The sequence below is a fragment of the Panthera onca genome, chromosome A1 (assembly GCF_046562875.1).
Source record: "Panthera onca isolate mPanOnc1 chromosome A1, mPanOnc1 haplotype 2, whole genome shotgun sequence".
NCBI classification, from domain to species: Eukaryota; Metazoa; Chordata; class Mammalia; order Carnivora; family Felidae; genus Panthera; species Panthera onca.
This window is the reverse complement of record NC_138339.1, coordinates 217,046,213-217,530,531: the sequence shown is the minus strand read 5'-3', so window position 1 is coordinate 217,530,531 and position 484,319 is coordinate 217,046,213. Positions and strand designations below refer to the sequence as shown.

Genomic DNA, 484,319 nt, shown 5'->3' with positions numbered 1-484,319 from the left:
TACCAGGCTTGGTCATGCCAGGATACCTCATTTCGGTGGTTCCCTCCCAAACCTCAAATACTGTTCACCCGGTCTAGAAATAATATATGTGTGTTAGAACCCATACCTAGGGAATTGTCCCTTTTGGTTTGAAGTTTCCTATTGTCCTTTAGATACCCCAGGAAAAAGCCATCATTTGATGCCTACCATAATGCTATTGAAAGTGCCAGTCTCTGAGCTATTTGTTACTGATTTGCAACCAGGTAAGGATCTTCTGCCAGGATTTTAAGTCAATTATGTCACTACACACACAGTCTAGTTCTCCTGATAAATATTTTTGTCTTGGCAGCAATATTTTTCCAATGAAGGAAGTTTCAGTGTTTTGATTTATGAGCTGGTGTAAGTTCTTGTCACCTGCTGGTGACAAATGGATTCAGGGACCATACTTTGAGTAGCGCTGCCTTAACAGACATTTGAACCTTCGGGGGGTAAAAACAAACCACTCTGAGTGAAGAGATAAGACTCTGAGTGGAAAAGCTCCCAAGAGACAACCGCAGAGGAACCAAATACCAACACTGCTTCACCAGTGGCTTTTATAAAAGCTGCCGAAACTCATGCCCTGTGATTGGCTTGGTTTCTTTTCCCTGCCTGGCCTGTCCTCCAGTGGAGGCGGCAGAGAAGAGAAACCCAATATATGTTGCTCAGAGAAGAGGACTAACTTAGTTAATCTGCAACTCCTGGATTGACTGAAATCTGAGGATGGAAGTGTAGACGAGTAAAATGTTTCCCTCAAGGAACTTTGAAGCTGAGTTTTTGCTGAGACTCTAATGAATACTTTTGAACGTCATTATAGAAGAAATATCCTTGAGGGGCGCCTGGGCGGCTCACTCGGTTAAGAGTCTGACTTTGGCTCAGATCATGATCTCGAGGTTTGTGAGTTCGAGCCCCACATTGGGCTCTGTGCTGATAGCTTGGAGCCTGGAGCCTGTCTCCCTCTCTCTCTGCCCCTCCCCTGCTCATGCTCTGTCTCTGTCGGTCTCTCAAAAATAAATGTTAAATTTTTTTTAAAAGAAGAAATATCCTTGATATTAATTACTGTTGCATTAAGTGTTACTTTACATAGATTAAATTGTTTCATTTCTTAAATTGTTCGGCCTAAATGGGAATACTTGATAATAAGTAACTGAAAGGATTGCCAAGGTCTCTTCTAATGGAAAGATTCTGTGATTCTAGAATTCTTTCATCTACACAATTATTTCAGGGATCTACTTCCAGTATTCATTCAGTTCCTTCAACAGATATTAATAGAGCACCTCCTATGTGCCATACAATGTATCAAGGTTACACTGGCCTACAGGGATAAATAAAAGGCATCATCCCTCATGGTATTCATAATGTAGCTGGGAAGAAAGACATTATACAATGAAATAAAAATAAGCATATGAATAAACATAGAGCTGAATGTGAATCTAATGTGAAAAGAGATGACAAAGAGTTTAATGATGGTCAGATATAAATTCCAGTTCAACTGAATGCGGCAGATGGTTTTTAAGTGCCTACTTTGTCCCAGACACTGTGTGGAGTATTAGAGATACAGAGATGGGCAGGAGAATGTTCCTGACTGCAGAGTCTCTTGGAACTGTACCTGAATAGCAGCCTCTCCCTCTCCTTAATCTCATTTGATTTTGTTGGTAGATTTGTGTAGGCCTGATGATTTTATCTGTTTTCCATCCCATACTCTTGGTGTAACAATGAGCTCAGGCCTTTTGGTACCCATTGGTCTGAAGATACAGAGCTGCCCTTCTGGGTTTGTGAATTTGACCTGAAGAAAATCTTTAAATGATTATGGCTTTTGAAACTCCCAGCTGAGCTGCTGAACCGACGCAGACTCGGCAGAATGGAGAATTATTATCGAACATCTATCACAAAATCATAGTCTTTGAGTCAAAGTGATCACAGGGTATGCTCATGCCTTTGTGCAACATATCTGGGTGATTTCTTCATGCCAGACGCTGTTCTGGACACAGGAGGGACATAAGCCAACAAAGCAGATATGATGAGTTCACTTATGTTCCTTTCAACTTAAACATTTTCAACATCAGGGAGCTTGTTCCCTTACTGGGAGCCATCCCGTTTTCAATCAGTCCTAAATATTTGAAATGTATTGATCCTAAATCTGTTTCTCTATAGCTTTTTTCTGCCAGTCTGAGGGTCTATCTCTGAGCCACTCTAGATACATCTAAACCCTCTTTCACATGGCAGCCCTTCAAATATTTGAAAACTGCTCACGTTCCTTTTAAGGCTCCCCATTTTGTTATTCGATGTGTAGAAATATGCATAGATCCATGAGAGTGTGGATGTAAGTTAACAACGTAAATCAGTGGGATCTTGATTGTGCTTGTCATGTGTATTTGTTCTTTAGTTCTCAGAATCCCTGAAGTAGAAGTCTGTTAACCAGTCCTCCACCCATGGTTGAAATGAAAACTTACCCTTGCTCGGTGCATCAGTCTCCAGAATTCTTTCATGTGTATCGTTGTCCGGTGCTCACTACAATGTCACTGGCAGGTGTTGTCCCCATTTAGCAGATGAGGACAATGAGCAGATAAGGAGATGCAAAGAAGGCCAAGTGGCCTAAGTAAGGTGTCGGGAGTCCTATTCCCTGAACTGGGTCTTTTTTTTTTTTTTTTTTTTTTCAATATATGAAGTTTATTGTCAAATTGGTTTCCATTCAACACCCAGTGCTCATCCCAAAAGGTGCCCTCCTCAATACCCATTACCCACCCTCCCCTCCCTCCCACCCCCCATCAACCCTGAGTTTGTTCTCAGTTTTTAAGAGTCTCTTATGCTTTGGCTCTCTTCCACTCTAACCTCTCTTTTTTTTTTTTTCCTTCCCCTCCCCCATGGGTTTCTTGAACTGGGTCTTGTAATTCAAACCTGTGTTATTCATACCACGCTTGTACATACCTTCTGTACACCTTGCTGACTTTAAAGTGGAAGTGATGTTAGGCTTTAAAATATTCTGTCATTTGATAATAGTTTCTGGAAGAACCCTAAACTCAGTTCAGAAGCGTCCCTTCTCCAGGAGGACTTGGGCAGGGGCAGCTCCTGGGACACGTCTCCTTCCCCTCTTTTCTTCCAGTGGCCTACCTTTCCTCTCTATGCTTCAACTTTCTTTTTGCTCTTCTCTGCTGATGCACAGGTTTTAACCTCCCAGGGTGGAAAGGTCTGTGACTTGAGACCTCAAGCATTCACCGACGTTGGCAGGAGCCGAGGGCAGACTCAAAGTATGTCTGAATCTGCAGAGGAGCCACAATGATGAGCGTGCTCCTCAAGCCTCCAAACTGAAATGTATTTGCTCCAGCAGTAGATTTTATGCCCCGAGGTAGGAGGTGGTGAGAACAACTCGTGCGAAGGAAAATATGCTGCTTGGTAAGCTCTAGCAAAGCTGGAATACTGGCTAAGGACTCCGACACCAAATGTATGATTGGATAGTGCTTTTATAATCACATTCCCCCAAAAGCTGCCAGCACCTCATAGAAGTAGGAAGAACATCAGAACTTGTGAGAAGGAATGAGGCAGGAACCCCTCACAGGTGGCAGAATCAAATGAGCATCTCCGCATGAATTTGCAAGGCTAAGAGACGTCTTCTGTCTTTTGCTGGAAGTAACTCCAGCAGTTCAGTTCATTGCTGCTGTGCCCTTAATCAGCAAAGAACACAAGTTTCGGTAGTAACTAACTTACAGAGAATCTGATTTGTGTTTAAAATTTGCTTTAATATTCCTGGAAGCTGTCACATTAGGTCAGCATAGCTCAATATGCTGCTTTTTTCTGTTTCTCAACAAGACAGTGCTTATAATTAAGCAGCCAATAAGTGGCTGCTTTTTCTCCCATGAAAATCTCAGTCACCCTGAAAGACAGCACCTGAGGTTTATTTCCCACAAGTCAGAGCAGCTAGTTCATTACCGGCTAGAGATCCCTCCCTTATTTCCTACCGTGCCACCTCAGATTCACCAAAGGGCATTTGCAAGGATTATTCCTTTTCTTGAGAGGTAGACCTACTGCCTACTGCCTACTGAATTTCATATTTCAGACTTATAATCCCACAGAAGGATTTTGGTGGCCTACAGCAAAAGACGTGCAGTACGGTTTAAGCGAACCAACGTTTGTCAAGTTCTAGATTCTTTAGTAGGAACTGGGGATACAAGCAGGACCAAGATCTCTGCCATTTTAAGAGCTGAGAGGGGAAAAGGGGAGGAAAAGTAGCTACTTCTACTAGAATGTGGTTTCCACATGGATGAGGCTATGGTTAGGGCACGGTGTGGTGAGGTGGGCAGATGCCCTGGGGACATCAGGAAAGGTGTAGGTTTCGATTTAAGCTTTAGATTTTCTAAGTCGAACGGTGACATAGATGTAAAGTGACCTATGAAAAGCGTAAGTGGCCCAACAAAATGTACCTCTTCAAGGTGACAACAGAAAGGAATGAATGGTGATCATTTCACAGAACGCTTTTTTGAGCATTTTTTAAAAGTTTATTTATTTTGAGAGAGAGAGAGTGGGGGGGAGAGAGAGAAAGTCCCAAAGAGGCTCCGCACTGTCAGCACAGAATCCCATCTCACTGAACTGTGAGATCACGACCTGAACCGAAACCAAGAGCCAGATGCTTAACCGACTGAGCCACTCAGGTGTCTTCAGAGTCCTGTTTTGGATCCAAATCAATATTTGTATGTCCTTCCTTCCACAATGAGGATCCTGTATTTCAACAATATGAACATACTTAGTCTTTTGATGAGTCAGATAATACATCCAAAACTGTTTCAGTAGTGTCTTGCCCTCACCACTACCATAAGAAAATCTACAAAAAAAAAGTGGAGGATTTCAGGGCACCTGAGTGGCTCAGTCAGTTAAGCCTCCAACTTCAGCTCAGGTCATGATCTTGCAGTTTGTGAGTTCGAGCCTCATATCGGGCTCTGTGCTGACAGCTCAGAGCCTGGAGCCTGCTTCGGATTCTGTGTCTCCCTCTCTCTCTGCCCCTTCCCCGCTCATGCTCTGTCTCTCTCATTCTCGAAAATAAATAAACATTAAAAAAAAAAAGTGGAGAATTTGTTTGCAGTTTTTCCTCACCGGGTATCCTAACCTTAACCTGCCTCAGACTGAGGGGCTATAACAGACTTTGCCAGACTGTGTTCATAAACCACCTGCATTCGTTGTTTATTTTTCCCCCTTCAGTGTGGCTGTATTTTTCATTTGAAGTACAATTAGATTTATTTGTTTCAGTTTGCTTTCAATTTCAGGGATTTTTTTCCTTCCCATTCTTACTGATTCAATGTTTTTTTTTTTTGAACAAGAGATCAATATGCTTTCAGAAGTCAAAACTATACAAAAAGTTATTCTCAGAAGCATGAGTCTTCTATTTCCAGTTTGGTTCAGTGTTGTTGTTGTTGTTGTTGTTTTAACCGTGCCTCCTGGAAATCACTTCATATCATTTTATAGAAATCATCCTCATTCTTTTATTTTTTTTGATGATTTTATTTATTTATGAAATTTATTGTCAAATTGGTTTCCATACAACACCCAGTGTTCATCCCAACAGGTGCCCTCCTCAATACCCATCACCCACCCCCCCTCCCCCCCTCCCCCCCTCCCCCCGCCATAAACCCTCAGTTTGTTCTCAGTTTTTAGGAGTCTCTTATGTTTTGGCTCCCTCCCTCTCTAACCACTTTTTTTTCCTTCCCCTCCCCCACGGTCTTCTGATGTTTCTCAGGATCCACACTGGAGTGAAAACATATGGAATCCGTCCTCCGTGTCGGAGAGGGGAAAATGGGTGATGGACATTGAGGAGGGCACTTGTTGGGAAGAGTATTGGGTGTTGTATATGAGTGATGAACCATGGGAATCTACTCCCAAAACCAAGAGCACACTTCACACGCTGTATGTTAGCCAATTTGACAATACGTTATATTAAAAAAATTAAACAGTATGGGGAGAAAGCCAATACTCCTCTCACGTTTGTTTCAAGAAACTAATGATTAAATGTTGCTTAAAACATGCATCAGTTAAATGTCTCTAGGAAGTTATGGGAACACAGATGGTTAATCCAATTCATTTTCATTAATGTATACACTTCTGAGGATGCTATATCATGTGACATGTACTCTATCCTTCTTCCGGATTAAAGTTTATGGCATGTCAACTACCACCTACCAGTAAAGACTGGTAGGACTAAAACTATAAAGCATGCCTGTGAAATCCAATCCTGAGAAGTGTGAAGTTAAACCTCTAATTCTTTCTACCTTACTTGCCTTCCCACCCCCACCTCCTTCTCCTTGGATTAGAACTGTTTAATTACAAAGGGATGCAGAATTTTTTTTTCTTCCTCTATTTTATATATTTTTTTCTTCAACTGAACTTCTAATAGGATTCACTTCAGGGTTTGATTTGAATATTTAACCATTTCTTGAATATAAAATAAAGTCAAAATCGAACCATTAAAAAAAGAAATAGTATTTTTGTATTCTTTCGGTAAGTACCTAGTAGTGTAACTGCTGGATCATAAAGTGGTTCTATTTTTAACTTTTTGAGGAATCTCCATACCGTTTTCCAGAGTGGCTGCAGCAGTTTGCATTCCCACCAACAGTGCAGGAGGGTTCCCCTTTCTCCACATCCTTGCCAACACCTGTTGTTTTTTGTGTTGTTGATTTTAGCCATTCTGACAGGTGTGAGATGGTATCTCCTTGTAGTTTTGATTTGCATTTCCCTGATAGTGATCTTTTTATGTGTCTGTTGGCCATCTGGATGTCTTCTTTGGAAAAATGTCTATGTCTTCTGGCCATTTTTAAATTGGGTTATTTGTTTTTGAGTGTTAAGTTTTATAAATTCTTTATAGATTTTGGATACTAACCCTTTTTGTGGATATGTCATTTCCAAATATCTTCTCCCATTCCTTAGGTTGCCTTTCAGTTTTATTGATTGCTTCCTCTGCTGTGGAGAAGACTTGATGAAGTCCCAATAGTTTATTTTTGCTTTCATTTCCCTTGCCTCAGGAGACCTATCTAGAAAGATGTTGCTATGGCTGATGTCAAAGAAATTACTGCCTCTGTTCTCTTCTAGGATTGTTATGGTTTCAGGTCTCACATTTAGGTCTTTAATCCATTTTAAATTTATTTTTGTGTATGGTGTGAGAGAGGTTCAGTTTCATTCTCTTGCATGTTGCTGTCCAGTTTTCCCAACACCATTTGTTAAAGAGGCTATCCTTTTGCCATTCGATATTCTTTCCTGATTTGTTAAAGATTAATTGACCATGTAATTGTGGGTTCATTTCTGGATTTTCTATCCAGTTCTATTGATCTAATCCCATTACCATACTGTCTTGATGACTACAGCCTTGTAATATAACTTTAACTCCGGAATTGTGATGCCTCCAGCTTTGCTTTTCTTTTTCAAGGTTGCTTAGGCTATTCAGGGTCTTTTGGTTCCATAAAAATTTTAGGATTGTTCGTTCTAGCTCTTTGAAAAATGCTGGTGGTATTTTGATAGGGGTTGAATTGAATGTGTAGATTGCTTTGGATAGTATAGACATTTTATTTAAAAAAAAAAAAATTTTTTTTTAACGTTTATTTATTTTTGAGACAGAGAGAGACAGAGCATGAACGGGGGAGGGTCAGAGAGAGGGAGACACAGAATCTGAAACAGGCTCCAGGCTCTGAGCTGTCAGCACAGAGCCCGACGCGGGGCTTGAACTCACGGACCGCGAGATCACGACCTGAGCCGAAGTCGGCCGCTTAACCGACTGAGCCACTCAGGCGCCCCAGTATAGACATTTTAACAATATTTCTTCTTCCTATCCAAGAGCATGAAATGTCTTTCTGTTTCTTTGTATCACCTTCAATTTCTTTCCTCAGTGTTTTTAGTTTTCAGAGGATAGGTATTTCACCTCTTTAGTTAGGTTTAATCCTAGGTATCTTATTTTTGGTGCAACTGTAAGTGGAACTAAGCCCTTAACTTCTCTTCTGCTACATTATTGGTGTATAGAAACAACAGATTTCTGAACATTGATTTTTGTATCCTGTGACTTTACTGAATTTATCAGTTCTAACAGTTTTTTGGTGGAGTTTTCAGGTTTTCTATATACAGTATCATGTCATCTGCAAATAGTGAAAGTTTGACTTCTTCCTTGCTGATTTGGATGCATTTGATTTCTTTTTCTTGTCTGATTGCTGTGGCTAGGACTTCCATTACTATGTGAAATTGAAGTGATGTGGGTGGACCTCCCTGTCTTGTTTCTGTCCACAGAGGAAAAGCTCCCAGTTTTTCCCCATTGAGGATATTTGCTGTAGTTTTTTCATATATGGCCTTTATTATGTTCAGGTATATATTCCCTCTAATCTACTTTGTTGAGGGTTTTTATCATGAACGGATGTTGTACTTTGTCAAATGCTTCTTCTGCATTATTGAAACTATCATAAGGATCTTATCCTTTCACTTATTGATGTGATGTGTCACATTGCTTGATTTGCAAATATTGAACCACCCTTTTGCAACACAGGAATCAATCTCACTTCATTTTGGTGAATGATTTTTTAAATGTATTGTTGGATTCTATTTGCTAGTATTTTTTTTAAGAAAATAATGTATTGTCAAATTGGCTTACCCAGTGGTCATCCCAACAAATGCCCTCCATAATGCCTATCACCCATTTCCCCCTCATTTCCTAGTATTCTATTGAGGATTTTTGCATCGATGTTCATCAGAGATATTGGTCTGTAGTTCTCTTTGTCAGTGGTGTCTTTATCTGGTTTTGGGATCAGGGTAATGCTGGCTTCATAGAATTTAGAAGTTTTCCGTCCTCATTTTTTGGAAAAAGTTTGAGAGGAATAGGTATTCTTTAAATGAATATTTAAATTCCTTAAACTCCTCTTTAAATGTTTGGTAGAATGCACCTGTGAAACCATCTGGTCCTGGACTTTTGTTGTTAGGAGTTTTTTGATTACTGATTCAATTTCTTTGCTGGTTATAGATCTGTTCAAATTTTCTGTTTCTTCCTATTTCAGTTTTGGTAGTTGATCTATTTCTAGGAATTTACCCATTTCTTCTAGGTTGTCCAATCTATTGGGATCTAGTTTTCATAATATCCTCTTATGATTATTTGTAGTTTTGTGGTGATGGCTGTTACTTCTCTTTCATTTGTGATTTTATTTATTTGGGTCCTTTCTTTTTTTCCTTTTGATGTCTGGCTAGAGATTTATCAATTTTATTAATTTTTTCAAAGAACCAACTCCTGGTTTCATTGATATGCTCTACTGTGTTTTTTTGTTTTTTAGTTTCTATATCAGTTTTTTCTTATCTCTGTTGTTTCCTTTGTTCTGCCGGCTTTATTAGGCTTCATACGTTTTTCTTTCTCTAGCTCCTTTAGCTGTAAGGTTAGATTGTTTATTTGAGATTTTTCTTCTTGAGGTGTGCCTGTATTACTATAAACATCCCTCTTAGGCCCACTTTTACTGCATTCCAAAAGTTTTGGATGATTTTGTTTTCATTTTCATTTGTTTCCATGTGTTTTTGCTTCTTTGATTTACTAGTTGGCCCATTCATTGTTTAGTAACATGTTGTTTAACCTCCATGTATTTGTGTCTTTTCAGGAAATCTTCCTCATTCTTAGAGCTGCATGGTACTCTCGTGTGTATATACCACAGTTTTTGCAGCCAATCCCTTTGGATATTTAGGAAATTTCAAATATTTCACAGTTACAAAGTAATGCTGTAATGAATAATCTTTTGCACACATATTTTGGTGTTACTGGAGGTATGTCTTTAGGATACATTCCTACAAATGGGATTACTGGTTAAGGGTAACTGTATATGTAGTTTCTTAGATCTTGCCAAATGCCCCTCCACGGAGACTATGCCATTTTGCATTCCCATCAGCAAAGTATGGGAGTGCTTGTTTCCCTACAGTCTTGACAACAGAGTGTACTGCAACTTTGTGATTTTTTGACAAATGCTATCTCAATAAAGTTTAAATTTGCATTTTACTTATTATGAGTGAAGTTAAACATTTTTTCATGTGCTGAAAGTTCATTTTTATATCTATATTGTGAATTATCTGTTGTTTTTCTCATTTTATTTATAACTTTTGGTCATTTTCCCCTCAATTTTAAAGGTTTTTTTTTAAAAAGGGAAATTGGCCCTTTATCTTTGAAATATGTTGCAAAAACTTATTCCTAGTTTTTCATGCCTTTTGACTTTGCTTATGGTATTTTTGACCATGTAAAAGTTGTAATTTTTTCTTTATGTAGTTAAATTTGTCAATCTTTTATTGCCTCTAAATTTTGAGTCATAATTAGAAAAGCCTTTTGTACTCCAAAGTTAATTTTCTCCTCATGCTCGTCTAGTTTCATATTTTGCATTTAGATCTCTGATCCATTTGTAGTTTAGGCTGTTCTTTGGTAGGAGCAATGGATTTAATTTTTTTCCAAATGGCTATTCAGTTATCCTAACACCATTTACCTCAAATGGTGACCTTTGCTCTAATGCTTTGAGAGAGACTACTTTTATCATATGCTTGATTTATTTTATGTAATTGTGTCTGTTTCCAGTGTATTTCTTTTTGATTTGTCTATTTGCATGCCAATAATACACTACTTTAATTATAGAAGCTCTGCAATATGTATTAATATCTGGTTGGGCTGGTCTTCAGAACTTTTCCACGTGTTTTCTTACCCATTCTTGTGTTCTTATTTTTCCTTGTGAATTTTAGGATTATCTTTTATCAGACATTTAATGCTTGATTCTCTTTATTCCTGAAGGCATTCTAGGACTCCTTGTTAGAAGCTATCTATCTCTAGGAATTTCCCTTCTACTGCCCCACAAATAACCACAGCTATGAGAACCTACTGCTGATGGCATATATCACAGCTCCCGGGTATGTTGGAGCATTAGAACTATAATTCTTAACCTTGGCTTACACAGCAGAATCACCTGAAAAGCTTTTAAGAATCACCAATGTCAGTGCCCTCCATTATATTAGAATTTCTGAGCATTTGTATTTCTAAAAAGCTTTCCAAGTGATTCTGATGTGCATCTGGGGTTGAAATCCATGGCTTCAGAAGTATATGGATACCTGTGTTTAACATTACAGGATATATGGGGAAAACAGAAAATTTCAGGTAATGGTCTGGGATTCAGGCAGAGAGCCAGATTGGTCCCAGAGGAGAGTGGAGGGGACTGAAAGTTGGTGGCAAGTGACAGAGTGGTGATATTTGGGAGGGAAAATTGTAAGAGAAGATGGTAACTACCACAATGGCCCATGAATTCTCAGAGTGGGTATAGAGCATAAACTTGGGGCTTTGTAGTTATACTTCTTGAAATCACTCAGGTACAGATGTTTTTCTTAGACTGTAATTATTCCCAGGAGTGTTAAAAGGTGGTTTTGAGTGTGTGTGGGGGAGAGGGCAAAGGTATTTACCCAAATGGTAACAAGAGAATTCACGTGATGGTACGCTAACCAGAATCTATCCTCATGATACAAGAGAAACCGTCTTTATCTCTAAGGGCTGTGGATGTGGTGAGAATACATGCCTCACGGTTCTCTTCTGGGAAATGTCCACAGCACACTAGGTTACCATCTGTCTTGGTCAATTTGGGCTGCTCTAACAAAAGTACCATAGACTGTATGGCTTACACAACAAACATTTATTTCTCAGAGCTCTGGAGGCTGGAAGTCCAACATCAGGGTGCTGGCGGATTGTGTCTGGTGAGGGCCCACTTTCTGGGTTAGTTCTATCTGTATCTTCACATGGCAGAAGGGGCAGGCTCTATGGTGCCTCTTGTATGAGGACACTAATCCCGTTCATGACCTCATTGCCTCTCAAAGGCCCCACATCCCAATATTGTCATATTGGAGGTTAGGACGTCAGCACCTGAAATTTCAGGGGGAGGGTCACAAACTTTCAGTCTGTGACATCATCAGTGCCTAGTACTCAGCAACCATCATGCCTTTGTAATTTTCATGCCCTGTGCTTGTGTGTCCTCAGTTATTCTTCTTGAAGCATAGTTCTTATCCTTCTCCATATGATTTGACCAACTGCAGCTGAGATATATTCAAACAGAAATAGAAAAAAGAATGAGAATGTTTTGAGATTTTTTAAAAATTGGAGACCATTTCCTGGAACATGCTTCTCACCATATATTCTCCCTGGATTGTGTCCGTCACATTGTCCTGAGGTTGATTACAAAACCCATCTGCCTAACTGCAACTTCCCTTCAGCAAATCCTCTGGGTGAGTGGGTGACTGGGCTGCTCCCGCCCCCCACCTTTAATCAGAGGGTTAACATCAGAAATGGCATGGTGCTTTTTCTTCTTTTGGATGTTATCCAGTCTTTCGCATGATGTGTCACCTAATTAACACAACAAATGTAATTTTTTGACTTTCCCTTTTTTCATGGCTCATTATTCTTCCACCAGTGTAGGAAATTGCTGCCCACATTTTTCCCTCTTTCTCTGAGAGAATGCCCAATTTGAAAGACATTTTCTTTAGTTTACTCCTGTAAAGGCCCTCTAGTGACCTTTCTGCTTGCCAGCAAGAGAACCATTTCCTGACCAGCATCAGCAATTGGTCCCTTTACAGTCGATTTAGTTTAAGGTCAGTGTTGGCCTATAACTACTTCAATAAGTGCAGCTTTAAAGGAAAATGGAAATAATGTATAAGACTGCGAATGAAAAGCATCTTTCAGAAAGCAGTTCATTTTCTGATGTGTTGAAAGCAATAGTAATGATGCGATGCGGTTTCTAAAGAAAGCTCATACCACGCTGGAAGCCATTGGTACATCCTACAACCATAAACTTCCTTCATATGTTGTGCCACGTTGTCCAGTTCCCATTATGCAGTTTTAGGAACCATGGTAACAAGTTAGAGGAAGGTGTTCATGATGTGAAGGCACCTGGAAAAAGTATCTTGTTGAGAGTATTGCCAAAGTTTAGCTGGGCATAAAGAAGGTAAGGTTGGGCATGATGACCATTGTCCTGTCTTTGAAAGGGTATTTAAGTATGAAAGATAGGCTCGTGTTGCTTTCTTTCAAAGCTTAATAAGATTGTACTCGAGTACCAATGAGTGTAAATGTAAACGGGACAAATGATAGCAGGAACACCCCCTAAGTTAGGGAGTAGCTCATCTCAAAGTATTAAGTGAGAGGCTGGATGATCATTTGCAGGACTGTTGTAAAGGAGTTTCCTCTGCTGGGAGGGTTGCTATGATTCTCATGTGAGCACATTGTATTTTTCATGTTGCTAGAGAAAACTTTATCAATTTTAAGTGGTTTAATTTAAAGACCTGAGTCCTTTCATATCATAAAATGTAGGGTAAAATTTTAGGTTGCAGATAAATTCTCAGATAACTGAGAAACCGTTATTCCATATAAGATGTTAATTGTATGTGGGTTATTGTTTATAACTTTTTATAAACAAAAGCCTACTATAAGTCTGAATACTCTACACAACCTTTGCTGATTTCCAGCAAGCACTATAGATGGAGCACTTTCTCCAGCCTTCTTTATTCAGCCGCAGGGAACGGGAGTTCTCTCAGATACCCATGGGGGCCAGAAGTCGGTTGCTCACTGTGCTGGGAATCCTAAGCCATAATAGGTCAAACTGATAAGCTTCAAGAGACTGGCCTTTTCTTTTAACAAGACACTTTCACAAAGCCTTGACATAGTGATCAAAGTCAGTATCTGTTGTCTTTGTGTTTTGAAAATACCATCTTGATACTGATAACATGAAGTTTAAGGTGTTAAATCAGTCCTGGAAGGATGTATGTTTAAGATAGCCAGTATTTCCTCAAATAGTACATTGTTCTCTTTGCTCTGTGGAAAGAAAGAAACACAGGAACTTCCCACCTGCCTTCCCTGACAGCTAGAAAGTTCCCCTCCTGCCACAGTCCCATCAGCTTTTTTGGCCTCTTTAGAACTTTCTTATTTATAGCTTCTCACTGATAAGTGTCCACACTTAGTGCTCATCCTTAGCAAATACGAGCATCCTAAGGACACAGTTTGCTGCTGTCTGCTTCACAGGGAGGGATTAGCCCGGGTACCTGCAGCATGTTACCCTCTTGCCTTTCACTTTTTTGTGACAAGCACTAAGGTAACTTATATGCATTTTTTTAAAACAAATTTTCGAAAGCATGAGATAACCCAGTGAAATGCCGTACGTTAGCAAACTGCATACGATAGGAAAATCTCCACTTTAGCAAAAACAATTCAGTATGTGCAAGGCACTCTCCTCCTATGATTGTTTTGATTTCAAAATAAAATTAGAAATAATCTACACTTGAGTGTGTCAGGCAGGGTACGAGGTACTTGACATATTCTTTCTTCCCTGCTTAATTCTCTCAGTGACACCATGAGGTAGATAGTATTACCCTTACTTTGCAAATGAGAAAGCAGAGGCTGGCCCAGCATCAGCTGGTAGATAGTAGAGCTGGTCCTTTTAGCTCAAAAGCTGATGCTTTTCACTACGGCCAAAGGATTGCTTAAGTTAGGCCATGTGGTGGAAACCCATCAAATTGTTGTCCACCATCTTTTTTTTCCACTGGTTTCTTCTTCCCTCATCCATCTAACATGATTACGGTAGCAGTTGCCATTTCTAGATGATCCTGACCCTCCCACATTTTCTTGGCTGGAGCATTTTACCCAAGCTGGTCAATCAGTCCTTTCCTTGAAATTTTAGTTTTGGGAGTAAGAGCGTGAGATGGGCTTCTTGTTGGGTGCATGAGCTGGAATGTATATATCCTGGGAGCAGGGTGGCCACATGTCACCTTCCAGCTAGGGGGGTAGAGGAGGCTTGTCTGTGGTGACTGGGAAGAAGAGAGCAGATGCACAGGGAAAACAGAGGGAGTGACGTGGAGAGACCTCCAGGTTCCTATAGGGCTCTAGGCTGCTGCTCCGTTCTGGGGGCCATGTTTCTATCTTTGACTTTTGTGAAACACCATGGGTCTTGTCTCTCTCTCTCTCTCTCTCTCTCTCTCTCTCTTTCTCTCTTTCTCTCTTTCTTTCTTTCTTTCTCCAAATTGGCTTACATACAACACCCTGTGCTTATCCCAACAGGTGCCCTCAATGCCCATCACCCTTTTTCCCCTCTCCTCCACTCCTTCATCTACCCTCACTTTGTTTTCTGTATTTAAGAGTCTCTTGTGGTTTGCCTCCCTCCCTCTCTGTTTGTAACTATTTTCCCCCCTTCCCTTCTCACCATGAGTTTTTCTGATGAACTCCTCTTTTCACTTAAACTGGGTCAGATTGGACTCCTTTACTATAGCCAAGAGCCCTATGAAATAACATAGGATTTATTTATTTATTTTTTTAAATGTTTATTTTTGAGAGAGAGAGAGCATAAGCAGGGAAAGGGCAGAGAGAGGGAGACACAATCTGAAACAGGCTCCAGGCTCTGAGCTATCAGCACAGAACCCAATATGGGGCCCGAACTGACAAACTGTGAGATCATGAGCTGAGCTGAAGTCAGAAGTTTAACTGAGCAACCCAGGTGTCCCAGTAGCACAGTATTTATTGAAAAGACTCTGGGGCAGTCCACAAAAGGGAGGGAAAATTGGCAAAAGAAGTAAGGGAAAGGTAGGAGCAGGTGGCCCTTTGGCCTCGGCCATAGGAGCTTCTGGCTCTGGCTGAGTGACGTGCCTCCTTCTACTTCTGTGTGTCAGTATTGGAGCCTCATGTGCCCAAGGGAGAGACTGTGGTGGGACACTGCTATCTGTCTATCCCTTTTCCAGAAGAAAGGGAGGATGAGTGCTGGCTGACAAAAGCAGAAGCCACTCTATCTGGACCTGATTTCTTCTCTTAGAGCATTCCTCGTTCTTTTGTTCTTTCCTTCAGTCTTCTCTCTCTCTTTCTCTCTCTTTTTCTCTTTCTCTTTCTCTTTCTCTTTTTCTCTTTCTCCTTCTTTCTCTTTCCTTTCCTTTCCTTTCTATCTTTTCTTTCAATCTGTCAATCTTTCTTTCTTTGATTCTTTCATCTATCCATAGGTATATCCATAAACATCTATCTATATGTTTATTTTTGAGAGTGAGAAAGAGAGGGTGTATGAGTGGGGGAGGGGCAGAGAGAGAGGGAGACAGAATCTGAAGCAGGCTCTGAGCTGTCCGCACAGAGCCCAACGTGGGGCTCCAACCCAGGAATCCTTGAAATCATGACCTGAGCCAAAGTCTGACACTCAACTGACTAAGCCCCCCAGAGCATTCCTCATTTTAATGTGTTGGTTGCTTGGTTGGCTAGGGAAGGAGAGGAGTTTCTGTTTCTGAAGTTTTGATTAGTCTCTTACCAAGAAATGTGAAGACCTACGGCAGCTGAACCTGGAAATCTTTCTTTCCCCCTCTTGACACCATTGTGTCCCTTTAGCCTGGGTGGATCTATTTTTGTGTCCTGACTTTGCCACTCAGTGCAGCACAACCTTGAGCAAGACATTTCTTCTGTAAAATGGAGATAACAACAGCACCTACCTTATGAAGTTGCTGCAATATTAAATGAGGTCGTGTTTGTAAAAATGCCTGGTCTAGAGCCTGGCACTTAGTGCCTAACAGATGGTAGTGATTATCATTATTTGTTTGCAAATATTTCAGTTGTACCCTCTGAATCCTGAACTATCTTGAATGCTGAGCACTGAAGCCTGAGGGCTCCAACCTGAGCACCTCTAATTGAAATCTTTTATTTCTCACCAACTTAAGACTGAAGTCCTGAGTCTCAAAAGCCTGTGCCTTAAAATTTTTTTAGTGATATAATATATAGAGGCATCTGGGTGGCTCAGTTGGTTAAACCTCTAACTCTTGGTTTCAGCTCAGGTCATGGTCTCATGATTCATGAGATCAAGGCCCACACTGGGCTCTGACCAGACAGTGTGGAGCCTGCTTGGGATTCTCTCTCTCTCCCTCCCTCTCTGCCCCTCCCCTGCTCTTGCAAAATAATTAAACTTAAATATATATACATATAAAGTACACAAATTATTTGAATTTTTACCTAAGTATATACTCATGCAATCACAATTAGGGCAACTATCTAGGACATTCGCAGCATTCCAGAAAGTTCATGTATGTTCCCACCCAGTTAATAGCCACCCACTACCCCAGAAGTAACCCCTTTTCTGACCTCTTTCACCACAAATTTCTGTTACCTGTTCTTGAACTTCATATAAATGGAATCAGACAGTATGTACATTTGGTATCTAGCTTCTTTCCACTCAACATTATTCTATATTGTTGAATATAAAAGTGGTTTACTCTTGCTGTGTAATACATGAATATGCCATAGTTAATGCATTGTATTGTTGACATACATTTGGATTGACTCCAGGAGTCTTCTGGAGGAGAAATGCCCACATTTTTCCGTGGGTATGATGCTTTGCAGTACAATTGCTAGTTCATGAGACAATCCTATGTTTAACTTTAGTAGATTTGGTCTAACTTCTTCCCTGAGCCTCATTGGAACCTTGAACTTTAAGCTTTTGCCTTGGAGAGCCTCAGAACCCTCAGCTTCCCCGTGATACTTTTTTTCCCCTTTTATTTATATTCAAGTTAGTTAGCATACAGTGTAGTCTTGGCTTCAGGAATAGAACCAAGTTATTCTGATGAATGCATAGAGAAAATGTATGTACACACACACACAAAATGGACTACTACTCAGTGATGCAAAAGAATGAAATTTTGCCATTTGCAACAACATGGATGGAACTGGAGGGTGTTAGGCTAAGTGAAATAAGTCAGAGAAGCCCGCTACCATATGATTTCACTCATATGTGGAATTTGAGAATCCCCATGATACTTCTGAAGCCAGAGGTTCAGGAAAAGCTAGGAAGGGAAGTGACTGGGCGCTAAATGGAGCCTTGCTGGAAGGTCTCTGGGGAACTTACAAGGATTTTAGGAGCTACAGTCTCCACTGACATCCATCAAAGGTCAGGCGGGGTAAAGTAAGCGCTCCCCATATGATGTGAGAAAGCCAAGGCCCAGAGAAGTGACCTGTCCTCTCCAGGACAGGCCAGAAAGAGCTCCAATGGCTTAATTCCAATCTCAGCAAGGGAGGTTATCAGTGAAACTTGGTATGATTCTGGATGGACATATAGGGAAGTACCCAGTTCCAGCAGGGAGTCCTGAGAGCTTCTCCCTGAGACTGAGAAGTCAAGGTCCTGCTCAAGTGGTTTTTCCTTGCTTTAGAGGCTCCAACAGCTATTTGTTGCTGTCACCCACACCATGGGCTTCTTATCAGTACTTCTTTACAAACCATGCTTTGATTCTGATGGTGATATCTCTGGCAAACTTGAGAATGGACATTGGTTCAGAGACTTTGCTTTTCATGGTTATTGTAATTTTTTTAAATATTTATTTTAGAGAGGGAGAGAGAGAGAGATTGAGAGACCAAGTGTGAGCTGAGGAGGGGCAGAGAGAGAGGGAGACACAGAATCTCAAGCAGGCTCCAGGCTCCGAGCTGTCAGCACAGAACCCAACGCAGGGGTCCAACCCACGAACCATGAGGTCATGACCTGAGCCGAAGTTGAACGCTTAACTGACTAAGCTACCCAGGCGCCCTGTAATTTCTTTTTTGAACAAGATATTTTAGCTCTTTTCACTGTACATCTTTATTTTCCCAACTGTTTGCATTTGCCAAACAGAAGCTTTACAAAGTATCTCAGAATTTATAATGGCTAACTAACACATTAAAAAATGAATTTGGTTTCATAAGCCAAGCTGATACAACACAATTTCTCAGATAAATTAATTTCCCAGTTTTGTCATTGTCTCAGTAATTTGTGCCCTAAATTACTTAGCTATTTACATCAATTTCCTTTGGGCCATTACCAAAACAGCAAAGGATATCTAGTTTATTTCTCTTCTTCTAGGAAAAGGCACATGTAATTTTTTTCCAGACAAATGAATATCAAGACACACTTAAAATCTTATTCTGTAACTCATTCAGAATCAAACTTTGCATTTTTCTTTGCCATATCATTTTACTTTATTTTAGAGAGAATGCAGGGGTGCCTGGGTGGCTCAGTCGCTTAAGCATCTGACTTTGGCTCAGGTCATGATCTTGTGGTTTGTGAGTTCAAGCCCCACTTAGGGCTCTGTGCTGACAGCTCAGAGCCTGGAGCCTGCTTTGGTTTCTGTATCTCCCCCTCTCTCTGCTGCTTATGCTCTGTCTCTTTCTGTCTTTCTATAATAATTTAATAATAAACATTAAAAAAAAGTGTGCATGCATGAGCAAGGGAGAGGGGCAGAGGGAGAGAGGAAGGATCTTAAGGGAGGGAGGATCTTAAACAGGCTGAGCCTGGTGGGGGTGAATGGGAATGGTGCTCCATCCCAGAACCCTGGGATCATGACCTGAGCCGAAATCAAGAGTCAGATGTGACTGAGTCACCCAGGCGCCCCTGCTATATCATTTAAAAAATGTATTTTCGGGGCGCCTGGGTGGGGCAGTCGGTCGAGCGTCCGACTTCAGCCAGGTCACGATCTCGTGGTCCGCGAGTTCGAGCCCCGCGTCAGGCTCTGGGCTGATGGCTCGGAGCCTGGAGCCTGTTTCCGATTCTGTGTCTCCCTCTCTCTCTGCCCCTCCCCCGTTCATGCTCTGTCTCTCTCTGTCCCAAAAATAAATTAAAAAAAAAAAAAAAATGTATTTTCAGGGGTGCCTTGGTGGCTCAGTCAGTTGAGTGTCTGACTTCGGCTCAGGTTGTGATCTCATGGTTGATGAGTTTCAGCCCTGCATCCGACTCTGTGTTGACAGCTCAGAACCTGGAGCCTGCTTTGGATTCTGTGTCTCTCTCTCCCCCACGCACACTCTGTCTTTCTCTCAAAAATAACACTAAAAATATTTTAAATATTGTTCTGGAGAGTTTTGTTCACATATATCATAGAATGCCTGGGTTCAAATCTTGTATTTGCCATTTTCTCACTCTATAACTTGGCAGGTCTCCCAATGGGTTTTGCCATCTGTGAAAGTCAGGAAGGCCTACTTAGTGCAAGGTGCTGTTGTGTTGATGTCACAAGTAAGGAGTTTTGCCAGGGTGTATGGTCCATGTTCATTAAATGGCAGTAATTATTTTTGATATTCACAAAGTATATGTATATTAAATTGAATAATTTTAGAAAGAAAATTGTGTGATTTATATATTATCACTTATGTTAATTCAGGGTTTATTCAACACTGACAAATACTCGGTGTGGGGAATAAGCTTAGGAACTCCCTGAGCTTGCATCCATGAGTTAACAAGGTATATAGGAATAGGAAGCCTCAGGATGAAAGCATCCAAGACTAGGTAAGCAAGATTAGGTATTTGGGGTGGAAGCACCCCCCAATTCAGTACAATAACAAAAATCTGCTTTCACAGGAAGGAAGGACCAAAATAGGTAAACAGGTAAACAGGGCCCCTGACCACAGCAGGGTGAAGTTGCCCAGAGCGGGGCTAATTAGCAAAAGAAAGATGCCTTGTTGACCCTGAGGTAGCATGCTCTGTCTGTCTGGTCCCCTAAGCTAGCTAAGATAAACAGACTTGGAGCCTCATGCCTGGCGTAAACAACCATCTGCCCAGCACCAGGACTTTGTTTTGTATTGACCCAAACCCCAGACACCACGTATCTTCAAAACCCCCTTCCACTCAGACCCATGAGTTAATGTTCACAGTTTCATTGTCTCTTTGTGCACGTCCATCATGCTTGTAAGCCTTCTGATCCTAATAAAAATGGAGTAAGGACACTTACTCGGGGCTCTTGTCTCCTCCCAGACATTAGCCTCTCTCGCATTTTAACCCTGCATCCACTCTCTTACTGGACAAGAGAGAACTCCAGACCCAGAGTCCATGACAACCCAGGACCTACTCTGTGTTGGGAGCTGTCTTAGGCAAGCAACAGAAACCTCCTCTGGTTAGTCGAATTAGGAAGGACATTCATGAGAAAGTACTGGATAACTCAGGAGTCTCCAGAAGGCCCAGCAGCCTCTGAGGACTGCCCCCACCAAGTCAGGCTGCAGAGCTTGTCCTGCAGAGACCGTGGTGCCCTTGCTCTCAGGTGCAGATGTCACTGCTGGTGCTGTGGTGTCCAGTGGCTGTCGCAGCTGTGTGCAGTGGCTGCCACCGTGTGCCATCTGCCTGGATTTCATGGTCCCTGCCTCTGCATTGCTAGCTGGCGTGCCACATCAGTAGAACCCTGCTCGTAAGTCCTTGCCCAACCCCAGCCGGTGCTGGGAAAGCGAGGAGCTGGCACGTTCAAGTTCGTAGTGGCAAGTGGGTTTACCTCTTGCGTATGTGAGCTACAGCTGTCCTCATAAAGCTCACAGACCGGGTGCCTTCCACAACAGACGCTTACTGCCTCATGGTTCTGGGGGCTGGAGGTCCCAGGTCAAGGGCTTCCCTCTGAAGGCAGGAGGGGAGGATTGTTGCGGCCCTGTCCAGCTTCTGGTGGGTCCTCCATCTGAGGTAGCAGGCTCCAAACTTCACCTGGCACCGTGTGTGTGTGTCAAATTCCCCTTTTTATACAGACACCAGTCACATTGGATTGGGGGGGGGGGGGTTCTGATCTACTCAGGTATGGCCTCATCTTGACTAATCACATCTACAACAACCCTATCTCCAAATAAGACCACATTCTGAGGTACTGGGGGTTAATACCTCAACATTAGGGGAGACACAGCTCAGCTCATAACACCTCTTAAGGTAGGAGACTCCTCCAACACAGAAAGGGCAGCCAAAAAAGAATGAAAAATACCTACTATAGATTCGGAAAATAGTATTTCCAATCTGTGACACTTTAATAACTTACTATTGATAAAAATCATGATCTTATGAGGGCTGAAGGTTGTTTTTTTTTAAATTAAATAAAATTTTTAATGTTTATTTATTTTTGAGAGAGGGAGAGAGAGAGTGAAGGGGGAAGGGGCAGAGGGTGAGGGAGACACAGAATCCGAAGCAGGCTCCAGGCTCTGAGCTGTCAGCACAGAGCCCAATGCGGGGCTCAAACCCACAAACCATGAGATTATGACCTGAGCCTCAGTCAGACACTCAGCCTACTGAGCCGTCCAGGTGCCCCTGAAGATTGTTTTCTATGAACGTTAACCAGAATGATTGAAGAAACTAAAGCCATGACAACACTTGGGGCTGATCTGATCTGATCAGAGATTGATCTGATACTTGCTTTCTTCTAGTGATTAAAAACAGAGGTCCAGAGAAGTTAGGTGACTTGTCCAGGGTCACACAACAAAGATGGAGCTAGACCCCAGAGACTCTGAGCCCTGGGTTCTTCCTTTCAGGACACATGGTGTCTGTTATATGTTTCTTTAACAATCAGGTTTCTTTCACACCCAAACACCAGCTTCACATTTATGCAAATCTCAGACCTTGTTTCTGATTCTCTAAGATAATTGTCCACAGAGCATCCCAATGTCCATTTGCTGCTGACAAGCCCAGTTTCAGGCAGATGAACCCTTCCTGCCTTGGTCTGCAGGCCATCGATGGTGAGAGCTACGGTTTGGCCTAGGGTTGCTGAGTGCTCTGAAGACTTAGCCCGAAGTCCTGGCCTGGGCTGTGGGGCAAGGATGGAGTCTGCACAGCCAGGTCCTGGAGCAACTGCCAGCTTTTCTTGAAAAAGGAGAGAAGACCTGGAAGGATAGCAGCTGGCCTTCTCTGATGGGGAAGGGTATAAAGAGAATTTCAAAACGGAATATTTAGAAATAAAAACCTTTATGTTCTGCTCTCTGGCAAGCACCAGGCTCCAGGAATTAAGCTAAAGATCTTTGTCACTTGAAAAGCGAGAGCTCTGGGCTCTCTTGAGGAGGGCCACCTTCCTGTGATCCTGGCAGGGCTTAGGTCCCCAGTGGGTGCACTAGGAACCTTCAGGGCAATGTGTGGAACTTTTTAAGATGCTGAGATAGAATATTTGGTCTCTGTGTTCTCATTCAAATGCTGTTGATGGCTTAGAGGTTTGTGATAATAGAATGGCTTCTAAAGATCTTCATCTCTGATAGGATATTAATTATAAAAATAAAACAACCTCCAGATCTTTCTTTCCCTCTTGCCATTTTCCAGGCCTCTTTGCCTTTCTCTGTTGCGTCATATTTTTATCCAAAGAAAGAGCTCCGATGTGAGATTTCTTTTTTTTTTTCCCACGCTTTTCTGGGCATAGCTGAGAAAATGATGTACATGCTTTCATACTGTTCTTTTCCATTCAGGAGATGCCTGCCTTAGTGATTACAAATGCCAGAAAGTCTTCTCTGTCTCTTTCCTGCCTGAATTGTCTTCTCCCTTTGAGAGCAGGAGTCCCTCCTGGGGAGCCATCTCGGCTTCCCCTCTGTAGCAATGGCTAATCCAAGTCTGTGGATTTCTATACTTCGCTTTGTTTTCCTGCTTTCTTGTGGCTGATCAGCACCTCCAGGAGAGACTGGGCTAGCCCCAGGCGAGGAGAATCCATCAGTTGTTGGAGGCGGAGGTCACATATGGAGAGAGGAGAGATTTAGGGGTTTTGGCTGGTGTTAGATTTTTGATTGACCTTTCTCCATCTCCTCTCAATCCCAAGACCTTGGAGAATTACGTGTGTACTGCTATTCCCTCTTATAGTGGCTGGCATCCAGCCAGAGCTTGTTATATTGAGTTGCATCTTATTAGTCATGGCACAGAGCCCCAGGCGAACTGGCTGAGTGTCAAAAGAACCAGAGGCTGTTTTAGTTGAGGAAGTCCTCTTCCTGGACAATTTAACCTTTTAACAGTTGGTCTGTTACCAGATGCATTAGTTTGCTAGGGCTGTCATAGCAAAATATCACAGGCTGGTGGCTTAAACGACAGAAATTTATTTTCTCCTAGTTCTGGACTCTCAAAGTCCAAGATCAAGGTGGTGCCAGGTTTGGGTTCTCCCAGGGCCTCTCTCTTGGGCTCGCAAGTGGCAGCCCTCTTACTTTTTCCTCACGTGGCCTTTTCTCTGTGAGTCTCTGTGCTCCTGTGTCTCTTTGTCCAAGTTTCCCCTTCTTAAAAGGATACCAGTCAGACTGGATTAGGACCCACCCATATGACTTGTTCAACCTTAATTATCTCTTTCAAGGCTCTGCTTCCAAATGCAGCCATGGTTTGAGGTGCTAAGAGTTAGGGCTTCAGCATACCAATTTTGGGGGACACAATTTAGCCCATAACACCACGTTTACCATACCTGGGATGGATCCTAAGTCAAGGATTCCGAGACTCTTAGGACTGGAATGGACTTCAGATACCTGGTCTTTCCGCTCACTTTATAGATGAGGATGCGAATTCAAGATGCAGAATTGGAAAATCTGGATTAGAAAAAAATCGAGGACCCTGAACTCCTTCCCACACAACCCTACCTCTTTTGGGTCCAGCGCAGGCTGAAGTTATGGGCCCTACCTGCCGCTGTGGGGACAGAGGACAGTCAGTCAGAAACCTGCTCAGAGCAATGCCACGCCGCAGAGGCAGGAGGGCAATGGTGTCCAACTCTTTTCTTCATACAGATGCTTCTCTGGGCTCCAATGGAGCCTCCTCCAGCCCCCAGCCTTCTCTCACTGCTGATGTGCTACCCCCAGCCAGCCAGCCAACCAGCCCAATCTCCTTTTAGAGCTCTCCCAGGGAAGCAGAGAGGGCAAGTTGTCTTCAGTCACCCTCCTCCCCCAAGCACCTCGATCTTTACCTTTTTCTTTTTCCAACACCTCCTGCTTTCCTCCTGGCTCCTTCCTTTGCAGCCCCTCTTCCTGTGGTGTCCTTTCCAGGCCTGCTCTCTGGGCCCTTTGGAAGCATCTTTCCTGCTATTCCTCCCTCCACCACAGGCCGCCTGTCCCTGCTTGAAATTCCGGCTCTTCAGAGGTTCCCCCATCTGTTGCTCCCTCCATGGGGCTCCCACCGCCTCCTATAGGAGGCCCTTCCCACTCTGCGCTGTGGTTGTAGGCGGACACATCTTCTCCCTCAAGACTGAAAGCAACCGAAGCAGCCCAAGTGCAGGGGCGGCATCCCCTTTTCCTGTGTACCCTCAGAGTTTGGTGCAGTGTCTGCAACAGAGGAGCCATTCACTAAGTGCTTGTGGAAGGACTGAAGTCCCTACTTTCCCGGCCACTGCTCAGCACGATGGCAGCTTGACTTGGGCTCCTGATCCACTTGCTGTCAGTCTACGGAGGCGAGGCCATCGATTATTTGTCATACCTGTCTATGCGGCAAAGTGCCCTGGATCTTCACTTGGTTTCCTCATTCAGGCATCACTGCAAACATCTTTTAGGCACTTACTACGTGTCAGGCATTGGGCGGTGAACAAAACCTGCTTCCCGTTCTCAAGAACCTCAACGGGGACACTGAAGAGCTGGACAGTTTCCCTCTTCCATTTGACATCTTAGATCTGGCAGAATAGAGACTTGAGGTTACAGTGCTGGGCACATAGCAGGCTTCTTAAAGATTCGCTGGTAAGTTATTTTGACTTGTGTACGTCTGCCATCATGGATGAACGCTGTGGTATCACGATGCAAAAGCGTCAGCCAAGAAATAGAGGCTGACTAACCTGATCCTTTGTGGTTTCATCTGAACGCTACTGGAGATCCATTTTGGCTGTCTGCACTCCCCAGGCCAGTGACAGCTTCCACATCCTCCATTGTTCTCTATTTTTTTGGGGGGTGGGGGGAGAATGGGGGAAGAGACTGCAAGTCTTTTTGTGACAGTCCTGCAATTATTGTTCACATTCCCAAATTAATGCTCCAGGCATTAAAAATATAATTTGCATTATGTTTTGGGGGAGTGATAAATCTTGTGCCAAGAATTTCTTTTTGGTTGAGAGATTGCTAGAGTTATGAAATTCACGATGTGTGTGACAGGAAGCTGGGGTTGGACGCGGAGGAGAGGGAAGAAAGGGAGAGAGTCTGTTCCCTGCGTCTGTGGGAGCAACAGCAGTGAGTGAATTTATTTACATTGATGAATACATTTACACACAGATGCAGTTTTTGGCCTTTGCAGTTTTTTTTCTCAATAACTTACCATTTCTAAGATATAGTAGATCCACTTTTACATAGTTGAAAGCACATCCTATAACTGTATAAATCCCTTAATTTAAAAAAATCTGCTTTAAGTAAGTAATACATGCCCATGAATATGAATGTATGGAAGAGTCTACAGTGAAAAATGAGTGTTGTGGGTGTTTGCAGCCTTTTTTTATGACTGCAGTAAAAAAATAGATAATATTTATCATTTTAACCATTAGTAAATATACAATTCAATGGCCTCGAGTACGTTCACGAGGTTAAGTACATCACCACTATCTACACCCACAACTTTTTCATATCTCCTTCAAAACCTCTGTGTCCATTAAGCAGTGGTTTCCCCTTGTTCTCTCCAGCTCTCGGTAACCACCATTGTACCTTGTGCCTCTGAGAATTTGACTACTCATAAAACAGGAATCAGACAGTATTTGTCCTTTTGTTGACTCACTTATTTTACTTAGTATGTCTTCAAGATTCGTCTATGTTGTGGCATGAATCAGAACTTCATTTCCCTTGAAGACTGAATGATATTCCATGGTATATATACATCACCTTTTGTTTATCCATTCGCCCATCAATGGACATTAGGGTTGTTTGTGAAACCTTTTGGTTATTGTGGATAATGCATCTATGAACGTTGGTACAAATAACTGAGTCCCTGCCTTCTGTGTTTTGAATATGTACCTGCAATTGTAATTACTTGGTTGTAATTCTTTTTGGGTGCTTAGATCCTGAGCCCCTGTGCAGAGTTGGGAGGGTTATTCCCTCCTTCCTTCTTGCTCCTCACTGCAGAAAGTAGAATTGCTTGGGGGCACTGCCCTTGACTTTTGAGTCCCCCATGCCTGATTCGGGCAGTATCAGGCCATCCACTATGGATAGTGCCATCCACTATCCTAACAATCTCCTTTCCTACTTAAATTGGCTTCAGTGCTTGCAATGCAAATGTTGACTGACAGTTTTCACACATGCCTGTTCCCAGCCCAGCACATCTACTCCTTGATGCAGCCACTAGATAATCTTCCAGTATTTGAAAATAAAAGTGTATATATTGCCTTGTTCACTAGCTCTCACCTATGACTAAGGTCTTGAGAATATAAACTATGGCCTATAAGTGTTAAGGATCTTCTAATATCTGTGCTTGGGGCTGGGCCAAAGACAGGTATACTGTGGGCTTTGTCAACTCTCTGATGGATGAAAAGGTGATGGTAAGATTGCAAAGAGCTCAGTATAAGGGCAAGAAGTGAAAAACAAGATGCAGTCCTATGGACAACATGAGAGCTGAGGCTGAAAAAAACCCATGTCTGAAGAAACTTTGCTACTTTTTTTTTTTTTTTTTAAAGCAGTCTCTTCTCTGAGAACCTTGTCAGCAGGTTCAATTGCTACTGAAATCAGTAGCAGTCTGGTGGGTTAGAGATCAGAGTGGAGTTGGTTTGGGTCCTATGTACCAGTGTCAGTATGTATTGCATCCTGGAGGTTCCCTTTTTAGGAAACTCCTTAGATCTCAAACTGGGGTGTCTGCCATGCTTTGTCCCATGTGGGGGCTTTGGGCCTCAAACCACGTCTTTGGAAAAGGCCACCCTTGCTGGAAGGCCCTGGAAGGCAGATTGAAGGAAGCCCAGAATGCGTGTGGGGACCTAGTGAGGAGGTGACTGTGGTCATTTGGTGAGAGATGATGGCAGTTTGGACGAGGGGAGTAGTGGTGGGGGGTGGAGAGCTGTGGTAGGAGTTAAAAAACTACCAGGACTTGGTGAAGGATTTTCAAGGTACCTGTGAGAGACAAAGATATTAATGAGAGTCCTATGTTTTTGGCTTCTGTCAGTGACGTGTGGTGGGCCATTTACAGAGACCGGGAACCCCAGGAAAGGACTAGATTTGATAGGGGAACAGTGACCTGTCCAGAGAGCTCCTCAGGAAAGAATGCAACAACAGAGTAAATGCATTAGAATTCCTCATTCATTTATCCATCAGTTATTTATTCACAACCTAGAGACTAAACCTTTCTGAAAATGGGCCTAACTACATGGTCTACTCCATGTGGTTGTAATGAGGAGTCAAATGAGTGTTCAAATGGAGCACTCAGCATGGAGCCTCATCACTCTCACGAATGGGTTTGGGATGGTTTTAATTTTCTCGTTTATAAAATGAAGCCATTCACCTGGATACTCTCCAACATCCCTTGTAGTTATTGTATTATGAGGAATGAAAGCCATTTCTTCTCTCTGCCTCTAAGAGGCCCTGGACTGTAAGCTAGAGGAAGTGAGGGCATTGTCTGTTTTTGTTCACCAGTGTCTCCTATATGTTGACTCCTCCTGGGGGTGGAATGACTGGGGTGTATATCGTGTCTTCTTTACCCAACTGCCCCTATGGAGAACGGATGTAATTCAGCTGAACATCCAGTACCAAAAAACCCAACATACTTCTTGTTTTGCATTCTGATGTTAAACAGAAGAATATTTTCTGTGGTGATTCCAAGTCCCAGTCACTTGAATATATTTTTTATCTGCATCTGTTTCTGGCAGTAAACTTGTTTCAGATTCAAGAGAGCAAAAAATAAAAAGCTAGCTTCTATTATCCTATCCTTGTCACTTAATAATCAGGGGAACTAGATCCAATGTGACTATTCTGAACTCTTTCCCAAACATACCCTGGGGAAAGCATCTTGAGATCCAATCAAAACGACTCAGGGCAATGACAAAGACAGGTGCAGAACCCACTTCACGGAGCAAACAGAAAAACCAAACACCAAAACCAAAAAATCTGCCCCAAATTGACAACCAACCTCCAAACAAACAAAAGCACTGTCTACCCTACCCTGCCTGTCGCACCTGGCCCGCTATCCATCCAGTTGTAGGGGAGTGGGTAGAACACTTTCTCTGTCAGGCTCTTTTTTTTTGCTTGGCAGAAACTTTGCATCTCCTTTCTGCTACCCATGACATCTGAGGACTTTCTGGTGGTGGACATAACTGTAAGCAGTTTAGATGTTTTATTGGCCCCCTTCAATCCTCTATGTGTCACCTCTTGCCATCATTGGCTCTGAGATCACCATAACCATTGCCTTCATGACATGAACATCTTGATCTTTGTTCAAAAGTCTGCAGCCAAGGCTTTTTTCTCTACGAAAAGACTTTCTCTCCATGTTTCTGATTTGAGGCAGTTAGAGGAACTTAGGGTATCTTGTATAAATGCAGCTGCCAGATAACTGGTCATATTTCTCAGGGGCCTCTTAAAGTTAAGAAAATTCTTGGCCAGTATCCTGTTTGAGGTTCCTAGTGTATGCCAGTCATTCACTCATTCATTCATTTAATATTTTTTATTTTTATTTTTGAGGGTGAGAGAGACAGAACATGAGCAGGGGAGGGCAGAGAGAGAGGGAGACACAGAATCTGAAGCAGGCCCCAGGCTCTGAGCTGTCGGCACAGAGCCCAATGTGGGGCTCGAACTCATGAACTGTGAGATAATGACCTGAGTCAAAGTCGGTGCTCAACCAACTGAGCCACCCAGGTGCCCTCCTAGTGTATTTTAAAATGTAAAGAAATGCCAAGTTAGGATATTGAAACTTGTGGTATAGTTCACATGTTTAAAAGTAATAAGGAAATATCTTTTTTTTCTTAGAGTTTTAATTTTAATTCCAGTTAACATAAGGTGCTGTATTAGTTTCAGGTGTGCAATATAGTGATTCAATTCCATACATCATCTGGTAGTCATTCTGACAAGTGCCCTCCTCAGTCCCCATTACCTATTTAACACATCCTCCCACCCACCTCACCTCTGGTAACCATCAATGTGTTCTCTTTAGTTAAGAGTCTCTTTCTTGGTTTGTCTCTCTTTCTCCCTCTTTTCCCCCCCATTACTTTGTTTTGTTTTCTAAATTCCACATGTAAGTGAAATCATAGAGTATTCATCTTTCTCTGACTTATTTTGCATAGAATAATATTCTCTAGTTCCATCCACGTCATGGCAAATGACAAGAATTCATTCTTTTTTTATGGCTGTATAATATCCCATTGTATATATATACCATATCGTCTTTTTTTTTTTTTAGTTTTTATTTTATGTATGTATGTATTTATTTATTTATTTATTATGTATTGTCAAATTGGTTTCCATGCAACACCCAGTGCTCATCCCCAAAGGTGCCCTCCTCAATGCCCATCATGCACCCTCGCCTCCTTCCCTCCCCCCATCAACCCTCAGTTTGTTCTCAGTTTTTAAGGGTCTCTTATGTTTGGGCTCCCTCCCTCTCTAACCTTTTTTTTTTTTTTCCTTCCCCTCCCCCATGGTCTTCTGTTAAGTTTCTCAGGCTCCACATAAGAGTGAAAACATATGGTATTTGTCTTTCTCTGTATGACTTATTTCACTTAGCATCACACTCTCCAGTTCCATCCACGTTGCTACAAAGGGCCATATTTCATTCTTTCTCATTGCCATGTAGTATTCCATTGTGTATATAAACCACAATTTCTTTATCCATTCGTCAGTTGATGGACATTTAGGCTCTTTCCATAATTTAGCTATTGTTGAGAGTGCTGCTATAAACATTGGAGTACAAGTGCCCCTATGCATCAGTACTCCTGTATCCCTTGGTATACCATATTTTCTTTATCCATTCATCAGTTGATGGACACTTGGGATCTTTCCATAATTTGGCTATTGTTGATAATGCTGCTATAAACATTGGGGTGCATATACTCCTTTGAATTATATTTTTGTATTCTTTGGGTAAATACCCAGTAGTGCAATTGCTGGATTGTAGGGTAATTCTCTTTTTAACCTCCATACTGTTTTTTAGAGTGAGTGCACCAGTTCGTATTCCCACCAACAGCGCACAAGGGTTCCTTTTTCTCTACATCCTCACCAACACTTGTTTCTTGTGTTGTTGCCATTCTGACAGGCGTGAGGTGATATATCATTGTAGTTTTGATTTGTATTTCCCTGATGAGTGATGATGAGCATCTTTTCATGTGTCTGTTGGGCATCTCAGTGTTCTTTGCAGAAATGTCTATTCATGTGTTCTGCCCAATTTTAATTGTATTGTTTTTTGAGTGTTACAAGTTTTTAAAATATATTTTGGATACTAGCCCTTTATTGGATAGGTCATTTGCAAATACCTTCTGCCATTCTTTGGGTTGCCTTTTAGGTTTGTTGATTGTTTCCTTCACTGTGCAGAGTTCAGAAGAGTTCCTTTTTGCACTTGTTTCCCTTGTCTCAGGGGACCTATCTAGAAAGAAGTTTTTATGGCTGGTGCCAAAAAAGTTACTGCCTGTGTTCTCTTCTAGGATTTTTAAAGTTTCAAGTCTCACATTTAGGTCTTTAATCCATGTTGAATTTATTTTTATTTATGGTGTGAGAGAGTGGTCCAGTTTCATTCTCTTGCGTGTTGCTGTCCACGTTTCCCAACACCATTTGATGAAGAGGCTGTCCTTTTGCCATTGGATATTCTTTCCTGCTTTGTCAAAGATTGATTAACCATACAGTTGTCAGTTCATTTCTGGGTTTTCAATTCTGTCCTATTGATCTAGGTGTCTGTTTTTGTGACAGTTCCATACTCTTTTGATTACTACAGCCTTGTAACGTAACTTGAAGTCCAGTATTGTGATGTCTTCAGCTTTGCTTTTCTTTAGGTTGCTTTGGCTATTTTGGGGTCTTTTGTGGTTTCATACAAATTTTAGAATTGTTTGTTCTAGTTCTGTGAAAAATGCTATTGGTATTTTGATGGGGATGTCATTAAATGTAGAGATTGCCTTGAGTAGTATAAACATCTTAACAATATTCTTCCAATTCAAGGCATGAAATGTCTTTCCATTTCTTTATATCATCTTCAATTTCTTTCATCAGTGTTTTATAGTTTTAGGGTACAGGTCTTTCACCTCCTTGGTTAGGTTTATTCCTAGGTATCTTATTACTTTTGGTGCAATTGTAAATGGAACTGATTCCTTAATTTCTCTTTCTTCTGCTTTGTTATTGGTGTATAGAAATGCAACAGATTTCTGTACATTGATTTTGTATCCTGCAAGTTTGCTGAATTTATCAGTTCTAACAGTTTTTGGTGGAGTCTTTCTTTCAGGTTTTGTATACATAGTATCATGTCAACTGTAAATGGATCCTTCCTTGCTGATTTGGATGCCTTTTATTTATTTTTGTTGTCTGATTTATATAGATAGGACTTCCAGTACTATTTTGAATGGAAGTGGTGAGAGTGGAGAGCCTCATCTTGGCCCTGACCTTAGGGGAAAAACTAGCAGTTTTTCCCCATTGAGGATGATAATTTTTGTGGATTTTTTCACATATGGCCTTTATTATGTAGAGGTGTAAAGTAAGCCTACTTTGTTGAGGGTTTTTTTTTTTTTTTTTTTGTCATGAATGGATGTTGTACTTTGCCAAATGCTTTTCTGCACCCATTGCAATAATCGTATGGTTCTTAATAACCATATTAAGAACCTTTCATTAATGTGATGTATCATGTTGATTGATTTGCAAATAGTGAACCATCCTTGTAACCCAGGAATAAATCCCACTTGATTGTGGTGAATGATTTTTTGAATGTATAGTTGGATTCTCTTTGTTAATATTTTGTTGAGGATTTTTGGATCTATGTTCATCAGAGATGTAGTTCTCTTTTTCAGTGGTGTCTTTATCTTGTTTTAGTATCAGGGAAATATTTCTTCATAGAATGAATATGGAAGTTTTCCTTCCTTATATTTTTTGGAAAAAGTTTGAGAAGAACAGGTATTAACTTTTCTTTAAATGTTTTATAGAATTCACTTGTGAAGTCATCTGGTCCTGAACTTTTGTTTGTTGGGAGTCTTTTGATTACTGATTCAATTTATTTGCTGGTTATCAGTCTGTTCAAATTTTCTATTTCTTCCTGTTTCAGTTTTGGTAGTTTAGGTGTTTCTAGGAATTTATCCATTTCTTCTAGGTTGTCCAATTTGTTAGCATGTACTTTTTCATAATATTCTCTGAACGATTGTATTTCTGTGGTGATGGTTGTTATTTCTCCTTTCTCATTGTGATTTTGTTCATTTGGGTACTTTTTTTTCCTTTTGATAAATTTGGCTAGAGGTTTAATTGATTTTTTTCAGAGAACTATCTCTTGGTTTCATTGATCTTTTCTATTGTTTTTTAAGTATTTGTATCATTTATTTCTTTTCTAATCTTTGTTGTTTCCTTCCTCCTGCTGGCTTTAGGCTTTGTTTGTGTTGTTTTTTCCTCTTGCTCCTTTAGGTGTAAGGTTAGGTTGATTATTTGAGATTTTTTTTGCTTCTTGAAGTAGGCCTTTATTGCTATAAACTACCTTCTTACAACTGCTTTTGCTGTATCCCAAAGGTTTTGGACCATTGTATTTTCATTTGTAGCCATATACTTTTCAATTTCTTCTTTGATTTTCTGGCTGACCTATTCATGTTTAGTAGCATGTAATTTAACCTCTGTGTATTTGTGGTCTTTCCAGATTTTTTTCTTGTGGTTGATTTCTAGTTTCATAGCACTGTGGTCAGAAAAGATGCATGGCATGAGTTTAATCTTCTTGAATTTGTTGAGGCTAATATGTAATCTGTTCTGGAGAATGTTTCATGTGCACCTTAAATGAATGTGTATTATGTTTTAGGATGGAATATTCTGAATATACAATAAAACCTTGGATTGTGAGTAGCTTGTTCTATGAGTGTTCTGCAAGAGAAGAAGACATTTCTAATAAATTTTAACTTAATAAACGAGTGATATCTTGTGACGTGAGTTGTATGTGAGGCTGAATGTCACATCATAACTGAGCCAATGGTTCTTGAAATTTGCTTTGATATACAAAGCATGATTTGCTTTGGATTACAAGATGTTTCTGGAATGAATTATGCTCATAAACCAGGGTTTTACTGTATCTGTCAAATCCACCTGGTCCATTGTGTCATTGAAAGCTGTTGTTTCCAGGTTGCCTGGGTGGCTCAGTCAGTTAAGTGTCTGGCTTCTGCTCATTCATGATCTCCCGGTCCCTGGGTTCAAGCCCCATGTTGGGCTCTGTGTTGACAGCTCAGAGCCTGAAGCCTGCTCCAGATTCTATGTCTCCCTTTTTTTCTGCCCCTCTCCTGCTCATACTCTGTCTCTCTCAAAATAAATAAACATTAAAAAAAATTAAAAAGAAAAAAAAAGAAAGCTGTTGTTCCCTTGTTGATTGTCTAACACCCCACTGCATCAATGGACTAATCATTTAAAGTCTTCTATTATTTTATTATTATCAGTTTCTTTTTTGTTTGTTGTTAACTGTTCTGTGTATTTGGGTGCTCCTATGTTGAATGCATAAATATTTCCAATTATTATATCTTCTGGTTGGATTGTCCCATAAGGAAATACCTTAACACATGAAAATATAATTATTTTTGTCCTAAAATACTTACAAAATTAATAAAACATTAACCATTATTTTTTATAATACAAAATGGTGATTTTTAATCAGTGGAAAAAAGATGGTTAATTCAATAAATGGTGTTGTGATGCATCATTATACTAAAAATAAATTCACTGGGGCACCTGCATGGCTCTCTCGGTTGAGTGTATGACTCTTAATTTCGGCTCAGATCATGATCTCATGGTTTGTGAGTTTGAGCCCTGCATCAGGCTCTGCGCTGAGAGTGTGGAGCCTGCTTGGGATTCTCTCCCTCTCCCTCACTCTCTGCCCCTCCCCCACTCATGCTGTCTCTCAAAATAAATAAACTTAAAAAAAACAAATCCACGATGGAGCAATTTAAATCTGATCAATGAAATCATAAAAGTACTTGGAAAAAAAGCCACCAAGTTCATAGATAAAAAGAACAGATTGGTGGTTTCCCTGAGGCAAAAGGTGGTGGGGAGGTGGGTGAAATGGGTGAGGAAGACAAAAGCTACAACTGTCTAGTTGTAAAATAAGTCCTAGGAATGTAATGTACAGCATGGAAAATATAATTAATACTATATTGCATATCTGAAAGTTGCTAAAAGAGTAGATCTTAAAGTTCTCATCATGAGAAAAAAAGTTCTGTATATATGATGATGGATGTTAAATAGACTTATGGTGATCATTTTACAATACAGTAAAACCTTGGATTGTGAGTAACTTGTTCTGTGAGTGTTCTGCAAGATGAGCAAATATTTCTTATAAATTTTAACTTGATAAACAGGTGATGTCTTGCAATATGAGTAGTACCTGAGGCCGATTGTCACATGATCACAACTGAGCCAATAGTTCCTCCCTCCCTCCTTCTCTTTCTCTCTCTCTCTCTCTCTCTCTCTCTCTCTCTCTCTTGCTTGTTGTGGGATTGTGGGAGATGGTCTCCCATACTCAGATGCTTGGTCTCAAGCTGCAGTATTTAACAGTAATCAGTGATTTTTCAGAACATTGGAAGGTGACCACAACTGGCACTAGTGTATTTTTTGTCACTTCAAAGCCCCTTTGCTTGCCCCTTTGAAGTCCTTTGCTTTTCCATACAAGAGTAAGGTTAGGAATGCTTTGCTTCATTCTAGGTTAGGCTGCCTGCAGATATAGACCCTTCCCTCTGCTGTCTTATTGCCAGTTACATTAAATACAGTATATTACAAGAATTTCTTAATACTGTACTGTAGTCAACATCCGTGCGAGCATATACAATGGCCCCCATGCAGAAAAAGGTTGAAAAGAAAGGTGGTAAGAAGGAGATGATTGTGGTGAAAGTTAAGAAGGAAATCATTGAGAAGTACGAACGAAGTATGCAGGTGGCCAAGATTGCAAGATTTTATAAGAAGTCTGCATCTGCATCTTGTCTGCAGAGGAGGAGGAGAAAAAGAAGAACCCCTCACTCCAAATAAGATTAGGGAGATGTATAAAATGTGGGGGACAGTGCAAAATTTTATGGAAAAGCACCACCCGGATAAGGCTGTAGCAATGTGAGTGATGAATCTGTTTAACGACAATGCAATGTCACATTTCTGCAAAATCCTCAAAAGGAGGCAAAAACAAGTGTCATTGGACAGATTCCTTGTTAAAGTTGTATGAAAAGAAAAAGATTCCATTGAGCCAATAGATAGCAGTGATTCTGTTTGTGATAGTGAACGTTGTCCTACATAATAACCCTTCTCTCTGTCTCCCTCACACACACCAGCCATAAAGGTTTTGAAAGGTAAGTGCAGGTTTTTATTTTTCTTTATATTTTGTATTTTCCTTATTATTTTGTATTCTATTACAGTATTGTAATCATTTTTTATATGAATATTTTTGGGTTGTGGAACGAATCATCTGAGTTTCTATTACTTCTTATGGGGAAATTCGCTTTGCTATACAAGTGAATTAGATTACAAGCATATTTCTGGAATGAGTTTTGCTTGCAAACCAAGGTTTTACTGTATATACAAATACTGAATCATGTTATACACCTGAAAGAAACATAATGTCAATTATACCTCAATTTAAAAAAATGAAAGTAACCAAGAAAACTATGGGAGAATCAAAAAAAAATCATCTTGGTGGGAAAAGACTTAAGTATGACACAAAACCTAGAAGCTGAAAAGATATTGTTAATGTATTTAAATAAAGGAAAGTGTAAAATTCCTGCAAGGTAAAACTTTTATAATCAAAGTCAAAAGACCACAAAAGAGAAAAAAAAATGTGCAACTCCTATCACAGACTTGCTGATGTCTCTAATATATGAAGAGCTCCTATAATTCAATGGGAGAGCAACAAACCCATAGGAAAATGGGCAAAAGTCATAAACTAATAGTTTAAGGTAGGGGAAATGGAAGTGGCTCAAACATAAATAAGTGCCCAACCTTACTCCTTATAAGAGAATGCAAGTGGAAATATCACGAGGATATAACTTTTCACCTATTACACGGCAAAGTATGAAAATGTTTGCTAAGGCTGTTAGAGAAGGCATGGGAGATAGACACTCTTTTAGATTGATGGTGGGCATAGAAGCTCCATGGAGACCCATTTGCAAGCATGGATGTATAGTACAAGTGTAAGTGCCTTTTGGTCTGCATGTGCCACTTCTAGAACTTTATAGTTACACTCAATACAAGTATAGCATGACAGATATATGAGATCCCTCATTGCAGCACTGTAGAGAATATCGAAAGCAGTTACATGTCTACTAAGGAGATGAATTCAATAAAATATTACAAATGTGTACAATGGAACATTACACAACCATTAAAATGAAGTAGATCTTGGGGCGCCTGAGTGGCTCAGGTCACGATTTCATGGTTTCTGAGTTCGAGCTCCACATCGGGCTCACTGCTGTTAGCACAGAGCCTGTTTTGGATCCTCTGTCCCCCTCTCTCTCTCCCCCTCCCCTGCTTATGCTCTCGCAAAATATAAACATTAAAAATTAAAAAAAAATGAAGTAGATCTTTATATACAGATATGGAATACGCTCCAAAATATATTGTTAAGGAAAAATAAAAATAAAAAACAAACTACGTGCAGAACAATTTGTTGAGCATGTTTCCACTTTAAGAATGTGTTATCCATGTAATATGCACACATATGCCCATTGTTGCCTGCAGATGTATAGTCTATCCCTGAAGCTCACAGACAAAATCTCCCAGGAGAGTAGGAGGGTTCCTGGGAGACAGAGATGGGAAGGAGGTCTTTCACTGTGTTGCATTTGAACTTTCAAAATTTGTATATCATTAGCATGAATTATGAATTTAATAAATAAATTGGAAAAATTGTGCACTCAGAAGTTTTATTAATTTTATAAGTATTTTAGGACAAAAACAACTATATTTTCATGTGTTAAGATATTTCCTATAATGGGACACCAGCATAGATTTTTAAATCGCACCCCCCCACCCCCCGCCCCAACCTGACTAGAACTGGGACAGGTCCTGGAAGTCTTCAGAACCATTTCCTCTGATTTTGCTCCTCACCCCTGGGTGATATCTGAAGGTCACTTTATACTACATGGTTCTGTTACATTTAATAGCTTCCAAATTTAGAAGATGCTGCCATTCTAACAGAGAAGGATACCAGGACCCAGAGAGAGATTCTGCTTAAAGGGAAGCCTTCTTTTCTCCTAAGAACCTCTTTGTGCAGGTAGATGAAATTGCTTTAGTGGTGCTAGGAATAGAGAGCTGAACCTTACGATTTTTTTTTTCTGATAGATTTTTTGAATCAGGCAACTGTTTTTCATGCATTATAAATGACTTTTTTAAAGCTTTCATCCTTTGTTTCTCTGTCATTTCCTTTCTCCCATCCCTTCTTCCTTTTCTCTCTTTGTTCCTATATAAATCTATTTTGCAAGTAAGTGCTGTTGGAAGTTCTATTTGCCTGTGATAGCCAAATCACAGCCCCCATTTGGTGGCACAGGAATTCCCTACAAAAAGATTCTGCAGACTGAAACTTAAACTGTCAGGACTTTTGTTTGCTAATTCTTTTTTAAAATTATAAAGCTGTGCTAATTATCTCAAGATCAAACTCTGCACCTGGCTTCATTCTAGAGATGTTAGCTCCCAAATCTACAACTTTAGCTCTGGGGTCTCTCGTGAGTTATGGATGCATGTTTGTCTCCAACAAAGGTCACGGTCTACATTTCAACTGCAAACTTCTTCCCCCTTTTTTTCTATACTGGCTAGTGATGTGTGAGTTCTTCTAGTGCAATTGAAGCAAGCCCAAGGAGGCCAGCATTCTTTTTGTTGAAATACAAACTCGGATCCAATAGGTCTAGAAGGGCTCTTCATTTCTTTTTTTTTTTTTTTTATAGAATTTAATTTTATTATTTATTTGTTTTAAGATGAAATTTATTGTCAAATTGGTTTCCATACAACACCCAGTGGGGAGAGCACTCTGCTGCTGATTGTCTCTATTGTAATATCTTGTTTATTCACGTTCCAGAGTTATGTTCCTTATTTGTTTACTTGTTTATTGTCTCCCCCACTGAATACAAACTCTATGAAGTTAGTCTTATTTCTATTGTATCTACTGCATGCCTATTACACTGCCTGGCATTTAATAGTGGCTAATTAAACATAGAATGATACATGAATGAATGAACCTCCTGAAGAGACTGTCATGGGAACTGACTCCAGCTGGAAGGGTTCTTATTTAGCAGATTGTTGATGGAAATACTCAGCTGTCAATGGCAACTGAGATGAAAGGTTAAGAGAAATTAAGAGCATGAATGGAGGGTGGGCAGCAGTTGTTAATTGAACCTGTTGCAAGAAAGGAGTAAGGGTTTAAGCGATAAGTGGATAATATCAGGGTTTAGGAATCTAGTATTAAAATTCTGAGTATTCTTGCTATGCAACTCCTTGTGTGTCATAGACATGTTGGTAGCCTGGACAAATGATATCAATGTTCATGTTCAAGTTCTTTGGAATGTCATTGAAGCGTTCAAAAGCTTACTATTAGCTCTTTTATCTAGACTCATTTCCCAAATTATTCTCCCTCTTCTTTCCGAGACTTGGCTACATTGCTCACCAAGACATTGTCTTCCAAGCGCTCATTACACTTACCGTCTGTTGATCTGCCCTCTTATTGAAATCCTACACATTTTTCTGGGTCAGCCCACATGCCACCTTCTCCTTGAAGCCATCTTTAAGGCTATTGATATTATTTCCCTTTTCTGTACTGCTTTGACACTTCAGTTATAATCCTTAACATATTTTGCCTAGTCATCAGTGTGTAGTGTATCACCTCAAAGAGATTAGAATCTCATTAAGGGCAGGTCCTAGTCTTCTTAATCTGTATGTCCTCCGTAGTGCATTATAGTGTTGTTATATATAGTTGGTGCTCAATATATATAGTTGGTTGAAAATGATGCGTACTAAAAGAATGGTGAGGGGCGCCTGGGTGGCTCAGTCGGTTGAGCGGTCGACTTCAGCTCAGGTCATGATCTCGCGGTCTGTGAGTTCGAGCCCTGCGTCGGGCTCTGTGCTGACAGCTCAGAACCTGGAGCCTGTTTCGGATTCTGTGTCTCCCTCTCTCTGACCCTCCCCCATTCATGCTCTGTCTCTGTCTCAAAAATAAATAAACATTAAAAAAAAATTTAAAAGAATGGTGAAATTGTACATTGATAGATGGAGGTTATAACTTTTCAGAACTCATTCATAGACTTCCTTTTCTGACCATAATTGAGGGACTGGATTTGAGACCATCTCCCAAGTAATTACAAAGCTGAAAAAAATACATGAAACACTTGTTTTCAGCCATTAGACAACAGGAGACACAGGGTTGTGATTCTTGAGAGAAGGGAAATGGATGAGAGGAGCCCTGTGATCACTGCAGTTTTTTTCCTGGAGGCTCTTTCCTCATCATAAAGCTGAGTGGTTGTGTGTTGATCCTAAGCAGGCAATGATGATTTTTCTGAGTTCAGGAGACAGTGATCAGAGTTGACAAAGTCTGAGGAAACTAGAAGTTACAAGAGCAATGCAGAAAAATAACTCAATATATTTGCATGGGATCCTCTTGTGTCTTTGCTGAATACTAAGATGTATGGTTATAGAGTGGAACTCCATGAAGTAGAGCAAAGAGTTCCCAGGTTGCTGTGGGCTGAACAATTGCCAAACCTTGCACAGGGCTGGGAGGTCAAATTGGTTTCCATACAACACCCAGTGCTCATCCCAAAAGGTGCCCTCCTCAATACCCATCACCCACCCTGCCCTCCCTCCCACCCCCCATCAACCCTCTGTTTGTTCTCAGTTTTTAACAGTCTCTTATGCTTTGGCTCTCTCCCACTCTAACCTCTTTTTTTTTTTTTTTTTTTTTCCTTCCCCTCCCCCATGGGTTTCTGTTATGTTTCTCAGGATCCACATAAGAGTGAAACCATATGGTATCTGTCTTTCTCTGTATGGCTTATTTCACTTAGCATCACACTCTCCAGTTCCATCCATGTTGCTACAAAAGGCCATATTTCATTTTTTCTCATTGCCACGTAGTATTCCATTGTGTATATAAACCACAATTTCTTTATCCATTCATCAGTTGATGGACATTTAGGCTCTTTCCATAATTTGGCTATTGTTGAGAGTGCTGCTATAAACATTGGGGTACAAGTGCCCCTATGCCTCAGTACTCCTGTATCCCTTGGATAAATTCCTAGCAGTGCTATTGCTGGGTCATAGGGTAGATCTATTTTTAATTTTCTGAGGAACCTCCACACTGCTTTCCAGAGCGGCTGCACCAATTTGCATTCCCACCAACAGTGCAAGAGGGTTCCTGTTTCTCCACATCCTCTCCAGCATCTATAGTCTCCTGATTTCTTCATTTTGGCCACTCTGACTGGCGTGAGGTGGTATCTGAGTGTGGTTTTGATTTGTATTTCCCTGATAAGGAGCGACGTTGAACATCTTTTCATGTGCCTGTTGGCCATCCGGATGTCTTCTTTAGAGAAGTGTCTATTCATGTTTTCTGTCCATTTCTTCACTGGGTTATTTGTTTTTCGGGTGTGGAGTTTGATGAGCTCTTTATAGATTTTGGATACTAGCCCTTTGTCCGATGTGTCATTTGCAAATATCTTTTCCCATTCCGTTGGTTGCCTTTTAGTTTTGTTGGTTGTTTCCTTTGCTGTGCAGAAGCTTTTTATCTTCATAAGGTCCCAGTAATTCACTTTTGCTTTTAATTCCCTTGCCTTTGGGGATGTGCCGAGTAAGAGATTGCTACGGCTGAGGTCAGAGAGGTCTTTTCCTGCTTTCTCCTCTAAGGTTTTGATGGTTTCCTGTCTCACATTCAGGTCCTTTATCCATTTTGAGTTTATTTTTGTGAATGGTGTGAGAAAGTGGTCTAGTTTCAACCTTCTGCATGTTGCTGTCCAGTTCTCCCAGCACCATTTGTTAAAGAGACTGTCTTTTTTCCATTGGATGTTCTTTCCTGCTTTGTCAAAGATGAGTTGGCCATACGTTTGTGGGTCTAGTTCTGGGGTTTCTATTCTATTCCATTGGTCTATGTGTCTGTTTTTATGCCAATACCATGCTGTCTTGATGATGACAGCTTTGTAGTAGAGGCTAAAGTCTGGGATTGTGATGCCTCCTGCTTTGGTTTTCTTCTTCAAAATTACTTTGGCTATTCGGGGCCTTTTGTGGTTCCATATGAATTTTAGGATTGCTTGTTCTAGTTTCGAGAAGAATGCTGGTGCCATTTTGATTGGGATTGCATTGAATGTGTAGATAGCTTTGGGTAGTATTGACATTTTGACAATATTTATTCTTCCAATCCATGAGCAGGGAATGTCTTTCCATTTCTTTATATCTTCTTCAATTACCTGCATAAACTTTCTATAGTTTTCAGCATACAGATCTTTTACATCTTTGGTTAGATTTATTCCTAGGTATTTTATGCTTCTTGGTGCAATTGTGAATGGGATCAGTTTCTTCATTTGTCTTTCTGTTGCTTCATTGTTAGTGTATAAGAATGCAACTGATTTCTGCACATTGATTTTGTATCCTGCAACTTTGCTGAATTCATGTATCAGTTCTAGCAGACTTTTGGTGGAGTCTATCGGATTTTCCATGTATAATATCATGTCATCTGCAAAAAGTGAAAGCTTGACTTCATCTTTGCCAATTTTGATGCCTTTGATTTCCTTTTGTTGTCTGATTGCTGATGCTAGAACTTCCAGCACTATATTAAACAACAGCGGTGACAGTGGGCATCCCTGTCGTGTTCCTGATCTCAGGGAAAAAGCTCTCAGTTTTTCCCCGTTGAGGATGATGTTAGCTGTGGGCTTTTCATAAATGGCCTTTATGATCTTTAAGTATGTTCCTTCTATCCCGACTTTCTCAAGGGTTTTTATTAAGAAAGGGTGCTGGATTTTGTCAAAGGCCTTTTCTGCATCGATTGACAGGATCATATGGTTCTTCTCTTTTTTTTTGTTAATGTGATGTAGCACGTTGATCGATTTGCGAATGTTGAACCAGCCCTGCATCCCAGGAATGAATCCCACTTGATCATGGTGAATAATTCTTTTTATATGCTGTTGAATTCGATTTGCTAGTATCTTATTAAGAATTTTTGCATCCATATTCATCAGGGATATTGGCCTGTAGTTCTCTTTTTTTGCTGGGTCTCTGTCTGGTTTAGGAATCAAAGTAATACTGGCTTCATAGAATGAGTCTGGAAGTTTTCCTTCCCTTTCTATTTCTTGGAATAGCTTGAGAAAGATAGGTATTATCTCTGCTTTAAACGTCTGGTAGAACTCCCCTGGGAAGCCATCTGGTCCTGGACTCTTATTTGTTGGGAGATTTTTGATAACCGATTCAACTTCTTCGCTGGTTATGGGTCTGTTCAAGCTTTCTATTTCCTCCTGATTGAGTTTTGGAAGAGTGTGGGTGTTTAGAAATTTGTCCATTTCTTCCAGGTTGTCCAATTTGCTGGCATATAATTTTTCATAGTATTCCCTGATAATTGTTTGTATCTCTGAGGGATTGGTTGTAATCATTCCATTTTCATTCATGATTTTATCTATTTGGGTCATCTCCCTTTTCTTTTTGAGAAGCCTGGCTAGAGGTTTGTCAATTTTGTTTATTTTTTCAAAAAACCAACTCTTGGTTTCGTTGATCTGCTCTACAGTTTTTTTAGATTCTATATTGTTTATTTCTGCTCTGATCTTTATTATTTCTCTTCTTCTGCTGGGTTTAGGCTGCCTTTGCTGTTCTGCTTCTATTTCCTTTAGGTGTGCTGTTAGATTTTGTATTTGGGATTTTTCTTGTTTCTTGAGATAGGCCTGGATTGCAATGTATTTTCCTCTCAGGACTGCCTTCGCTGCATCCCAGAGCGTTTGGATTGTTGTATTTTCATTTTCGTTTGTTTCCATATATGTTTTAATTTCTTCTCTAATTGCCTGGTTGACCCACTCATTCGTTAGTAGGGTGTTCTTTAACCTCCATGCTTTTGGAGGTTTTCCAGACTTTTTCCTGTGGTTGATTTCAAGCTTCATAGCATTGTGGTCTGAAAGTATGCATGGTATAATTTCAATTCTTGTAAACTTATGAAGGGCTGTTTTGTGACCCAGTATATGATCTATCTTGGAGAATGTTCCATGTGCACTCGAGAAGAAAGTATATTCTGTTGCTTTGGGATGCAGAGTTCTAAATATATCTGTCAAGTCCATCTGATCCAATGTATCATTCAGGGCCCTTGTTTCTTTATTGACTGTGTGTCTAGATGATCTATCCATTTCTGTAAGTGGGGTGTTGAAGTCCCCTGCAATGACCACATTCTTATCAATAAGGTTGCTTATGTTTATGAGTAATTGTTTTATATATCTGGGGGCTCGGGTATTTGGCGCATAGACATTTATAATAGTTAGCTCTTCCTGGTGGATAGACCCTGTGATTATTATATAATGCCCTTCTTCATCTCTTGTTACAGCCTTTAATTTAAAGTCTAGTTTGTCTGATATAAGTATGGCTACTCCAGCTTTCTTTTGGCTTCCAGGAGCATGATAAATAGTTCTCCATCCCCTCACTCTCAATCTAAAGGTGTCCTCAGATCTAAAATGAGTCTCTTGTAGACAGCAAATAGATGGGTCTTGTTTTTTTATCCATTCTTTGTCCCTATGTCTTTTAGTTGGCGCATTTAATCCATTTACATTCAGTGTTATTATAGAAAGATACGGGTTTAGAGTCATTGTGATGTCTGTATGTTTTATGCTTGTAGTGATGTCTCTGGTACTTTGTCTCACAGGATCCCCCTTAGGATCTCTTGTAGGGCTGGTTTCGTGGTGACAAATTCCTTCAGTTTTTGTTTGTTTGGGAAGACCTTTATCTCTCCTTCTATTCTAAATGACAGACTTGCTGGATAAAGGATTCTCGGCTGCATATTTTTTCTGTTTAGCACACTGTAGATATCGTGCCAAGCCTTTCTGGCCTGCCAAGTTTCAAAGGAGAGATCAGTCACGAGTCTTATAGGTCTCCCTTTATATGTGAGGGCACGTTTATCCCTTGCTGCTTTCAGAATTTTCTCTTTATCCTTGTATTTTGCCAGTTTCACTATGATATGTCGTGCAGAAGATCGATTCAAGTTACGTCTGAAGGGAGTTCTCTGTGCCTCTTGGATTTCAATGCCTTTTTCCTTCCCCAATTCAGGGAAGTTCTCAGCTATAATTTGTTCAAGTACCCCTTCAGCACCTTTCCCTCTCTCTTCCTCTTCTGGGATACCAATTATGCGTATATTATTTTTTTTTAGTGTATCACTTAGTTCTCTAATTTTCCCCTCATACTCCTGGATTTTTTTATCTCTCTTTCTTTCAGCTTCCTCTTTCTCCATAACTTTATCTTCTAGTTCACCTATTCTCTCCTCTGCCTCTTCAAGCTGAGCCATCGTGGTTTCCATTTTGTTTTGCATTTTGTTTAAAGCGTTTTTCAGCTCCTCGTGACTGTTCCTTAGTCCCTCGATCTTTGTGGCAAGAGATTCTCTGCTGTCCTGTATATTGTTTTCAAGCCCAGCGATTAATTTTATGACTATTATTCTAAATTCACTTTCTGTTATATTATTTAAATCCTTTTTGATCAGTTCATTAGCTGTTGTTATTTCCTGGAGATTCTTCTGAGGGGAATTCTTCCGTTTGGTCATTTTGGAGAGTCCCTGGCGTGGTGAGGACCTGCAGTGCACTTCCCCTGTGCTGTGGTGTATAACTGGAGTTAGTGGGTGGGGCCGCAGTCCGACCCGATGTCTGCCCCCAGCCCACTGCTGGGGCCACAGTCAGACTGGTGTGTGCCTTCTCTTCCCCTCTCCTAGGGGCGGGATTCACTGTGGGGTGGCGTGTCCCGTCTGGGCTACTTGCACACTGCCAGGCTTGTGTTGCTGGGGATCTGGCGTATTAGCTGGGGTGGGTAGGCAAGGTGCACGGGGGGTGGAGGGGCAGGCTTAGCTCGCTTCTCCTTAGGTGATCCACTTCAGGAGGAGCCCTGTGGCAGCGGGAGGGAGTCAGATCCGCTGCCGGAGGTTTGGCTCCGCAGAAGCACAGAGTTGGGTGTTTGCGCGGAGCGAGCAAGTTCCCTGGCAGGAACTGGTTCCCTTTGGGATTTTGGCTGGGGGATGGGCGGGGGAGATGGCGCTGGCGCCTTTGTTCCCCGCCAAGCTGAGCTCTGCCGTCCGGGGGCTCAGCAGCTCTCCCTCCCTTTGTCCTCCAGCCTTCCCGCTTTCCGAGCAGAGCTGTTAACTTATGACCTCCCAGACGCTAAGTCGCGCTTGCTGTCGGAACACAGTCTTTCCGGCCCCTCCGCTTTTGCCAGCCAAACTCGGGGGCTCTGCTTGGCCGGCGGGGCTGGGAGGTATTTGAACTGTGACTAGCCAGACTGGAAAATCCTTGTTGATTACCTGGACCGTTCAATAGAGATTCTAGAAGGACCATGCCTTATTTGCATGATAAATTATCTGTAAAGTAAGGACTCATTCATACTAGCTCTAACAAAACTTAAAAAAACAACAAACAAACCCAAACTATACTGCAATTTACTGACTGCCCAAACAAAGACCAACAGTATCTAAGGAAGAGAACAAAGTACAAATTCTCACAGTGTAAAACTCAGAATGTCTAGGATCTAACAAAAAATTCTAAATGTACCAAAAAGCAGGAAAATGTAATACACAACCAGAAGAAAAATCCACCAGCAGAAATGGACTGAGAAATGAGACTTGGTAGGATTAACAGAAAGAGTAAAACATCCAGCTATTATTATAACTATAATCAATATATTAAAAAATGAACATTGTGAAAAGAGAAATGAAAGATAATAAAAACTGGTAGGGATGAAAAATTCAGTATTTAAGATAAAAAATTTACTGTTTGGTATTAATAGCAGATTAGACATTGTCTAAGACAATATCAGTAAATGCAAACAAATAACCCTAGAAAATACCCAATATGAAGCACAGAGAGGGAAAAAAAAGGAAGAAAAAAATAAAATAGAACTAAGCACTAGTGACTAATAAAATTTATGGAACAGTATTAAGTTATATAATGTACATAAAATTGGAATCCTAGAAAGAAAGAGGGGTGGGAGATGGGTGGGGCAGAAAAAAGATTTGAAGAAAAGATAGATGAAAAATTTTAAATTTGATGAAGCTATAACTCAACATATCCAAGAAGTTTAAAGTATAAGAATGATAAGCACAAAGAAAACCATCTTCCTGAAATCAACCTTCTGAAACCATAGATGAGAAAATTTAAAAGCGGTCAGGGGGGAAAATAACTTGCATAAAAAAGGAGCAAAAATAAAAATTATCAGAGATAATGGGGGAATTATGAAAGTGAAAAGACACTGGAACAGCATCTTTAAAGTGCTGGGAAAAAATGTCAACCTAAAATTCTACAACCAAAGAACGTATCTTTAAAATTTGAAGATGAAATAAACATTTTTTCAAACAAAAGCTAGGAGAATTTATTACTATCAGACATTAATTATAAGAAATTTTAAAGACTTGTTCAGGTCTTTAAAAGTTCACTACATATAAAATTGGATCTGCTCAAAGGAATAAAGAGTGCTGGAAGTGGTAAATATTTGGGTGAATATAAGTAACTTTTATTTTCACTTTAAAATTTCTTTAAATTGTAGTTAACTATTATTTATTTATTTTAAAATTTTTTTAATGTTTATTTTTGAGACAGAGACAGAGCATGAATAGAGGAGGGGGTAGAGAGAGAGGGAGACCCAGAATCCGAAGCAGCCTCCAGGCTCTGAGCTGTTGGCACAGAGCTGACACGGGGCTCAAACTCATAAGCTGTGAGATCATGACCTGAGCCGAAGTCAGATGCTCAACCCACTGACCCACCCAGACATCCCTATGGTTAACTATTTAAAGTAAAAAATGAATTGTGGAGTTACAACATGTAGAAGTAAAATATATGACAATTATAGCACACACTATGAGGGAATGCTGCTAGGTTCTTACACTGTAAGTGAAGCAGAATATTATTTGAAAATAGATTATGACAACTTGAAGATGTGTATTTTAAAACCCTAAGGCTACTATAAAAAACAAAAAACAAAGAGACATAGATAACTAGTCAATAGTGGGGAAAAAAAGGAATCCTAAAAACAAACAAGTTTAACAAAAAAGCCATGGATAGACCGAGAGGGTATTATGTTAAGTGAAATAAATCAGAGAAAGACAAACATGACATGATTTCACTTATATGTGGAATCCAAAAAAACTAAGCAAATGAACAAACAAAAAACCATAAATAGATTCATAAATACAGAGACAAAAAAACCTTCAATTAAGCCAAAAGAAGGAAAAAAAGATGACCAAAGAAGAGTTGAGATAAATAGAAAACAAATAGCAAGATGGAAGATTTAAAAACCAACAATAATGGGGGCCTCGACTGGGCGTCTGACTCTCAATTTTAGCTCGGGTCATGATCTTATGGTTCACGGGCTTGAGCTCCACATTGGGCTCTGTGATGTTGCTCTCTGCTTAAGATTCTCTCTCTCCTTCTTATTCTGCCTCTCCCCTGCTTGTGTGTGCGTGCATGTGCTCTCTCTCTCTAAATAAATAAATTAAAAAAAACCAACAATATTGATTATGTTAAATGTAAACGGTCTAATTCTAGTTAAATGGTAGAGATGATCAGACTGGACACAAAAAACAAAAAACAAAAAAACAAAAAACAAAAAACAAGACTTGATTATATGCTATCTACCAGAAACCCATTTTTGAAAGTAACAGATAAGTTAAAGGTGAAAATGATAGAACTATGCAGACATTAACCTTAAGAAAGCTGAAGTGGTTGTATTAATACCAGAGAGTAGTCTTCATACAAGAAAGATGACTAGGGATAAAGAGAAATATTTTATAATGATGAGGGGCTATATTGTTAGCATATATTTAATTTTTAAAGAAAACTGCCAAATCAGTTTTCAGAGTGGCCATTTACATACCCACCAGCAATCTATGAGGGTTTCAGATTTTCTACATCCTTTCCAAGACTTGTATTTTTAATCTTTGATTCTCGCCAGTCTATTGAATATGTAATGGTATTTATTACCATTTAACTTGCAACTTCCTAATGACATTTTCATTTCACTTGGGTTATTGCTGGGCTTGCGTTATCTTATGACTTGTTGGGCCTGACAGAACTCGTTTTATGATGGTTCTTCTGGATGCATGGTCATTTGGTATGCCGATTACCAAGTGTTCCGTTTCTTCCATTTCTGTTCCATGCTACTGTAGGGCCCAGTAGCATGCCAGAAATTGTTTTTTTAAAAAGGTGTGTGATTCTCCACTTCAGATGACATGGCCTTGCTTCAGAACCCTAGGGCCTGAGTTGTAATTTTTTTTTCACTGAGGTTTGCCATAAATTCTTTATGGCATCTTTTCTGACCATTGAAATATCAATCACCGTAAGTTAGCCAGGTCATATGGCCCAAGTGGCAGGACTGCTTGTACCACTTGATGATCCACCTAAAGCTGGAAGCTTTTTGTCATCTGGTATATAGGCTAGAGCAGTCACCCTAGGTGTGGAATGTACTGCCTCCAAGACCTGAAGATGCTCATCAAGTATTATTCTTTCTTCATGGAAGGGGTTGCAAAGTACAATAATTTGCATCTTATTTTGAAGAATGACTCAGCACACCCCTTACCATTAAACCTCTAAATTCTTTATGGAATTGACTTGCCCCTGAATCTTCATAGGGTTTATCTCTCAAGCCCAGGAGTGCATAAACCTCTAGCATGCTGATCTTCTCTTGCTCACCTGTCTTGATCAGCATAATATCATTGATGTTATGGAGTAATGTGGTGTTTGGAAAGATGCCCAGGTCTCCTTGGCTTTTATTATGACAGGGGGCAGGAGACTTAACAGAGTCCTGGGTCAAAACTTTAAATGTATCCTGTTGCTTCTTTAAAATAAATATAAACTGTTTCTGGCCCTCTCTCTTAGATAGAAAAGAATGCATTTGCCAAGTCCTTGACCACATAATCTAATATGGGGGTTGGCAAACTTTTTCTGTAAAGGGCCAGAAAGTAAATAGTTTAGGCTGTGGAGACTAAAATTAGTCTCTGTCTTAGCAAGATGTTTTGGGTAGGAGACCAGGTTAAATTTTCTGGTCTTTCTTTGCCTGGGTTTAATTCCCTGGCTGCATCAAACAGCATTCTCCTTTGTAGGCAGTTTGAATGACAGTCCTGTCTTGGGAGGCTTGCAAGGTTAGCTTTGGCAATTTCTTGTGTTCTAGACTCTCCTAGGGTGGAAGTCCTATCTCAAGATTAAAACCCCTCTGTGTTTCACAAACTCGGACTGTTGTAAGTGATGTGGGGAAGGCAAAAAGAAATTAAGTCTGTTGTGAATTCTTAGAGTGAGTGTATGGGGTAGTTATCACTCAGACTGGTGTTTTTCACACCTGGACTGGTGACAAGTGTCTTTGCTGTCATGCAGGGTTTAGATTTACAAGGCAAGCACCTGGTCCAGCTGTTGCTACCTCCCTATGCTTTCTCCCTACAAATCAGAGCAGAACTGTGTGGGATCAAGGATTTCTTCAGACAAAGGTTAACTAACCATAGGTTATCACATAGTTAACCAAACTAAACTTTGGTTACAAAAATAATGCCATTCATTAATCATGTACAGTCAATCTTCATCATTCATGGATTCCATGTTTGCAAATTCACCTACTTGCTAAAACTTATTAATTCCCAAATCAATACTCATGGTGATTTCATGGTCATTAGTGGACATTTGCAGAGTCATAAAAGACTTGAGTCACCCAGCATGCATGGTCATAGCTGAGGTTAAATAAGGTGATGCTCTCTCTTCTTGTTTCGACTCTCACACTGTAAGTAAATGTCCTTTTTGTGGTCTGTAAAGTACGATGTTTTTCATTGTTGTGTTTTTTTGGGGATGACTTTGCTGTTTAGGATGGCCCCCAGACATAGTGCCAAAGGGCTGTCTAGTGTTCCTAAGAGCAAGAAGGCGGTGACGTCTCTTTCAGAGAAAATGTATGTTAGATAAGCTTCCTTCAGACATAAGTTACAGTGCTACTCACTGTCAGTTCAATGTTAATGAATCAACAATATATATGAAATAAGATATTTGACACCGAAACACATATGAAGCGAGGTTATGTGTTGATTGGTCGATTAAAAGATTGTGACCAGAGGCTTGTAGGAACCTAGTTCCATATTTCGCTAAGGAGTGATGGTTCAGTATTCACTAATTCAGTGTTTGCAGTGACTTTACAGAGTATAACTACGGTGAAAAATGGGAATTGACTGTGTATCAATCCCAAATATACATTCTAGGACTGGGGAAATAGCTCCTGGATGGGTTCTTGGACTCAGTGGAGCTATTATAGGCTGGATCTTAGCTAGGACTCACTTTCTTACCTAGTCTCATATTTTCCTACTTTAATAATAATGGCTAAGAGGGTTGTGGACCCTGAGGGAGGCACTTGTTGGCTAGCTGGGGAGAAGCCTCCACATTGTCTTCCAGCAATAGGGGTAGGAGGAGTGTGTTGTAGCTCTTAACAGGGAGGAACATTCCAAGTCTGTTTTCTCAGAGGGTTCAGAGGAGTCTGGGGAGTAAAAATCCTCAGGGAAATCCGCCAAGATTTCCCTACTCCATGTTTAGGATCCCAGGTGTTCACAACCAGGGCCTGACCTTGACATAACAGATCAGCCTTTGTTGAGCCTTAACCATCTTTGAAGTCAGCACTCAGAGTATTCTGTTATAGGATGTGAGAGTTTCTGTATATGTGAGACCCTCCGGCTTTCATGCCTGGCTTTCAGGTGTTCCATATCTTTCTGCAGAGCACTAGTGATGTTGACTGATCATCATCCAGTCCCACTCTCCTACGGCTACTATTTTTTCTATATATCGCAGATTTCTCTATATACCTCATACATCTTGCCTGCTAATACATTTCCTGTACATAACCACAGTTCACCATTAGTGAGTGTTTTAACAACTGGACCCACACTTTGTGCCAGACTATTTGTACTCCAGTATTAGCCACTGAGTCCTCATGGCCTACCAGATGGCGAGTGGTCAGGCTTCAAAACCCCATCTTTTGGCCTGCTTTCCTGGACCACTTCTGGGACCAGCTTTCGAAGGCTCTTTGGAAGCAAATGCTGGGATGGAATTATATAATAGGAATTGACACCTGTGGAAAAAAAGTAGGGGAAGTAAAATTGGGCAGAAGGAGAATCAGTATGCAATTTGGGTTCACTAAAGTCTCAGTGAACTTGTGAGGGAGCTCGGCAGTCAAGTTTGCCCTTCACAGTTGTCCCATGTTGGACCACAATAGCTTGGCCTTTATACTCCTGTCTAGTTCAGTCACTGGACATGGGCTGCTTTGGGAAGAATGTGGCCTCAGAGGAGGTGACTGCAGACTCTGACGAACAAACAGTTGGAGTTGCTGTGCTGAGGGCATTTCCATCAGCCAGACACCAAGTTCTTCTTGAAGGAGGATGTGGGTGGTGCATTTTTATGTCTCCTACAAGGATGAACCCCCATTGCACCTACTCACTTATGTTGTCATAAGGCCTTGCTTGAAGATTCAGAAAATATTTTGTATTATTCCAAGTCCCATCCAAGCATCCCTTGTGCTGCTTTGTGGGCCTGAGGGTGCAGGGTTTGTGGTCCTTTGATGCCAGGATAGTGGGCAGCACCGACTATCACAGATCCTTTTGGCACATAGTGGGTGTCAAAGACAAACCCCAATCTCATAGAGGATGGCAAGGAGCAAACCCACTACCACTCTCTGGGTGCCAAAAATAGACAAGACTTAAGCGATCAGTACAACACACTTTATTACTCATAGCAGAGCAAACAGCAGGAGCATCAGCAAGGTGGGACAAGTTCCCCAGCCCCGAGCCCCTTGCAGGGCACAATGAGTCCACTGGGTGCTATACGTTATGTACATTGCAGCAGAGGAACCCGGGCCCAAATGCCCAGCAACTTTGTGAGCAAGCAGCAAACATGGCAGCAAGAAACAAGCTAATTTCCCTCCCTGGGCCAACAGTTACATGGTAGTTACATTTGGCCACACCTTCATCTTCTTCAGTATCAGGAGATGGAAGAGGTTTGCATTCTGGTACAGTAAGCAAGAACATACAGAATGTTCACCGCCCCCCACCCCCCTGGGGTGGGTGGCCTCTCCCAACAGGAGGTGCTGTTGAATGAATAAGAATAGTGCACTCTGCTTAAAGTGGGGAATCTTCATCTGATTTCACTGGGTAGCTTGGAATGGAAGATGTGTTTCTGTCACAGTGTATAGTTTTAATTAACTACGTAGTTTTAACTGTAACTTGTTCTCACTGTACTTGGGACCTTGAGGAGCGCTAGAAAGAAATATGGGTGTGTAGGAGGAAAGGACATTGGCAGATGAAATGCAAATTTGCTGGGAAAATAAAGAGGCATTTTTGAGAAACAGGTTGATGAGCCTTCGAACTATTTGTAAAGCCGCTAGAAATTTCTGCAGAGTGCTTGCTGTGATTGGCTATTAAGTTGCAGCTGCAACTGTGGCACAAGCTGCCATCCAAGTTTTAAATAATCCTTTAAAATGTGCAATTCTCCACGGGATGGTAGATTAAAATTCATGCTCTCTATTTTCTATACTTGGGGGCATTTTCCTTTTTAAAATTCACTTCCATTTGTACTGGGGAGAATGAGAGATACTGACACAAGTTTGTAAGATAACAGAGGTAGCAATAGCCTGAAAGGGACTGGCTGGGGTGAGAATTTCACCTGTAGGGTGAGGAATTAATAATGTTGTCTTGGTAAGACTCTAAGGACTGCTTGAACTGTTTAAACTGAAAGATTAAATTATCCTAGACTGGGTTATCCAGTGGATAAGACCAGACATAGTTAAAGAGAGAGGATTTGCCCCTATCATCAGCATGAAGCCTCCAAGACCCAGGGGAAAAATGTGTTGAGGACCCAGTACAATGGGTACACTCTGCTTTGGTGCCTCATTCTCCCCTCCCATACCCATTTCCCAGATCTCACTTAGACCCTGAGATGTCTTCTCTGACCTCTTCTGCCCTCAGAGGTCCACCTTCTTGGAGTCTCAGAGTCATCATTTTTACCAGTGTTTTTCAAACTTCAGTGTGCACCAGAATCATCCAGACTTATGGGCCTCACTTCTAGAGTATCCAGGAGACCTGGTGGTGGTGCCAGTGATTTTGCATGGCTAACAAGTTCCCAGGTGCTGCTGCTGTGCCCAGTACAGTCCTTCAAGATCCATCTATCCATGTACCTTGTGTTTTGCACTTAATTGTCAATGTCTCAGGGTAGGAGACCTCTTTTTCCATACTGCTATGAAGCTTTCACACGAATATATCTTGTCTGGCACACATAGCTATGCAATAAATGTTTCATTTAACATCCCCCAGGTCTTTATTTACATTATAAAATTTTTGAAGAAAGGAGTCTTTATGCAGCTATGTACTTAGGAAGCATTCACTAAATATTTGCTACATAAATAGGTGCATGGAAGGTTCTTGATATAAATCAAGGTTTTTTCCCTAAGACATCTAGATTTTGTTGCTATGAATACCTCCATTTTCCCTCAAACACAGCTCCAGTAATATAAAAATATCTTTTACGGGTATTGTGGTAAGGCCTGACAAATTAAAATGTGTCACTTCATTGTAGTTCCCAGTCGACCCATAAAAGATCATTTTCCCTTCTGGAGGCTTTCACCCTGTTGAGCTAAATGATAAGGTATTGGGTTTTTCTGACTGATGTCCCTGCAGTCTCTTGGCACTGTGTTCTCACTGGGGTTTGGTTGAACTGTTGGAGATACAATATAATGGTTCCTTTTGTCTCAAAGACAGTTTTCACCTCCACCCTGACAGTGGCAGCAGGGATGAGGTGGCCAGACACCTGCCATTTTGTTTCTCTGTCCTCAATGGGGCTTGATTCTTGCAGCTGTTTCCCGTTTGGGAGGTGAGCTTAAGAGAGAGATGTAAGGACTCTTTTCTTTCCCTGTTATCAAGTATAGGAATAGAATTTCCACTGGACATTCAGGAGGGTTGCAGTAAGTCACTGTAGATTTCAAACATCCCAGTGGAACTCTGCACTTTGAAACAATCCCCTAAAGAGTCACATAATTTGGGAAATATAAACATTACCCCCTAACTGGTCTTTATTTTTTAAATGAATTTCATAACTAGCTTTTTTTTTATTATGGATAAATCCTATCCTCTATTCTGTCACCTAAATAAGAGTGGAGTCTCCTCTGTGATTATTAGGGTGATCACGTTTTTCCTGCCTATAACTGCTCCTGTGAGGATAGTGAAAAGAACATAGATTTGAGGTTACATAGGCTAGAGTTCAACATTTGGTTTACTGCTGCATTAGTTCTGGTCTGCTGAGAAGCAGATGTCAGGACAGGATTAGATATTCAGAGATTTATTGGGAGAGGGAGCAGAGGTAGGTGGAACGGAACAGACCTTCAGATCACAGGCAGGTCTGACACCTGGAGAAAGAGAGAGGCAAGGAAGGTTGTGTGGGAAGTCTTGAAATGCAGTGTTGAAAAAAGTTTGGCTAAGTTTATGGGGATTCTTCAAGCCAAAGGTGTCCACTGGAGGACTTCCGTGTCTTGCTGGAATGACCCCTTATTATTCCTCACTTCTCACCCCTACCCTGTTCAACTGTTGGCCAGGAGATATCCTTGTAGCAGGAGATAAGAGTGCCTCATATCCATGGCCACCCCAGCCTCTGAAAACCTATTCTCTTTTTATGGTACCATGGATACAATATGATGGGAATAACAGTTGGGATGCCCTACCATGCCTTAGCTAAGGATGGCTATGAATGATTTCTGCCAGAACTTGCATTAGGATAGAGTGACCAAGAGATTAAAAACAGCTGGGGTGAATTCATCTCAGTAGCCACTGCTTTGGTTCCTAACTGAATCTGATTTCCAAACTTTCTGTTCAGTTCTTAAATGCTTGAGTTAAATGTGTGTTTTTTGGTTTTTGTTGTTTTGTTTTGATTTTTTTTTTTTTTATTGCTTGAAACTAAAGCAGCCTGTCTTGTCCCCTATAATATTGGGTGTTTACCTAATTTTTTTTTGCTCCACTTATTAAATGTGGGAATTGGGCAGGTTAAATAAGAAAATATGTAAAACATTTGGTACATGGGAGGCACCCAACAATTTTTCCCATTTCAGAATAGATTTCATATTTTAATGATAGAAATCTCTGAGACTTGGGTTTTTTTTTTTTTTTAATGTTTATTTACTTAGAACATGTGTGTGCATGCACGGGGGAGGTGCAGAGAGAGAGGGAGAGAGAGAGAATCCCAAGCAGGCTCCATGCCATCAGCACAGAGCCCAACCTGGGTTTGACCTCACAAACTATGAAATCAGGACCTGAGCCAAAACCAAGAGTCAGATGCTTAACCGCCTGGGCCACCCAGGTGTCCCTGAGACTTGAGTTTGAAGAAAATTGCATTACGTTGTAAATGTTTACTTTTTTACAAATATCACACCACCACTATTTATTGAATGTCAGTAATGTGTGAAGTAAAATTCCACAAAGGAAACTCAAGACATGGTTCCCAGTCTCAGATGGAAACAACCACTTTCTCAAAGATCTTAACTCCCTGGTGTCTAAAATAAAATTCAAAATACTTCTCTTGTCATTTAAGGCTACTCTGCATCTGACCTTGTCTTTCCTCTCTGACCTTGCTTCATGCCCAGCACATTCCCAGGTGGAACCCACCTTCCCCTTCTCGTGTCAGGGGTTTTTTTTTCATGACATTCCAACTACCCTTATGCCTTCTGCCACTTGTCCTGCACTCTAGGGTTATACTGTGACAATCCTACCTGTCCTTAGAGCTGACCTCAGATCAGATGTGCTCTACATGAAGCCTTCTGTAGCCTAAACCAGCCCCAGTGCTTTCTGATTTCTTCCTCTGTCCTTCCCCCTCATGGTAGCTTCTTTCTCACAGGATGGTTATGTGTATCCACTCTTGTAGGGTTTCTACCTCACTACTCTGTATCTCCGTATTTCCCTCAGAATACCCAGCACAGTGTTTGTGACACAAGTGCTCCCCAAGTGATAACTAAAATCACATGAGAGGAGGGCAGCTGGGAGGAAGACAGTGTGATGATAGGAGATAATAGGCAATCAGCACTCTGTGAAAGGTAGAGAAGTAGAACTCTTTTATAATTTTATCTGGAAATATTTTTCAAACTGAGAGAAAAATTGTAACTACAGTACGGAGAACTCATGCATACCTGTCACCCCAATTTACCAATTGCTAATAATTTGCCACATTTGCTTTATCATTTTTCACTTTCTATATATTATTTTTGAACCATTTGAGAATACTTTGCAGAAGTCCTGTCACTTGCCCCTGAATACATTAATGTGTACCTACTAAGAATAAAGACATTTTCTTTATTTTAAAAAAAAAATTTTTTTTTAACGTTTATTTATTTTTGAGACAGAGACAGAGCATGAATGGGGGAGGGTCAGAGAGAGGGAGACACAGAATCTGAAACAGGCTCCAGGCTCTGAGCTGTCAGCACAGCTTTCCTGAGCCGCAGTCGGCCACTTAACCGACTGAACCACCCAGGCGCCCCAAGACATTTTCTTTAAAAAAATTTTTTTAAATGTTTATTTTTGAAGGAGAGAGAGAGAGAGAGAGGGAGGGGGAGGGGCAGAGAGAGAGGGAGACAGAATCTGAAGCAGGCTCCAGTCTCTGAACTGTCAGCACAGAGCCCGATGCGGTGCCCAAACTCACAAGCTGTGAGATCATGACCTGGGCCGAAGTCGGACGCTCAACCGACTGAGCCACCCAGGTGCCCCTGGAATAAAGATGTTTTCTTACACAGCTACAGTACAATGATCAAAACCAGGAAATTTAATGTCAATACAAGAGTAATCTATAACTTAAGTTTCTCCACTTCTCCAATTGTCCCAATATCTATATGGTTTTTGTTTTTGTTTTGTGTTTTGGTGGCTCAGGATCCAAAGTAGGATCATTATGTTAAATTTAGTTTTCATGGCAGATAAAGTTTTAAGGACAAAAATAGCATTTTTTGCATCATGTTCTATTCAAATTCAAGATGCATGTTTTTGCTCATACCAGCAAATTATAACAAAAAAAGAATCCTATGCCCTCATCCAGGGAGCTGTTTTATTTGAAGACCCATCGAAGTCTCTGCCAGGATCGAGTGCCCCCACCTTGGTGAGGGGAAAGGCTTCCAGGGAGATGAGGTGACGGTGTCTGCTTGCCATTGTTCACATTTGCCAGAGATTGGCAAGGAGGCGGACTCCTCTCAGACCCACCACGGCAGGGAACACTCGCTCAGAAGTGATTTTTGTGAAGTAATATTGTGGATGCTAATTGTTAATCATATTTATTTTAAGATTCTAAATTAACGCAATTAACACAGTCATCCATGTTTAACAATTATCCACATCTTAAAATTACAGAAACACCAAGTATTAGCCTTTTGCTTACAAACGTGTAAATACTAATTTTAGCATTCAATGAGTTGCATGGCAAATTTCTCCAACATTAGTGACTAGAGATGTTAAAGGAGAAGAAAGATCATCTGTTTTATCGCGTTGGTGTGCCTGAAATCGTTAACGTTTCAAAGCCCCGAGGTTCATTCTTGTTGTAAATTACTTCACTTGCAGGAAGGTAGCTGACCTTGCTTGGCTCCCACCTGCCGTCTTTTTGCAGGGAGACAGGCTTTCTTTGTCAGAGAACTTTTTCTATGATAGACCTGTCACCTGCCAGCTCTTCTTTTGGAGTACCCATCCTCCCCTGGTTGGCTTTTCTCCTCCTCCATGCTGAGCACTGTTACTTCACCTGGCATTTGCCCCTCCATGCACCTCCAGCATTTGCTCAGGGTTATAGCAAGTAGCCCGCTGTGGTGTAAAGTCTCTATTTCTGCTCCTGGAAGTCATAAATGAATTTCACCTTTTCTTCTCCACACCCAAGAAGTTCTTGACAGATAGAGGGTGACCAAGGAATGAACGAATCCCTGACACGATCTCACACTGACCTAAGAATCCCTGAATACTCACCACTTAATTTTGGAAGCTGCCCGGGGCGCCTGGGTTGCTTAGTCGGTTAAGCGTCCCTCTTGGTTTCAGCTCAGGTCATGATCTCGCGGTTTGTGAGTTTGAACCCCACATTGGGCTCTTCAATGACAGCTGGGTGGCTGCTTGGGATTCTTTCTCCCTCCCTATCTGCCCTTTCCCCTCTCACTCTTGCTCTCTGTCTCTCAAAACAGATAAAAAAATTGAAAAACATAAAAAATCTTAGAAGCTGCTAGTTCTACCTCTCTGTGCTTTCCTTCTCTCTGATGTCCTTTGCTTACTTTGCTTTTCGCTTGGGTGAAATCGATCTTCAGCTTTGTTGCTGTTGAGAAGGCTTTCAGATCGCAAAGCCCATGTGGTGGTTTAGGAGGATTATTCCATTTGAGGTCTATTAGAAAGCAGAAACCTGGAGGGGTCTGTGAATTCGTCTTGTCACTTCTACTCTCTTTTTCTCATTTTCCTCATTCTCAAAGACCTCTGGGGACAGCAACTTTGTATGGCCCTGGATAGAAGCTTTACAGCGGCAGAGTGATGAAGCCTGTGTGACAGTTTAGAAACATAAAAATGGGTGTTCTCAGATGACTCAGCATAGAACACTTCCCAGCCTGCCAGGGCTGGGGCTAAAAAGAAGTCTAGGCACACCAGAATGGTACCAGTGCAAACTTCTCTGTCTCACAGATGTGCTTCCTGGCCCCACAGTCCTTTCCTTTCACCTCGTTAATTCTGTGGGTCTGGCCTAACCCAGACCACTGGCTCTTCCTATACTTGGCAACTTGTGCTATTAAGCTGGAGTCTCATCTTATACGATGTCCTGTTCCATTTTTGCTCTATCCCCCAGGCCCCTGGAATTCTTTCCACATCTAATCTCAGCCTCTGAGCACAAGCACCTGTGTATTCTGTTACCACTGTAATGGCTGGCCTATAAGGGGTGGCTTAAAAAAGCCAGAGTTACCCATTTGCCATTAGAAGGTAGTCTTGGCATCTTCTATAATGATGCATCCTGTATCCTAGCAAGTAAATTCAGTAATGTGTCACCTACCCATTTTAAGTGCTAATAAATGAGTGCATCTCTCGTAACTATCACAGTGGTGGGAGTTGTAAGAAAAAAAAAAAAAAAAAAAAAGGCCAGATGCGTATTGCTTTGTTTCTTAGTAACCACTATCCTCTTTGCTCTATATCTGTGTCTCAGTGATGTTCCTGTCTTGCTGCTTGGTCAGGTCTATAGTTAGCACAGCACATGTGGGCCGCCCCGGCAATTTGTGTCCTACCAGGTTTCAGTTTACAAAAATAGGCAAAACCTGACTTTTCACAGTCACTTCCTCTGTAATTAAAATGGCATATTTCTTAAGTTAGAAACAGATGAGTTCATGGTAAGGGGAGTAAGTCTTTTCAAAGAGACTGAATTTATACTTTTGAACCATTGCCATATATAATAAAAGGTTTACTATCACTTGAAAGTCAGTTTGAATGTTGGCTATAACGAGATAGTGCAAATTGGACAGATTATGCTTCAGGTTCTTATCTTTTGGAGAACATACTGACTTTTTTTTTTTTTCCTTTGGCTGATCTTAGTGGAGTGAATGGAAGCATTTTGGCAGAAGTTTCTTTCTTTCTCTTTTTTAAATGTAGTTAGGAATATGCATAACTTCCTCTGGAATGAGTGGTGGGAGAATCTTTTTTCCTTTTCAATTTTGTTTTTGACTTCAGGTACTATAGATCTAAAGCATTTAGCTTCCTATGCTTGATGCTTTGTTGAAAATTCTCAACGGGTTTCTGATTCTATTGTTGGGACCAATCTCATCTCACTGTAACAATCTAGTTCTCACTCCCTTGGATGTTCCAGGAATGACAGCCTGTTTGAAGTTAATGAAGGAGTTAGTGCTTGTTAACACGCTGCTCACCTGGGACTAGTTTAGACTAGAACAGTGACTTCTATCTTCAGTAAAAAGGATTGGTGACAAATTGCTTCTCTGAGTTGCCCACAGCCACCAGGGAGAAATTAGAAGTTGACAGAAAAACTTGAGGGGAAAGTCTGCTGCCTCCAGAGGGGAGGAGAAAAATCTCACTATTGGCAAAAACTCCTGCATCGTCTTTTGAAGTAATTAAAGTGAAAGGGACTTTTGCTCCAGTTACTCATCTAACGGCCTCAGTTTTCCACCTGGCATGTCAATTGAGAGCTTTAATGTAAATACCTAGTTTTAGTAATGATTGAAATAACTAAAGTGCAGGGAACCATGAAGATAATGTCCTTTGCTTTTGAGTGTATCTATTTAGCCTATATTCTTGGTCTACTGCACATACAACTTTGCACTAGGAAGTGATGGTCACAATTCTGTCCTCAAAAAGCTGCAGCTTAACTAGGGATTCTGTGATGTGAATACGCTAGTGAGCCTTTCCAGGGCAAAACCGGGTGGTAGTTTCCTGATCATCTGCAGACTCTGATATTCTTCCGTGCCAAAGGGAAGTCTCCTTTCCCTCCATGTGAAGACGAATGTGAGCTGCACAGGTGGTTTGCTTCTGCTGAATGGAATGTGGTGGGTGTGATGTCCTAGTGTAGGTCACGAAAGGACACAGCAGAGAAACGGAACTTAGCTTTGTTGGGATAAAAGTTCGGAATGTCAAACTCACATTGCATTCTTATTGAACAGATAAATCTTTTAATCTAGATGAATTTTGTGTAACCCAGGTGAGTCATGCTAGGCTATAAAAATTGGTCAGTCCAGACTTTGGGATTGGTGAGAATGGCAACTTATATTGGGCTTGGTTAGGGTTCTACCTACCAAGTGATGTAAATGATACCTACAATATCGAGGTTGCATGCTGGTGTAAGTGGATGTGGCTTCTCAGTACCTCCTGTGTCCCTCATGGAGATATTTTGTCTAAAGTTCAGAGATCTCAGCAATCTTCAGTGAGGGAGGAATATATCAGGTCAGGGGAGCTCCTGGATTTATAATTCTTTGCGACACTACGGTTAAATAACTTAATTATATGATATATCTTAGCCTGGGTTCTCCAGAAAGCAAAGCTGGAGGCAAAGGCTTATGTGTTCTTAGGTTATCGATGAGTGCAACACCAACGAACACAGGTGAGAGACAAGGGGAGAAAGGGAATGAGAGAGCCATTTGATGTATCAGGTGTGATAATTGCTTGCTTTCAATGGAACCTTCTTCCAAGATACCATGTAAATGACTGCTTCTTGGGATTGTCCATCGGGGGAGGATGGTGAAGAGTTTCTCTGCCCCCTCCATTTCCCAAGATCCAAGTTTTGCTTCATGGGACATTAATTCCTCCAGTACTTACAGGTTACATGTGTGTGGGTGCAGATGAGTCCCACAGTGTGTCATACAGTGAAGCCCTGTGGCAGGAAGTGAGAATGGGAGACACAGACATGAGAGGAAGTCCTGATGGATTGTAACCCCATCAAGTTGGTCACAGTCCATGAAGAATGGGCCACTGGCTGCTAGGTCAAAGATACTGGTGACAGGTGAGAAAAAGAGGATCAGTAAGAGGTTTCTGATACACTGTGCTTACAATCTATCACATTCCTCCTTGCATCTTTGCTGGGTCATTGGACTCACTGAGATTCCAGAGTAGGAGTCCAGAAATAGACTCACACAGATTATTTTAAAAGAAAGCTTTGTCACCCACCTGTGTCAGAATCCTCTGAAGGGAGAGGATGCCTGTTAAAAAGACAGATTTCTAGGTCCCACCTCAGATACACTAATTCCAAATCTCTGGGACTGGGAACCAGGATTGGCCTATTTAACAATCAGCCCAGGCAATTCTTAAGCGTATTAAACTTTAAGAACCACCAGGAAAACATAGGATATCAGATCCTATTAGAGTTAACTTTATTGAATCTTGCTCTACATGTTCAAAAACAGTATGTATCAGAGTAGACTCTGAAGTAATTTCCACATAAAGCAATTTATCTACCAGGCTCCATTTATTTCAAGAATCTGGACAGGCTATTACCATTTCAATCCATTGACTATATTTTACTTAAAATGAAAGTACTGAAGCTGCTTTTGATACTTGAGCACATTTAACAACATTTATAATAGCTCTTATAAATACATGCTTTTGTCATCACCCATTATTTTTATGAATGTTCCTAGAACCATGAAGTTAGCTGAACAGGACCAGCTTTCTGTGGCCTCAGGGCTCCATTCCCTGGACATTGCCCAACAGGCTGAGGCTGTTCAGGGAGAAAACTGTTGTGCAGCTTCATAGGTTTGAACATAGGGTGCAAAGAGGCCTTGAATTAATTCCCCAGGCTCCTAAATTTATGAGGATATATGGTCAGTGAGTTCACTTTTGTATTTTGCTTTTAATTTGGAGACTTATACCAACCCTCATACTGCCCTACATAGGGGGAAGTTGATTCCTTTAGGTAGTTTGTATATTTACAGAAAGGGTGACCTATAACTTCTCTCAGTGTCCCGTACCTGTGTTTGTAAGCCTCAGAATCAGTAATTTAAATGATTCATTTGATCTACCCTGGATTTCTTTTCCTGGAATTCAAACCCAGAGAGAACCTAGTGAAAGCCAACAGGAAAAGAAAGGGGGTAGTGTGCAGTGAACTTCATTGTAACTCATTTTGATTTCAATAGCTATAAATACTAAGTTAATTGTAATAACAGGTATATCTGTGATACAAATATAGTTTTAGAGTGAAAAGGTCAATAAGGAAAGGAATGTGTGTTTAAGAAGGCATGCAGGTAGAAATCACAGGGAAGAATGTTAATAGGCATGTTTGTTGAAGAACATTGCTCCATGGGGGGAGCTACCCAGAGCCAGACCTAAGATCCCTGGTAGCACCATCGACTGCTAAGACATCCCAGAATCAAAGGGCACAATGGACAGCTGGCCCAGACCTTCCAATAAGACCGAGGTGAGATATCTGGTCTTATCCAACATCAGGACTGCCCAGCAAGAGCAGTGCTAATCTAGTACAGACCCTATTCTTGTTCTTAGTAACAAGAACTCAGAAAAGAGGAACTTCTCTAAAGCAGTCCAAAAATCCACTGATTTTTGGCTAACTGTGGCTAATCAAGCCTACAGTTTGTTTACTAACATATAGTAATTTTGAATTAGGACTGTGTGTGCGTGTGTACTGATGAAATTTTGTGTTTAGGAAACTCATGAAATAGGAATTTTGTCACAGACTGTTTTCTAGGGGAGGTAACTGAAACAGGAGTGGACCTAGAAAGCAGAGCCTCAAGATCAATTTTGAAGTCATATTGCCTATCTGTCTCAAAGCCATAGGAGCTCCATTGCTGGTGGTGAGTGGAGTGTTAATAACCCTGGTGTGCAACAGCATCCTGAATTAGATTTTTATTGCTATTGTGACAGATTACTGTAATTTTAGTGGATTGAAACAACACAAATGTATTGATTGCTTTTCTTAAAGTCTGGTAGGTTAGAAGTCCAACCTGGGTCTCAGTAGGCTAAAATCAAGGTGTCAGTAGGGTTACGTTACTTCTGGAGGGTCTGGGAGAGAATCCATTTCCTTGCTGTTTCCAGCTCCTAGAAGCTGCCTGCATTCCTTGGCTTGTGGACCCTTCCTCTGTTTCAAAGGCCAGCTATGCAGCATCTCCCTGACCCTTCTTCTAAGGTCACATCTCACATAGAGAGCTATCTAATCCAGATAGGAAAGGTTCTGTTTTTAAGGACGTGTGATCAGATTGGGTCCACCTGAAAATCCAGGATAAACTTCCCATCTCAAAGTATTTAACTTTGATCACAGCTGCAAAATCTCTTTTGTTAATACATAAAGTAACATTTCATAGTTTCTGGGATTAGGATATAGACATTTGTGGGGGCATGATTCTGCCTAATACACATGTCGGTTACGAAAGTTTTCACTTGTGGTTTATTGAGAAGTGTAGTTGGAAGACCTATTCCTGATGCACTTGGATGTTATGGGAGAAAGAAAATTTATAAGGATTGTGGCATGGGGCCTCTTCTTTTGATGGCATTGGCAGCTTTGTAAACAGAGTCACAGACACATTTAAGCCATGTTCTGCTAGCCAGTGTAGCTACCATACAGACTGTGCTGAAAAATCAACGTCAGGGTTTAATTTTAAGGATGGTAGGAGTGTAAAGCTTTATATGCAACACTGCAACAGGTCTCCTATGTCAATGTTAGGACCCTGATAAGAAAAGATTGGGATTTTGAGGCAAGCAATAGGTAACCTTAAACTCCAGTTGCTCTGGATCCTTATTTGGCAGAAGCATCTCCTTTGCCCTTTACAAAGGAACCCCACCCCCACCCCAGTGGCCTGGGTCCCATGCAAAGCCTCATGTGAAGTGGGTAACTTCTTTGCTCCCACCCTCCCTCGTTACCTAATTAGGCCAATAACCAGATTCAGGTCTCTGCTCAGCCTGAAGAGGGAAGTATGGGTCTGGCTTCAGGAAGAAATGGTTCTCACAAAGGAATCACAGAATCTGGCTAAAAGAACCTAGAGAAACTGGGGAAACACATGTGGGGGCACATCTTGAGAATGTTGGTTCTGTGAGGGGAGGAATGTAAGACTAGATAGGGGAGAGTTCATTGACAGAGAGGCACCCAAACCCAGGACTCAGAGTTCCAAAGGACACCTGGTGCTTGTCTTCATAGCTTGCTGGAAGGGCTCCTGGAGACCTGAATTAGGCATTGGATTCTGGTAAATAATGTGGAGATACTATGGCTTCCTTAAATGAGAAAGTGGTCTCTTTGAGGTTTTGAGAATGGATGGACCATGTTTGACTTGGGAAGCTACTTTGTGACTGTGTCCCTCACTAAGCTTTATATCTCTGCTTATTTAAGTTTAAAGTGGTTTCTGGATTAGTGAACTTGAGGCATGGGACAAAACAGAGCTTCATTTAATTGCTGACTCATTTATTCAACACTCACTGAAAACCTTTTAAATGTCCACCGGTATGTAAAGGTGCCGATGACACAAAGAAGATCCTTTGCGTCAGGAATAACTAATCTGGTATGGAAGACCTATATCTAGGGAGAAAGATCATCTTCTACTCTCAAGGTCATGTCACTGTAAATCCTTTGGACATTTGTGTTATGGCATATGAATTCCAGTGTCATGGTCCTATAATTGCTGCTTTTCTGACATGACAAAATAATACAATCTTATGCTAGATGCAGAAATAAGCACGTACACTTGAATGAATTTAAATACTTTGTAGCTTTTGATTTGAAAAAAGACTCAAGAGGAAAAAAAATAGAGATTTAGATACTTGTTTCTTAAATATATTTGTATAATTTCTCTATCTTTTGAGATTGTTATTTGAAGGCTACCAAATTGTTTTTCAGGAGTCTGAAAAAGCACACATCATTTTGGTGAATTTCTAATTTAAATAAATGTAAGCTTAGAGGGATATGCTTTAAGCAAAAATCTCATTAATTTTTCATATTCTCCATTTTGAAATTAACAAAAAGGCTTATGAATGAGGGGCAGAGGAAGAAAGATGAATTTCTGTCTTATTTCATCTGCCACTCAGACGTTATAATTTTTTAAGCAAGGAGAACCAGTTAGTTTTTGATAATTTAAATTCTCCATATAATTAATAGATAGTTTTGCTGGTCCATCAACTTCATCATTTTTTCCTAATCTTTTGTGACTTGCAGTTCTGAGTTAGCACTGCTGTGATAGTTGAGTGAGATGATTAATCTGTAAAACATACTCGTTTTGATGATTTTTATTCCAATTAAAATTTTAGAATATTATTAAAAAGATGAATGCCAACTAAATTGTTTTGGAACAATTCATGGAAACTATTATGGCAGATAAAGGGTGATCTATAAATATTTGCATGACTATTGCAGAAAAAGCAAATTTATAATGTGGCAAAGCAGCCTTTCCTTTCCTAAACAATTTCATTCTATTCCGTTGCATGAAAGGAATGCTTGTTGATTGATGCCATGTAATTTAATAGAAAATGCTGCAGTGGGAGTGCTGAGTTCTGGCATCTGTTCCTGGATGAGCTTTGGTTTTGTTTTGCAAGTAATATTAAGAACTTATTGCTTTTTTTCTATTGTAAAAATGGTATGTTGTATATTCACAAAATATGAAGGTTATTTGTAATTCCACCACCAAGAAAAAACAATTGTTAATATTTTAGGAATCTATTATTGTAGTCTTTATGTATGTGACCATTTTGTCAAGTGGATTTACCTCAGTAGGATACCATCAGGAAAAGGCATTATTTTTCCCCCAGGGCTTTCAAACTGTTACTTCTTCCTTCTCTTTGACAATATCACTGGCATTCTTCATGTTCTTTTTATTTTTTTTTAATTTTTAAAATTTTCTCTCTTTCTCTCATCACATTGGCTGGGGAGGAAGCATTTATACCACCGAAATTGGCAAATGTTGCAAATCCAGACCTTGCCCTGCCCCCTCTGCTCCCACAATTGTTTCAGACCACCCGGTTTAAGCCATTCAGTGTGTGACATTCCCATAGTCCCAGGGGTTGGTTCAGAGGTTGCCTAATCAACGTGACCCTTAGAAAATTTACTAGAGTTCCAGGACATAGGAAAACCCATTCTCTTTCTCTCTTTTCTCTCTCTCTCTCTTGCCCTTTCTCTCTCTCTCTCTCTCATGGATGATGAAGAATATGGATATAAAGACTGGAATTCCTGGCATCATTGTGTCCTATTGTGAAGCTATCTTGAAGTTCACACACGAGATAACCATAAAGAGAAGTGCAGAGATATTGAGCTGGAGTCTTGAACAAATCATGCCTAAGAAATGTGCCAGCTTTGAGTTGTAAGTTATGTGAGCCAATAAGTCTTGTTCAATGTGTGAGCCAGTTTAAGTTGAGTTTTCTGTTTCTAGCTACTGAGAACATTCTAACTGGTGCACGAGTGATTTTTAGAGATGCTAGTTGGAGACTATGCTCATTTCCTCTTGCTGAACTGTCCCTCAGCTCAGTAGAATCACATGCTTTGTGGCATTCCAGAGTTATTTTATGGAAATGAAGACCCAATTTCAGAACAAATTCACAGACATTTGAAGCATATGAATTTTACATTAAGTTTCTGCAATAGTCTTTGAAATGCAAGCCTCAGGACGTGATGAATTCTTTGGCTTAGTTTGGAGTGGATTTGATGATGCTGAGGGATAATTAAGACTTTCAAGGTGATACAGAATCTCTGTAATGCTAAAAGTCAGTAATTAATTCTAGAACTATTACGAAATTCATATAGCTAAAGTTTGGGTAACATTCTTTTCTGCCTAACTTTATGAAAATATATTTTTCATGCAAGTGTTCAAATACAAGTTAAATACAAATTGACATACCAGTTAAGAGCTGCTATCTATGAGGTAAATCCTGAGTCCAAATTTAGAAATGAGTATTGAATATGTTATGGAACCTGGTCTGGATCAGCCAGCGGAATAACCAAGCGGCACTTGGAGATCTTGGAAGGCAGGAGGTTTATTTCACACCAGCAGGCTCAGAGGAGATCATTCTCCAGAGGTCTGATCCCTGAACTTAAGCATGGGGGACAATTTATAGTCTGTTACTTCCACATTAGTGGCGATTTGGTGCATGCGGCAAGCGGAGCAGGAAGAAGAACCTGGCAGGAGAGTCTTTGGACAGGAACAGGAATTCCCAGATCAGTCCCGTCGGCCATCTTATCACATAATTTTCCCCTATCAGATAGATCTCAACTGTTTTGAGACCAGTTTATTTTTGTTATTTCTCCTTGTTTCATCAACTTGATCAATATTATGATGACCTTTGGACAAATAAAATTGATAAAACCTTTGGTGTGTGTTTTTTTTTGTATTCATGCTTTAATCCACCCATCACCATTGTTATTGATGAGGGAGCATGGGACAGGCTGGCACAACCTCCCCTCCTCCCCATGTGGAATACATGCGATATTCCTTGGGCACTCCTGGCTACCCAAGAACAAAGGAAAGGGGTTAAGTGCTTGCCATGGTGATGTGGGAAACTAAGGCAAATGAAAAACTAAATACCCTTACTGCCTACGGCCCACTGACAAGTAGGAGCTCAGCTGCCTCAATGATGACACTTTGCTGGGGACAAAAGAGAACCTTGGTGTAATATTGTCCCAACCTGCAGGATCCAGTAAATCTACCTCAACTGCCTTAGGATGTATGCTGGCAATCTTGCTCCAAGCTTATGGCCCCCCCATAGGCGTCTGAAGGGTCTCTTGACTGAAGTTTTATTCAACTGTAATAAATGGTGTTTCCCTAGCAACAGTAAGCCCCTCAGGGTCCTAGAAACCTTGCTTCCAAAATTCCTTGGAGATTTGCTGTATCCCTGACCCCCTCCCAACCTAAGAGTATATAATGAGTTACCCATCAAGACCCCATGCAGCTTTTCCTGCCGATGGGTCCTGTCCCCATACTTTAATAAAATCTCCTTTTGCACCAAAGATGTCTTCAAGAATTCTTTCTTGGCTGTCAGCTCTGGACCCCAAGAAACTCCCATCACCCCAGAACTTCATCAGTTATCATTAAAAAATTCTTGGAGCTGCAGATATATGGTTTTCTCATTAGGTGGCCTATTCTTAAAAACTCTTGAATGTTCCTATATTAAAATATTCGTGTTTGTGTATGTGTAGCTCAAATAATGCTTCTCTCTTACTTTTATTCGTTGGTCCCAGTTAATTTCTCTTTGAATACATCTAATACAGGAAATATTAAAGATAGCTGTTGTGTCATCATTTCCTGGTCCTTCTAAGTTTCTTTTCCCAGGTAAAGTTTCCCAATTTTTATCCCTTACTACTTTTATGACATACATTTCAGTTTCACCCAACCGGGTGAGGTCATTCTTAAAAAGAATATCTTAATCATAGGAAGAGACTGAAGAAGTAGGCAATGATAGAATCATCGCTACTAAATTACTGGGCAAACCTCATGAGATTCCTGTAATTAGAAATATTGTTTGGAAAGTTATAATAACCAAGTTGGTTGTTCATGGAATGATTTTTAAGAACTATTCCTTAGAATAAAGAGCAGAGTTTTGCTATGTCACTTCTCATCATAATTTAAAGCTTCTTTTTGTTCAAATTATTCTTAGAATTTGCGTTTGTTTTCTAGTTGAAATTCCTAAATGGTGTTATCTGTTGATTTTCAAACACCTGTGTTGCGAAAGACTTATCCTAAAACAAGGTCATTTGTTGAGTCAGAGTATTCTTCTAAAAAGGCTACCTCAAAGAGCAGTGTTTGTCATTCAAATTTTGCCCTTTCTTGGGTCAGAACCTTGATCACAGTGAGGAGCTCAGTTCCTGGCCTAAAAACCCTATGTGTGATATTTTTCAGGCTAGACCACAGGCAATTACAAAGGCTTTATCTAGGAGGCTTTGGGAAGGAAAATTACCCTTTGTGATGTTTAATTTTGTGTGTCAACCCGACTGGACCATGGGCTGCCCAGAGATATCAGATTAAACATTATTTCTAGATACATCAGCAAAGATGGTTCTGGGAGAAATTAGCATTTGAATTGGTAGAGTGAGTAAAGCAGATGGCCCTCCCCATGTGGGCGGGCAACATCCAATCCCTTGAGGGTGTGAATAAAACTTGGAGGCAGAAGAAGGTTGAAGTCTCTCTCTGCTTGATTGGTTGGATTTCCACATCAATCCTTCCCTGCCTTGGGCTCCCGGTTGGACTGGGATCTACTCCATGGGTTCTCCAGCTCTCAGTCCTTCAACTTACACCACTGGCCTACCTAGGACTCTAGCTTGCACACAGCAGACAGTGGGACTTTTCAGCCTTCAAAATCACATGAGCCAGTACCTTAAAATAAATCTCTTTATGTAAATATGTATAAACACATTTTTTTTTTTTTTTTTTTGCTATGCATTGCTGTGTAGTGAGCACATCCATTCTGTTCTGTTTCCCTGGAGAATCCCGACTGATATACCCTTCCCACATAGACTTGATGTACAGCCAGTGCACTGCAGTCTGTGAAGGGAGTTACGGTCAGGACTCAGGGCCTCTTGGCCAGCCATGCTGTTACGCAGGCCTGCATTCCGAGGCCAGGACTTGCATTTGGAGGTCTTCTAATCGGGAAACCTTGAAGATACTGTCCTCTGCACTCAGATTCAATACCCTGTTCTTTTCAACTTCCAGCCCTCCCCTCTCCTGTGAACTCCAGGTCCATTAAACTGCAGAAGACTTTTGTTCTGGGCTCCCCAGGCAGTGAGATGCCCCACCCCCACCCCCACCCCACATCTGTGCTGATTCGCCTGTCTCTCCAACTAGAGCACTGTTCTGTGGGGGAGAATGGAATGGGAGAGTTGGCTGCTTCCTGCAGGTTAGCCTCTTGCTTTTGCTATCACAGTGAGTGATTAAAGGCTTCACTCTTATTTCATTTTGGCTTGTTGTTTTTAATTTGCTACTCAGACAGCTCAGCTCTCCCCTGCTCTCCTCCTGCTCAGCAGAGACAGCTTCCGACAACATGGTTCACATCAGCAAAAGCATTTACCATAAAATTGGATATATCTCAGGTAATGTTAATTAAAAAAGCCAACACTTGTCGAACACTTACAGCATACCAGACACGATGCCAAGCCCTTTATGGATGCGATTGATTGCGGTGTTACTCTAAGTGTGGTCCTCAGACTGGTGATGATTGATAAAAGCTTGTAACCTATTTAACATGAGGGAAGTGGGAACTGGCTATTTGTGTTTAGCAGTTTGCATTTGTCATTGCTATATGGTGGCTATTTTTATTGTGTTTTTAAGAGTATTAGTCCACATCAGATTGAAAATTTTAGAAATATGTTCTTTCACCCAGGATGGAGGGAGAAGTATTGTGCTATCTCACTTAATCCTTATAATGATCTTTAAAAAAATTTTTTTTAAATGTTTATTTACTTTTGAGAGAGAGAGAGAGACAGAGCATGAGCAGGGGAGGGGCAGAGAGAGATAGGAAGACACAGAAACTGAAATGGGCTCCAGGCTCTGAGCTGTCAGCATAGAGCCTGATGTGGGGCTCGGGATCATTGAGATCATGACCTAGGCCAAAGTCGGACTGTTAATCAACTGAGCCACCCAGGGTGACCCTATAATGACCTTTTGAAGTAGACGTTACTATTACCCTTTATTTACTGATGAGTAATCCAAGCACAGAGTGGTTAGGTAATTTGCTCAGAATCATAAATGTATGCTAAGTGTGGCATGCTGAGAGTGTGTCAAGACAGTTTAGTACATAGCTGCTGGGCTGAACTCTTATGCTAGGGCTAGGTTCACTTCTTTTGATCATTAATATCTTGTGCCACCATATTTGTGGTCTAACAAGGGCCCCCATGAGCCATTTGGATAGAATATCTGCAATTGTGTTTGTCCCGGCAAATTCAGAGTATACCTCTGCCGTAGACATATCACCTTCGTCACACGATGAGATGATGCTCTAAGCTGTCTGGATAAAAAGAAGGTCTGAGTCTTCACAGAAAACCTGTCATGTGGTCAAATATTTCCTTGTGTTGGGTATAGTAGTTTCCAAAATTCAATTCTTGTTGGAATCGATGCTCACCCAAAGCAATTTGCATATTTGGGGCACCAATTTCCAGATACGTAATTCCATTTATTTGCTGCTCTGGGATTCTGCCTTGGCATCACCACAGCTCTGTATGTTTCCTGTAGGCATCTCAGGCATGGAAATAAAACTGTGTGAATCCAAGTACTTCCTAACCCTGATGAGGCATAAATGACTGCATGTGAAGAGCTAAGCTGGGTCAAATCCTTCTCTCATTATCTTATTTGTGATTCCTTGGGCAAAAAGGTGGATTGGGGGGAAAAACCCCAAAGCTTCATGAGAAATCCTTGGTATGGAGACGAGGGATGATTCCAATACATTTCTTTGGCGGAAGAGTAAGAAACGGAGGTCATTGGAGGTAACTCACAGAAAAGGCAGTAATGGTTCTAAGGGGGGTGACTCTGGGAAGGAGGCTTTGGCCTGGGGAGGGGAAGTATGAAATTCCTGCTTTTTACTATTCAGGTGATCCCCGATTTATGATGCTTTGACTTAGTTTTTTTTTTTTTTTTAATGTTTATTTATTTTTGAGAGAAAGAGAGCATGCGCTCTGGAGGGGCAGGGAGAGACAGACAGGGACTGAGGCTCTGAAGTGGCCTCTGTGTCGACAGCAGAGAGCCTGATGCGGGGCTCAGACTCACAGACCATGAAATCATGACCTGAGCCAAAGTTGGATGCTCAACCGACTGAGCCACCCAGGGGCCCTTAGACTTAGGCTTTTGTTTAGGCCTCGATTTTTGACTTAACAATGGGACAAAAGTGATATGCATTGAGTAGAGGTTATACTTCGAATTTTGAATTTTGATATTTTCTTGGGCCAGCGTTACGCCGAGCGATCCTGTCTTGTGATGCTGGGCAGCGGCAGCTCCCAGTCAGCCCTGCCATCACCAGGGTGAACCACTGATACACTTACAAGCGTTCTGCACCCAGGCAACCATTCTGTTTGCCACTTTCAGTATAGTACTCAATCAGTGCCATGAGATATTCAATACTTTATTACAACATAGGCTTTGCGTCAGATGATTTTGCCAAATTGTGGGCAATGTTCTGAGCACGTTGAAGTTCGGCTAGGCTAAGCTGTGATGTTTGGTAGGTTACGTGCATAAATGCTTTTTCAATTTATGACAGTTTCCATTTACAATGGGTTTATCAGGTTATAACCCATTGTAAGTCCAGGAAGATCTGGACACTCTTCTCTACTTGAGTTTTTTTGAACTACATGTATGTGTTCCTTTGAGCAGTTAAAGACCTATCCCAGCCCAGGTTTTGTGTCTCATCCCCTTCGGCCAACTCTTGAATTTGGCTGCAACGCAGTGGAATTTACTGCAAGTTCTTACTTGCTTCTGCTAAAGGCATCTTGCTCCAAGCTTAGCTTTTCTTTTTTTTTTCCTTTCTACTTCAGAGGCCTTTAAAATTGTAGGAGCCCTCTTGGTCCATGCATAGGAGCAACTAGAAAGTAAAGATGCATACAGACCCCTAGGACAGTCTTTGAAGGAAGAGGTATGGGGTCTGTGGCTCCAACTTCAGCCTCCCACTCTTTAGGATGGTAATTCTGGGAGGATCTGAACACTTGTCAGAGGTTCCCAACAAAACAGAGCTCCCATTGCCTTCAGAGGCAGGCTGGATAACATACTCTTAGCTTGAATTTTTCACTTTGTCATAATCCGTCTCCCCACCACCATCCCCACCCCATTTCTGCTTCCTGGGATCGCCTCCCAAATAAACTACCCACAGTGAGTCCTTGTTTCAGGCTCTGCTGTTAGTAGAAACCTAGCTATGATAGGTCCTCAGGTGAAAACTAGGACTCCTGAAATGAGATTTGTACTCAGGTTTCTGGACCCTGCTTTCCACAGTGCAGCTGGGTCACTCGTGGGCCCTGGGAGCTGCAGCTGTGGGGGCAGTCACGCCCGAATGTAGACTGCAGAATGATCCCACTCTGAGCAATCCATTAAACCATTACAGAAATGTACCATGGGGAAGGTTCATGGCTGAGGGAGGGGGCCAGCGATGCCATAAGGGAGACTGTAAATGACTTTTTGGGCAGCCAAAGAAATGTCATAGAGGAAAGAAGGGAGATAGAAGTGAGAAGAGATAAGAAGTTGGCATCACACAGAGAAACGGAAATGCTGTCTCTCTCTTTTCTCCTGTCAGGAAGGCTAAGAGGTGTGAGCTGCAGATTGCAAAATAATTCAGGGAGCCAAGGACACTGCCAACTTGATTTAGATGTTGGAACTGTCTCTTGATTTTTGGAAGCCTGGGGAAGATGACCGAATAGAAACACCACTTGCTTCTGCCATGTAGGTGTGCTAAAGAATATCCACCGCCTGGAATTTTGGCAGGTCTGAGAATTCTGCAACTGGGGTGACTGCTGGATTTCTAGTTTCCAGTTTGGTTCTTACCTGGCTGTGAATGGCCGCTGGCTTCCATTCACCCTTGCAATACTGCACCCACCCTCTTTTCTGTAAGCTGCCGTGGTTCTTGTTATTTACATCCAAAGTTCCTGGCTGTTTTGTGGCCCCTCCCCACCAGACCCGAGTGTACCTGGGAATCACTTACCTCATTCATCCACTCTCCTTTGGTCCCATACATGGGGCTTGGGGGTGTTCCCTTCCTCAGTCTGATCCTTTTGACTGAAGCTTCCTCTCCTTTGTTTACCAGCTGATTACATTTTCTTGTTTGTTGTTGTCCACTTTCTCTTACACACCCGTGAGTACATCTAATAGACCTTCTTGTGTGATGTCATCAGTTAAGTAGAGCAACAGTAATAGTCCCCCAGCTTGTAGATGCCAAAACCACCACTAGGAAGTAAGTTGTGATTCATTTCCAATAACTTAAGTGCCCACCTTAGAGGGCAGGGCGATTACTATGAAATTCTTAAGACCTGCTTGGCGTGCGGGTATCCACAGCCAGTGCGGGGCACTGCAGCTCCCCAGTGAGACCCACTTCTCCCCACCTGCACCTGGCCTTCTTGATGAATGGAGACGTGAGTGGAGAGCTCTTTGGCTTGGGGCTTTCAGGGTCTCATGGATGTATCTCCAAAAGCAGGGTCTCTGAAACCACTTGTTTTCTTGGGCTAGATTTCAGTAAGTATCAAGAGTTGAAACAAATTTTGCCATTTTTATAACTTAAAAGGCAAATAACCTGCTCATATTTCTGAATTCTGTTCTAAACCTCTGACCCCTGAAGCAGGAATGCATGTTTATGCCTTATAACAAAAACTGATAATGCCCCAAATGGATGTAGACTCTTTTTTCTCTCTCTTTTTAAAGTTTATTTATTTGAGAGAGAGAGAGAGAGAGTGGGTGAGGAGCAGAGAGAGAGGGAGAGAGAATCCCAAGCAGGCTCTGTGCTGTCAGTGTAGAGCCCAATGCGGGCCTTGAACTCACCAACCCGTGAGATCATGACCTAAGCTGAGACCAAGAGCTGGACACCTAACTGACTGAGCCACCCAGGCACCCCACTTTTTTCTCTTAATTCTTAAATTTTAAAATAAAAGCAATAACTGCTGGTATACGAAAAATTAGAGGAGTACTAGAAAGAAGGGGCATTCTGTAATTGTTAAAAAGATGCTGGGGTGCCTGGGTGGCTCAGTTGGTTAGGCATCCAACTCTTGATTTCGGCTCAGGCCCTGTTCTCACATCACAGTCCCCGAGTTTGAGCCCCACATTGGGCTCTGTGCTGACAGTGCAGAGCCTGCTTGGGATTCTCTCTCTCCCTCTTTCTCTGCCCCTCCTCTGCTCTCTCTCAAAAAAAACCAAACCAAATCAAACAAAACAAAAAAACCCTAAAAAATAACAACAACAACAAAAAAGGTGCTGGGCCAAACTGCCTGAGTCAGGATCTTGTTATGACCTTGGGCTTTCTGAGGCTACTGATCCTTATCTGAAATGCAGATGGTTAAGTAGTACCTATGTCAAAGGCAGTCATGAGGATTAAATGAGTTAGTGTTTATAAACAGCTTAAAACAGAGCCTGGAACATTTTAAGCCACATATAAAAAATTTACTGTGTGAAATGAGATATTTTCTACATTTTGTCTGTCTCTATGAGCATAAAAACAAATTGCTTTTCTGTTTATATAAGTAGGTTTATTTTTTTTATTATTTTCAATGTTTATTTTTGAGAAAGTGCACGTGGGGGGGGGGGCAGAGAGAGAGGGTGACAGAGCATCTGAAGTGGGCTCTGCTGGATGTGGGTCTCGAACTCACAAACCATGAGATCATGACCTGAGCTGAAGTCGGACACTGAACCAACTGTCACCCAGGCGCCCCTGTATGTAGGTTTATAGTACGTAAATGGACTGTTTCCTTCCCCCTTAACAGTGTGTTTTGGATATCTTCATCGTCACTATTTAGAGATATACCTCATTCCTTTTAAAGAATGCATATATGCCATTGTATGGATGTTTGGAGTTATGTCGTTCCTACTGTTTCTGTTGTAAACCATGCTGTAATGGACGTGTGACTTTATTTCTACACACTTAAGCAAGTGAGTTCATAGAAGTAAAACAAATTTTACCTTTATTTTACTAGGTAGATATGGACAAATTACCCTCCAGAAAGGTATACCAATTTATACTTGGTTTGGACCCTTTTTTATTTAGATTTGATGACTAAACACTGATTCTTGGCTAATGGGGATAAATTAGGAATACAGAGAAATGTATCTGTGGCAACGTTGGGCAAAATGGCAGTACCTGGACTGAGATAAACTTAGGTCTTGGGTTTTTAAATAGCAGGTTCCCTTAGGTCTGAACTCTGTTTTAGGGGTACACAGACAGTACTGGCACTGATGGCACCTACCTCTTAGCTCAGAAAAACTCCAGATTCATCAGTGTGCTCACAACGATGGACACACAGAGCACTGCCTTAGTCTATATATGTCAAGCGTCCACCGCTAATAGACAAGCCCGTGTATCAAATATGGAGAAAGTAAATTTCTTTATAATTACTCTAACTGCAAAAGGAGATTATAAAATGTGCTAAAAGGAAATAGATACAGGATCTTCTAGAATACAGGGTGTTGGAGAAGGAAGGCAGGAGGATTGCAGGGTGAGGAGCTTACTGGCCTCTGACCTCTGGCACTGCCTGGGTGCTCATTTTTTATCTAAAGATCGTATCTTCCTCTCTCTCCAGACTTCCTCTGTGTTTTTTTCATGATGCCAGTGAATTTTCTCTGCCATCTCACAAGGCTTAAAGACAGAGCTTGGGATATTCATCATATAGGAAAGCAAGCTTTACTACAGTGAAATTCCTGAATCAGGGAAAATTCATTTAATTGGAATGATAAATCTTTATTACTCATTTATTTAATCCCCAAAAGGCATGAATTAGGTTAAAATATTTGAATACTGAAAAAATACAAAGAAGAGAGCCAATTTTAGCCATAATCACTCATAAGTTATGTATGTTATACAATAACTTATACATTATATTCAATTAAAAGTGAAAAGCACACTCTGACCACATTTTCTCCCTTCCACTCCAGCCGCTAATAGTTTAAGTACTTCTTGGATTTTTTTTTTTTTTTTTTTTTTTTTTTGAGAGAGTGCGAGTGAGCAAGGGGGAGGGGCAGAGAGCAAGGGAGACACAGAATCCAAAGCAGGCTCCAGGCTGTCAACGCAGAGCCTGACGTAGGGCTTGAACTCATGAGACATGAGATCATGACCTGAGCTAAAGTCGGATGCTCAACCCACTGAGCCACCCAGGCATCCCCTTCTTGGAATTTTTAGTCTTTAAAATACTTCATATTAAAGACAGAAAAATATAAGCTCTGTATGTTTTCCCACTGAACAGCCAGGAGGCCATCTAATGTTTCAGCACCTTGGAGAGATAAAGGAGGGGAGGAGTTGGGGCTGGGGGAAGGGAGCTGGACAGGGGGGCTGAGGAGTAGGCAAGTGGGATAGGAGAGGTCAGGAATGCCCAGGGACCCAGGCACTGCTCTGCTTCCTCTTCTATGGTGACTGACCAGAGTCAGAGAACATCACGTTCATCTAGTCCTGCCTCCCTGTTTACAGAGGTGTTTTCCAGCCCTTAGCTCTTGATGCTTCCTAGAGAATTCTGTCACCATCAAAAAGATAATGGAAATGGTAATAGTAACCACAGCAATAATTTCTTGACCATCTGCTCCATGCCACGTATTGAAAATACATGATCTCTTTTAATTTCCGTGCAAATCCCATTGTTATCTCCATTTGCAGATGGGGAACTGAGGTCAGGAAGTGAAGCACGACTAAGTTATACAGTGAACCAATGGAGTTTACACTTGTAGCCCCCACAGTTGGACTGTGCCGCCTGCTGTGTGATAATCCTGCAGACGAGCTGGGCTACCTTTGATTATTCTGTAGAGAAGGATTTCCTAATGCTATCCTGGATACCGTGGGGAAACAGCATTCCACATCTTCAGAAACCCACCCAGCCTTTATCAGGAAAGTTTCCTATGTGACCTTTCCTCCCCATAAGTGATTTCTAGAAGGTGGCAATAATTCTTACCCATACTTAGACTGGTGGGCTTTGTAGACTCTGTGGCTTAAAAATAATAGGCCAGGAAAATTTCCAAAATGATGCTCAGGGACAAAGAAGTACCAGACAGAAAGCAGAGCCATTAAAAACAAGAAGTTAATGGATGACTCAGAAGGGGCAACGTTACTGCCCGGTGACTTAAAACTTGGCATCTAGGAAGCTAAAATAAAAGGTTTGGGCAATCAGGAAGTAATAAAATACATTACTGGTAATTTTTGGCATTGATGAACACAGCTGGGCCAGCTTGGGGAAAATGCCAACAATGAACCAACAAATCTAAATGGCTGGCTCAGGGAGGTCGGGAGGATAGGTTTGGAATCTGAGTCTTGGTTGAGTGCAAAGTCGGGGAAGGCAGAGCTCTCTGCAGACTCTCTGTGGATCAATGGGGGAGGACTTAATTCAGCTTGTAGGTGGGGCCAGCGGGCTGATGGGGTGGTAAGAAATGACGCTCAGATGGCAGCGTGCTGGGACAGTGTCTGTCTCTGTAAGGCTCTGTGGGGCCGTGTTCCCTTCCCTTTGCAGACTACCGCCTCCGACGCTTGCTGCCACTGCCCAGCGCTGGATCTGTGGGCAGCCCAGAGGCTGATGTGTAGGGCCAACGTGAAAGGCATAGCTGTTCACTGGGCTGATGGACTTACAGGCATGCTGCTCAGGAGGAAATAATTCCCAAGAGATCTGAGAAGTCACACTGATTAAGGGGAACAGGGACATCCTATTGGCTCAAAGTACTGTGTCCTAGACACTGTGCCTGTACCTTCACACAAATTATTCTGGTTATGCCTCTCAACAAACAGAAGGTAGAGGTAAACTTATCTGAGCAGGGTTAAACCTGCAAAGAAGTTGTAAGATGGACAGAGGGAAGGAAGCACTGAGCTCTCCCTGACACTGGGGACAGGGGCTGGAGGAGGGACCTTGGGATGATCCATGGCCTCGTTTGTCTCTGTCACATCCCAGGTGGTGCCTCAGACTTCAGGCTTGTAGCACAGAGAATAGAAATGAGAGCTGGCAGAGGTAACTGGAGAGGTCGGCTAGCTGCACGTAGAATGGTGTGAGAGTCATTGCTGCAAGTGGGAGTCAGTAATGTGAAGACATGGGCTCTACTACTCACTCACCCCTCTGTGCCTCAATTTGCTCATCTATAAAATGTGGCTCATAATTGGATTCATGTATAAGGTCATCGTGAGGTTTAAAATGAATTAATATATTTTAAACACTTGAAGAGTGCCTGGAGTGTAATAAGCCTCGTGAGTGTTAATGATCACTGGTGATTATTATCAAAAAGAAACTAAAAAGGCCACTGGTAATTAAAATAGCTAACACTTACTGGTTGAGCACTTACTATGTGTTGAGTCTCTTGCTAATCACTTTATCTGCATTGCCACCTTTAAGGTCCTCACTACTACTCAGCAGGTGGTGAGCATGCCCATGTTACAGAGGGGAGGATTGAGACTTCAGGAGTTAAGTCCATTGCCTGAGGCCACACACCCTGTGCAAATGGCAGAGTGGGGTCCGTGCTTGTGAGGGAATATAAAGAAGGCAGCCTGTGGATGTGTGAGGAACCATCTTTTTCTTCACTACTAGTATATTTGGAAGGGGAACAGGCGGGGACACAAGTGTTGGGTTCCAACTATTCAGAGGAGCATGAATAATTTTGTTCCTTTTACGTCTCCTCATTTGCCATTGCTTTCTGTTGGATGATAATCTCCCTTCTGTGCTCTCTAGTGATTCTCAGACATTAGAGCCCCCTGGGGAGCTCCTCTAATACTCCCAGGCTCACTACAGACCAATTATGTGGAAATCATGGGGGTGGGATCAGGCACCAGTAGTTTAAAAATCTCCCCAGGTGCTGCAAATGAGCATCATTACCCTAAAGCTTACCAATCTTAGAAGCCTCTTTGAAACACCTAGGAATTTTTAAAGCAATACCTAGGCCCTCCTATCCCTGAGACTAAGTCACTTGTTTCTGGATTGGGGCTCAGGCACTGTGTCATATAAAATATCCCCAGGTGATGTGAATATGCTCCCAGAGAGAAGAACCATTGTCTTAATTGAGAATTTGGGTAGCAACCCAGGAGAAAATACATGTCATTTTTAGGAAAAAAAAAAAAAAAAGGAGAGAGAAAGGTAAAATTGAGTTCATACTTATATATCAGTGGTTTATATATTTGCAATTTTTATCTTGATGTTACATTCTACATAATTCTTGTGGTAAAGCTCAATGAAGAATCCAACATATTGAGATTTATTGGAATGAAAAAGATCATAAATAATGACATTTCCATAAGATATATAAGGGGATTTTTGAGGGGCTATTGTAAGAGTTATTGGGGCATGTGCACAATGATAGAGAAACAAGAAACCACTGAAGAAACAAGATCCCTCTCTTGTTCTGTGCTCATGGTCACATGCCATGTAGCTTTCATAGCATTGATAGCAGCTGCCATTCCTGTCACATCGTCCTAACCTAGCCTCTTTGAGTCTGTTGAAGAGTCTCTGTGGTCATCTTGGGGTTGGAGATACAATGACAGATTCCAGGCATGGTAGTGAGGGTGGAACAGAGCCCATACTATAAGGTGAGAAGCAAGTTGGGGCCTGGGGCTGAGGTCATCTTCACTGGGGGAAGTGAGAGCCTCCTTCTGTCTTCCCATGACTGGTACCTAGCCTGACTGTCAGGTCAGTTATGAACTGGGCACTGAGCACTCAGTATTCACTCTCCCTCTCCTTTCACCCACCTAGAGTATCCTGTTGTCCAAATCCTGCCCTGGGAGGTGGCATGGTGTCAGTAGAGGTCAAGTCCTAAGCCCAATATGCTTGCCATGTGACTTTGGGTAAACCCCTTACTTTGCTGAACTTCAGTTCTCCCATTTGTAAAATGGGCCGATAGCTTCTATTTCAAAGACTGTCATTAGGATTAGAAGAAAGGCATTTAAAGTGGCTCCTAGTAGGTGCTTTTTTTTTAAAAATGTTTATTTCTGAGAGACAGAGCGAGAGCAGGGGAGGGGCAGAGAGAGAGGGAGACACAGAATCCAAAGCAGATTCCAGACTCTGAGCTGTCAGCACAGAGCCCGACCTGGGGCTTGAACTCACGGACCATGAGATCATGACCTGAGCTGAAGTCGGACGCTTAACCGACTAAGCCACCCATATGCCCCTGTAGTAGGTGTTTTGTAAGTTTTATTTGCTCGAGATGGGTGTTCAGGGAGAAAGGCTTTATGGGCCACACAGGTCTGCATGCTGGTAATTGTTGAAACCTGGGCCAGTCGGGGGAGAAAAGTGTTAAGCTGGAAACTGGGTCCCACTATTGACTTGTACATCTCTCTGTCAAGTGGGCAAGTGGTTTTTGCTGTTTCTGTGGTTGTGTGGAAAGTCATCCATATTTCATTTCACATGAGGATGAATTAGGAACTTAGAGTCTCTGGAAGAAAAGTACCTATTACATTTAAGTTAAAACATCAGATCATTCAATTTCAATCGCCAATATTGAAATACTGGCAAATAATGGAGAAAGTCATTGTTTTGTTTATTTTACTAATTGAATGTATTGGGGAAAGGACCAATGCACAGTAAAAAAATCTCATTTGTAGGAATGTATTTCCTGGTATTTTCATTGGTTCTGTGCATCAGTTGAATAGGATTCAGGTTATATTTAACCTTTGGATAGGAGGTATCCTGAAAATTAATTTGTAAATCAGAGATTTGGAAATTTGAAGGCATTTTCCCTCAGAAAACATGTTTTGTGTGCATAGTGCTAAGCCAGTGTGTATACATCTTTGGAAGATGAGGTCACTCAATTAATGATGCTAATTAATTCTGAAATTCTTGTGGAATAGGATTCATGGTGTCCAGAGTGGAGAAAGGAACTTAACTTTTCTTTGGTACTGACCTGTGTCAGGCAAACTTCGGGAAGAGGCAGAGTAATTTACCATTAGCATGCTGTTACTCCTTTTCTTACCCCTTGGCTGCCCTCTGGGTCCCCTGTCCTTAATGCCCAGACCTTAATATCCTAAATTCTGCCCAGAGGCCACCACCATGGTATCTATCTCACCAGGACCCTTGCTATAGACCACTCCTTCTACCTCCCTCTGCCCATCCAATGGAAACATGGCTGCTGAGGGAAACAGGAAGATTCAATTAATTCATACTCTCCTGTGAATGACTCATATCCTGGCATGTTTATGGAGCTGGGTATTTTTTTTTATATTTTATTTATTTTTTAATTTACATCCAAGTTAGTAAGCATATGGTGCAACAATGATTTCAGGAGTAGATTCCGGTGATTCATCCCCTAACACCCAGTGCTCATCCCAGCTAGTGTCTTCCTTAATGCCCCTTACCCATTTAGCCCACCCCCCCTCCCACAACCCCTCCAGCAACCTCTGTTCTCTATATTTAAGAGTCTCTTATGTTTTATCCCCCTCTTTGTTTATATATTATTTTTGCTTTCCTCCCCTTATGTTCATCTGTTTTGTATCTTAAATTCCTCATATGAGTGAAGTCATATGATATTTGTCTTTCTCTGACTAATTTGACTTAGCAAAAAACCCTCTAGTTCCATCCACACAATTGCAAATGGCAAGATTTTATTCTTTTTTTTTTTTTTTTTTTTTTAAATTTTTTTTTTCAACGTTTTTTATTTATTTTTGGGACAGAGAGAGACAGAGCATGAACGGGGGAGGGGCAGAGAGAGAGGGAGACACAGAATCGGAAACAGGCTCCAGGCTCCGAGCCATCAGCCCAGAGCCTGACGCGGGGCTCGAACTCACGGACCGCGAGATCGTGACCTGGCTGAAGTCGGACGCTTAACCGACTGCGCCACCCAGGCGCCCCGAGATTTTATTCTTTTTGATTGCCAAGTAATACTCCAGTGTGTGTGTGTGTGTGTGTGTATGCCACATCTTCTTTATCCATTCATCTGTCAATGTACATTTGGGCTCTTTCCATACTTTGGCTAGTGTTGATAGTGCTGCTACAAACATTGGGGTGCATGTGCCCCTTTGAAACAGCATATCTGTATCCCTTGGATAAATACCTAGTAGTGAAATTGCTGGCTCGCAGGGTAGTTCTATTTTTAATTTTTTGAGGAACCTCCCTACTGTTTTCCAGAGTGGCTGCACCAGTTTACATTTCCCACCAGCAGTGCAAAAGAGATCCTCCTTCTCTGCATCCTCATCAACATCTGTTGTTGCCTGAGTTGTTAATGTTAGCCATTCTGACTGGTATCTCATTGTGGTTTTAATTTGTATTTCCCTGATGATGAGTGATGTTGAACATTTTTTCATGTGTCTGTTAGCCATCTGGATATTGTCTTTGGAGAAGTGTCTATTCATATCTTTTGCCCATTTCTTCATTGGATTCTTTGTTTTTTGGGTGTTGAGTCTGATAAGTTCTTTATAAATTTTGGATCTAACCCTTTATCTGATATGTCATTTGCAAATATCTTCTCCCATTCCATCAATTGCCTTTTAGTTTTGCTGATTGTTTCCTTGCTGTGCAGAGATTTTTACTTTGATGAGGTCCCAATAGTTCATTGGAGTTATTTCATTTAAAAAGAGATTTTTTTTTTTCTTCTCTCGCTCCCCATCCTTCTTCACTATTATTTTTCCCAGTGAGGGTGGGGTGGAGTGGGAAAACATTTAGGCCATTTGATAAAGTGAAGTGAAAAAATTCAGACAATTTGGAGGGAAAATTTTGTGGGCCAGTAGCCACAAGAGAGATAGTATATCCTTTAGAGTTTCCCTGATTTCAGTTCATTTTAGCTTTGCACCCCATGCAAACTATGTCCCTTGGTGTTTAGGGGTGTTGCCAATATGAGAATAACCCCGGTTAGAGTTGACTATGCAACTTGCAGGGGGGCCAATGCAAAGTGAAAATTCAGAACCTTTAAAAAAAAGAATAGAATTTCAAGATGGTGACCACAGAGCCTCAAGCCACGTATGGACTCTTCTAAACCTGGGGTCTGTGTGACCACACAGCACACGTCACTTGTCTGTGAAGTTGGCTCTGCCCCTGGTTAAAGTGGATACCATGTGTTAGCTTCATTTTCTCTTAGAACCCTTAATGTGCTTTTTGTCTGAATCTCCAAGAATATAGCAAGATTTCCTTAATTTGTAGTCTTTTGAAATTTGGACACATCTTGGAGGTCAGGGACTGCAGTGATTCCTTGGAATGCTCAAACTTGTTGTTGCTTCACTTAAGGCTCCCATCTGTGTGTCTTATAGACCCTAATGTTTAATACAAAGCTCCAATATCAATAGGAGGGTGGAGGGTGGAAGGAGGTTCCCTAAGGTAAGGGTGGAGAGAAGGCCCAGCTCTGGGTTAACCCTCTTGCCCACTGAGGCCATTTTGGGGTTTGAGTCACTGATGACTCAGGTGTATATCAGAGTCTACCTATACTACTCACTTTCTGCAGTTGAATCGTGGCTTTGGCTGAGGCTGGGCAAGGGTGTACTTCAGATCTGCTCTATTCACTCTGTCCTCTGCAGCTTCTTGATGGATATTTTGGACAGTAGTAAGATAAAGTGAGCTGAGTAACTGCTTGATCTGTCTCCCTGCTGCTGTGGCAGCCAGCTGTGTGGAGAGGGGGGGTCTTGATTAATAAGTGAGAGGTAAGGAGCAGGAGTGCTTCCCTTGATGGTATTTTGATATGTGTGTATAGAAGCATCTTTTGAAAATATCCAGGGTAAGAGGATTCATGGGGAAAGTGGAAAACGGTATAAGACAAGGTGTCTTACTTCTGTTCCTGTGTGTCATTAGCAATCCTTCAACTTTATTTTTGGTTTTAAAGTAGGGTCGTCTAGCATGGTAATAGTTCTCATTTTCTGGCATTATTATATTCACTCCACAAAGAAAGGAAACACGCCCCGAATCCCAATGTATGCTCTTGGTCCTTTTGGAGGAATCTGTTTACAAAAGATGAATATGTAATAGAGTCTGTAATATGCTTTCTCAGTTGTATTTCCCAGAGAGACCTGCTTTGCCTCAAAATTCAGTTTATTTATTTTCTAGGGAAGACACTGTCTTCTTTACAAAAATATAAGAATTTTAACTGTATAAATATGTTTTTCTTATTAAATATTTTTTTAAAGATTATTTATTTATTTTGAGAGAGAGAATCCCAAGCAGGTTCTGCACTGTCAGCATGTATCCTGTGGCGGGGCTCGAATTCATGAACTGTGAGTTCATGCCCTGATCTGAAATCAAGAGTTGGATGCTTAACCTACTGAGCCACCTAGACATACCTCATCCTTTTTATTTTTAAGGCCTTCAGGGCCCTGTGTGGATGAAAGAATAGGAAAGGCAAGGTTGCTGTGGAGTCCCAAGCTGTCCCCATGCCTGTGTCTCTGCCCCTTCCCTTCTAGATCTGCAGCATTAGTAGAAATGAAGGACCCTCTCAGCTCAGATCTGGGAGGCACATTCCTGGACTAGGGCTTGTGATTGCTCAACCAAGTAGATGCCTCTTGTGAGAGGCTGTTCCCATGTGTGGGAGGTGGGGGGTGGGCTTGAGTTTGCTATTCTCCGAATGGACTTGAGTTGGGGTGGGCTGAAGGAAGGAAAGGGTGAGAGTGACTACGAGAGAGCAGATACTGATGTAAATGTCCTGTTTTTTGTTTTTGTTTTTGTTTTTTCTCTTTCCTCTGAGAAACTAATGAAAGCCCTCTCTAGTATGTAGGGTCAGGGAATGGTTTCTGTTTTGGGCTAGAATTTACCTGAATTCCCCAGGTTCTCTTCCACATGCCACACACTTCTTTTCTCAAGGCCATCTGTATGGGACATGACTTTCCAGAGTCAGGCACACGTGTAACTTTGCCTTTGCAGAGGCGCATGCTTTGGGTTTTCCTTAAATATCTTGTATAGCACATACATTGCTACAGATGATTTTTGTTCATTCGTTTGATTTTTCTGTCTGAAACATATGAAAAAGAAGGCTGGCTCCTTGCTTTATTTTTCATCTATTTCCCTGGAACAGTTTCTTGTTTGTTTGATACTGCAGCTTTGCTTTCCGAGCCTAAATCTCTGCTCTTGACTCTGTTGTCTGTCAGACTGCAAAGGGAATGTGTTGGTAGACCTCTTTTGGCCATGGAGAGCCCCTTCTGATTGGCATCGGAGTTGAAAAGAGTCCCTCCCTGGGTACAACTATGGAAACCACTTTGTGTCACCCAGTAGGCAGTTTGGTGGGGGGTTAAACCGCTGTGTTCAAACATGTAGTACAGGAGACAGTTAAAAAGCCTTGAGTAAAAGTAGTTCTGAGCTAGTAGGAGGCAGTACCATTGTATTTGGTCACATGGGGGCTCTGGCTCCCTCATTGTCCAGTGACTTCAAATGCTGATCTAAGTGGAACTGAGTGAAAGACTATGACCCAGAAGCAAGGTATCTTTGTTTATTTTTTGCATAACTTAGAAGGCTTCAGGCACGTGGCTACCTACCTAGCTTTTCCTTTTGAAGTGCCATCTCTGCCCCTTCCCCTCCCCCACCCCCCAGTCCTTATTCCAGCCACTCTGAACTAACTCCTTCCAGCTTCCTGTCTGATGTCTCTGACCACAAGTTTCTCTCTGTGTGGAACTCACACTGCCAACCTGACTGGGGAGCCCCTGGTCATCTAGCAAGACCCTGTTCAAGAGCTTAAATGTCTTTCCTGACCTTCCCCCTGCAAGCTGGACCCGTGCTATAGCAGGTACTGACTACCAATACCTGATACCAGAAATGCTCCATTTCAGTTGTTTACAGTTTATTTCCATAGACCCAAGAGTAGCGTAATGGTTAAGAGCACAGCCCCTGAAGCCAGACGGCCTGGTTTGAAATCTCAGAACTGCCACCTAATTCTGTGTAGCATTGGACAAGTTCCTTAACCTCTCAGTGCCTCAGTTTCCTTATCTTTAAAATGGGGATGATAACAATAGCACCCTGACCTCATAGAGTTGTGGGAAGGATTAAATGAGTTGATATAAGTATAACACCTACCATGGTGCTTGGCTAAGGGTATGTGCTAAGAGTTGTTTGCAGTTATGACGACTAATCTGGAAGTCCTTTGTGGGCAATGACACCAACTCATCTGGTTTGGGCACACCATCATAGAAGCGTGAGGAGGTAGATGAGAGGAGAAACATTCACATTCACCCCCTGTGAGCAAAACTGACCATAAGTACTCAGACACAGTCTGTGCAGGCTGTCCCAGGTAGGACCTCTGGCTGAGGTCCTTACCACTTCCTTCTACCACTTCCCATCTCTTTAGTGAGTGGGACTTTTCCATGTCCACTGAATAGTGCAGCCAGGGCAACTTGTCAGTTCAGATAAATTCATTTATACCCTTAAAAGTGTTATGCCTATTGGATTGCACAGGTGTGGCCTGGGCTCATGTGGCTTTGTCTTTATATCACAGTGTTGCCCTGATTAAGTTCTGAATATTTTCCTATACCGTCAAGAAAAATCTCCATCTAGCATGGGAAGGGCAGGAACAGAGGAGATCGATTCTGGAGGGTCCTGGTATATTGTTATTATTATTACTCCTTTTCCCTGTGAGCTAGAAAGAGGGTTACTGCTTTCTCAAACAAAAGGAACATTGGATCACAAGGATCCATTAATTATGCCCTATCTGTTAGTTTTCATTCTGTATTCCCAATTTTATTCCATGATGCCATTTACCTGAGTTCATTTTTTATCTCACTCTTATCCTTTTGGCCTGATATGCTCAGACTTTGACAAATCTGGCACGTCCTCTATCTCTGTAGTTGCTGTCTTATTTCAGGCCTCATTATTTCTTGATCAGACTCCTCTCTAGGCCCACAACCAGTTTCCTGTCCATCCCCACTGCTGCCAGAATGACATTTTGATAACAAATCTTGGATTACGTGACATGATAAGGTGGTCGTAAAAATGTGTACTTTGCCTTGACATTTAAAAAAGGTTATTGTGTCTTATATCCCCTATTATTTGAAGTGATTAAAATGTTCTTAATATAACGATATTCTGGGGTGCAGGTAAAATGTTGACAAACCAAGTATTGTTGAGGATCCTGAGCTGGGCCATCATACAAAAGGTCTGGGGGTGGTGGAACACATGAAAATGGAATGTACCAGGGGGATATGGCTGATACACTTGATGAGGAAGACAAACATTCCAAAAGTAATAAGTCAGCTACAGACGCATCTATTTGAGACTGTTGTCAATGTCCATACTTGGCCTGAAGGAGGAACTGACCCACTGGAAACGTTTTATTTCTCTAACAAAAGGAAGCAATGCTTAGGTGGGACAAGAAAGGGAGAGTTTTGATTATTTTAAGGGGGGAAGTTCATACTGGAGAGATAAATGTGAGAGTTGGTAGCTTATAGAAGGTATTTACTTATTAAAATTTTTCTTAGTGTTTATTTTTGAGAGAGAGAGAGAGAGATGGGGTATGGGGGGTGGGCAGAGAGCCATATGGAGATAGAGAATCTGAAGCAGTCTCCATCCAGGCTCTGAGCCGTCAGCACAGAGCCGTACGTGGGGCTAGAACCCATGAACCACAAGATCATGACCTGAGCTGAGGTCAGACACTTAATTGACTAAGCCATCCAGGTGCCTCTATAGATGGTATTTAAAGCCATGGGTGAATTCACTGAAGGATGCAACAGATGTGGGAGAATGGAGGGCCGCCACTGAGCCTGAGCCCTCAGTGAGCCTGGGAGCCCCTGGGACTGAGGAGCAGGGCTGGTGGAGGAGAACCAGAGGGCAAAGGGTCCTGAAGTGAAGGGCATACAGAGTTGCAAGGAAAAGAACCATCAGGATCAAGCACCGTGGAAGGATCAGGAAAGACGAGAACTGACAGATGAACATAGGCTTTGGCCATGGGAAGGTCAGTTTGACCAGAGCTGCGAGGGGCAGGCCCAAAGGCAGTGTGGTCAACACAGGATGGGAGAAGGGGCTTGGAGACAGTGATGTAAAGGACTCTCGCAAGGAGTTCTGCTTTAAGAGCGGGGAAGTTGGGAGGCAACTGGAAGAAGTGGGGTCAAGAGAATTGTCTTTGCAGGCAGGGGAAGTGTGATTGGGGAATAGGAACATTGATGAAAATGTCCCTAAGCCTGGAGATATTTCTGTGCACTGATGGAAGACTTAATGCAGTTTAATGGCTGCAGCTGAGGACAAGCAGAGACAAATCTGGTCTTCCCCAGGTGGGGGTGAGGCAGGCCATTGCAAGTGCTGTGTGCAGAGCGCACAATGGGTTGTGTGTCCTGGTGGCCCCTGCTCCACCTTGGCCCTTCCACCCCTGAGGCTTGTCCTTGACAGCGGTGCTAGGGACCCACAGGGAGGGGGTTGAATCATTTTCCCTGAGGCTGGTCACAGCAGATTATGGAAACAAGATAACAATATATACCGGATGCTTTAAGGAAATTATTATGGACTGTAGTAATAGTTCCTACTGACTGAGGTGCTATACTGGGTTTTTAATATCCATTAGTTGTCTTCCTTACAACAGCTCTCAAAGGCAGGTACTTTTCATTTCACAGATGAGGAACCTAATGTGCAGGCAGACGTAGGGATGTCCCTGGTCGCTCAGCAGGGCTGCTGTTCAAACCTGGCCTGTTTGACTCCAAGGTTTACACTATGCAATCCTGCGTCTCTATTGATTCTGGTGACCAGGAATTTACTTAACCTTCCTTAGATTCTGTTTTTATATTCAGCTTTTAATTCTTGAGGTAGGATGTGGAGGAAGATTCCTAGAATTGTATAAATGGTATAAGTTGTATATAATAGTGAATTGCTCTTTTTATCTTCAGCTTATTTCTCTCAGACGTTAACAGCTACCCTTCAAAGCTGATATTCTGAAATGAGAGGAGAGGCAGATATTCCATGTATGCTATTTATTCATAGTATATTCCTAGCTTATCACTTCTGCCTTTCCCCCTCCTCCCTGAAAAATCCTAACTTTTCATCTACCCTCAGGTGGCAAGCCTCATGCTCCCTCTGTCCTCCTGTCTGACGTTCTCTGGACTCCCTTCACACCATGATGCCATTCTTAAACAAGACTGCACACAGAGTTCCTGTTGTGAATGCATTACGGCTTTGGATAAGGCAGGCAGAAATTTCTCTTTAGTTTCCATTATGATTTCAGAGAACTTCTATTATAAAGATAAGGCCAAAGGCCTCAGCAGTCCGTTGGACTGATGTCTTTAGACTCGAGTTTACAGCGACCTTCAGATTCGTTTTGAGAGCTATGAGTTTGGAACCCATTCTTTATGATTCACACCAGCACTTCCCAAGTCGTTTTTATGGAACGGTGTTCGGGGTAGATGTGGCAGGAACGCCATACGAAGGTGGACTCAATGTCCATGAGTCTAGGAACTGCTGTGTATGTCCTTCCTCTCTTGAAGATTGAAAATGTGTATTAATAGCTAAGATGTCACCTAGAATGTCACATTTGAGTTTTCCTAGAAGTGGATCCTGCAATAAAGATTCAAGGACAAGTCATTTATTTGGGAGATCTGGGGAACATCAGGGAAGAAATGGGGAGGCAGTTACGAGAATGGTAAGGAAGCCAGAAAAGGGTGTATAATCAGGCCAGTCGTTGCTGTGGGTGGCCAGAGATTATGCCCAAGGGGAAAGTCTGGGAGACAGCATAAAGTGCAAGTGCAGGCCTCAGAATTGTGCCATCTGAAGATTAAAGGATCTGGGATATGGGTACATCATCTTCTGTCAGTCATCATTGAGGGCTGCTCCCAAATTCTTACACTTCCAGTCTGTCACTGGCAAAGCAGTTTCTCAGGCTTTGGAGAAATCCCACAGGCAAAGAGATGCAGGGGCCATTGGAAATGAGTTGGAGGAACATAGGGGGAATAGAGAACGTGGACATTGCCTGCTCTGCAGAAAAAAACCCTGTTCGATTTAGTTTAGCCTAGTGTTTTCAGAATCTTCATTGAGCGTAAAGCACTTGCCCCTTGGCATGCTCACACATGTGCCGTGGGGCTCCAGTTTGGGAAATGTAGGGGTAATAGGGTCACAAATGTAATGTGGTATATGAGAAATCTAAAAGAAAGACAAGCGGCTCTCCTAGAACCCCTGGGTGCTCTGGCCGGTTCACTTAGGACATTCCGGATCTGTCGCATGTGTCACAAAGATTATGAGAAGCCAGACACATTGCCTCAGGGTCAAACATGACCACCATAGCTCTGTTGCTCCCAGACCAGATGGGTGGGATCACAGGCAGGGCACCCTGGAGCTGGGCTGTCCCTAGGCTGTAGCCAACAGTCTCATATGACAAGTGAGCACTTGAAATGTGGCTCGTATAACTGAGGAACTGAGTTTTACAATTTGATTTCATTTTAATTATTTAAAATTTGAATCAAAACGCATATACGTGGTTAGTGGCTACCTCATTGGACAGTTCAATCCCAGAGGCATGCTACTCTCAGGATACACAGGAGAGGAGTGCCCCACCCCCGCACCTATGCCCTCTGGCTCTCTCTACCACCTGAGGACGGTTCCCTATTCTTTGCCAACTCTGAGGTCCATCTCAAGGGGTTTCCTATACTTCCTAGCTCTGGACTTCTCTCAGCTTCTCCAGCACCCAGTTCTTAGAGCACGGCAGTCACCAATTTCCTCAGCCCCTCCGGACCGTTACATAGCTGAGTGCTGCCATCAAGGCACCATTCAGGGAGTGGTTTCCCCACACACCCTCATATGGCTTTGGAGTGAGGTCCAGAGTGAGGCACCTCTTTGTGGACAGATTTCTCTGGAACCCCCAGGGGGCATATTTCTAGCAAGTTCCACGCCTGCAGCACCTGATCAGCTTCTCCATCATCAAGTTAGACCTCTCCAGGAGGTCTGGATCTTAACCCTGGGTTGAAGGAGAAGATTTCTTCCTTGGGTGCTCTCTTTCAGCTTTGGAATAGCAGCTGAGCCTCCCATAATTTCTGTATTCTTTAGAGTTCTCTCTACTTCTCACTAGTTTCTGTTGACTGAATGTTTGTGTCCTCCCGAATTTATAACCTGATCTCCAGTGTGATGGTGTTAGGAGGTGTGGCCTTTGGGGAGGAAATTAGATCATGAGAGTGGGAGCCTTCGTGAATGGGATTAGTGCCCTTATAAGAAGAGACAGGAGAGAGCTTGCTTCACCTCTCTGCTCTCTGCCACATGAGGACACAATGAGAACATGCCATCTGCAAACCAGGAAGCAGGTCCTCACTAAGAACCAAATTGGCCAGCACCCGACCTTAGACTTTCAGCCTCCAGGACTGTGAGAAATAAATTCTTATTAAGCCACCCAGAATATGGTAATTTGTCATGGCAGCCCAAGCTGACTGAGACACCAGCCAATCCATTATGGCAATCCCTGTCATAGTTAATAATCCTTCATAATCAACTTTTCCTGATCAAATTACTAAGTAGTTGCTGTGTCCTAATTGGACGCTGATGGACGTACTACAACATTCTATTTGGGAAAGGATACCATTGATAAAACTGTCATTAACAGAGCATTGTATCACAAGAGATAATTTATTGAAGTTATACACTTGGAGAGGATGAAAATACAAGCCATACTTCCAAAATCTCTGTATCTGACCAAATCTTGTGATGAGAATTTTTGCCTATTAGCAATTCTCTAATTGGAGAATAGAGGAAGTCCACTGCTTATTGCTCTCAATGGGACATGAAAAGTTGTAATTGGAAGATATCACTGCCAGTTATTCAAGCATGAAAGAGCATAGCCGCTGGAAGAGGGAGGAGGTTACCTTTTTTTTTTTTTAAATCAAAATGTATTTATTTATTTTTTCAGGAATAGAATTTAGTAAGTGATTCATCACTTACATACAACACCCAGTGCTCATCTTAACAAGTGCCCTCCTTAATGCCCATCACCCTTTCAGCTTTCCCCCCTACCTAACACCCCACCAGCAACCCTCCATTTGTTCTCTGTATTTAGGAGTTGCTCATGGTTAGTCTCCCTCTCTGTTTTTATATTATTTTTGCTTCCATTCCCTTCTGTTCATCTGTTTTGTATCTTAAATTCCACCAATAAGCAAAATCATATATTTTTCTTTCTCTACTTTGCTTAGCATGATACACTCTAGTTCCATCCATGTTGTTGCAAATGGCAAGATTTCATTCTTTTCATCACTGAGTAATATTCCATTGAATATACATATACACATCTTATTTATCCATTCATCTGTCGATGGACATTTTGGGCTCTTTCCATACTTTGGCTATTGTCAATAGTGCTACTATAAACATTGGGGTGCATGTACCTCTTTGAATCAGCATTTTTGTATCCTTTGGATAAATACCTAGTAGTGCAATTGCTGGGTTGTAGGGTAGTTCTATTTTTAATTTTTTGAGGAACCTCCATACTGTTTTCCAGAGTGGCCTCCATACTGTTTTCCAGCAGTGCAAAAAGGGTTCTTCTTTCTCTGCAGGGACAAGGTTAACTTATTATTAGAAAAACTGAGCAGGGACGGTCTATGGTGGTTGACAGTAAAAGAAACTCTTTTTCCTGACTCACTAAAGACAGGGAAATCCTCACTAAAAAAACTTCTGAGAGCTTTCAAGAAGGAAAACTCACCAGCCAAGGGCTGAGCACAAGATGAAAGAGGTTGATGTAAAAATCCTGGTTGATGTCCCTTCCTGATGTTCTGATCTTTCCTTTACAGTCTTAAAATTAGTTTGCTTACTGAGTTGGGGCTTGCAAAGAGAAAAGAATGCCCCTCATCCTTGGCTGAGAATTCCTCTAAGATAGAATCTTCCTGTCTACTTCCTTCTATGGGTGCTGTAAGCACCACACTTCCAAGCTGCCACTTGTTGGGCCAGCTCCTAAGCTTGGCACTTTCCGTGTATGTCGTTTCAGCCCTTTTAAAGATTCCAGAAGACAGATGAATAAGTTAAGGTTCAGAGAGGATCAGTAATTTCCCCCATGGCCACACAGCTCTGGTATAGCTGGCATCTGAAGCCAGATCTGACTGACTTCCCAAATCCCCATTTCCTTCCATCTTGCCAGTCATGTCGCTGTTCATTTAAAAATCATTTTCAATTTTGCTCTTTCTCTTGGAAAATACCAGGACTGACTGATGAGAAAGAACAGAAAGGCTCTCAGGAACAGATGCTAATGATAGATGGAGGTTCAGGGTGGGGAGGTGTGGTGAGGAAAGGGCTTTGGGACAGTAGGAAATGGGAGGCAGACTGGGGAATGGAGATGAATACCTCAGCTGCTTCCAAAGCCTACAGGTCTACACTGGCTAACAGGGCATAGGCTCCTTGGAGAAGGGTCATCACAGGACCCAGAAACTGGTCTCAGAATGATGGTGGTTGGGAGGGGGAGACATCAGTTGGTCTCCTTGGGAATCCTAGAAGTTGACAGTAACTCCTCGTAGAATAGGGCACTATTCTAATCTATGACCAGTCTGTACTCAACCTGTACACAATCAGAACTGTATCGCAGGGATGTTAGATGGCTTCGTTCCAAAATGTCATGTCAAAGCAAATATCCTTAAGACTCACTAGATCACATTTTCCATATGGAAGACAGGAGAATAATAAAAAGTACAGGGGAACAGAAACCATATCAATCAACAGGTGATACTCCTCAGGGAACCTCTTGGGAAACCGGATGACAGGAGCTGCTGGTAAAGGCACAGATGTGTCCTCTAAGGGGTCACACCCAGGACTGGGCCTGCACCTTTCCAGGGGACTAGATGGTCCTGATCTGCAGGGAGCCTAATGTGGGCCAGAGCACCTGGAGCATTCTCAAAAAGGGGAAGGTCTGTGCAGTGGTTTCCCTGGAGGGTGGGGACAGCAGCTCTTATTTGCTTAGAGAAATTCTCTCATGCTGGGAGTGGGAAGAACTAGTTTAGCTTATCAGCCTTGGTCTCTCAGCTGCCCAGAACCCCCGTATTCCCCCAGTTTCCAGTCCACAAATTAAGCCAAAAACTGGAGTGCTAAGGAGGACTATAATAATGAATAATGATGATGATGGCAATAATAGCAACAATATCACCAACGATATTAATAATAGTGGTTGTAAGAACATTCACCACTACTATCATTTATTGAGTACTTACTACTTCCCATATATTGTGCCTACTTCTTTATATGTAATCCCACTGAATGTTCACAACAACCATGTGTATTTTATAGATGTAAAAACTGAGGCATAACAAAGTGAAGTAATTAAGGTAAAATTCTGAAGCTAGAATCTGAATGCTGGTCTGTTGGACACAAAAGCCTACACTTGGAATCATGGTACTGCAGTGGGTGATGTGGGTGGTTTGCTCTCTCCTTCTTTTCTAATGGGGCAAGATCTGATTTGGTTCAGGTACCAGCCTTCTTCCATTTAGTCCTGTGAGTTAGGGGAATCAACTCCATCCTCAGGTGTGGGTGGGTCCTACTTAGTCCAATCCAATAAGCATGTAGCATTTCCCCTGTCACTGTTATGGATCTAGGAATGGGCATGGTATCTAACTAGGCCCAAACTTGGCCTTATATTCTGTGACTGGGGGGGAGACTGTCTCTCTCTCTTTCCAGCAGGAAATAAAGAAGGTTCCCATTGCTGTGGGTAGCCATCTTGTAAGTACGAGAAAAGCTAACCTGGGGACATAGAAGACATCAGAGTCAAATGACTGATGGATAGTAGGCACTGAGAACAAGAACTCTGATTATTTAGTGCCTGCAGTCCTATTAACTATCTATTGACTTCCTCTTACGTTATCTGATAAACTTCTTTATTTATTTCAGCAGCTGAATCAGGGTTTTTGCAACTTGCAATTCAGAATATCCTGATAGAGCTATGTCCTCGCTCAGTAATGTGCAAAACGGAAGTGCCCAGTATCCTCAAGGGACATTTGCTGTCTTAATTTTACAAAACATTTTCTTGTTTTCGTTAACCTTAAACATTTCTTAGCATCTTAAAATGCTTTAAATATATACTTACATCCTCTAGAGGTCCTTAGAGCTACATTCTCTTTTTCTTCTTTTCACAAATATTTCCTAACTTCTCTCACACCAACCCAGTAAAGGACCGTAATGATATTTCTTAGCCTGCCTTTTGTCTCCTTCTGGTTTCATCAATATTTTAATATGAAAGATCACAAAAATATCTTTTCAAAGAAAAGTTATGACAGGAATTGTGGGAGCCAAACACATGACCCATAGGAAAGCCTCTTTCTTGGAACACACAGTAATGCTTATGGCACGTGTCCAAGCACCAGGAAGAGCTGAATGGAGGGAGGTCAGTGGGACCAATAATAGTCACAAAGACAGGCTTGGGTAGGCCCAGGGAGGTGGGTGGGGAGGTGGGACCCAGAAAGTCCAGCAGCCAGGCCCAATTATTCCACTGCTCTTAAGAATAGAAATTGAATAGAGATCATTAGCGTCTACTCTTATGTTATGAAGCCACGCTGACACTGAGAGCTTGAACCACAGAGAAACAAGTTAGAAATAACCGTAATCCTGTCTATGTATGCATCCAAGTGCTGTGCGCTGTGAAAGCCTGAGGTTTAGAACAACGGCCTGGGAGGGTGAGTGGCTGGCTTTTTAGGGAAGATGCAGAGTATGTAAGCAATGAAATTGGCATGAATTATTAGGGAAGCTAGGTTGTCACCAGATTCTATAAGCTCTTCACAGTCTGAGCAAATGGCTGGGGATGCAGCATTATTCCGCTTGTCATCAGAGATGCCAAAGGAACAGCAGTTTTAGAGATGTTTGATGATATTCAGATCATAGAACTGTATTGTCACTATTTCTATATGGTTGGCTTTATACATGGTTAGATCAGCACTCCTTTGGAGTTTAATTTTAGCACATCTAATTTCTTACCAGTATAAGAAGGAGAGGCCTGAGTGGGCATGATTGTGTTAATTATATTTCTTCCCCGGAATACAGGCAACATTGTCGGTTGTTGCCTTTTATCTCTGCATTAGCCTTTTCAGATTCTTCTTTATAGAAAACCAGAACTGCACTGCTCCCTGTTTATTAGGACAGTGGAGGCTGGCCAAGTAATTATGGCAGGTCATTGCTTTAAGAAGGGTTAAAATAAAAAGTAAGAAGAGGTGGAAATGGAAGAAGGAAACGGAGTTTTATGCCTTAAACTTGCTACTTAATTTCTTCTTGTATGGTGGTTGCATTAAATCCTTATTTCCTCTAAAAGCAATGTTATAAATTAGAACTCTATTCCTGGAAACCCAGTTAATTATATGTAAATATTCAAAATATTGATCACAAAAATAAAGGAAACATGTGCAACAGGGATAATATTTTGGAAATCATAACTGGAAGCATTTAAATATTTCTTTTAAACAAAGTTCCCGACGTAGCCATGAGTACTCCAAGAGGTTTTGGAAATAGATGTGCACAGGAGAGAAATTCCCAGATTCATCTAGCAGATCAAGAATCAAGCATGGAGAATGCAGACCCAGGGTCACCCTTCTGCCTCTGAAGGCCGAGTCCTGCTTTCCAATGGTAAAGGAAGGATACGAAGCAGAAAAAGTAAAAGACAAAACCCTACCCTTGTTGATTGCAGAGAGCAACAAGGAAGATGTTGGAAGGACCAGTTCTCTGTAATCTGTGCAACAAGGAACAGACCTAGGATATTTGTTTTTACCAAATGTCAGTGCAAATGCTTTCTAACAAACAGTGTGTGATGCTGTGAGATCTGAATGACTGATGAGTGGGGAAGGTTGGTGAAAGCTGCCTTGTTTGCAAGTTATCCTGGAAAGAGTTAGGATTATTATTTCCACATTTCACTTTTAATATTTTTTCTGATTATAAGAAACACATGCCCAGCGTAAAAAGAAGGAACTTCTTTTTGCTCATCATCCAGAGCAATCACTGTTCTTAAGTGTGTTTTCCTCCTATAATTTCTTTAAAGGAAATCCCAAGAAGCCTCAGGAGTTTCTGGGAATGTCTATGAATTTAAGAAGAAGAACTTTAAGGAGATGAAATAGGAGATAAGAGAGTAAGTAACGCATGGGATACTCAGAGCTGAATCTCAGAATCTCAGAAACACTGCTTGGAATAAATCTGAAGGAGTGGTTTGGTATATTTTATCATCTTAATTTATATTATTTATTATTATTATTATTTAATGTTTATTTTTGACAGAGAGAGACAGAGCATGAGCAGGGGAGGGGTAGAGAGAGAGTGAGACACAGAATCCGAAGCAGGCTCCAGGCTCTGAGCTGTCAGCATGGAGCCCGATGCAGGGCTCGAACTCAGAGACCCTGAGATCATATCCTGAGCCGAAGTTGGCTGCTCAACCGACTGAGCCACCCAGGTGCCCCTTACATCTTAATTTATATTATAATGAGAAGTAGAATGCAAATATCTTCTGGGTCCTCATCTTCTCCTACTGTTTTAAGACTGCTATCAGAAATGACCCATTGTAGAGAGAATTAATGAATGGGAACTAATCCACCAGAGCCAGGGACAAGGAAATATGACTGTAATTATATGAACACTTTTGGTCATGACTATAGTTAAGGCACCTGTTGTAAGCACTCAGTAGATTACTTTTTACTTAAGGTGTCTGATGGTCTTCGTCTAAAATGAATTTAAATTGTTACTGCTCCATTACATTTTTCCATATTTCAGTGACCTGGACATCCCGTAGACAGTTGCAGGTTTGGAGAAATTAAATGGCAGTTCAACAAACGTTGACTTTAGTAAGCTTTTAAGTTTTGTTTTGCATGAAATTGTTAATAACAGACTAGAGAAACATGGTGGAAACCCATGGTTCCCAACCTTTACTGAGGGGAAGGACTCTTCATGATATAAAACAATGTAATAGACCCCCCCCCCCATATAATAATGGCTTCCTGTACCTAGTCTATGCTTTATATGAATATGGATTAGTGTATTCTGTGAAATAATTACTTGACTTTGGTTCATAGGCTGGGCTTTAGTCACTCAATTATTAGAGAAGAATAAGCAACTTTCAAAGAACGGCTCTTCGTGTGGTATATCTCCTCCTACTCCTGGAAACATCTTTGGTCTGGCTGTCTCAGGAATTTTGCTAGCCTTCTTGTTTTGTCAGTTAGTCTTACTTCAGTCACTCATGTCAGGCCCGAGCAGGAAACTGAATCTCTGTTGTATGGTTCCGTGATTCCTTCTTTTATTTTGTGGTAAATTGTCCCAATAGAATTGAGCCAAATGAGTGACATGGAAAAGAGCCTCTTGACTGGCTGTCTGCTGGTCCTATTTTTATTGTTCCTTGCAGGGACAATTAGAAGTACACTGCAAATGTCTTCATAATCTAGTCAGTGGCTCACCTGGGCTGGCATTTGAGAGCAATTAATTCACCTTCCGTGGGATGCTGAAGATTTCCCTACAAAGCTGAGAGAAGAACTAGAATTATGTTTTGAGTAGATATTACACTGTTGCCATTTCTTTTGATTTCTTTCAGGGTATAGATCCTGCAGCTTTCTGCCCTGTTTTAGCTGGGAATGCAATTGTTCTAGTTATTATTAGTTCAGAAAGGAGAGAGATGTTCTGTTGAGTCACTCCATTCAGTGCTGGCTGTGGAATGTTCATGGCACAGTTGGAAAAATAGTCTGTTGCTTTTATTGAAAGGATGATCTTTCCTTTGGCAGGAGCAAAACCTGTATCTAGCAGAGAAACACTTAAGTAGTCAGACAATCATTTTTTAGTTCTAAAAAATATACCAATGAAAAGCTGGTTTTATGATGCAAATATAGTGCCAATGACTAAGCTACTTTGAAGTGCAGAAGTCTGAGAGTGGTTTGGCATAGGCCTGGAGCCCCCCCAGGATATTCTGAAGGGATGCTGAAATTCTTTTTTTAATTTTTTTTTTTAACGTTTATTTATTTTTTGAGACAGAGAGAGACAGAGCATGAACGCGGGAGGGTCAGAGAGAGGAGACACAGAATCCGAAACAGGCTCCAGGCTCTGAGCTGTCAGCACAGAGCCCGATGCGGGGCTTGAACTCACGGACCGCGAGATCATGACCTGAGCCGAAGTCGGCCGCTTAACCGACTGAGCCACCCAGGCGCCCCTGAAATTCTTTACTAGAGTTTTGAAGGTTGCCTTTCTCACATTGAACACTATCTTTGTCATGAGAGTTTAGCGGTATAGTACTTTAAAATTTAACCCCCTCTGAAAATAAGCCACTGGGAGAGAAATCAGTATGTTTCTGACTCTGGGGTTGATTGCTGATTTAATCAGTTATTAGCTATGGATGTGAGCAAATGACTTCACTAACCCTCAGTTTCCCTATCTGTAAAGTGGAGTAGATAATAGAATCTACCTTAGAGAGTGTAGTGGGAAGTCGATGAGGTATAACACAGTGCCTGGCATAGCGTGGAGGCTCAAGTAATGCTAGCTGTTATTATTCGATTATTAAAATATCTAGCAGTGGCTGGTATTTTATACCACTCCTAAGTTCCACTTCTCTTTTGTCTGAAAATTTGGCTCATTTTCAGCCAAATTTTTCTCTCCTACTTTTTTGTGCCATACTCTGCTAATGCCCCTTGGCCAAAGACCACCAAGAACATGCCTGCAGTTGAACCAGTCAGATTTGTGACTTCCAGATGAAAAAGAAAACACTTACTGTGGGAAATCATGGGTCTCTCAGTAAGAGGGTGTCAGAAGGAAACTTTGAAGCATTTGGGCTTCAGTTAGGCGACTTGGGGGAGGGTCTAAGGAAGCAGGAATTGCCTTCGGATTGGGTCCCGGTAGAAAATGGGGCAATACTATGATTGGGTATCTCAATGAATCTCACTTACAGGAAAGGGAAACTGGAATGAGGATAAAGCTCTACATGGTAACGAAGTAGCAGTCCCTCATTTTGGCTAAGAGCGGGGAGGTGTGTGGCACTTTGTGGGTGGCACAGTGACCTGTTTTTGTCTGTGCTTTGCCAAAATCATGAAGTGGCTCTGCTTTGTCCCATTTTATCATGGTCTCAGAGTGTCAGTCTGAGGCTGATATTCTGTGAGATTGTTTGTCTCCTGGGAGAGTCACATGGTCTAGTTGTGAGCCCCAGGCCATCTTCTCAATGTCAGGGCCTATTCCTCTTTCTTTCTCAACCATTATAACTAGAATTCTGAAGAATTCTTCCAATTATTTTTGAATCTACTCCTGGACATTGTTCTTTGCTCTGACAATGAGCAAAGAAGACAACCTATGTGTCCTAGAAGACCTTATATTCTAATCATGGGAGGCAGACAACCAAGGAAACAAATGAAGAAACCAAATGTTTTCAGCTCTTGATAAGTGCTCTGAAGAAAGTAACAAGGGTTTTGACAGAGAATTATGGGGGGTCTGCTATTCACAATGAGGACAAATGTTACAGAGATCCTGGTGGGGCTTTTCTGGACTGGCTAAGTGTGGAACTCAGATACTCTACATTATAGCCCGTGTTTAATTTCCTTAAATCAAATAATTTCCTTGAGATAGGCAGGTTTGCATACACATGCATGCATACAATTTTCTACAAGTGATATCGGACTTACCAATAGATATGAAAGACAGGATTTTGTTCTCATGCTAAGAATATTTGGAATACTTAGGAGTCTCGAATCTGGTAGGGAAAAGTATAGGGTGATGGTGAGTGTTTTGAAAATTTGCATTTGTAGATTGTGGGGTTTGTAATACACTGATTTATTCCACAATGATGGCATGAGATGTTAGCCAATTCCGGAAGCTATATTGAAAAGGAACTATACTTTTTCAGTTACTTCATTTTATTTGTATGGCAATACATTTGCAAGTCCACTGGTTTTTTTCTGCCTTATTGCAAATTAAATAACTTGGACCTAATTTTTCAATTTCTGCTTCTCCATTTTTCTTTGACTATTAATCAAATTGTGCCTTCTGATTGTGGCAACAACAATAAGAGAAAATAAATACCACTCTTAAAATATGAGTACTTTTAAAATTATAGATTTAAATTAAAAATTAACAATACTTCTTAAACTTTTAATTGCATTAATTCTGTATTCTACTTAAACTTCAAAATAAAATGGTCAGAGTTATAAATTCAGTAATGTGATAATCTCCTTCACATCAGCCTCTAGCGTGGAAAATCCTTATCTTTTATTTAGCAAGACTTCATTTGTCTTACCACCTCAAACATTTACTCAATTACAGCTTACCCTTGAACAACACGGGTTTTGAACTACATGGGTCCACTTATATGCATTTTTTGTTATAAATACAGTGCAGTCCTGTAAGTGTATTTTCTCTTCCTTATGATTTTCTTAATAACATTTTCTTTTCTCTAGCTTACTTTATTGCAAGAATACAGTATAAATAATACCTACAACATATAAAATATGTTAATCATCTGTTTGTGTTATCATTAAGTCTTCTGGTCAATAGTAGGCTATTAGCAGTGAAGTTTTAGGGGAGTCAGAAGTTATATACCGATTTTTGACTGTGTGGAGGCCAGTGCCCCTAACCCTCATGTTGTTCAAGGGTCAACTGCATTCAAATTTTCTATTGAATATTTCTTCATAGTGATAACTTGCTGGCCCTTCTTTGCTAATAATTTAGCTAATAGCACTTTGCTTCAGTACCTTTGGTCAGGAAGATCAGCAACACAAAGATAAAGGTTGAAAAGTTCAATCCTTCCTTAGCAATGAGGGTTTCCTCTAAAAGCTGATGGGATATCTAGTTATTCATCTGGGGATAAATATCTCATTGGCATCTGAAGAAGTTGCTTTTTACCTTTCTATCTCTAAGTAACAACTTATGTACCTTGGTAAGGTATTTATTAAGCAAAGCATGTACCAGCCTTTGATAGTTATGAAAGTGGTTGAGTTTGGATTGTGGCTAATACAGAAGGGAGAGTGGGAGCCTTCTGCAGTCAGTAGAGGCAGGAACAAAATGGCACCGTGGAAACACCAAATTTTGCAAGTTGGAAAGGTATTATATTTGAAACTTAATTGACAAGCTCCTCTTGGCCAAATTTGCCTAAGAATAATAGCTGTATTTTTTTTTAATACAGTGTTATATTTTGGTTCATGACCATACACTTAGCTTCTCTTGTCTTTTCTGTACCTTGTATTGATTTAATGTTCTTGTTTTTACACAAATATTGCTGTTTGTGAGTTTTTTGCTTTTGCTTTAGATGTTACCTCTCAGGAACAAGTAAATTTCACTGCCCATTACAGTTATTCTTTTTTTTTTTTTTTTTTTTTTTTTTTAATTTTTTTTTTTTAACGTTTTTTTTATTTATTTTTGAGACAGGGAGAGACAGAGCATGAACAGGGGAGGGTCAGAGAGAGGGAGACACAGAATCTGAAACAGGCTCCAGGCTCCGAGCTGTCAGCACAGAGCCCGACGCGGGGCTCGAACTCACGGACCGCGAGATCATGACCTGAGCTGAAGTCAGACGCTTAACCGACTGAGCCACCCAGGCGCCCCACAGTTATTCTTTTACACTACCAACTTTTACACTAAACTGACCTATCAGTTTATTAATAGAGGGGAACTGACATTTTCTAGATCTTTCACAACCTCTGGCTCAAAATTGACTCTATGGGAGGCACTCAGTACTCTAAGACCTTATTTTGAGAGATGGCTCTCTTTTATTCCTGGACTTGGTGTCCCTTTAATGGAAAACTGCAGTATGAGCCACAAATACCGTATCATATAGGACTACAGTTTTTTCTGGTACTCTGAGATAGAAAAATGAAGTGAGAAAGACTGAGAAGTGATGATGGGGGTTGGAAAAGACTGCCAGCTGTAAAGCATACAAGACCGATAAAAAGATGTGTTTCCATTTCAGTATATTTGTAGGTACAATTCCATGACTGGATCCCTAGATTCCTGTGCTATTCTAGTGAATAGGCTGCTTCTTGGGCTGAGAGTATTTGGAAAGTCAGGTTTCATTCTGTGGTTTCTTATGCCTAGCAAGTGGTAATTTGTGAGTGGGTTTTTTCTTTGCTCATTTTCTTTTCTATCCTTCCATGACTTATCTTTCCTTTGTTCCCTACATTAGTTGGCAAGGTCCCTGCTAAGCATGGGTCAGGTGTTGGGTGGAGGCCTGCTGACTGGTCCTTGGGTTGTGCACCATTCTGTGACCCGGACATCAGCTGTGCTTTCATCCTCTCTCTCCAGAAGCCACAACCACCCTTTCTGTGTTCTACCTGTGACTGCCTGTGTGCAGACCTAGCGCCTCTTTCTTGAAGAATATACTTACCCAGAAACCTGGTAGACCAAGAAAGTTTCACAGAGGATTTTATAGTGGACACAGAGGAGTAGATTTACCTTATTCACATGCAATTTTTACATCTTCACTAGACAAGTCTATTTTATCCTCTGCTTGGTGGCATCTGAACTTTTCTGCCTCTTTTCCCCCAAATAAAGCTCTTCTCTCCAATTTCTGGATTTTCTTTGGGGGCACTTGAAAATGTTCACCACTTCATGCTGGAGAGCAGTGAAAGCTATCATTATGAGGAGTTCTTTTGCCCGCCATTAGCAAGACAATAACTATCAGCTTCACTTGAAAGCTGTTTTCTTGGCAGATCGTACTGTGTGTTGTCCAGCTGTATACCTCCCTCACTTGAGAGTAAATTTAAGAAGTGAAATGCGAAAAGTATATAACTAAATGTGGTTTATGTTTCCATAAATGATAACTACAATTCTAGGCCATTAGCATTTTAAAATATTAATTTTACAAAAAAGAACAAAAAACATTAAAAAAACAAGTTTTCTCTCAGCTCTTAGATTCAGATCCTTCTTTCTATGTCTTTGGGCTTATTTGTTGGCTGCCTTTGCCATTTTTACAGATGCTGTTAATATACTGTTTGATTTTTCTTTGGTTGAAGCTAGGAGTTGCATGAAAAAATGAAACATTTTTGGATATTTATTTCAGCTTCTTTGAGCACAGTTGCAAAATAAACTTATTTGAATTTTATCTTCCTTGCATTCCCAGCCTGTCTTTACTGAAGAAATACGTTTCAGCGATGAATACAGATGTTTGAAGTCACAAGTGCTTGTATTGAAGGTTTATTATTTGGAATGGAGAAGTACTCAGAAAAACCCGTATCAAAACTTTTAAGAAAAGCAATTCAGAATCTTCATTCTCTTACACAGGCTTTCTTATCTTACTTTATAATTATTTTGTGTGTCCTTGGAAGCAATTTGTAATCAGAATATCATGGTCAGTTTCACCATAGACCTCTCTTTTTGTCAGAAATGATTTATAGTAGGCAGCAGCATCTTGCATTTACATACACATCTCTTCTTTTAGAATTTATCTTCAAGAATTAGAACTTGAGCTAGAATTTATCTTCAAGAGACTCTACTAGGAGGATGTTAATGGTGATAATAACTGCTTTTGTGTATGACTTGGTTTTCTGTGTGTTTAAGGAAAAAAAAGCCTCTAAACCTTGGGGTAATATGCACAGCCTGGTGTAGTTAATGAAATGAATGCTTTTTAAAGTTTCCAAATGCCAATTTTCATACCATCCTGCTAGTTTTGGCCAGTCTCCTGTGCTCTCCACATTCTGTTCCCTGCTACTACCATTGGTCCCGTGCTGAAAGGACAGATCTTAAGAATCATTACAATATTTTTCATTCTTTCATTCCTGTTTTGTTGATGCATTGTGCAAGGTGCTTTGTGAACATTTTCTTTTTTTTTTTAATATGAAATTTATTGTTCAAATTGGTTTCCCTACAACACCCAGGGCTCATCCCAACAGGTGCCCTCCTCAATGCCCATCACCCACCCTCCCCTCCCTCCCATCCCCCATCAACACCTCAGCTTATTCTCTGTTTTTAAGAGTCTCTTATGTTTGGCTCTCTCTCTCTCTCTCTTTTTTTTTTTCCCTTCCCCTCCCCCATGGTCTTCGGTTAAGTGAACATTTTCTTTAATCAACAATAATTAAAAAGTCATAGCTATGAATACACCTCACAGGAAAGAAACAGGTTCAAGAGGAGCCCCAGTTATTTGCTAAGAAGAAGCAACAGGATTTCAAACTATGTTTTTTTGGCTGTGGCAAAGTTCTCTGTTATGTCATGTCTTTTCCAGGATGGTGACACAATTCTGTCTGATATGGCATTATCCTTTAACCCGTGGGCCCACGCAGTGATTTGAGCTGGCTGCCAGAGGAGAATCCTAGGGCCATACCTGAGCCTGCTACATTCTTTGGGCACTTTGGATGATCCAACTTGACTTTGCCCTGGCCAGCCTTTGCCACCAGGCCTATTATCCCAGTCCTGTCCAGTTTTGCCTTGCGTCTCCAGTTTGCTGGCCATCCATCTCAGCAGGTATTGCTTTTGAGTTCATATCCTTAGGACAGAGCCACCCTGAGAGCTGAATTTTGGAAAGGAGTCCAAAATTCAAAATTTGGAAAGTCCAATATTTTTGGATAAAATATTTTAAAAATCAAAGACTATAATCCCAATTTCCTCTTCATTTGAGTAACTGAAGGATTTTTTTAACACCTTTGAGTTTAAAAAAAAGAAAAAAGCTCAGGTCACAGCTTTGCTTGAGTTGCTCTGAGAGAAATTACTCAATTGCTCCTGCTTTTTGTCCAGGGCCATCTGGTATTGACCCACATAGCCTAGAAATTGAGTTCTCTGCTCAGAGTTGAGAGAGAAGGAATTTGTCAAATTTGGGGAAATAGGTAGGGGCCGCAGCTGTCCCTTTTGTTATCTCTATTGCTGTAGTCCCAGGATTTTAGGGTCCTTGGTCAGTTGCAGTGTCATCAGAACCTGGTGAAGCAGAATCTGTCACCAACCCAATAGCCCTAAGGATTTACCCTGGGGCCCACCCACATTTGCATTCTCCAAATGTAAGCAGGGAATCAGAAGTCATGTGAACTGGCCAGGCTGGAATCCTGATCCCCAAATACCTAAAAAAGTCTCCTCTTTCCCCAATACATCAAGGTGTGAGCCTTTGAAAAATTTCCCCCCAAAAGCTTAAGAAATCATCTCATTCACTGGATTTGAATTGAATTCCTTGAAATGACTAATACATACCCTCAGCAGCTCCAGCAACAGATGCCAGGATGATAAATGACAACTAGCAAAATGCTAATCACACACGAGCCTGGAGGTATAAAGAGATAGAAGCAAAAATCTCTGCGAGCCACCCCAGCTAGTGTGGCAAAGAGAAATGAGCTTGGGATTTGAAGCCAGAGGACCTTGGCAAATACAGGGGGGAATCTCTTTTTAAGTGTAAGTTTTAGACCAGTTATGTAATATCTCTATAAGATAGGGGCAGTGAAAATGCTCATTTCACAGGGTTTTTGTTGGTTTTACGTGGGAGTTATGAGAATTAAACACTTCGTAAAATGTAAAGTACTCCACAGATGTTTGTTGTTTGTATTGTTATCACTATTATTACCTTGTGAAAGAGAAGAGAATTAATTTATTTGAAAGGTGATAGTTCTAAAAAATGAGGGAGGGAACTCTTACTGAACCTTGTGATCTCAAGATGTTACAAATGAGTGATTCTGTATTAGAGGTGCTTGGAGAGTCAGAGTGTTAAGAGGCCCCAAAACCTGAATTACAGGAATTTTACCCGTGGCTTATTGCATGGGCTTTTACAGGGAACTTCAGGTCTCAGTTCAGTTAGGATCAGTAGATCTTTACTAAAATCCTTGTTCCAAGTACTGTACGAGGTGCTGGGATTCTGAGATAAATGAGACATCATTCCTGGCCTTCAGAAGCCTTCAGAAGGCTGGGGAGAAATCAACAGAACCAGACTGTTTTTGATACATTGCAATAGTAGTGTTGGAACGAAGGTACATTCATGGTGATCCACCAACACTCTCTGGATCTCTAAATTCAAAGGAGATTTTTCACTCTTCATGGGAGTGTTTTGCTGATTTTCCAGACTTGACACTCTTTCTTCTTGAAAGTTGATGACCTCTATTTGTCACTTCCTTCATGACTTTCTCTTACTCTATTCTACTTTTAAACATTGGTGAAAGGCTTCATCCCTGGAACTTTGCTTTTCTCACTGTACATTATCTCCCTGGTCTTTGTAATCTGCTTTCTTGGTTTTAACTATCACTTGATGCTATGATTTCTTACCTGTATATCTCCACATATGACCTCTCCAATGAGCTACACACTCTCACATTTAACTTTTCTTCCTTCCTTCCTTCCTTCCTTCCTTCCTTCCTTCCTTCCTTCGTCTATCTCTATACCTCTATTTTTTTCTATCTCTCCATTCTCTCTCTCTCTCTCCCTTCCTTCCTTCCTCCCTCCCTCCCTTCCTTCCTTCCTTCCTTCCTTCCTTCCTTCCTTCCTTCTTGTTCTTTTCCAGGCTCAACCTGTCCCATATTAAGTCTAACTGCTATAAGTTGACACCCAAGTTATCTTCCAGATTTCTAGGTGTAATGATAGTTTCTTGCATTGGTAGTCCCACTTTCTCATGACAGAATTAGAATTTATTTTCAAACCTTTTGTGGTTAGGGTGCCAAACTGTGACTTAGGTGCTACAGTCAGATGTATATGTGTAGGACTTAGGGAAGGAAGCAACATAAGGAAGTAGCTGTGGGAAGACTGATCTGGGAAGTGATGGCAGAGGCATTTGGTTCTTATGGGACATTTGAGGCAGAGTTTCTGGCATTCAGTCCCTGTGTGTTTAGGACCAAGCAGCTGATGGCAGTGGTGGAGTCTCTCCTGTGACTGCATATTGCTTCTGAGTTGTTTTAAGACGTACGTTATTACAATTAGTTCTCTGGTTTCTCTATAACTTCTGCAAACTAACAAATATTCTTTAATAAATTATTTTTGCTAAAGTGTTATTTGTAATTGCCAATACTGACTGCTATAGGCCTCAAACTGAGTTTTGACATTCTCTCTCAATGAAGTTATACATTTGTGTGTGTGCGTGTGCGTGTGTGTGTGCGCGCGCTATAAGCATTAATTTTTAAAAATAGATTTTTTTAAGGAACGTTTTTGGTTCATAGCAAAACTGAGCCTAAAATAGAGAGTTCCCATATACCCCTTACCCTCACTACATACACAGCCTCCCCTACTGTCAATATTCTGCACTGGAGTTACAATTGATGAGCCTATATTGACATGTTGTTATCACCCTAAGACTATAGTTTACATTAGGGTTCATTCTTGATGTTGTATATTCTATGAGTTTTGATAAATATATAGTGAAATCTATGTGTCATTATAGTATTGTATAGAATAGTTTCACTGCCCTAAAAGTCATCTGTTCTCTCTATACTAACTCTTGGCAACTGCTGAACTTTTTGCTGTGTCCATAATTTTGCCTTTTCCAGAATGTCTTATAGTGGGAATCATATAGTGTGTAGCCATTTCAGATTGGCTTCTTTCACTTAGTAATATGAACTTAAGGTTCCTCCTTGTATTTTTTATCATTTCTTTTTATTATGAACAATCCATTACCTGGATGTATCAGGTTTACTTCTCTCTTCACCTAATAAAGGACATCTTGGTTGCTTCCAACTGTTGGAAATTATGAATAAAGATGGTATAATCATGTGTGCAGGTTTTTGTGTGACTGTAAGTTTTCAACTCATTTGGGTAAAATCAAGGAACATAACTGCTGGTTAAAGTATGTTTAGTTTTGTGAGCAACCGCTGAACTATCTTCCACACTGGTGGTACCATTTTGCATTCCCAACAGCAATATGTGAGAGTTCCTGTTGCTACACATCCTCACCAGCATTTGGTATTATCAGTGTTGGGATTTTGGCCATTCTCACAGGTACGTGGTGGTATCTTATTGTTTTAATTTGCAATTAACCTAATGATATATGGTGTTGAGCATCTCTTCATAGGCTTATTTTCCTAGAAGAATTAATTTTAAATAATAACTTTGTCATCCTATTTTGGATTGTCTTTATGTCTTATTATGCCGGGAGCCTAAAACAATGGAAATGGCCCAGGGCTTTCTGGAGTTCTGAGAGACTCTGCCTTGAGTTGATGAAAGAGGGATGAGAAGTGAGGGACAGAGGAAAGTGGACTTAAAGAACAATGAAATGAGCTATTAGATAACAGGGATATTCTTTCCTTTAGCAAAGTTACTCACTTCCAGCTGAAGGAGGAACCAGAGTCTCCCTAGTGTCTGCTGCTTGGCTGTCTTGTGAGTAGGAGAAAAGCTGTAAATTGGCTTTTGTGTGTAGTCACTCCCCTCTGACCTCAGGCCCTAGTGGTCTGAAGTGAATGACTGTCCTTATCATACAGGAAATGCTTTCACCTCGATGAAGATAGTTTCAAAATGTATTGGCCTATTACAAACCTTGCTTCCACCCTTTCTTTCTGAACAATGAGCATCTGCCCATCATAGGGATGATTTTGAGATAAAATGTGATAATGCTGTAATGATGCTTTAAAAATCAAAGTGTTTTACAAATGAAAAATCCTACAGGATAGATTTTCCACTTTGGCTTCTCACTGAGTCACAGTCACCTAATTTATGGGACCTTCAGGGTATGGTGTTCTTCTAAGTTTAATGGGAAGATTTATTTGTTTCCCAAACTAATCTTGCTATGAACACCTCATCACTTTCTTTGGTAGCAAAATGTACCTTGTGGCTACTTAAGAACATTCTTAATAATGATGAAGGGAAAGTATTATTGAATCACAATTTATTACTTTCCCCAAGAGTTTTCAGTTAGTAATGTTTTTGGGAATTCCGTCTCACCTTAAAGATCTCCCTTGATATTCACCTCTAAAATATGAGGTTGAGGTTTTGATACATTTCTATTTTCGTATGCAGAAAGTAACAGTAATTTTCTTATCTTAAAAAGCCTTCAAGCACTATCTTAAATATCTTGTTGTCTACATGTTATGGTTTTAATTTTAATTTTTTTAATGTTTATTAGTTTTTGAGAGACAGACTGTGAGTGGGGAAGGGGCAGAGAGAGAGAGGGAGACACAGAATCTGAAGCAGGGTCCTAGCTCTGAGCTGTCAGCACAGAGCCGGACACAGTGCTCGAAGTCACGCAGAGAAATCATGACCTGAGCTGAAGTCAGGTGCTTAACCGACTGAGCCACCCAGGCGCTCCTTTGATTTTAGAAAGGTTTCTTTGTGATTTTCTTAGAGAAGTTCTGAAAAATGATTATACTTTAGGGAAAAATGCCTTAAAAAGTGATGAGAATAAGGGGTGCTGAGTTATAGCATTTAAAAAAAATACATATTATTATGGCTAATGTTTATGAGAAGAGGCAGTGATTATGTTTTCATTGAATCGTTAAAGACCAGTAATTGATAACACTTTAAGATTGCGGGAAGGAGTTTTAGTCCACATTTTTATGTGCAAATGCACATAAAATTCTTCCAAGGTTTAACACTAGTCAGACTTCTGATTAATGTGTAAATAAGCAAAGAAACATTGACATCATTCAATTGGATAATTAACCACTGCACAACATAGTGTACAATGCTAGATTCTATAAATTTTGGAAATAATCATTCATCAATCATTCATCAGAGAACTGTTCAGTCTTTCTTCATTTCTGTGGGAGGCTACTTGCCTTTAGAAGGGAGTACTGAGGAACTCAAGTTGAACACATTAAAAAGGATTTTTAGAAAAGGATTTAATTATTATGGTTCTCAAAAATCTTAACACCTTTGTAATTGCTAAATCAACACACATTAAAATTTAATAGCTAGCATTGCAAAATAATCACTTGACATTTAATGGTGGGAAGGGTCATTCAAGGGGTTGTGTCACTAGTAAAATAATAAATGACGTTTTGGGGTAGGAAATAGAGGTAAATATGAAATTCACATGACTCTGTGCTGGGCAGCTAAATCCTATGGAAAATAGAAAACAGAAGAGTAAATGAATTGGGAAAATGTTGGCAAGGCCCCATCTATATTAAATGGACTCAGCAAGCAATGGAGCATTAGTACCAGTTAAAGTAAAATGCCTTTAAACATGTGTACAAGTTGACGTATTTAGAACAGAGCTCAGTGTCTCTACCTCCTCTCATCCTCCAACCAGCTTCTCCTCTTGATTCTCTCAGTGGTTTATATGCTCTCTCACGCATCTAAACTTGAGGTCTGGAAGTCATCTGAGATTCCTCCTTCTTTGTTAACCTTACATTTGGCACAAAGTCTTATCAGTGCTGCCTCCTACATTCATTCCCTTCTCTGACTCCACCAAGTTCATGAAATTACTATAACTGTCACTGCCTTATCACTTGTCACTCCTGTGTTTCACCTAGAAAACATCTACTTGTTTTTCAAAACTTGCCCCAAGGATTACCTTTTTCCATTAAGACTGACTCTGACTCCCCACTGTTCCAGTAAAACAGTGTTTCTTAGCTTTGGTTGCACTTTGGAAACACCTGTGGTGTTTGAAAAAAACAAATCCACTTCCAGATATTCTGATCTGATGGGTTTGGGGTGCAGAATTTGAAAATACTCCACGGGTATTTTCGATTCTAAGGGACAGTCCAGGTTGAAAACTACAACAGCAAAGTAATCTCCCCCCTGTGTTATCTTCTCTACTGTATCTTTTAACAATAGTTCTGAAGACTGATTGATTAAACATCGGTGTCACTGGAGAGCTTTAAAAAATATGGATTGTTGGGGCTCTGGTAGACAGACTCTAAGGCAATCCTCCAATGACCACAACTTCTGATGTTCAAGCTCTCGTAAAAACCCCTCTCCTTGGGTATGGGCTAGGACGTGTGACTAATATTCTGACAAACAGAATATGGCAAAGGCGATAGGATGTCACTATGTGATGACTGATTACATCAGGTAAAATAAGTTTCTTACTAGCAGACTTGCTCTTTTCCCTTTGCTGGCTTTGAAAAATCAGTCTGCCATGTTCTCAGAAGGCTAAGGAGAGGGCCGAGTGGCAGAACTGTGAGCAGCCTTTAGGAGCTAAGAGTGGCCTCCAGTCAATAGCCAATAAGAACCAGGGGCCTCAGTGTTACAGCCACAAAGAAATGAATTCTGGTTAACAACGTGAAGGAGTTTGGAAATAGATTTACTGCCAGTCATGACTCCAGAGGAGAACTGAACCCTTGGGTGAAACCATGGTAACAGCCTTGCAGAGGACCCAGCTAAGCTGTGCCTCGACTTCTGATTTGTAGAAGTAGATAAATATGGTTTTTTTTAAAGCTGCTAAATTGTGATAATTTGTTATGCAGTGTCAGAAACTAATACATGGTCTATTATGCTTAGCTGAGGTCTCATTTTAAGACGAGATGCTGATTAGATATCCAGATGCTTCTGGAATGACTCAATAGTAGTCATTCTGAAACCCATTAGGTCTAAGCTGTAGGATTCCATAACCTGCTCTTTCACTCCCACAGCCTTTGTGTGAGTGAAATATGCCATTGCTGGGTGCAGTGAGCAAACCCTTGTTTTTTTCAGAAGTACCTGATCTTACAGGTGACGCTTGGTAGGAAATGTGAAGTGACCTGTTGGAGAGGTGGTTCTGAGGACTAAAGGGCCAAGAGATGGCTGACCTGACTAGTGACTCAGGTAAAGAATTACCATTCATCTTTTTTTTTTTTTTCTGATGTGAAATCTTCCTGTTGAGACTTAAAGCTGAGGGTGAGGAGGTAGAGTTGAGGGGTCTCTCTCTAGGCGTTCTCCTTCAGGATGCACAGTTGGAACAGATTCCAGGGACCTTCAACACAGCTTTCTGTTGTCAACTGTTTGTCAAAGCAAGGTCCTTTCTGACTTATAAGATTATTTGATTCTAGGATCTGCAGTACTCCTAAAATAATTTTGTGAGAAGGAAGTTTGCATCTAGGCAAATCCAATGGTCATTAGTACTGGTCTATTGATAAGTGTGCACTCACTTCTCTTATTCCAGTAATGTCTGAAGTTGGCTGGGCACTTTCTCAGACTTTCTAAATCAATTGCCTGTTAGGGTTCCATTAATGTTGTCCTTGTCCTTATTATTTTAGATTCCTTTTTCTGCAGATTATCAAAAAATGAGGTATTGTCTTACAATAAAATAAATGTATTTCTGGTAATTTATATTTGGTTTTCATGAGTCACCTTATACTTTAGTATTTAATTTACTACTTGTAATAGTGAACTTTGTAATGATTATCCTCACTTGAATTTCATATAAAAAAACCCCACAACACAACAACAAGGAATCCATTTTACATTTGAAATGCAGTGAAGAATAAATGCCTTTTTAATAGATTTTCTTTCATCGTATTAGATTCGAGACATTGAACATACTGTGAAAAGCCTAATGAAGAATCTCAGAGGGCTCTTTTCTTTTCATTTCCAGAAGTTAGTAACCTTTTAACACTATCGTATCAAGGATTGCTTGTTGAATATACACTGCAAGTCCATCCTGGATCAAGAAAAAAGCAAAACATAGTTTCGATACTCAAGGAACTTCGGTCCGGTTGAGGAGGAAAGACGTGCATACACGACACAATAGAACTCAAGGGAACAATTATGCAGAGCACAAATAAGTAGTTCAGGGGAGGCCAGAGAAAAAGCGTCCTGAAGGTTCAAGGAAGATTCTGGAGAAAGAGCCACTCAGCTTGGCTGACAGGGTTGTGAGGAGTAGGTAGGAAAAGGAGAGGGAGGCAAGTGTTGTCCATTGTGGTGGAAACATTAGGGAAGAAGAAAAGCTCAAAGGCATTGTATTAGTTGCCCAGAATTGCTCTGACAACATGCCACAAACTGAGTGGCTTAAAACAATGGAAATTTATCCTTTCATCATTCTGTAGCCCAGAAATTCAAAATCAAGATGGCAGAAGGGCCACGCTGTTCCTGAAGGCTGCAGGGGAGAATTGTTCCATGTCTCTATTCTATCTTCTGATGTTTCTTGCAATGTTTGGTTGTAGATGCCTCACCCCAATCTCTGTCTCCATCCTTACACAGAATTCTTCCTGTGTCTTTTCACATGACCTTCCATTTCTGCATGTAGGTCTCTGTAGTTCTTCTTTTCTTACAAGGACAACAGTCACTTTAGAATAAGGGCTCCCTCTACTCCAATACAACCTCATCTTAACCACACTTGCAAAGACTGTTTCCAGATAAGGTCTCACTTACAGATTCTGGTGGTTAAGATTTAAAAGTCTTTTTGGGGGACCCAATTCAATTCATAGCAGCATCTATGGGGGTTGGTTAGAAAGTAGCAGACCAGCCCTGAATGCCAAGCTGAGGTCTTCAGATATAGGCAGTGGGAGTCCCTGAAGAAGTCTGAAGGCCTGTGCATGTTGCAGAAGAGGGTAGCATGCTGAAAGCATAGAGGGATATTAATAATTTCAATGCATTTGAAGAGAGGGAGCAAGATGTGGAATAGTGTGTACAGTGCCATAGAGCATACATTTAAAAAGTGATACAGCCTTATATATGTAGAGACTATTTCTGGAAGAATCCCAAATCTAGCCACAGTAGTTTCCTCTGAAAAGAAGAACTTGGCGGGGGAGGGTGCCTGGGTGGCTCAATCAGTTAGTTGGGTGCCAACTTCGGCTCAGGTCATGATCTCAAGGCTCTTGAGTTCGAGCCCCACATCAGGCTCTGTGCTGACAGCTCAGAGCCTGGAGCCTGCTTCAGATTCTGTGTCTTCCTCTCTCTCTGTCCTCCCCTGCTCATGCTCTGTCTCAAAAATAAATAAACATTAAAAAAAAAAAAGAACTTGAGGCCAGGGCCCTTGGAACAGGAGTGGTACTGGAGACTTAATTTTTCCCTATATAATCTATTTCATTGCTTGTTTGCTTGCTTGATTTGAGCTGTGTATATGTATACACTAAGGAATACTGCAAAAAAGTAAAACCGAAAAATAGATGTGAGGCATTTAACTAGGTAATGCAAGCATAAGGTAACTTAAAAAAAGTACTTGCAGTATGGCCATTAGAGAATGAACGTATTCTCCACATTTAAATTTCTTCATGTTGAGTTTTCTAGATCAGACAGTTGTTGCGTATCAAAGGACCAGCCCGTGGTGTCAGCAGGTAGGAATACCCAGTTGGCCTGTTTGACCGTGATGCTCTCCCTAATCCCAGCTGCTTTTTCTGGTGTCCTCATTGCTTTAAATATTGAATTTTATAATTTTTAAAAAAGCTTATTTATTTTGAGAGAGAGAGAGAATGCAGTGGAAGGGCAGGGAGCGAGCGTGAGAGAGAATCCCAAGCAGGGCTCTGCACTGTCAGCATGGAGCCCCATGAGAGGCTCAAACTCGTGAACTGTAAGACCATGACTTGAGCCCAAATCAATAGGTGGATGTTTGGGGCGCCTGGGTGGCTCAGTTGAACCTCCGACTTTTGATTTTGGCTTAGGTCGTGACCTCACAGTGAGTCCTAGCCCTGTGTTGGGCTCTGTGCTGACAGCCCAGTGCCTGCTTAGGATTCTCTCTCTCCCCTCTCTCTGCACCCGCCCCCCTCCTCCTGCAAATAAATAAATAAATTGAACTAAAAAAAAAGAAGTGTTGGATGCTTGCCTGACCAAACCACCTAGGCACCCCTTTAACTATTTAGTTCTAAAATCTGTGTTTTCTTCCTTGCCTTAAAGTTTAAAGTCACACTCTCTTCCTCATGAAACAGAAGACTAATTGTGCTACCAGTACTGCCAGGAAGTAGGGTGACCTTGTCCCCCATGATAAAGGACTGGGACCGTAGAGAACAACAGGACGCATCTATTTCCAGACCTCCGGTGACTTCGAGGGAGACACAGAGGAGGCAGGGCTGAGCTGATGGCCTTTCCTTTTCTGGCAGTGGTGAGGGGGAGAGGCAGACAGGGCGGTGCCGAGGAGGCCGTGCACAGAAGCCTGGCTCAGAGAAGCGTCCCCCCAGAAATCTCACCTGCCCAGGGAGGGAGGTGAAAACTGCCATTCCCGCTATGTCTTCAGTCATTCCCTTTGCCTCCAGGCTGCTACCTTCAAAGGGACGGGCATTAATAATTATGGCGACTAGTTTCCCCAGATGAGGCATCCTTGTCATTTCATGAGGGTTTTCCAGAACATTGCTCTCAAACCTCCCAACAACATGATACTGCAGAAACCGAATTCTTGGCCTTTGTGATCACAATGGCAGCACTTGAAATTGGGGAAGTGAAAAGCAGGCAGAAAATTTGCTTGGTTTTTAACTCCTTCAATTTAAAGAGGCTCAGAGTGCATTGAGCAGAGTACCCCCTGCTCTTGCTGTGTGGGTCTCTCTGGGCATCCAGAGCTTTGGAGAGGTGCCGAGACGGAAAGCCTGGGGTTAATCAATTAAATTCAACATGCCTGCTGAGCACCAGTCATCAGCCAGGTAGTGGGGAAGATAAATAAGGCACGATTCTCAGTCTCTGGCGGGAAAGACAGACCTATTAAAAAATTCAGTTCCACAATCCCTTATGGACATTTCTGAAACCCCCAAACCTCACGAAATTGAATTCTTTTTCCCATAATCCATCTGGCAGCAAAACTTGAACTGATGTGAGTCTATTTATCTATATCCTTTATTTATACTATTTAGTGTGACTCTTCATGTGTTTTGCTTAAAAAAAAAAATTAATGGGATGTTGCCCCAGGCCCACTGGAGATGTTATACAATGTTGTTGATTATGCACCAGATTTCCTTCCTAAAATCCCCAAAATTCAGACTATGAGAACACATGTGGCACCAAGGGGTTGGTATTAGAGTCTGGGGACCTGTGATTGTTAAATGCTTCTCTCTGTGGAGGAGAGCCTTCTTTCTCTGGCACCTGATATTTCTAGGATGAGGACTCAGGCTACATTGTTTCTGCTTAGTGCAAAGAACTTTTGTAAATCGCCACCTCAACCTGGCTTTCCCTGGAGCTTGGGGTTTTCCATCTTTCCAGTGGAGATCCTATAGTTTCCTTAGGCTTTTTGAATAAATAATTTTCCTTCTCCACTGTTAAGTGTTGCCTTGCCAAGGACTTATTCCTGCTTCCTATTACAGAGATTAATTCTTCCCAAATTTCTCCTTGTAGATATTGGTTAATCCTGGTGCAGTTTGGTTGCTTTTTTCAGGGCTCTAATTAGTCTGTGTCCTACTTAAGTGCAGGGGACGCCATTTGAAATAATAGGCATAGGGCCACCCAGGAGTCTGACTCCAAAACAGGTAGATTCCCTTCTGTGGTCTTAATGTAAGTGTTTTATTTTAATTTTATTTATTTTGTTATTTTTAGGTATCTTATTCCATTTTATTTTACTCACAATGTATTCCTTCTTCTCCTTAGGTAAAAACAAATTTATACAACTAATTTTTTAAAAATTTAAATCTAAGTTAGTTAGCATATAGTGTAATAATGATTTCAGGAGCAGAATTCAGTCGTTCATGACTTCCATGTAACACCCCGTGCTCATCCCAACAAGTGTCCTCCTTAACGCCCATCCCCCATTTAGCCCCTCCCCCACATCCAACACCTCCCCAGCAACCCTCAGTTTGTTCTCTGTATTTAAGAGTCTCTTATGGTCTGTCTCCCTCTCTGTTTTTATATTATTTTTGCTTCCCTTCCCTTATGTTCGTTTGTTTTGTATCTTAAATTCCATATATGAGTGAAATCATATGGTATTTGTTAGAAGTGTTTGTAAATAGAGTTGACCCCTTATTCCCTCATCCCTGGCCACAATTTCTTCCTATAGATGAGCATTAGCTTGTTTACAGTTTGACCTTAACAAGTGCCAGGTTCTCTTCCTTTGAGAATATGAGCTCACATCTGCCCTTCTGGGCAGTCAGTTGGCTCACTTGAGAGGGACAGAATGACATGAGTGGTCCTCGTTCCTGTGAACTTTGAGGCCAGGGGCGGGGGTAGAGCCCTACTGCGTCTTTGACATCTGAGATATAAATCACTCACTGGAGGGAATGGTAGCTTCTTCAGGGGGCTTGAGGAGGCTTTTTAGAGGTCTGCAGCATTGAATTCAGATACTTCTGTGTGGCAGACACTTGCCTGGACCAGAGGAGGACACAGGACCTATGCAGTAGGTCCTACATGGACTCACCTTATGAGAATCAAAGAGAAAGGTCGGAAGGCTTTAGTTTTCTAAGAAACATCCGGGAATGAAAAACTAGTATTCAGAGCAGCGAATACATTTGTAATATTTTTTGTTAGCATTGTCTGTTTCCGACCCACAATACTTAGGAGGAAAGCTGGCAAAAAGAAAAGCTAGTGTGATTATTTTGAGGGATAGCATTTGAGAATTCTTTTTACTATTTGAAATCTTCCCTTTTTTCCCATTAAAAAAATTTGCCCCCACATGCAATTCTTCGTAGAAAACTTAGAAAATATGGCCTACTTATAGAAGAAAAGAAAAATTCCATTATCTTGCTGCCTAGAAATGACCATTTTTAATCATTCCGGCATATGCCCTTAATGACTCTTTTCTAAGCCTATTTAAAAACCTCAGAGGATTGATATATTTGTAGGCATATAGTGTATGTCTGTGCGTGAAGCATACGGACTGATCAACAATTTTGTAATGGCTTTTAGATTTGAAAATACATCAATTCATCTCTTTGTGTTTCACTAAGTTTACTCAAATTCCATCATTTTATTCTGATTCTAGTCCTAAAGAAGGGCCTAAAAAAATGGAGTGGATGGTAGTGGTTCTGGAGAGGTGCAGTGTCAAAGAAAAACTGCACTCAACAAAGGTACAGGGAAGGAAGACTGTATTCAAGACTATAGCAATAGGGGAGAGAGATTGAAAGCAATTCCATTCAAACCGAAGATGGGACTTTTTATGTATGTGTGTGTGTATGTATGTATTTATGAAGTACAGTTAACATACAGTCCTATATTAGTTTTAGGTGTGTATAACATATTGATTCAACAATTTTATACACTGCTCAGTGCTCACCATGATAAATATAGTCACCATACAATGTTATTGACCATACATTATTGACTATATTCCCTATGCTGTAGTTTTCATCTCAATTTATTTTATATCGGTTTTGCCCCCCTGCCCACCTCCCCTATGGCAACCACCAGTTTGTTCTCTGTATTTAAAAGTCTGTTTGTGGGGTGCCTGGGTGGCGCAGTCGGTTAAGCGTCTGACTTCAGCCAGGTCACGATCTCGCGGTCCGTGAGTTCGAGCCCCGCGTCAGGCTCTGGGCTGATGGCTCGGAGCCTGGAGCCTGTTTCCGATTCTGTGTCTCCCTCTCTCTCTGCCCCTCCCCCGTTCATGCTCTGTCTCTCTCTGTCCCAAAAATAAATAAAAAACGTTGAAAAAAAAAAGTCTGTTTGTTCATTCATTTGTGTTTTAGATTCTACATATAAGTGAAATCATATGGCATTTATCTTTGATTTATTTCATTTAGCATAATACCATCTAGGTCCATCCATGATTGTCACAAATGGCAAGATCTCATTCTTTTTTATGGCTGAGCAATATTCCACTATATATATTATATATACATACACACACACACACACACACACACACACACACACGACCTCTTCTTTATTCATCTATCAGTGGACACTTGGGTTACATCCATATCTTGGCTATGATCAATAATGCTGCAATAAACATAGGGATGCATATATCCCTTTGAATTAGTGTTTTTCTTTTCTTTCAGTAGATACCCAGTAGTGGAATTATTGGATTGTATGGTATTTTTATTTTTAAGTTTTTGAGGAGACTCCATACTGTCTTCCACAGTGGCTGCACCAATTTACATTCCCACCAACAGTGCACATGTGTTCCCTTTTCCCTACATCCTCACCAACACTTGCTATTTTTTACTTGTTTTTTGATACTGGGCATTCTGAGGTGTAGGGTAATATCTCCTATGGTTTTGATTTGCATTTCTCTGATGATGAGTGATGTTGAGCATCTTGTCATGTGCCTGTTGGCCATCAGTATTGTCTTCTTTGGAAAAATGTCTATTCAGGTCTTCTGCCATATTTTAATCAGAGTGTTTGGTTTTTTGATTCTTTAGAGATTTTAGATTGTTAGCCTTTTATTGGATATGTGATTTGCAAATATCTTTTCCCATTCAGTAGGTTCCCTTTTCATTTTGTTGATGGTTTCCTTAAATGTGCAAAAGTTTTTTATTTTAATATAGCCCCAACAGTTTATTTTTGCTTTTGTTTCCCTTGCCTGAGGAGACATATCCATAACTGTGTTGCTAAAGCTGATATTCAGGAGATTGCTACCACCTATGTTTTCTTCTAGGGGTTTTATGGTTTCAGGTCTCATATATTTAGGTCTTTAATATATTTTGAGTTTATTTTTGTGTATGGTGTAAGAAAGTGATCTAGTTTTATTCTTTTACAGATAGCTGCTTAGTTTTCCCATCACAACTTATAGAAAAGACTGCCTTTCCCCCATTGTATATTCTTGCATCCTTTGGGGGAGAATTTTTTTAAAAAAATTTAATGTTTATTTTTTATTTTTGAGAGAGAGAGACAGAGCATGAATAGAGGAGGGGCAGAGAGAGAGGGAGATACAGAATCTGAAGCAGGCTCCAGGATCTGACCCATCATCACAGAGCCTGACGCGGGGCTTGAACCCACAAACCATGAGATAATGACCTGAAGTGAAGTTGGACGCTTAACCGACTGACCCACCCAGGTGCCCCGAAGGTTTTTTTAATGCTTATTTGAAAGTGAGAGAGAGCGTGCACGCACAAGGAGGGGGTGGGCAGAGAAAGAGAGACACAGAATCCGAAGCAGGCTCCAGGCTCTGAGCGGTCAGCACAGAGCCCGACGTGGGGCTCAAACTCATGAACTGTGAGATCATGACCTGAGCCAAAGGTGGATGTTTAACTGACCGAGCCACCCAGGCTCCCTGGGGAAGGATTTTTAAGTGTTAGAGTGAGCTAGTGAGGGAGACCTAAGGATATTATGCAGGAGCTGGGTCTATGTGATTAGGTCTTCAGTGTTTGCTAATTGACACTTAACTGAAGTTAGACCCCTGTCCTCTCACAGAGACTGGGAGATAGGGTTGTTATCTTCCTTGACGATTGCAATTCCTGATCCTTGAGAAAGACTTTCCTGAGTTGTAAACCTGGCAAGAGGCTGAGAGATTTTATCTCCAGGGGGCAGAGAAAGAATTCACAATTGCAAGTTTTCAAAAGTAAATGTTCTAAGAAAAGGGAAGTCAGGGTACCATAGTCAGGAAGAAACCAGGTAAAGTTTAGTCAGGCTTAGGGGAACATTAGGACCATCTTGGTGAGTGGAAAGTGGTGGCAAGGTGGCTGAGACCCTGGCAGAGTTTGGAAGAAAGAGATATCTTCAGGACCTGATCAGCAGGGGCTTAGAACATGATCTCCCCTGTGCCAAGAAGAGTGTCAATAAGTAAGTAGCTTAGTGCATTTTAAATTGCATTTACATTAATTTATAAAGAAGAAACCCATTTGTATCTCTTTCCAAAAAAAAAAAAAACAAAAACAGTTCAGTCCCTAATGGACTTTGAAAATACAGGCCCTTTTACTGACAGCAATCTTTTAGTAGAGTAATGTATTCTGTTGTGAAAATTAATTTTTGAGCTTGAAACGAGATGCTAAGTGATTTTCAGCACAAGGGATGGTTATGTTAGATATAGAGGGACTAACAGAAAACAAAATGTTCTTTCAGTGTTTCATGTTTGGGACTACCTGAAAACCAGTTCTCTGGTCACCGTTACTGGTGGTTACTCTTCAGAGTGTGTTTACAACTCTTACTTCACAAGAATGTATTGTAATGTATGTAGGTATGTAATGTAAGCATAATGTTCTCAAGTTTCATCAATATTGTAGCCCATGGCAGAATTTCCTTCTTTTTGAAGGCTGAATACTATTTCATTGTATGTACCTACCACATTTTCTCTGTCCATTCATCTGTCAACAGACTGGTAGTTTGCTTCCACATTTTGGCTGTTGTGACTAATGCTGCAGTGGACATCAGAGTGCAGACAGCTCTAGGAGATTCTGTGTTCGGTTCTTTTGGATAAATACTTCAAGTGGGATTTCCGGAGAGGAAAACAACACAGGAGGCTGATGAATAGGTTTTGAAATCATTTTAATTTTTGCTTCCTATAAGTAGTTTCTGATCAAAATGCTTTTGCTCAGTAGAAAAGGACTCATAAAGAATTTAATACCATGGGAAGGTAGGTGGAAGCGTCTTGGCGTGAGAAAAACAGATGTTTTAAATACCGGGCGATTTCCTTTCCCTCCTCCCCAGCGTCGTCCCGTGGGAGGCAGCCTAGCGGCGTGGGAAGAGGAAAGAAAGCTCCGAGGCCCGGATTTCTACAGGCTCAGGGCTAGTCCTCAAGGGGTGCCCGGCTTCTAAATTTGTTTATGAAATGTGTGCATGGAGCAGTCTGTAGCTATCGCCAGATGCTCAGAGAAGTCCGTGGCTCAGAAGGAGCTGAGAACCCCTGCTTTAGAGACCGGCTGTCTTGCTCTGTCTGGTACACACTGTGTGGCCTTGGATAAGTGGCTTGACCTTGGGGACTCAGTTTCCTCATCTCAGCATGTCTTTGAGTGGATGAGGATGAACATCTCACAGGTGTGGTATAAAGGCTAAGTAAGATGAGAACAGAAAGTATTCTGGCATTTAGAGGCTTAATAATGGTTTCTTTTCTTTTTTTTTTTTTCCTTCCTTCCTTCCCAAGCTTGTCAGAACAGAGCCTCTCTCTGGAGGATTAGGGAACAGTGGGTTCTGCTCTGAGCTCATCCTAAGAAATGTTTAGGCTAAGTAATTTCAAAGTTACAGGAAGAAGAATCCCCAATAATTTAAAATTTAATACCCTTTGCTGCTGTGATCACTTACCAGAAGCAGCAACAAGAGCCCTGGAGAAGTGCATCCAGCTGGGATTCATTCTGGGAAGCATTTCCTAAATTTAGGCCAGCGCAGGGAAGACACCCAACGCAAGGTCACACGGGCCCCACCTGGGAAGACCCTCAAAGCGGGGCATGCCTCACACTTGCTAATGAGGGACAGTGGGGGCTGCAGGAGTCCAGTGAGCTTCCTGGGGGAGGCAGAAACCAACTACTGGTTAGTTTAGACTCCAGGCAAATCTTTTCTGTTTATTTTATGATCAGGAGCTCAGTTTTGTTGTTGCGTCTCAGAGGGGAGCTAATTAAAGATGTTAAGTGAAACAGCAGTATGGACCTTCGTAACAGTTGAATGGGGTGCGGGAGCCGTTTCCATTTGGGAAGAAAGGACTCTTAAATCCATATTAGGACCCTCTCACTTCCCTTTTTAGCAAAATCACTGTTTTAGGTAAAATTGCGAGTGTGAAATTATACAGAGATGATCTGGCAGTTTGTTTGACTTTTTTCTTTCCCTCTCATTTATTTTGCATTTCAGATAACCAACTAGTGCGTGAGGATAAAAAGAGGATTCCGTGTCCTTTGCCTCCTATCTACCGTGGAGGATGTGTGAAATGAAGTGCTAACATGAGGGCACTGGAGAAACTTCCAGGAAAACGTAAGTGCAAACTCAGCTAGTGGAAAGGCACAGTGAGCATTTTGTGTTACAGATTCTTCCTTGCTCAAAATTTAACTATTTATACATGCTCTATAAATACTGTATTATAAATTATAAATACACTATATATTTCCTATATGTAGTGTACATTATAAATATATTTATATTTATATATAATTTATATAAATTAATTATAAACATGTATTTTCCATGGATTATATGTATCATATATTACATGTAGTTTTAACTTAAAAACATTTTTTTAAATGTTGTTATTTTTGAGAGACAGAGCATGAGTGGGGAAGGGAGCAGAGAGAGAGAGTAGAGAGACACAAAATCTGAAGCAGGCTCCAGGCTCTGAGCTGTCAGCACAGTGCCCAATGCGGGGCTCATACGAACTGTGAGATCATGACTTGAGCCAAAGTTGGACACTTAACCGATTGAGCCACCCACGTGCCCCAGTTTTAACTTTTATCATATATTCAATATTATATAGATGTGTTACATATATAATCAAATTAAAAACTGCTACCTTCTCCCATCAAGCCATGTATCTGGTTTGAAGCCTTTGGAAGTCACCCCCACAAAGATCTGGAAGGAAGCTAATTTGCACATGGTCACAGAATCACTCAGGGCAATTCTCTAAACATGCTCACAATTTGACATGTATTTTTTCTATCTTGACGGCCAGCAGGTATTTCTTAAGGAAAAAAATGCTTTCACATGACAAACTTCCTTGCATAGGTGTGAGTCACATTGTGTTATCTTAAATTGCCCTGGTGAGTTAAATAATGTGTTGTCACTGAGCAGAATTTTCACTTTCCTCGGGGGCTGGATATTGGCCAGGTGCTCATTGAATAGGGATATTTGGGATATTTTCCCCTCATTATTAGAATGAATGATAGAATGAATCTATCTTAGATTCTCATCTTGAAAGGTGCGGTCTCTCAACTAATGAGTTTTTTTCCTGAGATAGTAGACATAGCTAAAATTTTAGGAACCCCTTAGAACTGAAATATTGTTTAGCTTTTCCTCAACAAAGAGTCTGCAATTATAAATAAATCATTTGTTAATCTTGTAATGGTAGTATTTAATTCTATGTGGAAACATCCTGTGGCAACTCATTTGTGTTTGATGTTCTCTCAGGACATTCCATAGATTCTGATCATGCGCTGTGTTTATGAACCTTCTTTACAAAATACAGCCTCGAGCTGAGCAATTAAGATTTTAATTTTATGCAACTTGATTGCTCTCCTTCACTTAAAAGAAGTGAATAAATGCATACATTGAAGAGAAACGTTATTAACCTTTTCTTTGTTTATCAGGCTTGCATATCTTGCATCAGAATACTCACGTAATGTGACAGATTAGCTTATTGTTATGCACTGGGTATTTCCTCTATAATTTTATTGATAGTGCTTTGCATACAGCAGGTGCTCAGTATTTCTTATAAATTTATTACAATACGTACCAATATTGCCTTGTTGATCTTGTGCCAGCACCACCTGATTTTTCATTAAAATTTTCTTTTATAACAGCTTTACTAAAAATTGATTCACACACTATAAAATTCACCTATTTAACGTGTACAAGTCAATGGTTTTTAGTATATTCACCATCGTGCAACCGTCAACAGTATCTAATTTTAGACTATTTTTGTCAAATCCTGTACTCATTAGCAGTCACTCCTCATATCCCTCCAAACTCTTTAAACCAAAGGCAACCACTCATCTACTCTGTCTCTTTATTTGCCTCTTCTAGATATTTCTTATAAATGAGGTCATACAATAGGTGGTTGGCTTCTTTCACTTAGCATAGTGTTTTCAAGATTTATCCATGTTGTAGCCTGTATCATTACTTCATTTCTTTTTATTGCCAAGTTCGACTCCATTTTATGCATACATCACATTCTGTTGATCATTGGTTTGATGGACATTTAATTTGCTTTCACTTTTTGACTATTATGGATAATGCTGCTCTGAACATTCGTATGCAGGTTTTTGTGTGGACACATTTTTCATTTCTCTTGGGTACATATCTAGCAGTGGAATTGTTAGGTCATATGGTAATTCTATGTATAACTTTTTGAGGAAATGCCAGATGGTTTCTAAAGTGACTGCACCATTTGCAATACCAGTGACAGTGTTTGAGAGTTCCAATTTCTCCGCATGCTCCCTAACACTTGTTACTATCTTTCTTTTTGATCATAGCCATCTTAATGGATATGGAATGATATCTCACTGTGTTTTTTGATTTGTGTTTCCCGGATGGCTAATATATGTTGAACATCGTTTTATGTGCTTATTGGTCACTTGTTCATCTCCTTTGAAGAAATGTTTATTCAAATCCTTTGTCCAAGCCTGTCTCTTTTTATTATGGAATGACAAGATCTCTTTATTAGAATCTATATACAAGTCTAGCCATATATACGATTTGCATATAGTTTCTCCCACTCAGTGGGTTGTTCTGCTTTCTGGATGGTGTCCTTGGAAGCTCAAAAGTTCTGAATTTTGACTAAGTCCAATTTCTTAATGTTTTCTTTTGTTTCCTGTGCTTTTGGTATTTCATTTTAACACACCATAGAGATTATGCTATGGGAGATCATCTTAGAAGGAATACTTCTTAGATGTGTAATAATTAACTCCCACTTTCATGGGAGTTCAAACAGAGCTGTCTTTAGCACTGAGCCTAAGTAGAAATGGGATGTAGATGATGCTTGCTTTCAGCACCCCCTTTCTGCCCCTCACTGGTACACTTTCTGCCCCTGCCATTTAGTAGATGTCTCTGGCATCCTACATCACATCCCTTCACTCACTGCTGATTTTCAGCCATGGCTGCCAGGGACAGTTCCATGTGAGGTCAGGTGCCCCTAGAGTACAAAACACTCACTTAGGGTGAGGCCAGCATGTCTTTATACTTTTGGCTCTAGGGTCTTCTCCTATGAGTGCAGAAGCCCACAGTACAATCAGAAAAACAGATTTGTTGTCCTAGAGGAGTCCTTATCCAATGGGGGAAGGGAGACTGTGGACAATTCTTTAATCTCCATTCCTGTAGGCAGACACAATTCTGGGAGGTGAGAAGACCCCAGCAGAACAGAACCCTCTGCTTGTATTTTCTGCCTCATCGTTTTGCTCCCTTTTTTTTCTGCACCCTGGGAGAGTCTCTTGAATAGGGTCCCTGCCACCATGTCCTTCCTGCTTTTGAGAGAACCCAAACTAAAGCATTCATGATGGACCTCCCTTATGCTGCCTCTGGTATCTTGTGCTCTCCCCCATCTCTTGAGCTATCTGCAAAATCTATGGGAACCTAACCTACACCTTTCCTAAGTTTCTGTGTCTCAATAAGTCTTTTGTATTTTGTGTCTAATTTCTTCTCAGCCCAGTCAGGTGGTTGTATAGCTAACCTGATGGAGCAATTTTAGTCAAGGAGTTGTGTGCCACTAATAGTTTTACCTCTGTGTCTTCTGGGAACACCTGCATTTTAAAGAGTGACTTTGGTGGATTTCCTCTAAGCAGGAACTCCTAAGAATAGATGGAGGGAGTTGTTCTAGTAACAGCAACATTTCTCTCCTTCCCAGATCACATCCTGAAGGTGACTGTCTTCTGTCACATTTGAGACGATCTTGTGTCCACTATTTCCCCAATTAATATTGTATTATATCTTTGCTGCAGACAGTGGCTAAATTATACATGTTATATCTAAGCGTAGACTTAAGATACTGCTTTGTAATGAGTTAAGTTGGCTTGAAAGAAACATAAATGTGGGGATGTTTTGAGGGCCAGAAGAGAGATGCTATTGCAAGGTTCCAGGAAGAGATTGGAATAGGTACCCTAAAGAAAAAAAATAAAGGTAGAAACAAGAAACAATAAGGGATAAAGTGCACAAAGGATTGGGCAAAATAGTCACTTGGAACATATTTTTGGATGGGTAAAGTCCACAATAAAGGTTTGTTGAATGAATAAATGCTTGAATAAACAATTTTTCCTTTTATACCAGAGAAGAGTATACATGTATCATGTTTACCATGGTCCTTGTACCATGATGGGATGGTTTTAAAAATAAGTCTACAAATTCTTCGTTATTCCTCCCTTCAAGAGGTGGAGACTAATTCCCCTCCCCTTGAGTGTGTGCTGTATTTGGTGACTTCTAGGGAATAGACTGAAGTGGAAGTGATAGTGTATAACTTTGGGGAACTGGTCATGCAAAGGCACTGTGGCTTCTGTCTTGGTTATTCCCTTTCAAATTGTTCACCTGGGGGGAAGCCCATGGCTGTGCTGCTCTATGGAAAGGCTCACCCGGTGAGGAACTAAAGCCTCCAGACAATAGCCACGTGAGCGAGCTTGGACGTGGATCTTCAGCTTCAGTTAAGCTTTCAGATCACTGAAGCCTGAATCTCTCTCCGCCAGAAGATTCACTGAAACCTCATAATAGCCACTGAGCTAGAGGAATCTAACTAGACTATTTCTGGATTCCTGACCCTTTGACACCTTGTGAGATAATAAATACTTGTTGTTTTAAACTGTTGAACTATAAGTTTTAGGATAATTTATACACAACAATAGATAAATAATATACATGGAAAGATATCAATGAATGGTAGTGGTGGTCATGGTTGTGATCATAAAGATGATGAAGAAGATGAAGAAGAAGATAATGATGAAGATGATGATAGTGGAAGAGGAGGAGGAGGGTAGTTAGTATTAACCCCAAAATCTCCTGTTTGGGAGGAGAGAAAAACATCTTACAAACCCCTCTTATATTTTTTGCTGCTTCTCTGGCTAGCTATTCATTGTCTGAACTGTGAGATAAAGACTGCTGTGATGTTGCTTCGGGAGTGAGGCTCTTGCTGGAAGTGGAGACGTTCTAGTTGCGTATGGCTGTGTTGGATTCTCTCACAGCATCTTGACCCAGTGACACTCTATGAGCAGATACACACGAGTGATATTCTACTTCATACCAAGCTCTACCTAGGTGTCAACAGACATGATTTTTCGCTTTCTTTGGGAAAGTGCAACACTGAGCAGTGACTCAGTCTCAAAAAAATTACACATTTAGGACAAAATTCATGTACAAGCTAGAAATATGTGCTTATGCACAAATGACTGCTCTGACTTCTGTCTTCTTCTTGCTTTAAAATAGAGATGAGAACAATTTGGGTTCTGCTCACCACTAATCTTGGATAGATGAGCCATGGAGGATTGTGTAATGGTAATGGCAATGGTAATTACAATGATAATGATAATGATAGTAATGGCCAGTATGTATAGAGCAGACATCTTATGTAACCATGTACATCATCTGTTATGCTCATCACAACTCTGATTACTGAGAAGATTGTATTTCAAAGATGTTAATGAACACATGGCTACTAGTAGTGTTGAGGCTGAGCTTCAAATGGTTCTGATGTTCTCCGAAGAATGAGTTCTCTTTTCTCTACCACATTGCCTCTCTTCCTTACTATACAATGGCTGCCAAAGGCTCAAGAGGGTAAACTTTTGTATCCAATTTATGGAACTGTTTGAATTTAATGGGTACAAATAGAAGTTTGAGTTTTCTCAATACCTTTTTCAGTTATGCTCTGTTCAGTCTCTTTTTCCCCATCCATAAATGAAATACTTGGCAGTACTGTAGCCTTTTTAAAAAATGTTTTATTTATTTTGAGAGAGGGAGCGTAAGCAGGGGAGGGATGGAGAGAGAAGGGGACAGAGGATCGAAAGCAGGCTTTGTGCTGACAGCAGTGAGCCTGATGTGGGGCTCAAATTCACGAACTGTGTGATCATGATCTGAGCTCAAGTTGGATGCTTAACCGACTAAGCCATCTAGGTGTCCCAGTACTGTAGCTTTTTGATCACTCGCAGTTATTAAGTCAATGCAGTCTGTGGTAGAAAGTTCTTAAAATGGCTCTTGTGTTAGAGAGGGCCATGTGGCAAGGAGTTGAGATGTTCTCTGGCCAACAGCCAGGGAGAAGCTAAGGCCTTCAGTCTAAGAGCTTATGAGGAACTGAATGAATGAATAAGCTTGGAGTCAGATCTTCCCTCAGTTGAGCCTTGAGATGGTTGTAGCCCCAGCCACTATCTTGATTGTAGCCTGAAGCTGTATACAGATTCATATCCTACAGAAACTGTGAGATCATAAACGTCTGTTGTTTTAAGCCACTAAATTTGTTTTGCATCAGTATTAATATAGTTTGACCCAGTTTAAAATTTTAATGCAATCCAATGTAATGCTCATTTCCTCTCATTTCTTCCCTCTTCTCAATGTGGTTCAGGAGACTCGCTGGACTTGCTCTTTCATTTCTCCCCCACCTCTGCCATTTTGGGGTCCTGTCTTCCCTGGTGCTTTGGGGCTGGCTGTAGGGACATGGAAAGACACAAGTATCTCTTATTTGACTGGTACCTTTGTTCTCTCTGCTGTTACTGTTTCTCTGGCTTTGACTAAATGTTGGATAAGTGTTCACATACTGGCTCCCTCTGGGACATATGTGAGGGAGAGTTCTCTGTAGAACCCTTCAAAGCTTCCTAGTTTCTTGGTCCTTCCTGATTCTCCCTACACAGCTTCCACCCCAGATATTCAGGTTCAGGTTATTATTGTTGGCGGAATCTCCTTACTGTCAGTGAGATCTTGAATGGGCACCTGCAAGGTGGCACAGGTCCAGCTACCTTCATGTGTTCAATTTCCACTGTCCCTCTGCCACTGGATTTCTCTGCCTTGTTGTTCCCTCCAAATAGGATTGCCAGATTTAGTAAATAAGGACAGAGGAAATCCAGTTAATTGAATTTCAGATAAACAGTGAATAAGTTTTTAGTTTAAGTCTCATGCATTCATATCTTATCTGGCGACCCTGTTCCCATACTCTTGTGTTTTTCTCAAATAGCACACAGAGAAGAGATCAGAAGCACCATTGCCCAACAAGGGAATGAAATGCTAATATCTCTTTGCTGGTTAAGTAGAATGATTCTCTTGTCTCCTTGCTTGAATTGAGATGGGAGCACAGAGAAAGGAGGGACAAGCTCATCACGAATACTAAATTCTCTTGACTTGTGTGTCCAGTGGTTTCTTTGATTCCTGTGTATGCATTTGTAGACTAACAGGGGTGGGCAGTGAATTTTTGGGGGAGGAGGTGTTCTATGGGAGTGTCTGGCCTCAATTATGTATTGTGATGCTTTCTTGGACTCAGTATGGGGTGGCAAGCCTTGAATCTGGGAAAACAGGAAAAATATCCATATCCTGTGCAAGTTACAGCACAGCTGCATTAGAGCAATTCTAGATTTTCTCTTCTAAAGATGTGATTTAATTTGTTTTGTTACCCTTAGCCATCATTTATATTTCAATAGCATGTGGGCTTGAAATTTGTCAGAGTTTCCACCTGGTGAAAATGAATAAAACTACCTTATTTAGCCTCCCTCCCTTTTCTGTCTTTAAATATGTTGAAACACTGTTACCTTGATGCCTTTTTGAGAACTTGAGTCTTCATTAAGGCATCTTTTCTTGAGTTGGTGAGACATCGGTAAGCTCTGACTTACCTAAAGTTCTCTATTAGGTGGTCCCACATTTTTCCTTCCTAAATTCCCTAAATTTACCACTTGTGCTCTTTGCCAATAGTGTTGCCAAGCACTTACCCAGACCCCCCACAGGGACCCAGGTACTCATTCCCCAGGCTGCTGACAGCTCACAGCTCACAGCTCACAGCTCACAGCTCAGACCCTTCCAAGGAATCACCTTGGACTACAGAAACTGCCTCACTGCAAGATTACACCAGTGTGATACAAAGGCTGTCATTTTTTGGCATGTTTGGGACAATTTCATCTCTGTTTCATAATGCTTCCATTGTGTTTTTGTCCTTTTTTGCAATACTGCTTAAATTTGGTACTTTTTTCTTTTTCTTTTTTTCCATTTTATGCTGAAATTACCCTCAAAACCAGTTTGGAAAAGACAACAGGATTAAATTCCATTTTTATTTAAAATGTTTTTTCCTAGATACGTCTCAAAACTAGCTTGAAAATACATGTTTATTACAAGATGCTTGAATTCCATAATTTCTGTTAAAAACATTATTTTTTACTGTATTTTTACTCCGAAGTTGCTTGGAAACTTCATTTTTATCCCAGCAGGCATTCTGTACTTTTCTGTTAAGTATTTCTTTTATTAGATTTTTCCTAAAAATTAGCTTGGAAACATGACTTTTCATCACAACAGGCTTAAATCTCCTCATTTTCAGCAGAATTTAGGCTCATTTTGATTAAAATAATTTTTCCGAGCTATGTTTCAGGAAAAAAAATCTTGCATAAAAGACCTTTTCAACAGAAAAGTGTTCAATTGAAGAATTTGATGATAATCATATTTGCAAGGTAGTCAAATATGAATCCTTTCTTACTAGGACCTAAAGATATATTTTCTTTTCCCTATGACTGCTTTTGACAAGGATTTAGAAATAGATTCAGGGCTTCTGGATGGCTCAGTTGTTTGAGAATCCACCTCTTGATTTCAGCTCAGGTCATGATCCCAGGGTTGTGGGATTAAGCCCTGTGTCTGGCTCCATGGTGAGCATGGAGCCTGCTTAGGATTCTCTCTCTCTCTTCTCTCTCCCTCTTCCTCTTCCTCTTCCTCTCCCTCTCTCTCTCTCCTTCCCTCCCTCCCTCCCTCCCTCTCTCTCTCTCTCTCTCTCTCTCTCTCCCTCCCCATCTCCACTGTACTCTCTCAAATAAAAAAAAAAGAAATAAACTTAGTTCAGCGCATTTTATGGGTATTAATATCTAACATTACTCATGGCATCAAAGTGGTCAAAAGGTTTGCCTGTCCTTCCATGAAATTCTTCCAATCCAGGTGTATTGTCCCCAATTTTGCCTTGTCCCCCCCCCCCCCCCCCCCCACACACACACACCTTTAAAAACATTCTGTGTCCTTCATGGATGATCTGGTGATGCCATCCTCTGGTTTAAAATTTTCATGGTCTTTCTATCATCAAGAAAGTGATTTATAAACTATGTTCTGTGGAGCTCTTGGGTTCTGTGGAGGGGGTCAAAGGCTGCTGTTGAGGCTGGGCAAGCATATGAGGAGTCTGAGTCACAGGGGTTCCAAGCCTCCAACCTCTACATTAGCCAGAACAGTTTTGATGGGTTCTTCAATACAGAGTGCCAGTGTTTCCTATACATTTTCCTTGATACAAAAGATTCTAGGTTTTTTTTTTTTTTTTAAATTCCTTTTCAGTGGTAGGAGTTGCAAATATTTTTTTCCCAGTTTGTATCACTGTAGATACTAGAGGACAATTATGGCCATAAACCCTTTATTTTTCCATTTTAACAATAGCAACAACTGAAATTATCGCATGCCAAATTAGGAGGAAGTTCAGCATTATCTTTTTAGGGTACACCCTTTTATTTTATGAACCCTGAGAACTAACATGATCTGAAAGTTAAGGTTAGCCAGGGGAACAGAAGATGGGTCAGATACTGCCATTACTCCTTTTGGCCACATGATGTCACTGTGGACAACTGGTCATTTTGACAGAGTCTTCAGGTTGGCTTGTGGCTCACATCTGTGCAAGGCACTGGGAATCCTGGAAGAAATGTCTGTGTGGTGGGTAATCCACTGAATCTGTATTGTGCCCTGAGTTCCCAGGGACATAGCCCTTGATGCTTCTTTTTGTCCCATATAAAGTCGTTTTCTAAGGCACCAGAAGCCCCCAAGAACACTCTTAATGAACTGACTCTGGGATCTGTTCTTTGTGAAATAGTCCCCTATGTCTTGCAACCAATTTATATTATTAGGGGTTGGACAGCTTTTCACCCTTCTGGCTCTTTACCTACAAAGGATCTTACTATATTAACTATTGGAGGATAGGACTATATAACTTCCCCTGTTAATGGCTCCCCTGATGGCTTCCAGGGACTCCAAACCTTCATTATAAACCTTTTATTCCATGGTATTTTCTGTCTTGTGAGGACTCAATATGACTTTCTGGAAACCCCTGATATAGAAGATGATGACTCCTTACTCTCCTCCACCATTTCAAGTTTTAGTCTTTAGCAGAACATTCTCCAGATGATCATGGTCACTTACTTTGAGAAGTTAATATATGGTAAAAGAGAAAAAGACATAAGGGGTTAAGATTGTGAAGGATCTTATATGTTGTAATATGTAAATTCTATTCAAAAGCAATGGAAAGTCAGAAAAGATCTTTAAGCATCAGAGAGACAGGTTCGACTTTGTTTTTAGAAAACTAATTTCAGAGGTTGTGTGGAAGATGAACTTTGTAGGGAGACAGCAGTGGTAGAGAGCCCTAGACAATGAACTGTTGTCATAGTTTAGGCAAGAAATGTTGAAGGCTTGGAAGAGTGCAGTATTAGTGAGGCTGAAGAGGCGTGTTGAATTCTGATGATTTTCTGAAGTGGAATTGATAGAAATTGGTGAGATTGTGAAAGTCAAAAAGAGGAGAAGGCAAGGCTGGCCCTAAGAGTCTGGATGTTGAAACCATATTGCATGTAGTGAGTTTCAGAGGAAGACAAGGTTTGTAAGGAGAGAAGGTAAGTTCTGTTTGGAGGCACTGGATTGGAAGGATATTTCACTGGGTATAGAATTCTAGGGTTGGCAGTTTTTCTTATCATACATTATTGTGTCATTCTAGTTTTCACTGTAACTGTTGAGAAATCAGCCAAAATTCTTATTGCTGTTGATATGAATGTAATAGGTATAGTAGTTTCTGACTGCTTTTCAGACTTTTCTCTTCATCTTTGTTTTTTTAGCCACTTAACTGATGTGCCTGGGTATAGTTTTCTTTGTGTTTTTATTGCTTGGCTTGATAATTATCCTGTTCTGCTGAGCTTTTTGAACTTGTGATGTTATGTCTTTTTACCAGTTTTGGAAAATTATTGGCCATTATTTCTACAAATATTGTTCTGTTTCATTCTCTCTCTCTCATCTGTATGTATGCCATTCCAGCTAATGTATGTCAGAAAACTTTGTATTGTTCAACATGCCTTTCACATTGTGCTATTTATTTATTTATTTACATTTATTTTAGTGTGTGGGGGGAGGCAGAGAGAGAGGGAGACACAGAATCTGAATCAGGCTCCAGGCTCTGAGCTGTCAGCCCAGAGCCCGACACAGGGCTTGAACCCATGAACCGTGAGATCATGATCTGAACCAAAGTTGGATGCTTACCTGACTGAGCCTCCCAGATGCCCCTGTTTTTGTTTTTTTTTTTTTTAATTCTTTTTTCTTTATTCTCCAGATTGGATCATTTAATGGACTAATCTTCAAGTTTATGAATCCTTCTGATGTTCAGTCTGCTGTTAACTAAGCCTTTTAAATTCATTCTTAATTTAAGACACTGCATTTTTCAGTCTTAGGCTATCCATTAGTTAGTTTTAAGAGATTTCACTTCTCTGTAGAAATTGTCCATCTTTCCTCTCATTTATTTAATCTATTTCTAATTGTTAATTTGAAGTCCTTATCATCTAATTTCAATAACTTTTTTATCTGTGGGTCTCCTTCCATTGTTTTTTGATTTTTCTTATTATCAGTTATCTGTTACTATTCTTTGTATGTCTCATAATTTTTATGGTATGCTGAACACTGTTTAATAAACTTTTCATTTTAAAATAGTTTCAAATTTACAGAAAAATTGTGAAACAGTACAGAGAGTTCCCATATATTCCAAACCCAGTTTCTTCTCTTATAAATACCTTAGGTTGATATGGCACATTTGTTACAGTTAATGAACCAACATCAATGCATTATTGTTAATTAAATCCACACTTTATTCAAATATACTTAGTTTTTACCTAATGACCTGTATTTATTTTAGGATCCCACCCAGGATACCACATAGTTACTCATTATGTTTAGATGGGATGACTCTTTAGTTTCCCCTTTGCTGTGACAGTTTATCAGACTTCCCTTGTTTTTGATGACCTTCAAAATTTTCAGTATTGGTTAGATATTTTGTACAGCGTTTCTCAATTGTCTGATGTTTTCTCCATGATTAGGCCAGTTTATGGATTTTGTGGAAGAAAACCACAGAGATGAAGTGCCACTCTCTTTATATCATCAGGTATACATACTAGCAACATAACTTATCATTACTGATGTTAGTGTTTGTCAAGTTTCTCCATTGTAAACTTACTTTTATTCCCTCTTTCCCCTCTTTGGAGGGAAATCCCTATGCACAGCACATACTTAAGGAGTGGGGAGTTAAACTCCACATCCTTGAGGGCACAGTATCTACACAAATTATATGGACTTCCTCTGCATGGATGATTTGTTTATTCTCCCCTATTTACTTATTTATGTATGTATTTATTTAATCATTTTCTTAGATCAATATGGCCTCATAGATATTTATTTTATACTTTGGATTATAATCTAATACTACATTATTTATTTTGGCACTCAAATTTTTCCAGCTTTGGCTATTGGGATTTCTTTCAGTTAACTTCTTTGGCAACCCTCTCCCCGCCAATATGTGTGTGTGTGTGTGTGTGTGTGTGTGTGTGTTTTGTTGTTGTTTTTTTGTTTTTTAGTAATTCCATACTTTTTGGTATTATAAAATACTCCAAACTCATTTTATATATTTCTTGCCAGCCCTAGAATCGGCCATTTCTCAAAAAAGAAATCCTTATTTTTATTGAAGAGTAGTGTTAGAAACCAAGATCTGGGTTCCAGGTGTCCTTGAATCTGTTGGTGATCTTTTGTTGCTTCTGGGCTCTTGTATATATACACGTGTCTATAAATAATCCTGTATGTAACTATCCATATTTATATCAAGCCAAGCATGAGTTCATAATGATGTCTTTGAGTCCATTGCCAAATGGATTATTATAGCCTTTACCCCTTGCTTATATGTAGCCTTTCACTCTGGCAGTGAGAAACCTGACTCCCACTATCTGCCCTCCATTTACTTGTTTAATTTCAATATGCATGTATGGTGGTTTCAAATTGTTAATGTCTCCTCCCATGGGAAACGACTTTATCAATTAGAGTACAGTCTTATGTATAGTTTCTTTCATCTCTGTCTTACAGATTCCACTTATTTCCAAAGTCACTTAGGTCAGCACCTTTTCCCTCCATTCCCTTCAATGATGTTGTTTCAGACATTTGTAATAGTTAGATACTTTTTTCTTTACATTTTGCATTCTATCCTGAGATCTCCCTGCTAAATAATTTTTAAAATATTTGTATGTATAAGGTTTACTCCTTGTGCTTCTGGCACAAGTTAATGAGTTTTGAAAAATGCATAGTTTCATGTATCCACCATCACAGTGTCATATAGAATAGTTCACTGACTTAAAATCCCCTGTGCTTGAACTATTTAATCATGTCCCAAACCTTTGGTAACCACTCTCCTGCTTACTATGTTTATAGTTTTGCTTTTTCTGGAATGTCTTACAAATAGGATTATATAGTAGGTAGCTTTTTCAGACTGGCTTCTTTCACAATACATTTAAGACTAATCCGTGTCACTGAATGACTTGATAGCTCATTCTTTTTTTATTGCTGAATAGTATTTCAATGTTCAAAATGTATTAGAGTTTGTTAACCCATTAACCTATTGAAGGATATCCTGGTTACTTCTAGTTTTTGGCAATTATGAATCAATGACTTTTCTAACACCCATCAAAGAATCAAAGTTGGAGGGGAACGTCTTGCCCCCAAATCAGGAGAAATAGATGCATACAAAGAGTCACCCGTGGAGTAGTAGTCACTAGAGTGATAAAACAGTAGAAATATTTGAATGGTGGTTTTGATGTATTGCTGGAGGCTGCATTTGGACATGAGACATGACAGTGAAAAGCTTCTTGGGGGTCCTCAAATCTCTGTGTGGCTAACCCCCAGAAATCTCACTGGTTCTTAAGATAAAATCCTGCAAACATCCCCTCACTGCTCTTTCACAGGAATAAGAAGAGTACCAATCGTGAAATATACCCAAACCGTCCATAACAAAGACTTTCTCTCCAGGAGAAAAGATTTTTTGAGCTTCCTGTCAGCTGGGTAAAGAGCTTTACTCCCATTCCAGACAGCTCTAGCCTTCCTGTCTCAATATGGGGAGAGGGATAGGAAACATAGTCAACAGGGATAAGAGATTCAAGGGAGTAGATTGGAACATTGCAGCCAGGCAAAGGAATAGGAGAAAGGAAGGAAATGAAGAGCTATAGCACTAGGGGAAAAAAAAGTTGTGAAGTTCACAGACAAGAGATACAAGGCTACTAAAAGACTGAGATTTAACATAAGATTATAGAACATTTACCCTCCTTTGTCCCTTATGACCACACAAACAGGGATCCTGTATAACAACTAAATTACAGGTGAAAAGATGCAAGATGTGGATTGTCTCAGAGGAGCAATACTTCAGAACCCTCTCCAAAGTCAACAGGTGAGACAAACAAGGACAGTAGAGGAATTTGATCCCTCTGACAGATACAACTACAGCAGTCATGAAACATAGCCTAACTTCTGGCCAGATTAACATAAATTCCCACACTAAAAGGTGATTTACCTCAGTTTTTAGTACACAATACAACATGTCTGGCTTTCACACACAAAAAAGTTCAAGTTATGTCAAAAAGCAAGAAAAGAATCACAGTTTGAAAAGACAAAGCAATGATCAGAACCAGAATAAGATATGACACAGATGTTGAAATTACCAGCCAGGGAATTGAGAATAATTATTAAGCATATGTTAAGGGTTCTAATGGAAAAAGTAGACGAGATGGAAGAACAGAGTGTTAATGAAAGCAGAGAGATGGAAACCCTAAAGAAGCAAAGGAAATGCCAGAAATTAGAGATGGTAATAGAAGGAATATATGCTTTCAATGGGCTCATCAGTAGGCTTGACACAGCCAAGGAAAGGGTTATTAAGCTTGAATTATGTGAATACAAACTTCCCAAACTGATATTAAAACAGAAAAAGAAGAATGAAACAAAATTTAAAAATCCAAGAATTGTGAGAAACTTCAAAAGTGTAACATACATGGAATTGGAATACCAGAAGGAAAAGAAAGACCAGGCAAAAGAAATATTTGAAGTAATAATGTATGAAAATTTTCCAAAATCAGGACAGACCTCAAACCACAAATCCTGAAAGCTCAAAAACACAAAGCAAGATAAAAACCAAAAATCTATACCTAGGCATATAATAATTTAACTATAGAAAGCCCAAAGCAAAGAGAATATCTTGAAAGAAGTAAGAGGAAAAAATATCTTATCTATAGAGGAACCTGGATAAGAATTAGAGTGGACTTAATCATCAGAAATCATGTAAGCAAGAAGAGTGAGAACAAAGTATTTAAAGTGTTAAAAGGAAAAAAACCCAACCTAAAATTCTATATTGAGGAGAAATGAAGACTTTCTTCAACAAACAGAAACTGAAGGATTTCATTGTTAGCAGATCTGTCCTGCAAGAAATCTTAAAAGAAGCTGATCAGGCAGAAAAAAAAATATGATATTTACAAAATATATCTGATGGAAGGCTTGTATCCAAAATATACAAAGAACTCTTGAAATTCAACAATAAGAAACACACTCCAATTTTAAAAATAGGTGAGGTGAGCAATGTGAACAGACACCTCACCAAATAAAATAGCAAAATAAGCATATGAAAAATGCTAAACATTGTATGTTATGAGGAAATGCAAAGTAAAACAATAATGAGCTACCACTACAAACCTATTAGAGAGGGTAAAATCCAAAAAACTGAAAATGCCAGTTGCTAAGTAGGATACAAACAACAGAAATTCTCATTCATTGTTGGTAGGGATGCAAAATGGTAGAACATTTTGGAAGCCAGTTTGGCAATTTCTTACAAAGCCAAATATAATATTTTTTAAAATAATTTTTTAATGTTTATTTTTGATAGACAGAGTGTGAGTCAGGGAGGGGCAGAGACAGAGTGAGACACAGAATCTGAAGCAGGCTCCAGGCTCTGAGCTATCAGCACAGAGCCCGATGCAGGACTTGAACTCATGAACCATGAGATCATGACTTAGGCTGAAGTCAGATGCTTAACCGACTGATCCACCCAGGCACCCCGAGTCTTAACATAACAATCCAGTGGTTGTACTCCTAGCTATTGACCCAACTGACTTAAAAACTTGTCTACACAAAATCCTGTGCACAAGTATTTATCAACTTTATCCAGCTTTTTCTTATTGTAAGGATGGGAGTGACAACTTCTAAGCTGTTTACGTGTTGGAGATGAAACATGAATTCTGGATATTATCTTTCAAAGAACCACAGTGACTGGAGGAAATACTACTGGGAAAATCATATATTTTCCTTTTAAGTATTCACAAAGCCTTAAGTCCACAGAACTGCCTATGTGGAATGATTTTGGAAATTTTTTTTGCCTTCCCTTAAAAAAGTCCTACAATAACAAATATGTCTTGTCTGCTGACTATTGCTTTAATCTTCACTATAAAGATATCATTAAAAATTTTTATATCTTTCTTCAGTGAAAATAATAATAATTTAACCTGTTGTCTAAGATCATATAAATGACTTTCTGATTGTTTTTTTTTGTTTCTTTTTTCTTTTTTTTTTTAGTTTTTATTTAATTTGCAGTTAATCTACAGTGTAATATTAGTTTCAGGTGTACAATATTGTGATTCAACAATTCCATACAACAGCTGGTGCTCACCAGGACAGGACGGATGTACTTCTTAATCCCCATCATCTGTTTAACCCATCTTCCACCCCCGACCTCTCTGGTAACCATCAGTTCTCCATAGTGAAGGGTCTGTTTCTTGCTTTGTCTCTCTTTTTTTCCCCTATGAGCTTCTGATTCTTTTTAAATTGTTTTGATAGGAAAAGGATTCAAGGCTATAGTCTGTGAAATATAAGACAGGATAGCATGGACATACAAGGAAGAAATGATGGCAGAGAAGATATCAGGTCCTATCTGTAGGATAGGACCTGGGAGGTCGGAATAGCATTAATTTTACCTGCTAAGTAGTTTGCCTGGATCAGTTGCTCTGAACTTCCTATTTAACTTGTGGGTGAAAGTGGAACAATGTAGCTTTTTGCCCCAACACTTGTGAGACTGCAAATTTTGGTTTCTCTCACCTTTCTTCTCTGGGTTGCCACGTGATGACTGAGCTACATGCATTACTTCCTACTCCCTGGGAGCCATGCCTTATAGACTTTCCTGATGTGCCTCTTTTTTTTCAGTATTTGAGAATCTTTTCTGGAAGTCAAGGTCAAGTTGTACTGGAGAACTCTAAATGGCATGATGGGATTTTTGGGTAAAGACGGACTACAGAACAATTTCTTAAAACATCCTTTATATATCACAAGCGATCCTCTATAGAGAGGAGCATGGTGAGCTTGAAGGTCTGTCCAAGAAGGAGCAAAATCAGGCTGTAAGAAAGCTAACCTCTTTTCTCTGGTGCAGAACGTGGAGGGCTGTCAAAATGCCTCTGGCGTGTGCTGTCCCTTGTAAGCCCTCAGTGAGTGAATCAAGTGCTGTGGGTTCCTTCCCTCTGACTTGTCCTCATGAAGCCTAATTTCCCTCTGGGTATCTGTAGCAAATGTTCTTAATGCCTTCACTGACTTCTAGAATACATTCAGTGTTTCCCTACTCTGAAAGGTTCTGGCACTCGAAGGTTTTGCAGCCCAGCCTAACCCATGCTGACTTGCACACTGCCTTGTATCTTTAGTCACACAGGGTCTGTGAGGAAAGTAGGGAGTTGTATCATCGGGGCCACCACTCCCTTCTCACCCTCTTCCTGATCCTGGGGACTCCAGGGAGCCCCTGCCTTCAGCAAGGGCCCCAATGGGGAATGTGCCAGTAAGGTAGGGTTGCTGCCTGAGGGAAGATCCTGGCCTACTGGAGAGTTAGGCTCTTGTCCTCTCTTATTCTTCTCTTGAGAATGGTAGAAACTATAGTTGGAGAAATAGCTAGGTTTATATCCACTCCATACTATTAACATGTTTTTTATATATGGTTTACACTGGAGATAAAGCTATCAGCTTAGTCTTACGAGAAGGACTTTAGGCCTAGGGTACTTTCTGGAACTATAAAAAGGTTGCTCAATGCACTAGGTGTTAAGCAGAGAAGTGGAGCCTTTTATAAATGAGAGGGGCTACACACGTGCGGAGGAATTCTCTGGTCCAAACTGCAGAGCCTTGGGAAAATATAAGCCATTCTTTAATTAGGAAGCACTATATTAGTGATTTTCACTGTGAGCTCAGCACTTGGGCCACAATCATCAGGGAGAAGTTATTTAAAAAGCAGATTTCTGGCTGATTTTTTGCCTAGGGAATCAGAATCTCTGAGGTGGGGCCTGGGACATCTATATTTTAAACTAATTTTCTTGGCAATCCTTATAAGGATTATTAAATAATGAGTGCCCGAGGGACTTCCTTCAGTTTTTGTTGCTGTTTTGTTGTTGTTCGTTTTTGTTTTTGGCTTTCTTTAAATTGAAGTATGATTGGGGCCTCTGGGTGGCTTGGTTGGGTGTCAGACTCTTGATTTCGTCTCAGGTCATGATCTCAAGGTTCTTGGGTTTGAACCCTGCGTGAGGTTCTGTGCTGATGGTGCAGAGCCTGCTTGGGATTCTGTCTCCCTCTCTCCTTCTCTGCCCCTCCTTTACTTGCTCTTTCACTATCTCTCTCAAAAATGAATAAACTTAAATAAATTAAAGTATGATTAACATACAGTGATGGGGTGCTGGGTAGCTCAGTCCGTTCAGCATCTGACTCTTGATTTCAGCTCAGGGCATGATCTAATGGTTCGTGGATTCGAGAACTGCGTTGGGCTCTGTGCTGACAATGCAGAGCCTGCTTGGGATTCTCTGTCCCCCTCCCTGGCTTGTTCTCTCTGTCCCTCTCTCTCAAAATACATATAAAAAACATTTAAACAAAAACAAAAACCCCAAAACCATATAGTATTGTATTTCAGGTATACAAAATAATGATTTGACAATTCTATACATTACCCAGTGCTCACCAGAATAAGTGTAGTAACTGTCCATCACCATACAGTGTTATTACAGTATTATTGTCTATATTCCCTATGCTGTACTTTTCATGTTTGTGACTTATTTGACAAGTGGATATACCTCTTAATCTGTTTTATTCATCTCCCCCACCCACCTTCCCTCTGGCAGCCCCCGGTTTGTTCTCTGTATTCAAGAGTCTGGTTTTGTTTTGTTTGTTTTGTTTTTTGGATTCCAAATATAAGTGAGATTATACGGTATTTGTCTCTCTCTGACTTACACTCTAAACTGAAAACACTCCACAGTTGGGTGCCAGGGTGGCTCAGTCTGTTAAGTGTCTGACTCTTGATTTTGGCTCAGGTCATGATCTCATGGTTCATGGGATCAAGTTCTGCACTGGGCTCTGTGCTGACAGCATGGAGCTTGCTTGGGATTCTCTCTCTTCCTCTCTCTCTGCCCCTCCACCTCTTCTGCTCTCTCTCTTTCTTTCAAAATAAATAAATTAACATTTAAAACAAGCAAAAAACAACACTCCACAGTTGTCACATTTGTAAGTCTAATGTTATTTTTGGCTTAAATAGAATGGTAGACAAAATTCTAAGATGAATTCCAGTGACCCATGCCCTTGTAAAATCTCTCTTTGACTGTGGGTGGGGCTTTTAACTTGCTTCTAGCCAGTATATTTTGGCAAAAATGATGGGATACCACTTCCTTGATTATGTTACATGAGATGGCAAAGGCGAAGGGATTTTACAGATGTAAGTAAGCCCCTGCAGTAGCTGAGTTTAAGTTAACCAAATGGGAGATTAATTTGGTGGGCCTGACCTAATCAGTTGAATGCTTTATAAGTGGGTCTAGGGGTCAGAGATAGAAGAGGCAGCAGAAGCATTCTCCTGTTGGCCTTAAAGACACAAGCTAATGTGTTGGGGTGAGAGTCAAATGGCAGGGAATGGTGGGTAGCCCCTAGGAGGTGAGGGCCTTGATCCTATAATCACAAGGGCCTGATTTCTGTGACCAACCAGTGAGACTGGAAGAGGAGTTTGCAACTCAGATGGAATTGCAGCCCTGGCTGACACCTTGACTGCAGGCTCGTGACCTGGGCAGAGGACCCAGCTAAGTCGTGCTCAGACTCCTGACTCACAGAGGCTGTGGCACAATAGATATGTGTCATTTGCTGCTGCTGCCTGTGTTATGCAGTACAGAAGACTAATACAAATATTAGAGAATAAAATACCTTATTTCTTAAGCACTGCCAATTCGATTTCTCAATTGCCTTGAGTTGGCAGCAACAGTCTTCAAATCAGGGTCCAGGAGCCTGACAGAGATTAGGAGACTTTTCCAAAAGGTACATGGGCACAAAAAGGGCATCAATTCTTTGTATTCCCAGTGTCCATACATAGTCTGTTATATATCTATACATACTTTTTTCTCAAATTTATTGGCTTAGAAAAGTGCCTGCAAATTCAGGAAGTAGTATAGTTTCTTCCTTTTTACCTTTCTTTTCACATTTGCCTTTCTCCCACTTCCCAAAAGAAGTCATACTTCCTCACATCTGAAATCATAGCACATTGAATAGTTCAGGGGTGTGAAAATCTCCAATCAAATGACACATATCAGTATTGATGATGCTTCCATTAATCAAAACCCCATGTACCTGCTATGGGATTTTGTGTCTTTTCTTTTACTTATTTCTGTTGAGTACAAATTGTGGCATTACAAACAGGGTATTTAGGCATCTGTGACAATGTACTGAACTCACATATATTGCAAATGTGTAGCAGGAAAGATGAAATGCTTTCCTGTCCCCTACTTGATATCTGTGAAAGCAATACTTCCTAGGGAGAGGCTCATGAGAGAAAACATGTAAAGACAACATACTCCATACTGTCTTCACTCCAGGATCCAAGACCAGCTCCTACCTGGCACCTGACTGTGTTCATGTTAGAGGGCAGAGAGGTGCATAGAAAAGAGAATGATGTAAATGTTCCAGTTATCAAAACTTGTTTATGTATTTTTAAAATAGATGATGGTAGGTCTTATAATAATATGATATTTTACCCATTTGGGGCAATTTAAAAGAGTGATGTAATGGTTTTATTTAAACAATCAAAAATCAAAGATTTACAATTTACAAAAATCGAAATGACAACATTTGCACATGTTGGACATCAGACGGGAAATTTTAGTTGTCAACAAACAATTTAGAGGTGATCCATAGTTTCTCAAAATTATTTTGGAGATATACAGTTAAAGTGTGAAGATAATTGATTATATCATTCAATTACAGGCTAAGGAATGCTGGATTAATAATTCCCAAGTTTCAGTGGCTTAGAACAACCAAGAAGGCTTATTTCTCATTCATGTCACTGGTGACCCTACTCCATGCTCTTTTCTGTCCAGGATCCAGGTCAAGGAGCTGCCAGTACTTGGGACATGGCTGTGCTCATGGCAAAGGGAGAAGAGAGATGGTGATAAGATGGGGTCATTCTTAAGGCTCTAACTTGGAAATGGCACCATGATTTTCATCACATTTTATGAATAAAACAAACCACATAGCCAGACCTGATACCAGTGGAACAGGAAACAAAATTCTCCCATTAGAGGGATCAACAAATATTTGGGAACAAAATCTACAGAATTGTAGATACTAACAATAGGACAGAATGTGGATGGGCCCAGTGGAAAAGGAAGTGGGCAAAAAAAGAAACATAAAGATGTGCCTTGGTTTGAAAATAGAGGCACCAGGACACCGGTTACGATGCTACTAAGTGAATAAGGGCTTCACTTATTTGGACTGACCTTTTTTTTTTTTTTTTTTTTTTTTACTTCTTTCAAATGCTTTCAGATACAGTCATTTAAATCCTTCATGGAGCAGAATTTTTAGGCGGCTGACATGTATGTGGATCAAATCCAATCAATAGTGGATTTTTTATCAAACACTTGTGAAATTTGATGTTTTCAGTTGGCAGGTTTGTTTCATTTTTATCTTTCCAATAAGTACAACTTCACCATTTGCCATTTGCAAAATGATTTGTTTGTCTATTTGGAAACAGCATGCAAGAACATTGTCAGGGAAATTGATGAGACAACAAATTCTGTTTTGAAATTGTGAAAGTTTCTCAGCATAGGAAACTTCACAGAAACCTTCTGGAACCCTCGATGAGAACTTTAGGATCAGTCAGTCACCCAAGTTTTAATGCCAATCTGTAACATAAATGCTTCCAATATTCAAAGCTGTTCTGTTACTTGATATATTTTAATGTGGAATCTCACCTCCTACAACTGTATTGGGAGATTTTGCCACATGAAAATTTCATATAAAGTTCCCAAAATTATTATGTGTTTAACATATTTAAACATTTTTTTCTTTAATTTAAGTCTAGAGTAGTAGAAAGATTGATAGATTATGGTTTAAAGAAAGCTTAGGAAAAAAATATGATCATAAAGCACTACCTCTATTCTCTCATACTCCCAATAAACTCAGTCTCTAGCCAATATAGCACAATGTCCTGCTTTATAGATTGAATATAAATGAACTATTCCCTTGGGAATCCTGCATGCAAAGTACTTAGCATTGTGCCAGCTATACAGTAGGCACTCAATAAACATTCCCTAACAAAAACAAGAAAAGCAATCCCAATGCTTAATGAAGTAAGGAGGATGGTTAGGCAATTGAGGGCCACAGGGAAGAACTTAAGCTTAATTTTGAAAAGTTGATTTTTGTTTTAGTGTGCAGAACACCAGAAGTGGTCATTTAGGAAAGTTTCTTCAGCCAGTGACTCCAATCAGAAAGGTTGATGTGGGCAGCAGGATTCTGAGGGTCATTTGTGTTGGATGTTCTTCTCTGAAAGTCTTTCAGAACTTTTCCTGGTGGCCTGGGTGCAGTCTTGAAGTATTACATTTTATCCTGGAAATTTTGCATATGGAACTAGAATCAGGAACATTTTAATTGTTCTGTTTTATAAAGGTAGTTAAATAATTTTGTCTATGAGCCATCCTCTACTTCTTAAAATTCTCCCCTTGAGTTTTTGAGAAATGTCATAGACTCTGGGTCTGGAGTTCTCTCTTGTCCAGTAAGAGAGTGGATAGAGAGTAGAAATGCAAGAGAGGCTAATGTCTGGGAGGAGACAAGAGCCCCGAGTAAGGGTCCTTCCTCAATTTTTATTAGGATCAGAAGGCTTAGAAGCGTGATGGACGTGCACAAAGAGACAATGAAACTGTGAACATTAACTCATGGGTGTGAGGGAAAGGGGGCTTTGAAGATATGCGGAGTTAGGGGTTTTTGGGTCAATACAAAACAAAATCCTGGCACTAAGCAGATGGTTGTTTCTGACAGAAAGGAGGTGCTGTCTGTTTATCTTAACTTGCCTAGGGGATAAGACAGATAGAGCATGCTACCTCAGGGTCAGCAAGGTACCTTTCTTTTGCTAATTAGCTCTGCTCTGGGCAACTTGGCCCTGCTGTGGTCTGAAGTCCTGTTTTCCTATTTTTGTCCTTCCTTCCTGTGAAAGCAGCTCTCTGCCATAGTATTAAATTGGGGGTGTTTCTACCCTGATTCCTTAATCTTGTTTACCTAATTTTGGATGCTTCCATCCTGAGATTTCCTATTCTTATACCTTTGTCCTATACTGGGGACCTTTGCCTTGTTTACCTAATCTTGTTTACTCACACGTGGGTGTGTTCATCCTGTGGCTTTCTAATTCTTTTTTTTTTTTAAATATGAAATTTATTGTCAAATTGGTTTCCATACAACACCCAGTGCTCATCCCAACAGGTGCCCTCCTCGATACTCATCACCCACCCTCCTCCCCCCACCATCAACCCTCAGTTTGTTCTCAGTTTTCAAGAGTTTCTTATGTTTTGGCTCCCTCCCTCTCTAACCTTTTTTTTTTTTCCCTTCCCCTCCTCCATGGTCTTCTGGTAAGTTTCTCAGGACACATAAGAGTGAAAACATATGGTATCTGTCTTTCTCTGTATGACTTGCTTCACTTAGCATAACACTCTCCAGTTCCATCCACGTTGCTACAAAAGGCCATATTTCATTCTTTCTCATTGCCACGTAGCATTCCATTGTGTATATAAACCTTTATGCTTTGTTAGCCCATCTGCACAGCTCAGGGAATTCCTAAGCTTATTCCCCACAGAGAAATATAATGATGATCCCAAGATCACTCAGCCAAAAGTTATGGAATTGGACCAAGAAGCCAAGCCTGACTACACATCTAGACTTTTTTCTACTGGACTATAATTGTTGTGCTAATGAAAGGTGATCAAAATCTCATTTTTTGAGAATGACAATATGGCTTGTCTCCGTATTAAAAACAATTGCTACGATGGGGTGCCTGGGTGGCTCAGTCGGTTAAGCGACCGACTTCAGCTCAGGTCACGATCTCGCGGTCTGTGAGTTCGAGCCCCGCGTCAGGCTATGGGCTGACGGCTCAGAGCCTGGAGCCTGCTTCCGATTCTGTGTCTCCCTCTCTCTCTGCCCCTTCCCTGTTCATGCTCTGTCTCTCTCTCTCTCTGTCTCAAAAAAATAAATTAAAAAAAATGTTTAAAAAAAAAAACAATTGCTACGATTTTGAGTCTTCTACTAGGATGTTCCTAGAAGATTCTTGAGACAGCTATTTGTCATATTTTCCCCACTAATTAGTAAATACAGCCTAATTGTATGTCCATCTAGGTTAACCTCAAAGAATTTTAGCTACTTGTGTTTCCAGGATTAGTAGGTTGGGTTCAAGACTCTTTGGCACTATTCTGACAACAAATTGGGCTCTTTCCCTTTCCCTAAAAGGCAATCAGTGTAGTCATTACAAGATCAGTATTTCCTTCCTGAGACAATCAGTTTGAATGCAAAGTAAGTTTATAAGTATTTTGTCTTAAAATGTTAGCATAGCACCATTGAAAGGGGATGGTATAAATTTGAGAAGTAGGAAGAGAATAACTAATACCTTTTGATGTTTCTTGACGGCCATCATCCAAATTTTCCCAATTTAATCCTAGTATGTACTAAATTGTATTCCAGTGTTCTCAGTGGGGAGGGTGGTAGGTAGAAAGAAACAATGGTTAATTGGATTGTAGCTACGTGACTTGTCATTAAATCAGTGAAGAATCAACCTAACCAGTTTGGTGTCTTTAAGGGAAAGCAAATTCTTGATTAGCTAAATTTCTCACTTTTTAAATTGGGTGGCTTTCTTGTTGCATGGCTACATCATCAGATAAAACTAAAAATTAGAGGTTTTCTGCAAACCATAGGAGGCATTGACATTTGTCAAGGTAGCTCCTGTAGGGCTTACTTGGAAGCAGCTGAACACTGTGGAGAAGGCACAATCAGCTTTGGGTGATGTGAACTCTACCTAGAGCTCCCTCCCTCTCGACTAGTGACCCAGCTCCAAATACCAGGCCCATCTGCTTTGGAGACCCCGACTCAGTGCTGCATTCCCAGGGTGTCCTATAATCCTACCTGAGATATTAATTAATAATGACTTCCAGTTCTCAGATTCCAGGGCCTATTTGAGTTGTAATGAGAGATTATAAGGAATAGCATCTCTAATGATTATATTTCAAGTAGATGGTGGGTGAAATTTTGGGGGTTGGGGAATTCTCCAGTCTTATCCCACAGGTATCCGTGTTGCTATGGAGGCTGTTCCATGCAATGAACACAGCTTACAAAAACAGAGCCAAAGTCAGACAGTGAGGATTTTAGTCTGATTCTTCATCTGGACTCCCTTTGTTATTCCTAACTGGTTTGGAAGCACTGAGGATGAGTTTGAGAATCTGCTACCTGTAAATGACAAGCTGGGGAAAGGAGGCAAGAGGATATACAACCACAAATATTTACTGAGAACAAATATATACTAAACACTGAACCAGGTATGCAGACGAGCAAAACAAGTAGGGTCTCTGTCTTCATATTACTTGATAGGATGGTGGTGGGCGCTAGAAAGTGACCAGATATGTGCATATATGCTATGAATTGCAATAAATACTGTGAAGGAAAATAAAAGGAGGATTTGCCCGGGGAAGGATGATCTCACTGGTGAAGTTCACAGACTCTGGAGTCCAAGTGTCTGGATTCAAATCCCACCTCAGCTGTGTGATCTTGGGCACATTACTTAAGCCTTCAGTGCCTCACTCTGCTCAGCTGGAAAATGGGGATACTAATATCTACTTGATGGAGTTGTGAGGATTAAGTGAATTAGTATGTGCAAGGTGATTAGAACAGACTGGCACAAAGCAGGACTTTGACTATTATTATTACTTCTGGGGGTCAGGGAGAGAGCCTCCCTGAGGAAATGCCAGTTGAGGAGGATTTAGAGGAAGCTCCATGAAGAGGGTTAGGGAGTGGGCTCTAGGCAGAGGGAAAAGCTTCTGAGATAAGAAGGAGCACAGTACATTTGAGAGACTGAGGGCAGAACGAGCCCATGTAGAGTATGTCAAGTGGCCAGAGGCTGAGATGAGGCTCCTGAGGACAGAGATCAGATTATGTCGAGATTTGAGGAGAATTTTAAGGATTCTGTTTTTTTATTTTTCTAAGTGCGATGGGAAGCCATAGCTGTGTTTTATACTGAAAAATGACATGATACAATAAAGTATGTGCCTTAAGGAAGAACATTCAGCCTTCCCTGTAGAGAATGGAGAGGAAAGTGGGGTGAGGAAACCACCTGGGGGCTGTGTTAGTCTAGTTGGGGTTCTCTTGAGAGATGGAAGCAATAGGATATAAACATATCTATCTGGACACACACACATAGATTTGTTTTTAGACGTGGATCATGTGATTTTTTGGGCTAGTGAGTTGGAAACTTGCAGGGCATGCCAACAGATTGGAAATTCCAGTAAGAATTGATGTTGAGTCTAATGGGGCACCTGGGTGACTCAGTTAGGTGTCCGACTTCGGCTCAGGTCATGGCCTCATGGTCTGTGGGTTTGAACCCCACGCTGGGCTCTGTGTTGACAGCTCAGAGTCTGGAGTCACTTTCAGATTTGTGTCTCCCTCTCTATCTCTCTGTACCTCCTCCACTCACGCTCTGTCTCTCTCTCAAAAATAAGTAAACATGAAAAAAAAAAGAATTGATGTTGAGTTCAAATTCCTTCCTCTTTGGGGACCTCAGCCTTTTCCCTGAAGGTCTTTAACTAGAGACGCCCACCCACACTATGGAGGATAATGTGCTTTAGGCAAAGTCTAGTGATTTAAATGTTAATTATGTATAGAAAGTATCTTCATAGCAACATGTAGACCAGAGTCTGACCAGACAAGTGGGCACTATAGCTTACTAAGTTGACATATAACATTAACAATCGCTATCACATGGAACTATTTCAATGGTCCAGTGAGAAATGATGGTGAAATAGAGGGTGGTTGTGGGGATCGAGACTCTCCTTAATCGAGTCAAGATTAGTATAAAAAAAGAATGAGCACAAAATGGTGTTGACTGATTGTGGCCAGGGATAAAAATCAGGAGGAATCAAGAACATCTCCTTGATTTCTGGCAAAATTAAAAAAGAACAACACCACAGTCCTACCTCAGTCATCCAGTCAAATGTAGGAAGTAGGGGAGAGAAAAAACCAGGGATGAGTGGAGAGAGGAGAAACGAAGAGCAAGGAAGAATCAGTGGTGGGCATCTTTCCTGTGCAGAGGCCCTGCCTGTTGGTGGAGGTGGGGGCGATAGGCTCAGCACATGGGCCCTGGTGTTGGGAGGCATGTGCTAGCCATAGCTAGCAGGGGACTGGTATGCATGAGCAGTGACTTTTTACAACCATGCCCTTGCTTCCTAGTAAGTGTGGTTTGATGGAAGTCATATATTTACAGGAAAGACTGGCTCATACCACTGGGAACCAAAGTAGGAATATGGAGAGAGGATAATGCCTCTCTTCTACAAAGCTTGGGGAGAGTTTTCCCAAAAGGAGACAGTATTAGCTATGTTGTATGAAGCTAAGCAAGCCATCGTGGAAAAGTGCCCATCTAATTTGGTCACATGGACATCTCGGGTATTAGAGTAGTTTTGCGGGTGGTCCCATTTTGCAGATGAACAAGTTGAGATTAGAAGATAGTTTAAACTAGGCTTGGAGCACCCCGGTGGCTCAGTCGGTTAAAGTGTCCAACTCTTGATTTTGGGTCAGGTCATGAACTTGTGGTTTGTGAGTCTGAGCCCCGTGCCCGGCTCTGCGCTGACAATGCAGGGCCTGCTTGGAATTCTTTCTCTCCCTCCCCTCCCCCCCCCCCCCGCCCCTGCCCCACTCACGTGCATTCATTCTCTCTCTCTCTTTCTCTATCTCTCTCAGAAATACCTTAATTTGAAAAAAAAAAAAAAAAAAGATTAGTCTTAATGCAAGCTGGCAGCTCAGTTTATCTTCCTTAAAAGACCATGCTCTTAATATCTGTACATGTTTCCTTCCTCTGGAAATGTGCACAGTGTGGGGTCCTCCTGCCTTTGTGCTGATTTTATGCCTTTTCTTGATGTGGCTTGTGGAGAGTGGTGGTCTGGTTTTGGATGTTAGCCCAGATCTAAACTGGGTCTTCTGAAAATACCTCAAAGTTCTAATACTTAAGACCCTTTCACCAAACTTGTCACATTCGGTAACATTTTCTTGAAGATTTAGTGTAGGTAAATTGTCAGTTTATTGTACCAATTCTTTAAATCCCTCTTGGTTAAGAAACCCATGCAGTTAAAGCAAATGTATTGAAACAGATTTTATACTTACTCAGTCAAATAACAAAATTTCAGCCCAAACCAAGAACAACCACTTAACCATTTTGAAGAGGTAATTTAGTTTCAGCTCAGCAATTTTGAAATAAGTACTTGTATAATAAAATTTAAATTATAGCAGCTCTTTTCTAGAAGTTACTGTGTATGTATTTATAACTTTATAATACATGCTATTATGGTTGATTTAATATTCTGTTATTTGCAACTGACATTAAATTCCTTCTGTTTATCTGACTTCTGGATTCATAAGTGTTAGTGACTTTTTGCTCATGTTTCATGTTCTTTCCTTTATATACTGAGTGAAGGGAGTGACTTTGAGTCTAATTTGTAGCTGTGGTGATGATGTCTTCTTAACCCCCAGAATATATTTAGGAAGGTGCACATGTAAATCATAGTTACATCTGAGGAATAAAAACACTAAAAAGAACAACATCGTTGGTCGTTGAAATGCAAAAGGTGGACTGACGTGGGAGAGAGATCAGAAAGTTCTTTATTAGTACTTCTATAAGGTCACAACCAGATGGTTGGGTCATCTTTGGTTAAACCTTGAAACCAGTCTGTTTCTGGTGTTACCCTCTGTGCCCCACCTTTTTGTGCCTTTCTCTGCTCGGAGTGGATTTTTTTTTTTTTATTCAGTTAACAGTTTCCTTCTAAACTAGATTTCTGAACTTACTTTTTCCTTTTACCTATACCTGCTGGTTTGGGACAATATTGCCTTAGCTTGATGAAGTTCTTGGCTATTGGTTGAAGATGCAGTAGGTTTTTTTGCCGTGTGCAGCAAAGTGACACAGGGTCGCTTTTCATTTGTCTGTCATGGGGTGGCTGGTCACTGGACAGAAGATTCCTGATTTTCACATTGGAGTGATTCTGAAGCAGAGTGTATATATGGCTAGAGAGTTGTGAGCACCAGGACAGCCTGTTCTCCAGTCTTCTTCCCTCAGGAGAAGACTCCTCATCCTCCTGTAGCCCTCTCTGGGGAGTTCTGGATGTATTCGTGTTTCCCTATGTGTCTGATTTGATTTAAAAAAAAAAAAAAAACCTCACAAAACCTTATCAGTAAAAAGCTTTTCATGTTTAAAGCATTGGGATTATAACATTTCCCCATTTCATGACTGATGGTTTTGCTCTATGACCTTAAATGATCCCAAGCACTGGTGAGGGCATGCTAATATTCCCCTGTGACTTTACCTAATTTCCACGTTCCAAACAACACCATCCGTCATACGTCTCTCCTTGTTCTTCTGGGAAAATACATGATGAGTACATCAGTCAGGAGATAGAAACCATACAACTTGCATTGTTTTAACAGAGAGAATTTGGTATAGAGAATGTTAATGATGTAAATGAAAGGCAAACTATGCCAAGTTATCACGGAGGTATCATGGAACAAAGAGAAGAGGTTGGAATTGTTGAAATTTAGAACGATGGAAAAGATGTCCCAAGGAGCAAAAACTCAGAATTCTGAGAAGGAGCCGCTGCCTCATTGAGTCTGGTGTCTCTGAGCTTGGAGAAGGTGCCCTGACTTCTTTTTAAAAATTTTTAAAAATTTTTTGATAGAGAATAAACAGGGGAGAGGCATAGAGAGAGGAAGACAGAGGATGCAAAGCAGTTTCTGCACTGTCAGCTCAGAGCCCAATGTGGGGATCGATGCCAGCCTTGAACTCACACCGTGTGATCATGACCTGAGCCAAACTCAGAAACTTAACTAACTAGGCCACCTAGGTACCCCAACGTGCTCTGACTTCTAAGGCAAGGACACTGGCCAGTGGGTGCTGGCATCTCTGTGCTTGCAATGTGGCTGGATCCACAGCACTGGGTCCACTTGCTGCTTGGGTGGGAGCTGCTGGTGACACAGGCAGGGGTAGCACAGGAAGCAAGAAGAAAATGCCAGAGAAGCAAACAGGAAGGAGCAAATCCCTTCTCCCTCCTCTAGCTTTGCAATCTCCCTGTCATCCTGGTACTGGCAGGGCCTGACAAGGAGGAGCAAGCAAAGGAGCAGATGGGGTGACAGAATCACACTTCAGCATCACACAGCCCAGGGTGCAAGGGTGGGTTTGGAGTTGAGAGGTACAGCCTGACATCTGGCATGTTGAGCTATCGTTGTACAAATCCTTTCATTTGTAAAGGACTTCTATATGAGTTCTGTATTTTGAAAGCAATAAGCATGCCACACATGAAGAATGACTGTGACCAAGGTATTTTATCACTTTCAAGTCATGCCTATAAAATGCTCCATAGATGTGCATTTTTTAAAAAGTGAGATCATTTTGCTAAACACAAGAAGTTCTATTTGTGGGTTATTTATGTAAGGACTATGTAACTTTATGTGGTGGTTTAAAAATATGTCCATGAATTCTTCAACATTCCTCATTTTACGAGGTGCTGCCTAATTCCCCTACTGTCTTAACTCACCCTCCCCTTGCATGTGGGTGGACTTAGTTATTGGCTTCTAACACATCGAATGTTCAAGAAGTGTTGGTGTGTGACTTCTGAGCAGGGTTATAATAGGCATTGCTGTTCCATCTTGTTCTCTTGGATGACTCCTGACAAGTGGGTAGCTCATCATCGTGATGTGAGGACACTCAAGGTACCTGAGGAGAGGCTCATGTGGGGAGAACCTGAGGCTTCCTATTCACAGTCAGCACCAGCTGCCAGGTACGTGTGAGTGAGCCAGCTGGGCAGCAGGTCCTATAGCTCCATGGAAGCCTTTAGATGACAGCAGCTTTAGCTGCCATTTTGATTCTAACTCACAAGAGAATCTGAGGCAGAAATACCTGTTTAAGCTGCTTCTAAATTCCTGAAGCTGAAAAATTTTATTGTTTAAAACCACTAAGTTTTTTTTTTTTAAAGTTTATTTATTTTTGAGAGAAAGAGCAGGGGATGGGCAGAGAGTGAGAGAGAATGAATCCCAGGCAGGCTCGGCATCATCAGCATGGAGCCTGTTGTGGGACCCGAACCCATGAACCATGAGATCATGACCTGAGCCGAAACTGAGAGTTGGACACTTAACTGACTGAGTCACCCCGGTGCCCCTAAAACCACTAAATTTTGAGGTAATTTGTTATGCAGCAATATATCACTAATACGCTTTGGCTTTTGGAAAACAATGGGAATGATCAATGTTTTAAAAAGATTCAGAGTCCTCATTGGGTGGTCACCAGCTTTCTTGTTCAGGAGGTCTGGCTCCCGTGACCTTGTCTTTTCCAGGCAGTCTCATGTAAATCCAGCACTGCCATCTATGTTTAGAAGGAAGCTTCTGGATTCCACACCAAAGTTACAGAATGTTTGGCACCTAGCAGTTAGCCTAAGGAAAAAGAAGTATTTTCCATGTGAAGCCATATGTTGTTGCTCTCAGGTGGTCATCACCATCAGCACTATCATTGTTATTAAACATTCAGCTGCAGAGTGTCCATTTAAATGGGAGAACCCCACCACAGTTCCCCAAAAGCAATTGTACACACCCTCAATTATTTATTTTAAAAATAACTATTTTCCTCTTGCCTTAAGTCCTTAATATCTGTAAGAGTGACCATGCTTACGTTTGGATGATGTAGCCAGCATTTTATGGGAACAGATACCACGTATCAAGGCCACAGCACTTTCTATGTCAGCCTTCCATTGAAAATGCTGCTGTCAACTCAGCCATTAGCTTCATTTTGCAAACTGATTCTCTTTGTAGTTACCCATGTTGGATGACAGAGTTTTGGAAGGGAAGAAGTGGAAGAAAGAAGTATGCCTGCTGAGATAATTGCACTCGTCCCTCTCCGCAGGACATAAAATATCTCCTTTATCTGCTCATTCCTCTAAGCATGCTACTTCAAAGTGCAGTTCGGGGAAGAACTCAAATGTTAAAAAGCCCAGATGACATTTCCAGAGCAATACATTACCTAACTTTTGAACTGGTGCAGGCAAGGTGACTGATGGCTGGTGGGCTGGTCATATGCCCAGAGAAGTGCATAGTCATGCTTGAAAGGGATTCCTCTCAGGAGTCAGTGTGGGGATTTTGAAACTGTGATTTGTTTGCTACGGAACAAGCCAACCATGGCTCCTTCACGCAACGCTTGTGTTCTATGCAGCTAGAGGTGAAGCAAGGGTGTGTTTTCTTCTTTCTTATCCTCAAGTTTGAGTGGCGCTTAGTTTGCTGTTTGAGCAGGAATATTAGCTTCCTTTCAGATGCAGGTGTCAGGAGATGAGAACTCTTACTTTCCCAGCTCTTTCTTACAAAGGAATGTTGATGCCATCTTCTGTGATACAACTCCTCCTTTTGACTATAGGGATTTTGTTGGGAGCTAACATGGATAGTTATTTTCAGTCTAATACAATATGAGGATAGGAAGGAGGCAAGGGGGGACAGTGCTCATGGGAGAGGAAAAAGAGGCCAGGAGAGAAAGGCAGAAATGAGAGATTTGGAATTGCGATCTGGGGTTAAAAGAACAGCTGTGGAGGGGCCAGCTTCTGTGTTAAGTGTTTTCAAGGCCTGTGCAATGAACAAACGTGTGTGGAGCCCTCCCCTGCCATTCTGCACACCATCATACCCGAATCTCCCCCCAAGTGTGATCTTGAACAACCTCATCCCACCTCCTGGCCTTGCTCACTGACTTCCATTTTGGAAATACCAGTGAGAAGAAGTCTGGTTATATGTCCACGTTAGCGTGAAAATAAGGCTAGTTTTCTTTAAGAAAATAAAGGAAATAAAACAGCCTTTGATTATTAGGTAGGAGTACCCCCCTCAGGGCAAAGCCAAACTCCTTCTGTCTTCATAATACCTCAACGGCTTCTGTTTTAAGAGACCTCATAAATGCGGCCTCATGGGAAGGGGTTGGAAATACTAGAGATGATTTAAAAAGTGGGGAGTGTTGAACAGTTTAATTATCTACCATAAATATTATTAATATTATGCTTAAAAATGCTTTCCTTCAAGAGACTACACTTTTGAGGAACAATTTCTATGGAGTTTGGATAAGCAGGAGAGATGTCTGAGACAGGGTCCTAGGGGCTACTAGGGAAGCATTTTTATTACAATTATGATGGTAGTAATACAGGCTTCAATTTCAAAAGGTAGAGGGTATGTTAGAAGGAAGAAGGCTTGTCATTCCTTATCACCAGGTAAGGAGCTGAGCATTTCATATGCCTGAATATATTTGTCTAATTGAAAAAAAATCATTATGGAAATAAGACTTTTTATTTCAGAGTTTGTCTTATATCCAGGCTAGTAAGATTTAGTCTTTAATGATGGCTCTTCTATGAGTTCTAGAAATATTCTTGAAGTATGGATTTGTACTAATCTGCAAGGTATTGCTAGATAATCCTTCCAACTGGTGTCCTGCTTCCCTGAGGCATTTCCAATTTTAAAGTGACTTTTTCCTTTTCACTAACTAGGTGTGTTTGGTATTGCAGGGGTATTATAACTGCTGAGATATTAGCCTTCTTTCTAACTACTCTGGTGGGTGGTAACCTATAGAAGTCCTTGTGTATATTTAATTTTTACTGGGATTGAGGCATTATAATGAGCTTCTGGAATTTCCTCACATGCACTATAGTTAATACTTTTAGAAATATTTTCACCATTTTTTTATTCAAATGGAACATAAATTATCTTAACCACTGAAGAACTTAGAATAAACCCTGGTAAAACAGATATATATGTTCCTGAATTTATTATCCTAGTACCTTGTGGAAAATATCTACTCTGGAAAAGACTTCTAATAGGCTCCCAAATCCAGTGCCCTTCTCTTTCCAGGAACATGGGAGGATTGTACTTTCTTGCTGCGTTGCAGTTGGCTAAGTAGTTATTGCCACCAAGTTGTGAGTGGAAGAAACATGTGTCACTTCAGGGTTAGAGCACTTACTTGCTGGTGTGTGACCCTCCAGCTCTGCCTGTTCCTTGCAGTGGTGTGCCCTGAGTCATGGTGGAGAAATGGCGGCGTCTCTCAATGCAATGACCACATGAAACAAAACTGATCTGCCAATCTATGCTGGGCGTCTGGTATGAGTGAAAAATAAACTTTTGTAGTTTTAAGCCTCTGAAATTTCTGGGATTCTTTGTTAGTGCAGCATAGCCTAACCTATTCTAACAACCATATGCTTCTTCACAAATATACACCAATGATGGCCTACCGACAAGTCTGGCATGCTGCCTAGTTTCAACAATTTAATTTTTTTTGTATTTCTTTTATTATGGTAAAATATATTTAATACAAACTTTACCATTTTAACTATGTTTACATGTACATTCAGTTGTGTTAAGTGCATTCCCATTGTTGCGCGGCCATCACCATCTTCCACCCCTAGAACTCGTTCATCCTCCCAATCTGAAAATTAGTAGCTGTTCAGTGAAACTTCCATTCCTCCCTCCTCCCAGCTCCTAGGAATCTCTGTTTGACTTTCTGTCTCTTTGAATTTGCCTTTTCTAGGTACCTTATGTAAGTGGATAATACAATATTTATCCTTTTGTACCTGGCTTATTTCACTTAGTATAACATCCTTAAAGTTCATCCATGTTGTATAGCATGTTGGAATCTCCTTCTTTTGGTAAGATTGAATAATATTCCATTGTGTGCATATAATACATCTGTTTATCCATTCATCTGTTGATGGACATTTGGGTTGTTCCCATCTTTTGGTTCTTGGAAATAATGCTCCTTGCTTCCATTTTTGGGGGGTATATACCTAGAAGGAGTATTCCTCATATGGTAATTCTATGCTTAAGTGTTTTGAGGAGTCACCATACTGTTTTCTACAGTGGCTGCATCATTTTACATTCCTGCAAACAATGCATGAGGTTTCTCCACATCTTTGCCAACATTTGCTATTTTCTGTTTTTTTTTTAATTAATTTTTAAAATAACAGCCATACTAATGGGTGTGAAGTGGTATCTTGTGGCTTTGATTTGCATTTTACTAATGATTAGTTTTGCTGAGCATCATTTTATGGTCATTTGTATATCTCCTTTGGAGAAATGTCTATTCAAGTCCTTTGCTCATTTTTGGATCAGGTTGTTGATGTTTCTGTTGAGTTGTTGCTGCCTATTTTTGTAAATAAAGTTTTATTGAAACACAGCCATTCATTTACATGCTTTTTATGGGTGCCATTGTGCTATAGTTGTGATAGAAGCTGAATGGCCCACAAAGCTTAATACATTTACTATATGACCTTTTACAGAAAAATTTTGCCAACTGTAGAACAGTAGAGCTTCTATTTCCACTTTTCCCAGGAAACCTGGCACGTATACTCTCCTTGTTACTCTTCCTTGTTCCTCCTCCCTACCCTTAACCTCAAGATGTGAGACTTACTTCATTGGCCAAAGCTGTGAAGAAAGGTAAATTTAGGAGTTGGGAAGGAAAATGGAAATTATAGGAAGGACAATATTTCAAGGTTGTGAGGTGAAAATGTGGAAGTGGGACTTTACAATGTTTATTTTTTATGTTAATATTTATTCATTACCTTTAATGTGCTAGGTACTGCTAAGTATTTTGCATGCATAATAACATTTAATTATCAGACCATATCTCTGAGATATGTGTTCTTATTAACCTTATTTTTTAAATGAAGGCATTGAGGGGTTTGTTTTTTGTTTGTTTGTTTTTTTTTTATCTCAAGTTATATTGTAAGTGACTGAGCCAGGATTTGAACTCAGGACAACCTAGCTCTAGAGTCTCAGCCACTCAGTCATTATGCTGAGCAGAAACAAGTTACATGTAGAAACAGGGAGCTAAGTGGGTTGGAGAAGAGATTGTGAATTGGAAAGTAGAGGTAAGGAAGGTAAATGTCATAGCTTGGAACTAAATTTCAGGTGGTCTTGAATGCCAGGCTATGGATTTTGGACTTTATCTCAGAACTTCAGGCACCTTAGATGATAGAAATCTATATGGAGTTGTAAAAAATTGAAGGCGTGAGGTGAGGTAAGGCAGAGGGAGTGCTTGGCAGGCTGTGGCAGTATAATCTAGCACAATGATAAAGGCTTCAACTAGGATGCTATAAATTTTAAAGTGGATAATAAAAAGTCATGAATCTGTTTTCTTAGAGTAATGCCCTCTAAAGGAGTTTCTAGGTTAAATTTAGAGGAGAATGTAGGTCTCCCCTCTCTTTTCTCTCTCTTTTCTTCTCTCTCTGACCTTGGCTGAATTTTTCATCTACCGTGGAGAATGCTGGGAGATATGCCATAATAAAATTGGAAAATGGGAAATATCATTCCCTGAAGTGCCTTTGCCTATGGCCTTTCTTGAGGCTTGTGGGGACTTTCTTAATGCACATAGGAACTGAAAACTTTAATTTGATCTCCTAGTTACTAATAAATTGCAATCTTCCTTTATTCTTCAGGATAGATAGGGCTCTGTTTATAGTACTTCTACTAGTTTTGATAGATAAACAGAAGACCTCTTAATTTATTCTGAAGAAGTCTAGATCAGGAATAAATCAAACCTTTGTTACCACAAATACATATTTGAGAGTTGGAGGCCTATCTACATTCAGAAAGTCTTCTGGTTTTATGAAAGGTCCAGGAACATTTAAGTTCATTTAAAATAGAACATTCACAATAGAGTCAATTCTCATGATTCACAGTAGTCGTGTTCTCCGTGAACACAAAGTTAGCAAATAATGAATGTTGGCTCCTGGGGGAATGCAGGATAAGTTCCTGTGAGCCTCTGGTCACAATATTTTCATTAATAGATCAATACATAAACTTGTTTTATGTGTATGTCTGTTTAAAGACACCTTATTTAATATAGATGGTTGATTCATTTATATTGAACTATGGCCAACAGCACTATAACTCATGCCTGAATGAAGCTTATGTAACACGTGTGTTTTCTCCATAAGGCACACCACAGCCTTCTCTACTTAGGAACACTAGACAGCACTTCAGCACCCCAATGATTGGGAGCCATTTTCACACAAAAGTGTGAAAGTGTGGCACTAAGTAGAGAGCATAAAGGACATCTACCTCCAGTATGGGAGCTGGAGTAAGAAGGTGCAGCACCAGCTAGGAACACTAGGAACATGTGAATCAGGTGACTCGAAGTTTTTGCCACTCTGCACATTTTTATAAATGACCACAAGAGCCCCCCCAAATATTGATTTTGGGGTTACAAAGAGTTTGCAAACATGGAATCCATGAATAATGAAGATTGACTGTACATGATGAATGAGTGGAGTTATTTTTATAACCAAAGTTTAATTTGGTTAACCATGTGCTAAACTATGCTCAGTTAACCCCTGTCTGAAGAAATCCTTGATCCCACACAGTTCTGCTCTGATTTGTAGGGAGAAAGCAACAATTGGATGACGTGCTTGCTTTGCAAATTTAAACCCTGCATGACAGCAAAGACCCTTTCACCAGTCCAAGTGAGAAAACACCAGCCAGTCGATGGCTAACCCATATTTCCCTTTAAGTAGTGAGAACTCACAACAGACTTAACCTCCTTTTGCCTCCCATGTATCATGTAAAGCAGCATGTGAAACACAGAGGGTTTTTTTTTTTATGTTTTATTTATTTTTGGGAGAGATATAGAGTGCAAGTGGGAGAGGGGCAGAGAGAGAGGGAGACACAGAATCTGAAGCAGGCTCCAGGCTCTGAGCTGTCAGCACAGAGCCCGATGTGGGGCTCGAACCCACAAACTGTGAGACTATGACCTGAGCTGAAGTCAGATGCTTAAGCAACTGAGCCACCCACGTGCCTTGAAACACCACCCAGGTGCCTTGAAACACAGAGGGTTTTAATCTTGAGACAGCACTTCCACCCTAGGAGAATCAAGAACACAAGGGATTGCCAAAGCTAACCTTACATTCCTCCCAAGACAAGGCCATCAATCAAACAGCCTGAAAAGGAGGATGCTGTTTGATGCAGCCAGGGAATTAAACTCAGACACAGAGAGGCCAGGAAGTCTAATCTGGGTCCTGCTTATACGCCTCCATGAATTATATTCATAGGTGAAAGCCAGAGAGGTAGGAAGAATAATTTAGCTGGTTAATTGTAAAGTTTGATTCATCTTTGCAAGCTATCTAAGCTACCCCCACTTGAGTAGTGAGAACACTGAGGTCATTTCAAACTTTGGAAGCAATTGCCAAACAAGGAACTGAGTTCCCAAAGCCCCTAGGTCCAAGATGCCCTGTCTAACACCATGGAGAGACCTTGAATTCAAGGTCCCGTCTCAGACCTCCTGCACTCCCCTGGCACCCAGTGGTGACATCCCTTCTACCAACTCAGACCTGTCCTCCAATGCTCCATTGCAATCTGTGAGGCAGCCTCCTTACTGCTGTGTCCCTACAGGGAAGCCTGACTCCTTAGGCTTTCTCCTGGTCTTTTTCCATGCTGTCCTAAGTCTTGATTAAAGTGTACTAGCAGGTACTGTCATTGGAAGTTCTGAGGAGTTGGAAGTGGCAGCAGAAAACAAGGCACTTCCACAGAAGCCACAGATATTTTAAGGTGCAGCATATACTACCTGGAGCAGGCTGAGCAAGATGGGGATGTTTGGTGTTGGAGCAGAGGAAGCCTCCTGGGGTATTAGAGCGTTTATTCCTGGTGCAATAATTGATAACCATAATGGCAGTTCTGCCATTCAAGAAGTGTAAAATTATTATTTTTAATTGTTTTTAAAGTTTATTTATTTTGAGAGAGAGTATGAGCAGGGGAGGTGCAGAGAGAGAGGGAGAGAAAGAGAATCCAAAGCAGGCCCTGTGCCACCAACACACAGCCTGATGTAGGACTCGAACCCATGAACCATGAGATCAAGACCTGAGCTGAAACCAAGAGTTGGTCCCTTAACGGCTGAGCCACCCAAGTTCCCCCAGTTAGTGTGAAATTATGTTCAGACACCCCCCCAAATAGGACATAGAGGTAAAGCATTTCAGTAAAGACTGTCATAAGAGTGGTAAAAATACAGTAAGCTTTAGCACTTCTAGAGAAAGCTTATCTGCAAAATTCAGGTCTGTGCAATTTCTGGATGATGTTAGGCAAATAAGACTTAATCAATTTCAGATGAGTTGCTTGGTTCACAGCCTTCCGGGTTCCTGCATATTTCTATTCTAGGTAGAAAGAATGATAGCAAAGTTGCTCAAATGAGAGAGCCTGCATGAAGGAGCATGACAGTCTTTTGGTTACTGCCCCAACAGCCAGGTCCCACTTTGTTCTCTCAGGATGGCTCTGATGAAGGCCACCATCTCAGAAAATATCAGATAATTTTCTGGCCTTCCTTGCAGCTAGGGGTCAGCATATGACTGACATATGACTAATGAAATGCAAGAGAAAGTCTGTTGGGAAGTTTCTGGAAAAGCTTTCCTCCTGGATTAAAAAAAATTTTTGAAAAAAAAAAACTGAACAATACAGAGACCTATCAGGAAAGTTCTCTTACTGTCCATGTGCCCCAGCGCCCTCCCCTCCTGCCTTTGCACTGCGTTGTGATTAAATTCACTATAGCCCTCTTGCTGTCACAAAGGGATCCACCACTCTTGCACCAAAAATGGCAGGTGGGAGAGGTGGAGAAGTCCTGAATCCTTGATGACACATTGAATCCCTGAGCCAACCTTGGCACCACCTTTATTCAGGTTTCTTATTATGTGAAAGAATCAAAACTCCTAAAGAGTTCTTTTGGGTATTCTGATATGTCCATCTATAAATCTCTCAAATGATCAGGGGAGGAGGAGACTTCCTTTTAAGGTTTGTGTGCTGCATTTGATACTTGGAACGCACTTGAAAAGCAAAGAAACTGAGGGGCAAGTTGCAGAGAAAATCGTGTATGTAGACTGGTTAGATTAAGTTGTTAATGAGGTCAGGGGTGGAGCTGATTTTCTGAGCGATTTGGCTGCTGTCGACATTTCACGGTCACCAACTGAACCCTTAATGCTGTCGACAACAGCACCACCACCACCACGATGGTGATAGCTAACATTTTACTGAGTCCTTACACTGAGTACTGATACTGTTCTAGGACCTTTACAGTTAAGAACTTACTGATTTTGCCAGTAACCCTATCAGGTCTCCAAGGTGGCCCCCAATGGTCCCCAGTTCCTGGTGTTCACACCATCATGTCCTTAGTCCCCACGTTGTTCCAGGGTTCGTTTGTGTGACCAACAGCATAGGGCAGGAGGACTGGGTGTCACTTTGGATTAGATGATAAAACACTGCTTCCTTCTTGGGGAAGAACTGAGGACCCCAGACTGTTTCTTGGTGTTTTTGTAGACATGTATTATTTGATCACTTGGGTGGGGTGGTCCCCAGTGTGCAGGAAGTGGTATAAATCCATCCCTTGTACGAGAATAAGCTCTCTGCCCACAGTGGGTCGGCAGGATCACCTTTCTGTATCAAGGACACTGTGTACATAGAACTCAGCCCAGTCAGAATCACTCCCTCATTAAATCGGTGACTTCAAAGTCTAGTGTGGATCCAAAGCATGAGCTCAGTAGCTCCCTCAGTCTGATATCTTGTGCCTGTCAAGGATTTGGACTTGTGTAGAGGACAAAGCAAATTTGTTTAAAATAGGGGGTTACACCTTTGGGAGGGACTTAATTTGTCACAGATTGGTTCCTGCTCCAAGCGATGGGTTAACTTAGAGTTCGTATTCTTTTCAAATTTGTATTAATTGATTCCTCCTCCCAATGACCTCTGGATGTGGTAGAACGAAAGCTCTTGGCAGGTCGAGGCCCTGGAGGAGATGTCAGACATTTAGAGAAATCACAGAATATTCATTCCAGAGACAATGCACGCAGAGGCTCCCATTTACCGAATAGAAATGTGGCACAAAATTAAAAACCTCTTTTGTAATACTAAAAATTGTATCATTTCACAGGCTTATCTAGTTGTTTTATTTTTTCAGAATATGTCGCATACCTTGTTTGTTTTCACTGTTAGCATGTTATTCTGTTACAGCTGAGGAAAAGTGACTCAGAAAGGTCAATTGATTTGTTAAGGTCAAACAATAAGAGCTTGTTTATTTGGTGCTTACTGTTGTCTACTTACTATTTTAAGCATTTTACAGATATCAACTCACTTAATCCTAACAACCATCCTATGAGGTAGGTTCTATCATTAGCCTCATTTTTATGAGCAAGGGAAGTACGACCCAGAAAGGTTAATTAACTTGTCTAAGATCACACAGCTAGAAAGAAACTGAGTCAGGATTTGGACTCCTGTCGTCTGACTCATGAGGGCTGCCCACCTCCAAATGTCTGCAGGCCCCCAGGTCATGCTGCTAAGCATTCGGTTTTACTGTAATTAACCAGCAATATAGGCTGGAATCTGAACCCAGTTTCACATTTTCAACTCTAATATTGATTCTTTTGCTCAAGATGGTAGCCATTTTGTTACAGTACCAAATATATAATTTCATATAGATGCCTACTCTTTGTTAACAATTTTATAAACTGTTAACTTGTAAATTTGGCCTATCTTTTCTGCTACGTTGCCTGCCATGTTTGATGGAAAGACCTTCAAATGATAGCATTGGGAACCATCCCATAAACCTTGAGAAATCTATTGGGCTGTTCCTTCTGATTCCCAAGTGTCCCACATGGACCACAGGGCAGCTCTCAAGGTGCCAAGTGACATTTGCATGTGGGTACCTGTCCTTTCCCTCCCTCTACCTTAGACCGAAATGGAAATCAGGCAGATGCCTTCTTGGGTTGCTCTCCCCAGGCCCCAACCTGAATCTAGCTCTCATGGTCTTATCCCTCTGAGAGTGAGACCTCAGATCTGGGGCCAGCCCCTCACTGCCTTCAGTACTTGTTAGCATCGTGCATGGACCAACTATTTCAGTGTGACTTTTAGGAGGAAGCATGGTGCAGGGAATATAGTGTGGGCTGAGGGTTGGGTCAGCTGGCCAGGGTTTTTATCTCTCCTCTGCAGTTTTCTCTCCTAAAGGCTCTCCTTCTCCTCTTCCATGACCTTATGCATGCACAGTAGAGGCAGCATGTGAAATGGCTCGTATCTGTTTCTCCCACCAGATGTCAAGGTTGGTCTGCATTACCCTCTGTGTCTCCTGACATCACAGACACCAGCAGTTTGACATCCTAGAGAGAGGTGGTGTGGGGCTAGTGGCTGGAAAATGTTTACACTTGGACAGAAAGAATCAGACCACCTTCTACCTTCCACACACAGTACCCGAAGGACTTACTTTCGAGAACTTTCCCAGATGCTGTTACATTGGATTCTCACAACAGTTCCCTCAACTAGTTCTATTATTATCTTAAAAGATCTTATGAGGTTTCTGGGGTGCCTGGGTGGCTCAGTTGGTTAAGTGTCCAACTTTGGCTCAGGTCATGATTTCACGGTTTGTGAGTTCGAGCCCCGCATCGGGCTCTGTGCTGACAGCTCAGAGCCTGAAGCCTGCTTCAGATTCTGTGTCTCCCTCTCTCTGCCCTTCCCCCACTTGTGCTGTGTGTGTGTGTGTGTGTGTGTGTGTGTGTGTGTGTCTATCTATCTCTCTCTCAAAAATAAATAAACATTAAAAAGAATAAAAATAAATAGGGGTGCCTGGGTGGCTCATTTGGTCAAGTGACCAACTTTAGCTCAGGTCATGATCTCACAGTTCATGGGTTCGAGCCCCGTGTCGGGCTCTGTGCTGACAGCTCAGAGCCTGGAGCCTGCTTCAGATTCTATGTCTCCCTCTCTCTCTGCCCCTCCCCCACTCATGCTCTGTCTTTCTCTGTCTTAAAAATAAATGTTAAAAAAATAAAAAGATCTTATGAGGTTTCAAGCTTGCCTAAAGGGTGACACCAGGATTCAAATCCAGATCTTTTTATCTTAACTCCAATGCTTTTTCATTACACCACACTGCTCTACCTGTTACCATGTTCTTTCAAGAACTTTCCAGAACATTATAAAGAAGACTTTATAGAATATCCAATCATTAGCTTTGAGCCACCCAATAATTTAGAGCTGATAATAATAATAATATCAGCTAATAATTATTGAATGCTTACTATGTGCCAGGCACTGCACTGAAACTTTTTTTTTTAATTTTTAAAAGTTTCTATTTATTTTTGAGAGAGAGAGAGAGAGAGAGAGAGAAAGGGAGGGAGGGGGGGAGACAGTGAGCACACAGGAGGGGCAGAAAGAGGGAGACAGAGAATCCTTAGCAGGCTCCACACTGGCAGTGCAGGACCTGATGCAGGGCTTGAACTCATGAACCATGAGATCATGATCTGAGCCGAAATCAAGAGTTGGTCGCTTAACCAACTGAGTCACCCAAGTGCCCCTGTGCTGAGAACTTTATGTGCATCAAATCTCATTTAAGTCTTAAAAACCCTATATAGCTTTTCTCCTCAAAATGTGGTCCGCAGATCAGTTGCATGGGCATTACTAGGAACCTGTGAGAAATTCAGCTTTTAGAACCTGCTTCAGATCCCCTGAATCAGAGCCTGCATTTTACTAAGACGTAGGCCACTTGTGTGATCGTGGATGTCTGAGATGTTCCACTCCTAGGAACTGCCCTGGCCCATTTTATGGAGGAGAAAAATAAGGCTTGGGGAGATTTCAGGAACTTAGGTGTCCATTTAGCCAGTACGTTCAAACCAGGCTACGTGCCTCCAAAGTCTTGCACATCACAAATGGCTACTTTCCATATCTGAGCCTTGGCCTACATGCCTGTCACACAGGGATAAAGGTGCCTTAGGGTTTTGGTGTCATCGCATGAAATGCGAGGTAATCGTGCAAAGCAGCAGACTGAGCATCTTGCCCACAACTGAAGGACAGCTTGGTTTATTTTCTATAAAATGGTGTTAATAATGCCCACCTTTCAACAGTCTGAGACTCTCCACCATAATGCCTGCAAAGAGCTTAGCCAGGGTTCAACAAATGGTGATTATATTTTATGTGTGTAATGATGAAGACTCATGAATAAGGACTAGATTCTAAGCAAGTGTTTCTTCATAAATTTCCAGGCAAAGCATGATTTCTGCTTGTTTGGAAGGATAAGGACTCTCTTTCTGTGGCAAACCTCACTCCCTATTCCTATAGCAAGAAACCTAAAAGTGAAATAAGCAGGAAGGGAGACATTTTATCTCCCCAGAGGCCTCTGTCTTCTCCTGTACTTATTTTTTCAATAGGGAGAAAGCTGGACATGGTCATGAGCAAATGTCAATTTCTGTACTTTTGTGGCAATATCTCCCTGCTATGGATGTGATTCTAACAGTAGTTCAGCCTGTGAATGAATGCCACTTTTTTGTATTCCTGTGTCACAAAGCCCTTTCCCTTTCTCACCAGACGAGACATCATGGGTCTTTCTGAAGTAGCTCGTGCCAGGAGGTCACACATGGGCTTGGTGGCCAGAGATCTGGCCATTTGAAAGTTCGCTATGTCACAGATGTGGTCTGACCTCTGGCTGATAGGCTGTCAGTCCCTCATTCCACTGGGAGCCTTCACGCCCTGCTTGTGGGTTGCAGCGGGAACATCTTTTTTGTGGAGTGACAGGTGCAATTCCTTTTTCACTCACTGCCTTGCATCGTGTTGCTTCTAAGTCTAGGCTTCTTTTCAAAGTCCACATTTCCACGAGGTGGTGCAGGGCAGTGGCTTATGCACTCCAGTCTCTGGTGACTGACTGTCTGCTTTCAAATCTTGGCTCTGCAGGTTACTTAACCCTTTTTTTGTGCTTCATTTCCTTTGCTGGAAGGGAATAGTAAAAGTACCTACCTGCTTGCTAGGGTTGTGAGAGTTTAGACGGACTTAGAACAGTGCTTACTATATAGGAAGTATTCAGTGATGGCTCTTGTTACCTTTGTTTTTCCCAGGAAATCTGTGACCTGGTCAGGATAGTTTTGTTTCCCACTTAACCGATGAGCACATTAGGGTCACCCAAGCATAGGTTCATAATCCCTTGCATCCAAAAGCATTGAAACAAAGAGATTTTTAAAAAAGTAATTATTTGGTAATAAAACTTGACCAGACCTGACATGTTGGTATCTATGATCTTTATCTTACCTAGTGTATATATTCATGTTTCACTGAAATAGTAGTGTGTTTGATTTTGGGTGTGGCTGTGTGCCCCTCTGAGGAGCTGATGAAACTTTCTGAACTTCAGATGGCTTGCCTGAAAAACAGGGTTGTGATACCCTCGTCACTGGGTTGCTGGGGGATTAGATGCAGGAATGCTTATATATTGAGAAGACAGGCCATCCTGTTCCTCTTCTCCCAGACTAATTAGAGTCAAGACTTCTGGGAAGAATATAATAGGGCTCTTAGAATGAGCCATTTATTGGAGCCTCTGAGAAAACTATTGAAAGGTACCATTAAGGTACATTAAGGCCCACTTCTTGATTCTGTAGGGTCTGGGGCAAGCAGGAAAAGAGCCAGACTCTATTCTGCCCACCAGTGTCTTACAGGGTCCAAAGGTCAGAGGGGCTATATTGCTAATTATGATGCAGCAAGTGCAGATGTCAACTCTGAGCCAGGTTTTGATGCTACTTCCCATCACCCCAGCCTTGACCCCACCTGCGCTGACTGCACGTGCCTGATCTCACAAGCCACCCAGGCTCTGGGGGCTCCTCTGCCTCCTGTCTTCTCCTCCCTCCAGACACCAGGCAAAATAGGTTGTCCTTCCGTTTGATGAACTCTCAATTCAATCCTGGATATGTGACTTGACATTCGTGGTCCTCTCTGCCTGGAACATGTCTCTTCCAGATTTTCCCTCATCATCTAAGTCCTAGGCAGGTCCATTGTCATCTCCTAAGAGAGAGGACCTGGCCACCCCTCCTAGCTAGATGACCCCTCTTGCTTCTCATAACTCTCTATCCTACAGTCATGGTTTTCTCCCCCTTTTCTACTAAACATTTACCCATTATCCTGGTAATGGTTATCTGATCTATTGGTATATGTATATATACCATATATATTTTATTATATTTTTAAATATTTTTTATTTTACTTTTATTATACTTCATTTTATTTTATATATAGAGAGAGCACACAAGCGGGGGAGAGAGGCAGAGAGAGAGAGAGAGAGAGAGAGAGAGAGAGAGAGGATCCTAAGCAAACTCCACACTCTGTTTGGAGCCCAGTGTGGGACTCAATCCCACGACCCTGAGATCATGACCTGAGCCAAAATCAAGAGTCGGATGCTCAACTGACTGAGCCACCCAGGCACCCATCATTTATATACATATATATATTTAAATGTTTATTTATTTAATTTGAGGGAGGGAGAGAAAGTGGGGGAAGGGCAGAGAGAGACAGAGAAAGAGAGAATCCCAAGCAGGCTCTGTGCTGTCAGCACAGAGCCCACTGTGGGGCTCTTTCCCGTGAGCTGTGAGATCATGACCTGAGTGGAAATCAAGAGTCAGATGCTCAACCTACTGAGCTACCCAGGTGCCCCGTGATCCTTGGTTTACGTTTTTATTGTCTCTCTTCCTGCATAGGAATGCAAGTTCTTTAGGTGTGGTGGTTTTGCCAGTCTTGTTCATTATTGTGTTCCCAGACTATAGAACTGTGCCTGGCACATACACTTATTGATAAATGAATAAATGAATGGGAAATCACAAGGGAAACCCAGCCTGAAAGACCCTGTGTCCACTTTATACAGTGGCATCTTGAGGGGATTCCATCCTCTCCAGATTGTTTTGAGAAGCATGGAAATCCTGCTGATATCATGGAAAGAAAACCATAGGATAGTATAGCCTGATCGATTGAAGCCTAAGGAAAAATATGAGGCAGAACATAATATCCTGTAGAGCATCTTGTCACAGTGGGGTTGGGGATAGAATACGGAATGGGTGCAGGATTTGGGGTGGTGGAGTGGTAGAGATTCAGCCACACTTGTAAAATGTTTATTTTTGAGAAAAAGAATCTGAAGCAAATATAGCAAAATGTTAATATTTGATAAAGCTGAGTCTACTCAGCATGGATACTTGGAGTAGGGTACTTTATAGTGTTATCATTGCTTGAAATATTTTATAATAAAACTTATGAAACACATAAACACTTTAAAAACACATATTTTTATTAGGTAAGATCCAGGAAGTTATATTCCTCTCTGTGGATAGGGGTAGTTTTATTGAGAGGTGAATGGAATTTATGGATGGAAACTTATAAAAATAAGTGATTACAGAGAGAGGAAATCAGGACCCTCCAGGTAGGGCAACCAGGTTAGAATCTGGGGGGAGCATCTATGAACGATCTTCTTGTGAAGGGCTGATTTTCTTGGGGACTTTTCCTCTAGACTCTGGGAATAGTTACAATTAATCTCTCCTTCTCCCAAGTTATAATTCCCTTTAAAAATTGGTTTAGTGAAGAAATTCATGTATGTACAGCCTGTTATGGCTTTCTGGGGATATGAAAGACAGGGTGGTAAAGAGAAAAGGGAATCTTGTGCCCCATCTCCTTTGTATCTTAAAGAGGAAGCTTCATCCTATGGGTAGATAGAGTTGGGATTTCCATGTGTGGACATCAGGACTGTGAGTAATTGCCCAGGGGAAGCTGGGAGGGATGGGGTATGAATCCTTGATGCTAAAGACTGCTCCTGAGTGACCACTTAGAGCTGTGTAAAGCTGTATGCTTGTCTCCATGTGTTAATGAGACCTGGAATATGAGCAATAAAGGGAAGTGGGCACCTGTGTTGGATATGTATAATAGAACATGATATGGAATGTGAAGTTTTACATTCTAAAGACAAGGGAGAGACACATCTAGGGCAGTCTTACTAAGAGATGATGAATATGATCAGCAAGTAACAATCTGTTTCATCTGTTTTTGCTTATAAAAAAAGAAAAGACATTTGAAAGGATTTTATTGAAAGAAATCCATATTAATGGAAAACTCTTTGGCTTTTATTCCGGGTTGTTCCAAACACTACACCCCCCCCCCCCCGCCCCCCCCCGCAACTCCTTTCCAAGAGGACCACTGTACACTGTAGAGACTAGCAGTCTTACAGAAGGGAGTGCTGGTCTCTCAATCCTGGCAGAGGCCTGGTGGGTAGTTTACTTTTGGGATGGGGCATAGAGAGAGAGAGAGAGGTGTGGGAAACTTCACGTGTCCTTGGGATTGGAGAGTAAGATTGATGCCTGCCTCCTTCATAGAGAGTTATGAAGTGGGTAGGCTGTCTGGAACAGCCCTCAGAGGTAGAGAAGGGGGGCAGGGGAGCACTGCATCTGGGCCAATCTATAATGACGTTTGAGTTCCCATCACCATCACCAGTAGAGGTAAACAGGCTACCAGCCATCTTGAAGGGATCTTCCCCCAAAAGGGCACCTGCAAGGGGGAGGGAGACAGCAGCAATTAGAGGCCAAGGTTGGACTGCTGAGAATAGGAGATTGGGGGGGGGGGGACTGGAAGAGGCTGTCCAGAGAGCCCAGGGCCCAGGTCAGAGAACCGGTCAGTGCTAAATTCAACACGTCTGTCAGGGAGGCTCTGAAGGACGGGCCCCTATATAACTTGAAGGCTTGACGTCTGGTTACAGTGATCTCAGGGGGATTTTCTGTAGTTTGCTCCCCTTCATTGTCCCCACCTCCCTGCCTCCCTGAGTATGGAAGAGGGCAAAGATGGAAAGTGAAAGGTGGAAACGGTGTGAGAGACTAGATCATGTACCTATGGCATGTGTTTGGCCCATGGGCCAGAACTGAATTAGGAAGCAAGGAAGAAATTGTAAATAAGATATGATATTGCTGTTTTTATATGATACTACTGAATTTTTTAATACCTGGGAGTGAGTCTCAAATTGCATTAAAGTGGTGGGAACTGCCTGAGATGTTGTCTGGGGGGCACAGTAAGCTTTGATGTAGCATGCCAGTAACAGGAGAAAAATAGAGCTGTTTCCTGGTTGTGCCTTATAGTAATCAGCTCATAAAATAAACCACAGAGAACGTGGTACAGTGCCTTGTGGATGGCAAATTCTTGGTAAATGCCAAAAGGCATTACTATGACCATCATTTTTATCCTCCCCTGCAGAGCAAGTGAGTCAGGTCCAAATCACCACTCTGCAGACTCAAGAGGACAGAGGGTAACTGAGGGAAGCAATGCCTCACAACCAGTATAAAAATCCTGTAATCGAATCACACTTTAAAGTTCACCCTCAGATCTACTTGCCTGGAAAATGCCAAAGAAAGAAACAGGAAAGATGAAATCTCTTAAATTTGTGTGGAATAAATGTGCTGTCCTTCCTAAGAAAGAGGGAGAATGTAGGCCCACCATGGGTAACCTTTCCTAGATCTGTTCCAGGAAAGGTCTCTTGATTGAAGCTTTCAGGGCATTTCAGCATTGGGATGGGTGTACATTTTGGGTGTGGTTTTTATGCAGTCTGTGGGCTGTGGGAGTTGCAAGGCACAGATCCATTCTTGTTCCTCTGACTTTCATGTGAAATTAGCACAACTGTCTTTTTTCATACCAAGTCATGTCATTTCACCATGGCCTCACCCTAGATGCGGAGAAGAGCCTTAGGTATAAGTATTTACTTTGTGGAGAATCTGAAAGGATTACTATGCTAGTAAACACAGGTGAACACAGGGAAAGCATGGATGGTAGAAATTTATGCTAATCCAAAAATGTCAATTGCTTTAATCCTTATCCTTACCAACCATCTTTGAGACCCTAGGTTCTTCACAGACTAGTTTGAGTTTTATTTTTGTTTCTTGCTAATCTAATATTTGGTGATGATGGGAAGCACTGAGATGGAAAGAAAATAGGTAAAGTAATGGGGCAGGAGAGTCTAATCCATAAACTGGATTGAATACTTAGGCGTTAGCTATAAATACTGTTTTGTAATTATCTGTCATCGTCTGGGTGATTTATACTGACACTCTGTGAATTATGAGAGGAGAGATGTCCCCTTAACCTGTTTTGCCTCCTCTTTGGATTTGGCTCTGTTAATAATAAAGCTTAGAAAACTCAAGAAAATTATCACTGACTCAGAATCACAGAAGGTACCAGGGCACTGGGTAGGTATAAATTTTAGGCAATCGAGGCGTCATTTGAAAGAAACCTTTGTTAGATCAGAGCATTTCCTGGAATAACACACTATTGAGATTAGCCATGATTGATTCTGGGAATCTTGGGGTCACTTTCTCTACAATTGTTAGGAAAACAACCCACCCAAGAAATTGATATGGTTGAGCAGAACATGTGTAGAACAGTTTAACCCATCCATCTCTTCCTGGGAAATAGCTTGTTTTTAAATCACAGGAGTACTTTGTTTTTTTGAGTGCTGACCCCACCTCTATTTTAGGTGACCTGAGAATAATATGACAAAAAAATTTCTTCAAATACATGAAAGAAGTTGACTCACTAATGTGAAGACAGACATGTAAGGAAATAGAACCCTCTAAATTCAGTGATTCTGTTATTCTGCCACAGCCCATGTACCTGCCTCTGCCTGTGTTAGCTCTCCACCCTCACTGAGACCTCCAAACTTTCCCTTCCCTGGTCTTTTCACTCGTTTGTTATACACTACCCTGCTCATTTCATTCGTCCTTTGGGTAGCTCCTTGTTAATTTACTTCATTTGTTATACAGCTCCCTGTGCATCTCAGTCACTTGACAAACACCTCCATTCAGTGCTGCTAGGCATATGCTGTGAGAGGGCCAGATGGATGGGAATAGAAAAAGTTATCAGGACAGAAGTGGCAGGTACCCTGTCCCTTGCAGCGAAGTCTGAACAAATGTGAAAAACCTTCAATCAAATCCAGGCTGGTGTTACTACCCAGAGAACTGGCCTGAATCACAAAAGGGCAAAGGCACCAGCATCTTGACTGATATTTGGGTCTGGCCTTCATGTGAGAAGAACCAGTAACTGGTTACAACTCCCAAGGGGACTGGTAAGAACTAGGCAAGTATGTGAGGTCACCTAGCTCAGTGGTTAGAATTCAGGACGACTGTTCCAGTTCCTCCCTTCAGAATGTGGTAGGTGGCTGGAGGTGGGGTGGAGGTAGAGTTAGCAGAAAGCCTGGGCAGCAGGTTGTGGTTGAGGTGGGAAGATCCTATGGAATGGGAACAATATACAAAATCTGTGGCTACATTTAGGACCCCTCTATTCTAGATATTCAGACTTGAGATAGGAGATAACTGGGAAGTTCCTAATTTGATGCTAGCCTGGATTCCTCTTGCCGCATGGCCAAACCTCCAGATGACTGACCTAGTATATTTTCGGTTGCTTCTTGAGGGCAAAAGCTGTGACTTACCTATTCTCTTACACATCTCAGGACCTCTCACTATGCATTGAACATGGCCAACATGTCACAGGTGACATCTGAATAAATACCAGAAAGGATATTTTAGACAGTGAGCTTCAATCTATAAGCCTTACCATTTATTTTTCCTATTTTTCACAAGCTCTCATATTTAATCCTTTATTGTAGACACCAACCAGGTTTAGATACTGACTTAGATTTTCAAGTCTTTGCACTGCTTTAAATGCCCTTGTGCCTTTCCATACTCTCCTCCCTGATCCAAGTAAGAATTATGTTCTATCCATAACCTGGGCATGCAACTCCCATTGAATGCACAAAAGAGCGCTTTTACAATTTCTCTCCCTCCCCTGTTTTGTTGAGATATAATTGATATTAAACATTGTGTAAGTTTAAGGTGCACATTTTAATGATTAGATATTACAAAAATGATTAGCACGATAAGGTTAGTCAACACATCCTAATCATTTTTCTCATTTCAATGGACTTTGTGGTCAGAAAGATCTGCATTTGGACTCCAGCTGTATTGGTCAACAGCTGTGAGACTTTGGGCAAGTTATTCACCCTCTCTGCTCACCTATATATTGCGGATTACACAGCTATGTCTTAGCATTATTGTGAGGTGGTAATAAAGTCGAAAGTATAACATACCTAAGAGTGCTAATGAGTAGGCGTTAAATCCCTTTTCTCCCATGGACCATGGCAAGGCTCTACTTCAGTGGTTAGTTTCCCTCTCCATACATCTCTCCAAACTACTCTTATAACCACAATATTTATTTATTTTTTAAAAAAATAATGAACAAATTAACTCACCCATAATCATACAACTGGAGTTCAGCACAGCCAGGATTTAAACTCTGTTCTTTCTAACTCATGTGCCCACATGCTCTTTCTTTTCTGTGCATTAGCAGGTTTCTAGCATCAAGTGTATTTTATTCTATTCTAACAGTTTGAAAATTGAACCAAGTTTTAAAATTTCTGTATTTTCACAGAATCACACATGACGAGCACAAAGCAGACACCAAAAAATGCTAACCTGCTGTGGTTGTACTCAACTGATCCAATATCTCATTCCTCAACCAGCACAGAAATAGGTTCCCCTGAGTGTATGTCCCTACCTTTATCCATATACTCATGTATGAGCATCTGAAAAATGATCATGTCAAATTCCTGGAACCTGTAAATGTTACTTTAGTTGAGAAAAGGGCCTTTGCAGATGTAATTAAAGATCTTGATATTAGGAGATCATTATCCTAGATTACCCAGATGGGCCCTAAATCCAATTGCAAGACAAAGAGGGTTATTTGAGACAGATAGAAGAGAAGACACAGAAAAGTGAAGGAGACAGTGGGGCCACAGAGGCAGGTATTGGAATGATGGCCAAGGAATGCCTTGAACCATCAAAAGCAGGAAGAGGCAGGGAAAGATGCTCCTGCACCAACTTCCAAGACAACTTGATGTCAGACCTCTGGCCTCCATATGTGAAAGAATAAATTTCTGTTGTTTGATGTCACCAACATTGGAGTAATTTGTTACTACAAACTCGGAATGAATATACCATGTATTTATATGCATAAGCTAAATAAAATGGTAAGAAATTACATTTCTTGAGTGCTTTCCCTCTCCTGTGATTCCTATCTCAGACATTTTCCCAAACTTTGAAGCAATGTTGTTAGCTTGGTTTCCTATCTTAATTTTTAATGCTGTGTCTGCCTTTGCTGGTTGTGTAATTGTAGGGCCTTACAACCAATCTTAAATAGAAAAAGGTCAGGTGACATTAGGTGAAGTTTGGAGAGTCTGGGTCTTGGAGACCCAAGGTCAGTGTTTTGTCTTTAATCATTTGCTTAGAGGAAGACAGAAAGAAGAGGTCAGAATTTCCATTGAATATGGAAAATACTAACTAGGGAAATGGGTAAGGATGATTGTTTCATTACTTGGCAAATTGATTTTAGCTCACGAGCAACTGGTGTCCCTAGATCTGAAAACCATGCCAATGGGTAGTTTAACACATTCTTTTAGGAGATGTGACAACTGCCACAGTGAAGATCATACATTGTTTTAAAATTTAATTCCTATAGGATAATATTGAGGTAAAAATTGCAGTGATCTCTTGATATCCAGAAGTGATAAAGTAACCAAAGGTTATTTGCAAGTGATTTGTAGTGAATAATTGCAGACCTAAGGTAGAAAATGAAATAGATTAAATCTTAAAGACTTGAGATAAGGACTATAGTTCTGGAGCTAAGGTACAAGATTCGTATCTTTACTAGATAGGAGAGAAAGGAGAATAAATAGCTTTCTGATAAAAGAAACTTGTCCATAGTGATGATTTCTCCAAAGACCTATTTTCTTTGTTAGAAAATCAAAGAGGAAAATTATATTGCAAGGTCACGGAATTAATCTTTTTCTGAACAACAACAACAAAAATGCAATTAAAAAGACATAGATTTATACCTGGAAATAAATCCATTGAAAGTGATTGTGGTTGCTCTTTGAGTGTCAGCTGGCTGGGGACCGATACATGAATAAAAATTATTCCTGATTAAAAGATCTGTGGAAGTTGGGTTTTGTTTCATGTCAGAGTCCATTGGTCACTCAGAGGTGGCTGCACTCTGTTCTACAGGAAGGGCAAATCAATCAGAGTGAGAAAGAATTAGAAGTTGAGATGTTCCTATTCATTCTGGTTTTGTCATGGTTTTATGAATTCTCAATTTTAACTCTCATAGCCATTATAAATTTTCATTTTTCTTGGCTATTACTGCATCAGAGATGTCACACAGCTGTTTCTATGACTCTGATCATCCACTCTCTCTTTTATTTTTATAAGTTCCTATCATCATCATGGTGCTTTGGATGACAGCTGACAGGTGAAAGAGATGGCACTTAAGGGGAACTTTCTCCAAGCTGTCAATATCCAGATAGAATCTTCTGAGGAAATAATAAAAAAGAAATTTCATTTTTTGGAAATCAGCTACTTTAGCCATAAGGCATGATTCTATTTGTCACATAATGTAAGAATTAAAAAAAAAAGTACCAAGATAGAAAACTAAAATTAAAAAAAACCTTGAGTATATCTCTTGGAGTTCTTTACCACTATCACATCTAGGTTATCTGGGACTCTGGTCACAGTGTTTTTCACTCTAAATATACGTTATCTACTATTGTGTAACAAACTACTTCAAGATTAGCAGCTTAAAATAATAAACATTTATTATATCAGAGTTTCTGTGTGTTAGAAAGTAGGAAGCAGCTCAGCTGGATGTTTCTATCTCTGGGTTTATCATGAAGTTACAGTGAAGCTGTTGGCTGGGGCTGTAATCATCTCAAGGCCTGACTGTAGGAAGGTCTGCTTCTGAATCCATTCATATAGTTGCTGGCTGTTTGCAGATTGGGCACTCAGCAGTAGCTGAAGCCAGGTTGGCCTTGGCAAGTGGAAGCCTGTGGTTTTGAGCCCATGTATAACCTCCATCCTTGCTGCCATGGCCATTTTGTTCATGAGCTTGTTGGGCAATGGCAGGGGTGGCTGGAGAAAGAGGCTGATGACTCTTTATGGATTGGCTGTCCAAACCACCTGTATGTTAAAATCCTCTGAGATCATTCACATGGGACAAAATATTTTTCACATTCTGTGTCTATTCAAAAATAGCTGTCTACATACCTCCTTCCTAGACCTCCTAGCCACCAGTTTTCTAACCTTGTTCCTTCTAAATCCTTGACAATCCTGCCAAGCCATTAAGCCACAGCTCCTGATTTGGTATAGACATGTACCTTTGGGCATCTCTTCCATCATTCCCTGATATTTAAATGTGTCTCCGCTCATGGAAATTCTCACACTGTCAAATAACAGCCATGGCATATTGGACAACATTACTTTTTAGTGGCATAAAACAGACATAATGTCTTCATCAAAAGAGCTTTATTGTTTTTACATAACAATCAGTCTGCAGTCTAAGCTGGGTCCTCAAGGGAAACTTTAAAAACCAAGGCACCTTCTAGCCCCCCACTAGTACTCTTGGGTCATGGTTTTCCTACTCCTGATATAAGATGATAACAAAGTTCTATTAACCTTTTGCTCAATACAGCTTCGTATTTCCATTCTAGAAGAAAGGAGGAAAGAAAGCGTAGGAGGAGAAGGATTATGCCAACAAATACTTTTACCAGGAAAACAAGAGCTTCCCTACTCCGCTTACATCTTACTGGCCAGAACTATGTTCCATGGTGTTCCACAGGGAATAGAGTCTGAGGAGATGAATATTTCTCAGTGGTCATATTGCCTCCCAAAACAAAATTGGGATTCTCTAAGTGAGGAGGAAAGGATGAATGGATATTGGCAGTTTCCATTATTTATTATCTTTTTCTTTTCTATAGTTTGTTGCAGTGGTGGTTAGAAACAACTGTAGGTTAAGGATATGGGGGAAAGGATAGGAGAAAGAGGAAGGTACTGTCAGGAAGAGGAATTGGATACTAGAGGAATGGAATCCCTTCATTTTTAGTAAATTTAGTCAATTTCCACTTCATATAAGGTGCCATTTTATTTCTAAGAGAGAAGACCTAGGAGGTAAGTATTCCTTAAATTTCATGCCACTTCTGCCTTCCTTTCCTCTCTGAAAGGAGAACCTCTTGTTCACCCATTATTGTTTGATGAGTCTTACAAGGATTTGCTTTGGTCCACAATACCTGTTTGGTGGTTGTCTGTCTTCTCTGTCAACAACCAAAGTGGTTTCTTTGAATTTCCTTATTCCTCTGGAGACACTGGCTGTACATTTGCTGTCTAAAGCAAAAGAATGACTCTAAGATCATGTTTTGTGGTTGAGTAGTTAGGAAGGGCAGAGATTATTATACTAGAGAGGCAGGCAATTTTAAGTAGGAGGGATTTGGGAAGATACAAGTTCGTACCATCTATCTAATACATCAAGTTTTCTACTTGGCCTAAGCAAGGGTGTTTAGTGGTAGACATTGTCCTTTAACTCATCTCAGTGCCACTGAACACCTAAGCCCTAGAATGCTAGAATTCTATCTAGATGCTCTCTAGATTCCTGGGGGATAGACTTTGAACAGGGTGGCCTTCTGTGCAAAAGCTGTTTTATGTTCATGACTGTATTTAATTCACAAGCCATGAGCATCACAAGTCAAATGGCAGATTTTCCTACCAATGAATTATTCTTATGCCATCTTCTGACATTGAACCGGGATAGAACATAGATTATTTGTTGGGGGGGCATTGATTAACACATTTGTTACGTGTGAGACTAATATACATGATAAATCATAGATACATTGATAAACTGAAAGAAGAATTTACTGTGCTATAAAAATCTCTATGTCTAAACTAATAGTGAATACAGTGATATAAACCTGGTGTCACAGCTCATAAACAATGTAGAAAAAGATTTTAATTCTTCATTTTCTCTGAGATAAGTATTGCCAGTCTCAGTGAAAACCTATTCAATCAGAGTTTCTCCTTCTTGGATTAGTAGATTTTAATAATTTAAGTCATGTCTTTGATTTCTAGGTTGTCTCCATGGCAACCTAGTTGGAAGTCTTTTTGGCAACTAAGTGGGTGAGAACATGTCCCACAGCCACCTGACTTATGGAAAAGTGCCACCAGCTGTTTATTTTTCATTTCTAACAAGTTACAGAGCATCATATTAGAATATCATCCCCTGAATATTTGTCCTGAGGAGGATTTAGACTCTTGTATTTCATAGTTTGGGACTCTACTGATCTCCACCTGACATGACACCACCCATTTCTTTCCAGTCTATGTTCTCTATTCTGGTGTGGCCAGTATCCCAGGTCATTGATTCTGTGGGAAAGCCAAACTTCTCAGAAGGAGAAAGGCTTATGGCTGCCAATCTGGCTATTGTCTGTGACCTTGATATTCCCTCTATGATCCATGCCCTGCAGGACTTTGTGATTTTCTGTCTCTTCCAACCCAGGGATATACTTTGGCAGCTGATCTGTCACGACACTTGAATAAAGTTCTCTTCTTGTTCATGACCCACTTTTTTTTTTTTTTTTAATTTTTTTTTTAATTTTTTTTATTTTTGGGACAGAGAGAGACAGAGCATGAACGGGGGAGGGGCAGAGAGAGGGAGACACAGAATCGGAAAGAGGCTCCAGGCTCCGAGCTGTCAGCCCAGAGCCTGACGCGGGGCTCGAACTCACGGACCGTGAGATCGTGACCTGGCTGAAGTCGGACGCTTAACCGACTGCGCCACCCAGGCGCCCCCCACTTCTTAATAATAAGAACATGAAGTCAAAGAGGAGGAAGGGAGTTTAGAGCACTCAATTCTTCATTACCTGCCATCCCATTCTCTGGCAGCTCATTACACAGGGCTGCCAAATTCCTAGGTAAGATGTCAGGCTACCTTGAAAACTACATTTACTAAAAACTTCATTTGTAACAGACATCCAAGGGAACGTAAGAAAGTAGCAGAGAACAATTAGCTGACAATATCTTTTTCTGGATCTACTTCATTATTTATCCTGTTCTTGCAACTGTCAGAACATATTTGTGTGTTCATTCGTTTAAAAACACTGGCAGGAGCTAGTAGAAATCCAGTTTTCAGTTTTTCTTCCATGGTAGTCTCATGGAGAGATCGTACTTTTTCATATCCTAAAGAAATATAGCTTGTAGGAGTCCAGAGAGCGGGAGCTTCAGGTTAACTTACAAGGGAAGTATAAGAAATCCCCTCGTAAAAATTTTATAGTATTGTAACATCTCAATTCTCTTCTCTATCCTCACATAATATTCTTTTCTTTCTTCACATGAAAACTATTTTTCACTGTATTTGTAATTTCTCCTTAGATCTTTACTTTTCCTCAGATAAGCCCCAGTTCTGGGTTCCGTGGGTTATCTGGCTGTAGCAGAGACAGCTAGCTAACCACCACACATGTGTACTTCCCTTTCCACAGTGGGCAACTGTCCAGCTGGAGACTACTCTTCCCAGTCTCCTTGAATCAAAGCAGGATTGTGTGATTAGTTTTCTCCAAATAGAATATGAGCAGAAGTTATATGCTTCTCTTCTGAGCTGGGGTTTTAAGAAATGATTGTGCATTCTCAGCCCTTTCTTCTCAGGACCTCTGACAAGATTCAAAGAACTCTGAGGTCCAAGGGGATGGTGGAGCCACCGGGCAGAAGGTGACTATGTCCTGAATTACCACGTGAAGACACTTGGCAAACGCCTGGACAGTGCCATAAGTATGCGATAAACTTCTCTTGTGTTAAGTCACTAGAATTTTACGACTTATTTGTTAAAGCAGCTGGTGATAGTCTATCTAACATATAATCTTTTTAAAAATAGCCTTTTTATTTTGAGAGAGAGAGCATTCACACATGAAAGGGGAAGGGGCAGAGAGAGAGGGACAGAGAGAATTCCAAGCAGGCTCTGCACTGTCAGTATGGAGCCCAGAGTAGGACTTGAACTCAGGATCCGTGAGGTCATGACCTGAGCTGAACTTGGACACCTAACCAATTGAGCCAGCCAGGTGCCTCTCTAATATACCATCTTTAATCCCAGATTTCATCTTTTCCATCATTTCTATGGTCCTTTATAAACTGGTTGCTTCCTGTCTTCCTTTGTTCCTTCTTACTCTCCATGATTTTCCTGGGTGAACAGCTAAAGGGATAGGTAAGACTAGAAGTAGGGGACAAGTGGGGAGATGATGAATTCTGTTTTGGAGATATGAATTTGAATTGCCTATGGGATAGTCAGGTGAAGACATCAAGTAAGAATTTAGACATTTGCCTCCAATTTCAGTAAAGTGTAGGCTAGAGGTACAAGTTTCAGAGTCAATAGCATAACACATTTAGCTCCAGAAGGATTGTTGAGATTATCTAGGAAGAGAGAGTAGAGCATGGAGAAATGAGCCAAAGATTGAGCCTTAAGGTCTTCAACATTTAGAGGATGCATAGGGAAGGTGTTTGACAGAGTAGAAGGGGAAATAGAAGGAAAACCAGGAAAGGATGTCAAAGGAGGCAAGAGAGAAGATTTGGTCAAGAAGGAAGGAGTGGTCACTATTTCAAATGTTATTGACTAGTGGGATAACCATGGCACCATCAATGACCTTGATAAGAGATGCTTCTTCAGGTTGATGGTGGGAAGCCAGACTAGAATCATTGAGGATAGAACTAGAGGTAAGGACATGGAGACTGTCTGGTATAAAAGACCCTGCAAAAAATCACACAGGAAGAACAGCAGGGAAATAAGGTAGAGTGGAAGGGGGTGTGGGATGTGGGGTCAAGGAAGATTTTCTTGAAAAAAATTTTTAAAATATTTATTTTTGAGAGACAGAGAGAGACAGCATGAATGGAGGAGGAACAAAGAGAGACAGAGAGAGAGAGAGAGAGAGAGAGAGACAGACAGACAGACAGACAGAATAAAAAGCAGGCTCCAGGCTCTGAGCTGTTAGCATAGATTGTAATGTGGGGCTTGAGCCCACGAACTGCAAGATCATGACCTGAGCCGAAGTCGGACACTTAACCAACCCAGGTTCCCCAAGAAAGGTTTTCTTAAGATGGTAATCCCTTGAGCCCATTATATGCTATTGGAAATGATCCAGTCAGAAGAGGATAAAAAAGACACAGGAACATGCACACCATGACACTTTCCAACTGTTCAACATGAATCAGATGCAGGGAAGTTTCTTCTTACTCTATAGACCCTTCCATGATTGAGCCAACCTAACGTGACTTCCGCTTCCTCCAGCCTCCTACAGAATGTATGGCATGTATCGCTTTTCATATAGGTGCTCTGAACAACTTGGTATGGTAGAAGCACCAGTGTTTGGAGTTGGAAAGACTGGAACTGAGTTTTCTCTGTCGCCTTTCCAATGTTTCTCTAGGCACATCACTTTTTGCTTTTGGTCCCTTTCTATTCCCAACCATTCAGATGCACCTGAAGTCCATGTATATTGCCTCCATAAATTCTTGACCTTTTCAGGTGCTATCCCCCAAGTCAGATATGCCCATTTCCTCTTCTTTCCCTCTAGGAATGGCTAAATCCTACTAATCAAGCTCAAGTGTCTTCTGTATAATACTTCCTTGACCTTGTTAGTTAGATGATCATTCGGTGTAATCCCACAGGAACACTGAATTCTTCTGCAGTAGCACTTATTACACTGAAGGACAATTGTCTTTAATAGTCTTACTCTCTAATAGGCCTTGAGCATCTTATTTTTCCTTCCCTTCCTCTGTGTTCATCAGTTTTGTTTCTTAGAGGCACGCAAACCATAAGAGACTCTTAAATACAGAGAATAAACTGAGGGTTGCTGGAGAAGAGATAGGTATGGATATGGGCTAAATGGATGATGGGCATTAAAGAAGGCACTTGTTGGGATGAGCATTGGGTTATATGTAAGTGATGAACCACTGAATGCTACTCCTGAAGCCCATACTACCCTGTGTGTTAAGTAACTTGAATTTAAATACATAAATTTTAAAAAATTAAAAAAATAAGCCTTGAGCATCTTGACAGTAGAAACCATGCCCCATTTATCTCTGATATCCAAGTGACTTTCACAGTGTCAGTCACATGAAAGACATTCAAAAAATTTTTAAGGAATGAATGGATGACTGAAATAGGCAGAAGATTGGCTGTTGTTTTCTGGAGTCATTTGTTATTAACGATCTTTGTTTACACAGTGTCTAAACAATATTTTTTTGCTTACGTGGGTGCTCAGATATGTATGTCCTGCATTGAATCATACATCATTATGTTAAAGGATAAAGAAATGTCCACGTCACTGCTAGAATGTTAGTAAAATATATTCTAATAATAGATGGTGTGACTTAAGAAACTTTAAGAAATAGAAACAGAGAAGAAATTGGGTAAATAAACACAATATACTGATGAAATTGCCTGGAAAAAAGCTTTTGATTTTAAAGAAACCAAGGGGCATTACACAATATATTTCCAGGGGTGAGAAAGTTAATTCTCATTGGATAACAAAAATTAATATATGATACAATGTCAGTAATAATTATCTTAAACTGATGTTGAGAAAATATCTTTCTGTTACTGTTGTTTTAATCTCCTCTTGATACAGAGGGGAAGTGGAGAGGGTATACTGTCTCATCTTCAGGTCAATTTATCTTAACAGATATGTCACTTTTCTTTCTTTTTTTTTTATATCTAATGTTTTTATTTTGTTCATCTAATTTTTTTTTATTTTTTTAATATATGAAATTTATTGTCAAATTGGTTTCCATACAACACCCAGTGCTCATCCCAAAAGGTGCCCTCCTCAATACCCATCACCCACCCTCCCCTCCCTCCCACCCCCCATCAACCCTCAGTTTGTTCTCAGTTTTTAATAGTCTCTTATGTCACTTTTCAATGAGACTGTTTGTGAATTACCTGTAGGTGCTTTGAAAAGCCAGACTTACAATTCAGTCATAAGCAGCACATTTGTTTTATGAAATCAGTCACCTTGCAGGCTCTGTGATTAGAAGGTGCTCCTTGAGAACCACTAGGATCTCCCAGCTGCCTCATAATGGATATTGAAAAAATGTCCTTGAACTTTAGGGGATCAAAGTGACAACAACACACTGAATAGAAGATAAGGAACTTGTGTGCTTTAAGATGTCTGTAGCAATTGGAGGAAATAAAGTTCTTATGGCAAATTATCCACATGACTAAATGTGGCTTAAAAACTCAAAACTATAAAATGGAATATTAATCCTGAAGAAGAACTGTCTTCTGTTCCCCTCCCTAATAGTTAAAAATAGACTTTCACTGATATGTGTAAGAATTTCCTAAGGAAAATGAAGGCAAAAGAAATTAACTTCAGATTTTCAGAATGTATGTTAGGTATAGACTAAGAAAACATCTTCATAAAACTCACTTAATGGTTGAGGAAAGCTGGAGTGAATGGAAAGCTTTGGAGTGTTAACATCAGAATGTAAGGACTAGATTCTTAACTCTAGAATGACTTCCCATGTCACCTCATATTTATAAATCACATTTGGTCACAGAATTGAAATGCAGAGTTCTATGAAATACAGAGTTCATTCAACAGACTGAGAAGTAGGTATAATGAAGAGTGATGCACAAAGAATAAAGACCAGGGTGGCAAACACTAGGAACTTGTTAGTGCAGAATCTGGAATCTCAGCTACTTCACGTGCACAGGTGCTCTCAGAGTTCGAGAGGTGCTGCTCTAGTCTGTCCACTCAAAGAGGTAAGTCTAGCTATTCTGCCACTCTGGGCCTCTTTTTCCATCTGTAGACTGGGTGGAGAGGCATTAGTCACTAAGTTCTTATTCCTGACCTTGAAGAGACCCTGAAGTGGAGATGAGCCCTGGAAGGGAGAGGGCTATGTCTACACAAGACACCTGGCCAGTGCTGCACTGAACACCACCAACCTTGTACCATGTAAAATGCCATATACATACAAAACTGCTCTGTTATTGGGTGAAATGCAATGTCAGGACAGGTGACATTTTTTCTTTGGAGTGTCATGCTGTGATGGCAGCGGTCATTTGCAGTCAGTCCTAGAAGCCAGGGGATTGAAGCCCAGAGAGAGCAAGAGAATGAGAGAGCAAGAGCAAGCTCAGGGCAGATGAGCTTCAGTGATCCAAGAGGGGCAGGACCCAGTTAAGAGAAAAGATGAAAGGTCACATTAATGATGACACATCATCTTTCTCCTCTGTAAAGTTCTCACTGGATGTATCTCAGTGCATTCTACCCAGACATTACTGGCTTCCATATGTTAACCATCATTAAATATTTACATATCTTAGTGTACCTCAAATCTTTTTTTATTTAGTGCTAGTCTGAGGGTTCCAAAATCTTCCCTGTCTCTCTTCACCTCCAAATCTCCCATTCCAAAAATGTCATAATGTTGCTTTCAGGTGCCGCCTGTCGCTGACTAACAGCTGCTCAGATAAGCTGTTCCTTTTCAATCCCATCTACTAGCAAATTTTAACAAGAGCTACAGACGTGCAGAGAAAACAGAAATAACGGAAAAGCTGGCATTCCAAATGGTGTAAAAAAGAAAAGGATCTGGATAAGTCATTGAGAGTGTAATGTGACTGTGTTACTTGTCATCTCTGCTGGGACCTCTGAGAAAAACTGATCCTCAGGGACTCTTGTTGCCCATTTAGAGTGGACATGTTTCCTAGGCTGCTCATCTTGCCTTAATTGAAACAGGATTGACTTTAGTCTCTGTAAATTGGGTAGGGATGCTATTTAAGGTGTCTTTTAAGTTTTCATCATGAAGGTGTTCTGGTGTAGGAAAATCAACTCCTAGGTCTGGAGTTGGAAGGCTGGGTTTGAGTTCTGACTCATTAGCTAAGTGCCCTTAGGAAATTCACATAGTCTTTCTGAGCATCTGCTGTACTCTAAAATCTTTCCTTCTTTCTTTGTGGGCACATGGTTGCCCAATTAGAGACCACATTTCTCAGCCTTCTTCATAGCTGGGTATGGTATCATGACTAAGTTCTCTCCAGTGGAATGTAAGGAGAGGTGATGTGTGGGGAAATTGCCTACCATGCATTCTCTCTCCTTCTCCTTGTATTAGTGGGGCAGGATGACCCAGCTTCTATGGTGTAGATGAAGACAACACCCCTAGGGGATAGCAGATGAATAAGATGGAAGGACCTGAATCTCAAGATGTCTTCATGACCTCTAGCTGCCCTGCCAGTTTGCACCTCCAAATCTCCATACTATAATGTATGAGAGAGACAAATGTCTATCTATTTCATCCACTGCATTTTTTGTCTCATTATAGGTACTTATTCTTAGCCTTAATAGAACATCTATATCTTTAGTAAGATTGGAGAAATCATAGCTTCCTGACAGAACTGTTGTGAGGGTTGTTACATGATGTATATAAATGTTTTATAAATTGTAAAGTACATACTATTATAATGTTAGCTTTTATTGTTTTTGCCATTACATTGCATTGTACCTGAGACCACAGGTAGGCATGACAGAGGATGGGATAGAAGATGGGTGCCAATAATAAAGGGTCTGGAGGGGCATAAGGCACTTCTTTTAGCAGATCTATTGATCCTGCTGGGAAACATGGGAAGGTATGAATAGAGAAGCATAATGGTCAAACTATGGATTCACATTCAGACTACCTGGATTTTAATCCAGATTCTGCCACTTACTACCATAGGCAAGTTACTTAGCCTCTCTGTTCCACAGTTTTCTCAGAAGAATTTGGATGATAATGGTGCCAACCTCACTGGGTTGTTGTAAAGATTAAACATGAGCTGTGGAAATTCATGCATATATGGCACTTTGAACAATGCCTGACATACAAGAATCATGCAACAAATGGCATTAGTATTTGAATTACCCCTATGTTTACAGAAAAGGACAAATGGAAATGGAGAAGTGGGTGCTTAAATGTGTAAGTGGCCTTTCCATCTCAAGATTCACCATTATCCGAGACCACTTCAACATCCTTGTGGAGACTTACTAACACCCAGACTTACTAACACCCAAAATCCCCTATCACCATACTTCATTGGCTCTCAAATGTACATTTTTGCATTTCAAAAACTGGGATCAATCTTAAAATGGATGGAGTTTTACATTTGTTGTGGGCCAGGCAGGAATTGTGATGCAGTTGGCATTGCCTGTCATTGCATGAACAAACTGGGCCACAGCTATTCATATTATTGTTGCTGCAATTGGGTTATGTACAGTGTTGGTTTGAGTGTCATTTTAAATACCTTAATAAATGTTATGCTGATAGTTGGCATTAAAGTGATACATTATGAACCCAAATAGACATGGAAACAGAGCAGCAGCATGTACATTTAATATTACTTAAGGGGATATTTGTAGTTGGAGGCATGATAACAATTCCATATTCACTTGAACAGCAAGAGCCAAGATAGGACCTAAGGAAAGAAAACTCCCATGAGTAGATAAAACTGTTATATTTTGGGGCATCTGGGTGGCTCAGTCAGTTAAGCGTCTGACTTTGGCTCAGGTCATGATCTCACGGCTGGTGAGTTCGAGTCCCATGTCGGGCTCTGTGCTGACAGCTCAGGGCCCGGCGCCTGCTTTGGATTCTGTGTCTCCTTCTCTCTCTGCTCCTCCCCGACTTGTGCTCGGTCTCTCTCTATCAAAAATAAATAAATGTAAAAAAAAAACTGTTATATTTTATTGCTGAGATAAATATACAAGGATTGCCAGCCCCATGCTTAGATATGCAAATAAAGATGGAAAAATTGTCAAAGTTCTCAGAATACATGAAAAGAACTTTTAAAGCCACAGGAGGCTATGTGTTGAAGATGATGATGCTTAAGGCACTGCATCACTAAACATCAATTTGTGAGAAAATTTTTCTAACTTTGAATGGAAGCAGATTAATTTTCAGCAACATGTGATTCAACTGAGGAAAAAAGTATAAATTAAATGGAAAATGAAATCTCAATAATTTTTGCATGTTTAGAAATTTTTATGTTAGAGGTATGAGAGAGATAAAGAACTTGATCATGGGTAGGGAAAAGCATCATATTACTGTAATAATATGTAAAATTTCAGAGGCCAGAAGTTGTTAGCCATATTTAATTTAGTCCACGAAACAATATCTAAGAATAAGATACTCCTCAAAGATTTAAGAATATGGATGGATGATGGTTGAATTGATAGAAGATTGGCTTAATGTAATCTGATATTGACTGCTTGTAGCTGTGCATAAATCACCAAAAATGTTAATTCTTAATGTAATTTGGATATATGTTCAAATAATTAAAGAACAAACTCACATAAAGTTTAGGGACTTGGTTATTATTTTTCAGGGCATGATGGGACATCTGTAAGCCTTCAACATTTCCAGCCACAGACCATTTAAAGACAATTTGAGGAAGGAGTGTGAATCCTGGCTCTTGTCTGGGAACTTTTTTTTTTTTAAGGTTTATTTATTTTTGAGAGAGGGAGTGCAAGTGGGGAAGGAGCGGGGGGGGCGGGGCGGGACAGAAAATCCAAAATAGGCTCCATACTGAAAGCAGCAGTGGGGCTTGAACTCACAAAATGTGAGATCATGACCTGAGCCTAAGTCCGACACTCAGTTGACTGAGCCACCCAGGTGCTCCTGTCTGGGAACTTTCTGATTACCCTTTCTGGTAAGTTAAAAAAGAAAAAAAAAAGTGCTAGTATTAAAATTGGTAGTTTGCATGGTAAAGGGCTTGAAAGAAAGCCTGAGAGACAAATGCTGCTCTTAATGACACAAAGGACAGTAATGTGCAGAAAAACATGACCATCAATGAGTCAAAAAGTAATTTGAACAGAGCTACATCCAGTGTGAAAAAATTTGGGGAATGCCTTAAACAATTTATTATAAGTATGTATTTTTCCTTTTAAATAAATGTATAGGAGAGATATGTGAAAAAATCTGCATCTAAAATTTTAAAGGTTTTTTTTTTTAATAAAAAGTTGTGGTAAGAATGTATTATACCTTAATAATCTTCATTTTTTTTCTTTCTTAGTACCTTATAAAATGATGGCATATAGCATATTCTAATTAATAATGTGCTAGATTCAACCCACTTCCAAGGCTAGAAGATTGATACCCCAGGAACCCAATCTCTGATGTCTTAAATGTCAGTATTTATACCTCAACCATACTTTCATGTCCTTCCTGATTTCTTACTTCCATACTCATACAAAATATCTTCTTTATGCCAAGAAAACATTTAAATTCCCCCAGTTCCTCTTTTTTTATTTGCTTTTCCAATTCATCAATCCCTTCCTGTGTCCATTCTGTGATCTAGTCTAGACCTCATGGAAGGAAGCCATGGTGTATGTATATATAATATATATCTCATTGGTATCTCATTGTGGTTTTGATTTGTATTTTCCTGATGATGAGTGATGTTGAGCAACTTTTCATGTGTCTGTTAGCCGTCTGGAAGTCTTCTTTGGAAAATACTTGTTCATGTCTCCTACCCAATTCCTAACCAGATTATTTATTTTTTGGGTGTTGAGTCTGATAGGTTCTTTATAGATTTTAGATACTAACTCTTTATCTGATATGTCATTTGTAAATATCGTCTCCTATTCCATAGATTGTCTTTTAGTTTTGTTGATTGTTTCCTTTGTTATGCAAAAGCTCTTTATCTTGATGAAGTCCCAATAATTCCTTTTTGCTTTTATTTCCCTTGCCTCTGGAGACATGTCTAGTAAGAAGTTGCTATAGTCAAGGTCAAAGGGATTTTTTCCTGTCTTCTCCTCTAGGATTTTGATGGTTTCCTGTCTCACATTTATGTCTTTCATCCATTTTTAATTTATTTTCATGTATGGTGTAAGAAAGTGGTCTAGTTTCATTCTTTTGCTTGTTGCCGTCTAGTTTTCCTAACACCATTTGTTAAAGAGACTTTCTTTTTTCAATTGGATACTTTTTCCTGCTTTGTTGAAGATTGGTTGACTATATAGTTGTGGGTCCATTTCTGGGTTCTGTTTTCTGTCCCACAGAACTATGTGTCTGTTTTTGTGCCAGTACCATACTGTCTTGATGATTACAGCTTTGTAATATAGCTTGAAGTGTGGAATCATGATCCCTCCAGTTTTGCTTTTCTTTTTTCAGGACTGCTTTGACTATTTGAGGTCTTTTGACGTTTCATATGAATTTTTATGATTGTTTGTTCTAGCTCTGTGAAAAATGCTGGTGATATTTTGATATGGATGACATTAAATGTGTAGATTGCTTTGGGTAGTATAGATATTTTAACAATATTTGTTCTTCCAATCCATGAGCATGGAATTTTTTGTTTCCATTTCTTTGTGTCTTTTATTAGTGTTCTATAGTTCTCAAAGTATAGATGTTTTGTCTCTTTGGTTAGGTTTATTCCTGTGTATCTTATGGTTTTTGGTGCAACTGTAAATGGAATTTATTCCTTGATTTCTCTTTTTGCTGATTCATTATTGGTTTATAGAAATGCAACAGATTTCTGTACGTTGATTTTATATGTTGTAATTTTGCTGAATTTGTGTATCAGTTCTAGTAATTTTTTGATGGAGTCTTTTGAGTTTTCTATGTAGTATATCATGTTGTCTGCAAATAGTGAAAGTTTGACTTTTTCCTTGTCCATTTGGATGCCTTTATTTCTTTCTGTTGTCTGAGAGCTGAGGCTAGGACTTCCAGTACTATGTTAAATAACAATGGTGAGAGTGGACATCCCTGTCTTGTTCATGACCATAGAGGAGAAACCTTTCAGTTTGTCCCCATTGAGGACGATATTAGCTGTGAGTCTTTTGTATATAGCCTTTATGATGTTGAGGTATTCTCCATTTGTCCCTACTTTGTTGAGGGTTTTTATCAAGAATGGATGCTGTATTTTGTCAAATACTTTTTCTGCATCTTTTGAGATAATCATATGGTTCTTTTCCTTTTGGTTATTTATCTATTCTTTTGATTATTATTTTTTACTTAAATCTAAGTTAGTTACCAAGTGTAATAATGATTTCAGGAATAGAATTTAGTGATTCATCACTTATATATAACACCCAGTGCTCATCCCAAGAAGTGTCCTCCTTAATGCCTATCACTCATTTAGCCCATCCCCCACCCAATACCCTACCAGCAACCCTGTTTGTTCTCTGTATTTAAGAGTCTTTTATGGTTTGTCTCCCTCTCTGTTTATTTTATTTTATTTTATTTTATTTTATTTTATTTTATTATTATTGTTATTTTAATATAATTTATTTTCAAATTGGCTAACATACAGTGTGTAAAGTGTGCTCTTGGTTTTTGGGGTAGATTCCTGTGGTTCATCGCTTACATACAACACCCAGTGCTCACCCCAACAATTGCCCTCTTCAATGTCCATCACCCATTTTCCTCTCTCCCCCACCCCCCATCAACCCTCAGATTGTTCTCTGTATTTAATAGTCTCTTATGGTTTGCCTCCCTCGCTCTCTGTAACTTTTTTTTTTCCCCCTTCCCTTCCCCCATGGTCTTCTGTAAAGTTTCTTAAGGTCCACATATGAGTGGAAATATATCTGTCTTTCTCGGACTCACTCATTTCACTCAGCTTAATACCTTCCAATTCTATCCACATTGCTGCAAATGGCATGATTTCATTTTTTTTCTCATTGCCAAGTAGTATTCCATTTTATATAAAAAGCACTATAAACATTGGGGTACATGTGCCCCTATGAATCAGCACTCCTGTATTGTTTGGGTAAATTCCTAGTAGTGCTATTGCTGGGTCGTATGGTAGTTCTATTTTTAATTTTTTGATGAACTTCTTACTGTTCTCCAGAGTGGCTGCACCAGTTTCCATTCCACCAACAGTGCAACAGGGTTCCCATTTCTCCACATCCTCACCAGCATCTGTTGTTTCCTAAGTTGTTAATTTTATCCACTCTGACTGGTGTGAGGTGGTATCTCAATGTGGCTTTGATTTGTATTTCCTTGATGATGAGTGACATTGTCCCTCTCTATTTTTTTAATCTTATTTTTGTTTCCCTTTGCCTCTGTTCATCTGTTTTGTTTGTTAAATTCTACATATGAGTGAAATCCTAAAATACTTGCTTTTTCTGACTGACTTATTTCCTTTAGCATTATACATTCTAGTTCCATCCACGTTGTTGCAAATGGCAACATGGCAAATGGTAATCTTTTTGATTACCAACTAATATTCTATTGTGTGTATGTATATTTGTACAATGTACATACATACATATATGCATACATGGGTACACACACACTACATCTTCTTTATCCATTCATCAGTTGATGGTCAATTGGGCTCTTTTCATACTTTGGCTATTGTCGATAGTGCTGCTACAAACATTGGGGTGCCTGTGCCCCTTCAAATCAGCACTCCTATATCCTTTGTTAGCTTTTATTTTATTAATGTGATGTATCATATTGATTGATTTGCAAATATTAAACCACCATGCAGCCCAGGAATAAATCCCACTTGATCATGGTGAATAATTCTTTTAATGTACTTTGGGTTTGATTTGCCAATATCTTGTTCAGAATTTTTGCATCCATGTTCATCAGGGATATTGGCCTATAATTCTTCTTTTTAGTGGGGTCTTTGGTTTTGGAATCAAGGAAATGCTGGCCTCATAGAAGGAGTTTGGAACTTTTCCTTCCATTTCCTCTTTTGGAACTGTTTGAGAAGAAGAGGTAGTAACTCTCCTTTAAATGTCTGGTAGAATTCTCCTAGAAAGCCTGGACTTTTGTTTATTGGGAGAGTTTTGATTACTGATTTAATTTCTTTGCTGGTTATGAGTCTGTTCATATTTTCTGTTTCTTCCATCTTCAGTTTTGGTAGTTAGTATGTGTCTAGGAATTTGTAAATTTCTTCCATATTGCCCAGTTTGTTGGCATATAATTTTTCATACTATTCTCTTATAATTATATGTATTTATGTGGTGTTGGTTGTAATCTCTCTTTTCATTTGTGATTTTATTTATGTGGGTCCTTTCTCTTTTATTTTTGATAAGTCTGGCTAGGAGTTCTTTAGTAGGATGTTCTTTAACCTCCATGTATTTGTGGTCTTTCCTAATTTTTTCTTGTGGTTGATTTCAAGTTTCAGTGTTGTCGTCTGAAAATATGCTTAATATGGTCCCAATTTTTGGTACTGGTTGAGGGCTGATTTGTGATCCAGTATTTAGTCTATTCTAGAGAATGTTCCATGTTCACTGTAAAATAATGTGTTCTGAACATGTCTGTTAAGTCCTTTCAGTCCAGTGTATCATTCAAAGTCATTGTTTTCTTGTTGATTGTGGGGTGTTAAAGTCCCCTACTATTATTGTATTCAATGAGTTTCTTTATATTGGTTATTAGTTGATTTATATATGTATGTCCCTCAAGTTGGGGGCATAAGTGTTTACAACTGTTAGATCTTCTTGGTGGATAGGCCTCTTAATTACGATATAAACCCTTCATCTCTTGTTACAATCTTTGGTTTAAAATTTAGTTTGTCTGATATAAGTGGAGCTACTCTGGATTTCTTTTGACTTCCACTAGCATGATAGATGGTTCTTCATCCCCTCACTTTCAATCTGCAGATGTCTTTAGGTCTAAAATGAGTCTCTTTTAAGTTGCATATAGATGGGTCTTATTTTTTTAAATCCATTCTGATACCCTATATCTTTTGATTAGAGCATTTAGTCCATTTACATTCATAGTAATTATTGGTAGATGATAATTTAGTGCCATTGTGTTACCTGTAAAGTCACTGTTTCGGGAGATTTTCTCTGTTCCTTTCTAGTTTTTTGTTGGTTTTGGTGTTTCTTTCCCACTTAAAGGGACCCCTTTAATATTTCTTATAGGGCTAGTTTAGTGGCCACAAACTCCTTTAGTTTTTGTTTGTCTGGGAAGCTCGTTGTCTCTTCTTCTGTTCACAATACAGTAACGTATTCTTGGCTGCATATTTTCCCCTTCAGCATGTTGAATATATCCTGCCATTCTCATCTGGCCTGCCAGGTTTTTGTGAGAGATCTACTGATAACCTGATTTATCTTTCCCTGTTGGTTAGGATGTTGGTAAGGTTAGTTTTCAAGATTATTTCTTTATTTCTATATTTTGCAAATTGTACTATGATATGTCTTCATTTTGGCTGGCCTTATTGAATTTGATAAGAGTTCTCTGTGCTTCCTTGTTTGGATGACTGTTTCCTTTCCCAGATTAGGGAGGTTTTCGGCTATGACTTTCTCAAATAAACCTTCTGCTCCTTTTCCCTCTCTCGTTCTGTGACTGCTATGAAACAAATGTTTTTATGCTTTATGGAGCCATTGAGTTCCCTAAGGCTACATTTGTGATCTAATACTTTTCTTTCCCTATTGTTTTCAGCTTCACTATTTTCTGTAATTTTATATTCTGTATCACTGATTTGTTCCTCTGCTCTGTCCATCTTCATTGTCACCGCATCCATTCAGTTTTGCATCTGGGTTATAGTATTTTTTATTTTGGGCTGACTAGAATTTAGTTCTTTTATCTGTACATAAAGGGATTCTCTAGTGTCTTCTATGCTTTTCTGAATCACAAATAATATCCTTACGATTGTTGTTTTAAATTTTGATTCAGACATATTATTTATATCTCTTTTGATTATATCCCTGGCCATGACCTCTTCCTGTTCTTTCTTTTGGGGTGAATTCCTTTATTTTGTCATTTTATCTAGGTTATTGGTGTGTGTGTGTGTGTGTGTGTGTGTGTGTGTGTGTGTGTTACAAAATTTGTTATATATTCTGCTCCTGACTGAGAGTGATGGCTATATTAAGAAGAGGTGCTGTACTGTCCATGGATTGATGCTTCAGGAAGTATTTCAGAGCGTGCACTCTGCTGTTGTATTTTGGCTGCTTTCTTCCTCAGGACAGTCGTCTGCAGATTTTGTCCTTGACTGCAGTGGGGAGTGGGAGTGTTTGGACCTTGTCCACAGTGTGGCAAGTTTTAAATAAGTGTGTTTTAGTCTGCTTATTAAGAGGCTAGATCCTGTTTCCCCTGGAACTGGAGATTTGCAGATCTCCATGATCAGTAGACTTGGTGTGTGGGGGGAATTGTATTGGTTTTCTGGGTGATGGGCCTGATGCCCTGGTTCTCAGGCTGACTTGCCTAGAAAAGATGCACCTGGAGGGCGCAGTGGGTAGGGGTTGGTGTAAGTTGCTCCAGCCTCCACTGGGGACACTGTGTTGCTCACTGAGGTCTGTCAGTGCCGAGGGGCAGGGGAGTAGGGAGAAATGGCATCATCCCACACTTCAGTCCCTGGAGCATGGAGTTCACACCTGCCACTATTCTGGAAACTCTCACAGAAGAGTGAACACTCTCCCCTCTTGTGTCCCTGGCTTCCCTCAGATCCCTGCCTTCACCCTGTGCCAGAGCTGTCTGCCTGTGTTTTATCTCAGGCACACAGCTGGGTTTCAAACTCCAAATTTTAGGGACCTGGCATGGTGACCTTTGCTGATCCTCTGGGGGAGGGTCTCCTCACACTGCAGTTGTGCCGGTTAGTCCCAGAAAAGCAGTCACATGATCATGCAGCAGCTTGGAGTTTATGGTAAAGCACAGCAAAAAACCAACACCAAGGTTTGCTGCCCTCAAAAAGGGGTCTGTGTTCCTATGCTAATGAATGGGGCAGCATGTTGGCTCCCACCATCTCTTTTGTCCCCTGAGAGACCATGCCACCTCTCCCAAATGCACTCCAAGAAGGGAAATTGTCTCTCCTAGTGTGACCCAGGGGATTCTTAGACTACTACACTGTCTACTCCCATGCCTCTGCCCTCCTTCCCCACAGGAGTACTGCTATGCCTTCCAGGGTCCACCCAGAGGTGGTGTAGACTTCTAAAACTTCAGAGTTTGGGCTTTGATGCTTATAAAAACTTGCAATAATCAGCCCCTCTCATTTCCAAGTCATTGGTTTTGGGGAAGTATTCTCTTGTGCAGTCCTGTGTGCCACTTTCTCTCTGTCTCTCTGAGATCAAGACTCACTCCCCTCTGCAGCACCCACTATTCTTTTCTCCCTGGAATCATGTCTTTGCACCTCCTACCTGCCACATTGTGGCTTCCTTTCTCCCTCAAGTTCCTCAGTTTGTTCTTTGGCATTCAGATAATTTTCTTGGGTGTTTGGAATGATTTAATATTTATCTATGTTCTAGGGATGAGGCAAACCTAGGGTCCCCCTACTGCTCTGCCATCTTAACTCCTCCTCTATGCTATATTTTCTTTAAGTTTAGCTTTGATTTTTTAAAAAATACCTTTGTTCTTTAATCTATTTGCATTGACCTTTTTGTATGGTATAAAATTAGAACGTAATTTTTTCACTGTGTACATGAAGGACCTTTTGTCTAAGCACATTTTATTCTATTCATGGTCTGTGTGATTCTCTTTGTTCCCACACTACAACTTTTATAGCTTTGCAATTTGTCTTAACATCTATGGCGTCTCAAGGGTGAGTGACTCATTGTTATTTATTTTTTTCAAATTATCTTGACTATTTTGGCCTTTTATTCTTTCAAAGTGAATTTCAGGATCAATTTTCATGGAAAATACTGTTGGTATTTTAAATAGAATTGCTCTGAATTTATAAGTAGTTTGGGAAGAATTTTTATCTTTATGATATTGAAGGGACCGTCTTATTATAACTAAGGTCTTGCTCATATGTAATTTTTAGACCACTAACATAGACATCACCTGGTCTTGTTAGAAATGTGGAATTTTAGTCTCCATCCCATACTTGTTGAACCAGAATCTTCATTTTAACAACAGCCACAGAGTTGTATGCATATTCTTAAAGTTTGAGAAGTGTGGTTTTAAAGTCACCCCTTCCTTTCTTCTAAACAGAGCTAGAGATTAGGGGTTTAACTTTATATTTTAAACCTTTATCTCCACTATATTCTCTTAAGCAAAAAAAAAAAGATGCTAAAATATCTATCATCTTAATAAGTGCACTCCAACCCCAGGTGCATATCACCAATTTATATTCACTCCCTTTAAAGTCAACCTCCTTGAATGAGACATCTGTGCTCATTGCTCCTGCTTCCTCACCTTCCAACCATTTCTCAGACTTCTATTCTCCATAATTTTATCAAAACTGCTCATAAGAATGAATGAGATTTTGCTATTAGTGACAACATGGATAGACTTAGAAGATATGCTAAGTAAAATAAGTCAGAGAGAGAAAGACAAATACCATATGATTTCACTTATATGTGGAATTTAAAGATCAAACCATTGCAAATAAACAAACAAAAAAATAACCACACATAAAGACAGACAACAAACTGTTGCCAGAAGGAAGGGGTTCGGGAGAATGGGCAAACTGGTGAAGAGGAGTGGGAGGTACCGTCTTCTAGTTATGGAATGAAAAATCCATGGGGATAAAAGATACAGCATAGGGAATATAGTCAATGGTATTGTAATAGCAATGTATGGTGACAGATGGTAGCTACACTTGTCAGCATAGCATGAGGTATACACTTGTTGAATCACTATGTTGTACACTTGAAACTAGTGTCAACTACACTTCAGTAAAAAACCCACACAAGACATAATGTTGAGTGAAGAAGGCAGATACAAAAGGTGACTTGTTATATGATTTAGTATGTACAAAGTACAAAAATAAAAAATGACACAGGGTAACTGTATCAAAAAGTAAGAACCATTTGTATGCTGCCTACAAGAGACTCACTTCAGACCTAAAGCACGTGTGGATTGAAAGTGAAGGGATAGAAAAACATTTACTGTGCAAAAGCAAAAAGAAAGTTGGGGTAGCAATATTTATATCAGATAAAATAGACGTTAAAACAAAGACTGTAATAAGAGCCAAAGTGGGACACTATGTAATGAGGAAGGGAAAAATCCAAAAGTTTATATAACAATTGTAAATTCTATGCACCAAACAAAAGAGCACCTAAATACATAAAGCAACTATTAATAGACACAAAGGAAAAAATTGACAGCAATCAACAATAGTAGGGGACTTTACATCAGTGGACAGATATTTCAGACAGAAAATCAACAAAGAAACAGTTGCTTTGAATGTCACATTAGACCAGATAGAACTAACATACATTCAGAACATTCCATCCCAAAAGAGTTGAATGCATTTTTTCAAACACACATGGAACATTCTCCAGGATATATTGCATATTAGGCCACAAAACAAGTCTTAATAAACTCAAATAGTTTGAAATCCTATCATCCATCTTTTCCGACCACAGTAGTATTAAACTAGAAATCAACCACAAGAAAAAAAATCTGGAAAAAACACAAATACTTGGTGGCTAAATAACATGCCACTAAACAATGAATGGGTCAACCAAGAAATCAAAGAGGAAATAAAAAATACATAGAGACAGATGAAGACGAAAACGCAACAGTCCAAAATCTTTGGGATACAGGAAAAGCTGTTCTAAAATGTAAATTTATAGTAATGCTGGCCTATTTCAAGAAATAAGAAAACCTCAAATAAACAACCAAACCTTACCCCTAAAAGAGCTACAAAAAAGAGTAAAGCCTGAAGCCAACTGAAGGAAGGAAATAATAAAGATTAGAGCAGAAATAAATGAAACAGAGACTAAAAAACAAAACAAAGATAAAATAGATCAATGAAACCAGGAGCTGATTCTTTGAAAACATCAAAAGTTGATAAATCTTTATCCAGATTTATCAAAAAAAGAGAGATGACTGAAATAAATAAAATCAGAAATGAAGAAGGGAAGGAGTTAAGATGGAGGAGTAGGGAGACCTTAGGCTTGCCTCATCCCTCAAACACAGATAAATATAAAATCATTTTGAACACCCAAGAAATTGGGTGAGAAATCAAAAATGTACAACTAGAGGTGAAAAAGCTGCTACATCATGAAAAGTAGGAACTATGGATATTTCAGTTGGGGGACAAAAGAAGTGTGGGTGCTGCAGTGGTAGGGGGAGCCCTGATTGTGGAGAGAGAAGGGAGAAAGAGAGAGGAAGAGTGGAAGTACATGTGGGGAATTGCACAAGAAAAAACTCTTCCCCAAAAACATTGAGGAAAGGAGAGGGGAGGACTACTGCAAGTTTTTATAAACAGCAGAGTGCAGAGTCTGAGGTTTTGGAGGTCTGTGACATCACCAGGGTAGCTAGCCTTGGTGGTTTTAGCAGTGCTCTCTGGTGGAGAAGGAGGGTGGAGACCAGGAAGCAGGTGGGAAGGTCCAAAGATCCCCTGGGTTGAACAGGGAGAGGCAGTTCCCCTGCTTCGAGTGCATATGGGAGAGGGGGTGCAGCCTCTCTGGGGGCAAGGAACCTGGCAGGCACCACTGAACTGCCCTGTTTGCTAGCATAGGAATGGGGGTTCTAGCTGAGGGCAGTGAGTCTCAATGCTGGCTTTTTGCTGTGCTTTGCCATAAAGTCCAAGCTGCTCCATGGTTATCTGACTGATTTCTGGGCCAAACCTGTATGTTGCTGCAGGGTAATGAGACCCTTCCCCAGAGAATAAGCACAGGCCCTCACCTCATGCATCTATAAAATTCGGAGTTTTGGAATCCAGCTGTGTGCCTCAGATAAAGCCCAGGAGTGCTGTGCTGCCTGGTAGGCAGATAGCTCAGACACAGGCAGGGTGAAAGCAGGGATCAGATGGAGACCAGGTACACAGCGGGGGAGAGGGGGTTGCTCTTCTTTGAGGGCTTCCCTAACGTTGGTAGGTGCTAACTACCTGTTCTAGAGATGAGAGAGCAGGATGAAGCCATTTTCACCCCACCCATCAGCTCTGAATTCAGTGAGAAAAGCAGTGCCACCAAGGGGAAGACAGAATCACTTACACCAAGCCTCGCAACCCTGTGCCAGGGCAAGTTCCCCTGAGAGCACAACAGGCCTCTCCTACAGAAGAGGAGCACAAACCCCTCACAAGCACAAAGTCTACTGGTCATAGAGTGCTACAAAGCTTCAGCTCTAGAGGAAATAGGAGCTTCCTTTTTATTTTTAATCTTTAAATTAAAACTTAAAAAATTTTATTTATTTTTCTTTTTTCGTTTTAAACACACACACACACACACACAATCACACACACACACACACACACACACACACACACACAATTTTGGACCTAGCTTCTTTTAACAAGCAGACAAAAACATACCTAGGATCTAGATTTTTGTTTTGTTTTCTCTTTATTTTTTTTTCTTGGAAACATGACAAGACAGAGGAATTCACCCCAAAAGAAGAACAGGAAGTAAAAGTAATGGGCAGAGATTTAATCAATACAGATAGAAGTAAGATATCTGAACTAGAATTTAAAACAACAGTTTTAAGAATACTAGCTGGGCTTGAAAAGCATAGGTGACACTAGAGAATCCCTTACTGCAGAGATAAAAGAATTAAAATATAGTTAGGCCAAAATTAAAAATGCCATAACCAAGATGCAGACTTGAATGGATACCATGACAATGAGGATGGACGATGCAGAAGATATAGAATCTGTGATATAGAAGATAATATTATGTAAAATAATGAAGAAGAAAATAAGAGGGAAAGAAAGGTATTGGATCATAAGGTAGGCTTAGGGAACTCAGTTACTTCTTAAAATGTAATAATATTTGTATCATAGGAGTCCCAGAAGATAAAGAGATAGAAAAAGGGACAGAAAATTTAAGGTTTATTTGAGAAAATTATGGCTGAAAACTTCCCTACTCTGGGAAAGGACACAGACATCAAAATCTGAGAAGCACAGAGAACTCCCATTAAATTCAACAAAAGCTGGCTATTGCCAAGACATTTAGTCAAATTCACAAAATACACAGACAAGGAAAGAATCCTGAAAGCAGCAAGGGAAAGAACTTCTTATCCTACAGGGGGAGAAAATTCAGTTTCACAGCAGATCTCTCCAAGGAAACTTGGCAGGCCAGAAGGGAATGGCAGGATATATTCAGCACGCTGAATGGGAAAAATATGCAGGTGAGAATAGTTTATCCAGCAAGGCTGTCATTAGATTAGAAGGAAAGATAAAAAGTTTCCCAGACAAGCAAAAACTAAAGGAGTTTGTGACAACTAAACCACTCCTGCAACAATATTAAAGTCGACTCTTTGGGGAAAAAAGACCAAAGCAACACAGACTAGAAAGGAACAGAGAACATCACCAGAAACCCCAACTTTACAGGTAACACAATTGCACCAAATTAGTATCTTTCAATAACCATTCCAAATGTAAATAGACTGCTCCAATAAAAAGATATTCTGTCAGAATAAAAAAAAACAACAAGATCCATCTATATGCTGCTTACAAGAAACTCATTTTAAAGACCTCAGCAGATTGAAAGTGAAGGGATGGAGAAACATCTATCATGCTAACGAACATCAAAAGAAAGCTAGAGTAGCCATACTTATATCAGCAAACTAAATTTTAAACCAAAGATTGTCACAAGAGATGAGGAAGGGCATTATATCATAATTAAGGGGTCTATCCATCAAGAATATATAACAATTGTAAATATTTATGCCCCAAATATATAAATTTGTATATCTGGGAGTACCCAAATATATAAATCAATTAATAACAAACATAGAGAAACTCATTGATAATAATACAATAATACTAGGGGACTTTAACACCTCACTTATAGCAATGGACAGATATCTAAGCAGAAAACCAACAAGGAAACAATAGCTTTGAATGACACACTGGACTGGATGGACTTAACAGACATAGTCAGAACATTTCATCCTAAAGCAGCAGAACACACATTATTTTCTAGTGCATGTGGAACATTCTCCAGAATAGGTCACATACAGGGTCACAAATCAATCCTCAACCAGTAAAAAAAGACTGAGATCATACCACGCATATTTTCAGATCACAGTGCTAGGAAAGTTGAAATCAGCCATTAGACAAAATTTGGAAAGACCACAAATACGTGGAGGTTAAAGAACATCCTACTAAAGAATGGATAGGTTAGCCAGAAAATTAAAGAGGAAATAAGAAATTAGAAGGAAACAAGTGAAAATGAAAACATGATAGTCTAAAACCTTTGGGATGCAGCAAATACAGTCCTAAGAGGGAAGTATATTGCAATACAGGCCTACCTCAGAAAGTAAGAAAAGTCTCAAATATACAACCTAACCTTACACCTAAAAGAGCTAGAAAATGAACAAGAAATAAAGCCCAAGCCAGCAGAAGGGAAATAATAAAGATTAGAGCAGAAATAAACAATATAGAAACAATAAAAGTAGAACAGATCAGTGAAACTAAGAGCTGGTTCTTTGAAAGAATTAATAAAATTGATAAACCCCTAGTCAGACTTATCAACAAGAAAAGAGAAAGGACCCCAAAAAATAAAATCACAGTGAAAGAGGAGGGATTACAACCAACACCACAGAAACACATACAATTATAAGAGAATATTATGAAAAATTATATGCCAACAAACTGGGCAACATGGAAGAAGTAGACAAATTCCTAGAAACATACAAACTACTAAAACTAAAACAAGGAAGAAATAGAAAATATGAACAGAAATTGAATTTTGAATCAAAAAACTCCGAACAAACAAAAATCCAGGGCCAGGTGGGTTCCCTGGGGAATTCTACCAGACATTTAAATAGTTAATACCCATTCTTCTCAAATGGTTCCAAACAACAGAAATGGAAGGAAAACTCCCAAACTCCTTCTACAAGGCCAGCATTTCCTTCATTCCAAAACCAGACAAAGACCCCACTAAAAAGGAGAATTATAGGCCAATATCCCTGATGAACATGGATGTAGAAATTCTAAACAAGATACTAGCAAATCAAATCCAAATTACATTAAGAGAATTATTCACCATGATCAAGTGGGACTTACTCCTGGGCTGCAAGGAATCTTTGCAAATCAATCAATATGATACACCACATTCATAAAAGAAAGGATAAGAACCATATGATTCTCTCAAAAGACGCAGAGAAAGCATTTGACAAAATATAGCCTCCATTCTTGATAAAATCCCTCAACAAAGTGGGGATAGATGGAATATACCTCAACATCATAAAGACCATATACGAAAGACCCACAGCTAATATCATCCTTCATTGGGAAAAATTGAGAGCTTTTCCTTTATGATCATGAACAAGACAGGGATGTCCACTCTCACCATTGTTATTTAACATAGTATTGGAAGTCCTAGCCTCAGCTAGGATACATAGGAATAAACCTAACCAGAGAGATAAAAGATCCGTAGTCTGAAAACTATAGAACACTTATGAAAGAAATTGAAGAGGACATAAAGAAATGGAAAAACATTCCATGCTCATGGATTGGAAGAACAACCATTGTTAAACTGTCTATACTACCCAAAGCAATCTACACATTCAATGCAATCGGTATCAAAATAGTCCCCTCATTTTTTACTCACCCAGCCAAACAATCCTAAAATTTGTATGAAACCATATAAGATCCAAAATAGCCAAAGCAATCCTGAAAAAGGAAAGCAAAGCTGGAGGTATCATGATTCCAGACTTCAAGCTATATTACAAAACTGTAATTATCAAGACAGTATGGTACTGGCACATGAAAAGACACAGAGATCAGCGGAACAGAATAGGAAACCCAGAAATTGACCCACAACTAAATGGTCAGCTAATCTTAGACAAATCAGGAAAGCATAACTGGTGGAAAAAGACTCTTCAACATTTGGTGTCGGGAAAATGGGACAGCAACATGCAGAATAATAAAACTGGACCACTTTCTCATATTATACACAAAAATAAATTCAAAATGAATCAAAGACCTAAATGTGAGACAGGAAATCATCAAAATCCTAGAGGAGAACACAGGCAGAAACCTCTTTGACCTTAGAGCAACTTTGTACTTGACACATCTCCAAAGGCAAGGGAAACAAAAGCAAAAATGAACTATTGGAACTTCATCAAGATACAAACCTTCTGCACAGTGAAGAAAACAACCAACAAAACTAAAAGGTAGCCTATGGAATAGGAGAAGACATTTGCAAATGAAATATCTGATAAAGGGTTAGTATCCAAAATCTAAACTTATCAAACTCAACATCCAGAAAACAAATAATCAAAATAAGAAATGGGCAGAAGACATGAATAGACATTTTTTCAAAGAATACATACAGATGGCTAACAGATATGTGAAAAGATGCTCAATATCACTTATGTCCAGGGAAATAGAAATCAAAACCATAATGAGACACTACCTCACACCTGTCAGAATGGCTAAAGTTAAAAACAAAAGAAACAACAGGTGTTGGTGAAGGTGCAGAGAAAGGGAATCGCTCCTGCACTTTTGGTGGAAATGCAAATTGCTGCAGCCACTCTGGAAAACAGTATGGAGGTTCCTCAAAATAAAAATAGAAGCACTCTATGAATCAGAAACTACTGGGTATTTACCCAAAGGATACAAAAATACAGATTAAAAGGGGTACATACACCCCATTGTTTATAGCAGCACTATAAAGAATAGCCAGACTATGGAAAGAGCCCAAATGTCCATGGACTGATGAATGGATAAAGAAGAAGTGGTATATACATATACAACTGAACATTTCTCAGCCACCAAAAAGAATGAAATCTTGCAATTTGCAGTGATATGGATGGAGCTAAAGTGTATTATGCTAAGAAAAATTATAGAAAAATACCATATGATTTCACTCAGATGTGGAATTTAAGATACAAAGCAGATAAACGTCTAGGAAAGCAGAGGAAGAGAAGAGAGGGAAACAAACCACAAGAGACTCTTAGTGACAGAGAACAAATTGTGAGTTGATGGAGGGAGGTGAGTGGGAGATGGGCTAGAAGGGTGATGGGTACTAAGGAGGACATTTGTTATGATGAGCACTGGGTGTTGTATGTAAGTGATGAATCACTGAATTCTCCTGAAACCAATACTGCACTATATGTTAACTAACCAGAATTTAAATAAAAATTTGAAAAGGGAAAAAAAGAAGAAGTGGTAGAGAAATAATACCACAACAATACAAAATATTATAAGAGAATAAAAAATCATATTCTAGGAATTGGACAACTTACAACAAATGGATAAATTTCTAGAAACAAATAACCTTCCAAAACTGATTCAGGAGACGATAGAAAATTTGAAGAGACCCATTACTAACAAGTAATCAGTGATCAAAGAGCTTCCAACAAAGCAAAGTCCAGGACCAGGTGGCTTCATGGGTGAATTCTACCAAACATTGAAAGGAGAGTTCACACCGATTCTCAAACTATTCCAGAAAAAGAGAAGACAATCTTCCAAATTTTCTATGAGGCCAGCATTACCCTGATACCAAATCCAGACAAAGGCACTACAAAAAAAGAAAATTATTGCAGCATTGTTTACAGTAGCTAAGATATGGAAACAACCCAAATGTTCATCCATAGATGAATGGATAAAAAAAATCTGGTGTATATATATGCAATGGAATATTAAATGGCCACAAAAAGAATGAAATTTTACCATTGGCAACAACATGGATGGACCCAGAGGGTATAATGCTAAGTGAAATAAGTCAGAGAAAGACAAATACTGTAATGATTTCTCTTATATGTGGAATTTACAAAACAAAACAAATGAACAAAGGAAAAAGGAGACAAGCAAACATGATCTTAAATACAGAGAAGAAACTGGTGTTTGCCAGAGGGGAGGTGTGTGGGAACATGGGTGAAATAGATAAAGGGGATTAAGAATACTCTTATTATGGTGAGCACTGAGTAATTTATAGAATTGTTGTACACCTGAAAGTAATATAATAGTGTACTTTAATTATACTTCAATTACAAAGTAAGTAAAATTTTTTTGAAAAGGTTATAAAAATAGAGAAGTTAATGTATAGTGTTAGAAGTCAGGCTAATGTTTATCCTTGGCAGGATAAGTGCAATGGGCCAAGGGGAGGTTTTGGGGTATTGGTATTGTTCTATTTCTTAACCTGGTTATGTGAATGTGTTCACACTGTAAATTTATGTGTACTTCTTGGTGTGCATGCTAAACTTTAATAAAAATCTCAAAAATACATTTTCCAAATTGGAGAAAAACCCCAATCTGTTTGAGCTCAGGTTACTAAGGATTTTCTAATTTCCAAATCCATTGGGCATCTCGAGTGCTCACTTTACTTTACCTTTTTGAAGAATCATTGCACCTTGTTAATTCATTCTTTCTTTTGTCTATTTTCACAGCAGCTGACTCAGCTTGGGCCGCTATCACCTCCTGCCTGTACCCATGCAATTCTCCCCTAACCTATTCTTCCCTCTCCAGACAATATACTTTATCCTCTCTAGAGCTTCTTGACTTCTTCTAAATGTAAATCAGATCCGGTTAATGCTTTTCTTAAGGTTCATATCTCACAGGTAAAACTCGAAACTTCTTGGGCCATCATAAGAGGACCTTGTGGATTATGTTCATGCCTGACCCTCTACCTCATTTCCTTGCCATTCCCTTTCATGAAACTTGTGTTTTAGCCAGGCTAGAAGGCTTGCAGTTTCTTGGTATCCCACGTCATTTCCCGTGTCCATGTCTTTGCATTTCCTTCTGCCAGAAATACCTTGCCTCTTTGCCTATTTATCAAGCATATACTCATTCTCCCAGATCCAATTCAGATGGCTCTCCCTCTGTGGAGACTTCCCTCTCCATTTAGAGGGGATCTCTCTTGGCCACCATGGGCTGAATTTCTATGATTGTGCTTATCCCTTAGTATAGCAACTACTGTTTACTTCTCCTTCCCTACCAGCCTGTAAACTGGTAGTGGAAGGTCTTACTCTTACTTGCTTTTATATCCTCAGTGCAGGCATTCTAGGCATGTCATGAATGCTTATTGCATGAACAAATGGATGCCTGAATCAGGTTAGTAGAGGAGACATTTGTTCATGATGCCACTGCTGTCTCTGCTTGTAGTAGTTTCTGTTCATGGAACTTGCCCACACCCTTCTGGGACCATAGAAAATTCTCCCTCCCCTGGGAAGCCCCTCGCGAGATGCTCCAGCTGGAAGGGACCTCTTCTTTTCTCGTGCTGAAATACCACTTCTTTCTGCCCCCTCTCTTAGTCACTTACCTCTTCCTCAGTATTTGTGCTTCTCTTGCTCAACACAAGTCATTTGTAAATTGTCTGAAGGGACTGTGTCTTACTCTTCTGTGTCCTTCCCCCAAATTCTCACCAAATGTCTTGTACATGGAAGACACTTGGTTGATGTCTATTGAGTTGAATCAGCATGGTTTTAACTCACACAAATGTGGTGTTTTCATCTAGAACATAAAGGAAGCTTAGATTCCTGAACTGGAGAGAATGTTATGTGGGTGGAGCACACAGAGTGATTATTAGCATCAGGCAGGTGGGTCATTACAGAAATCAAAATAACTGCAAAAGAGAGAGCCTTAGGTCTGAAAAGGCCACCTCTGCAAGGAGGCTGCCTTACAGAAATGCTCTCAACCCCTATGGGGGTGCTTGGTAAACCTGTTACACTGTAGCCTAGGATGGGGGCAAAAACTGCCCTTCACTAAGCCTGTTTAAACTCAGATCAGTTTTGGGGGCCAAGTTCTGGGAAGCTTCTGAAGGGATTTTTAAGAAGATGTCAAAGGAGAGAATGTGATTAAATTTTCTTGAGCTATGGGAGACCCTGGGAAAAAACACATTCCCTTTGCCTTAACTCCCTTGGATGAAACATCATGGTGGAGGAGAGTTCTGATCATTCCCAGAGGGCTTAGAATTCTAATCTCTGGTTAAATTAAGCAGCACTGGAGAGGAAAAAGAACTTACTTGGTAAAAACAATGAGCTTAAAAGGGACAAGCTGAGCTTGTGGTGCAGCATATGCCTTCAGCAATTAGATGAGCTCAGATCTCATCCTGATTCTTACCCACACTGCTGGCCTGAAGAAGGGGCTCAGTAATATCAAATATGCTAGTGGTGAACATTTCCTTTGATTTTCTCATGAGACATCAGAGACTTCAATATTTTCTTGTAATATGTGTTCATCATGTGCTATTTTAAAACCTGCCTTGAAAACAGGCTTGCAACCCTCAATCCTTTTTTTTTTTTTTTTTTAAGAGAGCAAGGATGTTCATGGCCCAGGTGGCTGCCACTGGAGTTTTGGCCACACTGGGGCAGGTTGGCTGAGTACTGAGGTCCCCACCATTCCTCTGACAGGACAGAAGTCCTGGCTGGGTGACCTTTGAGCTTCTAGGATTTGGGAATGCTGATTAGAGTATGCAGTGTATGCACACAGTCACTCTGTGGCCCAGAAGGGTCATATCTAATTAAAAAAAATTCTTCAGTATATTCAACCCAATGAAGCATAGACGGAGTGTTTTCATGTTAAGGCTAGAGTAGAGCTGCATTTCAGTGGCTTCCATTTTTTTTTTTTTTCTTTTCAGATTAGAGACAAAGGGAAAGGATTAAAGGAGGTTGGAAGACAGCTCTAATTGTGTCTTATTCATGTGGTTGATGAACTTAACACACATCTCAATTCCGACATCAAAGAGGCCTGAGTCTTCTCCATCAAAGTGACAGTTCAGTTGGGAAAGCCATTATACCATGTAAGCACAATGAGTGAAATTGCGTTGGATGTTTTGTTTGCCCTTCCAGTTATACTCTCTTCCCTTTTCCATCATGCTTTGAGCCCCATGAATAAATCAGAAGGTTTCTTACCCTTTGGCTCCAGGTAGGGTTTGGGCAAAGGAAAGCACTAGCAAGAGATTGGAGGGAGGGAGGGCAATCAGGTTGAGGCATTCCTTGGCTTTTCTCCTGGTTATCATAGGTTATATGAGTTCTTTTACTTAAGAGCACAGCTTCTGTTAAGTGATTGGTCCTCCTTTATAATTTTACTGATTTCTCAAGGTTTTGGTAATTGCCTCTTCCCCTGCTGGTCCAGTCCTAGGAGGAGATGACAGCTTTCTGGTGTTACTAGCCTCAGGGCTTTGCTATCCTTTTGTATCTCTTGACCCTGCCCACATTTTGTAAACAGTTACTTTATTAAGGGCCTCCCTGGGTGCCCTCACTAAATGTGTGGCTTATTTCCTGCCAGATGGAGGAGGCACCTTAGAAATGCAGCACAGGGTCACTTAACACAGCATGTGGGAATTCTGGAAGGTATCCTGGAGGAGGTGAGGCATGAAACAATTAAGGGTTAACCAGGTGGAGGGGAATTTAGGCAGTTGGCCCTTAAGGGGCTAAGTTGGAAGCAGTTTGGAGTGGTTGAAACATTGTTCCTGAAGGCAAAGACATTATCTGTCTTGTTTATTGTTATAGACTCAGCTCCCTGAGGACCCAGGGCACATGGTTTATGATCAGTCATCGTTGCTGAATGAATGGAAGAATGGATGAAGGCAGGGAATTGCAATAGAAGAGGCCAGAATATTGTTCTACGGGATCCTGATCACAGGGACACTGTGAAGTCTTTCTTGGTAAGGAGCTGGGGTAAAGGGGGAGGGCCATATTTAAAAATGTGTAGGGGGTAGGCACCTGGGTGGCTTAGTTGGTTGAGCATCCAACTTTGGCTCAGGTCATGGTCTTACGGTTCATGAGTTCAAGCCATGCATTGGGCTTGTTGCTGTCAGAGCAGAACCCACTTTGGATCCTCTGTCCCCTTCTCTCCGTGGTTCTCCCCTGCTTGTGCTCTCTTTCTCAAAAATAAACATTTAAAAAATATATGTAGGAGGAACAAAATCAAAAGAACTTGATGAATACGTTGATGAGTAGAATAAAAGAAGATTCAAAGATGAAAACCAATATGGATCTACATTATCTTTTTTTAAACTTTTTAAACATTTATTTATTTTATGGTAAAATAGTTGCTTTTTTTAAAATATGAAATTGTCAAAATTGGTTTCCATACAACATCCAGTGCTCATCCCAACAGGTGACTTCCTCAATACCCATCACCCCACCCTCCCCTCCCTCCCACCCCCCATCAACCCTCAGTTTGTTCTCAGTTTTTAAGAGTTTCTTATGTTTTGGCTCCTTTCCTCTCTAACCTTTTAATAAGCCATTTTCTCCTGTATTCATTTGAGGTCCTTTTGTGACCATTAATACTGACACCTTGGGAATTCCTGCTAACTGGAGACTTCAACCCTGAGGCAGATTATACCCTACATGTCTAGATAATCATTCAATCAAATGTCCTTGGGCCACCTGAGTTAAAGAGAGCACAGTGCTCTGTAGTCTCTTAAGCCCAGGCTCTGGGAATTAGTACTAAGCTTATGTGAAGGAAGCCACATCTGCCCCACCAGACAAGCAGCTCTCTCTGAGGGGCTAGAACATTTCTTTTGAAAGATGGGCTATTCTTTTTTAAAATGTAAATACTTTAAGCAGGTTTTCAGATTTTTTTTTTCAACATGAGCTTTAAGTCTTCCTTTTACCAGTATTTATTGAGAGCCTACTGTGTGCCTGAGGGATAGATTTGGGGATTATAGAGACATGATCCTTGCTTTAAAGGGCTCATAGGACATTTCACCTGTAAAGACAAGACAGTATTCCCTCCCACACAGGATGTTCCTAAAAACCTCTGTGGAGAAGTGTCTGAAGTTTGGGATCCAAACTTTAACTCCTTCAAGAAAGAGCCGTGCATACTGAGATTCTCATGATTGCATAAAAGTGATATAGCCACAACTTTTAGTGGAGTGGGCAGTGTGGTGGGTCAGCCAGGGGTAGTTGGGAGGTACACATGAAGAGGCACACCAGCTCAGCTTTCTGAGGTCAGGGACAACTGCTAAAATGAGGTTGCATCTGTGCATATAGTCTTAAAGGGATATTAGGTCTGGGTGGAGAGCTGATGTTTCTGGAGATGATGTTTCTGTGCCAGCAAGTGGTGTATGCAGGGAGAACATTTAGGATTTATTCTCATAGCAACTTTGAAGTATATGATACAGTATCATCAATTATAGTAACCACACTATACATTGGATCCTCAGAACTTATTCATCTTATACCTGGAAGTTTATACCTTTTGACCAACATCTCCTTATTTCTCCCACCCCCCAAGTCCCTGACAACCACCACCCTACTGTTTCTCTGAGTTTGGCTTTTTTCGATTCTACATATAAGTGAGATGATACAGCATTTGTCTTTTTCTGTCTGACTTACTTCACTTAACATAATTCCCTCAAGGTCCACCCATGTTGTCACAAATGACAGGATTTTCTTCTTTCTCCTGGCTAAATAATATCCTATTGTAAATGTTTACCACATCTTCTTTATCCACTCATCAATCACTGGATGCTTAGGTGTTTCCTTGTATTGACTATTGTGAATAATGCTGCAATGAACATAGGGGTGCAGATTTCTCTTCAAGATAGTGATTTCATTTTTTTTCAAATATATACCCAGAAGTAGAATTGCAGAAAAGAAAGTAATTATGTGAGGTGATGGATGTATTAATTAAGCTTATTGTGGTAATCATTTTGTAATATATATGTGTTAAATAGTATTGTACCCCTTAAACTTATACAATGTTATATGCCAGCAATATCTCAATAAAGCTGGAAAGAAAAGAGTGAATTGTATGTGAATAGGTGAGTTTGTGAAGGTAGATAAATGGCAATATAGGAACTAAGCAGGAGTCAGATCACACATGCAGTTGCCTGCTATTCTCTGTCTATTAGCTAGTATTCCATTATGAAACAATACTTATTTACAGTAAACAAATCCAAATGATGCAGAAAGATATAAGGTGAAAAGTAAAAGTTCTTTATCTCCTAGTGCCACTGCCCAGAGGAATCAAAACCTTTAAGATATTCCATGTTTTCTTTCATTTTTCTCTGTGCATACCTCCCTGTGCATTCAATCTTTATTTTTACAATTTACACTGTGCCTATTTCTGCAAACTGCTTTTTAAAAACAATTTATTTTTGATATAATTCCATTCCATTTCTACCTGACCTAATTATTGCATCTTACATAAGGAATCATCACAACTTATCAACCAAGTTAAATGATGGACCTTTTGTTGTTTCCCACTATTACAATTAATCCTGAAAGCAACTTCCTTACATCTTTGTGCAAATATGTGTATTTGTGAAATAAATTCTTAAAAGTGGGATTGATAGCTGTCTATTGCCATGTTATTCTTCATAAATTGCACCATTTTTAGCTACACTTGTGGGGAGAATAGCATAGTACACAGAGTTGTTCAATGGCTAGGTTGTATACCGGAAACTCATGTAACATTATGTTACAACAAAAGAATAAACTTTCTGACAGAATAGGTTCCTATTCAGTTTTAAATAAACATACTCATGTTTGTGAATACAAAAAAAGTTGCAACACTTTGTATTCACACTAATAAATGTATGTTTGTTGAAAGGGGTCAAGAGGATGTGACCGCCTGTTGACCTGGGAGCTACACCTAGGCTATCAGGCTGCTCACCTGTTCCCCATCCTTGGAATATACCTTCCACTTCCCTGGTTATTCCCACAGCCAGAGCCACTTTCAAGGACGCTTCCTTGAGAAAGCCACATGTTGTTGAGACCATCTGGGCTAACTTGTGACTAAACCCAGTGCAGGTCTCTATATAAACTTTTAAGATTCTGGAAGGCAGGTGTGGACATCTACTCATTTCCCAGCTGCCCAAGATAAGCCTGGTAAGTAAGTTCTCTTGCTTATTTAGATGGCCACCTTCCAGTCTGCAATGGCCTTTCTTCCATCTCTCCTCCTTGCTCTCTGGGCCAGGAACCAGGTTCTCTTTTCACCAGGGGAACTCTCAAGGTTGTGAAACAAGAACGTCTGAGAGTGCCAGATACGAGATTTTATTCAACTTGAAAAGCCTGGAAATTATCATACTTAATATTGGATATAATTAGACTTTACTGTTGTCTAGCTGATATCTATTTTCACTTCTCTCCTCTGACTATATAATTTACTTAGGTATTGGTAACTTCTTATGTATAAATTGCAAATCCCAGTTAGAATGAAAAGAAAGAAAATCTCATAGGTACTAATTAATAGCTTTCCCTTATTTGACCATTTAATTTCACTCCTATGTGTACTTCCTCCAGGACATTTCTACAGCTTCTGAAATGTGTTTTCTTTTTCTGCCTTACTAAGTAATGACTATTTTAATTTTTTTTTTTTCAACGTTTTTTATTTATTTTTGGGACAGAGAGAGACAGAGCATGAACGGGGGAGGGGCAGAGAGAGAGGGATACACAGAATCGGAAGCAGGCTCCAGGCTCCGAGCCATCAGCCCAGAGCCTGACGCGGGCCTAGAACTCACGGACCGCGAGATCGTGACCTGGCTGAAGTCGGACGCTTAACCCACAGCGCCACCCAGGCGCCCCAGTAATGACTATTTTAAATTATTGTACATACTAAGTTTTTTCTTAGCCCATCCTTGCTGCTCTCTCTGGGTACTTAATGCTCCTTATTATTTCCTAGTTTTTCAAGGGTAATGTGGCACCTCAATTTCTGCTTATGTTGTAGTCAGGGAGGTAGAAAATAAGCAAAAAAGAATTCATATAATTTCAGATGGAGATAAGTCATGGAAAAATGAAGCAAGGGCAGATTACAGAGTGTTTGAATTAGAGAAGGGAGTGGAAGCCGATGTTCACAAATGAAAGTGAAGCAAGACCTCCTAGAAAAAGTGACTTTTGGGCAGACCCCAAATGGTAAGTGAGAATAAGGCAGGAGGTGAACCAGGCAGATGGAAGAATGTGCAAATGCCCTGGGGTGGGAAGGAGCTTAGCATGTTTGAGTAGCAAGAAGCCAGCTTGGCAGGTGAGGGATGAGCAAGGAAAAGGAAGGAAGGCCATTAGGAGGAGTTTGGACTTGACTGGTTGGAAGGGAGACCATTGGAAGGTGTTAAATTAGGGAATGACATGATCTGATTTATGTTTTTAAAAAGCCATTCTGGAGATACGTGCTCTACTGCCTGTTCCCCCGACTCTCCAACCCTCTTAGTCTCCAGCCCTCATACTCTCAAGATCTTCTCCCTTTGTAAAAATAGCCCTCTTTTTTTTTAAACCACTTGGCATTGTGAAGTTACCAAACAGAACAAAGCAAGGATTAAACTGCTTTATGTGTGGCTTTATATGTGGCCCTTGATCTCTCCTCTGAGTCCTTCAATTCATTTCATCAGAAATAGTTAAATTATATCAAGTCATTGGGTGCTAGCTGAAGGATCTGGAGATAGATCTGTCAAAAGATTAGATGCCATTTAAAAACAATCATTGTTGTTTTATAACACGTCCAAGTACAGATCTGGGTTGCTTTAGGTGCATCCTTTAACTTATTTAACTTGTTAGAGATGCCTGAAATGTTCCATTCCCATGGAAGTTTAAAAGGAAAGCAATTTAACATAAATCCTTTCCTTTTTCCTCTGTCTCTAATTTTTATTAAAGTTCTCTTTGTGTAAAAACATTGCCTATAAAAGTCAACTTGAATGTGAATTACAATTAGAGATACAGCCTCTGAGGTTGCCAAAAGAGGTTCTTCACAGATCCATTAACATTTCCCCAGTTCTCTGTTGGATGATGTAGATTCAGCTCCAGGACAGCTTTTGGCTACTTCTCCATTTAGCCTCGGCACATTGGCTGATGTCTATCAAGCTAATTGCTGGCTAATTCTATAACAGATGCGTCCCAGGTGTTTTCTGCCATCTCTTGAAGCTTGCACTCTGTTTCCTTCTGCACTTGGACTCCTACTTACATCTTTACTGACTTGCATAATGCATAAGTGTCTAATCTCTCAGAAAGCTAAGACTCTCTCCTTGTTGTAAGCCCTGGATTAAAAAAATCCTTGCTGACTACCGTGAGTCGTTTAGGAATTCTGATTAACAGCAGAAAGCAAGTCTGAATGACCTGATTATTTGAAACTCAAATCTGGGACTGTGACACACAATAGCCAAATCATACAGTGCAAACAGAAAGGCGGTTGGCTGGGGTAGGTGGTGGGGAGTATTGGGGGGTGATAGTGAAAGGAAGGTGTCAAAGAAGAGTGGTAGGCAGTGCCCACACAACTGTGCTGTCTGCTGTCTCATGTACTACTTGCTAATACAACAGCAGTGAGTGGACCTACAGCTTTAAGAGAATGCCAGCTATCCCTCCATGTTGCTTTTACTGTAGAAGCTAAAAGTTTGGGATCTGATGTTTTCTAGAACCTCAGATGATAGACTCTTTGGCATCCTGGGTGGAATTTTTGTTATCAGTCTTTGAAGCCACAGCTTTTATCTATGATCTGTTATGGAAAGTTTGTTTGAGTAGTACCTTCCTAAAGACACCCATCCTGAACCACTGTATTTAAAATTGCAACACTCCAGACTCCCTATACCTTGTTGTTACTTCCTTTTTCCTGCATCTGTCACCTTCTAATATACTATGCTGACTGTTTATTCTGTTCATAGTCTTTTTCTTTTTCCCCTGCTAGAATATAAGCCTCAAGACTACAGGGATATTTGTTTTAGTGATTCACATATCCCAAGCACTTACTTAGAACAATGCCTGGAACATGGTAGGTGCTTAATAAGTATTCCTTGAGTGAATGAATGATGTCTCAAAATAATAATGGGTAGTAAATATCAGCTCAAGATTCTTTCTTATTTTGGGGATCTGATTAATTCAGCTGTTCAACCAATCTTCATTTGTGAACACTTGCATAATGTAATGTACTGTATCTACATCTATCATAACTTTTAGTATAATTTCCTTACCTACCATGTATATTTCAGTCTTAGGCTCAGACTATCAAAAGCCATTAAACTAGCTATTACCTTCTTGATAGACAAATTGATCTAATATAGTGTGATCCCTATAATTAAGTATATAATATCTTAAGATCTTTTCATTGTATGCCACTTTGACTTTTATGTGAACATCCCCTCTCCTTCAATTTATCATAGTGTCTCTGGTGGGAGAGTCTGCCCTGTGTGAATGGAGGTCTCAGCCCTTGAATTCCCCCGCGAAAACATTCATGTGACTATCCATGCTGGAGTAAAGACAGCCAGAAGGAAAGTAGTAAGCACAAAGGAGTTTATTAAAGCAAAAGTACACTCTCAAGGTGGGAGAGGGGCAGGGTGCTTGAGGTGGCCCCAGGGTTGTTTTGGTATTGGATATTTTTTGCACCTCTTTGGGCTTGGAGGAGCTGTGGCTACAGTGGGGTGGTCTCTACTGGAGGCTGCTTCTAATAATTTGGGGCAAGTCCTTTAACAGGTTGGGGAGTTTTTGACCCTTTACAAGGTTGTACCAGAACCATCATGGAAACCTTTCTCTATCAGGTGGGGCTGTCCCGCTGAGCAAATGCATTACAATGAGTCTAGGGGTTACCCTGGGGCAGAGGTGGAAGAGGAAAGCTCATGCTCCACACCTGTGGCTCTTGATCTTTCAGCCCCAAGGTCTTGGAAGCCACTGGGTCAGGATGTTGTGCCCCCAGGCTTCTAATGTACCTTATTTCTTACCATCCTCGCCCCCATTTATGTCTCTATCATTCCCCTTTAAGGATTTGGGACTCTGCCTCCCGCATTCCTTCCACTGCTGACATCTAGTTTCTACCTAACATCAGCTAAGTACTTGATTACTAACTATAAAGTGCCATAGGAATTTCAGTCTTATGGTGCTTGTAATGATTTTAAAATGTAATTGGATAATAGTTTTGTTATTGGTGGTGATAGCACCTCGGGATTTATTCTCATGAGATGTAAGTTGCACACTGGCCTGCTGCAAATGTTTCTTCCCAGCTGTGCTCCCTGCCTCCAGGTCTGTCCCCCTTGACTCTATCCTCTACAACTGCATCAGACTTTCTTCCCTAAAGCCCAGCTGTGACCATCCACGCTAATCTCAGAAACTTTCAATAGTCCCCAGTGTCTATGCGATTAAGCCCCAATTCTTTAGCATCTTATTGAAAGTTCTCTTTAATGACCTCAAATCACCTTCACAGGCTTACTTCACTGTCTATTTTCATATTCCTACATAATCAGGAGAGTCATTGCTTCCCCTTGTGCTCTAGGCATTGTGATTCCTGAACTTGTCTCATGCTGATTCCTCTGACCAGGAATGCCCCACAGCCTGGGTTCTGTCAAATTCTTGTCATCTTGTAGACCTCGGTGAAAGGCCACCTCCTTTATGGAATTTTTTAAAATTCCCATAATTGGTTGTGCTTCTCCTCTCTTTGAAGTACTGTAACTTAAAAAAAAAATCACGATGTATAGATTCTAGTTCTTTTTTAAAACTTTCTTTTGTTGTGGTAAGAACTTTCTTTTTCCAGTTTTACCAAGGAATAAAATTGACAAATAAAATTGTAATATATTTGAAGTATACAGTGTGATGATTTGATATACATATGTATTTTGAAAAGATTCCCACATATAAGAGGTACCATGCAGTATTTGTCTTTCTCCGTCGGGTTATTTTACTTTGCGTAATACCTTCTAGATTCATCCATTTGTCACGCATGGCAGGATTTCCTTCTTTTTAAAGATCAAATAATATTTTATTGTGTATATATGCCACATTTTCTTTATCCATTCATCTGTTGACAGACATTTAGGTTGTTTCCATACCTTTGCTATTGTGAATTATGTTGTGAAGAGCGTGAACATGGGAGGGCAGGAATCTCTCTGAGTTCCTGATTTCAATTTCTTTAGCTATGTATATCCCAAAAGTAGGATTGCTAGATCATATGGTAGCACTATTTTTAATTTCTTGAGGAAATTTCATAATGTTTTCATAATGATTGTACACTTTACATTCCCACCAACAGTATACAAGAATTCCCCTTTCTTCATATCCTTACCAGCACTGGTTATCTCTTGTCATTTTGATAATAGCCTTTCCAGTGGGTATGAAATAATATCTCATTGTGGTTTCAGTTTGCATTTTCCTGATGATTAATGATTTTGAGCACCTTTCCATTTACCCATTGGCCACTTTTATTTCTTTTCAGGAAAATATTTATTCGGGTCTTTTGTCTATGTTAAAATTCTTTGCTATTGTGTTATAGGAGTTTCGTGTATATTTTGGATATTAGATATGTAGTTTGCAAATATTTTCTTTCATTCTGTGGGTTGGCTTTTCATTTTGTTGATGGTTTCCTTTGCTACACAGAAGATTTTTGATTTGATGTAGCCCCCTTGTTTATTTTTGCTTTTGGTTTTGTTTTTGATGTTAAATCCAAAAATTATTGCTCAGACCACTGTCAAGGAGCTCATCCCCTATGTTTTCTTGTAGGAGTTTTATAGTTTCAGGTCTTATTTTCAAGTCTTTAATTCATTTTTGTGTATGGTATAAGATAGTGGTGCAGTTTATTTCTTTTGCATGTGGATATACAATTTTCTGAGCATCATTTATTGAAGAGGCTTCTCTTTCCCCATTGTATTTTCTTGGATACTTTGTCCAAAATTAATTGACCATATAAATCATGAGTTTGTCATGGATTCTCGGTTCTCTTCCACTGATTTATGTGTCTGTTTGTATGCCCATCTATATTGTTTGGATTACGATAGTTTTGTAATATAGTTTGAAATCAGGAAGTGTGATGTCTCAGGCTTTGTTTCCTTTCGTAAGATTGTTTTGGCCATTTTGGGTCCTAGTGATTCCAAATTTTAGGATGTTTTTCTACTCTATGAAAAATACATGGAATTTTGATAAGGGATTGCTTTGAATCTGTAGATTACTTGTGTAGTATGGGCAGTTTTACAACATTACTTCTTCTAATCCATGAAAACAGAATATCTTTCCATTTATTTATATCTTCAATTTTTTTATCAATATTTTATAGTTTTCAGTGTACAGAACTTTCCATTCCTTGGTTAAGTATTTTATTCTTTTTGATGTTACTATAAATGGGATTGTTTTCTTAATTTTTCTTTTTGATAGCTTATTGTTAGTGTTTAGAAATATACCTGAACTTTGTATATTGATTTAGTTTCCTGCAGCTTAATAAAATTCATTTATTTGTTCTAACAGTGTTTTTGGTGGAATCTTTAGATTTTCTGTGTATTAAATGATGCGATCTGTAATTTCTTTCTTTTCTGGTTTGGATGCCCTTTCTTTCCTTTTTTTTCCCCCTAATTGCTATGGCTACCAATTCCAATTGCTATGCTATGTTCAGTGGAAGTCGTGAGAGTGGGCATTCTTGTTTTGTCCCTGTTCTTAGAGGAAGAACTTTTAGGTTTTTACCATTGAAAAGCCCACCATGATGTTAAGAGTGGGCTGGTCATATGTGAATTTTATTATTTTGAAATACATTCCTTCTATTCCCAATTTGTTGAGAATTTGTATCATAAAAAGGATGTTGATTTCTTTCAAATGCTTTTTCTTCATGTATTGAGATGATCATATGATTTTTATCCTTCATTTTGTTAATGTGGTGTCTCACATTGATTAATTTGCATATGTTGAAGTATCCTTGTACCTTAGGAGTAAATCCCACTTGATCATGATGTATGATCTTTTTAATGTATTGTTGAATTCAGTTTGCTTATATATATATTTTTTAAGTGTATATGTATTTTTGAGAGAGACAGCATGAGCAGGGAATGGGCAGAGAGAAAGAGGGACAGAGAGAATCCCAACAGGATCCACACTGTCAGTGCAGAGGCTGATGTGAGGCCTACACATATGAATCATGAGATCGTGACCCAAGGTGAAACCAAGAGTTGAATGCTTAACTGACTGAGCCACCCAGGCACCCCAGTTTGCTTATATTTTGTTTAGGAGTTTTGCCTCTGTAGTTTTTTCTTTCTTCTAGTGTCCTTGTCTGATTTTGGAATCAGGGTAAAGCTGGTCTCTTAAAATAGTTTGGAAGTTTTCTCTCTTCAGTTTTTTTTAAAGAGTTAGAGAAGGACTGGTATTCTCCTTTAAATATTTGGTAGAATTCATCAGTGAAGCCTCTGGTCCTGGTGAGGATACAAAATCTTTTGTTTATCGGTAAGGTTTTGATTAGTGGTTCAATCTCCTTAATTATAATTGGTCTATCCCATTTTTCTATTTCTTCATGATTCAGTTTTGGTCGGTTGTATGTTTCTAGGAATTTCTGGTTTCTTCTAGGTTGTCTAATTTGTTGGCATATAATTGCATATAGTAATTTGTTATGATCCTTAGTATTTCTGTGTTAACCATTGTGATGTCACCTCTTTCATTTCCAGTTTTGGTCTTCTCTCTCTGTTTTTTTTCTAGTTTTTATAGAGAAAATTTTTCTTAAAAAATATTTGCTCAATATTAGAAACTGATCTTTTCTATTTTTTCATCTATTTTATTTATATTTGCTCTGCTTTGTTATTTTCTTCCTTCTATTAACATTCTTATACTTTTTCTAGTTTCTTGAAGTGTAATATCAGGTTGTTGATTTGAGATCTTTCTTTTTTCATAATGTAGGTGCTTATTGCCATAAACTTCTCTGGTAGAACTGCTTTCAGTGCATTCCATTAGTTTTGGTTTGTTGTGTTTCCATTTTCATTTGTCTCAAGATTTTTTGGATTCAGTTTTGATTTTTTTCTCTGGCCCATTGGTCTGACCTGGCAGCTAATATTTGTTCTCAGTCACATTTTACCTTTTACCATGCTTGGAGGAGATAGGGCTATCTAGTTTTCTTATTCTCTACAAACCTCGTGTTCTTGTCACCTACTTTTTGACATTTTTGTGATCTAGGCAGCTAGAATATAAGTTTTCTTGACCCCTTGCAGACTGCAATCTCATCTCAATCAGAATTGTCAAGTGGGTTGCTGAAAGCCAGTCTTTAGCCTGATTGGAGAATAGAGCCGTACCTGGCTGCAGACAACTCTTTGCTGGGTATTTCCCAAACCTAGGACATTTCCTGCTTGAGTACATGGCTGAATCACAGAATATGTTCAATCTGACCTCAGCATCTTTCACTTGTATGAAGTTGGAACCAATTATCAGAAAGAAATATTCTCTATTGAGTTTAGGAATTTTCAATTACTGAAGTTTCCTTTTAGAACAGAAATGTACTTTTTATTGTGCCAGACTACATGATTTTTTTTTTTTATCTTTGAATGAACGCATGGTTATTTATTTTTTTTTTGAAGCCTGACTCTTGGAAAGCAGTCTTATACTAATATTTATTTAAACATGGCAGACTATGGGTCAGAAAATCTAAGAGGTAATTTGAAATGCACTTTGGAGTATGTTATATTCAAATCTTCCAGGAGATCAATATGTTTCACTAAACTAGATACACAAAATTTTATGTATTCCTTAATATATGAACAATGATTTTTACCAATAACATTTATAGTATTGTGGAGCTAACTCATCAAAGATAATTCTCTACAAGTGCTGCCAAAAATCAGAGCTGATCTTGGCATGAACCTAATGCTTCTGGGTCTGAAGTCTTAGGTCTCCAGGCATGGGGAATTTGGCCTTCTGTCATCAAGACAACAAGAGAATTTCCTACATTTTGCCTAAAATGAAACTCAACCAATTTTTCTCCCATTTAGTTACTTACCTCTAGTTATTTTTCACTGATAGGCAAGAAACTACTTTTATCAAAGAACATAGAAATGCAATTCATTTCTTTCTTTTTTAATGTTTATTTATTTTTGAGAGAGAGAGAGCGAGGAGGGGAGGGACAGAGAGAGAGGGAGACAGAAGATCTGAAGTGGGCTTTTTGCACTGACACCAGAAAGCCCCATGTGGGGCTCGATCTCATAAACTGCACAATCAAGACTTGAGTCAAAATCAGAAGCTTAACCAACTGAGCCACCTCGGTGCCCCTCAATTCATTTCTTGAGTGCCTGTTTTTTGTGGGTACTGTGTGTCACAGGAATTTTTAAAATGAGTAAACTGTGGTCTCTGCTCTTTAAGGAGTTGCAATTCAGTAGTAGGGACAGGTAAGGCATAAATAGCTAGAATACAAGGTAGCTCTAATCAGTGCTATAATTAGGATGTTGTGCAAATACCAGAGTATGAGAGATTAATGGTTTTAGACTACGAAAGACTTCCTTCTCCTATTTTCTTCTAGAAACTTCCTAAGGCTAACACTTCTGGCCTCTCTCCCCACTACGTGAGGAGAACGGATGTTGTTCAGATCTACTCTCCAATCTATCAGTTTCAGTGGTAGAGGCTTCTGACCTTGTAAGCAAAGACTGTGTTTGTCTATGTTTGCCTTAGTGAGAAGCTTAATTCTGGCATTTAATAGGCCTCTTTGCCTTTTGTACCTTGCTCTTCAACAATGGTAATAAATTAATGATAATATTGCCAGAGATCAGAATGTGTGGTATAAAAACACATATAAACACTTTTATCAAAACAATTTAATTGTAGAGATATGCTAAGTTACTTCTCATTTTATTGATCAGTTACTTGAAAAATTCTGCACTATGTTAGTTTTTTGCTGATGCAATGTAGTATAATGAATAATTCCAAAATTTAGTGGCTTATGATAACAAATATTGATTCACTGCTTATAAGTCTAATGGTGGGCTGGCCATGGCTCTCCTGGGCTTTGCTAAGCTTGATGTGTCTTTCATTCTGGGATCTTCTTTGGCGTGAGTTATTCTCATGGTGGAGGACAGGAATGCAAAAGGGGCAAACTGAAGCTTGTAGTATTACAGTCTCTTACAGTCTCTGCTAACAGCTGGCATATTGTCATCTCTGTTCACACTTGATTGGTTAAGGCAAGTCAAATAACCAACTCCAAAGCCAATGGGGCAAGGACATCTACTGTATTCACAGTGAACCATGACAAAGATGAGGACAGAATAAAGGGTTGTGATATAATTTCCCACATGTACTTCTGGGTTTCAGTTAGTTTCTTGTATATAGAATCTTTAGCTACTTAATGCTATTTGCATCATCTAACTTATTTATTCCATCTGTCTTTGATAAAACTCTGAAGACATTCACAATTCTTTAATTGTCTCCTGCCATAGAGTATCATTTGGGTGAATATTTTAATGTAAGTTAGTAAATATTACTAAATATTTAATGTGAATTATTTTAATATTCATAAAACTTTGGAAGAGCCTGTGAGGTTGGACAAATTCTTTACTACCAGAAAATATTTTATTTCTTAATATTCTTAGATGAACTGGGGTCATAATTACTGTTCTGTTTGTGGTGGGCAGACTATAGGGTGCCTCCATGATCCCTGCTTCCTGGTTCTCTGATTCTTGTGGTCTCCTTTTCTTGAGTGTCAGTAGAGCTCGTGACTTGCTTGTAACAAATAGAATATGACAAATGTGATAAGACATATGTGATTATATGTAAGTGATTATATAATATTGTAAACCCTGTCCTGCAAGGATATTCTCTCCTGCTGGCTTTGAGGAAAGGTATGACTATGTTGGGAAGGCAGAGATCTGAGAGTGACTTCCAGCCAATGGTTAGCAAGAAAGTGAGGTTCTCAGTCCAACAACTTAATAAAACCAAATGCTGGTAACAACTATGTGGGCTTGGAAATCGATCCTTCCAGTTGGCACTCAGATTAGACTGCAGCCCCCACTGATATTTAGATTGGAACCTTGTGAAATCATGAGTCACAGGACCCAACTAGGCCCATACTCTTGGTCCATAGAAACTGAGATAATAAGTGTGCATATTTCATGTATTGTTAAACATTATTAGAAAACTTTTTAATCCATTATCCATTTTGGAGTATCAAGGATAAAATGTCTTTGTTAATTGTGTTACCTGCTAATTTTATTTGTTTCATTTTGGTTTCCTACTTTGTTATAATTGGTTTTGTTTGTGTATTAACATCAAGAATTTTGGGTGGTAAATTCTGTGTAAGCAGATTTTCTTAAATCCCTTCATCTCATACATACTTTTATGTTTACAGAAAATTAAAAATACATACTTTTAAATTAATATTTAGTAAACCTCTACAATGTATTTGGCACAATCCTATGTGATGGGGCTACAAAGCAAGAGACACAGAAATGGTCCCTGCCTTCATAAAGTTTATGTTTTATTGGAAAAATCAGATAATAACAATGAAATACAGTTTTGAAATTACACACTTGAATAACTGCATGAAGAAAATAAATAATTTGCTGCTATATAGGAGTAACTAGATCTTTTCTAGCAAAGTCTTTTGAGGAGTTAGCATTTAAACTGAGATTTAAAAGATGAGAAGCGGGGCGCCTGAGTAGCTCAGTCGGTTGGGCATCCAGCTTCGGCTCAGGGTATGATCTTGTGGTTTGTGAGTTCCAGGTACACGTGGGACTCTGTGCTGACAGCTCAGAGCCTGGAGCCTACTTCGGATTCTGTGTCTCCTTCTCTCTCTGCCCCTCCCCCACTTGTGCTCTGTCTTTCTCTATCAAAAATAAATAAATGTAAAAAAAAATTTAAAAAAAAGATGAGAAGGTGAGGGGCAACTGGGTGGCTCACTTGGTTATGACTCTTGATCCCAGTTCAGGTCTTGATCTTGGGGTTGTTAGTTCAAGCCCTGTGTTGGGCTCTGTGCTAGGCATGAAGGTTACATAAAGAGATAGGTAGATGAGAATGTGTAAATTTAATCTCATCACTTTAGAACTGGATGAGTTCTGTTGGTGCATAATTTTGTTTGCTTGTGTGTGTGTGTGTGTGTGTGTGTGTGTGTGTGTGTAGAGAAAATATGGGTTGGATAGGAATTGGGTTCAGAAATGAATGCAAACAAAAATATCTTGGATTTCAAGAGATTGAAAGAAAATGTAATTAACAAAAAGTGTATATATTTGGAATATAATCTTGTGATAACTTGGATAGGAATTGTATGGTATAATACTATGTCAACAATTCTTAGGTTGAGAAAAAAGATACTTAAAAATAATAGAGACATTGAGTCCCATCTAGTACATGTTGGCCATATATATACTTATTTATGAGAGCAGAGTCAAGACATTTCTGAAACTGCTTTGTATAACTATCTCCCTCTGCATCTCTTCCTTTTTTTTCTGCAATTGTTCTGCTGGCTTTTATTAAGCCATAGATATTTCACCCCACTGTGAATCTAAATCTTTTGCTTCAGTTACTTCTACACACCTGCACTGAATTTTAGAACAGAGGCCAGTATACATTCTGGAAACACCACGAAGAAAATAAAATTTTCTCTTACTTTGGCTTGAACTTTTTTTTTCCAGTCAGTTTCCAGAGTGTTTGTTTCTCAGGCATTTTCTCTTGATGGCAAAAGTCTGTCTCCCAAAAGCATGTTTGGAACTGAAAGTGCATTTGTCTTGAAAGACTGGCGCCATCTTAAGTGTAAATGTGTGCTTTGTGAACATTAGTAGTTGTTGAGAAAGACAAATAATGGAGATTGTGTGTATGAGTTCTCTGTGTTTGTATGTGGGAGAGGGAAAGGGAAGTGGGGAGGAAGATTAGAAGGGAGTCAGGAGGAAGAAGCAGAAGAGAAGTAAGGAGAGAAAAAGGACATTGTTTGAGACAGTTGATAAACAGAAATCAATTTGACCTGAAGCAGGTGCTAGAGTTACAAAGACCATCACAATAGAACTATATTTACTGATGAGACAGGAAATGATGGGAAAAGGGGACCACTTAGAGAAATCTTGTCAGATAGACAGGAAGGTACCAGAGAAGAAAACTAGGAACGATATAGTCCTCCTTTTCTGGGCTATGTTCTAGAAAAAGTGGCTAACTCAAGTTCCTTGTGACAATGGGTTTAATGATTCAGGAGCCAAATTTTTCAGGACTAGGATCTAGATAAGCAGCTAGATACCTGGAGTGTTGTTTTATTTTTCTTTTTAGTTAAGTTTTTAATTTTAATTCCAGTATAGTTGACATATGGTGTTATATTAGTTTCAGGTGTACGATATAGTCATTCAACAATTCTATACATTTCTCAGTGCTCCTCATGATAAGGATACTCTTAATCCCCTTCATTTATTTCACCCATTCCCCCACCCACCTCACCTCTGATATACTTTATTTTAAACAAGTACCCTTACTTAAGGTTTTTTTTTTCAACAAGATCAATTTTTACTTGAAGCATACCTCAGAATACATGATTCTAAAAGATACATTTAAAATATTCCATCCAAGAAAGATGGAATACACACTTTCTTTTAGAACACATGGAAGAATCCCCTGGTTAACTCACATAATAAGAAACATAACAAATAGTACAAATTTAAGAAGATTGAAATCAAATCATTCGAATCACAACGGCACACAACTAAAGATCAACAATAAAACAAAACCGGAAAATTTACAATATAAATATTAAATATTTAATATATTAATATTAAACATCACACTACTACATAAGCAATGGGCCAAATAAATCAATGGAAAATCAGAATAGGTCTCAAAAGAAAAACAAAATATTCCAAAACCTATGGGATGTAGCAAAAGCAGATGTTAGAGTGAAATTTATCATATAAATGCTTGTATTAAGTTGTTTATTTGAACTTTTTTTCTTAACATTATAACACAAGGAACTAGAAAAAGAAGAAACTTAGCTGAAATTTAGCAGAGGAAGGAAATAAAAGAAAATTCAGAAATAAAATAGAGATCAGAATAAACAAATACATAACATTGAACATAGTGACCAGTTTTTCCAAAAAAAATAAGCAAAATTGGCAATGCTTTAACTACATTAAAAAAAGGAACAGAGAAGCCTCAAAAACCAAAATGAGAAATGGAAGACAATCATCAGATAAACACAATGTGATAACAAGTTACTATAAACAATTATATACTAATAAATCAGATAACTTAGAAAAAAACCAGACAATTCCTAAAAATCCACAAGTTGCCATGAATATTTAATCCAAGAAATAGAAAATCTTCTTAGACAATAACAAGAATGAAAGTTGAGTTAGGAATCAAAAATCTCCCAGCACAGAGAAGCCCATGACCACATGGTTTCACTGGTGAATACTACAAAACATTTAAAAAAGTAATTAAGAACAAACTTTATCAAAATCTTACAAATAATGAAATAGAGGGAACACATTCAAAATCATTCCATGAAGCTGGTAGTACCCAGATACCAAAACAGGAAAAAAATAGAACAAAAAAGTCTAGTTTGTCCAGTATAAATATTGCTACTCGACTTTCTTTTGACATAGGAAAGCAGAATTACTTGGGAAATGATCCCCACAGATATTTATTTTCCTAGTACCAGAGAAGTTGAACACTTGAGGCTACCAGCAGGAGGTGCAAGAATGGAATTAGAAATGGGGTATACTAGAAGCCTGATTAATACGCTAAAGGATGTTAATGCAGTCAAAAAGTGGCTGTCTATAAATTTGTAGTGATTTCAGAAGAAGTGAAAGCACAAGGCAATAGTCCTAATATCCTGCTTGGTTTTGGCAAAAGAAGAAAGCTTATTACCGCTAGATCTCTTGGGGGACATCTATTCATTATGCTACTTTTCTGACCCCCACTCCTTATGTCACATACATCATTTTCAGCCCTCTTTCTTGGACATTTGCCATGGTAGTTGTTTAAACTCTTTCTCTCTCTTCTTTTACTTGCTTTTTAAGACACTCCATTTCTAATCTTTCGAACATTTCTTCTTTAACTCACTATGCTATTGGAGCTTTAAGAACCAAACATATATTAGATATTGTTATTTAATTCAACCATAATTTATCGAACACCCTAGTACTAGATATTGTGCTAAGTGTGGGGATGAAGAGATAAGGAAGCTGACCCTGCTTCTTGAGATGCTATCATACCAGCAGGTTAGGATAGATTTTCATTAAACAAGCAGACACTACACAGCATATGCATTCTGATGGAGGTGGGGTACAACAGACAATTCTGGGGATGTCCAGAGTGCTTAACAGTGGTTACATTTGAGGTGGTCTTGAAAGATGGCTAGGAGCTCACTAAGTGAAAGGAGATGTGGGAAGGGTAGAGGAGGGCTTTCAGGATGAAGAGAATGAAGTAAACAGCCTGGTAGGTCTCAGAATTGGATGGAAGGGTAAGGCTGAAACCTGCACAGTAGGTTTAGGGGAGTGGTGAGGGATATGAATTAAAAGGTAGAGAGGAGCCAGTTCCTGGAGGTTTGGTATGCTGGGTGAGGTAATAGTATGGATGTTCTCCTATAGCTGACAAGGAGCCATTCAACGATCCGGGAAAGAAGTATTACGATCAAGATTTTACTTTAAAGATGAAATTATAATAGCTGTGCCAAGGACTGATTTAAAGACAGGTTAGATAGATGAAGGAGACAAATTAGTAAGCTATTGCAATTGTTGGTGTGAGACATGAAGTGGCTCTGAACCAGGTGGGGGTGGTGGGGATGGACTACTGGCTTAGATATTTGAGAGGTAGAAAAATAGTATTCAGCAACTGGTTGGATACCAGGGGTAAAGAAGAAAGGAGACTATGATTCAGGAGGAGAAAAGATGTTTGGGTGAAGAAAAAGAGTTCAGTTTTGGATATGTGCTTGAGGGGTCATAGGACACCTAGATGGAGTTAATGGAAGTCAGTTTCATTACAATAGAGGGTGAAGCTCTTGAAGAAAATGAGACTGCCTGGGACATTATAAAGAGAGAAAAGATCCTTGAGAATACCAGTAATTGAAAAACAGGGAAAGGAAGAAGATAAGTCAGCCAAGAGTAAGAGAGCTGTCAGAAAGGAAGGAGAACCTCTTACCAGTGCAAAATGCCTCTAATCCTGTGGGTTGAAACTGATAGAATTAATTACCTCTGCAAATGAATCACCATTCAAATCAGGAGTATTCACAAATTCAGAGTATTTTTGGTGCTCAAAAATAATGGTACTATATAAATTGTTGTCTTAAAACGGAGTGTGTGAAAAGACTCTTCAATAGATCTGGGGACTTAATGAAACTTATAATAATGTAGGAAGCCAATTTAATCCAGAATGTAAAGGAGTGAATTAAAAAAGCTTCAGTATGAAGGAGACTTTCTTTGAGCAGTTCATTTGGAAAATATGTGATTTCTCTTACATTTGTCCTTTTACCTTAAATTTCTTTTTCTCTCAGTTTAGTTCAAGAAGAGATTGATATTCAAAATTAGATTTATGGAAGGGACATTTTAGAGAATTGTAGCTGGAACATCTGTATATATCAGATACAGTTGTGGCCAGTGCTTTTATTCTTCTTTCATTAAAAAAAATATCTTGGCTATCTTTCCATATCAGTACACAAAGAGCTTCCTTCTTTTTTTTAAAATTGCTGTGAAGTATTCTACTGATGGATGTAAGTAAGATAATAGCTGACTTCATATTGCTGGAAATTTAGGTAATTTTTAATCTTTTCCACTACAAACAGTGCTGCAATGAATAACCATATACATGTGCATGTGTCATTTTTACAATCTGTTGATCTATCTGTATGATAAATTCCTAAAAGTGGAATTGCAACTTCAAATATGCACATTTGTAATTTTAATAGATATTGCCAAATTGCTTCTATATGAGTTGTTCCAAATAGCATTTTCACCAGCAATATGGAAGAGTAGTTCATCTTTTTGCCACTGCTTTGCCAACAAAGCTGTGTCCAAATTTTCAAAATGCTGCCAATTGCATAGATTAAAAACACAGTGTATTTTTTTGCATTGTTGTTATGAATGTGATTGAAGGCATTTCCTATATTTAGTATATATAGGTCCTTGTCTGTGACTATTTATTCATTTCTTTTGCCTTTTCTATTTTTTATTGGTAGGAATTCATTATGTATTAATTAAACTGATACATAAATTTCCCAAAGTTATCTTTTGTCTTTTGCCTTTGCTTATGGTGTTTTTGCTTTGCAGAAAATTTTAACTTAAAAGTAGTCAAATTTATCGGTTATTTAAAATTTGTTTTGAAAAATTTGTTTTTAAATTTTGTAAGGTATAAAAGTTATAAAGGTCTCTGTTATTCTGAAGTTGTACAAAATATTCTCCTGTTTTCCCTCTAATACCATGGTTTTGTTTGTTTTTTAATTTTTAAAGGTATTTGGAAATTTTGCTGATATAAAGTTGGAATCCCTGGGTAGACAATTAGCTTAGACCAGAAAAATAAGTAATTGAGAATGAGAAACTTGAAGATGTTCTTTTATCCTAAAATACTAGAATTATTATAAAAAATTTTTGGAGTGGAAGGTGGCTGCCATGATTTCAACACTCCAAAATACTAGAAACAATTTCATTTCTATTCTTTTTTGTTTATTTCAGCCATGTATTAAATAGAACTTAGGTAAAAAATATTCTTTCTTTACATTAGCTTGGAGGCAGACACAAAGAGTTCCGACCAGTGGTAGGTATGGAATGGAAGAACAGAAGGTTAAAGAGCCTTAAAGTATTGTGAGGTGTGGACCAGACTTTTGAGGACAAAGGACACAATAGCATTTCATTTCATTTCATTTCATTTCATTTCATTTCATTTCATTTCATTTCAATTTATTTATTTATTTATTTATTTATTTATTTATTTATTATCTATCTAACTACTAACTAGATTTTATTTTATTTTTTAAAATATTTATTTATTTTTGAGAGACAGAGTGTGAGCAGGGGAGGGGCAGACAGACACACACACACACACACACACAGAATCTGAAGCAGGCTCCAGGCACAGAGCCTGCCTTGGGGCTTGAACCAACAAACTGTGAGATCATGAACTGGGCCAAAGTCGGATGCTTAACCAACTAAGCCACCCATGTGCCCCACTACTAACCAGACTTTTTATTTTATTTTGTTTTATTTTATTTTATTTTATTTTATTTTATATTTTATTTTATTTTCTATTTTTGACCTTTTATCCTTTTTTACTAACCAGATTTTAGAGTGAAATTGGAGAAGGATTATTGGGGAAAAAATTTGAACTGAATTAGTATTAAATTTTACTCCGAAGGATGTGATAAATAATGACTTTAAAATAGTCCTTGCAGGGGCACCTGGGTGGCTCAGTTCATTAGGTGTTGGACTTCAGCTCAGGTCATGATCTTGCAGTTTGTGGGTTCGAGCCCTGCTTTGGGCTCTGTGCTGACAGTTTGGAGCCTGGGGTCTGCTTCATATTCTGTGTCTTTTTCTCTCTCTGCCCACCCCTGCTCTTTCTCTCTCTCAAAAATAAATGAACATTATAAAAAATAAATAAATTTAAAATAGCCCTTGCATTAAGTTTTGTCATCAGTTTGGTTTAGGTCAGGCCAGGTTTTGCTGCCAAATGAGTTTCCAAAAAACATTTGTTTTCAGAACTTTCTGAATTCTGTCTTCAGAATTTAGGTTAATAGATTGTGGACTTGCATTGTGCAAATGATTTGAGTTGTGTCGCTGCAGTGATTTTCCCTGTATTTATCACTATCAGAAGAGGATAGTTCTCTGTGGCAGGATATTTTACTCTTTTGACAATGACTGCAAGAATAGAAAAGAAGATTCGTGTTTTAAATACATCTTTACCTACAGTTTCATTTGATGGAATACTATGAACAAAACTCTTCCATAATATATTGTGTATGGAACATTCTCAGATAAAACCACAATCATTTTTTCCCATATATTTCATAGTTTTCAGATCACTTATATTGTGGCTTGTAGTTAATATTCCACTGGTTAAATATTCTGCATACGCGTTTACACTGTGCATGGTTTTAGGTGTTGGGGAAACAAATGAGAGATGCTCTTGCAGTCCATTTAGTGAGACAAACAAGTAAACCAGTAAGCATAGCCCAGTGTAGTGAGTGTTATGTACAAATAGGAACAGGGTGCTTTGGGGACATGGAGGAAGCACAGCTAAACCAAACAGGGGGCTTGAACTGAGTTCTGAACATCCAAAGAAACTTGAAATTGTTCTTTGAGAAAACTTTTTGGAGTGGAAGGTGGCTTCCATGATTTTAATACCCTAAAAGACTAAAAGTAATTTGTTTCAGTGTTTGCTTATTTTAGCAATATATTAAATATAAATTAGGTGGATAAAGAAAAAAAGTTAAGTGAAGACCTGGAAAAATAAATGCAGGAAAAACAAACTTGCAAGGTACATGTATAGGGAAGTTCAAATGGTTTAGCTGGGCTGGAGTGAAAAGTGTGTAAGGGCTGAGGAAAGCACAGCCAGAAAGGTAGGAAAGAGATCATGAGGGGTCTTGGGTCCTGAGTAATGGCATATGACCGTTGTTATGAAAGCTAGGGGGTTAGGGAATACATTGAATAATTTTAAGCAGAGATCTGACATAACTGTCTGCCTTTGATAAAGACATCGTGATATTTCTGTGGAGGGCAAATGGAGGTGGGTCAGAGGGAAGTTGGGAGATCTAGCAAAAAATGGTGAAGGCCTAACCTAACAGGATGGGTGGAAGGAGGGAAGACTCAAGAGGTATTAAGGCCATAGAAGCTATAGAGACCAATGATTGACTGAATGTGGAAGAGTGGAAGTAAAGGTGAGTCCCAGGTTTCTTGGTTGAGTAGTTTGGTATCAGATGGTAATGACCTCACTGTGGAGGAGCTGGCTTGGAGAAAGGTGATCAATTTGCCAATGGGATAAATTAATAAAGTTACCCAGGATATGGTTAGCAGCATTTCGGCATGTGGGAGAGAGGTCAGCGCCAGAGAATAGATCTGGGCCTTATCCCAATATTCCTGATTTTTATGCCAGAGATTTGGATTTGACTATTTAGGGTGGGGCCATAGAGTAAAGAAGAGAGATTCTGGGTCTGCGCCTTAAACAGACAAGTGCATCTCCTATACAAATTGGGCAGCAATGATTACTTTTAAATAGTTTCCTGATAGGGGTGCCTATAAGTAATGAATTAACATTTCCAACTGGTTGGATCAAATGCTCAGATTGGTTAGCACGTAGCAGAAAATAGCCAGGATGGAAAAGTGGCAGATAGGGCCTAACTCTGTTGCTCCTGATTTGAGATTAAAGAGTTTAAGCTCTCTTTCAAAGGAGTCTCAGTGGATACCTTTCCACACTGGAGAAGTGACCTGAGTAGTGTCTCCAGTGGTCATCATGAAATATTATTAATTTCTTGTCTTCCTATATCTTGCCAGTGGGAGAGTGTTGGAATGTTATGGGCCTAATGTACATGAGCACTTGCAATTTTGTTGAGGGTAGTGAGGCCAGACTTTGGGATTTAGGTCTGTTATTGTTGAGTCTGAGCTGTCAGGTGTTGTTCTCCAGCTCTGGGCAAACTATCCCATCCCAATCTTTCTATCTCAGAATGTATGTAAAAGATAAAAAAGAAGCTTCCAGAATCTCTTTCCATTCCCATTTCATGCTACTCTCCCGCTCATTTAGTGTGTTACAGAGTCACGAATCTTACTGTAGTGTCTTCAACTCACTGATCTATTTTATCTACCACAGAATTTCAGCACCCCCCCCACCCCCACTCCTACTCATGACTGGCACTTTCTCATTTTTCAAGTTTCAGATTATTTACTGTCTTTCTCCCTGATCATCAATTACAAGTTCATCTCCCTTTCCACCTTCTCAGCAATATGTCCATTTGCCTACTTGTTTGATATATTTCCCTTACTAAATTTTAGATTTCAAAGGTAGTAACCCATTTCTGTGTTGTTCAATATCATATCCTGAAAATAGTAATAATCATAATGCAAAGACATTTCAAATGCATTTTCATTTGAATCACTAACTGTACCAAGGAGTGTTATTAACATATCTCATTGATTAAATGAGACCTTTGAGGACCAGAAAGCTCAAGTAAGTTACCCAGGGTCACACAGCTAGGAAGTGCAGAGCTGCACTCCTGATTTCTGACTGACAGGCCATTGCTCTTTTCATTGCCATGAGGGCAACATCACAATGTCACCTTCCAAAGGAGCAATGTTCCTCTCTAATAAGCTATCTACTTGCAAAGTCTTCACTTGTCTGTCTTTCCTTTTGAGACAGTTTCTTTTATACCCCCCTGAAATCTTAAGTAGATCTATTAGAACTCCAGAGAGGGATGATTTTGTTTTCCCTGTAAAAGGGAATAGCCACTGCTTTCAGAACTGATTAGAAGTGATGTCTTTCCCTGGGGACACAATCAGCCCTGGAGAGTAGGTTCTGATGATGTCTGAGTTTCTTTCTCCTGCTCTGCCCTGGAGGAGGTGAAGGGCTTTTCAGCCTTTACTTTTTAATGACTCTGTAAGGGAAAAAGAACGAGCTGATGCCAGAGAAGAGGGTGGTCATATTAGAAATGGTAACGGGGCGTGAGAGGTTATAAGCCATGTGTCATTGGCATGGGACTGACTTTGGAGTCCTTTTCCCATACATGGTAATGATTGCAAGGAGCTAACTAATTGCCAATTTCTCTCTTTAAATTACCTCTCTTCCTGTCATTAAGGAGCTCTGTAACACAGATACATAAGTAAAAGTGCCAATTCTATATTTACTTGAATAATCTCTTCCCTCAATATTTACTTCTAAACCAGGCAAGAGGGGGCCACCTTGACGAATCAGAATTTCAGAGAGTACTGATAGCCCTCCAATTAGAATAAGATGAAATAGAAATTGCTCTGGGTGAGGTTCCTCCTCCTCCTCACTCTCCTGAACTAGATTATCTTAGATTTGTTTTAAATAAACCACTTCTGACTTCTATATTTTGTTTCCATGCCACAACCCCCCTTACCCCGCCCCCATTCTGATAAATTTCTCCTTGGTTACAGTGGTGGTATAAAGGAGAACTCTTTTAATATTGTCATCTCAGTTTGCTCTCTGAACAAAGAGAATAACACAAAGAAGTGGAAAATCCCTTCAAGGCCGCCTTGGTAGTTCTTTCCACTGTATCAAGAAAGGCCACAGAACAACTTAAAGCTTACTGTTGTGCAAACACATCATTGTATTGAAGCAGTTGCAAAGTCATGTTGAAGCAGAGTTTTAATTTCCACCCTCAACAAAACCTTGTGTACCTACAACCCAGAAGATCCAGCAAATCACCCTTCAGTTAATGAAATTTGAGTGGAGAAATTCTAATGTATATTTTTCTATATTTTGAAGATCTATAATTGCATACATTAATATACTTAAAAAATAAACATTATTAAAAATTACCATGCATGAGCTTCTATATACTATAGAAAACCATGCAGAACAAAAAGACTAGAAAGAAATGGGGGAAGTTATTAATACTGGTTATTATTTTTAAGTTATTTTTACTGGATGGTGGGCCAATGGGAGGTTTGTTTTACTCTCATCTATTATGGAATTAGCATATGTTACTTTCAAAATGGAAAATTAAACAAAAAAAATGGAGTTAGAGAAAGAACCCACCAGTGTGGTAGTGTATACAAAACTTACAATCCAAACATTGATAGAAAAAGCACTCTGGACAAGAGTCATGTAGCAAAACCAGACACTTTGTATTACAGACTGAAAGAAAAAAAAATCTTCCTAAGAATTTGGGTCACCTAAGCATCAAACTTACAAGTGATGGGGAAGCATGAGGCAGGCTGAGGGGCAAAGCACAAGCTAGCACCTCGCCCCTCAGCCCCCCAGGTGGGATCCTGACACTCCTGGCTACCCAAGAACAAAGGAAAGGGGTTTAAGTGCTTGCCATGTTGATGTGGGAAACTAAGGCAAATAAATTAAATTTCCCGGGCACCTGGGTGGCTTAGTTGGTTAAGCGTCCAACTTCAGCTCAGGTCATGATCTTACGGTTAGTGAGTTGGAGCCCCGCATCGGGTTCTGTGCTGACAGCTCAGAGCCTGGAGCCTGCTTTAGATTCTGTGTCTCCCTCTTTCTCTGCTCCTCCCCTGCTTGCACTCTGTCTCTCTCTCTCTCTCTTTCTCAAAAATAAGTAAACATTAAAAAAATTAAAACTAAATTCCCTTACTGCCTTCAGCCCGTTGACAAGTCCTTGAAACAGGCAGAGTGACCTCCCTCTAGGAGCTCAACTGCCTCAGTGAGGACACTTCTTTAGGGGCAAAAGAGAACCTTGGTTTAACATTGTCCCAACCTCAAGGATCCTGTAAATCTACCTCCTTTATCTCAGTTGCTCCAGGATATATGCTGGCAATCATGCTCCAACCTTATTGGCCCCCTGATATGCATCTGAAGGGTCTCAAGACTGTGGTTTTATTAAGTGGTAATTTATGGAGTTTCCCTAGCAACAGCTAGCCCCTCAAGGTTCTGGAAACCTTGTTTCCAAAATTCCTTGGAAGGTACATACCTTGAGGATATATAATGAGTTACCCATCACAACCCCAGAGCAGCTCTTCCTGCCCATGGGTCCTGTCCCCCGTGCTTTAATAAAATCACCTTTTTTGCACCAAAGACACCTTGAGGAATTCTTTCTTGGTCGTTGACTCTGGACCACCCCACCATCACCCCAAAACTTGATCAGAAGCATGGTGTTCCTAAAGCTATTTATGAAGATGATCCAAGCACTTCAGTGGACATCTATGTACAGCATATGCTTCAATTGGTAAAACTAACCACAAGTAACATGCTATTCCGTGAGTGTCTTCATTTATTTTTTAATTTTATTTCACGCTTAATATTTAAAAGCTTTATTGAAGTATAATTTATAATATTTTCCATTTTTTAAGTATGTGAATTAAATTTTTAAATAAATTTACAGAGTTGGGCAGCCATTACCATGCTTCAATTTTATTTCAAATTTTTTCATTTCTGTGATTAATTTAAATTTAATTTTTTAAAAATGATAATTCCAGTATAGTTAACATAGGGTGTTATGTTAGTTTCAGGTGCATAATATAGTGGTTCAACAATTCCATGTATTATTCTGTGCCCATCAAGATAAGTGTACTATTAATCCCCTTCACCTGTTTCACTCATCCCCCTACCCACCACCCCTCTGGCAACCATCAGTTTGTTCTATATAGTTAGGAGTCTGTTTTTTGGTTTTTCTCTTTTTTTTTCCTGTTTATTTGTTGCTTAAATTCCACATAGGAGTGAAATCTTATGGTATTTGTCTTTCTCTAACTGACTTATCTGGCTTAGCATTTATACTCTTTAGCTCCATCCATGTCATTGCAAATGGCAAGATGTCTTTCTTTTTATGGCTGAATAATATTTCAGTGTGTGTGTGTGTGTGTGTGTGTGTGTGTGTGTGTGTGTGTATACATACATACATACCACTTCTTTGATTTCCATTCATCTATCACTGGACCACTTGGGCTATTTCCATAATTGGCTCTTGTAAATAATGCTGCAATAAACAGAGGGATGCATATATCCTTTTGAATTAGTGTTTTTGTTTTCTTTGGGTAAATATCCGTAGGGTGATTACTGAATTATAGGGTAGTTTTATTGTTGAATTTTTGAGGAACCTCCATACTGTGTTCTACCATGGCTACTCCAGTTGGCATTCTCACCAACAATGCATGAAGATTTCTTTTTCTCCATATCCTCATCAACACTTGTTGTTTCTTGAGTTTTTGATTTGACCAATCTGACAGGTATGAGGAGATAGCTCATTGTGGTTTTGATTTGTTTTTCCCTGATGATGAGTGATGTTGAGCATCTTTTCATGTTTCTATTGGCCATCTATTGTCTATTCATATCTTATTCCCACTTTCTAATTGGATTATTTGTTTTTTTGGTGTTGAGTTGTACATGTTCTTTATATATTTTGAACACTAAATCCTTATCAGATATATCATTTGCAAATGTCTTCTATTCAGTAAATTCTCTTTTATTTTTGTTGATTATTTCTTTGGCTGTACAAAAGCATTTAACTGTGAAGTAGTCATCACAGTTCATTTTTGCTTTATTTCCCTTGCCTCAGGAGACATATCTAGAAAAATGTTGCTGTGGCTGACAGAGAAATTACTGCTTATGCTCTCTTCTAGGATTTTTATGGTTTCAGGTCTCACATTTAAATCCATTTTGAGTTTATTTTTGTGTATGGTGTAAGCTGGAGGTCCAATTTCATTCTTTTGCATGTACCTGTCCAGTTTTCCCAAAACCATTTGTTGACGAGACTTTTCCCCATTGCATATTCTTGACTCCCTTGTCGAAGATTAACTGATCATATAATTATGGGTTTATTCTGGGCTCCCTATTCTGTTCCATTGATTTATGCATTTATTTTTGTGCCAGTACCATACTGTTTTGATTACTATAGCTTTGTAGTGTAACTTGAAATCTGGAATTATGGTACCTCCAGTTTTGCTCATCTTTTTCAAAATTGCTTTGGCTATTTGAGGTCTTGTGTGGTTTCATACAAATTTTAGGATTATTTGTACTAGCTCTGTGAAAAATGTGGATGGTATTTTGATAAGGATTGCATTAAATGCGTAGATTGTTTTGGGTAGTATAGACATTTTAATATTTGTTCTTCCAATATAATAAGCAAGAAATATCTTTCCATTTGTGTAATCTTCAATTTATTCCATCTTTGTTTTGTAGTTTTCAGAACATAAGTCTTACATCTCTTTGGTTAAGTTTATTCCTAGATATTTTATTATTTTTGGTGCAATTGTAAATGAGACTGTTTTCTAATTTCTCTTTCTGCTGCTTCATTGGTAGTGTATAGAAATGCAATGAATTTCTGTACATTGGCTTGTATCCTGTGATTTTACTGAATTTATTTATCAGTTCTAGGAGTTTTTTTGGTGGAGTGTTTAGGGATTTCTATATAGTATCATGTCATCTGCAAGTAGTGAAAGTTTTACTTCTTGTTTACCAATTTGGATGCCTTTTGTTTCTTTGTTATCTGATTGCTGTGGCTAGGATTTCCAGTACAATGTTGAATAAAAGCAGTGAGAGTGGAAAGCCTTCTCTTGGAAATCCTGAACTTAGGGGAAAATTTCTCTGTTTTTTTCCCATTGAGAATGATGTTAGCTGTGTGTTTTTCATATAAGTCCTTTATTATGATGAGGTGTGCTCCCTCTAAACCTACTTTGTTGAAGGTTTTTATCATGAATGGATGTTGTACTTTGTCAAATGTTTTTCCTCCTTCTGTTGAAATGATCATATGGTTTTTATCTTTTTTCTTATTGATGCATCACATTGCTTGATTTGCAAATATTGAGGCATGTTTGCCTCTCAGGAATGAATCCTACTTGATCATGGTGGATGATTTTTTTAAAATGCATTGTTGCACTCAGTTTGCTAATATTTTGTTGAAAAATTTTGGATCTATGTTTATCAGAGATATTGCCCTGTAGTTCTCTTTTTTGTGTCTTTATCTAGTTTTGAAACAGGGTGATGCTGGCCTCATAGAATAAATTTAGAAGATTTTCTACCTTTTCTATTTTTTGGAAAAGTTGAGAGGAATAGGTATTAACTCTTGTTAAGGGTTTGGTAGAACTCACCCATGAAGCCATCTGATTCTGGACTTTTGTTTTTTGGGAGTTTTTATTATTCAATTTTGTTGCTGTTAATTGGTCTGTTCAAATTTTCTATTTCTTCCCACTTCAGTTTTGGTCAGTTATATGTTTGTGGAATTTATTAATTTCTACTAGGTGTTTAATTTGGCATCTAATTTTCCGTAATAGTCTCTTATAATCCTCTGTATTTCTGTGGTGTCAGTTGTTATTTCTCCTCTTTCATTTGTGATTTTGTTTGAGTTCTCTGTCTTCTCTTTTTATGAGTCTGTAAGAGGCTTATCAATTTTGTTGATATTTCAAAGAACCAGCCACTGTTTTCATTGATCTGTTGTTTTTTTAAATTTCTGTATCATTTACTTTTGCTATAATTTTAATTATTTCCTTTCTGCTGATTTGGGGTTTGTTTGTTCTTCTTTTTCTAGCTCTTTTAGGTGTAAGGTTTGTTCTTCTTTTTCTAGCTCTTTTAGGTGTAATAAATATTGTTTATTGGAGATTTTTTGCCTCTTGAGGTAGGCCCGTATTGCTGTAAACTTCCCTCTTAGAATGGCTTTTGCTGCATCCCAGTGATTTTTGGACCATTGTGTTTTCATTTTTCATCTGTTTCCATGTGTTTTTTATTTCTTATTTTATTTTCTGTTTGATCCATTCATTGTTTACTAGCATGTTGTTTAACCTCCATGTATTTCTGCTTCTTCCAGATATATTCTTGTAGTTTATTTCTAGTTTCATAGTGGTTAGAAAAGATGCACAGTAGGACTTCAATATTTTTGTATTTGTTGATACTTGTTTTGTGGCCTAATATGTGACTTCTTCTGGAGAATGTTCACTCTGCACTTGAAAAGAACGTGCATTCTGCTGTTTTATGATGGAATGTTCTGATGTATCTTTTAGGTCTATCTGGTTGAGAGTATCATTCAAAGCCACTATTTCATGGTTGATTTTCTGCTTGGATGATCTTTCCATTGATTTAAAAGGCATGTTAAAGTCTCCTACTATTATTTTATTCCTATTGATTACTTCCTTTGTTTGCTATTAACTGTTTTATGTTTTTGGGTGTTCCCATATCAGGCGCATAAATATTTACAATTGTTATGTCTTCTTGTTGGATTGTTCCTTTTATTATTGTATAGTGTCTTCTTTGTCTCTTGTTACAGTCTTTGTTTTAAAGTATATTTTGTTTGATATAGTATTGCTACCCTGGTTTTGTTTTCATATCTTTTTGCATGATAAATATTTCTCCATCCCCTCACTCTCAATCTGCATACATCTTTAGATCTGAAATGAGTCTCTTGTAGGCAGCATATAGATGTGTTTTAGTTTGTTTTTCATTCCATTGCCCTATGTCTTTTTTTAAGTTTAAAGTTATTTATTTAAATTCAAGTTAGTTAACATACAGTGTAGTATTGGTTTCAGGAGTAGAACCCAGTAATTAATCACTTATATATTATAGTATTTAGTCCATCAACATTCAAAGTTAATTATTGATAGGTATGCATTTGTTGCCAGTTTGTTACTTGTGTCGTGGCTGTTTTCGTAGTTCTTCTCTGATATTTTCTTCTCTTGCTCTCGTCTCATAAGTTGATGGCTTTCTTTAGGGATACACATGGATTTCTTTCTCTTTATTTTTGTATATCTATTACTGGTTTTTGATTTGTGGTTACCATTAGGTTTGTACAGAACATCTTCTGCATATAGCAGTCTATATTAAGTTGACGGTCACTGAAGTTTGAACCCATTCCTTACTCTTCTCCCCACCACATTTTAGGTATATGGGGTCCTTTTATTTTGTACACCTCTTGACTGATCTTTATAGATATATTTATTTTTTCTGCTTCTGTGCTTCTTCTGTTTCTTACTCTTGCCTATGGTCTTTACTTTCTACTAAAAAAAGTCCTCTTTAGTATTTTTTGTAGGGCTGGTTTAGTTGTCATGAATTCCTTTAACTTTTGTTTGGGAAACTGTCTCTTTCCTTTTCTTCTGAACGATAGCCTTGCTGGATAGAGTATGCTTGACTGCAGATTTTTTGCTTTCGGTGCTTTAAATATATCATACCACTCTCTTGTGGCCTGCACAGTTTCTGCTGAAAAATCCACTGAGAGCCTTATGGGGTTTCTCTTATATACAACTGTTTCCTTTTCTCTTGCTGCCTTAAAAATTTTCTCTTTATCACTACTTTTTGCCATTTTAATTATTATGTATCTTGGTGTGGACTTCCTTGGGTTGATTTTGTTAGGGGAGTCTCTGTGTCTCTTGAATCTGTATATGTTTCCTTCCCCAGATTAGGGAAGTTTTCAGTTATCATTTCTTTGAATAAATTTTCTACCCCCTTTCCTCTCTCTTCTCCTTCTGGGATTCCTATAATGTGAATGGTATTATGCTTGATGGAGCCACTGAGTTCCTTAAAAAAAAAAGGAAAACAAACAAACAAACAACAACAACAGAAAACCCCAAAAAACTATGCAAAATGAAAATAGACCTAGGGAACTTAGTGACTCTGTTCTTCGTCTTTGATTGGTTCATTTTTTATCTCTGTGTTAAGGGTCTCACTGAGGTCCTCCACTTTTTTCTCAAATCCAGTGAGTAACTTCATGATTATTATTTTAAATTCTTTGTGAGGCACATTCCTCATATTCCTTTGCTTAGGTTTCTTGCTGTGATTTTGTCCTGTTCTTTCATTTGCACATACTCCTCAGTCTTCTCTTTTTGCCTAACTCTATTTCTTTGTGTTTGGAAAGTCAGATAAATCTCTAGCTCTTGAAAGGAATTGCCTTATAAAGTAGAGTTCCTTTAGTGCTCTGTAGTGCAACGTCCCCTGTTCACTAGAACCTGGAGCATCAGGGGTATCCCCTTGTGTATTGCCTGAGCCCTGCTGCTGTGTCTCGGCCACTTTGTCCTTTAGCCCAGTCATCTGCAGTGGCTCTCTTTGCTTATTTTGGTCAATGTTTGTTCCCTGTGGTTTTAGTGGACCAGCCTGGGTCTGCCTTGGGCTTAAGTTGAGTCAGACAAGGCATTTGCCAGAGATGAGGTAGCACCAATCTGCAGTGCACTTTTGCTGTGTTGTCCCTTGTGAAGTTTTCATGTTGGCTGGGGCCTGCCATCAGACCAACTGCTGCCCTCAGCTCATTTCTGGGGCCCCAGTCTAACTGGTGTGATGTTTATCTTACCTCACCCCAGGGTAGAGTCCCTTTGGAGTGGTGTTTCCCCCTGGTGGGGTTGTTGGCATACTGTCAGGTTTTTGGCCCCAGTTTAAATGGACTCTGACCAACAGCATATTGGAGAGGACACTGTTGCTCCTGGGATCATGCTGATTAGGGTGGGGTGTGAAGTTTAACAAGGTGTGCTCCAGTTTAATGAGATCTGCCCCTGCTGCCACCTTGAGCAGGGCTAGCTAGGGTGGGTCTGCTGGATGCGTAATTTAACAAGGTGTACATAGGTCTTCTGCAGGGTCCACTGCTGCCACTGCTTGGACTGAGGCCCTGTAAAAAGTGTGCAGTATTGGCAAGGTTTGCACCAGCCTTTTGGGAGAGGGGACCCACAGTGCCAGGACTGAGGCAAGCATGACTGGAAAGGCTGGATCCAGTAAAGCCCAGTGGGGTGGGGCTTGGTAGAAGCATGTTATAGTGAATGTGGGTGTCATGTTGGTTCCCACAGGTGGCCACAGGTGGCTGTGTGTTTATGCTCGGGGGTAGGGAAATGGAGCCTGCCAGCTCTTTGGTTTTTGGAGAAGTCTCTCAGCCACCCTGCCCCGTTGGGACACACTGTGAGATTAATAAATAATTCTCCCTCCCCTATGCTCCAGATGTTTTTCAAACTGCTGCTTGCATACTCTTAGGCTATTTGTAATGCTGTCTCACTAAAGGCAGGAACCTATTGCAGGATACAACTAGATAGGCAAACTATCTAGTTGTATTCATGGGATGAAGTATGCTTAGGGTCCTTCTACTCCACCATTTTCCCAGCCCCCCCCCCCCCCCCCCTGCTTAGGAATCATCTTTGTCTGAGACAGCGGGGTGAGAATAAGTTTCTTTGTTACTTCCCAGAGAAATTTGAGGTCAGATAGATCCAAATTCCCCCAGGTTGATGACTATTCCCTAGCAGTTAAAAAGAAGAAAAAGGAAGGAAAAACAAAAGCTCCTCTCTCACATGTGGAATTTGAGAAACTTAACAGAAGACCATAGGGGAAGGGAAGGAAAAATAAGTTACAAACATAGAGGGAGGCAGACCATAAGAGACTCTTAAATACAGAGAAAAAACAGAGGGTTGATGAAGATGGGGGTTGGGAGGTGAGGGAAATGGGAGATGGGCATTGAAGAGGGCGCTTGTTGGGATGAGCATTGGGTATTGTATTTAAGTGACAAATCACGGGACTCTACTCCCAAGGCCAAGACTACACTGTATACCCTATATATTAGCTAACATCACAATAAATTATTAAAAAGAAAAAAACAAACAAAATGCCAAAACAAAACCTCCTCTCTCAAGCATTTCAGTTATATGTTGTCCCTGATGATCCTGAAGCCCTGTTGGTTTTCTTTGTTATACAGCTGATGAATGAGTGACTTTGTCAACTTACCAAGCTTCTCTGTGCTTTTGTTTTCTTATCTGAAAATAGGAGTAAAAATGTCTTTCATCATAGGATTGTCCTGAGGATAACATTTGACTTAAACGATTTCTTAAAACACTGTCTGACATAAAAGTAAATGCTCCATAAATGGTATAAATGCTCTTAGCATTTCCCTCCAGCAGTCAGAGCATCATCATTACCATCATCACCATCATTTTCACCATCAACATAACAACAGCAACAACAATACCTTAAAAATAGCCTAGTGGGGATGCTGAAGATGATGGCAAATCAACTTGGACTAGAATTTCTCATTTACACTTTTGCTATTCCTCCTGCAGGAGCCAGGGTTATTTCAAGAGTTGACACAGGCTCAGTGGATCTCAGGCACAGTGCATCTGTCCTGATTCAGGCATTTATTTAAAAAAATGTTTTATTATAATAGACTCTTAGATAAGGAGAACAAACTGAGGGTTGATGGGGGTGGGGGAGAAGGGAAAGTGGGTGATGGGCATTGAGGAGGGCACTTGTTGGGATGAGCACTGGGTCTTGTATGGAAACAAATTTGTAAATAAATTATATTTAAACAGCCAAAAGTTTTATTTTTGAATTCACGAAAACTTAGATAAAATTAAAAAAAAACCATAAGGTGTTCTATTTTGTGGAGGCCACTGTGATGTATATGGCAAGAGTGATGTTCTAAGTTTGCTATGTGTGGGTAACTGAAAAGGAATAAAATGACTCATCTGGTTTGTTTTCCATTATCTCTCATGAACTTTGCTAGTTCAGAGCTTTAAGTGGAAAAAAAAGAAAATCTTGATTCCATTGTCTAATAGCAGAGACTTTTCCCCCCCTCTATAAGCATTCTCTCTCTATGTATATGTTTATACAGATGACAACCCCTCAACTCTTTCATTTTACTCCTTGGTTTAATGGTAATATTGTTTTAGTGATTTATTTTTCAGTTTTCTATTTTAACTGGAATAGCATCAGATGTTGAGTTTGTTGCCTGCTTCACATTTCCTTGCCCTTTCTACCTACTTACTCATCAGTGTTCCTCCTCATATCTGACTGGAACACAGCAGGGAACAGATGTCACACTGAAACTGGGATAATTTGAGGACGGTTTAATAAACAGACTATTTACAAAGGCATTGGTGGGGCATAGGAAACCCCAGGGAATAGTGAATCACCTGGTGCTAGTAACAGAGGGAACTTGAGTGGGGAAAGGAAGTAGCTCCTTGAATCCTAATGGAGCCAGTGTGAGGAGGTGGGGGCTGTGATGAGAGGAGCCCTGACTATTGCATGGTGAGGGAAACAGCCAGCCAGAAGTGTCCCCATAGGGAGGGATGGGGCACCAAATGTTCCCACTTCTCTCTTCTGCCTCCCACCAGCCCCCTGCCGGGGGGCTTCTCACTGACTAATCTCAAGGGCAATCAGAAAGCATGGGAGCCTGTTGATACAATCACTACAGGTCAGTCTTAGCTGGGTGGAGTACATTTGCAGGGAATATAGGTGGTATCCACATGCTACCTACCCTTTCTTCTTTCTCTCCCACATCTGAGACAGGGAGTCAATGCCCGCAGTGCACCATTGTCCATTAATCATCTTTTCTGTGCCCTGTCATCAATCTCTCCTTTTCGATCAACTAGGTCCCATCACTGGATACTTTTGTTCAGGTTTCTTCCATTTGACAACAACATCACAATAAAGAAACCTTCCCTCCTTGCCATGGGTCTTTTTAGCTTTCTTGAAGAAATGACAATTAAGACTTGGAGGTTTGAGCTGATGTTAGCCAGGTAAAGAGTGCATTTAAGGCAGGAGAACAATGGCCTCAGCAAAGTTCCTAATTGTGACTAGGCAAAGGTCAGTGTGGTTGAAGCCTGGTGAGCAAGGCACAAAAAGAGACTGAAGGACTAGCCAGGACCCAGATCATGCAGAATCTTGGGTTTTATTTTGAGAACAAGAGGAAGCTAATGCAGTCACTATTGCTATATAACAAATTATTCCAAAATTATGTTCAGGTGTTGCCTGGGGCTACTGTCAGCTGAAGTCTCAGTTGAGTTGGAAGGGTAAGATATTTCCCTCGTGGTTGGCTGTTGATGCTGGGAGCTCATCTGAGGCTCTGGACTGGAATGCCCATATATGACTTTAATGGAATGGTGGTTTCAGAGTAGTCAAATTTTTACAGTTGGCATCCCCCAAAATAAGGGTCTCAAGGAAATCAGATGGAAGCTTCATGGCTCTTTTGGACCTAGCTTCAGAATTCACACAGTGTCATGTACACGGCCTTCCATTAATTGTAAGTGAGTCATCAGGCTATTCCAGACTAAGTGGGGGAAGGGAGTTATACTCTGCCTCTTGATGTGGAGAGTCATAATCACATGTGGTCATATGAGCTTGTGTGATGGGGGTTATTGTGGCCGTCTTTGAAAAATATAATCTCAACCTATTGAAATATTTTAACACAAGAGTAATGCAGGCCGATATATGTTCTACAAAAATCACTATGATTGCTTTTCAAACTGAAGTTTAGAGAGTAAACAAGGCTGTACATGATAGTCTATCAAGGTAGTGCAGGCAAGAGATGACAATGGCTTAGTGTAGAGTGCTGACAGATATGGTAAGAAATGAGCAAATCTGAGTTAAGTTGTAGAGTCTGTATTGCCAAAGTTCGATGAAGGACTGGGTGTGGGGTGTGATGGAGAAGTGATGCCAAATGTGGTTCCCAGGTATTTGGGTTTGAAGTTTCTGGGTAAATGCCAGTGTCATTTACAGAGGTTAGGCAGTGAGGAGGAGAAATTATGAAGGGGAAAATCAAGGCTTCACTCTAGGTTGATTGTAAGTTGTATTTGGGACAACCAAGTAGACTAGTCAAGAGGCTCATGTCTTGGAGCACAGATGAGAATTCCAGGCTGGAAATATAAATATGGCAGTTATCATCATATTGATGATATTTAATGAAGCCATGAGAAGGGAGGAGATACAACTAGAGAAAGCCTGCAGAGAGATGAGAGATAGAATGTTAGGAGAGAGTACTGAGGACATGTATCCAGCTAGGGAGCAGAGGAGGGGCTTCCAAAGAAAACAGAAATGGCCAAATACTGAGTGTATTTTCAGTGGAAGGATATGTATTTTTTCCAAACCCACATCAAGAGGTACAAAATCTCTCTAGAAACGTTAAATATGCTTCTCCCAATTATCCCTTAAAAAGAATTTTTCCCTCTTGATCAAGCATCTTTCATTCTTCACAGTCTGACAGGCAGTTTCTGATTTTCTGTGATTTCTGTGAGTGAGGTATTTATTTAAAATAATTAGGCATTAGAAGTGAATGCTGATCTCTGTTCTTAAATAACTTGTTTTGCATATTGTGTTCTTTTTGTTTAAAGCTACCTGGGTATAAAAACTACCTGGGTGTAAAAATAAAGTAATAACCTAGAATTAACTGTATTTAAAAACATTTTTTTAACGTTTTATTTATTTTTGAGACAGAGAGAGACAGAGCATGAATGGGGGAGGGCCAGGGAAAGAGGGAGACACAGAATCTGAAACAGGCTCCAGGCTCTGAGCTGTCAGCACAGAGCCCGACGCAGGGCTCGAACTCACGGACCGCGAGATCATGACCTGAGCCAAAGTCGGATGCTTAACCGACTGAGTCACCCAGGAGCCCCTAGAATTAACTTTAAAAAGTGTCACGTGGTTTGCTTATTAGAGGTAATTTGTTCAGCTCCATAGTTGTCAGAGAAGTAACTGTCTTGAGGTAAAGGTGATGAAAAACCAAATGGAGGCTCCAAATTAGGTAGTAGACATATAGAGGACTTCTCTCAAGCAACAACATCATGAGGTGGGTTGAATGGCATCAAGAATATGGCTGGGTTGTATCATTTGGTGCAATATAAAGGTAAAACCTAGAATGTCCCAGCTTTTCGTCAGTGCAAAATGACAGGAGCGAAGGCTGGCTAGGACGAAGTTGACAGAGGTAAGGTGAAATAATGAAGCTGAAAAGTGGGAATGAGTTGCCTACTAATGAGATGAAGAGCACATAGAGGAATTATGTGGAGGGGATAGGAAAAACATCTTCGATGAAGAGAATATTCCAGTTTTAATATTGATCTATCTTTAGAAGTGACCACCAGAGCATCATTTAATGAGTTTGCCACCTTTTCGAACTTGTAACATTGATCACATCCAACAAGTGATTGTAGGGGTCTCCACTGGAATTATTTGCCCCCTCTTTAGAAAGGGGATCTTTGCTCAGACAGTGGTATTTTCACAGCATGAATTTTGATGCAATAACAGTGAAAAATAATGCTTAAGCAAGAGAGTGTGGCATGATCTGATTTGTTTCTCAGGATGGACAGGGGGAAAGTTGGTGAGACGAGAGGCAAGGTGAATAGTTAGAACACCTGTAACAACCTAGATGTGACAGGACGGGCACCTGAACTGACTCAGTAGTGGAGATGGAAGGGAGAGCCTAGATTTCAGGGCAATTGTTGAAGTGGATTATGTTTAATCTTGGTGATTGATTCAGTTGAGGCAGGTGAGATAAAAGTAGTGATGAGGCTGGTATATGGCCATTGGTGGACACGAATCTCTGAGAAGGAACGGACCATGGATGTGAGACCAGGGATATGGAATGAGACAACTATAGACACACCCATACATTATTTTCTCAACAGCTCTATGAAGTCAGCCATGCAGGCATCATTCTCCTCTGAGGAAAGGCAACTCAGCTACTTTTAAAAACTAAGATCCTCCACATCTGCAGAGTTACTTCTTGCTTGCCACTAGCACCCAGGGGATAAGGAGTAGGAGTAACGGAAGGGATTTATCCATCTCTCCAGCACCATTCTAGCAATGACAACGTCTCCCTGGACTTTTAACTATGGTTCTCTTCTAGGAACGCAGTCCCAATTAGTCAGCTGGTTGTAACAAATGTCTTAGTGTAACCCAAGGCAATTTCATGATGCATTGGTTTGTATATTACTCATTCCAGTTCCCCTTTTCATTTGCCTTTTAGGTACTGGGAAGGCTAGAAAGTTAATAGCTAGAATTTCCACGTTCCCTTGCAGTCAGCTTCCATATGTAGCTCAGGTTTTATAGATACATGAGATTTGGAAGAAGTGAGTGAGTGATGTGTGGGCACTGTGATTGAAGCATTTGGTTCTTCTGAGGAAGCTCTGATGGAAAATCTGGGGAGAGTGTGGCTTGTGGCAGGATTGAGGTTTGCCCTGCAATGGTCTCACAGTGGGTAGGGTGTTTCTCTTGTCTGCATTTGATCTTGGTTGTGTAGCATTTACTCTTGATTCTTGGCCCTCCTGGAGATGTTGTATACCACTTAACATTCTCCAATAAATGCCTTTCTGATCTAACTATCTAGAGTAGATTCTGCTGACTGCACCTGAGAACAACGATAATGCTCAAAGTGCGTGCATCTTTTTTTTCTATCTATCTGCTATAATAGACATGTATATGTTCATGGTGAACAATTTCTTTTGGCACAAATCACAGCTTTGATAGTGATTCCAGCCTGAAGCATTTTAAGATCATGAAAAGTTATTAAAAATTTAACATTATTAAAACATTAATTTACCAGGCATTAATTGAACACTTAGGATTTTTAAAGCACTGTGCTAGACCTGGATGAATTTGATATAGTCAGTTCTGGCCTTCAAAGACTCTCCAAACCTAATGTCATTCTCCTGCTTAAAATTGCCACTGGAAACTAACCTTAGGGGGGCAGGTTCCATGCCTTTTTCATTCACCACTGTATCTAGGGCCAAGCACCTGTTCTCAGCACAGATATGTGAGCGCACACGCACACATGTGCATATGTACGTGTTCACATATATGTACACAGATATGCATTCATTATGTGAATGAATAAAGCTATATGCCAAAGATACTAAGTAAAATAAATGGGGAGAGATTCTTCTGGGATATTCATTGCCAGACTAAAATGTCTTTCAGCCACCAAACCCTATTTTTTTTTTTTTTTTTTTTTTATTTATTTTTGGGACAGAGAGAGACATAGCATGAACGGGGGAGGGGCAGAGAGAGAGGGAGACACAGAATCAGAAACAGGCTCCAGGCTCTGAGCCATCAGCCCAGAGCCTGACGCGGGGCTCGAACTCATGGACCGTGAGATCGTGACCTGGCTGAAGTCGGACGCTTAACCGACTGCGCCACCCAGGCGCCCCACCAAACCCTATTTTAAATGTGACTCTAAATTTCTCTAACATAATTTTCTTATAGTAAACTTCTTATCTGCAGGGTAATTTGTTCAGGACAGAATTAACAGGTTTTCTCCTGCTTCCTGATTGTACAGTTCTCCTAAAAATCTACTTCTTTATTGTGGTCATGCAGACTCCCAGTTGGTCAAAACATGATTTCCAGGCAGCTTTTTCTTCTAGGTACTTATCCACCAAGTGTTTCTTTCCAGATCAAACATTGGTTTATCTACTGCTCAGTCTATTCAATTATGCTAACCAATATAGATAGCCAGTTCTACAGGATTTTTTTCACAATTCCATACATGATCCCCCCCCCCCCCCACCCCCATGCCCCTCATTTGGTGTCTGTAGTTCAGGTAAACAGTGAGAGGTATATTTTGCCACATAGTGCCATTTTATAATTGAGAAAATAGTGAAATAATGAAACTAAGAGACTTTCCTGACTTTACTCAGAACTGGAGGAGGAAACAGTTTTTGCTTATTGGTCATTTATCTATGGTCAATGTACTTGTTCAAGGTCATCTGAAATTTGTACTCTAAACATGTTCCTAGGGCTTTGAAAGTAGGGTCATCTCAGGTATAAAATGACAGTGGTGGCTTAAAAGAAATTATTAAGAGTCATCTCCAGTCTGCATTCTCAGACCACAAAGCTCAAGTGGAACATACAAGGTGATAGAGATCAGGCAGGTAAGCCTCATACTGTTTAGGAAGAGAACCTACTTAAAGTCTAATGTGTTTTTTACAGTTAGAATCTTTGCTTGAGGCTGAAATAACTATCTATAAGAACAGAGAACTTCCGAAAAAACGAACAGTTGCCCACCAGCTTCTCAGCCTGAATCTCCTCCCCATTACAATGCAGAAGAAATTATAACACATCAGTTTTTAACTTTATTTTTTTCAAGTTTCTAGGACTTGATTCTTTGAAAATCTCAAATTCAGTCTTAGATTTCTATAGAGTTGGCTGGGGTTGACACCATTAACCTAAGCTGGCTTCATTGAAAGACTTTAGATCTAGGATGCCAGAATATCAGCTTGTGGCACCTCAGAAAACTGACTTGTGCCACTTTAGACCAAATCAATTTAACAAACATTTATTGAAGAATTTCTCAGACCAAGGCTCTGAAATAAGAGCTCTGGGGTGAAAGTTGGAAAAATGTCTTTCCTGTCACAGTTGTTAGACTAATTGGGAAATAGTCAAATAAAAACAAAATCAAGCAAAACTCATCTAATCACAGACTAACATATAATAAGCTATGATATAGGCACCTAGAAAAATGCTCTGCAACAAGTGAAGCAAAAAAGAGGCAATAACTGAACATCCAGGTTCCAAGCATGCAGTCCAATATTTCAAAGGGCATTAACCTCATACACTCAGGTCAGTATCAATTAATCATCTTAGAGGTTTTAGAGCAAAAAGTAAGTGAACAATAAAAGAATAGAAAAAGAAGTCCAAATGAAACCTAAAGTAAGCCGAAAGGAAAGGCAACAAGACAAAACAAGAACCACGTACCAAAAAACCACCTGACTTTTGGTTAGTGAAACCAAAGCTCATTCAATGAGAGGGTTGATACAATTTATAAGTCATTAGTCAGACTGATCAGAAAATGATAAAGTATGAGAGAAGTGACATCCTGAAAAATTCTACACATATTAAAAGGATAATAAGGAACTATTGTGATGAGCTTCACCCCAGTAAATCTGATGATTTGATCACATGGTAAAAGTCCTTGAAAGACACAACAGCTATAACTCAAAAAATAATCTGAATGCCTATGTCACTCAAAGAAATTGAATTTCTGGTTAGAATCCTGCACATGCACACACACGCACGCACACATGTGTGTCAACTCCGGGCAATATAGATGGCTTCCTGAGTGAATTTCACCAAACATTTAAGAAATAAATAATAGTAATTCTACACAAACTCTTTCAGAACATTGAAGGGAGAGGAATGCTACTCAGACTATTCTAGAGGTCGGTATTATTCTGAAAGATGATAAGAAAAGAAAACTACAGCGGGCCTCGTAGCTCAGTCAGTTAAGTGTCCAACTCTTGATTTCAGATCAGGTCATGATCTCATAGTTTATGGAGATCAAGCCCCATGTAGGGTTCTGCACTGATGGTGCAGAGCCTACTTGGGATTCTCTCTCTCTCTCTCTCTCTCTCTCTCTCTCTCTCTTTTTCTGCCCCTCCCCCACTCATGCTCACACTTGCTCTCAAAATAAATAAGTAAACATAAAACAAAAAAGCTACAGACTAATGTTGCTAATGATCACAGAAGTAAAGACTCTAGACAAAATTTTAGAGAATTAAATCCAACAGTATATAAGATAGGAGAACATACCATAACTACATGGGATAGTCTTGTTTATGTCAGTCTTGTTAAGGTAGCAATTTTCTTTAAATTGATTTGTTGATTCGATGTAATTCTAAACCAAACTTTAAGCAAACTTTTCCCTAGAAATTGGCAAGCTGATTATAAAATTTATATGGATATGTAAAGGTTCTAGAAGCACCAAAAGAACTTTGAAAAAGAATAAAGTTAGGGGCTATCACATTTCACTACTAATTATAAAGGTACAGCCATGACATTGGCCTAAAAATAGACAAATAAGATCAAAAGGAACTGTATACACAGTCTAGAAATAGATCCACATATGTATAAGCAAGTGATTTTTCACAAAAAATGCAAAGGCAATTCATTGGAGAAAGTATTAACAAATTAGCTGAAACAAGTAGGTATTCATGTGCCAAGAAAAAAAAAAAACTTGTGTTCATGCCTTCTATCATTTATAAAATTTAATTCATTGGATTGTAGGCCTAAATGTAAGTCCTAAAATTAAAAAAACAAAAACAAAAACAAAAAAACTCCTTCCTTTTTTTTTTCTTTTTTTTTTTTTTTAAGAAGGCTCCATGCCTGGGTGCCTGGGTGCCTCAGTCAGTTAAGTGTCTGACTTCAGCATAGGTCATGATCTTGCCATTCATGAGTTTGAGCCCTGCACTGGGTTCTGTGCTAAGATCTCAGAGCCTGGAGCCTGCTTCGGATTCTGTGTCTCTCTCTTTTTCTGCCCCTCCCCTGCTTGCTCTGTTTCTCTCTGTGTCTCTGTCACAAATAGATAAAAATTAAAAAAAAAAAAAAGTCTCCATGCCCAATGTGGGGCTTGAACGCTGACCCTGAGATTGAGAGTCACATACTCTACCAACTGACTGCCCCCAAAACTACACAAACTCCTAAAAGAAGACACAGGAGAAAATTTTGTGATATTAGAATAAAGATTTCTTTGCTTTGACACTAAAAGTAAAACCAATAAATCAAAACAATGATAAATTGAACTTCATCAAAATAGAAAACTTCTCTCCAAAGATATTGTTAAAAGAATAAAAATAAGAGTCGGAGAAAAACGTGAAAATCACATTTAGTAAAGGATTGGAATCTAGACTATATAAATACCTCTCAAAACTCAGAAAACAAATAAGAGAATGGACAGAAGACAACAGACTCTACCTAACTCTATAATTTGATGCTTTAGGTATTCAAAGGCTATATTGTTAGATGAATATGTGTTTAAGGTTATTATAACTTACCTATTATTTTTAATTGGTATTACCATACCTCTTTGTTCCCCATGCCATTTTTGCCTTCCATTATAGTTTTTTCAGATATTAAAATTCCCGCTTTGTTTTTTTTTGATAATTTACATCATAGAGATAAATATTAACCATGCCTTTATATTCAGGGGGTCACCTGAATAAACACTGAGAGCACCCTGCAATCCCCATAAAGAAAGGGTAGCTTTCTCAATGACAGTGATGCAAGACAGCAGCCATATTGGACCTGGGAGTAAAAATCCCTAGAAATTTCTGACATTGGAGGAACTTAAAAAGGAGTGGGAGATGGCACAGTTGGCTGGTATCTAGAAAATGAAAAAGATAACAATATATACAAAATGAACAGGGTCAACAGTTGGGCTTCCAAGAACATTATGAAAACCATGAAATGTATGAAAGACAGTCTTAAGATAGAATGGGAACCATAAAAATCAAAAGCACTTCCTGTTTTAAGATATGTAAGCAGATTTTTATAAATGAAGTAGATGGTTTTAATGCGGTAGTGGACCTGGATGCTATCAGCAACTGAAGGGTTTTTAGCTCACATTTTATTTAGGGGAAAAAAGCAGTAGTTCACCAGGATCACTCAGTCCTGACAGCTCTGAAAAGCCTTGGTAGTTACATTTGGAGAAAGGACACAGAGGCTCTTGTAAGCACACATGTGTCCTGAATGAAATTTTCCCCCATAATTACTTTTGCTTTTGAAAATTGAAAAGATGTGCTTTAAACAAACAGGGCTCTTGTTCTCCATTGAGTACTCATTTAGAATGTGACAAATATAGAACAAAACTAACCTTGAATTCAGTGCCTGCTTTGATTTCCTGGCTTCTGCCTTTTACATTCCTCCCTAGGAACTAAGAAAGAACTCAGCATACCCAGCAGATCCCTCAAATTGGCTATTTCACTTCTTAGCAAATCACCACCTTTTCTGATTTTCTTTTTGGAGCTGCTCAGGGCCGAAATGTGGATGCAAACCAAAGTAAATCAATTCATTTTGTCCTATGGGTTTTTTGTTGTTGTTGTGTTTTGTTTTGATCCAGTACTTGAGTAAATTCACTTTTGAAGCAGCAACTATCAATTCTGAAAAGCAATAGATAGTTTGATTAATCTGTTTCTTGGGAAAATCTTAGTTGCAAGGTTATAGCATCTTTTTAGAGTAGAAGTTAAGCATAACATTACTTCACAAGTAGCCTTTTTATTGTCAGATCATTTCTTGATTTTAATATCATACAAAGCATATGCTAATTAAAAAAACCCAACTCTACCTCCATTGCTAATAAAGCCTATACAAGAACAAATTGTATGATCAGTAGGGAAGATTGAGCCTCTGGCCCTGGGTAATAAAGAATCTGTGAAGTAATGGTTTCATAGGGAGGTAGCTTGTGGCATCAGAGACTAAAAGGGTGACTGTGTTTCTGCAAATGAAACAAGGGCATTATAAGTAGAGAGAAAAGAATGTTCAGAGGCAGAAGGGAGACCTGCAAGACTTTCTGCTGTGGTCACAGTTTAAAATATTGACATTCACCTGGGTCAAGGTGGGGGCAAGACAATGCATGATGGTGATGCCAAGTCGTAGGTCTGGATCTTTGGATCCATGAATATACCATTATAGAAGAGTTTGCGGATGTGCATCTCATAATCCTACTATCTTAAGTATAGTTTCCTAGAAAAGAGACTGAGGCAAATAATACAAGATAATGTTTTATTAAAGAGTACAATTCTAGGATTGCAACAGAGTGGAAGGAAAGTGGGGAAGGAGCAAATGCAATTACAAGGTGATGTGTTATTGTCCTGCAAGAAATCAAACTGATTGCTTTGCCATGCGTAGTGTCTCTGGAGAATCCACAGAGAAGCACTTTGTCTGGGAACAATTCTTGGGGTAGAAGTATGGGATTGAGAAAGAGTAAGGAATTCATCCATTAGCTCCTTCATCTGTTTCTTAGGGGCCAAAGTCTGGATTAGTGTTTCTGATTCGTGACTCATTTTCTTTTATAGAAATAGACATATATATCATTGCACACTCTGTGCACAAGATTTTGCAGTCCTCCAACCACCCCAATGATGTTGTGCCTGGCCACTCTTATGTGGAGGGACTCACTGAGTATTACCAGCTGACTGATGAGAAACATGACAGTGGAATGTCCTGGCAAGATTATCCAGAAGATGATAAAGCTGGATTACAGAATTCTGAGCTATAAATAGATTCTGAGAACATAGGCATACTACCCAGTTCAGTTGTACTAACACATCTGAAGATCATTGTGGTCAGCATTTGTGGAAGAAGTCTACCAGCCATGTCTCTGATGTGCTTGTCTGAGAGAGTAGCTGAGGCAAATAAACCTCAGAGATGGAGGGGAAAATGCTGACAGTGGAAAGTGAACTGGGGAAGAGAGTAGCTAGCTGGCAAGCTGAAGGGTAACACTGCCAAGGTGGACCAGTAGAAATGAGCTAGACAGCCCAGGTAGCTGGTTTAAAAGAATATTTTCCCTCACAGGTAAGGCTGTCCCTCCATTGCCATGTTAGTCTGCATGGTACTGAGTAAAGCTTCTTCATAGCTGTATATAAAATCCTGAGCCAGGATTGAGCAGCTAGGTAGCATATCTTAGTGGCTATGAGCACAGGCTTGGGAATCATGCAGATCTGGGTTCAAATTCTGACTCCTTTACTGTGTAACTATGGGCATTTTCTAAATTTCTATAAGCCTTTCTCAGAGATAAGGAGAAACAATTTGATACATGGCTTGTAGGAATTAGCACTGTTGGATGGGAGATCTCTACCTCCTAGGTCCATGGTAGCATTGTTAAGTCCTAACTTCTTGTTGGTTGGCTGGGGCCCTATGACATTCTGGCCAATGAATTGTGGATGGAAGCTATGGTGTCACTTTGGGCCTGGTACATAATCCTCTAAAGACCTCTTTCCCTCTAGCATATGGTGATCAAATGTTCAAGATGGTGGCTGCTCTGTCAATTTGCTTCCTGAATAAGTACTGGGAGCAGAATCCCACTGCTGATGTGCAGAATACCTGTAGTGTGAGCAGGTCATAAACCTGCATTTTTATAAGCCACTGAGATCTTTGATGGTGTTGACTACAGCAGCATGACCTGTCCTTTCCTGATATAGCATGAAAGCACTTAGTAAAGCTTCTGGCACATAGAAAGTACTCAAAAATATAGTTATTAAAATGGAATCTTATAGTTCAATTAGAAGTATCCTCCAAAGATGTTTTAATGTCTTATCATTAGTGAAAAGGAGATAGGAAGGAAAAGAGCAAAACGGACCTGAGTGTCTGAGAAATTTAGAAGTTTCTTTCTTGTAATCATTAATGTCATGATCATAATGAATAAGCATACAGGCAGATCATTATTGCACATGTAATTAGAAAAGTCTGAAAGTGTTGAGACAAGTAATTGACTTCATGAAAAGTTTATGTAGAAGCTTAAGTATAAATGCATGTGAATTTCCTCTTCTAATTTTATACCTGTGATAATTTCTACCTTGTTATTTACTTGGACAAGAACTCCAGATAATACATTGGTTATTCATTCAAGGGCTATTATAAAAATAACTGGACAGAAGATGAGAAAGCATCTCATTAGTTTTCTTTAGGTGACATTCACACTGTTATTTCAGTGGTCTCCAAATTCCAGTCATGATGTGCTGTATCAGAATCACTGGGGAATTGGGGCGCCTGGGGCTCAGTCGGTTGTGCATCCAACTTCGGCTCAGGTCATGATCTCGCGGTTTGTGAGTTCAAGCCCTGTGTGGTTTGTGAGTTTGAGCCCCGCGTCTAGCTCTGTGCTGATAGCTGGGAGCCTGGAGTCTGCTTCAGATTCTGTGTCTCCCTCTCTCTCTGCCCTTCACCTGCTTGTGCTCTGTCTTTCAAAAATGTATAAATGTAAAACAATTTTTTTTAAAAAGAATCACTGGGGAATTAAATGGAAGAATTCTAATTTAAAACTAAATAGCTTTAAATCCACACAAAAGTTGCAAGATTAACACCGAGCTCTTGAATTCATTTTATCAGGATTTACTAATTTTTTAACATCTTCCACATTTGTTTCCTTTCTCCTGAGTCAAGGATATTCTTTTAAATTACCACTGTAGAGTTATCCAGCTGTAAGGATTTAACAGTGATGTGCTATTTTTAAGTAGTAGTTTATAATGTGACTTTGTTTATGGTCCAATTTTGTCAATTGTTTTAACAGTGCTCTTTATAGATAGTTATTCTTTCAAGAAAGGATCCAGTCCAGGGTTATGGAATGCAGTCATATTCCATGTCTTGCTAATCTCCTTCCATCTGCGATGTTTCTCTTTTTTTGTCTTTTGTTGCATTGACACTTTTGACAAATACAAGCAATTTATTTCATAGAATGATCCTTACATTGTTTGCACTTCATGTTTCCTCATAATTCGATTCAGGTTATGTATCCCTTGCCAGAATGCTGTAAAAGTGATGTGTGCCTTTCTCGGGGCATCCTGTCCAGAGGTGCTTAAAACCCATCTACCTCTCCTTAATGATATTAGATTCGATCACTCAGTAAAGGTTTTGTACAATTTCTCCACCTGACAGTTACCATTTTTCCTCTTGCAAACAACAAGCAATTTATGGTTAAGTACTTTAAGATAATGCATATATCGCACCTTTCATCAAGTATTACACTTGTAGGTTTAACAATCATTGTTGATTCTGGCCCCAGAAAAACAATCTCTACATTTACCATAACATTACATTATGTTTGTGTTTATGCTCTGTCTTTATCTATCTACATTATCAGTATGGACTCATGGATTCCTATTTTATTCAGTGGATTATAATCTAAAACTATTCTTACCTGTTTAGATGCTCAGATTGTCCTAGGTGTGGCCAGTAGGAGCCCCTTCAAGCTGACCTAGCTGCTTTCTATGTCTTTTTTGACATGTTTCCAGTATGTGTGTGTGTGTGTGTGTGTGTGTGTACTGGCAACACCTCCTTACTTTCTAGCAAGGCAAGGTGTTCCAGGCTCATGTTGTACATTCTCTTCCCCGGCCCTGGATTTATAGATTCCAGACAGTATTTTTATTTTTTTCATTTTTTTATTATTTTTTTTAATATATGAAATTTATTGTCAAATTGGTTTCCATACAACACCCAGTGCTCATCCCAAAAGGTGCCCTCCTCAATACCCATCACTCACCCTCCCCTCCCTCCCACCCCCCATCAACCCTCAGTTTGTTCTCAGTTTTTAAGAGTCTCTTATGCTTTGGCTCTCTCCCACTCTAACCTCTTTTTTTTTTTTTTTTTTAACTTCCCCTCCTCCATGGGTTTCTGTTAAGTTTCCAGACAGTATTTTTAAAGAAAAGCTCCTAAATAGTTCTAATGTTCAGGTAGCTACATGAATAGTGTATTATTCTAGAAAGGGGGTTATAAAATACCTCATAATTGTGTTAATGATCAGATCCCCTGGCACTAGGATGGGTTCTTGATTCCTTAAGGGCTCTTTTTTACACCGTCAGACCATTACAATGATATCCAGTCGCTTTCAGGAAATGTCACCCTGTGGTCAAACTGGTGACAAAGTGGTTCTCTCTTTCATGCTCCCCTTCTTGTCTGGTTCTAGCCTTCTTTGCCTCAACATCCTTTATTCTCACCTTCAGGTGCTTAGTGCTTTCTTTCCCAGTTCCTTCTTTCAACCATTATTTGCCAACATAAATCAGGCTTAACATATTTCAGGAACTGAGCAAGTTGTTGGATATCAAGTTTTATTCATTGAATAATCAACAAATATTTGTTGGTTAGTCTGAAACTTGAGCTTCCTGGGGTAATTTTTAAAATAAGCATGAAAACAAGCTTCCTCTTTATTTTAAATGGCCTGGGAAGCCAAAAGCAACAGAATCCAAAACTCACAATGATTTCTCTCTCCTTTGCTTTTGGTTTGAATGCTTAGGTATTCATTAGTGATGAAATCCTCTAAAACAACTGGCAGTTAATTATAATGTCTTAGCTAAAATGTTAACTGTTTGTAAAATTTGACTATGAACTGAAGAGCCCCTGTCTCCTGGCATTCACTTACCTGCTTTTCTATTTGCTTCCTCTGCAAATACTTCATGAGTAAAGTTTTCATGTCCTTACTGACTAGAGATAAGGAGCAGGTGTAAGAAAGAAGGACGACAAGATGTGAATGTGGAAGGTGATACAGGCGAGGCAGGCATTAAATGCTTAAGACATACAAATATCAAGCTAAATCCTCGTCTCCAGGGAGTAGATGGAAGAAGAATAGTAACAGGTGAAAATGAATCCTCATGGGAGTCACCATTGAAAGTAATTTTTGATATGAGAAATTAGAAGGCAGAGACAGCCTTCCTCAGAAGCTTCGTAGACATTGTAGATGCCTGATGGGAAGCTAAGAGTGGGTTGCTGCCCAGATATAAAGCTGGAGGGATCAAATAGGGGAACCTATTGCTTTATATATCCAAAGTATCTGAAAGATGTTTTCTATAAACTTAAAGCATGAAATAGACTTCTCAGAGAGTCACTCTGATTTCACACTGAGAGCCTCAAAGGGAGAAAACCCCCCAGTAAGATGTGTTCTTTGCTCTGGCCTCTCTGAGAACAATGGGTTTCTGTAACGACTTGCCTGTTTATAGCCTGAGCAGTCCTCATAACTGGAGAAAAAAAGCTTTGTTAATGCTGAAGCCTGCACAGCCACAGTTGACAAAAGGCCACATGAGGGAAATTGCTTGTTGGCCAGGGAGTATGAAGATCTATTTGATCTTGTTTCTTCTTTAAGCCTCTTTTCAGGAAACAGCAGTCAAGCTTCCTGAGCTGCTGCTGGTACAAGGTAATGAAAGTTCCATTCACAACAGCATTGAAGGCATGGAAAGGTAGGCCCTCGAACTCCTTGTAGATCTTTTGCGGTAAATCATTTCCCTGTCATGGAAACACATGGCGCTTTTTCTCTCAGTCCTAATGCCTGCAATCCCCCCACGATCCTCACTGTACAGCTCTGGTTCAGACAAGGCAAGAGCAAGAAAACAATTGACCAAGATGCACGTGTTGCCAGGAAGTGTGTGTGTGTGCAAGGTAAAAGGGGCATTAGGACAGGGAAATGGAGGCCTGCTCCAGAGCACCTCTGTTGCTCTGATCTGTGGCAAAACTACAAAGCTGGTCAGAAGAGAGGAAGATGCAATAAAAAATAACAGGTGGCTAAACCAAGTCAGTTGCAGTGTGGGACAAGTTCAGCAAAGCTCCTGAGAAACTGAGGTCTTTCTACCTGCAGGCAGTTGGAGAACAGGGAAATGCTTTGCTCATTTGGTGACAGACACAGCTCTAGAGAAACCTGGAGGGCAAATGCAGATGGCAAGGTTGTCATTTAGCAAAGGCAGAGTTTTGAGAAGTGTAATGTCGTTGCCATCACACAGTCATAGCTCTTCCTTCGTTGTAAATTAAATGAGCTCACGGCTTCTGAAAATAAACCATAAATAATTTGTAGATCAGCTTTTGATGAATAATAGCAATCCTTAGAAGAGATGAAATATAAAAATGTGTACTTCTTAATAAAGGAGCACAGTGAAATTGCTTGCTGGTTGTTGGATGACAGCCTGTAGGATTGATGTGCTCTTAATCAGGGTATATTGGGTGTGCCAGGCTCAGAGAGGAAGGTTTATTTTCTGTGTTTTGCTGACTTGCACAGTTCCCCTTAAGAAAAACAACAGCAACAACAAATCAGTTACTGAAAGCCCCAGCTAAGAGCCTTGGCTAAGTAATTCACTCTTCCTGTCACTTGTGTGTCCAAATGGCCTGAGCCTGGGGCTGAGTGCCCATGACTGGGCAGCATCTGGGTCCCTGGGTGAGGTGGTGCCTCCCCTCCCACCTCCATCCTCTGAGCCTTTCTCTCCCAGCAGGAGACCTCTGAAGTTACAGGCTGAGTCTCCTGTCAATGACCTCACCTCAGGTAAGGGTACAGGGATGCCTTCTAAAGAGATTTTTAGAATTTGCAGCATTCGTTTTGAGTAGCCTCTGAACAAAATGTCACAGGGGACTAATAGACAAAGAATCAGGCTTTATAATTATGTATTGGTTTTTATTCAGAGACCATCTGTATTTAATATTAGCATTTGAAGTATTTCCAATTGCTCTGCCCACTCACTTGGATTCAGATACCTGCTGCTCTTCAAGGGCAGGTCGCCTCTGGCTAGCTGCTGCTGCCGTCCTAGCAATAGGGTCCAGGCTTTCTCCCTAGTAGGGAGATGGGGGGGTGTCATCAAATGCTCAAGTAATGAGGTCAGAAGAGGTTCACATCTATCAGAAGCCTTTACTCTGTGTGCTCAGAAGAGTAGGAAAAAAATATTAGAAAAGGAAGCACCTCTAAGAGAGACAGAAGTATCTGTTGAAAGCATCTCTGTTTTGGGGGTGCTTCACTTCATGTGCACCTGTGGAGCACCACAGCATTCACTGGTCTTTCTTTTGGGGTCACTCTCTAGAGTAGCACTGTCCTAAAAGAAATATAATTTGACCCACGTACGTGATTTAAAATTGTCTAGTAGTCACATTAAAAAGGTTAAGAGAAACGGGTGAAATTACTGTAAAAATTTATTTAATCCAACACACATAAAACATCATCAGTTCAACATGTAAATAGTATTAAAATTATCAGTGAGATATTTTACGTTCTTTTTCTTTATATGAAGTCTTTGAAATCTGGTGTATATTTTACACTTACTTTTTAATTTAACTTTCTATTGTAAGTATCACTCTGTATTGCTAATCCCTTTACTGAACACAATTTCTAATTGTTGAATGTTACTGAATCACGGAAAAGTGCTGTAATTTTCTGCTTCTATATATTTGGACATGGATGGTTTTCATTTTGGGCTATTATAAATGACATGGTTATTTAGCATTTTTATGTAAAATTAATTTCAATGTTATGACTATTAAGCCAGATTCACAGGAATAGAACTATTTAGATCTCACAAAAGCTAATGTCGAAAGTTTGTATCATCTAAACTTCCATTACCAATCTATGAGACAGATCGTTTTACTTCACTGCCTGTAAATGGAAGGAAGATGTTAAACTTCTTAAAGCCTTAGATCATTTATAAGACAAAAAAGAATCTGAAAAAGATAGTGAATGGGAGAACTCTTTTCCTCATTTGCCAATCAAAAATTACATAAGTGCCCCTAGAGTTTGGAGTTTGGAGGTGGGAGGGGGAGATAAATGTTGAGAGAAAGAGACAGACAGATTGACTGGGAGATAAAGCAAGAGAGTTAGATCCTGTTATGAGAAGCTGTGTGCATCTTTCTCATCTGGCATTCCTATGTGCCAAGTCCTGTGCAGGGGCAGGGGATGAAGGAACCCTATTCCACTTTAAATTTGGAGATCTAAGAGTAAACGAGATAAATGGCACCCTTGGGGATCTCTCTGCTCTGGAAATGTTTGTTCCCACAGAAGCATCCTTGAGCCATGACAACACATCAGAAAAAAGATGGCTGCATGCAGCATCTTGGGTCTGAGTTCTCTCTGATGCCAGTGGAGTGTGGGAAACAGTCAGCTATTTCCTTGGTGGTTAAGCGTGTTTTGAATGAGATGCCAAGAGCAGGAAGGATGCAGAAGTGGCCATAGGGTCAGGCCTGGGCAATGCACCTGAAAACAGCAGTGTGGACAGTACAATTTTAAGAAGTGGCTTTCCAGTAGACACCAATATTAGGAGGTGCCTGTGGCTTTCATACAGGCTACCACAGATGAAGATAGAGGAGTGAATAGCTTCCTCCTTACCAATGTTATACCCTGAAGGATAAGGTGTGGAGAAAATTCTAAAAGAAATTAAGTTTTAAACCCAAAGTGATTGAGATCACTGGATTTGACAGACTTCACTTGGAATTGAGTTAATTATCATGCCATCAGGTGGAAGTGATGATGGGTAGAGATGAAAATTTAATCTGGTTATAGAAAAATAAAGACATTTATTATTTTTTTCAAAATAAAAGGGGAGGGAGTGAAATAGCTAAGCTTTAAAATATGCATCACTTCTGTACTTTTTGCCATGGCTGTGTTTTTCAGAGGTGAAACAAAAATAAATGACTTCGATTGTTCCAGTGCTTCAGAATTGCATATGAGTCCCAATGGTGATTATTTTCGTCAAGAAACATAGACAGTAACCAAACACAACTTATTTCGGCTGTCTGTATTTGACATGTCATTTCAACTCTATCAAAAGTTTCTGTTTTTCTTGAAAAATAGTTTCATTTATCTCTTTTGGTAGCAAAACAAATTAAGAAGTCTTTCAAGAGGAACAAGATGTGGGAGCTCACTGAGGCAAAGTAAGCTGGGCATGAGGTTCAGAGAACTATTAAAAGGAGAGTCATCGTCATTAAAAATTAGCATAATTGCAATGCCCTGAATGTGTCTTGTGTAGGTGACAAGAAATTGGTAGTAAATATGAATGTGGCTCAACTCAGGTTCCATTATTTGTTGATGATTTACTTAGGTTCTTTAAGTCTGGAATGGCTATTTGTGGGCAGAAAGGTCAATAGTTAAGGCACACAATTGAGCATACACTTAAGTGCAGCATAGAATGTTGCAACAAGTAAAATATTCAACTTTCCCCCTGTAGTTTGCCCTCAGAGGAAGACAATGTGGACAAATGGTGTGTCATGGAATTTTAGAGGAAGGGGGAACATCAGAGCATCTAGTCTAGTGACTCTCAACCTTTCAGACCCAAGAACACTTTTACAACGAATCCTTGGTGACACCCTTGTCCTACCCTAAAGTAAGATTCATAGACAAGTAATTTGAATATGTATACATCTAAAAATACCCTAACTAGAAGAGAAATAAAATGAAAGTGATGGTGATACATATTTCAATACTAGATTTACAGGTCTGATGAAAGAAGACATACTGGAGTAGATGGGACTTGTACTTATGGTGAGTGAGTTAGATTTAAAAGACCAGGAGCCATTCTGTACAATGCAAGTGCAGGTAGATATTGGAATAAAAACTAGTAGGACCAGTATATTTTAAAACTGTGCAAAAATATTCTGCTTCTCTATATGAAACAGGTTTTAGGTTAATTAACTATAATAAAGTCCTTCACTCAATGACAGAGGGACATTAGAAAGTCATGCAGGATGCAGAACAATTACTGATTGTCCCAGACTGTGCTAAGCGTTGAAGGACATCCAGCATCCCTATCCACACTTGCTGAATGCCAATTGCACTATCCATTCCTGTGACAACCAGAACTTCTCCCACACATGGCCATTTCCCACCCATGACCCAAATGTCCCCCTGTGGGTAGTGCTGCTTCTGTGGAGAACAACTGATCTAGTCTAATTCTCTTGTTTTATAGACAAGTAAATTGAGGACCAAAGGGATTCAATGACTGGTTCAAGGTCTCTTGGCTGAGCAGAGGCAGAACAAGGAATGGTTCCTCTGATTCTTGCCTAGAGCCTTACCAACGCTGGACTACATTCCTTTGTGGTGTTCCCAAAACTTTTTGGGAAATGGAAAGTCAAATTAAACACCTTCCAATTTTTGGAAGAGGGGACCAGGGCATGCATTTTGAAGCTAAGTTTTCATGCAATTTAGGATTACTGGAGGTGGCTTGATGAAGCTAATGGAGATTATAGAGGAGCTACCCCAGCATTGATCTCTCCTAAGTACCTCTTGGAGTTGTCAGTTCCTTGGGTCCATTTCCCACTGTGTCTGCCTTGGGCAAGGCTTTGCTTTTAGGCAATTCTTTTCTTCCCAGATATAAGCAATCTGACACTATCAGTTATAGCCTCTCCAATACTAACGTCATGAATAATAGTTTTCTATTGCCCTATGGTAGTTTTGTGTGAATTATAATTTTTGTTTAGTACAACTCTTAGTAAAATACTACTGCTACATATCTATCTACTATGTGTCAGGCACTGATATAGGCTCATTTGCAGCTTGATTTATTTTCCTCATAACGATTAAGGTAGGTATTATTAGTCCCCATTTACAAATGAAAAACTGATGCTTAGAGAGGTGAAGGAGGGAAGGACAGAAGAAAGAGCACTCCAGGTAGCTGGCAGAGTCTACAAAGATCCCAAAGCTATAAAGTAGGGACTAGTTTAACCAAGGTCCAAAGACTTTGTAGAAGAGTTGGGAGTTGTTCTTTTGTCTCTCTCATTGTGTCACTCCTTCTGATTTAGCTTCACAGTCTCATTTCTTCCATCCCTTTGATACTAGATTTTCTGAAAGAAGGTTCCCACACCATATAGGCAAGTTCAAATCTGCAATATATCTCCAGGCTGCACTCTCTAGCAGACATCAGCCTTGGGAAAACCTCCAGTGACCTTCACATTTCCACGTTTTTTTAACTCTCCTTTGGTTCCTGGTTTAGAAGATTCTAAAGCTCTTGACACAAATGGCCACCCCTCTTTCTGAGGTCTTTCTTCTCTCCCATGTCTGCTCTTTGTTTCTCCTGTTTTCCTTCAGCTTCCAAATTTACATGTTCTTCCCATTACCGTGTGCAAAGAATCATTCCCTACAACCATAGATGCCCTTATGCCCTTCTAGACTGTCATAATTTGTTTGAATGAAATTAATTAGTTGATTCACATGACTTGGTTCCATAAAAGAATTGAAGCACTTTGGATGATGTCTCTCCTGAGCCATGATTCTGATTTCCAAACACTTCCAGGGAATCCTCATCTAGGGATGATATTGACATCTGAAACTGGGTATTGTCAAAATGGAATTTATTTTTCTCCTGTAAATAAGCTCTTTCACTTTTTGATTTTTCTTCTTCAGAATGCCATCGTTATTCCCTCTAGCATCCTCTTAATAGCTGCTTCATTTTCTTTGCTTGTCATATTTATTAGGTCATAAGCTAAGTCCCAGTGGTCTCAGCTTTTTGGAATCTCTCATATTCGTCTTCCCTTTTCCATCCTCACTGCCACTGGCCTGCCTCACTGTGACCAGTTATAATATTTTTGTTTCTTCATTTTATATTAGACCTCCTCCAAGCCATCTTGCACTCTGCTTCCAGAATAATTATTATAATGCTCTTCAAACCTACAATGTCTCCCACACCCTCCATTGCATATATATTTAATGGAATAATATTTTTATACATTAAATATTTTTTCCTTTCCCTTGATTATTCCATCCTCTTCATTCCATCAGTTAGCCAGTCCTCCTGTTCATTGTCTCAGGGCAGAGATGAGGTAGAATTAAAAACGGAAATAATCAGGGAGTTCATACACTTTTTTCCCAAAAGACAGAGCCCTTGAACACAGAAAGAGAGCTCGGGTTGTTAACAGTTTCTTGATCAAAAACCTGCAGGAGTCAAGATTGTCCCAGACTAAAGAGCAGTTGCAGTCTGTGCTGGAGGGAAGAGATGTGTGGTGATGTGGTGATGGTGGTAATAGTAAGGACATGGTCCACTTTCTAACCAGTGCAACCAGTAATTGCAAAGACTTAGAGAAGTTTGTGGAATTCTAGAGAGGGAATTTGGGCATCTCAGTATCACTGATGGGGATTTGGGGTTGTGGGGGTGACCATATGTTATATTAGACAGATAGGGCAATAATTGGCCTTTGGAAGGAACCTCAGGGGCTGGCAAGCTAGGAAGGAAACATCTGTGCAGTAAACTGGATGGGAGACTCAAAGATCCAGTAGGCCAATGCCTTCCCGATGCCTGGGCATGATGCAAACCCTGAACTTACTCACTCAGGGGGAGAAAAAGGGAAGAATACTGAAAAAAAGAAATTCAAATTTCTGCCCAGGTCAGCAGAGTGGGGCTTAAACTAGAAATGAAGTTGAATGATTGAAACCAAGTTATATTGTTTACACATGGAAGTTTGTGGACTGAGATGAAGTTTCACACAAAATTAGGTTAAAGCCTTCAAACTGAGTATGAAGCCCTGTAGAATGGTGCTTGAGTCAATGTTTCTAGTTTTTTCTTCTTTTTTTGGGGGGGGGGTGCAAGGGGGGAACTTACAAACTTACATTTTATTTTGACGAGTCTGTTCACAATTCCCTGGTCATGTTTTCCTGCTCCTGATGCTTGTTGGCCCTTCTCTCTGCCTAGAAAGCACTTCTCTAACACCCCTCACCCCATTCTTACCAGCTTTTCAACACCTTCTCAAATTCCATCTGTCTCACAAAAACTCTCTGTTGTTTCCCTTTGTGAACTCACAGGCATTTTGCACATCCTTTCCTCTGGCCTTTGCTAGACCGGAACGGGGAATGCCAGACTCTGCATTTACACTCACCTCTAGGGTGGATGCAGCTAAGCCCATGGACTTTAGCATTATTTGTTCTCATGATCTGCCCCCCATTGATAATTAACAGGCAGAGGGTAAGACAGGGGATGAGTTTTAGTGACCATTCTAGACGGTCACTTAGTGCAGGAAAACCTTGATCAGCTTGGAGGATGGAGGAGAGAGGAGTTCATCAAATGAGCTTAAACAGTGATATGCAGCCCAGTTCTGTGAACTTGGGCACAAGAGCAATGGAACCTAAGTGTCACACTCTGCATCTAACATCAAAACAGTCTCTGTAAAAAGGTTGGTTGGTTGGTTGTTTGGTTGGTAAAAATCCTTAATAAATCTGTTTCACTTAGAACTTTCCTGATCTGTTGTCTGAACGTTGGGGAATTGTTAAAGCGGCAACAAGCCTGGCTCCCCAAATCTACCAGGAATGATTATTACTCAAACTGGGGAGACTTCCAAGGGCACTCACCATAATCTGCCTCATGTCACTATTACTTGAGTAGGTCTCCTATCATTCAGTTTTACACTGCTTGATGTTAAAGTCTATTTGCCCATTTTTATATACTTATTAACTGGTCACTAAATGGTCACTAAATGCTTGTTGAATTGGATTCTTTCATATTCTTTCATATCATTTATTAACCCTATTTAATCTTTTCGGAAATCATTACTTTTTTAACTAATCTCAAAATGAGACACTGTACGTTAAATGTCTAGAACAGACCATAGTAATAGAGACTGTCTAGGATTTTCTGAGACAATCTCATTTCATGTGTTCTTTTCTTCCCTTTTCAGTAATAATACTTCATTAAATATGAAACTATATGCAAAATCATTTTCTTCGTTTGTAAGATTTTCACATAAACTTTTGATTCAAACTGTTTATGCACTAGATGATGTATCCTAATCTTTATAATGGAAAATATGGTGTCTGTTCACATTATAGATGTCTAGTACCGTTTGTTGATTCTGAATCAACTGTATTTATCAAATGTTTCTTTCTTCTTAGAGTTGCGCTTTGCCTATAAAAGCAAATTGGACAAGGTTATCCTTCTCCAGGAGATTTGAGTTTACATCAAAAATGACACAAACACATATATTAGGCATAATTTTTTGTTAGATGAAAATCACTTCTGATCATTGCTTATTCAATTGCAAGGTTTAGACTGAAAATAACTTCTGCCTTTGCATTGCTTACCAGGGTAATGATAGAATTCATTTTGTACACTTTGGGGGTACCATGTGGCTCTAAGAGAAAAAATCAACATAAGAGAGTAAATGCCAATTACAGGTATTTGTGATCTAGCTGAACCAGCCTGGTACCAAATAACCTATAGACCTTTCAAGCTCTCATTTTCTAAGTGTGCTTAGTTTAGGAAGTTTTTGGTAGTACCAAGCAGTGATAAAGACCAAAATATGACCTTTCAGGCTTGAATAGGTACATAGAAACCAACCTTGTTTCCTGTAAGAATGAAGCAAATGCCTTCTTCATCATTGTGTTTCATGTGGTGTTTGAGCCTTTGGGGATGTTGGGTAATATCTGAGACATTCAGTAGGAAGTTGCAGTCAGATCCCTACTAGAATATGGTTGTGCATGTTTGTAAGTATATGTGACAACACGGATGGATAGGGTGATGACACAATTGTTGTACAAATAAATGACTTTCTCATTACCTATACATTTTTTGAGATCAGACTCTGGGTCATTTTGTTTGCCCTTCTTTTTCCCACATCCTGAAAAGTTTAAGTGATTGAGAAAAAACTGTTGGATGGATGAAAGAATCTTCTACTATAGATTAGATTCTATGTAAGCCAACAAGTCCCTAAAACTATGGATGGATCAGAAGACTCAAGAAAGGTTCTGAATGTTTTGATATTTGGCAACTATGATGGTTAATTTAATTTATTTTTTCACTCTATAAAATTTTTATTAATTCAAAACATTTTTAAAATTTATTTTTTAATTTGCATCCAAGGTACTTAGCATATAGTGCAACAGTGATTTCAGGAGTAGATTCCTTAATGCCCCTTACCTGTTTAGCCTATCCCCCCTCCCACAACCCCTTCAGCAACCCTCTGTTTGTTCTCCATATTTAAGAGTCTCTTATGTTTTGGCCCCCTCCCTGTTTTTATATTACTTTTGCTCCCCTTCCCTTATTTTCATCTGTTTTGTACCTTAAATTCCTCATAAGTGAAATCATATGGTATTTGTCTTTCTCTGACTAATTTCACTTAGCATAATACCCTCTAGTTCCATCCACATTGTTGCAAATGGCAAGATTTCATTCTTTTTGATTGCTGAGCAATACTCCATTATATATACATAACCATATCTTCTTTATCAATTCATCCATCGATGGACACTTGGGCTCTTTCCATACTTTGGAAAGTACTATTGTTGATAGTGCTGCTATAAACATTGGTGTGCATGTGTCCCTTCGAAATAGCACACTTGTATCCCTTGGATAAATACCTAGTAGTGCAATTGCTGGGTTGTAGGGTAGTTCTATTTTTAATTTTTTGATGAACTTCCATACTGTTTTCCAGAGTGGCTGCACCAGTTTGCATTCCCACCAGCAGTGCAAAAGAGATCCTCTTTCTCCACATCCTCGCCAAAATCTGTTGTTGCCTGAGTTGTTAATGTTACCCATCCTGACAGGTGTGAGGTGGTATCTCATTGTGGTTTTGTGTTTCCCTGATGATGAGTGATGTTGAGCATTTTTTTCATGTGTTGGTTGGCCATGTGGATGTCTTATTTGGAGAAGTGTCTATTCATGTCTTTTGCTCATTTCTTCACTGGATTATTTGTTTTTTGGGTGTTGAGTCTGATAAGTTCTTTATAGATTTTGGATCTAACCCTTTATGTGATATGTCATTTGCAAATATCTTCTCCCATTCTGTCAGTTGCCTTTTAGTTTTGCTGATTTGTTTCCTTCACTGTGAAGAAGGTTTTTATTTTGATGAGGTCCCAGTAGTTCATTTTTGCTTTTGTTTACCTTCCCTCCAGAGACATGTTGAGTAAGAAGTTGCTGCAGCCGAGGTCAAAGAGGTTTTTGTCTGCTTTTTCCTCTAGAATTTTGATGGCTTCCTGTCTTATGTTTAGGTCTTTCATCCATTTTTTTTTTGTGTATGGTGCAAGAAAGTGGTCCAGGTTCATTTTACCGCATGTCACTGTCCAGTTTTCCCAGCACCATTTGCTGAAGAGATTGTCTTTATTTTATTGGATATTCTTTCCTGCTTTGTCAAAGATTAGTTGGCCATACGTTTGTGGGTCCATTTCTGGGTTGTCTATTCTGTTCCATTGACCTGAGTGTCTGTTCTTGTGCCAGTACCATACTGTCTTGATGATTACAGCTTTGTAATACATCTTGAAGTCCAGGATTGTGATGCTTCCAGCTGTGGTTTTCTTTTTCAAAATTGCTTTGGCTATTTGGGGTCTTTTCTGGTTCCATACAAATTTTAGGATTGTTTGTTCTAGTTCTGTGAAGAATGCTGGTGTTATTTTGATAGGGATTGCTGTGATAGTTAATTTTATGTGTTATCTTGACTGGGCCACAGGGTACCCAGCTACTTGGTTAAACATTATTCTGGTGTTTCTGCAAGGCTGTTTTTAGGTGACATTAACATTTTAATTGATAAAGTAGATTGTCCTCTATGATGTGTGTAGACCTCATCTAACTAGTTGAAAGCCTGATTTGAACAAAAACTGATCTTCCTCTGCTTGCCAGACCCTGAACTTCATTTGTACCATTAATTCTCCTGGGTCTCAAGCCTACTGGCACATACTGCAGATTTGTAATTACCAATATGCATAATAACATGAGCCAATATTTTACAATGGATTTGTTTCTATAAATGTATATATATATATATATATATATATATATATATATATATATATATCCTATTGTTTTTATTTCTCTAAAGAAACAAAACAGCTGGCTAATACAGCACCTGAGTGATTTTAGGCAAGTCACCTAGTCTCTCTGAGGCTCTCTTTCCTCTTCTTTAAATATGGTGATATTTGCCCTTCAGAATTAGGATTATATATGATTGCACATTTGAATCAGATACCTGTGGTTAAAATGTGATTCTAAGTGGTTAAAAATAGTAACTCATGTAACCTTCATAACAATCCAATGAGATAACTTATACCCATTTTATATATAAGGAAACTGAAGCACAAAGGAGTTCAGTAACTTGCCCAAGTTTACACGGTTAGCAATATTACACGTTCACTGACAGTCATGAACTCTTTCCCAACCACACCAAAAAGCTCCATTTCCTGGTCTACCCTGTGGTTAGGTAGAGGGTAGTCTGATTGATTTCTAGTTGATGAAGTGTGGACAGAGATGATGGATATTATTTCTTGGCCTGCCTATAAAATACAGCCGCAAACCATCACCTTCCCTTTTTCTCTTCCCTTGATCACATTGAGGTCATTTGTTGAAGGTAGCAGAGCTGTGAGATTAAAGAAACATGAGTCTCTGAGTCATCCCTTTGGGAAGAACTCCAGCAGAGCTGCCCCATGAGAAAAATCTACATTGTGCTTTGCATGATGAGCAATAATTCCTCACTGAATCAAGCCTCTGAGATTTTAGAGTTTATTTATTAGCCCATCATAGCCTAACCTAGACTGTCCAATAGTGTGTTAGAGTTGGGGTTTAAACTAAGGCATTCTGGATGTAGAGATTATTCCCTAGATTGGTGTGGTGCTGTGCTTTTCAGCTCCAGGCACATTGAAGACACTTAAAAATACTCATTCTGATTATTATCTTGCCTTTTGAGAAGTCTTCATAATGTAAATAAAGTAAAAACACTTGGGTATTTTTTTTATTAAAATATAATTAACATATAGTGTTGTATTAGTTTCAGGTATACAATACGATTCAGCAAATCTATACATTACTCAGTGCTCATCAAGATAAGTGTACTCTTTATTAATTTTTTTTAATGTTTTATTTATTTTGGGGGGAGAGAGAGAGAGACATAGTCCAAGTGGGGGAGGGGCAGAGAGAGAGGGTGACAGAATCCAAAGCAGGTCCCAGGCTCTGAGCTGTCAGCATAGAGTCCAATGTGGGCTCAAACCCATGAACCATGAGATCATGACTTGAGCTGAATCCAGTCACTTAATCCACTGAGCCCCCCAGGGTGACCCAGGATAAGTGTTCTCTTGAATTCCCTTCACCTATTTCACCCATCCTCCCACCTACCTCCCCTCTAGTATCCACTAGTTCTCTAAGTTTTTGTTTTACATTTTTTTCTTTGTTCATTTGTTTCTTAAATCCAATATATGAGTAAAATCATATGGTATTTTATCTTTCTGACTTATTTCACTTAGCATTATACCCACAAGGTTCATCCCTGTTGTTGTGAATGGCAAGATTTCATTCTTTTCTGTGGCTGAGTAATACTCCATTGTATATATCATATAGTATCATATATACTATATCATATATCATATGTATATATCATATACATATATAGTATACACTATATAGTGTATATATATCATATATATATCATATATATCATATATATATCATATATATATCATGATATATCATATCATATATATATCATATATATCATATACATATATATGATATGTATATATATCATATAGTGTGTGTATATATATCTATGTATATATAGTGTATATATATACATATCTATATAGTGTGTGTGTGTGTGTATCACACCAACTTTATTCATGTATGGCTGCACACTTGCGTTGCTTCCATATCTTGGCTATTATAAATAATGCTGCAATAAACATAGGGGTACATATATCTTTTCAAATTAGTGTTTTCATTCTCTTTGGGTAAATACCCAATAGTGGAATTACTGGATTATCTAGTAATTCTATTTTTAATTTTTGAGGAACCCCCATACTGTTTTCCATAGTGACTGCACCAATAATTCCCACTAATAGTGTACAAGGGTTCCCTTTTTTCCCTACATCCTCACCAACACTTGTCTTTTTGACAAAAGTCTTTGTCTTTTGTCCTGTCTTTTTGATACTAGTCCTTCTGACAGGTATAAGGTGATATCTCATTTTGGTTTGGATTTGACTTTCTCTGATAGTGATGTTGAGCATCTTTGTTTTAATTAAAGCTAAATGGGTTTTGTTATAGTTGGATTTAATATGCTAATGTGCATTATGTATTTTGTAGAGATAGGAGAGAGTATGAAGTATTCCTAAAATGACTTGTCCCATAGAACTCTTTCTGTGAACAACATTTAGGAAATGTATTTTGGTAACAGCATATGTAGTAAGCACTTTGGAGCTATACTTTCTGGGTTCAGATCCCAATTCCTCCACTAATAGTGCTATGGTCTTGGACCACTTCACCTTTATGAACTTCAGTTTCTTCCTAGGAAAAATGGAGATGATACTAAGTACCTAACAGGGTTATTATGGAATTTTCTTGGTCTGATGTTTTTAAAAGGTTTAGAATACTGACTGGCCTATAGTGAATGCTCTTTCTCTCCCTGTGTGTATGTGTATGTGTCTGTTTAGTAAATTAATGAATACATCCTTTTCTAGCCTTGTTTACTAGTTTCCTATATTGTAAACCCCTTGAAATTTAGGAATGCTTTTTACAATATTTAGAGATTTACTATGTTAATACCTAGGAATAAGTATTAAGCATATACCTTGTGCTTAATAAATATTGAAGAAATGAATGGAAAAATGGATCTCATCCCATGAAAAGAGATAAGTAATCTGTAACTAAGTTTTTGTTATCTTCATGCAGATCCAAGTTAAAGAATACTCACCTTTTGACATTGCTATCAATAGATACCAGGATGAGAAGAATTCAACAAAAAAAATTTAGCCAAGATTCTGGTGTTTGGGGTGCACAGGTAAGATAAACAGCAATCTGTTTTTCTTCTTCAGGGTGTTACATACCATGTCAGAACTTGAGAAAATAGATTTTAATTAGTTAAACAGCAGAATTAGGTTAAGGATCATTAGCTAATTTTCTTCAATCATTTTCTTAAGGCTGTAATTAATGTTAGTTACTTACCCCAAAACAATATTTTCCCTTGTATACACCAACAAGTGCTAATCACAGGTTCACCTTGGTGCATATTGGCCTATGTTTCCAGAATCTTCAACCAAAATTTCTAATTGTTGGGAATAGAGACTTGAGCTAAAAAAAATGCAGTTGATAGACAGAAGATAACAAACGGAATAAAGAAGACTAAGGAACAACAGCCAAAAATTAGAAGGCTGAATTAATAAGACTTTATACTCCATGGAGAGAAGAGCCAAATACTCTCCTTTGTGGGCAGAGGCAAAAAGAGAAGACAGTAGCACCAGGTGGGTTTGGAGGACCCAAGAGTGGTCTTTCCCACAAGTAAGGTATGTGGAAGTGAGATTTGGAGGGGTTTCTCACTGGTGATAAGATATATCCACATAATGACATGTGATAGTAAAACTAAAAGATAATCAATTCATAACCATTTGCTGGACTTATCTCTTGTCAGGAAGGTGAGTTGAAAAGAAGAGAGGTTTGTTGTAACACAGTGTTTACAAACTGGGGTTCTCAGACCCCAGAGATCTTAGGATGTATTGTGGGGTGTCTGAGAGTTCTATGAAAGAAATTTCAGATATTATATTTTCACTACGATGACAAAGTAACCACCCTTTCAACTCAACTAATGGATATTTTGGATTATTTGTATGACCACAATATTATATGGAAAGATGACAGGATACTTCCTTCATTTCAGTACCTGGGTTGGCTATCAGTTAGAAAAATGGGTAGATTAAATATGAAAATGAAATGTTCATGTCAATTGAGAACCAAATGATGCCATGGTGTGCTGAAGTAAGAATTTGAGTAGATAAATGTGGTGGAAGAATTGAGTTACACACAGCACATGACAATGTAACTCAATAACATTTAAAAAATATTAACTGATCATTAAAAAAATTCATTTGAGTATAGTTAAAATATATCACTTTAGAGTCAGGTGTACAACATAGTGATTTGATAAGTTTATATATTATACTATGTTCATTACAAGTGTAGCTACCCCTTGTCACCATATGACATATTACAATATTATTGATTATATTCCTTATGCTTATGTGCCTTTTATTCCTGTAACTTATTTATTACATACCTGGAAGTTTTTATCTCCCACTCCCCTTCACCCATTTTTCCCATACCTCCAGATCCTCCCCTCTGGCAACCATCAGTTTGTTTTCCATGTTTCTAAGTTCGATTCTTCTTTTAAAATTTTTTTTTAGATTCCACATATGAATGAAATCATAAGGTATTTGCCTTTCTCTGACTTATTTCATTTAGCATAATACCCTCTAGGTCTATCCATGTTGTTGCAAAGGGCATTATTTCACCTCTTTTGTGGCTGTATGATATTTCAGTGTGTGTGTGTGTGTGTGTGTGTGTGTGTGTACACACACATGCCACATGTTCTTTATCTGTTCTTCTATGGATGGACACTTAAGTGGCTTCCATGCTACTGCAAACTATGCTGCAATAAACATAGGGGTACATATATCTTTTCAAATTAGTGTTTTCATTTTCTTAGGTAGATACCCAGTAGTGGAATTATTGGATTGTGTGGTATTTCTATATTCAATTTTTGGAGGAATCTCCATACTGATTTTCATGGTGGCTTGTACCCATGTACATTCCTAACCAACAGTGCATGAGGGTTACTTTGCTTCTGTATTTTCACCAACAGTTGTATTTTTTTACTTTTTTATTTTAGCTATTCTGACAGATGTAAGTTGATATCTTAAACTTTAATTTTTTTTAACGTTTATTTATTTTTGAGACAGAGAGAGACAGAGCATGAACGGGGGAGGGGCAGAGAGAGAGGGAGACACAGAATTGGAAGCAGGCTCCAGGCTCTGAGCCATCAGCCCAGAGCGGGACGCGGGGCTCGAACTCATGGACCGTGAGATCGTGACCTGAGCTGAAGTCGGACGCTTAACCGACTGAGCCACCCAGGCGCCCCAGTTGATATCTTATTGTGATTTTGATTTGCATTTCCCTCATGAGTGATATTGAGCATCTTTTCAGGTGTCTGTTGGCCATCTATATGTCTTCTTTGGAAAAATGTCTATTTTGGTCATCTCCCTATTTTTAATTGGATATTATTATTTTGGGGGGGTTGAGTTGGATATGTTCTTTATATATTTTGGATATTACTCCTTAGTTATATAATTTGCAAATATCTTCTACCATTCAGTAGGTTGTCTTTTCATTTTGTTGATGGTTTATTTTGCTATGAAAAAACTTTTGATTTTGGTGTAGTTCCAATAGTTTATTTTTGCTTTTAATTCCCTTGCTAAGGGTGACACACCTAGAAAAATGTCTCTGTGGCTACTGTCAAAGAGATTACTGCCTATGTTTTCTTCTAGGAATTTTGTGGGTTTAGGTCTCTCATTTAGGTCTTTAATCTACTTTGAGTTTTTGTATATGGTAGAAGAAAGTGGTTCAGTTTCATTCCTTGTATGCAGCTGTTCAATTTTCCCAGCACAACTTATTGAAGATACTGTCTTTTCCCCATTGTATATTCTTACCTCTGTTGTCATGGATTGACTATATAAATATGGCTTAATTTCTGGGGTCTCTGTTCTATTGACCTATATGTCTATTTTTGTACCAGTACCATACTGTTTTGAATACTACAACTTTGTAGTATATATTGAAATCTGGGATTGTAATAACTCCAGGATTGTTCTTTCTCAAGGTAGCTGTGGCTATTCAGGGTCTTTTGGGTTCCAAAAATATTTTAAGGTTATTTGTTATAGTGTTGTGATGAATGCTTTTGTTATTTTGATAGGGATTGCTCTGTAGATGGCTCTGGGTAGTATGGACATTTGAACAATATTAATTCTTTCAATCCAAGAATATGGAATATCTTTCCATTTGTGTCATCTTTGGTTTCTTCATCAATTTCTTATAGAGTACATGTATTTTACCTCTTGGTCAAATTTATTTCTAAGTATTCTTTTTAGTGTAGTTGTAAATGGTATTATTTTCTTAATTTCTCTGTCTGCTACTTCATTATTAATGTATAGAAATGCTACCAATTTCTGAATATTAATTTTTTATTCTGCAACTTTACTGAATTCATTTATTACTTTTAGTTTTTTTTTTTTTTAGGATTTTCTACATATAGTATCATGTTATCTGCAAATAGTGTAAGCTTTATTTTTTCCTTACCAATTTGGATGTCTTGTATTTCTTTTTATTATCTGATTGCTGTGCCTATGACTTCTAGTACTCTGTTGAATAGGAGTGGTGAGACTTGACATCTTTGCATTGTTTCTTAGAGAAAATGCTGTGTTTTCCACGTTGGAGTGTGATCTCGGCTGTGGTTTTTTCATATAGGGCCTTTGTTATGTTGAGATACATTCCCTCTAATCCCACATTGTTGAGAGTTTATCATGAACAGATGTTGAATTTCTTCAAATGCTTTTTCTGTATCTATTAAGATGATAACCTGATTTTTATCCTTTGTTTTCTTGTTGTGTTGTAGTATCAACTGATTTGTGAACATTGTATCATGTATAGCTTCCTTTTTTGTGGTGGTGTATCTGGTTTTGGTATCAGGGTAATGCTGGCTTCATAGAATGAATTTGGAAGGTTTCCTTTCTTTTCTGTTTGGAGTAGTTTAAGAAGAATAGGTATTAACCCTTTTCTAAAAGTTGGATAGAATTCATCTGTGAAACAACCTGGTCCCAGACTTTTATTTTTTGATGTTTTTTTTGATTATTAATTCAATTTTGTTATTAATAATCGGTCTGATCCGATTTCCTATTTTTTCCTGATTCAGTTCTGAAAGATTGTATGTTTCTAGGAATTTATTTTCTAGGTTGTGCAGTTTGTTGGCATGTAATAATTTTTCATAGTATTGTCATAATTCTTTGTATTTCTGTGGTGTCATTTATTCACTTTCATTTCTGATTTAATTATTTGGGTCATTTTGCTTTTTTTCTTGATGAATCTGCCTAAGGGTTGTCAATTTTATCTTTTCAAAGAAACAGTCCTTGGTTCGCTTGATTTTTTTTTTTTTTTCTGTTTTTGTTTGTTTTTTGTTTTTGTTGTTTGCTTGTTTTTGTTTTTGTTTTTAGTCTGTGTGTCATTTATATCTACTCTGATCTTTATTATTTCCTTCTTTCTACCCACCCAGGACTTTGTTATTTTTCTAGCTCCTTGAGGTGTAAGGGCAATTGTTTGAGCTTGTTTCTTGTGGTAGGCCTCTATTGCTATATATTTTTCTCTTAGAACTGTTTTTGATGCATCCCAAAGATTTTGGACCATTGAATTTTCATTTTAATTCATCTCTTTGTATTTATTTAAAATTATTCTTTGATTGATTCATTGACCAATTGGTTGCTTGGTCTTGTGTTGTTTAGTCTCCATGTATTTGTGTTTTTTTCTAGTTATTTCCTTGTGATTGATTTCTAGTTTGATTTCTACTGTTGTGGTCAGAATAGAAGTATAGGATGATATAAATCTTCAAAACTTTATTGAAGCTTATTTTGTAGGCTAATGTGATCTATTCTGGAGAGTGTTGCATATGCACTTGAAAAGCATATTTTGTTGATTTCGGATGGAATGTTGTATATATGTTATATTCTTCTGGTCCAATCCCTTTACTGTATTTTTTATTTGAGTTATTGTATTCTTCAACTCTGGTTCTTCCTATTATTTTTTATCATTTTATTGAGGGTCTCACTGTGTTGATTCATTTGGAAGGAGCAAAATGATAGAAACAAGGGCACTCTTCTTGGGGACCCACATATGCTACCAATTAACTAGTCCACAAACGCTAGTGTGGACAGCCTGGTGAGCATCTTTTCAATCATTACTTACATTCTTTATCAGGCATATTGCTTATCTGTATTTCAGTTCTTTTTCTGTGTGTGCGCGTGTGTCTGTGTGTGTTTTCTTATTCTTTCTTTGGAGCATATTCCTCTGTCTCCCCTGTTTGCCTGACTTTGTGTTTCTGTGGATTAAGTGGAACAGCTACTTCTCTTAAACTTGAAGGAATGGTCTCATGTATGGTTGTCCCCTATGTAGACTATTTGTGTTGATGACTTTTGCTGACTGCTAGAGCTGTGGTTGGTGTGTATGGGGGTCCCTGGATTCTCCACACAGTGAGTGCCTTGGCAGATAGCTAAAGTTAAAGTAGGTGCACGGTGGGATGTCCTGAGGGTCTGCATGTAGAAAGCACCTAGACAGGATAGTTGAAGCTGAAGCAGTAGTTTCTGGGGTGTCCTGGGGCTCTTTGTGCAGAGGGAATCCTGGCAGAATGGCTAGAGCTGAGGTGATGTGTCGGACTCTCCACGCTGAGGGCAATGTGGTGGGACAGATGAAGCTGAATTTGGTGCAAGCCAGGTGTTCCAGGGTAGTTAGTGCAGGGATTGTCTTGGCTAGATGGTTGGAGATGAGGCTGGTGTGGGCAGGAGTATTCTGGGGCAGGAGTATTCTGTGCAGGAGGTGCCCTGTCAGCGTGGCTGGAACTGAAGCAAGCACAGACTTGGGGTTCCTGGGGTGCTTCATGTAGTGAGTACTTAGGCAGGGCAGCTGGATTTGAAGGAGACATTATTCAGGAGTTTCTAGAATGTTCTGCACTGGAGGTGCTTTAATAAACCATCTGGAGCTGAAGTGGCGTGGGCCTGGAGTGTTCCCAGGTGTTTTGCACCTATGTCACATTGGCATGAAGGCTGGAACTGTGGTAAACACTGATCATGGGTGTTCTCATGGGATTGGTGGCTGGGGTAGGCTGGGGGTCTGGAGCTCACTGAGGAATCAGGCTGGTTAGGATGTTCAGACTGTGCACTGGTTTGTGCTTTCAAGTTGGGGATGGAGTATAGATTGTATCCATCAGCCTCTCCCACCTGAGAGTGTTCCAGAAGCTCCATCCACTGTTTGGCACAGGTTGGAGGACTGGCCCTTTTATATGCTAATTTTTCTGTTCTATTCTATTCAATGCTTATTTTTGAGAGAGAGACAGAGACAGAGAGAATGAGAATGAGAATGAATGAGTGGGGGAGGGGCAGAGGGAGAGGGAGACACAGAATCCGAAGCAGGCTCCAGGCTCTGGGCTGTCAGCATAGAGCCTGACACTGGGCTGGAACTCACAGACTGTGACATCATGACCTGAACCAAAGTTGGATGCTTAGCCGACTGAGCTAGCCAGGCACCCCAGTGCTAGTTGGAAAAACCACAGCTTTTCTTATGTGCCCCAGGGTGACCAGGGCTGGTGTGGGCCATGGGATCTGGGGCTCGCTGATGTGGCAGGTTGGCTAGTATGCATGGTTTCTGTTCCTCTTCATGTTATTAAGGTGGGGGTGGGGGGGCGCCTGGGTGGCTCAGTCGGTTAAGCGTCCGACTTCGACTCAGGTCATGATCTCGCGGTTTGTGAGTTCAAGCCCCGCGTCAGGCTCTGTGCTGACAGCTCAGAGCCTGGAGCCTGCTTCTGATTCTGTGTCTCCCTCTCTCTCTGACCCTCCCCCGTTCATGCTCTGTCTCTCTCTGTCTCAAAAATAAATAAACGTTAAAAAAAAATTAAAAAAAAAAAAGGTGGGGGTGGGGGAGTATGTAAATAGTGTCTGCCAGCCTCTCCCACCTGGAGGGCATTCTGGCAGCTCCCCTCTGTTTGGCACAGTTCTAGGGCTGTCTCTTATATACTAGTTGCTCTTTTAAATCACAGCTTTTTTTCTGTGCCCCAGCATGACCAGGGCTGGTGTGGGCCAGTGAGTCTGGAACTCACTGAGGTGGCGAGCTGGCTCTGGCATCCTGACCCTGCTCTGATCTGTGCTTTCACGGTGAAGGAGGAGCATAAATCATGTTGCGCTCCAGTCTCTCTGATCCAGAGAGAATTCACTCAGCTCATTCCCCACGTGGCAGAGTTCTAAGGCTGGCTCTTTTATATGCTAGTTGCTCTTTTAAACTGTGGCTTTTTTTCTGTGCCCAAGGAAAGCGGAAATTGTTTCAGGTCCCCTCAGTATTACCCCTTCCCACTGCAGTTTGTAACATCAGGGCTAGAGGTTCCCTTTGTTACTTTGTCTCGGTCCCTTTTCTCTTTTACTGTTACGTCTTTTGTTGTATAGAAGCTGTTTGGTCAGCCCTCAGTTCTTCAGGAGGAATTGTTCTACACATAGGTGTAATTTGGTGTGTTTCATGAAGGAGGTGAGTTCAGAGTCTTCCTTCATCACCATCTTGGACTACAAGTCTCCTAACAAATTCTTTGTGTCCATACTGTTCACAACAGAGATGTTAGAGGAGTCCTTTCCTATGTGGACTTTATTTTGCATCCTGATACATAAATAGAACATGTAGGAGGTGGAAAACTTTTACATATATTTGGGGCATCCAGAAGTAGAAGGTATCTCTCCTTTCTCCCAGGGTTAGAGCCTAATGGAGGTGGCAAGATCCATACTGATTTTGACTGTTGAGTATAGCTGGGAAATGGGGTCATTGACAGTACAGTGGGGTCTCCTGAGCTTCAGCCAGGCATAGATATGGAGGAAAGTGCTGGAAGACTGAAGGAGCAAAAGGATAGAAACAAGGGCACTCTTCCTGAGGACCCACGTGTGCTACCAATTAACTAGTCCACAAACACTAGTGTGGACAGAGGATTTGAATATCAGATAGTTACATTCCCTGTCCCACCAACCCCCTGTCTCTTTTCATCTCTGTCATGTGCTTTGGTACCATCTAAGAACCACAGAACTTAGGTGCAATCAGGGGGAGAAGCAAGGCAAATCCTGAATTAACTCTGAGATTAAGTTTCTACTGTCCTGGCAGATGACAGCTAAAGAGAGAAATTAAATTGAGTCGTGGAAATGATGAATAAGATGATTTTTACACCTGAATTTATACACAAAGGTATATTTCTCTGTAGCATTAATTATAGGCATACCAACTCCAATGAACGTGGACAGTAACAGATCATTCCCTCTTCTTGTTATAAACAGTGATTTATTTTCAGCAAAACAAGATTATCTGTTACATTAAATAGTGTTAAGTAGAATTTTATCAGTTTTGTAATTTTGTTATATTTAATTCATTTTGGTTTTATAGTTTTTTAAGAGATTTAAGAATTATACCCAATTTTATGTTTTTATATGTTGAGTATAAAATACCTCTAATTCACATCAACATTTAATCTACTGGAATATTTTTTATTTGAAAGGAGTCCATAATTTTTAAATCTGAGAAACAGTGTCATGAAGACAGAGATGGTAAACTTCAAGGAATCTAAGAACATGAAGTTAAGAAGATTTTGACATTGTTTTTCCAGTGTTGACCAGAAACTGACCACTATTAACTCTGCAAAACCATTTGAGTTAATTATAGAAGCAATCTTTAGATGGAGACGGCCATCTATTTATTCTTGATCAGCCTTAGTAAGTTTGCATTGAGCACTAAACTAGGGTTTAAAGCAAGAAATAGAGGGCTAAGAACAAGATGGTGAAGGTATGGGAAGAGAAGCATTTGTAAGAGGTAGTAATAATAAAACATTGTCAAAAATGTCAGAGAAGTAGGAAATAGAGGCCTATGAAAGGATAACTTTGCAGGGGTATGGTCAACAGTGTTCAATGAGGTCAGGAGGGTGAGGATAGGAAAACATTTATTGGATTTGGCAGTGGTGAGAAACACATTGGTGACTTCAAAATCAGGAGTGTGTTTTTGTGGGACTGCCAAGCCCTCTCCTGTCAGCAGGAAAATTGTCTGACAGAAAAAAAACAAAAAAATAGTTAAAACACCTCTAGCTTATTATCACATCAGCAAGCTCAGATGAGCATTTCCAGTGTGTGTGAATCCTTGGGTTTACATGCAGGGTAATCTCACACTCTACCCCAACTAAGTGCAGCTTGTGATTTCTTCTTTCCTGCTGATCATGCAGGTGCACATTTCTTCTTCTTCATAATGAAAATGTATTGACTGTGAACTTTCAAAGGCGGAATTTATTTCTTGATATTCTTGTTAAGTATCTCTCAACAACTTCACATGCCTGAGATCATTACAGTTTCTGGGCTTTGTCATTAGAGCTTATGGAACACATCTATGGGAATAGCTTTGATTCAGTGGAATTGGAATAAGCACCAATTTTCTGCTGAATTAGGATAATAGCAAAAATATTGAAGCTGGAAAAAATCTTTGCGAGCAGGAAAATATAGACAAGGAAATCTGTCTTCTATACTGTGTTCTTTTTTTAAAAAAATTATTTTAGAGAGAGAGAGCACAAGCAGGGGAGAGGGACAGAGAGAATCTTAAGCAGGCTCCATGCTCACTGTGGAGCCTGATGCTGCAGGGCTCAATCCCATGAACCTGGGATCATTACCTGAGGTGAAATCAAGAGGTAGATGTTCAACCTGCTGAGCCATCCAGGAGCCCCTATGCTGTGTTCTTTCTAAAAATCAAAACAAAACATTGATCCTGTTGTTTCCCTGACCACTGACTCCTTAAAGCTACTAAATGAAGTTAAGCTTTTCTGAATTTTCCTCTACCCTACCTCCTTGGGCACAGTATTGAGAAAATGTGAACCCCTTCCCAAACCTTATCTCAGTATGGCTCCTGCCCACTAAACTCGGCTCTTCAGCCCTACTTGCTCATTGGTTCCTGGGGTGGCATACCTTATTCCATAGAAGGAGTTCAGTCTCCTGTATATCTTCCCAGCCAAAAAAGGAAAAATATCTCTGGGACATCCTCTTTAACTCCTCAGTATTTTCCTTTTACAACTTCTATATTTTACTCTTATCTCTCCATATTTTCCTCAGGCTTGCCATCAGATTTGATATCTCCCTTTTTGAAATAGGCCTTGCTATTTCAGCAGATATGTTTTGAACACATACTCCATTTCTCCTCTGCTGGGAAATGTGACTGACTAAGTGATGGCCTATTCTCCGAGGAAGTTCCCAGAGCAGTTGGGTTTCAAACCTACCAGAGCTGAGACTGCCAGGCTAGAACGTATCAACATTAGGTAATGTGCCATCGTGATAGTCACAAAGTCTGGCACTGGGCTTGTCGCCTAGTAGAAACTTCAATATTTATTTATTAACCAATTCTTAAACTCGATGTGCCTCAGTTGTCTTACCTGTGAGATGGTTTTAATAATATATCAACCTCATGGAGTGTTTTGAGAGAAGTACATTAATATATATAAAGTCGTGGATGGACTTCTGGGGAGGATGGCAGAGTAGGAAGATCCGTACCATAGATACAACTGGATGTCACCATATCAATGTAAATAACCCAGAAAATGATCCAGAGGCTGGCTGAACAGACTCGCCACAGCTAAATGTAGAGAAGAAGCCACATTGAGGAATTTAGGAAGGGCAGAGACACAGTTGGGAGCTAACCAGACCTTCAAGACTGTGGGAGGGAGAGGCGCCACAGGCACAGAGAGGGGGAGAGAAACAGACCCTCACACCAAGCACTCCAGGCATGGGGAACCCACATGGGAAGATGAATCCTATAACGTTTGGCTTTGAGGACCAGAGAGCCCTAATTTCATGAGAACTTACAATTCAGTAAGTACTTACAATAAGTACTTCCAGGCATAAAATCTGGAATTTTAGAAATCAGTGCTTGGCTCTGGGAGAGCTGGAAAATATCGGGAAACTGAGTTCAATCCCTTAAAGAGACAGCACAACAGACAGCCCCTTTGAGATCATAGAAGCAGCAGTTTGAAAAATGCCAGGGGTATACAAGGAGGAGGATTATTTACTAATCTCAGAGAGTACTGGAAAAGCAGGGATCTTTACGAGACTTCTCCAGGGACAAATGAGCTGGAGAGTGCCATTCCTTATCCTACCCCAGCCTAGACACACAGATACCTACAGGAATGACACAGTGCCAACATTCTCCACCTAGATTGCTAACACTGTGTCCCACCTCCTACATTCTCCTGTGAAGTTGCTCCATCCATCCAGGCCTCAGCTTGGGGTCTCCTCCCACAGCAGACCTACCCCTGCACTCTTCTGCAGATCTACTCCTCCAGCCCCCGTGGCAGCAGTTTTCTAAAGAGGATCCAGTTCCTCTCCCAAAAGAGACCTGCATAAACCTTGCTAACATTATGTGCATCAGCCCTGTGTTCTCCTATCTGTCACTTCCAATACACCCTTGCCAGAGCCTATCCAAAGCAGAGCCACAAACAGCAGTGTGCAAACAACTCTGAAGGGATACCACCACTCCAAATCACTCCTGCTATAGGGAAAGGGGAAGATAACCACACACACCAATCCAACTGCAGCCCCAACACTGGGCTGGGGTAGGTATCTAGTCTGACTGCAGACCCTACCCACCATTAAGCTTCTCAGGAAACAACACAGAGGAAGCATTCTGTAGGTCAGTGCTACTGCATGTCTGACAAATGACTGGTCTGACTCAACTCAAGCCCAAGGTGGCCCCACACTAGCCCTCTAACATCACAGGGACCAAACACTGCCCACAACAGGCAAAGGCACCATTGCAAATGACTGGACTGAAGGCAAAAGTGGCTCAGTCATAATAGTAGGGCACATAAAACACAAATAGGAGACACCCCTGAAGCAGAAGGTTCTGGTGAACATCAGATATTGCAGTACAGAATACTACAGGACCTCTTCTTCATAAGGCCACTGCTTTCAAGAGCAGGAGCTATAGCTGACTTTCCTAATACATAAAAACAGACACAGAGAGTTAGACAAAATGAGACAGAAGTTATGTCCCAAATAAAAGAACAGGGCAAAAGAACAGCAAGTGAGCTAAATGAAACAGATCTAAGTAGTATGCCTGATGGAGAATTTAAAGTAATGGTCATAAAGATAATCCCTGGGTTTCAGAAAAGAGTGGAGGACCTCAAGAGACCCTAAATGAAGAGTTAGTAAACATAAATGAGAACCAAGCATAGATCAAAAATTCATATCTGAAATTAAAAATACACTAGATGGAATAAATAGTAGACTAGAGGAAGCAGAAGAATGGGTCAGTCACATGGAGGACAGAGTAATAGAAAACACTAAAGCTGAACAAGATGGAAAACTTGGGGGCTCCTGGTTGGCTCAGTCACTTGAGTGTCTGACTCTTGATTTTGGCTTAGGTCATGATCCCTGGGTGTGGAATTGAGCTCTGCATCAGGCTCTGTACTGAGTGTGGAGCCTGCTTGAGATTCTCTATCTTTGCCTCTCTCCCCCATATGTACCCATGCGCGTGCGCGCGCTCTCTCTCTCTCTCCCTAAAAAAAAGGCAAGAGGAAAAAATAAATTAAACTAGACTTAGGAAATGTAGTAACATCAAGTGTAATCACTTTCATATTAAAGAGATTCCAGAAGAAAGAAAACAGGGACCAGATAATTTTCTTGAAGAAATAAAAGCTGAAAATTTCTTGACTCTAGGAAATAAAATAGAAATACAGATCCAAGAGGCACTGAGATTCCCCCAACAAAAGCAAGCCAAGGAGATCCATAGCAAGACACACAGTAATTAAAATGGAAAAAGTAATGATAAAGAGAATTTTAAAAGCAGCAAGAAAAAAAGAAAACAGTTGCATACAAGGGAAACCCTTGTATGCAGGCTATCAACTGATTTTTCAGAAAATAAGCTAGAAGGGAGGATACATTCAAAATACTGAAAGGAAAAATCTTCAGCCAGGAACATTTTATCCAGCAATGCTATCATTCACACTGGAAGGAAAGAGAAAGGGTTTACAAGACAAAAGTTAAAGGAATTTATGACCACTAAACATGCCCTACCAAAAATGTTAAAGGGGGCTTTTTGAGTACAAAGGAAATATCATGAGTAAGGAAAAATATGAAGCAGAAAGTAGTAAAATTAAGTATATCTATAAAAATCAGTCAAGCCATTCACAAAGTGTAAGTATATAAAGTATGATGCAATATACCTAAACGTGGGGCGGGGGTAGAACAGTAAAAATCAGGTTCAAGCTCAAGTAAGAGATTGCCAGATCCATAAGATGTTACATATGAACCTAAAATAGTCACAAATCAAGAGCCAGTACTAGATATGGAAAAAAAAAAGAGAGAAAAGAATCCAAAGATATCACCAAAGAAATCCAGCAAACCATGAGAGATGAAAGCAAGAGAAAAAAGCAATAGACAGCTACAAAAAAAACCGTAACAAAAACAAGTAACAAACTGGCAATAAGTACATATTCATCAATAATTACTTTGATTACAAGTGGACTAAATGCTCCAATAAAAAAAATAGGGTGACAGATGGACAAAAAAACCAAGACCCATCTATATGCTGCCTACAGGAGACTCATTTCAGACTTAGACACATGCAGATTGAAAGTGAAAGTATCTAAAAGCATTTATAATGCAAATGGGGATGAAAAGGAAGTCAAGGCAGGAATACTTCTATCAGACAAAATAGGTTTTAAAACAGACTGTAACAAGAGACAAAGAAGGACACTATATAATCAAAAAGAGAACAATCCAAGAAGATACAACAATTGTAAATATTTATGCACCCAATATAGAAGCATCCAAATACATAAAGTATCAAATAACAAACATAAAGGAAGTAATTGATAGTAATACAATGATAGTAGGGAACATTAACATCCCACTTACATCAATGGACAGATCATCCAAACAGAAAATCAAGGAAACAGTAGCTTTGAATGGCACAGTGCACCAGATGGATTTCCAGGTATATTTAGAACATTCAATCCTAAAACAACACAATATACATTCCTTTTAAGTGCACATGGAACATTCTCCAGATTAGATAACATAGTAGGCTACAAAACTAGTGTCAACAATCTAAAAAAGATTAAAGTCATACCATGCATCATTTCTGACCACAATACTATGAAACCTGAAATCAACCACATGAAAAAAATCTGGATAGAACACAAATACCTGGAGGTTAAATAACATGCTACTAAAAAATGAATGGGTCAACCAGGAAACCAAAGAGCAAATCAAAAAATACATGAAGACAAATGAAAATGAAAACACAATTGTCCTGAATCTTTGGGATACAGCAAAATCTATTCTAAGAGGGAAGTTTATAGCAATACTGGCCTACCTCAGGAAGCAAGAAAAAAAATCTCAAGCAACCTGACCTTACACCTAAAGGAGCTAGAGAAAGAAGAACAAATAAAATGTAAAACCAGAAGAAGGAAGGCAATAATAAAGATTAGAGCAGACATAAGTGAAACAGAGACTAAAAAACAATAGAACAGATCAATGAAACCAGGAGTTGATTCTTTGAAAAGATCAACAAAATTGATAAGCTAGCCAGATTCATAAAAACAAGAGGATTCAAACAAAATCAGAATGAAAGAGGCTAAAAAACAATTGAAACCACAGAAATCCAAAGAATTATAAGAGAATGTTATAAAAGTTATATGCAAACAAATTGGACAACCAGGACGAAATGGATAAATTCCTAGAAACCTTTAACTTCCCAAAACTGAATCAGAAGAAATAGATCATTTGCATAGACCAATGACCAGTATTAAATTGAATTAGGAAAGCAAAAATGCCCAAGAAACAAAAGTGCAGGACCAGACTTAACAGGTGACTTCTACCAAACATTTAACGATTTAATACCTATTCTCCTCAAACTATTCCAAAAATAGAAGAGGGAGGAAATCTTCCAAATTCATTCCATAAGGCTAAGATTACCCTGTTAATAAAACCACATAAAGACACTACAAAAAAGTGAGGCCAATATCTTTGATAGAGATAGATACAAAAATCCTCAATAACATATTAGCAAACCAAATCAACAATATATTAAAAAAATGATTCACCATGATCAAGTGGGATTTATTCCTGGGATGCAAAGGTGGTTCAATATTCACAAATCCGTCAATATGATACATCACATCAACAAGATAAAGGATAAAAACTATATGAAGATTTCAACAGATGCAGAGAAAGCACTTAAAGTACACATTCATTCATGATAAAAACTCTCAACAAAGTAGGTTTAGAGGGAATATACTTCAACGTATTATAGGCCATATATACCTCAGAGCAAACATCATACTCAATGGTGAAAAACTGAGAGCTTTCCCCCTAATATCAGGAACAAGGAAGGATGTCTACTCTCACTACTTTTATTCAACATGGTACTGGAACTTATAGCCATAGCAATCAGAGAAGAAAAATAAATAAAAGACATCCAAATTGGTAAAGATGTAAAACTTTCATTATTTGCAGATTACATGAAACTGTATAGAATACCCTAAAGATTCCACCCTGACCTGCTATAACTGACAAATGAATTTAGTAAGATCCCAGGGTACAAAATCAGGATACAGAAATCTGTTGCATTTCTATAAATTTATAATGAAGTAGCAGAAAGACAAATTAAGAAAACATCCTTATTTGGAATTACTTCAAAAAGAATAAAGTACCTAAGAATAAACTTAACCAAGGAAGCAAAAGACTTGTACTCTGAAAACTATAAAACACTGATGAAAGAAATTGAAGATGACACAGACAAATAGAAGGCTATTCCATGCTCATGGACTGAAAGAATTAATATCGTTAAAATGTCCAGACTACTCAAAGCACTCTACAGTTTTAATGCAATACCTTTTAAAATACCAAAACCATTTTTCACAGAAGTAGAACAAATAGTCCTAAAATTTGTATGGAACCACAAAAGACCCTGACTATGCAAAGCAATCTTGAAAAAAAAGAAGAATAAAACTGGAGGTATCACAATCCCAGATTTCAAGATATATTACAGGGGCTGTAGTAATCAAAACTGTATGGTACTGGCACACAAATAGACACATAGATCAATAGAATAGAGAGGCCAGAAATAAACTCACAATTATATGATCAACTAGTCTTTGACAAAGTAGACAAGGGTATGCAATGGGAAAAAGTCTTTTCAGCAAATGGTGTTGGAAAAACTGGACAGCTACATGCAAAAGAATGAAACTGGACCACTTTCTTATACCATACACAAAAATAAACTCAAAATGGATTAATAATCTTAGTGGATACCTGAACCCATAAAAAGGCTAGAAGAGAGCACAGGCAGTAATTTCTCTGACATTGGTCATAGCAACATTTTTCTAGATATGTCTCCTGAGGCAAGGGAAACAAAAGCAAAAATAAACTATTGGGAGTGCATCAAAGTAAAAAGCTTTTGCACACCAAAGGCAAAAATCAACAAAACTAAATGGCAGCCTATAGAATGGGAGAAGATATTTACAAATGACATATCCAATAAATGGTTAGTATCCAAACTACATAAAGACCTTGTACAAACTAACCAAAACCTGCCAAATAGTCCAATTAAAAATGGACAGAAGATATGAGCATTTCTAAAGAAGGCATCTGGATGCTCAACAGACATATGAAAATATGCTCAACATCACTCATCATCAGGAAAATGAAAATCAAAACCATGATGAGATATCACCTCACACCTGTCAGAATGGCTAAAATAAAAAACACAAGAAACAAGTGTTGGTGAGAATGTGAAGAAAAAGAAATCCTTGTACACTGTTAGTGGAAATGCAAACTGGTGCAGTCATTGTGGAAAACAGTATGGAGATTCCTCCAAAATAGAATTACCATATAATCCAGAAATTCATTATTGGTATTTATCCAATGAATGTGCAAACACTAATTTTAAAGGATATATTCACCCCTATGTTTATTGAAACATTATTTACAATAACAAAATTATTAAAGCAACCCCAGCATCCATATAAAAATGAATGGATAAAGAAGATTTGGTATATGTATACAATGGAATTTTATTCAGCTATAAAAAAAGAATGAGATCTTGCCATTTGCAACAATGTGGATGGACTACAGAGTATAATGCCAAGTGAAATAAGTTTGAGAAAGACAAATACCATATGATTTCATTCATATGTGGAATTCAAGAGACAAAACAAATGAACAAAGGGGAAAAGATAGTCAAACCAAAAAAAGAGACTCTCAACTGTTGAGCATAAACAGATGGTTACCAGAGAGGACGTGGGTGGGGGTATGGGTGAAATAGGTGATGGGGATTAAAAGTGCTTATCTTGATGAGCACTAAGTAACATATGAAATTGTTGAATCACGGTATTGTACCTGAAACTAATGTAACCCTGTATGTTAACTATACTGGAATTAAAAAAAGACTTCACATCAATAAAATAGAGATTATGAATTTGTAGTTAAAAAATAAAATCGTGGGGCGCCTGGGTGGCGCAGTCGGTTAAGCGTCCGACTTCAGCTCAGGTCACGATCTCACGGTCCATGAGTTTGAGCCCCGCGTCCCGCTCTGGGCTGATGGCTCAGAGCCTGGAGCCTGTTTCCGATTCTGTGTCTCCCTCTCTCTGCCCCTCCCCCGTTCATGCTCTGTCTCTCTCTGTCCCAAAAATAAAAATAAAAAAAAAAAAAAAACATTGAAAAAAAAAATAAATAAAAAAAAAAAAATAAAATAAAATCGTAAGTGTAAATATAGTATCTAGCAAAATACTTGTTGCATAGTATGCCCTCAATAAATAAATCATTTTAAGAATTCAGTGATTTGAGAAAAAAAAGAACAAAGGTCTTCATAGTAGGGCTGATCCCACTGTGAGAAACTCTTAAGTAATCCAGTGGTATCAATTACTCTCATTGACTGAATGTGAATTCCCTTTTGGGTCTGTTTTATTGTAAAGGAAACAATAGCTTTTTTCTAATGCCGGATCACAATTAATCAAAACTTTTGATTTCTAGGAAGAGGTATTTTAGAAATTTGGTAAGAGTCAAACTCCAAGAAAACAAGAAGTTATCAACTATCTATTTAAAAAAATATATTTCAGTGTTTGTCTTGGGGTCAGTACACAGTTAACCCAAGAATCTACATACCCATATTGGTGTAATGAGAGTTGGTTTTTAACATCATTTCAGAATGACCTCAACCTTCTACAATATATTGCATCTTCAAAGACAAAATGCTTTTAATACGGTTGCACTGTAATATTTTCTCACCAAATCAAAAAGTAGAGTAATACGTTTACGATGAGTGTTTCCCTTTTAGATTCGTATATGTATTTCTGGAAGAATAACTGATAGAAAAAATATTCCATTTAATGATTTTTCTCTACTTTGGTATTAATGTTGCTAATCCTGGAAAATAAAGTGTAGAGAACTCTCTCAACCAGAAAACATAGTAATGGTAGCATTAAAAATACAGTCAAGGTTTTTGTTTCCTCAAACCAGACAATTATAATGGTAAAAGTATATTATTTTGGGAGCTTTTCTTCAGAACCCTAGGCAGATTTCAGTAGGGTTGCCCTTTGTACACATAGAAAACCTGTAAATAGCTATATCACAGAAGGAATTATATAGCTCAGGATCTTTGCTGTAAAGAGAAGTTAGAAAAATTTTGAGAACATTCATAGCTTCACTACTCTTGGTAACGCTACACCTTAAAAATGCAGAATATGGAACATTTTGGCTGAAGTATGACTCTTGATGCGTTTAAATATTCAGTTTGTATAAATCAGTCAATTGCTGACTAATATTTATTTAAATGCCTTTCACGTGCTCCAATTAATGTTCCCACTGACTGCTTTTGAAAAGGAAGCAGTCCTATTCTTTTTCAAAGTTGGACCTTTAATAAATCAATCAAGTATGAAATAAAATGCCATGATTCTACAGATCCCAGACTTAGAATTCATTTACAGTTTATAAACTTTTCTATGATTTTTCATTATGCAATTTTATAGAAGTTTAAATAAATAATAAAGTTATTAGTATTGCATATAGTTACACTCATAAGTCTTTTAAAGAATCTACAGAACTACATCATACATACCTTTAATTTATGTGAATTTAATAATACCTGCTCAGCCAAGGGGATAAAAGATTCAAGAAATAGAAATAACAATTTATGAAGCCAAAAGGTGTATTACCTTGGTTGATTTAAATTATCTAAAGTGACATTGATTTAAAAATGTTTCTTCTGCTTTAGACTGCAAGGATCCCTAGGCTGTGAAAAACATTGTTGAAATTCTTTTTAAAACTCCTTCCCCCAATAGCAGGTGTATTTTAACCTCTTCACTAGGGAGCCAAAGGATTTTCAAGGGATAATTTTGGGCATATGCAATCTTCTGTTTGTTCTAATGGCTAGTACCTGGATAACATGTACATCCACTGTATGTGGTACCATAGGAATAAAAAGAAATCATGTGAAGTTTGAGATGATCTATATTCCTTTACCGTTTCCTTAGAAAATAACCAAGTCTCTGAATAACAGACATCTGAGCAAACTATAATGAAAGGTTTATACTCTGCAACTAAGCAAACATTTTGCTTAGCAGATTAATTCCTCCCACCTGCGGCTACTTTTAAGCAGGTGATAGTTTTTGCTTTAATTACATAAACTGTATCACAGTTTTAATGTTCACCAAAATAGTGTTAGTCACAAGATAGGCAACATGAAGAATGTTTCAAGACTGATTAAAGTATTAAAGTTCCTGTTTTTAATTTTTTATTGTTCTGAATATCCAAAAGTGTTAGGGATAATCAAAGATTCATTTAAAATATCTCCTCTCATGGACGCTGTATATGTGGTTCCACTTCTTATTTGATTCAGGTTTAATTTATTGACGACCTACTATGTGGCAGCATAGGGCTAGCACTTTTACAACATTTGGAAAATACTCAGAAAATAAATGAAATGTTGTATTGGGAATTTGTCAGTGTATTTTCTTTTACTGTTGCTTTAGCAAATTAGGTTTACAAGTGATGCAGAGACTGAAGACCAGTGAGTGAGAAGGCAGTGGGCATCCTATCATCATCTCTGTCATTGCTGTACCAAAACACTCTTAGATATCTGTCAAGAACTTTCTTTGCAAAGTATGTGGATTTATAGACCTGCAAAGGGCAACACTCTGGTCACAAAGATAAGCTGCTGGTTTAGAGATGGAGAGAAGTGTTGCAGATGGGGAAGGATGAAATTAATGTGGAAACTTGGGGATTTTAGTGGAGGTCCAGAAATTATGAGGGACGGCTATATTAATTGTCTATATAGAATTAAGAGAACAACAACAACAAAAAAAACCCCACCACTATTGGATCTCTGTACTGGGCTATAAAAAAGGAAAGAGAAATCAGGAAAAGGAGCCCCCAATTTAGGGTATAAGAGAGCCGTTTGAAAGTGACTCGGGGCGGGGCGTGGGTGGGGGTGCCTGGGTGGCTCAGTTTGTAATTTTCAGACTACTTTGATTTTGGCTCAGGTCATGATCTCACTATTTGTGGGTTCAAGCCCGTTGTCTGACTCTGTGCTGACAGTGTGGAACCTGCTTGGGATCTCTGTCTCCCTCTCTTTGCCCCCACCCCGGCTTGTGCACTCGTGATATCTTTCTCAAAATAAATAAATATAAATTGATTGGGGACTGTGGTTAGAAGTATTCTTCACTAGGGATCTGTTTACAATTAAGAATGAACTAAGTATTGCTAAAATTCTAAAGATCCTGAGAGATGAAGAAACTAAATAGATCATCCACTTGAGGAGAAATACAAATCATGGACAAAGGACAACATATAAAGAAATGCCAAACTCTGTAGTAGCCATTAATGCTTTTCATTAAAATTTTTATTTCTGCTTTAAGGTACAAGGTATAATTGTATTTTGGGCATGGGAATATAACTTGCTTTAAGCAATGAAATGTGAATGAAACAATGTTCATCGCTTGCAGCAGGAAGTGCAATAGTAGGATATGAAGTAAAGAGGTAGTGGTAGGGCTATGGGCCATTGTAATGCCTTTGTTTTTATCTCCTATGAAGGAAATGGGAAGCCATTGGAAGGTTTTGTTTAGGAGTAGCTTGACCTAAAACATGTTTAATAGCATTATTCTGTCTACTGTGTTGAGAAGAGATTATAAGGAGCAAGAAAAGAAGTAGGGAGATTAGTCGGGAGGCTACTGTCTTAATTCAAGTAAAAGATGATGGTGGACCAGACCAAGGTGGTGAGAAAACTCACTGATATCAGAAAATGGACGTACCCTGCACTTAAATGTTAGTATTTGGGGCCTTGGAGCCATCATTGTAAGTAGTTCTTTATCTGTATTGAACTCCTAAATTCTACACATTTTGCTAGAAACTGGGGACACAAAGAAATTATCATTTAGAGGAAGAAAGAAGCCCAGCAGATATGCTTATTAATTTAATTTCTATTTCATGATAACACAATTTCAAAGTAATTATTTTTTTCAGAATAAAATTCATTCAGTACTATGAATACAAACAAAAAATCACTGACTCAGAAAAATCAATTACAATGTGAACTGGGAATGTAATTTTTGAGCAAGAAATTAGGGTATGAGTTACTTAGGTGTTTCTTTGCTTTGAGTTTCTGTTGTTTTTAAATACTTTTTTGAATACGGTTGATATACAATGTTACATTAGTTTCAGATGTACAACATAGTGATTTGACAAGTGTATACGTTATGCTATGCTCACCATAGGTGTAACTGTGTCTTTCACCTACAACACTATTACAGTATCACTGACTATATTCCTTATGCTATGCCTTTTATTCCTGTGACTTATTGATTCCATAACTGGAAGCCTGTATCTCCCTCTTAACCCATTGTGTCCACCTCCACATCCGCCTCCTCTCTCTCCTCTCTGGCAACCATGAGTTTGCTCTTACATCTGATTCTGCTTTTGTTCCTTTTTTTTTTTTTTAAGATTCCACATATTTATGGTATTTGTTTTTCTCAGGCTGATTTATTTCACTTTGCATTATACTCTCTAGGTTCATCCATGTTGTTGCAAATGGTGAGATCCCATCCTTTTTATGGCTGTGTAATATTCCATTTTGTGTGTGTATGTGTGTATCGCATCTTTCTTATCCAACTGTCTATCAGTGGACAGCCAGGTTACTGCCATATCTTAGCTATTGTAAATAATGCTTCCATAAAAATAGGGGTGCATGTTTCTTTTCAAATTAGTGTTTTTGTTTTCAGGTAAATACTCAGTAGTGGAACTCTTGGATCATACGGTATTTCAATTTTTATCTAACTGGGAAATATCCATACTGTTTTTCACAGGGGGCTATACCACTTTATATTTCCACCAACAATGACTGGGGGTTCCCTGTTCTCCACATCCTTTTCAACACTTCTAATTTCTTGTTTTTATTATTATTTTATTTTAGCCATTCTAACAGGTGTAAGGTGATATCTTATTGTGGCTTTTGAGCTTTCTGATTATTAGTGATTTTAAGCATCTTTTCTTGTGTCTGTTTGCCATCTGTATGTCTTCTTTGGAAAAATGTGTGTATTTTGAAAAATGGTCCTCTGCCATTTTTTAAATTGGATTTTTTTTGGCATTGAATTGTGTGAGTATATGCTTTGGGTATTAATATTTGCAAATATTCTCATTGATAAAAACTGCCTTTTTATTTTGTTGATGGTTTCCTTTGCTGTGCAAAAGCGTTTTATTTGGATATAATCCCAATAGTTTGTTTTTGCTTTTGTTTCCCTGATCTTAGGAGACATACCTAGAAAAATGTTGCTCTAGCCAATGTCAGAAAAATTAATGCCTGCATTCTCTTCCAAGATTTTTATGTTTTCCAGTCTCACATTGAGGTGTTTAATCTGTTTTGACATTATTTTATGTACAGTGTTAGAAAGTGGTCTAGTTTCATTCTTTTACAATGTCACTGTTTTCCCAGCACCATTTGCTGAAGAGACTGTCTTTTCCCTTTGTATCTTCTTGCCTTGTTTGTCATAGATGTACCGTAGAAACATGGGTTTACTTCTGGGCTTTCTGTTCTGTTCTCCTGGTGCGTGTGTCTTTTTTGGTGCCAGTACCATACTGTTTTGGTTACTACAGCCTTGTAGTATATCTTGAAATCTGAATTGGTGATGCCTCCAGCTCTGTCCTTTCTCAGAATTGCTTTGGTTATTTGGCTTTTGTGGTTCCATACAAGTTTTAGGATTATTTATTCTAATTCTGTGAAAAATAATGTGTGTATTTTATAGTTTTTGGATCATATATCTTTCACCTCCTTGGTTATTACTAGGTATTTTACTCTTTTTAGTGTAATTGTAAATATAATTGTTTTCTTAATTTATCTTTCTGCTAATTTATCTTTCTGCTTAATTTATCTTCATTAATAGTATATAGAAATATCATTGATTTTCATATATTAATTTTGTATACTGCAACTTTACTGAATTCATTCATTACTTCTGGTAGCTTTAGGATTTTCTAAATTCTGAAGTAGAGTCTTCAGGAGTGCCTGGGTGGCTCAGTCAGTTGAGCGTCCAACTTCAGCTCAGGTCATGATCTCATGGTTCGTGAGTTCGAGTCCTGCGTCAGGCTCTGTGCTGACAGCTTAGAGCCTGGAGCCTGCTTTGAATTCTGTGTCTCCCTCTCTCTCTGCTCCTACCCCACTCATGCTCTGTCTCTCTCTCCTTCAAAAATAAATAATAAAAAAAACATTGAAGTAGAGTCTTCAGTATTTTCTATGTTTAGTGTCATGTCATGTGCAGTTAGTGGCAAGTTAACGTCTTCTTTACTGATACAGATTGCTTTTATTTCTTTTTCTTGTCTGATGTTGTGGCTAGGACTTCTAGTACTATCTTGAGTAAGGGTGGTAAGAGTGGACATCTTTATCTAATTTATGATATGAGAGGGAAGGCCCTCAGTTTTTTACCATTGAGATGTCAGCCATGGGTTTTTTTCATGCATGGTCTTTATTATGTTGAGGTAAGTTTCCTTTACATCTACTTTATTGAGAGTTTTTATCATGAATGGATCATGAATTTTATTAACTGCTTTTTCAGCATATATTGAGATGATCATATATATGATTTTCATCCTTCATTTTGTAGATGTGTTGTATCCTGTCAATTTGCAAATAGTGAACCATCCTTGTATCCCTGGAATAAATCCAACTTGATTGTGGTGAATATTTTTTTAATGCATTGTTGAATGCAGTTTTGTAATGTGTTGTTGAGGACATTTTTAGGTGTCTTATTAGGGTTACTGGCCTGTAGTTTTCTTTTTTTGTGGTGTCTCTGTCTGTTTTTGGCATCAGGGTAATGCTGGCATTGTAGAATGTATTTGGAAGCTTTCCTTCCTCTTCTACTTTTTTCAAATAGTTTGCAGAGAATAGGTATTAATTCTTCTTTAAATGTTTGGCAGAATTCACCACCTTGTTCTGGACTTTTATTTGTTGGAAGTTTTTAAAACTTTTTAAGTTACAGAGTCAATTACATAGTAATCAGTCTGTTCAGATTTTCTATTTTTTCATGGTTCCGTTTTGGAATATTCTATGTTTCTAGGAATTTATCCATTTCTTCTAGGTTGTCCAAGTTGTTGGCATATAATTTTTTCATAGTACTCTCTTATAATTCTTTGTATTTCTGTGGTGTCGTTGTTACCTCTCTCTCATTTGTGTATTTAGGTCCTTTCTCTTTTTTTCTTGATGAGTTTGGTTAAGGGTTTATCAATTTTGTTTATCTTTTCAAAGAACCAACTCTTGATTTTTTTCTATTTTTTTTAATCTCTGGGTCATTTATTTCTGCAATAATCTTTATTATTTCCTCTTTCTACTCATTTTGGGATTTGTGTGCTCTTCTTTTTCTAGTTACTTTAGATATAAGATTAGATTGTTTATCTGAGCTTTTTCTGGTGTCTTTAGGTAGGCCTGTATTCCTGTATCTTTCCAAGAACTGTTTTTGCTGTATCCCAAAGATTTTGGACCATTGTGTTTTCATTTTTATCCATATCAATGTATTTTTCAATTTCTTCTTTAATTTCTCCATAGACCCCTTGGTTGTTCAGTATTGTGTTGTTTAGTCTCCAAGTGTTTGTGTTTTTCTGTTTTTTTTCTTGTGCTTGGTTTCTAGTTTCATACCATCATGATCAGAATAAATGTATGGTATGATTTAAATCCTCAAAAATGTATTTAGCCTTGTTTTGTGGCCTAAATGTGATCTATTCTGAAGGATGTTCCATGTGTGTTTGAAAGAATGTGTATTCTGTTTTCAGATGGCATATTCTCTATATATCTGTTATGTCTCTCTGGTCCACTCTGTCACTGTTTCTTTGTTGATTTCTATCTGTATGATCTATCCATTGATGTAGAGTGTTAACGTCCCCTATTATTATTATATTACCATCACCTTCTCTCTTTATGTCTGTTAATATTTTCTTTGTGTATTTAGGTGCTTCAGTGTTGAATGGGTACATATTTATAATTGTTTTATTTTCTTTTGGGTTGATTTATCATTAGGTAATGCCCTTCTTTGTCTTACAGTCTGTTTTAAAGTTTATTTTGTCTAAGTAGTTCTTCCCAGTTTTTTTTCCCACCTCCATTTGCATGGCAAATGTTTTAAATCCCTTCACTTTCAGTCTGTATGTGTCTTTAGGTCTGAAATGAGTCTCATGTAGGCAACATATAGATCGGGAGGTGGCTGGCAAGACAGCTAAAGCTAAAGTGTGTGCAAGGCTGTGAGGTTCTGGAGTGTCCTGCACTGGGAGTTCCCTGGCAAGACATCTGAGGCCAAGGTTGCATGGGCCTGGAGTGTCCCAGGGTGCTTTGTGCCTATATCATGTTGATATGAAGGCTGTAGCTGTACTGACTGCTGACCAGGGGTGTCCCAGTGTGCACCACCCTGTGGCTATATTGGTGGGATGGCTGGGGCTGGTATGAGCATGGGTTCTGGGCTCACTGAGGTGGCAGACTGGTTAGGGTGACTGGACTGTGCACTGAACTTTCAAGTGGCAGCGAGGGGAAGCACAGATTGTATATATTAGCCCCTCCCTCCCAAAGAGTGTTCATGCAGCTCCCCCCCAACTGCTTGATGGAATTTAGTGCTGTATCTTTTATATGCTGGTTGCAAGGACAGAGGAATTTGTTTCTGATGCCTCAGTGCTATCTCTCCCAACTGTAAGTTCACAGCAGCAGGAGTAGGAGTTTTCTTTGTTATTTTGTCTTTGTATCTTTGCTTTTCTCTCTTTTGTTGTGCAGAAGTTGTTCAGTTGGCCCTCAATTACTCTTCCACAGGAATTGTTCTGTAAATAGGTGTAATATGGTGTATTTCATGAAGAAGGTGAGTTCAGGGTCTTCCTTCTTGGAATGGAACTTGCTTTGAGTTTTTAAATAGTGAAGCTTCCTGCCTTAAGGAAAATAAGAACCAACCATTTAAAGATAATAAGATGGTCAGAAAAATAATACCAATGTTATAGCTTAATTCTGTTCTGAAATTTGAAATAAATGCCTTTGAGCATAAGGATGTTAAAAAAAATTCTCAGATTTAGCACTACTCTGAATAAATAAGAAAGCTCAACAGTTTGGAGGGGGAACTATTGATTCAGATTCTAGTAGCTTTGTGAGTCAAAATTTCTTTGTAAAATGTGAGCATTGAGTTAGTTAGATCTTTCTCTGACTTCAATCATAGTTATAGAACTGGTGACATTGGTTCTTTCTTCAAAGAAGAGTAAGTTGAAGAAGAGTCACACAGACATTAGTCATTCCTGGATATTCATAAAATTCAGGGTCAGTGTATAAGTACACTGGCCTATTTATCTCCTTGGGTGGATACATTTCTTCAAAACAGAAGAATGTATATTACTAACATTCTGTTTAGCTTCACATGATTTATTTTCTTAAATGTAGAAATTCCAATGAGTGCTTTGTGGTAGGCAGAATTTTTTGCTTTATAAAATCTGATCTCTTTGTACCCTTCAAGTGAAGACTTAGCTGTACATGGACATTGAAGATAGCTTAAAAGGGATGGGTCCTTAAAAGGAGCCAGCCTCAACCCATCTAGCTGACTCCCAGGTCCTAGTCTGAGAGTAGAATTAATATAATGAATTAATAGCCAACGTGTTACCAGCTTTCTCACGGGGCAACAGCCACTTATGAGAGTACCTTATTTTTCTACCCACATCATTCCTCCTCCTGATTCTGGGAAAACCATTTTCGTTCTTTGGATGCCCAAAGCTGCTGCAGGGTCACCCTGATTTCCAACTCTACAGCTGGCCACTGGCTGCCATGCTTGCTCAAAGCTTTCTTGGTGTCTTCTGCTGTACTCAGTCCTAACCTAAGTAAGGGTGTGACTTGCTCCCCAGTGCTGGTGGAAGACTCAGGCTCAGCTTACTGTCAGCATAGACCCTCACTGAGAGATGCCTCCATCTCGGATCCTGCAGTCTCCCTGGAAGAGCTGTACAAGTGGCTAGGATAGATGATGGATGGATGGATGATAGATAAAAATACACAGAAATATATGTAATCAGATAGACATACAGTTGATAAATACATAGGTATGGAGAATATTATGAAAGGAAAACTCCTGAGTGATTGCCTTCTTGCCACAAAGAGTAAGGTGAGCCAAGATCCAGTGAGTGATAAAGTGAGTAGCAGTAAGTTATCAGTAAAGGTTGTAATTGCACAGGCACCCCTTCACGGGCCCACATCATGGGGTAATGACATTATAATGAGAAAAACCACAGGCAAATGAAGTAAACAGTAGTTCAAGGCAGACATATAAAATCTTGCTAACTTCATTTTGGCAAAGTCCAGGGAAGTGCTTAAATTACCAGGAGGAGGTGTTATCAAACATGATAGCTTTGATGATACTGTGATAATAACGTCCAAAGATTAATGGATAAAAATACAGAATTATTTCTTGCTTATGTTCCATGTCTTCTGTGGGTGTACAGAGAATTTTATTCTTATTTGTTAGTCAGCTATTTCTTTGGAAATTGGTCACTGCCAAACCAAGGTGGAGAAAGAAAGCTCTGGAGGTTTGTGCATCATCTAGTTAAGAACTTTGGCCTAAAAAAAACACACAGCATTTCCTCTTACCATTTATCTGTCACAATAAATCACATGGCCCTATCCAACCACAAGGGGGGAAGGAGGGTGCAACTCTACCTCATCCCTTGGTGGGGAATAAACAGAACAATTTCGTGAATGGTACTACTACCATTTGCTCTTTTGTTCAACACTATTCCCTTCATCTTTCATCACACACATGCAATAGCATCACTCCTACTCCATGTGAGACAACCAGAAAGTTTGATGTGGTCATCAAGCTCAAAGTTTAGAAAAATTAGTATCCAGGTGTGATGCATAACCCTGAAACCTCAGTACCTAGCACCCAACCTCACTGCTTCAGTCTCCCTTCCGACCCATATGACATCTTCCTCCTCCAGAGGGCTTTTCAGAGACTGTGGCTCCTAACCTGTCTGGGTTCTGTTGTTTTGGCTTAGTTGAACCTGCTGCTCTTACGATAGGAGAGGTGTTTTAATGGACGCTGGGAAGGGAGTGTAGGTGGAATACATGTTTAAGCTAGTGTATTTTGCTCATTTTAATTTTTTAGAACAGTTCTATTTTTTATATTTTAGGTATAAAATATAATGAGTCAAAAATTCTTTACCTTACTCACCGCTTATCAATAAGAGTGTATTCTTCATACCCTTTATCTGTTTTCACCATTCCCCACCCACCTCTCTGGCAACCACCAGTTTGTTCTCCGTATTTAAGAGTCTGTATTTTCTCTTTTTTGGTTTCTTCATCTGCTATGTTTTTTTAAATTCCACATATGAATGAAACCAAATGTTATTTGTCTTTCTCAGGATGACTTATTTCACTTAGCATTATGCCCTCTAGGTCCATCCACATTGTTGCAAATGGCAAGATCTCATTCCTTTTTATAGCTGAGTAATATTCCATTGTAAAAATATAGGACCTCTTCTTTATCTGTTCATCTCTGAATGGACAGTTGGGTTGCTGCCATGTCTTGACTATTATAGGTGATGCTGCAATAAACATAATGGTGCATATATCCCTTCCAATTAGTGTTTTTATTTTTGTGTGTGTAAATACCCAGTAGTGGAATTAGTGGATCTTATGGTAATTGTATTTTTAATTTGTTGAGGAACTTCCATACTTTTTTCCACAGTGGTTGCACCCATTTACATTCCTGCTGAAACTGCATGAATGTTCCTTTTTCTCCATCCCATCATCTGTTATTTCTTGCCTTTTTGATTTTAGCAATTCTGACAGGTGTCAGGTGATATCTCATTGTGCTTTTGATTTGCATTTCTCTGGTGATGAGTGATGTTGAATACTTTTCATATGTCTTTTGGCCATGTGTATGTCTTTTTTTTTTTAAAATGTCTACTCAGGTCCTCTGCCCATTTTAATCAGATTATTATTTTTTTGATGTTGAATTATATAAGTTCTTTACATATTTTGAATATTAACCCTTTATCGAATTTATCACCTGCAATATCTTTGCCCATTCAGGTTTCCTTGATATTTTGTTGGTTTCCTTTGCAAAAATCTTCTTATTTTGTAGTGTTAGTTGTTTATTTTTTCTTTGGTTTCCCTTGCCTGAGTAGACATATCTAAAAAATGATGGGGCACCTGTGTGGCTCAGTCGGTTAAGCGTCCGACTTCAACTCAGGTCACCATCTCGCGGTCTGTGAGTTCGAGCCCCGGGTGGGGCTCTGGGCTGTTGGCTCAGGGCCTGGAGCCTGTTTTGGATTCTGTGTCTCCCTCTCTCTCTGCCCCTCCCCCGTTCATGCTCTGTCTCTGTCTCAAAAATAAATAAATGTTAAAAAAAATGTTGTTAAGGCCACGTCAAAATACTTATTGCATATGTTTTCCTCCAGGATTTTTTGGTTTCAAGTCTCACATTTAAGTCTTTGAGTTTATTTTTGTGTGTAGGGTAAGAAAGCAGTCCAGTTTTCCCAGCACCATTTGTTGAAAAGACTCTCTCATTGTGTAATCTTGCCTCCTTTATCATAGATTAATTGACCATATAAGCATGGCTTTATTTCTGGGCTTTCTATTGTGTTCCATTGATCTATGTGTCTATTTTTGTGCCAGTACCATATTGTTTTGATGATGCCTCCAGTTTTGTTCTCCTTTTTCAAGATTGCTTTGGCTACTCAGGGTCTTTTTTTGGTTTCATACAAATTTTAGGATTATTTGTTCTAGCTCTGTGAAAAATGCTGATGGTATTTTGATAGGGATTACATTAAACCTGTAGATTTCTTTGGGTGGTATAGACATTTTAACAACATTTGTTCTTCCAATTCATGATCATGGGGTATCTTTCCATTTGTTTTTGTCATCTTCAATTTCATTTATCAAGAAATTCTTGTTTTTAATTATTCTTTGGACTTTTTGTTGCTTAGCTTGGTTACTTTCCATTACGCTGTCTTCTAGGTCACTGATATGTTCTGCTATGGATTCTATCATATTTTTATTTCAGTTATTGAGTTCTTCATCTCTGATTGGCTCTTTTTAATATTTCCTATGTCTTTGATGAAGGTGTCACTGAGATTCTCCACTCTCAAGTCCAATAAACATCTTTATGACTATTACTTTGAATTCTCTATCAGGCTTATTGCTTATCTTAGCTCTTTTTCTGTACCCTTGTTCTGTTCTTTCATTTGGAACATATTCTTGTCTCCTCTTTGTCGAACTGTTTCTATTAAGAAAGCCGGCTACATCTGATCTTGAAAGTAGTGGTCTTATGAAGAAGAGGTCCTGTGGTGTCCTATAGCACAAAGTTTCCTGTTCACCAGAACCAGATGCTTCAGGGGTATCTCCTAAGTGGGCTGCACGTACCTTACTTGTATGGCTAAGCCTGGATTGCTTTCAATATAGTCAGCTGAAATAGCCCACTTTACCTGTTGTGGGCATGCTGGGCAGGGTTTGGTCCCTGTGCTACTTGGGGCCTGTTTGAGGTGCTTATAGATGGGCCTTGTCAGCAGTCAGACCAAATGCCTGCCCTGAATCTCTCTGCTGGGGCTTCAGTCACACCAAACTGCAGGGTGCTCTCCCTACCTTGTTCCCCGAGAAGCTGTCCTTGCTGGGCACACTGATAGGCAGGGCGCTGTATGTTGCCAGCTATAAGGTTTGACTGCTGAGACTGGGGGTACACTACTGTGTGTGTGGTTATTTTCCCCTTTCCCCAGGGCAGAAGTCACTTTGGAGTGGTGCTGTTCCCTGCCAGAGTTGTTTGCATGGGATGTCAGAGCAGGGGAGCCACCTTGGCCTGATGGGGGTTGGATGGGGTAGGGCATATGGTGCTAGCAAGATAGGTGGGGAGTGTTACGCTGATTCCCACAAGTGTTCAGCTATCTAGACTGTTTGGAGGGTGGGGTCGGAATGGGTACTTCCAGCTCTTTTGGTCTTGGAGAAGTCTCCTAAAGATCCAACACCTCCAATGCATATTCTAAGATTAGTAAATAAATCTCCTTTGTTTATACCCAGGTGCTTTTTAAACTGCCACTTGTATGCTGTGTCTTGCTGGCTCTTTACGGGTAGAGACTCCATTTCCTCCTTATACCCCAGCTCTCCCAGAACTAAGCCCACTGATTTTTAAAATACCAGAAATGAAGCCCCACTGATTGTAAAAAAACTCACAAAGGTAAGTCTTACCAGTTTTCAAAACCAAAGTTTGGAACTCATGTCCCTGGTGTGGGGTCTGTTCCTCTTGCTTCTCTGTACTTGTGGTATCCCTTCTGTTTGTGGTTAGTGTTTGTGTTGGGTGCTCTATCATGTTTCTGTCCCTCCTACCCTTTCCAGTGTGGCCTCCTCTCTATGATTTACTGTGTTAAGTCTGTTTGGCCAGTCTTCACGTTGTTTTCTGGGTAAATTGTACTGATATAGCTGTTATCTTTGTGTGTCCATGGGTCAAGGTGAGCTTAGGGTCCTCCTACTCTGCATCTTCCTAAAAGTCCTGCAAATATTTTTAAAACACTGAAAATCAGTCTCTGTGAAGATTTGTTGAAATAAGTACCTTAACTTTTTTGTGTTTATGTGGGATACTAGCTAGCAATGCACATTGAAATTGTTGAACAAATGGTTTGCAGAAATGCCGTTCCTACCATTTTTATTAGCATTTAATCATTACTTGAAAAATAGGAGAATTTGATAATTGTGCAAGTTGTATGATCTCCTGTGATCCCTGTGTTTATTGGTTAAATCTTGTTGATTATATTGTCTCTGTATGCTTTGAATTTATTTTCAATAATCCACTCCCCACTGACAGCACAGAGCCTACATGGGCTTCTCTCTCTTTGCCCCTCCCTTGCTTGCACTCTCTATATCTCAAAATAAATAAACGTAAAAAATACACTGGAGGGAATCAATAACAGATTAGAGGAGGCAGAACAGGGCAATGATCAGGAAGACAGAATAATGGAAAGTAACCAAGCTAAACAGCAAAAGACCAAAGAATTATAAACAATAAGGGAACCCAGCAACATCATCAAATAATAATGTTCATATTATAGGAATCCCAGAAGAAGAGAGGGAGAGAAGGGGCAAAAACCGTCTCTAATCTCAGGAAAGAAAAAGACATCCTGATCCAGGAAGCATAGAGAGTCCCTAAGAAAATTAATCCAAGGATGTCCACACTAAGACACAATTAAATGACAAACAGTAATGATACAGAGAGGAATTTTAAGACAGTAAGAAAAAGGAAAAGAGTTACATACAAGAGAAACTCTAGATGGCTATCACCTGATTTTTTTAGCAGCAACTTTGGAGGCCTGAAAGAAGTGGTGTGATGTATTCAAAGTGCTGAGAGGAAAAACCCTGCAACTAAGAATGCTCTTCTCAGCAAGGTTATCATTCACAATAGAAGGAGAGTTTCCCAGACAAAAAAAAGCTAAGGGAGTGCATCACCATTCTAAGGCAGCCTTGTTAGAGTATTAAAGGGAATTCTTTGAGTGGAAAGAAAAGTCTAAAACTAAAGGTAAGAAAATTATTAAAAGGAAAATTTCACAGGTAAATATATAATAAAAATGGTAAATTAATCACTTATAAAACACAAAAAGCAGTGAAAGCACAAAAGCAGTTAAATAAATTATATCTACAAAAAATAGTCAAGGGATACACAAAAGGTATAAAGTATGACTTCATATACATAAAATGGTACTTGGGGAGATAAAAAATTTCATGCTTTTAGAATGTGTTTAAAGTTAATTGACCATCAACTTAATATAGACTGCTACACATAAACTGTTATATATCAACTTAATTGTAACCACACATCAAAAACCTATAACAGATACAAAAAAATAAAGAGAAAGGGATCCAAGCACAACACTAAAGAAAGTCATCAAACCACAAAGGAAGAGAGCAAGAGAACAAGAAAGAAACAGAGAAGAACTACAACAACCAGAAAACAAGTAACAAAATGGCAATAAATACATACCTATTAATCACCATTTAAATGTAAATGAACTAAATGTTCCAATCAAAATACATAAGGTTAATGAATGGATAAAAAATAAGACCCATCTATAAGCTACCTACAGGAGACTCACTGTTGTCCTAAAACACATGTTTACTGAAAGTGAAGAGAGGAAAATACATATACCATGCAAATGGAGACCAAAAAGAACAAAAAGCTGTGATGACAATACTTATACCAGACAAAATAGACCTTAAAACAAAGACTGTAGAAAGAGATAAAAAATAAGGGCACTACATAATGATAAAGGGAACAATTGAACAAGAGCATATAACAACTATAAATACCTATGCACCCAACATGGAACCACCTAAATATATAAAGTGATTATTAATGGACCGAAAGGGAGAAATAGACAGTAATACAATTATAGCAGGAAACTGAAAGACCCAACTTACATCAATGGGTTGATTATCCAGGCAGAAGATCAATAAGGAAACAGTGGCTTTGAATGACACATTGGACCAGATGGACCCAACAGATATATGCAGAACATTCCAGCCAAAACAGAATACACATTCTTTTCAAGTGCATATGGAACATTCTCTAGGATAGATTGCATTTTAGGCCACAACAGAAGCCTTATGATTTCAGTCTTAAATTTCTTATCAAGCATTTTCTGTGACTACAAAAGTATGAAACTAATTTTTAAAAATTTTTTAATTTTTTTGTATATCTTCTTTCTTTCTTTCTTTCTTTCTAAATATGAAATTTATTGTCAAATTGGTTTCCATACAACACCCAGTGCTTATCCCAACAGGTGCCCTCCTCAATACCCATCACCAACCCTCTCCTCCCTCCCATCCCCCATCAACCCTCAGTTTGTTCTCAGTTTTTAAGAGTTTCTTATGGTTTGGCTCCCTCCCTAATTTTTTTTTTTCTTTCCTTCCCCTCCCCCATGGTCTTCTGTTAAGCTTCTTAGGATCCACATAAGAGTGAAAACATATGGTATCTGTCTTTCTCTGTATGACTTATTTCACTTAGCATCACACTCTCCAGTTCCATCCACATTACTACAAAAGGCCACATTTCATTCTTTCTCATTGCCACGTAGTATTCCATTGTGTATATAAACCACAATTTCTTTATCCACTCATCAGTTGAAGAAATGGTCAGAAAACATGAATAGACACTTCTCTAAAGAAGACATCCAGATGGCCAGTAGGCACATGAAACTAATTACAAGAAAAACAATCTGGGGAAGAACACAAATACATGGAGGCTAAATAATATGTTACTAAATAATGAATGGATAAACCAAGAAATTGAAGAAATCAAAAAATACTTGGAGATAAATGAAAATGTAAACAGAATGGTCCAAACTCTTTGGAATTCAGACAAATAGGTGTAAAAGGAAAGTTTATAATAGTACAGACCTACTTCAAGAAATAAGAAAAATCTCAAATAAACAACAAAGCCTTACAACTGAAGGAGTTAGAAAAAGAACAAAGCCCGGAGCTAATAGATAAAAGAAAATAATAAAGATAAGGGCAGAAATAAAACAGAGACTAAACAAAAAAACAAACAAACCAAAAAAATCCCAATAGATCAATGAAACCAGGAGCTAGTTCTTTGAAAAGATAAAATTGATAAATCTTTATCCACACTCATTAAGAAAAAAAGAGTACTCAAAATCATAATGAAGTAGGAGAAACAACAGATAGTACCATAAAAATACAGAGGATTATAGGAATATTATTAAAAAGTTATATGCCAACAAATTGGGCATTCAAGAAGAAATGGACAAATTCCTAGAACTATAACCTTTTAAAACTGAATCGTGAAGAAACAGAAAATTTGAACAGGCTAATAAATACTAAATCAATTCAATTCAATTTAATTTGTCCCAACAAACAAAAGTCCAGGGCTAGGTTGCTTCAGAGATGAATACCCGCAAACATTTAAAGTAGAGTTAATAATTATTCTCCTCAAACTATTACAAAAAATAGAAGAGGAAGTAAAGCTTCTAAATTCATTCTATGAGGGCAGCATTAACCCGATACCAAACCAAAGACAGTACAAAAAAGAAAATTATAAAACAATATTTGTGATGAACATAGATGCAAAAATTTTCAACAAAATATTAGTAAACCTCATATAATATTTTAAAGAAATCATTCATACAATCAAGTGAGATTAATTCCAGAGATGAAATACTGGTTGAATATTGTCAAATCAATTAATATATCACATTAATAAACTTAAGGATAAAAATCATATAATTCTTTCAACAGATGCAGGAAAATCATTTATGGTAACATTCATTTATGATAAAAGTTCTCAACAATTAGTTGTACATGGAACATACCTCAACATAATAAAGGCAGTATATGAAAAACCCATAGCTAAAATCATAGTCAATGGTGAAAAACTGACAGCTTTTCTTCTCAGGTCAAGAATAAAATGAGGTGCCTGGGTGGCTCAGTTGGGTAAGTGTCTGACTCTTGGTTTCATGGTTTGTGGGACGGAGCCCCAAGTCGGGCTCTGCACTGACAGTGTGGAACCTGCTGGGGCTTCTCTGTCTCCCCTGCTCATGCTTTCTCTCTCTCTCTCAAAATAAATATTAAAATAAGAATAAGATAAGGATGTCCACTGTCACCACTTTCATTCAACATAGTACTGGAAGTCTTGGCCGCAACAATTAGACAAGAAAAACAAAAGGTATCCAAAATGCTATGAAAGAATTAAAACTGTCACTATTATCAGATGACATGCTATTATATATCGAAAACCTTTAAGACCACCAAAAAACTAATAGAAGTGATAAATGAATTTAGTAACGTTGCAGTGTACAAAATTAATATACAGAAAACTGTTGTATTTTGACATACTAATAATGAAATAATAGAGAAATTAAAAAATAATTCCATTTTAAATTGTACCAAGAAGAATAAAATACCAAGAATAAATAAGACCAAGGAGGTGAAAGACCTGTACTCTGAAAAGTATAAAACATCAATGAAACTCATTGGAGATGACAAAACAACTGGAAAGGAAATAGATGTTCGTGGATTGGAAGGGTTAATATTGTTAAAATGTCCCTACCACCCAAAGCCTTCTACAGATTCAGTGAGATCATTATCAAATTACCCACAACATTTTTCACAAGACTGGAACAAATAATCTAAAAATTTTTTGGAAAAATAGCATCCCCAGTAGCCAAAGCAATCACGGTTTGAGGAATCAATCCTAGATGTCAAGATACAATACAAAGCTGTAATAATTAAGATAGTATGGTACTAGGAAAAAAACAGACACATAGGTCAATTGAATGGAATAGAGCTCATAAGTAAAGCTATGGTTATAAAGTCCATTAATTCATCAAAAAAATTGCCAAGAATATACAATGGGGAAAAGACAGTCTCTTCAATAAATCAGTTCTGGGAACACTGGACTACTTTCTAACACCATATAAAAAAATAAACAAAATGGATTAAAGACCTAAATGGGATACCTGAAACCATAAAACTCCTAGAATAAAGCCTAGGCTGTATTTTTTTTTACATTGGCCTACCCACAATTTTCTTTCTGCTTTTTTAAAAATTTTATTTAAATCCAAGTTAGTTAAAATATAGTGTAATAATGGTTTCAGGAGTAGAAATTAGTGATTCATCACTTACATATACAATCCAGTGCTCATCCCAACAAGTGCCCTCCTTAATGCCCATCACCCATTTGTTCCATTCCCCCACGCACCTCCCCTCCAACAACCCTCAGAGTGTCTTCTGGTTTTCCTCCCTCTCTGTTATCTTATTTTTGCTTCCCTTCTCCTATGTACATCTGTTGCGTTTCTCAAATTCCACATATGAGTGAAATCATGATATTTATCTTTCTCTTACTTATTTTGCTTAGCATAATACACTCTAATTTTATCCACGTTGTTGCAAATGGCAAGACGTCATTCTTTTTCATTACCAAGTATTCCATTGTACATATATACCACATCTTCTTTATCCATTTGTCAGTCGATGGACACTTGGGCTCTTTCCATAATTTGTCTATTGTTGATATTACTGCTAAAAACATGGGGGTGCATGTGCCCCTTCAAATCAGCATTTTGGTATCTGTCGGAAAAACACCTAGCAGTGCAATTGCTGTGTCATAGGGTAACTGTATTTTTAATTTTTTGAGGAATCTCCATACTGTTTTCCAGAATGGCTGTGCCAGTTTGCATTCCCACCAGGAGTGCAAGAGGATTCCTCTTTCTCCACATCCTCGCCAACATCTCTTGTTACTGAATTGTTAATGTTAGCCATTCTGACAGGTGTGAGGTGGGATCTCATTGTGGTTTTGATTTGTATTTCCCTGATGATGAGTGATGTTGAGCATTTTTTCATGTGTCGGTTGGCCATCTGGATGTCTACTTTGGAGAAGTGTCTATTCATGCCTTTTGCCCATTTCTTCACTGGATTACTTGTTTATTGGGTGTTGATTTTGGATCCACATTTTTCTAGATATGTCTTAGACAAGAGAAACAAAAGGAAAAATAATGTAGTGGGACTGTACCAAAATAAAAAGGTTTTACACATCAAAGGAAACCATCAACAAATGAAAAGGCCAACTATTGGATGGGAGAAGATATTTACAAATGATATATACAATAAGGAGTTAATACCCAAAATACATGAAGAACTTACAGGACTCAACACCAACAAAGGAAATAAGATAAAAAAATTGGGCAGAGGACCTGAATAGCCATTTTTCCAAAACCATACCGATGACCAACAAACACTTGAAAAGATGCTTATCATTAATCATCAAGGGAATGCACATAAAAACCACAAGGAGATATCATCTCACATCTGTCAAAATAACTATCATCAAAAAAAAAAGAAACAACAAACACTGGTGGGGCGGGGGGTGGTAGAGAAAAGGGAGCCTTCGAGAATTGCTGATGGGGATGCAAATTGATACAGCCACTGTGGAATACATAATGGATGTCCTCAAAAAATTAAAACTAGAATTAACATATGATCCAGTAATTTCACTATTGGGAATTTACCAACAGCAAATAAATTGGAAAAGATATATGCAGACTTCTGTTTATTACAGCTTTATTTATAATAGCCAAATTAAGGAAGCAACCTATGTGTCCTTTGGTGGGTTAATTGGTTAAAAAAAAGAGGTGTTTATCCCTAATGGAATATTACTCAGCCATTATATATTCTTGCTTCCTTTGTCATATATTGACCATATAAATGTGGGTTCATTTCTAGGGTCTCCATTCTATTCCATTGATGTGTCTGTTTTTGTGCCAGTATCATATTTTTTGATTACAGTAGCTTTGTAGTGTATTTTGAAATCTGGAATTGTGATAGATCCAGATTTAGTCTCCTTTCTCAGGATTGCTTTGGCTATTTTGTGGCTTCTGTTCCGTACAAATTTTAGTGTGATTTGTTTTAGTGTTATAAAACATGCTGTTGTATTTTGATAGTGATTGCGTTGAATCTGTAGATTGCTTTGGATAATATGGACATTTTCACAATATTAATTCTAATCCATGAACATGGAATATCTTTCCATTTGTTTGTGTCATCTTCAATTTCTTTCATCAGTGTTTTATGGTTTTTAAAGTACAGATCTTACCCCTCATTTTATTCCTAGGTATTTTATTGTTTTTGGTGCAACTGTAAATGGTATTGTCTTTCTCTTTCTCAACTTCATTATTAGTGTATAGAAATGCTACCAATTTCTGTGTATGAATTATGCATCCTCTGAATTCTTTTAGTATTTTTTTGGCAAAGTCTTCAGGATTTTCTATGTATAATACCATGTCAGCTGCAAATAGTGACAGTGTATCTTCTTTTTTACTGATGTGGATGTCTTGTGTTGCTTTTTCTTCTGTGTCTAGGACTTCCAATACTACGTTGAATAAAAGTGGTGAGAGTGGACATATTTGTCACATTCTGGACCTTAGAGGGAAAGTTCTTGGTTTTTTACCATTAACTATGATGTTTGCTGTTTTCTTTTTTTTCATATATAGCCTTTATTATGAAGATATGTTCCCTTTAACCCCATTTTGTTGAGAGGTTTTATTATGAATGGATGTTGAATCTTGTCAAATGCTTTTTTGCAAGTGTTAAGATACATATGATTTTTATCTTTCATTTTGTTGATGTGGTGTATGATGTTGTTTGATATGGGCATATTGAACCATCCTTGCACCCCAGGAATAAATGCCACTTGATTGTGATGAATGATCTTTTTAATGTAATGTTTTATGTGGTTTGATAATATTTTCTTGAGTTTTTTTGCACTATGTTTATCTGGAATATTGGTCTGTAGTTTGTGTGTGTGTATGTATGTGTGGTGTCTTTGTCTGATTTTGGTATCAGAGTAAGCTTGCCTCATATAATGTATTTGGAAGTTTTCTTATTTGTCATAGTTTGAGGAGAATAGGTATTAACTGTTCTTTAAATGTAGAATTCACCTGTGACTCCATCTGGTCCTGGATTTTTATTTTTTTGTTAGTTTTTGATTGCCAATTAAATTTTCTTACTTGTAATCAGTCTTTTCGGGTTTTCTATTTCTTCCTGGTTCAGTTTTGTAAAACTGTAGGTTTCTAGGAATTTATCCATTTCTTCTATTTTGTTCAGTTTGTGAGCATATAATTTTTCATAATGTTATTTTATAATCCTTTGTATTTTTATGGTATCAGTTATTTCTCACTCATTTCTGATTTTATTTATTTGGGTCCTTTTTTTCTCAATGAGTCTGGGTAAGAATTTTTAAAAATCTTTTTAAAGAACCAGCTCTTGGTTTCATTAATTTTTTTATATTTGTTTTTAAAATTTCTACATAATTTATCATTTCCTTCCTTCTACTCTTCTTGGGCTTTGTTCAAGTTTCATTTCTTGAGTTTGGCTTGTGTTGCTATATTCTTTCTTAGAAATGCTTTTGCCATGTTCTAGAGATTTGGGGCTGTTGCCCTTTAGTTTTCATTTGCCTCCATTTTTTTTTAAATTTATTCTTTGATTGCTTCATTGACTCCATTGGTTGTTTAGGATTATGTTATTTATGTCTCATGTATTTGTCATTTTCCTTTTTCCATTTTTGTGGTACAAAAAATGCATGGTCTGATTTCAATACTCTTAAATTTATGAGGCTTGTTTTATGGCCTGATGTGTGATCTATCCTGGAAAATGTTAAATGTACACTGGAAAAAAGTGTGTATTTTATTGTTTTTGAAGTACAATGCTCTATGTATATTGGTTATGTCCATCTGTTCCAATGTGCCAAAGACATTGTTTTCTTATTGGTTTTCTGTCTGGATGATCTCTCCATTGATATAAGTTGATTGTTAAAGTCTCCTTCTATTGTATTTCCATCAATTTCTCTCTTTATGTCAATTAGTATTTGCTTTATATGTTTAGTTGCTCTAATGTTGGGTGCATAGACATTTATGATTGTTATATCTTTTTGTTGGATTGGTCCCTGTATTATTATGTAATGCTCTTCCTTGTCTCTTATTATATACAGTCTTTGTTTTAAAGTCTCTTTTGTCTAAGTATTGCTATACCAGTTTATTTTTTGCTTCCATTTGCATGGTCATTGTTTCTTCATCTGTTCACTTTTTTTTCTTTTTCCTTTTTTGCTTTATCTGCAAAGTTTATTTCTATAAATAGAGGTGTAACAGATTGTTCCAACATGTAACAGTTTTGCAGAAAAATACCAGTAACTCACTTCTTAGGATGATCATCTCTGCCTTCTATATTAAAGAGGTAGTGTATAAAAATACTTTTCAAATCTAAGGTACGAAGCTCTAATCTATAACAATGTACAGAACTCTGAATGGCAAGGAACTAAGGAATAAGAAAGAGTAATTCCTTCATTTTACGAATCCAAGACTGGTAGTTAGAAAGGAACATGAGCCTGCTTGAAACTCTTTGTGATTCACCAGAAAACTCATTAGCTGGACAACTATTGTGCATTCAAGTTTTAGTTGATGTATTAAGCAGAATTCAATGGATTTCAGGAAACACATCCTTTGTGTGTGCGTGTGCGCATGCATGTAAATGTGTGTGTATGTGTCTTTAGGCCTTAAGTCTTTAGATCTGTGGTGAATATCCTGTAGGTACCATATATATGGATGTTATCTATTCTGCCATTCTGTCTTTTGATTGGAACATTCAGGCCATTTAAAGTAATTATTTATAGGTACACACTTATTGCCGTTTTTAAAATTTGTTTTCTGGTTGCTTTTGTAGTTCTTCTTTGTTACTTCTCTTGTTCTCTTTGTGATTGATGAGTATCTATTGTGTTTTGTTTGGGTTTTTTAATTTTTGTGTGTGTTTATCTCAGGTTTTTGATTTGTGGTTACCAAGACATTCATAAATAACATCTTAAGTAAAAAAATTTCCATATTAATTTATGGTATTTTAAGTTCAAATACATTCTTATAAAAAGAAAACTGGAAAAGGGAAAATAATCTTCTTTTTCCCTTTTTCTTCCCTTTTTACTCCCTTCTTCACATTTTATGTATACGTTGTCATTTTATATATTTTTATTCATAGATTTCTTATGTCTAATTATGTCTATTTTCCACTTAAATTGACTTACAAGAAATGTTAAAGGAATTTCTTTTAGTGATGATAACTTCTTTATTTTTTGGAAACATTTTTTATCTCTTTCAAATCTGAATGATAATCTTGCTGTGTGGAGTATTCTTGTTGTAGGTTTTTTCCTTTCAGCACTTTGAAAGTTTTAGTTTTTGAAGCAAGTATAGATAACGTCTTGACTAAAAAACTTCAAAAGGCAAATATTTCTGAGGATTTATAAACACCCAGAAGGGCATATGAATAATTTGGTGGGCTGTTTCCAAGTTCAGTTCATTCATCTTTTAACACTAGTGAATATCACAGAGCTTTGAGTTATAAGACTGAATTTCAAACCTGGGTTCTAACATTTACCACTGGCAAATTATTCAGTCTCTCTGTAGTAGAAGCATATTGGATTATTTGTCTAGCACCTATTCACAAGATTGTAACAGATGCCCCATATACATTTGATATGACCCAATTTCCTTACCATAGTTCACAGGATCAATAAATGCTATCCTGGCCCATAAGTTTGTTTGTCTTCTTTCAGATATTTGCAGTAGGTTTAGTCTTTCTCCAGATGGCTGGACCATAACATGTATACTCAGGAGCTGTAGGCAGCCATGTTTTTTGCCGTTGTGGATGGAGATGTAAAAGGTACACATTTGTTATAAACTAGGCCCAGAGAGAGTAACAAGAGATGATGGATAGACTAAAGACCCACTCTTAGTTTATTCTCAATACCCACCCACATTTCTGCCAAGACATTAAACCTGGATGGCTCTGGATATGCATTTATCCCCCATTTTAATTGCATAGCTGAAAGCTGGCTTAGAAGGGTTGAGTTACCATAACAGGAGAGCATTCCCATCTGAACTCAGAGTCTCTTGCTTTCTAACAAGGCCATTTCTGTGACCCCAATCTTCCAATGTTACGTAGTCACATAGATGTTCCATGACCACTGGCGCTATGACCATACAGAGCATTATGGGAGCAAGCCTCCTCAGTACTGGAACTTTCACCTTGGTGCATGCAGATCATTTATACCCTACTTAATGAATAGATGTGAAGATCCAGGGTGATTGTTCCCTCTCCACTACTTCTAAAGTTTCCTTTGGTAATCTTTATTTATAATTGCATTGGATAGTATGAGTACTTTGTATTCACATCTCCTGTGCAGGACAATTTCTTTCTTTGAGATAAGGGAATCTATTTTAAGTCAGTCTTCTTGTGTTCAAGTTGGGTTTCTGTTACCAGTAAATTGAAGAGTCTATCCACCCAACTATGGCCTCTCTAAGCCACAGTGATCTCTTTTAAAAAGTGGGGCAAACAATAACAAGTGAGACAATAAATATAAAACTATTGGTACACAAAACATGTTCTGTAAATTTAAGCAGGATATTTCTTGAAGGATCAAGATTATAAAGATATGCAAATGATAAAAGGATCTTGGAAATAAATTACTTTCTACTATGCAATTTAATTTTGTGATGGGGCAGTTTCAATATTCTATAAAGATTTGCAAAATTCATTGCATTCTTTAGTACTGTGATATTTGACCTTTTTCTATTAGTTTTCATTCCCAACTCATTTATTGTCATGTATTTATTATTGTATATTTTTTGATATTTGTTCATTTTATTAATCCTCAAATATTCTTATTTAAGCCTTACAGGGTTTCTACAGTTAGAATATTTTTGGCTACAGCAACCCTTCCATCTCCAACATGGATTCCGACTAAAACAATACATAACTTTATTATTTCACATAAGATTAAGTCTTCAGGTAATGATGAATCTGTAATCAGTTAAGTTACCATCTAAACAAGATGCCAGAGGTCGACATTCTTTCTACCTTGACTCTCTGCTCCCTTTAGCCTGTTGGGTTTTATACTGAAGCTGTCATCCCTTATGATCACAGGGGGCTCCTTGTTGTTCTGGTTGCCATATCATATCACAAAACAACATCCAGATGAAAAGACTCCTTTTCTTCATTTATGTCTTTTTATTATCAACAAATGCTTTCCTAGAAGCCCCCAGAGACTTTTTCTTATGTCCCAGGAGCAAGCATCACCCAGCATAACAATTCATAAACCAAATGTCAGCAAGGGAGATAGGATTAGTGGTACTGGCTTCAGAAGTGAAATGCATAATTTTACATTAATGGAAAGCTTTGCCTGTCTGCATCAGGACTCCTTTGGGAATCTAGAGGACAAAGCAGAAATAAAGACATGTACAGAACTTTTTAATCACCCAGAAGCTGTGATGCTGCCCCACAAAGCAGCACACTCACTTGGCCCTTATTCTGGCCCCGCAGTGTTTTTACATGCTTGTGTGAGTCTTTTGGGTCAGGTTTAAATCCTGGCTCTTTCAATTATTGCTTCATGATATGGGTAATTAACTCAGTTTCCTTATTCAGAAATAGGGATAATAATAGCACCACATTCATAGTGTTGTTTTGAATATTAAAGGAGTATAAGAAAAGCATTTAGAATGGTGCCTTGCTATACAAAATGATCAGTACATTGTACACACACACATTTACCCATTGATTCATATTTATATGAATTGAACCAAATGACAAGAGGAATCAAATATTGTCAAGGTAAGGTATTGTCACATTCATGCTGAATCCTCATTTTGTATCATCTTTTGCCTTAGGTCAGGTTCCCTGGTAAAGAACTCTGAATTTGGATTGCAGGAGGTTTGCTGAAAAGTGCTTTCAGAAACACTCCTGTGAGGGGGTAATGGAGGTAGGATTGGGCAGCAGGAGAAATTGGGCTGTAATGAAGTTGCCTTGAAGTCCTTGTCTGAGCCTATGGGGAGGCTCTAGAGCTGGGATAGTTTTCCTGCTAGAGCCTCCCAGATTGAGGCAAAGGGGCTGGGCCCTTGCACTCTGCATATTGCATAATCAGTCATTTATGCATACTACAGAGAGGGGGTTTAATTTGGGGTGAGGCACCTTCCTTTGGTGAGGGTGATTGCTGGAGAAGGGAGCAGCTATGAGCCCAACAGTCCTAGCAATGGGGCGTTCAGGGTGTCTCAGTCTTAAGAAGCCATGGTTCTAGGCAGATTCCTATAGTATCAACTCTGGAAGATAATTGCTGTCACTCTGTGTGGATAAAGTGGAGGACCACAGAGCAGAAGACAATGCCATGGGATGAATTGCCTAAAGCTTCTACCTCTAAGGCTTCCAGCTGTAGTGAAAAATCAGCCTCAGGTTAATGAGGTATTCATGAGTAAGCCCAGAACACCTGAATTGACATTGTGCTAGGGTGACCATGAGGTACCATCTGCTTGTTACACATGTCCCAGGACTGGAAAAGCTGATGGAGTCAGAATGCCATGGTTTGGAGCAAAGGAAGCCTGAATATTCTTAGGAAGTTTTAAATCATAATCATGAATGTGAAGGAAGGGATGTCAGAGCACAATAGACTTCGATAATTTAGGTAATTATTTGCAATTATGGAAAGATAAAACTCCCAGAAGTGGGTAATATTCTGAGCGAAGGTTCACAGCAACAAATAGGGATGAGAGAGAGAGAAAACCCAGTTTGCTATTAGTAGTGGCAGATATATATTCTTCAAACCAGTTTCCTCTTTATTTTTTGAGATCTATCCATTATACTTGCATTTAGGTGGAGTCGTGGGACTTAATTCTGGCCAATGGAAAATGGATGGAAGTAATGTATATCACTTCTATGAGTGGCCTATAGAAACTTCCTTTCAAGATCAATCCCTCTTCCCTTTCTGACTGGTTGAATGGAGACAAGCTCTCAGCCCTTCTCCTCAGGGCAACCTAGACAATCATGTGGTGAACACAGCAGGCCTTCCAAAAGATGTCTACTAGAGAGCACCCTCCCTGCCACACACAGAACACCAAATTGAACTGTAAGGTGAGCAAGAAATAATTGTGTTGTTTTTATTTTATGTCATTTCATTGTGTTAAGTCACAAAGATTTCAAGCCTCACCTGATATGGCAGCTAGCAAATATCTCAATAAATATGCCCATCTTCGTGAGCCTGGAGAGATAGATGACATATCTAACTATGATAGCAACTGTTTGTATTTTTCTTTCCTACTATAATCTATCTTTTGTATACATATCTTTTTAGAAACTCCTGTGGTTACAAACTAGAGGCTGATAGGCTAGGTTGGGGCACAGATATTTTTATTTGGCCTGTGCAATATTGTCTGGATTCATTGTCAACACACACACACCTTTTCATGTCTGGCATCTCTGAAAAAGGCAGAATATCCATAACGCTATTGATGGCAACTATTGGCTTGGCCAAATAGAGGTCCCCTCTCAATAGAGCATGGGATCTCCATTTGCCACTATCCCCAACCCTCTTAACTGTATCATGGCCAGTCCACATCCCCTGTGTATGTTGTCTGCCAGGTCTCTGGAGCCCTTAGGACTTGTTGTTAGCCCCTTTCTTTGTAAAGAGTGCTGGGCTTTCTGAGAGGTGTTCTTTGGTTAGTTTGTTTCTCTAAGCATTTTCTCCCAATGACATTTCAAATGCCCTTCCAAGTTGTACAGGGCAAGATGGGGTTTTCCTCCTTCTGTGCATCTGCAGTACTAACGGATGCAGAATCAGCACTTCCTGTGGAATCTGAAAGCTGTCAAGCTTCTCCCCTGACTTTCCACTTAGGTGGTGGGAGGGCTTTATCAACTATACAAAATAACCAAAATGGACCTGCTGCATTCCTGCTGCATTTCTTTCCAATACATTTGAAACCTTTGTTCAGATATTGGACACGCAAGACAACAAGCGTCAAGACAATGGAGCCACCAAGAATTGTGACCCTTTATCTAGCCCTGGGTGTGGAACTATTAATTACTGCAGACTGTGCCTCACTTCCCTGATGCTGAGAACAACATAATGAAGCCCTGTGGAGACACTGAGAGAAAGAATACCTATCATTAACTCTTCACACAGACAGATAAGGCTGGGAAAGTGCAAACTTGGGTAAAACTCTTCTTTATGGATATCCAGGGAGATGAAGAGTGTTTCTTTAAAATAAAGCTTGTCTTAAAGAGAATCACTTTCAAGGATTACAGGTAGTAGTATATGAGTAACATGCTTTTAAGCAACAACTCACGGGGACAAAATGATATCCTTTATGGCCAAAGCACTCTGAAAAAATGGTTTACATTCTTCAAATATTATCATTTTTGTTTAATTTTTAGAGAATTGCAATAAGGTGGTCCCATTTCCTTATAGCTCTCTTTTGGTGACCTCATCCAAATTTAAGTTTCTAAATCTGAATGTAAATGAATGGATCAGACCTGTATAAGTCAGGGCCAGTGAGAGAAATGGGCACTTTGTAATAGAAGTAATTTCAAATTCCAGTAAAGCTCTGCTTGATTTCCCCCTTTTCCATCTAGCATGCTAATCTCCATCTGGCTGCAGTAGCAGCATCTGCCTTTAAAATGACCCTTTTCCTTCTCAGGAAGGAGAGCGAATTGTGCTCTCCATGTTTTAGGACTGCACCTCTTCTGGGTCACCCTCCTGGCTAATGTGCTTTTCTATGAGTAATATCATAATTCACAGTTTTTTCCCCTTTTTCTTTGAGACTAACTGGGTAATTCAAGTTTCATTTTCTCTCTCTGGGTATTTAAAGGCCAGCCCTTCAGACCAATTTTAGCCATCTGTTACTGGTGAGCCAATTTCTTGAGAGGCCTATTTGCAGAGCTGGTTCTGTAAGCTTGAGCCTGCTCCACCAGCCAGGCCCTCACACTGCATGTGGAATTTATTCAGACAAAGTCATTTTTTGAGCATAAAATGAATGTCATGGAGTCAGTATCACTGACTTTGTAGGCTATTTCCAGTACCAGTTAGGCACTGATTGGGCCTTTTACAGGGTCTCTAATATTACAGATTTGGTAAATATCAAGTATTAACCAAACTACTTCTGACACATTCCAACTCATGACTTCCTTCCTTTTTAATTGTGTGCAGAAATAGAACAGAATATGACAATAGGAAGATGTTACATGGTTCTATGATAGGTGACAGGATTAGGGAGAGGAAGCAACTCTCACAATATGTCTTATGCCATTTTGGTAATAAGCAAACGTGGAATTTGGATCCAAGCTAATGTAAATATATTCATATTGGTGCACGTATGTTCCTATTTTCATGTATGTTTTATGGAATCTGTCTCAGAATTTTGTGATCACAGCTCATATATATGACTAGGACATGAAATCTTGTGCATCTAATTGACAACAGGTGTCATCCTGTATATGGCAAATGAATCTGATATCCCATGTAGTGTTTCATATGTATGACCATCTACAAAATCCTATTTGTGAAATATAAAATTTGGATTTTGTATGTGCTTTGTTCTGAATCTGGAAAGAGATGGTATTTCTTAGTGTTTGTATTTCCTGATATGTAGCCCTGATTATTTGTAAAATTGAGGTATATAAAAATGATTGCTGGAAGCTTTACAATCTTTGACACAAAGGATAGGAAATGTCTAAGGAAGAAAGAGGCTTTGGAGTTATAATCAGACAGAATAAAACCCACAATTTTCTGGCTTCTGTAAATAATAGGAATATCACTGGTCATGGAGGTAGGTATAGAGTTGAAACAGTGATGGCAAGAGCTTTTTCTCCTCCTCTTTGGAACACATACATATTTGGTAACTATATTTTTTATTCATTTTGAGAGAGAGAGGGCAGAGAGGTAGGGAGAGAATCCCAAGCAGGCTCCCTGCTGTCAGTGTGGAGCCCAACGCAGTACCTGATTCCACAAACCATCAGATCATGACCTGAGCCGAAATCAAGAGTCAGATGCTCAATTGACTGAGCCACACTGTCAGTTGTGGGGTACCCCCACAACTATATTTTTTAAATCAATAATGGGGTCATGTAATATGATGATTTGAACATTCTTCAAGTCTCTATCTTTGATATGAAAATTTTATGTGTAATGGTACAGAAATTTAAATTCAGCTCTCAGAAAAACACATGTTCTTATTTTGAATTTCCCTTAATCCTCTAGGAGAATATTGATCTTATTAGCTAATGAGAGAGCTCTGGTGGGCACCTCTCTGTGTGTTGGTCTTCTAGACTCAGTCCCTTTATTTTGTTTTCCTTAGAATGGTAAGAATTTCAGGACTGGTAGGGGAAGAGTGTTATATTAGGGATGAAGCCAAATTAGAGAAAGCAGATCCCAAGAACTCATAAGAGAGATAAAAATCAGTCATTAGGTAACAATTTTCAGCTATTCATCATCAGTTTACCAATACATGGTACTGATGGACAAGCATCTTTCAGCTGAAGTTAACTAATACTTTTTAACAACAGTAATAGCAAATATCACTTATTAAATGCTCACTATATTCCAGACTTGCTAACCACCCTCTCTATCTTATTTAGCCCTTACAACATACATATGAGGCAGGTACCATTATCTTTTTACATAAGATGAAAGGAAACAGCTTTAGGGAGATTATTCTATTTCATTGATTCTGAGGCAAACGTTATTTTACATTTTATTTTCTTAGACATCATGCTGCATCTTCAAATTGATGGAATCTTATGACAGTTTTCATTGTCTGGTCATAAACATCAACAGTGCCAGGCTGAAAACTTGCAGAATGGGTGCCAAGTTTAGGGAAGAAAATCCCAGACGGGATAGTGGGATTTTTAACTCCCATGAAGCAAATAGTTGTGGAGGTGGTGAGAAAGGAGGCATATCAGACAGATTTAGCATCATTCCCAACACTTTTAAGTTAACTTTTAAATTAAAAGTAAGCTAGCTCTGCAGAACTGGAAACCGTGTGTCTTTTGTTCTCTGTGAATTTTCTTACAAAATGCAGCACTGTTCATGCTGTCAATAGACTGAGGATCACTGGATGATATGGTGTAGAAAACCACGGACATTCATGACTCTAACATGTTTCAGAAGAGTCAGATTCTACATGTCAACAAGTTTTAGAAATACCTTAACCAATTTCTTTATACAACATAGACATAGAAGTGATCCGTGACAAAAATCCATGGCTAATAAAATTTAAAGTAGCTCTTTCATTAATTCTAACATAAAATGTTTCAGACATAAAAAGCATTATGTCATAGTCTACAATCACTAGTATCTTTATTCAATAAAATAGAGATAAAGGTTTGTCTGGAGCTAGAGGCCAAGGTCAGAATGTCAGGCTACAAGGTATTCCCTAATGTTATGTTAAAAATTTCTTTCTTGAGGACAAGCATGGCAAGACCACTAATCTCTTTTTGGTGAAGACATCCTGAGACCAAGAAGTACTAATTATACTTATTACTATTATTTTATTTTCTAAGACAGGGTGAGAGAATCTTAAGCAGGCTCCATGCCCAGTGTGGAGCCCAATGTAGGGCTCCATCCCATGAACCGTGAGATCATGACCTGTGTCGAAATCAGGAATCAGATGCTTAACCAAATGAGCCACCCAGGCACAGATACTAATTATTATAATGCCATGTTCAACTTATACTGCATCTTAAAGTTTGCACAGCTCTTTCACTAATTTTGCTTCTTGACTTCTTACAACAATGTGATGAAGTAGAAATTGTTATCCCCTCATTTCCTGTAAAAACAGAGTGCCACATGAATTGTCACCACATATATTTGCTGACTTATGGTGGATTCCCTGGGAAAGAACTCTGAGTGGAAATGTTTCTGTAAGAAGTTTGTTGAAGAGTGCTCCCAGGAAGGTCCACTAGGGATGGGTGGGAACAGAATTGGGCACAGTGGCAGCTGAGCTGCAATAGAGACCTTAGGTGACCCCATGGAGAGCTTTGGAATCGGGATGGCCATTCAGACTTCACATAAGGCAAGGGGACAAGGCCTATGTCCCCTACATCAACTAGCCATTGGATGTGGACTGCTCTGAAAGAGGGGATGTAATCTTGGGTAAGGCCACTTGCTACCTTGAATTGATAACAATTACTGAACTCAGCTGTGAGCCATCAGCTGTCAATACTTTTAATAGCTGGCAACATGAACATTGATTCTGAAGATAGAGTCTGGGTAGCATACTACAGCATCCGCTAAAGCCTCCTTCTTACGCTTCTCATATCCACTTGTTTTGTATATAATAAGGTCACCCCATCTGAGAACTGTTCCTCTATGATTCTGGTACATCTCTTTCTCTGAGAAAACTTAGAAGGAGTGGGTACTCAGAAAAACTTAATCTCCTGCTGCTGCAGCTAGATTCAGGCTGTACTGATACTCTCCACCTCTCTTACTTATTCCCCTTTCCTTTGTTCGGCTACGACCTCACCTCTCCTAGGTGACATACCCAGTAGGGTGACACAGACCTTTATCCCTGAGAGGTATGAGCCTCTGACCATACCTGTCTCATGACATGGTTGCTGTAACAGTCTATTTACTGTTAATGCTGGGCAAGGAGTATTTGGACATACATCAGTGGATCACCTGGGTGTCAGATATCTGTCCCTACTGTGTGGCAGCAGTTCTATCTCCTTATGACAATCACAGTCTATCACCCCTAGCTATCTATCACTCACTCTTTTCCTTGCTTGGTCTCTTGACTCAAGGACCACAAAGTGGATGGCATATATCTCTGTGAATCACAATGGGATGCGGGGGCTGGGGGGTGTAGTGCTGAGGGATAGGGAATAGATTCCTCTGTCCTTGGGCACAGAAAAACAGCCATGGTTTAAAATAGCAATTAACTTATAAAAGAGCCAGCACCATAACTCTGCCAAATGTTGGAGGAACTGTAGGAACGCTCTCTGGGTCAGAAGGACTGGAGAAAAACAGGGTTTACATTCCCCCTCCACCCTAAAAGCACATGGGGGGATCCAGATACCAGAAAGAGCTTGCTGCCTAAGTGAGCTCTGTCTGGGTCTATAAACCCACACCAGCCCTGGTTACTCTGTGGCACAGAAAAAAAAAACACTTTTTTTTTTGCTTTCTTTTTTTTTTCCTTTAAAAGGTCTTGGTTTAAAAGAACAACTAACATATAAAAGAACCCAACTGCCGAAGAGGCAGAGGAGCTCCTGGAAAGCTTTCTGGGTAGAAGGGGCTGACCGACATGGTCTGTGCTCCCCACCTTCCCTCACATTGGAAGTAGAGACTAATGTACAGGCTGGGTATCTGAACTGGACGGCTGCCTCAGTGAGCCCTAGACCCCTAACCCATAACAGTCTCAACCATCTTATCCAGGTGTCCACAGGGTGGTACACACCAGGACACCCTTAATTAGTGTTCACTACAGCCCCAGCCTTTGTGCCAAGGTGACACAGGTGCAAAGCATAGTGGAACGTTCCAGGCCCACATCACTTTGACTTCCGATGGCTTGCTAAGGCACCCATTATGCACAGCACTCTGGAACCTCCCACCTGACATGTTTTGGGTCCAGTATTCCTGCTTTGACATGCCCTGTGTGGCCACCACAGCAGGCACTCCCTGCACTGAGCACCTTAGGATACCATGGCTTGTGCCCAGTACAGCTTGACCTGTCCCTCCATGTCACCCTCAGAGGAGAGATACCAAGAACAACCTGGCTAGCAACTATTTGAGCTCTCTTGCCAGGGCACATTTTGTGTTGAGAGCCCACAGTTCATACCAGACTGTACCCATGTTAGTTTTAGTTGCACAGAGTGCAGAGTGCCCCAGGACCTTCCGACTTGTGCCCATGTTGGCTCCAGTCACCCTTTAAGGGCGACTGTGTGGAGAGCCATCTATACCCCTAGTTTATACCCACTTCAGCTATACCCACCCTCTGCAGACCACTGGGTCCCCCCCAGGTAGCACCCACTTTAGGTTCAACTATACTGCCAGGGAACCCTCAACACAGAATGTTCAGGAACCTCCCAGCCCACACACTGCCTCAGCATCAGCTATGCTGTCAAGGCACCTCCTCCACAGAGCACCCTAGGACACCCCAGTTTGCACTTATTTCAGCTTCATCTGTCCTGCTAAGATGCCCTCAATACATAGAACCCTGGGACACCATAGCCTGCATTGAATTCAGCTTTAGCTGTCCTGACATGGTGCCCATTATCTGTAAGTCTCCAAGACCTGCAGCCCACAACTGCAGCCAGCCACAACTCCAGCCAGCAAGGAAAAGTCACTAAACATACACAGTCTACATGGGAAATGGCCAAACACAAGACCATTCCTTTAAATTTAGGAGAATTAGGGGGAGGGGAAGGAAAAAAAAAAAGAGGTTAGAGTGGGAAAGAGCCAAAGTAGAAGAGACTCTTAAAAACTGAGAACAAACTGAGGGTTGATGGGGGGTGGGAGGGAGGGGAGGTAGGTGATGGGCATTGAAGAGGGCATCTTTTGGGATGAGCACTGGGTGTTGTATGGAAGCCAATTTGACAATAAATTTCATATTTAAAAAAAAGAAAAATAAATTTAGGAGAATTATTTTGTTGCCTAATCCATAGAAAAAACACAAAGAGACAAAATGCAACAGAGATATATATTCCAAAACCAGGAATAAGAAAAAAACTTCCAAAAAATGACTAAATGAAATGGTGATAAGCAATATGCTTTATAAAAATTTAAAGTAATGATCATAAAGACACTTAATGGGCTGAAAAGAAGAGTAGAAGAACTCAGTGAGACCTTCAATAAAGAGGATGAAATACTAAAAAGATCAAATCAGAGTTGAAGAATACAATACTGAAATGAAAAACCTACTAGAGGAAACCAACAGTAGATTAGAGGATGCAGACTGTATCAGCAATCTGGAAGACAACGTAAAGGAAAGCACACAAGCTGAGGAGCAAAAAGAAAAGAATTTAAAAATGAAGATAGGGGCACCTGGGTGGCTCAGTCAGGTGAGCATCTGACTCCAGCTCAGGTCATGATCTCATGGTTTGTGAGTTCAAGCCCCAAGTCAGGCTCTGTGCTGACAGCTCAGAGCCTGGAGATGCTTCAGATTCTGTGTCTCCCTCTCTCTCTCTCTCTGCCCCTCCCCTGCTCACACACACACTCTCTCTCTCACTCAAAATAAACATAAAAAAATGAAGATAGATCTCTTGAACAACATCAAACATTGACATTTGTATGGGTCTCAGAGGAAGAGTGAAAGGGGTAATAAAATCATTTGAAGAAATAATAGCTGAAAACTTCCCTATAGAAGGAAATAGATGTCCAGTTCCAAAAAGCACAAAGAGTTCCAAACAATATGAACCTGAGGAGGTCCATACCATGACACATCATGTCAAAGGTTAAAGAGAGAATATTACAAGCAGCAATAGAGAAGCAAAAAGTTACCTACAAGACAAAACCTAGAAGGTAATTAGCTGAATTTTTAGCAGAAGCTTTGAAAGCTGCAATGCAGTGGAATGATATACTCAAAGTGCTGAAAGAAAAAACCCACAATCAAGAATACCAAGCAAGGTTATCATGCAGATTTGAAGGAGAGAGAGTTGCTCAGTTAAACAAAAGTTAAAGGAGACAATCACCACTAAACCAGTCTTAAAAGAAATGTTAAATTCACTTCTATAAGTGGAAAAGAAATGACCTTAAATAAATGTAAGAAAATGATGAATAAAAATATAAAGTATGACAGCATATTCATAAAATGTGGAGGAGATAGTTAAAAAAAGGAAGTTTTTTTAATGTATTTTAACTTAAATGATCAGTGACCATCAACTTAATAAAGACTGCTGTTTACTTAGGATGTTATCTATAAATCTCATGGTATCCAAAAATGCAAAATGTATAATTGATACAAAAAAATAAAGAGAACAAAAGCCAAACATAACACTACAGAAATTCATCCAAATCAAAGAAGAGTAAAGGAACAGAGAGGAACTACAAAAACCACCAGAAAAAAAATGCAAATAAGTACATATCTATCAATGATTACTTTAAATGTAAGTGGTCTAAATGCTCCAATCAACAAACATGGGTTGGTGGAATGAATAAAAATATAAGGCCCATTTATATCCTGCCTACAGGAGACTCACTTCAGACCTAGAGACATATACAGACTAAAAGTGAAAGTATGGAAAATATTTACCATGAAAATGGAAGCAAAAATAAATTTGGGGTAGCAATACTTAGATAAAAAATAGACTTTAAAACAAAGATTGTAACAAGGGACAAAAAAGGGTATTTCATAATGATAAAGGAAATCAATTCAACAGGAGGATATAACAATTTTAAATGTCTATGCACCCAACACTGGCACCTTTTAAATACATAAAGCAAATATTAATGGAGATGAAGAGAGAAACTGTTGACAGTACAGTAAGAGAGGGGGACTATAATACCCTGCTAACATCAATGGATAGATGATTTCTATCATTCAGGTAGAAAGTCAACAAGGAAACAGTGTCTTTGAATGACACATAAGACTAATTGGACATACCATATATATTCAGAACATTCCATCCAAACACAACAGAACCCCATTCTTTTCAAGTGCATATGGGACATTCTCCAGAGCAGATCACATGTTAAGCCACAAAACAAGCCTCTAGAAATTTAAGATTAAAATAATACATCTTGGGGCGCCTGGGTGGCGCAGTCGGTTAAGCGTCCGACTTCAGCCAGGTCACGATCTCGCGGTCTGTGAGTTCGAGCCCCGCGTCAGGCTCTGGGCTGATGGCTCGGAGCCTGGAGCCTGTTTCCGATTCTGTGTCTCCCTCTCTCTCTGCCCCTTCCCCGTTCATGCTCTGTCTCTCTCTGTCCCAAAAATAAATAAAAAACGTTGAAAAAAAAAAAAAAATTAAAAAAAAAAAAAAACAAAACAGCGGTGCATTCCACTATGCTTTGACTGGAGGCATCATCTGTGGCCTTTAAAAAAAAAAAAAAAAAAAAAAAAAAAAAAAAAATGAGATAAAATAATACATCTTTTCTGACCATAATGATATGAAATTAGAAATCAATCACAAGAAAAACTAGATGGCACCAGAGTGCATTATGCTAAGTGAAATAAGTCAGAAAAAAGACAAATATCTTATGATTTCACTAACATGGGGGAAGAAAAGGAAAAATAAGATAAAAACAGAGGGAAGCAAATAAGAAGAGACTCTTGAATATAGAGAACAAACAAGGTTGCTGGAGGGGAATTAGTGGGGGGATGGGCTAAATGGGTGATGGGCATTAAAGAGGGCAGTTGTTGATCACTGGGTGTTACATGTAAGTGATAGTGATTCATCACTAAATTCTACTCATGAAACCAATACTACACTATATGTTAACTAACTTGAATTTAACCAACCTTAAGTTAAATATGTTAATTAATTTAACTAGCTTGAATATTATATGTTAACTTGAATTAAATTAGTTAGATGGTAAAAGGAAAAAAAAAAAAAGGAAAAAATGCAAACACATGAAGGGTAAACATGACATTAAACTACAAATGGACCAATGCAGGGGCACCTAGGTGGCTCAGTCAGTTAAGCGTCTGACTTCAGCTCAGGTCATGATCAGGTCCATGAGTTCAAGCCCCGCGTTGGGCTCTGTGCTGCCAGCTCAGAGCCTGGAACCTATTTCAGATTCTGTGTCTCCCTCTCTCTCTCTGCCCCTCCCCTGCTCATGCTCTGTCTCTCTGTCTCTGAGAAATGAATAAACCTTAAAAAAATAAATTGTAAAAAAACAACAAATGGAGCAATGAAGCAATCAAGAAGAAATAAGAACAAACAAAACCCCAAAACCAAAAAAACCAAATGGAAACAAATGGAAATGAAAACACAGTGGTCCAAAATCTTTGGGACTCAGCAAAAACAATTCTAAGAGAGAAACATACGGTTATACAGGCCTACCTTAAGAAACAAGGAAAAGCCTAAATAAACCATCTAAGTTTATACCTAAAGGAACTAAAAAAAGATGAAAACCCAAGGCAAGTAGAAGGAAGAAAATAATAAAGATCAGAGAAGAAATAAATGAATTGGAGACTAAAAAAGCAATAGATCAATGAAATCAAGAGCTGGTTCTTTGTAAAGATAAATAAAATAGATAAACCCTTAGCAAGACTCACCAAGAAAAAAAGAGAAAGGACCCAAATAAATAAAATCAGTAATGAGAGAGGAGAAGTAACAACTGACACCACAAAAATACAAAGGATCATAGGAGAATACTAGGAAAAATGACACACCAACAAATTAGCCAACCTAGAAGAAATGGACACATTCCTAGAACCATACCATCTTCTAAAATGAATGAGGAAGAAATAGAAACTTGAATAGATTGATTACTAGTAATGGTATTGAATCAGTTATCCAAAATACCCCCCAAAAAGTTCAGGATCAGATGGATTCACAATTGTAGTACACTTTTAAAGAAGAGTTAATATTTATTCTTCTCAAAGTATTCCAAAAAAATAAGAGTAAGGAAATCCCCAAAATACATTTTACAAGACCATCATTACTCTGATACCAAAGACACTGCACCCCTATGCTTACTGCAGTATTATTTACAATAGCCAAGATATGGAAGCAACCTCAGTGTCCACTGATAGACTAGATAAGGAAAATGTGGTATACATATACAATGGAATATTACACAGCCATAGAAAAAGATGAGATTGTGCCATTAAGAGCAACTGTATGGATGTAGAGCGTATTCTAATTGAAATAAGTCAGACTGAGAAAGACAAATACTCTATGACTCCAGTCATATTTGGATCTAAAAAAAGCAGAATCAGACCTACAATACAGATAACATACTGATGGTTTCTATAGGAAAGTGAGTGAGAGGATGGGCAAAATGGGTGAAGGGGAGTGGGAGACACAGGCTTCCAGTTATGAAATGAATAATTCATGGGAATAAAAGGCAGGACATAATGAATTTAGTCACTGATCCTGTAACAGCATTGTATGGTGATAGAGAGTAGCTATACTTGTGGTGAGCAAAGCATAATGTGTGAACTCATAGAATCAGTATGTTGCACACCTGAAACTAATATAACAATGTGTCACCTATACTCAAAGGAAAAAAAAAGAGGAAGTAAGGATATTTAGATATATTTGAATACTGAAAACAATTTAAATATATACTTTCTGGTGTTATTTGTACAGGTCTGAATTATTGTTCTAACTCAAGGGTCCATAAACAGTAGCCCACAGGCCCAAACAGTCTGTTATCTGTTTTTGTAAATAAAGTTTTACCGGAACACAGCCATGCCATTTGTTTACAAATGTCTATGGATGCTACTGTGCCAAAATAACTGAGTTGTGTGGTTGAAATAGAGACAGTGTGTCCGTAAAATCTAAAATATTTACTCTTTTAGGTTTAGGTAGCTCTTTTCAGGAGTAGTTTGCCAACCCCTAGTCTAACTAACTGAATTGTGGTTAACAATTCATTTGGTCATAAAAATAACAAGTTTGGTATATTTAGAAAATAAGTTGTAAATAAAATAAAGTTTATTTGAGGGTAACATACAAAATTTTTTCACGAAAAAAATAAACTTTTTCTCCTAAATATTTGGTGACATATATTTAATTCTATCTTTCTTTTGGACTTCTGGGATTTTTCTCACTTTTTAATTTCTGTCTAATGGATGGTTTGGCTTAGTTGTTTATCCTGCAGCATGATCTCATGTCACACTTCCCTATCCTGAGCTTACTAAATTTTGAGTCTTCTGAGTTCTTGTAGCCTTTAAATGCTTTTTTTTTCTGCTTTGTTATTCTTTTCTTTTTAAACATTGTCAGGAGCTTAAGTCCACATCCCGTGCCAACAGCACTCAAGTTGTAGGGGCCTAGGGTACTCAGTTGTCTCGTTCACTGGGAACATTCCACAATGGTATAGATATAAAAATTGTGTCTGTCTTTATTCCAGGAGACTTTTTCTCCTACGGGTACCAGTGAGGTCATCGAAGGAAGCATGTCTGGTACTTTCTGTAGTTGCTTGATGAGGGGCTTCCAGAAACAGATTCGGCACTGGAGCTATAGCTCTCAGCAATGTATGTGCTTTGACTTAAGTCAAGCAAAGATACATTAGTTTAACTGTCACTTGAAGGTTTTGCTGTATTTTCAGAAGTCCCTACTGAGCAGATTAACATCAGAAAAGGCCCATTTTTCAACTAAGAACTGAACAAAACAATCCCCCTTACATCATTCCTCATAATGAATCTGCCTACAGCTAGTCTTCCTATGAGAGATGACTGTAGATGATTTTTCTGACCATGAGGGAAGATGGATTGGGAAGGGGCTACCGTATGTTCTTATATAAGGGTCTGTTTGAAGAAGAAATATCTTTCCCTGCCCCTGCACTCATTAGTTTATAAGCTTGTGTGGGGTTCTTCTGCATGGCTGTTCATCAATGCCCTTTGGGGTGTAGAGTTTGTACTTTGGGGTGGAGGAGAAGGGTTTGGATGCTAAAATGAGAACAAGGAAAGAAGAAGGTAAATGTTCTCCAAGTCCTGCAGTGGAGCCCTGAGCAACTCTCGGCTACCAACATTCCAAATTTCTGTGTTCTGAGAAACTTCTGGTACTTGCAGCAAGTATATAGCTCCAGGGGTCCTGTAGCCTGGAGACACTGCAACAGCATTAGCACAGTGTGCCTGAGTTGGGGTAGAGCTGAGTAGTGCCCCCTCTATTGCCAAACCCTCTATCTGAATGAAACCATTCTGGAAAGCAAGCCTCACTTTAGGGTAACTTGTCAATGGTGCCTGTTCAATTTTAACTTATATATCCTCTTCCATTAAATGCTTGACAGCGAAGAACTTTAAAGAATTCATGTATTAAAAAAAAATTCTAGCAAGGACAAGAAATTGTAACTGGCTAATAGATACTAGGCATCTGCTTACTATGCAGAGGCTTCCTACACATACCCTGAAGAATTTGTAGATTATGCAATTATTTTTCCTTTACACTTTGCTGAAGTTTGGCCAATGGCCAGAGCATCACAAAGATTCTGGAAGCTGTAAGCAGAAGAGCACAGAACATTTCTGCAGAGATGGGAGCATGCTCGGCGATTGCTAAATCCCTTCTTTGGCTTGACTTTCAGGGAACAAGTCCAGAGGTCAGAAGATAGATTAAGTCCTCTATCTTCATCTTTTACCAGAACATTGAAAGGCCCAAATCAATTGAACAGGTTGGATGAGAAAGCAAGGGGATAATCTACTGTAAAAGGAAATCTTTTTGGATACCTAAGCAGGTACAGAAAAAAGAGTCTCTGGTTTGCCTGGAAGAGCAAGCGTGGTTTCTGAGAAGGCAGTAGAGTACATTAGGTAGGTAGTGAGTCTCTCAGTTCCTACATGAGGTGGCCGGGCATAATTGAGAGAACAAATACTTCCTGAACTCCTACTCTCTGTGCCAGGCTGTAGAGAGACAATGTGAAAGATACCATGTCTTTGGCCTCAAGAATTTATTATCTAGAGAAGAAACTCTCAAACAGAATCATTTATATTGTGGCTCTTTGTTGGATTAAATGAATGAAAATTGGTCCTATAATATTTAGGACTAATGTGCTGAATTATATGTACAGTTTATAGGCATTCTTCCTAGGCCAGATCTAATGGGTAGGTTATTTGGTAATTCTGGGGCAGAATATAGTGGAAGTTGTAGTGTGCCCTGTTCCTTGGAGATGCAGCCCTGGGGCGTGGTGAACAGTTGGTAGACGTGGTTCAGCCATAGCCTGCATAGTGCTAATCTCCAGAGTCTGCCATTCCTCTTCGAGGTTGCTCTGTTTCTCACTAAGTATGCATGTGTACTTGGGATGCTGGTCATAAATTTAGAACACCTCTCCTGGGATGGTAATTATGAATTACAGATGAGAGAAAGATCACTTATTCAGGAAATGTTCCAATTCCAAAACTAAAGACAGAAGAGGTATCCAGATGTAAAGCTCTGACAAATCTTCAAGCACAAATATTTGCTAGGATATTAAAAATACTAACATTAAAATTAGCTCTCATAAAATTCAGGTAAAAATGCTTCTTGATGTCAAATATTAACTAAACTTGACATCTGATTCCATTAGAGTTGATATTTGATACCATTTTCAAAATACAAGTGTATTTTTCTTCCAAAAGGAAGGGTGACATAAATAATATTTGCAATTGATACCTGTTCTTGTCAGGATTAAGGGCAAATTTTGTGCTCTGTTTGCTAGACAAACTGGGGAAGGACAGTGAAAATATGACTTTAATGCATGGTTATGAAAATATAATAGTCCCTGAAAACTTGGCAATCATAAAATACATTTTTCTTTAATTCAATCTATTTAAAGCTGAAGTCAAAAATCCTTGATGATCAAATAATAAAGATACATACCATCTGGCACAGTATATAATGAAAACGGGTTCTAGAAGGTCAAGTGTAGTTTGCTCTATAATATCCAGGGACTATACTCACTTCAGAAGAGATAAGGGAAATCAATTCCATAGGAGCCCAGAAACAAAAGGGCAAGTAGTGTTCCATGCCAAGTTTTAGGGAGTATTTCCCAAGTGACTTCATTTTGCTTTCCAGAAAATTTGGCCACTTAGGTAATTATTCTAGTGAATAGCATTGTCTTATTACCTGAAATATTCACCAGTTACATGTGCTGTAAATGTACCCCATTTATTTTCTGCTTAAGAGGGCATAAGAACTTAAGCAACTTGGCTTCTCAGAGAGGATGAAACATTCCTAGATGGTGTTGGCTGGGAATATGGCAGAGTAGGAGGAACCTAAGCTTGTCTCGTCCTATGGATACAACTAGGTAACAGCCACATCAGTGTAAATAACCCAGACAACAATCCAAAGACTGGCAGAACAAACTCCACAACTAAATAGTGGAGAAGAAGCCACACTGAAGAGGACAGGAAAGGTAAAGACATGGGACTGACCATAGCCATCCGTGGTGGGGAGGGATCCAGGGGCATGGATAAGGGTTGAAAACAGGCTTTCATACCAGGGAGCCCATGTACAGAGAGGAGGAATCCCTATAATATTTGCTTTTGAAAGTGAGAAGAGCCAAATATTGTGAGTTCTTACAACCAGTGGGACTTAAAGTCTGATATTTTAAAAATCAGTGTGCTTAGCTCTGGGAGAGCCCCAAGGACATTAGGAAGTAGAGTTCCTGCCCTTAAAGAGACAGTATGATAATTAGCCTGTGCAGATACAGCACAGAACTAGCAGTTTGAAAAATACCAGGAATAGACAGGAGGGAGGGTGATTTTCTCATCTCAGAGCATGCCCCTAAGAGACAGGGTTCATGGGGAGACCACTTCAGGAAAAAAGGAGCTGGCAAGGTGCCATTTCCATCCCCTGCTTCCCAGCATAAACAATGACCTCCAAACAGAATAAGTATAGCACTGACAGTCTTTACCTAACTTGCTTACACCAAACTGCCTCCCCTTGCACTTCAGCAGATCCACCCTTCCCAGTTACCTTTCCCTTAGTCCTTGTACTGTGGGCCCCTCCTTTAGGAGACTGGTGAAAACCCTGCCCATACCACATCTCCTGACTTGTGCCTTTTTTGTGGGACTTCACTTCTGGTGATGGCAGTGGCAGGTCTGCTTTCACAAACAGACCATCAAACACTTTGTTAAAATGTGCCTCACCCCTGCTGGGGACTAAACACTGACCACAATAGACAAAGAGACCCTCTGTAGACAAAGGGACTGAAGGAAAAAGAGGCCAAGACTCAACAGCAGAGCACACGCAACACACATACGAGATACTCCCTGAAGTGCTAGGCCCTGGGAAACAGGGGACACTGCACTTGCAGGATCTCTTCTTCAAAAGGCCATTATTGTTAAGAACAAGAGAAGTAGCTGATTCCTAACACAGAGAAACGTATACAGAAAGTTAGACAAAATGAGGAGACAGAGAAATATCTCCCAAATGAAAGAGTAGAAACAAACCACAGAAATGAAATGGGTATAAGTAATATGCCTAATAGATAATTTAAAGTAATAATCATAAAGATATTCACTGTACTTGAGGATAAGAGTTTAGGACATCAGACCCTTAACACAGAGATAAAAAAAAAAAAAAAAGAATGAATCAGACATGAAGAACACAATAAATGAAATTAAAGATATACTTGATGGAATAAATACCAGGATAGATGAAACAGGAATGAATTAACAACCTGAAAGACAAAGTAATGGAAAGTAACCAAGCTGAGCAAAGGAGAGGAAAGAAAATTATTTAAATTGAGAAGAGTCTTAGAGAACTCAGTGACTGTAGTAACATTCACATTATAAGGATATCAGAAGAAGAGAGAGAAAAATGAGCAAAAAACTTATTTGAAGAAATAATAGCTGAAAAGTTCCCTAATCTGGAGGAGGAAACAGATATCCAGATCCAGGAGGGACAGAGATCACCCCAAAAATTCAACCCAAGGAGGTATACACCAAGACATATACAGCAATTAAAATGGCAAAAAGTAGCAATAAAGAAAAAAACATTAAAAGCAGCAAGAGAAAAGTAGGCAGTAATGTGTGAGGGAGACCCCCTTAAGGTTATGAGTAGATATTTCAGCAGAAACTATGCAGGCCATAAGGGAGGGGTATGATATATTCAAGGTGCTGAAAGGGAAAAATCTGCAGCCAAGAATATTCTATCCAGCAAAGCTACCATTCACACTGAAAGGAGTGAGAGAGTTTCACAAACTAAACCTGCCCTATAAGATACATTAAAGGGGACTTTCTGAATACAAAGGAAAGATCATAAGTAGGAGTATTTAAAGTAAAAATTACAAAAGCAGTAAAAGTAGCATTTCTATAAAAATCAGTCAAGGGATTCATAAAATAAAAGGATGTAAAATATGACACCATAAACTGAAAACGTGGGTTGGGGGAGGAATAAAGAAGAGGTTTAAACTAAACTATAAACAATGTAGACTGCTATATGCAGAAGATGTTATATACAAACCTAATGGTAACCACAAACCAGTAACCAATAATAGATATGCAAAGAAAAAGGAGAAAGGGATCCAATAATATCACTAAAGAAAGCCGACAAACCATAAAACAGAGCACAAGGAGAATCAGAGAAAATCTATAGAAACAACCAAAAAACAGCACAATGGCAATAAACATATATATCAATAATTACTTTGAATATAAATGGATTAAACATTTCAATCAAAAGACAAAGGGTGACAGAGTGGATAAAAAAAGCAAGACCCATCTATATGACTTACAAGAGACTCATTTTAGACCTAAAGACACCGGCAGATTGAAAGTGAGAGCACAAAGAAACATTTATCATGCAAATGGATGTCAAAAGAAAGCTAGAGTAGCAATATTTATATCAGACAAAATAGTCTTTAAAACAAAGACTATCACAAGAAACAAAGAAGAACAGTATAGCAATTGTAGATATTTATGCATCCTACAAAGGAGTACCCAAATACATAAAACAGTTAAAAATGAAGGAACTAATCAAGAGTAATACAGTAATAGTGGGGACTTTAACTCCTTCCCACTCACATTGATGGACAGATCATCCCAAACAGAAAATCAACAAGGAAACAGTGGCTCTGAATGACACAGTGGACCAGATGGACCTAACAGATATATTCAAAACATTCCTTCCTAAAACAGCAGAATACACATTCTTTCAAGAGCACATTAAACATTCTTCAGAAGAGATCACATATTGGACCACAAAATAAGTCTCAATAAATTTAAAAAAATGAAGTTGTACATGTACCTTATCTGACTACAATGCTGTGAAACTAGAAATCGACCCCAGGAAAAAAATTGGAAAGAGCAAAAATACATGGAAGTTAAATAACATGCTACTAAACAATGAATAGGTCGAGTAAGAAATCACAGAATAAATAAAAATGTTACATGGGGAGAAATGAAAACAAAAACACAGTGGTCCAAAATCTTTAAGATGAAGCAAAAGGTGTTCTAAGAGGAGAATTTATGGCCATACAGGCCTATTTCAAGAAGCAAGAAAAATCTCAAATAAACAACCTGTGTACCTACAGGGGCTAGTTAATGAACAAATATAGCCCAAACCCACAAAAGGAAGGAAATAATAAAGATTAGAACAGAAATAAAAGATCTAAAAAGCGCGCGCGCACACACACACACACACACACACACAGAGCAAACAAACAAAAACAATAGAACAGATCAATGAAACCAGGAGCTTATTTTTTGAAAGATGAACAAAATAGATAAACCTCTAGCAAGTCTCATCAGGAAAAAAAAAAAAACATAAAAAAACAAAAATCACTACTTAAAGGGGAGAAATGACAACCAACACCACAAAAATACAATTTTAACAGAATTTTATAAAAACCTATATATCAACAAGTTGGAAAACTTAGAAGAAATAGATTAATTCCTAGAAACATATAAACTACCAAAAGTAAAGCAGGAAGAAATAGAAAATTTGAACAGATCAATTACCAGCAATGAAATTGAATCAGTAATCAAAAAACTCCCAAAACACAAAAGTTCAGGACCAAATGGCTCCACAGCCCAATCGTACCAAACATTTAAAGAAGAGTTAATATCTATTCTTCTTCAATTATTCCAAAAAATTGAAGAGGAATGGGTAAATTTCCAAATTCATTCTATGAGGCCAATATCACACTGATACCAAAACGACATCACAAAAAAGAGAACTATGGGCCAATATCTCTCATGAATATATATGCAAAAATCCCCCACAAAATATTAGCAAACAGAATCCAACGATACATTAAAATCAATCAAGTGGGATTTATTCCCAGGATGCAAGGGTGGTTCAATATTTGCAAAACAATCAACGTGATGCATTACATCAACAAGAGAAAGGAAAGAAAACATATGGTATTTCAACAGATGCAGAAAAAGCATTTGACAAAGTACAACATCCATTCATGATACAAACCCTCTGCCAAGTAGGTATAGAGGGAACATATCTCAACATAATATAGGCCTTAAGTGAAAACCCAGAGCCAACATCATATTCAGTGGTAAAAACTGAGAACCTTCCCCCTAAGATCAGGAACAAGATAGGGATATCCACTCTCACCACTTTTATTCAACATAGTACTGGAAGTCCTAGCCACAGCAATTAGACAACATAAAGAAATAAAAAAGCATCCAAATTGGTAAGGAAGAAGTAAAACTCTATTTGCAGATAAAATGATACTCTATGTTAAAAACCCTAAAGACTACACCAAAATACTACTCATACTGATGAATGAATACAGTAAAGTCACAGGATACAAAATCAATGTCCAGAAATCTGTTGCATTCCTACATATTAATAATGAACCAGCATAAAGTGAAATTAAGAAAACAGTTCTATTTATGATTTTACCAAAAACAATAAAATATTTAGGAATAAACTTAACCAAAGAGGTGAAAGATCTGTACTCTAAAAACTATAAAACATTGTTGAAAGAAATTCAAGATGACACAAATAAAAGGAAAGACGTTCCATACTCATGGGTTAGAAGAATAAATATTATTAAAATGTTTATACTATCCAAAGCAGGCTACACATTTAATGCAATCCCTATCAAAATACCAACAGCATTTTTCACAGAGCTAGAACAAACAATCCTAAAATTTGTATGGAACCACAAAAGACCTCAAATAGCCAAAGCAATCATGTAATATAAAATCAAAACTGGAAGTATCACAATTCCAGATTTCAAGTTATACCACAAAGCAGTAGTAATTAAAACAATATGGTACTGGCATGAAAATAGACACACAGATCAATGGAAGAGAACAGAAAACCTAGAAATAAACTCATGATTATGTGGGCAATATATCTTTGACAAAGGGAAAATGATTAACAAGGGGAAAAAGAGAGTCTCTTCAACAAATGGTGTTGGAAAAACTGGACAGCCACATGCAAAAGAGTAAAACTGGACCACTTTCTTAGACTCTACACAAAAGTAAACTCAAAAATGGATTAAAGTCCTGAAAATATAAAACTCCTTGAGGAGAGCACAGGCAGCAATGTCTATGATATTGGCCATAGTGTCATTTTTCTAGCTATGTCTCTTGAGGAAGGGGAAATAAAAGCAAAAATAAACTATTGGGACTACATCAAAATAAAAAGTTTCTGTACAACACTGAAAGAAAGGCAACCTACTGAATGGGATAAAATATTTGCAAATGACATATCTGATAAAGGGTTAGTATTCAATATATATAAAGAACTGATACAACTGAATACCCCTAAAATAAATAATCCAATTCAAAAATGGGCAGAAGACATGAACAGACATTTCTCCAAAGAAGACATCTAGATGACCAACAGATACATGAAAAGACACTCAATATTGCTCATCATCAAGGAAATGTCAATAAAAACCACAATGAGATATCACTCCACACCTGTCAGAAAGGCAAAAATAAAAAACACAAGAAACAAGTGTTAGTGAGGCACTGTTGTCAACTGGTGCAGCCAATGTGGAAAACAATAGGGAGTTTCCTCAAAAATTAAAGATAGAACTATTTTATGTCCCCACAATCATACTAGTAGATATTTAGCCCCTAAATGCAAAAACACTAATTCAAAGGGATACATGCACCCTATGTTTTTTGCAGTATTTACAATAGCCAAACTATGGAAGCAGCCTAAGTGTCCAACAATTGATAAATGGGTAAAGGTTATGTGAGATACACAGACACACAATACACACACATATATACATACATACACATATATACACACCACATACACACACACACAGTGGAATATTATTCAGCCATAAAAAAGGATAAAATCTTGCCATTTGCCAACAACATGGTTAGAGCTAGAGGGTGTAAGACTAAGTGAAATCAGTCAGAGAAAGAAAAATACCATATGATCTAGCTCATATGTAGAATTTAAGAAACATAACAAATGAGCAAAGGGGAAAAAGAAGAGAGAGCAGCAAACCAAGAAACAGACTCTTAACTATAGAGAACAAAGTGATGGTTACCAGAGGAGAAATGAATAGGGGGGTGGGGGAAATAGGGGATGGAGGTTAAAGAGTATACTCGTCAGAGTGCCTGGATGGCTCAGGGGGTTAGGCATCTGACTTCACCTCTGACAGTTTGTGAGTTCAAATCCCTCACTGGGCTCTCTGTTCTCAGTGCAGAGCCTGCATCAGATCCTCTGTCTCCCATTCTCTCTGCCCCTACCTATTCCTCAAAAATAAACATTAAAAAACAGATTAAAATCATCATGGTGGAAAGATATATATATATATATATATATATATATATATACACATATATATATATATATAAATATAATCTCCAAAAAATGTTCCGATAATAAAAAAAAATTCTTATATGGGATTATCTAAGAAGAGGACCTGAAAGAGACAAAGACAGAATCAGGACTGTGATAGAAAAGGATGACTAGTACAGTTATGCAGACAGAGAATATTACAAAGGCAAGAATATTGTCCAGAAAATAAAGAAGAAATGGTGACAGAACAAGAAAATAGGATATTATACCAATTTAAACAATAACAGGAAGACACAGCTTCTCCTGGTTTGAAACTCTTGGTCCTGGCCCCAGTCCTGGCCACTCTGTGTGGTTCTGACATGTTGATGCACAGGATTGGTTGTTTTTCTGGGCTGAGTGCCTGAGATGTGATTGATCAGTATCTTTGGACTCCTCAAGCTGGTAGAACTGCTGCCCCCTCCTAACTCCAGAGTGAATGAATGATGCCAAGAAAAGAATCTGGAAAAAAGCTTTGTGTTCTATATGTGATAATTGGTGGATTTGAGGACATAGTATTTTCAGATCTTTTAGTTAAAAGTTGTATCTTTGGAAAGTGAAAGAGAGCTTAGGAAATTAATGGGTGGATTTATATATGGCATGGACTGTGACCTGCTTTTATACAGACTCATGTATTTACTGATTGTCCGCTCATCAACATTTATGGAGTATATATCTACCTTATGCTAGTTGCAAAAAAATACAAAAATAAATAAGACATATTTCTTTTAAGAAATGGATTTTAGCCTAAAGCATAGCACAGAAATAAATCTACTAATACACACAGTAATAAAGGATACAATAGTGCTATTCCCAGGGTGCTTTGAGGACATGGAGAGTCATTAATTCTGACTGGGGGCTCATAGAAATTTTCCAGAGATGTGTCTTAAGCTGAGCTAGCTAGATACCACGTAGGAAAGGACATTCCAGGGTGAGGACATAACATGTTTATAGTACAGAAGTCCTCTGTCCCTAGAACCTCAAGTATTTTGCCATAGCTGGAGTCATTAGAGGGTTTGGGGATTGGAAGGAAAGGAGATGGAAAATGGGAGGGGGTGAATCTCAGAGGGTGTTGGTGGCTAAGCTATGAACTTGCACTTTAACCTGAAACCTATAAAGAGGCATTAAACAATTTTAAGCAGGGGAATCATATAATCATACTTGCTTCTCAGAAAGGCCACTCTGGGGGGTATCTCAGAAAGGCCACTCTGGGGGGTACCTGGGTGGCTCAGTCGGTTAAGCGTCCAACTCTTGATTTCGGCTTAGGTCATGATCTCATGGTTTTGTAAGTTTGGGGCCCTACATCGGGCTTAGAGCTGACAGTTCAGAGACTGCTTTGGATTCTCTCTCTTCCTCTCTCTGTCCATCCCCTGGTCACTTGTGCTCTCTCTCAAAATAAATAAATAAACTTTTTTTTTTCTAAAAAAAAGAAAGGTCACTCTGGGATTTGTGAAGAATGATTTGAGTTCATCCCCATCAGAACCCAGAAGATGTGAACCCAAGACTCAAGGAAAGGAAGCTTCTAACAAGACTGAGAATAAATAACAGGTTTGGCCAGAGTCTGTCTGATCAAGAATGCTATATAAAATAAAACTTGAGGAAGATAAACACTCTGGTAAAAAAGAATATAATGGAATGTAATAAATGTGTCATGGGAAGAAGAATAATTGTGTGTGTGTGGGGGGGGATCCTCAGATAAAAGTATGTAAAGATCCACCCATTTTCTCAGTCAGCAAAACTATGTGTTACTTTTGATTCTTCTTTTCCTCATTCATTGCATATATACATTACTGAAAGTGCCTATCAGCTACTCTGCCAAAAAATATCCAAAATGTCAATTTCTACCTATTTTCACTGTTTTTGCTTAAATCCAAAACACCTTCAACTCTCATTTGGACCCACAGAAGAGCTTCCAGTCTTGCTACTGTTATGGCCTGAAGTGTACCCTTCTAAAATTTTTGCGATGAAGACCTAACCCCAAACATGATTGTATTTGAAGATAGGGTCTTTTGGGAGATAAGTAAGGTTAAATGACATCATAAATATGGGGCCCTAATCCAATAGGACTGATGACCCTACAAGAAGCAGAAAAGACAGAAGAAAGGCCATGTGAAGACTGAGTGAGAAGGTGGCCATCTGCAAGCTAGGAAGAGAAGCCTCACTAGAAACCAACCTTGATGGTAAATTGATCTTGAACTTCCAGCTTCCAGAATTGCAAGAAAATAAATTTCTGTTTTTTTAACCCGCCCAGTCTGTTGTATTTTGTTATGGTAGCCTGAGTCAACTAATATACCCACCTCCACTCCATTCTCCACATGGAGATCTTTTGTAAGTGTAAATGAGATTCCATCACTCCCCTACTTAAAGTCCTCCACACCTTCTTGTCCTATTTAAATATAATACAAAAAATGTATTTAGCCGATGGGACCCTACATGCTCCATTTTCCACCTCTGCCTCCTTAGTCAGGCAGGCTGATTTTTCCTTCCATATTTCAAACCAGCCAAATTCCTCCTTGACTTAATTAAGCTGTTTAATCTGCTCTTCTCTGTGTCTGGAAGCCTCATCCTATAGCCTTCTCCGGTTGTTGGGTTACCTTTTGTTATTCAGGACTCCAGTTAGAGGTTGCCTCTTAGAGAGCCCTTCTGATCACCCAGTCTGATCCCTTCTCCTTCCCTGCCATTCTCTAGATCACAATCCTACATACTTTCTTCAAAGCAGTTGCCATGATCTGAAGTTTTTTAAATCTGTTTTCTTGTTTGTTATCTGTCTTCTCCACTAGACATGAGAGCAGAGACTTTCCTTGATTATTTGCTTCTCTAAATTGTCTGCAGCTCGAATAGTGAATGATCCATGGCAGATAATAATAAAAAATAAGTGGATGAAGAGTTTTCAGGTTCAGGGATCTATCCCTGTCCTATGGCTGGGGCTTCTCTACCTCCTTCTGCAGATGCAGCCCTGCCTTAGTCTCTAGAACCTACTCTGATATGGGGCAGGAGGAATTAGTGGCCATTAGGATTCACCTAATGTACCACCAGCCCCAGTTCTGACAATACGTTTGTCTTATATTTTAGAACTTGTTTCATTTGTTCTGCTCTTCAGGTAACTGGCCATTTTCTTTCCTGGGCCTTTATCAAATGTTAGGTGAATCTTTCAGGGGCTTAGTGTACCATATTGGGAAGCGAGAGTTATAAGCCATCGAAAGTTGAATTACTTAAAAAAAAAAGGAATTATTATCAATCGTTTCTGAAAAATTTTAAATGAAGTTGTGTAATTAAAAAAATACAGCATAATTTGTTTCACGGATTGGTGAGTCTTGGGGAAGTTTGATTTATGGTTAGAAATAATGCTGGAATGTTTGAATTACATGAAACTCTAAGGGTTTTTGTTAGGGCATATTAACAAATCATGTGTGAAGTACCTTTGAATTGTATGAAATAGCCATAGGAATAATTAAAAAAATAACCTATATCCTGCCTACCTCTCAAAAAGATGAAACTCCCTTGTTGCTGCCCCCTCGTACCCCAACTAAAGAAAGCATGGTCACACAGGCTTTATTTTGCAGTACTTATCAGTTTTGTATGACTAATAGGAAAGAAGGTCTCTTCATTAAAAGGAAGCAAGAATTAAAGGAAAATGTAAAAAGAAATGTATTCTTTTTTTGGAGATTTTTAGTTTACATTCCAAGTGTCCAAGCCTAGGGAGTTTGGATTAGGATTTTGGGATAGAAGTCTTAATGTAGAGGAAAAATAATTGAAAACCCCTCAAATTTTCTCCCAACTCAGAAAAGCTCTCCCCACACAGTCAGGAGAAACAGACAAACAGTTTTGCTATTGAATAAGTATTTAACCAGAACGGGATGCTCATCACATCAATTGCTAAGAAATTGCAAAGACAGGAATTTCGCCCCCTTATATGGTCAATCAGATTTTAAAGCCAAGAATGTTCCCTACATGTTCTCAAGATAAACAGTAACTAGTCCTCAAGTTAGAGGACTTGAGAGCACATTTGTCACACATAGTTCATCCTAAATTTACCTGATAATTGGGTTGACCATCTGTGTTAGCTAATTGGCTTCATATAAAAGCAAAACAAACTTCACATAGCCTTATGATGGGAGGTAGTTTTCCAACTTTGAGCGAGGCACCACTAGTTAGGCTCCTACCTCCCCTTCCCCTCCCACAATAGAGACTGGGAGATTCAAAAGAATGACTCCCGGGTCCTTGAGAAAGACATTCCTGGGTCATAAACTGGGCAAGGTAGTAAAAAAAAAAAGTCTCAAAACGGCAGAGAGAATTTACAATTACATGTTTATTAAAAAAAAAAATACTCTGACAAAAGGTAAGGGGGGTGTCTCCTCCCTTATTTTTAACAGGGAGAATTAAGCCTTTTATTTTCAATTTTTCTATATCCTAACAAGTTGAGAGTTCTGAGTCCTATAATCAGCAACATACAGGACTGAGAAGCATAGGAATTTCTTGAACAGTAACTCCTGCAATTAAGTTAGAAAAAATAAACAAAACTAACGTTTTTTCTTTCTTGCCATCATACTCTATTCAGGGATTATGCCATTTTTCATCTACTGCTGAGTTTCTGTTATATTACCAATTAATTATTCTAATTAAGAGAGAAAAAATAAATCATCCCCTTATTTTAAAGACATGTAGCAACCTTGCAACAATTTGTCACTGTTTCCTAAAACACACAGTCTTTTCTGTAAGAGGCAGAAAGTGCTTTCTCTGGGAATCAGAAAGGGTCTTTTCACAATACCCTGGTTTCTAGAGAAAAGTGGGAGGGGGACTGGGCCACCTGGGCTTTGATTTTTTTCTAGAATGGCAGTCCTATACCACTGAAGTGACCTTAATGTTTCCACTAAAGAATGGATAAAAACATCCTCTTTGCCTGGTTTGTGTTCTCTGCGAATTTAGACTTGAAAATTCTTCAGAAATTCACTACTTATCCCTTGACTGATAAATCTAGCTGTGACCTAAGGTAACTCCTCCCCTTCTTAGTGAAACTGTTTGGGGGTGAGCCAGTCTCCAGAGATTCTGGATGGTTAGAAAGAACAGAAGGATTCCAGAATGGGGTGGCAAGAAGTAAATTTTGGAGTCAAATATTCATTCGGATATTCCCCTAAAGAAATAGACATAAATGCTTTTTGTTTGGCTCTGGGACTGAGCTCATGTGAGGATTTCCAGATTAGTGATGAAGTAAACCTGGATACTTAGAACTCATCCTGTTAGGACCTGTTTCTGTAGGGTGGTTTCATTTCTAAAACTGGCTTCTTATGGTTCATTTGACCCTGTTACTATTTCTTAGGCTTGCAGACCAAGCTGCTCAACTTGTGTGAGTTTAAAGTTCTAGAAGTAAAAGCAATTTGAATTGGATATAATCTTTCCACTTTCCATTGCCCACCCCCCCACACACATCGTAAATAATAAATAAATAAATAAATGTATGTATGTATGTATGTATGTATGTATTTAAAATTATAACTTTGGAAGCATCTGAATTTGGCTCAATCGAGTTGAAAGAACTTTTTCTTTAAAAGCCCAAGGATACCTTTAAAAATAATGTTTCTAATCTTCCAGCTTTCTACTCTGAGCCTAGAAAATATAAATGTCACCTCTTAGAGGTTAAATAGCAGTTTATATGTTTGGCTACATGCCAAGAGCTAACCTTAAAATTCTGTCTAGCATATTGAAAAAGGGAGCCTCAAATTTTTACAGTTATTTGACTTTACCTTGGTGAAATTTATAGGACTTTAGTATAAAGAATGTATTTAATCATGTGATGGAAGCACACAATTAGTAGATAAATGGGCTAATTTTATTATCTAGATTTTAATAAAGCACTTGCTACTTTGCCTCATGAAGCCAACTTGGAAAATTAAGTAACATTAAGCTCAGATGTGAATATTGTCACAAGGGCTCAATTTTGGCTGAAATCCCATAAAGAAAGAATAATGATGGTCATCGATGCATTAAAATTGCAGGAAGATGCCCAGAGCAGTGCCTCAGGAAATTGGCATGGGACTAGTTTAAGATAATGTGTCCATTAATGATACAAAAGTTAGAGTAGAAGAATGGTAGGGAGACAGTATCTCAAGGAGTTTGATGAAATACAACTCCTCGTAAGTGGACTCTTTTTCAGTTTTATTTTAGCCATAGTCTGACATCTTGAAATAAGGCATAATCAGAAGTGGTCCAGAAAAGTCTTGGTCATTTTAGATACCCTTAGGTCCTTCTTAAGGAGGTAATTTCACATAGAGGTTAAAAATAAGTTGCATTCACTTTCGAGGTTTGCTTCCTCTAGAACATGGAAACCGGCTTCTGTTAACTATTTTGTACCACCATGTGTTACATTGCATAGCAGGATGAAAATAGCTCTTCCAAGATGTGAGAGGGAGTTGCTGCACTGCATTTTGAAGCATTGGCAAAGCACCCAAATTCGTGTTCAGGAGCTCCTTTTTGAGAAGATTGTTAAGGACTACATTGAACTACTCTGAATATTTGGAAAGGTGTTTGTTTGTTTCTAAACAGTTGTGTTAGTGTTGGTATGGAGGATCCTAGGAATGGAGGGGAACTAGATGGCATGGAAGGATTATAAATAGACAGGGAAGTCGCTCCATGTTTGTGAAATAACCCAGAGAATGTACTGAATTCATCTTCCTTTTTCATAGGTCATTTTGGGCCTTAAAAAATTATTCACTGTGGAGTGTGTGTGTGGGGGGGTGCCTGGGTGGCCCAGTTGGTTAAGTCTCTGACTTCGGCTCAGGTCATGATCTCATGGTTTGTGAATTCAAGCCCTGCATCGGGCTCTCTGCTGTCAATGCAGAGCCCACTTCGGATCCTCTGTCTCCCTCCCTCTCTGTCCCTTGCACTCTCTCTCTCAAAAATAAATAAACGTTAAAAAAAATGTATTCACTGGAAAATAGAAGCTCAAGAGCTCAGTTTTGTCCTCTTTTCCATGTGGTTAAAACAGATCCCAAACAATAAAGTACTCTTAACTAGTGGTTGCCCTACTTGGATCTACTCAGTTTGTTTGTTTGTTTGTTTATTTTTGCATAGCTATCTATATTCTAAGATGTTTTTCTTCCTGAATTTCAAGTGTTTGATTTTTGAATCCAGGAGCTCTCATTCAGCATTATGCTGGGCTCTGGGGCATAGGTAAGGGCTTCATCTGTGGGTGGTGGGATGATATGCTGTGGAGGAGGCATCTACTGGCTTATCATCATTAGAAGAACCTGACTTTGAGCCTAGGATGGCAACACTTGCCACCCTAGAACTGACAGAATATTAGGTGAGTCTGATTTGTGCTGGCTGGGGGTTTGTACCCTGGCTATATTGCTGGTTTTAAATAAATGGACCAAAGGCTGACGTTAAATATATCAAGAGTATGAGTCTCATGGTATGCTAAATAGTGACCTCTCAAGATGTTCATGCCCTACCCCCTGGAAACTGTGAACCATGCTAACTCCTAAGGCCGAAGAGACTTTGCAGATATGGGATTAAAGTTCTTGAGATGGAGGGAGTATTCTGGCTAAAGCAGTGGACCCTAAATATAACTACAAGTATCATGCACAGAGGGAGCTGTGACTAGCACAGGGGAAGGCGATGTGATCCTATGAACAGAGTGATGCTATTTGATGATAGAGGGAAGGGACTACAGGCCAGGAATGAGAGGTAGCCACTAGGAGTTGAAAAGGCAAGGAGACAGATTCTTCCTTAGAACCTGCAGAAGAAACCAGCCCTCCTGACTCCTTGACTTATGCCCAGACTTATATCTCCAGAACTGTGAGGGAATGAATGTGTTTTATTTTAAGTGATCAAGTTTGAGGTTATTTATTATTGCACCAATAGAACACACATGCAGGTATAATGAACAAGGCACGTCACACTCATGCTCTCAAGACACAAGTGTGAGGATTGGTATTGTTACCTGGAGTGCTATGAATGTAATTGGAAACAGAGTTTCAAGGGCAAAATTCTGGACAAGAGAATAATGTGCATATGAATATAATTAAAGCTTTTAAGATCCAACAGTAAGACTTAAAATGCATGTTCTCTATGTTTGAGTCTGTTTTTTGTTTTCTTGAGATTTTTGTACACCTGAAACTAATATAACATTGTATGTCAACTATACTTCAATAATAAAAAACACTTTAAATGCATAACGGAAAAACTGGAATAAAAAGGAGTCCATAAGGAAAGTTCTGTGTTTGACTAAAGTATTTCCACCTAGACAAACACTATATTGGAAATAATGGCAAAGAACATGGGCTCTTGGGACAAGACCCTGAAAAATTCAAGGGATACAAGATTTTCAAAATGGGTTTTAACCAGATTGGTAGCTTCCTCTACTACCTAGTTGCCTGACCTCAGGTTAGCTTTCCTGGGAACAGACAATTATTGCATGAAATCTACTATAGAACTAAGCCACTTCGATCCTAGTTAAGCTCCATGTCAAGTAGGTGACATGTCCTTGGGGCTGACAGCAGGATTTCATTTTTGCTTCGTTTTCTAGCAGATTTCACATGATCATAGTTAAAGAGGAGAACAGAGGAAAATAAGAGGTGACTCCCCAGCCTTTTCTGGGCTCAGGACTACTTTTGGCCACATGTTCTTTAAGTTGAAATGGGTAGGTTGTTTTCCTGCTGTTAACAGGCTGAAGTATGTCAAAATTTGAAACTGCCCACATTTTTGGAACAAGAGATCACACGAGCATAAGAGGATCTGTAAATAAAGTGCTGGCAATAGATTTTCTCCTGGTGAAACAGGCCTACTGGATTTCTCAGGAGATGCTTTCAATTCCCAGAGAAAAATATATTCCGGCTCTTGATTGTTATACTATTTGACTCAGGGATTTTTACTCTCTTCTGAGTATTTGCTTTCCAGAGAAAACAACAAACTATTAATTAGAACTGCTTCAGAGCAGTGAAATAATAGGCCTATACAACTGGTATCAAGTGCTTAGCCTCTGCTGATTACAGTCATTTTTAATGGATGCATCTTGTAAAAACATAGTATTTTTGCTAAGGACCCCAACTGGAGAAAGAATAAAATACAGAAAACAACAGTATCTCACTTTAGCATAGAAAATAGATTTTTCCCACAGTTTTATCTTTAATATAATGATGATTCTCCCTGGAGGGGATTCAGAGTTAAGTCCTACTTTTTCCCCCGGCTTATAGGTTTCTGTGTTCTAGGCTCTGAATAAAACTTTTTCTTTTTTTAGAGTTTATAGTTTGTGAAAGGAGAAATGTCATGCAACCAAGTAGGTAGGACATACTTACACCTTTACTTAAGAGTAATGATGAGGCATGAGACTAGAGGCGCATGGGTGGCTCAGTCGGTTGAGCTTCCAACTTCAGCTAAGGTCATGATCTCATAGTTCGTGAGTTCAAGCCCCATGTCGGGCTCTGTGCTGACAGCTCAGAGCCTGGAGCTTGCATCAGATTCTGGGCCTCCCTCTCTCTCTTCCCCTCCCCTGCTCATGCTCTGTCTCTCTCTCCCTTACAAATAAATAAACATTAAAAAATTTAAAAAAGAGTAACGATGAAACTTGAAAGTAAAATTTGTTCCAAGTAGTTCCATCACCAACACATCAAGGAGTCAGGAGTTACAACATTAGAGATTCTAGTCTTAAAGATGCTCATTTTAGAGGCACCTGGGTGGTTCAGTCAGTTGAACATCTGACTCTTGATTTTGGCTCAGCTCATGATCCCAGGTTGTGGGATGGAGCCCCCCACCTTGGGCTCTGTGCTGGGAGTGGAACCTGCTTAAGATTCTCTCTCTCCCTCTGCTCCTCTCTGCTCACACTGTCTAAAATAAAATTAAAAATAAAAAAAAAATGATGGTCATTTTAGAAAAGAACTCTCCAACAGTTATTCACAGGCATTCCTGTGTTTGTTTACTTACATCATGGTGCATGCACACAGATCTAATCTGAGATCCCTTTATTGGCATTCATTCATCACATATTTACCAAACTCCTGCTGATAGACCCTGTGCTGTGCCAGAGCAGACCTAATGTCTGTCTTTATGGAGTTTATATTCTACTGGGGGAAACAGGGTAACCAAATATCCATGATGGTGAGCGATATAAATGAGAGGACTTTGTTGTCATTCGGAATGTTACAGAAGACTTAGAGTTGAGGAGACAGTCAGGGAAGACTTCTCTGAGGAAGTGACGATTGAATTGAGAGCATTAGTAGGACTTGACCAGGCAAAGCAGCAGGGGTGGGGGGGTGGTGAAGGGGAATCCTAGGTAGAGGGAATAGAATGTGCCAAGACTCTTGTTGAGAAGGAACATGGGACATTGAAAGAACTGAAAGATATTTTGGTGCAGTGTGGAGAGTGGATTGCAGAAAGGCAAGGGTAGATGTAAGAAGCCAGTTTGGAGAATACTGTGAGGGTAGATCTTACATTAAGTGTTCTTACCACAGTAAGCAAAACAAACAGACATTTGCGATAGCGGATTTTCAAAGATGCAGCATCGTTTGAGTAAAATCCAATTGCACAAATACTAGATGACCCTTGAATCTACCAATGATGTTAGTTTGTCAATGCCTGTCTGTTCTTGTACAAAATGAATTAAAATGACAAGATTCCTTTAGAAAAATGTTGTCTAATCCAGTAGACACTAGTCATAGCTATTGAACACTTGGAATGTGACTCATCCGAATTGAGATGTTCTCTAAGTCTAAAATACACACTAGAATTTAAAGACAGTCTGAAAAAAAAAGTAAAACAATTCATTAGTGTCTTAATACTGACTATTGTTCTAATGATATTATAGATTTCTTTTTTAAAAATATATTAAAGTTAATTCCATCTATTTCTTTTTAAGCTTTTTAATGGGGCCACTAGGAAATTTAAAATAGCACTGTGGCTTGCATTGTGTTTCTTTGGGCAGTGAGTGCTGCCTTTGAGTGTGAGCCAGGTTTGCCTCAGACAGTACAAAAGAAGATAATGGTAGAGCCACTTTGGAAGAGGGTTTGGAGGTTCTCTTAAAAAACTAAGCACACTCTCGGGGTGCCTGGGTGGCTCAGTCAGTTAAACGTCCAACTTTGGCTCAGGTCATGATCTCATGATTCGTGGGTTTGAGCCCTGTGTCGGGCTCTGTGCTGACAACTCAGAGCCTGGAGCCTGCTTTGGCTTCTGTGTCTCCCTCTGTCTCTGCCCCTCCCCACTCACTCTCTGTCTCTGTCTTCCAAAAATAAATAAATGTTAAAAAAAAAAAACAAAACAAAAAGCAAACAAACAAAAAAACTAAGCACACTCTTGTTACACAATCCAGCAATCATACTGCTTGGTATTTACCCAAAGGAAGTTGAAAACTTAGATCCACACAAAAACTTGCACATGGATATTTATGGCACTGTGTTCATAACTGCCAAACCTTGGAAGTACCCAATATGTCCTTCAGTAGGTGAATGGATGAATAAACTGTGATAAAAAGGAATGAGTTATGAAGCCATGAAAAGACACAGAGGAATCTAAATGCATATTACTTAGTGAAAGAGGACAATCTGAAAAGGCTTCATACTGTATGATTTCAACTACATGACATTCCAGAAAAGGCAAAACTACAGAGAGAGTAAAAAGATCCGGTTAAGACTATGGGGGAGGGTGGGGTGAACAGGAAGAGAACGGAAGATTTTTAGGGCAGTGAAAATACTGTGTATGATTCTAGAATGGTGGGCTCATGTCATTATGCATTTGGCCAAAACTACAGAATGCACAACACAAGGAGTGAACCCTAACGTACACTTATGGACCTTGGGCGATAATGATGTGCCCACGTAGATTCGGTAAGCCTAACAAATGTACCACTCTGGTGGGGGATTGTTGTATTGGTACCGACCTCATTAAAAGTATTTAAATAAAAAAATATATGAACATTGTAAAAACTGGTAATTCAGTAATCATATTTGTTAATATTTTATTGAAGAAGTTTAAAAAAACAGTGTTTTGAAGCTTTCATATTTGCCGTGTATTTTGTAAAACATTGAAAATGGCTTGAAATAGGAGTACATGACAGCATTTCTTATGACTTGATCTATATTATTTGTCTTCCACATTCTAATAAATTGAATAAAATCTATTTGGCTTAGTTCTCCTACATTATTTTAAAAAGCCATGGGTAAAAGAGGGTATATGAGAAATCTACTTTCCACTCCATTTTGCTGTGAACCTAAAACTGCTCTAAAAAAGCAGTATATATACACACACCCCAATTTGAGAATTTCTGATGTTAGTCTGACAAATAAGAGATTTTCCAAAGATTTCCAGCTCACTTGCCACTCTGAAAGAGTCAGTCATCTGGACTCTTCCAGAAGTTACAAAATAAACTACAGATGGGGTGCCTGGGGGGCTCAGCCGGTTGAGCATCCGACTTCGGCTCAGGTCATGATCTTGCAGTCTGTGAGTTTGAGCCCCGCGTAAGACTCTGTGTTGCCAGCTCGGAGCCTGGAGCCTGCTTCAGATTCTGTGTCTCCCTCTCTTCCTGCCCCTCCCCCACTCATGCTCTGTTTCTCTCTCTGTCAAAAATTAATAAACATTAAAAAAAATTAAAAAAAATAAACTACAGAAATGCTCATCCCCAGCACCCAGCTGAGCTGTAGAGATATGGCATGTCCCTCAGTCCTGGCCCTGCTATAGGTCCTGAACACACAGATATTCTCACACAGCCCCTCTCCCTCTCCTCATCAGGAAGACAGGGTATGCAAAGATTTTTCAGGAATCCAGTGGTCATTTGATGAATGATGAGAATTCCTGAATACATTTATGTATCTCTGGTAACTAGTGCAAACAGAGAAAGGCACTGAACAAACTGTGCTTTTTGTAGTGAACAAAAATTGTAGTAAATTAAGCTAAAAATTGTGGCCCAAGTACAGCTACTTACAAAAATCTCTCAGTCATATATAAAACAGATGAAGGGCCAAGTTGAAAATTTATACACACTTGCTAAAATCCACCAGCTCCTTGGAAAGAGCCTAAATTTTCCACGTGTACACTACATAAATCTCACAAGCGTAAGCAATGCATTTGTCTTCATTCAGCCTTGAACCACTTCATTCCCAAGGGATTTCTTGGCTATTTAAATACAACTTACTTCTGGGGCTATGTACAGCTTCTCAGCACCGTGTTTAACTCCCCAGAAGCCTTCAGGTTTGAGAGGAAAATCTGGACAGTGATGGTAGATTATGGATAAATTGTATTTAGGATCATACAATTTTCACAAAATGTCCTGGAGATATGAATGACCATAAGTAGAAGTGACATCCAGGCAGGAAGGGGCATGGGGAGGCCATTAAGCCCCTTCTCCTGCCTTCATGTAGGATTGCACCATCCACTGGCCTGGGTTATAAGGGGATCAAACATACAGGAAAGTTTTGAAGTGAGACACTAAGGGAGAAGTTTGAGTGCAGGCAGGATGCGGTCAGGATATTGAAACCACTTAGGGACCTTAACAGATAATTTAGTATAGACATTTGTTAACTAAGTCTCAGAGAACTTCAAAGAAGGGAGAAACTAAGGTCTCACAGAGGAAGTAAAGGCAGCAGCAGCTACCACCCCTGGGATGAGGGAAGTGGATGGGTTGACCAGGAGGTAAAGAGGAAGAATCCTATGGAACTGGGAGCCATACCTTGGAGGAGGGAGGCTGCTGGCTGGAGCTGGCTTCTCCCAGCGGTGTAACCAGGCTGCTTCTGAGGGTATGAAAGAAACTGCTGGTGTGAAACCAGCTGCTGTGTGAAGAACCAATTCTGGAGCGACGTTGACAGCAACAGGAAGCTGAGTGGGAAGGAATAACTTCCTTCTCCCTTCCGCCTTTTAGTTTCTAGTGAAGAACCACACAGTAAACAAAGTGCGTAAAACAAAGTGTGACTTAGGGGTCTCAGCGTCATGTAAGGAGGTGGGTTTAGAGTGAGAGCCGGTAGTCCAATAACCAGCAGTCCAATAACCGGCATAACAGCCAAAGTATAAGTTGGTGAGGCTGTATGGCCGGGGCATACATTCAAATAACTCTGTGAAAAGAGGGCTGCCTGGGTACAAGACAGCAAGACAGAAGCGAAGTCGAAATGTAAAACTGGATTAGGGTGGTTCATGATGGAAAATAGACAAATCCGAGCGTTCTGTCTCCACGCAAACATTATCGAATGGCTCCTTGTAAGATTCCTCTGTGAAACCTCTTAGTACCTTGAAAAGGGGGGATAACTGTAGCAAATAAGTGAGCTCATCTCTCTGCTCCTTCTTTTAAAGGTATCTGCACCTTAAGCCAAAAAATTTTAAAAAGACAGCTTTGTCTCTGTCTCCTATTAATACAAAGACCCTGTTAACATGCTGAAATTACTGTTTCAGGGTCTGCTGCCGTTCTTAGGTGACAGCATCTATTCTTCTGTCTCCGTGATTTTATTCTTCTGGTTTTATCAGGAAGACCACTTGGAAGACATTATGAGAAGAAGTTTTGCTTTGGTTTTCCTAAACACAGAACACTAGACTCAACATGTCTAGGCAGGAGCACACACTGGAACAATGTGTCCTGTCCTCTACGACCTGGAGTTCCTCATATTTGTACCAGAAAATGAATCACGTATTCAAACACCATCATCGCTGTGTTTTCCTCCCAGTCATATGCCCATTATTGCTTTAACCCCAGCTCTCCTCCTGAGCTGCATTGAAAGAGAAGTGAATGAATTCTACACCCCACTGAGATTGGACTTTTACAGCTATGTTTAATTGTCAGGCTGTCAGAAAAAAAGTGAGATTTCTGTCCAATCAATATCTATCCCATTTCCACCCCCCCACACACATGCATACACCTACACCCACATGCACATGGTAAAACGGTCTTCTGTAAAGAGACAGATAAAATATGAATATTGTCAGAAAATATAAAAATGAAGACATAACAGCATAACAATCAGATGCACACGGAGTGAGCTGTTTATAAATGTTAGAGGAAAAGAGATAAAGTGGAAGTCAGAGCCTGCCTCATCCATTCACGTCAGAGTAGAATGAATCATAGCAGCAACTGGGATAGTGACTCAAACAGTAATTTAAAAGGAAATTTGGCAAGGAGAGGATGAAAAGAGGAGCTGGCAACTCTGTAACCCTTGAGAGTATCTGTTCATGCAAAACTAATGGACCTTGTGTGGCCAACTGACCTCTAACAACAAACAATTGCAGGTGTCTCTGCAAATCGGTATTATGACCTTCCTCCTCATTCTAAAGATGGGTAGGATAAAAGGTCAATGGTGGGTCTCTTCAAGCCACCACTCCCTAAAGGAGATACCAAGATTCCCTGATTTGGGATTATCAACCCAGAGACATAGCTGATTAAGAGGGTAGCATCACACTAGAAGGCTGGTTACCTTTTAGTAACAAAAACAGCAGCCACATTTCAGCACAGCTGGTAGTTTCTAGAAAGAATGTAGGAAACCAGAAAAGAAAAATGCCTTTAAATCACTAAGCTCTCAATATCCAAATCAAAGTGACTCTTCCAGGCATCTTCACCAAATAGGGGTCTGTGGAGGGATGCTTCAGCCCTTCCAGGACCTAGAGTGTCTGCGGAACAAACCAGGACCATAAAGTAGATGTGCACAGGTGTTTGCCTCCTTCACAAAACCTGGAGGATCACATCTTGGGGGAACTGGAAGGGCAAGGAGGCCCAGAGAGGCAATGCTTTCAGTTGCTTATGCTTCTGTCATCAACCACCCTAATCCAATGAGGCTTCCAATGAGACCACAGCTTCTGGTTGTCACTTCTACTTAAAGTGTTTCACCAGGAAGACCTTTATGAGAAGGAATGCTCACTGGCTGGTCCCACAAGAGATACACACGAGCCTCTGGGTGGGAGAAAATTCCTTCAGGAACTGGAGAGGTAACTGATGGCTAGAAGGTGTTTCATTTTTACTCTCTGAGCACTGAGGCCTAAAAGAGCATTAGGGCCTTTGGTTCAACTAGCAACTCCCTAGGGATTCCAGGAAAACATTCTTCTCTTGGATTCTGTGACTTTAACAATTTCCTTCCTATACTACTGCTTCTTCCCAGGGTGCTGCAATCCTCTTCCTCCTCTGGAGATTAAAGATGGGCTGCTCTAAAGTTCCATGGTGGGCCTCTTTCTCATCCTGTCCTTCTACCACAGTGCAGGTGATCTTAACAGTGCAGGCTTTAAATAAGTCCCAGAGGCCAACAATTCCCAGTTTGCCTGATCTCCCTCCTGGTATCCTGTGTGTGTCCTCAACACCTATTCAACACATCCACTTGAACAGCTAACAGGTATGTCCAATATGTCTACAACAGAATTCCTTATTGCTTCCACTCCCTTCCTAATCTGTTTCTAGGGAGTCTTCCCAGTCTCAGTAACCAATCCTACTACTGCTCGAGGTAAAAACCTAGAAGTCATCTGTCACTCACACCCTCAATAATCTAGCAGTGAGTCTGGATTGATACAGATACAATACAGATCTCCAATCTACCATTTCTCCCCATCTGCACTGCTCTCCCTCTGATACCAGTAACACCTCTTCCCTGGATTATGGCCATGATCTTAAAAGGATCTCTCTACTCCTACTCATGAAACCTACAGCCTAATCTCTGCACAACTCTGCTTACATGATTATTTAAAATGGCATCACTCATGCTTTAAGCTCTCCAATGACATCTTACCCTAATGGAGATTAGAATTAATGATTCTTGGAGTGTTTGCCAAACTCTGTGATATCTGTCCCTTCCAGCCTCACCTCACATTTCTTCCTCCTTTGGTATTACTGCATGTCAGTCCCGTGGTCCCTTATTTTTCCTCAAAAACTCCAAGTTCATACTCATCCTAGGACCTCTGCCCTTGAAGTTCTTTTTGCCTAGAACATCTCTTCCCCTCAGATCTTTGCATGCCCAGCTTCTTGTTTGCATGTGTGCCTAGCCTAGAGGTCACCTCTTCAGAGAGAACTTCCCTAACAAAACCTCTAAAGTTTTAAAGTTTTAAAACTTTTTAAGATTTTAATAAAGCTAAAGAGATCCCATAAATACAATCATTGGGCCTAGAGAAGTTTCTTAACAGCTTGGTCCTGGGGGCAGGGCCTTGGGAGCCTCTGAAAAACCCAGAGGGTTTGTCACACATATGACTAGAGCTCAGAGGAAATTCCTTCTCTTAGGAGGTCTTCAGAAAGTGTTTCAGAAGTGCCACAACCTCTAAAACTATAATTTCTGGAAAAAAGACCAAGACCCAGGTAAGTGCATACTCATGTTACTAGGAGGCCAGATGCAATGATTTGTATTGTGAAGAAGTCCTGCACAAGGCTGGAATAAATATAAAATATGAAAATACAGAGGCCCAGGATAAAGAGATCATACAAGGTCTGGCCATGTTTATGGCCTGGTGACTAGAGGAAACAAAATGTACCAAAAAAGGAGAAGGAGAAATTCAGGGTGTTGAAGATGAGAAGCCCTTAAAAAATAGTGGATAATTAGTGTAAACTTTCTTTTCAATCCCTCTTGGAGCTAAAGGTAAATTAATGACAACTTGACCTCCTGAAGTGAAGGGCTAGCAGCTGGAAAGCAAAGAAGAAAACTCAGAGAGGATTTCTCCAAATGGGACCAGCTACTGAGCAAAAGGCTGTCACATTAAATTAGACTGGGGAATTTATTTACCAGCCAAGTACTATGCTAGAGGCAGAGAAGGAGCTGCTTAAATCAACTAGACTAGGTTTACCACAGGTAATGGAGCTTAGAGGGTAAATTTTGAAGACCTTCCCACAAGGCACAGTAGAACAGACAGGAGAGAGACTGCCAGGGTATCTGTCACCATCAATAGACAATGACTGTGATTCTCTTAAGGGAAGGACAATTGGGTGACGAGTCCTTCTGTTGATATACCATGCTGAGTCCATGTGTAGCTGGGTGCAGGCTTGGTGTGAGAAGCGGGACATGTAAAGAGGGTGACTGTAATTGATTAAAACATGGAATCTGTGAACCTGACCTCTCCGAGGGTCCATAATGTTGGCCTCACTCAAAGTTTCTGGTGTTTAGAATGAAGGGATAGGGATAGGGAGAGAAGAGTTACAGGGCCCAATGTCACGAATGTCCCTAAGGGGTAACTAAAACCACATGAGTGAAGCATCTTCGGTTCTCTGCAACTCAACATCTATGCTCTTTACAAGTTCAAGTTCTAATTCTGAATAACTCCATGTAAAACTATGTGCATTTTTCTTTCCTTAAAGGGGGAAAAGCCCTACTTTTCCTCGTAATAAAACTAACTCCTTGGTTAATACAGGAGGGTGGGATTAAATTTATGAAATCAGATGCCTTGTGTCAGAAAGTGAATAATTAAAATTGTGAGAATGGGAATAAAATTTCCTGGTTCATGTGTGTGCACATGGGTTGGCTGTTTGCAGTTTGGCTAGGCTTTTTGCAATACTCTCAGTAAGGATATGCACATTCTCTGTATGTCTAAATGTCGAAAAATTCCATTCTCTGCACGGACATGACCCCTTTTGCTGGAGATAAAAATCCATCTATGGAAATTTACAACACTGGCATAATCAATATAATGACTATATCCCTTGGTTTGGGGATTTGCCAAAGCAATAAGTGGAGTTTGGAAACTTAAAACTGTTAGTGTAAATTAACACACATACTTTAATCACTAAACTCTTCCGTATTTTAGACTCCGTATCTGCTGAATTTGAAAAAAAGTGGGAATGTGGTTTTTTTAAAAATACATTTTACATTTTAATTGTGATTTCCTTGATTTGAGGAAAGATTGCTTGTTAGATTCCTTGGATATCAAGCAAAATTTCCCCCCACTTTTAAAGAAAAGAACGCTTTTTGTGTCAAAAGCAGTCTTTAGTGTCTCGACGGGTTGGTTGGAGATTAGACACTGATAAAAAGGGGAAAAAAAATGTAATGGCAACATGCCAGAAGTTAGGAGTTGTGTGAAACTTTTTAAGCTTTTTAATAATTTTGGCCAAAAGCCACTATCTCCTAGCTTGGCAGAACAGGTGGAGGTAATAACTCCACAACCATTTTTTAGTGAAAGCACAGTATGAAGTAATTTTGAAAGGATTATTACACATTTTATTTTTAAATAAAAAGTAAAAGGTGATGAAACATATGGTATAATATCTGGGGAGTCTAACATGATGTTTGCAATTGAATCGGGGAGGAATTTGTCAGTAAATCTGGCCTTTCATCTCTTGAGGTGAAGACGTGTTTTATCTCATTCTTGGTAGAGAAACTACCTTAGAATGTAAAATTGTGGGTATGGGCAGGGCATATTACAACTGATACCCCAAACTATGGCTACTTGTATTCCAGCAAATGGAATTTCCTATGTTTTTACATTTCTCTGTGCAAACGGTTGGGGCCCGACCTCAAAATGTCTAAAAATTCCATGAATATTTTAATATATATAAAGTGAACATGGAAGTATAACTGAAATGTGCTGTTTATTCTTTTCTTTTATAGTTTGATTTTGTGAACCTAGACCACACTGTAGAAGCTCATGAAGAAATTGTCAGATTTAAACTTTCTGGTGAGAGTTTTTACATTATAATTGTGTATACGTTTTTTATACTTTTTTACTTATGTATTCATTTGTACCTTCTAAGAGGCTATAAATATTGACAGATTAAATGTGACCTGAAAACTCTTAATATCCCAGAAACCTTTTCCACTAATTTAATGGAAGCTTTTTAAATATCCAAAAAAAGCATGGTTTGAATTAGATCTGCTTTGCTCAAGTCTCATTTTTACCCCTTACTTCAGCACCTGGACTTTCTGAAGAAACAGTCCTCATTTTATGATTCTGCACCCCCACAGCAGACTGGCTAACTACTGTTCACTCAAGGCAAATGGGCAAGAAGACTACTCTTACCTGAAAGGTTTATACAAGGATGGAGAAAAGAAAAGGGATGGATTTTTTAAATACTGTAATATTTTAAAAACAAAGGAGGTAAAGTATCAACCCTGAATATTTCTGGAATAAAATCAACATCCAAAAGATCAATCACTTCATGAATGGGTTAATACAAAAATAGATTCTAATGTAAGGGAATCTAGTTGATAGTCCCTCACATTCTCCTGCTGTTCCCTGGCAGAAATGTCAGGATTTCTCTTTATTTTTGTGTAGCCAGTATGTGCTCTGATCGTGCCAACATGGAAGATCATTTGAATTTCTCACGTTTTGGAGCTTACTCCAAGAGGAAAGAAAGAAGCAACAAAAACAGAAATAGAAATCACAACCTCTGCTCTGTTCCCAGGGGTGTTTCATCTGTGTATCCACCTTTAATCACATTAATCCCACAGCCCAAAATAGGATGAATTCACAACCTAAATAGATGATAGCAAAAATGTTTAAACACGTTTAGTGCCAATGTTAAATACTGTAAATGTAAAATATACCAAGTGTAGATACATTTGTGTGTAAATAAGCATGAACACAGAGTTTGGGAACATCTCATACTGAAAAAGAATTAGAAGCAAAACAAGTACAGGCTTGAGTGAGCTGGCCTGGACCTCAAGAGTAAGCAGCCCTATCTCTAGGCTCAGGCAGGTTGGACATCTGCTCTGAGGCCCATGGAACTGAGCACAAATCACCTGAGCAAGGACAATAAAATTCACTCCACTGCAGAAGAGAACCAGGCCAAGAAAAGAAGCCCCACCAGTTGCATCCTATCACTAGGCTCTGTGTTTCTGTATCTACTGCTAATGGAAATACTTATGTGTGTGTGCATGGATGTGTGTGTTTCTGTCCCCCACTCATAGAATGCAAGCTCCAGGGAGCAGGGCCAACATGTCTCTTCACCACTTGATCTTCAATTCCCAGAACAATGATTAGAACAGAGCAGGTAAGTGCTTGCTGAATTTGTCAATGAGTTCTGGATTCACACAACAGAGGCACTTTATATCACTATAGTAGACATGAAACCCATTTTTCTTAAAGCCTGATTCACATGTGAAATTAAAGTAGAGAAATACTGTTTGGTGCCCACGTGACAGAACACAACCTGAAGGCTATTTTGCAGTACAGGCAGAATGCGAGGTTTGAATACTATATAAAGTGTGAGCTGTGGGGTGCAGTGAAGGGAAGAATGAAATGGGGGGGATTCAACCTTTTTTTTTTAAGTATTTTTTTTAAAGTTTATTTATTTTTGGAGAGAGAGAGAGGGAGGGAGGGAGGGTGGGACTGAGGGAGAAAATGAGCAGGGAAGCAGCAGAGAGACAGAGAGGGAGAGAGAGAATCCCAAGCAGTCTCTGTGCTGTCAGTGCAGAGCCCCATGTGGGGCTGGAATCAAAGAACCATAAGATCATGACCTGAGCAGAAATCAAGAGCAGATGCTTAACCTTAACCGACTGAGCCTCCCAGGCGCCCCTTGGGAGGATTCAACTTTGAATAAGAACTTGATTGGCCAATGAGCTGCTATTGTTCCAAGGAGACAAGACTAACCAATAACAATTTCCTGCCTTCCACTGGATGTCCCATATGGTTGATATTGTTGGGTTCACTTCAGTTACCCTTTTAAGTCACAGCAAGACATCTATAATTGCTTTTCTGTGTTACTCAGTTTTGATTGAGATCTCTATTTCTACTGGCATTTTCAATGCATACTTACTCTAAAATTTAGTGGTGCATTTGTAGGCTTTTAAGCATTTCTGGCCATGATATTCCAATCCTACTTCCTAGTGGAAAGTTTAGACAATAAATTCAATACAAAACAGCTTCTTGCTCTAGCAAACTCTTACATTCTGTGGATTCTGAGAAAAAGAAGATTGAACTCTGGAGTCTCACTAACCCAGAATGTTCTTGCAGATAAGCCAATTAAACTAGGCTCATTTTCATTCAATGGGTATCTCCTGGTGAATAACAAAATAAAAAAAATAATTATAAGGTCACTCATTAAAATCATATTTTCCACGATTATATAAGAAAACTGCCATGATCCAATATATATAATACCATGACATGAGTGTTATAGATGTTTTCTTTTTATACTTTTATTTTTCAATTTCCCTAAAAAAAAACCCCGATGTTTAGTTTGAAAAAAGAAGATTTGAAAATTTTAGATTTGTAAAGATCTAGAGCAATATAAATTCCTGAATGGAAAGTTTTAAGTTTTATAAATTAAAAAACATAATTTTAGAATTGAGGCAAAAGTCAAAATTGGTCTGAAAATTTGCTCTTTGAAATAATTCCCCAACAGTTTGTTGTATTAACTTTTTTACTCAAGTATCTTTTCGCTCTAAGTGTTGGCTGAAGCAATATGAAGGCAAGATGTACAATTCTTTATGCAATTCTCATTAGTATTTTCTAATTTCAGCAAATGATTTTTGTTGTTCTTTGCCACTTATCATACACTGTTTACAACCTTATCAACTGTCTGCAAATAAAATCTATTCCTTTCAAGACAGTGCACTTCTTAAATGCTTTTACTTTTAATTGCAATATTTTTCATGTTGAATTTGCTTAAGCTACATATTCTGTATTCAAGCAGATGTTCACGAAATAAATATTCATGTTGAGTTTATGTGGCTCATAATCCCATGTATTGCAGATTTTTTTCAGATGAGTCTACAGACCTCATTTTCTTCTCACTTAAAAAATGCACCCAGAATAATATTTAAATTACATTTACACATAAAATAAAGATATATAGTCATTTTAACTACCTCTGCACTGTTAATAATTAACAGGAAAGTATAGGCTGACATGCTCTGGATTTATCTCTAATGGGAAATGCATTTGCAAGTGCTGTAATTCTGTATTAGCACAGTCTTTTCCTGGGATGTTATCTGCCAACAAGTTTTTTTGTTTGTTTTTGGTTTTGGTTTTAGTTTTGGTTTTCAGATACTCTCCTGTCCCTTGTAAGGTAAAAACACAGTTCAAATATATATATATATATCTTTCCTCTTAGTAGTCAGGTGAATGCCTCCATTTCGAGCAGGTAGTTTTAAATCCAAATATGATTATTTGCAAACTTGTGTTTTGAGTATTATATAAATTTACAAGATTAAAATTTAATATAGACCAAGGGATCTATTCCTTTATGGGCCAAAATGCAATCTCCTTAGGGATGGCATCATATTCATTTTTTAAATCTGTATTTTTTAGAGTAGTTTTGTATTCACAGAAAAATTGGGAGGAAGATATGGGGACTTCCCAAAAGTCCCTGCCTCCACACATGCACAGCTTCTCCATTACCAACATCCCCTTCCCAAATGGTACATTTGTCACAATCGATTAGCCTACATTTGGCACATCATAATCACATAAAATCCACAGTGTATGTTAGAATTCACTCTGGGTGCTGTGCATTCTATGGGCTTGTACGATCGTGTAATGACATATATCTATCGTAGTTTCATAAAGAATATATTCACTGCCCTACAAACCCTCTGTGCTCCACCTATTCATCTTTTCCTTCCCCATAATCCTTGGTAACCACTGATCTTTTTCCTGTCTTCATAATTTTGTCTTTTTAAGAGTATCATTATAGTCAGAATCATATAGTATGAAGCTTTTTCAGATTGGCTTTCTCCCTTAATTATATGCATTTAAGTTTCCTCCATGTCTTTTCATGGCTTGATAGCTCTTTTCTTTTTGTTGCTGAGTAGTATTCCACAGTATGGATGTACCACAGTCTATCCATTCACTTACTGAAGGACATCTTGGATGCTTCCAAGTTTTGGCAATTATGAATAAAGCTGCTATAAACATAATGTGCTTGTTTTTGTGTAGATGTAAGTTTTCAACTCATTTGGGTAAATATCGAGGAGCTTGATTACTGGATCATATAGTAAGAATATATTTAGCTTTGTAAGAAGCCACCAAACTATCTTCCAGAGTGGCCTGTACCATTTTGCATTCCCACCAGTAGTGAGTGAGAGATCCTGTAGGTTCACATCCTTTCCAGTATTTGCTGTTACCAGTGTTTTGGATTTTTGTCATCTAAATGGGTGTGTGTTTGTTATCTTATTGCTGTTTTAATTTGCTTTTTCCTAATGACATATGGTGTTGAGCATCTTTTCATAAGCTTATTTCTCATTTGTGTGTCTTCTTTGGTGAGGTATCTGTTCATTTACAACTTTTATCTATTTTTAAATTGGATTCTTTGTTTTCTTATTATTGAGTTTTAAGAAATCCTTTTCTTTTTTTCAAGTTTTCATTTAAATCCCAGTTAGATAATATACAGGGTAATAGTAGGTTCAGGTGTAGAATTTAGTGATTCATCACTTACATACAACACCCAGTGCTCATCACTATTTGAGAATTCTTTATATATTTTGGTTAATAGTCCTTTATGAACTATGTATTTTGTAAATATTTTCTCTGAGTCTGTGACTTGTTTTCTAATTCTAATTCTAATTCTAATTTCTAATTCTGTTTTCTAATTCTAAATAATTTTAAAGTACTCTTTAAATATACATACAGTTTTAAGTAGAAAAGAGAATTTTACATACATTATTTTAAGTGTGCTCACAATAATCTCAGACCATCAGTTCAGCCTCAGTTTCCTTTCCTTTGAAGTGGGGATAATAATAGTATTTACTCCCAAATTGTGAGAATTAAATGAGTAAATATATATGTATAGAGTTTAGAACAATGCCTGATACAATAGGAAGCAATCTGAAAGTGTTAGCTGTTACTATACTTGCTTTGCAAATGAAGATGTGACTCAGAGAGATCACACAACCGGCGGGAAGGGAAGCCATGGCTTGATCCCAAAGGCTCCAGTTCCAATCCAATTCTCTCTTTTTTTTAATGTTTATTTATTTTTGAGACAATGCAAGAGACAGAGTGCAAGCAGTGGAGGGGCAGACAGAGGGAGACACAGAATCTAAAGCGGGCTCTAGGCTCGGAGCTGTCAGCCCAGAGCCCTACATGGGGCTCAAGCTCACAAACCATGAGATCATGACCTGTGCTGAAGTCGGACACCTAACCTACTGGACCACTCAGATGCCCTTGTGATTCTCATTCAATTGCAACACTGAAGACAGAACAGAGGCAGAGGCTCATGAAGTTGCTCTTCTCTTATACCACATGGCTGAGGGAGGAGCTGCCCTTCCTTGGTGACAAGCTTTTATAATCAATAACTAATTTCTTTGTATTTATAAGGCTTTTTGCCTCTGATCTGAATAGCAGTATTAACCCATTTTTCATTATTTGCTGAAGGACTGAACTTAAAGATTCAAACTATGGAAGAGCTATTAGAAATCACCTGTTTGAGACTTTTTCATTTGGTGTCTAATAAACCTCAAATGGGGAAACTAATGAGGCCCAAGAGTTTGAGTGACTTTTCCTGTACCCCGTTCATTCACAGGCAGAAAAATAACTGCAACACAGGTCCCTATGTACTTACTAGGTGTTCTTCCACTTCACCATCTGCTTCTTGTGTTTCTAATTCTCCTTCCTCGGTTTCCCTTCCCTCCTCCTCCACCTCTTTTTCGTTTCATTCTTCACCTCTTATGTGTATGAAATATAAGTAACTAAGGTAAAGAAATGTGTTTAATACACACACCAACACACACATCTTCTAAAGAAAATTCCCATGAATCACTACCCAGGTCAAGAGATAGAAAAATATACCTGGCCCCTCTTAAGCCACCGTGTATTCTCGATCATAAACCCTTCCCTCCTTCACTACAACCCCACTCTGCCTCTACTCAAGGTGACCACTTTCCTGACTTGTCAGGATCATCATTAGCCTACTCTTCTTTTTTATCTTATTTTTAAATTTTTATTTATTATCATTTTTTTAGAGAGATAGAAAGGACAACCTGGGGAGGGGGGCAGAGGAAGAGAGAGAATCCCAAGCAGGCTCCATGCTCAGTACAGAGCCTGCTTTGGGGTTTTCACCCACAACCCTGGGATCATAACCTGAGCCAGAGTCAAGAGTCAGCCACTCAACCAACTGAGTCCCATAACTCACTCTTCTTTTAGTTTCACTATCTATGTATGTAATGTATTCATAGTTTTACCATCTATGGGTACTTCTATGTATTCAGTATAATAAAAGTTTTGCCTATTTTTTACAGGTGTATTGAGGTATAACTGACATAAATTGCACACCAAGTGTATAATCTGATAAATGTTGACATATGTACATACCTTTGAAACCATCACAATCAACATAATAAAAATATCACATATCCATCATCCTATCCATCATCCCAGAATTTGTCTTGTGCCTTTTGTATTTCCTCTTTCAAGTCCCTCTTTGCCCAGCTATCCATCCTCCTCCCACTTCTTCTCTAGAGGACAAATGTTATGTTTCCTGTTGTTATCAATTCATTAGAATTTTCTAGAATTTTACATATGTGGAATCAATAGACATGTATTCTTTTTTGGTCTGGCTTCATTTATCCTAGTAGATATGTAGTGATATCTTATTATGATTTTAATTTGCATTTCCTTGATGATTAATATTGTTGAGCATCTTCTCATGTGTTTGTCTTTTGCACATCTGCTTTAGTGTAGTGTCATCTTTCGTATATTTTTATGGAATTGTTTAACTACTTCTTACTGACTCATAGGTATTCTTTATATGTTCTAGGTACAAGCCTTAGTCAGATATATATTTTGCAAACATTTTCCCTAAGACTGTGGCTTGCCTTCTCATTTTTGTAAGTATCCTTTGAAGAGCAAACATTTTACATTTTGATGAAGCCCAATTTCTTGAATTCTCTTGACAGTTCATGTTTCTTGGTATATTATATTTAAGAAATCTTTCCCAAGACCAACATTACTAAAATTACTTCTATGTTTTCTTCTAGGAGTTTTCTAGTTTTATCTTTTATATTTAGATTTATACTCCATTTTGAGTTTTCTGTATGTTTTGTGTATGTGAGCAAGGGCTAAGGTTCATATTTTTTGTCTACAGCTAACAATTGTTAGAGAACCATTTGTTGAGAAGATTTTTCTTCTATTGGACTGCCTCGGCACATTTGTCATAGTTAATTTGCCAAATATGTATATATTTCAACATTTTTTATTCTGTTCCATTTAAATGTATTTTATGGCAATATCACCATGTATTACTAACTTGATACCAAGTCTTAAAATCAGGAAATTTGAATCCTCCAATTTTGAACTTCTTTTTCAAAATCCTTCTGGTTATTCTAGCTGACTTGCATCTCTGCACAGATTTTAAAATTAGTTTGTCAATTTATAAGCAAAACTACTTCAAGATTTTGATTGGAATTACATTGAATCTCTAGATCAATTTAGAAAGAATTGAATCTTAAACAACAATGAGCCTTCCAATCCATGAATGTTTTCTCTCTTCCACGTATTTAGGTCCTTAAGTTCTCTCAGTAACTGTTTCTGGATTATAATGTTCTCCAGCACTGTCGATTTTGCTTGAAGTTTTTTCAGCTTATTGAATCTCTGTGTTTGTAGTTTGCATCAAATTTGGAAAACTTTAAACTATTATTTTTTTCAAGTATCCCCTCTGCCCCACTTTGTCTTCTTCTGGGACTTCAATTTCAAGTAGATGAGATTGTTATCCATAGGTCGGTGACCTTATGTTCATATTTTATTTTTCTTTGTTAGCTTAATTTTGAATAGTTTCTACTGCTATGTATTCAGTTTCTCTGATCTTGTCTTTCACCAGTGTCTAGTTTGTGGTTAGCCTCCTTCTGAGTATTTTTCATTCTGATACTGTATATTTTTTTTAATTTCTAGATGCTTCTTTTATTCTTTTATAAAAAAGAAACATTTATTTCCTCCTCCTTGAATTTCTCTCATCATACTTATATTTTTTTCTATGTTCGTGAATTTGATGGTCTAAAATTCCATATGGAAAGGATTTTTTTCTAAGGTCAGATGCATGCATGTAATTGTTCCTGGGGCCATTTGCTGATCTTGCCTAGGTTCATAATGAAGTTCATTGCTGGGAGATCAAAAATCCAAGAGAGCCTATAACCGTCTTGTGAGGATAGGGTGAAAACATTGAAGAATTAAAGGATTTTATATATATGACCAGTTTCTTTGGGACAGTCATTCTGGGATCACCTTAAGCCAAGGTCAAGGGTACAAGTATCTCTTGAATGATCCAGGCAAATCAAACCTAGACTTTAATTTTATACAAGGGTTCACTTACTTTTGATTCACTTTTACAATGATCTTTGTAACTTTTAGGCCCAGTTTATTTCAGGGAAGGTTTCCTGTAGATTCTATATTTTATGATTGACCTAGACATTGATTTCTCTTCTTTTTACTCTATAATGTCAACAAGATAAAAAAAAATTTTAGGACAAATCCTTGTTGCAACATCCCCTTTAAATTTTTCAAATTGCTTTTATCTCTCTGGGTTTTCTTCCTGCCTATGGCAGTTATTGATGTGGACTCTAAATTTCCAAATACACTTTATTTCCAGCTCTGCAATAATAGAGTTGGAACCTCTATTACAGTAGAGTTGTAAACACTTCTTTGCCAAAAGCATGATGATGTTAAGCTTTGTCAGTATAGAATACTGGAGAGACATGGGAGGAAGACAGGGTTTCTTTTTTTTTTTTTTTTTTTTTCCTGGTGTGTTTGTCTAAGAAGGGTTCTTCTGTGTTTCTGAAGTACATTTGGCATTGTCAGTGGCACCTACTTTCAGCAGCAACCAGGAGCCAATAGAAATTGGAAGTGTCCCATGGAAGCTTTCTCTGGCATCCCCCAGGTATCTTTTCAGAACCCCAGGCATGGATGGTTTTGCCTAATATCTCCTTGGTTAGCTTGGTTAGTTTAGTGGCACCAGCTCATGGGCAGCTAGCTTCCTCAGGCACCCCTGAGAGTAGTTTTCCAATGAATACATGGCACTTTTCTGTGGATGGCTTCCCTCAGAACTCCTCAGGCAGCTGTCTTACCTAATCTTGGATGTGTCTAAGACTATGTGATTATATCCAATCTAATTTATTTTCAGCAGAGGTGTTGATCCAAATAACTAAGCCTATGTGTACAAGAGACTCGAGACATAATTTTTTTTTTCAAAAAGCCAATCGACTGAACTTTAAGAGACGAAGGCACAGGACATAGTTTAGACTCCTGAGATGGAAATCATGCCATTCTTCTAATAACTAAAGGCTTTTCTTTTAAATAACTAAAGCCTTTTTGGCTTTCCATTCGTCTCAAAATAAACTCAAGGTTTGTTAGCTGGTTGGCATAGATGGGCCATCATGGCTTTTTTGCAATTATCATTCAAGACTCATCTCTTGCGACGTTTCTACACTAACTCTAAGCTCCAGTCACTCTGAGTTCCTTGCATTTTCCTCGACGCACCATGGCTTTTGCATATGCTGCTCCATATGCAAGGTATTAATTATGCTGGAATTAATTCTTACACCTCAATCTGTAGTTTGGACATGACATCCGAAAACTTCTTCTGGCCATATTTATGTGCTTTTTATTTATTTTATTATTATTGTTATTATTTTTAATCTTTATTTATTCTTGAGAGACAGAGCAGGAGCAGGGAAGGGGCAGAGAGAGAGGGAGACACAGAATCTGAAGCACGCTCCAGTCTCCGAGCTGTCAACACAGAGCCCGATGTGGGGCTCTAACTTATGAAATGTGAGATCATGACCTGAGCTGAAGTCAGCCGCTTAACTGACTGAGCCACTCAGGTTCCCCTATGTGCTCCTTTTTAGTGCTTCCATGAGCTACTTCTATTTGTACTTAACACATTTTATTAATCCACTGATTCAAAAGATCATTTATTCATCAGCAGATATCTGTTTAGCATCTTCCCCCTGCCTCCTCACCTCCTCCATCCTGAGGAAATGAAGATATGAAGATGCATAAGACAACCTTTATCCCATCTGTGTATTATGATTTGTATTTAATAGTCTGTCTTCCTTAGTCTACTATGAGGTTGTTACCTTTCTAGGACCTGGTAGTACTTGCACATAATAAGTACCAAATAAATGTTCCTTGAACAAATTAATGAGTACTATAGCAGACAAAAGAGGAATTAGAAAGTTCCAAAAGATGAAACTCGCACCGAGATATGTCAAAATGTAAACAGTGGTTTAGCTATCTCTTTGTAGTGAGTTTTCAGATAAGCTTTACTTTGTTCTTTATATTCTGTACTGTTTGATGTTTCCATGATGCACATATTTATATATAGAAGAATAAAATAATCAAAGGTTTTCAAAGACTTAAAGCAACTGCCTCTATTCACTGCAAGCTCAGACAGTTTTGTATTATTCTGGAGCTGCCTGAAATCAACACACCATGCTATTTCCCTCAGTTCTGCCAAATCAGAGCTTGGAGGGTTCATTGTATTAAAAATAACTTAGGACTTCGGTTAAATACTTCAGAAGCTGAAGTACCAATCACTGTCACAGAGGATGTGTGAAAAGCTGGTCACTTAAAGCGTATCTTTTCTTAGTAATTCCTACAATCCTCTAAACCCAGTTCTCTCTGGCAAAATTCAAATCTGCATTTTTATCGTTTTCAGAAGTCTGACGTTCCTAACAAATACTTGCAACAGCCCCTTTCAGCATTACCTGAAAACCGGCTGACACTCTTTCAGTTGATGACATATTTTTAGAATACCTGTCTCTTCCCATGGGTTGGTTACAAGGCTTTGCTTGTGTGCCTCCTGGAATGTAACCTGGCTGAAAGGCCTATGGTTAGGACACATTGATGCTACTGTGAGAAGTCAGTTTTAGAAACTGTCCTGGGCTGTTCAGAGGTGGAAGCTGAGCTAGAAGCCATGATGAGTGATTCATTTTGTCAGACTCTCAACTCTGGTGGGAAAGGAAAAATTTGAAAACCCATCTCAACGTTAGTTAACATTAGGAAAAGAAATGTTGCGAAATGCAGGTGTGAGTGAATGCTAGCCTGTAAGCACATTGACCTCACAGTAGGGGTATGGGAATCAGACTTCACACTAAGCCTCTGCCACTGATGGCTTATGTCTTTGTCCAGATTAAGCTCTCAGAATTCAATACTCACATCTAAAAAGGGAGAAAATATTAATACTTATTTCAAAGGGATGTCGTCAGGCTCATCCATATCTAGCATATTCACAGAGTACAATAAATGTTAGTTTCCCTTTACCAGTCAAGTAAATGAAGAAAAACAGCCTTCATAAACACATGACTTGGTGATTGCTTAAATTCACTGTATTGATTTCCTGTATTTTTAGATTTTTTTTTTTTTGCCATGAGCATGAATTACTTTTATAAATCTTTTAAGTTTCAACAAAACAAGGAACACTGTATTGGAATCTGGAGTAACTATCAGTCTCAAAAAGATCACCTATTAAAGCCATACATATGTCAAAAACCAGCAATCCAAAACTTTGAAGTTAAAACAACAACATTATAGAGGCTGCTGAAAAGGAAAGACAATGACCCAGGAACTATACTCTGAGAGAGGAGAAGGACACCTCTTTCAATGTGCCTTCTCACTACACATTCTCTCCCCTCCTCTCCCGACTCTTTCCCTGAAACTTACCACTCCTTGAGTCCAAGGTGTGGGCAGGGAGATGAAGAAGGTCCTCTACAGAGATTCTGTTTTGCTTTCATCAAGAACAGGAAGTCTGCTAGACCACAGAAGAGGGGCCATTCCATGATTATAGTGCAGGGGGTACTTCCAAATGAAAAGACAATTTTATAAAAAGTGAGCGAATATGCTGTGTCTGTGCTAGGGAGGAAACTAGGCAATTCCAACTTCTCCAGCCTCCAAGTTGAAGATCACATACTCTAGATAGAGCTACAGATGCACCTAAATGATGAACTCAATGAAGGCACATGACTAAGTCAAGTAGAATCCCTTGGAGGATTTTCAAGACACAAGTAAAATTGTGACATGATGCAATCGAGTGGCCTTAATTGAGTAACAGAGTGTTAGCCAACATGGCTACCACACTACACTAAGTCTCTGGAGGAGAATTTGGGAAATAATAATAGCTAGCACTTTTTAAGATGTGGCAGAAACTATTATAAGTGCTTTATGTATATATTATTTAATCATCCTCATGATCTATGATCTATGTCCAAGGCAAGAATGCAGGCACAGGAAGATAAATAACTTGCTAATTATTGTGTAGCTAACAAGTGACAGTGCTTGAATTCTGAAGCACTATGCTGTGTTCCTTGATATGTTTCCATCTAGTAAATGGGCAGTCTATATAGAGGATTGGATTATCATTTTGAGAGTCCTCGGCTATTGAAGAGGGGCCTTAAAAGAAGAAGGGAGGTGCTTGTGAGCTATTTGTTGTGAAGTGACATTAGCCAATTTGTCACATAGCTGACGTTCTTTTTGGTAACTAGGTACTGCCCACAATCTTGCTACCTATTGATAACGAAAGTGTCTAATCAAGTTCTTCTACACATGGATACATTTGCCAGCTATTCATTATCAACGAATGCACAAAAATTTCCTACATCATCTTCTCTAACTTCAGTGAAATTTCAGCTTTCTGCCCTTGTGTGAGAATTTTAGCAGGCAGACCAACAAAATTTCGGAGGGAGGATTCTGTATCACTAAGTCACAGTGTAACTACATTACAATTCTCCTTAACTGATGGCTGCACACAGATCTGATTAGGGCCTAAGCCATAGACTCCATCCACAAAGGTGAGGAATACATTCCAGGGTGGATTTTTATCCAGGGTGGATTTTTCTTACTAGGATGGAGAGCAATTTAAGCAATTTTCGTCAACACACGTGAGCACTACATCCACACAAGTAGAATACCGTTATTTTCTTCTAAGAACCCATTTCTAATATTCATCATACTTAATAATAAGTCACTTGTTCTAGGAATGAAAATCCATTTTGTCTTCTACTATGCTAATTAGCAAACTGTCAATTGTTGATTGAGATACCAATAGCTGAATGACTTCTAGGAGCTGCCTCTGGAGTAAAATGCCAGCTGACTGCCTCTAAAATTAAACTTTAACTGGTGTGAACATAGTGTTACACAGATTATGCTAAAATACTTCAAAGTAAATCACAGACTTTGTAACAGAACTGCATATTTCTAGTTTGGACATTCTTTGGAGCCCATTTGTTCTTTCTTGGATTCTGCTTCGATTTTTGGAAAGGTAGTTTTCTTTCCTTGATAGGCTTTTTGGTTTTGCCCATGAAAAACAAATACTGGGATGCTTTTCTTGTAATGTGTATGATACTGTATCTGTAGTTATAAAATTCAAATAATTTGAATACTAATTCAAACAGTTTGGATACTCTATTAAGTGCTTACAACAATACTGGGGATTTTATCAGGGACTTTACTGGTATTGTGTGTCTTTTTGATTTAAGCCTCGCAGTGATCCAATGATTAAGATATTTTAGTTTGTAGGAAATAAATGTGAGACTCCAAGAGATTAAATAATTTGGCCAAGGTCACACAGTAAGTGACAGCAACATTATTTAAATCCTGGTCTGCAACTCCAAGGCTCATGTTCTCAATCAGTTCACTACACTATCTTAATGGGGTTGTTTTATTTTATTTTTAATTTTTTAAAATTTATATCCAAGTTAGTTAGCATATAGTGCAACAATAATCTCAGGGGTAGATTCCTTAATGCCCCTTACCCATTTAGCCCACTCCCCCCCAACCCCTCCACAAAGCCTTTGTTTGTTCTCTATGTTTAAGAGTCTCTTATGGTTTGTCCCCCTCCCTGTTTTTATATTATTTTTGCTTCCCTTCCCTTATGTTCATCTGTTTTGTATCTTAAAGTCCTCATATGAGTCAAGTCATATGATATTTGTCTTTGTCTAATTTCGCTTAGCATAATGCCCTCTAGTTCCAACCACATAGTTGCAAATGGCAAAATTTCATTCTTTTTGATTGCCAAGAAATACTCCTGTGTGTGTGTGTGTGTGTGTGTGTGTGTGTGTGTGTGTATCCACATCTTCTTTAACCATTCATCTGTCGATGGACATTTGGACTCTTTCTGTACTTTGGCTATTGTCAATAGTGTTGCTATAAACACTAGGGTGCATGTGCCCCTTTAAAACAGCACACCTGTATCCCTTTGGTAAATACCTAGAGTGCAATTGCTGGGTCATAGGGTAATTCTATTTTTAATTTTTTGAGGAAACTCCATACGGTTTTCCAGAGTGGCACCAGTATGCATTCCCACCAAAAGTGCAAAAGAGTTCCTCTTTCTCCGCATCTTCATCAACATCTGTTGTTACTTGAGTTGTTAGCCATTCTGACAAGTATGAGGTCATATCTCATTGTGGCTTTGATTTGTATTTCCCTGATGATGAGTGATGTTGAGCATTTTTTTTCATGTGTTGGTTTGCCATCTGGATGTCTTCTTTGGGGAAGTGTCTATTCATGTCTTTTGACCATTTCTTCACTGGATTATTTGTTTTTTGGGTGTTGAGTTTGATAAGTTCTTTATAGATTTTGGACACTAACCCTTTATCTGATATGTGGTTTGCAAATATCTTCTCTCATTCTGTCACTTGCCTTTTAGTGTTACTGATTGTTTCCTTCGCTGTGCAGAAGCTTTTTATTTTGATGAGGTCCCAATAGTTCATTTTTGCTTTTGTTTCCCTTGCCTCCGGTGATATGTTGAGTAAGAAACTGCTGTGGCCAGTTGGGTGCCTGGGTGGCTCAGTCAGTTAAGCGTCCAACCTCAGCTCAGGTCATGATCTCACAGTTTGTGAGTTTGAGTCTCATGTCAGGCTCTGTGCTGACAGCTCAGAGCCTGGAGCCTGCTTCAGATTCTGTGTGTGTGTCTCTCCCTTCCCTTCCCTTGCTCACTTGCATCCCGCAATCTCTCTCTGTCTCAAAAATAAACAAACATTATTAAAAAATTTTTTTAAAATTGCTGTGGCTGAAGTCAAAGAGGTTTTTGCCTGTTTTCTCCACTAGGATTTTGATGGCTTCCTGTCTTATGTTTAGGTCTTTCATCCATTTTGAGTTTATTGTTGTGTATGGTGTAAGAAAGAGGTCCAAGTTTCATTTTTCTGCATGTTGCTGTCCAGTTTTCCCAACACCATTTGAAGAGAGTGTCTTTATTCCATTGGGTATTCTTTCTTGCCTTGTCAAAGATTAGTTGGTCATACGTTTGTGGGTCCATTTCTGGGTTTTATATTCTGTTCCATTGATCTGAGTGTCTGTTTTTGTGCCAGTACCATACTGTCTTGATGATTAAAGCTTTGTAATACATCTTGAAATCCAGGATTGTGATGCCTCCAGGTTTGGTTTTATTTTTCAAGATCGCTTTGGCTATCTGGGGTCTTTTCTGGTTCCAAACAAATTTTAGGGTTGTTTGTTTTAGCTCTGTGAAGAATGCTGGTGGGGTTATTTTAAAACACATGTTGTTACCTAAAGATAGTAAATTGTTTACCCCTAATGGTTAACATTTTAACAAATGTTTCATAATAACTATAAAAATATGAGGTATTGTGTATCTGTGGTAACTGTAAATAAAAATGCATGAATACAGAGAGGTAGATGTGTGTGTGTTTGCTTACACCTACTAACACCAGTTTTTAAGACAACATGTTTAGAACATATTCTGTTACCTAGAGTAAGAATAGCCCAGGCTATTGGTTTCCCTCTAACAGTCCAGAAATCTTTCCGGATTCACAGAATCTTTTAAATTCGTTTTTAATTTATTTATTTAAATTCAAGTTAGTTAACATACAATGTAATATTGGGCTCAGGGGTAGACCCCAGCAATTCATCACTTACAAATAACATCTAGTGCTCATTCCAGCAAGTGCCATCCTCAATGCCTATCACCCATTTACCTCATCCCCCCATTCCCTCTCCAACAATCCTCAGTTTATTCTCTGTATGTAAGAGTCTGATTTGCCTCCCTCTCTCTTTTCCCTTCTCCTATGTTAATCTGTTTTGTTTCTTAAATTACACATATGAGTGGGATAATGCGATATTTTTCTTTCTCTGCCTGACTTATTTTGCTTAGCATAATGCACTCTAGTTCCATCCACATTGTTGCAAAGGGCAAGGTTTCATTCTTTTTGATCTCTGAGTAGTATTCCATTCCACATCCTCTTTCTCCATTGATCGGTCAATGGACATTTGGGCTCTCTCCATAGTTTGGCTATTGTTGATAGCGCTGCTATAAACACTGGGGTGCATATGCCCCTTCAAATCAGCATTTCTGTATCCTTTGGATAAATATGGGCTATTGTAACTGCTGGGGCATAGAGTTGTTCTATTATTAATTTTTTGAGGAAACTCCATACTGTTTTCCAGAAAAGCTGCACTAGTTTGCATTCCCACCAACAGCACAAAAGAGTTCCCTTTTCTCTGCATCATCATCAATATCTGTTGTTTCCTGAGATTTTCATTGTACTCATTCTTACAGGTATAAGGTGGTATCTATGATTTGTATTTCCCTGATGATGAGTGATGATGAGCATCTTTTCATGTGTCTGTTAGCCATCTGGATGTCTTCTTTGGAAAGTGTCTATGCACGTCTTTTGCCCATTGCTTCACTGGATTATTTGATTTTGGGTGTTGGGTTTGAAAAGTTCTTTATAGATTTTGGATACTAACCCTTTATTGGATAAGTCATTTGCAAATATCTTCTCCTATTCCATTGGTTGCCTTTTAGTTTTTTTGATTGTTTCCTTCACGGTGCAGAAGCTTTTTATCTTGATGGGGTCCTAATGATTCATTTTTGCTTTTGTTTCACTTGCCTCCAGAGACATGTCTAGTGAGAAGTTATTGCAGCCAAGGTCAAAGAGGTTGCTGTCTGTTTTCTCCTGTAGGATTGTGATGGTTTCCTGTCTCATATAGAAGTCTTTCATCCATTTTAAATTTATTTTTGTGTGTGGTGTGAGAAAGTGGTCCAGGTTCATTCTTCTGCATGTCACTCTCCAGTTTTCCCAGCACCATTTGCCGAATAGACTGTCTTTATTCCATTGGATATTCTTCACTGCTTTGTCAAAGATTAGTTGGCCATACATTTGTGAGTTCATTTCTGGGTGTTCTCTTCCATTCTATTGATATATCTTTTTTTGTGCCAGTAGCATACTGTCTTGATGATTACAGCTTTGTGATATAGCTTAAAGTCCAGAATTATGATGCCTCCTGCTTTGGATTTATTTTTCAATATTGCTTTGGCTATTTGGGGTGTTTTGGCTATTTCAGGATTGTTTGTTCTAGCTCTGTGAAGAATGCTGGTATTATTTTGATAAAGATTGCATCAAATGTGTAGATTGTTTTGGGTAGTATAGACATTTTAACAATATTTGTTCTTCCAATCCATGAGCATGGAATATTTTTCCATTTCTTTGTGTCTTCTTCCATTGCTTTCATAAGCGTTCTATAGTTTTCAGCGTACACATCTTTTACCTCTTTGGTTAGGTTTACTCCTGGGTATCTTATGGTTTTTGGCGCTATTGCAAATAGGATCAATTCCTTGATTTCTCTTTATGCTGCTTCGTTATTGGCATATAGAAATGCAACCAATTTCTGTCTTTGGTTTTATATCCTGCAACTTTGCTGAATTCACGTATCAGTTCTAGCAGTTTTTTGGTGGAGTCTTTTGGGTTTTCCATATAGAGTATTGTGAAAGAGTGAAAGTTTGACTTCTTCTTTGCCTAATATATGCCTTTTATTTCTTTTTGTTGTCTGATTGCTAAGGCTAGGACTTTCAGTACTATGTTGATCAGCAGTGCTGAGAGTAGATATTCTTGTCATGTTCCTGACCTTAGGGAGAAAGCTCTCAGTTTTTCCCCACTGAGGATGATATTAGCCCTGGGCCTTTCATATATGGCTTTTATGATATTGAGGTATGTTCCTTCTATCCCTACTTTCTTGAGGATTTTATGAAGAAAAGATGCTTTATTTTGTCAAATGCTTTTTCTGCATTCATTAAAAGGATCATATGGTTTTATCCTTTCTTTTGTTAATGTGGTGCTTTACACTGATTAATTTGCAAATGCTGCTGAATCAACCCTGCAGCCCAGAAATAAATCCCACTTGATCATGGTGAATGATTTTTTTAATGTACTGCTGAATTAGACTTGAATTAGTATATTGTTGAGAATTTTTACATCCAGTTTCATCAGGTATACTGGCCTATAATTCTCCTCTTTAGTGGGGTCTTTGTCTAGTTTTGGAATCAAGGTAATGCTGGCTTCATAGAATGAGTTTGGAAGCTTTTCTTTCATTTCTATTTTTTGGAAGCTAGTGAAAATTGAGAATATTAAGAGGTTTATATGGACGAGGCTTGAAAGTGGGATATAGTTTTTCCATCCACAGTTCACTAAGCACAACTCAGTTGCTTGGCCCTACTTAGAAGCAGGGGAAGTTGAGAAATGTAGCCTCTTTCTGAGCAGAAGCTTCCAAATGAAGTCTCTAAATTAGGTATAAACAGAGGCATTACCTGTAAAGAACGTTGGCCCCAGTCTTGTTACATACTTTAACAAATAAGCTGAGAAAAAGAATCTGCAGAAAAATATTTAAGTCTGCAAGTGGTATAAAATGATTTTGATGTTTTCTTTCTTATTTGTAGAATTAACATGCAGGAAGATATTTTCTGGAATTGAAGTGCAAGACAACCCATTTTCTTGTAAGTTGCACTGAAGATATTGTTAAGTAAGCCTATTACAGAAAAAATGATCTAGTACCTTTGGGTAATATTATGGTTTAAAATAACTCCATTAAAAGCTGTATTGTATATGAATTAAGAGTATGATCCACGGACTCAGCCAGACCAGGGGAGCTAATGTTTCAATATAGGAATGTATGAAATGATTAACTGAAAAAAAATTTCAGTGTCTACTGACACTGTCCACTAAAAGGATAATGGGCATTAAAGTCTATGCTTCAGGAAAGGTCTGGGAGTTACTATTTACTTTTCTAACATCATCAGACCAGTCAACATCTAGGACAAAAAGCCTCATGATATGCTGAAGATCATTACAAAAAATCCTGAACACAAAACATAGAACATTAGTCTTAGACAAACATGACACAAATGACCTTGAATCATTTGGTTCTGCTGCACCTGTTGAAGATAATACCCAAAGCTGAAGGCATTAAAAACAAATACTTTTGAAAACAGATATGTTAGTAGAAATACAACTTCTAAATTTCCTTATTGTTTCTCTTATTCTATTAAGTGACTCGTACATATTTATAGCTCCAAGCTTATGGTGTGTGTGTGTGTGTCTGTGTGTGTGTGTGTCTCACATGCACACACAGTCCTCTAAGGCTGTATCTCTGCAGTAGTTTAAGCTGCTAGACAAAACCATGTTTCTCTAAGTTGACACTTCAGGACTACAGCTGCCAGATGCTCAAAAGAAACATCTGTTCCTGAAGGCCACAGGAGATGGCAATGAAAGAAAAATAGAATAATTTTACATGACAAAGTAAATCCAACAAATGTGCAAATATAGCTCATCCATTCTATTTCAAAGACACTGGCACATAAGAGGAAATAATAAACAGTGACAGTGCCTATTATTCTGTAGGGGCCTATTTCTGTTTTTAGAGGTGTGATATCAAAAACATAATTATTTTTATCCATTTTACTGTGAGGAGTGGATGATGGTAATAAGGGGAGTGGCAATGAAGATAAATTTCACTTATATCTGTATTTTGCCCCAGATTATCCATACAGGACCACAGAGGTAAAGCCATCTCTGTAATGATGGTGGAGTCACTTTCCTTGAAGCCAAATGAAGTCAATGCAGAAAAGTATTGCAAAGCAAGCATCATTAAATTAGAAACTCAATTTTCATGGTAGAATATTGTGTGGTTGGGCTGTTCAGGGGAGAAAGAAAACAGAATGTCAAAAATAAACTAGAAAATGTAAAACCTCCACAAAATAAAAAGCTGTAAAGTATGGCACTATATGCCTAAATGTGGGGTTGAAGGAGAGGACAAAAAATGTCATGCTTTTAGAATGGTTCAAACTTAAGTGACCATCAACTTAATATAGACTGCTATATGCATAAGATGTTATATATAAACGTAATGGTAACTGCAAAAAAAAAACTGGTAATAGATTTGGAAAATATAAAGAGAAATGAATTCAAGAAAAGTTGGCAAACCATGAAAGGAGCAAGAGAAGAAAGGAATACAAAAACTACAAAACAACCAGAAAACAACTAATAAAGTGGCAATAAACACATTCCTATAAATAATTACTTTAAATGTAAATGGACTACATGTTCCAATCAAAAGATATAGTGTGATAGAATGGGTAAAAAAGCAACACCCATCTATATGCTGCCTACAAGACTCACTTCAGATGTAAAGACACAAGCAGATTGAAAGTGAAGGGATGGAAAATCATTTATCATGCAAAAGGAAGTGAAAAGAAAGCTGGTGTAGCAATATTTATATCAGAAAAAATAGACTTTAAAACAAAGACTGTAACAAGGGACAAAGAATGGCACTATATAATCATAAAGAGAAAAATCCAACAGAAGATATAACAATTATAAATATTTATGCACTCAACATGAAGGCACCCAAATCCTTAAAGCAGCTAATAACAAACATAAAGGAAGTAATCAATAGTAATACAATAGTAGGAGACTTTAACAGCCCGCTTACGTCAAAGGATAGATTATCCAAACAGCCTATCAAAAAGAAAGCAGTGGTTGTGAATGACACGTTGGATCAGATGGACCCAAAAATATATTCAGAACATTAAAACAGTAGAATATACATTCATCCTAAAACAGTAGAATAAACATTCTTTTCAAGGGCACATGGAAACTTTTTCAGGATATACCACATGTAAGATCACAAAACACATCTCAAGAAATCTAAAAAGATTGAAGTCATATTATACATTTTTTTATAAACACGACATTTTGAAACTAGAAATCAATCACAAGAAAAAAATCTAGAAAAAACACAAATAAATGGAAGTTAAATAACATGCGACTAAACAATGAGTGGATCAATCAAGAAATCAAAGGAGGAAACCAAAAAATACAAGGAGACAAATGAAAATAAAAATACAATGATCCAAAATATTTGAAACACAGGCAAAACTGTTTTAGGAGGTAAGTGGATAGCAATACAGGTCCACATTAAGAAGAAAAATCTCAAATACACAACCTAAACTTATACCTAAAGGAGCTAGAAAAAGAACAAACAAAACTCCAACATAATAGAAGGAAGGGAAACATAAATATTAGAGCAGAAATAAATGAAATTGAAACTGAAAAAACAGTGACATATCAATAAAACCAGTAGCTGGTTCTTTGGGAAGAACTAAAAAATCAATAAACTTTTAGACAGATTCATGAGAGAGAGAGGGGTAGGGAGAGACAGAAAGAGAAGATTTACATAAACAAAATCAGAAATGAAGAGAAATAACAATCAAACCACAGACATACAATTTTAAGAGAAAATTATGAAAAATTACATACCAACAAAGTGAGCAACCTAGAAGAAATTGATAAATTCTTAGAAACATATAACCTCCCAAAACTTAATTAGAAAGAGAAAAATTTGAAGGTCCTAATGATAAGCAATGAAATCAAATCAGCGGTCAAAAAATTCCCAACTAACAAAAGTCCAGGACCAGACAGCTTCATAGGTCAATTCAACCAAACATTTAAACAAAAGTTAATATCCTTTGTTGTCAAACTGTTCCAACAAAGAGAAGAGGAAGAAAAGCTTCCAATTTATTCTATGAGTCCAGCATTACCCTGATACTAAAACCAGGTAAAGACACAACAAAAGAGAACTACAGGGCAGTATCTCTGAGGAACATGAATGAAAAATTCATCAGCAAAATATATCAAACTGAATCTAATGATACATAAAAAAAAAATCATTCACCAGGATCAAGTGGGATTTATTCCTAGGATGTAAGGGGTTCAGTATTCACAAATCAATCAACATGATACACTACATCAACAAAACATAGGACAAAAATCATATGACCATTTTGATAGGTGAAGAGAGAATTCAACAAAGTATAACATGTATTCATCATAAAAACTGTCAGTAAAGTGGGTTTTGAGGGAACACACCCAAACATAATAAAGGTCATATATGAAAACCCCACAGCTTACATCATGAAAACCTGAGAGTATATTCCCTAACGTCAAGAACAAGACAGGGATGTCCACTCTCACTACTTTTATTTTACAAAGTACTGGAAGTCCTAGCCAGAGCAATCATACAAGAAAAAAAATAAAAGGCATCCAAATTGGTAAGGAAGAAGTAAAACTTATACTATTTGCAGATGACAGGATTCTATATATAGAAAACACAAAGACTCCACCAAAAACTGCTAGAAATGATAAATGAATTCAGTAAAATTGCAGGGTATAAAATCAATACACAAATCTGTTGCATTTCTATATGCTAATAATGAATTATCAAAAAGAGAAAGGAAGAAAGCAATCCTATTTGCAATTGCATCAAAAATAATAAAATATCTAGGAAGAAACTTGACCGATGAGGTAAAAAACCTGTACTTTGAAAATTATAAAACACTGATGAAACAAATTGAAGATGACACAAATGGAAAGATATTGCATGCTCATGGATTGCAAGAACAAATATTAGTAAAATATCTATACTACCCAAAGCAGTCCTTACATTTAATGCAATTACTAACAAAATACCAACAGTATTCTTCACAGAACTAGAACAAATAATATTACATTTGTATGGAACCACAAAAGACCCTGAACAGCCAAAGTAATCTTGAAAAAGAACAAAACTGGAGGTATCACAATCCCAGATTTCAAGATATACTACAAGCTGGAGTAATCAGACTGTATTGTGCTAGCACAAAAGCAGACACATAGATTAATGGGTCGAACAGAATGGAGAACCCAGAAATAAACCCACACTTATGTGGTCAACTAATCTATGGCAAAGAATTCAAGAATATACAATGAGAAAGATGTTCAATAAATGGTGTTGGGAAAACTGGACAGCTACATGCAAAAGGATAAATGTGGGCCACTTTGTAACACCATATACAAAAGTAAACCCAAATGGTTTAAGGATGTAAATATGAGACCTGGAATCATAAAAATCCTTGAAAAGAGCACATACAGTTGTTTCTATGACTTTAGCCATAGCACCATTTTTCTAGATATTTCTCCTCAGGGAAAAGAAACAAAAACAAAAATAAACTATTGGGACTACATCAAAATAAAAATCTTCTGCAGAGCAAGGAAACAACAAAACTAAGACAACCTACTGAATGAGAGAAGACATTTGCAAATAATATATCCAATAAAGTTTTACTATCCAAAATATGTAAAGAATTTACACAACTTAACACCAGAAAAACAAGTAACACAATTAAAAATGGGCATTATCAGGGAAATACAAAGCAAAACCACAATAAGATATCACTTCACACCTGTCAGAATGTCTAAAATAACAAGGAAAAAAACCCAACAAGTGTTGGTGAGGATGTAAAGGAAAAGGAACCCTCATGCACTGTTGATGGGAATGCTAACTGTTGCAGTCACTGTAGGAAACAGTATGGATGTTCCTCAAATGTTAAAAATAGGATTACCAAATCACCCAGTAGTCTAACTACTGGGTAATTACCCAAAAAATACAGAAACACTAATTTGAAAAGATGTATTTATGCCTATGTTTACTGCAGCATTATTTACAGTAGCAAAAATATGGAAGCAGCTTGAGTGTCCATTGATAGATGAATGGATAAAGAGGTGATATATATACAATATATATTGTGTATATGTATACACATATGTATATATATGTATACACACACACATATATATGTGTATATAATATATATATATAATGGAACATTATTCAGCCATAAAAAATAATAAATCTTGCCATTTGCAATAACATAGATGGAGCTAGGGAATATATTGTCAGAAGAGACAAATATGATATTATTTCAATCATGTGGAATTTAGGAAACAAAACAAATTAACAAAGAAGAAAAAGAGACAAACCAAAAACCAGACTCTTAAATATAGAGAACTGGTAGTTAGCAGAGGGGAGGTGGGTGGGGGATGGGTGAAATGGGTGAAGAGCACACTGATTATGATGAACACTGAGTAATGTGTAGAATTGTTGAATCACTACACTGTATACCTGAAACTAATATAACACTGTACATAGTTACACTGGAATAAAAAATAATAGATAAGATCTTAATCCTGGCTTCCAACTATCTACATTCAAGCCTCAAATCTTTCACTATTTTTTTTTCCCCTAGAAATCCATCATACAAGAAAGGATTCCTGGTTGTATGCCTTCTGGCCTGACATCCTAGAATTCTTGTAATGGCTATGAATATGGAAAACACCACTTTACTCCCTCTTCTATTCTCTCTCTCTCTCTCTCTCTCCTTCCTCCTCTCTCTCCTCCTCGTACCTCCATATATTAATCAATGGACATTGTAAAAATAATATACCAATGAGAATCTCTTTAGTTTTTTCTTATTCTCCGAAAACTGTATGTTCCCGTACAAGAAAACATATTAAAGTTATAAAGGACAAGTAGAATCATCTCGTATTCTTTGTAAGATCACCTAAAAAGCAAGGATCACCCTTGAGAGGGAATACATGGACACATTTTTAAGTGTTCAGACCCAATACATGACATGTATTAATTCCTCTCTTTGAGAGGATAAATTTGTTCCACTGAATGTGTGCTCCAGATCTCTGTGCAAAGTTCTGGGACAGCATCTGTGAAGGAAGGGTGGTCCCATTTAGGTAGATGCTGGAATGGATCAGAGAGCCTGGACACTTTGAAAATAGGTTTATCTCTGTTTGCAGAGCCTTGTGGAGTCCCTTACTAGCACCTTCGATGACTTTTACAGTTTCCATCTGAAGTCATCAAAGGAAAAGAAGAAAAGGAGAGCTCTCCTTCTCTTGAGGCCCAACATTGTGGTTTTAAGATATGCACTACAAACTCTCAAACACATGCTTTTGGATGAAAGGCCATTGTTGCTTTGCAACCTGGCCCCTGTACAGAGAAAGGAAGGAGAGGCTGAAGAGAGAGACAAGCCTCTCCAGGTTGGTAGGTGGCTGTTTTAATAAGCAAGGGAACTTAAGGGACTTGTCTTTGGTGGCTGGCTCCAGTAACATACTGTTCAGATGGGCTCAACAACGTATTGTTATCTCATAGCCACACCCTACTGCAGGAAAGGCAAGTGGAGCATACATTCCAAGGACAGAGGAGGGGGTCAGGAGCTTCTGACTGCCTGAGTCCAGCTCGTGGGTCAATCTGTGGTTGTGTCCTCTTGATGACCTTCTCCAACAGCCATTACTTCTGAATTTACAGCTATATCCAGAGCCAATCTGAGAAGCTACACTCCATCCCATCCCATTCTAGTTCACCAACACTTGAAACCCCCTCGAATATAGTCTGTAGGCTCTTGGAGAGCACAGAGATCAGCTGACTCTCAAGAGGTTTTAGGGATAACATGACACTGACCAAGATCACGAGAGCAGGCCATACCCCATCCTAAACCTGACAGGCATTGTCCTGACCATAAGATTGAGTAGATGGGACCCTGATGTGTTTTGGATATACAGTAATGCGACTAAAGCAGGCATTGTGAAGGTGCTGGAAATATGAAGATGCATAACAGGGGGCCCCTTCTCTCAAAGGCTGCCTACTACAATGGTTCTCAAACTTTAGCATTCATTAAAATCAAAGGCAAAGTTGTTTAAAATGTGGGTTATTGCTCTCCATGCCAGGTCGTGGTGGAATTTAGAATTCCACATTTTTAATAAATATTCCTCGGTGATTCCATTCAAGAATCATACTCTGTGATGTACTGAGCTAATGGGAAGAATGTTAAAAAGAGAGAGAGAGAGAAAGAATGAGAGAATGAGAGAATGAGAGAGAGAGAGAGAGAGAGAGAGAGAGAGAGAGATGTGAAGAACAGGGCAAAAGGAAATATTTTATCACAGAATTGTCAGCAATTACACCTGGCCAGAAAGTGTTCTTTATCTGCCCTGTGCATATGTGACATTTGGTCATCAGCTCATACTCAGAAATGATTAATCATATATACAATTTATGCATTTGTCTTTCATTTGGATCTGCTGAAGGAATGGCATGCTTGTGCACGCAGATACTGAGTTCAGTTCAGGGGATTCCTAATTGAAAATGCACACCTCAGAGTAATACACAAGCATGAATATGTAGAAAGGGCCACTAGCCAAATTTATTATTTTCTCTTTTAACTATGTTTTTCTACCGGCAGAAAAAGAGGCAGTAACATCTCAGGTATATATGGTTGCCATAGGGACAGAAGTTGTGATTTGCTGGGGAACATTGCTGTAAATAGCAATAAAATAGCAATTCAGTGGAGGTCAGAAGCACAAAATCACTGAAGCTACAATCAAACCAGACAGCTTCTCAATCCATTCAATAGGAATTTTGCAGTTGCCACTGTAAGGTAAGGGGAAGAACGGTGAAATCAAGCCCAATATTTCACTCCTGTCTCCAAATGCCCTGAAGTCCTTTGGCCCTGAGCTTTCAAGACGTTGTGCCAGGAATTCTGGGTAGTAGAGAGGTCAGACAATAAACAACAATGTTATTTTTAACCCAGTGACTCAAAAGTAAAAATTCAGAACTTCAGTGAGATTCTTCAATGTGATACTTTATGATCCAACAGAGAGACAAATAAGATTATATATTGTAAAGAAACCTGGAGTTTGCTGTTCAAGTTGACCTATGAGGCAATCTCTGTCTTCCTAAAAGATACATCTTAAGTATTGTTTAACAGATGGACATCATATGAATACACACACACACACACACACACACACATACACACATACACACATGCATACATATGTTAATATATGTATGTATATACACACATTAAATGTATCTAAACTATAGTTTTTGTTGTTTTAAGTGGAGTAGGTTTAGCTAACAATGACCTCTCACTTTTCTGGCCTGTATCTTTCTCTCTGCACCCCCCACACTCCCCCCCTGGAACACAGTGGTTGGAGGATATGGGTCCAGCATGTCTTTCCATGTCTTTCCTCTAATTTTCTAGGGTAGGTGCCTGCAATCCTTACTCTGATGCCTCTTAGGATTTTCTGTAACAATTTTACTAGGGTTTGGTGACAGTGATAGTGGTATTCTGAAATGTGTATTTTAGGCTTTGCCTAAATATTAAATTTTTCTCTTTAATTATCAAGTAGTTAATAGTAGCCTATTTGTTGACTATTCCCAAGTGATGGAACATAACGTACGTTCTCTATGTGAAATAGTGTGGGCAACACAGGAAAAGACTAAATGCTACATTGCCTTTCATAAATATGCCACTTAGGTATTGGAATGATTCAATTTAAGCTGAGTGCCTTTGAAATGATGTAGCCCAATATATACCTCCGAATGTTCACTCCTTAAAAGCCCTCGTGTCTAACAGGAGAAAGGAGGATTCCCAGATGCATACATTCCATCTTTTGATGGTCTGGGTGAGCCATTAGTTTGTACACATCTGTCTTCTTTTATCAAAGCAGGCAATTATTTTCTCTGGGCACAAGCAAAGAAATAATTTGTACCAATGCTGGAAGAAAAACTAGCTATTTTGAACATGTTGGGGAGCTGTATATCAGTCTCCAATGGTTCATGTTCTTAATTAGCATTCTATCTTTTTCTTTTTTTTAAGTATCTTTACATTTGTTTTGCTTATTTGTTTTCAATATAGAGGTGAAGAGTTGAGTTAATGAGAGTTTAACATACTATCATTATCGTTCCTCTAGAATTTTTTGTTAATAGCTGTGTCTAGCCTCTTGTCTCCACTTAATTACCCTTCTTACCCTGTCCCACTGCCCATCCCCTTATATTAGCAGTTACTCTCATGTTTTTAATATGTCCTTTTCCATGCATTTCATAAAAATTTCTGGATTAAATTATATTCTTGAATAACATATAGAGGGTTTGTTTGTGTGTGTGTGTGTGTGAGGTAATAAGTATAGTGTTTGAGAGTATGGACCCTGGATCCACCTGCCTAAGTTGATACTCTAACTTCACTACATATGAGGCATGTGTCCTTGGGATTTGTTATTTAACATGTGTGCCTCAGAATCTTCATCTGGACGGTCAGAATAATAGTGTCCATCTCAAAAGGCAGTTGTTTGGATTAAAATGCATATAAAGGGCTTAGAACAGTGCCTGGCACATAGTAAACACAACATAGATATTAGCTATTAGGTATAATTAATTTCACAAATGGTATTGAGATAGAGTTCATTTTTTTATTCATGAAAGTTTGCAATATATTTGCATGATCTATCCATTTTCTGTTTGGGTGTTTCTTCAGACTGTTGTATAATATTCCACAGCACGTGTCCTGTATATTTCACCTATACTCATACTCTCAGATTGCTTCTGTCCTCCTATAATGTAGACAAGGCTATAATGAATATCCTTATGCTCCTTGAAGGACTGTGAGAAAATTTCTCTGGGTTATGTATCCAGCAGAGAGATTACTGGGCCACTAGGTGTATGAATATTTATTTTGCCATGATGTTCTCTACATGGCCCTTATCAATAATGCTTGGGATCATCCCTTTCATTCTCATCAATACGTGTTATGATCTGGCTTCTGACTTGCCAGTTTGTCAGTAGGAAAATATTTCATCGATGTTTGAGTTTTTTACTTCTCTGATAGAGTTATCCATTTCTTTATATATATATTTTTAGCCATTTAAATTTTCTCCACACTCTGCCTATTTTTCTACTTCAGTTTCTGTACTTTTCTCACCATTTTATAGGAGTTCCTTGCATATTTTAGAAAGTAATCTCTTGTCAGTTTTAGACGGTACAAATGTCCTCTATCTGTAATTTGTCAGCTAATTTTGGTAAAGAATGCCCCTTCCATTTATCTTTCAGCTAATTTGCATTGTAAAGAGATGTTGACATACCATCAAATGCCTTTTCTTCATTTATTATGATGGTATGATTTTTCCCTCTTTATTTCATTAATGTGAAGTATATTAAACAATTTTTTGATGTTAATTTTTCTTCTCATTCCTGAGGCAAAACCAACTTGATCATGATGCATTTTTAATATAATATTGAAATTGGTTAGTTAAAATTTTATTTAGAATTTTTATGTGTATGGCCGTGAGTGAAGAGTTATTCTATTCCTTTTTTTTCTAGCTTTTTCAATTGAAAGCTTAACATATTTGTTTCCTACCTTTCTTGTGTTTTTTAATAAATGTATTAAAAATTATAAATTTCTAAGTATTTCTTTAGCTGTGTTCTCCAGAATTTGACACATAATCCTTTATTTAATCCCAATATTCTCTCATATTGCTGTTTATCATACAAAAATTCCATTCAGTGGCATACTTTATAGTTTCCAGTTAAATGTCCTTTTAGTTATATCTTTATAATTGATTACCAATTTTGTTGCATAATATACTCTGTACAATAGCATTTCTTTGGCAGTATTGATGCTTTGTCAGTAGTATAATTTTTTGACTGTTCTAATGTGAACATGTGAAAATACATGCACATTTATCAATATAAACTGATTTTTTCATGTTATTGAGATTTTCAATTACTTTTTGGCTACTTGATCTATCAGTTTCTGGGGGGAGTGGTTATAATCTATGACTACAATTTTTGTTATCCAAGTTTACAAATATAGCTAAAGTATCAGAATATACTCTAAGACAATACATTAAAAAGTCCCCTGCCCCATGTCCCTTTTTATTTATTTATTTTTTTGCTAAGTTGTAAGAGGTCTTTATTTTTTTTTTAATATGAAATTTATTGTCAAACTGGTTTCCATACAACACCCAGTGCTCATCCCAACAGGTGCCCTCCTCGATACCCATCACCCACCCTCCCCCCCCACCATCAACCCTCAGTTTGTTCTCAGTTTTTAAGAGTCTCTTATGCTTTGGCTCTCTCCCTCTCTAACCCCATGTCCCTTGAACCTCATTTTCTTCCAAGAAGAAACTCAAACTTTCCTCTCTTTTAGTTACCATTTACCTGGAGTATCTTCTCTCCATCCCCTTACTTTCAGCCTGTTTGTGTCCTTAACACTAAGATGAGCCTCTTACAGACAATTGGATCTTGGTGTTTTTGTTTTTGTCTTTAAATGCATTCAGCCACCTCATACGTTTTGATTGAGGTGGTTTAATATATTTACAATGAAAAATTTGTTGATAGGAGAAGCTGTGAGCTAGGGGTTCTCTTCCTCATTGGTTTTGCATTCCCTCAGAGTGCAGTATTCTGTCAATTAGTTCCGGGCTTCTCCCCAGAGAATTTGTTCATGAAACTATTGGTGGTCCAGGGCTTCCTATTCTGTCAGACAGTTGATGTCATTCCCCCTTCAGAATTTCCATTCTAATCCATTCTCTACAAAGTAGCCAGTCTCACCTTTTCAAATACCTCAGCCAAGCTCAACATGGCTCAGCATGATCATGTTCTTGCCTTTCTCTCCAATCTAAAGAAATGGTATTCTCTGTCCACCCCTCACTAAGTTTCTGTTCATAAAACACACCCCATTCTCAGTAGGCACATGCTAGTGTGTGTGTGTGTGTATGAGAGAGAGAGAGAGAGAGAGAGAGAGAGAGAGGAAGGGAGAGGGAGAGGGAGAGGGAGAGGGAGAGAGAAAGAAAGAGAGAGATGTTGTTTCCCCACTAGTCATTGCCCATTTTCAAATGTCAACTTGAATAATACCTCTTTGGAGAAGTTCCTACTGAGCATTCACTCTGAAGTGATTCCTCCCCAGCATTCTTTCCCCTAGTGTCACTTTTTAAAATGTTATTTATTTTTGAGAGAGCAAGATCAAGAGCGGGGAAGAGACAGAGAGAGAGAGAGAGAGAGAGAGAGAGAGAGAGAGAGAATCTCAAGCAGGCCCATGCTCAGCATGGGCTCAGAGGAGCTCTATCTCATGACAATGAGATCATGACCTGAGCCAAAAACAGGAGTCAGATGCTTAACCAACTGAGCCACCCAGGCACCCCTAGTGTCACTTTCTTTTCCTCTGTATCATTTATCACAGTTGTAATTATGTTGCCATTTTTTTTTGTTTACTTTGTGTCTATTTCTCCAGGTAGGTTGCGAATGCCACAGGACAGGTGCCATGTCTGTTTTGCTCACCACTATGTCCCTACCTGATGGTGCCTAGCATATCGTAGGGATATAGTGAAGATGCATAGACTGAATTGCCTGCTAGGAGAGCATTTCTCTGTAGATTTGGCTGAATCAGCTATGGCATGGGCATGTGGGTGTTTTCTGTACCTTTACCGTCAACATTTCATCTTTTGCAACAGATGGAATTTAGAAAATGAAAAAGAACAAAGGAAAATGGTTTTTAAATGTCCATATTTGTTATGTGTGTGTTGGTGGAGTTCTGTGGGAGAGGAAAAGGGGGAAATTAGAAGACAGGGTGCTTACATGGTAATAAAATTAATTCCATGTATTTACAGTTTCTTGAAATGTGGGGCAATTTATTCATTCCCTGAGAGCCTACTATGCATGAGGCTATGAACTAGATGCTATAGAATATTTAGGTCTGTAGTCCAATCTCTGAGAATCTGCACTTAAACATGCAATGGCAGGTGTGGAGAAACCTATATATAATACAAAGCATAATTGTTTTACGTGTAGTGTATTCCCACAGAGCTTAGGACAGGGAGGGAATCAGGTAGGACCTCAGGACACAGATGGCAGCTTAGCATCAAAGCAAAGGCAGGAGTTTGAGAAGCAGTATTTGGTCTTCCCTGCTTTCCAATAATGAGAGCAATACTGTACAATGGATCAAACTCTACAGTCACAATTAGTTAATTAGGATGGTCTCCTCATGGATGTTGGCATTAGAAATGAAACTACATGCTGCATAAAAACTGCACACAAGTTAAAATTTTAAGACACTTAAAATGGGAGTCAAAAGAGGTTATTTTATGCCAATTAACTGAATTTTGTTTTGTGATTAGCCTAAAAGGAACTTAAAACTAACCTGAATCATGACTTCTCTTCAGTGAGCCATTATGAATTTGAGAAAAAGGGATTTTCAACACTCCCCATAAAGTTTTAAGCAAATGCAGTCTATGAATTTTTTTTTAAAGCAGAAATCAAGTAATTCATCTACCAAAATATTTTTGTCTATGTGAACATAAACCCACTTCAACTTAGGACACAATTTGATTCAGGCTGAACAAAATTCTATTTTCCTTTATAACCTTCCTTAGATCATACCATATCCAGCACAGCTAATTGCTTTTGAGCATTTAAATGTGAGAGGGGACTTCACTCTCCTCTCTCAAGGCAATTTGGTACATAAATAGCAAGGCAGTGTTCTGACTCATGTAAGTCACACAGTAGTCTGTAAATGTTACAACCTTTCTTTAAAGGTGAAAAGATAAACGCAAAGTGACCCCTAAGGATTTAATAATTCAAGCGGTCTGGTTTTCTGTTACATAATCTCCTTTTCCTTAGAAAATGTTTAGTTATATGCCCTTTACAGTGGTAAATTAAATAGGAGGACCTAAGAAAAGGAAACTGCATATGAGATTCTCATCTTCCTAGGGCAATAGGGGTCTGCAGTATAGCAGAGGGGCTCATTAAAGAATGACTCATTCTATGTAGACTTAGATCAGTACAAGAGAGCCTTCAATTTCACAGTACTTCTATTAGGAAAACTAAACCATAATAAACTGGAAGCTTCAGTAGAAAAATAAATTTCAATCAAAGATTTGGTTAAAAAATCAAATGGGGAACTGAGAAAAACCAGGCTCTATGATAAAAAAATTAAAATTGCATGGTATAAATTTTAAAACCGTCAAAGTTACAGTCATTTTGCAAGAATGTGTGGTCACATTTATGTAAAGCAAAACCTGCCTATGTTTAGTCTCGGGTCTAACGTATTTTCACATTTAAAATACTGAAATGAAATGAAATGAAAGTTGATCCTGCCTGCTTAGCACTGAAAGGGTCAGGAACTCAGTCTACAGAAAGTTCTCATAAGATACCCAGATCTCAGTCCACCTTCAAGGCTTGTAAAATACATTTAGGAAAGAGAATTAATGTTTAACCTCTGAGCAACTTCTGGCTCTAAATGACATTATTTATAGTCACACAAGATTCAGGAGATTGAGCTACTTGGTTCAGGCTCTGGATTTTCAGTGAGATGTTTGATGGATTCTGCCCCAGTCTCCTCACAGGACCAGGAAGAATCCATTGAAGGTAATATAAGAATTCAACACACAGTCGTTGTTTTTTTAATAACAGAACTTGTTTGAGCAATTTTAGGTTCACAGCAAGAGTGAGAAGAAAATACCAAGTTCTCCTGTATTCCCTTTCCCCGCCTTGTGATGCTTCCGTCTCTATCATCATCCCCCTACCAGAGAAGTACATTTGTTACAATCTGTGAATCTACTTTGGCACATCATTATCTCCAAAAGTCCCTAACTCATATTAGGGTTCCCTCTTGGTATTGTGCATTCTATGTATTTTGACAAATGTATGACGACATGCATCCGATAGTATTTTTTTAGGTTTGATAATGCAGGAAATTAATTTGAAACGGATTCACAAATTTGAAATTCTAGTGAAAGAAAAATTGTGCCAGGTAAGTGAGACAGGCAGGAAGACTTTATTCAAGACTACTGCAATAGGGGTCAAGACAATTATAGTAGAGGAGAGAGATTAAACTCTGCTCCGCTGAAATAAAAGATAAGAGAGTTTCTAAGTGCTGGAGTGAGATGGTAGAAAAGTACTGGAGGACGTGGAGGGGGAGTTTTTATTAAGGGAATTAAATTTTAATTAAGGGAGTTCCTTAATGTGATTAAACCATCTGTGTTTGCTAACTGTAAATTACCTAAGTTAGGTTCCGACCCTCCCTCAGAGACTGGAAGACAGGAGCCACGAATAACCTTGATGATTACATTTCAAAGGGATGACTCCCAGCTCCTGAGAAAGATGTTCCTGGATTGTGAAGCCAGCAAGAGGCTGGGAGAAAATTTACATCTCAAAGAAGCAGAAATAATTTACAATTGCAAATTTGCTAAAGGCACTGCTCTAAGAAAAAGGAAGTCAGGAACCTCTAGTCAGGAAGAAACCTTTCTGAAGTTCAGACAAACTGAAAGGAACATTAATGGCCCCCTGGTTGGTTCCACAGAATAGATTTCAGGTGGTCACCAATGAACTGCTGTCTCAATTCCTTGAAAATAAAATTTCATATATCATGACTAAAGCTGGCCCCAGTTTCCTAAATCAGGACAATTTCCAAAGACTTCATACTTGGTATAGAGACCACGGGATTGAGTGGTGAGTGCAGGAGGCAGCAGAGAAGGAGGAGTGGAGTTGGCACTTCTGAATAAAAGAGGTCACTGCAGACATGGAATTGTAGGCTTGGCAACAGCACCTGTTCTAATTTTTTCCCTCTTTCTCATAACTCTCAGTGACTTACTGCTTTTTTATGTCTCTATTCTCCCTCTGAAACTACCTTGGTTCCACATGTGTGTGCATATTGGAATAAAGCAATGACACAGCTAATACCAGGAACAATGCTGTGCATAACTAACTCCTTTTTAATTCAGATCCATGGAAGTGACCTTCTTTAGGGACAATAGAAGCCTCTCTATAGTAGCAACTTTAGATTCAGTGCATCAAGTAATTAATTGCCTTCTAAGATGAAACTTCAGGCTGTGGTAGTATTGTTTATTAGGGAAGATGTTCTTGGACTCTAACTCTGAGATCATGGTCTTAAAAAGAAATCAAGGCAGTGGCAATGTGCACACCGGTACTGGAGAGTGGGAGCCTAGACTGTGACCAGCTGGTTTAGCCAGACTCACCTCCTCAGTTCAACAGCCAAGCATTGTCGACTGATTGCAGCCGTTTGCACGTATGTACATGTTGAACTCCCATTTGCTCACTACTTTCAGGGAAGAATTTTCTTTCTTTTTGTTTTTTTAAGTTTATTTATGTATTTTGAGAGAAAGATAGAAAGAGAGAAAAAGAGAGGGAGGGAGGGACAAAGGGGCAGAGAGAGAGGGAAAGAGAGAATCCCAAGCAGGCTCCACGTTCAGCACAGAGTCTAACACAGGGCTTGATCCCACGAACTGTGAAATAGCGACCTGAGCTGAAATCAAGAGTCAGACGCTTAACTGATTAAGGCACCCAGGTGCCCCTCGGGGAAGCATTTTCTAATGATATCCTGAGCTGTGACCAGGGGTGGAGCAGAAAGAGAACAAGGGTTGGGAATTATATTCCTAAGATAATAGGGACCAGGAATGTCTCTACTTACCTAGAGTGGGGTTTCTGAGACCAGAAACTGCCAGAGAAGATGAGAATATAAATTTTTGATTATAGTATATTACAGAAGTTAGGGATGGTTCTAATTTGAGAATTGGAATATAAAGATGACCATCCATCTTCCTAATGGACAAGCCAAAGTCTCTCTTCCCCTCAAAATTCAGATGCCAAAATATTCTCTTTCACTCTATGGTTTATCTGTCTGTGGTAGGGGAGAGGGGCTAAACTCTGTCTCCAGACTGGAAGCAAAGTCTTGGCTCTCTTCCCCTTTGAAGGAAGCTGAGTGCACCCCTCTGCCAGGCTCCCCTCACTTCTCTTCCTACTCTGCAGTTCTCACTTCAGTGCTAGTCCTGTACCCAGATAACTGTTCTGGAGAGAAAAGACTTAGAATTTTAGGAATGCTGGAGGGTGCCTGGGTGGCTTACTCAGTTAAGCAGCCGACTTCAGCTCAGGTCACGATCTCGCGGTCTGTGAATTTGAGACCTGCATCAGTCTCCGTGCTGACAGCTTGGAGCCTGGAGCCTGCTTCAGATTCTGTGTCTCCCTCTCTGTTCCTCCCCCACTCCCACTATGTCTCTCTCTCAAAAATAAATAAAGATTAAAAAAATTTTTTAGGAATGCTGAATATCTTAAGGTCATTAGAGGGACATTGAAAAGGAAATGAGTAAGGGTCATTTTATCCTCAAATTCTTATCTCCGAAATATTGGGAAATGCACATTGAGTTGGAAAAGGATAGATAGGAAACCAGAGGCTGAATTTTTGCTCTAGATATCAGCAGGTGCTTCCTCTACTTAATTCCTACATTCAGTTACTCCATCATTTTCCATGTTGACTTCATGGTTGTTCCTTTTCAGTTCAAGGTTTCAATGCTTTTGCCTTCATTCATGTTCACTCTTATGTGCATGAGAGACACTCTCATGTCTCCTGTCCACCTTGCTGCCTATTCCTCTGGTCTTATTAGATGAGCCACTCTTAGAGCCATCTACTCACTCAGAAACACTAAAGGGCATGGAAATCATGAGCGCTGACTAGTGCAGTCTGGGCAGTGTGTTGTTTCCATTTGGAGCACTGACTGCTCTGGACACGTTATGTACAAATATGCCTTATCTTTATGGAATCTAGGCTAAATGTTCCAAGAAATGGTTTCACAAGGCCTCCAGGGACAATCAGACTTTATCCACTTTGACTTCCACATAAAAGTTCTTATTGTGCAAGCTTGGTCTCTTTTCATTCTCTCTGATCTGTCTCCATCCCTTCCACTGGCTCAGAGGACAAAGGCCATTTTGTCATACCATTCATAGCATCAGCAGGAAGGCTGGCTGAGGTTCGGGCATGAGAAATCTCTTATTCTGGCTTCTACTCTCTGATTTCTATTCCTACTGATTTCAACATCTTCCTTAGAGACAGACCCAAAGAGTAGGTAGTAGGCATTTCCACTGCCTCTGTTTCCTTGTGGAAGGAGACTCTGAATGGCAAGTTTTTCAGAATGAGAGGTCTGCCTGACCCAGGCAACCATCTCTGCACAAGAGGGCCTTTTTCTCCATAGCACTTGGGGTCTTCCTTGGCCTGGCCATTTATCGTTCTTATGCCTACTATGCCCAGGGGCATGACAGTCCAGTCAATCAAGAAATGGACTGGTAAGTCAAGAGACATATTGTGGTCACTTGCCAATAGAATTGGACTTCCTTATCTGGGCTAAAGAGATGTGACATGAATAATATGCTTAGTCCAATGACTTAAAATTACATTTTATATGATGATAAAGCTGGTCATCAGAAACATTAGGTTTATCATCTCTTTTGAAATGAAACATCAGAATACAGTTGGAAAAAATGGAAAGGAACAGGGTTTGTTATAGTGTGAGAAGTCTTTTAATTGAAAAATAGAAAGTAACCAAAGGGATACAGACCAGTAAGAAATGAATTAAAAGGTCACAAATTACTGGATCACAGTCACAAAATCCAAAGAGCAATGTGTCTTCCTGCCAGACACGTGAGGGGTGGGGTGGTAACAAGGATCATGGAGATCATGGAGCCTATCATCAGGTTTATATGACTCCTACATTGGAGAGGAACACACTTCCTTCTCCCTTGCAGACTAAGTATTACATTGGGTCTAATAAGGTGAAAGTGTAGAATAGTTTGAAGGGTTATAAGGCTCTTACTTCCTCAATTTACCTTTTTTGCCCACTTCCTAATACCTGCACCTACTGAAACAAGATAGGATAGCAACTGATAGTCACACTCATATGAAAATGACTGATACCTGATCTGTTCCTGAGAGCATGTTTTGATAAGGGAGAAGGCAGAGGATAGAGAAAGAGGGCACCAAACTAAAGGAAAAAATAAGCCTGATGTGGCAGGGTTGACAGAAGGAATCGAATGATCTAGAGTTACCTTAATACTTGTTGGGGAAAAAAGCTTCTAGGTTTCTGTTGAGGCTAGGAATATGAAAATGAGAAAAGGAGGTATGTTAATGTTACACTGGAAGAAGAGCTTCCAAACAATGTGCCAATTGCTGGGACTTTTAAGAAATGTCAGGATTATTATTCCCATTACAAAGAAAAAATTGTACATAGCAAATAAGTCCAAAGCAAATTCAACCTCTCTTCCATGTTAGGTATAAATAATACATATATTTTTATTACGGAAAATATTTTCAATTGTACTTGACATATTAAAGATAGAAATTACATTAATGCAATATTAAAGTTATTAATATGAGTTTTCAGAGAGATTATTTTTCTGTAAGCCCAAGAGTTCTGAGAGTATTTTTTTAAACTACAAAGTAGAACAAGAATCTTTCTTTGGGCAAAATAGACTCATTTATAATTGTTAGATTCATGCGTGTCATTAGCTTTTAGGCTATAACAATCATTCCATTAACAAAGAGAAAGATGGCTATCAGCTGTCTATATTGATAAACTATGGTTTTGTTTTGGAGTGGCTCAGAAGGAAATAGTTAAGAGCATAGATAACAAGAGTGATGGACTTCCATTATTCAAGATATTCCTATTTGCTTTCACAAAAAATGGAGGTCAACCAGGGATTTCTCACGTGTGGCGAGTTTCCAGTCCTGGTTCTTCCACTGATGTAATAGAGGAAGTTTGATGCAGTCATTGAATGATATAGTCCCATAAAGCCACACTTTCCTTATCCACACTGGCAAAACCATCCTTTTACTCTCAGTTCACCAGTAAACATCTCAGGAGATGTTCCCAGCAAGGAATTTTGCTCACCAAAACAACCTCTGAGCAAAGGAAATTTATAGAAGCATATTGCTCTTAAATGAATTATTTGGGTCATAGAAAGAAAAGCAAATGCATGGAAACTACATTTCAATTCCCCATTAAGCCACATGAAAGGTGTACTAGGCTCACCTAGTATAGGCTAGCAATTTAACCAGAGGAACAGCTTGGAGGATATTGAAATAAATCATTTTGGTAATTTCAAAGAGTTTCTATAGAGATGCACTGGATTTCTTTTTAATTATTCTACATCTGTTTAGAGATATGCAATTTCCATCTATGTAATTGGATTTTAAGTACTTTTTCATTACTATAAATAAAGTGTTACATGCAATTACAGTGAAAAATCTGCAGTGCAAAAGCAAGCTGCAGCCCACAGGTTATGGCACTTTAGCATATGGAGGATGCTCTTCTTACAGTATGATGATAGCCAAATTCAAAAGAACACTTTACTCCTGGAGCTACATAATAGGATGATTATATTGAAAGCATATTCACGTCCCACAATCATCTGGCAGGAAAGATAGCCCTCTTAAAACTTCATCTACTCCACTGGACAGTATCATGACTGGGAGAAATTATAAGCTGAATAAAGAATAACCCACCCAGGATATAGGTCTAGGATGCTAATCAGAGTCTTGCAGAGATCGATCTATTTTTGTCTTGCTTCCAAACCTGAGATTTTTTCCCGAACAAAATCTGTTACTTTCAAGCCTGTGGGGGTGATTTTGGGTAAAGAAGTAGGAGGTATGTGTCCTTAGTATAGTGTAAATTTATTGTAAATTTCAGCCTCCTTTGACACCAACCTCCATCATAGGGGGCCACATTTAACCCCTCCTTTTCCAAGTTTCAGCTGGTAACAAGTTCAGGTTTTTCTTCACAGCTGCTGGATAGGAGAGGCAGATAATCCTAGAGTCATTTTTTCAAGTTTATTTGAGACAGAGAGAGAGAGAGAGAGAGAGAGAGAGTCCTAAGCAGGCTCCACACTGTCAGCATGAAGCCATTGTGGGGCTCAAACCCATGAACTCATGACCTGAGTGGAAATCAAGAGTCCCTCTCTCAACTGACTGAGGCATCCAGGTGCTCCCTAAAGTCATTTTAAAGCAAAGTCTAGATTTAACAAACACTACAATTGACAGGGACATTAGAGATCTCTTAGAGACAACGAAAGTAAAAATGAGGAAGTGCAAGGAATGTTTGCTTGAGACAGAGCCAAGTGTCAGCAGACTCACCTTTACACTCATCAACTTGCTCCTTTCTTTCCATCCTCTTCCCTTTTTACTTACCAAAACAGACTCTCCATTTCAGCTGTGTGGTATGCCAAGTACGTTACCATTGCTCACAATAATTTCCTACTGCCTCCCGCTTCACCCTACACCATCTGCTGAATCATCCTCCCTTGTCCTTTCTTGCCTTAAGATTTAAATTCAGTTTTTAAAAAATGGTCAGAAGACATGAATAGACATTTTTTTCCAAAGAAGACATCCAGATGGCCAAGAGACAGATGCTCAATATCATTCACCATCAGGGAAATACAAATCAAAACTACAATGAGATATTACCTCACATCAGCCAGAACGGCAAAAACTAGCAACATAGGAAACAACAGGTGTCGGCAAGGATGTGGAGAAAGGGAAACCATATTAACTCTGTTAATGGGAATGAAAATTGGAACAGCCACTCTGGAAAACAGTATGGAGATTCCTCAAAAAGTTAAAAATAGAACTGCCCTATGATCCAGCAATTGCACTACTAGGTATTTACCCAAAAGGTACAAAAATACTAATTTGAAGGGATTTATGTACCCCGATGTTTATAGTAGCATTATCAACAATAGCCAAATTATGCCAAAAGTCCAAATGTCCATTGACTGATGAATGGATAAAGAAGAGGTGGTGTATATATACAATGGAATATTACTCGGCTGTAAAAAAGAATGAAATCTTGCCATTTGCAATGATGTGGATGGAGCTAGAGAGTGTTACGCTAAGTGAAATAAGTCAGAGAAAGACAACATATGATTTCATTCATATGTAGAATTCAATAAACAAAACAAATGAACAGAGGGGAAGAAAAGAGAGGCAAACCAAGAAACTTTTTTTAATTTTAATTTTGAGAGAGAGAGGAAAAGAGAGAGAATCCCAAGTAGGCTCCCTTGAATCCATGAACGGTGAAATCATGACATGAGCCAAAGTCAGATGCTTAAATGACTGAGCCACCCAGGTGCCCCAGACTCTGAACTATACACAGCAAACTGATGGCTACTAGTTGGGAGGTGGGTGGGTGTGAGGGGGATGGGTTAGACAAGTGATGGGTATTAAGGATTGCACTTGTTATAATGAGCACCGGGTGTTGTATGTAAGTGATGAACCACTGAATTCTACACCTGAGACTAATATTGCACTGTATGTTAGCTAGCTGGACTAGTTAAAATAAAAACTTGAGGAAAAAAATATGTAACTCCAGTGTCATCAGCCCCCACCAGAAAGTTTTAACATATTATCTATTCAAATCTATGCAGCCTCAATGGACATAGTGTATATTCTATACAATAGCTTTGCTTTAGGTGGCTTTGTGTTATTTCCTTATTGTTTTGGATGTCCATTTTACTTTTACTTTCAATATCCATAGTTTCTTCTTTTGTATTCTCTCTGGATCTGTCTTCTGGTCCCTGCATGCAAGTTTTTGACAAAATGTGAGACGAAGTTCTTTCAGTCACTGAAATTGTACCTTAGCAGGGGAGAAGGAGCAAAAGCACATTAAATGAAAAAGGTCCAGTCTTTCTAGTGTGGCCCTGAGTCAATGATAGGTGTTCAGAGAAGGAATGGAACAGAGAAGATTAGGCTCCTTTTTATCAATCAGTCAGCCTTTGTTGATTGGAATAAATGCAACAGAACACTGAAGCCTACCTTACTACAAAAAAAGAAGATATTAATAAAAGCTCCCCATAACTTTGCACTTTGGGATGAAAATATGATAAAAAACACACTGTGAAGATCATTTGTATCACTTCAATATTTGACAATTAGATTTTCTTCAAGCTTTGGAATAATTTGCTATGTGTCTTGAGCCAATACTTTTTTGTGTGCCTTCTTAAGCATCTTTCTCATAAGCATTTATGATGGTCCTTTTCTGTCTTTCCCAGAAAGCATGAATCATTATTTATTCCTTTTGGAACAGACATGGAACCAGCCTGGGAATTTTTTTGAGCTCCTTCCTGTTTTAGAAAGAATGGCTAGACGAGTGAGGCAATGAGTTAAAATTCACCAACATGATCACTTATGAAGTGTTTCTTATGAACTTGTGTATGAGGCATTAGGAAAATTAAATACCCATTTGCATTATACCCTATTACATATTTGCCCTCAGATTAAGCAACCCTCTATTGAATTAATTGTATGTCAGGAGCTTTACAAATTGGCACTTCATTTACTTTAACATCAGTGAAAGATAAATCTCATCATGTCCAAATTTTAAATATAATTTTTTTATCGGAGATATTTTTTTTTTGCAAATATTTCTCTAAGCCTGTGGCCTGTGTTGTCAGTCTCTTAACAATGTCTTTGATCAAGCAGAAGTCTTTAATCGTAGTGACACTTTTTTTTTCCTCACAAATTGTGGTTTTGATGTCGTATCATCAAAAGCCACTGCCAAATCCCATGTTATATAGATTTCTTCCTTTGTTTTCTTCTAGAAGTTTCACAGTTTTGCATTTTACACTTAGATATATGGTTCATTTTGAGTTAATCTCATGTAAAGTATAAGGGCTGTGTCTAGGTTTATTTTTCTGTGTGGGGATGTCTTATTGTTCTGGCACTATCTGTCCTTTCTTCAATGAATTGCCTCTGCTCCATAACAGAAATCAGTTGACTATAACTGTGTGGGTCTAGTTATGGGCTCTCCATTCTGATCCACTGATCTATGGGTCTATGCTTTTGCCACTTTTCCCAATTTTAATAGATTAAGAAACCATCCCAAGGAAGTTAACGGGCCATCTCAAAGTCACACAGTCGCTAGGTTCTAGAGTAGGAATTTGAACCTATGTCCTTTGAAGTCTTGTAGAACACCCAGCCAATTACCCTCCAGCTATCTCTTTTCCAGTGGAGAACATCAACAACAACAACAACAACAACAACAACAACAAAACGTGTGTGGTCATTCATCATAACGCAATAACCAATCCATTCTTGCATTCTTCTCTTTGGTCCTAATACCTGCTGCACATTGGCCACACGGGGGCAGAGTTGCCAGAGAGAGTGGCTGCTGGATAGATGACCCGCTGTAACACAGTAAGTCCCATCTACCTTACAGTCAGAACCTTGGCATTGTTGGATTTGAAGTTGATTGCTTTACTAAAATATGCGCAGGTGCAAATTTTCAAAAGTCCCTTCACAATCTAAGACGGAAGATTTCTGATAACACTGTATGGGCCAGATAACGACGTGAGCTGCTAATGATGCAGCTGCAAAGGGCTTAGTCGCTGCTCCTGGTCCCACTTTACATAAAGGAAGTTTATAGAAAGGAGAGAGGGTGTAATCAGTTGAGTTGGGAGAAAATGCTCAGAGCCCTAATTTTGCTACTATACACATTTTTAGAGAAGGAAAAGTTTGTTTCAAGATTTCTTTTTGATTTTTTAGAAAGCACGATAATAATTTAGAATGATGTAAGGCTGGAATTCTGTAAGATCTAGTTATCTTTTTTTTAAAAAAACTTAAGAAAGATATGGGCTTTAGATGGATGGGCCATGTGTCCTTGCTTTCAGAATGGAAGGACTTTCTGGTCTTTGGCCCACAGAAAATTTTTCAACCAACAGTAAAAGGACTTCAAGACTTAAGTCACCTTCTATGGAACTTGGGTGAAATCTAGGGGAGAATTCTGCATAATGAATGTATTCTAAAATTGTAATAATTATCACACAGGATAATTACAAATCTTCCTCATCCTTGCATTTTATGATGGCTAAGTGGGATTATGGCAGGAGGACGAATGATAATCTGGTTAGGGATCTTTTCATTCTGAGATCCTATAATACAGTTTATACCTGATAGTGCACCTCAGATACTTTATTATCTGAGATATAAACCTTGTCTCCTAAATATTTTACGCTTTCAAACTTAAAGGTTAGAGATAATGTAGAAGACATACAGGTTGTAGGATAGGATATCACAGAATTCCTAAAATGATGTTGGCAAAATAATTGTGAGATGTTTGAAATATAAAATCTAGGTTCTTTAGTAATATGTAGTGCAAGATATAATATGACCTTAAGGGGTCAAGATGTTACTAGAAAATAATTTATATAGATTTATATAGGTAGTAATGTTGAAACGGATATTTTTTTTAATTTTTACTAAAATTTTAAAAATGTTCATTAATTTATTTTGAGAGAGAGAGAGGGAGGGAGAGAGCAAGCGCAGGGTAGGGGTAGAGAGAGAGAGAGGGAGAGAGAGAATCTCAGTGCAAACCCAACATGGGGTTCGAACTCACCAACCATGAGATCATGACCAGGCCCAAAGTACGACACTTAACCAACTAAGCCACACAGGCGCCCTGAAATGGATATTCTTTAAGATGTTTTATACATTAAAATAGTTAGGACAAAACTCTCTTACTGAAATGAAATTACTCCCCAAAGGCTGTCTTCCAGATTTGCTTTTTGCATAGTGTAATCTTGGCAATTCCTCACATCTCTCAAAAGCAGGGATCTGCATTGATACTATCAAAGCATTCAGAACTCCAAACTTCCTCTCTGGCATCAACATGCTTTGCAATATCTATATTGAAAATATGGACTAAATACTTTGTGATATATATTCTATGTGTTAATTTTGAACTTTGAAATATATGGGAGTTAGTAATTTTCTACCAGAACCAACAGCTGCAAAATAAATCGATTTTAAACTTTACAGAAAAAAAGACCACATTCTGTTGATGTGTGAAGGGCTCTTAAGAGTCCTTAAAGTCCAACTCTCTACTTTTACAAATTAGGAATGGTCAGAGAATGAAATGCCTGCCTGAGATTCTAGAATGCAATAGTGACACAGCCAGATATCTGGACCCTCTGCACAATTCCCTATTTCCTTTGAGCATGAAAATGAGCCCTCACTGCTGCGTAACTATTTTATATAAGTGAAAACAATATATGCTTAAAAAAGATCTCTTCAGTTTTTCAAGGACAAGTTCTCAGTCGAACTTGTCCAGGACTCATTTAGAGGATAAAAATGATAGCTGAGTCAGTGTGAGGGTATCAGGTCTTACAAATAAGTACACGTGGATCAAAACTTGTAATTAAAAAAACAAAAACAAAACAAAACCTCAGAGGGTGGATCTGTTTCTCCAGAATCTACGTGCTTCTTCTTTTCTGGCAATGAACATACTGTTTGAAATGTAGACTAGAATGGTTTTCCAGTCCTTCTCTATAGGAACATTGGGGTTTTCATGTTCTCATTAATCAGAGATGTACTCCTAGATTCAAAGCAGCAGTACAAATAGGTAAGGATCTAGGACATATTACAGTAACTTGAAGATGCATTAATATCAGGGGTTCTCAAAGTTTAGAGTGTATAAACACCGTCTAAGTTTTGTTCAAAATGTGAATTCCTGGGTATTGCCCAGATATTTTGATTCAGAGATGTGGGATGGGGTCTAGAAATTTGCATTTATAAAGAACAATACCAAGTGTTTCTAAAGTAGCTATGTACTCAGAGTTTTGAAATTTTTCTCTCAATAAAATAAAATCTTCAAGTCATTTTTTGGCGGTTGCAATTTACTTACTATCACTCCCTCTCCTTTCAAGATTCATACCTCTTTTCCATTGCAGATTTTTTAATTCTCTATTTTTAAAGTCTAAGTGTATTTTCTAAGCCTTTCCTTTGTCCTTTTTTTCCTATCTTTATAGAGATGCAATGTTCCTGTAAGGCCAAAACTAAATTTAGGCAACCTCTCTTATTTCCATAATATTTCCCACCTTTCATTTTAACTTCCATTGTGAGGACATTTTCCCTCTGTTTTCTGATGTATGTGCTTTGGAGACCTCTAAGAATCACACTGACGATTTCTGAGTCCACTTTGAACTGCTAGTCCTTTAGCAAATAACCTGTCTTTTCCTAAGCAGTAGACATGTCACAAATCCATGTACTGCAGAGGATTTGACACTTAGTTCTCCTAGGGAAGCTCCCCACCATGGACAAAACTCCTAAAGAAACTTGGGGCTGAGTCAGTCATCTGAAGGAAATGCTTTGTTCTCCATAATAGAATTAATGTCTAGCTTGTTTCTGATATCCTAGAAGGCTGAATGGTAGATCTTAGTTTATCCTTCAGTTGCTAGGCTAATAACCATAACATTCTGAAGGACAAGGAACTTTGTTCTGGGTCAAGAACATCTACCTAAACTGGCCATGGTATTAGAGAGTGGTGTTTTTCTTGTGATTATTACAGATTAAATAATTTGCATTGTTGTGACATGTTCTCTTTGGGTTCTCCAGAGAAAGAGAACCAATAGGAGATAAATCTGTCTACCTATCCTCTGTCTTCCTATCTACCTATCATCTATCAATCTAGAGATGTACAGACACAGATATTAAGGAACTGGCTCATGTGATTATGGAGGTGGAGAAATCCTAAGATCTTCAAAGCCAGGGAAACTGATGATCTTACTTCCCATCTAAGTCCAAGGGCAGGAGAAAAACAATGTTCTAGCTTTAGACAGGCAGAGAGAGCAATTCTCCCTTCCTGAGCCTTTTGTACTATTCAGGCCTTCCACTGATAGGATGAGGCCCATCCACATTGTGGAGAGCAATCTGCTTTATTCAGTCGACTGTTTCAGATGTTAATCTCACCCAGAAGCATCCTCAAAGACATACACAGAATACCATTTAACCAAATATCCGGGCACCCCATGGCCCAGTCAAGTTGATACATAAAATTAACCATCACAGTCTACTTTTGAATACTTTCCTCCCCTTGGGTTGTTACTATAAGATAGTTCATGAATTGGTTTACATTTGTGAAAAAAATAATACTATACTCCACCTCTCCCCTGACTCCCGTGTGCCAAACCCCAAACTACTTCCCTTTAGATTGCCAAGTCAGAACAGGTAGTATCTATGGGGATGTAGCATTAGTCAGAGTGAAAAGACAGAAATAGTCTTCATGCAGGAGACTATAGTGGTATTTGATGTCAAACCCTGTAACAGGGTTTTCCTGGCTTCCTCCTCTGGAAATGTCCCTTCAAGGAAAAATAAAAGAGAACCAGGTAGAATTTATTGACTGATCTTATCTACATACAAGATGTAACTGACAGGATTTAGTAGTGAATTCTTACCACTAACTGACCTGGGGTGCCTAATAAAACTCCTTATTTCATTTTTTTCAATGAATACCTCAGTGCCTACTAAGTAGTGGCATCAGAGGTAGTGTGTAGAAATCAGGCATGATCTCTGTCCTTCTAGGGAAGATGAACATACTCTGAGTTTGTTGTTGGATGTCTAGCCTTTTCTGGTGCCTATGAGTCTGACAATCAATAATGGTATTAAAAACAGTATGCAGAACCAAGATGTCATTCTAGTTGAGCAAGTTTATTTTACTTGTCCAATTTCCCAGAACATAGAATAAGATTGCCAAAATCAGTTAAAGAAAACAAGTTGCTGCAAGGGATAGAAAAATCTCTTTCCCATCTCGGGTAAATTTTAAGGGCTGGCAGGAAGTGATTGTTAGGGAAGGGGATTGCACCCAAAAGTGACATCTGCAGTCATTCCTGCTGACTCCCCAAGCTCTGCCTAGGGCACCACAAGCAAACTATTGTGATGAGTTTGGGGGATAATGTCTATCTACCCCCCCAATTTAACAATTGATTGAGAGATAGAGAGTCAGGAATCCTATATCTAGAGGTTGAAATATTAGTTTTATTACTTGTGAAAGTATACTGAAGAATGTTTTGAATATAAATGGCTGGAATAAAGCTTCCTAATACAGTGCTACCTGTATAATCACAGTTCTCCCCAATAAGGGCATGTTGTTTGGAGTATAAGTTCCTGCTCTATGTGTTATGACAGACCCCTGTGAAGAGTGAAGGGTTTCCCCTTTCTACTCTGCAAGTTCAGAATCAGTGAATGTAGGATTATGGCACATTCTTAAGTGTCACAATCTTCAGATTCATCCTTCACTCATAAATTTCCTTCTTCTTACATGATACTTTTTAAGAAATTATAACACAATTCCCATCACCCCCTTTTGGGAGAAGTTAGTACAGATACAAAACAATGTACCATCAGCCAATGTCCTCTACCCATGTTTCAACAAGGTTCTTAGGCCTTGCATGCAATTTCTCCATAAAGGACTAGTTCATGAGCATCTCAGAATTCAACAAGCCATATAATACACTATACCCAAATGCTAGCCCAAGTTTATATAATAGTAGAATCATGCTTATTTTTTTCTTTTAAAAAATAGTTCCTATAGTCACATAAGAATCACCTTAAGTAAAATCATAAGGAAGGTAAATTTGACCTCAGGGAAAACCTATTTGCCCCTCAGCTTTAGAAAACCCCCCCTCAGGGAACCAAGGCTCATTATAGGTTAGAACCTTTCTCTAAGGCACATGCTATGTTGAGAAACACTGTCTTCTTGTATGCTATATCTTTGTTCTCTGGCTTATTTCCTACTAAAGAGGATACCATTGGGCTTGAACAATGAAACAAACTCTATCGCAGAGTGACCTATTTTAGGTCTCGTATAATGGTATTGTTTTACTTAGTTATAAAGCACTTCGAATGTTACTCGGCGACCAAAAAGAATGAAATTTTGCAATTTGCAACAACGTGGATGGAACTAGAATGTATTATGGTAAGTGAAATAAGTCAGTCAGAGAAAGACAAATATCACATTATTCCACTCATATGTGGAATTTAAGAAACAAAACAGCTGAATATAGGGGAAGGGAAGGAAAAATAAGATAAAAACAGGGAGGCAAACCATAAGAGACTCTAAATACAGAGAAAAAAATGGGGGTTGCTAGAGAGGCGGTGGGGGTAGGGATGGGATAAATAGGTGATGAGCATTAAGGAGGGCACTTGTGATGAGCCTGGGTGTTATATGTAAGTGATAAATCACTAAATTCTACTCCTGAAACCATTGTCACACTATATGTTAACTAACTTGGATTTAAATTAGAAAACAAGCACTTGCTCCCAGAAGGTTTCCATCTAGTATTTCCCAGTGTATAAAACAGCATTTCCCTGAATGTTAATTGGCACTGTGTGGTAAAAGAAAGATTTTTATGGTCAAAGGACACTTTTGGCTAACTAAAATTTAACAGATAACCTTGGCTTATGACTTCTCAGAGCCCTTATTTTGTTATGGTACTCTGTGAATCTCTGCGGAAGGATAGAACATGTGACCTTTTATTTGTGTAGCATTCCATGGGAATAGTTTTCCGTAGAAGACAGTTTGGGACATGCTACTCCAGAGACTTCAGACTAACAGTGGCAATTACTGTCATAATGACAAATGACAGGTATCTATATTTGGCCAGGAGAAAGTAGGTTCCCTTATTTCATCATGAATTACTAAGAGACCCAAGACAATTAGACGCGTTTAGGAAAGGGCAGCAGAATATAAAGAACAAGTTTTTATTTCTTTATTTTTTAGATTTGTATTTTATTTTATTTTTTAAATAATTTATTATCAAGTTAGCTGACATATAGTGTAGTCTTGGCTTCGGGAGTAGATTCCTGTGATTCATCACTTACATACAGCACCCAGTGCTCATCCTGACAAATACCCTCCTTAGTAGCCATCATCCATTCCCCCACCCCCCACAACCCTCCACCTCCATCAACCCTCAGTTTGTTCTCTGTATTTAAGAGTCTCTTATGGTTTGCCTCCCTCTCTGTTTGTAACTTAGTTTTCCTTCCCTTCCCCCATGGTCTTCTGTTAAGTTTCTAAAATTCCATGTATGAGTGAAAACATGATACATTTCTCTGGCTTACTTCACTTAGCATAATATACTCCAGTTCTGTCCACATTGTTGCAACTGGCAAGATTTCATTCTTTTTCATCTCGGAGTAGTGTTCCATTGTTTATATATACCACTTCTTCTAAGAACAAGTTTTGAAGAGAGTTAAGATCTGGATTTGAATTGTGTACTACCTGAGTGAGATTAGCAAATTCATTAGTTCTCAGCGCCTTAATTTCTTTGTGTGTAAATGTAGTAATAATAATTTTTATTTTGGGGGGATATTCAGATTATTACCTGAAATATTCTGCAAGGCTTAGAACAGAACTTGGAACATAAAGTTTGCAAAATAAATGTTTTAGCTTCTTTTCCTTCTCCCAAGTTTTTTCTTCACCTTCTTACAGAATAAATGTAAAATGATGGAAAAATATAGTGTTTCACATGGCTACATAACTTCCTTTTATATAATTATTTCAATAGGTGTTTACTATTTATGTATATATCTACCAGTTATTATAATCTATCTTAATGGGTATCATTAAGATAAAACAGATGCAGATTCAGCCCTCATGCAGAACTCTACCTAGCAGAGTATTCAGTCAGGCAAAAAACTGAAATTATGTCAAATAATTATATATAACAATTTACCATTTTTGCAGCATCTTTCATGTATCATATCTCATTTAATTTTCACAAGAACACTTTGAAGTATATGTTACTATTTCCCCATTTATATACAAAGAAAGATGAGACCCAGGGAAGTTGAGCAACTTGGTCAAGGTCACCTAGCTGACAACCCTGAGCATGCACAAGGATCCAAAGCCTCTAACTCAAACTCTGTGATCTTTTCACTGTATCACACAATGACTGTACTCACTATGTTTCAAGTGAAAACTTCCTAGACAATGTTTTTCTTTTTTCAATAAAGACCATGAGAAAGACTGATAGAACGATGACCAAGGAACCTAAGAAACTTAGCTGTTTAAGGCTGATAGTTTACAGCTACAGGCTTTGAAATGTACATTTTGGAGGGTTTGGGGACTCTCAACTTTAGGCTACTAACCAATCATGTGGCGTTAACATATAATCTCAAATAAAACAGGAATAAGAGCTAGGCTTCTCCTTGGTAATAGGAACAAATGAGACATTGTCTGAAGTATGTTAGAAAGTATCAAATGTTGTATAAACATACTAATTTTTAATTATTCAAATATGGGAAGCCGTGATAATACAAAAGTAATTAATGACTAGTTTGCAATATATTTCATGATTATCCTTGTTGGACAAGAATAACATTCATTATTAATTGTATGCTCTCCCTGGGTATTCACTAATGAGTGGCCAATCTTGATGATTATGAGGGTAGTTTGTTAACATAACTTGCTACATATAGAGCAAACACATCCAAGGATTGATTGTGTAAACAGTGTTTCCAAAATGGGAAGTCTCTTTAACAGTAAAGCTTTATATTTACTTAAAGTTCTTTGGAATATTTTCTTACCTCACTGAAACATCTGGGAAATAAATTGGTATTGTGCTTTTTTTGTTTCTTCCACATAACATATGAAGAATCTCAAGTTTTTCAAAGGATGCTCTTTCAAAATTAGTAATAACTTAAGCCCTCACAGGCAGAAAACTTTCCTAAAATTCAGTTTTTCCTCCTGCATGATCCTTTTGTGATCTATCATATGCATACATACATAATTATTTTTTCAAATATATTTTAAGGAATAATTTGTTAGTATATAGAAAATTTGGATTAAAGTGATTAAACTCTTTTTTCCCTTTTCTCATTTGTTTTGTTTCTGAAATACCAGTGGAGAGGAGTGGGGGAGGAATGGGGGAAATAGGTGATGGAGATTAAAGAGTACACTTATCTTGAGCACTGAGTAATGTATAGAATTGTTGAATCACTGTATTGTGCACCTGAAACGAATATAATACTATAACTATACTAAAGTTAAAATAAAACATTTAATAAAAAATAAACTAAAAACTCATTGTTAACAGGACTCTGGGTGAGCATTTAGAAACTGAACTTTTCGGGGCGCCTGGGTAGCTCAGTCCATTAAGCATACGACTTTGGCTCAGGTCATGATCTCATGGCTCATGAATTTGAACCCCGCATCAGGCTGTGTGCTGACAGCTCGGAGCCTGGAGCCTGCTTTGGATTCTGTGTCTCCCTCTCTCTCTGTCCTTACCCTACTCATGCTCTGTCTCTCTCTCAAAAATAAACATTAAACACTCTCCAGTTCCATCCACGTTGCTACAAAAGGCCATATTTCATTCTTTCTCATTGCCACGTAGTATTCCATTGTGTATATAAACCACAATTTCTTTATCCATTCATCAGTTGATAGACATTTAGGCTCTTTCTATAATTTGGCTATTGTTGAGAGTGCTGCTATAAACGTTGGGGTACAAGTGCTCCTATGCATCAGCACTCCTGTATCCCTTGGGTAAATTCCTAGCAGTGCTATTGCTGGGTTATAGGGTAGATCTTAATACTGAGGAGGGCACTTGTTGGCATAAGCACTGGGTGTTGTATGGAAACCAATTTGACAATAAATTTCATATTTAAAAAATAAATAAAAAATAAATAAACATTAAAAAAATTTTCGAAAAAAAGAAATTGAACTTCTGGAGAACAATCTGGAAGTATTTATTTACTCTTATTTATTTTTCACTTGGAAATATTTAATGAATATTAAGTACCCACTCTAGGCTCTTTGTTAGGTGATGAGATTATTAAGGTGAACATGGTTTCTGCTTTAAAGGAACTCAAAGTCTACTAGAAAAGGAACATAAGTGGACAGATGTGATGAAGGAGACAGCAGACAGAACCTCTGTAGAGGCCCTAACTAGGCTACCCACCTTTTTACTAAAAATAAAAACAAAACAAACGAACAAACAAAAAACTCAAAAAAAACAAAAACAAACTTCATCTCCTGTATCCCAGGTTATAGTAACCTAGAACTCAGGTCAGGTCTGCCCAAGTCCTTCTCTAAGAGTTTTCAAACTTGAAGAAGGTTAGAGAAGCTTCTTTTCCTTCTGGATTAGGTGATAAAGTACGAGTCCAGAGCTGAGTATAACCATGTCCCTGGCAACACGCAGAAAAGCTGTTTTGAGACCGTGGAGATCTCAAAGCAAAGCAGAAATAAGATAGAGAGGTTCTGACAGACTTAGTTTTTAGATAGAGGCATCTTATCTCCTCCCAGTGTTTGATTATTCCAGAGCCAACTAACCTTGGTCAAGGTTTGCTTTCTGCTATCAGCAACTAGAGGAAGCTATACCATTGGTGTTCTAATGATGGTATGAACTAAAAGAGTATTCATACTAAAAAATACAATAATTTTACTTTTAGAAATAGAGTTAATTCTGTATTTGTGAATTTTCCTACTCACTAAAACTTATTTGTAACACCAAAATAAATACCTCAAGCACTTTCCTAGTCATTCACAGACATCTGGAGAGGGGTGAAAAATTTGAGATCCCTATATTGTTAAACAATTGTTTTGTTTTGTTTTTACCACTTTTTTGTTTGTGCTTTTTGTGTTTTTGGGTTGGTTATTCTGCTGTTTAAAATGGACCCAAGCATAGTGCTGAAGGGATGTCTGGTACACTTATGTGCAAGGAGGTGTGATGTGACTTACAGAAAAAATACATATTTTAGGTAAGCTTCATTCAGGCATTAGTTATGGTGATTTCGACCATGAAATCAATGTTAATGAATCAACAATATATAGTAAATAAGGTGTCTTTAAACAGAAACATACATGAAACAAGGTTTGCATTGATAGATTGACAAAAAAAAAATGTGAGTGGAGGATTGCAGCAACCTAATCCTCTATTTCTCCAGGAGCATTGGCTCAGTATTTGCTAATTAAGTTCAGAGACACCTTAACAATGACCATTGTAAATGGCAACACACTTTAAGTAAATATTCACCTCTATTTAAAAAATTAATCCTATTCACTGAGATGTTCACAGAAGCACTGTTTATAATAGTGAACAGCTGGAGGAAAGCCAGAGGTCTGACAAATGAAAAGTAGTTACACCATGTAACTACTGTAATAATTCTATGGATATGTCCTTATGTAAAAACACATTTATAAAATTATATAAAATTAATAAAGTAGAAATGTTGAGACAGAGTTCACTGGCCTTAAGTAACTTGAAAGAAGAAACTATATCTTACTTATTGTCTGTTTATATAAACTAACCTGGCATGCAGGAGATATGGCAGGTAATACATACCCACCATTGACTACTATGGAACCTATGTGGCATAGTTCTAGGCAATGAGGTCCAAATGAAAGCCTCTTGGGTAAAGATTCATGGAAAGCTATTTTTTTTAAGTGGACACACTCAGTGGCACCCATATTTTGCCCATTATCCTTTCCACATCTTTTAACTTGGAACTTGGGTGTTGTTACTGCTGCAGGAGCCATCTTTCAGCATAAGTATGAAAGACATCAGGTCTGCCAAGCTGCCTAGCTCCAAGAGAGAGCAGATTATTAATGGTGGATACTATTCCTGTCTAACAAAGATAATCATGAAATGTATTGCAAACCAATTATTCATTGCTTTGGTATTATCACTGCTTCCCACATTCAAGAGAAGAATTAAAAATTAGTTCATTTATACATTCTAAAGTACTTCAAGATAGTAGCTCATTTGTTCTTATTATCAAAGAGAAGCCTAGTTATTGTTCTTGTTTTATTTGAGATAATATCTTAAGACCATACGGTTAGGTCATAGCATGAGGCAGAGGGTCCCATCATTTCAAGGGCATTTAAAAGGATATTCTGTAGCTGAAACTATTTATCAGCCTTATCCCTTTGGAATATGAATAGTAAATGTTCTCTCTGAAGTGGTACAATATATTAACCTTGAAATATAGATAATAAAGCAACTGTACAGAAGAGAAAACATGCACGGCCAGTAAACATATGAAAAGACGCTTAAACTCACATAGAAATGCAAGATAAAACCACAATGAAATATTTCATACAAATAAAATGGGAAAAATTAGTCTGAACTAACTAAATTCTGAAAAGAATGTTGAGATATAAAAACTATCACAGTCTTCTAGAAGAAAGATGCAATCATTTGCAGAGCAATTCAATTTGTCAATATCTTAAAGTTGAAGATGCTTATATTCTGCAACTTAACAATTTTACTATTAGAAATATATCCTAGAAAAACTCAAGTGCATATGCCCGAGAAGACAAATACAAGGATATTTATAGCAGCATTTTTGGTGATAATAAAAATACAGGAATAACCAATGTGTCCAATCAGAGGAGAATGGATGAATTAACTATAATATATCCAGAAGATGGAATATTCTACAGCAATGAAAACAGATAAGCCAGTGGTATCCATATAAATGTGGCTAAATCCCAAAAATAGTACTGAGTGAAAAAGCACTACATAAGGTTAAATATTTTATTTGAGCATCTGTATAAAGGAATACATCTCCCAAAGAAAACTAGATAGATTCTAATATGAATTAGAATGATCAACACCAAATTGTGATTGGTCATTTTAGTTTTATTTTTTTATTTTTTATCTTTATCTTTTTTTTAAATATATGAAATTTATTGTCAAATTGGTTTCCATAAAATACCCAGTGCTCATCCCAAAAGATGCTCTCTTCAATACCCACCACCCACCCACCCCTCCCTCCCACCCCCCATCATCCCTCAGTTTGTTCTCAGTTTTTAACAGTCTCTTATGCTTTGGCTCTCTCCCACTCTAACCTCTCCTTTTTTTTTTCCTTCCCCTCCCCCATGGGTTCCTGTTAAGTTTCTCAGGATCCACATAAAAGTGAAAACATATGGTATCTGTCTTTCTCTGTATGGCTTATTTCACTTAGCATAACACTCTCCAGTTCTGTCCATGTTGCTACAAAGGGCCGTACTTCATTCTTTCTCATTGCCACATAGTACTCCATTGTGTATATAAACCACAATTTCTTTATCCATTCATCAGTTGATGGACATTTAGGCTCTTTCCATAATTTGGATATTGTTGAGAGTGCTGCTATAAACATTGGGGTACAAGTGCCCCTATGCATCAGTACTTTTTTTTTTAGTTTTAAAGAATGGTCTGAAGAAGATTTAGCAAAGTGCTGGGATACCAAAGGGCTAAATAACTGAATATAGGCATTTGTTTTATCACATTGTTCTTTGCATTAGTCTAAATGTTTTGGGTATTCCATAATTTAAGAATATACATATGAACAGACTGATTACTAGTAACGAAATTGAACTGGTAATGAATAAACTCCCCCAAACAAAAGTCCAGGACCAGATGGATTCACAACTTAAGTCTACCAAACATTTAAACAAGAGTTAATATGTATTCTCCTCAAACTATTCCAAAAAACAGGAGGAAGGAAAGCTTCCAAATACATTCTACATGGTCATAATCACCCTGACACCAGAACCAGACAGACACTACAAACAAACAAACAAACAAACAAACAAACAAACTACAGGCCACAGATCTAGAATTCCTCAATGAAATATTAGCAATCCACATTAAACAATACATTAAAGGGATCACCCACTATGATCAAGTAGATTTATTCCAGGAATAGAAGGATCATTGAGGATTTTCAATTCAATCAACCTGATACACAACATTAACAGAATGAAGAATAAAAATCATATGATCATCTTAATAGATGCAGATAAGGTATTTGACAAAAATTTAATATCCATTCATGATAAAACTCTCAAAAAGTGGGTTTAGAGGAAAAATACCTCAACATAACAAAGGCCATGTATGACAAACCCACAGATAACATCATCCTCAATTGTGAAAAACTGAGAGCTTTTCTTCTAAGATCAGGAGCAAGACAAGGATGACCACCCTTGCTACTTTTATTCAACATAGCACTGAATATTCTAGCCACAAAAATCAGTCAAGAAATAAAATGCATCCAAATTGGTAAGATAGAAGCAAAATGGTTACTAATTCCAAATGATATTATACTATACGTAGAAAATCCTAAAGACTCCACCAAGAAACTGTTAGAAGTAATAAATGAATTCAGTAAAGTTGTAGGATACAAAATTAATATACAGAAATGTGTTGCATTTCTATACAGTGATAACAAACTAGCAGAAAGACAAATGAAGAAAACAATTCCATTTACAATTGTACCAAAAAGGAATAAAATACCTAGAGATGAACTTAACAAAAAAGGCAAAAGATCTGTACTCTGAAAACTCTAAAACGTTGATGAAAAACATTGAAGGTAACACAAACAAATGAAAAGATATAGCATGCTGATGGATTTGAAGAATTAATAATGTTAACATTCCCAGACTACCCAAAGTAATCTACAGATATTTAAAAAATGTTTATTTTTTTGAGAGAGAGAGAGAGGGAGGGAGGGATGGGCAGAGAGAGAGGGACACAGAATCCGAGGCAGGCTCCAGGGTTCAAGCTGTCAGCACAGACACTATGCAGAGTTGAACTTACAGACCATGAGATCATGACCTGACCTTAAGTCAGAGGCTCAACTGACTCAGTCACCCAGGTGCCCCAAAGTAATCTACAGATTTAATGCAATCCCTATCACAATACCAACAGCAATTTTCACAGAACTAGAATAATCCTAAAATTTGTATGGAACTGCAAAAGTCCCTAAAGAACCAAAACAATCTTGAGAAACAAGAACGAAGCTGGAGATATCACAATCCCACATTTCAAGATACACTACAAAGCTGTAATAATCAAAACATCACGGTGAAGCCACAAAAATAGCCACGAATCAATGGAACAGAATAGGTAGACCAGAAATAAACCTATGATTATATTGTCAATTAATCTATGACAAAGGAAGCAAGCATACTTAAGGGGGAAGAAAATGTCTTCAACAAATGGTGTTGGGAAAACTGGACAGCTACATGCAAAAGAATGAAATTGGACCACTTTCTTAGACAATACACAAAAATAAACTAAAAATGGATTAAAGACCTACATGTGAGATGTGGAACCATAAAACTCCTAGAAGAAAACATAGGCAGTAATCTCAATGACATCAGCCTTAGCAGCATTTTTTTTTCTAGATATATCTCTTCAGGCAAGGGAAACAAAAACAAACTATTGGGACTATATCAAAATAAAGAGTGTTTACACAATTAAGGAAACCATCAACAAAATGAAAAGGCAACCTGCTAAATAGGAGACGATATTTACAAATGATACATTTGATAAGGGCTGAATATCCCAAATATATAAAGAACTTATGCAATTAAACACCAAAACAACAAACAATTTGATTAAAAAATGGGTAAACGACCTGAATAAACATTTTTCCTAAGAAGACATGCAGATGGCCAATAGATACATGAAAAGGTGTTCAACATCACTAATCATTAGAGAGATACAAATCAAAACTACAATGAAATATACCCTGACACTTGTCAGAATGGTTGGAAGGGGGCAGACAAGAAAATACCAAGTGTTGGCGAGGATGTGGAGAAAAAGGAACCCTTCTGCACTGTTAGTGGGAAGGTAAATTGGTGCAGCCACTGTGGAAAACAGTATGGGGTTTCCTCAAAAAATTAAAAATGGAAATACCAGTGATTCTACTACTGGGTATTTTCCCAAGAAAAATAAATAAAAAACTAATTTGAAAAGATATATGTACCTCCTTATTTACTGCAGCTTTATTTATAATAGCCAAGATATGGAAGCAACCCAAGTGTCCATCAATAGATGAATGGATACAGAAGAAGTGGTATGTATACATACCTTCATATGTACATACAGTGAACTATTACTCATCCACCAAAAAAAAAAAAAAAAAGATGAGATCTTTCCATTAATGACAACATAGATGAATGTACAGGGTATAATGCTAAGTGAAATAAGCCAGATTGAAAAAGACAAATACTATATGGTTTCACTTATATGTGGAATCTAAAAACCAAAACAAATGAATAAACAAAAAAGCAGAAAGAGACCCATAAATATAAACTGATCGTTGCCAGAGGACACAGGGGTAGGGGGATGAGCAAAGCAGGGTAAAGGGGATTGGGAGATACAGCCTTCTAGTTATAGAATGAATAAGTCATAGGGATAAAAGGTGTAACGTAAGGAATATAGCAATAGCATTCTAATACTGTTCCATGGTAACAGATGAGAGCTACACTTGTGAGCAAAGGAGAACATACTTATTGACTCACTATGTTGTATACTTGTAACAAATGTAACAAATATAGTTTCAAAAAAACTATATTTCAGAAAAAAAGGTTTTAAAAAAGAGTTACAATGTTATACATTTGTCCCTTGAATATCATGGATATGAACTATGTGGATTCACTCATACCTGGATTTTTAAAAATAATATTGTTTTCTAAATGTATTTCCTCTTCCTTATGATTTCCTTAGTAACATTTTATTTTCTTTGGCTTACTTTACTGTAGGAATAAAGCATAAAATGCATATAACATACAAAATATGTGTTGACTGACTTTATGTTATTGGTAAGTCTTTGGTCAACAGTATACTATCAGTAGTTAAGTTTTTGGAAAAGGAAAAGTTGTATGAGGACTTTTGACTGTGCAGGGGGTCAGAACCTCTAACTCTCACATCAATCAAGGGTCAAGTGTACTTCAAAACTCACATGCAGAGAAAAATTATGTTAAATATAAATACATTTATCATAATTTTAAATCATTTCCAGAGCATATCATTTTTCTTACTCTTTCTCATTCCTTTAGTAAGGATCTATGAATGGTTAACCCTCTTAGCGTATGTCTTTACATATTTTCTTTTAGTTATGATGGATTGGTTAGGTGTGTTAACTGTTACTTCCCACTCTGAAGACAATATTCTATTTTCTTCCCACCTCTGTGGGTGTATGTATGCATATATATACGTGTGTGTGTGTGTGTGTGTGTGTGTATGCATGTATGTATGTATATTTCTCCTTTTCCATCTTTTTCTCCGTCCTATTCTGACTGTATCTTTCTCTATCAAGCTTCATCCTAAACCTCTCTCTTCCCTCTGTTCTGAGGTAATTCTGAGATAACATCGGGTTTGTCCCAGAACAAATTATATAAGCACCTAGTACAACTTCCTTTGTGATAAGGCTGTTTCCTTCTGATCAACTTTTATAGCTATGGGTAAGGATGCAGAATGATCAATCTCTTTAGCTGAGGATAGATGGTACTCAGCCCCTGGATTTAAGCAATGACCCCAACTCCCAGTACTCTTCCCATCTTCCACTGTGTCCCAGTCCCATTTCATGTGGAACACTTTTTGCTTTCTTTATTCTGCAAGATCAAAATCGTGGATACCATTGTCTGCTTCAGCATCTTGAGCTCATCACACCTCTGATTTCAGTCTGTTCTGTCTTTGACATTTTGATCCCACCAGACATGCTTATCTGTTTCCAATCCAGGTAAATATTTTTGTTGTGTGTGTGTGTGTGCGTGCACACATGCATGTATTGTTATTATATGTTAGAGCACAGTCTAATTGCATTTCACCTTTTCATTTTATTATATTTTGTTTCAAGTTTTTATTTAATTTCTAGTTAGTTAACATATAGAGTAATAATGCTTTCAGGAGTAGAATTTAGTGATTCATCATTTACATATAACACCCAGGCTCATCACAAGTGCCCTCCTTAATCCCCATCACCAATTTAACCCATCCCTATGACCACCTTCCCTCTAGTAGCCATCAGGTTGTTCTCTATAGTGAAGAGTCTGTTTCTTGGTTTGCCTCTCTCTCTTTTCTCCCCCCTTTGCTGTTTTTCTTTTCTTAAATTTAACATATGAGTGAAGTCATATGGTATTTGTCTTTTTCTGAATGACTTATTTCCCTTAGCATAATACCCTGTAGCTCCATCCATGTTGTTGCAAATGGCAAGATTTCATTTTTTTATGGCTGAGTATTTTCCATTGTATATGTATCCCACATTCTTTTTATCCATTCATCAGATGATGGACACTTTGGCTGTTTCCATAGCTTGGCTATTATAGATAATGCTGCAATGAAACTAGGAGCTGGTTCTTTGAAAAAAAAATAATAAAATTGATAAACTCTAGCCAGACTTATCAAAAAGAAAAGAGAAAGGACCAAATAAAATCACAAATAAGAGAGGAGAAATAACAACCAATACCACAGAAATTCAAACATTTATAAGAGAATACTATGAAAAACTATATGCCAACAAATTGGACAACCTGGAAGAAATGGATAATTTCCTACAAACATGTATACTATCAAAAGTGAAACAGGAAGGAGGCACCTGGATGGCTCAGTTTAAGTATCTGACTCTTGATTTCAGCTCAGGTCATGATCTTACTGATCATGGGATCAAACCCTGCATCTGGCTCTGCACTGACAGCATAGAGCATGTTTTGAATTATCTTTCTCCTTCTCTCTGCCCCTCCCCTGCTTGTGCACACGCAATCTGTCTCTCTAAAAATAAATAAATAAACTTAAAAAAACTGAAACAGGAAGAAAAAGATAACTTAAACAGACTTATAACCAGCAAATGAACTGAATCAGTAATAAAAGCAAAAACAAAAAACTCCCAACAAACAGATGTCCAGGGCCAGAGGGCTTCAGATGTGAATTCTACCAAACATTTAAAGAAAAGTTAGTATTTACTTTTCTGAAACTATTCCAAAAAATACAAGAGGAAGGGAAACTTCCAAATTCATTCTATGAGGCTAGCATTGCCCTCACACTGAAAACAGATAAAGACAGCACTAAAATAGAGAACTACAGGCCCATATCCCAATGATCAGAGATGTAAAAATTCTCAATAAAATACTAGCAAACAGAATCCAACAATACATTATAGTGCACTTTGAAAAATCATTTTCCTATTTTTCCCAATGGAGAACACTTTAGCTTTAGAATTTATGAATGAAAATTCTTGGTAATTATTACCCATGGCTCCAGTATGTCTCGACATTTATTGTATTTCTTTAAAAATCAGTTCTAATATGCTAGCAGAAATCTACTCTTGCTGGGAGAACTGGACAGCAACATGCAGAAGGTTGAAACTAGACCACTTTCTCAAAAAATAAACTCAAAAAAATAAACTCAAAATGGATAAAGGACCTGAATGTGAGACAGGAAATCATCAAAACCCTAGAGGAGAAAGCAGGAAAAGACCTCTCTGACCTCAGCCATAGCAATCTCTTACTCGACACATCCCCAAAGGCAAGGGAATTAAAAGCAAAAATGAATTACTGGGACCTTATGAAGATAAAAAGCTGCACAGCAAAGGAAACAACCAACAAAACTAAAAGGCAACCAACGGAATGGGAAAAGATATTTGCAAATGACATATTAGACAAAGGGCTAGTATCCAAAATCTATAAAGAGCTCACCAAACTCCACACCCGAAAAACAAATAACCCAGTGAAGAAATGGGCAGAAAACATGAATAGACACTTCTCTAAAGAAGACATCCGGATGGCCAACAGGCACATGAAAAGATGCTCAACGTCGCTCCTTATCAGGGAAATACAAATCAAAACCACACTCAGATATCACCTCACACCAGTCAGAGTGGCCAAAATGAACAAATCAGGAGACTATAGATGCTGGCGAGGATGTGGAGAAATGGGAACCCTCTTGCAGTGTTGATGGGAATGCAAATTGGTGCAGCCACTCTGGAAAGCAGTGTGGAGGTTCCTCAGAAAATTAAAAATAGATCTACCCTATGACCCAGGAATAGCACTGCTAGGAATTTACCCAAGGGATACAGGAGTACTGATGCATAGGGGCACTTGTACCCCAATGTTTATAGCGGCACTCTCAACAATAGCCAAATTATGGAAAGAGCCTAAATGTCCATCAAGTGATGAATGGATAAAGAAATTGTGGTTTATATACGCAATGGAGTACTACATGGCAATGAGAAAGAACGAAATATGGCCCTTTGTAGCAACGTGGATGGAACTGGAGAGTGTGATGCTAAGTGAAATAAGCCATACAGAGAAAGACAGATACCATATGGTTTCACTCTTATGTGGATCCTGAGAAACTTAACTGAAACCCATGGAGGAGGGGAAGGGAAAAAAAAAAAAAAAAAAAAGAGGTTAGAGTGGGAGAGAGCCAAAGCATAAGAGACTGTTAAAAACTGAGAACAAACTGAGGGTTGATGGGGGGTGGGAGGGAGGGGAGGGTGGGTGATGGGTATTGAGGAGGGCACCTTTTGGGATGAGCACTGGGTGTTGTATGGAAACCAATTTGACAATAAATTTCATATATTGAAAAAAAAAGAAATCTACTCTTAAATAAATTTGAATATAACTTAATATTTTCTAAACTCTAATGCTCATTTAGATTACTCAAAACACATATAGTAAAAACATTAGTAGAATTCGACTAACAAAGAAAGAATATAACCTCAACAGCTTTTAATTTAAATCAGTACAACAAAATTTTTCAAGAAGTTACATGGCCTAAAGAAGCAAAACAAATCTGTAGGCAGCAATAAAGTGGACTCAAAAAGCTAAATTTTATCACTGAAATGTTCTAGTTTTTCTTGTCTATTTTTCCCGTAGTTATATAAGCAGATTTAAAATTTAAAATTTACAGGTCTCATATGCAGTTGAAGGAATACTACATTAAGTGAGGCTCAAACAGAGGAAAACCAAGGTCCTTTCGACCTCAGGATTCCTCTAGATGGTCTCCTCTTCATTCAGTGGTAATCCTATATATAAAAAATCATGATTCCACAATCATACACATGCAATGTTATTATGTGGAAAATGTGCTATGGCTTGTATATCTGGTTTTGGCTTCATGAGTTCTAAAAATGCTATAGGGTGGTTGAGTTAATTCTTCAAAGAAACTCACTGAACTAAAGAGAGGGTCATATTCACCATTTTTCCAAGGCATACTTGTAAAATATAAAAATACATGACACATTCTTATAAAAGTATATACCATTCAGTGCACAGACTATGAAAAGATGCTCAGCATCACTAACGACCAGGAAAATTCAAATCAAAACCACAATGAGATATCTATCACCTTACATGTGTGAGAATAGGTAACATAAAAAAGGCAAGAAATAACAAGTGTTGGTGAGAATGTTGAGAAAAAAGAAACATTGTACACTGATGGTGACATTGTAAATTGGCACAGCCACTATGGAAACCAGCATGTGTATTCCTTAAGAAATTAAAAATACAAATACCATATGATCCATTAATTCCACTACTGGGTACTTAACCAAAGAAATTTAAAACACTAATTCAAAAAGATACATGCCCATCTTTGTTTATGATAAAATTATCTCTAATAAGCCAATATATGGAAGCAACCTAAGTATCCATTGACAGACAAATGGATACAGAAGACATGGCACGCGTGTGCACACACACACACACACACACATGAATATTATGCAGCCACTAAAAAGGATGAGAAGGATGAGATAGTGGCATTTAATGCAACATGGATGGACCTAGAAAATATTATGTTAAGTGAAAGACATAAGATTGAGAAAGACAAGTATAAGATTTAACTCATATGTGGAATCTAGAAACAAATGAATAAACAAGCTCAAATCAGAATCAGACCTATAAACAGAGAATAAGTTTATGGTTGCTAGATGGAAGGGGTGTGAAAAATTAATGAAGGAGAGATACAGTTATAGAATGAATAAGTTACAGATATAAAAGACACAGCACAAAGAACATAGTGATATTGTGACAGAGTTGTATAGTGACAGCAGCTACACTTGTGGTGAGCACATTATATATAAATTGGTGGAATCACTAAATTACACACCTGAAACTGATGTAATATTGTGTGTCAACTATACCTAGAAAGATTTTTTAAAGTACAATGATAATAAAATTTTAAAAAAGAGCCATTTAGGCAACTAAGTGTCAATATAAAATTTTCCAAGCATGTTAGGCTAGCGATTTTATTTAATTTTCACCTTAAGATATATATTTGAGAATATCTATAAATAGCAATTTTTTTTAATTGAAAGAGAGGGTGAGTAGGGGAGAGATGAAGAGGGAAAGAGAGACTCTTTAGCAGGCTCAGCGCTGCACCTGGGGCTTGATCCCATGACCCTGGGATCATGACCTGAACCAAAATCAAGAGTTGGCCACTCAACTGACTGAGCCACCCAGGTGCCCCTAAATAGTACTAATTCTTATAAAGCTATTTTCTACATTAAACTGAAATTTGCTTTTAAATAGTTTCTACTGGCTACTTTTAGTCTGCTTTCCAGACCTATACAGAGTGAGCAAGCCCTGTTTATATTATATCTTGTTAATTTGAATCTCTCATCCTTGCTTGCTAAGATCTTTGGTTTGATTCTGTCATACAGCTACCAGGAAATCTTCCAGCTTCCTGAAATCTGTAAATTAGATGGGCTTCCTTTTTTATGTCCTCATCCAAATTGCTGACAGAAAACACTGATGATGATGATAGGAAAAAGCTCTGCAGCATGTAACTAGATAATTCCATTACACTGACCTTGATTTTCATTCATGAGCCCCCAGTGGTCCTTCAACAAGATCCAAATCCATCTACCTATACTGTCAGCCTGCACTTGAGTATCTTGTCCAAAACCTTTGCTGAATTCCAGGCATTTTAACTTTATGGCATTCGCTTTATCTACCAGGTTAGGAAGTGTTTTCAAAAACAACACATCTGGAATAACTTGTCAACACATGAATGCACCCTGTTGTCATACTCTCTTCCTAGTTAATAGACTCAGCTGAAACTGTTGGTGAGTCAGAGATTAGGCTGATCCCATGACTGTGCTAAGTGTTATATTAGCAGTATTAGCTGAACTCTGGAAAGCACGTGGTCACCACCTTGAAGAAGATACTGGAAATGCTATCTACTTTTCCATGTAGGCTTCTTATGGCCACAGAAGACCTTCCTGGAGTTCAAATCCTTCCAGGACCACAGCTGTGGCATCTACTTCATTACCTTCTATAATCTGTGTGCTATCCAACCTTAAAATTATAAATAATGTGAAAAAATTCTGTTGATGTCACAAGAAGAAGAACACATTTTCTTCCTCTCCTAGTCCTCTCATTTTTTCTCTTAACTGGATAAAGATCATGGTTAAACTCCTGGGCCTTAAATCAGATGGCTTGTGTCTATGCCATATGTCTGCAATTTCTGAGTTGCCATTGTCAATTTACTCAATCTCTCCTCGTGGCATTTTCTCATATATCAAATGGGAATAATAGTGTCTATTTCACAGGACTGCTATGAGAATTGACTTATTGCATGTTAAACCTTTAGATGTATTCTTGGCACATAGTAAGCTCTAAATAATAATTGTTGTTTTAATTGTTATTATTGTTGCTTAAAGGATATGGGCGTTCTCAGTTTGGAGAAATGCTGGTTGCTTGAGAGCTATACTTCTGTTTGGTTAACTGAAGCTACCCTGCACACATATTAATAAAGCTATTTTCAATCATGGATAGCTGAGCTCCTTGGAGAGTTATAGAACTAGTGGCAAATGTTGGGCAATATGACACTGCTCCAGAAGATATTGCCTTAATGATCCCAGTAATGGCTTGTTTTCACAAAACTTCTATCTCACAAGCAGAAAGCACTCTATAGACATTATCACATAATGAGCCTGAGAAGTTGCTAGGCTACAAGTACTATGTGATTGTTTCTGTTTTTGCACAGGGATTCTGAGTAACTTACTTATGGTTCCATAAAAAGATAGAAGCAGCAGAAAGAAAAACCCATTACATGGTCTTCTAAAATTCCACGTAGAGATTTTGGGATCTCCAAGTTAAGTTTGGGGCAATCTAGATGATACTCTATATATTTAAGATTATTAAAAGTAAATCATTTTGCAATGTGAAATCTGGCAGTATGACACCACTGATTAAATGTGGGATATATCCAGATTGATTCAGTAAGTCTGGTAATCAATCATTAGGTTCACAGAACCCAGTACATTTGACAACTGGAAGGAATAAGTAGTGAGACAACCCACAAGTTCAGTCTATTTGACTTTCAATACAGTTTGGCAAATGCTGTGTGCAAGGCACTATCCTGCACACAACTGGGGGTAAAAGATTTCTCAGGGACTTCAGTCCTGAGTAAAATAGGAAAAGCAGATGTAGATGTAGACAGAGACGAAGGTCCAGCTGCTGCCGTAGACATAGATTCATATAATATAATGCTGTAATAAACAAAGCACATCAGATAGTAAGTTAAAGAGATGTTCATTTGACAGGGAATCCGGAAGAGCCTTCTAAAAGGACATGATTTCAGGAAGGTCTTAAAGAATCAGCAGGTCAGCAATTGTGAATATTTGGTAAAGGGAGAGGAGACACTGTGTAGAGCAGGTGGAAGTGTCCTTGAAAACCTTTGCTGATATGGGGTAAATGGGCAATTATGCCTCCTCCGTGTATTCTCCAGAGTTGGTAGGAACCTCAATTTTACTTTTTAACACATTTAAGACCAGATTCCTCTTAAGTGTTTGGAAGGAGAACAAGAGACAAATGAAGGACAAAAAGAAAAGGAAGTACCTGTTTCAATTTTTCTTTCAGACTTTTTTCAGAGAGGGATATATAAATCACAGGTCAAGTAGGTCTGAAATACCTACATATCCTTAGCTGCCTCATTTCAGAAATTAAATTTGTGTGTCAATCTGTGGTCTTTCTTCTCTTGTTCAATTAAGAAGTTGGTATTGGTGAGCCTTGTAGTTGTTATACAACTGATGAGACATTAGAATACTAATGAATTATACCAACTGCAACCCACTGGTGTACCTACTCAGGGAGAGTAATCACTAATCTAGGGTATCTTTAGTCTATTTTTATACTACCTGGACTTGGGAAATAACAATAGACTCCTTGTACACTTAATTTTTTTTTTAAATTTTTTAAATATTTATTTATTTAGTTTTGAGAGAGAGACAGAGAGAGAGAGAGAGAGAGTGAGAGAGACAGGCAGAGCATGAGAGAGGAAGGTGCAGAGAGAGGGAGAAATAGAACTTGAAGCAGGCTCCAGGTTCCAAGCTGTCAGCACAGAGCCTGACGCCGGGCTCGAACTCACAGGCTGCGAGATCATGACCTGAGCTGAAGTCGGATGCTCAACTGACTGAGCCACCTAGGCGCCTCGTACAATCAATGTTTTTAAGTGATATATAAACTATTTCCAACCAAATATTCAAAATGACAAAGATTTTAGGCCTGCTTAGTTTAGTCTGTATATTGTTTTTATTTGTTTAATTTAAAAAAAATGTTTATTTATTTTGAGAGAGTGAGAGACAGAGCATGAGCAGGGGAGGGGCAGAGAGAGAGAGGGAGACCTAGAATCTGAAGCAGCCTCCAGGCTCTGAGCTGTCAACACAGAGCTGGAGACAAGGCTCGAACCCACTGACTGTGAGAGCATGACCTGAGTCGAAGCTGAACACTTACCCAACTGAGCAACCCAGGCACCGCTTTTTGTGTATTGTTTTTTTTTTTTTTTTTTTTTTTAAATAAGGCTAGACCTTGTTGAAGAACACAAGTTGTTCATACACTCTGCATCAATGACAATGATAAAAGCAACTGGGGAACTCAATTAGCTTTGATAGACCAGGAACAATGCTGACATAATTACTTCAAATGGCTATAATGTATTTGCCAGTGACCCCTATTCAATATCATAGACTCTGACTCATATTTTTATGGCAGTAATGATGGGATCTTTAAAAAAAATTAGGCATTACTGAATTTTCTAATATTGTAGCTGAATGTTTTCTCAAACTAGACTGACCCTGGTTAGTGGAACTGCACTGCCCAACACACAGTAGCAAGGTTTTGTAATAGGAGATGTGGGTTTGAGATGTGACTTTTCCGGATTCTGACTGTATTATTTTGGGAAAGTAACTTTATGTTTCTTAATCTCAGTATACTTAGTTGGAAAATGGGAATAATAATCATACCTACTAAACTGAGCTTTGAGAATCACAGGAAATACAACTGTTGGCAAGAATGAGGAGAGGGGCATCTGGGTGGCTCAGTTGGTTAAGCACCTGACTTCGGCTCAGGTCATGATCTCACGGTTCATGGGTTCAAGCCCCACATCCCACTCTGTGCTGACAGCTCAGAGCCTGGAGACTGCTTCGGATTCTGTGTCTCCCTCTCTCTCTGCCCTTCCTCCACTCATGCTCTGTTTCTGTCTCAAAAATAAATAAACATAAACAAAGTTTAAAAAAAACAATGAGGAAAAGGAACCCTCATGCACTGTTGGTGACAATGTAAATTGGTACAACCACTGGGGAAAACGGAATGGCATTTCCTGAAAAAGTTCAAAATATAAATATCATGTGATCCATCAATTCCAATGCTGAGTATTTAACCAAAGAAAATAAAAACACTAATTTAAAAAGAAAAATGAACCCCTATGTTTATTGCAGCATTATTTACAATAGCCAAGATAGGCAAACAACGTGTGTCCATTAACAGACAAATGAATAATGGAGATGTGATATACACACCCCAGCATACATTAGAATATTATGCAGCCATAAAAAAGGTTGAGGCCATGCCAACATGGGTGGGCCTAGAGGGTATTATGCTAAGTGAAATAAGTAAGGGTGAGAAAGACAAATGCCACATTATTTCACCAATATGTAGAATCTAAAAAACCCAAATAAACAAGCAAAAATCAGAATCATACCTATAAATACAGTAAATAAACTGAAGGTTGCCAAAGGGGAGACAGGTGGGAGGTTGGGCAAAATGAGTGAAGGAGAGTGGGAGATACAGGCTTCCAGGTATGGAATAAGTCACAGGAATAAAAGGCACAGCATAGGGAATATAGCCAAAGATATTGTAATAGTGCTGTATGGTGACAGATGGTAGCTACGCTTGTGGTAAGCATGGTGTAAAGGATAGAAAAGTTAAATCACCATGTCGTACACCTGATATTAATGTATCATTGTGTGTCAAGTATACTCAAACAACAACAACAAAATCCCTCAATGCTACTTCTAAGTATTTGGTAGTGACACTAAATTATTTGTCTCAGCTGCCTTATATAATTGTCTCATATAATGTTCTAGATTAATTGATCCTTATCTAACAAAAACACATGGTTTTTCAAATTCTGTTAGCATCTGAAAGTTGACAAATGTTCACCTATATATAACATACTCCCCATTAAACATTGTGAAAGTGATGGAAGCTGGTAGGGTAAAAAAACAGTCTTCAGGATAATTCAAATGGGATTTCCATCACAAAATCAAGAAAAGCATTTAAAAAAGCATTTTGGGGGTAGATATTTTGTTATGTATATTAGGAGAAATATATGAAGGATTGAAGAGAAAAATGAACAATGTAGGAATGTTTAAAATTTTTTTTTATGTTTATTTATTTTTGAGAGAGACAGAGAGCAAGTAGGGAGGGACAGAGAGAGGGAGACACAGAACCTGAAGTAGTCTCCAGGCTCTGAGCTGTCAGCACAGAGCCCAACGCAGGCCTGGAACCCAGGAACCACGAAATCATGACCTGAGCCGAAGTCAATGCTTAACCAAATGAGCCACCAGCCGCCCCAAGAATGTTTTAAGTTGTGTGGTTGAGTTACAGAAAGGTGCTTTTTGGCCTTTGTATTTAGCCATTTTTCTCAAAAGACGTCGTAAAATTTTTTTAAATGCATTATATATATATATATATATGGAAATACTATTTTTTACATTTTAGCGAGAGAGCATGAGTGGGGGAGAAGAGCAGAGGGAGAGAGGGAGGGGGAGGGGGAGAGGGAGAGAGAATCTTTTTTTTAGTTTTATTTATTTATTTTGAGAGTGAGAGAGTGTGTGAGCAGGGGTGAGGTAGACAGTGAAGGAGAGAGAGAATCCCAAGCAGGCTCTACACTCAGTGTGGAGCCCAGTGTGGGGTTTGATCCCACCACCATGAGATCATGACCTGAGCAGAAACCAAGAATCAGCTGCCCAACTTATTGAGCCACCCAGGTGCCCCAAAAATACATTTATATCTTAATATTGATGATATGAAAAATGGTGTAGGGAATCTAGAGATAATAAAGGAAAGCTTAAATATATTTGGTTATTACACTGTAGCTGAACGTTTTTCAAATCTTACTTGGTTTAACTCTTACAAACACATATAGGAAAAAAGAGGTAAATTTAGAAAAGTAACAGCTAACAATAAGGCATGAACAGGAGGCAAGGTCTTCTTGTCTCAAATTCGAGGCTTTCTGCCTCTCCACAGAAGTGATTACATGCAACAAAACCTGAGGCTAATAAGTTCTCTATTAACTGGTAACATAGCCAAGAAAATTTCATTTGGATGGTAGTAAATTTAACAGTTCCCAACCCATTGTTTTAGAATATGACTAGCCTTTTTAAAAAATTTTTAAATGTTTTTATTTATTTTTGAGACAGAGCATGAGCAGGGGAGGGGCAGAGAGAGGGGGAGACACAGAATCTGAAGCAGGCTCCAGGCTCTGAGCTGTCAGTACAGAGCCTGACGTGAGGCTCGAACTCACAGACTGTGAGATCATGACCTGAGTCGGATGCTTAACCAACTGAACCACCCAGGTGCCCCTGACTAGCCTCTTTTTTTAATAAATCAGAAAAAAAATCAGGACACCAGGATATAGAAACCTCTCAGTGTTTCACATAGACTCACAGACTTTCGTCTCCACTAATTATGTAACTCTCATAATTACTTACAAGTTTCATAGTGTATAATAATTAAAGCACTATTTTTAAAGTATATTTATTATAAAAAGTAAAAACATTTAAAAGCTGAGAGAATAATATGATTAGCTCTCATTTACTCAGCACTTGGTTTCAAAAATTTTCTGTATTTTGCCAGTCTATTTTCACTCATATCACACTACTTTTTTCCCTGATGAATAGTTTCACCTGTATGGACAGACACATACAGATATGGACAGATACTGTACCTCTAACAGATACTGAGACTTAAAAAATCCATTATCACTCTAAAAAGTATTATATTAATTCTTCATATTATCTAATATCTTGTCTACTTATTTTTCCCTGTGTGAAAAATATCTTTTTATAGTTGTTTTTCTTAAATCAGGATCTAAGTAAGTCCCACACCTTACAGTTGGTTGAGAGGTCTCTTAGGAATATTTTTTCATGCCATTTATTGGTGGAACTAAATCTTTTACCTTGTTAAATATCTAAAATTCTGAATTTGGTTCTTTGCATCCTGTGGTATCTTTTAACACACCCATCCATATCCTGCATAAATGGAGACACTTGCTTAAATTCAGATTTGTTTTGTTTATGGGCATCTATATAGTTCCCATTGCATCATACCAGGAGGCCCATGATGTCTAGTATTTTATTTTTATTTTTATTTTTATTTTTTTTCATGATGTCTAGTATTTTAGTGATGATGTGACATCACAGTGAGCTCAGACAGTGCCAGCCTAATACATTCATTATAAAGCTTCCTCATAGGCTTAATGGTTTACACAGTTATTAATTTCCAGAGTGACTGTGCCAGTTTGTATTCCCACCAGCAGGGCAAAAGTGTTCCCCTTTCTCTGCATCCTCACCAGCATCTGCTGTTTCCTGAGTTGTTAATTTTAGCCATTCTGACAAGTGTGAGGGAAAAGAGTATGGAGGTTCCTCAAAGACTTAAAAGTAGAAGTACCCTTTAACCCACCAATTGCACTACTAGGTATTTATCCAAAAGATACACAAATGCTGAATTGAAGGGACACATGCACCCCAATGTTCATAGCAGCGCTATCAACAATAGCTAAAATATGGAAAGAGCCAAATGTCCATCGACTGATGAATGTGTCATCACATCACATCAGAAGATGTGGTATATATATACAATGGACTATTACTCAGTGATCAAAAAGAATAAAATCTTACCATTTGCAACAATGTGGATGGAATGAGAGTGTATTATGCTAAGCGAAATAAATCCATCAGAAAGACAGGTATCATATGATTTCACTCATATGTGGAATTTAAGAAATAAAACAGACAAACATAGGGGAAGGGAAACAAAAATAAGATAAAAACAGAAAGGGACACAAACCATAAGAAACTCTTAAATACAGAGAATGAATTGAGGGTTGCTGGAGGGGTGTTGGGTGGGTGGGACAGGCTAAAGAGGTGATGGGGATTAAGGTGGGAACTTGTTGGGATGAGCAATGGGTGTTATATGTAAGTGATGAATCACTAAATTCTATTCCTGAAATAATTATTACACTATATGTTAACTTGGATTTAAATTTTTAAAAAAAAGGCCAAACATTTATTGATGGTAATTGCCTAGATCCATTCTTTCATTAGAAATTTCAAAATAATGACTTTACAATTCTGTTACGTCTTCTGCTTTTGTTTACTAAATTTCTACTTTTGACAAGAATTTTCTCTAAATAAATATGTGGTTATTTTGAAATAGTTTGTACATGAAAGTGGATACTAAAGGTTTGATTTTTCTATTTATAAGTTTTCAGAAGGATTTGGTATCCTAGCAATCTTCAAATGTGAGCAATTAGTTTGTCTTTTCTTAGTACCATTATGAATGAGTGAATTTTAGTATATTTGTCATCTTTATCCTGAATAACTTTCTTTGCTTTGAAATCTACTTATCATATTAACAAAGATACTCTGGCTTTTCCCCTCTTGCCTGTATCTTTTTTTTTAAATTGTGGCAAAATATATGTAACATAAAATTTACTCACCCAGATACTCTGGGAATCCACCCTGTCTAGCCCCCAGTCTCAGCACCCTCAATCACTCCATTAACCAGCTGTTCTTATTCTCAGACTCAGGGATATAGAATCTCAATATAGGAGGTCCTGAATCCTTTTCATCTTAAGCAAGGGCATCTTGACACATTTAGGTCTGTGGTCATCTTGCCAGGCTCCATATACATGTGAAAAAGACTTAGACCCAAAGCCTTAGGGTCATAGAGCATTTCTCAACAGTGGGATATTGAGGGACAGTTGCCAAGTGGGAAATGAGTGGTATCACTTAGATATGCCTCTCCTTTCCTTTCCCAGTTTCCACATCTCTCATATACCAGGAGTAGGGGGAGATATAAAATTCTGCAACCGTATAAATCTATGCTAAGGATAGCAATTAAGGTGAACTTTCCTGATATATATCATTCTTCTGTCATGATTTAGTCATGTAAATGAGTCTACATGGCCATTCTTGCCTTGTGTAAGTTCATGGTTGTAGAAGAATCCAGAGTCTCCTTTCTGAGTTTTTTGAAAGAAGACAACTTCCTATGAGTTTCTAGTATCAGATGTAGTAAAATAAAGAGTTTGGCTTGGCAGACTGTGTTTTCTAAAGAAGGTCTCAATGATAATACTCCTGCATACTTTTATTCAGTATGGCCACTATATGCAGCTCATTCCTCCTGTCTATTTCTCTTAAAATTTGGTGGGCTTCTGACCACAGGAGCCAGTAAGTATGGCAGAAAGGATGCTGAAACTAAGTCACGAATTAAGTGTAGCTTCTGCCTTTTTGGCTGGGACACTTACTTTTGGAGCTTTGAGCTGCCACGTAAGAGATCTGACCACTTTATCACAGGCATCTGGGCTTCTGAGGAAGCTCCCACCAAGTGGAAAGACCACTATGGTAGAAATGCCAACTGAGGTCCCAACTGAAAGCGAGCTTCAAATGAAAACATGCCAGCATAGTCTTTTTTTAAAAAATGGTGTACACATAATTGAATATCCATATGCAAAAATATAAAATGACCCACAACTCATACCTTATACCAGGTACAAAAATTAACTTCTCAAAATGAATCTAAATGTAAAACTTTTAGCTATAAAACTTCTAGAAGAATGAATATATAGGAGAGAATCTTTGTGATCTTAAACACCGTTTCTTAGACAAGACACAAAAACATTAGAATCAAAACTGTTGTAGTGAAAACCGCAGTTTCTAATTCTTCAGTGCTTGTAAAGGTCAAACAAAGGACACAAAAGTCAAAACAGTTTGGATGAGAGGGAACTAAATATCGTGGGTATTATAAAAGAAGGTCTGACCATAAAAGAGTGTAAGAGAACTTTTGGGGGTGATGGAAATGTTCTAGATCTTAATTGCGGTGGTGGTTATGCAACTGTACAGTGAGAAGAATGATTTTTACTGAATATGAAATATACTTTAATAAACATAAATTTTAAAGGTTGTAAGAGTCATAGTTCAACTGGGACTTAAACCTTTGAGTCTTGATCCACACTTCAGTGAAAAATTATCTTTACTGATCTCCCAGTAACTATTTCTCTATTTTACTTCTCTAGGTGTGAAAATCATCTCTACTAGATTTTCAAAGATATAAAAACTAAATATTATTATTTACCACACTGTGGTTAAAAGGCTATATCTCGGTGTAAAATCCACCTTTTTCATTCCTCATGGGATTCTGATAAACTTGTATATTATCTTCTACTATGGGCTAAGAAAAATATTGTGTCACTAGGAAAGAGCCTAGAGTAAAGTCAATGTTTAAAAATGTTAATAGTCTGGGAATTGTGAAAATTTAAGATAATGATTGCATTACTCAAACTTTGGGGCAAGTGAGGAATTTGCTCTGATGACCTGGTGTTATTCTAGAATTCTTCCATGAAAGGCAGCACTCGATCACTTTTGGAAGTGCTGAGACTCACTCAGTGTGGTTATGTAACATCCTCTTATCATTACAGTAATGATAATAACAATAATGATAAAGAAAAGTAGCTTTTCAAGTCTCAACGTGTAGAAAAATATGCAGTTTTGCGTAGGCTTGCACTCTGTAATCACACTTCATGAGCTAATATTTTAATGACACCTCCTGGATAATAATTAGCCATCTCACCTCCTTACTTGTCATTTGAAAAGTACAGTCACTGTTTCAAACTTACCAAATACTGTTTTCTCCTCTCTCATTCCAGTGAATAAGAGATTAATATTCTTCATTTTGAAAATGCTCCTTCCAACTATGCTAAAATTTCACCCTCATACAGAATTTCCTTAAGTCTTATTAGGTATACTTTGGTTGCAAGAGAAAACTGAACTATAGCCACTAAAAATTCTGTCCAGGGGCTCCTGAGTGGCTTAGTTGGTTAAGTATCTGACTTCAGCTAGGGTCATGATCTCATAGTTGGTGAGTTTGAGTCCCACATCAGGCTCTGTGATGACAGCTTGGATCCTGGAGCCTGCTTCTGATTCTATGTTCCCTCTCTCTCTCTGCCCCTCCCCACTTGCACTCTGTATCTGTGTCTGTCTCTGTCTCTCTCAAAAATAAATAAACATTTAAAAAACCTATAAAAAAGAAAAATACAGTTCAAAAAAATTCTGTCTAGTTTTTCATTAAAATTCATGCTTGAATAGCCTATGGATTCAACCAGAAGAATCTGGCTAATTGCAGCACTTTGGTAAATAGTTTGTATTTTTTCCAAAAGGCTGAGGATACAGATCCATTCTTTAATGGTTTCTTTAAAACACACACACACACACACACACACACACACACACACACACACACACACAGTGAAATCAAGGGAAAAGGGAGGCTTTGGGCTAGCTTTAGCTCATCCCAGCAGTGGACTTTACCATTGCATGTTTTCAATACAAATTTAGACATTTCTCAACAATTGTAATGCTAGAATATAGGGAGAACTTTGGGTTCATCTAAATGTCAGGCTGTGATGAGGTTGTGTTCTGTTCCAGGGGACCCATTAATGCAGAAATCAGGGCTGCTGCACTGGGAACCACAGTGCTCATCTAGTTCTCTAGGGGCCACCTAAAGACAAAGAGGGAATGTAGCTGGTAGTAGCTAAGTTTCAAAGAGGACTGGATCACAGGCAACCCAAATTGTGGTTTATTACAAAAACTAGTATTCTTCCCTGTGTCTCAGTAGTCCATACTCTTCCCCAGTGACTACTTAACTTTAGCAGAGTGAGCAGCAGATTGCACATCAAAAGAGTGGCATAGGAGTCCCAACACTACGATTATAGTCCTACAACGTGTGCATGTTGGCATTGAGCATTCCAAGTCTCAGTTTACATACTTCCAAAATAAGAGCATTGAATTAAATTATTTTTCTGGCTTCTTGTACCTTAAAACCATGCTATTTTGAGGTAGGAGAAGAACTGACCTTATGTTAATTTAATATGTGCTAAGGCTAAAGATTTATTCATGGAAGAGGGATTACAACTCTAATTTAAAGGAATTTCCCCACTACTGAATCTATGATATGCAAATTTCTTATTGTCTTTCTAGATACATCATAATTACATTTAGCACTCTGGCATTTTTATGTTCAACAGATCGAATTTCACATCCATAAATGCCTTTTAGATTTCCTCTCCTCACTCCAACACAAGGAAGAGGCAGTGACTTCTAAAGAAACATTGCAGGTTGGAGTGTAGAGCAAGATGGTGGGTAAAAAGTATATTTCACTTAATACTGGCCAGACTCTTTGACATATCATACGTAAAATGCATAGCATGATGTTTGGCTTATATAATTGGTCCTGAATGTATGCAGGCTATACTACCCTCAGCATTTTACATAATTTTCAAAACATCCTATGAGACTATCAGAGTTGCCCCATTATCTTCTACATTTTTCAAATGAGGAAGTAGACTTAACCTAAGTGAAAGAGATAAAGAACTTTAAATTTAAAGAAAACCTAAAAGGGTGTCTTATTCAATCTTCTCATTATTCAAAGAAGAAAATCAGGCATCAGAGAAATTGAGGAATCTGTTCAAAGCCACTCAGGTAAGTGACCCATGTGTTTCTTAGATCTTTTGACTCTGAAGCCAGTGCTCTTTCTGTACCAGAGTGCCATCGCTGACCAAGTTCTCCTTTGCTCTTAGGAAAGAGAATTTGACTTGTTGTGATGAGCATCAGGTGTTGTATGTTGTACACGTGAAACTAATATTACACTAGATGCTAACTGGAAATTAAATAAAACTTTAAAAAAATAAAGACAATGTGAGATAGGGAAATTTAGTAATTCAAAGTTACCTCATCAGAACATTACTAGGACAAGCTTGTAAAGAAAGACCATTTAAAAAGAGAAGGTTCAAGTTATTTCAATTGAGACAAATACAGATTGGCTTGTGGAACGCTGTATTTGAGTTTTCTGGTCAACAGCTCTCAATATTTAGTATATTTTAAGAATATTTAAGACTTCAAGATGTTTTGAGGAGCCAAGATGGCGGAACAGCATGGAAGTTTTTTGTGTGTCTCACGTCCATGAAATACAGCCAGACCAACACTAAACCATCCTGCACACCTAGAAAACTGATCCAAGGATTAACACAACAATCTGTACAACATGAACCCAGAACTCAGTAGGTGTGCAGCATGGAGAGGTGAACTGGGGGAGAGAGAAGCCGCAGAAGGCAGGGAGCTGTTTTTGCTTATAGAGAGAGGATGGAGATGCGGGGGGGGGGGGGGGGGGGGGAATATAGGAAAACCACCCCTCCCCAAAAGCAGCTGGAGCGAAAGTGGAAAATTGGAAACAGCCATAGGGACTAAACTAAAAATGGAGAAAGGAGAAAGGAGAGGGTTTAAATTTCAGTAAGACTGTAAACAAGGGGAGCAACTCCACAGCTCAATACCTGGTGGTGCTCTGGTGGGAAGGGTGAATCCCCAGGAGCAGAGTGGGGTCTGGGAGGTTCTGGGGTCACACGGGGAAAAGTGGTTCCACTGCTGGAAGAACATTTGGTAGAGACTGTTAAGACCACCTGGTCCAAGCAGACCCCAGAGAACTACCATTCACTGGTGCTGGAACAAGGTCATTGGGGGTGAAGCCTGGTGCCAAATGCGTGTTGTGATTTTCCATAATCCCTGAAACGCTGCTGCTACACTATCTCGTGATCTTTTTCTGGGGCAGGCTGACAGCTGGCACAGTCTTGGGGTCCAGCAAGTGTTCCTGGGTGCAGCCAGCATTCAGACATTGCTTGGTAAGACCCTCCTGCAGAGGGGGGAAATTGGTCAAAGCCACAGTCCTTCAGAAGTAAGGGGCCTGGGAAAACAGCTGCATCTGAGACAAAACTCGGGAGAGAAGTACTGCCTGGGGCTTGATCATGGACAGTGAAAAAGTGGAGAGTGGATGAAAGCTGAAGACAGAGGATGGAAGTGTACAATTGCTGATTAGGAAGAACAGAGTTCGGATACTAGAGACTGGGTAGCTGGGTAACACCATTTTCACCGCTCCCACACATGTGCATATGCACATACAAACACAACAATCCACCCCTATAAGCTAAGTAGCGCCATCTAGTGGAGAATGGAGCCGTTACACTAAGCCCTGCCCAACTGGGCCAATCTCACTTTTCAAGAACACAAGACTCACCAACTGCTTAAATTTATGGACTATAAAGAACTTCATAGTCCGACTTCAAAGGGAAAATGAAATAATTTCAGTCTTATTTCAATCTGTTAGCAGGTCCATCTATTCAATTTTCTTTCTTTTTTTCTTTTTCACTTCTTTTATTTTTCTTGAATACAGAAAGAGAAAAAAATCATTTTTATTTTCAATTTTTATTAAAAATATTTTTCTTTAAAATTTGTACTATATTTTTTACATGTGTAAAATTTTTCAATTCTATTTTACTTCCATCATTTCATTTTAGTATACTTCAATGTATTCACTTTTTCAAATTTTCAAATGATTTCCTTTTCTCTTTTTTCTCTTGTTCATTTCTTTTCTTTTTCTTGAATACAGAAAGACAAAAAAATCATTATTTTTAATTTTTATTAATATTTTTTTCTACTATATTCTTTACTTCTGTGTAATTTTTTTCAAACTCTATTTTACTCCCATCACCTCATTTTAGTCTACTTCAGTGTATTCATTTTTTCAAATACTCAAATGATTTCCTATTTTTCCCCCCATTTTTTCTCTAATCAAACCACTTTCAATACCCAGACCTAAACACACCTAGGATCTAGCATCATTTATTAGATTTGTATGTGTGTTTTTAATTTTTTAATTTTAATATTTTTTAAGTTTACTTTTTTTAATTTGACTTTTTCTACCTCATTAATTCCTTTTCTCACTTCCAAATGACAAAACAAAGGAATTCACCCCAAAAGAAAGAGTACAAAGAAACAACAGCCGGGGATTTAACCAACACAGATACAACCAAGATGTCTGAACCAGAATTTAGAATCATGATAAGAATAATACTAGCTGGAGTTGAAAGTAGAGTAGAATCCCTTTCTGCAGAGTAGAATCCCTTTCTGCAAACTAGTCAGGATGAAATAAAAAATGTTATAACTGAGCTGCAATCACAGATGGATGCTGCAGCAGCAAGGATGGATGAGGCAGAACAGAGAATCAGCGATATAGAGGACAAACTTATAAAGAATAACAAAGCAGAAAAAAAGAGGGAGATTATGGCAAAAGAGCACAATTTAAGAATCAGAGAAATCAGTGACTCATTAAAAAGGAACAACATCAGAACCATAGAGTCCCAGAAGAGGAAGAGAGAGAAATAGAGGTAGAAGGGTTATGTGAGCAAATCATAGTAGAAAACTTTCCTAACCTGGGGAAAGACACAGACATCAAAATCCAGGAAGCACAGAGGACCCCCATTAGATTCAACAAAAACTGACCATCAACAAGGCATATCATAGTCAAATTCACAAAATATTCAGGCAAGGAGAGAATCATGAAACCAGCAAGGGAAAAAAAGTCCCTAACATACAAGGGAAGACAGGTTTGCAGCAGACCTATCCACAGAAACGTGGTAGGCCAGAAAGGAGTGGTGGGATATATTCAGTGTGCTGAATCAGAAAAATATGCAGCCAAGAATTCTTTATCCAGCAAGGCTGTCATTCAAAATAGAAGGAGAGATAAAAAGTTCCCCAGACAAACAAAAATTAAAGGAGTTTGTGACCACTAAACCAGCCCTGCAAGAAATTTTAAGGGGGACTTTTTGAGGGGAGAAAAGATGAATACATACATACATACATATATACATACATACATATATACCAAAAGCAACAAAGACTAGAAAGGACCAGAGAACACCACCAGAAACTCCAACTCTACAGGGAACATAATGGCAATACATTCATATCTTTCAGTAATCACTCTAAACGTCAATGGAGTCAATGCTCCAATCAAAAGACATAGGGTAACAGAATAGATAAGAGAACAAGATCCATCTATTCCTGTTCACAAGAGACCCACTTTAGACCTCAAGACACCTTCAGATTGAAAGTAAGGGAATGGGGAACGATCTATCATGCTAACGGTCAACAAAAGAAAGCCGGAGTAGCCATACTTATATCAGACAATCTAGACTTTAAAATAAAGACTGTATCAAGGGATGCAGAAGGGCATTATATAATAATCAAGGAGTCTATCCACCAAGAAGACCTAACAATTGTAAATATTTATGTGCCAAATGTGAGAGCACCATAATATATAAATCAATTAATCACAAACATAAAGAAACCCATTGATAGTAATACCATAATAGGAGACTTCAACACCCCATTCACAGAAATGGACAGATTATCTAATAAAAAAAATCAACAAGGACACACTGGACCAGTTGGACTGAACAGATATATTCAGAACATTTCATCCTAAAGCAGAATATACATTCTTCTCCAGTGCACATGGAACGTTCTCCAGAATAGACCACATACTGTGACACAAATCAGCCCTCAGCAAGTACAAAAATATCGAGATCATACCGTGCATATTTTCAGACCACAATGCTATAAAACTCGAAATCAACCACAGGAAAAAATTTGGAAAGGTAACAAATACTTCGAGACTGAAGAAAATCCTACTAAAGAATGAATGGGCTAACCAAGCAGTTAAAGAGGAAATAAAAAAGTATATGGAAGCCAATGAAAATGACAACACCACAACCCAAAACCTCTGGGACGCATCAAAGGTGGTCATAAGAGGAAAGTATATAGCAATCCAGGCCTTCCTAAAGAAAGAAGAAAGATCTCAGATACACACCTAACCTTACACCTTAAGGAGCTGGAAAAAGAACAGCAAATAAAACCCCAAAACCAGCAGAAGACAGGAAATAATAAAGATTACAGCAGAAATTAATGCTATTGAAAAAAAAAAAAAAAGAACAGATAAATGAAACCAGAAGCTGGTTCTTTGAAAGAATTAACAAAATTAGTAAACCACTAGCCACTTTGATCAAAAAGAAAAAGGAAAGGACCCAAATAAATAACATCAAGAATGAAAGAGATCACAACCAACACAGCAGAAATAAAAACAATAATAAGAGAATATTATGAGCAATTATATGCCAATAAAATGGGCAATCTGGAAGAAATGGACAAATTCCTAGAAACATATACACTACCAAAACTGGAACAGGAAGAAATAGAAAATGTGAACAGACCCATAACCAGTAAGGAAATCGAATTAGTAAGCAAAAATCTGCCAAAAAAACAAGAGTCCAGGGCCAGATGGCTTTCCAGGGGAATTCTACTAAACATTTAAGGAAAAGTTAACACCTATTCTCTTGAAAGTGTTCCAAAAAATAGAAATGGAAGGAAAAATTCCAAACTCTTTCTATGAAGCCAGCATGACGTTGATTCCAAAACCAGACAGACCCCACTAAAATGGAGAAGAACTATAGACCAATTTCCCTGATGAACATGGATGCAAAAATCCTCAGCAAGGTATTAGCCAACTGGATCCAACAATACATTAAAAAAAAGTATTCACCATGACCAAGTAGGACTTATACCTAGGATGCAGGGCTGGTTCAATATCCGCAAAACAATTAACGTGATTCATCACATCAATAAAGCAAAGGACAAGAACCATATGATCCTCTCAATAGATGCAGAGAAAGCATTTGACAAAATACAGCATCCTTTCTTGATACAAACCCTCAAGAAAGTAGGGATAGAAGGAGCATACCTCGAGATCAAAAAAGCCATATATGAATGACCCAATGCTAATATCATCCTATATGGGGAAAACCTGAGCGCTTTCCCCCTAAGGTCAGGATCAAGACAGGGATGTCCACTCCCACCACTGTTATTCAACATAGTATTGGAAGTCTTAGCCTCTGCAATCAGACAACACAAAGAAACTAAAGCCATCCAAATCAGCCAGGAGGAGATCAAACTTTCACTCTTTCCAGATGACATGATACTCTAGATGGAGAACCCTAAAGATTCCATCAAAAAACTGCTAAAACTGATTCATGAATTCAGCAAAGTGGCAGGATATAAAGTCAATGCACAGAAATTGGTTGCATTCCTATACACCAACAATGAAGCGACAGAGAAATCAAGGAATCGATCTCATTTACAGTTGCACCAAAAAACATAAAATACCTAGGAATAAGTTTAACCAAAGAGGTGAAAAATCTATATACTGAAAACTATAGAAAGCTTATGAAAGAAATTGAAGAAGACATAAAAACATGGAAAACTATTCCATGCTCCTGGATAGAGCAAATATTGTTAAAATGTCGATACTAACCAAAGATATCTACATATTCAATGCAATCCCTATCAAAATAACACTAGCATTCTTCACAGAGCTAGAACAAACAATCCTAAATTGTGTATGGAACCAGAAAAGACCCTGAATAGCCAAAGTGATCTTGAAAAAGAAAACCATAGCAGGAGGCATCACAATCCCGGACTTCAAGCTATACTACAAAGCTATAATCATCAAGACAGTATGGTACTGGCACTAGAACAGATACTCAGATCAATGGAACAGAATAGAGAACCAAGAAATGGACCCACAAATGTATGGCCAACTAATCTTTGACAAAGCAGGAAAGACTATCCAGTGGAATAAAGGCAGTGTCCTCAGCAAGTGGTGCTGGGAAAACTGGACAACCACATGCAGAAGAATGAACCTGGACCACTTTCTTATACCATACACAAAAATATACTCAAAATAGATGAAAGACCTCAGTGTAAGGCAGGAAGCCATCAAAATCCTCGAGGAGAAAGCAGGCAAAAACCTCTTTGATCTTGGCCAGAGCAACTTCTTACTCAACATGTCTCCAGAGACTAGGGAAACAAAAGCAAAAATGAATTACTGGGACCTCATCAAAATTGAAAGCTTCTGCACAGCGAAGGAAGCAATCAGCAAAACTAAAAGGCAACCGACAGAATGGGAGAAGATATTTGTAAATGACATATTAGATAAAGCGTTATTATCCAAAATCTATAAAGAACTTATCAAACTCAACACCCAAAAAACAAATAATCCAGGGAAGAAATGGGCAAAAGACACGAATAGACACTTCTCCAAAAAAGACATCCATATGGCCAACCGACACATGAAAAAATGCTCAACATCACTTTTCATCAGGGAAATACAAGCCAAAACCACAATGAGCTACCACCTTACACATGTCAGAATGGCTAACATTAACAACTCAGGCCACAACAGATGTTGGCAAGGATGCGGAGAAAAGAGGATCTCTTTTGCATTGTTGGTGGGAATGCAAGCTGGTTCAGCCACTCTGGAAAACAGTATGGAAGTTCCTCAAAAAACTAAAAATAGAACTACCCTATGACCCAGCAATTGCACTACTAGGCATTTATCCACAGGATACAGGTGTGCTGTGTTGAAGGGACACATGCACCCCCATGCTTATAGCAGCACTATCAACAGTAGCCAAAGAATGGAAAGAGCCCAAATGTCCATTGATGGATGAATGGATAAAGAAGATGTGGTGTACACACACACACACACACACACACACACACACACCACATACACACACACACACACACACATACATACAATGGAGTATTACTCACACACACACACACACCACATACACACACACACACACACATACATACAATGGAGTATTACTCAGCAATCAAAAAGAATGAAATCTTGCCAATTGCAACTACGTGGATGGAACCGGAGGGTATTATGCTAAGTGAAATTAGTCAGAGAAAGACAAAAATCATATGAATTCACTCATATGAGGACTTTCAGATACAAAACAGAAGAACATAAGGGAAGGGAAACAAAAATAATAAAAAAACAGGGAGGGGGACAAAACATGAGAGACTCATAAATATGGAGAACAAATAGAGGGTTACTGGGGGGTTGTGAGAGGGGGGATGGGTAAATGGGTAAGGGGCACTAAGGAATCTACTCCTGAAATCACAGTTGCACTATATGCTAATTAATTTGGATGCAAATTTAAAAAAATAAAATTAAAATTAAAAAAGACTTTAATATGTTTTTGTTGAAATAATGGGCTTTTATTCATTATGAAGAGCTGTGGTGATAAAAGTTCCCAAATTTCTTGTTCTCAAAAGAGTGTGAAATTAACCCAGGTTTGGTATTCAGTTATGAGACCAGCGAAAAATTTGTGCTCCACCTTTTTTTTGTTTTTTAAATACACTCAGGTATGAGATGGTTGAAGAGAAAAAGTCCACTTTTCTTGTTCTCAATAGTATTCATCAATTCATCAATTGTGCATTTTGAGTTTTCATCAGTTGAAGGTGTTGTAGTATAGTATTATGTTTAAGACCATAGTTGCTCCTGACTTTTGGGGAAAATTGCCAAGCTATTCTGAGTGTTTCTGAAGTTAATCTATGGTTAATCAGGCCTACCTGAAAGTGACACAAATCTCTTACTAGAGTTTTTCCTTTTCTCTAACCCTTTCAGGGGCTTCTGAAATGAAAAGTTCTAAGACCAGAGTAGAAATCTCCTGGTTACTTCAATCTAGCAAAAGCTCCACTCTCTATCCTTCTTAGGCCCACTTTTGTCCTAGACTACAAATCTGAGCCTGCATTAAGTCCTTATACAGTCATGGTAATTGGACTAAAAATGCATGGCCATGCTCCCAGGGAAATCCCACCATTTGTTTAGAAATTACAAGCTCCTTTCTTTAGGTTTGTCCAACATTGCAAGTATTGCAGTAATTGAATTCTGTCTGGTTCCTCAGGAGAACTTTGAAGCAGCAAATTTCATATCTTTTGGGAGAACCTACAGATTGAATGATTTATATAGGTTGAAAAACAATAAAATCATATTTAAAGCTGCCAAAGTAACTGGGGCAGGGGCATATAATCAGAGTTGAAATTCATTTAAACACTACATATACTGAAAACAAGTTGAGCTCTGGGGGAAGTGAACTAAAGGAGTGCTGTGACATTATTTATCTTTGTAGCCACTAAAAATGTCAAAACATATATCTATCCTGCCAACAGTCAGTGTTGTTACACACTGTACATGGATAGGGTACCAAATGTTTTATGTACCTTCCACTACAAAGTTCCTCTACCATTAGCAAAACACTGCCCTGGTTGCTAGAAGGCAAACATTTGGTAGGCTACATATTCCCGTCCATACCTTTACCTCTCATCAGTCTCATATGTGCACTGGTCATTGCTAGGACAAGCATATCTGCTGATCATTTCAGTCCCTTATATATATTGGGCTTTTGGACAAACTGCTTTTTTGTACCCAATTTCAAAGGGAAAAAAAGACCTTATTAAGAAAACATACATCTCCTCTAAAGATAACTCTAGGATGGAAATTGCTCTTGGGTGACACTAAGAGCTTGTGCTCCATACACAGAATGGATATATTCTACCCACATGAGAGCTTTCAAAATGTATGGCTCCTTCTTCGACTGAGTTAGAATCAAAATGAATAATCTACTGATTGGGACCAAGATTCTGGGCCAAATAATCTTTTATCCTTTTTTATGGATAAGAATTTCTTCTTACATAATTTCATCTTTTGCACATGTGTACATGAACTCATATAGCTTGAAACCAAGGATCTGGTGGTTTCTGTCATGGTGGATCTCACATGGTGGGTTACAGGGATCCACTTGACACATTAAGCTCATTTGTATTTGAATACCCCTGGTGGACTGGACAGATCGATTTGTTAGTACCACTTTGTACCAGTCATGGAGATGGGAATGGGAATGGGAATGGGGATGAAGAGTTTATCTTTTTAATCCTTTATTTCAGCCTATGGGTTGTAATTTAGACATTGATGTTCAGACCTCAGAAACTCTAAGTTTTCCAGAAGTTTTGAAGGGCTTTTAAGTGTTAGATTACCTTTAATATTTTAAAATCACAATTTAAAAACATCACACCACTTATAGATGATATATTACAGTTTTTAACATGAGTAAAACTTATAACTTGTTCATGTATAGTGCTAGTACATTCTGTGTTTGAATGTGTGTATGTGTATATGTGTGTTTTCATGTTCAAGACTTGGACTAAAGCTTCTCCTACCATTTCTACAGGTATATAAACTTTCTGTAGAAGGGTGAGATCAGGGAAACTGTAGTATTTTCATCCAAATTCGTGTCTGCACATGTAAGTGTACAGGGAAGTACATATTTATGTACATAAAACCTCAGTAAATTGAATGCCAATTAGTACTTAAACATATCTTCTTAGTAGATGCCCTGCCACTCAATAATCATGGATTGTGTAATAACAAGTAAATACATGGTCAGTTGCATCACAGTGAAACTGAACGACAGATATTTTTGGAACTTTTAAGTTTTGGGTGCTTTTTGTTTAATTTTCATGTTCATAAGTTTCAATCTTTGGAACATAATTTCAAGGACTCCTATTTAATGTTTTAGAATGATTATTGAATAACATCTTGAGGTTTCAAAGCAAGCTGTCAAAATTTCCACTTTTATAATCCTTATCTGCGTGAATTACATTTTTCTCATTACTATGCAATCCAAAGTATGCAGGAGTATATTGGATGTGGATTTTAATATAAGACTGTAACTGTCAATCATGCTCCTGATTTCGAATATTTGCATTTGTCAGATGACTCCAGTGTTCTCACTGCATGATGTTATAACAAGTAAATTTTGCATGTTTTAAACATAAACCTTGTAAACAATTTTTCCTTATATTTTATTAGAGTTTTGAGTAAAACCTCTTTTGAAATAAGAAATTTGCTACTAAATATCTGGTACTAGAAAAATCTGACTCAGGAAGTCAGTGGTTTGCACCCATCCTATTTTTAGCCTGCAAGGCTTTGCACATAGAATTCATACCTTGAAACTTCTAATAATTGACAACTGTATTTAATTCCTATAGTAAAAGATATGGGATCAGGCTAAAATCGACTGGCAATTGCAGTAGCTTAGGACCAAAATAAAATGTAAATGTAATTGCGTGTCAGGGATATTCTAATGAAGTGAGTGAAGAAAGAAGTTAGTAGATACTGTTATTTCAGACTTAAAATTAAAGCAAAATGTTCTGGCATCCATGCAACGTATATAATGGAAAACACAGATAAAAGGGGAGAAGCTCATAATTTGAAAACGTTTACTCTTTGATTTGTGATAATTTTTCAGCCAATTTGTTTCCCAGTGGTATTCCATAGAAGAATATTAAAGCCAATTTCATTCCCTAAACATACCAGAAAATGAGTGGGAGATATGAGGCTGGAATTAAACACTTGCTCTATATCATTCACAAGCGTCTCGTCACAATGAACACATTTCAATTTGGAGATGGCTTATTTCTGTCAGCCCATCTATCACATGCATCTCCTTTTAGATCTCCCAAAGCATGTTCCAAAAAGGACCACCTGCTTTGTCATCACTGAGATGTCTTGGGTCAGAGTACAAAAAGCCATATATGAAAACCACAAAGGAACAGTACAAGTCACAGTATAAGGTGTCACCTCCACCCCACCCCCCCATGTCCCTTCTGAGTCACAAACAAGCCCAGGGCCTCTTGCAGTCCCCCATAATCCTCAGCCATGTGCTTCTGTTTGATAAAGAGCTGTGGATTCTGTTGCCTTGAAATGACTCAGAGAGAGTCACAGAGTATATGACCCACCACTAGAGAAATGCATCTGAGTCACTGAGGGTCATTTCAGTTAAGAGCATGTCATAGCCCTTAAATGCTTGTGCCAAGGGCAGTCACTGTAATTCTTTGTAAAACTGTCCTCTTTACTCCAAGGATCATGATGTTTTGATGCTCACATTCTCAGTTTGGGTTCTAGCCAGGAGCAAAGAAGGCTGAACCAATAGCTAAATATTAGAGTATGTAAGACAGGGTGAGTAAAGTGAGACCAACTTGTTACACTAAACAGTTCAATGTGTTGTGGAGATGACACTGTTTTTACTTTCATCTCTGTTCTGTGTGGCTGTTGGAAAGTTGCTTAGCCTCTGTGAGTCAGTTTTCTCATACTCACGAAGGGAATTTAATGAAGTGCATTAGGTAGCTCAGAATTGCTGACAGGGCTAGAGAAACAGACTCTACACTAATATTTCCAAATCAATAATGAAAACCACGCTGCAGAAACGACCTCATACCTGCATCCGCCTCCAAGAACCCAACCTAACTGCAACTGCTTCCCATTCTAGGAACTTGACCTTTCTACACCTGGTATTGCTACTTTCAAAGCTAGACTCTTCACAGTCACTCATATCACCAATAAATGCTTTGGCAAGCCTTCATACTCATGTTGCCCACTTCCAAATAGAAGTCTCATGCAAATGCATCTGATTGATGGACCTCACTGAGGTCTCTTGTTTGCATCGTAGTGAGAAGGGAGGCCAGAATGGCCAATTTTCCTGGGTTGATTATGCTGTTGGAAGAAAGAAGTGATAACATGGGAAGTTAAAAAAGTGTAAGGCAGGTGGACAGTGCACCAGCTCCTTTTCACCCTTAGCTAGGTCCTATAGGATTGTCCTTTCTCCTCACGCAGAGTCACTTTGCTAGCACCTAGGAAATGGACATGGGAATAAGGAAGTGAGAGAGATAATTATGTTCCCTTCCTCCTTCAGGGGTAGATCCTAGGAGACGCACTAGCCAGACTTGTGACACTAGGATGGGACCTGGGGAGCCAGAACTTGGTCAGGTAGGAAGTTTGCCAAGGGTCAACACAGATAAATCAACTCTGTCATCAAGCCAAGGTCAGAGCATAAGATACTGCCTAGAAGGATGAGGGCCAGATTGATATAAGAAAGGGGTCGAAAGCAATGTGCTATGATTTTATAAGGAAGGTGCTCCAAATAGCAACTGTGAAAGCCAAAATGTGTTCTATACGTGCTGCCCAACATGGATGGGATATCCTATAGAAATAAAAATCTTCTATTTACACAGTGTTCTGAAGTTTGTAAAATACTTTCCCACATTTTATCCCATGTCATCTGTAGGTAAGGTAGCTAGTAATATCCTAGTTTTACAGATGTCAAAGGATGGTAAATAGAAGTGAAGTGGCTTTGACCAAGGCTACCTGGCTAGCTACTCTGTGGAATCTGGACTCCAACTAGATGTTCATTCTTATTTAGAATCTTGAGCTGTGGCTAGGACAATCTACAAAAACATTTTCATAAATATCCTAGACAGAAATAGGGGAAGACCAATGTATTGTAGGAGTGTTACTCATGTGACTTTATGTGAGCTTAATGGAGGTGTTTTAAATTTATTATCATGGATGTTTTCTTGAAGGTTCTGATCAAAAACTCCAAAATCATGCAATTTAGGACTTGCAGTTGAAATGAGGTTTGGGATGTTCTGTTTTAGACTTTGCCGCATTTTGCTCTTTGCATATCATCCTCACGTACGAGAGCAGTTGCTTACTAATTATAAGAAAGCCCAACTTCTTTAAACTCTGAGAAATGTTTCCTTCCTTGGTGACTCAGCTGTTGAGCTGAAAACAAGTGATGACAAATCTTAAGGAAAAGACCTTACACACTCGGTTGGCTGTTTCAAAGTGACGTACAGATTCACAAAACTAACTCTTTGAGGTCTGAGGCCACTTGCTAAGAGTACCCTTCCAATAGTACCCTTCTATGTCTTTCACAAGGCTGCCATTTGGATAAAGTCAGCCTCTGAAAAGGTACTGGCCTCCTGTGTCACTCAGTTAAGCATCCAACTTTGGTTCAGGTCATGATCTCACAGTTGGTGGGTTCAAGTCCCGTGTTGGGCTCTAACAGCTCAGAGCCTGGAGCCTGCTTCAAATTCTGTGTCTCCCTCTCTCTCTTCCCCTCCTCCACTCACACACTCTTTTTCTCTCTCTCAAAAATAAACATTAAAAAAATCTTTGAAAAGGCACCAAATAAGTCAGATGTTTTGTCTTTTTTCTATAAACTTTTTTAAATTTAAATTTTACGTAATATACAGTCCAATATTGGCTTCAGGAGTAGAATTCAGTGATTTACCACTTACATATAACACTCAGTGCTCATCCCAACAAATGCCCGTCACCATGTAGCTCATCTCTTGCCCACCTCTCTCCATCAACCCTTAGTTTGCTTTTCCTTTTGCTTATTTGTTTTGTTTCTTCAATTTCACGTATGAATGAAATCATAAGGTATCTTTCTCTGAATGACTTATTCCACTTAGCATAATACTCTCTAATTCCATCCATGTTGTTGCAAGTGGCAAGATTTCATTCTCTTTGTAGCTAATATTCCCCTGGGAGGTGGGTGGGGAGATGGGTGCAATAGGTGATGAAGATTAGGGAGTGCACGTGTTGTGATGGGCTCCGGGTGATGTATGGAAGTGCTGAATCACTATATTGTACACCTGAAACTAACACACTGTGTGTAAACTACCTGGGATTTAAATCAGACCCTTAAAAAAACTTTCTATTGAATGCTACATGTTAACCATGAAGCTGTTCAGAGTTAGTGTCTATAGGTCTATAGAGTCTAGGAGAAAAGCGAAAGTGTACTTAATCATTTAGTGGTTTTAGCTACTTTCAGTTGTTAGGATATTTGGCTGAAATTTAGCACCTGTTGTACTTTCTTCCTTGGACTGTGAGCAGTAAAAGAAAAAAGGAGATATTGTTTCTAAGAACACTTTAAAAAGTGTAAAGCACCAAACAAGTTCTTGTGGTTGTCTTAAAGGAACTCAAAACTAATTCTCAAATATACTTTCAGACATGGTAAAAAGAATGTTCGCTGACATATAGCTGATTCTCTCTCTCTCTCATCACACCGTTTTTAGAGGCTGATTTTGTCACACATACACGATCGATTAATATTATGGATTGTGCTGACGCATTGGCAAAATAAGTGTGAACTCAAATGATACACTGAAAGAAGCAAAGTGATTCTAGTGGCTCCATGAAATATGAAACATTGATTTTTCCCTCTGAACCGTCTTAACTACAATTTGCTGTATCATTGAACGTGAAATGAAGACTGCATACGATTTTTTACACTTCTAATCGCTTAGCATTCATTCCAGTTGAAGGAGCTGGCGATTGGATAAGAAAGAGTTCAAGGAACTGAGTAGTGATGTTTAAAAACCTGTTCTAGCCATAATCCTCCAGCAGGAGCAAAACTGCATTCTTTTCCTGAATACCCACTTCCTGGGTTACTGTGCACTCAGCAATGCAGACTGCTCCCTGGAAGCTATCTCCTGCTTCCAATAATTACACTTATATTGCTCTTTAGAGCATTAGCTATTACTCTTTTGGCATTAGGCACTAATCCTGGAAGAATAGGAGAAATACTACATGATATAAACAACATGGCCCATCTAACTCAAAATTAATTCAACTCAACGAGTGAGTCACATTCCCCCCAAACCTGTTTTGTTTCCATGGCTTGTTATTAATGAACTGTAATCCATGGATTTACATAAGTAAATTGTTCCTCACCAGGGGTGAGCATCAGAATTCTCTGGAGATTTTTTTCCCAAAAAATATTGGGAATATACTTGGGACTATACCACTACCTGACAAATAAGAATACTCAGGATTAAATCTGGGTACATGCTTTTTTTTTAATGTTTATTTATTATTTTTGAGAGAGAGAGAGAGAGAGATACAGAGCATGAGCAGGGGAGCGGCAGAGAGAGAGAGGGAAACACAGAATCTGAAGCAGGCTCCAGGCTCTAAGCTGTCAGAACAGAGCCTGATGCAAGGCTTGAACTCACAAACCATGATATCATGATCTGAGCCAAAGCTGGACCCCAAGCAATTGAGCCACCCAGGCACCCCTGGGCATATGAGTTTTGAAGCATCCCCTTAGGTGACCCTGGTACAAAGTTCTGATAAAGGACTACTCTTCTAAACTCACTACTTATTTATAAGTTAAGCATACAAGGAACAAAATACATGAGTTGTTACCAATACGTACTTTTTTTTTTAAACATACTATCCCTTTAAACTTTCTTCAATAGGGATAACTTTCCCCAGTCTCCAGTGAAAGTTTTGACAGTTCCCATTGGCTTCTCTGCTCTCTTATGTGATCTGTGTTCACTTTAAATGACAGGTGCGACCTCAGTTTGTAAGTAAAATAAATGTCCAGCTTCATATAATAAGCAAAGCTCTAAGCATAACTCTGAATTACATGTTCTCCCTCCCCCAGTTTGGACCTTCTGGTTGTGAGCCTGCAGGTAAGGAACTTGGTCTTGCCCTCTGGCTCTCTCCTCTTAGCCTGCTTCCTCTCTTCTCTATGTTCTTGCTTCTGTTTAGGACTTCTCCAAGTTCTAAGTTCTGGTGGGGAATAGATGTGAGGAATAAGCAACTCCTACCTCCCTGGGTGGTTCTGTGCCAAATGATCATAGCAGATGATTAAAACTGTCAGACATGGAGGGGCTGGGTGGTGGCTCTGCATCTTTATCAACGGGATATTTTCATGGGCTCTTGAGTTCTCATGACCTAAGTGGATGTTTCTCTACTCAGGACAGTGATTAATGCCCCACCCTCAGCCCTGGCATATTCACTGTAAACTTACAGTCTCTTTTTGTTAATACTTACTCTTTCCTTTAAGTGATTCTTTTAGGCAGGGCTCAAAACTTCCTCAAACACTTGTGGTCAAGGCAAATATCCACATATCCCTTGGTCAACTCAAGCTTTTGAGTGGTCAACTCAAAAGCTCAAACACTTCTGGTCTAGGCAAATACCCACATATCCCTTGCTTTCATGATTAGGTGGGTGGAGGCCGATGCCAACAGTGCAGCCTCTCCTGGCTCTGCTCGCAAGGCTCCTCCAGCCTCTCGATTTCCCAGGATGGAGCCATGTCAAAGCTCTCTGAGAGTTCTCAGTGAGGCCCTCCTCACTTGTGGTTAGAAGGAAATGCCACCCCCTCCTGCAAAAGGGGTGGCAGTAGGTAACTCACAGCTTGACAAGAGCGATTTCCAAACACATCTTTTTTCTCATCTGCCCATCCTCTGTGAAGCCTTTATCTATTCTTGATCAGGCTGAGGAAACAGAAGTCATGGAGTAGGTTCTTAGGGACATTTTTTTTCAGTTAATCTGCACATGGAGTGAGAGAATCAGTATTACATTCACTTTAGTGTCCTGATTTCTGTCAAACTGGCATCACAGTGGAAACTGATACAGACAGAATCCCACTCAACTTTTCTGTTATATATATGTAGCCTGAGTTATAAGAGTTTACCATAAAGTCACTGTTCAGGGGATTTTAAAGGATTGACATGCCCCTTTCAAGGAGGAAGGAGACTGGCAAGCCCCTAACACGATTAGTTTCACTTTTCTGTGTATGAGATTTCTAGATAATTCAAGTCAGAACATCATCCTTTATCCCATGCTGGGCTTAAAGCTAGTTCGTTGTCATTTTTTTTTTTTTTTTCAACGTTTATTTATTTTTGGGACAGAGAGAGACAGAGCATGAACGGGGGAGGGACAGAGAGAGAGGGAGACACAGAATCGGAAACAGGCTCCAGGCTCTGAGCCATCAGCCCAGAGCCCGACGCGGGGCTCGAACTCACGGACCGTGAGATCGTGACCTGGCTGAAGTCGGACGCTTAACCGACTGCGCCACCCAGGCGCCCCTAGTTCGTTGTCATTTACTCTTTCTTCAGAGTACCTGTTTAGGTACCTCCAGACCTAGAAAGGAACTGGTCTAAGTGCTTGTAAGTAAAATGTTCCATTCTCAATTTTGGAGGTGTATAGATGAAAGCTTTCTGAAGTCCATGAACCTCCTGAGGTTGTACACCATCTGGCTCTCTGGCTTCAAGCAGGACAGTAACTTCATAACAGAAAGGCCAATATCAGAGCATTCTGTATTGACCAATCTTAAACAACCACATGTTCAGTTTAACAGTCCAGTCCAGGTCAACCCTAAATGAATTTCATTTTTTCATTTCTCTACCAGCATGAGATGAATACCTTGCATTAGTGTCTTCCTTCTATGTGTTTCAGCTGTCCTGCAAACACAGGCATGCATGAGAACCCTCTCAAGTTAGCCCCTAAGACCAAACACCAACTTTCAGCACAACCACCCTAAATTCATACAGTCAAGATGCATCTTTCTCCCTCCAAATCTCTCAGAGGGATACCAAACTCTGGCTCACATCTCACAGCATACATTACTAATGAAACCCTTCATTTCTCAGTCTAAAATATGGACATTAGGTTGGGGCACCTGGCTGGCTCAGCCAGCGGAGCATACCGCTCTTGATCTTGGTGTTGTGAGTTCAAGCCCCATGTTGAGTAGAGAGATTACTAAAAATAAAATCTTAAAAATATGTACAGACATTAGGCTAATTGAGAATTTGTATTCTTCCCCAAGAATTATTATTGGGTAATTTTTTCAACTTTTTTTAGATTATAAAACTCAGTTGAATTTTTTTCTAGATGATATGGACCCTCTGCCTTAAATGTAAATTTAAGTCTCATTTTGGATTCAGAAAATAGCTTGAAGTTTCAAAGAGGAAGTATTTTTTGTTTGTTTAGGCCTCCTGGGAGGAAATGTAATTATTACAAAGCTGACAAGGTTTGGGTCACCCTTTGCCTCTACTTTCTGAAGTTACATGTTAGCCTTCTTACATTCAGTAAGGACATATTGAAATGAAGGCATGGTTTCTGAAACTTTAATCAAGGAAGCAAACAAATAACTAGATATTTAAATCAGAGGAGCTGTTACGATCACTGGTACAAAATCATCTCAATAAGGCACTGTATACAAGTCTTTGGGTATCCTTGGAAAAGTTTCAATTGAGAGGTATTACACTTATAAGAAAATAATAAAACTTACAGGCTACATTAAAATTAAAAAAGATATGACTAAAATGAGTCAAGGGGTGCCTGAGTGGCTCAGTCAGTTAAGTGTCCGACTCTCTATCTTGGCTCAGGTCATGATGTCACGGTTCATGAAATAAAGCCCCACATCGGGCTCTGGGCTGACATTGTGGAGCCTGATTAGGATTCTCTTTCTCTCTCTCTGCCCCTCCCTGCTCTCTCAAAATAAATAAATAAACTTAAAACAATTAAATGAGTCAATAGTTTCAGGAAATGTGAGAAATAATTCAATATGCCAGTATTTTGCCATTTTAAATAGAGATCCAAGGTAGTACTGTTTTTGAAAGATAGATTACCAAAATTTGAGATTCTTTTTGCGAGCATAGGAAGAGTATAATACTCCACAGATTCCGCCAAAATCAGTTTTGCTATTGTCCTCTTTAGGAGACTTAAAAAGAGCTTTCTCAACATACTCTAAATGACGGGGTGACAACAAAAAAATCACATTTGATTAATTAGAACGGCGTTTCAAAGCTAAACTAATGGGGCCCTGAATGACGCAGATAAATTACATACTTTACTTCTTCATTGCACTTTGTAAGCTTAGATGCAGGCTCAGTCTGGGATAAAGAAATGTTGACTGTACGTTCCCTGGTAGACGTTTATAAGCAACAGAAACTCAAAGAGAAATAAATACTGTCTGAACTACTAAGGGATCTGAATGCATAATAAATAAAACTAGTCATTGTATTTTTTCTCTGTCAATTTCTCTGTAGTTTGTCCAATAGAACTTTCAACCAGTTTTAAATGAAAATGAAAAACCATCACCACCACTACCCTACATTGCTTGTGAATTCAAATAACCTGGCTTCATTTCTTTTATTTAGGTTGAAGACTGTTGAAACATTTTTCTCCACAACAGAAGGGCCACTTAATGTTAAAATGGAAGAAAGTTTGAAAAGCTAACATGGAGAAGAAGCTTTGTCCTGGCTGTTGCCTTTTCTAACTTAATCCTCTATTGTAGTGTTTCTTACTTGGGGAAGAGAAGCATTTTGGGATTGATCTGAAACGACTTAATTAGGTACCATCAAGCTGTCTTATGACTCAGGGAAATAGTTTTTTTTTTTTTTTTTTCATTCTTAGTTGTTCTGTCAAACCTCTTTTATAGCTACAGTAGTTACAGATGACTATACAAGATTATATTCTTAATTAAAATCTGAGAAAAAGAAATCTGTAATAAAGTTGCACTTAAAATGCCATGTAATTTAGCCTTTTATTGGTTTGGTTTAGGGGGTTTTCTTACCAATTTACTTTCACGCAAATCACTAAAACAAACGTTGATACACAGCAACTTAGATTTCATATTGCAACATGGCTTCTTTTTATTTGGTCATTTTTTTTTCTTCTTTCCTCACTAATCTACCCACGCATGTAAAAGTTTATTATAGCTGAGTATTTATTATCACTTATATAATAACTGTCATATTAAAAATGCTTACATTTTATCCTAATCCAAACATTTTAAAATGTAAATATAATCAAGTTATAATTTGTCATTATTATCCTCTTTTCAGAGATATTTTAAGTTACTAAGCTAGTTAGTAAATCACACATTTGTAAGCCTACTTAGAAGACCAAGAGAGTTAACTTTTAAAGTTATTTTATTTTTGTTTCTTTATATTTGATCACGTATAACCTCCTCTTTTTGATTGTGAAAGTTGTGTTTATGTAGAATGTAATGGGCCACTTTCTTCTAAGGCTGAAAGGCCCATCAACAACTGTTTTCTGTGAGTGTTATTAGCTAGTGTCCTTTTGAAAAACAGATGCCCCAGAATGGAGTCTTGATTAATTATACAAGACACTGCTACTCTGTTCCACCCTTGTTGCTACATCCATCCGTACGTTGCTAGCCTCATTCGTAAGTGGATTCTCTTCTCAGATGAGATGGCAATAAGCTAGTGTCCTATGATTGTGGGTACTTGTGCTGAGAACAAACCTTTAACAGACTTATTTTTAATATATAAGATGCCAATATTTAGCTTGTTTAGCAATACCCCCATGAATTGTATTGTTTATGAGAAAGTTAATTTACCTATATCAATTGCGATTCTTAATGCAAGTATATTGTGTTTACGCAATTGGTTTTATTTGCATTTGTATCAGAAAGCCAAATTCAGTAAAACCTTTAAAAATTTTGAAGCCTCTGATAAAACCTGACATTTTTCTGAAATAGCAAATTCCATTTACAAATCAGGTCAAAGATTGCCATCTCAGTCATTAAGGAACTAACTTTATTTCTGATTGGACAGTATCCATCTTAACCAAAATAAACCTACTCATTCTCTTCCTATGTCAATCTACCTTTATCCAGCTCCACAAAGTTCCACCTCATGTAGGTTAATTTCCCTCCTTCTCTTACTCTTTATTCTTAGTCTCTTAGTATTTATTTAGAATAAAGGTGGCTTTATCCTGTAATACATTTTTTTTCCTAAAGAAGGAACTGTCACAGGGTTCCTTTCTGAGGCAGGAGTAGCTTTAATTTCAAGGTTTTCTTGTTGATAATGCTTCAGAATGCTTCATTTAAATATTGAGGATCTATGTGCTTCCTGACCCCTAAATGCCCATCTGATTCTCAAGTGGAGTTCTTTTTCAGTCCCTGGTTTCTGAGTACTGCATGTTCTAGTCTCATCTCCTTCTGCTCCCCATGGGAAAGGAAGCTCTCAGATTTACCTAAGCTCTCCCCATCCTCCTAGTTGCTCGCTATGCATATTCTATAAGTACAACTCTAGTATGCAGCCTGTTTGCATCAAAATTGGAATCCTTTTGAAAGAAAGCTAATGAATGTGCTTATGTATGAATGGTAAGGGAAAGTGAAAAATCAAGAATCAAGAACACGTCCCCTCAGATGAGGTATATATAACTGGTACAACATAGTATCTGTGGACTTCATGCCAAAGACTGACATGGAGATGATTGCCAAAGGGAAAAGACTGGAGAGAAACAACAGTTTTACTATGAACATATTAAGTTGGGGATGCCTACTGCGTATCTGCACACAGATATTAAGTGCAGAATTGCACAGAAGCTGTAAATTCAGGCTTTGTCAGGTGATAAATGTGCTTCATTTTATGGACCTGGATGAGATGAACAGGTAAAGAAGAGAGAAGATGGGCACAGACGGAATTTCACATTTTTGGCAGTTCAGGGCAGGGGGCAGTGGCAGTCACACTGGCAGAGGCACCTGGAAGACTGGTACTTTCAGCTAAGATAAGGATGAAAAGAAGTAGTTGGTGATTCATAACACGCTGAGAAGAATCAAAACTCCCCTGCATGCACCTTGCAGAATTTTCTTTGTATTGTTTACTGAAAATGTATAGCTTGATGGTTTGTCCTGATTTAACTGGTTATGCAGCTAGATTTTAGCCATATAATTAGTAGGAAATAAGGACCCTCAGTAAACACATGTGTTGGCTCTCTTGAGACCAAGGTATCACTGTAAATGCTTAGAGGCTAACAATCCAAAGGTGAAGCATAGCCTGTGCTACTGAGAGAGGATCTTGGAAATTACCTGGAAGTCTCAGAACTCTTTGATGTTTGTCTGCATTTTCCTTTTCCTGCTGCACTGTATCCTTACCTTTACTGAGGTCCTAAAAGAGTATACCCTATGAATGTTCATGACTCCTTTCAATGATCCTACTCTGTGTAATTGCTGCAGTGATGAACCTCCTGGGAGGGACCTAAAAGCAAGAGATCCCACATTATGGCAATGGTAGAAGTTAGGCATGATTCAGGGTTGCTTAAAATCTTTTTAGTCTTTTCAGAGTATAGCCTTGGATACCTTCTGAGAATACTGGGGAGAGGCCCTGTCCTTTGGGGGAAAGGATGGACAAGAATGAGCCAATGTTAATATCATGCACTGAATGGAACTACAAAAAGAACAAACAAAGCCCAAGGTAAGTAGAAGGAAGGAAATAATAAAAATCAGAGCAGAAATAAATGAAATATAGCCTAAGAAAATAATAGAAAATATCAATGAAATCAAGAGCTGGTTCTTGGAAAAAGACAAATGAAATTGATAAACCTTTTGCCAGACTCAACAAGAAAAAATATGACCCAAATAAATAAAATCAGTAATAAAAGAGGAGAAATAACAATTAATATGACAAAAAAATTATAGGAGACTATCATAAAAAATTACGTGCTAACAAGTTGGACAACCAAGAAGAAATGAATTCCTAGGCACATAAAATCTTTCAAAACCTAATCAGGAAGAAATAAAAAATCTGAACAGACCAATTATTAGTAATGAAATTGAATTGGTACTCAAAAAACTACCAACAGAAAAAAAAGCCTAGAACCAGATGGATTCAAAGGTGAATTCTATCAAACATCTAAAGAAAAATTAATACCAATTCTCCTCAAACTATTACAAAAAAATAAAAGAGGAAAGAGAGATCCCAAATACATTCTTTGAGGCCAGCATTACCATGATATCAAAACTGACAAAGATGCAACCCCTTCCCCCCAAAAAGGTAGGAAAATACCCCTGATGAACATAGACGCAAAATTCCTTAACATAATATTAGCAATCTACATTCAATGATACCTTAAAAGGATCCTTCACCACAGTCATGTGAGACTTCTGCCAGGGATGCAAGGATGGTTCAATATTCTCCAATCAAACAACATGATAAAACACATCAACAAAATAAAGGATAAAAATTGTTATTGCCTCAAAAATACAAAAAAAAACTCACTTGATAAAATATAAACTTCATTCATGCTAAAAACTCTCAACAAGGTAAAGCTAGAGGAAACATACCTCAACATAATAAAGGCCAAATATGAAAAACTAATGGATAAAACCATATTCAATGGTGAAAAACTGAGAACTTTTCTTGCAAAATCAAAACAAAATACTCCAGCCACTTTTTTTTAAAGTTTATTTATTTTTGAGACAGAGAGAGACAGAGCATGAACGGGAGAGGGGCAGAGAGAGAGGGAGACACAGAATCAGAAGCAGGCTCCAGGCTCTGAGCTGTCAGCCCAGAGCCCAACGCGGGGCTCGAACTCAAGGATGGCGAGATCGTGACCTGAGTTGAAGTCAGACGCTCAACCGACTGAGCCACCCAGGCGCCCCACCAGCCACTTTTTAAAAAGTTTATTTATTTATTGTGAGAAAGAGAGAAATAAAGCATGTACATACACATGAACAGGGAGAAGAGGGAGAGAGGGAGAGAGAATCCCAAGTGCAACCCATGCTGTCAGCATGGAGCCTGATGCAGTGCTCGGACCCATGAACTGTGAGACCAAGACCTGAGCTGAAATCAAGAGTCAGATGTTTAACCAACTGAGCCACCCAGGTGTCCCCACTCTAGCCACTTTTATTCAATTCAGCATACTACTGGAAGTCCTAGCCACAGCAATCAGATAACAAAAAGAATAAAAGGTATTCATATTGGTAAACAAGAAGTTAAAATGTCACTATTTGCAGATGACATGATACTATACATAGAAAATCCTAGATGCCACCAAAAAACTATTAGAATAAATAAATTCATTAAAGCTGGTGGATACAAAATTAATACATGAAATCAACTGTGTTTCTACACTAATATCAAAGTAGAAGAAAGAGAAATTAAGAAAACAGTTCCATTTAAAACTGCACCAAAAAGAATAATATACCTAGGAATAAACTTAACAAAGGAGGTGAAAGACCTGTACTCTGAAAACTATAAAATACTGATGAAGAAATTGAAGATGATACAAACAAATGGAAAGATAGGGCAAGGTCACAGATTAGAAGAACTGATACTGTTAAAATGTCCATACTACCCAAAGCAATATACAGATTCAATGCAATCTTAATCAAAACGCCATCAGCATTTTTCAGAGAACTAGAATATACACTCCTAAAATGTATATGGGACTGCAAAAGACTTTGAATAACCAAAGCAATCTTGAGAAACAGTAACAAAGCTGGAAGTATCACAATTTCCTATTTCAAGATATACTACAAAGATGTACTAATCAAAACATCATGGTACTGGCATAAAAATAGACACATAGATCAAGGATATTGACCTATCATAGTACAGAGAATCCAAAATTAAACCCATGATCATATGATCAGTCAGTTAATCTACACAAAGGAGGCAAGAATATACAATTTGGGAAAAACAATATCTTCAGTAAGTGGTGCTGGGAAAACTGAACAGCTACATGTAAAAGAATGGAAATGGACCACTTTTTTTTTTAACACCATAAACAAGAATAAACTCAAATGTACTGAAGACATCAATGTGAGACCTGAAACCATAAAACTCCTAGAAGAAAGCATAGGCGGTAATTTCTCTAACACCGGGCATAACAACATTTTTCTAGATATGTCTCCTCAGGGAAAAGAAAAAAAAAAGAAACTATTGGGAATATGCCAAAATAAAAAGATTTGCATACTGAAGAAAGTAATCAACAAAATAAAAAAAGGCAGCCTAAAGAATGGGAGAAGATGTTTACAAATGATATAGCCAAAGGGGTTAATATCTAAAATATATAAAGAACTTATATAGCTCACACCAAAAAATCTAATTAAAAAATGCGCAGATGACATAAATAAACATTTTTCCAAAGAAGACATACAGAGGGCCACCAGACACATGAAGAGATACTCAGTATCACTAATCATCAGGGAAATGCAAATCAAAATATATCAAAAACACAGGAAACAATAAATGTTGGTGAGGATACATAGAAAAAAAAATCTTGTGCACTGACGTTGGGAATACAAACTGGTACAGCCACTGTGGAGAACAGTTTGGAGTTTCCTAAAAAAATTAAAAGTAGAAACACCATATAGTGCATTAATTCCACTCCTGGGTATTTACCCAAAGGAAATAAACTAATTTGAAAAGATATATACACCCCTATGTTTATTGTGGCATTATTTGCAATTTGCACTATTTGCAGCATTATTTGCAATTAATTGATAGACCAAACGTCTGTCAATATATGGGTGGATACAGAAGATATGGTATATTTATATAATGGAACATCAGTGAGCCATGAAAAAGAATGAGATCTTGCCATTTGTGATGACATGGATGGATCTAGAGGGCATTATGCTAAGTAAATTAAGTCAGATAAAGAAAGACAAATACCATATGACTTTACTCGTATGTGGGATCTAAAAATCTAAACAAATAAAACAAAAAACAGAAACAGACCCATAATACAAAGAATAAACTGATAGTTGCCAGAGGGGAAGGCAGTGGTATGGTGGGCAATACAGGTAAAGGAGATTGGGAGACACAGACTTCCAGTTATGGAATGAGTAAGTCATGGGGATAAAAGGCACAGCATAGGGAATGTAGTCAATCATAATCCATTGTGTTGTATCGTCAGAGATGATCATCTGATCATAGATGCCATATTGCGATGAGTATAACATAATGTATAGACTTGTACAATCACTATATTGTACACCTGGGACTAATGTAACACTGTGTGTCCACTGTACTTCAATAAAAATAAGAACGAGGCAATTTCATCTTTGTATATGGCATAGCCCCTGGCACATAGTGGGCACCTAGAAAAATATTTTTGAAATAAATGGATGATTTAAAAAATGTACACATGAAGAGAGGTGGTCATAGAGATTTGTTTTTCTACAGCTTTCAACTTCAGAGGGTGGTTCAAATCGTAGCAGTTTGATTTCTCCAACAATCCTAGGATATTCCTACCTCAGGGCCTGTGCCTTTGCTTTTCCTTTTCTTAGGCCACATCCCCCATACATCATCAAAGTTCATTCCCTTACTTCATTCAGGATAGTGCTCAAATAAGGACACTCTTGTTGATCACCATATCAAACATAGTTCCCCCTCGTCTATCCCTCTTTATGCCATTTCAGTGTTCTTCACAGAACATCTCACCACATGATCTTCTATTATCTGTGTATCTGTTGGTCTGTGTATTTAAAGGACTGCCATATTGAATGTAAGGTCCATCTGAGTGATTTGTATCGTGTTTACTGCTCTAATCTAGTGCTTGGAACAGTGGCACAGATTACATGCTCAAAAAACACTTGTTGGATGAATAAGCTCTCATGACTACACTATGGATTTCACCCATATGGTTGGGCATTAGAGTCATCAACCATCCTAATTAACCTTGGACTGAGGAGATTCCTGGACTTCAAAACCTTCAGTTTTAAAGCCAGACAAGTAGGTCATCTTATTCAATTTCTGCTTTAATTTCTTGTTTTGTCATTCACTCATTTGTTGATCAATATTTATTTAGCACCTATCATATGGCAGGCACTGTTTTAGGTACTGGAAACACAGCAACGAACAAGTCAAATAAAGCTCCTGCTATCATAAAGCAGGACCATGACCCTGGATTGATGACCCTTGGATGCTGAGGTTCACTCTACACAGTATGACAGACATGAAGCCCCAGGATATGGTGGATTGAATATCACTGGTCAGCAGGTGTTACTCAGGAGAAATGTAGGCCAGGGTTGGAGTTGAGTCCACGCTGTGGTGGAAGGTATAGTCAACTTCCAGCAAGAACTCAGATGCCCTGGATTCTGGCCAACACCTTCATTCCAGTCTTTAGCCAAGACATAACAAAACCCACATATGTATTTTAACTTATTTTCCTGTTAACACTAATAATAGTTAAACATGTGGTGACTGGAAGAATCAGCAGAGCTCTAGTCTAAGGCAAAGCTGAAAGAAAGGCAAAGTGACTGCTTCCTTCCTACATCTAACCTTTGTGCCAGAGGCATTATGTCCCATTATCCTTTTAGGTCAAATTTATCCAGCTTGAGGCTTTCCTTTTATTCTCCAGAATTCCTCCTACTCAGTAGTAGCTATTTCTCTTATTCCTCATTGTTATGAGAAAAATAATTCCTAGTGTCTTGTATATATATATATGCTTGTTAGATCATCAACTATCAGATAACCTATGTGCATCTTGTAATTAGTTTCCTAAAGGTAACTTACCCAAAATTTTGACTCTATTGACTGGAATTTTATGTGGTGTATCATGACTATCATGGAGAGAGTTAGCTCTTCACATATATTGGGTAAGCTGTGACTACCTCCAAGAGCTGCAAAATACATTTAAATTTTCCATTTCAGTTCTCACACATCTTATTTCCCCTTTGGTGATCATTTCTTTCTGCCCTCAGGCCAGGAGGCCCATGATTTCATAAATATATGCCATGGACATTTTGAATATCAGTATACAGCTTCTGCTTTCTCTTCAAATGGTTAAACAGTTTCCCTTGTATAGTGGGCATGTGGCTAAGGATGGCATTTGAAGATACTTGGCTCTGTGCTTGGCTGTTCAACTTTCTCAGCATCCCTGTCAAGCAGTTTAATTATGCAAATGAGAACTCCTTAACAGAGGGGTTGGGGGAGGTGTGTCAGAGAGAAAGAGTACAGAGAAGTGCTAGACAGGAATTAGGCCAAGAATATCCACACTTCCTATATTGAGAAAGCTCCAGGGATTTTTTTTCTTTCCCGCCAAGATAAAAAAATAATTTGAAAGTCTGCTCTTTTAACTTCTTCTACAGTTTTCTTCTGTCATACTTCCTGTTCCAAAAAAAAGTATAGATTTTTAAATGTTGGTTTTTGTTTTAGCTTCTAGAGTGTCTCTGTCTCCCTGTAAGAGAATGCCATAATAAAATAACAGTGGTGTGTTCATGTTAATTTTTTTAAGTTTTTAAGGATAAAAGAGTTTTCCTTGTTGCCTTCTTATGATATGTAGGTTCTGACTCAAAGATGGAATCTAATCCACAGAGAAAGTATTTGACAAAGTATGACATCCATTCATGATAAAAAACCTCAACAAAGTAGGTTTAGTAGGTTTAGAGAGACCTCAACATAATCAAGGTTATATATGAAAAACCTACAGCTATTATCATCCCAAATGGGGAAAAACTGAGAGCTTTTCCTTTATGCTCAGGAACAAGAAAGGGATGTCCACTCTCACCACTTTTAATTAACATGGTACTAGAAGTCCCAGCCACAGCAATCAGACAACAAAAAGAAATAAAATGCATCCAAATAAGCAAGGAAGAAGTAAAACTTTCACTATTTTCAGATGACATAATACTCTATACAGAAAACCTGAACGACTCCACCAGAAAACTGCTAGAACTGATAAATTCAGTAGGAGTTGAAGGATACAAAATCAACATGCAGAGATCTGTTGCATTTCTATACTCTAACGATGAAGCAGCAGAAAGAGAAGTTAAGGAATCAATCTCATTTATAATTGCACCAAAAATAATAAAATACCCAGGAATAAATCTAAGCAAACACATGAAACACCTGTACTCTGAAAACAATGAAACAGTGATGAAATAAATTGAAGATGACACCAAGAAATGGAAAGACATTCCATGCTCATGGATTGGAAGAACAGATATTGTTATAATGTCTATACTCCCCAAATCAATCTATACATTTAATGCAATCCCTATCAAAATAGCACTAGCATTCTTCACAGAACTAGAACAAACAATCCTAAAATTTGTATGGAGCCACAAAAGATCCCAAATAGCCAAAGCAATCTTGAAAAAGGAAAGTAGAGCTGGAAGCATCATGATTCCATAATTCAGTTATATTACAAAGCTGTAGTAATCAAAACCATATGCTATTGGTACAAAAATGTATCTGCAAAATAGAAAAACCAGAAATAAACCTTCAGTTATATGGTCCATTAATCTCCAACAAAGCAGGAAAGAATATCCAAATGGAAAAAGACTGTCTCTTCAATAAATGGTGTTTAGAAAACAGGATGGCAACATGCAAAAGAATGAAACTGGACCACCTTCTTACACCATATACAAAAATAAATTCAAAACAGATGCAAGACCAAAATGTGAGACCTGAAACCACAAAAAATTTCCTAGAAGTGAACACTGGCAGTAGCTACTTTGACATCAACCATAGAAACTTCTTTCTAGTTATATCTGCTGAGACAAAGGAAACAAAAGGAAAAATAAACTATTGGGACTACATAAAAATTAAAAGGTTCTGTACAGTGAAAGAAATGATCAACAAAGTAAAATGGGAGAAGACATTTGCAAATGACATATCCAATAAAGAGTTATTATCCACAATATATAAAAAACTTATACCACTCAATACCCAAAAAACAAATAATCCAATTAAAAATGGACAGAAGACATGACTAGACATTTTTCCAAGGAAGAAAGACATTTTGCCAAGGAAGATGGCCAAAGGAAATATCAAAAGATCCTCAACATCTCTTATCACCAGGGAAATTCAAATCAAAACTATAATGAGACATCATCTCATACCTGTCACAATGACTAAAATCAACAACACAAGAAATGACAGGTATTGGCAAGGATGTGAGAAAGGGGAACACTCTTGAACTGTTGGTGGTTATGCAAACTGGTACAGCCACTCTGAGAAAGAGTATGGAGGTTCCTCAAAAAGTTAGAAATAGGACTGTCCTATGATCCACTAATTTCACTACTGAGTATTTACCCAAAGAATACAACAATACTAATTCAAAGGGATACGTGCACCCTGAAGTTTATAGCAGCAGTATTTACAATAGTCAAATTATGAAAGCAGCCCAAGTGTCCGTCGACTGATGAATGGATAAAGATGTGGTATGTATATACAATAGTATATTACTCAACCATAAAAATGAAATCTTGTCCTTTGTAACAACATGCATAGAGCTAGAGAATATTATGCTAAGTGAAATAAGTGAGTCAGAAAAAAGACAAATACCATATAATTTCACTCATATGTGGAATTTAAGAAACAAATGAGCAAAGAGAGAAAGAGAGAGAGAGAAAGGCAAAAAAAAAAAAAAAAAAAAAAACAGAAGAAAAGAAAAACAGAGTTCTCTTAATTACAGAGAAGAGACTGATTACCAGAAGGGAGTTGGGGGGGGGGGGATGGGTGAAATAGGTGATGGGGATTAAGAAGAGCAACTTGTGATAAACCCTGGGTGATGTGGGGAAATGCTGAATCACTGCGTTGTACACTTGAAACTAATATTACACTGTATGTTAGCTAAATGGAATTTAAATTAAAACTTAAAAAAAAAGAATCTAATGGTGGTGTTGGTGGGAATAGCAATGGATCCCCCTCCAGGTATGTCTTGTGCTCTAAGGTCTAACTGACCTAACAGTCTTGGGACAGGACTGGCCATAGCTGCCCAGTATGAGTGTAGCTTCCTTGGAGAGATGTAGACCCATAGAACAAGGGCTAAAGAGGTTAATACTTACACAGCCAATATCCAGCTGTGTCTTGTTCAGTAATGTAAATATTTGACTTTATTGACTTGTGTAATGAAAATTTGTCAAAATCTTTATAGAGTTCAACTATAAAACACAGTATATTAAATAAATAATAAATAAAACACAGTATCTCAAAATTTTAATGCATAAGCAAAATCATATAAATTCTCAGGGACAGAGTTTCCTCATACATAATTAAAACTCTTCCAACTCAACAAATATTTGTAGAGGACCCACTACTTGCTTAAAACAATGCTAGGCCCTAGACACATGAGGATGAGTAAAACAGACACAAGTCCTTCCCCTAATGGAACAGGGCATTGGTAGTGGAGACAAATAGCACATATATTAATCACATAGGTAGAAACTGTATAAGGTCAATCAAGGAAAAGAATGGTTTTCTAGGAATAACAAGAATAACTTAGTATAAATAAGGCGGTCAGGAATGGTCTCTGGAGAGAGTAGCATTTGATCTGAGACCTGTGAAATGAGTATAAGCTAATTGGATGAAGAGAGAAGCTAAGGGAGTTCCAGGTGGAAGGAGCAGCAAAGAGAACATTCCAGAATAGGAATGACTACTAATTATCTGAAGAGTTTTTTTAGTTCCTTCAGTACAAGAACTATGTCTTACTTATTTTTATATCCCAGAAACCTAGCGTAATACCTGGCATTCAATAGGTGCTCAGTGGATGTTCACTGGGTAACTATTGTTAACTTTTCTTATAAAATAAAACATGACAAAATGGAATTAATTTAGAACTCAATATGACTGATTTTTACACTCAAATTAAGCAGTCATCTGGAGGAGTCATGGAAACCCCTAGAAGTAGCTTTGGGAAAAATGGGTTGGATTGAGGGCTCAGGTAATAAGAGCAGAGAGGATTTCTAAGCAATTTACTCATATGGCTCCTCCTCCGGGTAGCTTCCTCTAACCCTTCCATAGGCATTGAGTACCCTTCTTTTGGCTTTAGTATTCTACAACTATCTAGTGGTATTCACCATATATTATTCTTGGGATTTCAGTGGGCTTCCTGCCTTCTGCACTACACTATACTTCACTGTATTACAGTGAGGGGATGACTCATGACTTTATTTCTTATGAAAAATGGGTATCTTATAAATGCCTGATGAATGAATAAGTGATATTAAGTTGGCAGGGATGAGGTGAAGCCTCTTAAGAACACTTGGTGACATCCTGATGTCTCCTGGCATCACAATCCTAAATATATTCATCACATTGAATATTCATGAAAATTCAAATATCCATACAACACTTGTCCAGAAAGTGGTTTTAACATGAAAAGACAAGTGTATCCAGCTATTTAAAATAAGTTCCCTTAAAAAAAGTTCCCTTAAAATCAACATTTCACTGTAAGGTAAGTGGGATGACTGTTTATTGGGTGACTAAGACAGGAAAATTGATGGATACAGGTAAAGAGGGCTTTGGGCAGAAGAACATGTAGTTCTGCTTTTACAAGCACTCCTGCTAAAAATACACATAGAAAATGCACCTGTTAGAAGGGACATAATAATCATTATAGAACTAAGCATTAAAAGCTCTCATTTAATAACCAATTCCTTTTAAAAACAGTGAATAAGCTTACAGATCATAGTCAATGATATTCAATCAATATTTGTCATTACCCTACACAAGCCTTCAAGCTCATCATCACTCATGTGTCATGATGCATGTGTACATGCATGCCACACACGCACACACATATAAATTACACATACACATAATCCACATGTTATTAAAAAGGCAATGAGAACAATAGATACCCTTATAAGACCACGATACATAGGGTTTGGAAATAAAGGATAAAGGTTGTCTTGCTGATCACTCTGAAGACAACACTGCTTAAACTTTACATAAATTTTTATAGTTGCAATAATTCTAAATTATGTCCATCCCCCCAACCTGGAAAACATGGAATACTTTTTAAAATATATTTTATGAATTTAGTACAAAATAAATAATTGTTTTTCTCAATAGTCCTCTTCCAAGAAAAGATCAAGAACAGCAAAGCCTATGTCATCCAGAAAATTTAATACTGAAAAAATAAGCAGTTCATTTAAAGAGGAAAGAAGAGGGAGACACAAAAGGTGAAGTTGGAGAGGTATGAAGAGGTCAGATTAAAAGATGCCTCATAGGTTAAACAGAACTTCAGGTTTACCTTAGAGGGAAAGGGAAGCCATGGAAGGGACATCTTTGTCCCTTTTAGGTAGGTCACTATGGAAGCTTAGGAGAACTGATAAAACTGGAGATAAGAATTTTGAGTTTGTTATTTTAGTGTAGACCAGAGATAAGAAGGGTCTGAAACATGGCATGGTAATTGGAGTAAAGTTAAAGGTGAGCAAACGGATTTGTGAGGTATAGTTGCCAAATATCTATTGGGTCTAAGATGTGAAAGGCATGGAAGAATCATAGACTACTTTTCAAGTTTCTACCTTGGTGACTAGATACGCAATAATGACAGTGAAAAAAAGGTGAGGACACAAGAGCAGGTTTAGAGGAGAGTACGACAAATTTAGTTTGGAGCATGTTGATTTTGACATTCTTATGGGACAATTAAGATACATTTGGACATATGAGTCTAAATGTTGGGGAGGGGATATTCTTTGAGCTGAAAATGTACATCTTGGAGACACCAGCATACAGGCAGCAATTCAAACCATAAAAGGTTACATGGGATAATCTGGGATGAAGCAAGAGTGTGTGTGTATAGCCATATATATATATGCGTGTGTATGTATGTGTATATATATATATATATATATATATATATATATGTATATATATATATATATGTATATGTGTGTATATATATATATATACACACATATACATATATATATATATATATACATATATATATATATATATATATATATGGCATCAAAGGGCTGTTGGCCAGAGATTAAATTTGGGTAACCCCAACAATTAAGGATAGGAAAAATAAGAGAAATCCACAAAGAATATAGGAAAGAAATAGAGAGGTCTAAGATGAACAAGGGACATCCAAGGAAGAGAGAGTTTTAAGATGTGAAAGAGGTAAACAAAGCTAAAAAATATCATAGTAATATCATAGTTGTCCAGTGAGAACGAGAACATATTCATTAAGTTATACAATTATCAGGTCACTAATGACCTTAGCAAGAGCAATTTCATTGGAGTGACTTGTGAGATGACTGGGTCTTTGGAAAATAAAAATTGCAGGCTACTGTTTTGAAACGTTTGGTTGACATAGGTGCCTAAATTGCTAAATTACACAGGTAGAGATAAGGGAGGTTTCAGTTAGATTTGGGGATGTTTTATTTAATAAATAATTGAAAAAGTCAAATAAAATATACGTAAAACATTATCCAGTGGATCGAATCTCTTTAATTTTGAGTAACCATTTTGCATGTTTCTGCTATATACAAGGTACGGTTTTTCCTCAAAGTTATCTTCATTCTGTTTCAGCTGAAGGCATAACTCCTAAGTAGCCCAAAGGTCACTGAGTGTACTAGCTTCCTTTATTATTTTAATTGTAGAAGATGTAGTCTCCAGATGTCCAGAGCTTCTGATTAATGGTAACGATGACCTACCACAGTGAACATAGAATACAGAATACTTAAAATTTCTTTCTATAGCAATATGTTTAACTTGTTTACATCAAAATTGAGAAAAAAAACAAGCCAAGGAGAAACAGATCATGTCCCAAGAAATCTGTAGCAATAAAGAGAAGCCAAGCAGCTGGGAGCTATTATATCCCAAGCTGACATTTCTCCTGGTCAAAAAAGTTGTTGGAGATTTCTGGTGCCCAAGTAGAAAGGGCAAAATTTCTATCATCTTGGAAGAAAAAATAACTTGGAATCAACAAAAGAACAATTTTTTAAACATATGTTTTATATTTGTTAATTGTATCTTCTTTCTTTTGTAAATCCCCTATAAAAATGCTGATATTTGAGAATGTCATATCCTTTCCTACCCTCTGGCTGTGACTTGTTGTCTTGCAAAGGGCTATAATTATCAGGAGCAAGGTACTTTGTGAAATTAAGTTCTGTCTGAGTACACCTCTGTAATTAAACCGGCATATACATTTAGGTGTTAACAAAGGATTGGTTGAAAAGTCACAATGTCTTCAAAACACAAGTTTGAATCTCAGTGATGACATAGGCTCTCAAAAGCAAATTTGTACTGCCAGATGGCAGTTGCTGGTCCATCACACCTGGGCTGGGTCCTGATGCTGCCAGCTGGTTTTCTCATGGAGGCTTTTCAGCTCTCATGATACTTCAGCTTAGCATGGAAGAATAGAGATTTGGGGGCCAGAAAGACCAGAATTCGGCCACTCCTGCTTATTGTGTATGACCTTGGAAAAGTTCTTTAGTCTGTCTACACTCATTAAAATGGGAAGATATATAGTACCCATTGGGTTTGGGAAATAAATAAGGATGGTGCTTAACATCTGACAAGTACTCAACGTTACCCTTATATTTATATTTTCATTCATATCATCCAATTATGTGGACAGGTCAGCTTTAAAGATATTAGTCAACATAAATATCATAGTCACCATCATCATTATCATCATCATCTTTCATTGTATCCTCAACCTGTGACATTAACTGAAGGCTTGTTGAGAACCAGACACAAGGAATATACTGGAAAAAGCATGCAATATAAGACTGCTCTTCAGAGATAGGCAATCTGATTGAGGAGCCAGGGCATACACATTTTAAAAAGAGCAAATACCAATGAAAAGGGATTTATGTTTTCTGTCACATAGACAGTGCAGATAAACAGTATCAAAGGTACATGATCACTGTGTCTGGGAGTGGCAGAGGAGGACTTCCCCGTAAGAGATGAATAAAAAGAATGCAGGGGAATGAACGTTATGGATCAGGGGAAAAGCAATATTTAAAACATGTTACATAGACAGCCTAATTTCTGCAGAATATTTATATAGAGCAAGTGAAGTATAAATTTAGAGAGATGGACGGAGGCCTTTGCAATAAGAACTAATTCTGGAATTTATCTTTTATAAGAGGAATTTCTTACCTGCATTGCCTACTCTGGGGACCAGAATTTTTTTTTTTAATTTTTTTAATGTTTATTTATTTTTTAAGGAGAGAGACAGAGTGTGAATGGGGGAGAAGCAGAAGAGAGGGAGACACAGAATCTGAAGCAGGCTCCAGGCTCTGAGTTGTCAGCACAGAGCCCAACACGGAGCTGGAACTCACGAACCGTAAGATCATGACCTGAGCTGAAAACAGATGCTTAACTGACTGAGCCACCCAAGTGCCCCAGAATTTTTATTATAATAGTTAATTGAGGTGCATAAAGCCTAGATATTTATAATAATAGCTGGAGAATTGTTAATCCAAAACTTTATAAACACTACTAAAAGAATAAATAAAGAGCCACAACAGGGGATAGTAGAAAGAATCACTACATATGTGATGTAGAGCATAACTGGGTTCAAATCCTGATTCTTATACTTTCTATCTATATGCACTTATAGTAAGACTTTTTTAAGGCTTATTTTGAAGAGATGCAACAACCTAATAGAGGTATGTGCCATATTGCATACTTCTACACACTCCAATTCCTCTTTGCCAAAAATGTGTACAAACTTTAGCCAAGCACATACTTCTGGGGTGGTCTGGTCTGTAGCTCTCATCTGGAGTACTTCAGAGGCTATTAATATTGTTCATGCTACATATTGCTCTCTTAGCACAATGGTTGCATTGGGATGGCCACTTCAGCGATTGAGTCACACCATTTGAAGATTATCTTTGCTTACTACTGTCGGGAATTTGCTTACTTCATTACTGTCAGGAATTTGTGTCTTTCCTATCTGGTTTACAAAATACCTACTGCTGATCATACACTGCTCCCTCCTGTCTTAGGGTTCAACACTGTTCTGGTTCTTGAATGTGTCCTAATCTCTCTTCACTTCTTGGTCTAATGCAGTTCCCTGGCTGGAAAAGGGGCTATTGTGAGAAGGGAATTAAATGACCCCCTTTTTTTTTTTGGTTAGGAAAAGTAACTACTTTACTGAGCGGGGAGTGTCATGAGAAGAGATGGGGCATAAGAAGAGTTCAGATTATTGAGAAAACACATCAAGCTTTGGATCAGGTTAGAACTAGAAGCATGTCACTACTGTCCATATGCCCATGCAACCACCTACCAGCTTTGTATCCTTGGCCAAGTCTATCTTTTTCTTTAGGGCATGGTTCTCTTCTGCATAATGAGGAAAATACTAGCATGTAATTTGTAGAGCTGATATTTGGGTTAACAAAAGCTAATCCAAGGAAAATTCTTGGTATGTGCCTCACCAATAATATGTACTCTACCTATGCCAGCCTACTATTCCAATTTATAGTTGAAACTCAGAAAACTACCCCAAGCTTACACAGTGTCAGAGAAGATTCTGACTGATATCTAACTATAAAACTGATTTAGTTTCACAATACTACACTGCCAACTTAAATATTCTGATTAGCTCCCATATATGTACTTCAACTCTTTCTTTTTTTTTTTTAATACCTCCACACCCTGCCCCCATGTTTAACCATTTCACTGTTGAAACTTCAGTAGGCTCTCTCACTTTCCTGTTTGTTTTTCTGTACTTTCTTCAGAGTATTTTCAACCTTGGATTGACTTTCTAGTCCATCTGTCCATTCAAACAGTAAGCCAGATGCACTATCAGTAGCCCTGTGTGTATTTGAAAATTGCATACTATAAGCTTTAAAAAATTACACACATTTAGAGATCGTGAATATAAAAATCAGTTTTCATATAACTGGGCAATACTACTCCTTATAAAACAGAGTAAATAAAATGATACTATAGGAACTGAAAACGACATTTTTAAAATACAGTTTTAAACATTTTATTATTTCTAGTAGCTAATTTGAATATATATTATAGAAAAATGTAAAATTAAAAAATTATACATATATATATATATATATATATATATATATATATATATATATATATAAATTGAGTTTCCCCATTTATTCTGCCCTTATTGGATGCTATTAATTTCATTCATATTTAGATTTTAAGCCCTCTGTGGAATTCTAGAACTAAATGAAAGTTAATAATTTTGTTATACCAGTTTGTCCTTTCCTTCCTCCTTTTAATACTAAATACTACACACAGGTTATGATTTTAATGGAATAAATATCTTTACCATTCTCCAGGGTCTCCACAGCATGCGTTATCTAGTTCTCATTGTAACATTTAACTACTGCTCTACATGATTTTCTCTACTACCAGACAATCAGCTCCTTCAAAGTTGTTAAGTTAGTTTTATTTGCAGATCTCTAGTATCATCCCATATAATCTGATAGTTGAGCTTCTAGTGCTCAAGTGATTTAAAAATTCATCTCCATACAAAAACATGCACATGCATGTTTATAGCAGTTTTATCCATATCCTTAGAAGCTAGGAGTAACCAAGATTTCCCTTAATAGGTGTGTGGATGTGCAACCTGTGGTCATCTACACAGAATACTATTAAATGATAAAAGAAAAAAAGAACTATCACACCACACAAAGACAGGGATTAACGCTAAATGAATTCTGTTAAGTGAAAAAACCTAATGTGAAAAGGCCAAATACTGAATGATTCCAATTATGTGACATTCTGTAAAAAGGAAAAACTAGAGAGACAGTAAACAGAGCAGTACTTGCCAGGAGTCAAGGGTTGGGAGGGAGGATTGAATAAGTGAAGGACAAGGTTTGTTTGTTTTTTTTTTTTTTTTTTTTTTGGGCAAAACTATCCCTTGTGATACTGTACTGATGGATACATGACACAATACACTTGTTAAAGTTCAAAAAGCTTTACAGCACCAAGAGTAAACCTTAATGTACAAAATTTAAAAAAACTCATTCAGGTGGTTCAGCAATCTTGGGATTGCTGGGATGTAATACAGAATCTGAGCAAAGAATCTAACTATCGCACATGTACAAAACAACTTCAGTGAACGGGGTGGAGGAAAAGGGAGTTGAAATAATTAGCTCTGGAAATGAACGCACTCTGCATAGCTAAAAGCAAAAGGTACTGCACATAAGCCCTGTCCTCTGTAAAGTTGTTTCTCATGGTGGTGCAGGTTAACAATTTTGAAACCACTAGAGATACACGGTGGAACTGAACAATTAAGCAAATACATAGTTATGGTGGGAGCCAGATATTTCTCACTGTTGAGGTGAAAGTTTACAGGTAAGTAGAGAGAGAAGTTGAGAAGATCAATATGGTCATGGATTCGAGTTGCAGACAATATGAACTCATGTTTAGCTGAATATAGATAGAGAAGGCTATATATAGAAATACATATGTGTATGTATACCCAAGTTAATATAAACACATATTTGTTTGTTATGTCAGTGAGAGAACCTAATGATACTCCAGTAGCAATGAGCACAACTAGCACTTAGAACATCAACAGGAGTATCTCTGTGGAACTGGGGAGTTCAATGGAAAGATTCTAGCATCCTGCTTCAGCAAAAAAAAAAAAAAAAAAAAAAAAATTGAAAATAGATGAATTGAAGAGGGTAAAAAGTGATTTCACTTTACCCATGTCATCCCTACCCTAAGATCCCCTTCAGCCCATGATTTCTCCCGCAGAGGAAAGTGACAGCAGAGTGGCCAACTTCCCCGGTCTTGTGGAACACTGCCTATGAGGCCCACTTCTGTCTTGCATCACCCAGATCACTGAGAGGATCAGCACCTCTCAGTAGTCTGGAGGTGTGAGGAGCAGAGAAAGGGGCATGAGCTCACAAAAATCATGCACATATTTCAAAAACTGGCCACAGATCCTATGGACTTCATCAGTCAGTAGGCTTGCAGACTTCATCTAGAGGCCCAACCATTAACCCCATGGGACTCCTCACTTGCAGCTCTCTCCCAACGGCAGACATGAACCAAAAGCTCTTTGCATGCACCCAGGATAACACACATGAACCTCTACAGGGAGCCTGCCTGTTTCCTGTCGATAGGACACATGAGCCTCCACATATGGTGAGCTCAAGGCTCCACAGAAGGCACATACAAGTTCCCAGAGACAGCACATGACATCAGTAGCTGGTTCAATTCTGTAGAATGGGGGAGAAGGCACACAATCTTGAACACTTAAGGACAGTGCCATGGGGAATATAAATGAGAGGATTTATAAATGTACACACATATACATTTGTGTGTGTGTGTGTGTATAAAAAATACACACAGGATGTGTACATAGGTCTAATTCTCTGGGATCAAGAGATGGTGTACAATGCTAGGACTTCTTTGCCAAGAGGAATTAAGAATAGGGTAGCCACATCCATAAAAAAGGCCATAGAATCTTTAAGTGGGCTGGCTAATGAAGGTCCTTCTCTCATGAAGCCAGTCAGCAAAGACTGATGGAAGATATTACTTCTTCATATGTGAAGAGAGAAACACAATACTTTGAGGAGCATGAAGAATCAAGGAACATAACACCACAAAGGAACAAAATAAAGCTCCAGAGGCTGATCCCAAAGAAAAGGAGATCTACAAGTTGCTTGACAAAGAAATCAAAATAATTGTCTTAAATTCAGCTACAAAAGACCAAAGACAACTAAAAAATTCAGGAAAAAAATACATTAAAAAAGTGAATACTTAAAAAAAGAGATAGGAACCATAAAAAGGAACTATATAGAAATTTTGGAGCTGAAGAACACAATTACTGAACAACAACAACAATCAATAGAGAACTTAAACAATAGACTTGATCAAGTAGAAGAAGGAATCAGCAAACTCAAAGAGAGATTATTTGAAATTATCCAGTCAGAGGAACAGAAAGAAAAAAGAATGAAAAAGACTGAAGGGAGTCTATGAGACTTTTGGCACATTAAACAACAACAACAATATATGTATTAAGGGCTGTCTGAGCAAGAGTAGAGAAAGAGAAAAGGCAGAAAGTTTATTCACAGAAATAATGACAGAAGCTTCCCAAAGCTGGAAGGGAAATGAATATACAGATTCATGATACCCTAAGGACCCAGACTAGGTGAATAGTAAGAGATTTTCACCATGGCATGCTATAGCCAATATGTCCAAAGTAAAAGACATAAATGCTGGTGAAGATGAGAAGAAATGGGGACACACATACATTGCTGGTGGGAATGAAAATTGACACAGCCACTTTGGAAGACTGGTTATTTCTTACAACACTAAATATACTCTTATCATGCAATCCAGCAAACATATTTCTTAATATTTATTCAAAAGAATTGAAAACTTGTGTCTACATAAAAACGTACATATAAATGTTTACAATATCTTTATTTATTATTGCCAGAACTTAGAAGCAACCAAAATATCCTTCGGTAGGTGAATGAGAAAATAAATTGTGGTATATACAGGTATAAAATATTAGGAATTCAAAAAAATGAGCTATCAAGCTAAGAGAAGATATGGAGTAAACTAAAATACATATTACTAAGAAAAGAAGCCAATCTGAGAAGGCTAAATACCATATGATGTCTAATATGACATTATTGAAAAGTAAAAATTATGGAGACAACCAAATGAGTTGCTGCCAGGGGTGGAGATAGAGAAGGGATGAGTAGGCAGAGCACAGAGAAATCTTAGGGTATTACAATTATCCTGTATGATATTTTAACAATGGATATATCATTATACATTTGTTCAAATCCAGAGTGTACAACATCATTAATGAACCCTAAGGTGAACTATGGTATTTTGATGATTAAGAGATCTTAATGTAGTTTTGTCCTTGGTAACACAAGTACCATTCTGGTGAGTAATGTTGATAACGGAGGAAGCTATGCATATATGAGGGGTATATGGAGTGTATGAAGTAGAATACACATTCTTCTCAAGCAATCACAGAATAGATCATACATTAGGCAAAAAACAAGACAAAAAATTTAAGAGGATTTAAAATAAGTTCAG

The 484,319-nt window shown here is 38.8% G+C and overlaps 3 long non-coding RNA genes across 3 annotated transcripts; 2 read left to right on the top strand and 1 right to left on the bottom strand.

Annotated features, from left to right (window-relative positions):
• The first annotated feature begins 24,889 nt into the window (after window positions 1-24,889).
• On the top strand, window positions 24,890-331,020 carry LOC132682082 (uncharacterized). Its single transcript, XR_009611457.3, has 5 exons — window positions 24,890-25,390; window positions 125,035-125,154; window positions 277,733-277,841; window positions 321,394-322,330; window positions 323,363-331,020. It is a non-coding gene; the product is annotated as an uncharacterized LOC132682082 (long non-coding RNA).
• On the bottom strand, window positions 68,322-75,080 carry LOC132682083 (uncharacterized). Its single transcript, XR_009611458.3, has 3 exons — window positions 74,970-75,080; window positions 71,427-71,528; window positions 68,322-68,643 (listed from the first exon to the last, which is right to left on the bottom strand). It is a non-coding gene; the product is annotated as an uncharacterized LOC132682083 (long non-coding RNA).
• A 34,273-nt stretch (window positions 331,021-365,293) lies between the features above and the next one.
• Window positions 365,294-462,221, top strand: LOC132682086 (uncharacterized). The gene is made up of 3 exons (XR_009611461.2): window positions 365,294-365,362; window positions 366,595-366,677; window positions 461,982-462,221. It is a non-coding gene; the product is annotated as an uncharacterized LOC132682086 (long non-coding RNA).
• Window positions 462,222-484,319: the final 22,098 nt, after the last annotated feature.